Source organism: Ictidomys tridecemlineatus, chromosome 2 (assembly GCF_052094955.1).
Source record: "Ictidomys tridecemlineatus isolate mIctTri1 chromosome 2, mIctTri1.hap1, whole genome shotgun sequence".
Classification (NCBI taxonomy): Eukaryota; Metazoa; Chordata; class Mammalia; order Rodentia; family Sciuridae; genus Ictidomys; species Ictidomys tridecemlineatus.
The window spans coordinates 29,026,009-29,602,724 of record NC_135478.1 but is presented as its reverse complement, the minus strand read 5'-3'; the positions used below and the strand labels follow the sequence as shown (position 1 = coordinate 29,602,724).

The window sequence follows — 576,716 nt, the reverse complement described above, 5'->3', positions numbered from 1 at the left end:
TTTATTTTGTTTGTCTCCTTCCACTTGAATGCAAGCTCCCTGCTAGTAAGGGTGGTAGTTTGTTTTGGCTGGGTCCTAGAACAGTACCTAATACATCACACACACCTAATATATGCTTGCTGGAGACTCAGTAAACCCCTTAAAGGGGGTGTGCGACTCTCCAGGACATGACCAAAAGATGAAAGATGGTGGTTAAAACTGCTGTGCAAAAACATAATGAGAAAAACTTGAGATGCCCTGGAGAGAAAAGAAAAGAAAAATAAACGCAGGGTGTAGAGAGAAGAGTCCAGCATGGGTAGGGGCTGTCTGAAAGGAGAAAGTTCTCTCTCAGGAAGGACCTCAAAGATTGGAGAAACTAGAGTTATTTAAGAAAAATTTTAACTAATTTCCTGTGGGACATGCAATATATAATTCAATCCTCCATCTCCACCACAACATGCTCAGACCAATCCTTCCTTACTTGTGAGGGCTTTGGGGGTGGGAAAGTGAAACACAATCAATTTCTGCATCCTGGATGGCAGAGAGTCAACATGCTCAGATGCAGAAGTCAAAGGCCAAGAGCACAGCGGATATCTAAGCTGCACAATCAGGCTTTAACCTCACAGTGTGTTTCCTTGGCTGGCTTCTGTTGAATAGAATGGTGATGCTCACAAGGACCAGGGATTTTAATTAATCAGACACTGTTCGCTGTGGCTTTGCTCCAATTCATCTTAGGGCAGCTGCTTTCCTACAACATTCTTCGATTCATACTTATAATTATTATCAAATAACCACCACACACATACACAGTGTGCCAGACAGTATATCCTGGACGTGATCTCCGAACCAGTTTCATTTCCACTATTTTAATCATGCAATTCCCAGATCTTACTCCATCTTTTTCTAATAAGCTTGGCTTATTTAAAGCAGGTAGCTGTTCAGATTTGTTTCTCCACAATGTTTTGCTGAAGCTGCTCTTTGCAAGTGCTGCAGGCAGAGAAATTTCTTTGAGGAACAACGAAAGTGGCCGTTTCCACTAGAAAAGTACCAGAAAATTAAAATATGGAGATAAGAATCACATTGTGTATTGTTCACATAAAATCTCATTGAGATAGTACATACGACGATAGTTAAACCTATTCACAAAGAGAGAAAAATTTTTTTGTAGAATAAAAAACCTCATTCAAAAAATTATATTTCTTATCTGTATCCTATCTGGTTAACATTTATCTATCTGTATTTTGATTCCATTATATCTTATTAAGTATTAACAGTGTGTTATAGGCTAAAAGGGCCACAAGATCACTTTTCCTTCTGGATTTTCTTATTTGGAGGTTCTATTTACCCTGACATCTCAGCTTATGAGGACTCCCTTTCCCACCCATCCAGGTTGACAAGTCACTGAATACGTCATCCTAAAATAGTTGTGGTTTCTGGAGGATTTTTCATTTTTCCACATTTTTTACAAGTAAAAACATAATCTTTCCCAAAATCTCTTAAATTTTTAAACTGTTCATTGAATTCAGATATCACAGGTGATAAAAAAATTTCTTTTGTTCCAATATGAGGTGGACAAGAACAGGGACTGGCAATGGTTATCTATTAGGGAGAATTTAATAACATTCCTTGAACCCAGAGCAGCAGAGTGCTGCTAAGTACATGATGGGACATGAGCCTTCCCAAGTGTCATACACTCTATGCCATAGTCTGTCACATCCTCTGACAGGCAAGGTTCAAGTCCAAGGTTTAAAACACATAAACACATTTATTGGTGCAGGGATGAACTATCAGGCCAAGAGAACAGAAAGATAGCTAAAAGATATTTTTTGCAGGCTTACAGTGACACTTGATGTATGACAGAGGTGGGCTAGAGAAAAACAGTCATTGACTAGATAGTGTTGGGACACTTGGTTGTCAATATGGGAGATTTGAAACTGATTACCTACCTTACAACACACTCAGGAAATTTCTGATGGGTTTAGAATTCAAATATTAAGCTCAAAACTTGCAAACTGTTAGAATGAAATAGTAGAAAATAGCTTTGTGACCTGAGGGACTGGGTGGAGAAAGGTTTCTTAAACTAAGCACAAAAAGTACAAAGCTCACAGGATGAGAATTATTGGTAAGTTACATTTCTACAATTACGAGCTTATATTCATCAAATAGACAATCTACAAACTGGGAATTAGTATTTGCAAATGAAGTAAGAAAATGTCGGTATTCTAAAAATGTAAAGAGTCCCCATAATTGATTGCAAAGCAAACAATATTTAGCACAATATTTAGGGGGGTAAAATATATGAATAAGTACATATAGCCAATAGTCACATGTTCTGGATAATTTTTTAAATTCTCCTGGTTAGTTATCAGGAAAATGCCAAATATAATGAGAGGACACTGCCTCTCCATTGGATTAGGAAATAACTAAAAAGTCTAACACTTAATGATACACACCATGTAGAACAATACTGCTAATAAGAAAAAACAATTTGGCACTACCTGGCTGATGATGTACATATTTATATGTAACTCATTTTTTTTTTCCTTTGGTGGTACTGGGGATTGAACCCAAGGCCTGATGCATGCAAGGCAAGCACCTTACCAAATGAGCTGTACTCCCAGCCCTATGTATAACTCAATTTTACTTCTAGGTATAGATTCTAGAAGAATTTCTAAAAATAGTCAAAACTATAATAGCAACTTGGTGGTTGATGAAAACACTAGTGTTTATGTAGTATAGTATACAAACATGCTTAACTCTACTTTTTATGTGTGTGTGATACTGAGGATTGAACTTTGGGGTGTTCTACCACTGAGCTACACCCCTGTCCCTTTTTATTTTTTTATTTTGAGACAAAATTGCACTATGTTGCCCAGGCTAGCCTCAAATTTGTGATCCTCAAATTTGTGCCCCACCTCTTGAGTAGTTGGAATTACAGGCATGCTCCACCCCACCCAGCTTCTTCTGCTTTTCTTAGTTATCTTCTCAAGGTCACACAATTGTTGAGTGGCCTTGAAACCTCCCCGAATTAAAGTCTCCTTTTCCCAGGAACAGCTCCATCTTTTGTCTGGGCATCTGCTCTCGGGGAGCTTGTATTGTCCAATCAGAGTAAGTCTCAGGACTGTTGGAGAAGAGTCTTGCCCTTTCATTCTCATCTAGAGCCTGGGAGGAGATGAGACCAGAATGCTGTGAGTCACCAAGTAAAGTCTGAGAACTAAGCTGACAAAGCAGAAGGTACAGTTGAATGGTGGAAAGTCTCGATGACATAGTTATAGTTCTGAGTAGGGCTAGGTCTACCCCTAAACATCTACACTGCTTGAACAATAAACTCCACTTTTGCTTACGTGGTTTTCAGTTTTCCTTTCCACTGCTCACTACCCAGGGAATTCTGGATGATACAAAGACCAGGCCAAAATCATAGCCTAGGTGTTCCCATGTCCATCTTCTCTTCATAGAACTATCTAGAAAGTAAGTTGTGGCTCCAAAATCAACATGAAAAAATATAATTTTTCTTTAGTATGTTTTCCCCATCCTATTGCACAGAAATATATTTCTGTCCCTTATATCTATAAGGGATATAAGTTCTAATTCATAGTTCAGAAGTGTCCAGTTCCCCTCCCTTACCCAACTCAAGGTCAACAACTTGGTACCCAAAATTCTCCTTAACATAGTCAAGGACAACAATCTATAATAATAAGTAAGTTCATCCAAACCACCACTTGTGTTTAAAGGTGATCAACGTGAGCATATATGTTAAATTATTATCACTAAAGAGATCTAGACCATTTGATTAATGACATGAATGAAGTGTGGTGACACTGTGAATAAAATGCCCAACAAAAGAGAGTCCTAAACAACATTCCCTCTCCACAGGAGAGTGGGAGCTTGTCAGAGCTGTCACCAGGATGTTCTTGTCTTCTGACAGGCTGACTATGCTCAGAGAGAGTACCCACCCCGCCAGCTGGACTCACTGAGCTGGAACAGAGGGGCGGTAGTCGCAAGATTGTGATTCTCAGACAGCGTCTGACAAGTGTGAATGTGTGCCTGAGGAACAGGATATTTGAAAACAGGACTTTCCAGGAATCCCAGAATAGTGATCACCATTATCGATCATTAGAGCCATTCTCAGTAAGAACCAGTAGGTCAGGATATCAAAGGATGGATGTGAGATATCAACACGGTTGCCAAAGTTGCAAAGCATTCTAGGTTCTCAAAGTTATTGGCTGCTATTTGGTACCCATATCCCACCCCTCAGTCCCCAGCAGCCCAATTCCTTCCTCTGTGAAAACCCCACAATGCATCACCCAATTAGCACACACTCTGGTGAAAGACTCCAAAATTCAGCCTTCTCTCCTTTTTTTTTTTTAATCTAATTCATTGAACACCCCATTCCTAAACCAGACATGGTAGCACATGCCTATAATCCCGCTACTCAGGAGACCAAGGCTGGAGAACCACAAATTTGAGGCCTTAGAAAGTTAGCAATTACACCCCTAATCCTTTTTATTTTTTAAAAATAAAAAGGGTTAGGGGTGTAACCTAACATCAATGGTAGAGCACCCCTAGGTTCAATCCAAAGGAAGGAAGGAAGGAAGGAAGGAAGGAAGGAAGGAAGGAAGGAAGGAAGGAAGGAAGGAAGGAAGGAAGGAAAGAACAATGAGCATTTAAACCATGCAATAGTAACTTAGAAGACAAGCTATACATCTTATAAGTTAATTAAGTGGAGCAAGTTAATTAACATTCCTAAACATCAGTTTCCTCATCTGAACAATGGAAATAATAATAGTCTGTAATTCATAGTGCTGTTCAGAGAATTCAGTGAAATAAAGACTAATGCAGCTTATCCAATGGAGGGCCTAGAGGAAGAACCAAAATAACACCAGCAATTATTATTATTGCTACTTCTAATAACATTAGCAATAAAGATAAAGAAGATCAAGAGGTTTAACATAACTGTGGAAATTTGTCTATTTTTTAAAAGAAACTTAATTGCCAGTTGGCAATTTTAGGGAAGTATACACATTCATGATTTGCGTTTTGATTCCACTATTTTTGCCCAGGGGGCTTTTGTAAAGCAGATTATGTATCTCTTACTGTAGTAAATTTCAATATTCTTTTTTTCACAGGAATACATCAACTCTTAATTAAGAAACACTTTATACAAAGCATTTAACCAACACCAGCAATGCAAAATAATGCCCTCGCCCAGAGATCTGATACTAGCAATATAAAAGAAGACCTCCACCGCCCCCCATTTTTCTTTAGCTATTTATTTTGTGAATAAATTTACTTTTCTTTAAAGGTCACTTTGTTGTTTTAGAACACTTTACACCTGACACTATACTCTTATAGTAGAAAGCACACAATGGATATTTCAAGCAATATCTCCTAAGATTTTATCCATTGCATTATCACAGTTCTCCCAGAGGGGGAAAAAAAAAACAACTCAAGATGTTGACTAAGTAATGTGATTTGCCTGAAAATACAAGTGTTATAAAAAATCAAAACAATAAGAAAAGCATTTCATATATCTTTTCCCCTGGGTAAGAAATAATAGTTTATTACAATTGATGTTTATTGAGTGTTTACTATATGCTTGGCAATACACACTATTTAAGGTTTTATATAAATCATCTCATTGAGTCATGACAATTATTTTATGAGGCAAGTTTGTTCTTATTCTCATTTTACAAAAAAGAACATTAAGGCTTAGTAACTGAGCAAAAGTCACATAACCAACAAGCATGTATTATTCTCCTCTCCAATCTAAACGAGTTGATTAGACTAGCTAGATCCGAACATTTGACCTGGACACATGTTGTCATGACACCCCTGAAAAGGAAATTTGGGGACTATAATTAGCATATTTCTGAAGCCAATTCCTATAACCTCTCTAGATTCTACCCCTTTTAGTCTTCAGAATTCCCATCCTGAAGTTCCCTAGGATGGGAACCTAAGAATTTCCTAATTCTAAAGCAGATTAATCATGAAAAAGTCAGATACATTACAAATTATCAATCCAGGACATACACTATTTTCTTCCTTCCTCCCTACAATTCTCTGAGATGGGTATTGCTCCCACTTTACAAATGAGTAAATAAGGTTCTGATAGATTAAGTTACAAGATCCCAGCTGTTTTTAATCCCAAAGGGATATTCTTTTGGTCCACAGAATAGTATCAAAATATTTGATCCAACATTTAAAAATTAGGGAATTACATGATAAAAAGCAAAATGTATCCTAAAAATCTAGACTTCTGTATTCTCTTGAAAATTGCAAATATCTAGAAATACTAACCATATTCCTTCATGACAATTGACAGCTAAAGTTGAGAAATAGTTGCCCAAGCCCATTTTTTCTGACCTTCACTGTCCCCATTAACCAGCATCACGCATTTCATTTTAGTATAGAGTCTTTCTGTGAGTTCTCACCTCTCTTGAGAACAGGAAGACTATTATGGCCAGTTGTGGACCAGTCCCCAAAAGGCCCGACCATGTAAGCACTCTGACACTGTCACCATCTTCAAAAGATGCTCAAATTCCAGAACAGCCACAAGGAATGATAAGGAGCTAAGATGCTAGAGGATGAATGCATCTTCTCAGTTTATTGGAAACACTGCTTGCCACAGGACATCTTTTTAAAATTCATTTTAATTAATTGTTTTGTATGAACATCTGGACTGCCCGCAGACTTTGAAGTGTTGCCATATGACATCCCTAGGAGCAATTTTAACAGAAGTCTTAGAAACATCACATAGCATCCGTTTCCCACATCCTTTTAGTAGTAGTGAATCTCCAGTTTGGGCTACACATATAGTCTCCTGAGATTAAAAACTACATTTCCCAGACTCCCTTGCAGCTAAATGGGGCAACATGATTGACTTCAGAACAATGGAATGTGGATAAACAAGACCATTTACAATTTTTGAGACTCCTGAAAGATCTACCTGTGTACTATTTTTCTCTCACCCTAGACTAGACAACCAATATGGAAGTGAGCCAACATCAGCCATATGGACACTGGAGGAGGTTACAGAACAATGAGATGGAAGTGACCAGGTTTTCTGCTTTACAGAAGATGGCCATCCTGCCAGCTCAAATCAACTGATCCTGGACTCTTTATTGGGAGTTAAAGAAATTTTTATTTACTAAACCACTATAGTTTTTTTTAATATTTATTTTTTAGGTGTAGATGGACACAACACAATGCCTTTATTTTTATGTGGTGCTGATGATCGAACCCAGGTCCTGCCCGTGCTAGGCAAGCAATCTACCACTGAGCCACAATCCCAGCCCACCACTATAGTTTTTATACCTTTGCTACAGCAGCCTTCTTCTCCTTCTCCATGCCTACTCTGTCTAATCTCAGTTATCCTGTTTTTCCCTAGATTTCGGAGGAATTTTCTCCATGAAGTAGAATGAATAAGTCCTGGTTCACCTGTGGAGGGTAAGAGGATGAGAGTGGTTGAGGATGAATTTCTTTGTGCACTTTTGGTTGTGAGGAGGAGAAAGGATGGCAGTTATTAGTTTGACAGAATTCTTTTTCTTAATTTTAGGGTGGGTGAGACTTCAATCTGTTTATAAGACAATATAAAAAAAACAATAGAGATGGGAAGATTAATGGTATGGAAAAAAGGTGGGTAATTGATGGCAACCTGGAGGTTGCAGAGCAGAGGGAAATTACAGAGCACTGATGGAATGATTTGATTTGAATCAGGAAAGAAAAGACTGATACTGACATTTATTTAGTGCTTTTGAAATGGCAGGGGCTGTTGTTTAGCTTTATTTAATCCTTTTGACAAACCATTACAACTATGATTTTGAAAATCATATTTAGAGAAGGTAAGTAACTTGCCCAAGGTCCCAAGAAGCTCCCAAAAAGCAAGGTGTCAGGATTCAAGGCTCTACTTTATGCAGCAATTTAAGGAAGATTTCAGAATTCTCTCCTGAAATTTCAATAATAGAAGTCCCTCATGTATATCTCCCAAGGCCCAGCTGCATTGTGGTCCAGTCATGCATTAATTAAAACGACAAGCCAGCAACCAAAAAGTAATTTTTTTAATTAGCATTTTTACTACAGTTTCTTAGATTAGAAAAATAAAATAGAGGGAGAACAGAATAACTCAAAAATTTCCTTTCCCTTTTCATTTATTTTCAATTATTCCCAAGCTCTGTAGCTGTCCCAAAGTCTCTAGGTCTCTTTTCTAAAGCTAGCCACATAAACAAACACACACACACATACACACACACACAGCTCATCAGAGATATGCCTGAGCCAACATGCACCAGCTTGAAAGAGCTGATTGTTAAATTCCCAGGAATTTTTTTCAAACGGATATTAAACATAGCCTTTATTAAAAATTAAATGATTTAAACTTGCAATGAAATAAATTATAAGCAGATGTAATAAATATAAAATACTAGGGGAAAAAGAAATGAACATGCAAATAACATTGATGAATCTCAAAATAATTATGTGGAAGTCAGACAAAAGAAGAATATACATTGCATGATTCCATTTATAAAAACCTATAGAAAACTAATCTATAATGATGGAAAGGGAAAAAAAGCAGATCAGTAGTTGCCTGAGAAGGAAGGGGAAAGAAGAGGTGAAAGAGAGAAATGAAGCAAGAGAAAATTTGGGGAACAGATGGAAATGCTCATAACCTTGATTGCAGTGATGAGTTCACAGATGTGTACATACACAAAAGTCCATGAAATTGTATACTTATGTATGATTGACTTACTGTACATTGATACTACCTCAATAATACTGTTAGGTAAACACTCAGAATCCATCACCTGCTAGTTATTTTATTACAATATATTATCTTATTATATTTTACTACAATTTAATGTATCCTCTCGAAGTTTCCTTACACCTATTGTACCTGTCTGGTAAAAACTGCACAAGGGTGCTGCTTGGCATTTCTTCCCAACTCCATGGCCAGTGACATCAGGGTGAAATTGGCAAGGGTAGAAGTAATTAGACTACAGAAATTAGCAGACACTCCAAACCAGGGATTGGTTTATGGTTCTGTTGATGGTCTATACTTAATAAAGTCATGGGGAAAATGCTGATAATTCAGATTAAACTTTAAAATGTGTCATGCCTACAGCCGTTACATCATAAACCTCATCAAATATTAAGAAGACTTCCTTTCAGCATTCAACAACTATTATCTCATTCAGCAAAGAAGTCACTTGCTCATGTCATTGGAGAAGGTGTAACGTTCCAACATATTCTTTGTTATTTCACTTTCTTACATCTAACTCGTTAACATAAATGAAAATATTAACTAATGCTTATGTTAGAACTATATTCATCAGTTACAACCATAGATTGGCTATGAATACAAGAGTGTAGCAAAAATCAATACAAACATTCTATGAGAATCAATTAATTGCATAGAATTTAAAATAAAGAACGTTGCAGATTTTATTAGTATCTAGAAATTATGTGCTTCACAAATAAAATTTATAATAAACTTACATGTATATATTCACAAACTCTCGGTTTTTTATTACTGCTTATTATTTTCCAAAAAGTAATTATTAAATATTTATCACCACTGTGTCACAATCTATGTCATTTGTGATGCTGTTTGCTGGATAACCATTGCATTTCTTGGTGTATCCTGTCCTTTCTTCACCTTGAGTCTTTATTATGTGGCTCTCTGGTTGAGAATTCTATTGTTGTTTTTATTTGATTGTTTTTCTTTTTTTTAATTCATATTCCCCTATACCAAAATCTGTGTAAGAAAAGAAGATGCTGGACTGACCAAATACTTATGCAAGATTCCTGCCTCCTTAGTAAGAGAGGAAGACGCAACCACTTCGGTAGAATGCACTGACTTCTCTTTTTATTTCTGCACCGTGCATATTTCTGGCATCGTGCTTTAGAGCTCACACACAACTCCGCTTGCTATAGTACAGCTGGCTGCACTCACTTCCACATCTCCTGTCAAGTGGTCTCACTAGGGTCTTGTAAAGCCACCATGCATTTGCTAAAAGCATCTAAAAGAGAAGCAAAGGTTCTTTGCATAACATCCACTGAGCTAGCTCCAAGGTGACAAGTACCACCTTGAATTCAAGGACCCAGGAAAAGCCTTGGGTCTACCAGATTTTCTGGCCATGACATCATTATCAACACTCTGATTACTGAGATGGAAGCATTTCATAAGCTTTCTTACAAGGCCTGGACAGACACAACCACCTGAGCTCTCATTTGTTGAGGTGGTCAAAATGTAGGTGGACTTTTCTCCTGTGTTTTGAATCTTGTTAACATCACCATAAATTGTTAGCACGACTATGTAAATAATTAGGGAAATTTACTCACATATAGCATATCAAAGGAGAAAAATCATATGTTAATCTGATTTGTTCCTATGCACCCTTAAGCACATTCATTCCTATTCCAGAACCTGCCACCCTCACTCCCACGATCTGCTGGTTTCCTCACCTCCCTCCTCAACCACAGCTGTTCTGCCCCTAGCAGCCAGCCAGAACAGCTGCTCCTGAACTCACATGCTCTGCACAAGCATGCTCCCCTTCTGCCCCCAACAGACCCCAAAGGACCACGGCACCCTCAGGCCTGTGGTTGTATCATCACAAACACACCCCACTTCTCCAGAAAGTCCAACATTTTCATCTCTTCATCCCTTTGTTCAAACTGTTTCCTCCACTTGGAATGTTCCTCCCCATTGCAATGCTACTTGTCCCTCAAACTCTAGAGGATGACACTTCCTCAGGTCAGTCATGCTTCCTCTGAAAGCCAGAGGAAATTAAGGAGCCCCATTCCCTCCTCTTCCATGCTGCTCCCTGAGCCTCTATGTTCAGCACCTCTCATGCGGTGGCCCATGCCCACTCCACCAGCTGAGAGCTTCTCAAAGGATAAACTCATGTTAAACTGCATAGCTGTGCTCTTAGAATGATGCCTGGCTCGTTTACAGAATAAACAAGTACCTTGTGCTGCTATCCGTTTCCATATCAATTTTACAAAGTTACTATGCAATTAAAATGTGTCAGATCAGTGGGTAAGTGCTATGGATCATATAAAATAATTGGGCCCAGTCCTTGGCTTCAAGAAGACTGAAGGTGATGGAGTGGGGCTGGAGAGATGCTCAGGCCCAGGGTAAGGTGAGGCAAGTGAGCAACTTCCCTTCAGTGCAAATTGTAAGGGAATGCTGAAAAAACTCAGTAATTAAGATAAATAATGTGTGGTTTATTGTCTGTTTGTTTGTTTGGTTTTTTTGGGGGGTTGTTTGTTTGTTTTTTATAGTTCTAGGGATAGAACCAAGGGTTTTGTGCATAGAAGGCAAGCACTGTATGACTGAGCTATATCCCCATCCCATAAATGAAGTTTTAATGAAATATTTTTTACATTAGAATTCATACAAAAAAAATCTATGAAGTCTTGAAACAAAAGCTTTGAAGTTCTAAAATAAATCCAATTACCACCATGATTATAGAGACATGAAGAGCATACAGCTCCTTTGCAGAGATGTTTCTTGGAGATCATCATCCCAGGCAAGAAAACTTGCCTGAATCTCCTCCATGTTCCAAGATAGTAATGGGAGTCTCATCTGTGTCTTCTCATAGAAACCAAGTTGTATACTTATAAGGCATTATGTATTTGCCTGTTAACTTAGGTGTCTCAGCATTGCAAGCAACCTGCAGTCAGGACGTAGGAATCATTTTTGTTATCCAGCTAAAGGAAGGGAAGTATCTGTCTCCCAGGGTTGCTGTGTACAGTGAGATACGTTGTATGCTTCACAGCTTTAAGGAGGTGCAATTTATATCACGTCTACGTGAATGGCAGTCCCAGAAACTACATAAGGAAATCTTATCCCATCTCTAAATTGTCATTCCTTGATAGAAAGCATCCTGTCTTAGTCATCACAGGTCCACATGCAGTATCCAGCACAGTGCCCAGCGCCCTGTAGGTGCAGCTGGCCATTAAGGAAACAAATGCATACACTTTTCACAGAACTGTGATCGTCAGCAGTTTACTCTCGTTCATGTAGAGTTAGAACTCTGGTGAATAATCAAAAATAATGTCCTTTTGTCCAGCAAGCATTTATTCATTTGACAAAATCTACTGAAATAACTACTTACATGCCAAGCACAGGTACTGCCTCGGAAACTGAGGATACAGTGGAGAGCAAAACAAAGAGCCTGCCCTCGGGGAGTTTACATTCTAGTAAAGAAAAGATGACAAACAAATAAACAAATCAGGTGTGATGGTGAAGCCCTGTGATCCCAGCAACTCCAAAGCCTGAGGCAGGAAGATCACAAGTTTGAAGTCAGCATAGGCAATTTAGCAAGATTCTGTCTCAAAAAATAAAAGGACTGGGGTGGAATTCAGTGGTAAAGTGCCCCTGTGTTCAATCCCTAATATTGGGAGGGGGGGAAAAGTAAGTGAATAAAATGTCAGACAGTAGAAAGTGAATGAAGAAAATTAATGCCAACTTAGGAGATACAGGGACACAGGAAACAATTTTAGGTAAGATAGTGCTATGGTCTGAATATCTGTATCCCATCCAAATTCATATGTTGAAATTTAATCTCCATGTGATAGTTTTAAGAGGTTGGGACTTGGGCTGGGGTTATGGCTGAGCAGTAGAGCGCTTGCCTAGCACATGTGGGTTCAATTCTGGGTACAATTCTCAGCACCACATAAAAATAAATAAATAAAATAAAGGTATTGACAACTAAAAAATAAATATTGAAAAAAAAAGAGGCTGGGACTTATCCCACAGCATGAATAGATTAGTACCCTTACAAAAGAGGTTTGAGGGAGCCTGTTTGCCCCTTCCACCATGTGAGGCCACAAGAAGAAGGTGGCATCTATGAGGAAACAGGTCCCACCAGACACCACATCTACTGGAGACTTGTTTTTGGATCTCTATGAGCAATAAACTCAGTGGTTTTCAAATTACCCTATCTTTGTGTTACAAATGTACAAATATGTCAAAACAAATCCCATTATTATGTGTAATTATAATGTACCAATAAAAATTTTTAAACAAATTACTTAACCTAAGGTATTTTTGTTACAGCAGCCTAAACAGACTAAGACAGATGATTAGGGCTAACCGCCATGAGGAAGCGATAAGTAAGCAGACGCCAATAGAGGAAGTGAGGAAGAGAGATGTGCTCTGAATGAAGAGAGTCTCATCAAAACTGGGCAGAGCAGCTGGACAGCTCAGGGGGAGAATGATCTTGGTGTGTCTCAGGAGCATAGGCAGGACTGCAGGCAGGACTAGGGTGTGGTGGAAGAAAAATTCCTAAAATTTCTTACATTCCAGCCATCTCTTTCTAGGTGCCATGGAGACCAAGGCAGTTAATAATCTTCTTCTTCTTTATTTCTTTCTTTCTTTATTTTACAAAAAATATATTCCTTACCTCAGGCTACCAGTATACAGCACCATTCAGATTTCTTCCTTCCTTTCTTCTTTTTTAAACATCTTTATTATCTAAAATCATCTTTTTTGATCTGAGCTCCTGAATATTTAGAAAACACTCTCATTTCTCCAGGCAGGGCAAGTATTTCTTTAAAAAAAGTAAAATCATGGTGGAGGGGATTGCTTCTTCTAGGCCCTCTCCCATCAGATAAATCAGATTTTTGCTACTTAAAATTTCAAAAGTGGTCTTTTCTTAACCTTGCCCCTTTTCTGAAAACCTATGTAATAGCTGTTGGTGGAATGAACAAAAGCAAGATGAGCATGTGCAAAAAGCAAACAAGAGTTTCAATATGAAAAAAAAAGACTTAAAAATGTTTATGGCTTTGCTTCCCAAGGCATGGAATGTGACAAAGATAGTTTACTTCACTTTTCATAAGGAGATCCTGATTAAATAGCAATACATTTTTGTTTGTTTGTTTTTATTCATTCTAATTAGTTATGTATGATAGCAGAATCCAATTCAATTCATATTATGCAAATGGAGCACAATTTTTCATGTCTCTGGTTGTACACAAAGTAAAGTCATACCATTTGTGTCTTCATACATGTACTTAGGGCAGTGATGTCCATCTCATTCCACCATTTTACCTACCCCCATAGCCCTTCCCATCCCCTCCCTCCCCTTTGCCATATCTAAAGTTTGTCTATTCCACCCCCCCATCCCCATTATGAATCAGCATCCTTATATCAGAGAAAGCATTTGACATTTGGTTTTGGGGGATTGGCTTACTTCACTTAGCATTATATTCTCCAACTCCATCCATTTACCTGCAAATGCCATAATTTTGTTCTCTTTTAATGCTGAATAATATTTCATTGTGCACATTTTCTTTAACCCACTTTCCATCTTAATAAGGGTTGTGTGTGTGTGTGTGTGTGTGTGTGGTTTCGCAAGCCAGGTTTGACCAAAGCATTTCTTCTTTTTTCCCAGAAGGTATCATGGACACAGTATTATTATATTGAAGGCTCTATCATTGTCTAGAAAATAACTTCTGAACATTTTTTCCCACCATAGAATCCCAAGCAGTCTGGTAATGTGAAATAGTTTATGAACAGATGAATTACGTTTGGAATATTCTTTCTCTGCAGGGACCAAGTCATAACAATGGAAAAACCCAAATTTCATTTGCTCCCCATGCTATGATTTCTCTGTCCCCCACACTACATTCTCACAAAATGATTGCTTATCTGGCAGGTTGAAATAATAGCCCCATTCAAAGCAGAGTCTCTGGAAGTATCAAGGATAAAGTATGCTCAATAACCTTGCAAACAATGGTTAAAATACTAATTGGTCTTTTATAGAACCTTGATAAGAGGTGATAAAACTATGAACACTCCTCTCTCTTTCCCAGCCTAGTCCATGTAAATAGCAAAATTTCATGTGTAATTTAGGTTTGGGAGGTAGGGGAGAAAAGAACTGTTTGAAAAAGCTCCTTTGATATCCTGGTGTCTTTTTCCCCTCCTCCTTCTTTTTATTATTCTGCTGTTGGTGGCTATATTTCTATTTACCTTCTTTTCCGCCATTTATTACATATTAGTTATTTATCATCATCCTTACCCCTTCAAAATTTGAAGAGGTATTATTTCTTTCCCTCTCATTCCTCTTTTTCACTATGTTCCTCAATATCTCCGCTCTCTTATTATTTCTTCTCTCACGACTCATCACAATATAGAATTCAAGTTTATTTTAAAGTAGCTATTGTACTTCTGAAATTAAGTTTGCATTCCTCATTCTTCACTGTGCAATTTGGAGGAGGAGAAAAGAAGTAACATTTTTAAACATTTTAGTGCCAGGCATCATGCAAGGTGCATAAATTCATTTAATCATTTTAACAACACGTGGTAGATGAGATAGTCTTCATAAACATCCACCCTCTCCCCTCACTTTCATGGGAAAGTCTACTCCCCACTTCCAGAATGTTGGGTTTGCTCACCTGCCTTTCTTTGGCTGCAAACTGGGCCCATGTACTTCTCCACCTGACTTTACTCTCAATCGTGTGTCATGCTGTGGCCAATGGGATGTTAATAGATATAATGTGATATAAGCAGGGACTTGAATCACCCTTTACAATTGAGCTTGTCTTCTTGTATTTCTGTCAGTGCTATGTGAAAACATTCTCAGACAGTATGGATCCATTTAGAGCCATGAGATTCTCAAAGAAAAAAGATACTTACCTCAGTGAAGGTTAGCCAGTCTTGCAACTGGCCACAGATGGCTTAAATGAAGCCTTATTGTCTTATGCCATTGAGATTTTGCAACTTTTATCACACAGCAATAGCTAACCAACACACAGAGCTAAACAGCATTAAACAAAATCGATAATGAGGGTAAGAAACAAGCCTGTATGCACACAGTTAGAATGCTATGAATCCAGGTTCCACACCAAAATTTGATCTGAAATCCAGTCTCTTTTGCCTGCAGAATACCTCCTCTTTAAATGGTACATTCTTCTTTTCTTCTTTTCATAAAACCATCAAAATAAATTTGGTTTTCCCTTCCCTGTGTCTCTTGCTTGGTTTTTGCTGAGGTTAGTGGCACGTACAAGGAAGTGTATTCTTTCCTCTGTCCAGAAAGTTGACCTCCCCAAATTAAGCCTTTCCTTTATTCTGTGGCTCTCCATGTTACTTATGGATAATAGGATTAAAAAACAAATAACTGATTATTCTCAAGATGTAATATGTGTTTGAAATATATATATATATATATATATATATATATATATACATAATTTTTTTAAGTTCAAAATTTGAAGAGCAAATTCTGGGTGCAAGTATATCATGGACAATCATTTCCTCTTCTACTCCAACTTAGAGGTGGGGTGAGTGATAAGCCTGCAGTATACTGCATGGTGGACCCTGATAACACAGCTCTAAGAGCTTGGAAGATACTGGTAGTGTTACTGCTGAGTCACTTGTCATTATTTTTCAGAACTGATAGTACTAAAGACAAATACCGAAAAAAAAATAACAAATACAATGCCCATTATTTTTTAAAGGCCAAAAGACCCGTGACACCCCACCATCCCCAGGCTATTAGAGATTCATCAGTTTAACTTCAATATCTGCAAAGATACCCCAGTCATTTTGAAATGATGCTCCGTACAACTCAATTGCCAGCCGAAAGGGTACCCACTTTGCTAGTTTAGCTCTCAGTGATAGATCATTAAATGTCACCAGTGGTGGTTGTAACATTGTAAATCTATCTCTGGGATACAGTTCACTTTCTCATCCTAGGCACTATTGGCATTTGGGTCCAGAAATCCTTTGTTATAGGAGCTGCCTAAGCAACCCAGGATGCTTAGCAGAAGAGCCAGCCTTCAGTATCCTCAGGGAATTGGTTTTAAGCTCATCATACTGAAATCTGCAAATGCTCAAGTCCCTTATTTAACATGACATAGTATTTACATATAATCTACACACATCCTCCCATTAGCTTTAAATTGTCTCAATATTATTATAATATCTAATCTAATACAATATAAATAGATGTTTTACTGTATTGTTCAGAGAGTAGTAATAACAAAAAACTAATCAGTACATATTCAGTACAAATGCAACTTTGTTTTTCAAATATTTTCAATCTGCAGATACAGAGGGCCATCTGTATACCCTGGCCTCTACTCATGAGATGCCAATGTTTCTAGACATCACTGAATGCCCTGTAGGGGTCAAAATTACCCATAATTGAGAATGTCTGGCCCCAGCATCAAAAGAGAGAGAGGGAATGAATCAATCACTAGAGCACATAAACACTCACTCTAATTGCACTTTTTCATATGCTAAACTGTACTGAAACCTGCTTTCTTACCAGCCTTTGAGTATGTATTCAGCAGCTCTTGCCTCCACAGATATTATGTAGTATGGGTTCTCCTCCAAGTCCCAAAGCTTCACCCTGTCCCTTGAACATCAGTCAGGGTGGTCCATGTTTGTTTTTGAATAAGGCTTCGGCTACCCACCACTTGCCATTTTTTGCTCCCCTGTTCCAGCCTCTCTCTGGGAAACCATTGGAGGATGCCTCCCCACATCAATGCCACCAGGCAGGGCCTAGCAGGACATCTGTGCTGCCTCCAGGAGTGTCAAAGATGCCATCCTCTACACTGGCACAACCTACCCTCCAGTTCTCACTCCACCAGAGTCATCCTGGGCTCCCTACAGAAAGCCTCTGTGTACTGTGCTGCATCTTTAGGGCATCAAAAGAATACTCTTTGTATCTTGTCATTCCCCATCCCCTTCCTTCTTACAGAGTCTATCAGAAAAGGAATCCTCTGGGCTCCGTGGCTCTTAAACCATTAGGTCAGAACTTCTGAAATAGAATGTAAGAGAGTCACCTGGGGAGCCTGAGAAAATGCAGATTCTGATTCAGCAGATCTAAAGTGGAGCCTTATTTTCCATATTTCTCACAGGCTCCTGGTGAGGCTGGCCTTGAACTTTAAGCATCAAGGTTTTAATAGATGTCAGAATCACTGATAAAGATTCTACCAGAGAGGTTGACACAGAGGGTTTATCGGAACCCAGGGATCTGTTTCCAACAACCTTCCTCAAGTAGTTCAGAGTCCACATGGTAAGAAATACATTCCCTAGGGTTGGGCCTAATCCAGAGAGCTATAAAGCTAGTGCCACCCTCAGGTCATCAGGCACACCCAAATAAGCCCAAACTCCTAACCACTAACCCAGGTCAGTTACCTGCCATGGCCTTAGCAGATTGGAAAGAAAGCTTGGTAATTGTTCCAGGCTGGGTCACAGGGATAATTTTAAGTGAGGCACAATTGTCAATCCACAGAAAATATACACAATTTCCTGAAAGTGTAGAATTAGAAAATCCTGTGCCTTGTGGACCTTGGGCTATAGCAGGAATCCTTTCCAGTGTTTCGGAGACTCAAGTTAAAATACATCTTTTGGGTATTTATGGCAAGGAAGAGGGCTTGGGGAGAACCCTCTTAAGTTAAAATCCACAGAGACCTCACTCTGTGTATTCATCAAGGGAATTCCCTCTCTCAGCCACCCTATTCCCCAGAGGCCACACTTTCCCATCAATTACTTCCTCAAAACAGGTGTGAGACACAAAGCAGAAACAGAAAAGTTCCAGCAGAAGAGAGAGAGAAAGAAAAAGAGAGACTCTAAGGTTCATGAGAAGAGCAGAATGGTTTTCTGATGCATTGACTTAATCATAAATAACTTGACAAAATTGACAATAAAGTCAACATGACTCCAAGTCCATGTAAGGAGCAGAAATTGAACTCCCACTGTGTACAAGGCACCCTGTGTGCATCACCTCCTAGAACCCTTGCAAAGACAGCGAGGTGTTATCACTCCTACTTCTTTAATGAAGACACGGAGCTCAAAGGATCTGACTGCACGAGAGAAGGAATAGGGGTTCCTGACCCAAAGGGGCTACCCTGTCAGCCCTCTGCTGCTCACACTGGAACCTCCATCAGATTTAAGCCACTGCTGTTGTGGGTCTCTCTCTCTGATAGTAGCTGGAACCTATAACTTAACTAATATAACTGTATCCTATATCCAAGATGACTAGTGTAAATATAGCACTTAAGCACCATAATTTAGGAGATTTCATACCATTTGTCTAGGGCTGCTTTCCCTTGATACTATTTTTGATCATGAATAAAACTATCAGTGCCCACTGCTTTGACCTCTGGTGCTTCTGTAAGCTCACCTCCATTCCCCCATTATCTGCTAACACCAATAATGGCATCTATCAAGCTCTTTAGTACATACAACATGAGAAGAAATGTCCTGATAGATCTGGTGGAATCAGGCTAAATCTACCCAGGAAGAAAATGTTACTTTCAATCTTCATAATAGACTTTGAAGAAACCTACCATATTACTATCTTTCTTTATGAAAACTTATGTTGCAAGGGATGGACTACTAAGCCAAAGCAGATCAATAAATATGCCAGTGTGGTTCAACTTAATTCCAGGTTTCTCCTGTCTAACTTTAAAATAGATATCCATTTCACTGCACATTGTTTTTATAAGAGGAAGCGGTCAAGATTTTACATTTTAGGTTATGATCTAATTCTCTTATTTTTTTAAAAAAAAAGAAATATGAATGCAGTGACAATATAGCCTAGCTCTTCCAAGACCAACCCAATTTCAAATGTCTTTCAATTTCCATTTTTAGGTCCCAGTCTATAATTCAGCCCTGTGTCCGAGAATGCATTCTTATTCTTCCCATTTAAAATAATAAAATATGGACTCCCCCAATAGGAAAATTTGTTATCCTGCCCTTATTCTGAAATGGATATGATTTAGATAAAATAAAACCTTCCCAAATCTTTGCTTATTCCCAATTCCACCTTTCCATCCCATTTCTAAGGATTCTGATTAATTTCCTTAGGTAACATTTCTTTTATTTATCTGAAGAGTATTACTATAATACAATAATTATTATAATTACTGAGTTTTGATTTGATTACCTATACACATGTGTGTGCATTTCTCTCTTTGCCTAGACCATAAACTCTTTGAAAATAGGGATACATGGTATTCACTCTTGTATCCATATGGCTAACGCATAAGGCTGACACACAATGTATGTTCAATAATTTTATGTTTTAAATCAACAAAAATAATTAAATATGGTTTTGCTCATAGGTGATTATAGAAGTGGAATCTCTGGGCGCTATAGAGAAAGTTGGGTCTGTTTAAGATGTGTCACCTAGGCAACACAAGTGGCTTGCAGGGGTTGGGAGAGGAAAAAGAACCTGCTAATGGGGGAGATGAAAAGGAGCCAACAACAAATGTTACCTTCTTCCAATTCTGTCTAAAGCTCATCTTGTCTGCAACAGTCACAGAGAACTAAATGTAACAGCTAGAAGTGAGGTCAAGGGCCAGGGGCAGACTTGGTTAAATTAGAAATAAATTCTAAAGTTGAAGGATGGAGAATAAATGCTCTATTGCTACACTCCAAGAATATCCCCAAGAAAAATAAATTCCATTAATTTAAAAAAAACCAGAAACACGATTCCAAAGAAATATTGTCTCCTTACTCTATAAAAAGCTAATTGCTAGACACTATTAATGGTCAGCCATGTGTGATGTGATCATGGTTTGCCGTTCTTTTCAGATCATGTGTTTACTTGGTGCTTACATTGGGGAAATTAAGTCTTTAAATGGAATATTTGACAAATTAGACAAAATTTCAAGAGTACTCAAATAGCCTCATTTTAAAGTTTTATTTTAGCTAGCAGAGGGGATGCAGGGGAAGGGAAAATTATCTTCAAGAAATATGAGCCAGAGTTTGAATCTGGGCCCTCAAACTATAGTCACTTCCTGTGACACTCACATCCAGGGGTCTGAACTCAACTGCCAAGCAGCCAAAACTCACCCCCCAAAATTAGATTTCTCCCAAATCCAAAAGAGATCTACAGTGTGCACATTTCTTGACTTATTTGCAAAATCCGGATGCTTCATCCCCCAAGTTCTGATTTTTGATCTGTGATTTTATTTTTGCCTCAGTTGATAAAAGATAGTACATCCTTTCTTGGCATTCTGCACCCCCAACTTAGTCACCAGAAGCAGATGGCTATGAGCATGTGACCAAACTTATTTTTTAATGATTTTTTTTTTTACTAAGCCAATATATCAATACATAAAAGCAGGCAGTCTGGGATCCTAAAATAATAAGCACTACAAAAACCTCCTATGTTTAAAGAGAAAACTTTTCCCCCATGCACTCTCCCCACCTCCGAGGGCTCAGCCAATCCACATAGGCTGTAAAAGTTCCCATTCCTTTGTTCACACTGTTCATTAACTCAGGGCATAACTGTTTCTGATTCTGCCCTCACATAAACAACCTGCACTTCACACTGGCAGTTTGATGTGCACAGATTATAGATTGGGGCTTTGCGACTCAATGCATAGTCACTACTCTTCTCTATTCCTTTAAAGTAACTACTATCCGCTACTTGTGATTATCCAAGCTCTTCTTGATGCTGCTACGCACTCAGCTTAATTAAGTCCTTTGTTGATATAAATAAGATTTTGGTTTAACTGAGCTCAGCAAAAGGAAAAGTGTATTCGTGTGTGTTAATGATCTTCAGTTGCAAATAACAGAAAGACAATTGGACCAACTCAAACTCACCAAACAGGAGATTTGATTGTGATGCTATATAGAGACCCAAAGGCCTGGAGGATGTCGAGGTTGAAAGATGTACGACCTTAAGATGAACCTGAGAACGGCAAAGGTAGGAGGAAGCCTTCAGCAAAGGTGTCTTCTGCAGTTCCACCCCACAAACCAGCTTCTGCTTCTGAGGACCTGCAGGTTCACCCAAGAGACAGGCTCTCCTTTCAGGCTCAATCCCAGATGTCCACAGGATGACCTAGCTTGGCTCTATTTGAAACACAGATCTGGTCCAGGTGGCCAGAACCAGAGATACAATTACACAGAATAACTACAATGGCTAGAGAACCAGGTTTGGGGGTGAAAAGTCATTCTTGTGAAAGAAAGGAGTCATGGTCTCCCTGGCCAATCAGACACTTCCAAAAGCTTCCACGGGAAAACATAATCTTTTTTTAAAAAACAAAACGAACAAACAAACAAAACAAAAAAGAAAACTAAACACTCTGTGATCCCAAAGGAGGGGAAAAAATAGCAACAAGTTTAACAATTTGGGTAAAAAATTAGGAAGGCTGTAAACAGGTATTTCCCATCATTCTAAAAGGGAATGGCCACCCTTTCCAACTGTCATAGGAGAAATAATGGTAATTTTAGATAGCTTTCTTGTTTCTCTTAAACCTTATTTTCATCATGTAAATGGATTTGCTATTTAGTTCAAAATATTATTTTCCATTGTCAAATCCACATTTCAGTGGAAGTTCCATAACCCATTTAAAGCCCAGTAGGATGATACTTGTGAAAGTATATTGTAGGATTTTTTTAAATTTTCTTCATGTGTCAAAAGACTAAAGAATGGTCACTGTACCTCAGTTTATAAATATAATCAAGATAAGTACTTTTGAGATTTTCTCCCCAGTAGTTCATTTCTTTCCTATACCTTTTTCCTCTCCAAGCAACTCAGCAGATCTAACTAAGCTTGTTGCCTCAGGGAAGGGATAAGCCCTGATGGAAAACTGAAATGACACACTTTCTGGCATGAGTTTCCAAAATCCTAAGCATGTTGAGAGACAAGGAGATGGCACATGAATACCATCTTCAGCATAGACAGAAATACGGTAGGAAATCTCCATGGTTGAGAATAGGGGAAAGGGGGAAAAGATCATTGAGTAGACAACTGTTTTCCTTATAATTGGACAATTATTATCTAGAAGAGCAGGAGAAATCTAGAGAACAAATTGACCTGCTTTCCAAATGTATCTAGAAAATAGCAAATTCTGTAGACAGCAATCTTGTACTTTTCCTTTTTTTGTATCTGGGTTTGAACTCAGGAGCACTCGACCACTGAGCCATATCCCCAGCCCTATTTTATATTTTATCTAGAGACAGGGTCTCACTGAGTTGCTTAGCACCTCACCATTGCTGAGGCTGGCTTTGAACTCATGATTCTCCTGGTCTCAGCCTCCCAAGCTTCTAGGATTACAGGCATGTGCCACCGCACCTGGCAACCTTGTACCTTTTTCCTAATCAAAGCCCCCAGTAGGCACTAAAGCCTCAGATAGATTTGAAGGACCAGGAGCTAGGTACCTGATCTCTACTTCCCAAGTGAATGGAACTGCCTGGGACCTACACAATAATAAGAGGTGACCTTGTCCTTGGCAGAAACGCAGGGAGAGTCCTGGACACCTAAGCAGGTGGAACTTTGGTCATCCATGCCCTTAGAGAACCACCAGAGTGCTGAAGCGGTTGAATGTTCCTGGAACACTATGCATAGCAAGCCATAGAAGTGACATCTCAGTGGTCATTTGCATGGATTGAATTCTGAGAAAAAAGAATGGTGAACATTTCAGTAGATGTCTGTGCAGATAAATGACTTAAAGATCAGAGGCTTCCCAGATGTGTTTTGATAATACATAAGCCCCCAGGGCTTAGATACAATCTTGAAAGAGCTGGAGACAGATCATTCTGGATTAAATGAGGTTAAGTTTCAACCACTCAGCCAATTGGGGGCTCAAAATAGAATTAAGTTGCATTATAGGAAAATAAAGTTATATGTCATGCACACTTGAATTTCTGGACTGAGATATGCATACTTTAAATAAATATATAGGGAAACAAGAAAAACACAAGGAACAATTTCAACAGATTTTCTTGAAGGTCATTCAATGTCACTCAGTATTGTGGTAGATTTTCTTATTTTCCAGTAAGAATTCACTCTCTTTGCCCCATTTTTACTTCTTTTGCTCAATTTATGTGGGACATCACTAACAGAATATTGTGAGACAAGATATGAGAGAAAATATAGACATTTTAAAATATCCTTGTACATGTTTGGCTTGATTTCCTTGGGTTTGGGCCTTCAACATTAGAAGACCATGCCCTAGATAGTCCGTCTCCCAGAATGAGAAGATACACAGAGCAGACCAGAATTGAACTCTCATGCTCGAATTCGGGACCCCCAAAAGACCACCAGAGACCAAGATCGATGTAAGCAGCAAAAAGGTGTTTATTAGGGGCTAGCTCGGTCCTCCGCAGGCACACAGCAACTGGTCACACTGAGAGACCCCGAGCCCAGGGTTTGCAGCAGTTTTATACACTCTTTGGGGAAGGCAGGGACTTCACACACATTATAGCATTTCTTAGCAAATCATCACACACCGCAGGAAAATCATAAAATAACTCTAAAACATGATTAGCACATTCACTGGCGGGAATAAGTTGAGTAAGGGTGATTGGTTAGTACAAGAGGGGGATTCGTTTGAACTGATTGGTTTAAGCCACGAGGGGTGTACGTGCTGAACTACATGGTTTCCCATCATGTTATCAACCATCATAAACTACTGGGAGGGTCATCTGGCATCCCAGGTATTTTCCCTGTCTCATGCTGATTGGTGGTTGCTAGGGGGTTGCTATGGGTCCTCACCTAGCCTAACTGATTCAGGGATACCTGGCTATGCAGATCTCTCTGTTATTTGTAGATAAACAACTCAGCAGGGTGGGTATGTGCCTAGGAGTGCTCTGTGGGTCTTTCCAAGGACAAGGTTCATGACCCCTTTCTTGGACAGGCTTTGCTCTGAGGTAGAGGCTGGTTTCTCAGAACCCATAACCCAAGACAGAGTAATCCCTGTTCACCCCCATCTATGAAGGAGAAATAAATTTTTGTTGTAAGTCACTGAGACTTCAGATTTTTATGTAGCTTTTTAATAACTAGTTAAGCTGGGTGCTGTTGTGCACACCTATAATGACAGAAACTCAGGAGGCCGAGGCAGAAGGATCTCAAATTCAAATTCAAAGCTGAGTTGCTGAGGCCCTCAGCAACTTAGTGAGACCCTGTCTCAGAAAATAAAATTGGGTTGGGATGTGGCTCAGTGGCTAAGCAACCCTGGGTTCAATTCTCCATACAAAATAATAGTAATAATTAGCTAATACGGTAGAGAGAGAAGAGGGGAGGGGAGGGGAGGGGAGGGGGGATAGTAGAGGATAGGAAAGGCAGCAGAATACAACAGACACTAGGATGGCAATATGTAAATCAATGGAAGTGTAACTGATGTGATTCTGCAAGCTGTATACAGGGTAAAATGGGAGTTCATAACCCACTTGAATCAAAATGTGAAATATGATATATCAAGAACTATGTAATGGAGGGGTAAGACAAGATAATGCAAATGGAAGAAATGATTTACAGTAGAAGGGGTAGAGAGAGAAAAGGGGAGGGGAGGGGAGGGGAGGGGGGATAGTAGAGAATAGGACTGACAGCAGAATACATCAGACACTAGAATGGCAATATGTCAATCAATGGAAGGGTAACTGATGTGATACAGCAATCTGTATACGGGGTAAAGTTGGGAGTTCATAACCCGCTTGAATCAAACTGTGAAATATGATGTATTAAGAATTGTGTAAGGTTTTGAACGACCAACAATTAAAAAAAAAAAAGAAAGAATCCAAGGGGGAAACACATTAAAATATTTTCTTCCCCTGGAGTATCATTAGCTAATGCCTAATTAAGAAATTGCCAAAAGAAGAGTAAGAGTATTAAGGAAACAGTCATAAGAGAATTATAGAATAAACATGGTTTTAAAAAATTTTTAAAAAAAACTTAACAATTTTTTTAAAAAGTATATTTGTTAATTTTATGTTTTCGGCAATATTTTTATATGTATATGTATACTGGCATAATTGTAACTGAGTTTTCTCTATCTTTCTAAGCACTAAAAAGTGTTTGTACTCAAATTTGTCATTTTATGATCAGTAAGCCAATGACAAAGTTTAGATTCATTCAAAATAGAATCATTTAATTGTATTTATTCAGGTTATCATCACATCTGATAAGCCTATAAAGAACATAGTAGTGTGCCAACTTCATAGGCGATTTTGAGTTGTTTTAGTAATTAATATGTTACCACAATGTGTCCATTAAAAACAGCTCATAATTTAAAAAATAATAATAATAATTAGCTAATACATACACAGAACATTAGAACCTGTTCTGATGATGCAAATCTCACAATGTGTCCATTAAAAACAGCTCATAATTTAAAAAAAAATAATAATAATAATTAGCTAATACATACACAGAACATCAGAACCTGTTCTGATGATGCAAATCTTAAGTGCTATGTGCTCAGAAGTAGTTATCCACTGATTCCTTCTCCAACCTTCTGCCAGAATGGTGAGTAGAGTGAATATCAATGGTTTGTTCTACCCAAAGCTTCTCTCTGTTCCTCAGGAAAATGAACCTTCTTTCTCTTGAAGACTGTTCTTAATCTTCTTTGAAAATTATGTATTTTTACTGAAGACTAACTAACACAGAACACAGTCCTCTGGCCACACTGATTAGTCTAGTGATGGTTATGTGTCCTAAACAGCTTTTCTCCAGGCTGCTGCCACTGATGATGATTTTTAGTGTTAGGGCTTCGGAGGGCCATGACCCCTTCTCTCCACATGGACAATGCCTGTTGACAAAAGGAAAGAACAAAGTAAACAGAGGAAAACAGGGAAACAAAATAAACAGAAATTTGGGGGTGGGTTCTATTCTTGCTACTCATTCTACCTAACCATGTTCCTAATATTCCTGGCTCAATAAGCCAAGCATTTCTCCATTTTTTTTCCAAAGGAAGTTCAAGTTGGGCTTTTTTTCCCCTTGAAACCAAGAAGCTTGACAAATAATTTTCTGCTTTTGCTTCTACTATTTCAGTCACTGTCAACCGACACTTCATCTTTCCATCACATTTTCATGCATCTCTTTATAACCCCTCTGTTTTTACATTGTCCTCCTCTTGCCATATGTCCATATAGGTCTCATATTCCAACTTCCTGAGAGAAGCCAGCCATGAACCAGGATAGATCTAGACCGACTCAGGGTCAGCTTGACTTTGGCTATCTTTGAACCTGATACCCATCACTACTCCAAGCAGGCACGTCCTGGAAATGTGGGATTCTGTGGTGACAATCATGTCTTGTGTGAACTCTGCAAAAAGGGATTATGCGCTTGAAAGGCACTCTGACACTTCTCAGGAAGGAACAGTAACCATCTTTCTTGGCCTCTCCTCTTCAAATTATTGTTCTTAATGATCCACAGTATTATTTCCAGTTCATTTGAACAGACACAGGTGGGGGCACTGGTTGAAAATGGAAGCCAAAACAGGTTTCTATTTAGAAGATAATATAGAATGGGGAACTTTTGGTAAAATAATTGGTCTATATATTCCAACAGTGCAACTAAGAGGAGGTTCTTTTTAGCTTCCACCTCTTCCTTGTCTCTAAGATCTTCTTGCTACCCTTCACTTCTCTCTGATTGAAATGAATTCTCTAATAATTCTCACTTCTTATATCTTCTCCCAAATAGAAGGTTGAAAATCAGATCATTCAATCATTTATTTAACTAATATTAATTTTTTATTTATGCATGTTTATTCCTTTGTAAAGCATAATTCACTGTTTTTTAACTATTTCCAGATTTGCTAATGATTATTTAATCAATCATATCTTTTTTTTCTAAATTTTATATTGAAAAATGCCAAACTCACACAAGAGTTGCAAAAATAATCAAATGAACAACTATCTCTTCTTAATTTGAATTCATCAATTAAGTTTTTTTTAATTTTTCATTTAGTTGGACACAATATCTTTATTTTATTTATTTATTTTTATGTGGTGCTGAGGATCAAACCCAGGGCCTTGAACGTCCCAAGGTGAGTGCTCTACTGCTGAGCCACAACCCCAGCCCACATCGCCAATTAAGTTTTTATTGATTGAATGCTACTTCATTGTGTCAGGTTAATACTTAACAAGAAACAAAGAAAGTCGGGCAAACCAGTTAAATGTCCCACACAAAAATGAAAAATGACCTTGTCTAGTTCAGGGACAAGAAAGAAAGAGAGAAAGAGAAAGAAGGAGAGGAGGAGGAGAGAGAGAAAAGGATAGAGGGAGAAAGGGAGAAAGAGAGAGAATGGAAAGGAGGGAGGGATGGGAGGACAAAGGAAGGAAGGGAGGGAGGGAAGAAAGAAAGAAAAGGGGAGGGAAGGAAGGAAGGAGGGGTGGAAGGAAGAAAGAAAGGGAAGAAAGAAAGAAAGAAAGAAAGGAAGGAAGGAAGGAAGGAAGGAAGAAAAAGAAAGAAAGGAAGGAAGGAAGGAAGGAAGGAAGGAAGGAAGGAAGGAAGGAAGGAAGGAAGGAAGGAAGAAAGAAGGGAGAAAGACAGAGGAGAAGAAGGGGAAGGAGAGGTAGAGGGAAAAGAACAACTGATAGCAGACTGAACTGAGATTCTCTGATTCAATAGATCTGCAGCGGAGCTCAGAGAACCAAATTGCTAATAAATACAGCAGGTGACCCTACTATAAAATCAAGGTTGAGGTTGCTGGTCCCACAGAAGAGAGAAAGAATGAAGAAAGAGGAGCAAAGTGACAGGCAGAATTAAAGATATGCAAACATGCTCTCACCAATCTGTGAAAAAAACAGCATTGAAAGTTTCACATGAGATCCAACGGAATTTCTCAAATGGAGCTGTATATAAGGGTGTGGCAGCTATTTTTAGGTGTGGTTCCAGAAACCTCCTCTTGTGGTAAGTGTAATAACAGGTGAGCACTGGGTATGCAAACTGCTAGAGCTCTTGAAAATTTCTAGGCCAAAATCTGAGAGACCTTCTCATTTGTAGATAGAAGTTAATATTTTCCCCTAGCCATTGCACAGGGTTGTGGTATAAATCAAAGAAAAGGAAGCTTGAGGATGTCCTTTGTTGTCTGGCAAGTGATTTATACACACAGAATAATTATTCTCACCCCCAGTCATTGACTCCATTTTCACATTCACACCATCCACACGTGTCTGGGTGCTCCTTCCCCCCAGCAGCCTTGTCACAGAATGTGTGAAAAGCACAGAGTACATGCAAAGATTTTATTAACCTCACTTTGGACGGTGCTGGCGACTAATAGTCATGTAATAAACTTTTATTGGCTAATTAATTGATAGACTTTTTCCAATTAAATTAATCTCTCTGAAGATGAAATGGAGTTGTTTGACATATTTCTGGTCTTAGACCATTTCCCCTACTAAATATATGATCGCACAATAACAAGAAGATATTGATTCTTTCTCAAAGAAGACATAAAAACGCCCTGGGCAACACAACGTGGGGTGAGTTACCTGAGATTTCTTTATTTCATACACAGAGGAGGCAGAGCTCCTTGTAAACCATTAATTTGTGCATTGCATCATCCTCGTTGTTTCATTTGCTAGTTCAAGTCCTTCAAGGTGAGCAGAATCATCAGCTTCTTCTCTTGAGCTGGGCAAGCTATTTCTGGTGACAGCTGCTGCTGCCATCTTGCCCCACAGCATTTCAAAGTAAACCTGTCATCAAGAAGCCTGTGTGGGACACTTAACTGGTTTGCCTGACTTTCTTTGTTTCTAGTTAAGTATCCTCAGAAGGAGTGGGGACACACACTGGAAGCCTGCTGTGTGTAATTAAGAGATAATTGTAGTTGTCTCTACATTTCTTGCTGCTCTACCATTAGCTTATTTGCAAGTGATGGCTAAATGTGGTTGGGATGACAATTTCAAAAAAATGAATAAAGAATACATTTTGAAGGATAAAATGTGCGATAATTTGAAAGAGTACTTTACCTTGTTTGGCTAAGATATGCTAGATTTTTAGCTTGATGCTTTAAAATGAAGTCTCCTTGCTTGTATTTCAGGAGTGATGGTCACATATTTTGTCCTACTGTGCACAGCCTTGAAGATTCTTTTTATATCATAACTTTTCTTCCTAGGAGATATATAATAAGATCTTTGGACAACTGAATATGATTAAATGAATTCTAAGACAGTGAATGATGATTCCCAATGAATTTTGGAGCAAGCCTATTCAATTTCATTAACATTAAGTAGATGGAGAAATTGTCTGGTATTATCCTGGGTGTGAGTTTTCACTACTCTACTACATGATAAATGCTAGTGAGTTATTTATGGGGGAAAAATCCTAAAAAAAAATGAAAACATTATTCATCTCACTGAATAGTGGATGGATGATAAATCAAAGAATAAAGGCCAAAATTTTAAAGTGAAATAATGCACATAATTCCTGTGTCATTATTATTTTCTCCATTGAACTTTGTGCTACTTATGTTGGTTTGAGCTCTTTCTGGTAAGATCTATAAGGGTCTTTAGCCAGTCATATATAATGGTAAGACTGAGTTGCATGTGTAAATATATATGTCTGATGTGAATTTGGCCAAACTAGGTTCTTGCCTGATGGAATTGTCTGGATTTGTTATGATTCCTTTCACAAGACCCTGTGAAGAAATTCAGTTTGCGTTTAACACAACCATATAAATTTATCATTGCCTTGTAGTGCTAATTTGAGTAAGCTATTCTAATTTTTTTTAAGCTTTTAGGGATGATTAAAAAGGGGCCAACATCTCTTACCTTTAAAGGATGAAAAAGCAGGAGCTTATTTGCTCTTCAGCAATAATTATACCCTTCAGTAGGGTAATGGCTACTATAAATAGCATAATTTAGAATTATCAGGATTATCAAATATTTATGGAGTCCTTCTTCACGCCATGCATGGATTGTTGGGATTTATAGGGTTGATTAGAAAGAGCCAGTGTCCTCAATAGTTTATAATCTAAAGACAAAGATGATTCAAAAGAACATAAAAGATACTCTTCTCGTGAAGCTTAAAATGGCATGATGTACTCATTCTGCATTTCTCACTTCTCTTTGTCCTTCTAGAGTCTCCTATCCTAAATGAGCTCTTGCAAAAGCCAATCCCTGAGACAAGAATTTGGATGGAAGTGGTTTATTTGGGAGGCGATCACAGGAAGCAAGTGTGAGAGTAAGGTGGTAAAACAGAGAGGGAATTAACAACAGGGCTCCGTCTTACTGGGGACCCGCTGAGCAATTTCAGGGAACACATCTCAGAAGGGTCGGGAAATGTGGGTATTACTCCTTCAACTCCTGACCCTAGTGATTGACATTTACTATTGGGATGTTGAATTCCAGGCACTGCCAGTCATCCTCCTCACAGAGGCCCAACACAATCCCACAGCCAGGGAAAGTCTCCAGCAGAGAGACGCCAGAGGGAGGTTTTGCAGATACTGAAGCTGCAGGCCACCTGAAGACGGGTGGTGATGGGTGGGTAGAGGGGTCAATAGGGCATTCACGGCTTCTACTACATCTCCTTTACCATTTGGCTAAAATATAGTCCTGGCCAAAAGCCATCATCAGAATACTTATCATTCAAACCATTTTTTCCACTATTTAAAGATACCACATACTTCACTTATACTAAAAATTATGTAGTCTCTAATTCAGTCTTGAACAACCCATCCTGATTTCTATAGCCCAGAAATTAGCACCCATGTCTGAATCATTTTTTATCACAAGTGTGATACATTGGTATTTTTTTCCTTGTCATCATTTTTTTTTCCTTCTAGAGCAATGGGTACCTAAGAAAAGAAATTATCCATCTTATGGAAGACAATTGTCTCAAAAGAATCAAAGCAACATCGGTGCTAACTAAAATATGATATACTCTAGTGTATATTATATAATTGCCTATGTATTGAAGGTTGAATATGGTATTTCTGAGGTTCTGTTCATGCCAAGCAGATTTAATAAAATTCAGTTGAGTAAGACTGAATTGAATGAAACTTATTTTTAGTGATTGAGCTTCATGACAGGAAATAGCCAGTTTGAAGATTTCTCCTAGTTTCTTAAAAGGTTGTGGGAGTGGCCTAATACAGAAATGGAAACAAACAAAAAGATACAGAAATTAAATGAGCAGAGGCAAGTCAGGACCAGAGTGAATCCAGAGAATAGGAGCAATCATCTCATTCTTTTTAAAATGGGACAGGGCAAAAACACACACACAAAAATACATAAATACAAATACAGTGGTCTTTTCTAGAAACTTGTAAGGATAAGACCATTAGCGTCAGGGCATATGAAAAAGGCAGAAGAGAAAATGGGCAAAGAGGAGTTGTACGTTTTTTTTTCATGAGGGTCTGGCAAGAAACGCAGGCTCACTGGAGCTGAGAGATCTAAGGCAAGATGAATCGATGGATGAGTTGTACCAGCGTGAGCAGGATTAGGGAAACTGCAATGGACTATGTAGTATTCAAGGTTGGTAACACCAAGAGGGCATTCAGATGCTAAAAAGGGCAAGAGTGTCTGAGAGAAGTTACCAGAAGTCAGACAGATAGAACTATAAGGAGAGTATCACCTGGCAGGAGATAGGCCAGTGTGTCAGCACTGAGGTGTCATGGGAATAGATATCCTAGGCTCACCTTCCAGCACTCACCATTGGAAAAGCCCAACCAAAAGCCAGAGGGAAGGGACCACGTGAATGTAACCCATGCAGGTCAGCCCCTGGAGCCGAAGGCATATCAGAGTATAATCTGGGAGGTAAGGGGAGGGGTGATGATGTCAGCAATATGGTGAGATGCGAAGCTCCTGACTCTTCACTATGGGCACACCATATGAACATCTAGTCAATCAGAGACTGGTTGAGGGATTCCTACCCACTAGAAACTGAAAATATCCTCATCAAATGGGCAAGGAAATCAGAGGCACACTTAGGCACTGCCTCTGCTCAGGCACTGCACCATAAAATCAGGCAAGGAATCTCCAACACTCCCCCTTTTCATGGTGGAGAGGAAAGTTTGGACCTCACACATTACACCCTAACTCTGACGTTTCCTATGGTTTGGCTCTGATACCATTAAGTTTTCAATTCTGCAAATATTTCAATGAAATTAATACAGGTGCATTAAAATAGGTTGGGAATAGTAATCTAGAGTTTACCCAGCCTTTATTATCATTAAGAACAAAAATAGGTTGTCCTACAAATAGGACATTGAGACAGTATTGTCTCTTTTCCATATATATGAGCCATCCTTATGAATAGGTCATTGGTCAAATATGATATCTGGGATGCTGGGGCAAAATGGATTAATTCATCAATTCCTGGGGCCCAGGAGATTAGACACATGTGAATCTCTCTAAACACTAGAAGGCAAAAGGATGTATCTAGTACCGTATCCTGAGAAGAACTTGCTTAATTCTTCTGTAAATTAGGGGTGAGAGACCATCATCTCCTGAGCATTCCTGCTCTTCCTCCTTTGTACTAAAGCCAGTGTAAGAGAAGGCAAGTAGAAGTCTGCCGTCTCATGCTCAGTAAGGTGTCCCCCAGTGTCGATTGCAAGAGACAGGATACTCGGTCACTACAATGACAGAGAGTCTGAAGTGTCAGGACCCCATTTATAATCCTAAAGAGGAGGTGTAACTCCCTGTGTTCTGATAATTTGTGACACACTCAGAAGGAAGAGTCGCCATAATCATAAATTAGTAGATTCCCCACTGCTATACCTGGACATTTGTAGGATATGACCTTGAGTTTCGGATGCTTTAGGAGTCTCCATGGTGCTCCCAAGCTTAATTGCATTAAGCTGGTAACAACTGTTTATGATGCCCAGGGGGATAGGGATGTTCTGTAATGTGGCTCTGCCTCAGGTTAAACAAATGTAATCCAAAAGCACATACGTGGAAGACATCCAGAGCTCTGCCATTCCTGGAGCTTTGGACTCATAGCTGCCTGCAGCCAGTCACGGGAACTTGGGCAACAGTTGACTCAGATGGGTTCTCCCCATCTGTGAAGGTTTGCAGAAACTTTTCTCTCAGTGGCTTGAAATCCTGTGTGTAGGTGTACAGGGAGGCAGCAGGTAATGCTGAGCCTCAGAGAGCCGATGAAACTCATCCCATGACAGCAAAATTCCCCTTGCTGGAGAGGAACTGTCAGAAAAGAAATTGAGCACTCCTTTCTCCTATACCATATGGTGCTGCAGTATAATTGAAATTCAAAAGGCCAACTTTCATAGCATGAGAGTTGCCATTGGTAGACACTCGTAATCACTTTACGGATATGAGTAGGTACAAAGAAGCATAATAATTTAGTTAAAATCCATGCTTTCAGAATCTGATGGGAAAACCTCCAAACCTAATGTTTTGTGTCTTTTGCTTCGGAGGGAAAAACGTAGGGAAAAAAAAAAAAAAGATGGGGAGGTAACATCCTAGACAAATTGATACTATTAGCAAAGTTACTTAAAAAAAAGAAGAAGCAGCAGCTATACTGCTGACCAATTATTTGGAACCCTTTTAAATGAAGCCTATTATGGCAGGATTCTCAGATCAACAGAAAGAAATCCATTAGACTCTAATTCCCACAGATACTGTTAATGTTAATAAAAGTCATAATTGAGAAAGAGGAGGTGGATATGGAGCCAAACTATTTTGACAAAAGAGTTTTTACTGAACAGCACAAGAATTCCAAGAAGCATTTGCTGAAGATCAATAAACATACCTAGAATAGGTAGGTTGAGAATTCTGGCATATGAGTCTTAGTGGAGATTTTACAAAACACACTGTTTAAATTTCTATCGAATCTAAAAGGGCATGTTCTAAGAAACAAACGTAGTTCCCTCTCCTTTTGACTGAAAGGAAATGGAGTATGAAGATGCTCCATGACTTAGCTCTTAGGAGATCGAAGGGACGACTCAGTTGCTATTCTGAGCAAATGTAAACTTAAAAAAACAAAGAAACAAAGATGATTTTATGTTCTCTGCTGAGAGAATCCTCCTTTCTGTGCCTTTCAGAAAGGTGATGGGGAAAGGAAGGAAGAAAGAAATGAATTAGCTTAAGTAGCAGAGATAGTTTAGCTTAGCTTGATCCAGAGGTTCAAAGATATCATTAGGGAAAGTTGGGTTTTTTTGGTTGTTGTTTTGTCATCTTTCAATTCTGCTCATTCAAGATGGGCTTTCTTGTCAGTCAGTCTCTCCTTTTGTGGATGTAAAGCAGAGAAAACTCATGGTCCTCCTACAGCTGTTTCTTCTTTGTTTCTTTGTGCTAAACCCTTAAAAAGTAATGGGCAATTTGCAATTTCCAGAAAGTATCCTTGAAAGGCTTTCTTCATCCCTTCCTCCTTCCTGCTGCCTAGAAGCTCAAGGGGCCATCCTGGATCACCAGGTAGAACCAGGTATCACAGATGCCAAGCAAGAAAGGAAGAAGGTCTCCCTGGTGACTTTGAAGCATCATGGAGCCCTGAATCACTTACCACCAGCCTTCATTTATGTGTGACAGGGGAAAAGATATTTTTCTATATTATGTAAATTATTGTAATTTTGGAGTTTCTTGTCTCATAGCAAAACTTAATCTCAATATACATAGCAGAATGCTCACTCCAGCCCCCTCTTATGACCCTTTATGAGGTCAAAGACTTACAGGGACAGTAGGCCTGAAAGAGCCTCATTCAAACAACACGATGGCTCTGACTGGATCATGAGTCAATCCTTGACTGCTGGCCATGGTCATGCACCTACCACTGAACCTGGAATGTTTTTCTTTCCACCTGAATTGCGTGGACTGAGAGCTGGAAGATTTTGCAGAGGGAAAATAATATGCACTACGCTTTCTGAGCCTGAGTTTTCCCCAAATTTTCTGATTTCTATCAAAGATGTGATTATTATTTTCATAACCCTTTATATGTACTCTGCTATCTCTTTGTATGTCATCCTGTTACCTTATAGTCCCTTGAGCTTGATGTGGTCTCTTCTCCAATACCTCTCAAAACAACAACCAAAAAAAAAAAAAAAAAAAAACAGATGCAGGAGAAACATTACAGTTCCATAATGTAATGTCTGTGAGGAGGAAAATAATCAATCAGTACTCTTCAAAACTGTCAAGGTCATGAAAGACAAGAAAGACTGAGTAATTGTCATAGATTAGAGGAAATGAAGGAGTCATGAGAACATGGAGGACAGAATCTATAGTAACCAACCATGGTCCCCAACCCCTGGTATTCCCTCTCCTGTGTAACCCCTCCCTTTGACCTGCTTCTAACCAACAAAACAGGGCAAAGGTGGTGGGATGTTGTTTCTGTGATTATCTTGCACTATGTAAGTCTCCATACTGTCAATAGACTTGCTCTCGCTGTCTCTCTGCCTAGATGACTTTGAAGAAGTGACCCACGGAGTAAGGAGCTGAGATTAGCCATTAGAGATTACAGTAGCCTCCAGCCAACAGCCAGAAAAGAAGCCAGAGTCCTCATTCTTACAACCTCAAGGTAAATAATTCTGCAGTGCCTGAGAGAGCTTGGGAGGTTGATTCTCTCCTGTTGAGCCTCCAGATGAAACTGCAGCCCATCTGCCACCTCCACTGCAGCCTCATAAGACCCTAAGCCGAAGATTTCTATTAACACTATGTCTGGAATTCTAACCCATAGGAACTGTGAGATAGTGTGTATTGTTGTAAGAGGCTAAGTTTGTGGCAATTTGTAAAAATTTGTAATGAAATGTTCATCAAAACAGAAAACTATGGACAATTTGACACCACATCTACCGGTCTGATGCCTTGTTTTCTTTCCTTCCCTTTGTGCAAACTATCTGCTCCTGCCAACACTTGAGCAGAATTGTTTCCCTTGGCACCCAAACTTATTATTTTAATCAATCATATGATTTTGCACAGCTATTGATAGTTACAGTGTTGTCCCATGACCATTTGAAAATAATTCTCACATAAAAAAAAAATTCCCCTCAATGTCCCTAGAAATCTCTCCTGTTTCTATTTTTCCAACAGCTTCTAACCACAGAACCTCATTTTTTCTTTGCCCTCCACACCTCCTTTTTATCCCCTCACCCTTTCCTTGTCTTTCCTTATTTGACTTAGAATTTCTAAGGAAAGTTGAACAGGAATCACCTGCAAGGGACAGACAAGGAGTCTGTTACATATTTTACTTAACACTCTGAACAGATACACATATACCATCCCACCTCTTTAAAACTTCAGTTGTGCAATGCTTGTCCATCCAGAATTTATCACTTCCTTCCACTCAAATATCCCCAAGAGCCTCTTAGCTCAGGGTAAAATGTACCCAAGAAGTTGTACCTTTTTGACCTCAAGAGGGATTTGTAACTCCAAAGTACATTTGTAGCTACCTTTAAAAATATAGATCAGGTGTGATCTATACTAGGCAAAGGAAAGAAAATGGAAACAGAGGTCCAGAAAGTTGAAGAGCAGAGTTCACTTTATACACTACTGTTTGGAAAACAAATTGCTCAAATAAAACCTGGACCCTAAACAAAATGAGAATAATAAATGAACCGATAGACTTGGTGAAAATATACTAAATCTGGTTGAGAGGGGCATAAATATTAATTAAATAAATACCTTATTTCAATCCTGCTCTATCTAGTTAAAAGCTTCTTAATATTCTTGAACTCTCAGGACAATTTCTTGCTAATTACCCTAGGAATTATGAATTCCTCTATAGATCTTAATGTGTATAATATTTGGTGAATGCTTCCCATATAATCTATACCTACATACTCTGCCTTGAAAATGCTTAACTATTTCTGAAATTGTAAAGCCTTCTTTTGAAGAAGAATAAGACGTCTCCTACTAGCAAATCAGAGATGCAAAACAATAATTGTATGCAGAGTATAACATAAGTACCCTGTTTTTTAAAGGAAATGGGAAGAAAAAAAAGAGAACAAAACAAAGGACTTTAGTATGCTCCCAGAAGTTAATATTAACACTTCATTATTTTTGTTAAATAAAGTACAGAGAAATAGATTTGAATTTCTTATTTCCAAACTACTTACTTTCCAAAAGTAAATTTTAAAGTGCACTCAGAGTTTGATGGGTTTTTCTTATGTATGTAGCACAGGAAGATTGTGGACACCTGGATTTAATGAGTGCTTTCAATTTAGAGCAATAAAAACTTGAAATTCAAGCAGGAATATATTTGATTTTATAGTTGATGTTTGGAGTGTGCTGGCATATCTAAACAAGATTTTATTCTCAAAAATATTTGGTGGGGTTCTTGATGTCAAAATGAAAGGGAGCCAGGTTATCAGGCTATATGTATCCAGTGGCTGCTGGCAGATGGGAGATGCTGTCCATGTTGGTCAAAGTGCTGGCAGATTGTTTTTTGCCCCAAACTCCTAGAGGAGGGGAGGAAGAGAAGAAGTGTTGGTGCTCATTAATCCTGCCCAGAGCCACAATTTCCCCAGAGAGTGTTTGGAAAAGAAGGAACAAGAGTGCAAAATAATCCGGCTTCTTGGAATGTTTTCAAGCCTCAATATTAAGGAGAGATTGAACATATTGTGAATGTGCATGTGTGCATGTGCGCATGCGTGCATCAATGCTCACATACACGTACCTGTGAAATAACAGTAGATTAAATAAAATCTATATTTTTTAGTCTTGGTTTTACTTCTTGATTCATATAAGACCATGTCTCCATATATTGCATATGTACATGACCCACAAGGAAGGATTGAATGTCATGGTGTGCTTGTCAAACACTTGGTGCTTTACACATCGTACCTTGCACAAAAACGCACCCACATGCACATACAGATGTGTTCATGCACACACTGTGCGTGTACACACACATACACACACAATTTTTTTTGTTGTTTTTTTTTTACTAGTAAAGACCAAACTGCTAAACTTCTTTCACTGAATATGACCTTTGAGATGTTTTTCCTAGAGTAGCTTGAGGTTTACACTGTGATTCCCTCTTATGTGGTTGCCTTTGTGACCCAACACACACGTTTCCAAGTATTCTGGCTGAAATTACATTTTGCAGCTGGAGAACAGTTTTTCTCAGTGAAACGCTAAGTGGTTCTACAATAATCGTTACAAGATTTATTGAACATTCATGGTATTAAGCACTGTCCTGTGCTTTATTTCTGTGAACTCATTTAATCCCGATAGCCCTGTGATATAGACACTATTATAAATATCATTATTATTCCCCTTAAACAGATAACAAAACGGAGACATAGAAATGTTGAATGACTCACCCAAGGGCAGGCGATAAATACAAAGAGTGAGGATACAAACTCAGGGAGTCTGGCTCTAAGAGTCGTGCTCTCAATCACTACCCTATCTCTACTTTATATTGTATTCTACAGAATCGGGAAATCTTTAACAATTGGCACTTCAGAACAGTGAAATAAAAAGTAGCTAGTCAAAATTTGGGTCTAATGGACAGAATCCCTATTCTGTAGTCAGAAAAAACCCAGGATTGCCTCAGCTATGTGACTTTGCCACCTAATGGACCTCCAGAGCACCTCTACACTTTTGGAGGCCCTGGCACAGATGAGGACATGGGATAGTCTGGTCAGTGGGCTGTAAGTGGAAAGGAAACAGGCCACCTCTGAGCCAAAATATATACAAAACAATGGATCATTCTTTGGTTTTCTCTCGTCTGGCATGATGATTAAGGAAGCCCCCTGGTCCACAAAGAATAGCCTTGGGATGTTAAAACTTCAGACAGCCCAGGTCCCATGAAACCAAGTCCCTCATAAGCTCACTTGAATGTGAACCAGGAGTGAGAAACAAACCTTTGTTGCGTTAAGCCATTGGGAAATTAGACTAATTTGTTTCTGATATTATCTAATTAATACAGATGACATGTTTTCTGTATATTCGTAGAAAAGTTATTTGACCTCTGTGAACCTCGTTTTCTCATGTTGGAGGTTTGGATACTAATACTTTCCTGGCAGAGTTGACATGGGGATTATTAAATAGGCGCTTTTGGTGTTGTTTGAAATTAGAAAATGCTCCATAAATGGTAACTCTTGCAATTATTCAGCATTACACTATACAAAGTAGAACAGCTGAAGTGTCATAGTGTATAAAGAATGTGAGGGACATTTCTCAGAATGGCTTATTATTAGTTTCCTATAAATCACAACTACAAAACACCTGAAGAGTATCTCCAATACAACACTTAAACAAGACTATAATATGCTATTACTTTATAAATATCTTTTGTTTTGGCATCTAGCATCCACACTCCTGTCTTTTGCTAACTGTAGCTCAAATTCCCACGGGAAACCTTCTTTTCCTGTATTCTCAACATGCCCCAGGTGGGACTCCATTCAAATTCTAGAATGAAGCATGTGACCTGAGACTAAGTCAAACATTACAGTTCTTTTTCCAGGCCATAGTGATTGATTGGTTCAAGAAGGAACATATTGTCTGCTTGGAGCCAATAAAATGTAATGAGGAAGACAGGTATGGTGGTATCCATCTGCAACCCAAGCTACTGGGAAGGCTGAGGCAGAAGGATCAAAAGTTTGAAGCCAGCCTGGGCAACTTTGTGAGACCCTGTCTCAAAATATAAAGTAAAAAAGGCTGGGGGTATAGCTCAGTGGAAGAGCACCCGGGATTCATCTCTAGTATCAGAAAATAATTATAGTAATTATATGAAGATGCTGGGAATTCTGTAAAATAAAAAGACTGTATCATTCTTTCTTACTTGCACATGAGATGTTGAAAGAGCTGGAGATGTGCTAGCCCCATGGAACTAACTGCCTGTCTGGAAATGGAGTCAGCCTGGAGGTGAATGCTACCAAATAGATGGCTGTGATGGAAAATGAGGTTTGGTGACATTGTATGAACCCTGGTCAAGCTGCCTCTGAAACTAAATCAAACATTGGGATTTTCACTCTAGTGAACTAGAAAAATTCTTTTTTTTTTTTTTTTATTAATCCAGTGTTAAACAAGATTTGGGTCGGAAGGGAAGTTTGGGTAGACCAAAAGCAAAGTGCTCAATTCTGGCTAGATGGGGGTAAGATTTATATCATAGGAATTTATATGAGATTCCCTCTCATTCCTGGAGTTCTATAACACATGTTCTCTGTCATTTGCTCTGGAGTCCTCATTGGCCTCTTTAGTTTTTTACCTCCAAAGTCTGCATTCTTGGATTCACATCTAACAGATGAGTCCATGATTACATAAATGAAATTGGGCTTACATGCCTAAACACTGAAACTCCTCATATAATTTAAAATTTTCTGAAATGGCAAGTTCACAACAGGAATGTTTCTTTTTCTCTCTCATTAAAAAAAAAAAAGACTTCAATATAAGTATAGTAGGTATTTTATGAAGAGACTTGTTTTGCTCAAGAAATACAGAACTTTTAATTAATAATGTGTTTCCTTACCTTAGAGAATGTGTACAGCATATTGAAATTTATTCTCACTTTTGCTCATAAATTTATTGTGTGGAATTTTATAAACTACATTTTTTACAAATTATATTGTAATAACCAGGGACCACAAGTGCTATTTCTCATAGATTGGACTGTTTTCAATTCATCATTCTCCTGCAGTAGGATTATAATATACCCGTGTTCTTTGCCATGAGTCTTTACAATGATTCCCAGGTGTGCTAGTCAGTTTTCCATTACTATGACAAAATACCTGAGATAAACAACTTGAAAGGAAGAAAGATTTATTTTGGTTTGTGGTTTCAGAGGTTTTAGTCCATGATTTTTGGCCCCATCACTTTGGGCCTGGGGTAAGGCTGAATATCATGGCACATGACATGGTGAAACAAAAACTGCCCACCTTAGCATGGCTGGGAATTGAACAGAGAGAGAAGAAGGGGTCAAGGTCCCAATAGAGCCTTCAAGGGCACATCCCAATGACCTAATTCCTCCAATTACGCCCCCATCTCCTAAAGTTTTTGCCACCTTCCAAGCCACAAAGGGGTCAGAGCCATGAGGAAGAGCTGGAGACCATGCCTTGAACACATGGCTTTTGGGGGGCATTTAAGATCCAAACCATAGCACCAAGGTTCCTAAGATTTAGTTCATAAGGGTTAACCTACATCACTATAGGGAAAAATATTATGATTGTCTTCAGCAAACATATATAAAGTACATATATAAGAATAAAACATGGGGCTGGGGCTGGGGCTCAGTGGTAGAGTACTTGCCTGTAGGGGCACTGGGTTAGAATCTTAGCACCACATTACAAAATAAATAAATAAATAAATAAATAAATAAATAAATAAGTTATTTTAAAAAGAAAGTATTAATAAAGAAGAACAAAACATAATGTTTATGTTAAACACCCATGGATTTCAGAATATAGGTAAAATAAAAATTCAAAGAATTCTGGGTATTCTTTTCACATTTCTTGACTTTCTTAGATAAATGAGATGTATGTATCAATAAGTTTCTCAGACTTATTCTGATCAAATCTTTTATGATTGTGCAATTTCAAAAACTTCTGTGAATATGATAGAGTAGGCAAAAGCACATAAAAGAAAAAGTATTGATCACCCAGGCTGTGCTCAGACTACTCAGGCTGCCATAACAGAATACCACTAACTGAGTGGTTTACACAACAGAAATTTATTTTCTCACAGTTCTTTGAAAATGAAAATTCAAGATCAAGGTATCAACAGGCCAGTTCCTGGTGAGGCCTTCCTCCTCAAGTTCCGGATGGCTATGACTTCCCATGCCCTTTCCTTGGTGCATGTGGATGGAGGGAGAGGGAGAGGGGGAAAGAGAGACACAGACAGATAAAGAGAAGGAGAAAGGGACAGGGGCAGGGAGATCTGGTGTCTCTTCTTTTTCTTATAAGGATGCTGGTCCTATCAGGTTGGGGTTTACCCTGTGACCTATGATCTCATAGAACCTTAATCACTTCCTTAAAGGCCTATCTTCAGTTATACTCACAGTGGGATTAGAACTTCAAATCTGAATTATGGTGGGATAATTCAGTTGATAACAATAGTAAAGTAAAAAGACAATTTAGTGGAAGGAACACAGATTCTGGCAAGGATTAGAATTCGACCCTGTTATCTACTAAGTTATCTCTAAAGTTTTCTTTCCCATAGAATAATAATGCAGAAGGAAATCATATTTGCATTGACTATGCTTCATCCTTTTGCTAGAAGGCCAATTCTTGCATTTGAATGTGAGAACTTGGCCAAAAGTTTCAAATCAGCCTTTATGGAGAGAGGTGACCATTTCTCCACACAGTCAAGCATGAAAATGAAAGATCTGTACTATATGTTGCATACGGCAGAACTTCAGCCCCATGCAATTCCTGATTTTCACCTAGGATAAAAGCAGCATCCAGATTCCAAGTATATGCTTAGATTAACCTACAGTAAGGACAACAATCCTTGCCCTACCCTCATGGAACAAGTATGAAATGTTGAATCTTCTTAGCATTTCACCAAACATGCACTATCACTGGATCTGGAACAAAACTGCTGAGTGACCTGCTCCGTCTTTCCCTTCTCCCCACACTTTCACCTTTAGCTTCCAGATTTGCTGGGCTGCTGCTCTGCACTCAAGTCTTTTTTTCCAGCAGGGATGTAAAAGTACTCAAATTATAATTTTGCAGTCACACAACTGGGAGGCTGCAGTTAGCTTAAGTGAAATGATGTAGACAGAGACAATACGTAGTCATAAACACCTGGAAATTTGCTTCAAGTTGATAGCAAACATTTTTTAAAACAACTGAACTTTCACATTGCAAACATAGCATCAACAGAAACTTCCTTTTATAGAAGAGAACTTTTGAGAAGCCTTCATTGTTTTGAAACCTCAAGTGAGTTTCCTAGGTTTTTAAAGCTTCAATTTCCTTAACAGTAAAGTGAAGAGGATAATATTAATTTTTAAAGTGGTGGTTCTCAAACTTTGACATGAGCTTGAAAAAAATTACCTGGAATGCTTATTGAAAATACAAGCTAGTAGGGCACACTCCAGATATACTAGGTAAGTGGCTAGTATTTTTAATAAGCACCTGAGACGTAATGATGTTGTTATGATTGGGGTCTTATTTTGAGAATTATTGTAAAAAAAAAATCAAGAAAATACCAACATTCATTTCATTTTCATATGTGAACACTAATTACTATTTAGAACACTCAAGCATGCAAAAAAACAAATCTGAGAGATCAAGAGATGGTGACTACTTTCAAGACAAGTAACATCAACAGCAACAACAACAAAAATCAAAGTAATCAAGCATCTAGGTGCAAACAAACAAAAATAAAATCAGATAGCCTGTACTGGAACAGACTATGCAAGGTATAGGCTGGTTACTCTGTTATTCTAAGCTTCAGCATGAAAACAGAGCCACAGCCCCTACTGGACGTTTATTATACATATGACCTGACCGTGCATCATCACTACCGTAACCTCAGTTGATTGGGCCAAAGGACCATACTTGGTCTAAAGGGCAAGGTGTCAGTAGCCTATGGAGAATGTGGCCTTATACAATAGCTCACAAGTAGTATCTTATAGTGGAGGGTAACTTCTTGATCCAATCAGATCCTCTCTCTTTGGGATCACCAATCTGAGCCCTATTTGAATCTGAGAAAAAAGTGCGGAAGTAGTGTACTACCCACCTTCAAGGTCCTCAGATCCCTCTTTATCATTTGTACCCTTCCCTGAGGGCTTTTCCTTCCAATAACCAGGGAGCTGGTAGTACCTAAAAGCTCATGCATTCCCAGCCACTAACCAGTGACTGACCTGTACAGGAGTAAGAATCTCTCAGCTGCTAGCCTCCAATTTCCACACCTGCAGCAGAATTTACACTGCGACACTCCCTCACGGAGATTAGGCTAAATGATCCTCCCTGGTCTTTTCCTGAGATTGCTTCTTTGTTGGCTGCTTACCTTCCATGACCTTCTCACTCCCTTTCTGATTTTTTTTCTGAGGGTACTTTCTTAAAAAATCATCTTAATAAATCCTCCAAAATCTCAACTTGAGTTTTTTCCCGCCCCCCCTCTGGGAAAACTAATCTAAGACAGATGCACAAAGTTTTCATGAGACACAGATATTCAAGAGAAGGCAGGCAGTAATCAGAAGCCACAGAGCTGTCACAGCCATGAAGAGGCATGAGTAAATAGCCTAGGAGAAGAAGGAATGAGGTAAGGTGAAGGCAGGAGAGAAAAGAGGTGATCATCAGCAGAGAACAGTAGTGTCAGCATCTGGACTGGGCCTGGTACAGGGAGCTACCCTGTGCAGGCAGGATGACAGGTCATGCTGTGGGCCTACTGGAGTTTTGTTGAGCCACCAGAGCTGCTGTGTCCTAAAATAACTTCCTGTTTTCTACAAGATCTGGCTGTGCAACTGCAGAGTTATCTTCCTGTCTCTCTTTACTCCTCTGTACATCCTTTCAAAAAACTCCATTACCCTCTTACCCAGATACAACTCTTCTTTGAAAACAAAAACATCAGAAGAATCTCACACAATCAGAATTGGAATTAATGTCCCAATCATAAATGCATTTAGAAGCCTTGATGCCTTAGATGTTTAGAATTTTTTATAATTAATATGTCCCTTCAGTTCCTTTTGTTTTTATTATCCAAATTATAATGTGGTTTTCTATTTTATACCTTCTAGTTAATGTAGCCTACATTTCTCATTGTGTCACTAATTTAATAACAAACAAAATCCCTTCTAATTCTTTAGTAAATTAATTTGTTCTGTATAATTATTAAGTGGAATACATTTCTTCAGTATAATATTTATTGTACCTCAATTTAAAATTAAACATTTGAGATATCAACAATTTATAATAAAAAGGAAGTAGGGAGATGTTTTTAAGTATATAATCCCAAAGCACAATATCTATTAAATTTTCTTGTTAAGCCAGAGAGTCTTTAATTCATTTTTCCTGTTTTCTTGACACCTGTGGGGGAAAATCATTTTCTACAAACTTCCGCTCTGAACTTCACTCTGGCTCATTTTATGATTCACCCACATTAGGATATAATTTAATCAATTTTCTTACAAATATAATGCAGTTACTGATTCTAGGATTGCTTGGAACAACATGAAGAACAAAAATATGTACAAGGATAGGTGATGGTGCTGCGTCTGAAGCATTATAATTGTAGTTAAAATGCATGGAAAGAAAATATTATTTGCAAAAGTAACCTATTTATTCATCTGCTCCCTGTAAAACACTCAGGATAAGACAGTTTAGCTCCACATCAGGAAGGCATAAGACTTCCTAACATTACAGCAAAATGAAACAATCATGTGTCTGTCAAGGGAGGTGTTCTCTAACAATTACTTTATTTTCAGGAAATTTTTATTTGAATTTCTTAATGCACCATAAAACGAAATCCCTTCATTACTTCAAAGGTACTTTCATGAAGTACATGATCTAGAGTAGATAATCTAGGGGATATGCTAAATTGAACAGGAGAGAGTTGTGTGGTTTTTTTTTTTTTTTAAGAACAGATTTGCATGAATTTAATATAGATGACCTCATTTTCTGAGCAACTAGCAAACAAAACTACACATATTAATGGTTTCCACAACATGGAAGCCTACTATTCCAGTAATTATGCTTAAGAAGGTACAATTGGTGATGGTAATTCTGCTTCACTGAGGAGTGAAAAGACTGCCTTCAATGTTAAATAAGTACCCTCAGCCTCACTCATAAAGGAAATGCAAATCAAAACTGCCATTGTGAACCTCCCTTGTTGGAAAAAGTCAACAGTTTAACACACTCCCTTGGTGAGCCCTGGGAAACAGTCTCCTCACATCCTGTAGAGATGCAGGTGTTATAATCTCATGGCAGAGAATTTCCCTGTTGAAACTACAAACCGATAGCCTTATACCAAATATCACTTATGGTAATTTCTCTAACCAGCACACTTGTAGTTGGGCAAAATCACTCTGTTTCCGTGTATTCATCATAGCCTTATTTGTAATAGCATAAAGTTGAAAACAGCCTAGCATTTACCAGTGGGTGGTTGAATTAATTGTGGTCTATCCTCTGCAATACTATGAAGTTATAAAAAGGAATGAAAAAGTTCTCCATGAGTTGCTGTGGAAAGATCTTAAAGACAAATGTTTAGGGAAACAAAAAAAAAAAAAAAATCAAGATGGAGAGAAGTTTATAGAGCATGGAAGAAGAATTGAAAAATAAGAAAATAGGTTCATTATGTTTTAAGGATAGAAAGGGGGGAAATGAAAATGATTACCAGTAAAGATGAAAACGAACAAGGGTTTGGCAGTCAGGAGACAGGATGGGAGTCAGTCTTCACCACAAATATATTACCTCACATAGAATTAAGTAAAATAAATAAAATTAAATAAAATAATAAAATCATTTATTGACTAAAGACTGCAAAAACTTACCTCTCAAGTTTGCATCACTTCAGGGATGAGAAATATTCCAGTTCAGGTTTGGCAACTACAGGCTTTGGGCTAAACCTGGCTTACTGCCTGTTTCAGTAGTTTTACTGGAACACAACCAAACCATTAGTGTAGGTATTGTCTGCGGCTGTTTTTGCACAGCGGCAAAGCTGAGTGGTTGAACCATAGAGGCAACAAAGCCTAAATATTTACTGTTGGGCCCTTTATAGAAACACTTGGCCAACCTCTGCTCTAGGTTGAAGTCAGGTCTGAATAAAGTCACCAGTGAACAAGGAAAGCTGTTCACACCCACCCCCACCCCTACCCCCACACCTCTTAAAATATTTATTTTACACATTCTTCAAATTTTTTATTCTTAGTGCCAATTCTGTCTCATAAACACACTATAGTATAAATAACTACATTCAGTTGACCCTCTTTTTGACCCAGAAGGTAAGTGAAGAATTCTCTTTTCCTTCCTACCATCAAGTCTTTTCTTCCTTTCTGTAACAAGTTTGACTTTAACTTGTGTTCCAGTGTGGCTTAAACCAATATGTGTGTTTCTCATCTTATTGGCAAAGGCACCTGGTCAGAAATTGGCCTGTGATCTAAGTCATGCCAAGCAGAGCCACTGGAAACCACTGGAACCCAATCTCAGGATTTTTCTTTGGTTAATATTTCAGGAAGGCCAGGCATGCCTGGAGAAGTAAAGCTATAGTTTATATGTCTTATAATGTCATGGGAAATGGTGGTGTCAGTGAGAAAGTCTGTTACAATTCTGTTGGGGAAAATGTTGTCCTTTTGAAAAGAAGGATATATGATTGGTATCTCCCCTTCTCCTAACTTTCTGCCTGAAATGCTGATGTGATATTTGGAGCTGCAGCAGCTATCTTACAATAGGGAGGCAACAGTCCAAAGAATGAAAATCAATATCGTAGTGAGGTTCACTGAGTTCACTCAGGAAAACAGTTACTCTAGGTACTTCAGGAATAAAGGATTTAATATAAAAATGATTACTTACATGAATGAAGACCATGGGAAAAAAAGATTAGAGAAGTTGCCATCTGAAATTCAGAGTCAGGAAAAGAGACTTTGAAAACTTCAGCCTCAAGGACTGAAGGAGATCTCAAAAGCTCTCTTGAAAACTGCCGCAATTCTCAATCATTTCCAAAAGCTTGTACAAACTATCTTAGTCTACAACTATGTAGTTGGTTCTCACATCAGCCAAAAAGATTCTATGCAGCTTATATTTGCTCTTTCTTCCTCTTTTGTCTTTTCTGTTTTCCAAATATTATCTGGGTTCCTCTTATTGATAAATTGCAATGTAGAACAATGCAGAGAAGAGGATCTGGGAAAGATAGTTCCCAGTTTTTCCCTCCAACACACAGGAGACTCTAGAAAGGGCTAAAGATGAGTTGTTGATAGACTATCTAGAATAATCTAGTGTAAAGACAGAAAAGCTTCAAGACATTGCTGAGCAACTAAACCAATACCAGCAACCATCTTTTTGGGGATTTCATATTGTGGGAGAAAATATACCCCTATTTATTTAAGCCACTATCCTTTGAGTCTTCTATTAATTTTAGCCAAATGTGTGACTAATTGATACACCTTCCTTCTTTGGAAACTGTAAGATAATGGGCATAGAAATGTGAACTTTCTGAGTACAAAAAATGAAAAATCAGTTTGCTTTTATAACATGAAATCTAAAACTGAATTGTGTCATTGTTTTGATGGTTAAAAAAAATAAAGATCTCATGTGGCAATGTATTTCAACTCTAGATAACTGGCTCATGCCCAAGAATCCTTTACATTGCTTCTAATATACTGTTTCCACCCCCCAGGTCTCACTTGTCAAAATTCTACCTATTCTTTAGTGATAAGCCAATCACTGTGTGAAAACATCCTTGCTAAGTGCCCAGACACAGCTCTTAATCCTTCTGTCTGTGATCATGGTACAGAACATCCTTTGCTTCACATTGGATTTTAATCTAGATCAGATCATAATAATCACCGTATTCCTCGACCACAAGGGTGAACAACTGGCCTGCAGGAGTGGCTGCATTTGTTGGAGAATAGCCGCGCCCATTCCCTTGCGTATTATCTATGGCTACTTTCATACTAAAATGGTGGAGTTGAGTAGAAGACTAACACAGTAGGACCCACAAAGCTGACAATAATTACTGTGCTGTGTGGCCCTTCACAGAAAAAGTTGCAAATGTAAATTTTATTGTATTATAAATTAGAAGGTATTGTTTCTTTTCATATTCCCTACAGGAATAGATGTTGCCTTCATCTCTTTCCCACCCAGAAGTCTCCATTACGTTTTTAGCAATTCCTCCCATGGGAAGTTGGGAATGGGTCAATTTGACAAAAAGATTAACTTTACTATTCACCTTATTAATTTTGTATGTTCCAAATAAAATACAATTATGCTATCATAGTGGACACCAACAATGACCTCATAGACTTGCAGAACTATGTGGAGCTTAAGGTCAAGCAGCTCTATTTATTTTTACAGAAGTAGTCAGGAAGCTTCAGTGACTGCCCAAAGTCGCTTGACTTAGTAGCAAGACCTCCTCTAGTACCCAACTCTCAACTACCTGGCCATAGGAAAGGGATTCCAGTTCTGAGAATTGAGTTTAAAGTGCCAAGTTTATTCTCATGCAGTGTTTTCCAAAATGTGTTCCGAGAACTAGATATTTCACCTTCTGTTAACTAGCATTATGAGGAAAAGGGATCAGAGAGTCAAACATATTTGGGCTATGCTGGGAAAAATCAAACTATTGAAGGATTTTTCAGAAGCATTCAGTATTGATATGTTTTTCATAAAATTATTTTCCATTTTTCTTCATTAATACTTAAAACCTGCATGACCAATGTAATTCTTCAACCTGTATACTCAGAAAAATGAGAAATTATATTCCATCTGATTCAAATGTATGATATGTCAAGATCATTGTACTGTCATGTGTAACTAATTAAAACAAAAAAATACTTAAAACCTTAAAAACTATATATACTACTCTATATATTATTAATGGAGTATTAATGTATACATTAATGGGGTATCATGTGATGTTTCAAAAACATTTTATACTTCTCATTATCATTAGTGTATACATTGTTTAATGTTTAAATCAGGTTAAACATATCTCATCAAATATTTATCATTTCTTTATGGTGAAAACATTTAAAATCCTTCCTTCTGGCTTTTAAAAATATGCACTATACAACTGTCATCTATAGTTACCCTATTATGCCATAGCATATCAGAACTTCTTATTCCTATGTAACTATAACTTATTACCTAATGACTTTCCCCATCTCTCTCTCCCCAACCTGCTACTCTCTCCGGCCTCTAGTAACCCATCCTTCTCTCACCTTCTATGAGATCAACATTTTGATATTTCACATGAGGGAGATCTTCTAGTACTTGTCTTTCTGTGCCTGACTCAATTCCCATCGTGTAATGATCTTCAGTTTCATCCATGTTTTGCAAATGACAGAATTTCATTCTTTTTTTTATGGTGGAATAGTATTCAAAGGTGTATGTGGACCACATTTTCTTTATCCATTCAGCAGTTGGAGACTTAGGTTGTTTCCATATTTTGGCTATTGTGAATAGTGCTGGAATGAACATGGGAGTGCAGATGTATTCCTGACATACTGATTTCATTCCTTTGGATATGAAGTAGTAGAATTGCTGGATCATATGGTAGTTCTATTTTTAATTTTTTGAGGAACCTCCATACTATTTTCCATAATGGCTCTACTAATTTACATTCCCACAACAGTGTGGAAGCTTTCCATTTTCTCCACATTCTTGCCAGCATGTGTAAGTTTTAGTCTTCTTGACCAGATAGATAGCCATTCTCACTGGCGTGAAGTGATCTCTTGGATGGTTTTGACTTGAATTATCCTGATGATTAGTGATGTTGAATACTTTTTTCTCTCATATACCTGTTGAACATTTATATGCCTTTTTTTGAGAAATTTCTATTTAAATTCCTTGCCCATTTTTAAATCAAGTTGTTTGATCATGAATTTCTGAGGGTGAAATAAAGCATGTAATTTGACTGGTAAGGAATCCCCTCCTCTGGTATCTTGTGGAATGAGTGTTCCTTAGGGCATTGAGTAAGCAGGTGATAGTAGGAATGCTTCTTGTCATCCTTGTAGGTTATTTGGTATATTCTCAGGAAAATTACAAGAGAACAGTTGCTGATAACCTTGACATTCTTTACTCCCACTCTGTTATCTAATGCTGTGTAACAAATACTCCAAAGTAGAGGCTCAGAACAAGAAATATGTATTATTTCAAAGTTTCTTGGGGTCAGGAATCTTGTATCTTATCAAAGTCCTCTGACTCAGGGTGTCTCTCTATAGTCAAGGTGCCATCTGGAGCTGCGGTCATCTCACAATTGGACTATGGGAGATTTTCCAAACTCACTCTTGTGTTGTCAGGGCTCAGCTACTTGTGGGTTGCTGGACAGAGACAGAGTTTCTTGCCACATGTGACCTCTTTATAGGGCTATTCACAATTTTTTTTTTTCTAGAGGGTAGTGGGTAGGTGCAGAGAGGCAGACAGAGGAGGGCAGAAATAGAGAGAGAGAGAAGGAGAAGGAGAAGGAGAAAAGAAAAAGGAGAGGAGAGGCAAGTTTTATATAATATAACCTAATTTCCAATGTGCATTCCCTTCACTTTTGCCACATTTTTTTTTAACCAGGAAGTCCATATGATCCAGCAATTCTACTACTTCATATTCAAAGGAATGAAATTAGACATAAGATGAAGTTATTGCATAGGGGATGAATTCCAGGTGTTAAGGACCATGGAGAGCCATTTAAAAATTACCTATCACACTCACATTTCAAGGTTTCCTTCCCACCTTATATGTCCATTGACCTATGCAGCAGGTATTTCAGTCATTTTGAAGTACTATTTTATTTGAGGCAAGCACTTTCCACCTTAAGAACAAACAAAGAAGTATTCAGATAGGTTCAGGCAGGGAGGATTATTTTAAGAATATCCAGGGAGGTCAGTCTTCATAGCCCATCTGCCATTGTTCTGGATATGGTAGTAATCCCAATAATACTGTTAATAACCAGCACATAGTGAATGCTTCCTTTGTATCAGGTGCTCTAAGTTCTTTTCATATATTGATTCATTTATTCCTTAATACAATCTTAAGAGGAAGATATACTCCTTATCCATAGTGTAGAAATGAAGATATCTAGGCACAGAGAAATGAAGTGGCTTGCTAAAGGCGGTAACTCAGAAGAATGGAGTCACTCAACTCCACTAAAATTGATCTCATTAAAGAAACTGATGAACTCCTGGTTGCCAAAAGAAAGACACCCTTTTTAGCTGTGTGACATTGCACCTCTCAGAACCCTCTATTGCTGCTGATCTCATTTCATATCTGTGTGCATGTGTGTATGTGTGTGTGTGTGTGTGTGTGTGTGTGTGTGTGAGAGACACACAGAGAGAGAGAGAGAGAGAGAGAGAGAGAGAGAGAGAGAGATTTTCTTTTCTCTGGTTACTTCATCTTGAGCTTTCTGTAGTCATATCTAGCTTATTAATTTGGGAATTCTGTAGGCCTCTACCCTCAATCCTTCTCTAATTTTTCTGATGCCAGTAAAATTTCATTCATGGCCATTAAGTTCTAAATCTTTATCTCCCCCCCCCAAAAAAAATGACCTGATAATCCTTTCTTCACATCTGCTCCTTGTCTTGAACTCCCCATTTCTGAGATACCACTTTCCACTCTATTGACCAACCCAGGAACTCCAGATCCATTCTAACCCCAACTTCCTTTATCTTGTCCATACCATTAACATCTGAATTCTTCCTTCTTTATGCCTCTCCTATTAGTAGTCCTCTCCTCTCTGGCCCTACCATCCCTGCTTTGGCATCTAATTTTCCTGTCTAACCTTCTAAAAAATGTCTTCTAACTGATCTCCCTGCATCTATTCTCACCCTTTCCAATATATCCTTTATACTGCTGTTAGAATTTTTTCTTTCATCAACCATGTCTGATCATGTTATTGTTCAAAATGTTTCAATGGGTCCCAGCTGCTTACAGATTAATATCTAACCAGGCAGACAAGTCCTTGATAATCTGGTTCTTATCTCCCTTACAGTTTCATCTCCCAATACACCCTTGTTAATACTGAATTTTGCATATTAATTTAAAAACTTGTTCCTGTTTAGAAGGCTAGCATTCTTCTTCCTGATATATCTTGTAAACTTTTGCTTGTCCCTCAAGTTTTAGTTTAAATACTACCTCTCCCCAGAAGTACGCAAATAGAACTGGGCCTCTTGATGTCACACCACCCTACTCAACATGCTTCAATCTTAGTGTTTGACTGACTCTCTAGAGATATGTACTCTGGGAGGACCTAGGCATCTAGTAAGATCAAGAAGCTCAAGTACATAGAAGCAAACACACTGAAGCTTCCTGCACAAACTGGAAACCATTTTTCTGTGTAGATAGGCTGGGAATTAAGAATTCACAATGTTGCAACTTATTTCTAAGGGTTCCTTCATGATCTTACAGTTATAAATTCCTCATAAAAATAATCTCTAGAGTGAGATTTCTTTTGGGTTTCTCCAAAGTGCTTTCCACACTGTAGCCTCAGTAGTCTTTAAAAACACACAGCTGATCAACTCTTTCACTTCATCTCTAAACACATCACACCCAGCTGAAAGCCCTTTATGCCTTCCTAATATTTTCAGGTTTAAATTAAGCAAATAAATAAAATAAAATAAAAATAACATAAAAACAAAACTCCACTTCTTAACATGACCTGCCCTATCTGGTCCCACTGTCTGTTTTGCAACTATATTATCCTTTCTCTGGGTTCCTTGGACTTGCCTTCCTTGCCCCATAAAGGGCCTTTGTGTGTGCTTCTGTCTGAATCTCTTTCCATTCTTCTTCCCCTGGTCCATTCATCCTCACCATAAGTGTTGTTTCCTCTGGGTAGTTTCCCAGCCTTATGTAGATCAAACCACCCATGTAAGGGCCTTCCAGAGTGTTTGTCACATTGCATTCTGGTACTTAATACTGATAATTCAGTTGGTGTCCATTTCCTAGGGCCAGCTGTGAGCTCTGTAAGGGCTGGAATCATATCTCTTAGGTTCCTGTTGCATCCCAGTGCCTGCACAGTGTTTAGCATAAAGGAGGAGCTCAATAATTATTTGCTCAATGAATGAGTGAGTGGATATTAAGAATAAAAGGATTTCCATATTGTTTTTATCTTTACCATTACTCAGCATTTGCATGTATGCCTGTTAATAATTTTCTACAGTGTCTTTAGATAAGCTATCTCAATTTCAACAACTGACTTTAAGTGTAGGAAAGGCAATCTATGCAGGCTCCTTGTTCAGCATTACATGCTAATAAACAATAATTTGGAACTTGAACCAAGACTTGTCACTTTTTAGAACAAGCTTCTGGCCATTAAAAACCCAACAAAGGAAGCAAAAGAAGATCATGTAGAACTCACCAGGGAATGTCTACACATAAAAAAATTAAACAGAAATATTCATACAAGTTAAAATAAAAACAAAATAAATTTTATTTTAGACCAATGGAGCTTTAGTTCATGGAACATGGATAAAAAACATACTCTAAATGCTGTAGTTTTAGCATGTACTGTGTGGGCTTTTCTCTGTACAAAGCATGTTACTTTTCTCTGTACAAAGGGATTGGTTAATATTCTATCATAATTCTCATCAAAATGTAGATGTCAATAAATAAATGTTGGCTAGTAAACTGGTGATTAGAAAGCCTATTTCTAGGAAACTTTTCACTCTAAATATGACTATTTTGTATGCAAATGAGAATAGTTAATCACTTAGCAGGTTAAAAGGGTAGCTACATCCATTAGTTTCAAAGAGCCACCTCAAACTAGGTACATTTTTAAAAAATTTATCTAACATTTTGACAAGACCAACTAAACACAATTTGTATTTTAAAAATTCACATAATTTAAGAAAATAATTAAGTGCTTTAAAGTTACTGGTAAAATACACCCTTTTAAATCCAGGTGTTACATACCTAATAAAATGGACAATTAACTGCGAATGTACGTGAGAAGTTAATCAAGTATTTACTGAGCAATGATTATACATCAAGCTCTGCGCCTTTCGTGGGGCTTATAAATCTGAGCAATTCTAGTTTCTCAGCTGGTCCACTTAAATTCATTTTATCCTGGGTTTAGTCTACTCATTAATAGTTTATTTAGGGGGGGGGTTGAGGGAGGAGGTGTGAGGAAAGTGAAGGGAGGTGTAAAAATACAACCTAGATATTCAAATATTCGTGTACAGGGATTTTCATTCCGTTATTTACTAAAGTAAGACTTGGTAACAGTTGATAGTCTAGGAATGTGTACAGTTAACAATGAATTCCTGCATTTGCCCAGGTTTTCTGTGAACAGACTTTACTTTTGCTATTAGCAAATATAAAAAATGAAAAAGGGAGAAAGAAGGTAGTGTTTAGCCTGCCCTGCTAGGTCTTTCTGGAGCTAGGTGTGTTTGCCGGCTCCAAGTTGTCCGCACCGGTAAACCGGTCCTCTCTGGGATCCTAGCTCCCGTGTGACGCTCACGGGGGGCTAAACATGTGGCGCAATTGGCGCGGCAGTGTCACTGCAGCCGCGGGATCACCACCTGCGCCCGGTGCGGGGCAACTGGGCAGTTGAGCCCGGCGGCCAGAACCACGCGCCCAGGGCTGGTGCAGCGCGCCTGCGCGCTGTCACGTGGTGGGCGCTCCGCACAGAGCGGGTTAAAAGTCACGACCGCGGAAAGCCTGTGAGCGCCCTATCGGTCAGCGCTCTTGTTTCCCTTTAACCGGGCTTGGCGGGGGCTGCTCGGCTGTGCTTGACCACCTCCCGATCCGTAGGCCAGGCTTAGCTCTGTGAAGCGAGCAGAGCCGCCTAGCGCCTTTCCTCGTAGACCGCACACGCGCACGAAACCGCGTCTTTCAACTGACAATGAAGCCGTAGCCGCGCAGCTCTGCTGCTTGGGGCGAATGGGCGCGAGGCCGCGAGGGGGAGAGGAGGGGGAGGAGGAGGACCGTTGGGCCAAACCCCGCCTCAGCACTCACCCCTATTGGTGGGTGCCACGGTTCTGGGCCCGCCCCCTAACGGACCTGTCGCTTTGTGACAGGCGGAGGGGCCAGTTCCTGTTGGGTCGGGGGCGGAGCCAGAGGTTGCCTGAGCTCCGCCTGGACTCGGGGGGCTCCTCCTCCTGCTCTTCTCCGCTGGGCGGGCGGCGGGTGTGAGAGAGAATGTCATTGCTTCTCCGAGCTGTGGTGCCGCCTCCGTCTGCTCCTTCTTCTCTGGCACCCTCGTCCCGTCTGCTTTTGCCGCCGCCGCATCTGCACTGGGGATACGGATGGCTAGTGGGGCGCTGGGGCCATCTGGGTTGAGAGAGCGGCGGTCGCGGCCGCTGCTGAGGCGGAGACTCCCCGCCGCCGCCTCCACCCCCCCGTCCCCCGGCCTCGCGGCGCTGAGGGCGGGAGCTCACTGAGCTCTTCCCTCCTCCTCCCTTTTCTTCCTCCTCCTCCTCCTCTTCTCCCTCCTCCTCCTCCGGGTCCCCGCCCAGCACCCCTCGCACCAGGCGGCGGCGGCCGCGGCCGCGGAGGAGAGCAAGACCCGCCGCCGGGGCACAACATGGCGGAGCCCTCGGCCCCGGAGAGCAAGCACAAGTCGTCGCTCAACTCGTCCCCTTGGAGCGGTCTCATGGCCCTGGGGAACAGCCGGCAGGGCCACCACGGACCCGGGGCCCAGAGCGCGTCCAAGGCGGCGGGCGGCGCGGCGCCGCCGAAATCGGCCCCCGCGGGGCTGTCCGGGGGGTTGTCGCAGCCGGCCGGCTGGCAGTCGTTGCTCTCCTTCACCATCCTCTTCCTGGCCTGGCTTGCCGGCTTCAGCTCGCGGCTCTTCGCGGTCATCCGCTTCGAGAGCATCATCCACGAGTTCGACCCGTGGTAAGTACCCCGCTGCCCCTCCCCCGCCCGCGGCCGGGGGACGCGGGACGGCGCCTCTGCCTGCCGCGACTCTCTGGGTCTTGGCCCCGCTCGCGTCCCGGCCGCGGCGGACGTCGGTCCGGGAGCTGCGGGCGAAGTTTACACCGAGCAGCCCGAGGCGGGGCGTCGGGGTCCCGAAGCGGAAGCCTGACCCTCGGCAGGGCCAGTGCGACCAAAGCCGCTAGGGTGGGCGCAGCCGCTCTGGGCGCAGAGTTCCGACCCGCTGCGCCGGGAGTCAGTGGGTCTCCTCCGCGGACTGGGGGCTGTCTCCTAGCGCTCCCCGCCCGGGGCTCGCGTGCTCTTTCATTTTTTTGAGGGCGCGTTTTTGCTAGTTGGGATGGGATCGGCCTGGGGTTGCCCTGTTAACGCTGGAGGTGAGTCTAGATGTGCCAGAACCCCGTCTGCTCAGCCTTGCAGTTTTACTCCTTTCTTTTTCTTTTTTTTTTTTTTTTTGCTCTCATACGAGCAGGGAAAAGGAGAATGGAGTGTTGTAGAAAAGGAAATAATATCCCTGAAAGTGATCTGAAAGCCAGCGACTCTCATTTATTCAGCATTAAGTATTTTCAGGAGTGGCCTTTTTTCAAGGCCCTATTAAGTGCGCTCAGCACCTCACTGTTCCACAATCATCTCGGGTTGCTTTTTAGAGCAAGATCATTATTCTGTTAGCCAAACTGTCACCTTCAGTGTGTTATGCACAGTTTCCGAAAGCATTGCATTAGTTCCTTTATCGGTGTCTGCAGGAAGGTTTGTGGATAAGAGAACAAATAGTACCACAGAATAGGAGCCCTAGATTATAGTGTCGAAGTTGCTCTTAGTGTAAGGGACTACCCGAGTGTTTTAGGAAATTACTCGACTCTTAACTCACAGACCAGTGTACTAAATTAGATAGTGTTATCTAGGCAGGAAGATTGCTTTAACTTTTTTCCCAATTTGCCAACCTGAGTTAAGTTTTTCCACCTGAGACTTGTCTTTTAAGCTAATTTAATTCATCTTGTTGCCCTATCAGCCTTGATTTAATCTTTTTAATTAGACCTTATTAAACTTTAGAATGTTTTATCATTTGAAATACATAGATAATCTTGTTGAATCACTAAATATAGATTGTCTTCTGGGGGCTAACTTATATTAAGATTGGATATGGGTTCTGCTTTTATGAAGAGAGAAATTCATACTACAACATATATTGACTATTAGAGGGGCCCACTCATGGAGAATTCAATGTAGATAAACAGTTAATTACTTTGTCATTCTGTGAGACATTTTTAATCCCATTTTAGAGGTTTTATTTTTTTTTAACTCTAGTTTTCTTTTTTTTTACAACCTTTTTGTTATTTGAAATCACAGAAGGAATATTTTGGTGTGGATTAATTATGAGCCTAAGAATGTCCGCAAAACCTCACTCACTAGACACAGCATACTTCGGTAGTCTTAGCTTTGAAACACTTAAGCAAATTAGATAAAATGAAATTAGAACCAGAAAATGAAAACTTCTGGTATTTACTGAACAATTTGAAAAGAGAAAGTTATGTCTTTTCAGATTAAAGCAGAAGTGCATGGTTGATCAAACATGTTGGCTAACAAAAGTTGTAACTAGTATTTCCAGAGAGTAATTTTTAAATATTTTCAAAGTAACATTTTTACAAGGAATCCTGAGAACTATTTAAGAGGAACTCTGAAGCTGAAATTGTTTTGCAGACAAATTTCACAACTGAATGATGAGATGATTTTTATCATTTTTTTCCTTATTTTGCAGGAAGATTAGAAATCTATACCATCAGCCAAAGTTTACTACTAAAATTGAATTATGTAATCATGGATAGCCTTATTAGATTACTTTACAAAGTGCTTAAATACTGCTTTAAAAAAAAGGAATAAGGATTAAAAGTTGCCGTCTTTCTCCTGTTTCAAGAATGTTTTCAAGGCATAATCCTTTTTCATTAACATAAAAACCTGTATTGCTTGTATTTTTCTATGTATTTTCTTATTTATCTTTTAGTAAGTCTGTATCATTTGAATTTTAGTTCATATCCACTAATCAAAAAGTACATACATCTTTTCAGTCTTAAAGACCTGCTTAATTTAGGTATTCTGCTTATTAAGAGAATTTTAATATTCATGTTTATTATATTCTTGATGAAATGTTTATGCTTATAATGTTAGATCATTCTTATTAGTAGTAAACCAATATATGTAGTAATTGAATTGTCTATACTTTTTGTGAATGAAAATTTGTCAGTATGACTCACCTATAATGGCTAATTCAGGTGTCTTAATGAGAGAACCAGGTTTCCAATTTAAAAAAAAAAAACTAAAACCCTTGTCTGCCCACTTTGATTTTTCTTTTCATATCTTTTGAAGATCTCAAATAGGCATGTTATTCTTTCTTTTGTCTCATTTTTGTCATCATTCTTGTTGGGGAAAAAATGCAAAGAGGGGATTGTGTAGATTACCTGTTTGGATTTTAAAGCAGCTTTTCTCTAAAGCTACTAATAACCCCAACATTTTAACAGGTCTTCAGTCTAACCACTCTAGTAACCACTCTAGTGTTATATTACTAGCTTGGAGTTGCTTGTCATATAGCAATGAACCTTTCATAATATTTAAATGTTCCTTTGAGAATGTATATGTAAACCAATTTATTTTGGCCTGCCCACATCTTTCTCAGCCCCTTTTTCCAAGTCTGATTTCATTTCTGAAGTCTTTAGTGAACTTATTCTCTGCAAGTTGTTTCTATAAATTTTATAGTAGTACTTAAATTTTGGGAAACTCAAGAGTTAGCTACCAAAAGTGACTTGTTGACAAAGTTATACTTGTTTCTTAACTTTATCACCCAAGTTATTTTATAAATCTTAAATAATGCATACTTATTGAATTAAAGTACATTGCCTTTTTCTAGAACTTGGCAACATTTTTGGTTACAATTTCCTCCCCTCTTCAATAATTTTGCTTCCTTCTCAGTTGGTCATGAGGAATCAGTTTGAGATTATGTTGTCTTCAGGTACCATAAATTTGGTTGATGAACTAATTTAAATAGCACCTATCTTCTTTTTATCTAGAGCAAATTGTTTTTTATTGTTGACAATTCAGGTTTAGTTTCTGCATATTTTTATTGTAACTATTCATGCTTGTACATTAAATACCTAGATCCTTTCCCACAGTAGTTATTATCTTGTTAAACTGTGGTAGCTTTTTTCCACAGAAGCAATGTAAAAACTCCCTGTGTCAGGAAAGCTACCCTGTTCTTTAACTTTACAGGTTATATAGTGGATTCTCCAGAGAGAAAGAGAATTCTCTGAACCTTAGCTTTTTGTCTGTAATAATTAAAAAGGCAGCAGATGCCTTTTACAGGGCTCAAAGTTTTAGTTAAGAGTCAAAAGTTGGAATGTAAAGTTTCCATAGAAACTATGTAGAAATAGGTTAATTGGTACAAACATGTTTTCAAAGAAGTGATAAGCCTTGGAACATAAGTTGTTTGTAAATTGGGGACTACTTCCTGTACTTTGAGGTCTCCATGTTTTTCTTCACTTTGCAGATGACAATAAGATGCTATTGACCTTATTTCTGAAGAAGACAAAATGGGTAACAAAACAAGTTTTAGAAAAACGCCCCCAAATCTTAAAAAGTAATTTTGACTGTGGGATCATTAGCAACAGCAGTCCAGCTGCACTTCAAAACAGGTATATTGTCACTGATTTTGTTGTAATTTAAAATATTTTCAGGCCTTGAGCTTCTGAGAACAAAGTTGCAAGTATGCATAGTGGGAAGAAGGGGAGGTGCCTTGAGTTGTTGAAATAGATGTTGAGATTGGACCTTCCGCTTTCAGTAATGTTACTCCCATAAGTAGTAATCATGGATTTCATGAGGCATATAATAGGTCCTGGGGTAGTTAGGATCTATCATCAAAGACCTTCAAACCTTTTTTTAGGGTTTTTATATCTTGAGGGCTAACTTGGGTAGGACTGCAAGCTCCTTATTGCCATGAGTAGTATACATAAAGACAACATTGGTTGTAGAATAAGCATTAGAAACTCAAAAGTAAGAATTTCTGTTATTGGCTCTGACCTAGTTTTTATGAATATGGGGATAACTTAGCAGCCTGATCTCCAGTTTTTATATTCTCAAAAAGCATTGAGTGTATAGAAAAATGTTAAAATTTCTCTATTATAATATCTTAGTATTCGTAAGTACACATATACTCTCTAAGAAAGATTGGAAAGGTTAATGTTTCTGAATGACCAAATCACGTTTTTTTCAGTTTGTTTACTTTGAAAACAGTGATTTTAGGGCTCCATAAGACTGCTGATAACTTGAATTACAAAACCACCACAATTCAACAAACAGACTTATTTATTGCCAAATGATTGTATTATGAAAATTTTCAGACATACAGGAAAATGGAAAGATACACACCACCTAGATTCTTCAGTTAATATTTTACTTTGTTTTATTATTTCTGTTCATTGCTGCTTTTAAATACTGCTTAAAGACTGGTCATGCATTGTTTACTTTGATATGAGGAATGTTATCCTTGTTCCTCAACTCCATGATAAAAAATCTCTTATTTCTGGATAGCATTTGTTTTCTGAAACATTTAAACATACCATGTGTATAAATATTGTTTCTATCCCTACTGTCATCCATCCAGGTTTTGGTTAGTAACTTGAAGTTCAATATATATAGTCCAGGACCTGCAAATGTACTGTGTGAAACAAATTTGTGTTACTGAAAGGAGAAAGAATATAAATGATTAACTTACTATTTTGTCTCCACCTCTCTGCTTTATTTGAATCTGATGGGTGATTTTTGGTTTTAAAATCACTTTTCTGAGAAGTGTCCTCACCTTACCAAACTTCTCTGACCATGAATAATTTCCAAGGATTCAAATATTGATGGAATTGGCAATGTAGGAGGAGCTGGGGAGGTGGTCTTAGGTGGAGATAAGTGTTGGGACAGGTAGGAACAGTTGCTTCAGAGATTCCCATATTTTAGATAAATGTAGGTTAATTGGCATTTATAGGCTTGGTACTGGAAATGCCTAGCCACTATTAGAATTTTATGCCTTAGGAAAAATGTTTTCATATTGTCAAATGAAAGACATAAACATATTTTGGAATACAACTTGTGCATAAATTGTATGAATGCCTTTTATGTTGTCCAAGTTTGCTGTTTGTAGATAAATAATTCTGAAGGATTATGATTGTTACACTAATTAAATTGACCATATCACCTATAACCATTTTTTTCTTTCTGTGGAACTGGGTGTTGTAGGATAACTTAACTATATGTTCTGAATGGTAGATCAAAGTTTTTATAGTGTTTTACAATTTGTATCTTAGAATTGAGGAGATGGCGGGGCAGCTTTTATTTCCATAGACAAAATATGTTTTAGTTAAGTATTCTCCACAAGGAATGAAAAGAACAGGTCTGCCTGACTCCAAAGTGTATGTTCTTTTTTACTGTACTCTTTGCCTCCAACGCAGGCTTAAATGAAAATGTCCTCCATTTATTTATGTTTTTCAATCAGTTTCTCTAATTTAATTCTTAACATACTGGCCTATCAAAATACCCAGTCTTTCCTCTAGCTAACTAAGCTCACTAGTCGAATGATGGTTAATTATTTTGATTGTTTTAATATAGGGGAGAAAGGAGAGTTAATGATATTTCAAGTTATTTAACTGGAATGACCAGGAAATTTTCAGAAACAGGACTTTTAAGGGAGTAGCTGGATTATAGGAATAGATGATTGAATCCAGTTGAATGTTGTTTTTGTTTAGATTTGTTTTGTCTGTGAAAGTTCATAGTAATGAGATTGGAGGTATTAAGCCAGTCTAGCTAGCCAAAGGGATTATGAAGCAAATAATTGAACTTTCAGAGAAGACTCAGAATTCAATATCTTAATGGGTTTTTTGGAGTATTTGTTAGCTACCTCCCTTTTTGCTTTCTGGAAAAGAAGCTGAAGAACAGAGGGATGAAATACTGAAGATTTAATACTGTTGTAGCTTGGCTAGATTGTGTTTTCATTTTCTTTGGCCTTCTGCATTAGAGTGTTTTTGAGAGGTTATTTGAAAATTGTTACTTGAGCAGATGAAGGGAGGTTACTTTCTGTTACCATTCGCTTTGCATTGACAGTGTTGGAAATGTTGACAATTCAAGTTTAGATGTGGGAATAAATGGAACTTTTGTGTGAAATTTATTAATTTGGAATCGGTGATAGGAAAAACCATGTACCTGATTGTTGCTGGCCAGATTTGCCTTAAGAGCATCAAACCAATTAACCAAATGAAATTGGAGGAAAGGATCATGACTAGAAACTGACTTGTTAAATTATTACACCATCTTACTTGAGCAATCAACAGTAAAAATAATAAGTATAGTCTTTGAGGTAGTCTTTGAAAATAAGTCTTAAATGTTTATATAAACGAACAAAGAAATGTGTTCTGCAAAACCTTTTATTATAGATGAAAAGGTGATTTCAGTCTTTAAAACACTTTTTTAAATGTGGAACTATTGCACATGTTGAAAAAGTATAAATCTAATATATAGTAGAAATGAACCCCACGTGACCTTTACCCAGATCAAGATCATTGCTACTCAGTGGCCCTGCTGTATGCCTTCCCAATCCCCCACCTGCCAACTTTTATAGTGATTAATAAATCCTTTTTTTTTCTCATAAGTGATGAAACTTTGTGTATTGCTAAATAACATAGTTTAGTTTTGCCTACTTTTAGACTTTAGATAAATGTGGCTTTGGTGTTTCATTCTTTTTGCCCACAATTGTTTTTGGTCAAAGAGTAGTTGAGAATATGTGGCTAATAATTTGACTAAGCATTTTATCCACCTCAGGAGATTGGCTGCTCTTTTATAGCAGGAAGTACTTATAAGAAAGGAAAGGGGAAGACTATACCTCTTCACTTAAGATTAAAAAATTTATCAAAGCTTAACTCTTAAGATGGAGACAACTTTGTCCCTAGATAACTTTGACAACTATTTTTAAGGTGCTACCTGACCAGAGTCAGTCAGTCTTTCAATAGACACTAAGAATGCAAGGATGAGGGAATTGAAGGTGGAGAATATTCTTTCAAGAGACAAATGATAATATGAATGCACAATTACTAGTTTTAAAGCTATAGTTTTTAATAGACATGGCAGCTCATACTTGTAGTCCTAGCTACTCAGGAGGCTGCAGTAACACATTCACTTGAACCTATGAGTTCAAGACCAGCCTGGACAACATTGGGAGAGCTCATCTCAAAAACAAACAAAAAAACTGTGGCTTTTATCAGCTGTTGCTTATATTGAAGTATATGTTTGTATTAAAATTGAGAGTAGTTGGTTGGTAATTTTTGAAATAAGGAAACTGAATACTGGAAAGGAATCTGAACTGAAGGAATTTAGGAGAACCCAAAGAAGCTACTTGATGTGCTGATATTTTTGTAGAGGATTGTTGATCCTGTTTTGTGTGTGTGATATTTGTTTATGTTGATACGGAATCTCAAATATTATCTTGTGTTTCTCTTATTGTTTTTCATGTTGCTTCCTTATGCTATTTCATGGCTACCAATTTTATTCTTCTCCATTTCATTTCCTTTATTGATTTAGTAAAAGGTATGATATTATGAAGATTCCTTCAAAAACTGCCTCAAAGGATAAAAAAATTAATTCAAAGAACAATAAAAGGCTATCATTGGTCTCTATGTAGAAACTTGAAATCTGCTGGGATATGAGAATTTTTTGTGTGTGTTAGCAAATGTTTTAGGACATTGGAAACCTGATTCCTACAAGGTTTTCTTTTAATTAGCAGTTCTTCAATGAAACAAATATGAAAGCTTTCTAATGCATTTCTATTTATTGGTCAATCATTTAGATCAAATTTGATGGTATTTTTCTATTGTGCATAAATGTAACCCTTGCTACTTGTGGATAGTTTATTTTTTGAACAAATAATGAGCTTTTATCATAGTTAATTCATTGTTAACTGAAGAAAAGTTTTAATCTAGGACTGCCTTTCTTCAAACTCTCAATGTAGTCAGCTAGGGTTTCTATAGAATTCAAACTTAAAATTTAAACCAAGTATCATAAGGAAGATGTACAACAGACTGGGGATGTAATTTTAGTGGTGGAGTACTTGCCTAGAATGTATGAAGCCCTGGGGTTACTCCTAAGCACTGCAAAAAAAAAAAAAAAAAAAAAAGATATGTCCCTTCACCACAAAATCCCCTGTAGTACATGCTGTGATATAATATAAATGCCTTGTATTAGGTAGGTTCTATTTGGATAATGGTCCAACTTAATGATTTAAGCTATTTTTAACACCCCTAGTATTTCTCTTATATGAATTCCTCAAGCAGATATACTTTTCTGAAATAAATTAACTCTTAAGAAACATGGTAAGCATTGTTCTTTGAGGAATATCAATTTGATAATTGATATTCCTCAAAGAACAATGACCTTATATGAGGAGGTAATTAGGTACAGGGGTTATTAATCCCAGTATAAAACAAAATTACTTTGGCTAAATTTTACTTATTAATTTAATTGAATAGACTGGAGTTCTTTGGAAGACTTTTAACACCTGTAAAGTAAAAGCACTCAAGGAGACCAAGTCAAATGACTTGGTTATTTGTTTGCCTGAATTGGTTAAGATACTGTTATGGTGATTTGAATTTTGATGCTCATTTTCCCTTGTAGTGAATAATAATAATTTATTGTTACTGTTACTATAACTTATTGCAACTCCTATTATAGACAAATGATTCTTTAAAGCAAGAAAGTAATTTCTAATCTTCCTGCAGTATCTTACACAGTATTAGGAACTTTATGAGTGCTCATTAAATACCAAGAACAGACCTTTTCTCTTTAATAATCATTCATATATATATATATAGATATAGATATAGATATAGATATACACACACACACACATATGATTTGGTCATCATGGTACTAGGTACAGTGAATCTTTTGTGTAATTATAGTCTTGCTCTTTTTTTTGTAGAGGATTGTTTTAATCTTATAGAAGAAGAAAGTTGAGGAAGAAAGGAGACAATAATGTTTACAGAAGAAACGATTTATGTGTCATTGATTGCCATTAGCTGTTGGGAGGTGAATAGCTAGATGGATGGGTTAGGAAAATCTTTGTGGAAGATTTTAGTTTCATGAGTATTTCCTCAAAATACAAATAACATGAGTTATAGCTCATGTTTTAACTAACTAGTTAGGGACACTGAATTAGACAATAAGAATGAGTTAATATCACAAAAACCATATGAATTATGATAATTTCATTGTTAATTTTTGAGATGGTAAATGGAAGGAGATACCAATAAAAATTAAATTTGTAAACTGACATTTTAGGAATAACAAAAATTGAATTTATTGTATACAATGAAGTAGTTATAGGCAATTAATATGCAAATACAGCAATACTTTAGGAAGCCCTCATAACTCTGACTGGTCTCATTTAAACTTTAACAGGAAGTTAAAGAATGCTAAATAAAAACACTCTTTAGAAATGAAATAAGTTTCTTGTCTCCATTAAAGTATCTTTGCAATGAAAATAGCTTTGTCTATGTCTAATTACTGGAAACATCATTGAATATAGTAGATCTTTTATGTTAATAAACCAAGGGTCTTTATCTCTTTTACTATGAATTGAACTCTAGAAAAATAACAGGTCAGCTCTTTAATTATAGTATAATTTCATATAATAATAGCAGTATTATCCTGTGAGTCCTAAAAATGATGGACTATACTGATCTTGAAAGATGTTTTTACTTAGCAATAATATCTGATTTGGGGGAAAAAAATCTTTATCAGTGTGCTTTCTTTAAAAAAATCTATTGAGTAGTATTTGTTGAATGCATTGATACTTGAAACATGTTATATGTTCTTAGTTTTCAATATTTAATAACTTTGCTCTGTGGACATTTAGTTTCAATCCCCAAATCATTTTTACTCTAAATCAGAGCGAAAGAAGGCTTTTATTTTTATTTTATTATGCTACACAGCTATCTGGCATTTAAAGATGGAACAAGATAATGAAACTATGTGAGGTAGATGAAATAGATCTTAAAACTGTGTAAAGGCTAGTTTTGTAGAAAAATGAGCGTGAGGAACAACTAAAATCTTTTAAAATAAAGATATTTTTAAAGGTTATTAAATGAGTCAGTCACTTTATTAAAAGGCAGATCTCCCATTTAAGATAGTTTATTTTAATTATTAAAATAATTACATTTAAATAGTATCCTGTATAAATAGCCTTTATACAAAAAGTTTTCCTTTTGAAGTAAAATAAAAATCATGTTTAGAAAGAATTTGTATAATTTAAGCAATGTTGGATATAAGTAATAACATATCTTTTTATAAATTAAAGTATTTTTAAAGTAAAGTTTGCATATGAAGTCAAATGTGTACACTTAACTACATTAAATTGTGAAGATTAAGGATAGCTGATTCTAGATGATGTGCCTAGAATGATGGAGCTTGAACCCTTACATTTAGCCCCAGGTTTTTTCTAGTCTTCTCTGACATCCTTCTTCCTCAGTTTTTTGCTTCTAAATTATTCATTTGGATTAGCTAGTCAGTATCTGCCAAAACATTTTCTACCCTTTTGTTTTATTTTTTATTTTTTTGTACTATTTTTTTTGTTAGTTGCATATGACATATCATACATTTGAATCAAATGGGGTATACTTTCTCATTTTTCCAAGTGTACAGGTTGCAGAATCACATTGGTTGTACAGACACATATATACATAACAGCAATACTAGTGTCTATTTTATTCTGCTGCCCTTCCTATCCCCCCTTCCCCTCCCTTCACCTCCCATCACTTCTCTCTACCCAATCTAATGTGACACATTTTTCCCCCTGACATCATCATACATGTATTTTATATAAAGATGAGTGTCTTCTTCCATCTTCCGTGCAATTCCCCTTCTCCCTCCCATTCCTCCCACCTCTCTTCCCTATTTAGTGGTAATCTTCTCATGCTCTTCTTCTTTACCCCATTTTGAGTCACCCCCTTTATATCAGAGAAGACATTCTGCATTTGTTTTTTCACTCCCTTTTGTTTTAAATAGACTGGTTACTATCAATGCTATATCTGAGAGTATGTTGAAATTGTCAAGAGTAGAATGGTATTTACCAGATTTGAGATTTTCTTGCCTGCCCCTACTTCCAAACTTTATCATGGGAATTAAGATTCTTAAGTATTGTGACCCAAATATTTTTTCAGTATTATTTAGAATCTAGAAATTCATGGTTTCATATTTAAATGTTTGCCTTTTGTACTTAAAAAAAATGTAGGCATGCATTGAGTTGAGTTGCTTTAAAGCTGAAAATGTCACAGAACAATTCTGATCTTCAAAATGCAGAGCTTTGAATAAAATGAAACAACTTTCTCTCATGTCTGAACAAATACAAGAAGATATAAATAAATTTGTAGACACTTTTCCCAATCCTCAAATTAGGAAGATTTGGTTTGTAGTTTTCAATTATTGCAATTTGGTATATGAAGACACCTCAGTATAGCTTGCCTAGTGTAAAGCAGTGCTTCAGGCAGCATGACTTATTTTTATGTCACTTCATATTTCTTGGATCTAAGATTCATAGGCAAAAGTAGAAGTGATAATAGTATTTTTACTCATTGGAAAGATTGTTGACATGTGGAATACAGAGCAAGAATATTTTCTGTCAGCGGTTCTAGCCATGGCATGACCAAGGCTTTCATTCATTTTTATTTTTCCTGCCCCAGATTCTTTCATTTTTAGGTCATAAAGAATTAAGTTACCCTCTTCAAGAAGTAACCAAGTATAATGTGTTTGCTATAATAACCACTTTGATTATTATATAATGTTACTCCGATAAAGTACCAATGTCAAGTAATTTGGCTAAAAATGTAAAGTGACATTCCACCACTTTGAGCAGTCTTTGCAAAACGGGGAAAAAATAAATCTGTTTAAAATTCAATAAACTGGGGGTAGAGGTGTAGTTTAGCAGCACAGTGTTGTCTTATTAGCACATGTGAGGCCCTGGGTTCAATTCTTAGCCCCTCTTCCCTCATTAATGAATATATCTGTAATTCTCAAACAGGTTTTAAGATAAACATGCTAACCCCTATGGAATAATGAATGTTATTATTTTATAGAAATTGGTAGTTTCTTTTAAAATGTTACAGATATTGAAGCTTTCATATAATTCAATATTTCTAATTACCTCTCCCTAACACCTTTAAAAAAGGACAAAATTGATTTACTCCTTTTTGTTATTTTCTTTTTTCACTCTTGCTGATATTTTCTGTTTGAAAAAGGAGCAATGTCTAAGGGATTTAAACTAGCTAAGTTGGATAGCTTTTGGTTTCTGTGGAATAAGGAATAAACTTCCTGTGAGAAGAAAACTTAAAATTCCACTATTGTCATGTATGCAAGAAATAAGAAAAAATTATTTTTAGAGTGTTTGCCAAAATATACTCTGCAGACCACATATCCTAGAACTTGCAGTTCAGAATTTAAATTTGGAAAAAATTTCTTGCCACATCCTTTTATATTGATTTTCAATAGGCATTTACATATTACGAGCTAAGATGCTCATCAATAAACTGTTAATTTCAGTATAATATTTAGTATTTAATTTAGGAATCTTCATACTAGCTTTATTTACTTAAATTGGTATTTGTCTTAATCTGTTTTTTGCTATTACAGAATAGTGAGAATGGGTAATTTAAAAAGAAAAGGATATTTATTTCCTACATTTCTGGAGACAGGGAAGTCTATGGTCAAGCAACCTGTATCTGGTGAAGGCCTTCTTGCTGCATTGTTATGGTGGAAGGTAGAAGGGCAAGAGAGCACACATGTGACAAAATGTACATCTTGCACATCCACCCACATATGCACACGATTGGTCTTGGTTTTATAACCCATCTACTTCCCTAATGATGACATTAATCCATTCATGAGAGCAGACCCTTCAGGACTAAACGCACCTGTTAACACTGTTGCATTGAGGATTCAGTTTTTAACCCATGGATTTCCGGGACACATTTAAAACAACAGTAATCCATGCAATTCAGCTTGAGAAAGACCAATCTGGCTACTTTATTTGAAGCCTTATGATGTTAGGTGACTTTTCCAAAGTCATAGAGCTACAATTAGGACTTACAGCCTTGCAAATTTTAAATCTTTTTATTCTTTTGTTTGAATTATTGCATTATGAATGTGAAGGTTATGCATATTGTAATCAGCATTTTTTTCAAAAGAGTATCTGTTCATTTATAACATCCCTCTTGACTTGTCTTGGTGATTATTATGACACTTCAATATTCAGTAGTTTTTCAGCTTATAAGTATTCCTTCCCTTACATCTTGAAAACCAAAAATGTCCAGAGAAGGCCTGTGTATGCCTCATTTTTTTTTCAGGTGATCACTTTATTTTGGGTTATCTTTTGTTCTTTCTACCCAGAGTAAACCCTACAGAATACTGCTCATTTTGCTTTTGATTTTATTAGTTGGCCAAACCACTTTGATTATTTTATCATAGTAAATTGTATGTCAAGATATTATTACTAGGACTAGGACTGTTCCTCAGTGGAAGAGTGCTTGCCTAGCATGTGTGAGGCACTAGATTTGATTCTCAGCACCACATATAAACAAACAAACAAATAGATAAGTCCAATGTGTGAGGCACTAGGTTTGATTCTCAGAGCCACATATAAATAAATAAATAAATAAGTCCATCAACAACTAAAAATAATTTTAAAAAATATTATTACTATAGATTATGCATATTATAAATCTTACAGTATGTGTGTTCTGATTTACATATAATGTGTATATACAAATATATAACATAATATACATATTATAATAAGAATATAATGCAAACTATAACATAATGTGATCTGATTATTGGAAATCCTATTTACTTGGTATATTATACTGCATAATTATGTTGAAAAAGATAATGTAGCAACAAATGAATGTAAATACAACATAATTATATGTAATGTTTGTTGATTTTTTTTTCCCTATTTGGATGTGTGCCTGACAGGTATAACATACATTTAATATTATTATTTTTTTGTATATTATGTAATATAGAAAGAAAAAACACATGTCTGGCTTTTTGTCTAGATTTTTAAACTTTTAGCCAGTACTGGACTTAGCTGAATAATCATTGGATAGTTTTAGTTGATCAAATATGCTGTTTTATATCTAAGTTGGAATTTTTTCAGATATTTTTAGTTGCATCAAAATGGTGTATCATCCTCTTATTTTGGTGTAATTCTTTTGTTGCCAACTTCTTGTTTGTTCCATTTTCCGATTAGTTTATTAAGTATCTTTTATAAAGCAGAACAAACCTTTTTTCAAACGAATACTGATGAAAATTGGTAGGAAGTTAAAAGAATTCTGTTTTTGGATAAAATTTGCTGGGAAGAAGTTTTATTCTGTGTGTTCTAATGTCTTTTTGATTTGACATATGTTTAACTTTAAGTGGGAAAATACAGAGTAGCTTTAAGTAGTCCATAAGACATTTTCAACCTTTCCTATTTTGCTCAAAAGTAGAGAAACAACTACTTTGTTTATCTGGTAAGTACAGCATGCTCTCTGCTTGTAAAGAGTCCTGTTGGTTAAAGAGTAGTCTTAAGACAATTGCTTATACATAAATGAGTACATTTATGATGGTGTGGTAGTGGCCGTCTGTATATTTGTAGGTCTTTTCCGTCCTAGAGTTGACCTAGTAAAAGTGATTTAGAAAAGTTCTTTTTCACATATCAATATTTCCTTGAAATTTGTATTGCTTTTCTGTTATTTAAATATTTACATGAATCTCTGTAATGATACTAGGCTTGAACATATCCTCATGTGAATTTCCACATTTTAAGTTTTAAAATTGGCTGTGTGTTTAATGTTATTACCTAGACAGTGTTCACGTGTATCCCTTGGTGAGATTAGATTTCTATTGTTTTAGTAGTCCTAGTAAAGAAGGTTATTTCCCCCCTCTATGTACTTAATAATATAGCTGGCTTGCTTATATTTTTGATCCTGCCACTAGATGGCAGGAATAATAAAAGGTGGATTGAAACGCCAACTCTAGCTGTTGGCCTTAGCAACTTTGTACTTAACCTTGGTTAATGCTGAATTTGTGTATATATGAAGTCTTTCAATTTGTAGGACTTGGCTGTGTGAAAATATCTGGTACCTTTGTATAGCTTGTGAAGGTCTAATATCAGGGTAAAGGAGAAGGAAGAGAAAACCTTTAATCCTTGAGGTAATCATTGGTATTCTATCACTTTGATTTTCACTCTTATTGAATTATATCCTTTGTTGGATATACTTCTTTAATTTTCTGATTGTTTTGCTATATTGACATCCATAATTGATCATTTTTTTTGGTACCTCTAGTTGTTTGCCCGATTACTAGTTTGAATACATCTTAACCTGGAAATTTTAGTAGTTACATGGGTAAAAACTTAGCTACACTTTACAAACAAACTCTTAAGCGTGTCTGTGTAATTCTTTTTATAAGACGTATTATTTTCCACAAGAGCCTGTTTGATGATTAGCCTTTAAAGAATAGAGAGGAGTGTGGGAGCAATAGAGCACGCCTGTGATCCCAGTGGCCCAGGAGGTTGAGACAAAGCCAGCCTTAGTAAAAGTGAGACACCAAGCAACTCAGTGAGACCCTGTCTGTAAATAAAAATACAAAAAAGGGGAAGGGTTGTGACTCAATTGTTAAATGCCCATGAAGTCAATCCCCAGTACCTGCCCCCCTCAAAAAAACAGAGAGGTGGACCGAGTGTTGGGATACAGCTTCTATGATTATGTGACATTATTTTCATAAGACTTTGTAAAATAAGCAGCTATATTGGCAGGGAGTTAGACAGTTTCTGTGATGTTCCAGCCAAAGTCATCAAGAGATTGTTGGACCCTCAGTCCTATACCCTTAAGGAAATCAATTCTGCCAGTAACCTAAGTAGACTTGGAAGTCTTAGCCTCCAGATGAGAACCCAACATGCTGACACCTTGATTACAGCCTTATGAGACCCTAAGCAGACAATCTAGGTAAATTGTGTCTGGACCAATGAAACTATGATATGTTGTTTTAAACCACTAAGTTTGTGGTAATTTGTTATGTAAACTAACAAACCTTTCTTCCCGTCTTTGAATGTTACTTCCTGACTTCTCTCCATCTCATGTTATCAAGAAATATTTATCAAGTACCTCTTAGGTGCCAGGTACTGTGGCTACAATGGTGTGAACCCAAATAGATATGAATTCTAATCCAGAAGGGAAAACAGACTTGCAACAAGAATGACAAATGCTGTGAAAGTCATGAGATACAAAGAGGGCATATAATAGGGTTTTCAGAACTTATTCAACTTTTAAAAACTTATGCTTTCCACATTGCTTTCTGTGATGGTTAATTTTGATTGTCAATTTGACTGGATTGAAGGATGCCTAGAAAATTGATACTGAGAAGTGGGGTTATTGTTGTGACTGACTGACTGTGGTTCAGAAGCCTTTGGAATTGTCTCATGGGAATAGTTTGGAAAAGTTTAGGTGTGGGATACAGAAAGCAATAAGCAGAGCTTAAGAGTGGTTCTGATGTGGGCACAAGAGACTAGTAAAGGCCAGACTGAAGATATTTCAGATGGAAAGGAGGACTGTGTTGGAAACTACAAAAGCTATCCTTGTTAAACCAAGGGCACAGAATTTGGATACATTTTGTCCATTCCATGATACTTTGTGGGAGGCTGAGTTTAAAGGTGATTGACTAGTTTATCTGGTGAATATAATTTCAAAGGCAACCCAGTATTCAGGCAGTGGCATGGATATTTCTGTCTGCTTTTTTTTTTTTTTTTTTTTTGCCAGATTTACAGCAAGAATCAGGAGTACAGATGAGAACAGTAGAATGATTTGGAAAATTTGCAGTTTGGCCAAAAAGAAGAATATGTAAAGATGCAGTCAAGGAGGGTGCCCTTGCTAAAGAAATTAGAGCTGTTCAGAAACCACATTTGCAGAGCGACTGTAGGAAAAATGCCTGGAAGGAATCAGAAACCTGCAAGTCCATAGCTATCACTGGCTGAAGGGTTGAGTCTGTGTATGTTTCTGGGTCTTGAACTTAGTGGAGTGCTCTACCACTGAGTTTTATCCCTAGCCCTTTTTTATTTTGAGCCAGTCTCACTAAGTTACCCAGGTTGGTCTGGAACTTTTGATTGACCTTTATAAAGAAGGCGTCCCCAAAAGCCCTTCCCACCCTACACTGCCTAAGCCAACAAGGCAAAATATTCAAGGTAACTGTGGCCAAATTAGTCCCAGACCTTGATATCATCTGCATCCATGTGATGCTTGTTTTGCAGGATGTAGAATGCAGTTTACAGGAATTCCACTAATCTCCCAGGAAAGCTCAGGAGGAAAGGCGGTATGTTGCAGATTCAGAGTACCTTGCAAGTAGTCCATGACAGGAGGATGTGTGGAGTTGTGAAAGGTAAGCTGAAGCTGCAGTGGAGAGAGAGGCCAAGAAGGTAGAGGTGCCGGAAATATGGACCATCTGCCAAGGGAAGCTATACTAATAGTTGAGATTGACTTGGGTCTTGAGACTTTGTACTTGGACCTTCAAGCAGTGCTGTAACAGTTAAGACTTTAGGGACCCTTGGGAAAGGGCTGAATGCATTTTGCATTGTGAGTTATCCCCCACTCCCACACTGGCAGAGTGTTGTAATTTGGATTTTAGTGTTCCCTAAAGTCCCATGTGTTAAAGACTCAGTCCCTGTCTTAGTGCTATTAAGACATAATGGAAATTTAAGAGAGATAGGGCCTAGTGGAAGGTCTTCCAGTAGTTGGGCACATGCCCTTGAGAGAAATGGTGGGATTTTGCCCCTTTCTCTTTCTTGCTTTGGTGCTATGAGGTAAGTAGGTTTGCTATGCCACACGTTACCGCAGTGATGTGCTCCACCTTAACCCCGCAGCAGAGGCCTAAAAACAATAGGTCTCACCAATCACAGACTGAAACCATCAGCCTCCTCTTTATAAGCTGGTTATCTTAGGTGTTTTGTTACAGTAACAAAGAGCTAACCACTTTTTCCTCTTTTAAAGCATATTCCTGCAATCACAAAAACTTGCTAGAGCTTTATAGTAGTAACATGAAAATAATGATACATGTGCATTCTTTAGCCCTTGTATCTGCTCTTTCCCTGCCTTTTTTGCTCAATAATTTATCCAGGTTTAAGTTAAATTTCAGTTGTAGAAGCCTTCCATACGGTAAGCTTTCTGTGGACTGGTCTACCCTGCTTACTAGTATCTTCAACACCCAGTGTAATATATAAGGATAAACAAAATATATAAGGATAAATAAAATCTGATATGATGGAATTGGAGTTCCTATACATTTTTGATGGGAGTGTAAATAGTATTTATTTTGGAAAATGATTTAATATTTTTGTAAATATATGCCTACTCCATAACCTAGGAATGGAATTGGCCACAAAGTATTCACACACACCCCACCCCTAATGAAAACACATGTCCTTAAAAAGATTTTTACAAGAATATTCATTCATATTTTGTAAGAATGTATAGCATCCTATTAATTATTATCTTAACTGAAAACAACTCAAAAACCCTTCAGTAAAACTATGGATTATAGTAATAGTAAAAGGGACTATTATAAAGGAATAAACTTCAAAAACATGTTAAGAAGCCAGATTCACACATATAAAAAGTAGAATTTGGACTTCATTTACATGAAAAAAAAACTGCAAATGATCAAAATAAATATATGAACAAATATTAATATGTGAAAAAAGTCAGTGTTTGAAAAAGGGAAGTGACTGGAAAGGTAAGGTGTATGTGGAGACTTTCTGGGTTGATGTTTTCAGGTGATTAGAGTGATGTTATGTATACAGTTGTCAACTCATTAAATCAATATGTAAGGTCTGTTTATTTTAATGCATGTAAATTATACTTCAGATTCTTTTAAATGAGAAAGAATGAATGAGTCAAGTGTCCTTAGTACCTCATGTGTTCTGTTCTTTGCTTGATTGTATTTGCTTGTTTGTTCCTGCTACAGGATTATCAGATATTGTCAGCTCTGTGAAGTTGGGTACCAAGTTTGCCTTTGTTTCTTAGTTAGAAATGTGTACTTATAAGCAGAATGCCCAGGCTTATTAGTTCTGAAGTTGAAAAGTATTTGAGAATATAATTTATTCATAGCTTGATATCTATATTTTATGGTTACATTTTCAAGAAAAATATTTTCTTTATTACAGAATCTCATATTTGATGTTTTTCTTTATGGAGCTTCTTGATTTTTCTGAGAATTCACAAAAGACATGTAGTCCTGTTCCAACCATGATTAGAGATAGAATAAAGTTACATTTATAAACCAAAATTTTCTTAAATGTGATTTATTTCTTAAAACTAAATATTAATCCTAGTTCTTTTAAACTCACTTCTTGCCACCTATTCCTAATTTCTTGAGATATTTAGGAAATGGACCAGATTATTTTACCTTTTTGATAGAAAAGTCCTTAAATACCAGAGCAGTTTGAAAAAGAACTAGATGGTTATATAGCATATATAACCATATAATGGTTATATAGCATTTTGCCTAATTAGTATGATCCCTTGGTGGGTTTCCCTCCCTAATGGAGATAGTATTAATTTTTATATGATATAGCAGCTAGGTCAAAAACTTGAAAAACAAGTATAGTCAGGATTTTCTAGAAACTAAAAATTGTATAACTATTGAAGGTAACTTGGCAGGTTTCTCAGTGCTGGTGAGTCTGATTTTTTTTTCTTTAAATAGATGCCACTGTTTATACTTATGTTGGGAAGTCTTTTAAAAAACAATTTTGAAATTCTGCAGCACTTTTATGCACACTTTTCTGGTAAGAAAATCCATATCTATCAGATTCTCAGAGATCCTCTTCCAGAAGTGTTAAACAGAGGCCTTTAACCTCTGTTTTCTATGAGATTTTTTTTTACATTGCCAGCTGCTGGTTTTGCCAACTTTTTAGAAACAACAAAACCTAAAGTTGACAAGAAATTATTTCATATTGAACATTTGCCTGTACTAAAAACATTGTCAAAGTATATTTGATAGGTTTGTTGTGTCCCCTTCTTTTCTTCATTGTTTTTATTTCTGATCTTTTTGGCTGCAGAACTATAATATAATGACTAGTCTCTTTGCTTCTGTGTTCCAAACCATTCTAGTTAACAGCTGTAAAAATGAAGAAGAAATACTCCCTTTAGCATATCTGATTTTTTAATGGAATCTTTAGTCATAATATACTTGTTCTCAATTATAATATCAATTTTATGGGGAATATGAACTTCTTGGCAAGATGTTAAGGAATGCCAGAATCTGAAACCGTGTGACCACATGCATATCTTGTCACCTACCTGCTAACCTAATCTGCCTTAACTCTCCTATTTCTAATACTGTCATTATTCTTGGGGTGGTAGATACCCAATTTTAAAAACCCATGAAAGGGAAAAAATAATATGATTTTTGCAAAAAGTTAGTTACAATAAACTTCATATTTTAAGAAAATTCACAATGTAGACTCACTACATTTTGATACCTATAGTCAGTTTTAGTTTAAGAACATACACCTTTAGCCAGGTGCAGTGGCACATGCCTGTAATCCAAGCGACTGAAAAGACTGAGGCAGGAAGATCAAGTTCAACAGCAATCTGTATATGGGGTAAAATTGGGAGTTCATAACCCACTTGAATCAAACTGTGAAATATGATATATTAAGAACTATGTAATGTTTTGAACGACCAACAATAAAAAAAAAGGTAGCCTTAGCAACATAGTGAGCCCCTAAGCAATTTAGCCAGAAAAATGTTTCAAAAAAATAAAAAGGGCTAGGGATATGACTCTGTGTAATGGCTCTTAGAATTTGAAATAACATTGGCTTATGGGCTTCAATTATATATATATATATATATATATACACACACACACATATATATATATACACACACATATATATGTGTGTGTATATATATATATATATAAAAACTACAGTAAAACAAATGTTTTTGTATTATTAATTTTAACATTTAAGTCATTTAAAAAATATCCATTGTATGATAACTGTGTGCCAGGTACAGAGTGTGGGATATAAACTGTCTTTGTTGTAATGGAGCTTATTTTGCAAAAGGGGAAACAACAGAACAAAAAGGATCAAGATAATGTTAGTAATAAGGCCATGAAAAAATAGAGTAATATGCTAGCTAATATCTGGTGTGTACTTAACGAGTATAGTTATGAGGCTACCACTATAGATTTGAAAGTAAAAGAAAGCCTTTTGAGGTGATATTTGAGCTAAAACCAGAATTTTCAAGTTAGGCATGTGAAGATCTGGGTTAAGTGCATTCCTCCAAGTAGAAATAAGCTTAGTATGTTGAAGGAACAAAAATAATGTGCCTTGTAGCCAGGATATAGTTTGAAGTGGTTGTGTTAGGATAGGGTTAAGTCAGTTACTAAGATCGGTAATTGTGATGCTTTTTTCTTTTTTAGCTTTTAATATTTATTTATTTATTTATTGTGTGTGTGTGTGTGTGTGTGTGTGTGTGTGTGTGTGTGTGTTTTGTTCCTTTGGTTTTGAGATGGGATCTTATTGTGTTGCTCAAGTTTGTCTCCACTTCTGGACTCAAGCAATTCTCAGCCTCCCAAGTAACTACGAGTAGCTGGTTTATAGACACATGGTACCATGCCTGGCTGCAGAGATTTTTTTTCCTTCTAAATAATGCAACAAAAATTCATATGTCTACAGGAGATGTTTTTCATTTCTGTATACCATACTAAGTGGTTTTGTGAGTTATATAGAGAACTGATGAAAGACTTCAGAGACTAGACCATACAGGGACCCACATAGGACTGAAAAAAGGATGTGGAGTATTCTCTGAATGAAAATTTAATTAAGCCAATTGCACTTTTTTGTTTATGTGGTGCTGAGAATTGAAACCAGGTTCTTCTCCTGCTAGGCAAGTGCTTTACCATTGGGCTATACCACCAGCTTCCAGGTACACACTGTTTATTATCCTTTACCTGAGTAATATATTTCTTTGGAAAAATGTTTACTGTACTAGAGTGGGAATATTACATATTTTACACAATTCATAACTGCATACTAGCACTAAATAACTTAGTAGAGTTGAGGGAAATTTTTGTTAGGTTGGATAATATACAAATTATTCTGGCAGAAGTTTAGTAAATACTTATTTAGCAAATACTCTATACCAGGCACTGTGCTTGTTGCTGGGGACTGGAAGATTGGTTTATTCATATTTGCCTAGAGCCTAATCATGTGAGTTTGGTTCCTTACTTTGCTCTTTGCATGACCTCAAACAAATGACTAAACCTCTCTGTGCTTTTGTTTCACATAATTCTTGAGAAGGATAATACCCATTTCAGTAAGTTGTCATGATGATTAAATGAGCTAATACAAATAAAGGTAGTTAAACAGTGCATAATGTATAATAAGCACTCATTGGATATTAAATGTTGGTTTTTGTTTGTATCATTTGCTTAAGGTAAAGGAAATTCCAAGTCTCGGACTTTCTAATGCAGTGGCAGAGGCAAATTGAGAGGAACCAGTAAATTAATGCTGTTGTGTGTGTGTGTGTGTGTGTGTGTGTGTGTGTGTGTGTGTGTGTGTGTGTGTAATATTTTTAAATGGTTAGTGCAAAGTGCAAGATCCAATTAGGGCTATAAAGGTGGGAGTGCTGACTTCTATCTGAAAAGATAGTTAAGATTTAGGAGTAGGTGTCTTTTGAGTTAGGTTTTGAAAGGTAGGTGTGGGAGGATATAGAAGGAATACTTGCTTTTCAGTAGTAACAAAATGGCTTATCCAATGGTATACAAGTATGGAAAAGCATTAATAGTACATTTTAGGGAAAACTCAGAAGTTGGAAGTATATGGTGAGAAAAAAGTAGGAAGGGGCCACTTCAGGATAGAGCCAGAAAAGGGAGTTTTAAAAACATAAGCACTTTACCTTATAGATTTGGGGAGACAACTGAAGGATTAGAATAGTTAGCTAATAGTTCATTTTAGAGAGAAAATTCTGTTTTATGTAGGATGTATTGGAAGTAAGAATAGAATACTGGAAGCCAGGAAGCCTGTAAAAAGACAAGTGAACTAGATAGATAAAATAAAAGGCCTTAAATAGGGTGGAGGGAGTTTAAAAGATGATTTCATGGGACAACCGAATCTAAGATGTCTCCCAAAGAGCTGTGATAATGGTAGCATTTTAACTAGAATAGAGAGCAGGGTTCATAGTGGAGGGCAAAATTTAAAATGAGTACAGTTATAGATTACTGTTGAGCATAAGGTGCCTGTGGGCTGTTCAAATATATGGATTTAGAATCTAGAAAGGGGATTATGTACTTGGGAGTTACATGTGATAGTTAAGTTCAGGGAATGGGCACCAGAAGAAAGGAGAGGTTATAAAAGAAAATGAAGAAGACCAAGTCTTGATGTCAACATATGAGTATAATCCTGAAATATTTGTGAAGTACAATAAGATTGTATTAGGACTATGCTATTTCTAAAGCATTCAGTAGAACAGAGAAGTCAATATTAGAAAAAGGGCAGAAGTTAGTTTCAGGCATAGAAAATACAGTACACAAAAATTGAGATGCTTGCCTTGGGTGAAGTGTGCCTCATTTGGAATTTTGGTGTTCAGGTGGTGTCCCTTAGGACAGAGCCAAGTTTTTATTTAGTTTAATCATAGATCTCTAATATATGTTAAAATATTAGGAATATAACATTTTTTCTGCATTAGATTAATCAGAGATTTTTCTAATAAAGCTGATCATGTTGAAATAGGATTTCTTTAGGAAGGAATGTAAAACTCTGAAATTAGAAAAATAGAGCTTTTTCATGAAGCCAGTATCTTTTACTGAAAGTATCTTTTACTGAAAAAAAGACAGGGCTTTTTCTTCTTGAGTTTTCATTGTATGGTTTTTGCTACTATGTATGAAGAAACAAAAACTCTTTTATGGAGGACCTAGAGTAATGCTGGAAGTGGAAGAGATTCATAGAATGAATAGAAGTCATAAGGTGTTGAAGATGGTTTTTACTGGTCAAGCAGTACTTAATAAAAGATTTCCGGCCATGTTTATAATATGTTATCTATTATCAAAGAGTTGAAATCTGAAATGCTAAAATAAGACATGTGTTGGATTTTTTGTTTCTGAAGTAACTGAAGAAAGGACATTAACTTCAAGCCTTATAAGTTACATCTCAACACATTTTTAATGTTTTTTTGTTTATATGTATTTTAAACATATGCCAGGGTCTGGGGATATGGCTCAAGCGGTAGTGCGCTCCCTGGCATGCACAGGGCGCTGGGTTTGATCTTCAGCACCACATAAAAATAAAATAAAGATGTTGTGTCCACCGAAAACTAAACAATAAATATTTTTTTTAAAATGCCAGTGTTTTTCAAATATTTAACTTTTGAACTCTTTTCAAATGAGAGTTTTATATAAAGAGCTCAATAGATAAACAAATGTGGATTAAGAAAGATGGTACTTGTTGCTTCCATTCAAAAGTGTTTATCTATTCTGGTATCCCACTCTTGTCAGAAAAGTAGTTCTAGAGGAGGTCTTTGGAATCCCTAAGGTACTGTGAACAGTCTGAAATCCACTTTTAAAGTTCATAGTACCTAGAAGGTAGTAGAGGTTACATACCTTGATTGCTGCATTGCTTTTTATAAGCATGTGGATGATGGAATCAAAGTTTCCCAGTTTAGATCCCATCTTGGTCACTTCATTACTGTAGGACTTTAGACAAGTATGATAACGTATTTGTGCCTTAGGCTAATCATCTAAATAGTATCCTACCTCAGGTTTGTGTGTATGATGACGGAATGAAAAATGTTTTTATTCCAGTGCCTAACAAATATTTACGAGTATTGATAATGACTGAAAGTAAGTAGTGTTCAAAACACATCTCATTACCACTGTCCCTCTTTTCAACTTTTCTTTTGCTTAATCACACCAGTTCTCCTACTTCATGGTTTCTGCACTTGCATATTTGCCTAGCACAGCTCTTTGCCCTCTTTGGCTGCCTCCATCCTTACATATGACTCATAGTTGATGTAAGCTAGATGCCTAACAGAAACATGGTATGTATTACTTGCTCAAGGAATTTTTTTAAAGAAATAAATGATTTTTACTTTGTAAAAATGAAAACAAAACAATGCTAGATATCGGCTTAAGCCAGATGTTTTAAGTGGTTAGGTATCAAGATCTGGTAGAAGGAAAGTAGTAGCTCTTTGTGCCTTTCCTTCCTTGTTTATAAAATAGCCCTCCTTGATAAGCAAGTTAGTACCTAGTGTTTTGTTTATCTAGAGAAATAATATAGCATTTGTTGGATAAGCCTTAAAACAACTCAAAATTCTGTTTATATCATTATGTGTTTGAATACAATATTGTACCAGTCATTCTTTGTCAGAACTCAAGAACCTGTAGAGGCACATGCCATTCTAATGTTGTCAGACAAGACTTTCTGGGAGTCTTTGAAAGGTAGACTGTCAAATTGACACTGGTTAGCTAAAGTTCTTTTGTGTTTGATCTCTCCCCCCCCCACCCGGCGCCTTGAATTAAAAATAAAGATACATGGACTTTATTATTATAAAATAATATTTGTCAGTGTTTTCTATCTATAGGAGACAGTCTGCACCCTCACTTGGAGTCCATGTATCTTTATTTTTAATTCTAGGCGCCGGGTGGGGGGGGGGAGATCAAACACAAAAGAACTTTAGCTAACCTGGTTTCTTGACTCAAAGCAGTTAGAACCCTGGAGTGATTCAAGGTTTTGCCTAGCCATGAGGGGACTGTGTTGACACATAGTAGTACTTGGTGTGGTATTCCACCCCTCCCCCCATCTTCCTTTTTGCCCTTCCTTTTCTCTTCTACCTTTCTTTCTGTTCTTTATCACTAGCATCATTGAGCAAAGCTGCTTTCCTCCCTTTTCTTAATTTTATTTTCCTTTCTGGTTCCGATTGATTTTTTTTTTCTTTATGTCTTTCTTGGATTTGTGACTTGTGATCTTGTGAACTGAACATGTATGGATATGGGATGTGTTTGCCTTTAATCACCCCTATATTTAGCCTGCTCTTTCATTGACAAAAGGTTTCCTTTTCTTTCTTTTTTTGATTATTTCCTACTCAATCTGTTTTGTAAAGCCTAACTTCTGTACTCCTGAGGTTACTTTTGTGTTCAAAGTATACTTATCTTAGATTATATAAGTATCAACTATTAAAGTTGATAACAGTCATTTTTATGCCGGTGTTATGAAAAAGCAACACCTCTCACGCATCCCCTCAAAGAGCAAAGCAGAGTTGATTCATTTATGTGTATGCATTTGGTGGATCGTTTTAGAGAAATAATATTTTAGAAAAAAGACTGAACTGACCCTGATGATACTTAATTTTTACTTTTAGCACTTTCCTCATTCAGCACATTTATTTGAGCTAAAAGTTTCATTTAGCTATAAAGAGAAACTTTTATTTCTCAGATTTTCTAGTTCAGGTTCTACTATATGCCATATTATGTTGAAGATTACCTCAGTAGTAGAGTGCTTAGGCATGAGGCCCTGGGATTAAGAATCTGGGGTATATGCTTTAGGTTAATTTTCGGGCTGAGACATACTAAAGGGCATATTATAAATAGATATTTTGCTTCAGTACATTATCATTATTATAATATTTCTTAGGTGGTTTTTTGAGTGTACATTTAGTATTTCAGTGTGATATAAGATGAACTAATAAATCTTAAGCCAGATGTTTTAAATGGTTAGATATCAAGATCCAGTAGAAGAAAAATACAGAGGTAGCTCTTTGTGCCTTTCCTTCCTTGTTTATAAAATAGTCCTTCTTGATAAGCAAGTTAGTACTTAGTGTTTGTTTATCTAGAGAAATAATATAGCATTTGTTGGATAAGCCTTAAACCAACTCAGAACTGTTTAAACCATAATGTTTTTGAATACAGTATTGTACCAGTCATTCTTTATCAGAACTCCAGAAGTATAACCGTTTTTTGTATAAATGCAATTCTAGTATTTACTAATCTTTTCTTGCTATATTAGGAGACAGGCACTTGGAATTTTCTTGGCTTTTGTAAAGTTTGTTGGGATGAAAAATAAATAAACTAGAGGCTTTACAAGGATTTAGGGGGGGGAAAGTAGCTTTTAGCAAATTCCTTCTTATTTTGTTTCCTATAAGTAAAAGCAATTATAATAACAGTGTATTTTAATATCCAATAAAACAATACATTTTAGAAGACAGTATAGTTTATATATATTTAGCTTCTTTATAAAAGTGAGTCTTTAATAATTGTTTGCAATATGTCTATTTCTCTTCTCAAGTAAATCACTTTTTAATTCTTTCATCCCAGATTCTTACATGTTTACTTCTTTTTGAGAAGTAGTTTAATTATTTATATGCCACTTTCAGAAATGGAAAAACAGTTTATGTGAAACTTATTTTTTCTCTTTGAGTAAGTCTTTCTTTCATACATTATTGGAATTGCAGGTTGGCTTTGCATATATAATAATTATCAACTTTTGTCATATACTTTAATAAATTCTTTAATTATAGTTAAAATACTTAAAGTTGCTCTGATAACATTAGCAAAAGGAAGGTTATGATAATGTTATTGGACTCTTTTTACTACTATGTTTCTCTTTTTTTATTTTAGTATTTACTTTGGTGGCTGCTAACTTTTTTGAGCCAACTCATGGAGTCTGTGTGTATATGAAATTTCCCATAATAAAAACTTTACACATATGAATGTAGTTTTTATTGTGTTTTGCTTTTTGTGGTGCCAAGGATCAAACCCTAGGGCCTTGTGCTTGCTAGGAAAATGCTCTACCATTGAGCTATATCCCTAGCCATGTATATACTTATTAAATTCTTTAAGTTTTGTATATACATACATGTCTACTAGATATACACATGCACATATCTGGTTTTCTTGGAAAAGTTCAATTGTACAGGAAAGTAGAGCTAATGTTACAGCAACCCTTTATGAATATATCACCCAGCTCCAATGATTATAAATATATGGTCTTATGTATAACACCCTCCCCCAACTATTTAAATAATTTTTAAAAATATGTGACTTGGGGGCTGGGATTGTGGCTCAAGTGGTAGACTGCTTGCCTAGCATGGGTGGGACTTGGGTTCGATCCTCATCACCACATAAAAATGAAGGCATTGTGTTGTGTCCATTTACACCTAAAAAATTAATATTAAAAAAAATGTGACTTGGACATGCCAAAATGAAAAACTACTTTCATGCACAGTTGCTTTGGTTTTTGAAGAAGGGAATAGAATACAAAAATTTAAGGTTTGTTAATAAGTAAATGTGCCAAGAAGGACTCATACAGTAAACACTACTTGGGTGTGGTGATACATGCTTATAATCCCAGCGATTTGGGAACCTGAGGTAGAAGAAGGATAGCAAATTCTAGGCCACCCTCAGCAACTTAGCAAGACTGTGTCTCAAAATAGAAAGGGCTGGGGTAGCTCATTGGTAGAGCACTCAAGTGTGAGGCATTGTGTGTTCAATCCCCAGTACTGCAAAATAAACAAAATTAAATAAACATTAATTGAATCTTATGAGGGAAGTTCTGGGAACTATGAGATACCTCCAGAGTACAAAAATCACTAAAAAGATATACCACTGTGAGGTGAACCTAGAATAGAGGTTCCCACATGATGTTTTGAAAGCACAAATTAACGTGGACTTGCAGAAGCTGGCTAGAATAAAATATTAGAGAAAGCATCTTTATGAATAATTATAAGCTTCAGGTATGAGATGATTGCATGAAATGGGGAGAATAAAATACATGATTTTGGCAGGTTTCTAGATAGGCAAAACAAAGATCTGAGAAAAAGACTATGCTAAAATTGCTCAAAAGAGGGTATGATTAAAAAATACATTCCATTTTTCGTTATTTTCTGTAGTAGAAAAGTATATAGTTGTATGTCTCTTATTTGTTTTGCATGACTTTTTTTCTTTTCTTTTTGGTAGTGCTGAGAATTGAACCCAGGGCCTTGTGCATGTTAGGCAAGCACTTTACCAACTGAGCTATATTTCTTATTTAGTTGTAGATGGACACAATATCTTTATTTTGTTTATTTATTTTATGTGGTGCTGAGGATTGAATCCAGTGCCTCCCACATGCTAGGTAGGTTCTACCACTGAGCCACAACCCCAGTCTCTCATATATATATATATATTTTTAATTGGAATTTTAGTGCTACAACTGAGGCATCCTGGAAATTTGCATAAAAAATAAAAATTATTCTTTTTGTAGTGAGAACTGGATCTATAACAGATTTGTGTTATGTTATAAATCTAGTTTGGGGCACTTCCAGTTTAATATTTATAAACATGATGAAGAATTATTATGTAGTCACTTGATCTTAAACCAGAATTTTTTATTAGATTCAAAGCAAACTTTCATATCATTTAGTTGAAGAATATTATTTAACCCCAAGGAAAACTTAAAAAAAATTCTTTTATGCATATCAGTCAAATTTTGTACAAATTTAAGTCTGAACTTAATTTCTGTTGTCTTTTGAGTTCATGAACATTTTATTTGAAAAAAGATACCACTTTAAAAAGTATCCAGGAACTTACTCCATTTTGGGATTTTATGTTGTTTATCTTTGTTAACTAAGTTTTACTTTGAACAAAATTGATATTTATTTGTATTTCTATTCTTGTTTAAATGCGCTTTGTTAACTGTTTTACTTTGAACAAAATTGATATTTATTTGTATTTATATTCTTGTTTAAATTCGTATATACACAAATATACATACACACATGTATATATACATACATATAATTGTGATTGAAAAAATTGGCAGTTATAAGGGATGTCAAAAGGATAGAATGATGGGGGGTGAAATACTACTTGTAAGTAGAACATTAAAAACTTGAAGTTTGTGAAATAGTCTAGATATCTCTGTTTTTAAGATACATGGATATTTATTTTCAAATTTTAAATTTAAAAGAATCTGGTGATAAATTACTAGAATTAGTAAACATGCAAGTTGTCTGGTTACACAGTCAATGTAAAAGTATCAACAGATGCCTGTCAACATGTCAAACAAATTTTAAAAAAAATAAATCATGCTAGCATTAAGGTGTGATTAATTCTAAGCAAACATGTTCAAGACCTCTAACATGAAATTATACACTTTCTGGAGACACATAAAGAAGACCTAAAAAGAGAATCTGTCCTAAATCAGTAAAGGAGATAATCTTACAGATTCATGGATTGGATGTATCTACATTATAAAGGTGTTAGTTCTCCTTAATTGATTTGTAGAGTAAGTGAAATATCAGTTAAAAATCCTGCCAAGTTTTTTGGGTAGAATTTATTTTAAACTTTCTGTGGATATTCAAAGAGACAAAACAAAAAGCACCAAATAAAAATGTTCTACCATATGTCAAGATTTAATTTAAAATTGTAGTAATAAAAATAGCATAATATTGTTGCAAGGACAGAAGTAAATAACATTTGGATGGAATATAGAATCCAGAAGCTGATTCAGACATTAGTAAACCCTAAATATATGATAGAGGTGGGACTATAGAAAGATGGAGAAAATAGTTATTTCAGTAAATGATGTAGCAAATATAAGGAGGAAAACAAACTGAATCCCTATTTGCACTACATATAACAATCAATTTCAAGTATATTAAAAACTGAAGAAGAAAAGCTTAAACTATAAATTGTCCAATGGAGAAAGACATTGGATATCCTGATGATCTTGGGGTTACAAAGGATTTTTCCCCCAAGAAAAATACTAGCTCTGTTGTAAAAAGTGATAAATTTAGGCTTATGTCAAGAATTTCTGTTCCTTAAGTGCCATTAAAAATGAAAAAAAAAAAGTCCTAGAATGAGGGAAGTTTACAATTCATAAAACTTGACAAAACAGCCCTGATGATGCATGTCTGTAATACCAGCTATTGTGGAGGCTGAGGCAGAATGACTGCAAGTTTGAGGCCAGTCTGCAACTTAGACCCTGTCTCAAAATAGAGAGGACTAGGTTGTAGTGCAGTGGTAGAGCTTCCCTGGGTTCAATCCCCAGTACCACAAATAAACCTGACAAAAGAATAGTACTCACAATATATGAAAAGTATTCAAATCAACTAAGAAAAAGTGCAAAGTACTTTAAAAATTTTTTTTTAGTAGTTGTAGGTGGATAGAATGCTTTTATTTTATTTATTTTTTATGTGGTGCTGAGGATCAAACCCAGTGCCTCACACATGTTAGCAGGCGCTCTGCCACTGAGCTACAGCCCTATCCTGCAAAATACTGATCACATTCCTCCCCACCCCAGGATGCATTATGGAAAAGCAAATCAAAACTACAATGAAATATCAACATAGTCACTATTGGCAAAATTAAGAAACTTGATAATCCTAAATGTTGATGAGAGATTACTAAACAAGAATCTTGGATGAGTATTTATTTATGTATAACCACAGGCAGGTAGTTAACTGTTGACCAGGGCAACTGATTAGTTGAGTGTTGTGTATAGGGTGGGGCGTGAGTTTAGGGTACTGAGTTGTAGGTTCAAAAAGAAAATAGGGGACTGGAGTTGTGGCTCAGTAGTAGAGCGCTCGCCTCCCACCTCCCACGTGGAGACCCTGGGTTAGATCCTCAGCACCACATAAAAATAAGTAAAAAAATAAAGACATTGTGTCCATGTATAACTTAAAAAAGGGGGGGATCACTACTAGCTGAAAAAGTTAAGTGAAATAAGAGTGTATTGCCCTTTGTAGTCTTGTCATTTCCTTTTCAGGATATAAGATGGGAAAGTCATAGGCTGCTGAAAAGAACATTTATAGAAGTGGGTAGAAAACTGGGCCAGAAAATAATAAAGAAGGAATAGTGACAATTCAAGTAGGAAGAAGTTATCTGAAAATTAAATAGCATGGTTATCTAGGGATCTGTAAGGGAGCTGTGGGAGCCTGAAAAAAAAATGGGTACCAGGAGTGACTTTATCATAAGGATAAACTAGGACTAAACACAAACTACTTTCATTTCTAATTTGCTTTTTGGTGTCCTAGCTAGGTTTTCAATAGAATCATAATGGGTTAACTTTTTAATTGTAGGCTTGGATCTCAGGAAATGTATAGTTAAATTGGTTCTTTAACTTTAGGACCTATTTAATGTTGGCATCTGAGGAAGTGATTGGATCTCATCTCCATTTAAAAGCATTATGGAATCAGTTATTCATTCAGCAATTATTAAGAGGGTTGAACTATGTACTATGCTGGTGTTGGGAGACTCCATGGTACCTCCTCTATAGAGGTATTGAAAACAAATGTGAAGTTGGTGTTCCCGGCAAGCAGTAGGAAGAAAAGAAAAATACACTGAACCTTTTCTGATAGGTACAGGTTCTTTTAGAAATGTGCTGGAGTGTAAAGAATGAGTTAACCAGACTGAAAGGGTGGCAATAGTGATATAGGCACAGGGGATTCAGTCTAAAGATTCTGTGAAAGGAAGGGATGAGGTGATTCTGGAGGACTGAAAGATGGGTGTATGGAAAGTAGGGTATGAGATAAGACTATCTTATCTATGTATGAGCTAGAGAATGTATAGTTTCAACCATTATGTTAAGAAGTGGAGGTTTTTTTCTCTTTAATGTTGAGAGCTAGGTAGACTTTGTATATATAGTTCAAATTGAGAGTCAGATTATGCTCACTTTTGCATTTTGAAAGGACCTTCCTTCTGTGGCATGGTACACAGATTGGGGAATTAAAAGATTGACAGAATAGATGGAAGGTGACCAGATAGAAACTATTTCAGTAGTTTCATTAAAAGACAATAGCTTGGATTGGAGTCCTAGTAACAGAATAGAAAAATAGTCGACAAATTTACGAAGTATCTAGAAAGTAAAGTGACAACCTTGTTAGGATTTGTGTATAGGATGTAAAAGAGAAGGAACTCTGAAGGATGACTCAAATTTATTTATTTTCTAAGTTAGGCAATAGAGAACATAATGTAGACATGGTGTGTGTATTTGTATTCAAAGTGTATGAGAAGTGTCTGATGGTGACATTAGTTGGATGTTGAGTTTGAGATGCCTTTGTGACATTCAAGGGGGAAAAAAAAGCACATACGCAGTTAGATAATGCTAGCTTGAACATGAGAAGACAGGTCTAGGTGGGGAAATGTTAAGTCAGGAGCTGAAGGCCTGAGTGTGACTGATGTCTCTTGGGCAGAGATTTTAGAATGTACAGAAAGCAGAAATGGGCACTGGAGAGGTGGTGGGCAAAAAAAAATCAGGAGACTACTATAGTCATAAAAGTCAAAGGAAGAGAGTAATTATGTAAAGTCAAAAATGAAAAATACTCCTAGAAAATTTTGATGAAGTTGGGATCACATAGTTCCTGTTTTTAAAAACATGTTATTAATCACATTTTGGGGTAAGTTTATTAAAATGAATAATTAGGTTGAAAATTTAAAACCTCAATTCTTGCCATTATCCTATAATTAAAAAATTTTCACAAGTTTTGGAGGTATTACTTACTTTGTGTGTACTTGTTTTCCTGTGGTGATTCTCTTCCTTCTGTAGTTTATTTAATGTTTATGAGCTCTTCCAGGCTCTTCAGAGATGTTTAGGGGTTTTGTTTGTACTGTTATTTAGATGTTGGAGTCTGTTTTTGATGATAGTTTTGTGGCTTAAGGATTCCTTATAAATTTAGACTGTACTCTTACGCATACTACAAAGGGTAGGTCTGCTTTTTTGTGGGTCTTTTTTTCCTTCAGAAAAATATGTCACTTATGTGGTGGTGGATAAATCATTTTCCATCTTCTTTTGCTATATAGACTTTCCGTGGCCCTGTCTTTATAAGCAAAATAAATTCTTTATTCAGAAACAAAGTAGTTTAGATTTCCCATTCTAAGTTTAGCTTAGGTAAATACTTTTTTAGTAGGGTAACAATCCTAGTATTCATGTTACTGACAAAAAAAAATTGTTTTATTTAAAATTCTGATTTTAAAAATTCTCTCCGAAATTTTGAATATATTTCGGCACTGTCTTATAGCATCTAGTAGTTCTGCTGAGAAAAATATAGTATTAATCTGATATTGTTATTCCTTTATAGAAAATCACCTTTTCTCTGAAGAAATGATTTTAAAGTACTTTATCCTTAGCATTTTGAAATTATTGGGTTGTGTGATCTCTGTTATAATTCATTCTTTTTAAAAATATTTTTTAGTTGGACACAATATTTGATTGATCAAAACCAGGGTCTCACACATGCTAGGCGAGTGCTCTACTGCTGAGCCACAACCCCAGCTTTTTTTGTCCAATAGACTGTTTAACCTAGCTTTGATTTTATTTATCTCAACAACTTTGCCATTCACAATTTTAAGTGGATCTCTTATCACAAATCTGTTTCATTAATTCTAATAACAGTACCTTCCAAGTACTTCAAATTGTTCACTATGTTATTTGTTGTTCACTCATCTTAGCTACCTTATGATGTGGGTGATGTTGTTATCTCTGTTTTACAGATGAAGAAGGTAAGGCACAGAGAGCATAAGTAACTGGTTCAGTAGAGTCACAGCAAGATAAGCTAAGGTTCAAAATTAGGCAGTGTGACTCTAGAACCTGGACTTCTGTATCTCAGTCTACTGTAAAGGTTTTCTTCTTTCTGTTTCCTAAGATGATATTCTTTTTGCTAATTTTGTTCCTTACCTCTCATGGTGCTTATTTTTCTCAAATGTTTGATTTTTAGGGTGTGCTCTTATTAGTATTTCATAAGTCTGTCTAAAAGTGCTACAAAATTGGCATGTAGTGATTGTTGTGGAGTTATGTTTTGCTGTTGGGAAAAATGTGTCAAACTGATTGGGGGCATGAGGATTTTCTGTGTATCTTGTGTGTCTAGCATTGTCCTACCTCTTACCTTATTTGACTACAAGTAATTTTTTTTAAGGCCATACATACATATTCATGTTTTACAGTGCTGTTTATTCTTATTTGTTTAGTACTATTATAGTTTTTCTTTTTGTAGTTTTTAGTGGTAAAGATATTTGGCAATTGTTATATGCTGCTTATTTCATTTTTAAAATTTTTTTTATTTTTATGTTTTTAATTTAATTTAATTTTTTTTATTGGTTGTTCACAACATTACAAAGCGCTTGACATATCATACTTCGAACAATAGTTTCAAGTGAGTTATGAACTCCCATTTTTACCCCAAGTACAGATTGCAGAATCACATAGGTTATACATTCACATTTTTACATAATGCCATACTCGTGACTGGTGTATTCTGCTACCTCTCCTATCCTCTACTATCCCCCTCCCCCCCATCTTCTCTTTCTATCCCATCTACTGTAATTCGTTTCTCTCCTTATTTTTCTTCCAATTCCCCTCACAACCTCTTTTATGTAGTTTTTTATAACAATGAGGGTCTCTTTCCATTTCCATGCAATTCCACTTTTCTCTCTCTTTCCCTCCCATCTCGTGCCTCTGTTTAATGTCAATCTTTTCTTCCTGCTCTTCCTCCCTACTCTATTCTTAGTTGCTCTCATTATATCAAAGAAGACATTTGGTATTTGTTTTTTAGGGATTGGCTAGCTTCACTGAGCATAATCTGCTCTAATGCCATCCATTTCCCTGCAAATTCCATGATTTTGTCATTTTTTAGTGCTGCGTAATACTCCATAGTGTATAAATGCCACATTTTTTTAATCCATTCATCCATTGAAGGGCATCTGGGTTGGTTCCACAGTCTAGCTATTGTGAATTGTGCTGCTGTGAACATCGATGTGGCAGTATCCCTGTAGTACGCTCTTTTAAGGTCTTCAGGGAATAGACCAAGAAGGGCAATAACTGGGTCAAATGGTGGTTCCATTCCTAGCTTTCCCAGGAATCTCCATACTGCTTTCCAAATTGGCCGAACCAATTTGCAGTCCCACCAGCAATGTATAAGAGTACCCTTTTCCCCACATCCTCGCCAGCACTTGTTATTATTTGACTTCATAATGGCTGCCAATCTTACTGGAGTGAGATGGTATCTTAGGGTAGTTTTGATTTGCATTTCTCTGACTGCTAGAGATGGTGAGCATTTTTTTCATGTATCTGTTGATTGATTGTATGTCCTCTTCTGAGAAGTGTCTGTTCAGGTCCTTGGCCCATTTGTTGATTGGGTTATTTGTTGTCTTATTGTCTAATTTTTTGAGTTCTTTGTAAACTCTGGATATTAAGGCTCTATCTGAAGTGTGGGGGGTAAAAATTTGTTCCCATGATGTAGGCTCCCGATTTACTTCTCTTATTGTTTCTCTTGCTGTGAAAAAACTTTTTAGTTTAAGTAAGTCCCATTTGTTGATTCTTGCTATTAACTCTTGTGCTATGGGTGTCCTGTTAAGGAATTTGGAGCCTGATCCCACGATATGTAGATCGTAGCCAACTTTTTCTTCTATCATACGCAGAGTCTCTGATTTGATATCAAGGTCCTCGATCCATTTTGAGCTAATTTTTGTGCATGGTGAGAGGAGGGGATTCAGTTTCATTTTGTTGCATATGGATTTCCAGTTTTCCCAACACCATTTGTTGAAAATGCTATCCTTCCTCCATTGCATGCTTTTAGCCCCTTTATCGAATATAAGATAGTTGTAACTTTGTGGATTAGTCTCTGTATCCTCTGTTCTGTACCATTGGTCTACCCGCCTGTTTTGGTACCAGTACCATGCTGTTTTTGTTACTATTGCTCTGTAGTATAGTTTGAAATCTGGTATTGCTATACCACCTGATTCACACTTCCTGCTTAGAATTGCTTTTGCTATTCTGGGTCTTTTATTTTTCCATATGAATTTCATGATTGCTTTATCTATTTCTACAAGCAATGCCATTGGAATTTTGATTGGCATTGCATTAAACCTATAGAGGACTTTTGGTAATAACGCCATTTTGATGATGTTAGTTCTGCCTATCCATGAACAGGGTATATCTTTCCATCTTCTAAGATCTTCTTCTACTTCTCTTTTTAGGGATCTGTAGTTTTCATTGTATAAATCTTTCACCTCTTTTGTTAGGTTGATTCCCAAGTAGTTTATTTTTTTTGAGGATATTGTGAATGGAGTGGTTTTCCTTATTTCCATTTCAGAGGTTTTGTTGCTGATATACAGAAATGCCTTTGATTTGTGCGTGTTGATTTTATATCCTGCCACTTTGCTGAATTCATTTATTAATTCTAGTAGTTTTTTTGTAGACCATTTTGGGTCTTCTAGGTATAGAATCATGTCATCTGCAAATAGTGATAATTTAAGTTCTTCCTTTCCAATTTTTATGCCTTTAATTTCTTTCGTTTGTCTAATTGCTCTGGCCAGTGTTTCGAGAACTTTATTGAATAAAAGTGGTGATAGAGGGCATCCCTGTCTTGTTCCTGATTTTAAGGGGAATGCCTTCAATTTTTCTCCATTCAGAATGATGCTAGCCTGGGGCTTAGCGTAAATAGCTTTTACAATATCAAGGTAAGTTCCTGTTATCCCTAGTTTTTCTGATGTTTTGAATATAAAGGGATGCTGTACTTTGTCGAATGCTTTTTCTGCGTCTATCGAGATGATCATATGGTTCTTATCTTTAAGTCTATTGATATGGTGAATTACATTTATTGATTTCCGTATATTGAACCATCCCTGCATCCCAGGGATGAATCCTACTTGATCATGGTGCACAATTTTTTTGATGTGTCTTTGTATCCGATTCGCCAGAATTTTATTGAGGATTTTTGCATCTAGGTTCATCAGAGATATTGGTCTGTAGTTTTCTTTCTTTGATGTGTCTTTGTCTGGTTTCGGAATCAATGTGATGTTGGCCTCATAGAATGAATTTGGAAGGACTCCCTCTTTTTCTATTTCCTGGAATAACTTGAAAAGTATTGGTATTAATTCTTCTTTAAAGGTTTTGTAAAACTCCGCTGTATACCCATCCGGTCCTGGGCTTTTCTTGGTTGGTAGTCTTTTGATTACTTCTTCAATTTCATCCATTGATATTGGTCTGTTCAAATCGTGTGTGTCCTCCTGACTCAGTCTGGGCAAATCATATGTCTTAAGAAATTTATTGATGTCTTCACTATCTTCTATTTTATTGGAATATAGGTTTTCAAAATAGTTTCTAATTGTCTTCTGTATTTCTGTGGCGTCTGTTGTGATATTGCCTTTTTCATCCCTTTTGTTAGTAATTTGAGTTCTCTCTCTTCTTCTCTTCGTTAGCATGGCTAAAGGTTTGTCAATCTTGTTTATTTTTTCAAAGAACCAACTTTTAGTTTTGTTAATTTTTTCGATAGTTTCTTTTGTTTCAATTTCATTGATTTCCGCTCTGATTTTAATTATTTCTTGCTTTCTGCTGCATTTGCTATTGTTTTGCTCTTCCTTTTCTAGGGCTTTGAGATGAAGTGTGAGCTCATTTATTTGTTGGTTTTTCCTTTTTTTGAGGAATGACCTCCAGGCGATGAATTTCCCTCTTAAAACTGCTTTCATTGTGTCCCATAGATTCCAATAGGTTGTGTCTGCATTTTCATTTATCTCTAAGAATTTTTTGATTTCCTCCTTTATGTCTTCTGTAACCCTTTGATCATTCAGTAACATATTGTTCATTTTCCATGTGATATTGGATTTTCCCTTCCTTCTTTTATCATTAATTTCCAGTTTCAATCCATTATGATCAGATAAAATGCATGGTATAATCTCTACCCCTTTATATTTATTGAGGGTTGCCCTATGGCATAATATATGGTCTATTTTTGAGAAGGATCCATGTGCTGCTGAGAAAAAAGTATATCCATTCGATGATGGTTGGTATATTCTATATATGTCAGTTAAGTCTAGGTTATTGATTGTGGTATTGAGGTCTATAGTTTCTTTATTCAACTTTTGCTTGGAGGATCTGTCCAATGGTGAGAGAGGTGTGTTGAAGTCACCCATAATTATTGTGTTGTGGTCTATTTGATTCTTGAACTTGAGGAGAATTTGTTTTATAAACTTCGAAGCGCCATTATTTGGTGCATAAATATTGATAATTGTTATGTCTTGTTGTTTAATGGTTCCTTTTAACAGTATATAATGTCCTTCCTTATCCCTTTGGATTAACTTAGTCTTGAAGTCGATTTTATTCGATATGAGGATGGCCACCCCTGCTTGCTTGCGAGGAGCGTGTGCGTGGTATATTTTTTCCCAACCTTTCACCTTCAGCCTGTGTATGTCTTTTCCAGTCAGGTGAGTCTCCTGGAGACAGCATATTGTTGGATTTGTTTTTTTGATCCATGTTACCAGCCTATGTCGCTTTATTGGAGTGTTTAAACCATTAATGTTTAGAGTTACTATTGATATATGGTTTGTACTTACAGACATATTTGATTATTTATCTCATTTTTTTATTTTTATTTTTTTAATTGCGTTTGTTTCACCATGATTAGTTTTCCCCCCTCCGTCTGTCTTTACTGAGGTACTTCCCACTGTTGGCTTTGGTTATTGTTTTCCGTTTCTTCCTCGTGAAGTGTTTTGCTCAAGATGCTTTGCAACGCTGGTTTTCTGGCTGCAAATTCTTTTAGTTTTTGTTTATCGTGAAAGATTTTTATTTCGTTGTCGTATCTGAAGCTTAATTTTGCTGGGTACAGAATTCTTGGTTGGCATCCATTGTCTTTCAGTGTTTGAAATACGTTATTCCAGGATCTTCTCGCTTTCAGCGTCTGAGTTGAGAAGTCCGTTGTTAACCTTATTGTTTTACCCCTGAATGTAATCTTTCTCTTTTCTCTTGTAGCTTTTAATATTTTCTCTTTGTTCTGTATATTGGATATCTTCATAACAATGTGTCTTGGCGTTGGTCTACTGTGATTTTGTATGTTCGGTGCCCTGTATGCATCTACAATTTGAATATCTGTTTCCTTTTTTAATTCTGGAAAGTTTTCTGTGATTATTTCATCTAGTAGATTACTCATTCCCCTTGTTTGCATCTCTATCCCTTCCTCTATCCCAATGACTCTTAAATTTGGTTTTTTTATATTATCACATATCTCTTGTATGCTTCTTTCATGATTTTTAACCAGCCTATCTGAGATGGCTAGCCTCTTTTCCAGATGATATATTTTGTCTTCAAATTTAATTTAATTTTATTTATATGTGGTGCTGAGAATTGTGCCTCACACATGCTAGGCAGCTCTCTAAGCCCTGTTTATTTTATTTTGATGCTATCTTTTGTCAGTGGTTTTAATTTTTTGAGAGTCGTGGACTGACTTGTTCCTATAATGAATTCTATTGACTTATCACTTTTTTCACTCAAATTGTAACCCTCTGTCCTGGGTCAAGGAGTGACCATATATTAACTTGAGCCTTACTAGTTCTGTAGGCATAGTTTCTTGGGGCGGTGTGGGGGGGGTGCTTTTAGTAATATTAGAGATATAAGTATATTTCTTCACTTTTCAGGTAATTTATCTATTTGAGTTGGAGAAAAATACTATAAAAATATATATGTATAGCCACAAAATTTAACATAAAGAGTTATTTCTGTTAATTGGTTTTATAACATTTTTTTTCTCTTTTCTCTCAGGTTTAACTATAGATCAACACATCATCTTGCATCTCATGGGTTCTATGAATTTTTAAATTGGTTTGATGAAAGAGCATGGTATCCACTAGGAAGAATAGTAGGTGGTACTGTAAGTATATTAGCAGTTGTTTTTATTAATTGTAAAATTTTATGGTTACTTATGTAAATTGTTAATTGCTAAAGGGAAAGAGTTTCTTGAAAATTTTGTATAATTTACAACATTTTCTGTGGCTAATTACCCAGTATTTTCACAGATTCTTTTCTTGATAAATTTTCTCCCAACCTGTTTTTGTTTTGGGGTTAGTTCACAGTGGCCACTATTTCTAAATGGTAAAGGCTAGATAGGGATCTACTATCATAGTGTATCTCAAGTTCAGATTGTTTTATTCTATTCTGTATCTCAAGTTCAGATTGTTTTATTCTATTCTGTAGCAACTTGGTTAATATAATTTAAGAATTTGGGGTATAAGAATTTTAAAGAGAAGGTGAAAGACAAGGCAGCTATTGAGAAAATCTTTGATTTTTTTTTTCCCCTTGATCAGTTTCACCAAAGGTTTGTCAGTTTCATTAAGTTTTCTTCTTAATCCAGAGAAACTTTTGGCACTGTTGATTATCTGTTATGTTTATTTTCTGTTAACTTCAATTTTTCTTCCATTTCCTTAAGTTTATTTTAATGTTCTTTTCCTGGTTTTTTGAGATGATCTGCAAAGTAATTTTCAGATTTTCTTTGTGTGAAAAGCTATACTTTCACACTAATTACTATACTGTATCATGTTCTTCCATAAGTTTTGTTGTTTAGTATTTTGATTTCATCATTCTGTTATTTTTTTTTTTTGAACTCATGGGTTATTTCAAATTGTATTTAACTTCTAAACATAAGAAGATTTCACAGTTATCTTTCTTGATATTTCAAATGTTTTGTTGTTATACAACAAATTGTGTACAATTTGAACCCTTTAAATTGAGAAATTGTTTTGTGACCTAGGATATATTCACACTTTGCGTATGTCCTCTCTGTATTTAGAAACAACATGTTTTCCATTATAGTAAGGTGTTCTAATTTGGAGCATCTTATCCTGATGTAAATAGAGATGAAGACACACTAAAGTAATTGTGATAGTCTTCATTGTGAATTAGAGAGGTGTTAAATGGTAGTGGTGATAGTCAATGTCTATTACCTGTAGTTCTTATGGTGCTAATCTTACAAGCCTGATTGATGGCTATAATTTGTTTCCTTCAATTTTATAACTTTTTATCTTGAATTCATCTTCACTGGAGGCCTGTTGTACTTGTACTTAAGGTGTCCTGGGATTTAGGGCCAACCCTGTAATAATCTTTGTCTTCAGATCATTAGGGGTTTCATCACTGGTTTTAGAACATTTTTAGAGGTTATTTCTCAACTTAAGATTTCTTAAACCTAATGTTATAATAAATTTGGAACCTGCATTCACACGTTTCAGTGAGTTTTTTATTTCTCCTTTAGGACTTAGTTTCTGCTCAAAGCTGTGGAAGAAAGGCAAAGTTCCTTACTGCTTCACTTGTTGGATGAGTAGAATTTGTCTAGTTTAGTTTCATGAACAGGACCTGACTTTGTGCTGAGAGAAAGGTCTCTCTGATCCTTCTGTTGAGTGAAAACCCTCTGACCCTAGTTCCTGAGGTCTCTATCAAGTCTGGGTTGTTGGTCCCCCCTACTGCTTCTTTTCCTTCCTTTTATGGGCTACCATAACATTAGTACCTACTTTGAATTTCATCTATATTTTTGATCTCTGGAAAATTGCCTTTTTTTTTTTTTTATTGAATGTGGCTTTTTTGTTGTTGTTTCTGGGATTTTATTTTTTTGTTTTGGGTCCTTCCGTGTAGTACTTTTATGTATTTTAGTCTGTTAGCTGTTGCTCATTTGGCCATATTGAATTATCTTGAGAAGTGTTTACAAATTCATTTCCATTTTCTTACATGATTGCTGACAAAATCATACAGTGGGACCTAGTGTTAAATGTGAAATGAAAGAAAATTTCTGTTTCGTAAGAATGATGATAATTACTATATTTTTTCTTCCTTCCTTGAGTCCCTTTCTTCTTCCATGCATTAGTTAGATATTGAGGATCCACTTTGTCCCAGTTATTATTCTTAAAACTGTGGGGAAAATTCTTGGCCATTCTGGAACTTATATTATTGTGAGAGTGGGCACTTAATAGTTGATAAATAGTATGTCAAATGATGACAAGTGTTACAGAGAAAAAGCAAGGGAGTGAGTTGAAGACTATAGGGCAGGGGGATTTGCAATTTCAAATAGTATAGTCAAAATATGGAATTTATAATTTTATCTTTATAATTTTAGATATGGAAAGAAAAGGAGTCTTGGGAGTTAGCTAGGGATGCAGATGTAAATGCACATTTTAATCACCAAGGAAAAGCTAAAAATAAAATTTACAATTGTTAGAATCTTCTTAATGTTTCTCTTTTGGATAAACATGATTTTAACTGTTAACTGACCATTTCTTATATATTATTTCCCTTCCATTCCTAAATACTTTGACATAAAATCTTTAACCTTTCAGAAGTCTCATAAAGTTATCTTTGAATTCACCAACTGGTCCTTCTTTTCTTAGCTAGAATTGTTTGCTTTCCAAATCTTGAGCTTAAAAGGAAGGCAGACTTATTTATAAATGCTAACTAAACATATCTAAACATATTTTACATACAACTTTTCTTTGTTTTGACTCCCTTTTCTCCTTTTCTTTATGCATACAGTATGAACAAAATTGAAGTGTGTTAAAAATCCCAATCTTTAGGATAGGTTAAATTGAAACACTATTTTAGGAGTGAGAGAAAGAATAAGTGGAATCATTAAAAAAAGTTTACCTGTAGTTTAGCTTTGTTAAAAATTTTTAATTTTAATCATTGTTTCATATTCTTTTTTTAAAAAAAAATTTTTAGTTGTAATGGACACAATACCTTTATTTTATTTATTTATTTATATGTGGTGCTGAGGATTGAACCCTGGGCCTCGCACATGCTAGGTGAGCGCTCTTGTGCTGAGCCACAACCCCAGTCCTATTTCATATTCTATTTTATCTAATCAGAAAAGATTTTATTTTGTACTATGTAAAAATGGCAATCTTTTTTGACACTTATTCTCAAACTTACTGTAAGCAATTTGTAATATTATAAAGAAGAGAATGAATGTTAACATTTTATACACCTCATTTTATATGTAATTACATTTTCCATTCTTTCTTCTTCCTAGGTTTATCCAGGGTTGATGATAACAGCTGGCCTTATCCATTGGATTTTAAATACATTGAACATAACAGTTCACATAAGAGATGTATGTGTATTCCTTGCACCAACTTTTAGCGGCCTTACATCTATATCTACTTTCCTGCTTACCAGAGAACTTTGGAACCAAGGAGCAGGACTTTTAGCTGCTTGTTTTATTGCTATTGTACCAGGTTACATATCTCGGTCTGTAGCTGGATCCTTTGATAATGAAGGCATTGCTATTTTTGCACTTCAGTTCACATACTACTTGTGGGTAAGTAACACTTAATGATTTGCTACCATTAATGCCCATGACCTTTCTGCTGAAACGCCTGAGATTGTACACTTTTGTGTTTTACTACTTGTAGTTCCATACAAAATCTTTATTATTATTCTTAGTAAATTTAATAATAGGTAACAACTTAAAATATGTCAGGCACTATTTTTTCTACATTATTAGATAAATGTGTGTGTTTGTGTATATGTATACATTTTTGAATATTTCACAATAATCCTGATATTAATTTAGAGGTGATATTAACAGTTATTCTTTCTTTATAAGTCATACCTCCAAAACAGGGGCTATCACAAAACAACATGTGATGTTTGTGTTTGTTTGGAGGGAGAGAGGTCAGAAATAGAAAAAAAGAAAGAAAATAGTTTGGCTTGAAATTTTTAAATTCTGTTTTAGAAACTCAAATGTTTATTTTGCTATTGACAAATTATTTAAATTTGGTTAATTTTTTCTGCATATAATATGATGCTGCTGCTTATTGGGTTCAACTCAGAGCTTGAATTTATGTATTATTTTAGCTTTAACTTATTTGTTCTACTTTTTCAGTGATAGACATTGCCCAAAAGCTTTGTGTGTCAGTTCTTTTTTAATTAAGGATGTTTTAACAAAATGAGGGGATGGCAGCATGTTTTGTTTTTTCCCTCTTTAAAAATTATTTAATGTCACTTAAAATCAGTTGGCTAGTAGATATTTGTGCTCTGGCCTGAAATTCCAGAAGAGAATGTTGCAGTATGATTAATAGAGACGGTGTCTTATGTTTTAAAAGAGAAAAAAGAAAAGCACCCATGGAGATAAAAATGATAGCAAGCAGTAGGATGTTGCCAGTGCTGCTATATTCATCAAAAAATGTTTTTAAAAACTCTTCTCATTTATTATGAGCAGCTAAGAAAAAAATTTTAAATTTGAAATCTGTTTAATACCATTTAATAAGCATAATTTTTAATTATAAAAATAATACATATAAGCTGGACACGATAGCACATGCGTCTTGGGAAGCACATGAGTCAGGAGAACTGCAAGTTCAAAGCAAGCCTCAGCAACTGCGAGGCACTAAGCAGCAAGTCAGTGAGACACCATGCCTGTAAGTAAACTACAAAATAGGGCTAAGGATGTGGCTTAGTGGTCAAGTGTTCCTGAGTTCAATCCCTGGTAGCAAAAATAATAATACATTTTCTACCTGGTATTATCAAGATGTAAGTTGCAGTAGAATAGGCATGATAAATCTTTTATGTAAATTTTAAAGAATACAAACTATCCTATCTTTGTTTATACCTGTTTATAATGAAAGTACAAAATATGGTATATGTTCTTCATATACCCTATTTTGATTATAGTGTTTTTTTTCCTGAATCTGCTTGGGTGATCGAGGAAGCAGAATTAAAAGAGCTTCAACTTATTGTAGTTAAAACTTTTTTTTTTTTTTAAACAAATAATCTGAAGCAAACACAGTATTTTAATTTGAAAGTCTGGATAGCTAGACTGATATATTCTCTAATGAATTAGGGAAAAAAAAAAGTCCTGTTTGTGCAAAATTTTAAACAACAGAAAAAAAAAAAATCCCCCAAGGTAACTATCATTTACATTTGGGCACATTTTTTAAAAAGTTATGCTCTTTAGAAATACAAAAATGGCATGTATGCTTATATTTTTTTTAATGTATGTGTCTGAACCATTAAAATTATGTCCTGAACTATTTTCCATATTTTTAAAAATTTTCAAAATTGAGAAGAAATTCATATAATATGCTGAGCACTGTGACTGAGGTAGAAGGATACAAATCCAAAATCAGCCTCAGCAATTTAACAAGGCTCTGAGCAACTTAGTAATATCCTGTCTCAAAATAAAATCTTTTTCCTCGAAATAAAAACATAGTTCTTGAAACTAGCCAGAGCAAGTAGGTAAAAGAAATTGAAAGGATGTGAATAAGAAGAGCTCAAACTATCTTTGCTGATAACATGATTCTATACTTAGAAATTTTCTGGTAGAGATTTTTGCATTTTCTAGAACTCATAAATGGATTCAGCAAAGTAGCAAGATACAAAATTTACATTGAGAAATCAACTGTGTTCCTGTACTCCAGTGACTAATCAGCTAAAAGAGAAATTAGAAAAACCATTCCATTCACAATAGACTAAAAAAAAAAAATTGGGAATCAATAAAAGAGATGAAGGATCTCTACATGGGAAATTAGAAAACACTAAAGAAAAAAATTGAGGAAGAACTTTAGAAGATGGAAAGCTCTCCCATGTTCTTGGATAGGTAGAATTAATATTGTCAGAATGGCCATACTAACCAAAGTGCTATACAGATTTAATGCAATTCCTATCAAAATTCCAATTATGTTCTTCATAGAAATAGAAAAAGCAATCATGAAATTCATTTGGAAAAATAAAAAGTCCAGAATACCCAAAGTAGTTTTATAGCAAGAAATGCAAAGCAGAAGGCATCACAATACCATATCTTAAGTTATACTACAAGAGTTGTAGTAACAAAACCAGCATGTTATTGACACCAAAACAGGCAAGAAGACCAATGGAATAAAGTAGAAGACACACAAGCAAACCCACATAAATACAGTTACCTCATACTAGACAAAGGTATCAAAAAACACATGTTAGAGAAAAGATACCCTCTTTAACATGAAAGAAACTTAACTCCCATCTCTCACTCTGCACAAAACTCAAAGTTGATCAAAGACATAGGAATTAGACCAGAAATCCTGCACATACTAGAAGAAAAGGTAGGCCCAACACTTCAACATATTGGCTCAAGAACTGACTTTTTAAACAAGATTCCTAAAATGCAAGAAGTAAAATTTAAAAAACTAAATGGGAGGGCATCAAACTAAAAAGCTGCTTCACAGCAAAGAAAACAATCAAGTGTGAAGAGAGAGCCAACAGAATGGGAGAAAATCTTTGCCACTTAACTCCTCAGATAGTATTAATACCCAGAAAAAACAAAGAACTCAAAATTAAAAAACAAAGGAAAGGAATAAAACAGATACTTCTCAAAAGAAGAAATATAAATGGTTAAAAATATGTGAAAAAATGTTCAATATCTAGCAATTAGAGAAATGCAAATTAAAACTACACCTATATTACACAACTCCAGTCAGAATGGCAGTTATCAAGAATACAAGTAACAATAAACATTGACAAGGATGGGGAAAAAGTTACACTCATACATTGCTGTTGGGACTTCAGATTGGTGCAACCACTCTGGAAAGCAGTAGGGAGATTCCTTAGGAAAACCTGGAATGGAATCATCATTTGACCTAGTTATCCCACTCATTGGCATATATACCCAAAGGACTTAAAATCATCATACTATAGTAATGCAACCACATCATTGTTTATAGCAGCACAATTCACAATAGCTAAGCTATGGAACCAACCTAGGTGCCCTTCAACAGATAAATGGATAAAGAAAATGTGTATATACACAATGGAGTATTACAGAGCCATTACAAAGAATGACTTTATGATATTTGCCAGTAAATGGATGGATTTGGAGACTATCTGCTAAGTGAAAAAAGGCAATCCCCCAAAACCATAGTTTGAATATTTTTGCTGATATGTGAAAGCTAATCCACGATAAGAGAGATTAGGGGAGAATAGAAGTTCAGTAGCTTAGAGAAAGGGGAATGAAGGGAAGGGAGGAGGGATAGGAAACAGACAGTGGAATGAATTTGACATCATTTTCTTGTAAACGTAGATTAAGAGTCTGAGGTTCACTGGATTGGGAAATCCGGTCCAAACATCATGTGATGAAAAATGCTAATCTTTCTTCACTGAATTACCCACCTTGATAGCTTCGTGAGACTATAAATTGGCTATACCTCTGGATCTATTTAGAAACTTTTCTGTTCTGTTGATATGTATGTATCTATCCTTACTACAGTATACCATGTTGTATTGATTGGTTTATAGGAGCTTCTGGAATCGGATTGCATAAATAATGCAACTTTGTTCTTTTTCAGAATGATTTTGGTCCTAATTGCTTCATGTAAATTTTAGAATCACATTATTAACTTCTAATAAAAGCTTTCTGGGATATGATTTTGGAGGGCATTGATTCTGTAGATCAGTTTGGGAAGAATTGTTTTGTTGGTATTCTAATCCATCCATGAATGGGGTATTGTATTCTATTAGCTCTTATTTGATTTATTTTAGTTTTTGTTTTAATTTTTCTAGCTCATTAGATTAGTAATTGAGATCTCGTCTAATAACACCTAGAGCTGTGAATTTCCCTCTGTACCTCACAGGTTTTTTAAATAGCAAAATAATTTGTGTATCATAAAGTTTACTCTTTACACGTACAGTTCAGTGGCTTTTAGTGTATTTACCTTGCATATGTTTGCATCACTGTTACCAATATTATAGAACATTTTTATCACAGCAAAAGGAACACCAGTCTACTATTGTTCACTTCTCATTGCTGCATCCCCTCACCCACTAAGAACAAATAATCTACGTTTTGCCTGTATGAATTTGCCTATCCTGGAATTCTATGTACATGGAATCATAATATGTAGCATTTTATATCTGGCTTCTTTCACCTAACGGGATTTTCAAGTTTGATTTATTTTGTATCATACATCAATTCTTCATTTCTATTTATGGGTTACAATATTTCATTGTGTGAATTATTTCAATGTGTGTATTTTTCATTTGAGAAAAATTCGGATTATTTTTTCCTATTGGTTATGACAAACAATGCTGCTATGAACTTTTATGAACACATTTTGGACAAATGCAGATATTTGTGTACAAGTTTCTGTGTGGAAATTTTATAAATTTTGCTATGCAGTGTTTTCATTGCAGTTTCTTTTTCATTAATATTTCTTTTTCAATCTTTTTTCTATCTCTTTCTGGGGGTTTGGGGATAGAAAAGGGGTTGGGGATTATATGTCCAAAATATGAGTATAAGCTCTGTCACTGAATTACAACCCTATTCCTAAATTGAAATGTTTTCTAATTTCCCCAGTAACTGATAGTGTCACTAAGGGGACTTGAGTTTTCTACCCTTCTCTAAATCTCTCATGACAACCCATTGTGGTTCCACAGGAAGGAGCTTATGAATGGAAACACCTGTATCTGAATCCACAGTTGGGACATCCTAACATTTGCTTATTTATTTGCCTTATTACTTTAGTTTTATAAGTTTAAGGAAACTTAAATATTTTGTACATTAGCCATGATTTTTTCCTCATTGTTGGAGTGACAGTAACATTCTGTGTTGCAGCTTCATGTGTTCTAAGCACAAGAAGAATTCACCAGATCTTTAGTATTGTGAGCCAAGACACAAGATGGCCTGTGTTTATAGATCTAGAACAGTACTTTCCACTAGAACTTTCTGTGATATGAAAATGTTCTCTGTTTACTCCATTTAAGAAGTTATTTAATGGTCATATGCATGTGGCATTTTTTTGGTGTGGATCTTAGGTGTTTGAGAATTACCTAGGTAAAATAATTTAATTTTGTCTTTAAAATGTCCTAAATATTTATTTCTTTTAAAGCAATTAAGAAATGTTAACTTGTTCTGAAACCAAAGGATCTCAGAACTTGTGATAATTATTATGTCAAGTTATTGCTCAACAATACCCTAAACCCAATTTAAAAATGCTTTCAAAAAAGTTCTGTGTAAGCCAATCATCTGGATTCACTTAAATTTTCCTCTAGATTTGTCCATTACGTAAAAGACAAATTATTTGTAAATGGCAGTGGAATGTAGTTTTTATGCTACACCTAAGCTATAGCTAGTTTTGCCTTTTTTTCCAATTTAAATTCTTCTCAAACTTTAAAATTTAATTATAGGTTGTACATTTAATGTTATGTATTTTGAGAAAAATAAAACTCATCGCCAAGCCCAAGTTTATCCAGATTTTTTTCTGTTTTCTGTAAATTTTATAATTTATATATATAATATAATTTATTATATTTATATATGTAATCCATTTTGAGGTGGGTTTTGTGAAAGGTAAAAATCTGTCTAGATTTATTTCTTTTATGTATGGGTGTCCAGTTATTTCAGCACCATTTAAAAAAAAAATCATCCTTTATAGAATTGCCATTGGTTTTGGTTAAAGACCGATTGATTTTTTTTTTTTTTGTGGGTCTATTTCTAGGCTACATACTGTTCCATTGATCTGTTTGTTTTTCCTGCAATATAATGTTGGTTTGATTACTATAGTTTTATAAGTCACAAAGTCAAGTATTATCAGTACTGTGATATTGTTTCTTTTTTTCTTTCTTTTTTGTGGTGCTGGGTATCAAACCCAGGGCCTTGTGCATGTGAGATGTGATGTTCTTGTTATTCAATATTGTGTTGGCTTTTCTGGGTCCTTTGCCTTTCCATGTAAACTTCTAAAGTTTTGGTATTTGTATTTTTAACCAAAACATATTTTACAATATTAAGTCTTTCTATTATAAACATGGAATATCCATCTATTTAGATCTTTAATTTCTTTAATCAGAGTTTGCTGGTTTTCTTTATATTTTTTATATATGTTCTGATAGTCATTCCTAAGTATTCATTTTTTATGTGTGCTTATATGCACTGTGCTCAAAATGGTATTTGTTTTTAATTTTCTATTCTGGTTGTTCATTGCTGGTATATGAGTATAAAATTGATATTTGTGTACTAACCTTGTATCCTAAGTGTAATCACTTAGTAGTTAACAATAGTTTTTTGATTCTTTGGGATTATCTGTGAAGAAGTGTCAACTTGATTCCAGTCTGTATCCCTTTTATTTCCTTATCTAAATGCATTTACTAAGACTTCAGTACTATATTGGAAGTGATGAGAGAAGACAACCTTGTTTTGTCACAATCTCAGAGGGAAAACATAATTATGAATTTATATCTAGACTTTTATTGATCTAGATGAATGCACTTAACCTCATTGTACACTGTCTTAATTATTATAGTTTGATAGTACATTTTAAAATTGGGATGTACTATAGATTTTTATGTATTTATAATGTATCCTGTGACTTTGATAAACTTAGGTGTTAAATTTGTTTTATCTTCTAGATTTTAATACATAATAAGATCATGTTATCTGCAGAAAGGTGGGAGGAGTTTATTGCTGCTTTTCCAGCATGCATACCTTTACAGTAATTTTTTTCTTTGCCTAATTGTAGTGAGTAGGACCTCTTAATACCATGTTGATAGAAATAAAATGGATATTCTTTCCTTCTGATTTTAAGCAGAAAACATTCAGGCTTTTATCATGAAATATTATATAGCTGTGGGTTTTTGAAAGATGTCCATTGTCATAACTTAACAAAGTGTTCTTCATTTTAGGTATGAGAGTTTTTATAATGAATGGGTGTTAGATCTTATCAAATGTCTTTTGAGGTGATCACATAGTTTTGTCCTATTTTATATTAATTTATGGTTTATCAGCCTCAACATTATTAGTATTTTGAGCCAGGTAATATTTTATTATTTCTTATGCTTGTATATAGTAGGATATTTAGGAAAAGTAGGATGTTTATTGCCTCTATACAATAAATGCCAGCCAGCTGCACACCCATCCTCTCCTCTAGTTGTAATAGCCAGAATGTCTCCAGAGATTGCCTGATGTTCCCTAGGATTGAAAATTTACCCCCAGTAGGCAGTCACTGCCTTGATTATTTTCAGATGTCAAAACAGTTTTGTACTTCTGAACTAAACTCCATTTATTCAAGATGTATGATCTGGATTTATATTGCCTATATTTTGTTAAGTACATACAATGTTTATATATTGATGAGGGATATTGGCCTGCAGTTTTCTTTTCTTGTAATGTCTTTGGCTTTAGTATCAGAATTCTAACAGACTCCTAAAATAAGTTAGGGTAATGTTTTCTCCTATTTTCTGAGTTTTTATAGGATTGGCATTTGTTCTTTAACATTGAATTCACCATTGGACCTATGAAGACTTAACTAATTCTATTTTGAAATGACACAATTCTGGTCTGATTTTTGTCTTCATGAATAATTTGACAATGTGAATCTGCTTTGAAGCTTTTGTTTCATCTGAGTGGTCTTATTTATTAGCAGAAATTATTCATAAGTCTTATTTTAATTTTTGCACAGTCTGTAGTGATGTCTCTTTTCTTTCTAGTATTGGTAATTTCTATCTTCCCTTGGTTAGTCTGGCTGGCTTCATGTAACTTTTGGTTTCATTGATTTTTGTTTTCTGTTGTATTGATTTCTTGGTGTTTATGATTTACTTCTACTTTGCATTTGGTTTGGTTTTTTTAAATCTATTTCTGCTTTCCTAATATAACCATTAAAAATATATATACTATAATTACTGCTTTTGTTGTCCTCTGTATCTAATATGTTGTGTTTTCATTGTCACCTAATTCAAGATATTTCAAATTTATTTTCTTCCTTTGACTTGTGTGTTCTTTGACTTGTGTGTTATGTTAATTTCCAAAAATTTGGAGAGTCCCAGAATATTTTTTCTTGTTGATTGCTATTTCTATTGTTAAAGAACATATTTTCTAATCCTTTTAAATACATTGAGGCTTGTCTTATGGTTTAGCAAATTATGGCAAATACAGGCAGGCCACCCACTTTTATAAATAAAAGTCTTACTAGAACATAGCCCTGGTCATCACAGTATACATTGTCTATGCTTTTTTTCCTATTGCAATGACAGATTTGAGTTGTCAGAGATATGACCCCTAAACTTATATGTTTACTGCTTTGTGTGTTCAAGAAAATTGCTGAACCCTCGATTAGCATGAAATCTATCTTTTTTAAAGTTCTGTCAACTACTGAGAGGTAGTTATTGAAATATTCAACCACAAAAATATTGTCAGTTTTTGTTTCTGTTTTATGAATTTAAGTATCTATATTAGGTCCTTATACACTTAAAATTTTTACATTTTCCTGGTATATTGACCCATCTATTGTAATGAATCCTTTCTTACAGAGAAATAGTTTTGTCTCTAGAAATATTCCTTGTCTTAAATCTGTTTTGACTGCTACCAACTTGCTATTTTGATTTATTTTACAGCTTCTCTCTTCTCATTCTTTAAATTCAAACTATTTGTCTCTGAATTTAAAGGTTTCGTAGACTATGTATAGTTAGATCATGCTCTTTTAAAATTCATCTAGACCATCACTGCCTTTTGATCGGAGCATGTTTTAGTTCATTCACATTTAATGTAGTTTTTGTTAAATGATTTGCTTTGCATGAGCCATTTATGGTTTTCTTTTGTGTTAAAATGTATTTTTAACTGTCATTTTAATTACTCTTTTTTTAAGCTTTGTTATTTATACTGGTTGATGTAGAGAACTTAGAACAGTCTGCTTCAGATTAATACAAACATAATTGTGATAAAATAATAGCAGCTCTGCTGTAACACAACTTTATTTTTTCCTTCTTCTGTGGTATTATATGAATACTATTTCTCTAACAGTACAGATTATAATAAAATATTTATATAATTTTTACCAGTAAATTAAGAAGAGAAAAAATGTGCAGTCTTACATGTTCTTCATGTTTACCATTTCCAGTGCCCTCATTTTTTCTTTTGGGTCTGGGTTTACTTTAGTATCAGCCTAAAGGACTTCCCTTTGTATTTCTTATAGGTGCTAATAATAGAATCTATCAATTTTGTCTTCATTTTTTTCACTTTTTAAAAACTATTATGAGACACAAATTTTTTGTTTTGACTGCTTTTAAGTGTATACATTTTAGTGGCAGTATGTACACTCATATTGGGCACTGATCACAATCATCCATCTACAGAATACTCTTTATCTTGAAAAACTGAAACTCGGTAGCCATTTAACAATTATTCCCTCCCACTGCCAGCTCCCAGCAATCACCATTCTACTTTCTGCCTCTCTGACTTTGGCTATTCTAACTAAGTACTTCCTAAAGTGGAATTATACAATATTTTGTCTTTAGCTGGCTTATTTCCCTTAATATAATGTCTTCAATGTTCATCCATATTGTAACATGTCAGAATTTCTTTTCTAAAGTTATGATAATATTCCATTATTCGTATATACCACATCTTTAATGTTGATTCACTTGTAGATGGATACTTGGATTGCTTCCATGTTTTAGCTGCATTGACCATGGGTTTACAAATATCTCTTTGAGACCATGCTTTCAGTTCTTTTGAGTGTATACCTTGACATGGAATTGTTGGATTATATGTTAATTGTTTTAAAATCATTGAGAAACGCCATACTGTTTTCCACAATAGCTATACCATTTTACATTCCCACCAAAAAGTGTGCAAGGGTTTTAATTTCTCCGCATCCTTGTCAACACTTTTAACTTTGGTTTTATTTCCACAATGATGTTGAGCACCTTTTTTCATGTACTCATTGACCATTTCTGACGTCCAGACATTCCTCTGGGCAGGCACAATAACTTTTCAATTTCTAGTGTATATTTGGCTGCTTTGAATGTTATAATCTTCAATGTCAGACTTCCAAAAATGGAACAAAATAGAAAATGAAGGAGAAAAAAGCACCAGCCACTTAAATTCCCTGGAAGTCACCTTAGCCCTGGGGAGATTTGCAACAGTGGGAAAAGATACAACATTGGCTGGTATGCCTCTTTGTCTGCACCTCCATGATTTGAAGCCGAAACTAGTGATCCCCAGTGTTCAGAAGACAGGATTGTTTTTGAATTCTGCAAACTTCAGGCTGCTTCAGGAATAGGTGGTAGCTGCTACTCTGCTAAGAACCGAGAGCGGCCAAAGTTAACCTTTATTTACTGTTCAAGTCTTCCCTTCCTAGAAGGTATAATCCCTCTATCAACTCCAAAATTCTGAAATAGATTCTGCCAGTGCAATTGGTTATCTAAGTAGGGAGCAGATTTCTGGAATTTCTTATTCTACCATTTTCCCAGAATTCTTGCCTGCCTTCCATTTTGAACGATAGTTTTATAGGAATATATTTAGGGTTGATACTTTTTTTTTCTTTTGACATTCTGAGCGTGTCATTCTGCCTCTATCTTTTTTTTTTCTGATACGAATTCAGCTAATAATCATGTTGTTACTTCCCCATGCATTTTTTTCTCCTTTTAAGATTTTTCTCCTTACCTGTCAGCTCTTCAATTACAGTGTGTCTAGATGTGTTTTCTCATGGGTTTATTGTACTTGTTGGTTTGTTAGATTTCATGGATCTGTAGTTTAATGTTTACTATAAAATAGGAAAGTTATAATTGTTTCTTTAAAATTATTTTTTTCTGTCTCTCTATCACCTTGTTTCTATTGACTTGTTTTCATTTTTACTGATTGTTCTGCTATCTCAAAATTGCTATTAAGCCTAGTTAAGGAATTTTTCATTTCTTCATTGTAATTTTCAACTCTAAAATTTCTAGTTGGTTCTTATTTCTCACATATAAGGATTTATATATTTTAATTTCATCATCAAAATTCCCTACCATAATAGATATTTTCCTTAATTTTCTGAATATGGTCTCCTTTAGTTCTTTTAATATATTTATAATAGCTTATTGAAGTTTTTATCCTCTAAATCCACTGAGGGTTTTTTTTTTTGTCCTTTCTACCTCCCTTACTTTCACCCCTTGATATATGCATCATATTTTCCTATTTCTTTGCATGTCTTGTAATTTTTTTGTTGAAGCTGGACATTTTAGGTATGTAGTAACTCTGAATTCTTTTCATTTTTCTGAGACATTTGGTTTGTTTTAGTAATTTACCTGGACTCCAACTGCAGAATCTCTCTCCTAGTCATGTTTCATTGATTTGTCGGCTCAGTTATTTTTATTTCTTATTTTTGTATTTTAACTTGGCTTTCTAAAGATTACCTCATGATCAGAGATTGCATGTCAGACAAAAATTTGGGCAGGTTTTGTGTTCAGACATTTGGGTTTATAAGGCTTCTACTCTGTGTTGATTAGTCAGATTATGGGGTGATAAAACACAGTTCAGGGGCTGGGATTGTGGCTCAGTGGTAGAGCACTCGCCTGTCACCTGCAAGGCCCTGGGTTCGATCCTCAGCACCACATAAAAATAAGATATTGTGTTCAACTACAACTAAAAAATAAATATTTGAAAAAAAAAGTTCAAAGTCCCAGCCAATTCTCAATCCTTCCTTGGCTTTTACTTTTAGCTTCTTTTCTCAAGTTTTCCCTTTGTCTGTGTAGTTTCTTGGTCAGCGAAGATAGGTAGAAAGCTTAGCTCAGGGTTTTGTTTTTGTTTTTATTTGGCTTTCTCATTTTCAGGATCATTTTATTGATTTCTGACTAGTCTGTTCTTAACTATTCTCACAACTTTAGACAAGCTAAGTTTCAGATTTCCCCCCATTTGATCCTGTTTTTTCATTTTTACCTCCCCCAATACTGCATCAAGTCTTCCTCCCTGGACAAGAAAGCATTTTATTTTTTTCTACAATGTCAATCTAATTAAACTACCATTTTTACCAGGCATGCTTTTGGAGCAGGCTCAGGTGAAAAGATCACAGTTCTCTATTTCTCACATTTGTTTGATTTCAAGTACCTGAAATGATTGTTCTCTCCTCTCTCTCATTCTTCCTTCAGTGGGGAATCTCCATCTGTATAACTACAAATGTCTCTTATGTCAGTTTTTCTTTGATAAAGTCTCCTTTTTCACTAGCATTAGAAGAAAAGATTTTCTTTATTAATTTAATAAATTATAATAGAGAACTCAGATAATAAACTTATTCATTGATTTAGGAAAATACTGGCAGAAACCAATTAACTTCTCAATCTACTTGTAACATCCTTTTTTTTTCTTTCACTGTTACTCAATTCTGATTTCTCATCATTTTGTTCAATATTTCTTCCAAAATGATGAGGATAAGTTCTAATGTTTGGAATGTCTTTTGAGTGCTGTACACAGGACATTATGCTTTTGATGGTTTTTGGTTTTTATTTAATTCTCAAAATTTTATAAAGAGGGCTAGAGATATAGCTCAGTTGGTAGAGTGCTTGCCTTATATGCACCAGGCTCTGGGTTCTAATCCCCAGCACTACCAAAAAAAAAGAGAGAAAGACAATTTTATAAAAGATACTTTACTGGTTAAGCCATAGGGGTTCAGAAAGACTAAGAAACTAGATTCAAAATCTATACCCTAAAGTCTTTCCAGTTCCTTTTGAATAGTTTTGCTGATCTGCTTTCACATTTGGGGCTATTTCCTCTTTTGTTATTCCTGTCTCCCCATGTATATTCCTTCGGGACTTGCCTCTTTGAAATCTTGACTATTTGCTCAGGTAGATTTTGTTACTCTCATTCCTGTTTTTATAGAACTTAGTTTACGCTACCCACCTCTGTTAGCATTTGGTGTATACTGTCTTTCATCAATTCCAAAACATATGCTTTCTGAAATATGGCATACCAATTACTTTTCTACTTACTCCACACCCTACTTCTTCCATTTCTGTACCCGCTACTGGATCCACTGTGGGTAATTTGAATTCTTTCATCTTTCCTGCCTCATAACTTACAAATATCACTGTCTCAATAAAGCTTTTTGTAGATTTTGTAGTTCCAGCCAGAACTGCTTTCATGCCTTTTACATTCAGAAACTGTAAGGACCACTATGTGCCCTTATTCACTGCATAGTCTCTATGGTGCCTTTGAATGGGGAGCTCACCTTCATGTATTATCTCCACAGTTGGAGCAGGACTTAATAATTTATTTGTCCAACATAATCTACCAAAGTTGATTTTTTTTTTGGTGTGTGTGTGTATGTGTACATTAGTGAGTACTGAAGAATGTTTGATTTACTTTCCTCATTCTCCCTGAGCCCAATTGGCTTTAGAGAGACTGAGCAAATTCAGGAATAGGAACTTTTTAGTGGTTGTAAAACACATCTTGATTTTCTTGTGATAAATTATAGTAGCCTAAATTCAATCAGGAGAGAGAAACAGGCACAGTATGGTTTTTAAAAGGGAAATTTATATATAAAAAAGTATAACTGATAAAGAGTAAGACAGAGAAACTATGGTAACCTCTGGCTGAGGGGAAGTACCCAAGGAAGGACAAACATGAAAGGTATAAATAACCCTTTGGACAGGCTGGAACTAATGTGGAGCTATTGAACAGGCAATAGACCACCCTCTAAGTCAGGCAGGTAAGGAATGGGGAATTGGAATATGCATGGGAGCTCTGGTTATCACCAGGTCGTGAATGCTATAGAAAGAATCACCAGATCATGGTTGCCCAGTCACAGAAAGAGTGTTCTCTTGAGTTGATGCTGGCATCAGCTCCATTAGATAGTTCATACCCATACTGCCAACCCCTAGCATACACTGAAGTGATAGGTGTACCCCTTCTCCTACAGTGTTTCTTCCACACTCTGCTGAGAAAGTTTAACGTCATAGTCACCTTAAAGGAGTATTTACTTAAAGGAATCTCATTCTTTATCTTGACAGAATGCAATCAAGAGCTGAGAGGCAATAACTGATACACAAATATAAAGGAAAAAATGGACACTTGCAACTTTCCCTGATAGCAGTTTTCTTCTCTACCTCCAATTTGCTAGGATAAGCCTATCTTTTCTACTCTCAATTTCTAGGTTGAACTTTGGTTGGTTGGTTTGTTGGCTCTGTTGACACCATTTTGTCCTGTTACTTTTTGTGCCCTTTCCTTGGGATTCCTTTTTGCTTTTTTGCCTACCTCATCTTCTCAGAGTACTAGTATTTCCACTTAGGATTAGACCTGTCTGCATTTCATTAGCACCTGCCATACTTGCCTAAAAATTGTATTTTGGCCTATCTGTCCCTCTGGGCTCTATCTGTACAATTTTTGGTATTACCACTTTTCCCTTCTGCATTTTATACTTTCTTCCCTAATTACATTAAGTGATATAAATTAGTACTGCTCTTCCTTCCTTCTTCTTGCCCTCCTTCCCTTCCATTATATTCTTTTTTGTATTACTTTTCTCCAAAGTTTGGATGTCATCTCTATTTTAATGTAGAGACTCATTTTAAAAGTAAAGAATTTCTGGAAATTATTGCATTAAGAAGACTTAAATTTGAATTTGCCTCTCAGGACAAAAAGATAAACTCTTAATATAGAATTACTCATTGTAGAACTCATTCAATTGATTTTTATTTTTTTTTAATGTTTTTGGATACTCATTTTAAAGAAGACTCTTCGAGAGTCTTCTTTAAGATCTATCACTGGAGTGATAGATCTTGTGTTTCTAAAACTTAAATTCAGTTTTCTGAAGGTGCTAATGCTTAGCTTTTTCAGATGAACAGTTAAACTCATGTTTGAAAATTTCTTCTTTTATTATTTTATAAGACAGATTAATCAACTTTTGGACTTTTTAATCACAAATTGCCTTTGTATTTGAAAATTTTACTTACATATCATAGCACTTTAGTGTGTTATAATTTTTTTTATATTATTGACTATGGTATTAGAAAATTTCTAAGTGTAGTAATGAAAAGTTTTAAAAAATGCTAAGAATTATATGTAATTATATATACATGATTGCATATTTAAATAAAGACACATAGGTTAAACTGTTAGGTCTAAGCAAATCAACCATATAAAAAATTAGAGATATACTTAACAAACTTATTCCTTAAAGCCCCAATTTATTGACAATCATTTTAAGGTTTAAGGTGGAAAAATGTAATTTGTTACTTTTAAGATAATTATTTTTACTGAAAACCATATGACAAAAGGAAAATAGTCTGTTATTTTAAAATGTCTGCTGCCCAGTGGTAAAAATGCATGTATTAGGTAGATCTGGATATTCCAGTAACCTCAGTACTTTTTTTTTTTTTTAATAATCTTTTGTAGCACAAGTTTACTAAACATTTAACTTTTTTTTTAAATGGGAGGAATTTTATAAACATTTATTTATTTATTTTTAGGTAAAATCTGTAAAAACTGGGTCAGTTTTTTGGACGATGTGCTGCTGTTTATCGTATTTCTATATGGTAAGATTTCATATTTGAAACTATATGAGCTCTAATTTAGAATTTAGAGTAATTCCTCCTCATTTTTTTCTAACCCTGGTCTAATTTTTTACTTCCTTTCTCCTGAAGTCTTTAAGGATTTTGATTTTGTCTAATATGTTACCTAACATTGCTACCAATCCTCTTCCCTTGTCCCCAGGACCTTTATAGACTTAATGATCAATGACATTTAGACTTAAAGTTTAAAAATTTTTAAATTGTTTCTAGCTTTTGTTTTCAGGTTAGATTACAAACTGAAAAAGAACAGGGAAATTTTCCTGTTAAATATTAAGTTTAGAACTGTGTTTAGAAGAAATAACTTTTGTTTAACACTCAGATAGTTTTAAAATTATTTTTCCAGTATTTGAATTCACTGAGTAACTGCTTAATGGTAAAATAATCTGAATTTTAACAGTTGTGTATGTACTCAACTGAGTAAGTTGACCTAGAGCAGAAAAATAAGAAAAAATGCTACCCCTAGTAAAGATTAACTAAAAAGGTGGAAGGAATGAAAGGAAAGGTTATAAAAAGGATGTTCTTTTGGCCTATTCTGCTCTCTTTTCATTCCTTAAAGTAAATGGAAAAAAATCTTTTTTAAGATGAATTTCTATGAGATTGAGAATAAATTATTACTAATAAGCATAATATCAAGTATTTTTCAAATATCAAATTTACTCAAAATTGTTTTTGGTTCTTCATTTGTAAAGAGTCAAAGTAGATAAGGTAGTGTATTGATATGCATCATTTTCAAAATTCTAGAAATTTTCTAAATAACGATCACATATCCTTAGTTTGCCTGTAAACTACCTACACAGTTTTTAAGTTTCTTTAAAATTGGGGTTCAGTACTACCAATTCATTCTTTTGCTTCTCTTTTTCAACCTGCAGCCTATATAGTAGTTTTGTGCTGAAAGTTAATAATGTTAGCTAATTTTTAAAAATCACTGTATAGAATAAGGATGAACTCTTAAGTTATTTGTGGCCCTGTGAAAGTATTTGAAACCTGAGGTACATCTTGTGCATTTGTCCTCAGTAATAACAAACCCATGTGCTTTGAAATTTATACTTAAACTTTGGAAATAACCAAAAGTCTTTCAGTTGCAACTGATGTTTATTTAGGGTAATTTTGTATTTTGGTGAAAAATAGTATGTGACTAAAGCAGTTATTTATATGTATCAGGCAAACTGATGGCAGTTCCTTAACAGGGGTTTCTGAATATTTGAGACAAGGGCAGAATTATTTTATTGTATATGTTAATATATATCCCCTTTTGGTGACTTTTGGTATCAATTATTCTTAGAGCAGCACATCCAAGAATGTTGATCTTAGCAAGAGCTTATTGCCTGTTATTGAATTACTGAAAAATTAATATATTGTGGAGAGTAAACATTTTATTTTTAGAATATTTATTAATTTAGACTAGAATATCCTTAGTTATCCTGCTTTATAATTCATTTATAGCGGGGAAAATCATACCCAATTAGCACTTTTAAGAATATTAGAGCATGTTCAGATCATCTGCATATCTCTTTCAGTTAAGATGTGAATGCTTACATTTATTGTTCTACTCTCAGTGAACTTTTTTGCAGTAAATTTATCATCAAAAATAGTTGAAGTAACAGCTGTTTTTTATTCTAAAAATGTATGGTCTGTATTTTAGAACTCCTTGTCTTCATGACAGTCTGTTTATTACCAATTCACAAATTAAAATATTCTCAACTTTCCTATTAAATCTCATTTAATTTGAACATTTCTTCAGTGAATTGAGATAAACATTGGATTTATGGAATCATGTTACTTTAATTTTCAATAAAAATAAGGGTATATGGGTTATTTAAAAGTAATATCACATTTAAGCATCTTTCAAATTGCTGAAAGTCCTAATGTTTTATGTTTGCTCATTATGTTTAGATTGTCTTGATGAATGAAATGTGCCTACTATTAAAAGTAAAAAATTATCATATCATTTCTTTTCTTATAGGTCTCTGCTTGGGGTGGTTATGTGTTTATCATCAACCTTATTCCACTGCATGTATTTGTGCTGTTACTGATGCAGAGATACAGCAAAAGAGTCTACATAGGTAAGTGATTTTAACTTTGAAATGTATCAGTGTTATTTTCACTGAGTAGACATTTCTGGTTTGGGTCAGTATTATTGATGAAAAGGTGAAAATTGTTTGCTTTTTATGTTGATATGAGGGCCAAGCGTTTTGCATAAATGCTTTTATCTACAGCTTTAATTTGATGAGGGTTGGCTTATTTCATTTTGTGGAAATTAATCATATTTACTAGCCTTTCCCCCCACCCCTTTCTTAATTTTGGAGAAGGACATTTTTATTGTGAAAATTAACCACACTTTTTATAAACAGCATATTCAAATTCATCTTACTCTAAGAAATTGACATCCTCAAAATAGTTTTATAAACTTTCAAAAGCCTTTCTTGTATAATATACAAAAAGACTGAGTCTCTCTGTCTCTGGATAATCTATATTTTCACCACAGGTTTTAAAATAAATTTTTTGATAAAGATGTTTAGTAAAAAGTGAAATCTTAACCTTAGAGATTATTTTCTGTAATAAAGATGGAGCTTTTAAGGGCTGAATAAATCTGAAACCGTCTTAGTGTTATAACAATGCTGAAAAATAGACATATAAAACTTGGTTAAGTAGGTTCACTTTTTAAAACATAGCAGCTTGGCAGTTCCTCAAAAAATTAACTTAATGTTTATAGCAACATTGATTATTTTTAATAACCTAAAAGTAAAGATAACTCAAATGTCTAGTAACTAATGAATGGATAAATAAAAGGTCATGTATGTATACAGTGGATTAGTATGCAACCATGAGGAATGAATAAATACTGATACATGCTATAATGTATGTAACTTGGTAGTAGTCATCATGCTGAGTAAAAATGCCAGACACAAAAGGCCACATAGTATAGGATTGTGTTTGTATGAAATGTCCAAAATATGCAGATCAATAGAGAAAGTAGATTTTTGGTTGCCAGGTACGCGGGGTGAGGGACAATGGCCTTGATTTTTTGAGAGAGAAATATTCTGAAATTATTTAGTGGCAATGATTGTGTAGCCCTTTGAATATACTAAAAACTTAAATGGTAGATGTTTAGAAGGTGAATTTTACAGTAAATGAATTATATCTCAATAAAATTAAAATTTATAGTATGCTAGTGACATTTACATCTGATTGCAGAATAAAAATCATTGCCAAAATAGATATTAAATACCACAAAGTGTTCTAAATTTTAATATATATATTTAATTTATTTAATCTTCATAATGTCTCTTTGAGGATAGGTACTATTACCATCTTCACTGTACAGATGAAGTATACAAAAGGAGACATAATAATTTGCTCTAGATCTTGGAGCTGAGGCCCAAACATAGACATTTTGGCTTCAAAGATATTACTATCCACTATAACTATTATATTCAGAGATGCTACAATTCACTATAACTGTGTGCCTCTTATAGAAAGAAATAACCTTACAGTTGTGGTACATCAACCTATATTTCTTTACTCTGAAAACACTGTAAACAGTACTTTTAGTCCAGAAAGAAAAATAATGGATTGAACTATATTCCTCAGATTTTGGGGAGGGCGAAATATAAAGAACAAAAAAAATTAAAGTTAAATGGTTATAGAGGAGGTATTAAGACAGTTTTAAAAACCTGGGGCCCAGAAAATTTAATTGTCACAGGAATAAAATAGGGAGGCAATTGAGAGAGGTTTTTCTGAAGTGCCCAAAAGTCGGGAAGCTTAAGGAAATGTTAGAAGTAGTCAGATAAATATAGAGGTCAAATGGAAATATTTTCCACATTAGAGTTTAAAATGGTTGAATTCCCTTTGAATATTAGCAGCAAGATCAAGAACTGGACGACAGTTCTGTGTGAGGATTAGAATTGAGGAAAAGGGACTTTGTATGTGGTTACTGGAAATTCTCTAGTCACTTGAGAAAACCATGCAATTACTACTACCACTTCAGTTGGCTCTGAGAATATTTCTTCTCTTTCTTTAGAAGAAAGAGAAGAAATATTCTCAGTTTTGGGATGTACATGTATATAAAATTAGTTTTGTGAATGTCTTATGGACCCTACTTGTTTCTTTTATCTCTTACTCTACCCGTATAATTATTTAGCAGTATTCTTGGTGATTTCTACTCTGCTTTCATAGGGTTTTCTTTTGAATGAATAGAAAGTGATGGTATTTTCCTTGTATTCTAAATACCAAATTAAATGAGTTTTAAATTAGTTATATAAAATTGTTATTAAAAATTTTCCATTTTTCTATATTATTCTGCATTAAGCTTAGTATTTTTGATGATATAGGAAAATAGTAATAAAAAGCAGTCATCAAGTATTACTAGTGACACTTTGCTTCTGTTTTATAAATTATCTATAATGAATATGTATTAAATTCATAATATATGATACTTAATATTTAGTTTGTAGAAATAAGAATTTTACCTCATGGTACAGAAAGACTGCATTGATTAATTTAAACAGTTAATGATTTTGAAATATTTATGGCGTCATCTAATTTATGGTATTGTCTAAATTTTCTGTAGCAAGTTTACTTGAGTAAGAGATTAGCAGAATTATCTTTTTGACATTTAAAATGCATTTTTATGGTGATGTTTGCTGGAAACTGTTATTAAAACAGTAAAGTTTAGACATACCACAAACTTAGTTCTGTGCAAATTGTGGGATTATATATTTTGGGAATTAAGAAAAGTTTATCCTATTGAATAAATTAAGAGTAAGCAAAATTGCTAAGATTCACATTTTTATTTAGCAGCTGTAAACAACATATAATGCTAGGTCAGTTTAGGGGAAAAAACTATTTAAAAGATTACATACAAAAATCCTAGGATATAAGAGGTAAAGGCTCTATATTTTGTATAATTTTACTGTACTATTTATTTAAGAAATTAAAGTGAGTCCATTAGGCATTTGTTGTTTAATAGTGAAATTTTACTAGCCATTATGATAAAAAATGAATAAACAATGATCATACTCTAAGGAGCTTATTATAATGTAATCAGCTTTATAGCCTGTGATCAAAATGGAAATTGGGAGAAGTTTTTAAACTCAGTTTGAATTTTGAGGGAAATTTTGTTAGACTTTCCAGCTAATCATGTCCTTCTAAAAGTTTTGTAGATAAATCTTAATCTTGAGAAGAGAAAATAGTGAAGGAACATTTACAAAGGATTTTTGATGATATGACCATAAAATATGAGATCAGTATCATACAGAATAAGCATACATACTTCAAGGTCAAGTTACCAGGATTTAATTTCTGGCCACCTACTGCTAACTTTAGACAGATTACTTAAGTCTTTATGTATAGTGTTCTCATGGGTCAGATAGAGATAAGAATAGGTCCTGCCTCACAGAACATTAAGGATAAATGAGGTGCTTATAATAGCACTAATATTAAAAAGGTGCTATTTGTTTATGTCTGTTAACATAAAAATTTTGAATGAATAGCCAAAAGAGTTACAAAGGGAGAGGTAAATTTGAAATCTTAGGAGATAAAACCCTAATATGAGTCTAAAAATTGTCATTCTTTCCAGGCACAGTTGCACACACCTGTCACCCAGCAATTTAGGAGACTGAGACGAGAGGATTGCAAGTTAATAAATAGATAGGACTGAGGAGGTGGCTCAGTGGTAGAGCATCTTTTTTTAAGTGAAAATAAATTCACTGTTAACTGTTTATATATGTATGTGCTGGGGATTGAACCCTGTATCTCACTCAGCCTGTTAAGCAATAGCTCTTCCTGAGCTTAGCAACTAACAGAGTAGTAGTCTTATCTTTGTTTATAATTTTAAATATAAGGTAATTGAAAAAGTCAAATATTACTACAAGGCTTATAGCAAAATCTGCAGCTCCCTTCCTTACTTTTTTGGTGGACTGGCTCACTTCCTTAAATAGTACCTAACGTTCTTTGGACTCTTATTTCTTGATTTTCTTTTTTAAGCTGTCACCTGTTGATCTCATGTTACCCTTAACTTTTAAGATTTAGCTACTCCATTAGTTATTTCTATCTATCTCTCTCTTTCACACATACCTGTAATACTCTTTCCTACCTCTCTGCTCTGAATGTATTTATATTATAGCTTTTAAAGATATGATGTTTGCAGTTTTTAGGAAAAATAAATCTGATCTGTTTTAAAAGTTAAAAATATTACAGAATCTTCTTTTTAAAAATACATAGAACTTTATTGACATGGTCTGTTTCAGGGTCTTGAAGTCTCTATTTTGAGAGGAGGGGTAGGAGTATTGTGAAATAACAAAGACTAGCACCAGCGTACTGAGATAGGAGTGTAGTTTAATTTATGAAATAGAAGAGAAGTAGCATGTTAGTCTCACATATAACCTGTACTGCTTACCAGAGTAATTTAACCTAAGAGATTAGAGCTACCTGCCTTGTATAATCAATAAATGAGGATCAAAAAAATCAGTTAAACATGGAAAATAGTAGTGGTTTATTCCCAAATGAGAGTTGTAAATCAGCAAAGAATTCACAAAACAACAAAAAAGAAGTCATGTTTCCTTATTACAGAGATATGTTTTTTAAATTGCTGTTAACATTTTATGGGATGGAAATGTTAACTATCAAAGTAATGTCTTTGCCTTTTGTGTATAATTGAAGTTAATCGAACATCTTTTGGACTGAGTCACTTCCTTAAGTATTATCTAATGTTCTTTGGACTTTTAATTAAGTAAAGCTATTAATTATCTTTTTTGTGTAATTAAAAATAACATAGGATGTAGTAAACAGTCTGTAGAATCAAGAAAGGTAATTATAAAATATCCATTTGTCAAAATAATTTGCCAGATGGCACATCGTGCTATAAGTGTTCAGTGATTCTTATAATTTGGATTTTGTCTTATCTTTATGGTCTTGAGTTTGTAAAAATTGTTTTGAAACTCATTTTCAATTATTTTACCTTATTTAATATAGCTAAATTTTACTGCCACAAAATTCATGAAATAATAATTCCAGTATTTATAATGGAAGTCAATATGTAATTAAACAGTTTTAATGATTTTGAGCTAAGATATTGAAAGCAATAAAAGACTGTATGAGTTGAGAAAAATTTTTATTAGTTGTAGATGGACACAATACCTTCATTTTATTTTATTTATTTTTATGTGGTGCTGAGGATAGAACTCAGTGCTTTACACGTGCTAGACAAGCACTCTACCACTGAGCTACAACCCCAGCCCAGCTGTATGATTTTTATATTTATGGTAGGTGAAGTTTTACCAAGACAAAAGATCATTCCTGTATCCTACCCTTGTTATTTGCCAGTATATGGAATATTTCTGTATAATCTTAAAATGATTTTCCCTAGAATGCTCAATTTATCAATGATGTACTTTCTTGAGTTTTGTTTTGCCTTTCTAAATTGTACATTTAAAGTATGTCAACCAGGAATAGAAAAAGAAAGGGACTATTCAAGATTTTTGTCCTAGATCTTCATTTAAATTTAGAAGTTTTTGCAGTATTGGTTATATTTATATAAAGTGAGTTTCCCAGATGAGTATTATAATAGGCATTCATTGATGCTATTGGGGGAATGAGTAGAGGGTTTTCCTTATCCTGGCTTATAATAGATAGTGTTTTATTAGCAGGTATTTTAAAGGTTAGTTTTTGGAAAAAATTCACCTTGAGTGCACAAAGAGAACATGCTGTTGCTTCTGTAATCTATACCGTTAAATATAACTCATTGTTAATTTACAAAGGATTAGTCTTCCAATATCTTCTTAAATTAAGACTCAGGATATTTAGAGCAAGGGAAGTCTTACCTAAAATCTAGTAATAGTCACTGGCTTGATCAAAAATGCTTTTTCAACAATGGCTCTTCAATGTTCTGTAAGCTAAACAGATATAATAAATCAGCCTGTTCTTTTTGAGAATTGTGTCTATTTTATAGACCAGAAGAATTAATTTATGTATAGAAGTTCATAGACTTATAATTAATAAATGTCTTTAGGTGCCTACTTGCAGTAGTAGTTGAGATTAAGAAAAGATAGTGTTAAGAAGGCCCTAAATGTTTTTTAGTGATAACTTGATTTGTGATTTCATGTAGTTAAATCTTTTTAGTCTGTATTTGTTTTTTCTCTTTTTGTTTGTGAATTAGATTTACTGATTATAACAGGATCTTTATAATCTCAACATAGCTCTCCAGGTTACTCAGGAGCCTTTATCCACTACTTTTAAGTTATGAGTTCCTCTTAGTCTTCACTCACTTATATTTATAGATTTCAGTATACTTTGATTATTATCTCATTAGCCATTCCAGAATTAAATGAATTGCTTCCATATAATTTTAAATCCAGATATATTTATTCTAAATTATCTTTTTTTTTTTTCTGTTACATTATCCTTGATTTCAGTTCAGGTATTTGTACAAGATTTACTTACTGTTGTTATAATTGTCTCTGCTTAAGTATTTTGATTAAGCTATTTCTTGCTACTTTTACAAATCAGAGCTTATAAAATTCAAGTTTCAGTGACTTATTTTCTCCATAGTTTACCATGAACAGTGTCCTTGGAAAAGAAAAATAGTTCTTTTCATTGTGTATACCTGTTAAGTTAATCATGTATCTTCTCTCTGCTGGTCGAGAATCAGTTTTTTGTGGTTTGTTTTAATCTTACATTCATGTAAATGAATGGTAAATTTTTTTCCATTTTCCACCTTGCATATTTATCAGGTCTTTATTAATCAGAAATTTCAATATTCTTACCAATCTTTAATTGTATTTGTTAGTAATAAAGCATAATTGATTGGATTTTAAGGTATTTCCCAACCTTTTCTTTGGGTTTATTCTATTTTGGTTAATACCTAAGTTGTATAGCAAAGGAATATTTTGTTACACATCTCCACTAAAGATTAGCCAGAAGATAAAAGCAAATCAGAAATAATAATGTAGTATAATGATGTTGTGTTAAAGTTAATAAGAATATAATATTCACAAAACTTTTCTTACTTTACATAAAGAAAGTATAACAATAACTTTAAAAATATAGAGTTCTATCAACACAAGTTGTAATGCCTGGTCAGAGAGGAGGTACTTAAAACAGCAGGACTTAAAATTTCAGTGGGACTTGAATCAGACTTTCCATTTCTTTTTACTGTATCGAGTAACTCATTTTAGTCTCTTTTAAGTCAAGGCCAATGGTGTTTTTCCTCTCTGTGTCTTATCTTCCTATACCATACCCTTGGATTTAAAGTACTTTTAAGAATGAAAACATGTGTAGGCTCTGTTTAAAAGAATACTGTTTGTTCCAGATCAACAAGATTTTCTTAGGTTAAAAATAAACAATATTTTTGTGAATGTGTACATGTTACCTGTATGTACATATCTTGGTTATTTTTTCCTGGAACTTTTCTGACATTTGAATTAAGATCTGTAATAGTAAATGTCAGTAACTGTGCTTCCACAGGATGGCAGTATGGCAACATTTTCATGATGTGTAATAAATGATTTACAACATTACTGATATTGTGCATTTTCTTAGACCTCACCACTTTGATGGAATGCTTTAATATTCTGCTTTAAAGGGTAAGAAAAATAGTTAACATTGATAAGTAGAAAGTTGTAATAGTTGTGGATAGTAGTTTAGTTCCTAGATCCTTCATAGGAAGGAGAATTGGTAGAGAATGATTGCTATGGCTATTCCTTACTGAGGTCTTCTGAAAACATTGGAGAATCAATACAGAAACTGTCTACTCTTCCATGCTCATGTCAAGAAGAAATCTCTCCCTTGTTGAAGTTTTTAATAAAGCCCTACTATCATTACTGTCAGAAGTAACTTGCTTCATTGTGTTATGGTTGTTTGTATACATCTCGCTCAGATTTTGCCAAGTCTGGAGGAAGCATATGCTTTTATATTTTGCAGTGGAAGTTGTTTATTTTTAAGAAAAATTACCACTTCTTTCTACTCTAGCAAATTTCATTTCTCATTTTTTAGATTTTAAAATGTAGATTTGTAAGTGTGATTAAAAAAGATGTTTTATTTTATTTTACACATTTGAGAAGAAAATCAGTATTAAGGAAGATAAATGTGTGATGTTTGATATTATATATTCTTGGCAAGCAATCTTGAACTTTATTTAATGGAAATGCTTACCCCAGTGTATTGAAGAGTACTGTGAAATAGGATATGCATTCCCATGTGTAAACATCTCAAAATTAACAATTCAAAAATAATAAAAAATTGGAATGACTTTTTGGTTCCAGTTCTCCTCAAAGAGAATGCTTATATTTGGGTTATATTATGGGTACCCTATCAGATTTATTTCATTGGTACATATAGATAGGTGTGGATGATGATAATTGGGAAAAAGTTTCAAAGGTAAAATATTGATTATCTATTTCTATTCAGTTTTATTTGACATTAACCTATGTTTAAATACCTCTTGACTTATTTTGTTTCCTGAGATTCTTTTTTTTCCCCTTGAACTCATCTTTATCATTCTTATTAAACTTTGCATTTGTTTCTATATAAGGTATTTTCTTTTTTGCTAATGAGAATAAATGTCTGTAAAGTTGTATGAAAGTGTTGATTTGAGAGTATTATCAGGCTTAGTCTTCTCTTTTTTTATGCCTGGAAATGAACTTGAATAAATACCCAAGAGGAAATTTCATCTATTTTTGCCAAATAGTTGCTGAAATTTTTACTTTATCAGGCAAAGAATATTCTCATTTGAAGAGAAGCGTATGAATGTGACTACAAATGTGTGTATGTGTTCACACCACACCTTCTGGAGAATATAATTTAGAAGGAGATAAATGAAGTAGTCTTTCACTTTTTACTTAATTTATACACATACACCAGTAATCTATAGAGACAAATCAGACTTGTGGTTACCATAGGCTGGGAAGAAAGGGAAATGGGGAACAACTGCTTGGTGAGTGTGGGGTTTGCTTTTGGAGTGATGGAAAATGTTTTGAGGCTAAAAAGATTATATAACATTGTGACTATACTAAATTTCCTTGAATTGTTGGCTGTAAAATGTAAGAAGAGAGGGGGTTACTTTTTGATTCAGTTTGCTCCATTTATTCAGTCCAAATTCTGTATCGGTGTTAATAGCATTCCATGTTCATGTAAACAAGAGAGAAATCCAGTCTAAGAGGTGATGGTAATGTTTGGTTATAAGTGGATCCACCTCTAATCAAAGTGCATAAATGATGAGTTTTTCTTAGATCTTGTCTTGTTATGCCTTTGTGTGTTCAGTATTTGCAAGGATTTGATTTCTCAGCTCCGGTTTCTAAAAGGTCTATTGATCATAGAATCTTAGATTTTGTTGGAAGGGATCTTATCTTGTTGGTCTATTAAGAAAATTTAAGTATTTGTTATTTATATAGTTGGTCATAATCACAGTGATGTCCTTATTCCCATTTTTTCTGATTGTGCATCTGTGATTCTCCCATGTCGGGGATAACAGTATGTGACTGATTGGTAGAAGAGATTTTGATATTAGGAGACCCATCAACCACGTTTGTTGACAATTTAAATCATGTGACATAGAAACTTTTTATATTTTTATTAGTGCCTTATAATTACACATAATAGTGGGGTTAATTGTGACCTTGACTTTCACATCAGTTTTTTACCAGTACTGTGCTGTTTTTGTTACTAGCTCTGTAGTATAATCTGAGGTAAGATATTGTGATGTCTCTAGGCTTATTCTTACTGTTCACCATTGTTCTGGCTATTGTGAGTCTTTTATTCATCCAAATGAATATGACTTTTTTTCTAGTTCTAAGAAGAATGTCCTTGGAATTTGTTAAGAATTACACTGAATCTGTAGATTGCTTTTGGCAATGTGGACATTTGAACAATATTGACAATGCCTAAGTACATAGGAGATTTTTTCGTCTTCTAAAGTCGTCTTCAGTTTCTCTCTTCATTGTTCTATGATTTTCATTGTATAGGTCTTTCATCTCCTTGCTTAGATTTATTCCCATGTTTGTTTTGTTTTGTTGAGGCTTTTATGAATGGAATTGTTTTCATTTTCATGATGTTTATTATTGGTATATAGAAAAGGTATTGATTTTTGTATGTTGATCTTCTGTCCTACTCCTTTGCTGAATTGTTTGTTTTTTTAGTGTATGTGTGTGTAGTACTAGGGATTGAACCTAGAGATTCTCTACCACTTAGCTATACTCCCAGCCCTTTTTATTTTTTATTTTGGGTAGGGTCTTGCCAGCTTTCTGAGGCTAGCCTTGAACTTGGATCCTCCAGCCCGGGTTTCCTGAGTAGCCGAGATTATAGGCATGCTCCCCCTCACCCCCTTGCCTGGCCTGAATTCAGTTTATCAGCTCTAGAAGTTTTCTGGTGGAATTTTTGGGTCTTCTAAGTATAGGATCATATTACTTATAAACAGCAACAATTCAACTTCTATTTATTCCATCTCTTGCCTAATTGATCTGGATAAAAGTTGAAGAACTATGTTGAATAGCAATGGTTAGAAGTGAACATCCTTGTCTTGTTCCTGGTGTTAGAGAAAATGCTCTCAATCTTTCTCCATGCAGTATGATATTTTGCATTTCCGTTAGAACATCTAATAAAAGGTAATTCCATTTCAACATTAATGTGTCTGGAAAGCATTCTGTTGTATGGGTTACTTCTGCTGTCTTCTGATAGCTAGTCCTCCATTAGCTTCAAAGTCACCAGGAATGTTATTTTCATACTTTGGTTCTTCCTATTGAATTTATGAGTTTCTTATCCTCTTCGTAAGGCTGTATTTGTTTCTCATGATTCGGTGTGGGAGACAACATAATATTTGAACTAATATCCCATAATTTACCTTCTGTAAATAGATTTTCTTTAAAAACAATTTTTCTTATCTAAGGTGAGAAGTATATGCTGTACATAATATATAGCCTACAGAAATGCATGCTACAGCACTGTGCTACTCTAAAGTGTGCTTCCCACTCTTTTTGATAATGGTTTATTTGCCAAAAACTGAACATTGACTATATTTATAAAATGTGAATAAATTTTATAAATGGTTTTTATATTAACTTATCATGGGCTTTATCTTAATTTCTAACTATTGTGAGTACAAAGTATGTAAACTTATGAATACAAAGCAAGTCCTTTACACAGATTGTAATTCTCTCACCAGCTTTCCTGTGCACTGGCATTAGCATAAGATGAGAATACTGCAGCATATTCTGGGCAGAGTGCAAATAGTTTTCTTTTATTAGATTCTAAAGTCAGTAACTGGTCTGCTTTAGGGCTTGACTTCCATGTTCTTTAATCACAGAAAACTTAGTGAACATACAGTTTTTTTACTCTTAAAGTACAATATGAAGAATATTACAAGACTGTAGAAAAGGTGTGAAATTTTTAGCACTTTTGAGACAATAGCAGGTATTCATATATGCTGAGGGAGGTGATAGTAGATTGTGAATATTTGGGATTAATGCCAATAGGAATGGAATTTACTTATTTTATGTGTAAATTTAATAATATGACCCCGTAGCTTTGTGGATCATATTATTGGTTACTAATTTAGAGTAAAATGAACTTGATTCTGTATGTGGGAAAAGAAAGTAAAAACAGACACTTTAGGATTCTGTTCTTAGGTCCAGTTGAAACTTTGCTACAAAAAGTAAAATTTTATGTATTTATATTTAGAGTACTTACTGATAGTAGTAAATTATCCTTGTTTCCTATTTTGTCTTTATAGCATATAGCACTTTCTACATTGTGGGTTTAATATTATCCATGCAGATACCTTTTGTGGGATTCCAGCCTATCAGAACAAGTGAACACATGGCAGCTGCAGGTATGAGAAAGACTATTTTCCTTCTAGAGGATATGTAAATGTGTGATTGGTCAGTCAATCTTCCAAAGGAATAATATTTTTAAAAAAAATTTAAGTTTTCAATAATAACCAAAATAAACTGAGTTCCACTTATGGGAAATCTATAAATAAAACTATCAGTGATTCTCAGTGCAGCATCCATGACTCACAATAAGTCCATGTGTAGTTAATTTATGTAATATTTTATGAATATCAGCTCAAGTTGACTATCCCTTTGCTTGGCACCAGATGTATTTTAGATTACAGAGTTTTTCAGATTTAGAATATTTGCATAGACTTTACCAGTTGAGCATCACGAATCCAAAAATTTAATGTGTTCTAGAACCATAACTTTTTGAGCACCATATTTGTGCTTAAAAAGTTTTAGATTTTGGATTTTGGATTTTCAGATTATTGATGCCCAATTGGTATACAGTATATAACTTTCTGTGAGACATTCCAAAGTACTTACCATCAGATTCTCAGTGGGTCTTAAAACCTTCTATCATCCACCCTCCTCAAGGTAAGAACCACTATCTTACTGTTACTTAGCACTTCAAAATTTAGAACATACTGACTTTATCAGTTTGCTAATTACTAATTTCAGACACAGAACTATATAGTATAATATAAAGCAATGTCAGTATACACAACCACCTATTTTTATGTATGTTATTACATTTCCTAAATCTAATCTTTGATATACTCTTATGTAATTATTCTGTAATGTACTTGAAAAAAAAACTTATTTTACAAGAATCACTAAATGGGATGGAATGGACTCAAACTAAACAGTTTCTTCTCAGCAAAAGAAACAATCTATGAGGTGAATAAAGAGCCAACACCTTGGAAGCAAATCTTTACCCCCACACAGCAGATAGAGCACTAAACTCTAGGGTATATAAAGAACTCAAAATGCTAAGCAACAAAAAAAACCCCAAATAACCCAATCAATAAATGATCCAAGGACCTGAGCAGACACTTCTCAGAAGAGGGTATACAATCAATCAACAAATATATGAAAAAATGTTCATCATGATTAGCAATTAGAGAAATGCAAATCAAAACCACTCTAAGATTTCATCTCACTCCAGTCAGAATGGCAGCTAATGTGAAGACAAACAACAGTAAATGTTGGTGAGGATGTGGGGAAAAAGGTACACTCATACACCGATAGTGGGACTGCAAATTAGTGCAGCCAGTATGGAAAGCAGTATGCATGTTTCTTGGAAAATTGGGAATGGAACCACCATTTGACCCAGCTATCCCTCTCCTTGGTCTATACCCAGAGGACTTAAAAACAGCATACTATAGGGACACAGCCACATCAATGTTTATAGCAGCACAATTCACAATAGCTAAACTGTGGAAGCAACCTAGATACCCTTCAGTAGATGAATGGATAAAAAAAAATGTGGCATATATACACAATGGAATATTACTCAGCGATAAGAGAGGGAAAAAATCATGGCATTTGCAGGTAAATGGATGGAATTAGAGAAGATAATGTTAAGTGAAGTTAGCCAATTCCAAAAAAACCAAATGCTGAATGTTTTCTTTGATATAAGGAGGCTGATTTATAGTGGGATAGGGAGAAGGGGAGTATGAGAGAAATAGATGAACTCTAGATAGGGCAGAGGGGTTGAAGGAGAAGGGAGGGGGCATGGGGTTATAAATGATGGTGTAAGGATTATTATTATCCAAAGTACATATATGAAGACACGAATTGGTGTGAATATACTTTGTATACAACCAGAGACATGAAAAATTGTGCTCTATATGTGCAATAAGAATTGTAATGCTTTCTGCCGGCATATATTTAAAAAGATTAAATTTATTTTAAAATTAATATTCCCAGTGGGCTAAGGGTCTTAGGACTCTGAAATTTTAATAGAAGTTTTGTATGACTGGAGTCTTCAGAAATAAAAATCCAGAGAAAATTGTTTTTATGCTTAGGTTTGATGAAGAGAGGACAATCATATGATTGGACAAAGGGGAGTTATGATGTAATGATAATAAACTGAGAATTTAAAAAGTTCTATTTGTCCGTGTTCTTGGCATCTCGTTAATATCCTCAGGGTACAGGGAGGAAATTCTTTTATGTCCTGCATCAGGGTAGAATAGAGGGTGATCAGACAGACCTTCGTATTTCTTTGTTTTCTCAAATGCCAAGATGCTGAGTTTTGAGGTAGCTTGTTCTCAACCCCAACACCAGAATAGAGTCTTCTTTAAGTGTGTAATTAAGGTCACACTTTTATCATTCAGTTATAAACAGTAACTAAAACAGGATTCTCCTGATCCAAGTCGTTAGGGTTATTTTTAATGATGTTTTTATTATTCCTCCACTCCACTCAGAAAATGTCATTTAAAATATAGAGGTAGGAAAGAAGTTAAATGGACTTCAGTCATTCAAATGGGATTTATTTTGTCTGGTATGTTGGGGGGGGCAGTCTGATCATTTGGGGGGGAAATCTATAATAGGATTTTTTGGATATATTACTTGGTCAATTATCATTTGACAGTGAAAATTTTAGCTAGATGAAGTAACTAGTTTTTGATGTGAATGTTTTAGGGTATTGTAAGAAGCCCTTTCAAGTGAAAATTTTTAAATGGCCTATGAAAATTGCATTGTCAATTATTTATATGACCCTGTTTTCTTTAATTAGGTGTCTTTGCATTGCTGCAAGCTTATGCTTTCTTGCAGTATCTGAGAGACCGATTAACGAAACAGGAGTTCCAGACCCTTTTCTTTTTGGGTGTATCGCTGGCTGCAGGTGCTGTGTTTCTTAGTGTCATCTATTTGACTTACACAGGTAGGTGCCATCACCTGTAAAATGTGAATCTTGTCTCTAGATTATTCAAAAGGATAATTTTTACACAGATTTTTTTTTCATATATTCCATTTATCCTAGTAGGTAAAATACTGTGGTTGTATTCTGTACAAGCAATATTAAAATAATAATCAAAGGTTCTAAAATCTGAATAACATTATTTCAAATTGTGAAGTTTATCTTAATTTTGTTGCTTCAGTCCCTGATAAATCCACAAACATTCTTTTCTTTCTGGATAAATAGGCCCAAAACAAACAAGTCAAGAGCTTCTAGTGATAACCTACTACATTGTCTGTGTGCACTTTCTCTTCTGCCTAACACTCTCCCCACCACAACTGGGGATTGAATTCAGGAGCCTTTTACCATTGTGCTTCCTCCCACCCTTTATAGTTTTTGAGATAGGTTCTAAGTATGCTTTGAGGCTGGCCTAACTTGCATCCTCCTGCCTTAGTCTTCTAAATTGCTGAGATTACAAGCATTCACCACTGTGCCTGCCTCTCTCCCCTACTCTTTCACAGTCAAACATCAGTTTCATTCTGCTTCTGTATTCTAAATTTCTAACCCTGACTTTACCCATCCTTAGAAACAAGTCAAATTCTTTCTAAAGTTATTCTGTAAAATTAATTTACCAGCCTGCCTTATAAAATCATTAAGTATAGACAAGAGTAAAAGGCATAAGTCTTTAAAATCATTTTTATAATGTGATAAGATTTGGCAAACTCGATTAGATCATTTATACACCACACCCATTTAAAAATTTATCCAGTGTTGTTTATTATCTGAGCCTTCTTTATTAATCATCTAGAAGCTTCAGAGTGAATTGGAAAACTTTCTATAATTTTATCTAAGTGTTATTAGAGTGCTAAGTTTCTTAATTGTTATTTAACTTATTTTTCTCTGGAAACAGGTTCTCTGTGGATCATTGTTTTTGATTAGTTACTACCTTATTTTATGTGATTGCCAGCCATGTGAACTATGTTGGCACCTATAGAAGAAAAACTGAAATTTTTTACATTATTTTAAATCAATCCATAATTAACAACCATAAAACCATTAAAAATAAGCACGATAAATAAACCAGGGGCAGAGGTGCATATCTTTAGCAGTTTAGTGAGACCCTGTCCCAAAATAAATTTTAAAAGGGCCAGTCATGTAGCTCAGTGGTAGAGTACCCCTTGCTTAAATCCTCAGAAATCCCTCCTCTACATGCAAACCAAAAAAATGTTTTTTTACACAATAATAAAAAGGCAGATAATTTCCTCTACGTTTTTCCTTCAAAGGTTACATTGCACCGTGGAGTGGCAGGTTTTATTCATTATGGGACACTGGGTAAGTACAGATATGTTATTTAGCCTCTAATTAAAACACCCATTTCTTTCTGTTCTTAATATTGTTAGTATTTCTGTCTCTATTTGAGTCAGGTACCTAGGATATGCTAAAAATTCTACTAAATGTTGATTCTCTTGAATATTATCTTTGTTAATAGTAGCTTTTTAAGTATACCTTTAATATGCAATATAAGTCATGTATTTCTGTTCAACATAGCCACCCCCTTATTTTTGTTTGTCAAAATTTAGGTAACATTTGTGCAATTTAGTGGTTCGAACTTTATATGAAGCTTTCATCTTTAATATTTGTTAAGAATAGATGCTATGTTATAAATCCATGCCATATGATGAAAGTTCAAATTTTTTTCTAATACCACCACATGATCTAAGCTTCTATTTCTTAAAAAAAATCTATGAAATACACTAGAGAATATCTGCTCCAATATATTATGAATTAATGAAAAATTCTTGGTTTCAAATTGGACAACTAATTCAAGTAAACTTCTTTCCTCTAACTTATTTTTTGTAGGAATAAGAAAACATATGTTAATGACTATTTATCTCCCTCTGCTTTCTTGCTCTTCTGTCTTTGTTAACTTCCTAGGTGACCCAATAAAAACCTTACACAGTTTATTGAATGAGCATACTTTCTGATGTGATACCAAAAGGGCTTGTGTCCATGTCTAATTAAAAGGACATATACATTCCTACATAACTTATATGTAAGCATACATTGATAGTTCAGCCTGTGGGATCACCAGAGGATTTAAGGGAATTAGTCATAATGAGGTTATTCTGATTAGGGTAAACTACCAGGTTAACTTTTATTAGTTATCCTTACTCTTAACTTTCTAAACTTTGTTTGAACTAATTTGGAATCTCAGGGTATTTCAGGAATTTTCATTTCCCTCACCTGCCTCCACACCATAAGCAAGGCATTGTGGCATTATATCTTATTGGCTAAGGTATTTATGCTATTTTTAATAAAGTCCAAAAGGTAGTGAAATTCACTTGTATAAAATAGGAGATGGAGATACTGGAGAACAAAATCCTGTTGGAGCAAAGATTTTTGTGTTAGAAATCAGAGCCAGGGTCATGTGATCAGCCCTTGATAATTTTCTGTTTTATGAGGGCACATTGGTTTTTAGTTTTACTGATGTGGACCAAACAAATTTATTTCCAGTATAGCTGGTTACTTTAGAATGCATGTTTAAACAAGAAGAGGTGGGGACTAAGAACCATATCTACAGTCCAAGAAAATTTCATTTCAAAAGAACTTATAGCTGGGTGTGGTGGTAAACTACTATACCTGTTGTAGTCTCAACTACTTGGGAGACTGAAGCAAGAAGATCACCTTGAGTCATAAGTTTAAGAACAGCTTAGTCAATGTAGTGAGACCCTGTCTCAAAAAGAAAAACAGAAATGTTTTACCATTTAATTGTAAATAATAATAACTTTTTTAATATCAGGTATGCAAAAATACACATTCCAATTATTGCATCAGTGTCTGAGCATCAACCTACGACTTGGGTGTCTTTCTTCTTTGATCTACATATTCTTGTATGTACCTTCCCAGCAGGCCTATGGTTCTGCATCAAAAATATCAACGATGAAAGAGTATTTGGTAAGAGTTTTTTTGTTTTTTTTTTAATGAATACTTTGATTTGGGAATAGTTTTTGTCTGTCTGTTTTTTTCTTTTAAATTACCCACTTCAAGGTTTTGTTGTTTTTTGGTTGATATATATTCAGAATACATTTTCTTCCCTGTTATGCACAGTGTGCTTAGCCAAGGAGAATAGAATTTTCATTATGTATATTTAACTATTTTAATTTAGAGCTAGTGTGTGAAGTTTTTAAAAAATATTTATTTCTTAAATGTAGTTGGACACAATACCTTTATTTTTATGTGGTGCTGAGGATCAAACTCAGGGCCTTGCACGTGCTAGACAAGCACCCTACCACTGAGCTACAACCCCAGCTACTGTATGAATTTTATGTTCACTTTTGTGGTTTCTTGGCAGTTAGTGTTATTGTGGTCTGTGGTTGAGAATTAAAAATTTATTGGCAGTATAATTTTGACTTAAATTTCTAAGTTAGATTTGATTAAGTAGGGACAAGTTTTCTGGGTCATCCATTATTCCAGTTTCAGAAAGTACATTCTATATTGGAATAAGGATTACAACTCTTTCATTGACATATTTGTGTATGTTTCCAACTGACAAGACCTGACATAAAATATTTAAAATAAGCAGCCACACTGTAGTCCCAGCAGCTCAGGAAGCTGAGGCAGGGGTAATGTATACCATACATTCAAAGCCAGCCTCAGCAAAAGCAAGGTGCTAAGCAAGTCATCGAGACCCTGTCTCTAAATGAAAATACAAAATAGGCAAGCTGGAGTAGTGGTTCAGTGGTAGAGCACTTGCCTAGCATGTGTGAGGCACTGGGTTCCATTCTCAGTACCACATTATAAATAAAATAAAGGTTCATTGACAAATTAAGAAAATATGAAATAGAGCTGGGGTTATGGTGCAGTGGTCCACTGCCCCTGAGTTCAATCCCCAGTACAAAAAAAAAAAAAAAAATGTGCCTTTGGGTTCAGTCCCCAATACATGGGGAGGGAGGGGCTTGCAAACCAAATACTCTTACATAATTTAATAATTACAAGAAGTGTGCTGAGGTGGTTAGACATAGATAGAAACAAATGTTGAGAAATGATTTGTAATATGTACAGAGTCATGCAAGCCAATAATTTATAATACCAGGACTTGAGTTTGTACTAGTATAGGGCCTAGACCATAAGTATCACCTTGGGTTACTACTGCAGAACAACCAAAATGTATAAACCCAAATGTACAAATGATACTAATTCTTTTCTAGTTTATCTAGATTAGTAAACTCTGAATTAAGACCATGTTTTACTGCATCATTCAAAAAGACTTAAACATAAGCCCACCTTATGACCCAATAATCCAATTCTTAGGTATATCTCAGGGGAAGTAAGCACATATATTCCCCAAAGGACATATTTAAGAATTCATGGGACAATTTTATCCGGGATAGCCCCTAATTATACACATTACAAAGGTCATCAGCAATAGAATGGATAGGAATATTTTTATAGATTTGTGCAGTGGTATACATTACAGCAGTTAACAAAAGAAGAGTGTGGCCAAATTAAGTCAGTACAAAAGAGGATACTTCTAAATGATTCTATTTCTCTAAAGTTGATGAATAAGGAAAACTAAGTTAATGCTGAATAGTGGTTACTTTTTTTTTTTTATAGGGGAGAGGGCAGTTATTATCTGAGACATAAGAAGCTAGAAAAATATTATGTACCTCACTCATCATAGGTAGTAATTACATAGGGGCATACCTATATACAAAGTCATTGAGCTGTAAGTTAAGAAAATGGTATAATAAACATATTACTTTAGGAAAAATATTTTATGATCTCAATGATCATTGACTTTGTAAAGTTAATAACCTTCAACCAGAAGTTGTAGAACTTTTTCCTGTGGTTATTAGCACATATCTAGAAGGCTATTGGAAATTTGTCTGAAATTTTTTAAAAAGTTGCCTGACAGTGACTTGTAGATTATTCTTTTGTTTAATAATATGATGCTCTTCTCATCCCATTTTTTCTTTAAAACAGGCTTTATGCTAAAAATTGGCAGTGGCTTTTCATGGACCATATTTTATTCTGTTAATTTGTGCCTAATAATATAATATAGAAATATATTTTCTTCTGTCAGCTAAGGATTTTATAATATAAGATGCTGTTGACAAATAATGATTTAGTCTAATTCCCCATACCTATACCTATCTCCAAACTATTGCTCTTTTAGTTTTTATTTAGTCAACACTAATTCTGATTTTTAAATATGACTATCAGTATTAATATAAAAGCAATTAGGTAATTTACGAGGCTTTTCTCTACTTTTAGATTTGTTTTAAACTGTGGTATTAAATATTTAATTTCCGGTGAATGTTTTCCCCTGAAGTGTTGTAAGAGAATTTGTCTTTGCAGTTGCTTTGTATGCAATCAGTGCTGTCTACTTTGCTGGAGTGATGGTGCGACTGATGTTGACTTTGACTCCAGTCGTCTGTATGCTGTCTGCAATTGCCTTCTCAAATGTTTTTGAGCACTATTTGGGGGATGACATGAAAAGGGAAAATCCACCTGTGGAAGACAGCAGTGATGAGGATGATAAAAGAAACCCAGGAAATTTGTATGATAAGGTGGGGAATCTAAGGCCTTTAAAAATTTAATGTGCTTTCTTAATTTTTCTACCACAGTATGAACCATACATATTAAGAAATGTGATTAAATGAGGATTTAGATAAGCTGTGATGCTTCTGTTTTGTTACAATGTTTGCCTCAAAATTTGAATCCCAGTCGATCTTTTAGCTCAAAGTAAGAAAATAGAATGTAATCAGACAAGGAATTCTTTCTTTGGGGGCATTTGTTAATCTGAATACTTAAATTTGTTAATAGGCTTCTTTACAGCAAACACTTGGTGCTTTGCTAAATTACCTGAGATTTTAAGCCATGTGGATAAATGCTTATCTTTAAGATCCATATACATTATCAACTTTTTAAATGATAATTTGATATTTAACTGATTTACTTTTTAAACCTTCCTTTTTTTAACCATCTGTAGCTAATACAATGTAATTCATTTTTAACCTGTAATCTCTCAAATAACAAATCAAGTTTGTATGTGTGGAAAAGACTTGTTAAAGTAAATCTTGGATCCATATCAAACCTATCTTGCTATTTTAATATTGACTAGTGTTTTGAATACCAATGAGTAAGTAATGAAACTTCCCACTATAGAAGTTAACTGAAATTCTTTGTCTTTACCATAAGATCAGTAAAACTCATAAAGATTTGACATACATGCTTTTGGGATTTTTGTTATATTTTGGTTTTGTTGTTTTGTGGTATCTTAATCAGTCTTGTAATTTTGAGTTTGTGATTACTACTGGTTTTCTCTTTCGATTTTTAATGGTGGTGATGATAAATGTGTGTGTTCAAAGTAATTTTGGTGTTTTTTACCAAGTCCATTGGTTTTAGGGTTTCAAAGTAATTTTGGTGTTTTTTACCAAGTCCATTGGTTTTAGGGTTTCGAAATTAGAAGGCTAATTCAGTAAATGCAGTTTTTTTCCCATACTGAAGTCCTGCATAGTCTGGATTATAAGTAGACATTGTCATTTTTAGGATGTGAAATTTAAGATTTTCTAAGAATTTATATATTAGATTTCATACTGTCAGAATGGGCCATTTACTTATTTTCTATATATTTAATTAAGAAATAAGGATAATTGATTGGAGTAGCTTCTTACTAGAGATTATTTCACTCTGAGATCAGCTCCTAGTCCCAGGAAACTTTGATTGACAATTGACTTTAGAATCTACTTTGATAAAGTTTTAGAAAACTCTTTTAAACCTATAGAAGAATATATGCTAGTTACACATTTTCTGAATCACAGAATTAAATTGATTATCATTCTCCCAACTTTTTTCCCTTGAATGTCCTGTGAAGCAAGTCAAATGATGAATTTGTCTAACCAGTTTTCTGTATCTTCAGGCAGGTAAAGTGAGGAAACATGTAACTGAACAGGAAAAAACTGAAGAGGGATTAGGTCCTAATATAAAAAGTATTGTCACTATGTTGATGCTGATGCTGCTGATGATGTTTGCAGTACACTGTACCTGGGTTACAAGCAATGCCTACTCCAGTCCAAGTGTGGTCCTAGCCTCTTATAATCATGATGGGTAAGAAAATGACTTGACTACAAAAAGATTTTAGAACACCATCCCCCCCACACACACTCAAAACATAGACTTTTGACTCAAAAGATAGAATTGTATTAGAGGCCCTGAATTTGAATCTTCTTCCTTTCCCTTTGCCTTTTTCCATTTTCCCTTTTTCCTCTTTTTCTTTTCCTTTTCTTTTCTATCCTATCAAACTCAGGGCCTCACACATACTAGACTTTGTGCTGAGCTACACCCACAGCCCATCAGTCTACTTTTTGTTTTTTCCCCATTTGGGTGTGACTTCTCTCTCCACCTTTAAAGGGGTAAGTAGTATTTCATGCTGCTCTTTTTCAAAATTTTGGTGTACATTTTTTTTTTCTCAGAATGTATCCCTTTGAACACATCATCATCACAGTGAAACTTGTTAGAAAATGCTAATTCACTGACTCTGCCCTAAACCTAATGACCCATTTATCTATTCATTGCTGAAGTAGAGCCCAGCAGTCTGGTTTAATAGACCCAGATGATTCTGATGCAGCTAAAATTTAACAGTTGATTTATACATTGCCTTGCCTCTTCCCACTTCTGCTTCACATTGGAGTTTAGTTGACATGAAGAATATCAGGCCCACCCCAGAACTATTTAATCAGAATCTGTTTTTTAAAAGATATGTATATGGTTTGTATTTATATTAGTTTGAGAAGCACTGGCTTTGCTCTTCATTTTCTTGTTCTTTTTTTTTTTCCTAGAAGCTTTTAACTGTGATCCTTAAAATGTGAAATTATTCAGTAGTTTTAGCACCTCAAAATTTTAAGTTATCTTCTTCATATTTAAATCTTATTTAAAATATTATTATTCTTTTCAGCACCAGGAATATCTTAGATGATTTTAGAGAAGCTTACTTTTGGCTAAGGCAAAATACAGATGAACATGCCCGAGTGATGTCTTGGTGGGATTATGGCTATCAAATAGCTGGAATGGCTAATAGAACTACTTTGGTGGATAATAATACCTGGAATAACAGTCACATAGCACTGGTAAGCATTTGACTTTTTAAGAAAAAGATTTTTTTTTAAATCCTATTACTTTCCAGTCAAGTTTCACTTGTGATTAAATAGAAAAGATGAGGGTGAAAGTACTCTTTAATTGCTGAGATCTCAAAATATTTCTTTAACATTTAATATTGTTACTTAAAGATATACTTATTTTGTTTGTAAGAATGGTTTACTTACTTATAGGTATAATTCAGAATCATAGACTTGCTTCTGGTACATTTTATATTTAAGCTTACTGGAGAATTAGGCAAAATCTGAAACTTTAAATGTTTATATTTTCCATTTTATAAACTTAAAAAAAAATCCAGGTAAGTCAGACTCTTGCAGTAAAAGTGTACATTCAGTTTTATTTTATTCTGCAGGTGGGAAAAGCTATGTCTTCTAATGAAACAGCAGCCTATAAAATCATGAGGACTCTAGATGTAGATTATGTTTTGGTTATTTTTGGAGGGGTTATTGGCTATTCTGGTGATGATATCAACAAGTTTCTTTGGATGGTTAGGATAGCTGAAGGAGAACATCCAAAAGACATTCGGGTAAGAAACTATATAATCCCAGGTATGTGAAAGACAGTCCATAATGTCCAAATCTTTTTAATTGCATTATATTTGTTTTCATTGTTCTATCCCCTTAAGTAGTCCCTTATCCTGATTTTACTATTTATTAAAGATACTAGAAGCACTTCCTAGATTTAGAACGTTTGAAACTCATATTTCATAGTCACATAATAAGTAAGGACATTTAGGTCAACTGCAGACTACAAATTGACAGTATTATATATACCACATAGCCTAGGTATGTAGTAAGCTATACCATCTGGATTTGTATAAGTATACTGTATGATATTCACATGCATAACAAGATTGCCTAGTGATGCATGTCTCAGACTGTATCCTCAAGATTGCATTTACATTTAACTCTATGAAGCAATTCCTTGCCCAAATTTTCTTGCTTTTACTTTTTCACACCTTCTCACGTCAGCCCTTTTTTAAATATTTTCATTGTTTCTAACCTGGTACTGACTCTAATGATTGTAAACCTGGAAGAGGACAGCAACCTTGAAATTGCTATCTTTGCCTTAGACTTCTTTGCTCTCCCAACGTAATATGACATTGATCACGTCATTGTCTGGCTTAAAAGCCTTCAATAAATAGATGATGGGGCAAGGAGGTAAAACCAGACAGAAATGAATACGAACTAAAACTATAAGTTTGGGTTATGGGCAAATTATTTTGGATCACTCAGCATAAATGAACACCAAGTCTCATTCCAGGATATGAATCTTGATGACCAAGACAAGACTAAGTCATCACTATTGAAAATGTCAATAGTAACTCATTTGTGGTGGTATTATGAAAGTTTGTGGTAATATAGATGAAGCCTCACCAAGTGGCTAGTATGAAATAGATACTGTCTTGGTGATACATTGATAGAAAATTCAAACTCTCCTTATCCTGGAATGCAAGACCTTTTATGCTTTAGATTTCCATTGCTGGCCTCTTGGCCCCCTACCAACTTTTTTCCACTTGGCCATTCTGCGCTGTCCCAAAGAACTTGTTCCTTTCTTGGAATAACTTCCCTTCTACATTCTTGGCACTTTTCCAGAAGCTCTTTTTTGTTGCATTCATGTCTGTGTTTATAATCAAATCACATGTACCTGTTTCCTAAGTTAGATTTTTATCTTCTCTCTCTCATTCATTTGTGAGCTTTTAGAAAATGGGCTACATTTGTGCTCCATATGAGGAAGCCACAGAATATGATGAACACCATTATGTTAAATTATTTATCCAAAATTTAATTCTCCCACTATATAATTTTCATTTGTGATTTTGCCTTAACACTATGTATGACATGCCAGATCATTATTTCCACATGTGTAGGCTCTGAATGCTTACATAGAAACTCTAAATTTCTGTGCTTTTATAATTCTTTTTAAACTTTGTGAATAGATCATACATTCAAAAATAAAGTATGAAAAAAAGGATAGACCTGTAGTGAATAACATGTATTGTATACTTGTAAATTGACAAGATTTTTAGGTGTTCTCACCATATGGAAATAAGTATATGGTAAAAATGCATATTTAATTAACTCCATTTAGATATTCTACAGTTTACATGTATTTCAGATCATTTTGTATACCATAATATACACCTTGTACTCATTTTTTTTTTGTTTATGTGATTCTCATTTAAGCAGATAAATAGTAATAAGGTATAGACACTGTTTACTTTGTATATCTTGAGAATCTTTCCATATTAGATTATGGAAGGCTTCTCTATTCCTTTTTTTTTTTTTTACATTTGCAGAATGTAGGGTATTATGTTATGTGTTTGTATACGTTTATATTCCTAATTTATTTAACCTATCCTTATTGATGGATTTTTATGTGTTTTCCAGTTTTTTTTTAATCTCAAACAGTGATGCAACAAATAGCTTTCTACATTTTTAGTTTACCCATATACAAGTACTCTGGTGGATCAGAAATTTCTGGGTCAGAAATTACATTTTTTAACTGGAGTACCAAATAGTTCCTTGTAAAGGTTAATTTATAAATTATTACTGAAAATAGTTCTATGTACTATTGTTAGTTTTCTAAACATTCCCTTCTCAAGCTAAAGGAGCTGATTTTAGAGTTCATATAGGAAAATTGTGAAAATGAATGAGGAGGAGGAGAGTTGGAAAGAGTCAGCCCTACCTGTTATTATAACCATGGTTTGTTGGTACCATTCTTCATAAATTATTTTTAAGGCTTTATTAGATGGGATTAAGTTGGGGGTGAGGGATATATAAATGAACATGACTTTATGAATATACCTCAAAAGCTGGTTCCTTTGGGCGAAAATGCAGAAGGGAAATCCTGTAGCTTTGGATGTGTTAAGCTGAACTGACATAGAAACTTCTGGTTTCTTTCTTATAGGAAAGTGACTATTTCACTCCACAGGGAGAATTTCGTGTAGACAAAGCAGGATCCCCTACTTTGTTGAATTGCCTTATGTATAAAATGTCATACTACAGATTTGGAGAAATGCAGGTTAGTTAAATCAGTTTTTCTACAGTCTTTATTCAGAAGAAAAAATAATCCTAATGCCTCTAGAAACTTAGAATAATGCTATTTTATTGTACTGTATAATGTGAGAAATTGGGAAAATAATTAAGATCAAGGACTTATTTCCAAAATATTTTTTTTTTCAACATTAGCTCAAATCCGCCTTCACTTGCCATCTTACCTTTTGACTTTTTGCTTTTGGAAGGCATTGTTCTCCAGGGGCAAGGTTTCCCAGCTAGGAAACAGTTTACTCTTAGGTAGTTTACCACTTTGCTGCTTGGTAGAGAAAATCCTTAAAGAGTTAAATTATATGGTCACTTCAGACATTCACTCTATACCTGTTCTCCATTATCCCAGATAGAACTGTCTGGAATAGAGTTTCCTAATAATTCAGAATGATGTGTAACAAAAGCTAATGATCTGCAAAATTGGCGAATGTGCAGAGAGGCGTTATAGCAGAAAGAAGGAAGAGAGGGGCTGTTTCTCTCTCTGGAGGTGGCCAACGTTTTCCCTTGACTAAATATTCCTTTCATTATCCCAAAATATGTTTCTCTCTTGAGATAACTCATATTCTCCCTTGAATGTGTTTCTGCTTTCCTAAATAAATCTGTCTCTAGGAGGGGGAAAAAAGAACAATGGACTTGATGTTATAATACCTGTGTTTTAGGTTAGGCTCTGTCAAATCATGTAACCCTCACATTCTTTTTGGACTCTACTTGTTTTTGTTTTTGTTTTCCTTGTCTTTAAATAATGTAGGCTGGTCTGAACTTATAACTTGATTTTTTAGGGAAACCGGAACATGTCACCCCAATATGCCATTCATTTCTCCTTTATATTTACCTTCCCATACTTTCTTATTCTGGAGCTTTAATACCCTTTCCTTTGTCTTGTCATTTCCCCACAAACTTAAGTGTTCTTTGTTAAACGTTATGTATAATCCAGAATTCTAAGCCATTTTTTTGAGTTTTTCATTGCAATTTCTCCTATGTGATGTGTGCTACATAAATTATTATACTTGTTTTTCTCTTTTTTAAGCTATCCTTTGTTGACAGGGACCCATCCCAACTAAGAGGGTTGAGGAAAAAATTACATCCTCCCCAACCGTTCCTAAGATTTTTTTAATAGCTATTTTATTACTTGACTATAATACCAAATTATTGCCTCCATACTAAAATCTCAGTGAAAACTAATTTCATAGTGCTTTCTGGTAAGTTGATAACCCTAGAAAGCAGGGGGAAAACTGCTTAATTTTATACTATCACTAGAAATCAAGATAATTCTATAAACAGAAGGGGTTTGTTTAGGTTTCAGTTTGTGAAACAAAATTTTAACCTTTTGAAAAATACAATTATTATGGCAAATTTGGGCTTGGTACACTTTTTTTTTTTTTTTAGAAGAGCATGCATATCACTGTACTCCTGCTCATTGTGTTACTTCAAGGTAGATTTGTACAGCCAGGCATTTGCTTCATTATTTATTGAACTGGAATTAACTCTGGAGGTGGCTTTAAAAACAAAGAATATACCAGACAGACAATAATTAATTGTAAGTTTTTGTTTCTTTGAAGGCTACTTGCTGGTGCCTCAACTTAGGCTATAGTAATAACTAGTCACTCCAGAAATTAGGTTTTCTGGGGAAAATGACTAGTTTCTCTGCTAATGATTGTGTTGAAGGACTATTTTTAAAGCATGATTCTAGCATGAATTTATTTTGATACCTGCCCTGCTTACAGATGAGATATAGTTTAAATAATGTTTATATATGTTTTTAGTGTTGTGTAAACAAGCCAAAATAAGCTGTCTACTCTTTGGAACAGAGGTTTTATTTTTGTTTCTAAGTTGACTTTACCTTTGTTAAGTTTGTATGCTACATAAATTTAGTCTGAATATTTTGTAGTCACTCTTCCCCTGTTTTTTCTTTTTCTATTCCTCATAAATCCTCCCATGGATCAGCTTGTTGAGGTTCCTTTGTAGTACATTTCCAGGGTATAATACCACTGTTTACTTGTGCACTTATTTAACAAGTAGCCCTCAAAATACAAATACACTGTGAATAAGATAAAGTCATCATTCTAGTGGAAAATATAGGAAACTTTAAAAAATAAATAAAAGGTTAACAGTATATCATATAGAGTAAAAGAAACAAGGTTCTGTAGGAAACAGTAGAAGAAACTTACCAACTACTAGTCTCAAAAAAGTATTTCTCTGTAGAGATGCTATTTAGGTTGAGGTCAAAGGCTATAAGAAGGAGCCAACAACGCAAAAAAAACTGAATTGAAGGCCACGACAGAAAAAACGGATAGTTGTAAGGCTCTGAGGAAGAAAAGAAATGCCTTCTGTGTGTTTTCTATATATATATATTTATAAAAAGGGGGAGGGGGCAAATATTAATTTTTTCAAAAGGGTTTTGTTGGAATTCATCTTTTTATTTTTTTCAAAGTCTGTGAGCTGCTCATCTAGTCCACTCAAGGACTGTAAAATTCTTATTCTGATTCAATCTCCCTTCCTGATTACCTTCTGTCTAGTTATTAGCATATGATGAGAACTATAAAAGTACATTTCTTGATTCTGTTTTCTTCATTTAAGGGAGAGGGTATTACTCTAATAACAACATTTACTAATTTCTAACACAGAATAAGTTCTCCAGTATGTTTAACATCCAATACTAATGTTACTTTTGCAGCTGGATTTTCGTACACCCCCAGGTTTTGACCGAACACGTAATGCTGAAATTGGAAATAAGGACATTAAATTCAAGCATTTGGAGGAAGCCTTTACATCAGAACACTGGCTTGTCAGGATATATAAAGTGAAAGCACCTGATAACAGGGAGACACTAGATCATAAACCTCGAGTCACCAATATTTTCCCAAAACAGAAGTATTTGTCAAAGAAGGTGGGTGCCAAGTTAAATCATTCCTATGAAAGGATGATTCAGGGTTAGTTAGTTGGCCTACACAAAAAACATTACTGAAAATTCCTACTAAATTTCCATTTGCCAGATTTATAGGCTATGGCTTATATATACAAAGTATATATCAGATTAGCCTGCTAGGGAAATTCTTTTCAAACTGTGTACTTAAGCTGTCCCTACCAGCAACTGTTTCTAGACAGCGTGGTGTGGTTATCAGTGACCTAGGCTGAGATTTTTCTGGCTTTAATTTGTGCCACTGCCATTAGTAAGATTTATTTGTAAAGTAAGATGTGTCTGTAGCTATCACTTTTCATACCTTTGTGAAAGTAAAAATACCAAGTGCTTAATAGAATTGTGATTAGTTCTTTATCTTTTGGTCAAAGCAAATTTATATTGCACCTTCATACTCCATTCGTAGTATGATGTTACTATAATATTCAAGAATAAAGAATAGGCTTTTGATTGGTGAGTCCTTCTGAAGAAAAAAAAATCATTTATCTTCAGATAATTATTTTTAATGTAATTATTATGACAAAGCGTGTAGGTAGGAATTATGATGAGACTATTGCAGTCCTTTTGTAATAAATATTTAATAAGATGAAATATTTTATTGGAGGTCATTATTGCTCATTTTAGCCAAATAGAGCTCTAATCTTTTCTATAAAAGATTACTAAAAATGAATATTTATGTAGGTTCCCCAGCTATGGAAGATGAGAAATAATAAGGTGTCAGGTAAAATGTTAAGGTTGTATTATAAGGTTCTATATTTAGATTGATTTCAGTCTTACCTTTTGAAAAGATGCTTAGGGTTTTCACAGTTCAGATAAGTTATTTTACATCATTAAAGTAATTGTCTTGTCCCTTTATTTCTTCAAATATACACCAAATATCCTCCAGATTATTTCAAATTTTACTAGAAATGTACTAAATATTAACTGTGATATTTAAATAAAAGCTTTATACGGATACTTTCTCTCCCAGAAAAGATTACCATATCTAGACTAATGTATTTAAAGGGTGTCACATAGAACTGACTTCATTCTGTCAGTCTTGTCAAATTCAATTACCAGTCTTCATGTCAGATGGCAAAGATACCAAATGATCTGGTTTCTCACAGGCATGAGGGTAGAGAAGCCGGTGAGTTATACCAGTGCAGAAGTCAAAGCAAATCCTGCTAGTTTGAAAGCAGTTACTCCTAAGACATCCAAGCCTAGTTAAGAACTATATATTTGTTTTATTTGGGTTGGGGGCTGGTGGCAGGGAAGGGGGCTATTGAATTTGCAATCTGAATGATGACAGAGATCTCAAAGGCAGTACATTTTCTTAATCTCTTTTGTCTTTCCATCCATAATTTTTCCAAAATAAGTAAATGTGAATGGATAAATAAAAATTAGTCTTCTGAGCTGAAGCATATTCTAGTAGACAATAACATGAATTTTAAAATTTGTTTTTCATGGCTTTATATTCTTTTTGTACTAGCACTATAAAGAAATGATTCTTATTTACTTTCTTCTCCCTATTCTGGTTTTCAATTTGAGGATGAAGGTGTGCATACAACAGAAATTTTAGGAGTTTTTTTGCCACTGCTAAGTTGGCACGGCTGAAGTGCTAGAAATTGTAATCCAGGGCTGCAGAAAAACTTTGTGGTATGGTGACTTTTTGCCAGTACAAGAAAAAACACTCTGAGGACCCAGTTGTGTACTTGCATAGTCATTTGCATAGATCTCATAGAAAAGTTTTCATGTTAGAAACATACAGATAATAAGAAAAAAGGAACTAACTCCTTGGCCTGGTTTTTGTTTTTACAAATTGCACCATCTCACATTTTTATGTTTCCCATAATAAAATAAAGATAACGTGCACTGTGGTTAACAAATTAACAGTAGCTAAATTTTGCAACTTCAACAAGGGATTGTATTTTGCCTTATGTTCTTATCATTGTTAGAAAAATTCTAAATTGTTTTGAAGTGAACATGATGAATAGAAGGAATATGATGCTGTATTTACCCTAAGATTCTGAAATATCTAAGAATTGTAAACTTTGAATTGAATGGTCAGGTCTCTTGAATCTTGCCTCTGTTAAGCCAGAATTTGATAATGCATCCAGCTACTCACTTTCAGAAAATTGTTGCTTTCTTCAATGACAAGGCATGTGTGTCAAATCAACAAAAACATACATGCTTGTACAATATATCCTATAGAATTCTAACACAGCAAATGTTTTTGCAATGGTTTCTACCACCACCTTTGCAGTAATTTGTTTCTGTTAAGTATTTTAGTGGGATGCTGAATTAAGAAAAATCATTTTCTTTTTAAAAAGTTGTATGAAACTCAAGGAATGTGTTTTTGTTATGTTTTTCCATTTTTAAGTACTTAATTTCCTTCCTGTAATGTTGGAGAATGTGCTAAGTGATTTTGTCTTTCACTTTTATAGATTGGTAGCCATCCTCATTTTACAGATAAGAAAACAGGCTCCAAAAGTTACTAATTTATATTTCTGACACATAGCTGATTCCTTAAAGGCTAAACCAGCAGTAGCATTTCCATTTTATGATTCCTTAGTCTGATGTTATATTGTATTATGACTGGGAAATTTGAGAAATTATTACAGCTAAGCATTTAATTTGAAAAGGGAGGTGTGGGGATTCTTTCACTTGGTGGTGAGGAATGCATTCGAGAAATGCTGTCATAGTCCTTGCATCTTAAAGTTAGGAACCTAGTCATATTCATCATGCATTCAATAGTTAGTATTCACTAATTGTTCAGGGAGTCCAGTCATAAGAGCCAAGAGCTTATTAAGACAGTCTTCATCATAATACAATAAATCATGTATATAGATAATTTTTCTTAACCTGTAAGAAATCTGTGCTAACACTATGTGTTCTGGTTTTGTTTTGTTTTAGACTACCAAAAGGAAGCGTGGCTACATTAAAAATAAGCTAGTTTTTAAGAAAGGCAAGAAAATATCTAAGAAGACTGTTTAAACACACTGTTTTGGTTCCTGACTTGAAGCAGTTGTCCTCGTGAGAACCGGTCTTTGCCTTTAGCTCATGTCATGTTTCACAGCAACAGAGGGTACAGAACCATCACTGGTCCAGGTTAATGTACAAAATTTTCTGGCAATGCCTGATTGAAAAAATAAAATTGGATTATTGAGAACAGCTGTTTCTGATTTGTAATGTGAAGCAAGACAGAGCACTGCTGTAAAATGTCTAGCAGCAGATTTTTTTTATTGGTACATATTATCCTTCAAATCTGAGAATTTGGACTAATTGCACCAAAGAACCCTCTAATTTGGTCCCTGGCACATGCATTCTTGTCAATGTTTTTATTTTACAAGACTTGCATTTTATCTGAATTACCCACATAGCAATATGTAAAATATAAAAGACAAAATGTGATAAGAGCTTCTTGAACCAGTAAACCAGTACAGGTCTGAGAAAGGTATTAGAAAAGTATACTTCCTTGAACTATATTTATTTTCATGTTTCTCCAATGCAAAGAATGTTTCATCAAATGTACATTTTCTCTTGGTTACTGTTTGCTATAAGAAGCTGCTGTTTGAAAGATGGACCTCAAGAGTAGCTGATTGATTCAAATAGATTTTTATGTTAACACATTATTACTGCTATTAGCAGTTGTTTTCACCAGGTACTTAGAGAGCAGGTTTCACACATTGTTCATTCAAGGGCTAAATTTATATCCTTTGGAAATCATAGCAACTACACAGAATGTTGCTTACCAGGATAGGGTTTGGCACCTTAGTACTGAGGTTAGCACTATGTTTACATGCAAAAGATTTAAGGAGGGAAAAAAAAAAGTATCCAAAGTTCATTTTCTGTGACTCTTCAGAATGACAGGATTTGTAAACTTTGGATTTTTCTCATAACAGTTTCATTCATCATAATGATTTTTGTTCTCTGCTCCATATTTTTTAATACCTTAAGCATTTGATGAAACACTCTTTAGTGCTATATGCATTTTCTTACTTTTATTAAAAATGTGACAATTGTCAAAAAATGCACTAAAATGTAAATGGAGATTGAACATGTTCACTTTCCAGCTTATAGGCAACTTTATACAGACTTGAAAATTTTCTCCAGTTGTTTAGTAAAAAGTGAAAGAGAAAGGTTTTTTCCTGCTACAGGAAATAATTTTTTTTTTATATGACAAGCATAACACACCACTGCTTTTGGTGGAAAAGTGCAGAATAGTATGTACCTTTTATGAAGAACAATGTAATTTACAATGTTCAGTGAGAATGTTACTGCTGATTTTCTTTTTCAAGGTGTAGAATATTCTTTGATTTATAGAATTCATTTTTGACCCAGATGATGGTTCTTTTACAGAACAATAAAATGGCTGAACATTTTCACAAATAAAGCGTAACTAAATCTGGATTTCTGATACCTTGTCATTTGGGGGACTTTCTTTTACTTTGTTGCTTTAAAATTCGATGCAGAGAAGTTGTTGACTGTAGGGGAATAAAGTTAATTCAAATTTTGTGTTAAGTGTTGTCTTTTACAAATTGTTTTTGTTCACATTTACAAAGGTTTTATGGAAAATTAGTTTAACTTAAACCTCCTGTTTTGCCTTCTTTTTAGCCCAGTGAAAATCTTATTTCGATGGCGGAGTGGGGGCGGCATGGGGGAGATGGAAGGGAGAAGAAACCTAGTCAAATAGATTGATCTCTATTAAGGAAAGGAGTCCTGACAAAGCCATACATGGTGAAGTTCTTGGTATTTAATAAAATCTTTAGAATTGTTTTCATTTTTGCACAGGAAAGAACCTTCAGCTTTCAATATTAGGAAACAATGTTTTGGTTTAATGTAACTTTGTCAGTAAATTGCCATTTTAACTTTTTAAGACTTGTTTTAATGTAGCAGAAAAGTAAAACTATAGTTTGACTACATTGGAATAATAATTGGCTTAGAATATTTTTTAAATTCACATGTAATCACTGTTGATCTCAAGGTAATTAAAGATCACTCTACCTTTGAAGTTTTAGAATGCAAAATGGTGTTTGGACTATAAAGGTATTTTTGTTTTGGTACTAGGAATGAGACATTAAGGCAGCAAGTTTGAAGACAAAATTTATATTTTATACTTACATTGTTAAACTGAGTTTCTTGAACTTTAAAATTCATATGAGTTCCCTAAACCACAACCCAAAAGGCCAAAGGAGTAGATAGTGTAAAATCCCCCAGAGCACTACTGTTTCCATATCCAAGAGGCAGTAAGATGATGACATTGTGGAGCTGCTGCTCCTTTTAAAAAATTTCTTTTCTAAGGCTGGGAGTGTAGCTCGGTGGTAGAACTCTTGCCTATCACATGCAAGATATCCTGGGCTCCATCCTCAGCAGTACTAAAAAAGTTGTTTAAAATGTAACAATTTCCAACATAAACTATTTTTTTAAGTAGTGTTAAGTACATTTACATCATTGTGCATCTAATCTCCCATAACTCTCTTCATCTTTCTTGGAGCTCTGCTCATAATCTTCATTTGAAGTAGGTGGAGAAAATAGGTAAGTGTAAATAGATCTCAATGGCAGTCTGTAACTGCAATGGTAAGAAATTGAGAAAACACCAAACAGTAATCAAATGTCATAACAATCGATTTTTATTATGAAATATAACAGAAGCAAAAATGGACACGACTTAGTGAAGTTACCACAAAGTAGGCAATCTTGTAACCATGATCCCCAAGTCAGGAAAACAGAACAGTACTAATATTCCAGAAGCTTCCTCATGAAAAACCTCCCAGAAACTGTCCTGTCCCACCTTCCTGGTCCAGAAGTTAATCACTCTTTGCTTTTTATTTCTGCTTTTACCACTTAAGTCTTTATCTCTAAGTGTGTTTAGGTGCTTCTATTCTTTGAACTACATAAATGGAATAAGTAGAATATACGTGTTTTGTATTTAACTGCTTTTGCTTAGTATTTGTGAAAAGCATCCAGGTTCTTACACGGAACTATAAGTTTATTCATTTTTATTGATACACAGTGTTCTCTTTTCTCTCAAGCTTACTCTCTTAAATCTGTTCTATTGTTGATGGACCACTGCAGTTTTCAGCTTGAATATATTATAAGTAATGCTATATAATGACATTTCTTAGTGCTTATGTGCATGTATTTCTGTGATTATTTGCCCCCAAAATGGAATTGCTGGGTTGTATATGAAAGTTTTAGTTGCTTCCACATCCTTATTAGTCCTTGTTATTTTCATTTAGTTATCTCCTTCTGAGGGGCTCATAGTGATTTCTCTGTTTAGTGTGCCTTCTTCCAGGTTGCTAATGAAGTTGGCCATTTGGAAATCCCTATTTTCTAAGGTACTGATTATTATGCATATTTAGTTTTTTAATTGAGTATATCATGTATATGAGGTCTTCATTTGTATTGCAGATTTTCTAAGAATAATTTTAATGTTTTTCCTCAATCTTGTGTGTATACAGCCTTGTTTAAAAAAACTATAGTTGCCTGTGGTGTTTCCCAGGAAATTACTGGGTTTTTTTCAGTTAGTTTTGTGGAATTCATTTGTCTATTTTCCTATGAATTGTTTTTGTTTTGGGAATATGGAAACATAATTTTCCCAGCGCCATTTATTGGAAGAAAAAAAACATGTCCTTTTCCTATGGCTCTGAAATACTCCTTGTGTAGTAAATTGAATTCCATCAACTTGTTATATTGCATAGAGTTCTTTGTATGACTTAGTGTAGTTTTAAGATAAATAAGACAGAGGAGGAGTACTCACCTAGCTTTTTAAACTTGGATTTTTCTGGGCCTTTGCTTTAACATGTAAATTTTATAATTCCACCAAAAGAGGAAAACCTTAGAGTTTTTGATTGACTATTTATAGATCAATTGGGGAAGATTAACACCTTTAAAACATTGATACTTCTGACCATGAATGTAGCATATCCCTCAATTTATATGGATGCTAAGAGTTTTATAGTTTTGAAGAGTTTTCAACGTGTTGTTTTTTAATGTGTCAGTTTCTTATGGTCAATATAAAGTTGATTTCTGTAATATTGAAATTGTATTCAAAAACCTTGGTAAAACTCATCCTACCACTGTATTTCAAAGATTTATTGTGATATATAACTCATAATCTGGGAATAATTAGGCTTTTTTTCTCCCTTTATAATGGTTACATTTCCTTGCATAGAAAAGGTACTATCCTTGTCCTCTATTTCACAGAGAATGCCTTTTTAAGGGGAAAGGTACTAGGGATCAAACCCAGGTCATTTGTGCATGCTAGGCAAGCACTGTACCACTGGTAGTTCACTTTGAAATATGTATGTTTTAGATTTTCAGTAGGTACCTTTGATCAAATTAAGGACATTGCCATTTCCCACATGTATTTTAATTGTAGGTGGACGAAATACCTTTTATATGGTGCTGAGGATCAAACCCAGCCCCTCATGCATGCTACCACTGAGCCATAACCCCAGTCTCCCCTCACTTTGTTTTTAATCATGAATGGCTTTCCTCAAGGTTTTTTCTCGTAAGACTTTTGTTCATAATGCTAAGATAAACTTGTATTTCTAGAATCTGGTAGAAATTACTTGTGAAACCATTTGGGCCTGGAAATTTCTTTGTACAAAGGTTTTATTACTACACAATATTTTACAGGTGCATGATTATCAGGGTTCTTGTAAGTTGTGCTTTCCAAGAAAATTATCTATTTTAATTAATGTAAGATTGTTTATAGTGATGTCCCCTTTTAATTACTAAGATTAATTTTCTTGTATTCATTTTTCCCCAACTTCTACCATGACTCCCTTATTTTCCATGGCAGGTTGTTTTTTTTTTTTTTTTAAGCTTCCTCGCTGCTTTTGAAGACGAATTTCTGTAGTTTTTTTTTTTAAGAAAGTTAGTAGCATTTCTATGGAGGAGGCAGTGTTTGTTTTGCTTTGTTGTATTGATTTCTTTCCCTAATATGAATTTAAAGCAACATTCTTTTGGTAGTCTGGGGGCTAGGGTTGTAGCTTAGTGATAGTGCTTGCCTAGCACATGAGAGGCACTGGGTTTGACCTTCAGCACCACATAAAGGTATTGTATCCATCTACAAAATAAATATTGCTGGTAAATTGGTACTTGTTTTTTGCTATCTTATGGAATTTGCAATAATACACCTTTTTCATCCTTATATACTTTGGATTTGTTGACCTTTTGTTTTCATCGGTTTCTAAAGTCTGTTATCTTACTAAATATTCCTTCTGCCTCTGAGACTATTAAGCATAATTTCCTCAAGTCTGTTTAAAGCTGGGCCTAGTAAAGATAGTACCTAGAACTCTTAAGGGTCTCATTTCTAGTGCATGGTGTTCAAGATATGAGTCCTATGGGCAAATTTAGGATTTTTAGAGGATTTTGTTTCCTCTAGTTACACCCAGGGAAACAAGCCAAAAATCACCTGAACCCAATTTAAGTGATAGATGTTGCCAACCTGCCACCCAGTTTTCTATGGGAAAATGGCCTTGGAATTTCCATCTTCTAGATTATGACCTAGTGATATTTTGTTCCAGTGAAGCCTTATGTGCAGACTTTATTTGGGGAGTTGTCCAAACTCCCCAGTCTACTAGTATCAGACCTGGAATATTAACAGTGGGGATGATTTAATGCTATCTCACTGCCTTGTCCACTCCTAATTTTGTGCTTCCCAAAAAGATCAGAAAAATTTTGAGATTTGGACAATACATATGTACTATCATCTTGCCTGTAAAGAATTTATAGGAAGACATGAAATTTTATTAGCCCTTGACAGAAGAAATCCAAAATGGCAACTGAAAAGGAATACTACCCACCAGGTTAGCTAAAATGTATAAAAGTATTCAAGAATTCAAAAAAAAAATGAACTCATTTTGGCATTAGTGAAATTGTATATTTGATATATTCTATCCTATGAATTTATCAAATTAATAGTGTATTCATAAAACTATGAAGACAAAATGTTCCTTTGAGGTGAAATATTGATCATTTTTCAAAAAGAAAATTAGCAAACAGATTAACTGCTTCAAAGATAAAAGGTCAAATAACTAAAACCAGATGAAAATGAGGACACTATAGAGTTCTACAAAGGTAAACAAGATTATGAGAGTAATATGTTCAGAGACAGCCCAGACTTCATCTCCAAATAAGTACTGTGAACAACTGTATGCTAATAAATTGAATAATCCTGTTGCTCAGATCCCTAGAAGGATGCAACCTGCAAAGACTGAGTCAAACAGAAAAATCAAAGGAGACTGGATCAATAATCAAAAGACCCCTCAGGACCAAATGGTTTATTAGCGAATTCTGCCAAACACCAGAAATTTCTGAATTCATCCTATGATGAGGCACTGGTACCAAAGCCAGAAAACAGACCAACATCCTTAAAATACTAGCAAAGTCAATAGTAAGATGATTATACGCTATGACAATGCACAATCTTGGAATTAAAAGGTGGTTCAGTATATGAAAATGTACCACCACACATTAACCAAAGAAAGGGGGGAAACTATGGTCATCTTAATTTTGCAGAAAAGGCATTGTGACAAGATCAAGACTCAACGATCAAAATACAACAAAACTAGGAAAAGAAAACTACCTCAAGTCCACATATTAAAAACCCACAGCAGACACAATGGTTAAATACTGAAAGCTTTTTCTGAGATTAAAAAGACAAGGATACCTGCTTTTGCTACCTCCAACACAAAAGTTCGATCCAGAGCAACAAGGCATATAAATATTTTACGTATACAATGCCATTTTACACAAAAATGACCAGCACCACTAAGTCAGATTGATCTGGAAATAGTATTGACTTTTTATAAAACAGTGATGTTACTGCAGGGAAGGTATAGAGGGAGATACAATTGTGCAGGAACACAATGGGGGCTTTAAGACTCAGGTATTCATATGATTTATAAATCTATTGTTACTTAATTTCAAAAAAGCAAAGTATACCCTACCCTCCTGAGAAGTGAGCCTTCTGACTTCCAGATGGCTTATGCTTCGTAGGAAGACTAGAAGATCAAGATTTCTGAGAATTTCCCCTTCAATATAGCATCTTACCCACTTAAGAAATAAAATGATCCCAAGCACTATTCAACTGGGTTTTTTTTTAAATGGCGTGAACGAGGCCATAACAGGAAACATGTACTTAGTCTTAAGAATTTGTCAAAGTATTCATGTTTGATAGATTTTAGAACACTTGTTTTGGTAGATCAATACTAATACCTAATCAAGAAAATCTGAGCTAATTCAGAGCTAGTCGATCAGAACTTCTGAATCCCTGAAAAAAAGACACACAAAGAGGAATAACATTTAATTGAAATATATTTGTCTAATATCTACAAAGTGTGAACAATTGGTCTTAAGAAAGCGGACAAAAGGCACAAAATTAGTATTACTACAGAGAAGCATTCATGCTACTGATTTTTATAAATATCATTGGAGTGGCACAGTAAAAAATAAATTAAGCATTGAGCAAAAATCATTTTTCCTTTTTTTTGGTCACGTCTGACACCTCAATTTGTAAAGGCTGAGGACAAATTCAACTGAAACCATGGAACACTTACAAAGGCTTTGTTTTAATCACAGTGGCTTTCTTGCAGAGTTTGAGTCATACCAGAGAGGTACACTTTTTAAAAATCCACAGTAAATTCTTTTCTCGCATATTTGAATATGCATGCACATAATTCAGCTTCTGAAGCCCTTTTTTCCATCATGAAGGTAATGAACTCTCCGTGAGATTTATTTTCTGCTGTAAAGGAAGAAGCTTTGGAGGAATGTATAACTCGTGCTTTGAGCATCAGAAAAATGGGAGGAAAACTCAATGTTAGGGCCTGGTTTGGCTCTAGATTCCACCTTAGAAGGCTCTGGCATTAATCTCCAATAGCTTCCTAAACACATCCATTCTCAGCAAAGTAGTTTATATTTCTCGGATGTGGACAAACACAAGATGGAGATGGGGAAGGATGTGAAAATCCCACTTGGGAAATGATTGCCACCTGCATTTCTCCCAGGAATGAGCCACTGTCTACTATAAGGACACATTGATTGGGCCATGCCAATTCAATCTTCATTTTGACAGAAGTTGGCTAAGTGAAAACATCTTTGTAAGTGCAAAACATTTTTGGCAAAGTGAAAAATAGAAAACCTCATTGATAAAAAGGAGCTCATGATTACCCACTTAAATCTTGGTGAGTGCATTATTTACATGTGTAGTAATACTCATATGTACATAGTGCGTGTGTGAACACCTTAAATGTGTACACACATGCCCCAAATGGCTCTTGGATAAATTCAATCCTCTAGCAAGAGTTTGGGGGAGCATGGTTCACAGTATAGAATTTTTTTTTTTTTTTTTTTTTACCATTTCTTGTTTGCTAGCAAGGGGTCTCGGTGAATGCCAACAAAACCTTGGTACTGTACCACTTTAATTCCTACAAAAACAGGGCTATTTAGGAAAGCTCTGCACCTCCAGCCCATCAGTGTGCCTTCCAGAGGGGATTGAAGTATACCCAGCCGTTGCCCTGAAAAAGAAGGAAGGAGGCATTACATGGAGACCTCTCAGTAGACAAAAGGAGGAAGCAAGGGTAGGTGCCCCAGTCTGCACATATATGGTTTGTTCTCAGTATCTCACCGAAGCCAAACAATGACTTCACTGCCCCTCTCAGCCTGCCTGTTTTTAGAGCCCAAGATGATCTATCTTAACATATCAGGAAGAAACCCCATGGAATGACCAAAATAAATGGGGACGTTGTTGCTTTACATCACTAAACCTTTCAACACCGCAGAAAAGAAGGTAGCTGGGTGGATGAAACAACTGAAAAAGAAAAGGTATAGGTTTCATATATGGAACCCAAACCAGTAACTTCTCAGCCCACCATGCATGGGGGTGGGTGAGAAGCCAGAGAAATATTTCAACAGGCAGTACCTACAGAAAGATGAGTAAACAAAAGAACCAACAACAACCAATGAAGTGCAGAAAGGCAAGAACAAAGTGGCATACAGAGTCTGGAGCTAAGCCAGAAGGGAACGTACATTCTGCATGGTAACCATCCTGGAGCTGGGATGGTTTTTACTGTTTTCATGTCCCCAGGACATGAAATGTACTGACTTTTATTAAACCTAAGTGAAAGAATTTGTTGTTTAGTGTACAACTTTCCAAAGAACCCACACCTCACAGAAGGATTTTTCAAGGATTTACCTCATCTGGGCAAAGGTCTTTACTAACTCTTAAATCCCCACCACCAAACAGCCTGTCTGAGCCAGAGTCCAAACTTCAATTATCCTTTCAGTCCATAGCTCTCAGTTCCCGACTTGGGGAGAACTGGTGGCTTACTGCTGCTCCTGACCATAAATCCCCCTCCAACTTGCTTTGTTGCTCTGAGTCAACCCGTAGCCTTATGTCTAGAAAGAATGAGCCATCTTTGTAGAAATTAGAGATCGGTGGCACCAGGGGTAAAGAAAGATCCATAGATACATTTTGATTAGCTCTTGGTTATTTAAATTTTTTTAAATTTCTTGACATCGTGCAAATATCAGGTTTTCTCATAAATCCGGATTTCTGGCTCCTCAAAGATTTGGAGGTGAGTGGCATCTCATGCTTTGAATAGAGACTTAAACTTGCCCCATTCTCACTGGCCTGCTTCGGTTCCCGAGGGCTTGTTCTATAAATTGTGGCTCCTATCTTTAAAACTTACTATTCTGTTCTTAGAATGCTTCCCAATTGCTTAATAAACAGAATACCAGGGCCTCTGTGGGACACATGGTGTCTTGCTCACTTGCCTAGTAGGGTGGCAGCCACGTGGGTATTTTGCCCTCCAACATCACTTTCTGGAGTGACAGCTATGGCAGCGTTATCACACTCGTCTTCCCTAACATATCTGTCCTATGTAGCTCACAGGAGGTAGAGCCCTGAAAGGCAGGGCTCAGTCATAAGGACTCCAGCCCACCAGGTGTAAGGGTAGACTGTGAGGCACTTCACAACTGGTATGATACTAATGATAAAGTAACAAAGTGTTATAATTTCCTTAAGTAGAACAGAATCCAGATGTGCAATCCCATTCTTTTCCCTCCTAGCAGGCTAATGGGATTTTCTGATGGAGAAGAAGTGTCAACAGCTCAATTCTGCCCTCAAGATGGTTTTAGGCTTCAAGGTATTATGCCTGAACCCTATTCCAAAATTGAAGCCAGAGCCAAGATGCCCCTAATTGATCCCAGGACTTCCCTTTGTCCTGCCTGTCCCCATGCATCCAAACTGGTTAGCAAGAAAAACCCACCAGAGCTCCCTTGTACAGGGTAAGCTCTCATGGGCAAGAGCCCAATAAGAAGCAGCAGAGTTACCTCTTGGATAAAATATTTGGGCTGCCATGGTGTGCGGAGGTTTTCCCGCTTCCGTTCCTCCACCCGCTGTTTCTCTTCCAGGCACCGCTTCTGCTCTGTGGCTGCATCAATGTCCCCTAGTCGCAGATATCGGGTAACCTCCTGCCAGAGGTTCCTGTAGAGGCACAGAGGAGAGGAGACAATGCAATGAGGTCAACCAGCTGGAGGATAACTGTGTCCAGAGTAGGAAGGGAACGCAGGCAAGCTCCACCCTAGAGGTAGCTTATCCAGGCATCTTGAAGCTGCCCGAATCAGGGTTTGAACCCAGCACTACCTGGCTCTATCTGTGCTGCCTTTACTTGTCCCAAGCAGCATGCCTTTCTCTGGGCTGAGTTTCTGGAGCTCAGTTCTACCAATAACAGCAGTAGGCAGTGTAACATTACTACCAACAGTAATCATGGACACTGACATGGTATTTAGCATAAATATTTCTAAGCATATTACATTTATAAGCCCACTTAATCCTCCCAACTCCATGATATGTTACATTATTCCTATTTTACAAAGAAAACTAAGGTGCAGAAATGTTAAGGGGAGGAGTAGGAAGAAATAGTGTGTTTATGGTGTAGTATCCATCACTTCCCCCCACGTCTACACAGAAGGCTATGTCTCTGCTTCATTTCCTTCACCATAGAGGTGGCCTAGACTGGCTTCTGACAAGCGGCTCTCCTTCTCAGGACTTGCCAGGGACCAGCCTGGATTCAGAGGAATACCCCATTCTCAAGTACAGAAGAACCATGGTGAAGCAGGACACCATCATCCACACACTTCCACACTGAAATGCATCAGGAGAAGCCTCAGTTTCCACACAAAAGAAGCAATCAGATTTCAATGGTGCAGATTCCCTCCCTGCTCTCAGGAAATGACACCTCTGCACCCAGGGGGCAAGTGGAGGTTCTCATTAGATCCCTTTCCACAGTTGGTAACCATGACCCTTTCTGCAGCCAGGCGTTAGTGCAGTAAGAAACCTGGAATGTTGGCCTCTAGGCAGAGGAGGGATGGTGGAGCCACTACTAGCAAGTCAGGGACAGCAAGCAGCACCTTCTGAGGAGGCTGGATGCCAAGGGTCATATTCTCCTTCCCACCAATCCCACCCTGGGTCTACCATACAGACCCAGGGAGCATGACATGATGGCTTGTTTTACTGCAAAGCAAGTTTCTGGAGCTGTAATATGAAGCTAGGTCTTTGGAAGAACTAAAAGAGGAGTTTGAAGATTCCTAGCACAAAGAAATGGTAAATGTTCACAGAGATGGAATTGCCAATTACCCTGAATTAGACAATTAGACAATGAATTAGATAATGAATATTTGTATCAACTTACCATCATGTCAATTAAAAAAAAAAAAGTAATTGGGCTGAGAAATGTAGCTCAAAGGTAGAGTTCTTGCCTAGCATATTCAAGGCCTGGGTTCAGTCCCCAGCAACACACACATGACTGGCAAGAACAGCAGAGTGAAATAAGGAAAGAAATCAATTAGGTATTGGGTCAAATACAGACTTCTTCATTACCCCTCATTCTAAAGGAAGAACTGGGCACAAGGACATCCAGGATGTGAGATCCTCTCTAGGACAGTGGCACAAGTTAAGAGGGCAGAGACACCGTGCCCCCCCCCAGGACTGGTGAGGAGGGAATGGGGTAAGAACTGGCTCACAAAGAGCCCTACCCAGACAAGCACAAAGATCCAATCCAGAGAGCCTCTAGATGGTAGGGAGGAGGATGGGAGTGCACGAGGACTCAGCTGAAGAAAGCGCTAAACACCAAGCCAAAAGAAAAGACAGCAAGGGAAGGCACCTTCAGGGTGGGGAGGGATGGGCATAGGTCAGACAGAAAAGCAAAAGGAAGCCAACAGGAGCCCTTGCCGAGGAGGGAGTCAATGTGGCAAGGTGGACAAGTGGCGAAAGCAAGGCGTGCGTGGCATCGCTGCACATTAGCTTTCCCTTCTCCTGAGAGCTCTGGCCAAGGCAGGACCCCTACTCAGACCACACTCGGCACCATCCACAGGTGTAGGCAGACCAGAGAGTATCTTTGTCCTCCTGATGAGGGCATTGGGTCCCTTCAGACGGGACTTGCTGGGGACTGAAGGACTCATCAGGGACAGCACCACTGTAAGGCTGAGACAACCAGTCTAACCACTGGTCAGCTTAATTAACCATGCTAATGGTCCCTTCCTTTGTTTTGGGGACCTGGTATGGACAGTGGGTGCAGGTTTGCCCTTGGGCCAGCCACTCTACTTTTCAATGCTGTTTCCTAAGCAAAGAACAAAGGTGGGTTGGCTCCATTTTCCTACAGTCCAGCTCCATATTTCAGTATAGTCTGCGTACATACACTCTCACTCCAGACTCCTTCCCTGCTGCAGGCTGACAAGGCAGCAAAGAGTCTTAATGAAGAGAAGCTCAACTGCCGATATCCTTAGAAGCACAGTAGCTGGATCATCAGAGCTTTGTTCTCAATGGTCAGACTGGAAACAACAGTCATGCCAAGACCCACAGGATTACTTGCCCTGGGAATGTTCCATTAGAGCCAGTGTGACCAGGGGCTGGATCTTATTCCTTACAGCAGCTTTTTCCTTTTCCTACTACCACTGTCCAATAGGTTGGGTTGAAAAAAGGATGCTTGGACAGAGTTCATGACATCCATCTGGACACAGAGAAGTTACACTCATTATCCCCAAATAACAAGGATGAGTTGTACTAATCCTACAATAAAGCAAAGGTTCCAAGGATGCTGAACCTCTGTTTTTATTAAACTCAGCTATAATATATTATTCATACACCTTGTATCCTGCTTTGTTTCCACTTAACAAGCACTTATGTGGTTGCAGACTCTTCTAATAATAGCAAACCCTTCTGCAAAATAATTTGAAATTTCATTTTACCCTTACGTACTATCTATATAAAAGAGCAACATACTTCTAGATTAGAGTGAGGGTTGGCAAGCATTTTCTGTAAAGGGCCAGATAGACAGTAAACATGTGAGGCTCTGCAAACCATATGGTCTATGGTTGTAACTACTTAACTCTGCTGTTGTTCAGGAAAGCAGCCATAAACCATACCAAACCATATACAGCTGTGAACCATCATGGCTGTGTTCCAATGAAACTGGTTCGTAAAATCAGCCACAGGCTAGATTTGACCCATGGGCCATACATGGTTTGCTGATTACCTAGACTGAAAAATCAAAATGGCATCTTCCAATAAGATGCTGCTTCTGAGTCAGGTGTGGTGGCTCTTCTATAATCCCAGCAGCTCGAGAGGCTGAGGAGGAATGGGAGTTCAAAGCCAGCCTCAGCAACAGCAAGGTGCTAAGCAACTCAGTGAGACCCTGTCTCTAAATATAACACAGGACTGGGGATGTGGCTCAGCAGTCAAGTGCCCTTGAATTCAATCCCTAGCACACCTGCCACAAAAAATTTATGCTTGTGTATGTGCATAAATGTCACTTTAAGGGGCTGCATTATATTCATACGATAGAGTGGACATCTGAGTTTTTTTCCAAATGTCAGACAGTTGGGTGGTTTCTATTGTTTAATTCCCTCCTCTGCCCTTTTTCAAAAATCAGCTTCCTAAATCTGAATTTAGGAATCTTCCCTGAGAACAGGTACTCAGAAGTAGAATACAAGATTAAAGTGAATTCGCAAGTTTAAAGCTACTAATCCACACAGGTACTACTCTTACTAGGAGGAAACAGTCAATTTTATTGTACCCTTGCCAGCACTGAATTTTTAAAAATAACATTACTAAGCTGGTAAGAAATAGTATTTCACTGCTTCATTGCACAGTTCTTCAATTACTAGCAACTCTCTGTAGTTGATGTAGCTGAGTAGATTAACATTTTCAGGACAGGCATTAAAAGTCAGACATCCACTTTCACCACTCCTATGTAATATAGTGCTAGAAAGTTTAGCCAGAGCTATTAGGCAAGAGAAGAAAGTAAATGAGGATAAAAATAGGAAAGGAAGAAGTCAAATTATTATCATTTGCAGATGAGATCTTATTAGACCTAAAAGGTGCCACCAGAAGATTTCCAGTGCTAATAAGCAAATTTGGCAAGGCAGCAGGTTACAAGATCAATAGCTCTCCTATATACTAATAATGAATCTGCTGAGAAAGAAATCGGGAAAACAATTCCATTCACAATAGCCTCAAAAAATAAGACACCTAGGATCAGGTGGAATCCCACCAGCCAAGCCCGCACTGACCCCCGGGCTGAGTACGGGAGTTTAGACGGGGAAGGAAGCGGTACAGTCCCATCCCCCACAGCGGACACTCCACCAAGGGAATCAGCAGTCAGCATCTTGAACAGCTGATATATCCACCGCCATTCTCCGACAGATCTCAACAGCAAAACAGGTGTGTGGCACTCAGCCCATCCCCCATACATCGGGAACTCGCATAAATTCTCTCCTAGGCTTGCCGGGGGAGGGAGAATCAGAGTGAGCCTGCATAAAGACTAGGGGAGAACTAGAGGCACCTGACCTGCAACCCCCCCTACCCATCTGCAGCCAAAACGAAACCTGTCTAGCTAGAGCTGGGGGAGGGGCAAGCAGGAAAAATCCAAAGGACAGAGTGCCTGGGATCCCAATCACCAACTGTGGGACCCCGGAGATCCAGGCCCACTGATTCGTGCGGCCTGCCCTGCGGCTACAGAAGGCTAGCAGGAGAAACCAGGAGGCTAGAGGCAAGGCCCTGGAGACTGGGCAGCTGGAAATTGCAGGCCCGCCGGCGACAGTTCACCCACTGCCCGCATAGCTGGGCGGTAGGAGAACACCCGGCCGCAGGTGACCGATCACCCGCCCTCGGCCTGTGATACTGGGCGGCTAGTCACCGCCTGCCTGCCGCGACTGGGAGCTGAAATCAAACAGAGACAGTCCAGTCACACCACCTCATCAGGATACCCAGGCAAGGAACTGGGGCCGGTCATAGCAAAGTAGTGTTGTCACTGGAGCTCGGACGTCGGATCTTCCTTCACAGTGGAATCCACGTCAGCAGGCATAGTTTAACAACACTAAGGAGAGGCATCAGAGTAATACAGAACCAAAACAAATCTATAGAAGAGAGTAGAAACACGACAATCAAATAGAGCTGGAAAGCAACGGGGACAACATGAGAAAACAAGGGAAAAAAGGAGTACAAACAATGCAAGACAACTTAATTCTACAAGAGGACATAGAAACATCAAAAGCAGGGATAGGGAAAGAACTCAAGGCATACCTAACTCAAATGGAAAGGAATATTAGAGAAGACATGAGACAGCAAGTCCAAGCAATAAAAATATATTTTGAAAATGAATTAAACAAATTCAAATGGCAAAGAACGAGCTCTACCAGGAGATAGAGATCTTAAAAAAGAATCAAACTATAATCCTAGAATTGCAGGAGACTATAAACCAAATTAAAAACTCAAACGAGAATATTACAAATAGACTTGATCAAGTAGAAGTCAGAACATCAGATAATGAAGACAAGGTTTATCAACTTGAAAAGAGTATAGTCAACACAGAAAAGATGCTTAAATCCCATGAGCAATCTATTCAAGAGATATGGGATGTCATTAAAAAACCAAATTTGAGAGTCATCGGGATAGAAGAAGGCACAGAGATTCAAACCAAAGGAATGGACAGCATATTAAATGAAATAATTGTAGAAAACTTCCCAGAGATGAAAGATGGAATGGATTGCCAAATCCTGGAAGCCTACAGGACCCCAAACATTCAAAACTATAATAGACCAACTCCAAGACACATAATTATGAAGATAGCCAACATACAGGACAAGGAGAGAATATTAAAAGCTACCAGAGAAAAGAGACAGATTACATTCAGGGGTAAACCAATTAGGTTAACGACTGATTTCTCAGCACAGACTTTGAAAGCGAGAAGATCCTGGAACAATGTACTTCAAATGCTGAAAAATAATGGATTTCAACCAAGAATACTGTATCCAGCAAAATTGAGCTTCAGATTTGACAACGAAATTAAAATCTTTCACGATAAACAAAAGCTAAAAGAATTTGCAGCAAGAAAACCAGCACTGCAAAGCATTCTGAGCAATATACTACAAGAAGAGGAATTGAAAAATAGTGCCCAAAACTAACAACAAGAGGTATCTCAGTAAAGGAGGAGGAAAATAACCAAAAAAGTAAAACTAGCCAAACTAAAATAAATAAATAAAGAAGCATGACTGGAAGTACAAATCATATCTCAATTGTAACTTTAAATGTTAATGGCCTAAACTCACCAATCAAGAGACATAGGCTAGCAACCTGGATCAAAAAAACAAATCCAACAATATGCTGCCTTCAGGAGACTCATATGATAGGAAAAGACATACACAGGCTGAAGGTAAAAGGTTGGGAAAAATCATACCACTCACATGGCCCTCGGAAGCAAGCAGGAGTGGCCATACTCATATCAAATAAAATCAACTTCAAACCTAAGTTAATTAAGAAGGATAAAGAAGGACACTATATACTGTTAAAAGGGACCATCCACCAACAAGACATAACAATTATCAATTTGTATGCACCAAACAATGGAGCTGCAATCTACATAAAACAAACGCTCCTCAAGTTCAAGAGTCAAATAGACCATAACACAATAATTACGGGTGACTTCAACACACTGCTCTCGCCATTAGACAGATCCTCTAGACAAAAGCTGAATAAAGAAACTATAGAACTCAACAGCACAATCAATAACCTAGACCTAACTGACATATATAGAATATACCAACCATCATCAAGTGGATACACGTTCTTCTCAGCAGCACATGGATCCTACTCAAAAATAGACCATATATTATGCCATAAGGCAAATCTTAGTAAATATAAAAGTGTGGAGATAATACCATGCACCATATCTGACCATAATGGAATGAAATTGGAAATCAATGATAAAAAAAGGAAGGAAAAATCCTACACCACATGGAAAATGAACAATATGTTATTGAATGATCAATGGGTTACAGAAGACATAAAGGAAGAGATAAAAAAATTCTTAGAGTCAAATGATAATACAGACACAACATACCGGAATCTATGGGACACAATGAAAGCAGTTTTAAGAGGGAAATTCATATCCTGGAGTTCTTTCATCAAAAAAAGAAAAAACCAACAAATAAATGAACTCACACTACACCTCAAAAACCTAGAAAAGGAAGAACAAAACAACAGCAATTGTAGTAGAAGACAAGAAATAATTAAAATTAGAGCAGAAATAAACGAAATTGAAACAAAAAAAACCATTGAAAAAATTGGTAAAACTAAAAGTTGGTTCTTTGAAAAAATAAATAAGATAGACAAGCCCTTAGCTATGCTAACAAAAAGAAGAAGAGAGAGAACTCAAATTACTAATATACGGGATGAAAAAGGCAATATCACAACAGACACTACAGAAATACAGAAGATAATTAGAAAGTATTTTGAAACCCTATATTCTAATAAAATAGAAGATAGCGAGGATATCGATAAATTTCTTAAGGCATATGATTTGCCCAGATTGAGACAGGAAGACACACACAATTTAAACAGACCAATAACAAAGGAAGAAATAGAAGAAGCCATCCAAAGTCTACCAACCAAGAAAAGCCCTGGACCTGATGGGTATACAGCGGAGTTCTACAAAACCTTCAAAGAAGAACTAATACCAATACTTTTCAAACTATTTCAAGAAATAGAAAAAGAAGGAGCTCTTCCAAATTCATTCTATGAGGCCAACATCACCCTGATCCCAAAACCAGACAAAGACACTTCAAAGAAAGAAAACTACAGACCAATATCTCTAATGAACTTGGATGCAAAAATTCTCAATAAAATTCTGGCGAATCGAATACAAAAACATATCAGAAAACTTGTGCACCATGATCAAGTAGGATTCATCCCTGGGATGCAAGGCTGGTTCAATATACGGAAATCAATACATGCTATTCACCACATCAATAGGCTTAAAGACAAGAACCATATGATCATCTCGATAGATGCAGAAAAAGCATTTGACAAAATACAACATCCCTTTATGTTCAAAACATTAGAAAAACTAGGGATATCAGGAACTTACCTCAACATTGTAAAAGCTATATATGCTAAACCTCAGGCTAGCATCATCCTAAATGGAGAAAAACTGAAGGCATTCCCTCTAAAATCTGGAACAAGACAGGGATGTCCTCTATCACCACTTCTATTCAATTTAGTTCTCGAAGTACTAGCCAGAGCAATTAGACAGACAAAAGAAATTAAAGGCATAAAAATAGGAAAAGAAGAAATTAAATTATCGCTATTTGCAGATGACATGATAATTTACTTAACAGACCCAAAAGGATCTACAAAGAAGCTGCTAGAGTTAATAAATGAATTCAGCAAGGTGGCAGGATATAAAATCAACACGCACAAATCAAAGGCATTCCTGTATATAAGCAACAAAACCTCTGAAATGGAAATAAGGAAAACCACTCCATTCACAATATCCTCAAAGAAAATAAGATACTTGGGAATCAACCTAACAAAAGAGGTGAAAGATTTATACAATGAAAACTACAGAACCTTAAAGAGAGAGATAGAAGAAGATCTCAGAAGATGGAAAAATGTACCCTGTTCATGGATAGGCAGAACTAACATCATCAAAATGGCGATATTACCCAAAGTTCTCTACAGGTTTAATGCGATGCCAATCAGAATCCCAAAGACATTTCTTGTAGAAATAGATAAAGCAATCATGAAATTCATATGGAAAAACAAAAGACCCAGAATAGCAAAAGCAATTCTAAGCAGGAAGTGTGAATCTGGAGGTATAGCGATACCAGAGCTCAAACTGTACTACAAAGCAATAGTAACAAAAACAGCATGGTACTGGTACCAAAACAGGCAGGTGGACCAATGGTACAGAATAGAGGACACAGAGACTAATCCACAAAGTTACAACTATCTTATATTTGATAAAGGGGCTAAAAACATGCAATGGAGGAAGGATAGCATCTTCAACAAATGGTGCTGGGAAAATTGGAAATCCATATGCAACAAAATGAAATTAACTCAAAATGGATCAAGGAGCTAGATATAAAAACAGAGACACTGCGTCTGATAGAAGGAAAAGTTGGCTACGATCTACATATTGTGGGGTCGGGCTCCAAATTCCTTAATAGAACGCCCGTAGCCCAAGAGTTAATGACAAGAATAAACAAATGGGACCTACTTAAACTAAAAAGTTTTTTCTCAGCAAGAGAAACAGTAAAAGAGGTAAATAGAGAGCCTACATCCTGGGAACAAATTTTTACCCCTCACACCTCAGACAGAGCCCTAATATCCAGAATGTACAAAGAACTCAAAAAATTAAACAATAAGATAACAAATAATCCAATCAACAAATGGGCCAAGGACCTGAACAGACACTTCTCAGAGGAGGACATACAATCAATCCACAAGCACATGAGAAAATGCTCAACATCTCTAGCAATCAGAGAAATGCAAATCAAAACCACCCTAAGATACCATTTCACTCCTGTAAGATTGGCAGCCATTATGAAGTCAAACAACAATAAGTGTTGGCGAGGATGTGGGGAAAAGGGCACACTTGTTCACTGCTGGTGGGACTGCAAAATGGTGAGGCCAATTTGGAAAGCAGTATGGAGATTCCTGGGAAAGCTGGGAATGGATCCACCATTTGACCCAGCTATTGCCCTTCTTGGACTATTCCCTAAGGACCTTAAAAGAGCACACTATACGGATACGGCCACATCAATGATTATAGCAGCACAATTCACAATAGCTAGACTGTGGAACCAACCTAGATGCCCTTCAATAGATGAGTGGATAAATAAATTGTGGCAGCTATACACAATGGAGTATTATGCAGCACTAAGAAACGACAAAATCATAGAATTTGCAGGGAAATGGATGGCATTAGAGCAGATTATGCTAAGTGAAGCTAGCCAAGCCCTAAAAAACAAATGTCAAATGTCTTCTTTGATATAAAGAGAGTCACTAAGAATAGAACAGGAAGGAAGAGCATGAGGAAAAGACTAACAGTAAACTAAGACGAATGGGGGGAGAGAAAGGAAGAGAGAAGGGAAAACATATGGAAATGGTAGGAGACCTTCAGTGATACACAAAATAATAAGAGGTTATGAGGGGCAAGGGGGTGGGGGGAAAAAAAGGGGAGAGAATTGAACAACAGCAGAGGAGGTAGAGAGGGATGTTGGGAGGGGAGGGGAGGGGAGGGGGGATAGTAGGGGATAGGAAAGGTAGCAGAATACAACAGTCACTAATATGCCATTATGTAAAAATGTGAGTATGTAACAGAAGTGAGTCTGTACTATGTATTTGGGGAGTTCAAAACCCAATTGAGTCGAATGTATGAAAGATGATATGTCTTGAGCTCTGTAATGTTTTGAACAACCAATAAAAAAAAAAATAAGACACCTAGGAATAAATAAAACCAAGGAGGTAAAAGACCTCTATAAAGAAAACTACAGAATATTGAAAAAAGAAATTGAAGATGACACAAAAAGATAGAAAGACCTCCCATACTCATAGATAGGCAGAAATATTGTTAAGACAGCCATACTACCCAAAACAATTTACAGATTCAGTACAATAGAATACCAATGACAAGTTCAACAACAAAAATACCAACGCCAGTCTTCACAGAACTAGAAAAAAAAAAGTTCTAAAATTGATTTGGAAGAATGTAAGCCTAGAATAATCAAAGCTTAGAATTCTAAACCAAAAATATGCAATGCTACAGGCATCATAGTACCCGACTTCAAGTTATTCTGCAGAGCTATAATTAACAAAAATTGCTTGGTATTGGCATAAAAACATACTAAGAGAACAGAAAAGACAGAGTCAAACCCACACATCTACAGCCATACAATCCTTGACAAAGAATATACACTGGAGAAAAGAGCCTTTTGAAAAAGTGGAAAACTGATAATCCATATGAAGAATGAAAGTAGATCCTTATCTCTTATCCTTCACAAAAATCAACTCAAAACAGATCAAAGATCTAGAAATTAGACCAGAAACTACACAATTCCTCAAATAAATGTACGGTCAACATTCCAGTATATAGGTATAGGAAACAACTTTCTCAAAAGAACCTCAAAAGCTCATGAAAGACAAATGGCCAAAGAATATATGAAAAAATATTCAACATCTTTAGCATTTAGAGAAATACAAATCAAAACTCCACTGAGATTTCATTTCACACCAATCAGAATGACAGTCATCAAGAATATAAACAATAATAAATGCCAGAGAGGATGTGGAGGAAAAGGAATTCTTTTAAATTAGTACAACCACTATAGAAATCAGTGTGGAGGTGGAGGTTCCTCAAAAGAATAGGCACAAGACCACCATATGACTCAGACATCCTACTCCTCGGTATTTACCTTGAAGAATTAAAGTTATCATACTACAGTGATTCATGCATAGCTATATTTATAGTAGCATAATTCATGACAGCCAAACCATGGAACCAACTGAGGTGTCCATCAATGGATGAATGGATAAAGAAAATGTGTATATACAGAATGGAGTTTTACTGAACTATAAAAAATGAAATTATGTCTTTTGCAGAAAAATGGATGGAACTTGAGAACACATTATTTTAAATGAAATAAGCCAAACTCAATATTAAGGGTTGTATGTTTTCTCACATGTGGAAGCTAGAGAGGAAAAAGGAAAAGAAATATTTTGGGAGGGGGTGCAGGAGACTCTCATGAAAACTGAAAGAAAAAAAATGGTAGAGGAAAGGGACCAGGGAGGGAGGAGGAGAGAGGAGAAGGAGGGAAAGGAGAGGTACTAGGAGATGAAATTAGCCAAATTATATTGTTCCATCACGTTCATGTATGAATGTGTAAACAGGAATCTCACCATTATGTTTTACCAATAAAAACTATGGGAAAAAACAAAAAAAATCGTTTAAGTCGTCTGTCAGACTATTTCCACAGCCCACCCTATAAGTGCAAGATAATTAGATTGGAAGCTACATGAGTCTTCTCCTAAGGGAGATATGGGAAACTCAAGTAGCTGGAGAAGCCAGCAGAGGCTCCTGGCCAGTGCCCACAAGCTGAGTTTCCAAAGCTCCCTCCCTCTCCACCCCCGAGTCAGTGCTAAGGGCAACAAGGCTGGAAGACACACAAGTTGGTTCCCACCTGGACTCCATGGGCCCCTGCTTCTCCAGGGGCCTGATCTTCTTGGGGTACACTGGCAGTGAAGTTGTGTCGATGACTTTGGTCTCCCCGTTGCTGTAGGTGAATTCCAAGGTACCATTCCACTCCCCATGGGCTTTACAAACAATGGTGTTGGTTGGGTTGTGCTTCACTTCTGCTGTGACCCTGAATTCATGAATGAGCCAAACGAAAACAAATTTCAAAAGGTGTACTTGTGCTTTGGAGATTTCTAGACAAGTTGTAGAGGAGGGAATTTTTTTTTTTCAGCTTTGCTTAAAGACTAGCTCTTAAAATAACCTTGATTGGGGGGGGGAGGTGAAATCTGAATATCATCCACAGATTAGTTAATATTAATTAATAGTAATTTGTTAATAGTAGAAATGTTTACTTCTTAGTTCTGATAAACATACACTTATATCATGGTTATATAAGATGGAAATCAACAGTGTGATTCTACATAATGTACAATCAGAGAGATGAAAAGTTGTGCTCCATGTGTTTAAAAAAAAAAAAAAGATGGAAATCAAGCAGTGTGTGAAAACAAACTCTTTCCCCCACCAAATAGCATCCAATAGTGCTAAATTTCAACCACAAAAAGTCCTTAAACAAGGTCAATTCTGAATGTGGGTCAAACAAGGCTGCTGACAATCCCAACAGAGCTCACGCTGGGAAAGGAGGGCAGCAGCGTCCAGCCCAACATCCACGCACCTTCTAAAGAAGGCTAAGCAGAGCCTAGACTCCTGGCCTCATGTCAGTGCCTTCCCAGTCAGCAGTAGCTGGAGGGACAACTTCAACCTCTCTTTAAAAGGGCTTTGTGGAGATTTGTGACCTCTCTCCTTGTCGTCTCATCCCAGGGAACTCTGATTCTGGGTGAAAGCAGACACCCACCCTCCTCCACACTTTGTAGTTTTCTGCACAGAGCAACAAAGCAAAAGCAGGAGGCTACTCTAAAGCGGCTAAGGATGAGGGATAAGCTTCTCTATATCTGACAGTCCAGCTCAAGCAGAATTTCAAGTTCTAATACAGGCTTGGGAGCATTCTCCCCGAGCCTGAAAACTGTCCCAGCTCCTAGGTGGCAAGGCAGAGGGTCAGCCCCAAGTATGAAGTCCACAGTGGGAGATATGAGTGGTGTGCTGGTCAGCGTTTAACAACTGGCCCTCTGTGACGGGAAACACCAGCCCCGCATGCCTTTGTCATTCCTGTGGCATTTCCACTACCAGCACAGTGTCATCGATGTCCAGCCCGGAAGAAACGGTCAGCTCTTGTGATCCAGTGTATGCCAGCTTCAGCATGCCACTGTAAATGTTCTTGTGTTTTTCTAAGGAAAAGGGCAAAGTTGGATGCTTGTGCATAGAGTAGGTCTGCTCTGTTTTGTTTTTTTGATTGCTGGCACCATAAAAACTACTTTGTGCTTCTTCAAACAGGCGACCTCTCCTCCTTCTGTTTAAGACTCGGGTTTCCCCAGCTTATAAAAGGGGAGGGGGAGAGTCTCTAACTCACAGGTACAGGACCCAGGATTCAGGAGTATTAATAGGTCCAACTGAACAAGAAACCAGGAACTCCCAGGCCATGTCTGGACTCAGATCAAATCATTTCAGAGCAGAGAAATAAAAACTGTGGCCTCAAAAAGAAGAACCTATCTTCAAAAGGAAGAGCCTATCATAACAAACAGAAGTACCTTTTGGCCTGGGATGTAGCGCAGTGGCAAAGCATCTGCCTTGCATTCTCAAAGCCCTGGGTTCGAACCCCAGTTCCAAAAGACAAAAAAAAAAAAAAAAAAAAAAAAGCGCCTTTTATTCTCTAGAACATGCTCTATAAATGCCTCGCCAAAGCTTTCCGCATCCATCTAGAGTGGGGTGAGCTCCAAAAGCAGCCCCCGTGAAGCAGGGAAAGAGAAGCCTCTTGCAAAAGAACTGCTAACTTTATTTTCATTTCCAGCTCATGCCATGCATGGCTGGAATTTGGCCCTCTAATGGGAAAGGAAACTCGGGCGCTGTGATAAGACAAAGCCGCATCCCACCTGTGTACTTTCCCGCCGTAGAAGGGCTTGGTGTGGAACGTCACGGTCGCGGAGTACCCGGTCTTGGCGCAGTTGATGCTGACCTTTCCTCCGAGCTCCACCCACGGGATGGTGAGGATGGACCGCGCGTAAGCGCTGGGCAGTGTGAAGACGTATTCCTCTCCGTGTTCCAGGAGCCTCAGCACACCTCCAGGGAGAGAGGGGGGCAGTCAGGCAAACGAAGGTGGGAAAGGGGCCATCGATAGGTAATCGAAGTCGCTCCTGCCAGATGCCATGACTCCCACCGCCCAGAGGTTGCCTCCCACCTGCCATGTGCTTTGTTTGCTGTGTGCCAGGTACTGTGAGGGGCACCGAGAAGACACCACGAACTAGACAGAGGGATGCACGTTCTGCCCTCAGGGAGCCAAAGAGAATGCTGGATGTTAATTAATCATCACACACAAAATTGTAATTGTGATAAAGGCAGAAGGGAGAGGTGCCCAGTGCCAACAAGGCCTCCAAACAGGAAGAGCTGACTTGGAAAGGAAGGGCTACCTAAGGGACACTTGTGTAGTGGTGACCCCTCCTCCACCAAAGAATCTTCATTAAGCTTCTCCAGAGACCCTCACCTTAATTGTTCTTATTAACAGAATATCAGCAAAAAATTCTGCAAGAAACTCAATGTGGGTTAGGACTTCCTTTTTTTGGTGATAACTAAATGGATCTGTCTTGCAAAAGCAAAGTTGGGCTTGGTGATGGTACTTCTGCTTTTGTGGTAAAACTTGCAAAACCTCTGACTAATCCAAAAAAATGGAAAAGCTTGTCATGTAAATCTTCAACGCGCCCTCCCCACCCCGCCCCGCCACACACACACACACACACACACACACACACACTGGGTATGAAGTTCAAAGAATTTCCAGACTGGAGGCCCAGAGACTTTTTAGGCAGGTGCCTCACTCTGGACCACTGCAGCCAATAAACCTGCTTCCTGCTAATTCCTCGGGTGTCCAGCCTCATCTCTCCTACATCACTTGAGCCAGTAAGAGCTGAAAGGCCCTGTGATGGGAAGCTTCTGGTGACCTGGAGAGGCTGATAAACGAGCCTCAGGTGGTGTGCAGAGGCTGTCCAGATCAGCAGCAGCCAGGTCTTAACTTTAAAAAGCTTCTAACATCTTAAGGAGTTTTGCCTTGTAACTTCAAGACACCACAATGGTTCCCAAAGTTAGAAAAATCAGAGACTACACCTGCTGCTGGCAACTAGGGTGGGGGACATCCACCCACATACCTCCAGATCAGTGGTTCTCCAACTGAGGACCCAAGAACTGGGCTTAGAGGGGTGTTAATCCTCTCAACTCAGAATTAGGTGGGTTTTTCCATCTTCCCAGGGGAGAGGCCACACTTCTCACCACGGCCAAGATGCCCATTCTAAAACACACATGCTCCCAGGGCTGCTGTGTGGTTTGTGTACAGAGGTCCCACAGAGACCCCAAGATCAGTACCAGGGCCATTCTAAGGTGGCTCCTCTACAGCACCCCATTCCAGCACTGCAGGCTCGGCTCCCTAAGCAAACTCTCCCATGCTAACCTGGCTCAGGCCAGGCCAAGTCATGATCAAGGGCACTGTGAGCCCCCAGGGAGGCTAACATGTGTGACCAGAGGTAGTTCATAAAATTCCCTCCCTGGGCTTGTGGTTCCTCCACTGTAACAAGCAAAGACTGTGCCCAAGGCTCCCATGTGTGAGCACTTCCTGGATGCCACTTTCCCATGGACTCCTAATCACCATGTCCTGTAAGCCTCAAAACTATCTTATACAGCTATAATTATTGTATTAATAGGAAGAAATCAAATCCAGGTAAGCAATTTGGCTGATCGCTACTCTTCTCTTAGCTAGTGGACATCTAAGTCAACTAGAGTCAGAGATAGGGACAGGGAGGGAAAGGGGAGAGGAAAAAGAGGGAGGATAGGAGCAATGGGAGAGTAACGAACTTTGAGCTTGCCGGGGAGCAAGAGCAGAGATGGGGCACATTTATACAGAGGCACTATCATTACTCTTGGTTTCCAAACACCAAGATGCATTTGACTATAAATCCACTCACCCTTGAAAATTCCTTTAACTGCCCACGAGCTACAGTAGACACAACACGCTTGGCTCTCCATTAAGTCCATTACAGTCAGTTCCCAGCCCATAAAACAGACGACTGGTTCTGTAAACCCAAGGTGACATGCTGTCCTAGATCCACCCTCCACCACCACCATGTGGAGGGATGTTCACACAGGACCTGTCCAGGAACTGAGACCACCCAGGAAGAAAGGATTTGGGGGTTGCTCCCACTCATATGGGCAGGACTGGAGAGCAGAGAGCAGCATTTTTCTTTTTCTTGTTTTTGGCAGTGCTAGGGATGGAATCCAGGACCTCACACGTGCTAGCCAAGTGCTCTGCCACTAGCCACACCCTCACTCCCTCACTGCAGATCTTAACTTCTCTGCAACTTAGTTTCTTCATCTGACACAGGAATAATGGTGTGTAATACTCTAAGGCTGAAGTGAAGACAGAGAAGGCAAATCTCAAACTCCACTAACTGCATCCTGAGGTTTAACATCCTCATTCCTCCTCCCTTCCCAATAACTCTCTATGGCAGGATTTTTTTTAATGGGTTTTTTTGTTTGTGTTTGTACCTGGGATTGAACCTAGGGGCACTTAACCACTGAGCCACATCCCCAAACCTTTTCAAAAATATTTTATTTAGAGACAGGGTCTTGCCAAGTTGCTTAGGGTTTCACTAAATTGCTGAGGCTGGCTTTGAACTTGAAATCATCCTGCCTCAGTCTGCCAAGGTGCTGGGATTACAGGCATGTGCAATAACGCCACGACATTGACACTTGGCAATCAAGTGGAAACTTTGACTGTTGGTGGGTTATGTGAAGGGTGGTGGTGATTTTTTTTTTTTTTAAACCAGTACATAAGCTTATTTCAGATGTAACAACAATGTTAAAAATTGATGATAAATTAATTCCCCCCCACACTTTTCCCCCATTTAGAACCCAGGGGCATTTAGCTACTGAGCCACATTCCCAGATCATTTTTTTTTTTTAAATTTGAAACAAAGTCTGAGTTGCTTAGGGCCTAAGTTGCTGAAGCTGGCTTTGAACTTGTCATCCTCCTGCCTCAGCCTCCAAAGCCACTGGGATTACTTGGCCCCCGGCTGACAAGTGTAACTCTTAATTGTAACACCATTTAACTATTTTTAAAGTTATTCCCTCAAAAAAACTGAGGAAGCTTTTCTTTTCCACCACCACAACACCAAGTTCTTCAATAGTTCTCTTTTTGGAGGACTTTCAACTGATGAAACTTCAAAGATACTTCAGAACTCCTTTCTTCAAATGAAAGCTAAGCTGGACAAATTATATACTGCATAGATTTCTCTGTAGTTTGTGTTTCTGGTTTTTTTGTTTGTTAATTTTTGTTTCTGAGGGTTGAACCCAGGGGCACTTAACCACTGAGCCACATCCCCAGACCTTTTAAAAAAATTATATATTTTATTTAGAGACAGGGCCTCACTAAAAGTTGCTGAGGCTGTCTTTGAACTTGCAATCCTCCTGCCTCAGCCTACCAAGCCTCCAGGATCATAGATGTGTGCCACTGCCAGGACTGATTCTTTTCTTTAGAATCTAAATGCAAATTTCATACAGTATAATTTTAACCTATTTGTCCCAGGGTAAAAACTATCTATCCTGAAAAATGGATATATCCTGTGTTCTTCCAGTTGACAGAATTACTATTTTACCTTTTTTTAAAAAAAAAAAATCATTTGTCAAAATACTTTGGTCTTCACATGTGGACTAGTGCTCTGCACTGGAAAAGATGTTTTGAAACATGATGTTTACATAAGAGATAACATCACACAACCCCCAACTCCACTGGTCTACAGAAAAATGTCTTCCAAACCACAGAGAAATTACCCTCACATCCTCAGAAGTCAGTGAGCCCCAGAGCTAAACCGATATGAAAACACTGACAAAAATGACATTCCTTGGGCTCTTTTTTGAATATCCCCAAATGTATTTTCATTCATTAAATCACTTGTGATGATGCCAACGTAGTACTCACTGCGGGTTGGGTTTTTTTTTTTGGGGGGGGGGATGGGGGTAGGGTTATTTAAAAAAAGAAATTCTGTCCTTAATATGAATAAACACAATATTAAAATTAGACTTACAAATGGGATTGCAAATGAAAGTTACTTCATTTGGCTCAGGAGCTGAGAGAAGTTGAAATATGCCAAATGATCAACGGTGCTGTGGTGTAGTCCTCGGGCTGGGAAATTTTCATTTGAAATTCTACAAACTGACTTAGCAATAAACATAAGGCAAAGCATGATTAATTTTCAAGCTGATCCACTTAAAATAGTTCTATACCCAATCTCAAATCAACTATTCCAATAGGATATCTACCCTGGACACTACAGACAGTACTCTGGGAGTATCTGCAGACCCGGTGGCTGGGAGCTCCTCACCCCCTCCCCAGCCCACCCGACCTCCAGCAGCCCCAACTCCCTCCCAGACTCTGAAGGGCTTCAGCAAGTTTCTGGGTGTTGATCTTGGCATTTTGGGTGAGAACAGTTGGAAGAACAGTTGAGGGCAGCTCAGCTCCCTGCAGTGAGGCTTCAAAGGGTTAGTGAAGCTGTCCTTGCTAAGGACATATGCCCCCAATTCCCTGAACAGCATCTCAGCTCAAGTCAGCAGTGGGGGAGTGCTCTCTGAATTGCAACCTCAATGAGCCCATGGCAGAGGGAAGCATTATAAGAGTCTAATGAGCCACAGCCAATGTGAGAATTTGAGAGATAAGTCCACGCATTTACCCTCAATATTTCAAGTTGGCCCTAACTAAGATAATTTTTAAAGCGAGGGATTGGGAAGAATGTTATCTCAAACCCAATCAATAAATTTGTGGAATATGCAGGGAATTGGTGGAAAGATCCCCTGTGTGCAGGAACCAGAACTTTCTGCTTTGATATTTGAGGATTTTTTTTTTTTTTTGTACTTGGGATTGAACTCAGGCATTCGACCACTGACCACATCCTCATCCCTATTTGTATTTTACCTACAGACAGGGTATCACCAAGTTGCTTAGCAACTTACTGTGCTAAGGCTGGCTTTGAACTCTCAATCCTCATGCCTCAACCTGGCAAGCCTCTGGGACTACAGGAATATACAGTGCTTGGGATTCTTTTTTGTTGTTGTTTGTGTGTGTGTTTGTTTGTTTGTTGGTGTGTGTGAAAAATAAGACCACGTGTGACAAAGGGCACACCTGATAACTAGGAAGGAAAATGGGGTATGGCTACTGAAAGCACCAGGGAGAACTTTAGGTTTCACCCAAACCAATCAATGGTGTCCCTGTCCAGGTCCACTCACAGCAGGAATACAGGGAGAGGAGAGCCAGTGACCAGGGAGAGGCCTTCCAAAGTCTCTCTCTAGAATCTTCTTTTTGAACTCAGCACTCCACTGAGAAGTTCTGAGCAGAATTTTTGGAAGAAGAAAAAAAAAAAAAAGGCAGAAACATCAGATTTAATTCTGTTTCAGCAATGGTGACACCTGAGGGCCCAAGGAGAGGGCATCAAACAGCTTATCACCCAGGACATTAGGTATGTGCCAGGGCTGTGCAGGGAATTAAAGCCCTTGCACATGGCCTGCTGGGACCAGACAGTAGGGATCCTAAGACATCACAGGTCTCCTGTGGACTTCAGGAGACAGAGCAGTGCTGGAAGGACCTCATCACTCACGTAAGGACAGGTCCAGAGGCCATGAAAGGGGACCATGTGTTCTGGGAGAAGGCTTAGTGTTAAGTGGAAGGGCTGGGGACAGAAGAGGAGTGGCAACCAACAACACACAGAGACAGGAGTGGAGGCAACTGTGCCAGAAAGGAAGAACCAGTATTAAAACAGGCACACAGGGGAACCCATGCACACCCGCCTCCCTGCCAGAGCCACAGCTGTGAGTGGAGGAGGCAGGCAGGAGCCATTATCAGAAAGGAAACAAGCTCCTTGGACATCACGGAAAGGCTGGGTTTCTCTGGTGAATTTTCTGGTGCAAATCTTTACCTTTTTACAAAATTTCCAGATATTTATCCAATTGCCAAAAAAAAAAAAAGCTGTGCTTAGGGTCCCACAGACTGGGAGATATCTACTCTACACTCCAATCTGAGAATCTGGTTTTCTCACGTCTTGATTAATAGCAACAAACATTTCTGCTGAGTACAGAGAAAACGCCAGAAAGGAAGGTGAATATTCTCTTACATACCAGGAAACCTATTTGGTTTTATCAAGAGATCATATTTGCCAAGCACATATTCTGACTAATCCCAGATATAAACTCTGCCCATGCATGTGTGTAGGGAGGAGGAAAAATAAACAACTTCTCTCTGCTGTTACCTGTGCAATCCCCACTCCCACCTTCAGCACTTCAGCAATCCCACTGATGCGTCTGCCTTCCAGGGACTCCCATTCTCACTAAGAGCCAAAATCCTGTCATTCTCCCCTTCCCCTAGAAAAGACCTCAAGATCTACCTCCCTATCTCATCTCCTCTGCCCCTTTGCGACAGCCACAGTGCCCCCACCAAGTCCTCAGAACCCCAACGACATGCTCCAGTCTCACAGCTATTGTCCTGTTTTCGTCTGAAGCGTCCCTTAAGCCATCCAACTGACTCCCTCACCTGTTCAGGCCGACACTCAAATTCTCTTGATCTTAAGGTCCACCCTACTGAAAACGGCCGCATCCTGCCCCCACCCACTCTTCACCGTCTGCCTCTGCTTTGTTAGCCAGAGGCATGCAGACTACATGCAGGCATTTTGTCTTCTGTCTGATCCCACTGGGGTGTGAGCTGAAGGTGGGGGATATCTGTGTGCTATGACTTCTACTGGGACCCTTAGGGACAGTGCCAGTCATTTTGCAGATGAATGAATGGAAAAACCAAGACATTTATCTGAGCTGCCAGCACTGTAGATAGGGAGGCAGACTTACAACAGTGTATAAGTCAAGGAATCATCCGCACACATACGACAAATATAACTGTAGGTGTGAATGCCTTCTCTACCTTCTCTAGCAAACAAACATGCCAGCTTTAAAGAACTGATTATGTGGGAAATTTAAAGTATAAAATCAAACAGAATAAGAGTCATCCTGAACACTAATTTTTGTGTTTAAATAATGGAAACAATTTTACCAGTATAATCCTCAGAGTATGAGGCAGACCCTGAGTGACCTATGAAAACAGAGCCCCAGATAAGTCAAAAATCAAGATTAATGCTGGTCCCATTTCTCATTACAAACCCACAGATATGAATCAATGTGAACATAAAGCTCCCACAGGGAGTTCTTAGCATCTTCTCCCTGAGCTCTCGGCTCATGTCCACAGCCCGGGCTGAGGCACACCTGTAGGACCCTGCTATGTGGCTTTAACCCAAACAGTGCTACACAGGGACAGCTCCTTCTCCCTTGTTCTGGGGAGAAGGCCGAGTTTAGGAGAATAAGCAGGCACTGGGTCAGAAGAGAGGCTTGTGGGGACATGCCCAGTCCTTCAAGTCTACCCCACATAGCCCATTCAAGTTTGTTTTCCGCAGCTTCACATCAACAGGCCTCAGCTGCCCTGCCTGTTATCATAGGACCCCTAGAGTTCACTAACTAGCCACCACCCTGCCTTTCACTGCACCTGGTCACGCCTCCACACATTCCAGGGTTTGGGACCTCAGGTCTCTTCCTGAACTTTCAGAAAGATTCTGATTTCTCATGCACAGATCAGAGAGGTATGAACTTGAGGACACCCCAGAGAGGAAGTTCAAAGTAAACCACCCTCAATATACTTCTTAAGCAGATTTTAAGGTGGCTATTCAGAACTGCAGACACAGAATGGCTCTGAAAGTAGTCCTTTTATAAAAAAGAAACTTACCTCTAGCTGTTCTATTGGATATACCCTATGGGCTTAGGAAGGACCTCTTCATCAAGAAGACAAGATTGAGGTCTGATCCCTAGCCCAGACAGCAATGGCCATGGGTGGCTGTTACACAAGAGACTTCATCTCCAGAGACAACCAAGCTCCATCTTCCTAGTCCTCCCTTTGTGTCTTATTTCAAGTATGAGTCCTGAGCTTATAAAATTTCTTCCCCCCCCCCCAGTTAATCTGCCTATTGTCAGTTCATTTTATTATCAAACCTTCTAAGGGAAAGAGTAAGTTTAAAACTTCCCTAGAGCAGCACCTGCCCTGAATCTCTCTTTACTGCCTCATCATGGGGCAGAAGACAGGTCGGGTGTTGTATATGACACCCACAATACAATACACCTGGGTGAGTTGCCTCCATCAGGTTCCTCATAGGTAAAACAAGGTACAGCCGGCTTATCAGAGGTTTTCTATGCATCTTCAAACAACCAAATCCTTTTGAATTGAACTCTTATAGAGAAACCCACCAGGTAATCAGGTAAAGTTGGATACAGATGATCAAGATGGGTGGGGGGGTTGTAGGGTTAGAAGCCTCGCCCCTCATTCCCTTTGCTCCTCATGGTCTGAGCCCCTCTAAGGAGATTCACCTTTTCTATGGCACAGATGAAATCCCTGGGGCTTGAAACAAATTCTCTTTCAGCTACAAGGTTCCATCATCTTTGGTAAAAACAACTCCTTGAGGGGGGGAGGGGAAACAGTTCTGATGCCCCTGCCCCTTTCCACAGTAGGAAAACCTGACCATCCAGTCATTGGGATTTCCCCATTGGAAAATGGTGAAGGCATAAAACTAGGTGGCCTGAGGTCATGCTGGTGACAGACAAGTCCCTGGCTCCTTCACAAGTAGATGAGTCTTTTTTTGCTGAATTTCTTGATTCCAACTGATCCTTGAGAGGAAGGAACAATCAGCGCAGCACAAACTGAATACTGGACTATGGCAATGACAACCCAGGGTGCATGGAGCCCGGTAAAGGCCCAACCTGACACTAAGCACCTGTGGGTCTGTGGGTGTTCTGGGGATTGCATCTTATCTACAAATGAGAGCAGCATTTCATCTACATCCCAGTCACATACACACACACGTGGAACCCAAGAATACATTTCTAGTTTTTTGTTTTTCCTAAATAGTGTAAAAATATTAATAAGAGTCATCTGTATTTACTCACTGATCCAATCCCCTCTCCTCCCATTCCTTCTTGAATTTATTCCATTAGATTTTCACTAGGATTCCTCTACTGGCAACTGCCACCAAGCTTGCCAATGACCTCCACTGGTCTATTCTCCCACATCTCAGTCCAAATGCCTCCGTCTTGCTGGCTGGTTGTTCCCGTCTTTTGAACCTCTTCACATACAGACACGTAACAACCTCATTAGTCTCAAGACCTTAAATAACAAGATTTTTACTTCAGCCAGGATGTCCCCGGAACTGCAGCCTGAATGCACAATTGTTCACTCATCCCACCTGAGCTTCTAAACCGTAATACAACCAGACTGAGGTCCTACACTCCGCCTCCACACTCACTTCCCCTGCACCAGCCCTCAATCAATAGCTATTCCATCCTTCATAGCTGTTTGGGTCAAACATCTGAGCAAGGTGGGCATGGCGATGCACACCCATAATCCCAGCTGCTTAGGAGATCGCAAGAACCAGCCTTGGCAACTTAGTAAAAGCCCCATCTCAAAAAATAAATAAAGCTGGGGGTGCTCGGTAGGGGTACCCCTAGGTTCAATCCATAGTATCAAAACTAAAACCTTAGCGATCCCTGCTCTCATAGCCCATGTGTGAACCAGAGGCAAACCCTCTTGGTTCCACTTACACATCCAGGTCTTAAACAATCTCAAAGACTCATATGCTCAAGACTAAGTCAACAGCCTGTGGTACAGCTAAGAGATGGTGGCACCCTTGGAGGTGGGACCTAGTGGAAGGAAGTGAGGTCATTGGGGGCGTAACTGAGGGGATACTGGAATCCCGGCCCCTTCCTGTTTCCTGGCCACCATGAGGTGAGCTTTGTTCTACCACAAGCTCTTTGCTACAATGGTCAGCCTCATCACAGGCTCAAAAGCCATGGAGCCAACTGTCCATGGACTGAAACTTCTCAAACCATGAGCCAAAATAAACCTTTTTCCTCCTTTGATTTTTTTTCAGTTATCTTATCACAGTTATGGAAAACTGACTAACACAGGGACCACCCTTCCACATGTTACTTCCTCCACCTGGTCCAAGCACCATCATCTCCTGCCTAGTCTCATTACCTGTTAACTGGCTTCCTGGCTCCCACCTTTGGCCCCCATGATTTACTGTCAAAAAGCAAAAGAGATTTTGCTGAACACAAGTCAGATCACACAGCACACTGCACTAGCTTTGCAGCTCACTCAGTGTAGGAGTCAACAGAGCACTCCACAATCCAGCCCCAGTCATGGCTCTGACCTTGCCTCTCCATTCCTGGTCACCCTGCTCCAAGCCCCCTGGGCTTCCTGTCTCCTACTACCCATGCAAGGACCATCCTGCCTCTGGGCTCTTGCTTTGCTCTTTCTTGTCTACACACTCCTCCCCTGACAAGAGGAGGAGGCCCTTCTTTTCCCCCTTGGGGTCTTTGATCAAATGTCACCTTCTCAGTGAAAACTTGCAGGCCAACCACTCCACCTAAAAGCTCCCTTAGTCCCTGCCCCTGCTTTATTTTTCTCTGTATCACTTACCATCTTTCAACACAGCACATGACTGATGCATGTATTTATTTCCCCCAAAGATAGAACAGAAGCAGGGCTGGGGTTGTGGCTCAGTGGTAGAGTGCTCACCTAGCATGATTGGGACACTGGGTTCGATCCTCAGCATCACATAAACATAAAGATATTTTGTCCACTTAAACCTAAAACTAAAAAATAAAAACTAGAACAGAAGCCTCACAAGGATATAGGTGGGTTGGATGGGGATGTAGCTCAGTGATAGAGTGCTTGCCTAGCACGTGCAGGCCCAGGTGGGCAGTTGGTAGGGTGAACAGCTGCCTCCCACCTTGTCCATCTCCTTGGCCCCACTGGGAAACTAATAGACCTGTTAAATCTCCAGTACTGCAAACAAATAAATAAATAAATAAATAAAACCCCAAAACTCACCACATCGTTTGACTTGTTTACTCAAGTCTCCACCACAGCTCCTAAGACAATGCCTAGCATCAAGTAGGTGCTCAGTAAAAATGTGCTCAATAAATGAAAGGTGTTCCTATACCATGGGATTTGGTGAGACTTCCAAAGAGCCACATATTCCCTAACACTAAAAGCCAAATTTTGTATTAATTTTTCTTCTGGGAAGAGAGTTAGTCTTAGAGTCTCAAAGGGATATGCAACTCCAAAAAGTTCAAGAGCACCAATAACACAGACACTTCAATTTAACAAGGATCATTATAGGTTTCTTCAAACAATGAATAAACTTCATTCACAGCTATTTGCTAAAATAGGGACTTGCAATCCACCAGTGGTGTGATTATACCGTGTTCTCGCTTCAGAATTTCTAGCACAGAGTCAAAAGATTTGCCTTGGGAATTTTTATGAGCAGCTTCTGAATAGGCAGCCCTATTATCCTCATTGTCTATGAACCAGCACACCAGTAAGGATGAATTAAAATGTGTTTTCCCAGATTTGGAGCTAGCTCTAATATTCACGCAAAGCCAAAAGAAAAAAGTACACGTCGAGTGGTCCGTAGGCATGCAGAATGTGTGCAGACCCAGGTGGGCAGCTAGTGGGGCGAACAGCTGCCTCCCACCTTGTCCATCACCTTGGCCCCACTGAGAAACTAATAGACCTGTTCAAAATCCAGCCGCCTTTCCCATTCACTCCTCAATTCCAAAAGATGAGCACAAACCCCCACAAATCATCAATCATTTCTCAGTACACAAATATCACTGGGTAAAAGCCGAATTCCAACACGCAACATAGCTTACCTTCCCCTATCATAGAGACCCCCACGGACATGCCCATGAACTTGCTTTTGGTCCATACGTGAGTGTTGACGCACAGTCTCTTCTCCTTGCACTCACAGTAGAAGCAGGAGATGGGTGGGTGATGGGATACTTGCTCAGCCACAAACCTTAATTTGTAGCTTTTGGAAGGGTCATCAGCCACTAGTTGTTCATGATCACTGGGAGGAGACGGGGGAGCAGTCCTTTTGGTCTTGACCTTGTCCTTGGGGACTTCCCAGGAGCAGTGAAACGTCTCCCCGATGATGGGGTTGTAGGGCTTCTTGGCCAAGGCCCCCTTGCGGCCCTCATGGAAGGCTGTGAGATAATACTCCACGAAACAAATAACTCTCTCCTCTGGCGTGGCCCCGGCAGTGATGGCCAGCAGGAGGTCAGGGTGCGCCATAAAGTCTGCATACATCTCCAGCAAGGATCTCTTCTCCAGAATGAACGTGGGAAGCACCACCTGAAGGACAGAGGGGCAGACAAGAGTCCCTGTGATTTCACTGAAAAGGGGGCTGCAGCCACCGCCACACAAATTCAAAATGGCCCAAACCGGGGGAAAGTTCCTTTTGATTGGCACACCCATGACAAACCGAGGGAAATGACACTGAGGAAATTAGAAATGGCAGCAGCAGCATCCACGTGAACCCAGCTTCATGGACCAGACTGTTCTGAGTGGTTTTCCTCTTTGGGCCAAGACAACAGCCTGTGTCTGTCTCTCCACTGCCGCGGCTCTCCTCACACACGCCTCTTCTCACTCCCTTATTGGAAGACATGAAGAAACCACCCAGAAGGGCTTTTCCATATTCCTCCCACCATCAGGCACAGTCCTGGGGGTATCTGAATACGAATGACATGGCTTGTTGCTGCTGCACCAAAGGGGGCCAAGGCAGACCAGGACCCTCCACCACCAAAGGTGTCTTTTTGAGGATCCATCAAAAGATTGGCATATATAACCCAACGTGACGGAAGCAGGGATCTGGGAGGTGACCCAACCAGCAAACAAATGCTATAGAGCTCCACAACCCCAAAAGCCTAAAGTCCATTTAAAACAAATGAAGGAGTTGGGTGCAGGGGTGCACGCCTATAATCCCAAATGCTTGGGGGCCAGAGGTAGGAGGATCCCAAGTTCGAGGCCAGCCTGGGCAACTTGGTGAGATCCTATCTCAAAATAAAATAGGGTTGGGGGTGCAGCACCCCTAGGTTCAAAACCTAGTACAGCACAATAAATATATACATCCATAAAGTAAACAAAAGGCATCCTGAACCTGGGAAACTGGTAACTCATTACTGTCAGGGAAAGGAGAGAGTCTATTTCTCATGCTCCAGAGTTGTTGTAATGTAACCTGGTTGTTGGGTGTTAGTATTCCACCCACTTAACTGTAAAACACATCTAACTTGGGCTGGGGATGCAGCTCAGTGATAGAGTGCTTGCCTAGCATGTGCAAGCCCTGGGTTAAATCTCCAATACTTAAAAAAAAGAACGCACAGGATAGTGAAGCTGGCACCAGCTCAGACCAGCTGGCTCTCCCCTGCACATTTCCCCTCTCCATGTTAAAGGCAGAGGGGCCCCACCAGGTTCAAGAGAGTTGACCAATGTCACACAGCCAGTTCACACTCGTCTTAACACGATCAACTGTGTCCTTCCTTTATGTAGTCCTTACGCCCCACGAACACTTGGATGTACAACAACTGATTGTAAATAGCACACAGGCTTACAGATCTGTAACCTTGACTCCTGTCAGCTTTCTGAAGACTTTCCTTACAAATGATGTGGAAACAAGGGAAGGAAGTAATGTCTAGAGAGAAACTGTTCAGAATCACAGACAGGTGAGACCTGCAAAAGCACAGCGATTTCATAGGGACTAGCAAAAGCTCAGCCCACGAGAGAAGCAAGGCTTGGTAGACACCCTATAATGCTATTTATCATTCATTTAAAGACTCCGTCTTCGTGCATGTGCCAAGTGAAAGGCAGCAAGATATAAAATTGAACATGTAACACAATCCATGTAAATCCATAAAGATTCCAAATGTTAACGCGTCTCTAGATGATTAAGTGCTTTAAATATCTCTTTAGTGTCTTTCTGCTTTGCTTTAATATACAGGAAGAGGAAATGTTAATTAAAATGTAACTGTGCAAATCAATGGAGATTTTCTAATTTTCTTTTAGCCACAACTTGACAAAAATCAAAACTCCAGCTGCCTGAGGATTTCAGTGGGCCAGGAAAAGTGTGGAGCAGACGCCACCTCTGCTACTGGCTATTATTTTTTATTTTTTTTATTGGGGACAAGTCATCCTTCAGGCCCATCATTGTGCGCTCAGGGGCTGCACTTCCAAAGAGGCTTCCCTGGGTCCATCTATGGTGCTCTCCCCCCCTCACAGGTGTCCAGTGGCAGACTTAACAGGCGGCAAAACAGCCCCCAACCTCACCGTCCTTCCCTCTCCCTCCTCCACCTCACTAAAGGACTCCCCTCTAACTCCACCTGGACTGGACGTAGCACAGATTGTGGATTTAAGAAACTGGAAAGCCCCAGTGAGGGCAAATTGATCATAAAGAAAAAGGGAAACCACTGTCCTGCCTACCATCTCCAGCGGGCCCCATTCCCTTCTTTTTTGCTTGCAAGGCCCTCAAGACAGCTGGGGAGGGTCAGGCAGAACCACACAGGCACCAACCAACTCTGGGATCTCACATCAGAAAAGCAGCACTGGGGACCTGGCTGACATTGCCCACCCTGCCCCCCTAAGGCAGGAAACCAGGCTTCTCCAGCAACATTCCATCTCCGGGGCAAGTATTCTCATGTTAGCATCCAAGATTGAAACGATAATAAAAGAATCATGCCTGCTACAATATTTACTCTCTAATTATGTGCTTTCTGAAAAGGGCATGATTTAAGGCATTTCTCTTAATTTAGGCAGTGCATCTGAACTCGGAAGCTTAAGAATTAAAAACACGAAAGAATTCCACTAAAAACCACAAATTATTGAACATCACAATCAAAAGGGACCTTGGAGCTTATGTAGTTCCATGCCCTGGTGTCACAGATGAGGGACAGAGGCTGGGAAGAAGGGGCAGAAGACACTGGGCCTAGGCCACAGGCCACCCATGGACACACCATGACTGTGCTTCTGCCTCGTGTCCACTTGCTCTTTCCTTCAAAGGAGATGGAGTTTCACTGGACTTAAAAGCCTGGCCACCCATCCGCTGTCACTGATTATAAAGCAGGGGAAGGAGGTAGCAGAGATAGGACAAAAGCCCCCATTTCTAGAACATTCTACCCTCCCCATCACAGCAAGAAACCCACCATCCTGAATCCTATCAAACATTTCAGATGACGGGGAGACCACTGGTGGTGAAGAAAGGACACAACAGTTCACCTCCTCCCTGTTGCTACCCAACTGGCCCTCCAGCCTCCTATCAGGCCCCCCGTTAGCTCTTCTCCACACCCTCAACAGAATCCTCTTTCCAAAATCTAAGATATGAAGTTCAATCTGGCTCCACCTCCCCAAAGCCTCATGCTATGTCCTTGATTTTTGCCCTCAATCTGCCCTTCATAGCCTCCTCTCCAACACTCGCTGCATTTCCTCTTATGACATCTCTGCAGCCTTGTCTCGATAAAATAGCTGTTCTACTTCAGGGCTGCTTCCTCTATGAGGCTTTTCCTGACAATCCTTGCTCCCAAGGCCAAGCTATCCCTCTTTATACCCTTCAGTGCATCCCATGCTTATTTCTGATGATACTCTTTGCTCTTACTAATATACATGTTTCCAGGCTGTAAGTTCCTGGAGGCAGACACCCGAGTCCCTATTACCCAGCATAAAACAAGACAAACCTGTAAGTCACCTTAAGACATACTTTTACTTCCTTTGACACATAAGGTCATTCCCTCCTACTTCCAAATGCAGGTGCTTCTGCATAGTGAGTTCAATACTTTACACTATGCCAGGCCGTTTCTAGTTGCTGCTTCTCTCAAGGAATACCAGAATAATCCCACTCCTTCTTGGGAATTCTGGGCAGGGAGCATGCTGAAGGCAGCTAAGACAGTGTAGTTCAGGAAGATGTTTTCTGGGTCGCAATGAACTACAGAACTGAGGCATTACAAATGTTTGCTCAGGGTTGGGGGTGTAGCTCAGTGGTAGAGCACTTGCCTATTATAATGCCTTGCATGCAAAAAGCCCCAAGTTCAGTCCTTAGCACCACTCACACACCAAAAAATTAAATAACAAGTGCTGAGTGACTTGTGAATTGAGTGGGCTCAAACATGGTTTGTCCCATACCAAATCAGATCCTGTGAGACAACATGGAGACCAAAGAAGTGACAGCTTCAGGTAATGACCTTCAAAAGTCTCCAGAAGGAATCCTATAGCCTAGTCTACAACACCCTGTCATATCTTCATGAGACAGTCAAAAAAGTCCTTGCTACACAGCATCTGCATGGCATGACTGCCCAACTGTGTGACTATGCAAATCCACAGTGAGAAACATTCTGCAAAACAGTGAGCTGGACTCATCAGAAATGTCCCTGCTATGAAAGAAGAAAAAAGGCGGAGGAGTTTTCTAGATTAAAGAAAACTAAAGAGACATGATACCCAACTGTCATATAATTTGGATTGGATCCTGGATTTTTAAAAACATAGCTCCAAAGAGGCAATTACTGGGGCAGTTCAGGAGAATTTTTACCACAGGCTCTATGTGCAATAGTACTGTGTCAAGGCTGAGCATCCCACACATGATGAATGGATATATTTCATATGAGTAATGTCTTTGCTTTCAGCAGACACTCACTTGAAAGGTTAGGGAGGAACCATCACAATATCTGCAGCATCCTCTAAAAGGGTTCACTACAGAATAAGCGTACACCTACACGCATGGCATGTGAGGGGTAGGGAGGGGGAGAGAGATGGAACACTAGAGAGAAATGGAAAGAGGTGGGGGAGGGGAGGTTGGCAGAGCAGAAGGCAGAAGACGCACAGAGCGCAAAATGATGAATGTGTAGACTAAGCAGGAATCCACTGTTCGATTCTTATACCCTTACTGTAGATCAGAAAATGAAACAACCCTCCTGGGACTGCAGGTTTCAGAGTGGGCTCAATGGAGCAGACCCAGTAGGTCTGGCTTTGCCAGAGCTGAAGAAAGAGCAGCCTACCTGGAGAGCTGTGGCAGAATGGGGTCGGGGTGGGATGACTACCCTTTCTCATCTCTTGGCGGCATGTGTCTCTGTGTTTGGGCAGAATACCAGACTGACTTCAAGCAGCAGCACATGAACACTTAGGACAAGATGTCATCCTTCTCATTAAACTGGGTTTCCCTGTCTGGCCCGATTTCTTTCCCTCATAAAATCTCTTGGAACCCCACCCCTCATCCTTTTCTTGGCTGCATCTGCAAACAAGTCATTTAATCATCTGGTTGTTTCTTTCCCTCATCTTTTTGGGTGGTGGACACTGAGGATACAGAGCAGAGCAGTGCTGAGTACTAATTGGGCTGTCTGCCTCCGACAGAGGGTGAGTGATGGCCCAGCTGTTCAGACTCATGGCATCCAAATGGCCTAAATCGCTGCTGCAGATTTATTGAGCCATCAATAAGGACTGCCTTCCCTCCCATTAACATAATGAAGACAATGAACTACTTTGGAGAGGGGGGGAGAGAAGGCAACCTGCACTAGGGACTCCAGCAATAATTACATTTAGAGTTGCATCAATCTAGAAGTAACTACTACACTTCAGTCTGGGCTCTTAGACTTAGAAATCTGAAATAAATGCTCACTCACCCACCCCCACCCCACCCGCTGCTGGGAAGGCAAAAGAGTACAAGTTCCCTCCCTTCAAGGAAGAGCATGTCAGGCCCTTGAGAAGGACCACAGAGAGCAGGTGTAATTTTCTTCAAAGAACCATCACTTAACCACCTTGGGAGTCTTCTATAGGCCGGCAAACACCCAGTGCAAACTAGCAAGCAAAGAGACCAAGACCACCCACTGAGGTTCGTTTATGTAACACTTTCAGAAAACCAGGAAAGTGCACAAAAATCCAACCTTACAAAATAGAGGGTAGATAATTCAGCCTGCCAGAAGTTGTGGTTTGGGTTTGTTGCTTTTTTATTTAGCCAACCTGTCCCCAGTATTTCCTTAATGTGCCCTTTACACCCATCTGGAATATCATAAAAGGCATTTGTTAAATTTTTTGAATGTGAAGGGTTTGAAATTAAATTTAACTTCCCCAAGAAGATATCTGCCATAGAGAGAGAGCTCTGTTAAAAATTACCCATTTATTTCTTCCGAATCCTGCTCTCCAGCCCACAAGAGGAAGAGCTTCATTCCTTGGCAGCTACCAGTGGGTGTCCTTGGAGAGGTCGTCTCTCTAAGATGCAATCCCTCAGCTAAGGAACAGGGGAGATCGGGATACCATCCTCCGAGTATCCAGCACCTTCCTAGCACATAGGAAATTCTTACTCTGTGCTGTTATTATAATCATGGATCAGAAACCTCATTAGGAAACCAGGGAGATAAAGCAAACCGAGATTAGACACAAACTTGTCACATAATATCTCAGTGACAACGTTGAAAACATGGCCACCCAGTGACCAGAACCAGTCTGGGCCTATTTCTGATGCTTCCATAGATAATCAATTAAGGTAACCGCTCAGAGGAGAAGAAATCATTATATATAACAAGTTTTAAAAACTGTGAAATGTTTCAGACTGAAACTACAGATTTCACGCCAGGACACAGTACTCACATTGTAAGTTATCTTGTATAAGCTTCCCAGAAACCTATGTAGGTACAACTAAGCCATTTTACAGACGAGGAAACTGAGGGTTTTATAACTTACAGTAGCTGAATAGGAAGCTGGAATGTGAACTGCCTCTGCTTGGTCCCTGTACTCCTTTTCCCCCATTCTCCCTCGAGCCCACTCCAGGGTCATTCACAGGTCCCATTCTTTAAAACTCACATGCAGCAATTTGCCACAGTGGATCACTCTTATGCTCATGAAATATGTCATGCATCTTCCAGGACATCATGCTCCTGTGGTTTCTGCCTTACTTCACCAACTGAACCCTCTTAATAGCCTTTGCTCTGCTGTACATGTTGGGGTATCCCAGGGCTCTGGACTAGAAATTCCCCCTAGGACTCCCTCTGTCTAGAGGAATTCACCAGACACAGGGATTTGAACACCATCCACACGTTGCATCTTCTCAAGCCTATACGGGCACTTTGTCATGAACTGTGACTTGTATACCCAGCTGCTCACATGTCCTCTAGACTTGAGTTTCCAGTGAATGGGTATGTCAAAGCTAATGGATCCAAGATCGCATGTGTGATAGCCCCCAACAACCCCAACCTGCTCTTCCCATACTCGTCTGCTCGGTAACATGGAGAGGCAACTTGTTATGTTGGTGGCCTTCCATGAACCCCATATCTCCTGGAATCCACACTCCTACACAGTCCTCTTCAATCAGAATGTGTGACTTACTTTACTTGACAGCAGAAGTGATCTTATGCCAATTTGTGGCCTATGTCTTAAGAAGGCTCATCAGTGTCCACTTTTACCCTCTTGCAAGCCTGGATTCACCATGCAAGACGTCTGGCTACCAACTGGAGAAACTGTGTGTAAAGAATCCAGGGAGAAAGAAGAGGTCTCAAGACTTCATGGTAGGGACTAGGGATGTGGCTAAGTGGTGGGGCACATGTTCAGCATGGTGGGGCTCTAGGTTCAATTCCCAGCACCACCAAAAAAGAAAGAAGACTTCATGGAGAGAGGGGCCAGGCTCTGCCAGCCAAGTCCAGCTCACAACCAACCCACCAACTGATGACAGGCACATGAGTAACCAACGGCAAATCCACCAGAAGAACCACCTTGCTGAACTCTTCCTAGGTTGCACAACCATGAACAAATAAAACGGTTATTGTTTTAGGCCTTTAAGTCTTGGGGTGGTTAGTTATTAGTGATAGATAATTGAAACAAACAGTAACTATTATTTTCTTACTTGCTCAGGCTAAAACCTTAGAGTCACCTTTTGGTCCTCTTTTTCTCCTGCTGCTCCTCAGGCTCATATGCAAATCCAGCTGGCGTTATCTTCCAAGACTATGCAGGATCTGCTTCTGCCACCATCACCCTTGCCCCTGCTGGACCCACCCAAGTCCCCGATCTCAGTCCAATTTCCATATCAGAGTCTAAAGGATCCTTTAAAAACACAAAGAAAGCCACATATTCCTTTGCTCAAAACCCTCCAGTGGCCAACCGCGTCACTCAGAACACCACCGATTCTTAAAATATCCCCAAGTCCCTATGATCCAAGCAGTCCCCCTTGTCTCATCAACCAGGCCTCCAGACCACCCTACCCAGTTCTCTCCGATCCTGGCCTCCCTGCTCATCCTCAAATGTAGGAGGTCTATCTTGGGCCTCTTTTGCTCACGGTCCCCTCCACTCACATAGTTGACTCCCTCATTTTAGTTTGGTCTGAACTCAACGTTTCGTGAGAGAATCCTGCTCTGACCAGTGTATCTGAGCGCGCATGCCCCATTCCAGTCTCCTGGCCTGTCACTGGTCTGCTATCCACTTCCTATCTCCCTTTGCTTGCCCTTCACTCTCCCTCTTGTTTCTTGTCCATCTCCTTCCATCACTGCACAAGCTCCATCAAGGCAAGAGTTTTGAGTGCTTTGTAGCACACCCAGCATCAACATACCTGGCATTGACAGTGTTCAATAAACACATGTCAGATGAGCAGACATACTTATTGTTAAGTGCTGCTTTTCGTATCTCTTCCTGAAAATGAAAACAATCCCATGCCCCAAGCTCAACACTGTTACCCGAGAGTGAACATGTTTCTCACCTGCTCAAACCCTCTCACGGCTTCCCATTGCCTTAGGATCACATGTGCTCAGCAGGCTCCAACTCTGCTCATCACTCCACATCAACCATACCACTCAGCAGCAGAGCCTGGCTTTGCCTTTCCCATGTGGTTCCCTCCTCCGGGAACACCCTTCCTCCCGTTCATATGGGTCATCCCTCAGATGCAACCTAAATGCACACCTAAATGAACACCTTTCCTCCCACATCCACCTGCTTAGGACCCACTCAGAACTTTGTGGGGCCCAGTGAAAACTGAACATGGGAGTCCCCTTATGCAAAAATCAAAGAATTTCAAGGAGTGACAGCAGAGCTTAAATCAAGCATGGTGCTCTTCTGAGCATGGGGTTCTGTGAGTCCCCCACAGGTCACTTGCCCATAAAACTGGTCCGTTCAGTGACCGTGGTTAACTAAGGCAGATGCAGCCATGTGTGCCCAGGCTGATCTTGATTTTGTTAATGTGTCAACAAGTATTCTTGCTTTATGGAGAGAGACTAGAACTTTGTCTGGAACCAAAGACTGTTCTGTCTCCAGGGTGGGGACCCACCATGAGGCACTCCATTCCGGCAAAGACCTTCCATTGCTAATTTAGCACAAGCTTAGCTTAATGACATGGTAAGAGCCAAGAAGAAAAGAGACGGTGGGGATAATGTCCTCAACCTCTTTATGATGCAAAGCAACACAAGCAAGAAATCCCACGGGACCACAGCAAGGCCGTTTCTTGCTCTCCTAGGTATTTCAGCTTGTCACATTTCCCCCCTGGTTTTTGGAGAACAGCTTCTCAGCAAAGCCAGCTAGGCTAAAAAAAAAAAAAAAAAAAAAAAAAAAAAAAAAAAACCAGACTGGAAAGTTTTTCTTTCAGGTACTCAACCAAGTTTTGAAGAAATGCAACATTTGCTCTTTTATGAGTAGGGCCACTGCTCCACAAATGCAAAGCAATCATAGCCTAATGAAATAAATATAAAATGCACAGTTTGAATCATTTCTTCATTTTAAAACAGGAGAGCCATAATGTAAAGCTGCTCAGCCCGCCATTACATTCCCCTTAGCATTTTATCATCCATATCTGACCTAAATTATTTTGCTCTTAGCCCCTCTCCTCTAACCTCCAAGATTCTGGCCAAGTTTTGCAAAGTTTTAATACTATCCACAATGAGACCATGTTTTTTGTTGTGACCCAGCACATGTGTATCAGTAGAACTAAAAGTCTCAGGAGCAGTGCACTCATTTTCTAATGCATGTCATGTTTTAGAAAAATCATCATCTGCCCCACTCAATCGGTTTTTACAAGCAACTAATGGTCATGACCCACGGTGTGGACACACCGATTTTAGCTTTTAGCTTACATTTTGTGTCCGTTATTGCTGCCATCAGACCTTAACTCAAGTTCCATCTGTCTACACCATCCACAATAAAAACCAAAAGCCAGGCAGTTTTTTTGTTTTTTTTTTTTTTTTTTTTTTAAAGACAGCCAAGAACTTTCTAGTAGGAAAGTGGTGACCATTGTACAGCTGGAAGACTGAAATTACAGGAGGCAGGACAGAAAGTAGGTCTTCCTGGCTTGGTACAAAGACGGGGAACAGCCACACAGAGGCAGGAGAAGGGCAAAGAGGGAACTTCCTGTCTGGCATCCTCAGCGTGGGCCCACTGTTTTATTTAAAGTGGCGCAGTCTCCCAGGATGTCAGACACACTCACATCCACATCTACAAAAACGTTTCAAAGAAAGGTTTCTCTGTCATCTTTGAGGCTCCTGTCTCCTCTGCCTCTCTCCTATTTCTAAGTGGTCAGTCACCATGTTCTGTCATCTTCCTCTTCAAAGAATTACACCCCTGGGGCTTCCCCCTCTAATCTCTGGCTTCTAGCCCATTCTGAAGTGAACTTGTGAAATTCAGGCCCTTCACCACAGCCAGACAAGCCAAGGCCCTTCAGTGGCGCCAACCACATCGGGTACACCTTCATTTTTCTGGCTGGCCTTCAGAACCCAGCGCTTCCATCCCCAGCTTACCCTCCCCAGCAGGTCACGTCTGCCTGTTTCCTGGGTGCTGCTCTCTACATACCACATATGGCCCTGCTGCAATGTTTTGTAATGATAATAATGTAGACACGCTCTTCAGGAGAACAGCTCCATGCCGGGTCCCCTGCAAACCACCTCCAATTCTCACACCACTCTTGTAGGCAGTCGTCATGACAAGCCAAATTGCAGGACCCAGGCTCTCTCCACCACCTCTCAGAACCCCAGATGACACAGGACCAGCCAGCCACGTGCAAGGTTGCCTTTCCTGCTTGCTACCTGTGTTAGCTTTTTGCCATCATGACCAAAACACCTGATGAGAACAACTTAGAGAAGGAAAATTTTATTTGGAGCTCACCGTTTCATCCCACGATGGGGGGACCCCATTGCTCTGGGCCTGATGTGAATCAGAATATCATGGCAGAAGGATGTGGCAGAGAAAAGTGTTTCAGCTTGTGGCAGCCACCGTAAAGCAGAGACAGAAAAGCCAGGGACGAAATATAATCCCCAAGGGCACAATCCCAATGACCTTCCCCCCAGTGCCTTACCTGCCTACAGTTACCACCTAGTTATCCCTTCAAATTGCTAATCAGTCAAATGGATTAATCCACTGAAGAGGTTACAGTTCTCATAATCTAATCATTTCACCTCTGAACCTTCCTTCATTATCTAACGTGAGCTTTCTGGGGGGACACCTCATATTCAAACCATAATACCTTCAGAATGGCCATGGCCCCGAGGTGAAGGAAGAAGCTTATGGGACCCTCAACCTGTCACCAACATTTACAATTCTAGGTTCTCCAGATGAAGAAGAATCCTGCAATCACTCGGCACCAGGAACCTACTCACTGGCAGGTTCATTTCTTCATGTGTGGACAACGAGATCTGGGTCACCCACAAGGCTGTCCTTGGGGACTACTATGGCTAATGACAGTTAGCAGCAGGCTGTGAGGTGGGGGTATGCATAGAGGCCTTGATTTCCATGTCCCTGGCCATAGCCAGCTCTTCAGGTCACTTAATCTCTAGAATACAGTGGGGAAACATCCCCTTCGTGTTCCTTATCCTCTCATATGCTTTTTCTAATGTTCCCTGCCTTGTGCAAGCAGCAGATCCTCCAGGAAGCCAAACGCAATGCTCTCCACTCTAAAGGTGGGTGTTCATGCAAGAACGACCTTTCTGGCCAGGTACAGCGACACACACCTATAGCCTCAGGACTCTAGTGGCTGAAGCAGCAGGAACACCTGAGCCCAGGGCTTTGAGCCCAGCCTCAGCAGCACAGTGAGACCCCACGTGTTATGTGTTATATAATACTTGTGTTATGTAATATATTCAATACAGGTAATATATATAGTACACGTATATAACACATGATATGTAATATTATATACATACATATATATTTTCCATTTAATCTGAAACACTTGGAAATCAGTGCTGGTCTTTTCTCCAACTCACCAAAGTGAAAAGAATGACCAGAAGGACCAGGGCAGAACCCAGACAACCGTTTCCAAATCCAGTGTGGTCAGCCAACCTACCTTGGTCAAATCCATTCCAAGTTTGAGCTGTGAAATGAGGTGAAGAATTATACTGCGATGATCCTCCATGACGCCCAACTCTGTCTCTTCCTTATCTTCATTGTCAGTTTTTTCATCTTCGGACAAAACCAATTCAGGGCCTGAGTTTGGCTAAAATGAAAGCATCATTAAAAATCACCAGCTGGTCTGTTAGAAGTTAGAAACATAGCATATGAACTCATGCCTAATCACAAAAGGAGCCCAGGATCAGGAAGTAGTTCTCTGTACACAAGGCCTACTGGCCATGGGCATAAAAAGAGACCTTCACTTCAGGCCCCATGCCTTGGCCATCGCACATGGCCTCTCATCTCCCTTTTGTCATCCCCGTGAATGACCCTCATGAACTAATGATGGTTCCCAACTAAAACAAACAAAAAGCCTCCTGCTTCCTGCTCTTCAAAAAACTAACCATAACATATGGGCATGAGCCCCCTAATCTTGCCTAGCGCCAAAAACCTATTTAACTTGTATGACCCACGACACTTTATATAAGAGGCAAATTTTTCTGTTTACAAATAAGTATTGGATTCTCCTGGGACTAAAATTACCATATCTATGGAAAAATTTGCTCAGGTTATTTTGACTCAAATCAGGATAACTAGGGCAAATGCAAATCTCAGAATTGGCATTAATTTGAGAAGAGAAAGAAAATTTCAGAAAAAACCTCTTGAAACTATGGGGATTCATATTGGATGTATATTCCACTTTCCTCAATGCAAATTTATGCATCCAATTGCTGGACTCAAATTCCAAGTGACATAGAAAATTGGCAAGTTAATCAACAAAATGTGCAAGAGGGACTTACAGAATATAAAAATCATCCAATACCCAAGTATCAAGAACTCTGGCCATGAGGGTAAAGCTGTCCTGAAATTCTGCTAGAAGTGACCCCATTCCACTGCTCCATATTTTCCTGTGTTATGGTACTTGCTTATCTGTAAGCAAAAGTACTCCACAGAACATTATAGCTTTGTTTCCAGTTATGAATGACAGGTCAAACATAAATGCAGGAGGTCAAAGGTATTAAATATAAAATGATACAGACTTGTCTAAAGTTCATGCATAAACCAATGACTTATTAACCTCCTTAGAACATCCCATGTCTAAAGAGATGTCTAGTAGACACAGACTACCTTAATGATCAAGGGGTTTGAAACTGCCCAGCCTAACACACACATGCTGGCTGTCCCTGACCAACACTCCAAAAGGAGGGAATCATGGTGCTCCTTCCAGCCTGGGGTAGACATTTTTTAAATTTCAATGTAACAGACAAACTTCAAATTATCCTTAATCACCTCGAAAACAATCTCAGTTCTGGGAAGATGGTTGGGAAGGCCTCAATGAAACCCACAGGATTCAAGTGGGAGTTCACCTCCATTATGCGTCTGGTTCTCCAGCCTGCTCAGAATGGGTGCTACCGGACATCGATGGCAGTCTGCTTTGCTAGAATATGCCGAAACACCTGAGGAACCTGTCCTAGAAAAGAATGCCCGAGGGGAAGTTGGAGACGGGGGCTGCCCTGACTCTACATAGGGAAGTTGGGAGCCCAGAGGCTGCCCTGCCTCTCTGCCAGCTTCTCATTGCTACTCCCTTCTTCTGTGGTTCAGTGGTTATCACTACACCAAGGCCAATGTGGCTGTGTGTCTGAATGGCCAAGGCCAGGATTTGTCTGCACACCCGACTCTCCCTGCTCTGGATTCGGTTCACCACGAGCTTGCATTTCCAAACCGACACCACTGGAATCAGAGAGCTCAAACACGTTTCCCAGTGGCAAAAGTGACATTAACCTCCCTCGATGGAATATCTTACATCTAATGAAGCTTTCGATGACTGAGATGTTTGCAATTGTCCAGCCTAACACACACATACACATGCTGCTGTCCCTTACCAATACTCCAAAGAGGGATGGTGGTGACCTGAGTCATCAATCCCCTCATCCCAGGGCCAGTAGGGGAAGGACAGGGCAATGCCTAGCATTCTGCTTTGGGGGACAAAAGAACAACAAAAAAATCAAACCAAACCATCAGGGGCAAAGTTGGGCTGTGAAATCCTTACCATCTCAACAAGATAGGCAAGTATGTTTCTAGTGCAATTATTCCTGCTTGAAATTAGTTGCTCTCACAAAAAAGACTGCAAACTAAATAAATCAATAGCTCAAGTGAGGCTGGTGAAGCAAACCAACCATTCTTCTGAAGACTGGATTTCCATTTGCCCACAAGCCAGTGCACAGGGAGATCTTCATCCTTCCCATTCACAGCCACACTTGGTGTGACATGTTCACAGAGGACCATGCTCTGCCATCTACCAGTCTCAAAAATTAAACCCAGCTTAGCCCCATTTAAGATCTTGCCACATTAAACCAAGTGCACTCACTCATGAGAGCACACTTCTCGGGTTCCTACTTGAAATCAACTTCACGTGTCTTCCCACCCACCCACCCTCTTTTGGAATGTTCTTCTCAAAGACTGGCTTCAGCAGAGATTAAGGCTGGTGCACAGGGCCCAGAGCTGACTCATCCAGAGTAACTGGTGTCCACAGCTCCTGGAGGCCCTGATGACCTGCCAAGGGAGGAAAGCCCATGGAAGGACACATTGTTCCAGCCACACCAAAGCTCAGTCTATCTGCAGGAAGGGCGGAGTAGTCTCCACGTAGGTCCACTTCTGTGTTGACAGGAAAGTGGGGAGAACCCAGCAGGCCGACTGGCCATGAAGACAGACACCCGTTAGGGCCCACAAACTGCTCACCACTAGGAGGCAGTACAGGGGATCTGAAGACTCAGCTCTGATAGAGGTTTAAAGGGACTCTTTTTTGGTCATGGGTCAGTTGATTTTTATATTCTAATGTGGAATCCAAAGATGAATATCTGTCACTCCAAGTGTTACTTTTGTGTCAAGTCCACGTGCTCACCCACATCCAGGCCCGCCCTCCCTCATGACATCCCACGTCTCTCCTGGGTACACTTGCATGCCCATGTTCTCCAAATCTATGGATTTTCACCTACAAAGCAATAACATCAGACTGGAAGTGATTGAAGGTGGCAGAATGGTCTCTCTCCATCCTGGAAGAAAAATGGGCATCCGAAGTGGTTTCATAATGCTAATCAAATTTCTACAACTTAGCAAGAGGCAAGCTCAGATTCCTACTCCCCCCGAGATCTTTACAGATGAGCCGGTCCAGCCACAAAAATGTACATAGACGAAAAGATGAAATAAAATTAAAATTTGTTTTAATGAGAAGCAGGCTTTGGAAAAATGAGATTTTTAATAAAAACAAAAATTATGACTCAATATTTCTTACCACACGAGCACCTCGGGGTATGCAGTGCTACAAATATCAAGTGACTCATGCCTGTTAGCACATAGGGGGCAAAGCAAGTGAAAACTGATGAAGAGGAAAAGGTTTCCTAGGGAGGTTAGGGGCTAATTTAGGGCATTCCTTGGTGGCCCAGCAAGGCTCCAAGCAAAGGCTTTCGACAGCAAATGCCCCATGGACAGTCCTTAAGATACCTACCCACCATCTCACATCTTATGAAAACTTATGCATCTAGCATTTTTCTAAAGAGTGTGCCCAGAGCTCTTCTTAGACTCGCAGCTGACCTCAGGCCTCTTAAGGATCAATGGTGAGACCATGTAAGATATGGAGTGAGAACAGAGGCAAGCCCACACCCGCCCCCTACCACTGACCTGCTCGTCTCATCCAGTAGGAGGAGACGGGGCATGAAACTATGACCCAGAACAGAGCCAGAAGGGAAAACTGACTTGTATTAGGTTGTACGGGCCCAACAGTCTTCTCACTGGGGACATGGGTGAAGGAGAAACATTTATCATTGCTTTCAATGTTTATTTTTAACAAAAATCTCAATTCTTCAATACAAATGCAAATTTCAAGCAAGAAGGAATCCAATCTTTTTATTGGATACATGTATGTAACTTAATTACAATTTAGGTCTGTTCTAGGAAAAGCCACCAAGCAAATGCTCACATGCAGAGTGTACTTACTTCCCAGTGGTAGGCCTCACTCCGCCCCACACCCTCACAAGGACTCCTCACTTCCTGGAGCCTCACCATGTCACCCCTTTCTACTCCATCTGCTCTTCCTCCCTCGGTGACCTTGTCTTCTCCCGAGTCCTGGCCTATAGAGAGCTAGGGCCAATGGCGGTTTGATGGATTGACTCCCTGCTGTATCTGTACATCCCAATGACCTAACATCTTAAAGGGCTGAATTCTCCTGGATTAGACTTGAGAGACATCATGGTAGAGGTCTATGTGATGGCATTACCCTTACAAAGGTACTTTATGCCTTATAATGGGGAGCTCATGCATGCTGGAGCCCTTAAATCAGACATGCAGGGGTAAAGGACTAAGATGAGCTCCTCAAGTCATTTTTACCCAAGGAAATAAGCATCCTGAATAAGTATTCATTTGGTGTGTGTGTGGGGTGTTACTAGGGATTGAACTCAGGGGCCCTCAACCACTGAGCCACATCCCCAGCCCTATTTTGCATTTTATTTAAGACGCGGTTTACACGAAGTTGCTTAGCACCTCGCTGTTGAGGCTAGCTTTGAACTCTCAATCCTCCTGCCTCAGACTCCCAAGCCACTGGGATAACAAAAGCATGTGCCACTGCACTCAGCCTGAATAGATATTCTTGAACAGAATATTTTCAGAAAAACAATCCTTTGATTTCAAGTGATCTGCAACTGTCCTGAATACCTCGTGCCAAGGACAGATAATACAGTAAGAATGGACGTCAAATTCTCTTCCAGCAGCGAGCACACTGCAGTTTGATCCACTATAAAGCCTGGCAACTTCCTCCACCACCACGATACAGTTACCTTGGGAAGGAGGAGCTGACATGAGTTGAGCTACACTAAAGAACCCTGGCACTGGACAAGACCCAACATTTCTGGGTATTATCCTTAGAGGAAAACAAAAACCTAGCAGGTTAAAATTTTCCGGTAGTGCTAGGAATTAAACCCAAAGCCTTGTGCATTCTAGACACACTCAACCACTCAGCTCCACCCCCAGTCCTTTATTTTTTGTTTATTTTTATTAGCTATTCATGATATTATAATAATCATGGCAATCACCCCCAGCCCTTTAGAAAGAATTTTAAGGTATTCTGGGTCAAGGAAAGGCAGGTGGAAGGTATAAGAGATGACACAGCACCTTTCTCAGATATCCTCCAATGAGAGATTGTCACACACAGTAACAGCAAGGCAGAGGACCGCCCCCCCCCCAGGGAATGCCACACCCTCACGGACAGCCTCCCGGTTCCACAGCTACACACCATCACAGGGAGTATGGCCACCAGGGCAAGGACACTTTTTATTCACTAGGGACTAAGTTGAGAGACGCTGGTGTGCCCACAGATGAGGGGGGTTCAAGGAAAAGTTAGTGTGAAACAGACATGGATGGAGGCCAAGGGCCACTGCAGGATCAGGTAAATGGGGGACAAAGGTGATAAAACCCGCGCAGAGAATATTGGAAGAGAAGTGAGGGGACCTGAGTGTCTGAGTTATACAAGTGCCCAGGGACCAACCAGCGAGCTGATATTCGGTTACTACTGTTGACAACATTTACAGAACTCATCAGGCCAGGGACTTGGTCCCTTTCCTCTCTAGTCGTTTTCTATTCGTTGCATGTCGAACCAAATTTTCACAATCATTACATAATTCTACAGTGTGTCTTCACATCAGCAGTATTTTACATTCCAAGAAGCCCCACCAAACAGCCCAACATCATGAAAACTGGCACAGTCGCGTCTGAGGACCCGGTTCCCCTCGTGTACATTCCAGTAACATCGGCAAGGCCCGGCGTGCCAAACTGCCAAAGCTCAGCAAATTCCACCTGGCTTTCTCACGCACCCTGATGCCCCGAGAAACCTCTACCCCATGAGTACCCAAGTGCAAGGCATTCACTATTACATGCTTGAGAAGGTGATCAAGGACACAAAGATATACAATTTGTCCTATGAATGAAAAATGGCTGTCCCCATCCACCTACTGTCATGCTCATTCTTAGCACAGGCGGGATTTCTCCTCTGGAAGGGTTTCTGTTGTGCCTGCCTCTAAGTCCCCCAAAATGGGCCATCCTTGCGAGGTGGAGGGTTTTCCAGTTGTGAGGAAGGATTCTCCCCTGAGGTCAGAAGTCATGCCGTGAATGCGTCTCGGAAGGGGTCTTGCACAGCAGTTGCCCCTGGGCCCTGATGCAGGGCAGCTGTTGAAGACTCCTGTGCATGTACCACCCTCCGTGTGGAGTCTCTTCCGATCCAGGTGACTCACTGTGCCCTGAAGGCCACCACTATTATTTAGGGGATCTTATGTTGCCATTTGGAGGTAGGTTCAATGGAACCCGATGGACAGGCTGGCTCTTAATCCTTGACAGGTCCGAGTGTGAGCAAGCCCACACAGCAGGCTGGTCCCCACTGCCATTTTTGGAGATGCTGAGTTGGTTGCCATTGACATCACAATCCTTCTGCTGCCTCCCAGTGGATGAGCTGGCCTTCTTGCGCTAACCACACATACACACACATTTACCACACTTGGCTCTCATAGACTGGAAGGACAGATGCTCTTCCTGAGCAAAGGGGCCGACCTGCAGAAAGGTTAATTTTAAATAAAACACACCCTGGAAGGTAAAAGGAAGTCACTTCTAGGGAGGGGAGAGAGGGGGGCATTTATCATCAGCCAAGAACATCAGGAACAATTATCCCAAGGGGATGGACAGGTGTTCCTTTAAAAGCATTTGAGGGAAGCATTCATGGGAAACAGCAGCGTGTCTGTCTCACTTCCATGTATCTGCTTAGAAAACAGACTCCAGTCTTTTTTTTTTTTTTTTTAAACAAAAGGGGGAAAATGATCAAGAAGGCATAAAGAAAACCAAAAGGCCAAAAAGGAAACGTAGGGGAGGGAAGGCCACCAACTTGCACTTGTGGCTCTGCAGCATGCCAGGGATGGTAATGACAGCCAGCATGCAGGATGCAGGATCTGGCAAAGCCAACAGGCACCTTCTGTTAGCATCAGCCTGCAGCTGGGGAAAGGGAAGCGTCCCAAGAGATGCAAAGGGCCGACTGGGTGCCACACGCGGTGTCAGGTACTTCACAACATTACCTCAAGGGGCAAAAGGCTGGCACGTGAAGAACAAAGCCAGCACTGAATTGGTGACATGGCCAAGGGCTTCCCGAGAGCCAAGCTGTGTGGAGTCAAGGATCAAGGTCCCCACGGCCCTAATCCGGGTGTTGCACGAGCAGTCTAGATTACAAAAGCTTGTTAGCATTGGGATAAAAAAATCAGGACCAAAAAAAAAAAAAAAACAGATGAACACCAGGCTTCAGCAAGAGGGAAAGCTCTGAGCTGTGTTTGAAGCCACCACCTTCCACCTATAAGGCTGGTTCGGTCTCCTCTATGGAGATGGCACAGGCCACGTCTGAGAAGTCACAACAAGACAATGCATGTAAGGTGCCAAGCCAGGGGCTGGTTCATAGACAGGCAATAATGTCCCCTTGAGGCCTGTGACTTTCATGCTGGGTACACCATGGCATGTTGTGGTAACACTGCCCACACACCTGCCTCCCCCTGTGGAGCTGCAGCCTCCTCCAGCAGCACCCCTCGGGAAGGTGCATGAAGCCACCCCAGTAGTTCCCCCAGACTCTGAGGGCTCTGGGGCTGCAATAAGCCACTCTCCCCACACAGTTCAGGCCCTGATTATAAGGCAGCATCACTCCCCAGACCTGGCTACACCAGGAAAGGACAAACACAGGCAGCAACACACATCGACGGTCCCAAGAGGACTGGCTATGGTCTAAAGGCGACAGGCACTGTGGACATGAGTAGCCATTCACAGTTCCCTAGAATGTTCAGGAAAGCTAGGAAGAAACTCCTTGAAGACCCTAATCTAGCCTTCCTGGAGCTCTGAGGAGAAGAAAAGCAATGACTGAAGACAGAGACCTAAGGGTGGGGTGCTAGAGGGCAAGCAGGCACCGAGTTACTCTCCTCTCCACCACCCTGGATGCCTGTGAGTGAGGAATTGCAATAAGGATATAAGGATGCCTTGGATGAGGTCTCTATTCAACCAGCTGACCTTCTAGAGGAGCGCCCGGACCTTTCTTCCTTCCTCCCAGTCCTGGGTCACCCTGGCAAGTTCCAACTCATCCTTCAAGACCTAGTTCAACCACATTTCACAGGGGCAGAGGTGGAGCCTCCATCCCACCAAGGAACTTGGGACACACCCCTTCTGGCACCTCTCAGCTATAATTTATGCAAATGCAGTGTGATCTCTAACTGGACCAGGACTGTCAAATTCCTTTCATTGGAGAGACATCAATTATTCAGTGCTGCCTAGGCGAGGCCACAGGTTAAGAGGCCACCTCCAGGACTGGGGGGAAAGACTGCCGAGTGACCAGTTAGTATGTGGCAGGAGTTGGGAGGAGAGGTGGCCCATGGTTGTTGGCCTACCTAGATCCAAATGACCCCGATGACAGGAAGCCTGTCTGACTCAGACCCTCATTTCTAGGATCACAACAGAAAGGATGGTTTATAATATATTCATTAAAACTTTTCAAGCAATGAGTGAATAAAACTAAGTAAAAATAAAGGGAATTTAAGAGCACACACCAAAAAAAAATAAATACCCCCACTTTAAAAGGTCAGCCACAAAGAGCCACATGTTGTAAATCCGTTTAAGTGAAACAGGCAAATCCATAGAGTCAAAGTAGATTCATGGTCACCAAGGGCTGGGAGGATGGAGGTCATGGGGACAGAGCTTAAAAAGTATAGGGTTTCTTCTTGAGGTCATGAGAATGTTCTAGAGTTGGCTGTGGTGGCGACACCTGTGAAAATACCAAAGTCCATTGAATGGTGCACCGAGAGTAAGTTCTACAGCGTATGCATCATCTCCATGAGGTCTTTATTTAAAAAATAAAGTGAAAGGAAACACGATACAAGATCACACAATGAAGGCCAAGCAGAAGGTGATCAGAGAGGCTCATGCAAGGTGACCTACTCCAGCCCAAGGCCACTCCTATGCTCAAAATCCTCCTTTGAGGCTGGGATGAGGCTCAGCGGTAGAGTACTCGCCTAGCACATGTGAAGCCCTGGGTTTGATCCTCAGCACCACATATAAATAAATAAGGGTTTTATGTCAAACTATAACTAAAATATATATATATATATATTTTTTTTTTTTTGTAAAAAGAACCCTCCTATGTTCAGAAGAAACTTCAATGTCCTGACTGTGGCCTATGGGTCCTATGGGATGGGATGCTTCCCTATGGACTTCTAGCTTCTCTCCTGGTTTGTCCTCTTCACCCTGCCAGTCACCTTCTATTCCCGGGTACATAGATGATATGCTCTCCTCAGGGCCTTTGCATCTGCCAGTAATTGTTCTTCCTCCTCTGGGTCTGTGCATGATCTGCTCCCTTAAATCTCTACTCATGTTGCCTCACAAGTGGACTTGCATAGGCCCACCCACATCATGGTCTTTTCTGCTATCACACCTAAGGCCTCAAGGCACATAGTATTCGACCTCAAATCTTCCCAGGTCATGGTTCATCCCAGACCCCTCCTCATCAGAATTCATGTGGTCTGCACCACCAGAACATTCTTCCCCAAACGTCCTCATCTCTGATCAAAAGTCTTTAGTGGGGGCTGGAGACGTAGCTCAGTGGTAAAAAATGCTTAGCATGACCAAGACCCTAGGTTCCATCCCCAGCACCATATCCATCCCCCAAAAAAGAAGTCCACTCAGCCCAACACTGAAGGATTCTCAATCTGACCTAGGTCACAAACCCCCCCACATCCCCAGCTCCTTACCTAAATTTCCTCTTGCCTAGACTGACAACAGGATGCAATGGGCCTTCTATTCTTGGATCCATATACAAGGGTTCAACCAACTGGGATGGAAATTCAGTGTGGGGGGAACATACCTAGACTAAATCTGTCAGACTTTTGTCTTTATCCCCAAACAATAAGCACGATTTACATAGCATTGCACTGTATAAGTAACCTAGAAATGATTTAAGGTACATAGGAGGATTTGCAAAGGTTATGTGCAAATACTGCACCATTTTATACAAAAGGGACTTGAAAATTCATGGATGGAGTCCTGGACCAACCCCCTAACACACACACCCACACACCAATACTGAGAAAGGACTATAGTTATTTCTCATGCTATGCTTTTCACCGTCCAATAGTGGTAAACAGTCACATGCAACAGTCGCTTGTAAAATTAAATAAAATCCTAATTACTGCATTTGTAAAGGAAGGGGCCATCAAGAGTTCCTTAATGGCACTAGCCACATTTTAAGCATTGGCAGTCACAGGTGGCTATTGGCTACCATATTAGACACCACAGAAAGTAACATTTCCACTGTGGCAGCAAGTGCTTTAGAGAATATTGCCCTAAGGTTTAATGTTCTCTCAATTTCTCTTCATTCCACCACTTGCCATTTCTCTGAATAACCAGTTCCCATACTGTGATGTTGGCTCTAACACCCCAGGCAGGAGCACTTCATCTCCCCTAAAACCCCACAAGTGAGTTTACCCTGGGGCCAAAAGGTTGCTGCCATATCTAGCTATGCTTAACCTCTTGGTGATACAAAGTTAGGGGAGATGGGGGATTTTTTAAATCTAATATCCTAATGAAAACCAAACAATTTTACAAACACTTCCAGCTCCAAAATAAAACAGAATAAGGTGGTCATTGTAACCAGTAATCAATCAAATAATCCCATGCCTTAAAACTTAGAGGAATTCTACTGCCTGTGATTTGCTTCTATCTTAACTGGCATTGCACTCCAGGAATAGAATTCTGCCTTTCTGTATCCACAGCTTAACTTACTATTGACTTGTGCTTTGTGCTGAGGGATGGATTTCTTCTTATTCCGCACATGGTAAATGCCTTTACTCAGAAAGTGAGCACAAGGACACTAGAGTCGATGGTACCACATAACTGATTCTTTCAGACTCCACACTCAATGCCACTAATTGCTAAACTGCCTTGCTTTCCCCACAAATTATGCAGTTATGGGCCTGGTGGGGATGGAGGGTGGGGGGAAGCAAAACACTGAGGGTATGCCCAGTGGCAGCACAGAAAAGCTCTAAATCAGGCCAACTCAGTGTGTGGTCCCCAGACTGCAGCATCAGCATCATGGCACAGAAAAGCAAAGTCCAGGACCTGTGCCAGACGACAGAAACCTTGGGAGCAGGGGCACAGACCTGCATTTGGTTTTTTGCCTTTTATTCAGTCCTGAATAACTGTAATTTATACCTCAAACAATATATAGATCTTAGTGCACTGTTCCATATATTCTGACAAATGTATCTCTTTATGTGTAAACCTCTCCTAAACCATTTTTTTTTAAGTGTACAGTTCAGTGGCATTAACCATGTTGATGCTATGGTGAAATAGCTCTCTAGAACTTTTTCCAAGTTGCAAAACAAACTATCAGCCAAGCAACCCCCTTTCCCCCTCTTCCCTCAGTCCCTGAAGAACAGACTGAGCCAGTCCTTCCTCCAGGGGACTTGGATGTACCTGGTTATCTGAGCACTGCACTAAGGACCCCAGGCACAGGGGCTAGAGGAGCAGCAAAGCAACAGACATGCTAGAGGCTAGCTCCAGGGAACAGCCAAGCAGGACAGGAGGTGGCTGTCAAAACCCAGCCCTCAGCACCCAGTGTGGAGAGGGCTCTGGGCCGGCTGCTAGCGGGAATCCAGACATGAACAAATAGAAAACTTTCCCCATCAATTTGAACAGGCGCAAGCTGAAGAAGGAAATTGTTTTCTCAACATTTAACCAGGTTCTAGCCATTTCACTCGACTCCAGAGGAGATTCAGAAAGCTATCAACCTTGATTGGACCAGCGGGACAGTGTTCTCATCCATACCATGCCAGCTGGTCATTCAATTCTTTGAATTTTATGTGCCCATTTTAATCATTTACATCTCTCACCTGGAAATTCCCAACTGATTCTCTCTGGTGGAAATTTCAGAAGGGTACGATAACACAAATGAAATAACCAGTGGCATCGCAAACCACAGAACAGTTTTGATTTACAAGTCATTAAAAGCGAGAGGCATTTACTGTTCTTTGCAGGCCAAAAGGGATTGCATCATGAATAATAGAAAAGGCATCGTGCATTAAGAACTCTTGTGCAGATAATGTTCTCCCCAGGCCACACAGAAGGCCTGTTCCCTGAGCACTTCCAATGTGCCAGGAATGTAACAGTACACAGCAGCAGGTCAGCCTTTGAGAACCAAATCCAGCACATTTGCCCCATATTGTTTCACAAGGTGGAGTTTCTGGATCATTATATCCACTGGCTCCCAAATAACCAAGGATGCAGTACCACAAGCAGACCAAGAGCTAGGGGCTTCAGAAATCATCCAAAGTTTAGGCGATTTTAGACTTTGCACTTTTCTTAAGGACAGCCCTGGTACATGCCGACAATATCCAGATTGCTGTAAATATTAACAAGCTCAGGAAAAAGTACCTGTGAGAAAACAGGCTCCCATGTTTTTATAGAAATAAAGAGCCCAAAGGCAAAACCAACACAGCTCCTAGTTCCCCAGTGAGGAAGCACCGACAATGCTCTGTGAAAGCTACAGACCCTAAATCCCACTGGATACTCTTTGGCTCAAATACAGGGCATTTTTCTGCTTTTTAATTTGCATTATGTGTCCATTTTTCTAGCCCCCGTGACAGAGGATATTAAAAGAAGGTCTCCCTGTACTTTTATTCACATGTGAGTTGAATAAAGGATCTAAGAGTAATCACAGCAATTCATAATTTTTTTTCATGTTATGCCATTGCCATAAAATCCAAATGAGGCTCACTACATCCTTCATTTTAAAAATGGTCACATTAGCATGCTTTACTTTGCCCCACTCCTAAATGCTTCATTCAATGAAAACTTTCAAGGGGAAATTTGTGAGCTGGCTATAATCAGCCTAGGGTAATGGGAACAGTATGTGGCAGCACTATTAATGATCAGGACTGTGCGATTATAGTTAGCTCAAGAAGAACGTAAATTTTAAGGCTTCAATGCAATCAGGTAGGACCTATCAATACTCCTTTTAATACTAGATTCTAGCTTTCGTGTGAATCACTATGACGCATAGAAATTCTATCTCTGCAGCATAAAATAGCCCAATGACGACTATCCAAGCTAGGCTTTTGGTCACTTGGATACATGTTTTGTCAGAACGCCCTCTTCCTGAATAATACATCATCATTCTATTCCACAAATGTGATTGTGAAACACAACCTGAGTTTCAAAAAGACCCACAGTATGTGATTCTTTGAGGTTATTGAACTAGTACTTTATCATGTCATCCTATGTCCTTGAACTAGAACAAAAGTTTAACTTCTGTCATTAGGGTTTATTTTTAAGAAACAAATCTATTAGTTTTTATTCCCCCTATGACTTAATACACTGCATGAAACTACATTAAAAGTTCAGACTCTGGATGAGGACAGATGGTTCCTAACCAGAATCTCTATAGAATGCCTCTCTGCATTTTGAAATTTCTTTCCAAGAAGTAGAGCAAGCAAGAAGGTGAGCAGTGGGCAAAGATGTCTCTATGTTCTCAGTGAGGGGACTGCACAGGTCTGACTAGATGACATTCCAGGAAAGACAGATTTGGATCCACTGGTTTATATTCCATAGTTCCTGCACCTCTCCACAGAACAGCCAGCACGTGAACTTACCTCAGTAGCTCATGAAAGTTCATAATCCTAGTCCACAACATAAAATTCTAGGGCTTCATTTTAAATGAATACAAAGTTATGAAAGGATGTAAAGGAATCTGACCCTCAAAGCGACTCAAGCCAAAGGATCTTTGTGTGAAAGCATTTTACAGTGGCCACTACCATCATGCTTATTGTTGCTGTTTCTGACCTCTACAGATGCACCCCAAGTGTGGGAAAATGTTGCTTCCCATTATGAAGAATGTGATATAGTGGCCTGATAAGAATTCTTAGAAAATATTCAAGCTCAACCACAAGGTTGGAAAATGGGAAAAGGCTGTCAATAAGGCTTTAAAGACAAAAATTCAAATCCCTAACATGAGAATGTGCTTAATTTTATTCACAAGTTTAAAAAGAGAAATTAAAAACAAGATATCATTTCTAAAAAAAAAAAAATGAATAAGTGCTGGGTGTGGTGATGCACACCTATAATCCCAGCAGCTTGGGAGGCTGAGACAGGAGGATGGTGAGTTCAAAGCCAGCCTCAAGCAACTCCAAGGCACTAAGCAACTCTGTGAAACCCTGTCTCTAAATAAAATACAAAATAGGGCTGGGGATGTGGCTCAGTGGTTGAGTGCCCCCGAGTTCAATCCTTGGTATTGACAACAACAACAAAGAAAAATGAATAAGTGCTTGATACTCTAATGGCAAAAATACAGGATCATAGCAGCTCTCAGATATTACTGAGGGAGCATAAATTTGGCTTAATCTTAGAGGGCAATTTAGGAATAATTATCAAAATTTTAAATTCACACTTGCTTGAATTTCACTGCTAGAAAGTCTCCCTATAAAAGATATTGGCATAAGTATATAAAATATGGTGGAGCATAATTTGCAGTAGAAAATTGGACAACCTAAATGTTTCTCCTAGGATTTGGTTAATTATGGGTTAAATAAAATATGATAAATAACTCTACTAACCAGGGCACTCATCAGATGTAATGGCTTTGCAGATGTTCCCAAGAATGCACACAATCTGTACATAATAACATGGAAAGATACCCAAGACAAAAATTAAAAGCCATAGAACATTACCTATAGTGTGATTCCATCGGTATGAAAAGGTTTCAGAAAGAATGTGTATATGTTGCTGTGCAAATTTCCCAAAGAGATACAGCAGCCCCTCCTTTTCAGGCAGAAATAAAACACAGGGTCAAAAACAGGAGATTTTGTTTTAAAACTTATTACTTCCTCTACATATTCTATAGTGTATTTTTAAAACATGATAATTTTGTTTTATGGTAACTTAAAATCCTCCTCCTGGGCTGGGGCTGTAGTTCAGTGGTAGAGCACTTGCTTTTAGCACATGTGAAGCACTGGGTTCGATCCTCAGCACCACATAATAAAATAAAAGGTATTGTATCCATTCTACAACCAAAAATTTTTTAAAAAAAAATCTTCCTCCTATCGCCAAGCTATGAACTGTATGACACAAATGGTTTCATTTCTAATTCTGAGGCTCTTGAGAGGCAGTGGGAGAAGGCGAGGGTGATGAGCACTGGCAGACTGGAAAAGCAAGTCTGAAGAGGTGTCCTAAACACAAAAAGCAGAGCCAGATACTTTTCTTCCAACATGGAATCTGGTTGAGCCATGCCTTCCTCAACAGGAGCAATTTAACAACTTGCCCAATTTCAAGCCAAAGGTCAAGCCCAATCTTATCTCCACAGAACACCCAATATATTCGGAAATGCTAGCCAAGTCCCCTGCTGTAGGAGATGGAATAATGACCCAAAGATGCCCTACTCCTAATCCCCTGGACTGCAGATGTCAGGTTACATGGCAGGGGAGAATTAATGTTGCAGATGCAATTAAGGCTGCTAATAGTCGATCTTAAAACTGGAAAATTGATCTATATTATCTAGGTGGGCTTGATGCAACCACAAGGGTCCTTAATGGGAAAGAGGGCGACAGAGAGATAAGTCAGAAACAGGACTATGGAAAGTCAAAGAGATGCAAGGTTTCCATTTCTCAAGGTGGAGGAAGGGACCACAAGCCAAGGAATATAGGAGCCTTTAGAAGCTAGAAAAGCCAAGAAAACAGATTCTCAGAAAAGAGCAGCCCTCCCCGTACCTTTAACATTAGCCCACTAATATCTGTTGACTTCTAACCTATGGAACTTTAAAATGACATATTTGTAGGAAGTTGTTACAGCAGCAACAGGAAACTAGTACAGCCTACTTATATTTCTTTGGCTACACTCCAGACTTCCTTAGCTGGACAAATCTGTGGTGTACTGTGAGAAATTAGCCTGGGCTTTCCACCTGTGGATGCTCACTGATGTGAGCAAGCACTGCCAACTAGCCAGGTGATTTTAGATTTCAGAAAGAAAATGCAGGCAAGACATCAGCCACAAGATTCTAAAATGATTATTAAATTAGCTTTATCTGGAAAAGATATTTAAATAGGTTACTAATGAAAGCCCTTTGACTTTGGTTTTGTTTTTTGTTTTTGCTTTGTTTTGTGTGAGATCCTAGGGTTCAAACCCAGAGCCCCACACATACATGGTAAGCTCTCTGCCACTGAGCCCCATCTCCAGCCTGGAAACCCTTTATAAATTATGCCCCACCATATAAATGTCAGATGCCGTCGTTTACACCCAGGATACTCCTCCAAAGACAAACTGGGCCTCACTTAAGAACCGAGAACAGCATCACAACAAATGCTGTTAAGAGTTCCCCCAACAGACTTCCAACTTATATTAGTTGTAGGTGGACATAATACTTTTATTTATCGTTATGTGGTGCCGAGGATCAAACCAGGGCCTCACACATGCTAGGCGAGCGCTCTACCACTGAGCCACAACCTCAGCCTCCAGACTTCCCACTTTTGAATGAGGACAAGCCAAAGAACAATTTTAATAAGATCTGACTTACTGCCCCATGCCACACACTGAGCTGAATCCTGGAAGTACATGATCCCATATACCCATCACCCCATTTCCATCAGGAAATCACTATTGTAACCACTGGTGATGTGCATGCTCACCTTCCTACAGGCAGGAATGGGAAGAGCTTGGGTTCAAAGTGGTCTGCCAGACCCCACAGTTGGGACTCCAAAGAGACATCATACCCAACCTGGCCCTCCTCCAACAGCCCAAAGTGATGAAAGGCCAAAATGTTGAAGAGTAGCTTTTCAGTCCAGGTGATTTTAGATTTCAACCCCAGAAAGGCAATCCAGTCAGTGGACCTCCCTGAACAACCTTTAAGACTTTGAAGAACTTTTTAAACTCAATATCCAAATCATCTGTCTCCCCCCCTACTATTGTTTTGGATCTTACCTATGAATTGATGGCTTCTTCAAGAAATACATGTTCTCCAAGTACACAAACAAGAGCTTCTGTGAAGTGAGGACTCAGATTTATAAAGAATTCCACTAACACCTGCTCAGTAGCCACCATGAGCACCTGTCCTTCACTTTTACAGGACACAAGGCATCCCCACTCACCTGAGTAAGAATCACTGACCTGAAGAGCAATATCTAAAATCAGCAAGTAACTCCCTGGTAGGAGATTTCTATATAGGATTCCATTCTAAACAAAGTTTTAAGCTCTAAAATTCATTGTACTGGAATTTTTTTAAAAGGCAGGGAAACATAAAAACAAGTCCCTTCCCTTCCTCCCATTTCTTCTCTCAATGCTGTATGTGAAACTGGAATCAATCTACCAAGAGAAAAGTCCACATCCTAATGCAGTCGTTTTCACCTCGAGTCACATAGTGTATTTCTTTTAAGCCAAAACTATGAGCTGGCTCTGGCCTTTGGTACATAGGCAATTGAAAGGAATTTATCTGGACTCTGGAACTTTTCCAAATTCATTCACAGTAAATATGTAGTGTTATAGCAAATATGTAGTGTTTAACAAACACTTCATATTTGCTATAACAAGTTGAGATTTGATACTTTTATATTAAATAACTAAAAAATGAAGCTGTATAAGTTTCTTATTCTTTTTAAAGGGAACCAATTCTAATGAGATAAAGGCAGGAAACATGCAGATTTGGGTCCATCTGAAGAGCACTTCATGGTTGTTCTCAATTATGACTAATTTCATTTTCCCTCGAGTTTATGGCCTCTTTTCCTTTCAAGTGGCTGGATTCTGCCACTCTTCTTATGCATATTAGTCATGAGGTGATTGATTGGGACTTTTGTAGCCCAAGAGGATGGCCTGGGTCACAGGACAGCATGCTTAGCTGGCCTGGCACAGTGAATGACAGAGAAAAGGGACTGGAGCCCTGGGAAAGGAGCAGAGCACTGTCACCAGAGGGAGGGAAAAGACTGTGGTGATGGAGCATCATATGACATATGGCTGCTCTCCCTGCACAGAGTCTGTCCATTGGCCCTGGCTCTGCTCATATCTGCAAGGACAAGGAGGGCTTTGGACATGGGAAGGGTGAGGACAAGATGGACAGCTAAGTAGCCACTGCACTATAGGGCCAAGTGTTTCAGAAGTGGCTGTTCAGGTCCCACAGATCACTCCCTCCCTCAGGTACATGTCCCTCACGGCCTACCTCGTTGCTCACATGTATCATTATTAGAAAAATTAAAAGTTTACATTAAAAGTTTATGAATTAGCAAACAGCAAGCCCCTGCAATGCTATAAAAGCCAGCTCCGATTGCAAAAGGGACACAAGAGCTCATCAACTAACCAGGCAAAGCCCAAAGTATATGAGAAATATTTTACTCTTTCCTTCCTAACATTCTGGTCCCCAAGATCATAAATCGCTGAGCATCAACTTTCCATCTTCAGAGGCAGCATATAAATCACCCCGAGAATAGTTATTCATCATGAGCAAATAAAAATGTAAGCCAGGCAGATGGTGCAAAACTCATTGATATTTGAGGTCTGATTTCCCGGGTCTAAAGCAAGGTGGAAGAAGAGAGTTGTGAAATTTGGGGCCACAATTACAGGGGCAAAGTACCCAAAACCACAGAATACTAAAAATGTTCATACCACATCGCTACAATCTCTTCAATGCTTCGCCTCTGGTTCAGATCTGACTTTCTCCCTTCGTGGCAACAGGAATGACGGGGAGAGACAGAAAGGGGGAGAGAGGAGGGAAACCCACACCGAACGCAGCAGTGCTTTAAGCCCTTTGCATTCACCAGTTTCAAAGTGCTTAGTCCTTTGGGTACTGCTGCAGGATGGGAGAGATCAGACCCCTCGGTGCTGATTTTTTTCATAGGGATCCAGCTCACAATTGGCAAATCCAAGGTGGCTGCCTTCCCAACACTCTAGCAGGTGTTTATGTCACAAAGCCACACTGGCCCCGGGGGAGGGGAGAGAAGAAGAGAAGGAGAGGTGAACACTTCTGAGACTACCCCCACTCTCTCGCTTAAGCCCAGAGTCAAAACCCATTAAGAGCCTTAAGCACACAAATCCCACTGGCAAGGGCATGATTTGGGACCCTCCATTAAATGCCACACCTCTTATAAAGGCCTACACTTGGTCAAGGAGACAAAACCTCATCACCTCTCTCAAAAAGGATGGAAGAGGAAGGAAAACCATGAAAAAGTAGCGTACACTGAAATGAATGTCCCCGCCAGAGCAGCACAGGAAAATATCCTGTCATGCCTTGTAGTCAAGGAGTTCAAGAAAGCTGTCAAAAGACAAGTCCAAGGAGTTTTTAAAAAAATGCTCACTGGGCTTAGTTGTGTGAGGTTATGTTGTTGAACTGTTAGAGAAGGAAGGGGCTGGTGTACAGCTTGGTGGGAAAGCATTTGCCTGGTGTGTATCAGGCCCTGGCTCCATCCCCGAACCAAAAAATAGAGGACAGAAAAATGCTATCTCAAAAGATTGCAAGGAGCTCTTAACCATGGGAAGCACAATTACAGCCTATCTGAGTACCAGAAAAAACACATTTGAATTCCAGGTCATCTCACAGATGGTTACCTCTACTTATGAAGCCAAAAGTAGACCAACAGCCACATACTACCAGAGCCTACAGAGTCTTGAACCTCAGGAACATTCCTTGGCTAAGAGCCATTTCTCTAGTTTCCAATTTTCATGATACGAACAAACATGACTATTGTGAAATCTCAAAACTGGATTATGAAATCTACTAAACTAAGCAGGGCTCCAATCTATGCCCCATACAGGAGCTCAACTGCATCCACTGAATGAATAAACGAAAAAGCAAATAGATGACTGACGTGCATACTGGTCACAGAGCAAAGAGCGAGTCCTGTATTTTCGAGCATACATCACAAACTGGGTCCTTGTGACTTTAAGTCCACCTAGATGTATCCTCCACATTTACCAGAAGGATGGACCACTTTCCCTGAAGACCAACAGCTGGAAGAAATCCAAATGATCAAATCATCCCCTCATTCCTGTAGCACCAGTGTTAGGCGGGAGATAGGGAATAGGGAAGGCCACCCTTTAAGGGCTTGTAACTCCAGCTAAGGCCCTTGGCCCTCACCCCACACTCCACCTAATGGCCCTTATTGTGAGGGGAAACTGGGCTATTTCAATGTTAAAGCCCGTAAAGGGAAAGTCTCCATCTTGGGCATACACAATATCTCAAGGGACTGAATGACAGTAAACTTGCTAGTTAATGTATCATTAGCATTGTGGTTTGTTGCCCTCTGTGCATGGGGTAGGGTGCTTATGCTGGGTAATAAAGAAATGTCAAATTCAGTTGTCAATCAAGGTACCAATCAACCCCAGATCCACCTAAAGGAAAAAGATGAGAACTAGCATAGCTCAATAAAAGCAATCTCTACTGTATAGACAGGCCTCTAGCTAGTTGGCAGCTCAGTTTCCTTTGCTCTTCCTCCAAAGCGAGCTTTCAGTTTCAACGACCTTGTGCCTTGCCTACAACTTCTCACGTGTCATTTTTCTTTGGGTCATCGAGAGCTTAGATCTGAGACTCCCTTGGGAGGTCCTCTTCTAGAGCGCCAGTAAGAGCATTTAAGTGGAATGCCCTAGTGGATCTTCTAAAAGGTTATGATGAGTTCCATTAAGAACCACCATCATCTAGTATCTGTTAGTGCTCAAGGCCAATGGCTACAAATGGACCAACTGAGAAGAGCATCCTTTCCCTGGAGAGCTCCAGACCACTGGCCATTAGTGACTCTCATCACAACAGCATGTCAGCTGTATTCCACCTAATAGGTTAACTTCTGTCAGGGCTAATGGAACCCCAGTGAGCACAGAATAAAGATGAGAATGAGACCAAAGCACGCACTTAGTCATGGACGCTACCACTAGATATCATTCACATTCAAATACTTAAATATATTTCAGTCTCCAAAAAGGAATGAGACACGTGATCTGTCCTCAAAGAATGATCTACGAGATGAAATGACCAAGTTAGAAAAATCTTGGGGGCAGTGAGGGTAGATTTGTGGGTACAGTGAACACTGTCACCACCCCAAAGCCATCACTGCTTCTGCCTTGCTAACACAAACTCAATCCTGAGCTCTCTCAGATCCACGTTGGTTCTGATCCCAGGTAAAGTGCACTCCTCCACGGCAAGGGAGGGGGACTCATGGGAATCCTGTCACTAGCAGCCACAAGTTCTAGGTAGCATGTGAGCCAGTTTGGGCTGTGAAATAACAGGGGAAGGGTATTGGGAGCTTCCCTCCCCCAGTAAAGTGTCTTGAGAGGAGCCCCCATCTCTTCCTCTTCCAAAGGGTACATCAACATGGAAATGCAACACTTGGAATTATATTCACAAGTATGCAACCATGAAGCAACCAGCATAAGGATAAAAGCCCACAGCAGGGATGATGGGAAAAGCTGTCTTCAAAGCCATCACAATTAGTGGCACCAAACCCAGAACCACCTGTTGCCACAATTCTTGAGAAAGTTAAATTCATCACTGCTTGAGCTACTAATTGCTGGGTTTCACATTTTTTTGTAGCTAAAAGAATCCTGTCCAATACAGGAGGTGGTTTGGTATAAAGGGTACCAACTTGGAAGAAATCCCATTATCAATTTCATCTCTATCACCGACTTGTGACATGTGGCAAGTTAGCCACTTGACCCATAAATACCGTTATAAGATTTAGTTATTCAAAGACCATGACTTAGAGAACCCAGGGGAAAGATGTCACTAAACTGTTGATGGACGAGGGGTAGTAGGGGAAGGGTAACCTACTTATAACAAATTTTAAGTATAATGCAAGTGTTTCCTAATATTGTTAAATTCTATGAGGAAAATCAACAAAAGGATTTTCAATCATTTTAAGATAGTGACAGTTCCCTCACTCCTTGGTCAAACTGTTGACAACCAATAAGTGTGTTAAGTATTTTGAACAAACCTATAGAGAATTTTTTAACACATTTTCAAAGGGATTAAAATATATATATATCTCATTTTTTAAAAATATACCAACATCCCAAGCCTCACACATCCTTGATACTTAATTATACAATCATGTGTCATGGAAGTGAAGAATAAGGTGATAATAGGTTTGAGAGGATCGTACTAGCCAGCTTGAACTTGAAGCTACAGGACTTCAAGTTGAGGGTTTGGGGTACGTTTGTTTTGGGGTTTTTTTTTTTTTTTGAGTGGGACCAGGGATTGAACTTAAGGTCACATGACCACTGAGCCACATCCCCAGCCCTATTTTGTATTTTTATTTAGAGACAGGGTCTGTATTGCTTAGTGCCTCACCATTGCCGAAGCTAGCTTTGAACTCTCAATCCTGCCTCAGGCTCCCAAGCCTCTGGGATTACAGGCATGCACCACCGTAGCTGGCTCAAATTGACAGTTTTATGTGAATTCAAAAGTCCAGTACTAAAATGACATCAACCAAAAGGAAAATCCTTTTTGGTGTTAGCATTCAGCTAAATATTTTATATCAATTCCCCTTCCTTCATTCTTAAAACAATTTTCCTCCCTTGTAGAAGAGGAGATTCTACCTTATTTGAAAACTCAATTATGCAATTTTCCAACCAAAGTCTAACTGGCTAGTGTACATGCTGATCTAGTGCTCTGTACAGATGGACATTATGAGAGGTCCCTCTAAACCTGCAGGCATGGGGCTGTGGTCTCTTGATAGCGTTGCTGGCACTGTGATCCAAATGCTCAACTAGGCAAAGTTCCTCCCTGGAACAATCAATGCAGGGGTTGGTCAGAGTGGACACTGATCCAGAGCACAGGCTGCAGTGGATCTTAAGAGAACTGGTTCTCTCCAAGGCCAGGGAAGATGTCTGGACACCAGATATTTGTTTCAAATAATTGACACCTTTTCATCACTGTCCTTTTACTACCGTCTCCACGAAGGATTTTTTTTTTTAAGTTATTCAGATGTGGGCTGGTGATGGAGCTCAGTGGTAGAGGACTTGCCTAGCATGCATGAGACCCTGGGTTCCATCCCAAGTTGATCCCCCTCGTTCTGGGGCTTCAGCCTCTCTTGGACTGCACAGCTACTCACTCTTCCTCCAACCTGCAGGTGACTACTGTGGACTATCCAGCTTCTGGTCGTGTTAGCCAACCTAATAAGCTCCCCTTTTAATAATTATGCTTCCTGGGGCTGGGGCTGAGTGGTTGTGCACTTGCCTGGCGTGTGAGAGGCACTGGGTTTGATTCTCAGCACCACATAAATAAAAATAATGGTCTACCAACAACCAAAAAAATTAAATATGTAAAAAAAAATATTATACTTCCTGTTGATTCCGTTCCTGTAGAGAGCACCGACTAATACAGTGGGTGAACTGCAGATGCACGATGCTAATCAAGGAGGCCCACTCCAAGGGCTGTAAGCCACGGGATTCCATTCCCATGACTTCCAGGAAATACAAAACTATAGGACAGAAAAAGATCAGTGGTTTCCAAGGGCTAAAGGAAAAGAAATGACTGACAAGGGATACGAGGGAATTCTGAGGTAAAAGAACTACTCCATAGTTTGTTAAAACTGATAAACTGCATTTTTAACAGTGAGTTACATTATTATGAATTATCTCAATAAATATAATTTTTTTTTAAAAGTAACGATCTGTCCCTCAGATACGTCCTCCAGGAAGGTGAATACGAATGTCACATGTGAGGTGCCACTCAGGATGGGGCTCTGGGTGGCACTGCGCTTTCACCAAGAGCCCAACCAGCTCTGATGGGGTGCTAGAAATAGAACCCACTTAGGGATTCTAACAGAAAGGAACGTGATACGGTGCTTACATAATCACTGAAAGGGATGGAGAAGCCAGGGGTCCCCTAGAGTTTTAAATTCAAGGACACATCATTGTGGACAGCTATTAGGAAGCTCCAACAACAGCCAACATAGCAGCTTCTCACACCCAGGCAGGTGAGACTCCGCCCCCAGAGCAATGCGTCTGGCCACCACATCATCTGAATACTCAGGCCTCCGGGACCTTGTCTGCCAGCAGCACCAGCAGAAGGAACTTGGTCTTACAGTTAGAAACCCACTCACTGTAAGAAAGTCAGGGACGTGAGGTTGTTAGGTTTCCAATCCCTCCAATCAAGAGGGTGGAAAGATCGGCATACTATAGTGATGCAGCTATATCAGTGTTTATAGCCACTTAATTCATAATAGTTAAGCTATGGAGCCAATCTAGGTGCCCTTCAACAGATGAATGGATAAAAAAAAATGTAGTGCACACGCACAATGAAATATTACTCATCCATAAAGAAATTATGGCATTTACCAGTAAATGAATGGAACTGGAAAATATCATGCTAAGTGAAATAAACCAATCCCAAAAAACCAAAGGTTGAATTTCTGATAAGCAGATGCTAACACAATAGAGAGGGAGGGAAGTATAGAAGTTCACTGGATTAGACAAAGGGGAAAAAAGGGTGGGGGGATAGGAATGACAGTATAATGAATTGAACGTAACTTTCCTATGTTCATATATGGATACATGACCAGTGTATCATGTCTAACCACAAAAATGGGAAGTTATACTCCATGTATACATGATGTCAAAATGCATACTGTCATGTATAACTAAGAAAAAAAATTTTTTTTAAATAAGAGGATGAAGCCCAGGGTGGTGGTGCATGCCTATAATTCCAACAATTTGGGAGGCCCAAATAGGAGGATCACAAGTTCAAAGCCAGCGACAGCAAAAGCAAGGTGCTAAGCAACTCAGTGAGGCCCTGTCTCTAAATAAAATTCAAAATAGGGCTGGAGATGTGGCTCAGTGGTCAAGTGCCCTCGAGTTCAATCCCCAGTACCTAAAAAACTTTTCCAATGGTGTACAGAGTTGGACAACTGTCCTACTAATGGAAGATACCAAAGTCCTATATCATTCCATTATGGAAGCATATTTCACGTTCATATTTAGTTCTAGCCCCAGAATAAAACGTTAAGATTACTGCATTCAATAACAGAGTTGACCACAGCTCCTTTCTAATTTACATATCACACACTGTTCATCAAGCTTTTGTTCTGTTGAGAATCAAGCAAACCAAGTTTAAAAACATTGTTTTCCCAATGTAGGTTATTTAGTGGTGAGCCAGCAGAGGGGAGGTATCTTTTGCATCTTAACTGTTACCCCTCCAAAGAACTAAAACATGGATCAAAATGATGAACCAGAAGAAAATAATTTAGCTAAAATATAATAACTACAATTCTATTCTTAAAATTAGTTCCCTATGGATGGCTCACATAAGTAACAATATTCTCTGTACAAAAAGGGTTCAGTAATCTAAGGAATTTTCAGCCTTCAGGAATTTCACTTCACCCCTTATTTCTGCAGAGTGTACAGAAGGGAGACTATGGAGACAGTCCTTTTTGTGTGTGTGCCAGGGGAAGCGTACTGGGGATTGAACCCAGAGGGCTATTACCATTCAGTCACATCCCCAGGCCATTTTTGAGACAGGGTCTCGCTAAGGTGCTTAGGGCCTATGCTAAGTTACTGAGGTTGGCTTTGAACTTGCAATCCTCCTGCCTCAGTCCCTCGAGTTGCTGGGATTGCAGGCATGTACCACTGTGCCTAGCACATTTTCCTTTTTTCTGACAGGAAAACTACTGGATAAATTTTGCTAAGCTTCTTCAAATATGAAGACCAAAAAAAAAAAAGGTGGTGGGGGCGGCAAGACCAAGCAGAAAAATAGCATCCAAACAACAGTAGCTGTTTGGGTTTAGAGATTTGACTATCAGAATTGTCATTAGCAAAAATGAGGGAACTCTTTGCAAAAGAACTCTAATTATCCCTTCTCAGGAAACCATCAAAACACCATCACACCCGTGAGTCTCTCACTGCTAGAAGGAATCATTGAATGCTATCTTACATCGCTCTGACAAAGGAATAAAGGGCAGCAACAACTACCACCACAAATTAATTACTATTCCTAACTTAATGGAAAACGCTTTTCTCCTTTAGGGTATTTATTAAAAGTTGAACTTGGGAGCTAGTTATTTCTGATGAATAATTACATGCTATCCTCTGCCAATGCTACTGACTGGCACAGCAAAATATGCAATAATTTTAGGTAAAAACAACAGACCTGGCCTCTCAATACCCAAGGGTCAAAGAAGCATCAGAAGAAAGCAGGAGAAACACTGAGGAAAGGCAGAGCAGGGAATATCACCAGCCCCAACAAGTATGTTTATCAGGTAATAGCCCATTAGGTTTCACCCAAGGATGGTGCATAAGGAACTAAAAGATGATCGATCGCTAAAGATCTAATATCTCCCTCCTCTACTCCTCCAATTTCTCACTAGAATGAGGCTTTAAATATGTTCATTATGGTATGAAACACCCCCCACCCAAGTTCTTTTTGGGGGGAGGAGAATGAAAGATATTGTATTTTTTTTTTTCCAAATGCTTTAACATTCAGTCAGCCCATCTTCAAATGCCAACCCACACAGTCTCCAAAATGAGACAGCAAGCCTCCTGCCATTCACAGTCACCAACCTACCTTGCAATTCACTTAATTAATTCATCAGCTATGTGGGTTTGTTTTTCAGCCTGAAACTCCTTGTCCAGTTACAAGCCAAATGCCTTTCAAAATCCACACCCGCTACTTGCTCCACACCCTGGCTAAGGTCCCTTGAAGAAGCTAATGAAACATTTGTAGACAGACTGATACTGCCTTTGTGAGAGCCATGCTACCGAGTCACAGAGAATATAATCACATGAAGCCTTGGTGGGGAGGGAAGTTTAATGGATAACCAAGACTATTTGATGGAAGAAACTCCAGCAGGGCTTTCCACCTTACAACAGATATTGTGAAGTGTCTCATCATTTCCAGGCTAAAAATGATTTCGATTTAAGTAACCCACCTCTAACAAATGGTTTAAAGTGGGTCTCAGCCCGGTTTCAGAGACCATCTCAAAATCAAATGTGCATCGCAGGAAAAACGAAACTCAAATCCACTCAGGACACAGAGTGAAACTGGCAAAAGGAATCACTGCATTTGGCTCCCTTCCACCTGCCCCGAGAGTCAAGAGTTAGGAGAGCCAAGCCGTGATGACAGATGGTGGCGGTGTGGATCCGGGGGAGCCTCGCTGGTGGTCAGGATCTGCAGGGGCTGCGCCTCTATGACCAGGCAGGCACTCATCCTCTGCAGTCTGCACCGAGGCCACGGTTCAACACCTCTCCCGAGCTTCCACCACCACCACCCATGACCCAGGCCTGGTTCAGTAGCATGCAGGAGTCGAGCATGTGAGGCAGGAGCTTGGATCAGCACGAACCACACAAAGAAGCCATTATTGGGGGGAGCGACATAATATATTGTAACTGCTCCCATCAAGTCAATAGGCATTGTTTTCATGGGTCTGTTAGGATTTCTCCCACTTGAGGTTAGAAGGACTCCCATTTCAATGAAAATAGGAGATTTCCTCACGGATAGGATCACAATTCATCCACGGCAGCTGCCAGACACCACAGGAGAGTGCCAGGCTCTGCACAGAGCTGATTTTGTCTCTGGGCAATTCTTCCGTTTGGTAATTTGTCTCCTCTTAACCAAGATGAGCAAGTTACAAATATAATCAACTAGATTTCTGAACAAGCGATAGATACCACAAGCCATGAATGCACTAAGAGGACGGCTCGCTTACCTCTGGCTCTGGCGGGAAAGTTTGTTCATCTTCAGTGGAGTTTGGTAAAATGGCCCAGGTTATGTTGGCACTGGCTGATGGCAAAGAGCCAAGTGTCCCATTTTTCAGCTGCTCTGTGGAATGTGACTTGGGCCCATGCCATCCCAGGACGTTCTCTGAAATAAAGACCTAGAATGATGCCAAGTATTGAAAATATCCAAATGAAACTTATAGCTTGTGAAATAGCGCTACCTCACCTGCTTAAAATGGGCCCAGGGTAGCACAGGGTGGGGTTTGTTTGGAATGAGGCACCACGACAGAGATTGTGATTGTGTAATTACCAGCTCATTTCTGTTTAATACCAGGATCAGAATCATCAATTTGTTGTTTTTTGGTTTTTTTTTTTTTTTTCCAAACTCTGGGCAGAAACATTTGTTTTTACCAACACCAGATAAAGACGTTTTTCTTATGCATTTTTTCAAATATACATATATACACATACACACACACACACACACACACACACACACACACACACACACTTTGTGTGTGGGCTAGAGACTGAACCCAGGGCCTTGTGCATGTAAGAAAAGCACCCTACCTACTGAGCTATATCCCCAGTCCCTATATTTTTAAATATTTATGATAAAAGCCAGAGGTCAGATTTCATCAAAGAGAGGCCACTCTGAATGTGGTTTAAATGCCATTGGCCATAATCATCGTGGCTTAGAAAACATGCCTGTGGTGGTTTCAAAACACTGTCCCAGTCATCAGACATGGCCCATGTACCGCACGTGGCAGAAAGCCCCATCACTCCTCGAGATCAACATTCATTCTATCAAGAATTTCTACAAACACCTTTCTGGTAAACCAAGAGCATTTTTACAACCTCCTTCAACCTCTTAGAGGAACAAGGAAAGACTTTTTTCTTCATTAGTATTTTTTAAGGGTCATGTGTTAATACAGACTATTTTTCTATGCTCATTAAGGGGACAGGAGTAGCCAGAGACAGGCTTCTTTACCCCTAAGCAACTCCACCATGAGAATGAAGAGGCCTCCCTCTGAGCTGGTTTGCACTCTAGAGGTTGTCCTCTGTGGAGGATCATGGGTAAATGAGAAGAGAGGCTGAAACAGAGACTCACCCATGTTGAGTTAGACCTTAACCTTCCAGGACCCTGGGAAATTTTTAGGCAGAGGAATGATATGATCTAACTTCTATTTTAATAGGATAATTTAGATACTGTTTTGAAGGGGGGAAAGCCCTTAAATATAACAAAGGTGACGGCAAAGATTTTGCTATGGGGAAAATGATGACTGGTGTTATTCAATCACGTGTATGTTATCACTGCCTCCTCCTGTAATTTCTTCTGGTAAATTAAATATATACTATTACCAAAAAAAACCCTTAACCTTTTAGGGTCTCAGGTGTTCCATTCCTAAAGCAATCATATTCTGTAAAGCCCTTGGGCTGGAGTTACTCATAGAAAAATTTACAAGTATCCCAAACTTTTAACACCCCCAGGGAATCTGGTTGGCGGAAGCAAAATAATGGGGTAGGTCAAGGGCTGCAGTGTGAGTACACATGTGTGCCGACTTGTACAGCACTATCCATCCCAAGTACATTTTTATGCCCCCCTCCCCAAAAAAGGTCTTTTTAATATCAAGTATTGGATCACATAACTCTGCTGCTTAAGACTCAAGTGGTTTCCCACCACAACTGAAATAAAATCCAAACTGCCTGGTTTTCCTCTCCAGCCAGAGAGCCTACCAGCCTCACTTTATTCCCCTCTCCCTGTGCCACCAAGCTCCAGCCACACTGGTACTTTTTCATTCTTCGAATAAGCCAAATTCATTATAATCTTAAAGCCATCATACATGCTGTTCCTTCATCCAGCCCTGCTGCAGGCGGGAAGTGGTCTTGTGGGTAAGCTGACGGTCAACTCAGCATCGCTTGCTCAGAGAGGCCTGCTGGGACCCTTCCAGCCATAGGAGAGCGGTCCTATGGCTGCTGACTCTCTTTACAGGACTCACTCATCTACTTCTGTTATTTCTCTCTCCTTTCTGGAATGCCAGCTCCTTGAGGGCAGAGACAACAGTGCCCTGGGCTCATGGCTGGGATTCCAGTACCTAAACATGATCTAGCAGAGTATGTGCCTTCTACATATTTGATGAATGACTGAGTGACTGTTCAGACATTCAGAAAGCAAATTTTACCAAGAGTGAATTCCATAACCACCTAAAAATAGAAAAATTTTAAACAGCAGAAAGTAGAATTCTGGTTCTGGGGCTGGAGAGTGGGTGGGAAGAGGGAGTCATTGTTTGATGGATACAGAGCTTCTGTTTTGCAAAACGAAAGAGCACTGGAGATCAGTCGCATAATAGTGTGAATCTATTAACACTACCAATATGCTCACACAAAAATGGTTAAGATGGCACATTTTACTAACTTTTTTTCCCCTGTGGTACTGGGGATCAAACTCAGGGCCTTGCACATGTAAGGCAAGCACTCTACCAACTGAGCTATATCCTCAGCCTAACTACTATTTTTTAAAGGACAAAAAAAAGTGGGGTGGGGAGAGCGTGATCCATATAGCAGCCCATGAAGTCATTTAAAAACAGGTAAAAACTCCAAATACTAAACCCCAAGGCTACAGGTACACGATCAGAACATAAGAGGACTCTTCAGAAATAATGGAGTCAGACTAAGAAAAACAAGCCAGGATTTGAACCACCAGAACTTACCATAGAAGGAGGGACACTTCTTACCTGTCCTGCTGGCTGACTCCAGCCTCAGAGACCCAGAATTGGATTCAGACCTTAAATATCGAACAGCTATTCCACAAATATAGGAGTACTGTTTTAGAATTTATTTTGTCACACAAGTAGAAAACAACCTTTTGAACAAGTTAGGAAATCTTAAGCAGATCTAATCCCCACCCCTCGTGCTGCTTAAGTACTCAGGAAACTGTTCTTCATTACTCTGATTTCCCAATTGTGTCCTTCCCTCTCCTTCATAACCATCATCCAGAAATGGCAATCAGGACCCAAAGGGGTGGTGGTGCACTGCAGCCTGGGATAGACGACATCAGGGCATCATGGGTAAAAGCAGCAGTGCATGCTGGGAACATATTTTCTATGTTACTCTATGGATTCTAAAGGCTTAAGAACAAGTGAATGAGAACAGGAAAAAAGCCCATCTCAAACCAGTCTAACTGCTCTTTAAAAAAAAAGATCATGGGTTTAGAAGTACAGATAGACGTCCAGATAGACCTGACTTGTTTGGGGAATGAAGTAGAAAAGTTACAAAATGAAGTGAATGAAAAGGACTGTACAGAGCTAAGGAAAAGAAATATCCTCCAAAAGCCTTAGAGAAAGACTACTTCTGAAATTTCTAATAATGTAAACTGTCAGAAAACACCAGGAAAGGCGTACCTCAGCACAATACAGAATAAAGCAGCCTCTGTGAAACAAGAACAGAGGGAGTCGGAAGAAAACAGACTGAGGTAAAAGGATGGATGCATCAAGGAGTTAGGAAAAGGAGATGAAATCAGCAGTCACAGTGAAGATTAACACTAGAATCGGGAAAAATTACAATCAAAATCTGTAATAGAATGTCAAATAAGCAGGGCATTTAGATAAGGAAAGTCTACTCAGGCACAAGTCCAAAGGACACAGACAACAGTCATGCACAGGAAACAATAGAGGAGATAAAGAACAAAGAGACCAGACCAATGAAACGGGAAAAAAAAAAAAAATGAAACAAGCAAAGAAATGCGTCCTGAGGTGCACAGAGCACTGTAGGGCTGTGGAAAGGATCTACCACATTCTGGCAAAATCAATGGGAAGAAATTCATACTTAGCTATAGTTTGGTCATGTTTTGTAAGCTTTTCATTACTGAAACTTGAAACACAAAAGTGGACAGGATGGTATAATGAATCCCTAGCTTAGGAAGTTTGGCAACATTTTTGCACTACAAAAAAAAAAAAAAAGAGAGAGAGAGAGATAGCTGTAGCTCAGTGGCAAAGCACTTGCCCAGCATGTATGAGGCACTGGATTCAATCCTTAGCACCACTTAAAAATTAACCAATAAAGGCATTCTGTCCATTTACAACTACATTTTTTTTTAAAAAAATCAAGAGAACTTTTCAATCATACAGGCAGAAAAATGAGAGCTGCCTTAAAGTGAAAAACATTAGGCGAGTCCTGAATTCCACTAAAATGCTAAATGCCAGGAGATAAATAGGACAACACAAATAAAAAATAAGCAGATTTGTAATGGGGTAGAGGTTGGGGGTTTGTGGTCATTTCCTGCCCAGTTATCATTACCGTGGTAAAAATGAGCTCTTGCTAACCACTGAGGATAGCTGTACTCAATGTGTACAAAATCAGCTACTGCTAATGGCGACCCCATGAGGTAAGTACTACTACACCCACTTGGCAGATGAAGAAACAGGTGTAAGAGCTGGAAGGTGTTGGAGTCAGAATTCCATACAGGTAATCTGGCCCCATCCTCCTGCACTCCTTATGCTTCTCTGGGTCACTGTGAAGACCCACAAGAGATTCTGCCTTCTTGGAGGAAGAACTACTGAAGACACTTACCAACAGACAAAGAAAAGCAGAATGTGGCTCAACAGGGAGAGATAGACAAAAGTACCAGTGGTCAGCAAGGAACCCAGTAAGGGCACAGCATGGGACGGGCCAGGACTAGAGTCAGGCAAATAAGAGACGCCCAGCATCAAAGTATAAAGAGCACCAAGTAATGCAGTAATGAAAGCAAATGGTAATTTTTAACACATTTTTTAAATGGAAAAATAATGGGAGGCGTCATCAATCAGATATGGCCTCACTTGCCTATCCCTAACCCCCACTGTTGGAGGATTCTGTCTGCTATGAACTGAATTTTATGTCCCCATAAATTCACAAGCTGGAGTCCTAAATTCCAGCATGACTGGATTGGAGATAGGCCTTTACAGAAGCAATCAAGGTTTTATGGGAGGTTGTGAGGGAAGGACCCAATCCATTAAGATTCATATCCTTAGATGGAGAAAACTGAGCTCGCTCTCCATCTACACAGACCCAGAAAGGCCGTGTGAAGGTAGCAAGAGGGTGGCCATCAGCAAACCAGGAAGAGAGCCTCTATCAGAAACCAAACTGGCTGCAAAACTTGGATCCCTTATATCCAGAACTGTGAGGTGAATTTCTGTTGTTCAAGACTCCCAGGCTATTGTTTTTGTTATAGTGGTCCAAACTGCTCAGGACACAGTCTTCATTGTAAGATTTTAATATTCTGTTCATCTTGGGTTGTTTTAGCATTAATTTTTTAGTTTTAAAATGTCTTGCACAAAAGCATCATTTACTTATGGAGATTTTTGGAACCCCTTAAATCCTGCCTTCAAGGAATGTCCCAGCCTTGGACCTGTGAATAATTTTCTGACCAAGGCTATATAACTCAGTATCACAGTCAAAATTATTTTAGAAGAATTAGTCATCACACATTATGTAAAACAGCATACTAATATTAAAATATTCACAGTAAAGCAGTTGCCTGGCAAGCATGAGGCCCTTGGTTCAATCCTTAGCACTGCCAAAACAAAAAAAAAATAGTAACAACAATAGCCTACATATTATAGCACCCAAGATTTAGGAAGTGGATTGGGAAAGTAGAGGAAGTTAAAGTACACTCCTATCTCCATCATGAAGGAGTCAAATGTAGCATGTCATCCTTGACTTTAATGACTATAAAAATAGCAGGTAAAGGCTTGTGAATCTTAATGCAACTACTGTGTGTGTGTGTGTGTGTGTGTGTGTGTGTGTGTGTGTGTGTGTACATGACAGCTATAACATTTTCCCCAAAATGCTAAAGTAAAAGAAATACAAGCCATATAGCAAAATAAGGGGAAAGATGATTAAAAAAAAAAAAAGCAAAGGAAAAACACCAACCAGTCATTAAGGGCAAAGGTTTGACTGCAGAATTCTTTGGAGCTACAGAGCCTTCACCCAGAAGCCTGTGACAGGTGCTCTCTCCTGAAAGGCCCTCCCTCTTCCTGCAGCACAGGGACTGCTAGCCTCCCCAGGTTCAGTAAACACAAAAGGAATTTCTAAAATAGAGGGAAACTGACATCTATAAGTGTGAAACCACTAGGTATAGTTGTGATGGAAAACCAGGGCATTAGTACCCAATTGCTTTCTTACGAAGAAGTTGATACTCAAAAACTTTGAAGAGTGTTGTTTTGTTTTAAATCCACTCATCTGAGATATTCTGCAACACTAGTTTTTCCTCTTCTCCCATTGTCTTGTTTACTGCAGGAATTATCACGTTTTTCTCTTGGCTTATAATCATAAAGAAAGGTAGACTGCTTGGAGTTACCAATTTTCACAACCAGTTAAAGATATCCATATCGTGAAAAGAAGTGGTCAGAGGGGCTGGGCGCAGTGGGGTACACCTGTAATCCCAGCAGCTCAGGAGGGCGAGGCAGGAGAATTGAAAGTTCAAAGCCAGCCTCAGCAAAAGCGAGATGCTGAGCAACTCAGTGAGACCCTGTCTCTAAATAAAATACAAAATAGGGCTGGTGATGTGGCTCAGTGACCCCAAGTTTAATCGCCAGTACCCCCCCATCCCTGCCACCAAAAAAAAAAAAAAAAATAGTGACAAGAGGAGACCTAAAAAGCAAAGGAAGGCTCTGGGTGGTGGAAAAGAAATTAAAAATGAAAAAAAAAAAATAGAGCAAACAGAGAAGGAGCAAATAACCAGAAAAACCAAGGAGTGTGTGTATAATAGTCGCAACCCTCTGCCAAATCTCACCACCGGAGGTTCAATGCAACCGACTAATTAACTGACAATTCCCCACAAAACTTACAAGGGAATAAAAGTTTGGAGGATAAGTTAAGAAAAGCTCATTAATTTCTGCTCTGGGTCTCTCTTCAATTACACATTCCTTCATCTATGCCCGGGGCAAGTGTGCCCTCCACTGTTCACTCTGCCCACACTCCACTGTTGAACTCCAGTATCGTCTCCCAAGTGTGCCCTGACCCCATCATGCTTGTTAATGCCCAGCTCTCCCCGACACTGAAAGTTCTTGGTTACAGGTATCTACTCTCAATTTGACTTCTGTTCCCTGGGCTAAAACCTACACGCCAATAACCCGCAGAAGACATGGTCCTCTGCACTCCCTGTGACTTCAAAGGTGAGCTCTCTCCCATGCCAGCCCTCCTGGCTCTGCATGTGTGGAGGCACACATGGGGGCTGGGAAAACAGACTCCTTGTCCCTGGTCACCCAGGCCTTTCCCCATCATCAAGCTGCTGAGGCAGAGTTAGCAGGAAGGGCCAGAGCACTGCTTAAACCTGGATCAAAAAGCCAAATTACTTCATTAATTTTCATTACAAACTTCTCAGTAAACAGAAGCTTTTCAGACCCAGCAGATTCTAAAGATAACATCAGAGACAGGTCCGGGAGCTAAATGCAGGAGGAAGGCAGATGCATACGAAAGTATTTTCAGGTTTTGATCCAGTTGCTCAGGGTGCCCGAAACTGCTTGAGCATCAGGGAGCCACACTCTAGACAAAGGTTCCTAAGACAACATATTTCCCAGGCGACAATGAAATGCTACAGAAGATGAAATACAAGATGGCTTTTTTTTTTTGGGGGGGTACCAGCAATTGAACCCAGGGGTGTTTAACCAATGAACTGCCTCCCTAGCAAACACACTTCCTTTTTAAATTTTATTAGAGACAGGGTCTGAGTTGCTTAGGGCCTCGCTAAATTGCTGAAGCTGGCTTTGAACTCAAGATCCTCCTGCCTCAACCTCATGAGCCGCTGGGATTACAGGTGTACACCACTATGCCCAGCTGCAAATTCACTTTTAATCCAGAAAAGAGGCAGAAGGAAAAAAAAAATAGGGCAGGAGTCGGGAAGCAGTTCAAGCAAGAACAACCCGTTTGGGTATCTGGTGAGCTGCAAGAACTCTGGGCCTCACTGTCCACTGAACTAAATCCCCCAATACTGCCCCCTAGTTTCACTATAATGAGAATTTGATGCCCATTAACCAGACTGGCACTTCTAAGACATAAGTATGCTTTTGTCAATGTGTATCAGGCAGCCGCAGCTACCATCAACCTGGAGAACCCCAAGACAGTGAATAAACATTCTTCGTGGTAACACTCAGGAGGTCAAATTCTCTCAATTCGCTTGGCTTCAGAGTCTGGAATTATGTTTTAATTTGGGGCAACTAGGATGACTTGGATGCAAGGAATAATTTTCCCTCCACAATTTGTGGCACAAATTTAAATTAACACACATAGATTGTTTTAAACTAAAGAACTATATTATGTTATAGGCAACATAACTCTTAAAAAATTTTGAGTCAAGCCAAGCATGGTGGTGCATGCCTGTGATCCTAGCAAGTTGGGAGGCTGAGGCAGGAGGATTTCAAGTTCAAGGCCAGCTTCAGCAACTTAGCACAGACCTAAGCAACTTAGGGAGACTGTCTCAAAAATTAAGAAGGGCTGGGGAAGATATGGCTCAGTGCTTAATGTCAATCTCTAATACCTACCCACCCTCCCCCCCAAAAAAAAAAGAAAAGGAGGGATGGAGGAGGACTAGAGACAAATTAGTAATTTTATGCTTCAGGGTACATATATAACTTTTTGCCATATTTCTGGCTGAAAATGGATCAAAAGAAGGGAGAATGGGCAAATGGTGGGGGGTGGAAGACATGAAGGATGACGCTTTATATGGCATAATCTCAGGGATACTGCTCACCCTCCCCTTCTCCCACATCACTACACTCTCAACCTGTTTGAAATTGTATCATCTGTGTCTTGTCCCTTTAGGTCCTTAACACAAGAGACCCATGGAAAAATCAGAAGGAAAAAAAAAGTTTGCTAGAAATAAGGGACTTATTTGAGGAATATGAAAACGGTACAAGTTCATATTTACTAATCAAAGATTCTCAGAATAAGCCCATCTGGTTGCAGAGCCTAGAAGACAGAATCAGAGACCATCGACACATCCAGGCTAACCCTGAACCTGTGCCCAAGCCCCAGTGAGAATCACCAAGCTCCATTCAGATCAGAAAGTATCAAGGAGTCTGGCTGAGGCCTCCTTATTCAACTCTTTCAAGCTGATAAGGGAGAGGAAAGGGAGGAAACCAGGTTTGAATTCCTTCACTCTTCTCCCAAACTCACACTGTTCTACCCCAAGACTGAATCCTACACCAGAGCTTTTTCCTCTTGTTCCTAAAGAACGCCAGGGAAAAACATGGCAAATTTAGTAGGATCTGTTCATTAGGGAATAGAATTATATTCATGTTCTTTCACCAATTTTGATCATTAGGCTGTCTATATAGGGCAGTATCCTTTTTAAAGGAAATACATGGTAGTATTTGAGAAGGGTTATCACTTTTGCAACCTGGTTTAAAAAAATCCATATGCTTCATATTTAGATAGAGATGATAAAGAAGCAAATGTCATAAAATGCATCATTTGAGGAATTTGCAGAGGTATGTAAGAGAATTTTCCATACTATTCTTGCAACTTTTTTGAAGCCTAGAATTATTTTTTAAAAATAAACATATCAGCCCCAAGAGAACTGTAATGCAAGGCACTGTCTCCAGTCCCAGTCTGGAGGACCCAGGACCGGGCGTGGGGGGGGGGTCTGCCACAGAGTGAGGAGCCTGTGTCTTGTCTTGGCTCTGCTACGCAGCTGGGGGGCCCTGGGCAGTCACTTAACTGCCCCGATCCTCAGCATCTCATCCAAAAGGTGGAGACAAAAACTTCTTTGTAAAGCTTTCAAAAACCAGGAAGCGAAGGCCCAAGACAGGTAGGACCACAACTCATTTAATAGCAGTGGGTGTCGGTCACATAAAGAAATTCAAATTTCCCAGTCTCTGAAAAACCAACTGTGCCTTTTAATCTTCCATGAAATGGAGGACAAAGGGCACTTGAGGAACCCTTGAGATAGGAAGACCAGCACTCACAGCAACTTTACTATTCATCACCTATGCTAGCTTATCTCCTCATTAATGGACGGGCCCTTATGCAAAAGCTCAATAAGGTATCTCTTGTTCTGTTAATAAGACTTGATTATATGTGTCATGACGAAGGCTCAAGCTATTTTGACATTTTTAAATTTACTTATCACACACATCTTTATGTCTGCTTGTTGATTGATTAATAAGGTCCCACTACAAAAGGACTGAGGCATCTCAAGGAAACACCATGGTCTCTGGATAAAGAACTAGAGATGCTTCTGGTCCATACTCCAGAGAGATCCCTAAGGGGACCTGGCCAAGGATGTTGCTACAGGGAGGTGAGCAGAGCATAGAGCTGGAGGCTGTGTGTGTCTGTCGGCAGCATTGGGTGGTGAACCTGGTGGTCAGACATCATGGAAATAGGGAGCAGAGGGTGCACAGGAATGGATCTTAAAGACAGATGCCAAGTGCCAAGCTCACAAGTGGAACAAGACATACAGTATGAGGCCAGAGAGTCTGTGGGGTGGCCCACAGTGCTCATGCAACATGTTAAATTATTCGTAGGATGTTATGTTCTAATTTGTTTAAGGAAAAAAATTCCAAACTGGGAGGGAGTGAGAGGGAAGGATGGAGACACATGAAGATAAAAGGAGAGCTGGGTGGATAGTGGAGAAAGGGGGACATATGCATGCACACACACAGGCTGGGCAGCCTCATCCCAAACAAGATAACACCCCGGGGTCTTACCTGAGGGCCCCGGCTTGTGGCTGGATGGGCCCACCTGGTGCACGCTCTGCTGTAGCAAGTTGAGGCACTCCCCGAGGCAGCTGAGGGTGGCCGCAGAGGTAGCTTTCAGGAGCAGCAAGTCCTGGTCCAAGGCAGTGAGGGGGCCAGAGCCCGGCAGGGACTCAATGGCATGCACCAGGTTCTTCTGCTGCCCTTCCACCTGGTTCATCATCTACAAAATGGAGAGGACAGCGCAGAGTGAGGTGCGGAAGTTCTCCTTTCTGCAGGATGGAGAGCCAGTGCCGGTGAACTGGGGAGACCAAGGCCAGACTGACTTAGATCGCTGCACACACATTAGTCCTTTGCCAAAATATGCAAGCCCGAGAGAAGTCAGTCCAGGTAAATCTAATCAAAGGCACTCTGGCTGAAAGAGAAACTTAGGACATCAGAGATGAAAGGGAGCACAGGGCCAACTGAGCTGGTCATGTTACAGATCTTCAGTAGGTAATCCATAAGAAATACAATAAGAGCACAAATCCTGTGCTCATTTTCGACATTCTCTAACAGAGGGTTACGGGAGCATTGGGCACACTGTGGCTTTCCCTCCGGCTCCAATTCTTCACTCCTTGGCAGTCCTATTTCAGGGTAAAGAAATGGAAGCGAGGGGCTGGGGCTGTATAGGTCAGTGGCAGAGCACTTGCCCAGCATGTGTGAGGCACTGGGTTTGATCATCAGCAGCACATAAAAATAAAATATGCTGTCCATCTACCAAAATGAAAAGAATGCAAGTGAAATCTGGAGCTGGTATTTGTATGAGCACAATCTTAGCAAAATCATTCCACTCTCCAAAATTGCCACACACCATGTGGCTTTCTGCATCACCATGGGAGATGACAGAAAGGAAAACCAGGAATGTTAGACCCGGCCCTACATCACAGCTTACTATGTGACTTGGCTTCAAGTCCTAAGCTTATCGCAAGGCTAGGTCTAATTGTGTCTTTGAATTGGAAAAAAAAAAAAAATTAAAAAAAAAAAAATCAAGGACAAAGAAATCCAAGGAGAGCTAGAAAGGGACTTTAATGGGTATGGTGTGAAGTTCATGCCCCTCATGTTTTACAACTTATCTCATTAAACAAGATGATGTGCATAAAGTGCTCAGCACCGTGTCTGGCACGTAATTAGCAGTCCTGAGAAGTGAAGGAGCTGCCCAAGGTCACGGAGCTGGTTGGCCTCCTGTTTTCAGGGCTTCATTCAAGTTTTTCTACAAAAGCCGTCCTTAATTTGGAGCAACATCTCCAATTTTGTCATTGTCAACTCCAGGATCCTTGTCACCAACATGATGTCACCAGCTAGAAGCAGCAATAATTCTATAAGGATCACTGATCTTGGACCCAAAACTCCTTCCATGCTTAGCCTCTTGGGTGAAGGAGGGAGACCTGCTTTTTTTTTTTTTTTTTTTTTTTTTTTTTAATCATTTGGTATAGTCACTGACTAAAAAAAAAATAGAAGTTCTTCCCTTACAAGCCTGTTTATCAACACAAGTGTCATCACATCAAAATGATTTCTTAAAGGTCAGTGCTAATAAGCATGCTGCACAGACATGGCTTGAAGTGTTCTCATCTTACTGTGTACACCCACTATCTGGTCCTGTGAATTTCATTTATTTATTTATTGCAGATTACACAGGGTATATCTAGCCATTCTGGCTCCTATAATAGCATCCAGAGCATAGGAGGGGCACAATAGTATTCATTTGTCCTTCAGATTTTTTTTTCTGGAAAGGGGGGAAAATCACCTTGTCAAGAAACCTTCCCAAACCACCTCATTTCAAACTGTACCAGGAACTTGGGCTCCAAACCTCCTAACTGCTTTTAGTTTTCTCCATAGCATTTATCACTTTCCAACTTAGCCTTATTATGTTCACTTCCGCTAGTGTGAAAGAAGGAATCATTATCTGTGCTGTGCACTGAAGCTCGAGCACAGTAAATATCTATTGAATGAATAAGCCAAGATCTTACTATTCTCTTGCTGAAGTATAAGAGAATCCATTCATGGCACCAAGTCCACAGAAACCATTATACTCAAAAAGCATAAGAGTATTAAAGATTTAGTAAAAACAAGACCTTTGTTATCAGTTTAGGCTTGCCAAGAAATATTGCCTGGTTAAGTTTGATTTCAAAAAGATAAAATGTCTGTGTATTCACGGATAGTCAAGTATATGTATAACTGCTAACAGTTAAGGAAAAGTGGATTTCAAGCTATTTGTAGGAGTCAGCATCTTCTGTAAATACTTACCATAAAACCTTGTCTTAGAAAGATGATGGGTTGAGAAAAAGAACATAATGATGAAATGCATAATAGATTATGGTTTTGACTATTATGAACGATGCCATAATGCTTAAGAAAATAGGTGAGTTAAAAATCAAGCCGTTAACTGTGGAATATATTCATTTTTAATCAAAAAAAACTAACTATACTCCAATTATATAGTATGAATAAATTCTTGTTATTTCACAAGCAAAAGCTATTATGTAAATTTGAGGTAATAAAAACACAGAATTGGCTCATGGAGTGTTCTCTCCTATTGCAACAGAGGCACACGTCCAGAGATGGATCTGGACCAGCTCGCCCAAAATTCATTCAACAGTATTTACTGAGAGCCTATAGCCTGTGCCACAGCAGAATGGCCTTTTAGAAAAAATGCATGTGGACATGGCAATGGGGTAGTTTTAGCAGTTACAATGACAGGGGTCAGGGTAGTGGGGAAATGCTGGCCCCAAGTGGGATGGGGCTAGGAGTGCTATATGCCTCACAAGTCGGCTCAGATATACAACAGTGCTTGCTGCTAGCATAGGGTGGCTGCACACACCTCTGTAATCTCAGCCACTTGGAAGGCTGAGGCAGGAGGATCACAAGTTCAAGGTCAGCCTGGGCAACTGAGAGCCTGTCTCAAAAATTAAAAATAACGAGTAGGGATGTAGCTCAGTGGCAGAGTGCCACACAGTTTAATGCCCAATACGGGGGTGGGAGGAAGCATTTTGGTGCCTGAAATGCCAGCAGTGCCCGCTTGAGTAACTCTCTGCAAGAGACCAATAACCAAGCATCTTATGGTTTACAACATCTTTCTTGGTAAATCGAGCTGAGCATATCGACTGGCACAGAGTACACATCTCCTCAAAATGATTTTCATTCGCTTTTCCTCTGAGATGTGAAACAGAACTCTGGTTTTTCTTTGGAGGGGGCCGGGTAGTGAGTGCTGGGGCATCCTCCCACTGAGTTATATCCTAGTCTTTTTTTTTGGGGGGGGCACTGAGATTTGAACCCAGAGGCACTCAACCACTGAGCCACATGCCCAGCCCTTTATTTTGGGAAATGGCATCATTAAATTGCTGAGGCTGGCCTTAAACTTGGAATCCTCCTGCCTCAGCCTCCTAAGCTGCTAAGATTACAGGCATGTACCACCGTGCACAGCTATCCCAGTCCTTTCTAAGATAGGAGGATCACAAGTTTGAGGTCACCCTGCTTCAGCCTCCCAAGTAGCTGGGATTACCAGTGTGTGCCACCACACCCAGCCACAACTCTAGTTTTTAATGACAATCAATGCCTATCTTCACTTTATATTAACCTTATCAGACTCCAAAAGAAATTTAATGAACCCTTAAAGAAATGTAGGCTTCCTGGCCTACATGTATGCCACATTTATTCTTGCTCTCATTTGCTCAGACTGGGAGGCACTGATGAAGAGGACTCATTAGACTCTGGAAGAACAAGTTTTAATTATTTCTAGACCTAATTTTAATTAAGCTGAATGTGGTACTCAAAGGCGGTATGCACCCAAAATACCCAGAGCAAATTCCAAGAGGCTCCTTTCCTCCTTTCAAGGTACCTACAGGCTTAGCAACAAAGAGCTAAACACAGCCCTTCACCAGTAAACTACAGCCCTCAACAAAAATGTTGAATTTCCTGCTTCACTCAGGTAAGTTCCAAATCAGAGCCTCCCATACTTCCTCCAAGGCACATCAGCATTTTTCAGCCACAGTGTTGAACAGAGCAAGCAGAGACTTCATTTTTTTTCTGGCATTTGGCTTCCACAGTCAAGGGTGCCAACATCTTGTAACGAAACACAGGCACACAAATGAGGCCCCAAATTCAATGTCAAAGATACAACCTCAGTGTTGACACTCAGAAGGTATGAAAAACTAAATGTAGGTCAAGTTGAACTTCATAGATAAGGAAACTTTCAAAATGAGCAAACCTCACAGGGAGTGGGAAAATGATGTTCTGGCCCGTTTCCCACAGCACAGACAACAGCACATGCATTACAAAATAAAACCACAGGAGTGAATGCATGGAGATTAAAGACGCCAAAACCAAGATGCAAAGGCCAGCACTCCAAGACAGCTGGCTCAACGAGTTTAAACCTTCTCAAAGAACCAAAGGAGATAGCAGAGGGGTAAGGGCCTCCTTTGTTCCGACTTGCCCAAGCTGCAAAATCTTGGTGCAGGTTTTAGAGGGATCTGAATAGTCCAGTTATGACAGGCTGGATGTCACCAAATACAAGCTGGGTCGCTCATCCATATGTCTAGAAGATCAGGAATAAGGAACGTCATGGGCATAGATTCCTAATCCTGTATTTAGGAGCCTCCGTGAGTTTCCTGGTGCCTGCAGTAACTCCTTGCCATCCGTCTTGTTTGGAAGTAGAACAATGCATGAAAGTCTGAGGTGGCTTTGGTTGGGCACTTCTCCTTAGTCTGGTGGAATTTCTGAATCCCGGCCAAGCCTCCCCTCTGGGACATGGGGGAAGGTCTGTGGATAATCTACCTGACCAAAGTACTTAGCTTAAAAGCTTTTTTTTTTTTTTAAAGCCATGTTTTAAGAACTAAAACCACATACACTCACCCCAATGTAGCTTACTGTTTTTAGGAAGACTTTCCTATTTCACTAACATCATAAGCATTATTTTACTCTTCCAGGAGACTGCCCCAGAAATGTTTTGATGATTACATTAACTTCTTGAGCATTCACCGACTCTTTTTAGGGAACAGCAGTTTGTACATTAAAACTCTTTGATTTGCCTCAAAATCCTTGCTTAGTTTCCACCCGTTCTGGATTGCTTTATCTAGGTCACTACTTAATCCTAATGAAGTCCCCAATTGGAAACGAAACTTCCAATTCTCCATATTCTGACCTTGCCTTCCTCCCTCAGAGACATTGCAACACCCTGCAGAGATGGTGCTCTTTGAAAGATAAAATCAACTCTTTCTTATCAACTGACTCTACAGTCAGCATTCCATCCTGCAAGGGCCAGAATTCTCCAAACCTCTGTGCTGGGCTTCTACACCTGACATTCAGCCTTCCCAACACTTCCCAGACTGTGCCTCTTGTTCTATCTCCTGGAACAACATGTATCTGGAATGACTAGCTACAAAGAGCAGCTTATGGACAGAGTCCTGCATATCCTGGAAAAACTGCTTCCCATATCCCCAAACACAACCCTGTATACAGATCAGCCCCAAACATCTTGTAACTCCCCAGTATTTCTCAAGCCTGATGAAGTGAGTGGAGAAAGAAGAACCCCATCTAGGGCACAGATCTTCAAAACCCACCTTTCGGAACAGGGTTAAGAGCATGACAGTTGCAATAAGGGACAAGATGACCAGGAGAAAAGGGGTCCAACTCCAAAGCAGGAAGGCTTCTAGCTAAACAGATGAGATCTAAGATAAGAAAGAGGAGACAACCGATATAAGGAATACACCACTCTATGCTATGAATTAAAGGAAACAAAAAGGGTAAATAAGGGGGAAAAAAGGTTATTAGGTCTTCAGTGAGCTTTCTTCAAGGCTCAGCAAACTTCTATAAAGAGCCAGAGAGTAAATATTTCAGTCTTTGCAAACCCTATTGTCTCTGTGATGACTCCTCAGCTTGGTCAGAGTAGCCTAAAAGCAGCCACAGATAGTGCAGATAGTTGAATTGGAGCACAGCCATGCCTAACATGTGCTTTGTTCCAGTTTTAATGTCAGATAATTATTTCCCCTCATTCAAATTGTGATTTTCCTGGTTCTTGAGATGACTGGTGATTTTTGATTGTGTCCCAGGCATTTTGGTTAAAAGACTTGGGGTCCTATCTGAATTTCCCTAAGCTGGCAGTCACATGTTTAGGGTTAGCACAGGTCCTGGCCTGTGTTTATAGGCTGTGGTTTCAATGACAAATGAATTTCGGAGCCGTTGTGGTGCTCTTCTGATCTGCTTGGTTATTTTCTACCTCGGCAGTCTCCACTGATCCCAGCTGACATTGCCTGAGGGACAACGGACACTTCCCCAGTCTGATGCCTGCAGTCTCAGTGGGGAAAGGGTCTCTAGCCTTCAGGGACAGATGGCGTTGGCAGGATTACCTGGCAGGTGGCTCCAGCTGCATCTTGCCCCCACCTCCGAGTAGGGAGGGCTGCCTCCAGTCTGAAGTCATTTTTCAAGCCTCAGGACTTTCCTTTCAAAGGTGTCTATGTGCACACATCCTCGTTTCACTTCCAAGTTGAAGGCTGCTTCATAAGCTATCAAACTGGCAAGCTGCATTAATCTATTTGCTAACAGAAGCTATTCTTCCTTTCAGAAACCTGTCAGGAGAGCAGCATTCATCATTTCCAGGTGTTGAAATGATGAATCCGTCTTCTAGATCACACCCCACTGGCCGTGGACTTCACGGGGTCATTCCTGAGGCTGACCATTACTAAATGACTTGAGCCACGACCCCAGATTTCTCTGTCCACCCCATGCCTGGGAGGCAGGGCAGGCTAGTGACATTTTTAAAGTTCAATATTTTGACAGCTGGCCTTTATCATGAGACGAGATGGGGACAGAAATTAAATAGTGGTGGAAATCCTAGTCCAGAGACACAAGATTTCTGAAGCTCGAGTGTGCTGAACATTACCAAGAAGTTTCAGTGGCTGTTTATAAATGAACCCACGCTGTTGAGGGTGTTCTGAATTGTACATGTACACACACAGAAGTACTTTCTGAAAAGTGATGGCCTGTCTGTTTCTTAAAAATGTACCCATCACTTCTCACCTTCAGCTTTAAAAAAAAAAAACATGCCCTCACCATCCAACAATGCCACACTGCAGATAATGAAATGCAAATTTTATCTTAATAAAGTCACAAAGAAAATGTTCACGTTTTTGAACATTCACAACCAAACTAACACTACAGGTTTGTCAAGTCCAGTTCTTTCCTTTTGCAGATACCAAACCACAGTTTAGGGAGGCCCGGTGACCTTCACAGAGCTTCATTTTTGTGAAAGGTAGGGCTGGTCCTTAGTCCTTCTGTGCCAAGCTGTGCCCTAAACACCATGACTCACGATCCTATGTTCTTCCTCTTTTTTCATATATTCTAGAAGCACAACACTACTTTCCCGTCTCAAAACAATTTTGTCCTTTCCACTGTCCCTCATTCCCTCAAGTCACCTTCTCTCACCACCTGGAAATCAGCTGTTTGATTGTTTTCTGACAATAAAACTGGCTCATTCCATCAACAAAGTTACAAAGACAGAAGTAAAAATTACCTGTAATCCCACATCCCAGAGACAAGCACTGTCGTTTGGTGTTATTCTGGCTCTAATAATGCACAGGTATGTAATACTGTTTTTAAAAGATCATCCTTTACAAGTAACTTGTATTGCTTTAAATGATGACTAGTTTTTACTTTAAAATAGTCCACTGAGGGAAGGGAGGGAGGAAGGATGAGTAATCCGCCTTAGGAGGAGCTGAAGCTGTTGATGGGAACACAGAGATTCAATATTTTTGAATGTTTTTACATTTGAGATTCTCTATAATATTTTTTTAATTTTTAAATTCATTATGCAAGGGCATGGTTGCCCATGCCTATAAACCCTCAGGTGGCTGAGGCAGGAGGATCACAAGTTTGACAGCCTCTGCAACTTAGTGAGATCATGTCTCCAAAAAAGAAAAGAAAAGAAAAGAAAAAGGGTGGGGGGAGGGTTGAGGACATAGCTCAGAAAAAAAGTGCCCTTGGTTAAATCCCCAGTACTTCAATAAATATCTTTTAAGAGCTATCTTGCTATGATGATGCCCAGACTGGCCTTGAGCTTGCAATCCTCCTGCCTCAGCCTCCATAGCAGCTGGGATTACAGGCACAAACTGCTGCATTTTTTTTTTAAGGGGGGAGGGGGGGGAGAGAGAGAGAGAGGAGAGAGAGAGAGAGAGAGAGAGAGAGAGAGAGAGAGAGAGAGAGAGAGAGAGAGAGAGAGAGAGAGCGCTATTGATTGAATTGTAGCCTCCTCCCATTCCTGTCCCAGATTCACAAGTTGAAGCCCTCTCAATATCTCCAGAATATGAACTTATTTGGAGACGGGGGGGGGGGGTGTCACAATGGAGGTAATCGAGCTAATTAAAGCAGGTCCCATTCGAATGTGACTGGTATCCTTATAAGAAGGAAATTTGGACCAGACAGCATAGAAGAAAGAGGAGGGGAAGATGCAGGGAGAAGAGGGCCATCTATGAGCCAAGGAGAGGGCAGGTGTAGCTCCTTCATTCATGATCATGAAGGGTGACCAATCTTGCCAATGACCCAATTTTGTACACCTTACTCCTCCAGATCTGGGAGATAGTAAGGTTCTGTGGTCCTTTCCTAATGCAGCACTAGCAAACCACACACACGTACTGGATGCCTTTCCACAGCACCATTAGAGATTTTTTTTTTTTTAAGATTTCTTTTTTAGTTGTAGATTTAAAAAAGTGGACACAATAACTTTATTTTATGTGGTGCTAAGGATTGAACCCAGTGCCTCACCCATGCTAGGCCTAAGCCACAATCCCAGCCCCCTAGAGATCTCATTTTAATGGCTACGTTGTATAAGAGATTAAGGAAAAATAATTTTTCTTCCAGTAGGAAGATGAAACCTAGGGCCTTGCACATGCTAGGCAAGCATTCTGCCGCTGAGCTATACCCCTAAGCTCAGAGCCTGGTTTTACAACAAAAGTTCCTTCAATGCAACTTCTATTACTTATTCTCATGTATTTCTTTCTACAAGAAAAACTGAGGCAGAGCATGTAGTGTTTTCAGAATTGTGTAATGGAAGATGGTGTAGGAGACCACACAGGCCATCCCAAATGCCACTGTAGGAGATTAGACTATGCCACTGAGAAAATAGGCCTGTTGGGTATAAGGATTATGGCGAGCTGATTATTTTAGAAACTATAGACTAGAAGCAGCTCTCCAAGTTGAAGATGCCTTTTGGTAAGGGAAAGTTAGAGCTATGAAGGGACTCTCCTTTTGTCAAGATGTCTCCCTCTCTGTACCTGGAAGAGGTCGGCAAAGTCACTATGGACTAAGGACAGGACCAAGTCAAGTCTGCAGGATAAGCCTTACTCTCATTTGCTGAGCTCTTTGTGAACCTGCCAACCTCCCATACCTGTCCCTGTTTCCGAAGAGGGTGGCATTGAAGCCTGAGGTCAGAGCCACCCTGAGACCTACTCATTTCTCCAAGTATCTACCGCCTATGATACAAAGCATACATGCATGGCCTTGAATTTTTGCTTTAATCTGCCTTTTGTTACAGGGGTCCCAACTAAGAACGAAGAACTCTTCTACAACATCTACACAAAAGTTTAGAAGTTGTTAATTCCATGCATCAATAGTAAATGCTAGCGTGTTGGTAACAAAGGGAGCCAGAAACAAACGAAATAATCTCTTAGGCTGCTGTCAAAGGAAAAGCCACAGCCTCACAGAAGGTTTCTGAGTAGGAGGGATGAGCACATGACCCTGCATTCACTACTCATTTTTCTACATTCTCTGCCTCCCCCAGATATAAATCCAAACATGATCCTGAATGTGGATCAAGAACACACTTTCTGGACACAAGGTTGACCTCCCTCACAAAATACCCTGAACCAGGGCTATTTCGTGCTCATTTAAAAAAAATTTTTTAATTATTTTTTTAAACTAAGAAAGTAATACTAAAGAAAATAAAATACACATAACATGCCCAAAATAAGAAATATTAACATTTTGGTATATGAACTTGTTATGAATCTATATTCATATGTAGTTATATAACTTGTACTTTTAATAAAATTGTTACCATAATGGTGCATATAACACTTTTTAATTCTACAAACCATGTCAGTAAATTTCTATAGTACTATTTGAAATAATGCAGATCATTCCATCACATAAGTATGCCATAAATTTTTGGTCAATTCTGTACCACTGGACATTATAATGATGTCTTAACTCTCCTTGACAAATAACCATTCAACCAATTTCTCTGTAGCTAAATTCTTAGCATAAGTTTTCAATGATTTTCTTAAAGAGGATTTGCTGGGTTTAAAGGTATTTAACATGTTTTAAGGCTTTTTAATACCACCAGCTCATCACTAGGGGGAAAAAAAAAGTTGCAGTAATTTGTACTTCCTCATTAATGTGTGAACTGTCCTTATTCTCCAACATCACATTTTTCCTAAAAAAAATTTCACAGGGAGAAAAAGCTTAAAACCAGTTTTTCACCGTCTTAATTCGTTCACGTGCCTCCTTTAAATGGAGTTTAAAAAAAAAAAAGAGGTCAGGAAGTTTCCATATCCAGTAAATAAAATTTAAGCAAGTTAAGACTAAGTGCTTTCCTTCATAAGGATGGAGGATCAAGTGTGGAAGCTGGGGTGGGTCCTATTGTGGGGGGCAAGATGGCACCCAGCGATGGAAGGGAAGCCCTGAGGAAAGGTGGGTTGGTGATAAGGAAGCAAACAGAGATCCAGGAGCTCTCAAAGAACAAAAGCACTTTCCTAAAAGTTTCCAGGAACAAGAAGGGGAAATACTTTCTGTGGTCCCTATAAACATAAGGAAACCCAACACCACCTGAATCTTGCTAGTTATGATGTCCCTAGAACCCAATAGGTTAAGGAAGAACATTCCCCACCTAAAGCTCTGGATCTGATGTGAGCCCAACATTTAGCCTAAGGGCAAATGCAGACAGCAACCCTTCTCCTCCCCTCTCCTTCTCACCCATTATAAAAGTCGTACCATCCATGTCCATGAACCGCAAGGCCATTTCACAGCCAGGGAAAGCAAGGAACTTTCTGGTTTACAAAAGCGCTTTCACATCCACAATCTCTCTTTCTCCCAACTCTGCCCTGGCCACAAGGCAGGGCTAGTTATTTGTCATTCCCATTTTATACACTCCTAGGGCTAGAAGGGTCAACCATTTGTCTAAACAATAATCTGTGGAAGTGGATAGTGCCAAGGATGTAAACCTCTCTGGCCCCTAACCTCATTCCCTAAAGACACACAAGACAAGCTGCTCCCATGGATCCGGGTGCAGATGCTCACATGCACACTGCACGAGGCTCACCTCAGGGGGCCTTCTACTTGGAGGATACACATGCTCAGCCAGTGGTTGCACCACCAGGCAGTTCATCCTAAGGATGAGGACACCCCGAGACAAGCTCTCCATGGCAAGAGTCACAGAAAGCAAAAGCAAGCAAGAAGTGGATCACACTGGGTAAGGGACTGTTCTGTAAATGAAGCAGGACTGTCACTCAAGCGTTCAAAAGCTTCTCTCAGTCCTCTAACTCAGAAACCATTAAGCATGCACCATGTAAAAGCCAAAATAGAAACCAAAAGGCTGCTTTCCTAACCAGCTTTCGGTGTTTTCCGATTAACCTACCACCCCTCTTCATGCAATGCTGGTACTCTATCAAGATACTTTCTCTTATAGGTACAGATGGTACAAACCAAACACTGCCCCATATGAAACTGGGGCATCTCCTGGAGGATGCCTCACCTCCATTCACTCATGTCCCACACACTTCAGCCTATCTCAAAGGAGCACCAAGTTTCTAGATATTTAACCTACTGCAGGGAAATTCTTTTGGTTTGCAAGGAGAATAGATTGTCTGAAAATTCCTCAAGAAAAACAAATGCCAAAAGACATCTGTCTGTATTATCAGTCCAGCTTGGCCACTTATACAACCAGCCTGAACTCTAGCCCATAAATCCTTAAAACTCTAAGTACTCATTTTATCAGACGTCCAAAGTTACAGACCACATTGTTCTCTCTCCCAGTTAAAATGAGTTTTACTACTGTCAATTGCTTTCAAGAAGAAACATCTCCAAAGGGTGCTTGAAAGAGGAAAGAAAAAAAAAATTGGACAAGAATTTCACCCCTCGAGGCAAATCCTGTGCAGCCTTTGAGCCTTAGCAAATGAAACTCTGGAGACACAAATGCATTTATCAGGAATCTGCTTCATTAAGCTGAAAGGGGAAGTTATGTTAAGGGATAAGCCACCAGTAATTAATATTTATTGTATCCCCACTGGGCAAATGACAATGTAGTTACCATTTTACAGAAGACAGAACCCAATTCTGGCACACGAACTGCTTACAGTGTAAACCTCACGATGCTCAAATATGAGACAGAATAATGTCTTTCAACACACATGCTCTGTGACGAGGCCAAACACTCCTTGCAGATGGCTATGTGTGGAGCTGTTTTCTGGCGACATCCTCGTTCCTTTCCCCACTTCTCCACATGCAGAGTTCTGAAGGGGTGCAGTTCATGACCACTGCTTGTGTAAACACACAAAAGGATCAGCTCCATCCATGTCTGTCCCACACATCAGCCCAGCCTGCTGATTCAATCCATCCATACACCGCCATGCTGTGAACTCTGTGGGTAGGGCCCATGGGATCCCATTCATCAAAAGACGCTGTTCATGGGAGAGGCTGGACATGCTTGTTGAGAGGATGGAGGAGAGGGAAGAGAGACCAGGGGGAGAAGGGAGGACGAGTGAAAGGAAGGGGAATAAAGAGGGAGGAGGACACAAGGATGGAGGCAGAGAAAAGGGGAAGGAGGGAGAGAGCCCAAGGTTTCTGGAAGTTTCTATAAGCTGGCAAACCTAAGTGCTCCTTTCCATTGATTACAGGCTGCTGTTACTACTTCAATTCATGGAGGAAATTTTCCCCTTTAGCCTGGCACCTGAACTTCAGCCTTGCCCATTAGTGCCCCCTATACTAGTCTCGCAGAGTTCATGAAACATGTTAATTGAACATTGGATAGCCCTAGGCATATTCCCCTCAAGATTCTTAAAGCTTAACTTCTTAAATCTTATGACCTTGGGATACACAAGGCTCTGCCTGAATGATCCAGTGTCTTCCACGTAATGCTTTCTCCCAATTTCTCCCCCCAGTGCTGGGAATTGAACCCAGGGCCTATCACATGTGAGGCAAATGCTCTACCACTGAGCTGCATCTCCAGCCCTATTTTGAGACAGGGTCTCATTCAGCTGCCGAAGGTGGCCTCAAAACCTGCCATCCTCCTGCCTCCTGCGTGGCTGGGGTTACAGGAGTGCACCACCAAGCCCAGCTCCTACTTACCTTACTTTTCCTTCAGACCCCAATGGGTTGCATTGATAGCTAGCCTTTCACCATCCCCACTCACAAAAGGCCACAATTCCTCAGAGTGCACCATGGCTGTGGCTAAATACATTATCAATTAATCTTTCTCTTCCTTATTGAGCTCTGAGCTCCATAAAGACAAGGACAACACCTAGGACAAGGCACAGCACACTGCAGACAAAAACTACTAGGGGAGTTAAAAGAATAAGTGAACATATGAAGGAGAGCCTTCGCATCTTTAGGCCTGGGACCCGACTATTCTCCATTCCAAGGATTCGAGAAGACAGTAGGGTTTGCGGAACCAAGAGATGGGTCTATTTAAAAAAAAAAAGTGCCAATCTAAATGAGCATCAATGGACTTTAAAGTTGACCATGAAGATGGTATACAATATCAATACTGGGAAAAAAGAAAGAATGGGTTGTTTTTTGTTTTTTGTTTTTCTTCCTGGGTCTTAAGACTGAGAACCTCAGCCAAGGGACAAGGTTTCAATTTTTTCTGTGTATCTCCCAAGAGCTGGTTCATCGTGGTCACAGTTTAGTAGCACAGAGTAGAAACCACCCAAGCTAGTTCCAGGAGAAGGTTTATTATATGGATACAGGAACAAGACATCAATAATCTTCTAGAAAGAACTCCTCCTTCCTCCCTTTCCTTCTCTATCATCTCTGCCCTCTTCCCTCAGTTTTCACTCACACACACACACACACACACACACACACACACACACCCTTTTCCCTCTTACTCAACTAAGTTTCCTTTACTTATTCAAATTTCAGCAGAGCCATCGGAGCCAAGTCCACTAGTCTGTTCTCCGTCAGATTTGAGGGAAAGGGGATGTGATTTGCCAGCCTTGGGTCAGACGCACACCCTGGTCCAGACAGTTGACACTGATGTGGAGAATAGAGGTCTTGGGACACGATAGTGTTACCACGATAGTGTTACTTACCTATCACTTCAGCACAGGGTCTCCCCTCTACCCACTTTTCTTTGTGCTGTTTAACCCAGTATAGATTCTCATACTCATGAGATAAAAGGAAAAGTGCCAAATACTGTGGATCCTTTCTTTTTGAGGCCTCAAACTCCTGTGCTTAAGCGATCCTCCAACCTCAGGCCCCCCGAGTAGCTGAGACTAAAAAGAAAAGCAATGTGCCATCACGCCCGGCTGTAAAAACCCTGAAAACTCATTTCACGAGAAGATTTGAGTCAACTGAAACATCAGTCAACATTTATCAAAACCAACCAGCTGAACCCCGAGACATTTCCCTAAACAATGCTTGCGTGACATGAACACCAGGGTTCCACGGCTTCCTGTGTAACCTCTGATCAACGTTTATGATAACCATCACTACAACCAAGCCCAAAACACCCCTTTTTAACTTGCAGCACAATTCTATAATGAAGTCAATGGAATCTTCCAGGTTACAGAGGTGTTAAAGAGACAAGAGCTCAATCCACAGCCCTCTCTCAGCTCTCATATTCTCTGATGATTTCTAAGACCTAGAAAACTACTCACCTAGCTGTGCTATTTTTTTTCCATATCAGATCCACAGACCTAACACTTCAATTAACTTTGTGAAAATTAAAATTACCACAAGGAGCTCTGGATTTTGCAGTGTGAAGCAATCGTCTTTTAAGAGCCCTCTTGTGTTTTCCTCCTGCAGTGGTGATTAAAGCAGTTCTTTTTCATAGGAAAAAAAAAATTTTTCTTTTGACCATCACCAGAGAAAGAAAAATGGCTGGTCCATCAATAACTACTTGGAAAATATAGCATAGAACAGGACTCACAAAAGGTGCCTTGCACATCTTGTCCCTGCCTCCCCATGAACGTGCCACAGCTTGGATAACAGCACCTCTCCATTTTCTTGGTTACAACTACCTACAAATCCTTTCCTCCTTGTCCCTCAGGTTAAAAGTCCTTGCTACCAGGCTTCCAGAGCCCTTTCTCAGTTCATGAAGTCTTCCTTACTTCTCAGGTCAGAGGTTGCCATGTCCCCAGTTCCCCAAAGCTCTCGCCTTGAGGTCTGGGGAACAGGCCCATACCATGCTTCTTTAGTGCCTGGACAGCGTAGGTCGGTGCCATTCAGGTCCTTAATGAACCGCTGAGCACATCCTTCAGGATTCGGGTCCATGCTTCCATCTTCAGATTTGTTCTCTCTGGGCAAAAATGCTCTAATTTTTTTACATTTGTGCCTGTAGTTGAGGTGGCCTAATTTTGGCTAATCCAGGCATTATAGAAGGAAAATGCATTTCCTCTTCAGAAAATTCTTGGAAATTTATCATCTCCCTTTAGACTCATCTGTGCAGTGTAAATTCACCATCTTAACTAAACTTTTAAGAAGTGTCTATTATGAGCTCCTCTTCCTGATATTTTCTCATATGCCCCAACTGCAAAATAAAAACATGCTATAATTCTTTTCTGCACTTACAATGTAAATACATATTTCACTCCAGGGATAAATCGGCCTTATTTTCACATACATTAGCAATAAAAGATAGCAACCTGCATGAGGAAATGCTCATTTGGCTCCCTGAGTAGGCCGTGGGTTGTATACCTCACCTTCTCCCCCACTCCAACGCATCAAAACCCAAAAACCTAAACATCTGAAAAACTGGCAGTTTCTCTTAATAAGACAATTTTTAAAAATACTTCAAGTTTAAATATCTGTTAGAGTTTAATAAAGCTGCTTTTATTTTAAGGACAATTTCCTCTGCATTCACATTGAGTAGGCATTCCTTAAAGGCTCTTCTACCTCTGAAAAGCCTGGTTAATCTGAAGAACAATGGCCATCTTTGCCCACTCTGTTGCTGCCCCCTGCTGACCAAAGGATGGACCAGACATAGCATCTCCTGAGATAATGGTGGCTGGGTGCCAAGCCCCAGGAGGAGCAAGAAAGGGGCCTTTAAGACAGTCTCTTAAAAGTCTTAAGGAGGAAAAGAGAAGACAAAACATACACATATGAAATAAATACTGCGAAATTATACTGCTTTATTATATGCTCAGGACAGTCCAGACCAGTAGAGTCCTGGGAAGGGTGAAGCGTATGAAGATGGAGGTACTGTACAGGCTAGTGGTTCCCCATCTTTTCACACCAAGGAACCTCACTGCACTCAGTATGAACTTCTTGCTTTTAGCAATCCATCCTCATAAGAAAACCAAAGTACCCAGCACATAACCACTTATATTCAGCCAGGAGTAAAGGAACACAGATGACTGACTTTGGTTAGGGATTTTTAAGAGATAAAAGTAACTTTTAAGATTCTGGGATCTCTGAACTTTAAGATGCTATCTCATGAGATTTTTCAGGAAGTCTGGGAATATCAGATATATTTAATGACAAGGTTCTGCACTACAAACATTTTCCTCCGGAGGGTCCTCAGCTTTCATTAGACTGTCAAAGGGACTTTGAGAATCTAATTGATCTTTTTGCCAATGGTCAATTGGCAATCTAATAATCAAATCTAATGGATCATTAGTCTAAATGATCAAATCTAATCATGTGCCAGTGATCGACCAATTAATACATTTTACAAATTAAAGGTCCAGGGATGATAAACAAGGGACTCCTGGAACAGATTAAGGGAGAGACCACTCTGTTCTGAGATGTCAACACTCAACTAGGGAACAAGATGTTGACTCTTCATTTCCTCTGAGAGAAAGGGGAGAGGGTTATGCCACTTTAATACCCCCCCACACCATTCCCATCAACAAATTCAAAGATTTTAAGGTGGGGCAACAACAGGCCCCAATTCTTAACCATTAACCCTATGTGGCCAGTTCTCTGTGGCATGGTCAGTCTCTGCTACACAGAACTGGTTTGAAAAACAGGAGTTTGCTGTCTGAACGTGCTATGTAATAATAGGTACAAATCAACCACCTGAAATGCTTGCAGGCACTAATTTTAAACTCAGTTTCCTGGAAAATTAACAATATTACAATCAAAAAGCAGAGACTGTACATCTGAGTCCCCACCCAGTGACCATGTTTATTGGTGGAGGCAGCTCTATCCCAGTCCCAAGAAGCTGCAGAGAGGCTGCAGGCTCAGGACCAATTTCTGCAACCTTGGGCATGTTGTTTCATCTTTCTTGGACTCGGTTTACTCTCCTGTACAATGGGGTGCATGATAGTAGCTATCACTCAGGCTTGATGTAAAGAATGAATTGGAAATGCTCCTAATACACGGGAGTGTTATGCAAGTGTCTGGCTGCTGTTCCCACTGCTGCTATTATTGTTCTGATGACCGAGATGACACATACAAAGCATAAGAGGGAAAAAAAATGTACCCCAGTGGTAGTCATGGTGAACACCAGTGGAAAACTAAACACAGATGGGGCATTTCCATCCTGGGGTCATGTTAGCCAAACATCATGAAAACCTGCTTATTTAGGAAGCAATACAGTCCAAGCAAAACATACTTCTCTATCAATCATTTACCTAAAGTTTTTTCTTAAATAAATAATTTTACCAAATCAAATTAGCCAATTCTCATTTTTCATCGTGGTTATGTTGTAATAAGTCAGAATATTGAACTATCACTACTAGGGTAAATAGTTAGCTTTTTAAGCCTCTGGTCACATTTTCAATTAAAACGTCATGTCCTCTGCCAAAGCCTCCTAGAACATGGCAGTTTCATTAGCGTTGACAACCAACCTTTCCCAACGTCTCTCTTTTCCTGTGTAACACTTGGCAGGTGCAGCAGCAGCTCACACACACCCCCACCAGCACTATCTACAGTTTCACTTGTGCACTGTTTTAGTTATCCCAGCGGTCAACCAGGTTCCAAAATATTTACTGGAAAATTCTAGAATAATTCAGAAACTTTGGACTTGCACACCGTTCTGCATAGCATGATGAAATCTCAATGGGCACTGCTCCATCCCACCCGGGATGTGAATCAACCCTCTGCCCATGTAGCATATCCCAACTATACGTGCTACCTGTCTCTTAACAACTATCTTGGACTGCTGCATTATTCCATGCTTGGGCTCCAGTAACCCTTATTTTCACTAATAATGACCCCAAAAGCATGAGTAGTGATGCTGACAATTAGATGTTTCCATAAAGGAACCACGAAGTACTCCCATTAAGTCAAGAAGTGACGTTTCTTAAAGAAAACTAATTGTATGCTGAGGTTGCTAAATCCTATGGAATTTAATTTCTTAATGTCATATTAAAACTTCATAGGAAAAGTGGTATATATAGGATCAATACTACCCTCAGATTCAGGTGTCTACTAGGGGTCTTTAGACATCCCTCCACTGTACTAAAGGAGGGACTATTGTATGATCGATTGTCCTTATATATGGTGGTAATGTTCTAGAAAGTTCTAGAAAGTCACCATGAACAGCAAGTTAGCAAATACTGAACCATTGTTCTAGGAAAAATGGGTGTGTGCTTATAACATCCTAGTATGTCCCATTTTATTTATTTATTCTAATTTGTTATGTAGGACAGCAGAATGCATTTCAATTGATAGTCCATAAATAGAGAGCACAATTTTTCATGTCTGATTGTACACAAGTAGAGTCACACCATTCTTGTCTTCATACATGATGTCCATCTCATTCCACTGTCTTTCCTACCCCCCACCCTGTGCCCCCCTTCCTTCCCCTCCTTCCCTGTTGCCTTTTCTAAAGTTTCCTCCCATGCCCCCTCCACCCGGTCCCCATTATGAATCAACATCCTTATATCAGAAAACATTCCACACTTGTTTTATTTGGAATTGGCTTGTCTTATTTTACAAAAGGAAATCTGGGTGTAAAAGTGGTGAGCAACTTGCCAGAGGACATCTCACTAACAGATGGCAAAGAGGGTTCAAATCCCACGCAGCTAGCCCCAGAGCGAGTGCATCTTAGCTGGCACATCTTGTGGCACACCACCCCTGCCGTCTGCATCCTTCAGGCAACTCTGAGGCTCAAACAGGGAGCCAGAGCAGAGCCTTGTACAGCCTCAGCTGGAAACGTGTGCATCTGGCAATAATTAGCCCATCTTTGCAAATGACCACAAGCACACTGCAAGTACTAATTTTTAAGTTCCAAATAATTTCAGCAAGTAGGCAAATTTGCAAATGCAAAATATGTGAATGAGGATAAACCGTATTTAAAAATTTTGTCTTCACTTTCCTAATCTTCAGAACCTTTATCCTCTACAAAAAACATTTATCATGCTGCACCAATTTTTGAAACATACAAGCCAGACAGTGCTAGCCAAGAAGGATGTAACATTTCTGACCCGCTGACCCCAAGTGATGTCAAACTTTTGGCTTCTGCCTCCACACAATGCCCTTCACTAAGCTTACTTACTTCATTTATTGTCCATCGTACTACATGTTTGTATTTGATTGCCACCTGTCTTCCCTTTAAAAACATTTTCATTTGCTTTTTATTTATGCATGACACTAGAATATATTGACATACATACATTCTTATAGTTGAACATGATGAGGAGTTACGCTGTTCACATGGGAATGAACCTAAGAATGTTATGTCCGATTCATTCTACTGTCTTTCCCATTCCCATCATTTTTTGCTTTTTCTGTACTGGAGATTGAACCCAGGGGTGCTGTATCACTGAGCTATATCCCCAACCCATTTTTTTGTTTGTTTGTTTTGAGACAGGGTTTCGCTAAGTTGCTAAGTCTGGCCATGAACTTGAGATCTTCCTGCCTCAGCCTCCCAAGTCTCTGGGATTACAGTATGTGCCAGCACACCCACATACTCTATTTTTGTAAGTCAGCCATTATCTCAAACCGAGGAGTTGTTGTTTTTTTTTTAAAACATACCTTCCCTCCTTTGATGCATTAGTGTTGCTCTCATGGCCAACAACACTGTAGCTCAGGCCTGAACAAAGTGTATCTAACACGGGCATTTTCCCTGTAAGACTCATCAGAGCCTTCTTGCTCTCAGGAACACTAGACAGCATTTCAGCCTTACAACTTGTGGCTGCTTAAGACTGCAAAGTCACTAAAATACATAAATACGCACCAAAAAAAGTGCACTAAACAGACTGTCAAAAGAACACTTGAAGTACAAGACTGGAATAAGGCGGCAGAGCATGGCCTTGTCTGTCTCTGCTGGGAATGGCACTTCCAGTAATTCAGATGTTCACAGCTGTGTGTCCATGACCGACCACAAGCGCACCCACAATATTGATCCCGGTCGGGGATGCAAATGAGTTACAGCGAGCAGACAAATTTGCCAATACAGAATCTGCAAACAGGGATCAGCTGTGTGTTTTTTAAAATTCTGAGATATTTTGAAATCCTGGAGCTATCAAAATGATGTAAATAAATCTTGGAATGTGTGTGCGCGTGTGCTCGTGGACACGTGCAGGGTTATGAGAAACCATTTATTTCTCTTCATTTCTCACATGATTATAGGTTCCCCTGATTACTGAAAGACGACACTTATTCACCACTATCTCCTCTTCAGAACAGGCAGCTCAACTTGACTCAATTATATTAAAGTTCTGTGATGAATAATAAATCGGTACCATCTTCACCACTGCACTTACTCAAGTTCAGAAAATATACTCAAAGACATGCCCCCAAAGCTTAAAAGGTATCGATTCCAATGTAATATAAAGCTCCACAAATACCATCCCCCTCCTCCTGTGAGTAAGTCATCCTCTGGGCAGCCTTCACCCAATAGGCCTCACCGGGTCCCAGAGCAGACCGTCCTCGCAGCTGCTAAAGGACGTCCACCTATGGATTCCACTTTGGCTTCCTTTAAGCACTATCGTTTTCTTTACAGTTCACAGGGGCACCATTTTTAAAGTTGCATGATCTAGAACCTTCCTGTTTGTAAGGTCTAGATTAGATTTCACTTCGAGAAGGGGTGTTCTCAATTTTGAATTACGTTGTCTTTTTTAAAAATTTTTTAGAAAAATTGAAATAGAAACCCATCACCCAGATTACGCAACTGTTAATATCAACCACACCTGCTTTATCAATGTGGATGCACATCCCGCTCATTTTGATCCCTGAAACATTTAACATTAAGCTATAGCTATCTTGGAACTTTTTACTCCTAAGCATTTCAGCACGTCTCCTAAAATTCAGGACACCCTAATCCTATACCCACAATTCCACTATCTCAACTTCATAAAATGAATAGTACTTCCATTGAATGATCAGATTCCCCGGGTTGACCAAAAATACGAAGGTCCACATATACAACTCGGTTGTTGCCATGTTGCCGGAGCCTCCCTCCATTTCCCAGAATGCTGATATCTGAAGAGAAGAGGCCTATGGTCACAGAGGGTCCCACATTGAATATTTGACTGATTGTCCCCTTACAGTGGTGTTCAGTCAGCTTCTCTATCTCCTATATTTTCTGTGAACCAGCAGGTAAGTCTGAAGGTCTGAGTTAACTCATAATTGGGGAAAACCCATGTGATTGAGAATGTCAGGGTCCTATCAGCCAGCACATCATGCCAACTGTAAATAGCACAAGGTGCAAAACACCAGGTCACATGCTCACTCTGGCCGTCAGCCAGTCATCAATGGTACAGGATGAACACAAATGTACCTAACAACAGCCTGCTCCTGGGGACCTCTCACCTAATGGCTTTGTCCTTTCTCAACAGTCTCTACCTAAATCGATCACTTCAGTGGGGATTGCAATGTAATTTCCAAATTCTGTCATTTCTTCTAATTTATTAAAAGACATTCTCTCTTTCTCCAACTCGCTGCTCTTTACTATCATCATAGATGCTGGGACCACCATTTTCATTCTCAAGCATTATCATGTTTTTTGACACACACCATCACTCTGAGCACTTCCTTGCTTCTTGGTACAATGTTCCAGACTGACTGGTTTTTTTTTTTTTTTGGTTTTTTTTTTTTTTTTGCGCAAACCTGGAAAATCAGTCATATCAGTACTGGCAAGTTTTGAATGAAAAAAAAAATCTGACTTTTTAAAAGGCCCGTGTACACACATACACGCGCACACACACACCCCTGAACTTAGGACAATGTACCAATAAGGCTAGAAGTCGACCTGCTAGCAGGGTTCTTGCTACCGTTCAGGCAAGAGTGAGCCATGCTGGCGATGGTCAGAGGTCAGATGCTATATATAAATTGAAAGGAAGATGTGATGGGACTTTCTCAAAATTCTTCTACAAGGATAAAAAAAGAAATAAATGACAAAGAATGACCTTATGATGTAAAATCTGAGCAAGGAGGATTAAGTTCCTACCTTATTACCAAAGTTCCGCTTGGGCTGGGCATGGTGGCCACACCTGTAATCCCAGTGGCTCAGGAGGCTGAGGCAGGAGGATTGCAAGTTCAAAGCGCCCCTCAGCAATGGTAAGGCACTAAGCAACTCAGTGAGACCTTGTCTTTGCACACAAAATAGGGCTGGGGATGTGGCTCAGTGGTTGAGTGTCCCCAAGTTCAATCCCCAGTACAAAAAAAAAAAAAGCCCATTTTGGAAATGTGGGTATAGCTACTTTGAGATACTAAGTGTCCCTATTGAGCTTCACCAGGGCAGCCAACCCACAGCTGGCACTCAACAGGAGCATGGCACTCGGGGAAGGAGCCAGGACAGAAAGCACCAACTTATGATGAAAAATGATCCTAATATGTCCACAGCAGCATTATTCACAATAGCCAAAAGGCAGAAGCAGCCCAAATGCCCATCAAAAGATGAATGGATACACAAGTATGGGATATGCATACAGTGATTACTCAGACACAAAGAACAAAGATAGGTTGAGTATTACTAATGTGAAGGTATGAAATCCACAATGCTCCAAAACACCAAAACTGTTTGAGCACCCACATGTCATGAGCAGAAAATTCTATACTTGACCACACCTGTCACATGAGGGTCAAGAAGGTGGGTCACCAAAAATATTGTGTAAAATTATCTTCAGGCTCTGTAACAAATGAATTTCATAATTAGACTTAGGTCCCATCCCCAAGATCTCAGTAAGTATAGGCAAATATTCTAAAACCTGAAAAAATCCAAAATCCAAGATACTTCTCATCCCAACCACTTTCAGTAAAGGGTATTCAACCTGTTCCGATACCTGCTGCAAGATAAATGCACCTCAAAAACATATTAGGTGAGTGACACCAGACATGAAAAGTCCATTTATACAAAATATCCAGAACAGGGAAATCCACAGAACCAAGACTAGCGGCTGTCCAGGGCTGGGGGAGGAGGTGATAAGGGATGGACAGATACAAGTGGTGGAATATAAGGATAAGGAAATAATTCCATAAGATGGGCCCACTGTGCTGACCCCCACACATACGTTATTTTCCCAGAAGCAATTTACCTGCAGCCCTGCCTGGTTTAAGTGGACAGGATATGTCACATTCCTCAGCAAACTACCTCTTATCTGCAGGAGAAATGCAAGCTCCAAATAATGTCAATCAGAGGAACCCAAGTTACCCTGAAGGGGGGACTTTTGTGACCCTTCTCACAGATCAGATCCCAGAACTCAGGGAGATAAGGATAGTTTCCATCTAACCATAAAAATCCAAGAATGTATGGTTAAGAATCCAATTAGAGCTCGTGAGCATGGGCCAAAGTGACCTAGAGTTGCCATAGCAGAGGGGACTTGAAAGTTTGATGTTCATCATGCTGTCAGTCTAAAGTCAAGAGGTTGATCTGGGTGGGACTCTCTGGAAACTTCTCTGGGATCAACGATGAAACTGGAGCAGGGGAGACACATGGTCCCTGGGAGGACCCACTCTGCCCCTTGAGAGTGTCCCTTTTTGCCCTTTCCAATCCCTTCTAATAAACTCAAGACTGTTACTCTGAGCGCCACTCCTAAAGTCTTTGACTAGATTACAAGAATAAGGGCTTGAAAGGCAGAGTCTTCAAGCTGCCTCGTTTTCTTGGAAGGCCCCAGCCCTGAAACAGAAGGTCTGGAGGACTAATTGTTTAAAAGGGACGGGCTTTCCTCCTGCAGTGATGAAAACATTTTGGAACTAGAAAGAGTAGTTGCACAACAGTGAATCAACCAAAATAAATAAATATATAATATATATTTTAATTCTTCACCTTAAAAAGGCTAATCATGTTAAAAAGTTTTAAGGTGAAATTCCCTTATTTTTATAAGAAAAAAATTACTCATCTCAACATCAGATAATCCTTAATCCTGCACTAAAAGATATAAATGTAATCAGTGTAAAAAAATTAGTCTGTGAATAAACAACGTCAAGACTTAGGAGCAAGTCACCTCTAGTCTTTAGAACTAGGTTTTCTCAACACACAAAGCCTTTTGAAAAGTTCAACCTAAAAACCAAGTTGCAAAGGGGGATCCCAGTACTGACAGCATGATAGGGAGAGAGAGCCCAGCCGATGCTTCTTGTGACCTCTAGCTCCCAGGAACAATGAATAACAGTGACAAGATTGGCACTTACTTTCCAAGTGGTTATTAAAATACTTTTGATGATATACTTGTCAATATTTTTTATGATGTGCTTTTAAAAGCCCAGCAATGAAAGGAATACTAGAACGGAAAATTTTTTAGGGCTGAGTGACATCCATTCTTGTTTTTCCGTCTTCTGAGAAACGATCTACTTTTCTGAGGTAGAAGAGTGACCTGCAGTTGGTCCACTACCCTCTTAGTTACTAGAGGATCTTATTGGAATTGGTAGACCACACATGAAGTGCTAGGTCCTTCCCCTCATAACAGTGTTCAGCCCATGGTAGGCCTTTGACTGGTATTTGTTGGAGGGAGAAATGAGGATTTAAAGAAATCAACATGAAACTGTTTGGTCAACCTTCCCCCCTGAACCTCTGGTACTGGGGATTGAACCTAAAGTGCTTTATCACTGAGCCACATCCCCAGCCCTTTTTATTTTAAGAAGGGGACTTGCTCAGTCGCTAAAGCTGGCCTAAACTTGCAAACTTCTTGCCTCAGCCTCCCTAATCACTGGGATTACAGGCATGAGCCACTGCAACCAGCTTCTGACCTAGTAATTTTTAAAGAAGTAGTTTCTATGAAGAATTCCCAGACTTGAATCAATCTGCTTTAAAACAGTTTTAGGAGACCCCAAGTTCCACTTATGAGCACAGTGCTGTGGCAGGAGGGCTGTTAGTTGAGATATTCAACTCTACCATGAACATGATGTGCAGCTTTCAAAAAAACCACTTACCCTCTCTGAGATGTATTTTTTTTTTTTTAATCTATAAAATGAAGAGACGGGCCAGGCGCAGTGGTGCATACCTATAATCCCAACAACTTGGGAAGCTGGGACAAGAGAATTGCAAATTCAAGGATAATATGGGCAACTTGTATTATAAGGGCAAGGCCTTATATAACAGGGCAAGGCCCCGTTTCAAATTGCGGGGAAGGTGCCTGGGTTATAGCTAAGTAGTAAGAGTACCTGGGTTTAATCCACAGTACCATTAAAAGAAAAAAAAATTAGCTCAGAATGTCACTCAGTCCTAAAAATTTTCCGTTCTGGTGTTCCTTTTGGAAGCCTTGCCCTCGAGCCCTGAAAGTTTGTGGATACTTTCTGGTTGCTGATAGAAAATAATCCCAAACTAATCCCTAGCCTTCCCTTAATAAGTTAAAATTTTTGAGTTTGAGAACTTCACTCTGAAATTGTCACGGCACCTGGGTGACTGTGACATAGCTGTCACAAATCAGGACTGTGATTCTGGGAGCCTCCCCCTACACAGTTGCTTCCCCCTCCAGTGATGAACAATCCAGAGGCTGCAGGGCCCAGGGGGGGCTCTGGAATCACTCCCATGATGCCATTTGCCAGAACCTGGTCAGAACCAGGTGAGAGACGAGGACTCAGAGGAGCCACTTTACTTCCCAGTGAACCATCTTCTCTCTTCCACCGGCTTTTGGGGCTTTATAACCAATTTCTGGGAGGCCCGAGTAGAGTAGAATTGCCTTTCATCTATGTTCTAGTTGCTATTTTCTCCCCAAGTTGATTCTATTTATAGGGGTTTGGTTTTTGTTTTGTTTCTCTATTTGTAACAGAAGAATTTATTTCATCAGTTTCAAAAGCTGAGAAGACCAAGGTCAATATGCTGTCCAGTGAGGGCTGTGCATCACAGGGCACCTTTGGCCATGTCCTCATGTGGTGGAGGACGAAGGGGTAAACACTGTCCTTACATGTGGAAGACGGGATGGGAGGACAAAGGAACTGACTGGTTCCCTCCAGCCCTTCCCTAAGGCACTGTTCAACTCCTAACAGCCTCAGCTCTTATGTTACACTGGGGACTTGAGTTTTGGCATAATTTTTTTTCTGTACATTAAAACCACAGCATTGGGGGTGGGGTGGAAATCCTTGTACGACTTTATTGAGAACACTTAAAAGTTCCATTTTCCTACACTGCATCTTTGATCTCCTTGAAATGCGCCATAGCACACTTCGCAGGTAAAACATGGTGACAGGGACCAGACCAACCACAGCTGTTTCTGCAACCAACTGACTGGACACAGCTCTAACCAGTTCACCTCCTGATAAGTGACAAGCCTCTCCAATTTCCCCTTCCATGAAGAGGGGATAACATCACCTGTTTAACAGGTTGTTCTGGGATTAAATGAGACAGCTATGTAAAAAGTCCTGCACATGCCCTCAGGAAGGAGTGGCCACGACAGTCATCACCACCTTCTCTATTTCCCTTGGTCTTTCCACATTTGAGCAACTTCCTGCTTCTCCAAGGATACAAATGCCACAGGGGAAAAAAAAAAAATCAATTTTCCACTATTTTTAAAATCCCACAAAAAAATTATGAATGAAGCTAAAATTTGACTTTAGGTCAGTTTGAGTTGCTGTGACCATCTTAAATTTGGTCCCTTTAGTCACAGCTAATGGATTCAAGGATATGACAGTATATTACCGTCGTACATCCCTAGAGAAGGATGTTGGTCATCACAGGACAGAACAAAAAACAGGCTACTCCTTTCCAAACTCATTCACAGCAAAACACCACGTGAAGTTTGTAGTCTAAGAAACTTGGTATCTACATACTCCACACAGAACCTTAGAATGACTTCCAAAAATAAGAAAGATTTTTGAATGGCAAAGACCTAAATACCCAATAGGAAGATATAATATATTGTAGGGAATCTGGCATTTCTAATACATAAATAGAATGTTTTACCTTCAAATACAAAAATATAAATGGAAACCCATGAAGTGAAAAGGATTTGGTCTTATGCCCACAAGTGTAGAAATGAATAATATTTATGAAAAATGAGAAAATGTATATTAAATAGAGTTATACTGTGATAGTAGGAGCAAATGTGACTCCGTTTTGTTTTATGACTTCATCCTGTAAAATAACCATGCCAAGAGGAAGGGTCATGACTGGGGTACGTTGTTCTTTTCCTTTTGCTATAGAAACCTTTAAGAACATGGAACTACCTAATGGGGCTCCGTTTCTGTAACTGGGGTGACTGGGCTAACTGTGATTAGTTAGGCTTCCCGTTGCTTGACTGCACTCTCCCGCTTCTGTAACCTGGCTTGCTTGCATTGGCTTAGGACCCCAAACATCCCTTTTGCGATTTTCAGGCTTATAAGGAGTGCCTTTGCAATTGTTTGGGGCTGATCAGGGGAACAGCTTTATGTTCTGGTCAGCCACCACTGGTGTGCTTCAATAAAGGCTTGATTCGATTATATGTGAGTGGTCTGGAAGTCAGTTTATGAAACCCTAGGATGAAGCTTTAATTATAACAATACTTTTGCATTACATGTTTTTTCTTTCTCAAATAAGACAACTCTAATAAAATTTAGAGATCAGACTATGGAATTCGGAAATGTCAGCAAACTAACCCCAGTAGAGTTGCAGAAATTATTTTTCTGGATACTGAAGGAAGTTACTGTAGCAAGTTTTATCCTAGAAAAGATCATTTGTCACAATGCTATTTAATAAAAGGGTTTTTTGTTCTTTTTTGTTTTGTTTTGTTTTTGGGTATCAAGGATCTAATCCAGGGACACTTAACCACATCCCCAGCCCTTTTTATTTTTTGAGACAGGGTCTTGCTAAATTGCTTAGAACCTTGCTAAGTTGCTGAGGCTAGCTTCAATCTTGTGATTCTCTTGTCTCAGCTTCCTGAGCTGCTGGGATTATAGGTATGCACCACTGAGCCAGCATGAAACACAATCTTTATCAATGTGCACAATAAGTGTCAAGACAAGTATCAAAGAAGCTATCAGATTATTAATTCAACTTAGTCCTTTTTCTGGTTCCATCTGCTGGTGACAAGTATATAATTCTCGATTTTGTTTTGCAATTTTGAGGGTGGATGCACTAAGTTGAATAAAGACCTGGAAACTGAAAATTACCAAAAGACATGGAGAGTCCTTAAAAAACTAGAAATGGAACCACCGTAGAACCCAGTTACCCCATTTCTTGGTATATATCCAGAACAACAAAATCACCATACTACAGCAATATAGCCACATCAATGTTTGTACCAGCACAAGTTAGGGTACCAGCCCAGGTGCCCAACAACAGATGAATGGATAAAGAAAATGTGGAATGTACAGTGAATGAAACTATGGCATTATGTGGTAAATGGATGGAACTGGAGAATGTAATGCTAAATGAGATAAGCCAGAGTCAAAGTCAAGAGTTAAATGTTTTCTCTTATGTGCAGAAATTAGAGCAAAATGGGGGGATGGGTGGAATGCCATGAAAATAGGAGGGAGATCAGCGTAGGAGAGGAAGGGGACTGAGGAGGAGGGACAGGGAAAGGGAGCTACGGTAGAAAGAAACTGACAAAACTGTTATGCAAATATGAATATACCACAGTGAATTTCACCTTGTGGATATCTATAAAGCACTAATTAAAAAAAAAAAACAGACCAGGAATCAGGGGGAGGAAATAATGAAGACTGAAGAGGAGCAAGTTATATTGCATGCTTGTTATGTCAGAACAAACCCCAGTATGTGCAACTACAATGCACTAATAAAAAAAGACTAAAAAGGCACACTACATTTAATCACCGATTTTGCCCCTTTCCCCTTTATAAAAAATGTTTCCTGGAAAGATGGTAGAATGAGACGGACATCATTACCCTAGGTACATGTAAGCCTGCATACGGGGTATGATGCTACATTGTATACAACCAGAGAAATGAAAAGTTGTGCAGTTGTGTACAATGAATCAAAATGCATTTTGCTGTCATATGTACTTAATTTTTTTTTTAAAGAAACATTTCCTTTAATACTAAGGACAGAACCTAGAGGTACTCTGCCACTGAGCTATATATCCCTTTTTTTTTTTTTTTTGAGACAGGGTCTTGCTTGGTTGTCCAGGCTGGCCTTGAATTTGCCTCCTGCCTCAGCCTCCCAAATTGCTGGTACTATAGGTGTACAACCACATGCCCAGCTCTGTCTTCCCTAATGTTTAAGGAAATAAAAAGCAAAAAACCCAATTCCCATTTTAAAATAGCTTTAGAGAATTGAAGCATTGTATAAATATTATAGGAAATTTAAAATACAGAAGAGTATGAAAATAAAATTCAGCTATAATCCCAATAACCCAGAGGGAAAAAAAAATATTTTGGGGTAGTTCCTTCCAGGTATTCTGTTTTCCCTTATAAATATTTAATAAAATATTGAGACAGACTTGCATGTCCTATAAATTGTATGGCCTCAAAACTCCCCACCCTGGATGGAAGGCATCCTTTAGCACAAAGAGAAAGGGACTATTTCAGGTCTTGAGGCCGTGAGGGAGTAAGTAGCCATCCCCTTGGGCTTTGTTGGGAGAGAAACCAGATTTGGAATCTCCTGAATACCTGTATTTGCCCCAGAACAAAAGTTGAAGTCTAAACTGTAGAATCTTCCTACAGCCCACAGGACAGAGCGCACCGAGGCCATGAAGTCCCAGCCTTTGCATGGGAGTGTGGGAGAAGAGGCAGGGCCAAGTTGAAAGCCAGAGGCATCACAGGAAAGGGACACTCCCTGGGGAAGTATACCAAGTCAAAGCACTGGGTTGCAGGGACAAGTCAGGACAGCTGAAGGTCGGGGAGTATACAGCACCCCAGGAAATAAGAGATGAGGCCGCGACAGAGGACCATCAGGCCCAGACCGAACCAAGACCAGAAGAGGCTAAGGCACTCTGGAAAGCTTTCTCCTTCCTACTGGAGTGGGGAATGCATTGGGATTGAACCTCTCACCCCAAGGACAATTTTTCCTTGTCACTTGAGCTGTGGGATGAATAAATTTGTGACTGTTAAGTGACCATGGCTGTATGTGTATACTTCATTAACATCTTGTTAATCTGGAATCAACACGTTACTGATCCCTTTCCAACTTAAAATATTATGAATACTTCACTACAGCATCATCTGCAATGGCTATCTGGCATCCCATCATACAGATGCTCCTTTAGCTAAATGGAAATCGGTGAAATAAAACCAAGTAAAACAATTACTATAACAAAAATGATAAGCGATCAATAAGCATGTGACATTTTTCAATCTCACAACTCATTACAGAAATGCAAATCGGAAGAACGGTTAGATGCTTCTTTGTCTGCCTAGCAAGTTGGCAAAATGTTGAAGTATAATAATACTTGGTGTTGGCAACTGCTCAGGAAAGTAAGCAAATAAACTGTTGGCCAAGGGTATAAATTAGGATGACTTTTCTCCTGGCCATTTGGCAATATGTTCCCAAAGCCTTTAGAAGACCATTTGTGTGTAGCAGTACTTGTGAACCCCTAAGTGTGTGCTCAAAAAGAAATGTGTCCTGAATTACCCTCTGCATACTTAAAGAGCTGATCTGCGCATCACATGTGAAAAATCTGGATGCTTCTATATCACAGATGTTAGGAACCACCATCTGCTAATTACTCAATTCTGATGGGGGATAAAGGGCAAAAGATTAAGAGGCCACATGATGGATCTTGCAGTAGTCTGTCCGCCAACTTCAGGCAGAGAAGACGCCGTGATGCTTGCAGCTGAAAAGCTGCTTGGAACTGGCACCAATTCCTGGAATCTCACCCCTAAAGCCTGAATAGACAATTTGGAAGTTCCAACCACCCACCACCACCTGGTGATCCTGGTAATGAATATCACACTCTGCTCACCCACTGGACGCAACCCTTACTGCAACCTTTTCTGGGGAAGAGGCACGTGTCAATCAAATCACAACACCCAGGAAGGACATGGAAGATCCACTCCATGTGTCTTAGAAGGCCAGATGGCAGAAGACATATGTGCTGTCTGAAACTCATTTTCAAGTTAGTCCCCAAACTAAGCCATATGGTGGAGGATCCCTTGGCTGGTTGGTATGAGAAACTGGACATTTGGGACTCAAATAACTCACTGAACACAAGGAGAAGGATGGAAAGGGCTCAACTCTGAACCACCTGCATCATGAAAATAAATATGAGGGGAAAAAAGTACCTAGGTAGCCCTTTTGCACAACAGAACATTCTTGATTTAAAATAGAAGTGTCATTTTTAATGCCAGAACAGCCAACTCTTTAAAAATTTGGCTCTTAATGCTAGGTGAAAAATCTCATCATTTAAAAACCATCATACATCTTTTCAAACCTCAGAGACTGGGAGAGTGTGCCCAGTGGCTTCTAGAGAATTAATGTGGAGGGCACATACCCAGACTAAAAATTCCCATTTAGTAAAAGCCAATCAGCCACACTATTTAGTACACATCTAAAGCCAGTGGGGAGTCTGGGGACAGAGTTATAAAGGAAGGATTAACACAAAATGAAAATACAGATGCACTTACTCTGAGGTTCTGACATTTTCTGAGAGCATCATTTTTTATAAGCATTCAAGGTGAGATAAATTCAGTTTTACATCATAGAGACAGTTCACGAATATTCTAATGTGTATTTATCTTTTTTGGGGGGGAGGGATGTGGTACTAGGGATTGAACCCAGGGATGCTTTGTTACTGAGCTACATCCCTAGAACTATTTTATTTTGAGGGAGGTCTTGAAAAGTTTTTGAGGTTTCTCACCAAGATGTCAAGGCTAGTCACAAACTTATGATTCTCCTGCCTGTCTCCCAAGTTGCTGGGGTTACAGGCATGTGTCATCTCAGACCTTTACTATTATCTGAGATAACAACTTAATAAGAGCCCGAGGTTGCCTGGAACTTGTGATCTTCTTGCCTCAATTTCCTAGGTAGCCGCATTACAAGCGTGAGCCACCACACCAGACACTACTCTGCATTAGCCACAGCCCAGTGCCACTTTGAGTTCTCACTGGCTCCCATGAGACAGCACATTGGTACCCCTCCTCCATACCCAACAGATAATACCTTGAAAGGCTCACGATTACCTGAAAGTGAGAGGCAAATGCAGCAGTTTGTTCGGGATGTGTGTTTTATTTTTTTTTTTATTTTTTTTTTAAAGAGAGAGGGAGGAGAGAGAGAGGGAGGAGAGAGAGAGAGAGAGAGAGAGAGAGAGAGAGAGAGAGAGAGAGAGAGAGAGAGAGAGAGAGAGAATTTTTAATATTTATTTTTTAGTTCTCGGCAGACACAACATCTTTGTTGGTATGTGGTGCTGAGGATCGAACCCGGGCCGCACGCATGCCAGGCGAGCGCGCTACCGCTTGAGCCACATCCCCAGCCCGGGATGTGTGTTTTAAATTCTCAGCTCTTCAGACACAATGGATGCTCTAGAAAGTAAGATTGGCTTTGTCCCCCAAACTCACACAATTTAGATTTCCCGGAAGCCAAATAGGAAACAAGTTTTCATCCCTTTTAGTTGCAGCCTTGGAGGCAATGCCTAGCAATTTAGCCAATTTCCCATAGGCCTCTCGATTCACAATGCAACTAAAAGGGGCAGAAATACCTTCTGTATTCTTTCCGTCTCCTTCACATCCTGCTTCCTTCTCCTTATGGCATCTACACCTCCTGTGAACTCCCAGCCAGAATGGGAACACGTGTGTCATTCTCTCTCTGCCTAAAATAGCTCTGAAAGCAGAAGCAGTCACGCAGCTTCCCTCGACTTTACTGAAGTCTTCAATACCACAGTCCGGGGCCTGTTTGTGCGACCCCTGTGACATAATTTATGCAGGAAGTTAAAATATATGGGGGATTTTTCAAAATCCCAAAAATCAGATATAATTCAATCAGCAATAGTGTCTGATGAAAGCTGCTCGCTGGCTGTAAGCTTCAACACTGCCTAGGTTTAAGGAAAAGGGGCTACGTGTGGGGATTATGCTGTCAACCGAAAACTAAGCACCAGATACACATCCACCTTCTTGAAACCAGAGGGGTGCACACGAATGACTTATGGCTTTTTTTTTAAGTGAATGTTTTTCTTCTTCATATGCAGTGCTGAGAATCGAACCCAGTGCATCACACAAGCCAGGCAAGTGCGCTACCACCGAGCCACAGCCTTAAAGAACATCTCTGGTTTATAAAACAGCAGGAAGTTCTGAGGACCCTGAAAGTGAAAAAGCAACTGTAATCAGAGCCACACTTGTGAGATACAGTAGTGTGAAGAGGAGCGTACCCAAGAAAAACAGCTTTTTCACACACACAGTTCAGACCCACACTTTGTCCTTTCCTTGCAAGTGAGAGTTTCTCAACCTCCACTCCATGGACATTTGGGGCCAGCTCAACAGCTGTGGTGGGGCACTGTCCTTCCTGTTGCAGATTAGCATCTCTGGCCTCTTCCCACCAAGATGTCAACCAGCAGATGCCTCCCATCATTGTCAAATGTCCTGTGTTTGTCACCAGCAGTCTTAAGCGACTTCTCACAGGCAAATTGATCACCTAACTAGGTTTTACCTTAGATGTCATAACATGGTCAGTGCCGACCTTTTTTTTCCCCCTTTAAATCAGGCTAGGATTGCTCCCAGGGCCTCATGCATGCGAGGGAATCACTCTACCACTGAGAAATATCCCCAACTCTCTTTTTTATTGTTGGTTGTTCAAAACCTTACACAGTTCTTAATACATCATATTTCACAGTTTGATTCAAGCGGGTTATGAACTCCCAACTTTACCCCGTATACAGATTGCTGTATCACATCAGTTACCCTTCCATTGATTGACATATTGCCATTCTAGTGTCTGATGTATTCTGCTGTCAGTCCTATTCTCTACTATCCCCCCTCCCCTCCCCTCCCCTTTTCTCTCTCTACCCCTTCTACCGTAAATCATTTCTTCCATTTGTATTATCTTGTCTTACCCCTCCATTACATAGTTCTTGATATATCATATTTCACATTTTGATTCAAGTGGGTTATGAACTCCCATTTTACCCCGTATACAGCTTGCAGAATCACATCAGTTACACTTCCATTGATTTACATATTGCCATCCTAGTGTCTGTTGTATTCTGCTGCCTTTCCTATCCTCTACTATCCCCCCTCCCCTCCCCTCCCCTCTTCTCTCTCTACCCCCACTACTGTAATTCATTCCTCCCCCTTGTATTATTTTTCCCTTTCCCCTCACTTCCTCTTGTAATTTTGTATAACCCTGAGGGTCTCGTTCCATTTCCATGCAATTTCCCTTCTCTCTCCCTTTCCCTCCCACCTCTCCTCCTTGTTTAATGATGGTCTTCTTCTCATGCTCCTCTTCTTCTCCTTCTTGAGGTATTTCCTCCCATTCTCATACAGATTCCATCTCCAGAGACTGAGAAACCTTACAAACAACTTTATGTCCAGAAAGACTCTTTCAGGCTTCAAAAAGAAAGTTAAGGGTCGGGGATCTTGCTCGGTGGTAGAGTGCTCATCTCCCATGCACAAGGCCCTGGGTTAGAGCCTCAGCACCATCGAAAAGCAAGAAATCCCAAAGACAATGAAAATGAAGATACTCAACGAAACCTTAGCACTTCAATGGAATTTTCCCCTTTGTTCCATGGCGTTTTAAAGTCACTGACTCTCAGGATCACCTGCCTTGTGGGACAGCAAAACACTGACTACAAGTCAAGAGACCAGATGCAGTGACCTCATGCAAACCATTTAACCTCCTTGATCCTCGGGGCCCAGGAGAGAAAATGAAGTTTAACCATTTGATCCGAGAAGATATTTCCATTTCTCCAATTCACGATTTCTGTGAACCCTGAAAAAGGTCACAGCTACTTTTCCAATAAAAGATAAGGAAAAAGATACACACAGTCTTTCTACAAGAACACAGATGTAAGTGTCACGTTTTACCATTCCAATACCATGTACTAGAAAGTTCAACTGGGTTTGAGCCTTGACAATGCCAATAAGACCTCAGATAGCTTCCTGAGCATCCACACCTTCATCAGTAAACTGAGAGAGGGGTGGAATGTGAGAACAGCTGGGTTCTGCCCAGGACTCTCAATCTGGAACCTTCCACACATCTGAAGTCTGCTCCACTAACTGAAACTATCAGAGTGTCTTATAAAAATCATTCCAAATTTTGGGTCCAGGCCCAAAGAGCTACCCACAAGCCTATCTTAATACAATTATCTACCAATAAAGGCTGTGCAATAGGGTAGCCTCCAGCCCATGTAGCTACTGAGCATGAACAGCTATTCTTAACTGGGATGCATATGGTACATGAAAAATGCAAATGGACCTTAAAGACTTGCAGCTGGGCATAGAGATGTGCGCCAATAATACCAGCTACTAGGGAGGCCAGGCAGGAGAATCGAATTAGAGGCCAGTCAGGGCAACATAGTGATAGCCCCATCTCAATAAAATAAATAACAAATTTTCAAGAAGATTAAATATGAAAAATGTAAATGTCATGTAATGTATAATGATCATGTCAAAATTACACTATTTACATACATTGAGTTAAACTCTTAACATTAATGTTACCTATTTTTATTACTTCCAATGTGACCACTGGAAATTTTTAATATACGTAGCTTACATTACATTTCTATCAGACCATGCTGATATAACCCACCTTTCTTTTTAATCCCTTGCCTAATGTCGTACTCCATTCCAACTAATTAAAAAACTTTAAAGAGATCCCATCAAGTTCCCATTTTATTTAATGGTGGAAAGCAGATTTTAAGTCCTCCGTACAAAGAGTTTGTTTCCGGGGGCTGGGATTGTGGCTCAGCAGTACAGCGCTTGCCTCACATGTGCAAAGTCCTGGGTTTGATCCTCAGCACTACATTAAAAATAATAAACAAAGTTAAAAAAAGAAAATGTTTAAAAAGTTTGTATCCAAATTGCAAAAAATTCATCCTAAGGCACAAATCACTAAGGCTTCGACTCTCAAGACCCTTCCAGAATTTGATCCCCTATGAGTGTGCAAATCTGCCAGGCATTTTCACTCTCTGGGTTTTATTTTCAGATATGCCAACAGAGCCTAACAGGTAACCTGAGTAAGTGCCCGGGCTTACAAGTCAATCAGCTGGCGTGAATTTCAGCTCCACACTATCTGTCTGACCTTGGACAAGTTACTTACCCTCTCATGATCTCTAGGACCTCACTGTAAAGTGATGATCATAATGGGACATAGCTCATGGAGGTGGGTGAAGCATAAATCACGGTGCCCAGATATGATCAGCATGCAAGAAATGCCACGTGCATTTATCAACCTCCTTCAACAACAACAACAAAAAAAAAAAACTCAAGAAATAGGATTTGTGTGACTTGAAACAAGTAGCCTAAGTGACAGCACTGGAAATATACAAGCAAGAGGTGATGCTTTTGAGATGTGTGTGTGCATGCGTGCATGCATGCACACATGCCCATACACTAGGGATCAAGTCCAAAGCCACATACATGCTATGCATGTTCTCTGCCATTGAGCTGTAACCCCAGGCCCAAAAGGTCCCCCCTCACCCCCCGCTCAGTAAACTGTCTGGGCTCTATTTGATCAAATGATAAAAAAGGCAAAAAGCAATGAGCAAAGGATCTTAGGCATTATCCAACTTTTAAAAATGAACTTGAATCACATGGATGACATAGTTCTAGGTGTTACGCACACTGTTTTGTATAAAGCAGGTATTCCTAAAGTGAATCATCTACCACTTTTTTTTTGCTCTCCTTTTCCAAGAGTAGGTCGCTCCCCACCAAGTCAGGTACATGGGATGAAGATGGGCCACAAGGAAGCAGCTGCCTCTCATTTCTGAGAGTTGTTCCTCTGTATCCACAGAGATTGGTTCCAGGAACTACCCAAGAATACCACTCTGGATGCTCAAGTCCCTTACGTAAATGGCATAGTATTTCCCTATGACCCACATACATCTCCCAGATATTTGAATCATCTCTAGATTGCCTACAATACCTAATATAGTGTACATACAGTGTAAATAGTCATTATATGGTCTTGTTTAGGAAACACTGAAAAGGGGGGAAAAGTCTGAACCTGTTCAGACTTTTACAGATGCCCATTCCCCCCCCCAAAAAAATATTTCTCTTCTTCAGTTGGTTGAATCCAAGGCTGTGGAGCCTTCAAATACAGTAGCCTGATTATATTGCACTGTCCTCTGGTCATACCCAAGCACAACTAAAATCTATCTCTGGGAGAAAAGAGAAAAGGACTAACAGTCTGAGCAAGCTGTTGGGCCCAGTGCAGACACGAGTCTGCCATTGGGAAGCTGGCCCCCCAACATGGCAGGAGTTGCAACCCCTCGCTGGGTATGCTAATAAAGAACTTAAGCCCAGAAATTGCCAGCTAAGGCCAAATCTTTCACTTAAGAAATGCTTTCTTTCCATCTTTCCAGCCACCTTCTCTTACTGAAAGCAAATGAGTAGGCTAAACCCCACAGCTTACAAGAATAAACAATTATAAAACCACCCAGGGCTACAGCAAGGGAAGACTTTTAATGAACCATATTTGGGGGTTAAGCTAAAATTCATAACCATACCATGAAATTCAATATGCTATAAACACTTATGGTACACATTTAAATTTTACTTGGAAAAGAAAACCCTACTGATAACAGTTCAGGAGACATAGAAATTATATGAGCCTATAATAAGAAAAATGTTAACAGAATAATTCAGTTTCTTATGCCCTTTGGCTTTCTCAAAGAGACGTTTCCGAAGTAATCCTAAAATAAGAACCACGTTTCAGGCTTTATTCATTTTCTTAGATTTTAATTCAGCTACAAAATAATCTTTTATGGTTCCCCCTCAACCAAAATAAATAAATAACTTTTTAAATGGACTTCTCTCTACAGAGAAAGATAAGACCTATTGAAATCACCATAGCTAGGCTGTCTCCAGCAGGGGATCTGGGGAGGCCTAGGATGCAGCCATCTGGGCTATTCTTACGGTTCCCTGGGTGCTGAAGGTCAGGCAGGAGAGTCAGCAACTTGCTAGGAGAATGGCTGGGAACTCTCCTCAGGCAAAACTAAACTGATCCAAAGAATACCGCAAAGATGTCTCTGTGAGACGGTGATGAAATTGTTAGGGTCTCCAAGTCTTCAAAGTTTCCTACAGAGACAAATAGCGACAGGCAACACCATGTGCAGAGGAAGGATGGAACAGATGTGAAGAGCTCACCTTGGCCCGACCTGAGAGCAGATGACAATCCCAGCCACCCTGGCCCATCTGCTCTAGCCATTCCGGCTCCTCACCTGCCTGCTTCCTGGGTACAAAGCCACCCCCGTTCACTTTTGAGTGTTTTGAGGTGGTTCGGAGGTCAATTTCTTAGCAGAGGTCTGCCACAGCAGGCACAGACCCCTGTGGTATAAACCTGAAGGGACCCAACCCTTCGCTAGGGTCTCTCTCACAGATGCAGCCCTATGTGCTGCAATATCCTCCTCCCGGGTGACCACTATATTCCACTGCAGGGAAAGGATAGAGACAGGAATGCCTTCAATGGAATGCCACTGTAGGGTGCCCATATCCTCCTCTCATGCCACGGGATTATGATTGGACTACCACCTCTGAGAACTTGATCTTATTTCTTGGCAGGCAACAAGGACTGAAGGAATATGAAATGCTTCTCAAGCACCTCCATCAAGGACTCTCTGGATTGGATAAAGATGACAGAAGGTACTTTTTGGAAGAGGGTGCCCTCTCTCCTAGCACCCATTGCTTTTCTCCTTTTAACACCCCCTTCCCAGGTTTTAGTAGGGCTTTTCATTAAACAGCCAGAAACCACATTACTCAAACATGTGTTTTTGGCAAGGCGGGGTGGGATTAAACCCAAGGGCACTTTACCAGAGCTACATCACCAAGCCCTTATTTGGAGACAGGGTTTTTGCTAAACTGTTAAAGACCTTGCCAAGTGACTGAGGCTGGCCTCAAACTTACTATCCCCTCTTTTCTCAGCCTCCTGAGGTGAGCATCATGTGCCCAGCTTGTGGCCATTTTCTATGTATGGTTCCCGAGCATAAAGCAAAAACATTCAAATTCTCCATTTCCTTAAATAACAATTAGAAACCTACCGTCTTCCCCTCTTCTTCCTAGTTCAGAAAAGATCCTAGTTGGACAGGCACATTTGGCTCAGAATAGAAGCCAGTGCTCATAATGGAAGAGCTGCCCAGCCCTAGTTGATCACTTATGGACCCTCCACAGATTTCTTATGCCTCATTTAAACGATCTGTTACAACATTTTGGATCTGTTACAACATCCACGTCTGAGCTACACTCATACTTTTCCACAAAATGGACTTTCTAAATATTCAGCCAGAATCTCTCAATTTTTTTGCTGAATCAAAGAGTGTTCTATAAACATCAGCTGTTCCCTAGATAGGACATTTTCATAAGAAGGGGACAAGAAAGTAGACTGATGGTCTAGCTCTCAAGCCAAACTCCACTGGGCCAACAACCAGTGTCAGCCTCTCATCTCCCAGAGGGGCACCAGCTTGAGGTCAGCCAGGAGCATAAGCTCTTCTGGGGAGAGGCTCTGATATCCAGCTGCCAAGGGACATGACTGCCACATAAGAGCACCCTCTCGATGCTACAGAGCTATGCCAAGCCCATGGCACAACCAGGGCAATCTATAATGACCTTCTTCCAAAACCAAAGGAAGCAGAATTAATAGTGCTCATCAGTAATGTTTACTCTGCACCTGCTACTTTCCAGGTACCTGTCAAGTACTTCACATGTACACAGGATGCATCTCCCTTATCTAAAAGGCCGAGAGCCAGAAGTATTTCAAATTCTGAATTTCTCCCCAGATTTTGGAATATTTGCATATACATGAGCTATTTTGGAAATAGAACCCCAAGTCTAAAATTCATTTGTGTTTCATAAACACCTTGCCCAAAGGTGATTTTATACAATATTTTTAGCACACTGCATTTTAACTGTGACCCAACTCGAGGGGCCAGGTGTAGAATTTCCCACCGTGGCATCCTGATGGCACTCAAAAATCTCCAGGCTTTGGATTTCAGATTTTTCCGATTCAGGATGCTCAACCTACCAGATATTTTAAAACATGCTACTTGGAAATAATTTTAGATTTACTGAAACTCTGCCAAAGTTATACAGAGGTTTTCTGTACATTCTTTATCTAGCTTCTCCTAAGGTTCACATCTATGCCTAAATGAGCAATTATCAAGAATCAGTAAACTTGCATGCATATAATACTATGACCTGAATCAGGCCCTGTTTGAATTTCACCTGTTCACTCACTAAATTTTTTTCTGGTCCTTCTGGTCCAGGATCCAAACCAGGATCCCATGTTGCATTTAACTCTCATATCTTCTTTATCTTCTCTGATCTTATTCTCAAAATGTTGTTTTCAAAACATCCCCAGTATTTCCAAGACTGAAGTTATATGTGCTTTTGGCAAGACTCACAGGGGTGATGTTTTGCTTCTCAATGCGTCACATTTGGTATGTCTCATTCTGGTGACACCAACCTTGGTCCCTTGGCAATGGTGGTATCTGCTGGGTTTCTCCACTGGAAAGTACTAATTTCTTTCTGTAACAACTTTGTGTCCTGTTTCAAGATATCTTAAGACTATGCAAATACTTTCAGTCTGAAACCCACTGGTTTTAGCATATATCCGTGTCTCTGAATACAACCACCATTACTATGATGTTTGCCCAGTGATTTTCTGTTCCCCTCATTCCTCAAGCATTTATCCAACTGGAGCTTCTTCAAGAAGGAAGAACTAGTCCAGTTTCTCTCATCCCTTCCATATGCTTGTTTACTTGATTATGTCAGAATTAAATACCTGTATACAACTCATGTTAAATATTACAACCCGATACTATCAACATAACATACTTAATCCTGATAACATTCTAGCATTATCTCCATTTTTCAAATTAGAAAAGGCAGAAAGGCTTAGACACCCTAACATCACTCAGTTGGTCAGTAGCAGAGATGCAAAGCCAGTCCAACTGACCTGCAAGTTCTTAATTAGCAAATGATGCAGCCTTTAAGAAACAGTGTAATTAATTAGGAAAAAAAAAAGGTGATCCACCAACTAAGCAGGTATATAGTTGAAGAGAACCAAATACCTAAAGCTCCTTGATATAACAAGAATTACCAACTTCCCACAAAAGAACCATTAAAGATGGAGTTCCCTCCCCCACGGCAGACATGCATTACACCAGCACTTCCGGAGAACTAAGGGAGATTCTACCAACCTGTAAAGTGCTGACTGCCAACCACAATGAATGACAACATTAATTGTTTAAGCTTCATTGAGATCAGTAAACTACTTCAGAGAGGTCATTCAACTTCAATAAGTCTTCATTTTTCCAACTCCTAGATCTGCCTTTGTCTGCAATTTATTTGACCTTTAAACAATCAGGTCTCACTTTGTGCGCATGCTCAGTGGGAATAATTGGATTTCAATTCAAACAAGCTACACTCCCTCCAAGGGAGCAACTTACTGTCATGTTCTCAGGATCATGTTCGACTTTTCTGGTGTTCAACATCGTTGATGAAATTCATGATAATTATTATTTTAATATAATAGATGTCCAGGATCATGATGTGTAATTCTCAGCTTTAAGACATATCTCTTGGTCACACTTCAAGTGAGTTGGCCTGGGATTACAGGGTGCTTTTTTTTTTGTTGTTTTGTTTTTTTAGAAAATGAACTATGCATGTTATTTTATGCATGGTATTTCAGATTCTTCCTTTAGGATGAACCTTTAGAACAAAATCCATAATCTGCTAAAACAGTACAAATGTCAACCCTTTCTGGGGATCTGCAACAGTCTCTCCTCACACAAAGTCCTTGTGCTTATTACTGGAATTGCTCAGTGCTTCATGCAGTTGAAAGAACACTAGTCAATGTAACTGTAAATTGCCTCGTATTTTGCATTCAACCTTCACCCAAGTGTGCAGTCATGCATGTTGTTATATAATTTGAAATGACTAATGAATGGGTTCTCTCTTCCATGCACACCCAACTAACAAATTGAGCCCTTTTGATCTTATAGGCAAGACATAAAGAGCAACAATCCAGATTAAATACCAAAGTATGTCCAAACGGCAAACAGGCACTAACTCCTGCAGTCTAAGACCCTGGATGCTCAGCTACTACATGCTGCCTCAGGAGTTGTCTTCCTTTAACAAGATTCTCTTTGAGGTCCGCGGGGTCCAGCAGCCTCTCTGCAGACCAACCAAAGGAAAGAACGGCTCCCCCAGCCCAAGAGGATTTACGAGTTCGCAATCAAGAGACTCCAGCAGCATTGAAGTGTTCCTGAGAACACCCTCAGAGGTAGTCAGAGGTAGGAGATCTTCTGTGCCAAACATGCATTTCTCCTTCAATTTCAAATAAGTCTAAGAAATGACATCATTATCTGCATTTCTGAAGATCTTCCCACATGTAACTGATGAGCTCAATTTCCCAATGTCACACAGCTAAAAATGGCAGTCAGAAATTGGACTCCGGCGTTCTGAATGCTTAGCCTAAACCCATACCACCATTCTATCATTCACCTCTATCCGGTAATGATCTATCTCTGTCGTGGATGTGGAAAAGACCCCAACCCTTAGACCCTTGACCCTCCTAGGGTCTCCAAGCAGATATCCTACACCAACACCTCCAGGATTTGCCATTTTCCTATTTGACCAATGAATGTTTACAGAAAGACCTTCCTCACCCACCCACCCCACAAACTCTCTCCCTAAAGGACTGAAAAAGAACTCAAATGCATAAAGGAAGGAAATTCTGGGATGGCCATTCTGTATTCTTTCAGCTTGGAGTCTGAAGTTGCAAGGGCTGCTCATTCCTTCAATACATTTATCGAGCATCTGCTAGGAGCCAGCAGAGTAAATCCCCACTGCGTGGAGTCTCACATTCTAGTATGGAACACAGGCAAGGAGCAGATAAACACAACCTACCCGCCAGGCAACGATGAAGTTGTCAGTGCCATCTTAAAAATGAAATAAGGCTGGAGACAGATGGGGCAGATGATGGGGCAGGCATCATTAAGTACTCAGGGAAAGAGTTGAGAAGAAAGCATCAGGTAGAGGCCTGGAAGAGGAGGAAATGAGCCATGTGGAGGGACATGTGGGGAAATAATGAACACAGAGACCCTGGAGGGAGTCTCTTGGCAAGTGCCAGGAAGAGTGGGAAGTCTAGGTGTGGGAACCCAGGAAAGAGGGGAGGGCTGAGAAAAGAGATTGGAGACAAAGCTAGGACCTGGTCATAGAGCGCCTACAGGCCACGCAAGAGAGTTGGAATCTAGTGTAGGTACCATGGATAGCCACTGACGCTTTCTAACTGCTGTGTGATCTGATGCCACCATTCGAAGATTCACGTTGGCCATTAACTTGGCAAATACAGGGTTCAGCCAATGGCAGAAGCAGAGACAGTTAAAAGGAAAGACATCAACGGTATGGAACAGAGCAACGGCAGTAGAGATGGTAAGACATAGTTTGGCCACATTTAGAGCCAAACTCCTCCGGGAAAATAGGACATAGGAAATTATTTCAGAGTTGGAAAAATACTTGAAAAATTGAAATACAGATGCTGGGCCATGTATAATAAAGCATTAATAGCTTTCGTTCATACAGACCACCACAGAGGATGGGGGGTATTGCTGACATAGCGTGAAGATGTCATAGTCAACATTTCCATCCTGATTTTATCAGCTGAGCAACTAGCTATGGTGACCCCCGAGTCTCAACCCAAATCCGTCACCTGAAACCAGGTGTCACGCTTGTGAGAAAGTACGATTCCTTGTATTCACCAAGGCTGACGTCCCATTTTTCTCTTGTCCCAGCAGGTCTGACAGGAGCCTGGAGGGGGTGAGAAAAGAGGGGTAAACACTCCACGGGGAAGCTGCCCTGCCCTGGGACAGCGCCAGGAGAGCTGGATGGCAGAGATCTTGTCAGGTACCATGTTTGGAGACTGTGGTACCAGAATGCAGCCAGTTGCCTTAGCAACAGTATCTCTATGCAAGGTGATAAATTACCCTGCTGTCTCACAAATTCAGTTCATTTCTTAAATAATCAGTGTATTGGAAGTAATTCGAGAACAAGCAAATGCCAACCAGTGGACTGAGAGGGCAAAAAATCAATCACTAGGTTTGTTCCAAAACCTACAGCTGCGGATGACACTGGAGACCGGAACCCGGGATCAGAGGAAGCATGTGGAAGAGTTGAAGTATTCAAAACTTCAGATTACAGATGAAGGGGAAGAAAAAAAAAAAAGCAACAGAGACACTTAAAAATTCCACATCCCTTTCTGACCATTTTAACTAAATTATACTACCACGCCATATACTACCACTGAATTCATCACATTACACTATCATTCTCCCCACTTTACTTCTGGAGCCCAACATTTATTAATAATTTGATTTATGTTCCTGTCTGTTCCACTAGACTTTAAGCTTTTTTTGCCTCCAAAGGCTTTGCCTGCTCCATTTCCCACCGTACCCCCACAACCGGAATCCCGCCCAGAATACTGTAGGCCTGAAATAATATTTATCAAGTGAATAAATTATTCTCTTCCAGCTTCCTAAGAACTATTAATCATGAAGTGTATGTAATATATCCACACACACACACACACACACACACACACACACACACACGTGGCCATGTCAGATGGAGATATGAGAAACATTTCCAGGAAAAAGAGAGCTAGGAATGATTGCAACCACCATTTATTTAAACGTACTTTGGACATGCCAATCACACCATTATGAGAAGAAATCTGATTTTTTAAAAAGAGGCAAAATGATCACTATTTGCAATAAATCAAGATTGCATATCTGAAACCCCCCCAAAAAAGAGAAATGACAATAGAATATATTTGAAGGAATAAACTAAGCCACCCCATCAAGAATATAGAATGGATAAAGTCTTTTTCAAAAGCAACAAAAGGGATAAATATTTAAAGGAACATGTAGATCCAAAGCTTTAAAATGTTCCCGAGGGATACAAAAGAACACTCCAATTGAAGGATACAAGGCCATGCCTCTCATTCTTGGGAAGGCTATCAGTCAGATATCAATTTTTTTTAAAAGGAACATTTAAATTTAATGCAGTCCTGACAAAAATGCCAACAGAGGAATGGCAGCCAGGGTGTTTGTAAGAACCAAGTGAGCTGACTGTACAGTTCTAACAGAAAAACCACCGTCCAGGAGTGAAGACAGCACTGTGTGATGCAGGTCAGTGAGGGTGTGCTGCTCCATCAGACATGGAGAGCATCTAAAGTGACAATAAAATTATAGTTCTAGCCACAGATAGGACAAAGAATCACAAGAAAGATCAAAACCAGAGATAAACTAAATACTATACAGAGTACCTGGGTTTAAGAGGTCGCTGAAAGTTGGATCTGGAGTGTGCCCCAAAAGCAGGCTATTCCCCAGAGTTGCATACAGGAGAGGTGGGAGAAACAAGAGGTAAGACCTACTGGGGGTTAATTGGGGGGCATGTCCTTGAAGGCAATTGTGGTCCTCTTCCACATCTGGGCCATGATGTGGACAGTTTTGCTTCCTTCCAAGTTCTGGCCATGATGTGCTGCCCCAAAAACCAGAGGTGTGAAAACAATGGGTGTGTGTGCTATCAGACTGAAACCGCCAAAACTGAGCCAAGAGCAAACCTTCTCTCTTTATAAGTTGAGTATCTCGGGTAATAGTTACAGTAACAGAAAGCTGACCAACAATGGTATTAACACATTGGCAGGAAAAGAAACTATTCAATGTTTTTGGAAAACAAGATGCCTGCATTTACAGCAAATAAATCCCCACACAGAAAATTCAATCAAAATAAAACTGCCCTTTTAAAATACGAAGTGACACCTCACCTAAAATAATTGAACAAGAATTATGAGGTACCAGTTTCTCCCTAGCTGTTTTAGCCAGCTTTTTCACAGCTATGACTAAGTGACCCGACCAGAACTATAAAGGAAGAGTTTGAGGGCTCACTTTCAGGGGGTGTCAATCCATAGACAGCTGACTCCATTCCTCAGGACTCCAGGTGAGACAGGAACCACATGGCAGGAGGTGGCAGAGGGAAGCAACTCACATGGCAATCAGGAAGCAGAGAGAGACTCCACTCAGCAGATACAGACATATACCCAAAGCCATGCTCTAATTCCCACCTCCTCCAGCCACACCCTACCACCTCAAGTTACCAGTTAATCCCCATCAGGAGATTAATTCACTGATTGGGTTAAGACTCTCACAACCCAATCTTTTTCCTCTGAAACTCCTTGCATTGTCTCATACATGAGCTTTTGGGGGGCAAATCACACCCAAACCATAACACTAGCCAATTGGCAAGTCCACAAGGAGCAAGGACACTGTCACTCCAACTTCACGGGGGGGGGGGGGGGGTTAACACTGGTCCCAACAAGCAATTGTCTGTGATTCCAAGGATTCCCCACTTGCCTTCATTAACACATGAACACGAGTGTTCCCTATAGCATCATAAGAGCCAAAATCTAGAAATGCCCTATATGGTTTATCAAGAGTGTCAGGAATTGCCAGGTCAATTAGGATGAGAAGCCAACTAGAAAGCAGTGAGCAAGTCTTAACATTACTTACCACAATGGTATAAATCAGGGACAAAGCAGAGAAAAGGTACCAGCTCCCCCAGCAAAGATCAGATGTGTCGGTGTAGATGGAGACTCAGGGGAGTCCCTCAATGAGGGAGCAGGAAACAGTACTCGAGACAAAGTGAGGGCCTTCAAGCCCCTCTTCACAGGGAGGGCTTGGTAGAGATGCCTAGGAAGAATGAGGGCCCTTTGATAAGGAGGCCCTGCCTGGCGAGGAACTCTGTACACAAAACCAGCTTAGTGCCTGGTTAACTTCCCCCAGCCAGGACTGAGCACCTTTCCCTACCACCAATTCTGATTCTTGAATCAAATATTTCCCAAGTGGTTTAATGCAACTATCCTATTTCAAAAACTGGTCTATAAGTTTTTAGAATCTGTTATACAATAGGTGACAAATGATTTCTCCCATAGCCTGTCAGAAGGACAATTATTTTTATGTTAGATATAAAAATGTGCACGAAAATGATACAAACTATATTCCTTTCAAAATATAGCACAGAAGTTTGTTCACTTTTAAGATTCTTATTTCATCCCTACTAAACCACCGGTATAAATCGCCTTCTATGAATTTAACATTGGAATCTCTCCAATATAAGGAAGAAATATGAGGAATTGCTCCAAAAATATAGGGTGTTTTTTTTTTTTTTGAAGATTTCTCTTGCATTGGGGAGAATAATCAAAACATGCAAGTAGCTACAAAGAGTAGTTATCTTAAGAAACCCTATAATGTGGGGCTGGGGTTGTGGCTCAGTGGTAGAGTGCTTGCCTCACATGCATGGGGCACTGGGTTCGATCCTTAGCACCACATAATAAAGGTATTGTGTCCATTTACAACTAAAAAAAAAAAAACCCTATAATGTCCTTTTGACTGTGAAATCAAGTTCTAACTTGAAGTCAAGACCAAAGCATCTTTGAGCTAGTGACCCAGCCTGATGCCTTTATTTCACAGATGGGAACAAAGGTCGAAGGACTTGCCCAAGATTCACACAGTAGTTCATGGGCCCAGGACACAGACCCGATTCCTCACATGGGTCTCAACCAGCCTTGTAAGCCATGCTACATTTTTCTTTCTTGTAGTGGAGATTAAACCTAGGGGTGCTTAACCACTGAGCCACATCCCCAGCGCTTTTTTATATTTTGAGAGAGGGTCATACTAAGTTGCTGAGGCTAGCTATGAACTTGCGATCATCCTGCCTCAGCCTCCCAAGCCTCTGGGATTAGAGGCATGCACCACTGCATCCAGCACAACCCACACTAGTTCATTTTATCTCATGCACTAGAGAAATTTTTTTCTTCTATAAAACTGCACATGCAACAAAGTATTGAATGTTATGTAAAAACCTTAGAAATTTCTGTTGTTGCCTTTGACACCAACCAGAGCCTTGAAATTACACATAAAGAAATCTGTGGCACATGCTATGATCACTGTTCCTGCCCTGACACTATCTAGCAATTGAGGCAAAATAGGGCAAGGGAGGAGACAGAGTGCAGGTACATATGGCTTTTGTGCACTTGGTTCAGAATCAGGGCTCCAGGGTGGACCTCCCGAGGCTCCAGCTCTAGCACAGCTACTTCTACTGGCATGAACCTGGACATGTGGCTTGGCCCCACTAAGCTTCAAGGTCCTTGTGTGTTCAATGGGAAAGAAACCTACCTCACAGTATATACAGACACGTTAGCATTTAATACACCTGAGCTTTTCTTCAGTTATACGTCTATAATACTGAATCTACCATGCAAACCAAGAATCCAGACACAGCAAGCAAACACACACAAACACACACACTGGATCTTGTCACCACCCACAGCTTAAATAATAAACTTAAGCCTGAGTCTCTGTTCAAGCATCTGGTCCCATCCACAAACCTATCCTCAAAGCCTCTCTTGGTTTAGAGCAAAGGTTAGAAGGCAGACATCCCCAGCCCACTCATGCAGCCCTATTTGTAAATAGCATCTTTGAAGATATGTTAATTAAGATGAAATTATTTGAGGTCAGCATGGCCCTAAATCCAATAACTGGGGGCCTTACTAGAGCAGGGACAGACACCCAAGGAGAAGCCAGAAATTGGGGTGAGGCACCAAAGATTGCCAGAAATCACTAGCAGCTAGGAGAGAGACTTGGAATACATCATGCTCATCATGCTCTGAGCTTGTAGAAGGAACCAACCTTGCCATCCCTTTGATTTCACTAAACTACAGAACTATGCAAATAGATTTCCATTGTTTAAGGCACTTAGTTCATTGCTGTGGCAATGCCAGTAGACTCCCATAGTCTTAAAACCTGGGAGAAAAAGATCAAGGAAGGGATACAGGACCATTCATGCTATACTGGTACACATAAAACTCAAAAATGTCTTGTTAGACATATTTTCAAAACTCCTTTGATACTGTTCCCATTGAGGGATAGGGCCTCTGTCCCCTCCCCTGGAATCTTGGCAGATTCTGTATGAACCATAAAATATAGCAGAAGTTGACAATATGCTAGTTTCCTGTCCCAGGTTTTAAGATACTAGCAACTATTTTCTATCCCAGAACACTTGTTCCTGGAGTCCTGAGCTACCACATAAAGAAATCTGAGAGCTACCGCACTAGAGTCTGTGTGGAGGCCCTGAGACTATATGCAGACAGGGAGATACCCTCAACTCTTGCTGTGTCTGCCTTCAGGAATCCCCCAGAACCCATGGGGCAGAGACAGGGGCTCCTGCACCCCTGCCTCAATTGCTGATTCCTAAGAAAAATAAAAATTGTTGCAGTTTTAAGCTGACATGTTTGGGTGTGTTGTGTTATGCATGATAATCAGGGTAGTTTTTGATGCTCAATTTCTAATACTAAAGTAGAAGCAGAAGCTGTTACACCTTAAAAAGACTAGAAAAAATTCAGATCAAAGCAACAAGAAATGATTACAGTCCTGACAGGGCAACTTGGAGAGGTGGCTAGTTATGAAAATTGTTGTATTTAACATGCAGTCTTATCATACTTCAGCATGTGCTGGAGGTCGGGGAGGGGAATCACCAGAGTATCCTATTCTGCTGAAAACAGAACATGACAACTGGGTGTTCAAGAATCTGTCATATCTTAAAATAACAGAATGAACCACTGGGAAAAAACAAAACACCCTCTGCAGACATCACCCAGATTAAGATCACAGAACAAAAGGACCAAGGGTGGCTTGTGTGCCACAGGATGAGGTTCACCAACTTCTCTCCTGGACCACTCCCTCGACATCCCACAGTTACTACATTGAGGCCTCAGAACTTGTGAATAAAAGCTCCTTGTATTCAATCACCACATGAGGTAAAAACAGGCAGAATAACCTCCCGTGTTATTGCAATACAAAATAACTTTCCACTTAGCTCCTGAGTACAAGCTTCGAAGGCAACTGAACCACGAGTTCTCTGTAAGCAACCCTGAGGAAGAAGGGTTTGGAAGGCACAGATTCAGTGTGCTCTGGATGCTGAGTCCTAATGGGCTGACTCTTCAGGATCCTGATGACTTGTGGAGCCCAGAGCATACAGGTCCACATAGAAGGTCAGTCTACACGGTGGGCTCACCCTCTAGTGAATTCCTATTGCCATTTCTATTACCAGTGAACCACACAACTGTCATGTTAGTCACCTAGATTATCAGGTCCATGGACAAAAGCCAGGTTATATGCATCATTCCATTCCCCATATTAGACCAGCTCTGGACCTACCCATGAGCACACAGTAGCCATGCATGGTAGGACTGGTGATAGACTCCCTGAGCTTTCCAGAAATGAGATGAGGGGACCTCAAGGAATAGACATGGGTAGTAAGACTACAAGGAGAAGAAAAGGTCAGGATGCTTGGGAAGGTTAGTTCTGTGTCAACATGGCTGAGCCATGATGCTCAGATATTTGGTCACACATTCTGGATGTTATTGGGAAGGTGTTTTTTAGACAATATTAATATTTAAATTGGTGGACCCTGAGTAAAGCAGATGGCCCTCCATAATTTGAATGGGTCTTGTCCATCAGTTAAGGCCTAAGCAGAACAAGACTGACCTTCAAGTAAGAAAATTTTTTCCAGCAGGTACCTTCACACTTGAACTACAGCATGGACTTCTAGATCAGCTGGTAGATTTTCTACTTGCCAACCTCCATAATTAGGCGAAACAATTCCTTAAACCAACCTTTCACTCTGCATGTACACGTATCCTTACTGGTTCCATTTCTCTGGAGAACCCTAACTAACGCAACTCCATAGCAACTCTCACAACTTCATACCATGACTAGAAGACACCAGTTTGTGACTTGGTTGCTTACTCTCTGTTGGCATCAATTTCACCTCTTGGCCTCTGCCTAGTTCCCATTCATACTCCCCAAAGGGGCAGTCAATCTCACTTCAACCACATGGCCCTCCTCAGAGTTCTAAGATCACCTCAAATCCAGCAGCTGGCCTGGAACACTATGTAGAGACATCTGGTTTGATCAGCTGTGGTCAGGTTGGTGGAGTCACAAGGAACAAAACTCAATAAACTGGTCATAATTAGCTACTTGAGCCTCCCTCTCCTCTTTTAGTCACTAGTGGCCAGGGCAGGAAGTGCTCAGAGACTGCCAGGGGTTGCCAGCAGACCCTCTCAGGTATAAATCATGGCCCTGTACATACGGGCCAATTAACCAAGACACTCATGTTTTGCAGAGTACACAGCACTTGGGATTGGACAGCCCTTGTGTTCAGGGAAGGACAGAGTCTGCAACTGGGAGATTGGCTTCTCCATTCAACTAGTGTTAGAGGCTGGGAAGGCTTCACAAAGAGGTGGAGGTTGGAGAGAAAGAGGATTGCTGGAGGCTTCCCCTGGGTACCACATCCCCTCCTCTGCCTGTACAGCAGGAGAAGTCAGAGGGTAGATTGCAGCAGCTCTGGGGCCTTTCCATTCTTTTAGGCAGCAACCTGGCACGTTTGGGAATCTGTAACGACCTGCACCTACTTTTGCCACCCTCTGCCAGCCACTTTTACTCCCATCATCCGTCAACATGAAAAGCCAGCTGGATATTTCCACTTACCATACATGTGACATGACTTGGCCAAGGACAGGAACTGAGGTTACTGGTCTGAATGCTATAAAAGCTGCCATGTTCTGGTGACTTGCTCAAGTAACTAAATTCATCAAGACCTCACTGGGGTATGACATGTACCAGGCGGCAGGAGGAAGGGTACAGAGATCATGTGCATCAGACACTTTCAGGACAACAAGGCAGCCCTGGTCCTGAAAGCTGCCACCACTCTAGTCCCCACCTCTGATGTGACAGTAGTATCTGGTCATCTACATGGACTGAGGTGTCCAAGTCCCTCAACCATTTGGCCAGGATCAACCACCTCATTTGTTTGACTCTCATTTCGATGTCTCTTGGCCTTAACTTAGCAAAGCTATAATCCCCACGTACTTGAACATGACTCTAGATGCTTCTGCAAAAGATTTTGGAGATTCAATTCAAATTAGTAATCAATTGACTTTAAATAAGCGAGATTACCTCGACAGTCTGGGTGGGCCTAGTTCACTGACAGCTGCAAGTACAGAGCCCAGGCTTCCTGGAGATTGTGTCTGTAGATAATACCACTATGGCTGCCCAATAGGTTCTAGAACCATCTTGGACAGTCCCACAACTGGGTAAACCAGTTCCCTGCAGTACAATTCTTGTTGTGCAGCCTTTCCTTAGCCACAAGGATACATCCCAAAACCCCCAGTGGATGCCTGAAACTGGAAAGAACCGAATTCCATGTTTTTTCCTGTAGTCTCTGTAGCATACAGTACTAGTGCCATGGTCAACCTGCATTCCCAAGTTTTATGATCTGGTGCCTACGGTGTGTCATTACTCTTGCATTTGGGGTCATTATTAAAATGAGAGTTGCTTGAACACAAGAGCTGCAGTACCTCAACAGTCGATCTGCTAATGGGGATAGCTACTAGGCAGCTATCATTCACAGTATGGATACACCAAACAAACGATTCACATCCCTTGTGCACAATTTTAGAACATTCATATTTCTGGAATTTTCCATTTAATGTTTTCAGATTATAGTCAAACTCAACATGGGAACTGCAAAAAAGTCAACTTGTGGGCAGGGAGTTAGACTGAACCCTGCTGATACACTTCTCTTTGCCTCAGCCTCTATTCCTCAGTTTTCCATCTATAAGATGGAAACAATGAGAGGACCCATCAAGGCTGACTTGATAATAATGCAAGTAAAACTTGACACAAGTAAGATCCCAACAATAAGAAACAGCTTTGCTCATGTTATAGAGGCTATGAACACTGATTATTTAGCCAGCTCTTTCACCATTGAGACCAAAATACCCAAGGAAAGTATACCCCAATGCATGTCCAACTGCTCCAGCATCGTTTTCTGACAACACTATCTTTCCTCCAGGGAAATGAATTTGCACATTTCCCCAAAAATCAATTAGACATTTTTATGGATGTGCTTCTGGGTTCCCCATTCTGCTCCATTTATCTTCCACTAGTACCACATGATTACAATTACTATAATTACAAAGTGCAACTTGAAATTGGGTAGACTAATTCCTCTCATTTTGCCCCACCCACCCCCCAAACTAGCTATTCTAGTCCTTTTATCTTTCCATATATATTTCATCATCTTGTCTACATGTACAAGAAGATTTCTTGGAGTTTGGAACATTGAGTTAAAACTGTATAAGATAGAGAATTGACTTTCCTATGATGCCGAGTTTTTCAATTCATGAAAAATACTAGGTTGATTTATTTAAGTCCTTGATGTATTGCATCAGAATTTTGTAGTTTCCAGCATGTACACCATGTGTATGTTTCGTAAATTGCTTAACTTTATGATTTTCATTGGAATAAAATGTAAAGGTGAAAATATATACCAAAGGCATGCCCCCAGTTTCCCACCTCCTCTCGCCACACCCTACTTGCATAGTTACCACTCAGTTAATTTCCATCAGTAGACTGGGTTAAGAGAGCCATAACTTAATTAGCACAATCATTTCACCTTTAAACTTTCTTGCATTGGCTCATTCCTGTACTATTATGATTTAGATACGTAGGTGTCACCCTAACTCGAAAGGAGCCATGACTTTGAGAAAGGAGTCGATAGACTAGTGGGGAGCTGGGAATATAGCTCAGTTGGTAGAGTGCCTACCTCACATGCACACGGCCCTGGGTTCAATCCCCAGTACCTCCACCAAAAGAAAAAAACCCACACATACCAGAGGTATTTGCTAAAACAGGTAGACTTGAAGCATACTCAGCACTGAGAGAACACACCTAGGCATGCTGTGGCTGAAGTGGAAGGTAGCCACCATTTGTGTATCATACAGCTGTGTATCAAAACATTGCCATTTGGGGGCCATAACTCATAAGTACATGCAGCAAGGTTAGAAACTCCTTCCTTAAAAAGATTTTCAATCATGTCTTCGGAGAAGTATTTCCCAAAGGTTACGATTCTCTTTGGGAAATCACTCAAGTTTTTAATTGAGCACCTAACTATATGCTAGGTGCTATACTAAGGCTTGGAAATAAATAGGTTAAAAAAAAAACTTCAACATCCAACTCTTCTTCCTTCACTTAAACAATACATGATTTCTAAACATTATAAAATAGGAAAAAAAAGCCTAGTCAGAATAAACAGGATTAGAAAAGGACTTTTGGGAAATAAGGGATAAAAGTGGGAAAAGAATCTGCATTACAGCCAGCTTAGATAAAGAAAAGAACACTCAGTGAGGAGTAGAAACTTATGGACATTTTTGGTATTCTGGAAGAGGCAGTTACTTTTGAGATTGAGCATGCACTTGGCCACCTCTACCTCCCACATCCCACCCAGCCTTCCCCACACAGGATGAGGGCCTCCTCCCAGGACAGCAGTTCAAGAGAAGAGGGACAAAGGAAGCCATTATCTCAGTGTTCTCTTTTGTTCACCTGATATACTGTTGGTTAACGCCAAAGTCAATGGCCCTCAAATTGTGCTCTCAGGATCCCAAGCTGTTCTGCAGATTGTATAGCTATTTGTTTCACATTTTACAGATGCAGAGGATAGCAATGGGGATCATAAATCCTCACTATTCCAGCCAACTTATTTCATGATCAATAAATGCCCATTTTGTTTTCTAAAGTAATAAAATGCCACTTTCACCTGTTTTGACATTGTAAGGATCTGCAATATTTTTATTTGAAAATAACACTCTCCTTTAAAAACATTTGGAAATGACCATTTTTAACTACCTCCACATCAATTTTTGAAAACTGAGGTCTGGAGCCAACATACACCGAGAGATGGCAAATTGCTACCAGGAATACATGCTATCGTTACTTGTCATCAATTATTCAAAAAAGTGAATGGGAGGATTACTTCTGGGCATTTTTAAGAAGTCATCACTGTTTGCACAAAGGATAAATGCACTTGCTATACTAAATGTGGTTTCCCTGGTGATGGGGTGGTCTGTATTCAATGCCACCAATGCAGATCACTACCTTAAAATTGATCACCTAATAAAATTCATTAGGGAGGTAGTTTACAGTTACTGCTTCCATAGCAGAGGCTGTCCATGAATCAAGGTTTCTGATCAGACATTTACTATGGCTATGTGTGAACCATGATCCAACCAGACCATCCTGAGTCAATATCCATTTATAAAGATGGCAACTTAATTAAAGGATCTTCCCTGTGTATGTGTATCAAGTAAATATGACATTGAAATTACATGAAGCAACATAAATTCACATAGCTGGAGCCACATAAACACATCTCCATAAATTAGTCTCCATAAAAGGTTTGTTTAAAACCACATTAAAATTATATTACCTTAACACAGTTTCCCTACCCAGTATAAACCAGTAGAACCGACAGCTCTTTCTTCCATAGTATGTGTGCCTGGAAGCAAAATATATAAGAATTCTAAGAAGTTTAAAAGAACAACTCTAATTTGCCAATAAATCATCAGAAGCTTAATTAAATCCAGATTTATGCGCTGCACACACTCATTTCCATTCAACAGCACGACCTTTTCTCCCATCAAGCTACAAAAATCCAAAGTCTCCCTACTGAATTAAGTGTGATTTTTTTTTTAAGTCTCAAATGTCACAACTAAAAAAAGTCCTCAGTGTACACACACACACATGCATGCACATGCACGTGTTTGGGTTATAATTTTTCAGAAAGTAAACAATTTCATGAAAATTACCCTGTCCTTGTATCAATTGAACTCGTATCTATTTAAATGTGAGCTACACAAAAAACCTGTCATGAGGATTAAAGATTTAAAAGTCAAAAAAGCCAAAAAAAAAGATACAGCAAATGTCATACATTTCCATCATCACATGCTTAAATAGTTGGAGTCAAATTCATTTTTTAAAAAAATATATTTTTATACAACAATTCCATGGTGCACACAGAGGTTCATGCCAATATCACTTTTGTCCCTGGTCACAGAGTCATCTGGCTGTACAGTCAGTCACCAATGCTACCAGAGAAGACCCAATGAACCCGACAACCCTCAAAAGCATCGCCAGGTTGCTTCTCTTACAGTTCATTCAGTTATATGAGCAGCTCCCAAGTGCCTCCATATTCCATTTTTAAAATGCTCCAACAGCTACAGAATGGACCCTTAGATCATTCTGTTCAACCAGCATGTCTAGCAATCATGCTGGGGCTGGAAGAAAGGATAGATGTGGCCTTTAACAAAAGGCTCCAGTGGCTGGCACAAAGAAAGGTGCTCAATTAGTACCTGCAGAATGAATGCAGGGGTGCATGAGTGAGCAAGTTCACACTCTAGAGCAGTGCTATCCAAGAGAAATAAAGCAAGCCAAACGTGAGACATGTACATAACTTAGTTTTCTAGTTGCACGATTTAAAAAAGGTAGAAACAGATGCCATGATTTTTAATTTTCATTAGCTGAACAATCACTTCCACATTATCAGTGGAAATACTAAGGTTGTTAAAAATGTTAACATTTTACCCTGTTTTACACTAACTTTTTAAAATTTAGTGTGCTTTTTATATTTAGAGCATAGCTCCACATTCAGACTATTCACATTTCAAGAACTCATTGGCCCCATGTAACTGGTGGTTACTCTTAGTGGAAAATAAAGAAATGGAACATTTCTATCATGACAAGGTTCCACTTGAGGTGTATCCCACTGAGTAGTAAAAGACAGAGAATTAAGGAGAAACATGCAGACCAGGGAAGCCCCAGAGTGTACAAACTACAAAAGGCCCCCTTTGCAGAATAACGGGCTTGACCTTTATCCTGGTGACAACAGGAAATCAAAAAGATGTTGATAGAAAAATGCTTTAACACACTGAGGAAGTTGGTTTCCTGGAAACAGTAAAGAATGAAATGGAAGGGAGATTGGCAATGGCCATGAAGATGTTGGACTGAGATGTTTCTGAAGTCAGAATTGGGAGTAACCAGTGCTTTGAGAACAGATCTGGACGTCAGGACCAGTCTCCAATGAACTGTCTTCTAGTGCAGGATGATACATATAAAATAGAAATGCAGTATGAATAAGTTAAATTTTATGAACATGTGGCCCTTTATTCTGAGATTATATGCCTTCAAGGAGGGGCATTTATGAAACAGCGATAGTCATATCACCGCTTTTAGGAATATTCTTGCTGCATAACTTTGTAACACTTTGTGGTTTCCCAGATCTAGCTTACAAGGTAAAATCCAAGCTTTGAGGAAATGCTGTTTCACCTGGAGATTTTTTTTTTTTTTAAAATGGACATAGGATCTATCATGCGTACATTACTCTGCATATTCATTGTTTCATGTGTTCTTGTCCATGTAGCAGCACCACTAACATGACATCTTAAATTGCTATGGTTATTATCTTACATTGCTGTTTACATAGTCATTCCTATAATATATTGAATTGGACCTATGACCTAGTAAGAGGGTTATCAAAATTATTATCTTTAATTCCATAGTTTCCACAAGAGACTGTTCCAATAGGGACTATATGGGTGAAAGGCAATGCAGTTTTCTGTTGGGCTTTTATTATACATCACTAAATTGTCGTGATGTATGATACTGCCAACATTTCTGAACACCCCAACCAATAATAGGCTATAATTAACTCTCAACTTCATCAACAATGTTCTTAGCTTTTGTTTCTCAAATGCTATGAGGACGAACAGACTCCTCACGACATTGAATCCCCTGAACTCCTCTCAACCGCCTCCTATGAGGACTTTGGGTTCTGACCTTTGGTATCTCAATTCTTCATATTTTAGATAGTAACCACTCTATCTTTTAAGCTGTCCCATTATTTTCAGCCATGCTATGGAATTCCATTTAATATTTATTCTATTGCCTTTGGTTGGGCTATTTTTCTTTTATTCTCCTGATATTCAGGCACATTTGTCTTGTATATGATGACTTTCTCCATTGCTTCAGTGGTCATAAGTTTATCTTCCCTATACAGCTGGGTTAAAAATGCTATTCCATTTTCTTCTAGTTATATTGTAGATAAACACAGTGGAACTTAATTTCAGAGTATAAAGACCTTTTAATAAGTGCAGGACTTTCTGATAGGGGCGAGATTTGCTCAGGTTATTCCCAAGGTGGATCTGGCCATCTCATAAAATGACAGCTACCCTTCTCCAATGTGGGATCACAATGGACATGATAACCAAGAACCAGAACCTTCAACTCCTTGTAGGGGAGCTCAGCACCCTAAAGTTCTCTTGACTGCCAATACTTACATCTCAAAAAGTCTCCCCCAAAATTTTCAGCAAGAAAGGTCATCAATACATAAAAGCAACCTGAAGACACATACTGTCACCCAAAGGTGCAAAAACCAATTGCTATGAAGTCACTTATTTTTAAATAATTCCATGAGAAGCTTCAATATGACCCCCATAGGCAGAAAGAGCAAAAACAAAAGAAAAAAAGCAGTATATAATCATTTATGAAATTTAGATCATAGCATAGAGATAATTTTTTACATACCTATAAATGTAGCAAAAAAAAAATTCAGAGGTAAATTCAAGTAAAGGTGACAGTAGTTTCCTATAGGGAGGTAAGCTTATAGGCAAATTTTACTTTTGTCCTTTACATCTCTTTTTACAATATAGACTTATTCTATATACCTTACAAAGCAAAGACATAACCATTATACAGTAATTAAACATGTTTATACACATGCACAAATACCTTCTTTTAAAAACTTGACCTTTAATGTGTGTCTCCAGACTTGATTCAGAAGATTTTTTTTTTAATTTCCTACCCTGGGCCAGAATCGGGCCAAGACAGCCAGCCGTCAGAACATTGCCTGGCTCATGTCATTTTAAAAAACAGAACAGCAAGGGGGAAAGATACAAAGTACATTTTATGCACATATGAAAATGTCACACCTGACCCCTTTTGTGCAATTAATATGGATTAATAATTAAACAGTTTTAGAGATACACTGCTGACTCGGGCAGCAGCCAGACCCTGGTCCAAGATCCCATTCTCCTGTGAAATATAGAGGGAGGCTCCACTACCTTCTATAAGGTGACAAGCTGCCAGGGCACAAGTAAGCTACGAGGCAAAAAGCCTCCATACTCAACTAGAGTTAGGACCAACGTCATTTTAGATGGTCTGTTCTCCACAATGATTGCAAAGGAGTGTATGAATATTATGGATCTTGTATCCCCAAACTGATGACTTCCAGAATTAATTTCACAAGTAAAAAGAAAAGAATCTCATGTTGCTTTTATAAATCGGTTAAAGAGCTTCATGGGCAAATCACAAGATATCCTCCCATTCCCCTCCCACCCAGAGGCTGGTAAAGCCAGCTTTGTTTTACAGAAGCAGAAACTGAGGTTCAGAGCTGTTAAAAGACTTGCTCTTAAACAACAGTCTTCTGACTTTAAGATCAGTGTTCTCTTCACCATCCAACACACCTGAGTGTCTGCGGGCAAGGCAGAACAGAGGGGAGATCAGCTCCATGTTGAACGCTCCCAAGTTTCCAAACACCTAGAACTACTTCCTGGGTCTCCACGATTTTGCACCATCTCATCTTTGCTAGGAGTGTGGCTACTTTGTAACTGACAGTACTGGGGCACCCACATTTCTGTGGGCTTGCTTTCTCTGCTTTCTGAGCTATACCAGACATCTCAACAACTTGCTTAACCTAAGCAGCAAACTTTTTTTTTTTTTTTAAATAAAAAACAAGATGATAGTCATGGCCATGTGGCTGGGAGATTGACCACTGGTCCTTTTTGGGGGAGTGGGGTAAATCAAGATGATCCAAAGGAAGAGCAATTGGCAGAGCCAAGGTGAATGCAGTTCCCAACTCCCAGGAGCCACTTAACTTCGTAGGAGAGCAAAGCCTACCTCTCTGACTTCGTGAAGTTGGCCGGAATACTGACTCTTGGCTCTTCGGGCAGCTGCAGGCGACTTGTGATGCATGACTGTGACAACACCGGGGGCCCCCGCACTGAGGTGTCTCTGGCTACAGGGAGACGCAGAATTGGGTGTTCCATGGGGGAGCAAAGTGAGACTTCGGCTTCGGGAGCTTGGAGTACTCTAGAATAAGCAACAGGGGTCAAGACTCAATAACTGACCTGCAAAACATGACCAAGGGTTGCCTTCCATTCATCTGGGGCCTCTTAATCTTCCCCTTTTCCCGATTAGAAGGATAAGGCACTGGGCGGGTGCAACAGCACCACATGCCCGAACAGGAAAGATGCTCACATAATTTCCATCAACTGACCTGCTCCCATCCCTTGCCGTTTCTCCTGTCCTATGCTATGGCCATGAAGAGCTATTGAAAATGGCCCCAGGTTCTAAGGGCTCGTGCTTTATTTCCTCTTCTTGGAATACCCTTCCCCTCCTGGCTGGCAAACTTCAGTTAAACCTTCAAGACTCAGCTCCATATTCCCTGCTCTGGACAGCCTCTCCCTGCTGTTACTGGACTGCAACAAGATCATCCTCATTGTCCAGAGACTGTCGGATTTGTTCACTCTCATCTTGATATCCTCCAAGGCCCAGCAGACAATAATTGTTTCAGTACTTAAATGTTTGCTACATGAAGGAGTACACCAAGTTATCCACCCACATTTTTTGTCAGTCTAGGTGTTATAGTTTGGATGTAAGGTGTCCCCCAAAATCTCATGTGTGAGATAACGCAAGATGGCTTAGAAGTGATATGATTATGTTAAGGCTCAACCCTTGCCTTTCAGGTATTTTGTATCTGACAAGTGGAGTCTGCTGTCTGCTTTCTGATGTGAGCCACTTCCCTCCACCACCCTCTTCCACCATGATGTTCTGCCTCACCTCAAGCCCCGAGGAATGAAGTTGGCCATCTATACTTCTATACTCCGAGACTTCTGAAACCATGACACCCAGCCCTCCCCCCCCCCCCCCCGCAAGAAACTCTTCCTCCTCTAAAATTGCTCTCCATTGGGTCTTTTAGTCATGGCAATGAAAAAGCTGACTAACACACCAGGGCTCACATTTCAATCTATAGTATCATGTCAACCAAATTCCAATTTGATGGCATCTCAACTTAGTAATTCTTATGAATTTTTCAACAACTGAACTGCCAAGCACAGAACCCAAATGGGTCAAAGATTAAGAGGAACAAAAGCACTAGAAGAAAATGTATAGCCATGGGGTAAGGAAGGCTTAACACTTTGAAACCCAAAGGCCAGAACAAAGGTAAATTTGATTATCTAAAACTTGAAACTTCTGCAGGGAAAAGGACCTCTACCACCACCACCAATAGAGTCGAGTGATAAACTAGTAAAAACTGTGGATCTGCACATCTTTATTAAGTGGATAGTTCACAGAAAACAAAGAGGGCTTAAACCATACAAAAAATACATTCAACTGTATTCATGGGGTAAGTGTAAATACATTTAGACACCATCTTTTTCTTTGTACTACTGAGGATTGAACCCAGAAACACTCTACCACTGAGCTACATCCTCATCCCTTTTTATTTTTTGAGGCAGATCTCACTAAGTTGCTAAGGCTGGCATTGAATTGTGATCTTCCTGCCTCAGCCTCCTGAGTGGCTGGGATCATAGGCATGAACCACTGAACCCACCTAGACATCATCATCTTTTACCCAAAAGATTTGGCAAAATTTCAAGCATCTCAGTGCACAATACATCAACAGGGCTACAGAGAAATGCGTTTGTGAAAGCTGGAAGACCTGGGGTGGGAGGGGGGGCGGATCTGGTAGATCCAACCCAGCTGCAAATGTACTCATCTGGAGATGTGTCCTACAGACATGCTATACCTGGATGCAGTGCCACGTGTACCAAATAGTCACTACAACAGTATGTTTAATGACAAAGAATGGTAACCTGAATGTTCATCACTGTGGAACAAGTTAAATAAATGATGGTATACCTACATTTTGGAATACCACCAAGCTGTAAGAGAATACTCAAAAGTTCTCTATCAACCTCTAAGCTATACAGTTCAAATGCAAGAAGGTGCAGAGTCACAGTACTATGCAAAGTTCTGTGTCAAATGTGGAATGTAACTCCTTTCACTTTTAAAATCATTTGTTTGAAAACAAATACTCTGGAAGGATACACATAAAACTAATAAAGTTGCTACTTATTTGTGGAGAAGCAGGGGATGAGAAGTTATGGGGGGGACATTTCTATTGTACAGCTTTTTATATTTTCATTAAAATTAAAAATTTCATTAAAATTCAGACAATTTAATACTACATAAAATTCACATTCTAATTGTTCCTATGCTTCATTTAGCTTGAGAAAAGGCAGTTGAATTATATGTAAAAATCATGCTGGGTGTTACATTTACAGAATACCTCTTATGTGCCTAGCAGAATCCTACTGTGAAACGTTAAAGGAAAAAAAAAAAATGTATGGGATGGTTTTCCCTATAGCTACTTATAACTTGACAACATAAGACACAGTCACATACACACACTGAATATGCAAGATAGTAATACGACGTTAATTTGGCAACAAATGTCAAAAAAGTGAGGAAGAAAGCTAGTGAATTGGGCTCAGAAACACATTCCAGGAAAAGACCAAAGTCTGCCTAGGATTTGGGATAAGAAACAAGACAGAAGAACACAAGCCAGACTGTGGTTATTCAAAGTAGTCTTGGCCTCAGGCCTCTGGCAACGGCAGTTTTAAAAATTATTAAACATTAACAGTTCATTGTTTTATTAAAAATCACTAAGATAGGGGAGTACAGTGGGAAACCCAAGTAGAAGTCAGAATTCTGGGATATTCTGAAAAGCCACAACCATTTGTGAAGGTTCTCTGGATTTGGTTTACCACATAACAGGAATAGAGTTACAGATGGGAACCTGGGTGCAGCTTTTTAAATAAGCGCATGGGTAGGTAATTGGAGAAATGTGTGGTACCAGAATTACATCCATCTCGATCACAATGAGCTTCAACAGCCATCTACTCTCAGCCTCAATCCTTTCGGAGTGCAAAAAAGTAAAGAGGCTATTTCCCTAATCCTTTAATAACAGTAAATTTGCCCAAGTATTAAGAGTCCACTGAAATACATTTTGAGTGTTTGAAAGGCTTATTGCTATCCAACAAAAGGCAGAGATTTTTCACCGGGCTTGGAAGCTAAACAGACAAGTTTCATTTCCCCATCTCTACTGGGTTCTAGCCACGTGACCTCGGGTGAGTTCTTTAAGCTTTCTCATTAAGCATCAATTTCCTAATCTTTAAAAGACGTATAATATTGACCCTTAAAAGCCATCATGAAGATTAAATTAGGTCATGCCCATAAAATGCTTAGCACAGAATCTGACATGCAGGAGCTGCCCAGCCAAAGTAAGTTTGTTTATATCACTTAAAACTTGATCAATAAAGGTCTTATTGATTTTTAAAATGTTAAGAAGTTGCTTAGCACAGAAAAAAAAAATCCTAGCAGCCACTAACCTTATTTTCTATAGGATCAAAGTGGTGATAAAGCCCCAAATATAATTTAATATTTACATGGTCAGAGATTAGATATCAAGACTGCATGAAAAATCTCACACCCCTCCCCCTCTCTCCAGCTCCTTTCCCAACCCCCCACTCTAAATTCTGAGTAGAAATGAAGACCCATCAAAAAATCAGAGGAAGACAGCTATAGTCAGACACCTTTGCCTGCAGCATATTACCATGAATGGCAATAAATCAAGAAATTCACCTAAATTATTCCACTGAGACTGTCTAACCCCTTGATCATTACTTAATGGCTGTCATTTGAATTCACAAGCAGTACATTTGAGTCAAAAAAACCTTTAATTTTCCATTAACCGTGGGAGTCTCACGGTTTAATTCACGCCCGTGCATTCTCTCAGGATAAATGTGAGCAAAAAAGTCTCGCTCTTGGTAAATCCCACAGTTAATCAGGAGAAAAAGTGACACTAGGCAGCCAATTGCAACTTCTACAAATGAGCAGGCTGTCTAAGACCTCCAGGCTTTGTTTTTTAGAATTGTGCTTGGATGTCAAAATCCTATTCTTGCTACTAATTTTAAATAAAATGTTAACAAGAGTCTGAGGAACAACATGGAAGCGTTTAGTTCCAAATGTTTACTTTGGTGGGGGTGACTTGAAATGCTACGTGTGCCATCTGCAGAAGATTCTGAATAAAGATTAACAGTTTCTTCATCCCCTACCCAGGAAGACAGTCCCTTCATGCTACTATCAGACTCATCTGGCCATATGTCCTCCCCTGGGTAAATGCCTGACCAAGACAGTGACAAAGGTGGAAGCAGGGAGGACAAGATGACACTGGGCCTGTCCAGGCATCCTAGAGTCAGGGGCCTCAGGGACTTTCCTTGCACTCTGCAATGGACCCCTCCACTTTCCAAGTTGCAAAGAAGCAACAAAACTCATGCTCTACCTACTGACCAAAACTGGCATGAAGGAAAAGCAGAGCAATCACTAGGAAGATTATGACTAATCACAGTCATCAGGCCAACAAGCCTGGGAGACAGAAGTGTCATCTAAGAAAGCTCAGAGCAAGATGTACTGACTATCTAAATGCTTCCACAGAGGAGCCATCTAGCTCTGAGAGCATGCTTTCTCAGGTCAGCTGCCTACGTTCAAATCCAGGTTCAAGTGCCGCCTGCAAACTGAGCTACCTAGTAAAGGAACATGGGTGCTTTCATTGCTAAGTTCAACATTTCCCATCTCATTGAGTTGCTAGAGAATAAGTGAGAAAATACATCAAGCATGGAGAAGTATAGGCGAATGGTTAAGTATCATGCAAGTGGAAGACATGGCCCTAAGAGCCAACACTGCCATAGACCCAAGTTAAAAAAGAATCCTCAGTACTCAACACTCGCTTCAGAGAAGGAAAAAAAAAGTGCATTTAAAATACGATCTCATTTTAAGAAGCATGTTCTAAAAAGCAAAATGCCTACAGACTGCTACAAAAGATCAATTTAAGAAAGTAAGTTTTCGGGGCTGGGGATGTGGCTCAAACGGTAGCGCGCTCGCCTGGCATGCGTGCGGCCCGGGTTCGATCCTCAGCACCACATACAAACAGAGATGTGTCCGCCAATAACTAAAAAATAAATATTAAAAAAATTCTCTCCCTCTCTCACTCTCTCTTTAAAAAAAAAAAAAAGAAAGAAAGAAAGTAAGTTTTCCAGTATTTAGAGTAACAAAGTCCCAAACAGAAAAGATTATCAGCTGATCCCAAGAAACTCTTAAAACATATCAGGAGTTGTAATTGCCTAGTTTTAGAATTAAAAGGCTAAAAGGGAGTAAGGGAGCTTTAATATCTTAAATAACATCTGTGGTAACCATAGTGCTACAGAAAACTTTTCTGATTGGAAAAAACTTCTGAGACAACTAATTGTAACCATATTCAAATGACATTTAATTTGGAGTGCATTTTCCTCATTTCCTTGAATTCTTTCACAGCAAGGAAGAAAAAAAAAAGATGTGGTATTTCAGAATAACATATCCCAAAGGAAGAGGCGGGTGGGCCTTACACAAACCAAACTAGTCTATGTATTTTGAAGAACAAATTTTACCATTTCATTACATTCATTTCCTTTTCCTCTTTAAAATAAGAAAATTAGTGTGCCATTTCTAAATATTTGAAGGCTAAACACAAATTGTGATTTCTTTCTTTTCTTCCAAAGGTGAACATGCCTCAGAAACAATATGGAAAAGTGTAGCAGCTTTTAAAATAGAATAATGGGAGCCTTAAAATTAAGAATTTCATTTTCCTGGTAGTCAACATCTAAATAAAAGGTAGACTGGTTTTTAAATGAATCCATTCCAATACTCTACTTAACAGTGTCACATCGACCTTCTTGCTGCAATGCTTTTTGTGCTTTTTAATTTTCTGTTACTTCAAGCTTGAAACAGACTTAAAGTAGAAATAAAATTGTTTTGAATTGGGACATTTTCCAAGTTCATTTTCATGATTTAACTTTTCAAAGTCCTTTTTTAGCCCTCCTTTTCAAATTTCTATCTTCTTCTAGAAGTAGTTTCGACTTTAAGTGACCTAGCCTAGCGGATTTCTTCCATTGTCACCTGCAAATCTTTAACATACCTTAAATATTTTTCACTAGCTTTGGACCAGTACCCTCTTAAGGGACACATACATGCATGCAAGTGTGTGCAAATGAAAAATAGTATTCCCAGTCTCTGGCCTGCTTCTAAATAAATCCATGACTACACATGTAAATGCCAAATCTTTGGGGAAAAAAAATCCATGCAAGCAAAAACATGTAGTTCTATTTCCTACAAATAGATAGGAGGAAGCAAGCTGAAAATGCTTCCATTCCACCATTTTCAGGCCCTGCTCCACCTACCATCCCCCATAAATTTTGAGACTCTTTTCTAAAGCTAATCCAACCATTCAAGAATCTCTAGCCTTTTTCAGGCCAGCTCCATGGTCTCATCTGCACTGAAAGCACTAGACTTGTGCACCTGGCCTCCTTATCCCACACCATGTCTTCTCCCCATTTCCGAGGTCCACTAGAAGCAGCGAAGTGTGATTTCACCGCCTTCCACTCTGAGCTTTGCATTGCCCCTCAAAACCATTGCAATCCCCAGAGCCAAGACTCCTTTTAGATGCTTTATTCTGAAAACAAAGTCTTCCTCCTCATGCTAACCAAGTCAATTCCATTTCGCTGCTATAGAACTATAAAATCTTAAGAGCTAGCCAGGAGCAGTGGAACACACCTCAAAATCCCAGGGACTCAGGAGGCTGAGGCAGAAGGATCATGAGTTCAAAGCCAGCCTCAGCAATTTCGCAAGGCCCTAAGCAACTCCATGAGACTGACTCTAAATAAAACATAAAAAGAGCTGGGGATGTGGCTCAGTGGTTAAGTGCCCCTGGGTTCAATCTCTAGCACCCAAAAAAGTTAAGTTTTAGAGCCAAAAGGAACCTCAGATGTCCACCTTCAGATTCTACAATGGTCCTTTCCTTTAATAGATCTAAGGATATTATTAAGCCCACAAATGTAAACACATCATATAAAGATAGAGTCCAAATTACAGGTCTCATTCAAGACTCAAAAAACAGCCTCACTGGTGATTCATCCCCTCCAGTTGCCCCTTTCCAACCAAATGAAGGGCTGCCCACCTAACACCATCTAGCACGTGAAGTAACTGATAAAGAGGGAAAGCCGATAGATGCGTTAGACACGTTTACCTTGCTTCATACCTAAAAATTCAATCCAGTCACCTATCCTGAGAATATACACATAACACACCTTTGAAAGCAAAGCAAATGTGTACTTGCATTGAAATATTCTTGGAATTGCTGATCCCCCAAGGAAGTAATTCTACTTTGTGGATGTTGTTTATGGACGATATGATACCGAGACCTTTTTACTGCTGGCTTGATATTATAATGAGGAAAAGTTGTGAAAACAGATGTTTCCTTGACTTAACTGGGTTAGACACAAAAACCTAGAACAACACTTCTTACCGAAGTTTTAATTTTATTCCTTTTAGTCTTAGAAAAAGGGGAGATTCACACCATCATGTATTTTTATTGGCATTAGCCAGTGAAATGGACAACAATGAAAAAGAAGGATGGGAAGCAAAGCAACAAAGTGCCATTGACTATAGATGTAATTGTTTTACTAGAAGAAAACTAATAAGCCCAGCAAGGTTGCCAGATATATGATGAGTTTAGAAAAGCTAATAGCATTTCTTTGTATCAGCAATAACCAAATTATAACAGACATCCTTTGCAATAGCATTAAAAACTAGGATGTGCAGGCATTGATTCAATAAGGTATACACAAAGTCTGTATGGAGGGAAAAAGTTTAATCTATGAAAAGAAATTAATAATTAGGAAAACAGGTGCCATGGTGCATGCCTGTAATCCCAACAGCTCTGGAGGCTGAGGCAGGAGAACTGAGTTCAAAGCCAGCCTCAGGAACTGAGAGAGGCCTTAAGTAATTCAGAAAGACCCCGTCTCTAAAATATAAAAATGGGTTGGGGATGTGGCTCAGTGGTTAAGTGCTCCTGGGTTCAATCCTTGGCAACAAAACAAAGGAGTTTGGAAAATAAAAATACATGATACATGAACAATAACAATGTTATATAAATGTCAGTTTGTGCCCAAAATATTTATACTTATTCTAATAAAAATTCTAGTGGGATTTTTTGCAATTCAAGCTTTTTATAAAATATAAATGAAGGAATAAGAGGTTCACAACAGGCCAAGCTAATTTTTTAAGAAGAGGGAAAGGGAAGGTCTCACCCCACCAGACAGATATTAAAACCACAGCAAAAATACACATACTCATGTGCATGCTCTGATCTAATGGACTATCCCTATCATACATGTGTTTTATTATGTATACATGCACTTACAATCTATTTCCTTTTTTTCTTGTGTAGTGCAGTGCAGGTGATCAGACTTAGGGCTTCACACATTCTAGCAAGCATTCTACCTCCAAGCTTCATCCCCAGCCCTCAATTCATACATTTAAATCCTAACCCCAGAGCGGAGGCCAGGCCTTTGGGAGGCCATTGGTCATGAGAGTGCACCATCTCACTATAGGCGAATCACTCAGCTCCGCATCTGAGGCCCAAAAAAGGTTACCACTGCTCTTCACAGTACAGGGTAACTGATTACTTAATTAACCTTTTGGGGAAAGTTACTTTTAACATCAAGGTCCCATGGAGCACACTAATTTCAATACTTAAGACAATAAGCTCATTAGGACTAAGACATAATATTAAAACACTTAAGTTTTTAATGGTTTTTAATCATTTGCTCATAATCACAGGAGTGATGCTTGATGCACAGCATATCTACAGATGTCAAAGGTGACAGCACTCGATGCATTCCATCCCCAGTCCCATCTCCATGTGTAATGGCCTCCCCTAGAGGATAACCTCCCCCAGGCCAGGGACTGTCTATACCCGGCCATGCATCCTCCTTGGAACCTGCAACTGGGCTTCACCTTGCAAATTCCACAAACATAATCAATATTTAGAAATGAATGCCCCCACCTGCCCCCCACCAATCTTAACCATTATCCCTTCCCTGGAGACTTTCATTTTAAAATGTCAACACAGTCATTGGTGTCTCCTTTTTCAAGAAGGCAGAAGAGTCTGGGAAAAGGCACAACACCCTCACTAATTATACATGAAAAATATGAAATACCCTCAAAACAACGTGGGACAACATCAACTAACACACATTCAGAGGTCAAAGAATATTTAATGGACCCCTACCATGTGTCGGGCACTGCCTGAGATAATAGAAATACAACAATAAGCAAAACCCGCGAATATCCCTGCCTCATGGAAATGACTTTCTAGTGAGAAAAGGGGGACTTTCTCACTAAAAATGGGAAGGCAAAAGAGTAAGCCATAGCTATCCAGGGAGGAGCTCAACACCTACAACGGCTTTGGAGGAGGAGTCCGCCAAATGTGTTTGAGCCAGATGGACGGTAAGACGAAGTTGGAAGTACTCCAGGCATAGAGGAGACATCAAGGTCAAAGACAATGGATGGGAGCCTTCTCAGTGGCCCATGCCCTCTAATGCCAGTGGCTTATGAGGACGAGACAGGATGATCCCGAGTTCAAAGCCAGCCTCAGCAACTTGGCGAGGCCCTGAACAATCCAGGGAGACCCTGTCTCTAAATAAAAGATGAAAAAGGTGGTGGGGAGCAAGACCAGGGCCTCTCACCAGCTTAGCACGTGCTCTACCAATGACTTACAACCCCAGCCCCCAGTTCCTGAATTAAAAGTTACAAACACCACATAAGCCAGAACAGGTGGGATTCCCTGAGGGGTTTTATGCTCAGAATGACAAGCCATCCTGAACAAAGGGTTCCAGAAAGCTTTCTCCTCAGGGTCACATTCAGGTATTAAACTGTGATGTGTGTCCAATTTATATTCATCTACACATGGCACGTGTCATCTCTACCGGATAGTTTTCATTATGAAATTATATTACTACTGCCCTGAAGATGGGCATGTCATGATTTATTCCATTCTCTTTCTTTTCACATCTTCATAGAATCAAAGAAGATACTTTGTATCAGAAATGAATCACAAAACAAAATGCGTACACATGCCAAGGAGTTCCATAGATGCTCACCCTACAAGGTGAGGAAAGGAGCGCCTCGTTTTTGGGTTAAATTTGTCTCCCACCAAAGAGTTAAACCAACCACAGGGATGAAAATCCAGTATGATCCTAAGATGGATCATTTTAAGAAGCAAATTTGAGTTTCTTAAAAATCAATAACTAATCTGACAGAAGTCAGATTATCTACTTAGGGATCATTATCTCCTTCCCAAATCTCAGGCACCAAAGTATGGAGCTCAAAAAGGCACTCCAACTTGTTTCAAGATTTCTCATGCTTTTTAAAGGAAAAAAAAATGACCATCAACATGCCCAAGCTGTAGAGCCCTACAGAATCTATAAATAAATCCCACTAATTACTATTCCAAGCTTTGTGTTGTTGATGCAGGAAAGAGGGAGATGAGAGACTTGCTAATGACTCAGGCAGTCTCGATAGATGGTACCTGGTGGTGGGGGGAGCCATAGGAGGTGACAGAAACCTTACAAATCTGTGCCTTAATGAGGTCATTTTCCTCAGAATACTGTATTGACCAGAATCTTGGAAGCTCTTGCTATTTGCATCTACTTTACTGCTTCACTTTTTATATGTCTGACACACAGTGTACCAAACAGCTACAATCAAACCCTAATTCACCCTAAGGAACTTCTTACCAATGCAGGAATAAACTAAGTTGACAGGCTTATGCTAACACCGAGTTAGGCTTAATTTAAAACACAAATCCAAGACAATCTAAAGTCCTTTAAGAATCCTATTATCCAGATACAGGACTAGATGAGTCTACAGAGCTAATAAGATTTTTTCATACTTATGTTGCTTTCTTCCAATTTCTTATTCCCAAAGAACCCAATCTACTCTCAGATGTCTTCCTTTTTCCCCCCAAGGAATTCAAGACAGAAAATTTTTCAAACTAGATATGGTATAAGGACTAAGCCCTTGTCATTCCCATTGATGACATTTGCAGTCCTAGCACATCATATGAATATCCAGCAAAGATAGATAGCCTGTGGGACTCAACATGGGTATTGATAATTTCCATGCAAAAAGTGTGTGGATGGGCCAGAAGATGTCTGACCATCTTCTATGTGAAGGTGTTTTCGTTGCCCAATGTCAGGACCAGGCAGCAGAATTAGAAAATCTGTAGGAGAAGCTCTCAATGCCTTAGTTTAACCAACCAATTGGACTTCCCCTACTTTCCATCATTTCCATTCGACCTCCAGATCATCCCACACAGGGGCCACCTGCCTATATGGCTTTGGCCTCTCTAGTTATGCCCGCAGACCTCTGCCCCCACCAGTTGACCTGGGTAACCAAAAAGAGCCAACTATGTTTAGTCCCCTACTCTGTTCATGCTGTATACTTATTTTAACTACAAACTTTCATTAGAAAAATACAAGTTTGAAAAATAACTCAATAAAACTAAGCCAATTTAGGAAAAGCATCAGTAGAAGCCAGTTGCTAAAAACTGCTGTTGAATTGGGTGTGGGCATGACCATTCTAGAAAGTAAACACTTTATAGAATCTTCCTAGATATTTCATAATCAGTTTGTCCTCTAATTTAAAGAGACTAAAACAGGAAATTACAGATGATTCATTACAGATACACTTGAGACCAGAGAGATGATGCAGAAACTCTAGCACTAAGCTTGTGCTTAATGAAAGGGCCCTGGGACTCCTCTGAAGATTGCCCAGGAAAAGATTATTAGTTAAAATGTCACACATGCTGAAGGTTTGCACACATCACGGTTTATGATTTAGCTGAATGTTTTTGACTCTGGGACCATGTCTCCAAATTGCAACAGCTCAGAGGACTTCTAGAGGAGCTTAGCCCTAGAATCCTTGAACCATGGAATTCTATGTGTGTTCTCCAATGCCTGGGCTGTAAGAAAGCCGTTTCCATAATTCTACCAGGGCAGAGACTGGCTCAGCAAAGAGATGACAAGCTCATAACACAAGTGGCATTGGCTCACAGGTGTTAATACCTAAGCAGGTCAGCTCTGTGTCACAGGTAGAGTAACCCTCATCCAAAATGCTTGGTACAAAGTGTTTCAGATTTTTTTTTGGGGGGGGGGCGCGCTCCAGTTTTGAAATATTTGTACATACACAATGAGATATCTTGGGGATGGGATCCAAGCCTAGGCAAATTCATTCGTTTCATATAAACCTTCTACACAACCTGAAAGTAATTTTACTCTATTTTCAGTGCACCTACATTGTGACTATGGCCCATCACATGAGTCAGGTGTGGAATCTTACCTGCAGCATGTCGGCACTCAAAGTTTGGATTTTGGAACATTTGGGGTTCCGTATTAGAAGTGCTCAACTAGTAATACAGGGAGGAAGACAGCTGGCTTTTCAAATGAAATTCAGATGAAAATTTGCTGGGCCTCACATGAACAATTGCTCATACTACCTCACAAAGTGCTTTTGAGCTACTATGTCACTGTCATAACAGACTCTGGAGCACCTGAAGGAGAAAATTAAACTCTTATCACTCCCTGCATGATGGTACATGAAAGATTTTCCTTCATTTCTTTCTGTCCCCAGAGATTTTACTACCTGTGGCACAGTTCAAATTATTCATTTTTAAGAAGAGTTTGGTCTTGTGTTAAAATCTAATTGGATTCCTACTGCTTTAACAGACTTAGTGGCTGTAAGTCTAATGGATCAGCTGGCCTAATTCCCTCAAAAGTAATAAGGGCTAGGAGAGGGGAAATTTTAGGGGAACTGGGATAAATGCATGCCTTTCACAGAGCCAGCTGGAAAACTATTCCTTGAAACTCAGGGAGATAAGGAGGCCTCAAGGGACCTCCAATATACTCACAAAGGAATAGGGTCATATCATGAGCTGGAAATACCTGGGTCCCGTCATCTAACCCTCACTACCCACATGTGAGCCACAGAGGCTGCTAAAGTAGCTACTGTACACAAAGCACCTGTGTGGTCTACCTCCTGCTTTCTCATCGAGGACTGTTTTAGAGAATCCAGTCTGGAAAATTCATGGTAACTATTCCGCCAGGTTTAAGTGCAAGAGACAGCACCCCACCAAGCCACCACTGATTGACGGAAGATGGAAGCCAATGGAAAACCAGCCTTATCTTTACTCAAGGTGGTGAAGCACATGCTACATGGTCAGCAGTGAGACTTGGCTTCTATTGCCCAGAGCAACAACCAGCAGAGTAGCACACCTTGTAGACTGCCTTCGTCTTTTCATATTTTATTCTTACTGATCTCTGCTTGCCTGAAATCACATTCTGCATCCAAGCCTTCATCTCCCAGGCTTTAGCTTTCTGGGAGACCCACCTAAAACAATAGGTCATTTCACAGGTGCAAACACTGCTAAACTGGTGTGCTTGCTTTAATCTGTCATCTGATAATTGCTCACTCACCTTTCTCACCCAGATTTACTCTCTAAAGTTCCAGTTCACCTAGCATCAAGTTTCATTTCTACTTCAAGTCTATCAAGGACCAGCTTGAGGAACCGAAAGGACACTGTAAGGAGTGAAGAGATCATGACAGAGGCATCTCCAAGACACATGCGGTTCCCAGGCCAGTCACATGGTAACAGTTCCAGTCACTGGCGACCTGGGACCTTTAGTTCTGAACCAAAGCAGCAGCCAGTGAGTGCAGATCCTCTGAGCAGAAAGAACTGATAAGGCAGAGGACAGGGACATTGGGATCTGGGACTTTTGAAAACAAAGATCTTCTGAGACAGTTAGCAGTACAAGAATTTTTCCCCTGTGAGCAGTTATAAGATAGAGATTCTATCTTACATCCCGCACTATAAGTAGAAGTGCTGAAACTAGGATTCTCACAGCAAAGTACCAATCACCCTCAACCAGGCCAAAGAGGCTTCATGCATTATTTATGGGATTGCAACAAAAAATGGACGTAATGCAAGGAAGTGCTCAGCAAGAAACAAGATGTGTGGGTTTCTAACCTTGAGTTACCATGATCTGCCTCCACCTGGGTATATCACAACCCAGGAAGTAATGAATAACATTAGTATCTTACTCAAAAGAATTAAAAATGAACTCAAAGTGTGTTCAAAATGCACTACTCAATACTCAAATGCCCATTAATGAATGAATCCAAAAAATGTGATACATCCATACGAGTGGAATATTTGGCCATAAAAAGGAATGATACAGAAATATAAAAGGAATTGATATATACTACATAGCTGAACCTCAAAAACATTACGCTGATTATGAGAAATAGATACAAAAAGTTATAGATAATAAGGTTCCATGTCTCTGAAATAGCCTGAACTGGAAATTCAAAGCAGATTGGTGATTGCCAGAGGCTCAGGGAAGGGGGAAATGCCAAGTAACTGCTAAAGGGGTACAAGGCTTTGAGGTGTGAAAACTTTAGAATTAGATGCAAATCACAGTTCTACAATATTGTAATGTATTAAGCATCTAAAATAACCATTTTAAAATGGTTAATTTTACATTCATGAATCTCAGTGTAATTATAAACAATGCTTTAATTGTCCTTTCATGGACAATTTTTACATGGTTTATCTGCCCCTTTTCATTCAGAAAGGGCTTCTTTTTGTTTCACAAGGTATGTGGAACACACAATGTTTTCTTATAAGACTGGTCTTATTTCCCCTTAATATGGCCAGAACTATAGATCCAGGACAGCTGGATAAAAGAGGCATTCTACAGAACTACCCAGAACTTCTCACTAAAATAGGAGATCTGCCAACACAAGTGTGAAAACAAAGTCTTCGCCCAAATTATCCCAAATTGTTAACATGTAAACAGTGATCTTAGAAACGCAAGACCATGATCATCTTCCCTCCATGTTCCATGTTGTCTTATATGCCACTACTTTTATAACAAGTGAAACTAATGAATTATTTTGGAATTGCTTTATAGGATTGACTATTCATACAGAATTCAGTAGAAAGCAGTTCTTAGACTTCATCCAAAGGAGCTACAACACATGAATCTCAGCACACATTAAAAGGAGAAGAAACTGCAGAAGCAATTGCTCCACCAAGTCCAGACCTGAAATTGTCTACTACCCTGCATGATCTACAAAGAGGGAGGGATAAATAAACCGATTCTTGTCAGAGATCCCCCAAAGGTCTGTCACAGCTCTTTTCAGTCCGTGTATTGTTACCATGAACCATTTTCATGGTTTCCCTATGCACTGCTCAGATGGATTCAAGACAGATCCCACACAACTACTGTCAAACTAAAGAGAAGGCATGTGCTTTGCAGAGGGAAAATTTGAACAATAAATGGTTATTTTTAAAAATCTTATTTGGAACAATTAGCCTAGTGCCAGGGGCCAAATGTAAACATACATATAAACCCTCTTGACCTTCCTTTGAGCAAATTTCCCAATCCCCTTTTATTTCTCTGTACCTTTTTATGCCACTGATCACTACCAACATTTCCGAGCTGCTGGGATTAGGAACTGTCTGAATTCTCCTGCACTTGTGTGTTCCTTTAGCTCAACAACTTCCTTCATCCTCCAATCCTGGGTCAACTTGGAGTCCAGCCTAACATTCTTCCTCTGAAGACCCCTTCATCCAGAGGGTACATGTATCCTTCTCAAAGAGGCTCTCTCATCCAGTCTTCAATGTTCACCTTTTCTAAGCTATGAATGTCCCATCAGACCTCAAAACAACTTCCCATTTCTACTGACCTATAGAAGGCTTTGCACCACTGCCCCAATACCTGATATCCTTTCTCATTACATCATATATCCACCCGCTGATTCCTATTGCAGCCTCCATTAATAAGTCATCTTTAGTTTTCTTCCTTCTTACACGCAGGTAACATTCCACATGTACTTTTCCCTCCTTGGGATTGTCCATTCCTATTCACTCCTAGCACCACCCCATCCAAATTTCTATTGACTGTCATCCAACTGAGCAATCAAAATAAAAAACCGCTTGGGCACTCCGTAATAGAGTACATCTTGAGATCCTGTCCAGTCAGGAAATGTGTCAAAAGGGGAGATTTAATATGGAAAAGAGGCTTTTCAGAGAATGGAAGAGCAGAAAGTCCGGGAGAAGTGATGCATCAAGAGCAGCACTAGAAGATACCATGACCTCCAGGGCTGGAGGGATGGTGGGAAAAGGGTGTGGAAACAGCCCAGAAGCTGCAGCCCAACCTGGGGAGCAGCACACGTGGGAGGCTAGTGGGGAGGGCGGACCTACCGGGCCCGGCTGCCAAGGCTCAGCTCCTCCCATTGGCTGACACCCGGCCCCACCCACAAGTGCAAAGCAAGAGATCTGGGAAAGGCCGCTCCACAGGACACAGCCACAGGCGAAGTTTACATCAATGGATTCTTGCCACAGAGGTTTGCTCGTTCCCGAGCATAGGGCAGTGGGGTTCTGTATGCTATGGTATGTCCCCAGTGTTTTTCTCCAGCTGTCACCTTCAGGCTCAGCTCTTGCTGCAGCTCCCACCCTTACCGTAGACATTGTTTTCTATTTGCTCTTCCTGAAACACTTTCATATCTTCCACCCTTCCCCCCTCACACACATCCAGCAGTTTGTGCAAATGTAGACACAATCGCAGTGCAAGGTCATCGTTGAAAACATTTTTCCTTTAGAACATGAATTCCAATGTCTGGTTCCAGTTCCATTCAGTGGCTTTTTTTCTCCAGTTCATTTAAAAACTTATGCCTTACCATTCTCCAATCTACTTTGTTAGATACAGAGGCTCACATTAAAGAACACTGTGTTCCTGTGCCAGACAGAGCCCATGACTTTAACCACTTGTGCTTTTGCCCTAGAATTGATGGGAGCGATGCCCATCTTCCATATACCTGTTCTTTGCTGTGACCTCTTGGTTCAGGTTTAAGGATTAACATAGGAATACAAAAAAAAAAAAAACATTTCTGGCCAAAAGCCAAGAATGCAAGATAATCTGAAAGCTTGCCCAAGTGTCAATAGTATGTTTCATATGTAAAGATGGAGCAGGAGGTAAGACACCGTTTCTTTTATCATATCCCAGATCCTGATACAAACCACAAGTCAGTTAGGAACACACTTGATTGCAAGTAACAGAATTGACAGGGCCTAAGCTTCAGAACTCTATCACTTAAGTTCAGAATTAAACAGTCCTAGTGTTGGTTTGTGGCTCTTTTCATCCTCCTCCTCAGCCACCATGTGTACATTAACTGGCCCAAGGGCACAATGCCTCAAGATGAAAAGTGGCTGACATAGGATACATGTGTGAGATTGTCACATGGAGCTAAGTAGGAAGGAAGGAAAAGGAGACCAAGGAACTTTCTCCTTCTGTAGGATTCTTAACCAGAAAAACCTTCCCCTTCTGCACCAGTGGTCTCAACTGGGTCTCATGACCATCCCTAGCTGCAGGGAGGGCTGGCGAGAAAGTACCTGGATGAGGGGGAAAGAGATGGGCCACTAGGGGCTCAGACAACAGCATCATTCATCCCTGGGACTAGGACCATTGACTCATGGAGCAAATTGGGGTTCTACTGGCAAGAAAAAGAATTGCTTATTGTCTCAGGCAGTCACCTACTCAACCATGTTCACAAGCTTCTAGGGGAAAAGGTCACATTGTGAGTACAGCATAGGAAGGTAGATTGCTCTCTTCCTGGGATTATTCTGCTACCTCCTACTCATCTTGGAAGCAACCAGAGACAAATAAGAAACATTATCCCATTATTATGGGTTATGGTGCATACATACCAGACACAACAATTGCCTCAGAAATGAAGGACTGGAAAAACAACCTTGTTTTCCAGAAAATATAAGGACAGATTCAGCAATGGTGTCAAATTTGGGGTTCGTTTTCTTTGACTCAGATGAAGTTGAAAGAACTCTTGGGCCTGTCTGGCTCCATCTTTTTCAGTGGTGACAAACACTTGGCATGGCCCAGATGCAATTTCCAGTGACGCCTAGTGTGCCCGCCATGTCTGCTTCCTGACCTTGGGCCTTGCTGCTCACTCTCCTGATCATGAGACCATTTGAGTTTTTCAGGGCAGACCTTCATTCGTGAGTTGCTTTGGCATCAAGCCTTTTCCCCTGCCTGCCCAGCCCTGCTGTGCTTAATACAAGCTGTCATTTATCCCTTCTAAAATTGGTTCAACCCCAAATGGAATTGGTAGGCCCTTTCTTTGGGCTTTCACAGGACTGGGTTTATATTTCAACTCGGCTCACTTGTTCTGGATTATGGTATATTGGTTTAATTATCAAACCTCATATGAAATTGTCTCAGAACAGCAGAACAGCAGTCATGGGGAATTTTTTATTAACCCTAGGGCTGAATAGTATCCAGCACACCTGTAGGAGTGGTCAAAGGGTTTGTTTTGTTCTCTGTTGCATTAAGGCACTTACACCAACTCAAAGTTCTTGAAATCTCAAAGTTCATCTCTGGCTATTCTTTCCTTTTTGTAACAGCCTTTAGTCACTACTCAGGGGCTCAGCTTATAGGCTATATTAGACTATACAAATGGCCACAATACTTTGCAGTTCTTCCCATGGAGAAGGGGAGTCTATCACTGCCTGCTGCATCTGTCTGGCCTTATGATTTGCTCTGACCCAGTAAGAATGCAATAGAAGTGACTCCGTATCATTTCTACTCCAAGACATCTGCTCATGCCGTTTAGAAATCCTGCTCAGTCACATGTGACCAGACCTAGACTAATCCACTAGAGGATGAAAAACATACAATCTGTGGACATCGCAAACCCTGCTGCCAGTCAACAGCCAGTCACCTACTGTACATGTGGCCGAAGCCATCTAGGAACATCAGGCCCCTCACCCACCTGTCAGCCTACATGTGACTACACACTAGTAAATCCAAGCAAGACCAAGAGAGCCCTGCTCAGAAACATCCAGCAAAAACAGACTAATAGATGTAAATTTTAAGACATTAGGTTTTAGGATATTACATAGTAACGGGAAACTAATACACAAGATCTAAGGATGAATTTATAACATTTAAAGGTAAATAAGACCTCAGAACGTTTACTAGTCCCAATTCCTTGTTATATTTAAAAAACTGAAGCCCAAAAAACTGATCAATTATCTCTACAGCATACAGAGACAGGGCTGGAATTTTCCTTCATTCAGGGTCTCACTGGCCATAATACTTCATACCATAATGTGGTCTTTTTCAGGTTCAAGTGTGTATTACGTATCCAAGAAGTATCCATCAAGAGAGCTTGATAATAACAGATGCATTCCATTAAGTACCACGTACTGGCTGGGTGCAGTGGTGCATGCTTGTAATCCCAGCAGTTCCGGAGACTGAGGAAGAGGATCTTGAGTTCAAAGCCAGCCTCAGCAAAATCAAGGTGCTAAGCAACTCAGTAGGACCCCGTCTCTAAGTAAAATACAAAAAAGAGCTGGGGATGTGGCTCAGTGGTCCAGTGCCCATGAGTTCAATCCCAGGTACAAAAAAAAAAAAAAAAACACCCATGATTTAATGACAGATCCATATTTGATATACTTGCATAGAAAGATTCAAGACCTTGAGAGAAAAAAATGTAAACAAAATACAGAAAAATTAATCCTAAGACAATATAAAATGTTGTCTACTCTCCCCTTTCGTTGAGAGCAATAAATACACAAGCCCAGAAGGGTTACTCTGGGGAATGAGATGGATGGGCTAAGAGCAAGGGGGCAGCAGAGAGCTTCCCACGTGGAAAAAAGCAACTAAAATATTTCTTGTGCACTACACCAGGTTAAAGTATGAGAATGTTCCTCATGCCCTTCCTACAGGAATGCAGAGGTCAGCAGCAGCACATTCCCAGGTAATTCTCCTGGCACCTTCTTGCCAATACAGCTGGCAATTATGATTCAGTATTATTATGACTGTATTTGATTGTGTTAGTAGTTACTGAACCTGTCCTTCAAGTTCTCCAAAAGTATTTATTCACTTTGCAGCGTCTCTGAAATTTGACAGGGGAAATGCTCTTACTTTATAGAATAAGAAATTGAAAGAAGAGTTCAAGGTCAAGGCTAATAGTAGAACCATTAAGACCTGCATTTCTTCCGGTCCTGGATGCTTGATGGTATGTCTGCATGTTCCTTGGCAATATGAGGTAATAAGACCACATGGCATTGGCTTAAAAAACAGCAAATCAAAGCAGTTATCCAAGATCAGTATGTGGAGTCACAGAAAAAAAAATTTTTTTTTTAAAATCATACAAGGATATTTTTCCTCTTATTTCCAAAAATCAACCAACTCCCTAGTAATATTCTTTTGTATTTCAAAAATCAGATCTTAAAGAGGTACTTCCTCAAGTTTAACCAGCCTGTACTGTGCATCCCACTGATGGGGGGGGATATTTATAACTATGCAATGCAGAGAAATCCCCAATGCCCAGACAGTCTATGTCTAGATGCCCCAAGAAAAGTGCTTCTTCCTCAGCCAGAGGCATGAAGGCAAGCTGAAGAGTAACATGCCCCCTTGCCCTACTCCCTAGCCCACCCCTCCCAATCGTGTACCTTAGATGACCAAGGGCCAGAAAACCGACAAGCACCTCTCTCTGCATCCGCTCTCAGTGGGATGAGGCAAGAGGACGTACCACTGTCTGTTCGTACCACGGCAGAGCGTGTACAGCCCATGAGGACAGCCAAAGCCCTGCTGATCCTGGCCCCAGCACTGCTCACCGGGACTGCTAAGCTTCACTCTCAGGCTACCATTCTCCCCATTCTCTTCCGTCAGTGCAACAGAGCATGGGTGAAAGTAAAATTTCAGAAATAGGCGATATGCCTCTTCAGTAGAGGCATGTGCCAAAAGTCCATGCAACTTTCTCCAGAAATATGCAGAATTCTGGCAACAAAGGTCCCAGGCTGCAAGTATGGAGTCCCCTTGCAGACTGTAGCAGTCCCTGGAGCAACACGCCCTTATCAGCCACGATGGAGCAGGACTGAGCATTCTAGCTTTGCTGTTAAAACATCTCAGTTTTTATCTGTCTCTCTCCTTGGGAGAGATGCCTGGGAGTCTCAAAGACATGATGGATAGACTATCTTGCATCTGGCAAAGAGAACAGGGCTTTTCCCAAGAGCATAAGCTCAACTGAAGAGCAACTCCACCAGATTCACTGCCCTCGTGTGCATGCATCAAAATACCAAAAGAACCTCAAAGGAAGAGCCAAACACATAGGGATGACTTCAAACCTCACTTCTGTCATGCCCTGGCCATGTGGCCATTTAAACTCTCTGCCTCGATTCCCTTATCTGCAAAACCAGCTTTAAACTGGGCATGGTGGCTCATGCCTATAATCCCAGTGGCTTGGGAGGCTGAGGCATGAGGATCCCAAGTTCAAAGCCAGGCCTAGCAATGGCGAGGCACTAAGCAACTCAGCAAGACCCGACTGTAAATAAAATACAAAAAAGGGCGGGGATGAGGTTCAGTGGTTAAGTACCCCTAAGTTCAACCCCTGGTACAAAAAAAAAAAGAAACTTCAATACCTAATAGAATATTGTGAGGGTAATTATTCCCCAGCCTTAGAAGCATTCAGTAAAAACTGGAAACCCTATTTAGTTGGGACAACTGGTGTTTTGAGTGCAGGCGCTACTACCTGCACAAGCAGTGATGGTGCTATGGTGCTGAGCATCTCACGCTGCCCTCAACAGACCCCTCAACAACAAAGACTGTCCTGATAAATGTGTCAGTAGTGCCAAAGAGAAACTCTGGTATGAGGCAATACATGTCTCAGGAACTTATGAGCTATAGTGCATCATTTATTGCAGGAGGATGTGTTTTGTAGTCTTGGAACAAGTTATTTCCATGGGACCAAAGTTGGTCACACAAAAACAAAAACCAATCAATACATGATGAGAATCGGGGAATTTTAAAGCTTCCTAGCTGCAAATGAAAGAGCATCAAGAGCTGTGTACTGCACACAGTAGGCAGTTGCTAAATGCCTACAGTACAGTGCACCAGAGAAAGATTTTTAATAAAAAAAATTAACATTCAAATCTGCCAAGTAACAGGGCTTTAGGGGGATGGAAGAGGCCATTAAGATAAGCTGCCAGGTAGATGAATGGGAAATAAGTATCCTGAATCCTGGTATCAGGCTTCCGCAGCCATTGCCAGCTGCTGAGCTGGCCTAAGGAGGGTTCAGAAAGAAGAAAGTTCCTGAAGGTGGGTGCCAACATACTAATGGAACTCAGAGTTCCGTTTAAAATGTCTCTGTATCCTGAACCCAATGGGGTTCTTGATAACCTCTCTGGGTGACTGAGTAAGTGTCAAGAGGCCTCTGGAGAGGGTAAAAGCTGCAAGGAGATAATGGAAGTAAAGTTTGTGGCACAGAAATATCATCAAATCTGTAGCACAGGACAGAGGAGAGGAATGTCAGTGCCTAGTAGACCACCACACACACACACCCCAGCAGATCTGAGTTTCTACCTTGGAACTCAACTGGGGGAGATGGACAGTTTGTCACAGCAGAACTGATTCTATAAGCCCCAAGATTAACTTCCCAGATACCTCGGTTTTCCTATATACCTTACACCAGAGATTATTTACAAAGTTTTTTTTTTTTCCCTTTTTGGGCCGAGAAGTGTCAACTTCTACATTTCAGGAAGTGCCCCACATTCTGTTACAAAACCAGAGACGATCAGAATCAGCTGGGTCTACAGGCTTTGATGTATCAGATCTAGATTCAAAGTGCAGCCCCTCGTCAGGTATGTGGCCTAAGATGGTTATAACCTCTCCCGACTCTCCTCATTGTCTATTAAGAAAGTAATACCTACCTGATTAGAATATTGTTGAGGATTTGGGCTGGGGTTGTAGCCCAAGAATAGAGCACTTGCCTAGCATATGTGAGGCCCTGGGTTCAATCCTCAGCACCACATAATAAAATTAAGGTATCCTGTCCATCTACAACTTAAAAAAATATTATAAGGATTCAGCTAAATAATCTCTATTAAAGTGCTGAACAGTGACTAGCATTGGATAGCTATTCGTGGTTAGGTCACCCACAACCTTCCTTCACATGTAAATTATGTCTCAATGTTTAAAAAATAAGTAATACATGCTAAAATGTCATCAGAATGGGCTACAGAACGCTCTCCTATACAGGACAACCTTCCCTTCTAATCTCTCATCTCCCATGACACATCATGCATTCCCTCTCCAAGACCCAACCTTCTACTTTCATCTTCACTCTGTAGCCTAACTGCCAAGACCTTCGCATGCCTCCTCTAAAGTTGGCTTTAACTCCCAGGAAGTGGTGGAGGGTGGGGAGACCACTCAGGTCCTTGATGGTGTCAGCTAAATAGCAAAAATCAATAATTACTTCTCAAAGCTCACATCAATATGTAAATGACTAATAGGAAATTCGCCCAAGGAATAAGCATTTTTAATAGGTTTTTTGTTTTTTAAATAAGTGTTGGATTACTCATGGTTTTTAGAAGTTTTTTTTTTTTTTTTTAAACAGGGAAACAACTTTAAACTTAGTTTAAAAAAAACCAAAACACTCCCTTGCTCAATTTCATTAACACTTTACCCCGTTTGTTCCCTCTCTCCTCCTCTAGACACATATGCATACATATATAAATGAAACATTTCCCTTAACCATTTGAGGGTTACATACATCATGACCTTTTATCCTAAATACCTCACTCTTCACTATACCTTTCTAAAAACAAGGATATTCTTTAATGACAGGGTAGTTATTAACCCTCTTTAATCTACTGTCCATATTCCAATTTTTGTTAATGCAAAATTAAAGGGACAGGTTATTGCATTGCCTCTTTGCCCTCATTTAATTTGCAAAGGTTTTAATATTGACTCTCCCCCCGCCCCAAGACCTATGGATTAAACTCAGTCTTGTGCATGTTACACCCACAGACCCAGATACCGGACAATTTTGAAGAACATAATTGTCACGGGATGTATTTTTAAGCAAGAATATCTTAAAATATCTGCTATTGCCCTCTGGTCTCTGACCTCACTTTATGGGAACCAGCCACCCCTCCCCTAATACAGCACATATTTGTCCATCTTCCCCACAACTGTGTAAGCTCCACAGGGCCAGTCTCCATGGTCCATCACCATATTCCCAAGTTCTAGAACATCACGGTACACATGCACCTAGTCAACCTTCTAAACCTCTCTTCCAGAGTCAGCAGAACAGGAACTAGACAATCCCACTCTACACCCACAGTGAGGTCCAGCATAGAAGAGGTCCTTAGACTAAGGACTATCTACCCCACTTCAATAGGCACTTCAGGGATCTATATAAAACCATCCATCAGTGTTCTAAATAGAAAATAGCAATTCAACTGCTTATCCCAGAACAAAGCCTTACTTTAGATGGTGAAATAAACTACTTCAATTGTCAAACGGCACTTTTTTTTTTTTCTAAAGAAAAATTTTAAAGGTTTCCTTGACCAAGATAATCTTCCTCAGAAGCACTAATCCTTTCAGGCAAGGCAGGCAGCCAAATTTTAAAATTATGCTCAAGAAGGTACGAAAAATTGTTACACTTTATTAAGATAATAAAAAAGTCCCCAAACTTTATTGTTTTAATAAAAGCTACTCTTATATTGTGTTTTATTTACTTAATTTGATGTTATGTTTAGGAAGGCAATGTTTTATACTTACTTTTAAGTACTCAAGAGGTAATTATCTATGAAAAGTTCTAGGAAAAAAAAATGGCACTGATCCTAACATGAAAGTAAAATCTCTCAGTCACAGAAACAAGCAGATAGAGCCAAGGGAAGAGTAAATCCCCAGATGAGCTCATCCACCCCGACTAGGAGTTTAATCAAGGGTAAACTCATCTAGTCCCCAAAGACTTGCTACTTAGGAAAACAGATATCGCTCCATGACTCTTTAGCATCTCAGCTTGGGATACTTTATATCTCAGTGTCTCAATGGGGGACAAGGCACATCTAGTTTTTTAATTTTTTTTTTTTTAAGTTGCTGATAGTCCTTTATTTTATTCATTTATACACGGGGCTGAGAATCGAACCGAGTGCCTAACACATGCGAGGCAAGCACTCTACCACTGAGCCACAACCAAAGCATCCCATTTTGCTTTTTATCCAACAACCAAGGGGAAAAAAATTCAACTATTAAGTCAGGAGAGTACATAATTCAGTGAGATGTACCAAGTGACTTTATGATACACATGGGAATTCATCCAAGTACCATTAACCAACCTCCTTCATCCTCCAGGGACATTCCCAATCCCTGCAGTCTGGAGATGGAAAGCTCTGCTTACGGGACCAGGAGGGACACTGACTCTGCTAATCAACTAACCACCCACCACCAAAGGGTTCCATCAGGGAAAAGGCCACTTGACATTCATCATTAATCACTATTTGCTTCAAATAAAGGGGAGAAAAGCAGCACTTCCCTCAAAGAGCATTAAACTTTAAACACTTCAAACTATATCAAGTAAAATCAATTCGGAGTGACAAGAATAGAAGCCTAATCGGAATTGGTGAAGAATTTGGAATTTTATATCTTCAAGGACATTTGGTTTTAAGACTTTCAAGTGAAGGACATCATGAGAAGCAGGTTAATCAGCGGCTATCCCCCAGAGGGTCTCCCTGCAGATAAAAGGCCAACTGACAGTGGCCTGAGAGCACAGCACTTAGCAAACCACAAGTTTTACAAATTTAAATTTTAACCATTTGCATAATTACGTGTGTGTGTGTGTGTGTGTGTGTGTGTGTGTGTGAGTGAGAGAGAGAGAGAGAGAGAGAGAGTGTTAGTTGCTGGGGATTGAACCCAGGGTCTTGTACATGTGAGGCAAGAATTACCAACTGAGCCATACCCCCAGCCTCTATGTATTTTTGGTTGTAGATGGACACAATGCTTTTTTTCCCCCCCCAAATGTGGTGCTGAGGATCAAACCTAGTGCCTCGAACATGTGAGGCAAGTGCTGCACCACTGAGCAACAACCCAGTCCTTCACATTTACAGCCCAGTACTGGCTAGTCCACAACACAAATGCCCCAAGAAGCCCAACCTAGCAAGGTTCTCCCCTGCCCACATCCCCATCAGCCCAGCACCCATTGTGGACACTAACTCGGTGCCTGGCTCTGTACTAAGCACAAGGGACACGATTCTTGTGCACTCTTCACAACTCAACATTCCCACCCACAGTTACTGTCCCTTTTTAGAGAGTAACTTGCCCCAAGTGCCATCCCACAGCCCTTGCCCTCCTAGAGCCACTCAGACACGCGACGACCCGAGCAATGTCCAACTGGTTAAGTCGATTATTCTGGAACTTTCTAACACATGAATAAAAATCCAAGCAGTCTAATGAGACTCCACAAAAGGTTTTTTATAATCAGGTTTTAGGGACAATTTTTAGCTACTGCTTCTCAGCCATCCATCTCCAGAAGGGACCTAGCTCAACAACTGAGTTACATGTTGAGATATTCAGCCAGAGCCAGGCAAGTCTGTGGTACAAAAAACTGGTATTTGTGACATGCTTACTGGCATTAAACCCTATTTTTTCAGTAAGGTTGATGCCATTATTTTGCTCAATTTATAGAAGCAGAAACCAGCTAAGAGATTATTTTCTTACTGGGATTACAAGGCTAGTTGGCAGCTTGTTAGTGGCCCAGACACGTCCAGAAACCAGGTCCTTTGACTCATTTCCCTATCCTGCCCACCACACTGGAAAAACCTCTAGAAAAAAAATTTTTTGGTAGTGCTGGGGATTGAACCCAGGGCCTTATGAATGGGAGGCAAGCACTTTACCAACTGAGCTATATCCCTAGCCCTAGAGATTTTTGCTACATCAAAAAAAAGAAAAAGAAATAGACAACCCTCAGAATTGGAGGAAATACTTGCAAATTATATATCTGATAAAGGTCTGGTATCTAGAATAAGAACTCAAGCAGCTAGGCACCATTGCGCCTACAATTCCAGCTACTCGGGAGGCTGAGACAGAAGAATCCCAAGTTGTAGCCCAGCCTAGGAAACTTAGCAAAGACCAATCTCAAAATAAGAGTTTTTTTTAAAAGGGCCAAGGGCTAAGAATGTAGCCTAGTGGTAGAGTGACTCTGGGTCCAATACCCAGTACTGAAAAAAATAACCTATGTGTATATATTTGTGTGTATATGTGTATGTGTGCATATGTGTGACTCAATGAATATAAGTTAACGAGGATTTTTATAAATATTTCTCCAAAGATATGAATGGCTGATAATATAAAAAGATGCTCAACATTGCTATTCATTAGGGAACGCAAATCAAAGTCACAAGGAGATCACACCCACTAGCACGCTGCTATAACAAGTGTTGGCAAGGATATGAAAAAATTGGAACCTTCATACATTGCTGATATAATTTTACATTCTTATGTCTACTTTGGAAAACAGTCTGGTTGTTCTTAAAATGCTAGATATAGAATTACCATATGGTCCAGCAATTCCAATCTTAGGTATACACCCACAGGAATTGAAAACATACACAAAACCTCGTGCATAGAGGTTCTTAACTACATTATTTACATCAGTCAAAATGTGAAAGTCAATATCCATCAACTGATGGATTCAAACGTACCACAGACCCACAATGGAATATTATTCAGTTATAAAAAGTGAAATACCGATTCACGTTCCAAAATGAATCAGTGAACCTTTTCTCAATGAGAAGTGAAAGAAACCAGGCACAAAGAGCCCCATTATATGATCCCATTTATACAAATTATCCAGAATAGACAAATCCATAGAGACAATGGTTAGTGGTTGCCAGGGACTGGGAAGAAGTAATGGGTGGGAAATGGGGAGTCACCACTAATGGAAACAAGTGGTCCCATTTGGGGGTGATAATGTTCTGATGTGAGAGTAGCATTGGTTGCATAACCTGGGAAAATGTACTTTTAACACTGTTACACACTTCAAAATGGTAAGTCATATGGTATGTGAATCAGATCTCGGTTTGGGAAGAAAAAAAAAAAAAAAGGAGACCCATTTCCTACTTTCCGTAATGCAAACCTGCCTCAAGGTTGTTTAAGAAACTTATGGTGATCGAGAACTTTCCCTAGTACCTGCCACACAATGTGATAGATACCATTTATTATTTACTTTTCCTCAAAATGCATTCCTCAAGATTAGTATTTTAAGGATACTTTGCTTTAATATTTCTGGCCAATTTTCAGTTATTGGAAGCTAACAGCTCTTTGTACATACATGATAATACACAAAAAGCTAGTATTTAGGAAATTGACAACTTGATCTAGTTTTTTTTGGGGGGGACCCAAATCCAACACCACTACAAACACTGTCATGATTATTGACACCAATAATGTCACTAACAACAGGGATTGGGGGCAGGGTGGACATTCACCAAGTTAACAGATCAAATGGTTTATAGCCACCCATGAGTCATAACTCTGGGCAAGATTTCCCTGCCGTTCCAGGTCTCCAAAGACCGTCACCCCAGAGGGCAAGCATGCACCTGGGGAAGCAGCACTGTGATACTGGTGAATACAGGACAGAGCAGGAACAGAGCAGGTCCACTGTGACCAGGAAGGCATCCCAACAATGTGCTTCAATAACTACAAAGTAGAGGACACAGCATGGACAAAGACAAGGATGTGTGACAGCACACGTGTGGTCAGGGCTGCTCATCTAGAAAGCTCAAGTCATGGAGGGAAAGAAACGGATCCTAAACCAACAGGCATCCAATGCCAAGATCAACTTCTGGTCTTCATTTTAAGATGTCAAGTGGTCATCAGGGCCAGGAAGCAATCTTTCCCCCTCTTCTATCCTTCACAAAGCAGCATGGGAGATGTTTTCACCATGGACAGCTCCAAGGGTGACCATTTAGCAGACCCCAATCACAGGAGACCATCAAGCTTCTACCTCAGACAAGCAAGACGTGTCCTGCGTGCACAAAGCAACTGGAGAAGTGAAAGCTTTATCAAGATTTTGGGGCTGGGGTCGTGGCTCAGCAGTAGAGCCCTCGCCTCGCACATGCGAGGCCCTGGGTTCAATCCTCAGCACCACATAAAGATGAAAAGAGATTTTGTCCAACTACAACTAAAAAAAAATAAATATTTAAAAGAAAAGAGATTTTAAGGCCATGGCCCTAGGGAAGACTGGACTCCCACTATGCAGATAGGGAAGAAGGGACATGGGAGTAAGGGAGCACCCCTCAAGAAGATGATGAACTAGACACCGATAAATTCCTTTTTTAGAAATCATTAAGTAGCTATGGAAGCTTTAACCGGCTCTGTGCAACAGAACTTCTGATGATGGAAACAGTTTATACCTCTGTTCAATACAAAGCCCTCAGCCAAATGTGGCTAAATGCTACTGAAGAACTGAATTCTTAAGTTTAAGTTGCCTCATTTGCCAGGACACAGACAGCACAGATTTAGAGTATTTTTTTTTTTTTAAGTAGATAAGTGGAACAAAGGGAGTTTGGAATCCCTACCACACTGTGAAGAAGGTCCAAGTCCCTTCTCCCAAATTCCTATGTTGGATCCCCACTCCCAGAGTGACAGCATTAGGAGCTAGGGTCTTTGGAAGGAGATTAGGTCAGGAGGGTAGAACACTCACGAATGAGATTAGAGCCGTCATAGAAGCTGCTCAGAAAGCTCCCCTGCCCCCTCTACCACAGGAATTTGGAGCAAGATGGCACCATCCGGGCGGAAACAGGCTCCCAATGGGAACCAGATCTGCTGGTGCCTTGACCTAGGCTCTCCCAGGCTCCAGAGCTGGGAGAAATCTGTTGTTTCTAAGGTACCCACATCCTATGGTGGGTTTGTTACAGAAGGCTAAGTGCACTAAGACATTCCTTCCATTATTTCTTGAATTTTCCAAATTGTTCCGAGAGGTCTCAAATTTGCTTAATCGTGAGAGAGAAATTCAATGTCATTTGTCGGATTACCTGTAACATTCTGAAAATTCAATCAAGGAGTTACCAGCAGTGTTCCCTCTAGATGAATTTAAAAAAAAAAAAAAAAAAAAAAAATCAAGCCAAGTAGAATCAACCTGAACATCTTCATTAGCAAACATTTGACTACATTTTTATTCAAGTTAGCACCGTGAGGCGGAGGCCGGTACATGGGAGTGGATGACATCTGAAGTCCCAGGTGATGGTTGGGCTTCAGAGCCCACAGATGTCACTGGTGCAAGCACACATCTCCTGTTGCACTGCATCCTAACCAAAGCCATCTGGCTCACACCCCAGGGCAGCAGAGACTCGGGAAGGCTCCAGTCTCTCACCGTCAGAAACTGAGGTCGCTGGAAAGAACACCAAAGCCATAGCTCCAGTTTCTTCATGCTTCACATTCTACCACAGATCCGAAGGTCAGACAAAACTCCCCACCCCTACCTTTACCCCCTCACCTCAAGAGGCAACCCTTTCAATTCCCCAGAGGCAGTGCACACATGCCTAGACCTCCCAGGTAGCCTCTCAGAGTCCCCAAACAGGAGTGCCTGCCCCTGGCATCTCAGCTGTGTCTTCAGTTGGGCCTCTCCATTCATTCACTCCTGTGCACTTAAGCAAGTGGTGACAAAGGCTAGGTGACAGAACATACAGCCCTTGGGACAAAAGGCATCCAAAGAGCATGCTCTCCTGAGCCAGCCAGTCACCAGACCAGCCCATCCCTCTCCCAGCCTCTGCTCTTGCTGTCCCATGTCTCACGGTGCCCTGATGAAACCCTTGTCACAAGGGTACAGGTCAGACACCCTGGTAAAAGCAGGGAGGTTTCTTAGGGACTTTATCAATGGTGTCAGCTGTCACTGGGAGGCTGTATGAACAGGGAAGAGAAGAGCTGCTCCACTAACTCCCGGGGCTGTAAAAAACCCCAGTCATCAGATAAGACAGGACTCAAAGACTGCAAAGCCTCACACATGAATTAATATGCAACTGTCATTCTAGGGGTTAGAAAAAAGGAAAAGGCTTGTGATTTGAGCAGCTTCCGGCATGAATATTTATACATACATTCCCCGAAACTCAGCAGCTTTCACAGCTCGTTCAAGACCTCCTAAGACTTATAATGAATTTAAAATCCTGTATTAGACAATCATATTCCTCCGATCAAATTAGCATAAAACTTTATTCAAAAATTTGCATTTAAATTTAGAATTGCCTAGCAAGGATGATCAGCCCTAACCATAGGCCCATCTGATCTAACCACAGTGCCTTCAAACTCTATATAGATGCAAATTCCCAGGGACCTACTGTCATCCTAGGTGTAGCCATCACGCTTGCCCTCATTGAGCATAAGGTCGAATGTGGGAAGACAGACAGGAAGCTCATTAGAGCTCAATGTAGTAAAAGCCAGAACGGATCCAGACCCAGGGCCCTGGGAACCCAGAAAGAATTTCAAATACCTTGACTATCGGAAACTAAAATGTATCCACAAATTGAGGACAAAGTGCTATACTTTTTGTGTTGTTAGATGGGTAAAATAGCAATAAAGACTTCCCTTTGATGTCCACAGCTTCCCCTCTGAATCCAACCAAGATAATGTCAAGGAATAATGGTTGAAAAGTGACCAAAAAAGAAGAAGTAGCTGGGCTGGGATTGTGGCTCAGCGGTAGAGCGCTCGCCTAGCACGGGCGGGACCCAGGTTCGATTCTCAGCACCACATGAAAATAAAGGCACTGTGTTGTGTTCATCTACAAAAAAAGAAAGAAAAAAAAACAAGTAGCTAACTGGAAGATAAAACTCAATGGAGGTAGCTCAGTGACAGCACTTACCTAGCATGTCAAGGCCTTGCCTTAGAACCCCAGCACAAAAGAAACTAAAATCCACAATGGAGATCCAAGAAATCTAAGAAACAGGTCTCTAGTTGAATACAAAAAAAAAAAAAAAAAACAATCCAAACAGCACAGGCCTGCAGCCTAAGCCTAATCTTTCAGTCCATCATGGAGATGTATGATGCTCATGAGATAAGTTGGCTTCTGTGCATATACATGCAGAGAAAAGACTAGAAGGACGAACCTCAACTGGGTCACATGTCTTCTTCATATTTACCCATGGAGAATCATCTGGAAGGATGTACATCCAAATGTTAAAGTAGGCATCTACCTTCTAAATGTTTTATACTGTGCATCTCAGTAATCTTAAAAAATAATGCAGCTTTCATTATGGGAAAAAGAAGACCCTCACAAGCCATAAGTGGTAAGACAGTGATCCTTCAAGGACTTAATGGCCAAGGAGGAGGCACTCAAGCCCATCAGAGAAGACTGAAAAGGGATACTTCAGACAACTCACACACTTCCATATGTGGAAGGAAAAAAAAATGATAATATATATATATATATATATATATATATATATATATATATCAATCAATCAAAGAAATACTGAAACTTCAAAAAATATTGAAGACAGTAAATTTAAAAAATCCCAATTGGTTGATCAGGATTAAAGACAATGAAATGAAAATCCTCAAAATCTGAATGTTCTTCTAAAGTTCTATAGTTGTGTGACTTTTGTTCCCTTTGCCACACTTGCACAGGTCAGAAAGCAAGTTGAAAATAGCTCTGTATTCATACAGCTTTCCTCCCCACCCCCAAATATCGACTTTTGTTAATTTTGAATGACCCCAAGTTCTAGGATGAGACCACTTGAGAGTGATGGGGCCTCTCTGAAAACAGGCACATAACCACAAATGGATTAGCGAGCAAACTTGCATTCCTGGAAGAGTCTGTCATTGCACAAGGGCAGCCGAGAACCTGAACTTCCAAGAAGCAGCCTTGCTGAAAAAAAATCTGTGTCCCCAAGTCCCCAGCCCCTCGGAGCACTCCACATCGGCGACAGCTTTTGCCTGCACTCCCTTGTGTGAGCCTACAACCTATGAGACAGAAGAGAGCTGTTGTCAACCATTTTCAAAGACAAGGAGACAATGTCCGAATACACAACACAACTGACAGAGCAAGGATTAAGAGGTCTTCCCACTCCAAATCCCTTGATATTTCTTATAAATCAACAGCATAAGTCAGAACACAGGCAAAAGCAGAGGACCCTGCTTAAAATTCATTAGAACCTGCCGAAAACACCTTGTATGAAGAGCTTACACATCAGCACAGACACCCAAAAAACAGCATAAAAAGCCAATGTTACTTTTGAGTAGTATCATTGAAGAAAAATTTGGAATCAGAATCAACTTAAGACTGGCAAAGGGTCCCTCTGATTAGGTATTCACCTGAGCCATCCTATCACAGAGCTTTCACCTCCAGGATACAAGAACATATGAGGTCATGGGTGGGAGAAGATATGGACCTTTCTAACCAGCTGCCAAGCTAGGATGGGAGATGGGGGAGAGGTAGCATCAAGTATCTTGCACTCTGGCCTCTGCTTAGTGTTATCCACCTTGTGACTTCAAGCCCATCATTTAAGCTCAGCTGACCTCATCTTCAAACTCGGAAAAAGGAGGCAACACTACCTACCTCACAGGACCACTGTGGCGAGCAATACCATCGTAGATGCAGCTCCCAAACACAATGTAATCACTCCCCTTCTGCCAACAGGCCAGCTCCTGTCCCACTCTCAGTGCTCAAGTTCCTCAGACACTATGTCCCGTCCTAGAAGTTTTCTAGCCCCCCCCCACCTCACTGTCACTACCATTAGGATGCTAGATGAAAGTGACAGGACACCAACTCCTGCACTGGATACTTCCAGATTCACCCACACATTAAACTCTGAGGATACCCTCATGGCTCTCAAACTCTCCTAGCCAATGCAGGACTCCATGCTATTTTAATTTTTATACTGCAGTTAAAAAAAAAAAAAAAGATATTTTGGGAATGGGCTTAGAGTGGGCTCAAAGGCAGAGCACCTGCCTAGCATGCACAAGGCCTTGGATTCGACCCCTAGGCTCCACCAAAAAATAAAATTGTAAAATCCAGGACGTTTTGTTTTGTTCATAATGTCTTCAGAGAAAATCAGTTTTTTATTCCTCCTAGCAGACTGATCTCAAAATCTGGCAACTGCAGTTCAAACACTAGAAGCCACAGGATAATCCATTGACATTGAAAAAAAAAAAAAAAAAGACTGGCAGTTTCTATTTAGAAGCAGAAGTTCTCCTAATGGGACCCCCACCACCCAGGGAGAGAAGCACATGGCAGCCTAGGCAGCATCTGTGAGGTCAAAGCAAGATCAGGAAACCAGAAGGTCCAAGTTCCAGGCTCAGCTGCACAGACTCCTTCATGTGCACGTCATAGGGAGCTGGACTAGAGAAACAGACCTTGAAATTCCAAGTACCAACATTTATTTAAGGCCAGGAACTGATTTAGTGTTATCTACTTTTAATTTTTTCAAGAAAGAAATAATAGCACCTGTTAAAAAAAAAAGTCAACTACTGATAAATGCAATTGCATGAATGAAATTCAGAGCATTTTTTTGTACATGAAAGTAGTCTGAAAAGCCATGCAATTCTACCTCTAGACCATTCTAGAAAAAGCAGAACTACAGCCAAGAAGTCAGTCAGTGGTGGTAATTGCAGAGTGTTTAGAGCAATGAGGAGTGACCATAACCAGTTAATGAAGGAAATTTGGGGAATGGTGGAATTGGGATTATAGTGGTTACATAACTGTATGCATGTGTTAAAACATGCTCAATTTACATTTGAGAGTGTATTTTATCGTGTAAGTATTGTATCCATCTGAAATTTTAAAATGACTGATCAATATTCTATATCTTTTGCACTAAAAATATATTTTTAATCCTCTAATTTTTCAATTCCTGAAAAAGTAGTCTTGTATGAAATACAGGTGGCTTTGGGAACGAAGCCTCCTTTTTCTCATTTCACTTCTGGATCGTGGAAACCCTCACCAGGGAGTAACAAGTGTGTTTCAGACTGCTGGACCGGTCTTTCTCCGATCCCGAGTTCTGGCTATCCTACAATGCTAAATGAGTTGGAACGACATGCCTAGTGTTTGTTCCAGAGAACACCCCATTTTAAATGAAAAGTCTTTAGAAGAAATTACTAGGACAGTATTGTCTATACTGTACTGGGGAAGAATCTGATCAGCCTAGAGAAAATGAAGAAACAAAAGATGACTTAGTATATATTCCTAATTACCAGGATAATTAAGCAGTGATCCTACAGTTAGCTGGGTGTCAAACTAAGACCAAATTCATTTTTCACTACTAATTTCTGCAGAAGCAGCTTTGACTTTATCTCCAGTTCAAGTTAGGAATCCTAAAAGCCTAAACGTCCAAATTGTTATTTGTTTCTATTATTAAATCAATTAGAACTCCTGAGACTAACCAGAATATATTAGGAAATCACATTCTCCTCCAGAGAATCTTTAAATTCTTTTCTTCATTGTCACTACCATTAGGATACTGTCACTTTTCCTTCTCTTCAGTGATTCATTAAAATAGCAACACACTTAAAGCTAGTTCCCCTACACCTCACTTCTTACTCCCAAAGCAAATTTCAGAAGCATCAATGATTTAAACATGATTAAACTATAAATTCTCCAAGAAAACTCTCAAGAACATTTTCTAATTTTGGGAAAAGCCCTTACTAGCCATAACGCAAAACCAAAAGCCCCAAACAAAAATATTCATAAACTTGACCGTAAAAATTAAGTGCTCTAGCCAGGTATGGTAGCATACGCCTGTAATCCCAATGGTTTGGGTGATGGAGGCAGAAGGATTGCAAGTTCAAGGCCAGCTCAGGAACTTAGCAAGAGGCCCTAAGCAACTTAGACCCTATCTCAAAATTTAAAAAAAAAAGGGGGGGGTGCTGGGTTGTGGCTCACCGATTAAGCACCACTGGGTTCAATCTCTTACCAAGAGTTTTTTAAAATGCTCGAACTTGCAAAAAAAAAAAAAAAAAAAAAAAAAGAGCTTACTGAAAATACCAGCAACCTAGTAGAAAATACAGGTGACATGTATGATATATGTCAAAATCATTGAAATGTTTTGAGCAACCAATTAAAAATATATATATAAAAGAAAATACAGGTGACAAGCAAAAACAAATGTTCCTCCTAAACAGAGCTTCTGCAAATGGAGAAAATGAACAATATAAAAAACATGTAAAGAATATAAACTGGTAGTTCATAAAAAACACATGGCTGGGAGTGTAGCTCTGCTGTAAAGCCTGGATCTAGCATGCATGAGGCCCCAGGTTCAATCTCAAGCACCAAAATGATGAATGCCCAATGAACTTTGAAGACGAGTAGTCAGCCCCAGGCACAATTTTAGAAATAAAAGTGAAAATGGGGTATCCACTTTTGTTCTGCGAGAATATCAAAAAAAGTTGATGCCAAGATTAATGAGGGGGAAACAAACTTCAAAATTGGTGACAGTATGCCTTTTTAGAAGACAATTTAGCAATATCTATGAAAATTCAAGTGTGATCCTATGATTATGCTGATACAAATTCATCCTGCAGATACACTACCTAGAAGAACAAAAAATATACGTGTAATGAAGATGTTACAGCATTAGGTATAACCAAAGGGAAACAAGCCCAAGTGTCCATAATACTACAGCACTAATATCCATTCCTCAGAGCACCCTCCAGCTATCCTAATGAGATAGAAGCTGATCCATAGGTCTAACATGGAAAGAGTTCCAATATAGGAGGAAAAAGAACTAAAACAAGACCAGTATGCATTGTATGATTCCATTCAGTTTGATGCAGACGCAGGCATTAGATACACATACCAATCCATACTAACAAATGGCTAAATTTACTAATATGACCACAGCGACAAGAGTAATTACTTCTAATAATATTTGGCAATAGGTTTGGTAAGACCTTTTTATTTTGTCTTATCTCATGAAAGATATGAAAGAAAACTGCTTGGGGCATGTATAAAATACAGAAAAAGACAGTAACTAGATACAATCACTAAATTTGAACTAGTGATATAAAAGGGGTAGTCCTAAGTATTCATTTTAACAAATATTTATTACTCTGGATAATCGTGTTTTGCAATGATTTCCTGTATTTTCGTGATTAGACGTCCTCTGCAATAATCCACGAAAATACCCACACATCTGACACATACTTTCACAACGTCCTGAGAAAATATATCTTGCTTGGATGCCAAATTACCCAAGAGCAATTTTATACACTCAGAATGCAGAAGCTCCTTGCACAGAACATAATGCATTTGAGGTCTCGGTTTTATTTAAGGCTCAGTAACAACAACTAGTCTTCATGAACTGTAAATCTGACTACTGTCTCCACAATGAAATCATCCACTCGAGCTTCTCAATGGGCCAATTAACAGCTGCCTAAATTGACAACAGGAGCGATAAAAGTATCTTTCCAGAATCAGTGCCCATAGCACCTGCATGCTTCAGTAGTCTACCTACAAGAAAATTCTATTTCTTTTGACCCGGGCTTTCGAATTTAGATGTGGCAGGACAAATATGAATTCCATTATTGTGGATAACTTTAAAGGTGACATGAAAAATATCTCCCCTGAAGAAAACTAACAGGACTGAAAGCAGCCATCCAGGTGGATCAGAAGCCCCCCTCCCAACCCATGGTTACTTACCTTTGAATTTGTTTCCATGTGGTATTTGGCACAAGCTCGAAGCTGAGTCACCCAGAACTGCTTTTCTTTTGCATCAGCAGCTAAAATGGAGAAACAGATAAAGCAATGTGTGCAGAGATCACCCAACTTGTTTCTACACCTACCCAAGGGCGTCCCCCAGCCCTCTGGGGGCCTGGCGAGTGATGGGGGAAGAAGGAGAAAGCAGAGGAAAGCAACTTCGAATCAGTGTTCTCCAGTGTTTTTGCAGTGATTTCCTGTATTTTCATGATTAGACATCCTCTGCCATAATCCTTGAAAATACCCACATATCTGACACATACTTTCACAAGATCCTGAGAAAATATCTTGCTTGGATGCCAAATAAGGTGAACTTACACCAAGAACCAAGTCACACCAGATCACCACAGAAAATTTGCATTTGGACTACACTGAAAATGTAATCTGAAATATCTGTTATAAGAATAGGTTTGACAATTGTTCAACCTCCTCTTAAGTCCTTTCTACTTTTTAAAAGACAGCAGGGAAGGAGATGTGTGATTATTTTTAAGTGATTATGTGAGGCTCATATGAGCATTCAAGTACAACATTTCAGGGCCTTTTGTGATCCCAAATTGCACTATGGAGTCAGAAGCATTTGCAAAATGGGCAGTGGGTTAAATTACTATTATAACATGTTTTCAAGGATTCACATGATTGGACAGAATAAGACGCTAGATGAGATCCTCGAATTTCTCTCATAGACATTAATGGGCAATTCAACTGCATATCCTTCCAGCTATACCCCATCTCAAATAATATATATAATTATTCTTTTTTTTTAATTGTTGGTCGTTCAAAACATTACACAGTTCTTAATACATCATCTTTCACAGTTTGATTCAAGTGGGTTATGAACTCCCAACTTTACCCCGTATACAGATTGCTGTATCACATCAGTTACCCTTCCATTGATTGACATATTGCCATTCTAGTGTCTGATGTATTCTGCTGTCAGTCCTATTCTCTACTATCCCCCCTCCCCTCCCCTCCCCTTTTCTCTCTACTCCTTCTACTGTAAATCATTTCTTCCATTTGTATTATCTTGTCTTACCCCTCCTTTCCTCTTGTATATCATTCTCACTCCCTTTCCCTCCCACCTCTCATCCCTGTTTTATATAATTATTCTTAAGTGTCATGGGTGTGAGTTCTAATAAAATCTAAGTCAATCTGACTACAAATATTAACTGCATAAATGTTGTTTATGATCAAATTATTAACTTCATAGTTATTGACCATGCCAAAAAAAAAATGATTCTCTTGGAAATTACACTCATTTACAAAAGTGGGTCTGAGCCATCATTTGGTCAACCAAAACAGACTTCAGGTTCCACTTTCAGGTGAAGAAATCCAGAGTTACAAAAATGGGAAATTCTTTGGCCACATAAGTCATGGTGATGCCTTTAGTCTGGAGGCCTATGTCACACATGATGACCAGAATGAGACCAGGTGAAACTAACTCCCGAAGACAGGTGAAACTAATGCCCGAAGACAAAGGAGGTACTGACAGAGGCTTACCATCGAAAATATTCCCAAAAGCTCACAACACTGTGCTCCCATTTTGTTGCAGGTGGAAGAAATGTGAAGTGAAAAAACGGACAGCTAGCTCCTCCGGGATGGGCCCAGGATAAGCCATAAACATGCAGAAGTTTATCCTGCCCCTTTTGTAGTTAAGTTTTAGACAAAATTTAGTGCTCTGTGACTATTCCATGCAGATAATAAAACTTTTACGTTTGCTATTAAAAATAGCCCTTGAAAAAAAAAAGGTAGAGTTTAATAATCCACAGAATATTAGCAACTCGATGGCAAAACGAGATGGCTCAATTGTCGAGTTACTTGGATGTTTCTTTTGTATGGATTTGTGTCATTCTATAAACCACAGGCGGGGTGGGGGAAGTGCCATTAAGTTTTTCACCTGATATTGTTTCTGCTCTGACAATTTATTAAGCAATAAACGGCAAAGCGAAGCCAAGGACCATATAAATCTAGCCAGCTGGAATGCACGCTGCATGAATCTCCAAAGAGCATGAATCTTAGCACGCCCCGCCCCCCCCCCCCAAAAAAAAAGAGCTTTCTTCAACTACAGGCATTTTTATTTCATAGGCTTTTGGATTGTTTTATAGATCCTGAAATAGGATTTATATAGAGATAATAAAGAAACATTAGCTTATTTCATCTCTTGGGTAGTAAAGCCTAGAAGTGGAAAAGTGAAAACTAGACCAAGAGGTAGTGAGTCTAGGCTGGCTTTGCAGAGGTGACAACCTGTCGTGGTCAAGGACAGATAAGAGGCTGTGTCTTGGTACTTGGCTCATATTTTCGTGAAGAAAAATATTACTTTAAAAGGCAGACTTATCAGCTGCCCCATATCTGATACTTCCGACCCTTCCTTGGGCCTTAATCCCACACATGTGCGTGCATGTGCACGCACCCATGTGTGTTTTTTTTTTTTTTAATTAAAAGAAAACTAAGACAAAGCAGAAATCCAGACAGGAGAATCATGGCAATGTAACCCTAACAGAATCCTGGTAGAAAGGCCGGGCAATCAAATTACACTACTGCAATCAAGTCTGGCATTTCAGCGATCAATGTGCCTCCAGGCAGAGCTGGACTCCCTGGACAGTCATGCTCGTTCCTGAGGTTGCCCAGCAAACAGTCTTCAGGAGGCGAAGAGCAGGCGAAAAAGCACACAGAGGGAAATTAAATTAACACCAGCAGGCTCTATTGCTACCATGGATTGAATAAAACTTGAAATAAAGGGCTCTTTACCAAGAGAAAGTTCGGGAGAAACTTTAGGAGGACGATACTCTAGCCCTTGAAAGGCTGGGTTTGGGGTTAGGGTTGTGGCTCAGGGGTAGAGCGCTTGCCTAGCCTGCGTGGGGCACTGGGTTCATCCTCAGCACTGCATGAGTGAAAAAAATAAAGGTCCAGTCAGCAAAAAAAAAATTTTTTTTTTAAAGTTTTGTACTCATAGCACAGCCCACAAAGGGCACTAGAGTGAAGATGTGTACTATGGGGGCAAAAAAAAAAAAAAAAAATAGACATTGAGGAAATACTAAGTATTCAGCAATCCTAAGCCTCTGCCACCTCTGTAAACGCCACCTCTCCTTTGTCCTCAATTCCTCAGTTAATTAAAACAAGCAATTCCTAAGGTCAGCTCCACCTCCCTAGCCCAGGGATAAGAAGGGCAGTAACTGTCAGAGTCCTCCAAACCCAGTAAATCATTAAAGGCGATTAAATAGAGCCATCACCATGACAACTATAAAGTAACCCACAAAGCCTGAAAAGTCACTAGAAGCACGTACCTCTCAGTTTATACATCTCCCCATTAGCAGAGTACACGACCAGCATGTGGGGAGCCTCATCGCTCAGGGATACGATGGCTCCGGATAGAGACAGGGCTCCTCGAGGCTTCTGGTGTTTGCTTTGTTCATTTACAAAATACTGCAGGATGCCAGCCTCAAAATCCAGCACAAAGTACCTGCAAAGAAACCACGGTGCATCATTTTTCTCTTCCAGTCTAGTCTACACAGCACACAGTGGGGCGGTGGGGTAAGGGGAGTATACAATCCTGAAGTTGACATCAATGCTCCAAACCCATGAAGTTGCAGACAAAAGTTCCTCAAAGGGCCCCACAGAAGTCAAGTGGCAGAGAACCCTGGATTCTCATGTCAGAATGGACCCTGTAAAAGGGCCCAGTGGATCAGGTCCATTCAAAACATGGTACAACTCCCACGGCTTCCAGCTGGCGCCATGGATACCACATTAAACCTCAGAATGGCAAAGACTAGCAGCAGCATTGCAGCACAGCCTCACAACATGCTCCATGTGACTTCAGAGGAACAGCTGGGATCCAGAAGGCCCCAAGAGCAGTGGTTTTATACCCAGGAAGCAGCAGCAAGCGGGGCCTCCACTTCCAACCAGCAGTGAGTGTATCGGGAGGAACCAGAGTATCTGGCATCATCCGTCAGGGAATTGGAGGGACTTCTACAAACACCTGCACATACTTCAGGCCCTCCCATATATGCCTTTTAACAAAGAAGGGGAGAACATCCATAGTAAGAGATGGGGAACTGAAAATTGCCCAAGTCATACATCAAATCTTTGAAGCCAGACATCTGACTTGATGATTATTCTCTCAAACCAGGTGTGGTGGCACACACACTGTGATCCTGGTGGCTCGGGAGCCTGAGACAGGATGATCATGAGTTCAAAGCCAGCCTCAGCAACTCAGAAAGACCTCCTCTCTAATAAAAAATGGCTGGTGATGTGGCTCAGGGTTAAGTGCCCTTAAGTTCAATCCCTGGTACCAACTTTTTTTAAAGAAGGATTATTCTCTCAAGCTGTCACCTGCTAAGTAGTAAGACAACTTCCCCTTCTCCACCAAGATGGAAATGCCTTCAACTGGGACTCAAATTCTTCCTGCAGCCTAGAGACCAAGCACAGTGCCCCCTGGCTTTTCTTCCTCTCCCCTTCTGCTCCAACCACACTGGGCTTCCCTTCCCTTTTTCCCCCAAGACCTTTGCATATGCAGTTCTGCCTGTCGGAAGCAGTTTCTCAAAGTGTGGTCAACAAATTTTGCAGGTCCACACAAACGGACACTAGTGCACAACGGCTTTTTGAAACTTTCCTGCATGTGGCTCCCCCACCCCCATTCGGTATGATCAGTTGATTTGGTCTCTGACTAGCTGAGATGTCAAACACATGCTGCTACTTACTAGTCACAGGCATTCACAGTACCTACGGGAGGAGATCCTTCACCACAGGCAGGTTGAGAGACACCTGCCCAGAAAGAACTTCCCCTTCTTACAATATGTTCCCTCCTTTTTCTTGCCAGGCTAACTTTGAGATCAGATATCCCTCTTCATAGCACCCTGAAATTCTGGTTGTGGAAGTCTACCTTTGTGTCAATATGATTCAATGTCTAGCCTCTGGGTCCCCACCCCAGTACCCAGCACAGTACCCGACTTCACTCCATTACTATTGGTTAAAGAAATGAACAACTTCCTGAATTCCACATGTACTGTAGACCTGAGCCATGCAGTGACCTCAGACAGCAAAATATTTCACATATGAAGAACACCTGACGACACAGATCAGATTCTTTCCACACTACTAACTTGGGTAGTTCTCAGTTTCAATATCTGATTGCACTATATTCCTTTTGACCACATCCTATCTTTGTAAGATGTTTCAGCATTTGCTACAATAGAGAAACACTGGGGGCTGGGGGTGTAACTCAGTGGTAGAACTTGCACCTCACATGCATGAAGCCCTAGACCAATACTCAACATAAAAAGAAAATTAATGTAGAAGACAGGAGTTATGTTCAATATAATTCCAAGGTTTGAGCAGCCATGCAGTGTCCACAAGTGCACACATTCCATTGATAAGTATTTGTAGCTAAGAAAGGAAAGTTTTCCTCCAATGTTTTTCAAAGGGCTACCAAATTAGTACAAAACTCCATCCAAATGTATGCCTTCACTACTTCATAAATAAGATTTATGGTGAGATTTCTTTTTAACCTAGAAACATGGCTAAGAAAGTTTACAAACTTCCTGCCTTATTTATTTTGATCATGACCTAGAAGACCAATGTACAGATGCCCAAAGATGCAAAGAAACTTGAAATCCAAGCCCAGCTCATCTGCATCCAAATTCAGAGCTTAGCCCACTGTGGTAATTGCAGATGCTCCCTTATCTCCCAAGTACCTCTCCATCCTCTACTTGTGTACTGTATTCCCCTAACCTTCCTGCTGCAACACAGCCAGTAACACTCAATGCCTCTGCTGCCAGGCACAGGGGCTCTTCCTCACCCTCCTGTTCCCATGGAGCAAGGAGCAGCCACCTCCTGAACACATGAGCACCCAGTCCTCAATCCTCCAGAACTTCGTCTTTAAGAAGTCTTCCAATTGCAATTATTTTTAATAGTCTGGATGACCTGGCCAAGATGATCTATTTCACTTCTCTCCTTCCCTCTCATCTCTCATGTCACTAATACACTTCTGGTTCTCATGATCAACACGTATAAATCAAGACATAAAAATGTATCATAAACTGGGACTATTAAAATGGGATCCCTAGCCCAACAGTAGCCTCATCACCCTGGAGCTTGTCAGAAATGGAAGCCGAGGCTACACCCAAAACCCCCAGCACAATCACAAATGCTGGGGGAGAAGCCGAGGAAGCTGTGCTTTCCAAAGCTTCCAGGCCATTCTGATGCAGGTAAAGTCTGAGAAGCACTGGCTAAAAACGACCATCACCAAATCCCTTTTTATTCTTGCGGTAGACATTGACGAAATGTTCCAGAACAGGGTTTGAGCTTTAGCCAACAGAATGCAAGCAGAAGCAATGCAGGGCTGGCTCATAAAAATCTCAGCTCCAGGTTCGTGTCTTTCTACTTGAAATTTGCTTCTATTCTTCAACAGAGGGTGAAGACCAACTCCAAAGATAGATGAACCAGGTTAATTTCTGAGCTGCCAATGGTCAAGGTAGGTGCTAATGCCTCTCTAGGAGGAAATGCTTTCAAGTTGACCTATAGTTAACGTCACCAGGAGTGTGGCTATGTAGACAAGTCACACCATTAACCACAGTCCTTAAAGGCGCAGGAACTTTGGCACATAGTCTCCCCCAACACGGGGTGGTGGGGGGAGACACAGCATTCCCATGAATGAGTGCTGCTCTCACGCTGGGGGAAGTAGAACAGAAGGGGATGTGTGTTCAAGGAACAGGCAGAACCGACTTGCTCTCGACTGCCTCGATTTCTCTGTGCATTGTGCCACTAATTGCAATGAAGAGAAGACAATCTCTCTCTGCTTCCTCCTCCCATCAACCCCGCCATGGAAGCCTGGCAGCTAACCAAGCACATCCTGCACAAACAAGCAACTCCATTTGCAAAGGATATCATTCAAAAGCTGCTTTGAAGAAATTAATTGAATGTTTTATTTTTTCAGAAAGGATGGCAGAATAACCAATTGATGTCATTGTGCAGGATATGGGGACATATTAATGATTTTTCATATTACCCATTTCAAACTGGCATCTTAATTCCAACCTCCTGCCTCAGATGTGGAGAGGGACCGTTTCCACTTCTTCCTAAAAATAGTTTAAATGCAAATGCACAAATCTGAATCGTGCATCCTAAGGAAGGTCATCAATAATGTACTGCTAAGGACACTTAAAATTTCATCATATTTGGAGAAGAGCATGGGGTCCTGTCTGATTAAGAACCACAACACACTACACAAAGTGCTCTCTCAGCACAGCCTTTGAAAGTTCAGTCAGCTCCAGGCAGACAGGTAAGTACTGCCTAGACGGCATTCAAAAGAGCAATTCCTGTTGGTCTGCATCCCCTGGGAGGAAACAAATTAAGTTTGGCTTCCCACCGGGTCACAGCTCTGTCTGCTTCCTGCTGGTTGGAGCCTGCAGCTTTATCTAAAAAAAAAAAAAAAAAAAAAAAAAAAATCACAGCTTTCATTCTAAATAGGAAAGTTAACCATATTTCTAGATTAGGCTTCATTAAGCCGAGTAAAACTGCTAGATAAAATCCTGCAACAATCTTAAAGTCTTTCCCTTCTAGAGGGAAGAACAAGGCAAACCTAACTTCCAGGTTCTGTTATCTTTTTAAATTAGCATCTTTGCACTGTAGTGTGCAACTTGACTCCTATGTAGGTGACCTTAATTGTGTACAGAGTTTTTTGTTATGTGAAATGAAAAAAATCAAATAACGTGCTGGGTAAGAAAGGGGGGGGAGTCAACCCCATGAATAAAGTGTCAGTTTAGCTCTACAAAGTCCCCCAAAGGCTCAGATGTTGAGGGCCTGGTCCCCAACTGGTGATGCTATGGGAAGGTAAAGGGAATGTTAGGAGGTGGGGTCTAGCTGGAAGAGGTGGGTCACTGGGACTGTCTTTAAAGATATATTTGGTCCCCAGCCCCTAGCTCTCCTTCTCTGCTTCCTGGCTTTCATGAGGCAAATGGCTTTCTTCTGCCACAATCTTCAACCATGATATCCCACCTTGCCATAGCCTGAGAGCAATGGAATCAACTGGCCACAGACAAACCTCTGAAACCATGACCCAAAATAAAATCTTTTCTCCTTTGAGTTTTTTTTCTTCAGGTATTTGTTACAGTAACGCAAAACTAATACAGAAAGCCACTTTAATCCAGTTTCTTGATGGCACCCCTACCTAATCCCAAGCTGGGAGCTTTGACAGGGGGACGGACACTTCCTGGGAAGGGCTCGGGAAAAGCTATTGAATAACTAATATCCTTTAACCAATTCTGTTCCTTTGCAAAGAAAAGGAAGTACACACACGCACTCACATAAACTCACATTTGCAACATGTGCCCTCTCACTGGAACCCACAAACACCTGCTCATGCTAGCACACGCTTACAAACTAGCTCTTGCACACTCATGCATCCACTCACACTCACACATGCGTTGGCTCACAACTCCCACAGAGCATAGCACCTACTCCTGGTTGCTTTCTGGTCTGGCATCTCTCAAGGGTCATCTGTCTACACCAGTGGCCTTGCTATTCCCCCCTCCCCCTCGCATTTGCATGACAAGTTTCATTACAGAAGTGAACACTGGGCCCTTTTACCTTGCAGTGTGTGTGTGTGGGGGGTGGTGGCCAGGGCCAACAGCCGCCCACCAAACCCCAGGTTCCCTAGCACTCATCTGCGAGCAGATATTTCTGGCACTGCCACCACCATCCCCCAAACACCAAGAGATAGAGGGTCCAACGCACTCCAGAGAAACGTCAAGGAGAAGGATGTGCGTGGCGGCGGGCCAGCTGCTCATTAATGCTGACAGGCAGAAGTTACAGCCAAAATACAGGAAAATTACAGAGTAAAACAAGCAGGGGAGAAAGAAAACCTTCCTTTGAAGAGGAATTCTGTTTGACAGGCTGGTCTTCACACAAAGTGAAATCATTTCATCTAAATTTAAAAGTGAAAATTAAAACAAGAGTAAAGAGATGAAGAAGTAAAGTCGTGGGCTTGTCCTTGGTGTCTGATCAGACTGCCTCTGGGCCACACTGCTATTCTTCCCAAGAGGGTTCCCCAGACACCTAGTCCTCATGAGGACCAGGGCCAATCTACTGAGCCCTGGATGGGCCAGGCCCAGGACCCCCACAGGAAAGAGGATGTCTATCAAGTTCCTGGTTGGCAACAGCCTGGTGGCATGTGGTGACCCCTGCTGCACCTGCCTTGTCTTCCCCAGGGACCCCATCTCAGAAGCAACTGCCCCAAACATCTGGACTGCATGAACAGGGCCTGTGCTCAGATGTCCACACCCCACCTTGCTCTGACCAATGGCAACTGTGACCTTGTTCTTCAGTTTATGACCCTTCTCTATGTGAGACTATTTACTGCCCGACTCTTCCAGATCCCAGTCCACATCCCCTTCAGCATTCCCCCCGGCACAGAGCTAGGGGGAGTTGCTCTTTCCAGCAGGGCACACACCGGTAGCCTGCCAATTCCCTCTTCTCAGATTAAGAGGCACCAAGTTTCCAAAGCTTCTAATACACTGTTTACAGAAAATTAAATGGAGGGTGGGGGGTGGGGGGGAGGAATCAACAAAGAGAAGTACACTAAGTGAAGAGAGGAGACCCAAATTGTGGATTTGTTTTCCCATGTGTATCTTGAGCCTCCAAAATTAATACTATCTGTGGATGATTGATGAAACTCTGATATCCGTATGAAAATTAAAATTCTCCGAAAAGTGACCTCCTTGGAGAAGCCAGTTTCAATAAAAAGTGTCTACACATCCTCAGTAGGATCTTGATCCTGCCTCAATTATCACAACATACAAAAGCAGACTGCACCACTCCAAAAATGGGCCTATACCCAGGGAGAAGAGATTCACGCACACACACACACCCCTCCACCCAGGTCTTGTCAACTCAAGATGAGTTGACATTCAAAACCCTCTGCGTTTCCAGCTTGAGAGAAAAGGATAAATCTTCCAGAATTTCCCTCATGATAACCAACTTCCTGGAGAGGATGCTGGATCCTACAGCCAAAAGCTTCCAACAGTTCCAAGGTACAGCACCTGCAGGCAAACATCCCAGCCAAGATGTCAAGTCTGGAATCCTCTCGACTCTCAAAATTTCTGGCAGTGATGATGGCCTTCTCACATCTCTCTGCTGTCACTAGCATGCCCAAGATACCAGGAGATAGAGGGTCTAACACTCCAGAGGGCCCCACAACTCATCACCAAGAGGGGATGAATTTACTCTGTTACTCAAGAATTATACAAGCCGGGCACAGTGGCACATGCCTGTAATCCCAGCAGCTAGGGAGGCTGAGGCAGGGGGACTGCAAGTTCAAAGCCAACCTCAGCAATGGCAAGACGCTAAGCAACTCAGACCCTGTCTCAAAATAGAAAATGGGGCTAGGGATGTGGCTTAGTGGTCTAGTGCCCCCAAGTTCAATCCCTAGTATCAAAAAAATTATATGATATATCTCATATGAGACCATGTATGTCAAAAATACACTGTCATATAAAAAGACTAAGAATTATACAAGAACACAATCCATTCCTAAACATGCAGGCATTGTGACAAGTTCACAAGTTCAATCTCAATCAGATCATAAAACCTTGATACAGTATGTCCTGTCTGGTGCATGACCATTAATGCTCTTCAGACATCTTAAAAGACATACAAAAACCATTAACAAAAACATTTGGTACTATTTACTGAGTGTTTTCTATGTGCCATGCACTGTGATGCCCACAGAAAGAATTCATGTGTGCTGCACAGCAGTCCTATAAAGTAAGTGTGATTATAACCCCTTCCTAACAGACGGCTTCAAGCACAGAAAGATTGATAACTCTGAAAGAGCTATAATTGGGCCTATGTTGCAACCCAGGCAGTGTGACTTTATAGTCCAGGACTCAACTATTCAGTTGAGACTAAAGTCTCAACTCAGGGTCAAAAATAAAGCAAAGATATTTGCTTTACTGATAGAAATATAAATAGAAAGTAAAATAATCATTCATTGCAAAGTACCTGGTATGTGAAAAAGACTGTATTTAATATAAATTAACAGTTTTAATAACATTGTATATCATATTGTAGTTATACTGAATTATTATAGTTTATGTTCTATAATATATAGTTGTGTTATTAAAGTTGTTTAATATTAACATTGGGAGAAAGTACTAAGGACTATTTTTTTAGCCAATCGTGGGCAGGGTATGACAAAACAAAATTAAAATTACAAAGCAAATAAAGTCCATAAATTCCCAACTCTCCACCCAGGCCTAGAAAATCTTTGTGGTCGGTCGAGATGGGGGGAAGAGGAGATAGGAATTTCACAAACTTTTGCAAGTGATTCAGAAGCTCAGTAGCCCTCCAAAATACAAAAATCAGAGGCAAGATAAAAACTTGTTATTCACCACTCATGTTGCTTCTGATCTGCCAACTCTCTCAATTACTCATTCAACAAACACCTGAGCACCCCTGAGCCCATACAATACAGATTAATATGTTAGCCTGTTAGCCGCCCTCATTCTGTCTGCATATGAAAGAGCCAAAGCTCAGCTTTCCTAAGTCACCACAGCACAGACAGGTTTCTTGCTTCAGTCAGTTTGGAAGTTGTTTTTTTGTTTGTTTTTTGAGAAAGATTTAAAGTGACAAAAATCCAGCACGGAGTTCCCTGCCAAGAGAATCATCACCTGGCATTATGCAGTCAGTCTCCCACCCGACCAGAGGGTCCCCCAGGCACCCGGAGATTGAGAGCTGCCATCCCCAGAGGTTGCTGCTTAGAAACCCCTGATAAGGTCCCCACAGAAGTCCAAAAGAACTTTCAACACGAGCTTTTATGAACTGCACTTGGATTTAACCCATGATGAGTTTCAAAGAGTAGGTTTTTAAAGACTAGGAGATTTAATACTGAAACTAAGAACTGGGCCCTGACGAGGATTAATAGTGCCTTGTCACCTTCCGAACTATTAACTCTTGGGTTCCTGGTGCCCATAGGTGAGCAGAGCATGGTACCCAGAGTACATCCTAAAGTATCAAGCTGTGTCTTCATGCTCACAAATCACATCATCCTTCTTGCCACCAACAAGGACAGACAGAAACTTACTCGAGGATCTCCAAGATGGGCCGAGTCCCAGTTCAAGCCTTTCTTTTACTTTAAGCTCAAAAATAAAATAATATAAAAAAATAAAATAAAATCACATCACTGAAACAGATCCTGCTACTGGCTAAAGCCTTGGGATAAAGATGGGTGGGTGCCCCCAGCTATCACCCCTAAGGTCGAGCAAGATGGGAAACCATCCTGGGGAGGCCAGGTGAGCCAGCACATCATGAACAGGCCCCAAGGCTCAGCCTTTCCCCCACACATCCAGCAGAGTCAGGCTCTGGGTCACTGGAGTCAAGGTGTCTTATTATTTTCTCCAAGGGGTGTCTCAGCACGGAGGAAAGAGAGGCCATTCGGTGGTCAGCAGGCAGGCTGTGGCCTGGAGCAGAGGTTTTTAAACTGAGGTGCACTCGCATCACTTGGAGGTTGTTAAGTGCTCGTGGGCCTCTCCACGAGCATTTCTGATTCAGGAGGTCTGGGTGGAGCACGAGAACTCGAGTTCCCTGTAAGGTCCCAGGTGATTCTTATGCTATTCATAGTCACGCTCGGTGGAAACCACTTGTGCAAGAAACGTACAAATTGTCAAAATCAAAATGGAGTCCCTTACGTCAACCCTAACAAAAAAATAAAAGTGAATAAAAGCCTAGAGGTGATAAAGGAAGGGGTTCTGCCTGTGACTGCCTGAGGGTGGCTACCACAAAAGACTGTCAAAGAACCACAAGCCGGCACAGAGGCCACTGCAGCCTCTTACAAAACGCACCTCTACAAGGGCATCTGCCCAGCAACTGCTCAGCCTTGGACTAACACCACTCTTATTATTGATCATTGCAGCCAAGGATTACTGTTCCAGAACATCTGACGTAATCCTCCCTTTGGCCTTTGAAACCTTCCCCTTGCCTCAACCTCCTTGAATACCCCCCCCCCCAGTTTACTATGGCCTGGGTATTCTCCAGATACCAGTATTCTTTGGAGAATCTCAGATTGCTTCTTTATTTTTTTCAGGTTGACACACTAATTCTCATTTTTGTGACCTTGGGCAAGTTACTTATCCACTCAGAGCCTTGATTTTCATGTCTGTAAAAGTGAAAAGCTAGCTAATTCTCTTTTGAAAACTGTTCATTCCCCCCTTCCCCCCGCACCTCAGTTGCCCACAGGTGTGCCTGCTTATAAAATAAGTACTTCCAAATGTACCCATTATGTTCCTAAATGCAGACAGTAAATTGGATCTGATGATGATGCTCATGTTGCATGAGATTAGCAGTTTAGTTAATTTACTACAAGACCAACAAGACAGGACTTCATATGAGAGGCTGTCTTTACTCTTTTTTGGGGGGAGTAAATTATTTGGCAAGTGTGGTCAGCTGGACATAGGTTCTACAATATGGAAAAGCACTCTGGAAAGTTTACTCATATATGGTGAAAGAGAAGAGAATCCACATAAGTTCAATAATTGCTTTGAAGTAGGTATCTCTAGTCCCATAATTAAGTTTTTATTTGTAAAATTCACTAATTTTTTAAAAAATAATTTTCTGAGTACCTACTATGTGCCAGGTATCACACTAAGTGCTAAGGATATATGGGGTGGGGGTAAGGGGGACAGACAATATTCACTAAAATAAAAGCCAAATTCTAGTTGTGATGATGTGTCATGTAGAGTCAAGTCAATTAGTAGAATGGGACTTGGAGGGAGTTCCAAAAAGACGAACTGAGATCGGAGGAATGAGATAATGGAACAGAAGGAGAGAGGAGCAGAGACTTCCAGGTGAAGGAAACTGTGTGGAGAGGCCCTGAGGCTGGGTAAGGGGACAGCGTGACTGTGGCACAGAGGAAGGAGCATGCTTTCAGACACTGCTAGAGACACCAGGAAGGTAAAAGCAGACAGACCAGCGAGGCATGGAGGGAGTCCGTCAAGAGCACTCCACTGAAGGGTGTCAAGCAGAAGAGGGGGAGCTAGGCCCAGTTTGGAAAAGGAGAACCCCTGAGCTCCAGTGCAGGCCAAGGCTAGGAGAGAGGCCCGGTGGACACAGGAGAGCAGTGGTTCACTGCAGTTCAACACCATGGACTAAGGAGGCTAACCAAGCCTCTCCCCTGGAAATCAGCTACACAACTAGACAAAACTGCCCAAAGCAACCAGTTCAATACAGTGGAAACAGACCAAAGCCATAAAATGAGAATAGTTTATTCATGCAAACTCTTGAACTTTGGTAAGAATGGGCAGGGTCTGCAGTCACCAGGGCTGGACTGTTCCCATCCCTTACCTGGCTATGTTAACTAGTAGTTCTACCAGGACAGGCAGGTGGGAAGAACAGGCACTCTGAGGCCACCCAGGGAAAGGGCTCCTGTGGTTGGCAATGTTGCCACTGGAGAGCCTCACTGGCCTGAGACTGCAGCCTGGTTTGGAGCAATCCACTCATTAGCCAGGGATCTAACTGGGAGCTCCCAAAGGGGAGGAAACTTCACATACCCAAGTTCTCCACTGGCTGAGCAGAAATGCAGCAAAACCTGCGCAGGCCCAAGCCACCCACACATCCTTGGCCAACAGAACCTACACACAGAGGAGATTGCCAGAAAGACAAGGCCAAGCCAGGCATGAAAGCAGCCTGAGGTTCCAGACACACCAGCAGAGCCAGGAAGCCCTGCTGGCCAAAGATACTGGAGCACCATCTCCACCAATCTTTGACTGAATGCCAGGCCCACATATCTGAACATTCAGAGAACTCTCACAGTAAGACAAGCAATCCCACCAAAACACAGGCAAAAGATTTCCTTTCACCAAAGAAGATACATGAGTGCCTAATAAACACATGAAAACAGGAACATATTAGTCTTTAGGAAAATGCAAATTAAAAGCACAATAAGATACCATTCCCCAGCCACAGAATTGCCATAATAAAAAAAGACTAAGCAGCAGCAACTTGTGAAGTGGGGAAACTAGGACCTTCCTGCATTGCTCGTAGGAACAGGCAATGTACAACTGCTGGGGAAATGATAAACCCAACCTGAAACACAGCAATTCTGCTCCTGAGAATCTTCTAAACAGAAAACTCAACCTGTCCACGCCAAAGGCTTACATGCAAATGTTCAAAGCAGTATTCTTTTTTTATCTTTATAATGGAAAGATCAGAAACTTAATATTTTATTTGTTTGTTTGACATGTCAGTGTGCCCTACAAGATTTATCTCAGATTTTTTTCTACTATTATTAGGGAATGTTAGGTCTAGTTAATTTTTTTGTTGTTGTTGTTCTGACTGGTTATACAAGACAGCTGAATGCATTTCAATTCATTGTATACAGATGGAGCACAACTTCTCATTTCTCTGGTTGTATGTGATGTAGACTTGCATCATTTGTGCAATCATACAAGTACCTAGGGTAATGATAGCCATCTCATTCCACCATCTTTCCTACCCACATGCCCCCTTCCCTTCCCTCTCTCCCCTTTGTCCAATCCAAAGTTCCCCTATTCTTCCCATGCCCCGCCCCATTGTGGATCAGCAACCACTAATCAGAGAAAACATTAGGCCTTTGGTTTTTTTGAGATTGGCTTGCTTCACTTAGCATGATATTCTCCAACTCCATCTATTTACTTGCAAATGCCATAATTTTATTCCCTTTTAATGCTGAGTAATATTCCATTGTATATACATACCACAGTTTCTTTATTCCTTCATCTATTGATGGGCATCTGGGTTGGTTCCACAGTTCAGCTACTGTGAATTAAGCTGCTATAAACATTGATGTGGCTGCATCATTATAGTATGCAAAGCAGTATTATTGATTGTAGCCAGAAACTGGAAATAATTCAAATGTCCATCCACTGGCGACCAGATATGTGATCTGTGATTCCATATCATGGAATACCATTCAGCAATAAAAAGAACAAAATACTAGCACATGCTACAACAGGGGTGAATTTCAAAAATATTATGCTGAGTGAAAGAAGCCAGATGCATAAGACTACACATTATTTGATTCCATTTATATGAAATGTCCAGAAAAGGGATACACAGAGACAAAAGGATCAGTGGTTGTCTGGGGCTGAGGGTGGAGTAGGATTAACTGCCAACTGCTTAGAGGGATTTGCGTGTGTGTTAGAAATGTTGTCAGACTGAACCATGGTGGTCTTCGTACAACTCTATAAACACACTAAAAATAACTGGATTGTATACTTAAGTGAATTTTATAGTGTGGAAATTATACCTTAATAAAAAGTGGTTAAAAAAAAAAAAAACCTTCCAGCATCCCTGGCAGTAGTCTAGACCAGGGTGAGGATAACAGAGCTTTGCAGATACAATGGTAGGACTTGAGGGAGCCGGCTGGGGAGGTAGCTCAGTGGTACAGGGCTTTCTCACATGCGTGAGGCCCTGGGTTCAGTTCCCCAGCGCCACTAAATAAATAAATACATGATGGGCCAGGAATTCAGTTTGGGAAGACCGCCTTAGAGGTATCCCTAAAACTTCCAGAGATGTTACTTAGCCATTGAGTGAGCAGATCTGGAACCCAGAGGTCTGAGCTGGAGGTGTAAATCTGAAGGTCAAGGGTAAGGTGATTGACACTGAGGTCACAGGCAGGGGGGAGATGACAGAGGAAGGAAGACAGGAAGGAGAGGAACTCTAACAATAAACAGCCAAAGAGAAGAGGAAACAAGGCAGAGAAGCAGGCAGAAAGCCAGAAGCCCAGAAAGAAAACATCTAAGAAAGGAAGAAGTGATTGGCCACGTCAAACACCAACAAAACGTCGGTAAAACGTCGGTGAGAACCGAAAGGTGCCTGTTTGTGACATACACTGATGCGTTTATTTCTAGATGATGGATCCTCATCAACCCCACTTTACTGTCTAGCAAACCACGTCTGACGCAGTGAACTCAGGTGCGAGGCTGAACATATTTTAATTTCCCAACATTTACTGCCCAAGTCCACCAGCTGTTTCCAAATAGCCACGTTCCATTTTTATGAGAGGTAGCAGAAACCTTAGTTGAAACCAGGATCCAAAACTCAGCTCTGCAACTTGTGGTCTGAAACCAGGTGTGGCAGAGACAGGCTGCTACCCTAGAAGATCTGTTTTCTCTTCTCTTTCATCTTAAGAGAATGCTCGTTTTTAGTTGAGCATAACCTACTATGCCAGAATACATATCCTAACCTCCTTTTCCCCAGATGGGGTCAACTAAGTTCCTGCTAATGAGGAGCTGTGATGTACTACACGCCCTCTCTCCTCCATCTGCTTTGTGGAAGATGGATATGATGGCCGGAATCCCATGAGTCCTCTTGTACCAGAAGGACATGCCACATTCTACAGATAGTGAGGCTGAAAGTTCAAAGGAGATTGGATCTCTGATATCTGTGAAATCCCCAAGGCAGTCCTGAAAAGCTTATCTCCAAACTTCTTTCATGTGACAGAAAACCAGAGGCTGCACATTAGAATCATCTGGACCCTTTTTACAAACTTCAATCCCAGCATGCACTGGGACCAATAAGCCAGAATCCCAAGGGGAGAAAACCAGGCACTAGTAGCTTTTTAATGATCCCCCGGTGTCGGCAACTACAGTCAACCAACGGTGAGAACCAGTGGTTGACTATCTTCAATCAGTTCAAATACTCACAGCTAAACACAATTCCTGTCATTCAAAACCATATGCAGGTGTGCACATCTTTAAACTAGGGAATTTTACACCCTTATTTTGCTCAAATTTATTTGTTTTGGGGGAGTTCATCCTCTTTTTTATAACAATATTTCATTTATTTCTTTTTTTCATTTTTTTGTTGTTGTTAACGGATCTTTATCTTATTTATTTATATGTGGTGCTGAGAATTGAGCCCAGTGCCTCATACATGCTAGGCAAGTAATCTACCACTGAGTCACAACCCCAGCCATTTCTTTTTATTTTATTATTTGTTCTTTTTAGATATACATGACAGTGGAGTGTATTTTGACATACATGCATAGAGTATAACTTATTCTAACTAGGATCCCATTCTTGTGCAGATAGGAAATTTTTTAATGTTTATGACTTCCACAAATATTTAGTAGTCTACTGTATATTAGATATTGAGCATATATTGGTTGGTATGTGTCTTAATTTCTACCCTCAAGCAACTTACAGGCATATTGTCTAAAATTACATGAATGTGTTCAATCAACATAGACCCCAAACTAGCCAAGTGTGGGGGAACACGTCTGTAATCCCAGAGGCTCGGGAGGCTGAGGCAGGAGGATCATGAGTTCAAAGCCAGCTGCAGCAGTTTAGCAAGGACTTAAGCAACTCAGTGAGACTCTATCTCTAAATAAAATTGACAAAAGAGCTTTGGATGTTGCTCAGTGGTTAAGTGCCCCTGAGTTCAATCCCCAATACCAAAACAAAGGCCCAAACTATACAACTACTACTTTAACCATAATGCAGTACCCAGGAGAAGCAGCATGATGAGGCAAAAAAACTATCACCACACTAGAGGAAAGTTAACAGCCCCTTACAAAGCATTCGGGAATTAATTGCTGAGAAGAACTCAGCATAGCTGCTGTATCCTAAACACACCCAGCACCAGAAATGATGATTAGAATGTTCCACATTTCTTATTTATGATCATCAGGAACAATGTTACATTAATTTTAAGAAACTCACACTCTAATTATGGTACGACAGCAGCATGAATGAAGCATTCATCAGGGTCCATAAATCTGTCAAACACGGAGGCCCTTTAGAAACTCACGAGGTGACAGTAAATACCTGCCGAGGATACAGCGTTGCAGCCCCATTTTTTCCGATTACAAAGAAAAACAATAATTACTTCCCGAAAGACAGATTAAGATTTATCCTTTAGTGGATCAAATGTTCCAGGTTCTAAGCATAAAGATCCACAGGCCAGAGGCTGCAACCAAATGGAAACCACTGGCATTTTCTGCAAAGGGTGGCGCTGTTTCTTTGCAAATCTATGAATCTGCATTACTGCTTCTGGTCCTGGACAAGGCACAGAGTAGGCACACCTCAGGGAGATGCCACCCAAGACAGGGAGCAAGGGAGCAGAGAGGGCCTGGGGAGGAAAAGAGGTTGGGTTCCCAGCTACAGAGACAATCTGGGCCAGAGGACAAGGGGAGGGGCCTGTTCAAGGAGGGCATTAGGGGACAAGGAGGAGGGGCCTGTTCAAGGAGGTCCTCTAACTGGGCCACCCAAGTCACTGTCATAGGATGATAAGCAGAAGCACCATTGGGGGGTCACCAGCTGGAACACTCTGGAAGGGCCAGAAGCTCCTGGAAGCCCCCTCCCCATTCAGCCCCTCATCACGGGCCTCAGGCAGGTGGAGTTAAGAAAGACTGAGGCCAGACCTTGGGAGGAAGGGAGGAAGGACAGAGGGTGAAGGGGCCTAACTGCACTCCACTCCAGGCCTGAGGGCACCTCCCTCCACCAGGTGTCCTCACCTAAGGAGGACAGGGGAGGGCCTGTGCATCTGTCACTCCACTCCTAGGTGCAAAACTCAGGGCAAGGCAGCTGAACATAGAAAGGTAGTAAAAGGTGCATGCCAAAGGTAGAAAGATCCAGATGTCAGAGGACAAGGATGCTACACAGGTGAGGAAAGCAGGGTGGTGCCATTTATACCACAAAGAGACTAATGAATAACAAAGGACAATAACTTAAAGCAAATCTTAAATGGCCCCAGGGAACTTATGCAGGTTATTGAGAATGTGGAAGGAATGCAGTTAGAACTACTGACTGAAAATAATGGGTTTGAAAAGGAAGAGTTTTGATCAAGGCATTGAACGGATTGGTAGAAGAGCAGAATGTGGTGGGAAGACGAACTGGTGAGCAGGCAAATTAACCAAGGCACTCTCAGAAGGCTTTGGGGCTGGATTTTAAAAATGGAAAAAAAATCTGATAAAACAGAAGTGTCCACATCTCACAATAGGTCCAGAGATAGAAATAAAAGAAAAACATAAAAAGAGAAAAGGAAAGATTTAAAGCACCTCTGGGTTCAATCTCCAGTGTGGAAAAGGGGTGGAGGCAGTAATATATTTTAGTACAATTTTAAAACAGCTTTTCTGATCACCGACAAGGTGAAAAAGTGAATTTTTTTTCATTTATTCTAATTTGTTATATATGACAGCAGAATGCAATTCAATTCATATTACACAAATAGAGCACAATTTAGAAAGTGAAATTTTTTTAAAAAATCATTTACTGTAGCATTGTCCTCTCTTGTTCTGCAGTCTTGCCTCTGGTAAAAGCTCCAACTCTTGGCCTTTTACAAGGCCTACCATGAAGAATTGTCACTAGTCATCTTTCCTATCCCATGGTCTCTCCTCTTATCAGACCCACTGTTCCCTAAGATCTCTCTCACATTTTCTCACTTCTCAGGCTGGTATTACTTAGAAGCCAAAGTCACCGCAGTCAGCTACTCTAAGTAGCAATTATTTTTGCTTTATTGTTCCAATATAGATTTTTAAATGTTATACTTCTGACATTTCACTGATTGCATTAATATTAAGAGATTTTTATATAATTAACTTTATGGATGTTACGGGTACTGAGGAGGATCACTTTTTCTAATTGCTTCTGATTTCTTTTTCTTGCCTTAGTGCATAGTACAGAATGTTCTGATATACCAGCAAGTGAGCAGGCAACTGTGCTATTCTTGTTTTAAAGTAAAACATTTCCAAATAATTGTTTTCATCAATGTCAGTTATTTGTTTCAGAGAGCTATTCTTCATTATGGTAAGGAACCATTCATTTCTTTCTATATAATTTAAATTACTTTTACCTAACATGCATTAATTATATATATATATATACATTAGTGCAGTTCCTTGTAATATCACCACACATGCATAGAGTGTGCACTGATAAATCCAGCCTCCTTTTATCCACCTGCCCCCTCCCATATACCCTTTTCATTCTTTAGTAATCACTATACTATCCTCAGGTCAACTTCTTTTTAGTTTCCACACATGAGAAAGAACATGCAGTATGTTTCTGTCTGGCTTGGAAATACACATTTCTCATTTATAAGGATACATATAATATCTAGCCTCCCTTCTACCCTCTCCTGTCCTCCCTTCTCTCCCTGATCCCCAGGCCTCCTTTCCTCCCCTATTAGTTCTTCTACATTCTGGTCATTTTTCCCCCTTTGGTTTTCACATGAGTGAAAATATGTGATACTTGTCTTTCTGTCTCTGGCTCATTTTCATTGTCCACCATTCATTCATTTTTCTGCAAATGACAGGATTTCACTCTTCTTTAACACTCTGTTGTGTGCATAGGCCATATTTTCTTTGTCCAATCATCTGTCAAAGGGCACCCAGGCTGATTCCATATCTTGGCAATTATGCATGGTGGTATAATAAATGTGGGTATGCAGGTGTCTCGTTTGTATGCTGACTTCATTTCCTTTGGAGTGATAGCTGGATCATACGGCAGTTCTATCTTCAGTTTTTTGAGGAACCTCCATACTGTTTTCCATAGTGTGGATACACTCTCAAATCCAGTAGTCAACGCCGGAACTTTTCCTACTGATCTTCCACATCCATTCTCCATCACTTCTAATCTATTTCTCTCTAATTTCTCTCTAATCTATTTCACAACTAATTTTCTTTATTGTAAAGGAGATCCCCCTGTACTCCTGATTAAACTCCTTAAATGGCTTCCCACTGCACTCAAGATGAAATCCAAAGTCCTTAGATGAGCCTAAGGGTCTTCATGATGTACTCAGCTGGCTTCCTGGGTCTCTTCTGCCAACTTCTTATCTCTCTGCTCCTGACCCACTGGTGTCTTCACATCCCTGAGGACTCCCCACATGGATTCACTCAGCAGATAACTCAGCATTCACCAAGTATTCTAGGAACCAGGAATACATCCATAGGAGAGGGGTAAACAATAAGGAGAACATCAGGGAAAGTAGAAAAAATAACAATGATGACTAACACATGGCTAACCCCATGATGTAGACTTTGGAAAGATGAGGAAACCAAAGCACAGAGGGGGAGTCTCTCACTTACTAGGGTCACACAGTGAATCAGCAGCTGATATCTGTCCACAGCTGTGCTTCTAACCATTGCACTATACTGCTACTCTCAGAAAGATAAGAGCGTGCTCAGTCTACCATATCAGAACAAAAGGCCTTGACTTCGAGGAAATTTTTTTTTTCTTTAAGCAGGGGAGGTGAGAGAGAGAGGAAACACTTGTCAGGAAATATCAAAATGGACAGGAAGTGAAAGCTGGATGACTAGTAAACCCAGTGATTCAAGCATGCCCGAGAATAATCTCCCGTGATGAATAGGTGAAATCCAAACTTCTACTATGGGACGAGTTCTCACAGGACCGATGGGGTCACTCCAAGATGGTAACTATCCCACCACCTCCTTTCTCTCTGCCTCTCCCACACCCACTAGGATCTGCCTTCTCACATCCAGCATTAGCTTTATTGCTTGATTACCTTTCCCCAGCACAGCAGCCCACACCTCCCAGACTGGCAGGAAACCAAAGCACTCAGCAGGAGCCTAATGGCCACCCAGTCAGCGATCTCCAAGCTGAGGAGGGCAGACCGGGACAGGCAGGGCAATTAGTCCCAGACACTAATGCACAAAGAAGCCAGCGTGATGTATGGGCAATCAGATCGCGCTGCCAAGCAGGGGTCTGGAAAAAATACATGCATTTTCGAAATGAAAACCACTGACTGGCTAACTTCACCTGGCATTTAATTAAAACTAACCGGAAAGGGCCCAGCGTACCCAAAAAGCCATCAAAAACAAGATTAAAATCTCAACTGTCCTTCCAACATAGGCTCCAAGCCTCCATGCAACCGGATCTGCTGTGACCACATTGAGTCACATCAATCACTTGGTCCTCCCAGGGTGACTTTGTGACACATGGCATACTTTCCAAAGAACACATAATCCCAAACAGACGACACAGTGGGCTGGGACTTCCGCATGCTCTGACTCTTCACAGTCTCAAAGGCAACCTGAATCAAAATTATTTCCAATCTGGGTCTGAACTGGCCAAAATCTGTGCTATGAAAACAGCTGGTGTTTAAGCAAAATACTGGGGAATGATGTTGGCCAAATTATATTGTTATCTTGTGTGCCTTGTAGAGACAAAGACACAACAACAAATCCCACCATTATCTACAACTATAATGTACCAATAAAAAAAATATGTGGAAAAAGAAAATAGCGAGTGTTTGGTCACTGAGCTCAAATAAAGGTGGAATTTACCTAGCGTTCTGGATGTAGAGGAGGTGTAAATGGGCAGAAATCTCAGTGTTGAGGTTTGTGCCAAGGAATGTTTCTTAAACCAGAGGCAGCTGCAAACATCTATAGGTTGCTATCTGGATCCAAAGCAAAAGTACAAGCAAGCAAAGGAATTGAGTATGGTGGCACATGCCTGTAATCCCAGCAGCTTGGGAGGCTGAGGCAGGAGGATGGCAAGCTCAAAGCCAGCCTTAGCAACTTAGCAAGGCCCTAAGGAACTTAGCGAGAGCCTGTCTCAAAACAAAAGCGGGGGTTGCTCAGTGGTTAAGCACCCCTGGGGTTCAATTCCTGATACCAAAAAAAAAAAAAAAAAAAAAAAAACCTACATCCCTGAAAACTTCTATGAGAATTAAAGAAATGAGCATTTGTAAATTTGTAAGATGCTCAGGATGATACCTGACACACAGCACACGATTCTTTGTCGCATCTGTCAAATAACACAAATTAAGAAGATACTACAAGATTATTCTTAAAATAATCCCACTCTTGCCTATCTCACTTATATTTTCATGACTTGTGTCTGTGATCTTATTCTGCACCTGTGTTGTGAGCTCCTGATCCTTGGGTCACAGGAAAGCATCATGCGCAGAGAGCCTGTAGTGTTGCATGACAGCACTACTTCCAGGAACCTAGCGCTAACTCATCTGGAGAGGTCAGATTAAGGCCCAGGTCAGAGATGAATCAACGTTGCTGAATTTCAAACAGGGACTCTGATATTTTCTAAGTCTCGTTTGAAATCATACCATCTCTAGCAAAAATATCTAAGACTAGCAGGATGGTAAACCATTTCCTGCCGAAAAGCTATGACTTGTTTAACTGTTCTGACTAGCCCCGTCACCTCCAAAGAAGGGGGAAAAGCAAGAAAGGGAGAATAAAGAAATATTTGTTCGTTGCAGATGAACAAACACAAGTTGAGGTCTCACACCAGTCACCACCTTTGACTTTCTGGATCTCTCCTGTGGAAGCAACATGACTTTGGGCAGTGACCCCTCCCCCTGCTGCTTTAGCTCCCACCAACAGCACCAAAGTCAGCATCCTGAAACAGGTGGGCACTCTCTCGTTTGCTCTGCAGATGATTTCCCTCTTCAATTTGCCAAGCAAGAACAAAATCAAAAAGGAAATAAAAGAAAAAACAAAACAACCTACTTCATAAAATGGGAACCCTTTTCTCTTAATCCTTCCTATTTCTCAGACCCTCCTGTGGCCACCTCTTAAACTATATTTCATAAAATATATCTGATCCACCCCCAGCCAGAATTAATCTCTTGCTTCAACTCTCCCAACAACACACTGAGCTGAGAAAGTGGGAAGTCATTTGTCCCCCCATTCTTATCAGTGAATAATATTAAGACTATCTCTGCCAAGTAAGCTGCAAAGTCCTTTGGGGTTCTGTCATTGAATTGAGCATCCTCTGGGCTGGGCACAATATCATGCATATAAAGGAAATTAATACATGTTCCTTGAGGGGTGCAGGGAAAAAACGGGTAATCAAAAATGTGTCCTGCCAAAATGATTCTGTATATCCAGGGATATTTGGGGGACTTTGCACATATTTATATTCAGCTAGCAACATAACCAATTTCCAATCGATCTGGATCTAATTTATCAATCGGGGGGCTACTCCGGCCCTCGAATCCTCCTCCTCTGCTAGCTACTTGTCTTCTCCGAGCAGGAAGAAATGTTGAGAGCCAAAGCTGGCAAGCATGGTAGATCACAGCAGATTTGATTCAAGTTTCAAGGATAGAAGAGGCTGCACCTGCTGGTGACAATGATGTTTTTAGATCATCCATGGCTAATGAAGAACTCACTGAAGTAAAGCTTGATTTTGAAAAACCATCACAGGTCACTGAAGACAGCTTGCCTGCCAAACCCACTTCTGTAGAAGATTTTATATGCAGAGAATTTTATGGCTCTAGGAAGCAGATCATTTTTCCAGCCCTCTAGAGAAGCAGTGAAATTACACAGTCTGTCTCTGAATTACTGATGTCACAATTTATTGAAAGATCTCCATGAGGTCACAGGTGACACCCCATACGCAATGCCATGTACCTATCACAGTCTCTGTGACGAGGGAGTCAAAGCATGGAGCCCATTGTTCTTGAGCATCCTCTGTAGGCAAGGGCCCTGTGATATTACATGGAAAAGGACTCCCAACACTCACTCCATTGTCCCACTTCATCAACTCCAATATACAACAGGCATATTCTTTACTATGGTTTTACCAATATATAAAGTAAGGCTAGCACATTTAAATGATCTTCCATTATCTCAAGCTAGTTTGCAGAGGTACCTGGCCTCAGATTTGAACTTAGGGTCTATAGCTAACTTCACTAAGTTATGAGGTTCCCTATACTTTCTGTGTTCACTGCCAAGGACTCTTCTAGATACTGGAGCTAGAGCAACAAACCAAAGAAAGAAGCATTTCCTCCCTGATGGAGCTGACGTTGTAGTGCAGGGAGAGAAATTATGAACATGTAAGTTAATATGTTCCCGTCCAACGAGCGCTTAAGAAAACAGAAATTAAAGAGCAGGGACCAGGGTTAAAAGTCGTGGAGGAGCTTGACCTTCACCTGGTCAGCAAAGACCTACCTGTAAGGTGAATCTGAGCAAGAAATGGAAGAGGTGTGAGTCTGTGCCAAATAAAGGAAGTCACTGAGTTCTGAGCAACAGACACCAATTCAGAGGTGGGAGCAGGCAAGGCATGCTGGGGACAAGCAGAAAAAGCCAGGGTGGCAGAGCAGAGTGTGGGGGGGGCAGACGGGCTCCCCATGCCAGGGACAGGTCACACAGAGCCTGGCAGACATGGGAAGGCCTAGGGGTTTGATTCCAGAAGTGAGGGGAGGTCCCTGAGCTCAGAGCAAAGGCCTGACACTAGAGGATCACTCCAGAATAACGTCCTAGCCAGGGGTGGGGGGTGCACTCAGAGCTTGCAGCAATAGCTCCAGCAGAGATTTGTGTCAACATATAATACACAGCATTCACAGATACGTCACCCTGAAAGCTTTACCTTTTTAACTTTTTCCAGCACAATTGAATGAGCCACTTTCTCTTCTACCTGCAGTCTGATAACCTGTGGCTCTACCAGGTGATTTAGAGGCAAGGTAACCAGCCTGGGACCAGGGTGTGGGTGCTTTTGCCATATAAATGGTCTAATTGTGTCGTCTATAGTTCACAAGGGAGGATGAGCCCTAGGAAAGGACTAGAGAGGAATAAACATCACTGACTGGGTTTCCTATTACCTCAGCATGTCTGCTCGCCTTTGGACATTCTGCAATCGATCCCCTGATGTAGCACTGCATTTCCATTGGTCAGGACATTTTTAAGTACCTGGAGGCTATTGATCTCCTATAGTGGATGGCAGCACTGTAGGGCACTGAGATGTAAAAGGGAGGTGAGTGGCTCCCTGGGGTGCTGCAAATAGCATTGTTTCATTTGGTTCTCACTTAACTGGTGATTAGTAACTATCAGGAAATCTTGAGATCACCTCCCTAGCCGTGGTGCACAGTAGCAGAGCCTAGACTCCAGGTCCTTGGAGAAAAGTATCATTTCACTTTGAAAGAGGGGACTGGGAATCAAATATTAAAACATGGCTAACATGCACCAGAATGCTAATGCTATGTTAATTCCTTTTCCTTTCTATAGACTTTGCTACCACAAACCTACCTAGTTAATGAACAACGTAAATAACCTGAGAGCCTACCTCAGCTTTTTAGATCGCCTACTCTGGCCCTCTGGCAGTCTCCCAAAGCTATGTTTCTAGAACATTCTCCATAGTATAGAACTGTTAAGGTGCTCAGTCTTTTTGCATCAGCAAGACCTATCCTTTCTAAATAGGGTTTGTCACCAAATATATATATTAGCATTCAGCCAGGATACCAACTGGATTGTTTCTGGGCTTCTGCATTTTGTTTTGTGAGGCTGTTTTTTAAGGCACCTGGAGATTAGTCCTGGGAAAGCGAACCAGCATAATGAAAAAAATAAAAGATTCCATTAACTCTGTGGCTCTTGTGGCTAATGAAAGCTATCTCTGGTGCAGCTCAAGGTTTAAAAAAAAGAGGCGGCAGAGGGGACTTCTCACTAAATTGCCTCCTCTCAGCAAATTATTTCATTAGCACACACACACACACACACAAAAAAAAAAAAAAAAAAAAAAGCAAATGAACTTTTCTACAGTGACTCATTGATTCAAATAGCCACTCTGTCTCCCCAACAAGTTCACCTCCCTCTGTCTTGGATCCCTCTCAGAGCACACTGTGACTTACAGAAACCCACACATCAGCCTTTCTTTCCAGGGCCACTCTCCACATCCCAGCTGAGACAAATGCTATTCTGCCTGTAAGAACTTGTCATATCCATATACTTGAACTGCCCTCACTCTGAGAAGCAGCTTTAAACCAACCACCTAACATCTTTAAAAAAAAAAAAAAATGAAGACACTGAAATGCCCAAGTTCAAGGTCAATACCCCAGAGATAGAGAAAAAGGCCACTTCTCATCGTTAACCTCTGGCCTCAAGGCAGGAAAGACACGGGCTTAGGGTTAGGGTTAGGGTTAGGGTTAGGGTTAGGGTTAGGGTTAGGGTTCAGCCTGGGACAACACATTTGCAGAAATCAATAACTGGGGGACCCAGAGATTCTCCCCTGTTGTGCTTCCCGACGAGTGGACGTTATGATGAGAAAGGCAGTATTGAAATATGGCAGGAGCTCCCGCTGCAAAATGTAATGAACAGCCAAAAGTCCTTCAACCAAATCCATAAGTCTCCCAAGCCTCACAAATATTTATAGCATGCTTAATTTACCCTTAATCAACCACTTCATGAATTAAAGGGCCCCTACTTCCTTTATTCCAAACATTAGGTGGCTGTGTTATCAAGCCTGGCCCGGAACAAGATGTTCTCCCTGATCAGAGAACAGTGGTTCCAGTTCTGCCACGCTTGGGCTGTTTCTCTGATTCTTTTCATCACAATGGCCCAGGCTTTTAGGCCACCGAGGCGGGGTTCTCTATTAGATGCAACGCCACACAGTACTCAGATACAGCCATCTTCCGCCTCTGAGGTGGAACCGAGTCCGGGACATGCGGGTCCTATGGCCAAGACCCTAGAACAGGAATTCCCAGACTTTTCTGGAAAAGGTCAGAAAGTAAATATTTTAGGCTCAGTGGTCCTAGGGTGTCTGTTGAATATAAAAACTCTGGGGATGTAGCACAGAAGTAGCCACAGACAATGGTAAAGAAATGAGTATAGCTACTTGCCAATAAAATTTTATTTATTAAAAAAAAAAAAGGAGGTGAACCATATCATCTTGAAGCTACTGTTATTACAGAGGGCTGTTCTCAGCTCTTTGCCACCTGTAAGTACCAGGACAGAGACGTACAGGTCTTAGGGTAAAATCTCCAGCACCCTCTGGGGAGGCAATGGTGAGCACCACTACACAGGGTTAAGGCTAGCTCCATTCTCACTACCACATTCTCTTGCCTCCTTTGGGAAGAAAAGTGGCCTCCACAGGGAATATGCAATCATGAGTCATTCTCCTTTGCAAATCTAGCAAAATCATGGAAATAGTTGGCCTGTGTTGGCACGTCTTCCTTATGCACAACAGATCAATTTATCAACACAGAGCAGATGGTGAACGATCAGACCACATGAGGAATTTCCCCCATCCTTGTGGTAAGGTTAAGCCAGGCACCATGACAAATGCCTACAGTCCCAGCTACTCAAGAGGCTGAGGCAGGAGGATCCCGAGTTCAAGGCCAGGCTGGCAACTTAGTGAGATTCTGTCTCACTATGAAAAAAACAAAGGGGATAAAGTTTTTGGTTATAAAACAACATGAATGTGGGCTGGGGCTGTGGCTCAGCAGTAGAGCACTCTCCTAGCATAGGCGGGGCCCTGGGTTTGATCCTCAGCACCACATTAAAAAATAAAGGTATTGTGTCCAACTATAACTAAAAATTAAATATTAAAAAAATGAATGTATTTAACGCCCCAGGGCTGTATGCTAAAAAAAACAGTTAACGGGGCCAGGGTTGTGGCTCAGAGATAGAGCGCTTGCCTAGCACTTGTGAGGCCCTGGGTTCCATCCTCAGCACCACATAAAATAAATAAATAAACGAATAAAGTTGTCAAAAACAGAAAATATTTGAAAATAAATAAATAAAGCAAAAATAAAAGCAGTTAACATGACAGATTTTTGCTAAGCATATTTTACCACAATAAAATGTTCTCTTTTAAAATTTAAGGCAAAATATTGATAATCAGAGGGAGGGGGAAAAAAGGCAAATTTTAAGAATTGGTTATTGATGAGTTCCAAATGGCAGAAGCAAGCAATATTTTCTAAACTGTTAGAGTGAAATGAAAAGTTAAGGAACCCAAAAAGCTCTGGCCCTCTTCCAAGGCCCAAATCAAGTTCACCACATGAATTTCTTTATCAGAGCCCCTAAGTCTTTTGCACGTGTCTCTCCTTTGATGCCAGAGTCTAAATTAGCCCACAATACACTGTTTTACTACAAAGATGACTCTTGATAATGCTGTCACAGAAGGAGAGTTTTAGCACTGAAAGGAACCTTGGAAGATACACTACCCAGCAGCTCTCAAGTTCAAGTTTTTTCCTGCCATATCAGGATGACAGATGGTGTCCCCAAGCATGATGGATGACACAAGATCTACTCCCAGTTTGCTCACTCCATTTCCTTCCCCGCTGTCAAGAAAGTTTTTCAGAAGGCAAATGAGAATGGCATGATGACATGAATAACCTTGAATCCAGACTAGTGTTCTTTTTAAGCAAGTCATTAGCAAACTTAAAATATCATAGTTTTGTGTGTGTGTATATACACACACACCCACGTACCCACATACATAGCAACACAAGTGAGAAATGAAATCTAACCAGAGCTTCCAAAATGCCATGCAGGGTTATAAATATTAAACTCTGTGTTTCGAATTTACACCAGTAGATGGGGGAATCTTAACAACAGCCCTGGAGTCCAGGTAGGCCTTTGACCATGTACGTCACAAGATAGAAATGGCCATGCAAGGACTAGTTATGTAAACTGAAATAAATAAAAGTGAAATCCTACAGTTCAATCCCTCTGTGCATGTACTGATTCAGGATCTTAGACCACAGGCTAGCTTAGAAAAATAGAAAACTGATTGGAGAAGGTGAATACAACACAATAAATGTTACATGAAACTCTCTGAAATAAAGATTTCAGTTGCTCCTGACAAGAACCATTTATTCAGTAGTGAAATGTGCAATAGTTCTATGCCTCACTGGTTTTGCACCATCTCTAACCATCAAAACCTAGATGCATAAAGAAATTCTCATTATTCTTGGAAAACCAAGTACTAAGCAGACACTCAGTTGGGCCCCTAGAGTAGCATTTCCCCTACGTGTCTCAAAAAAAAAAAAAAAAAAAAAAAAAAAAAAAAAAAGCATTGGCCTTATGTGTCAGGGAATAAGAGTGCTGCTACCAGTTCAGTGTGAGAAAATCAGGCAAAATGAAACTGAGCCAAGCAATTTCATTACCATGGTTTCTCTATTATGTGATTTATCACAGTCCATAAATACTCTTGTATTCACTGTGCAGCTCCAAAACAATATGACAGAAGGCAGTTGTTTCCCAAACTTATTAACCAGAGCATCCTTTCTGGCAGTGTAGCTCATAGAATTAGTATTCCATGGAAGCCACTTTGGGAAATGTCACAGCAAAAAAAAAAAAAAAATGTATCCAAGATGTGACTGTGACTTCCCAACATAGAAATTATTTGAGCTTGGGGCTCTGAATTTAAAAAAAAAATGTAGTTGTAGATGGACAGCATTCCTTTATTTTATTTGCTTAAGAACTGGGGAAATATTATGTAGGAAACACTATAAAAACAAATGCACATTGTGCTGAGGATCGAACCCAGTGCCTCCCACATTCTAGGCAAGTGCTCTGCCACTGAGCCACAGCCACAGCCCCAGGCCTGGGGCTCTGAATTTTAGTACCAAATATTTCTAACTTTCCTAGGATGAGCAGTCAAAGCATAATGCTTTGAATAACTTTTTTTGAATAAATATCTATTGAATGGTAATAGGAGGGGGGGCGGGAAACACCCTATGCCATTAATGAGACTGCCCTTATTTGCTGTTTCCTGGAGTGGTTCTAATTCCTCCCATCCAGCTTCTGTCCTCAAATGCCCTGGTGACCAATCATGCAAAACCCCTGAAGCATAACTCCAGCTCTGTCTCCAGGAAGTCAATAAGTATTTATTTATTCTTGACATACATCAAATTCTATCCAAAAAGCTAAAGCACATGGACATAGATCCACTGAGATAGTTGCATTCAACCCAGAGGGCCTGCCTTCTAGAACATTTCAAAATAAACTAGCATGCAAAACCAATATGCATTTGTTTTTACAGTGCTTCCTACATACATATTTCCCCAGTTCTAAAGTAGCATAAAGTGTCCCCTTTTGCTTGGTCTTCCTGGCTGAGTGATCTGGCATGAGTTGAGAGTGGCCCGCCCTCTGCCTCTATCACCCACAGAGGTCAAGTGTACCAACAGGCCTGTTCCCAGCATGATGAACCCCGTGTTCTTTGTGGGCAGAGCAGAAGAGAAATAGCTTACACCTTTTTTGAGGCACCAAACCTCCCCCTGAATTTAGTCTTTCACCACCACCCCCAAAATGATCATTTTCCACAGTCCACAGCTCATCTCTGAGTATGTTAATCAGTACAGTAAAAATGTAAATGGGTGTTCCGTTCAATACTCTTAAAGATTGAAGTGGACACTTTCACAATCACCTTTCCCTCTACATAAAAGCTGTATAAATCTGTGATTAATTACTTCACAGGCACCTGCTAATCTCCCTTGCTCTTTCCAATTAACAAAACCAAAATCAGCGGGTTTTCATGTTCTTGCCAAAAAGACGGATTGTGTTGACTCATTCACTGGCTCTTTCCTGAACATGGCTGCTTATCTCTACTTTTGCATCTTTAACTGTTATGTTTGATAAAGGTTTTTCTTGTAAGTCTCAACTCCTATTAAGAAATATGAAGACGAAATATATGTTGTTAAATACATCTTTAGGGGGCTGGGGGTGTAGCTCAGTGGTAGAGTGCTTTTCTGGCATGCTCTAATCCCCGGGTTTGGTCCCCAATATTGCCAAAATATTTTGCTCTGATATTTAATTTCAAAAAATCTATTTCAAGCCTCTTCAAAAGCCTTTCTTCTAAGTAATGGGAGCTGTGTCTTTTCCATCTACTTCCCTGTGCGTGTCAATAATGTGACTCCAGGAAGGAGGTCAATAGGACACTGGAGAATCAGAGAGGAGAGTCAGTATCACTGCCGCAGGGGTCAGTATCCCACTGGTACCCACTCAGCTCCGCACAGGAAGCTATCCGCCAGTTAATGCATCCATGGCAGGCAGGGCCAAGGGCCTTGGCAAAGGAACTCAAGTGCCCGACTTGACCTAGAGTTCAAAACAGATGAGAAAGTAATTTCTTTACAGAGAATAGCTAATAATGAGATGGGTTTTGCTGTTCTGTAAAAATTGAAAAGAATAAATCCTTGCTTACTGATTATAAAGAAAAAAGCAAATTCAAGAGCCCCTGTTAATTTTCAATGATGAGTGGTTTAGGATAACTTTCTGCACACAGGGGAAACATATACAAAGAGAAAATGCCCAACCGAAGGACACAAACCTGAACCTCCCACCCACTAGCAAGCTATGTTTGTAACCAACGAGCTGTTGAGACTAGAAGTACCTTGGAAGGTACAAACAGACCCAGTATGCTGATAAAAATCAATCAAAATGTCAAAACATGTAACCTTGACCAGCAACCCACTCTTTTTCTCTGGGTTTCTTTTTCTCTGGTTTTTACTGCATTCTTTATAAAATATTAAAAAAGAAGTCTGAAAGTTATACCGGAATAAATTTAAAGCTCATACCCTAAATACCTGTGCTAGTCTTGAGAAGGTATGGAATCTCTGAGTTGCTTTATGAGCACTTGGGGATGTTTGAAACATTCAAGAAAATCTGTTCCACTAAGTGGATGTGTCTGATTTATGAACTCTCAAGGGCTTTTGAAATACTGAGCCTGACATTGCTCTTTGGTTGTGATCCACCATAGCTAAGGTGCTTCAGAGAAACATATACTTTCAATTTGTGATTATAGTTTAAAATTCTGAAGGAGTCTGATTAAATTTGTAAACGGTGCTAACAGCCTTACGAACTTTAATTTGTTAAATTTAGAAGCTAAGTGATACTCATCAATGAATAAGTGGAATGTTTACAAGTAAAATATCGACAAGTTGAACTTAAAGTTTAAGAAATACTAGGGTCTTTTAAAAAATTTTTTTCCATATTATAAAATGTACAATTTTAATAAACTGAATAATAACTGAAAAAGAACAGCTAACTATAAATGTTTCTTTGTAAGCAGAAAAGTCATCTTCAGTTACTAAAAACACACTGACAATTCTCTTAACCTTTATGCTATTATTTTAGCTTTTCCTTTTTGGCTTTAAGAAAATTAGTAATAACAACAAAGTTAAAAGACAGTAAGATGAGTCCCCGGGAAAGTGAAATGAGCCTTTGAAGAAGACACATATGGGAGCTATCTTTAACCTGAAAGTGTTTGGAATGGAAAATCACCACCAAATGAGATAGCAGGTGATCTAAACTGGCACTTTGTTGATGAAACAAAAACCCACCGGAAGTTAGCAGGTCACTGGTCCCACTGCTTCCATCTGGGTGACCAAGCCTGGAACGAAAGAGAGTCAGAGCCAGTGCATGGACCAGACCAGGTGAGACCTGGCAACAGGGCCCACACGCCCCATTTCCTAACACCATGTGGAAGGCAGGCCCACGGCTGCTAGACCATCCAGAGCATTCTGAAGTGTGATAATTATACACAGCCAGATTACTGAGTGAAAGCACTTGATTTTTTAAATCGGGACAAGTAATGATTGGAAACATTTGCACAAGCCAAAGAAAACACATGTGGGGGTCACAAATGGCCCATGCAGAGCCCATTTGTGGCTTCCCATCTATAGGATACAATCAAACTCCACAGCATAAGACCCTCATGGCCTGATCCAGCCCTCCTGCTAACTCCACCCCAATCACACCCTAAGTCATACAGCCTGCAACTCCTGCAGATCTTGCCATCCCGAAACATGGGCTTTTGCTCATAGGACACCTTCAACTCAAAAAGCCCCGCCCAGTGCACCTGGCAAAATCCCCTCTTTCATGGGCTATGTCCTCCCGCCCTCAGGTAGTTTCAATCTTCCTTCCTTTGCCTCTCACACAGATTTCCATCGCAACCTTTATAATGTTTCAGTATCACTGTAAATAAGTTGGCCACATCAATTGCACTTAGAACCGACTTGGCAGAGCAAAGGAGCACACTGCCACACAGATGACCTCAGCAGGACTCCTTCACTGCAAATGACAGGAGCCAATCTGAACTGACTTGAGCAAAAATAGACATGACTTACTGAGAAGATATCTCACAGAAGCCAAGGGAGGTGGCCAACCAGGAAGGACTAGAGTGCAAGCTAGAAATCCAATCTCTGCTTCTAGTCTATTTTTACAGAAATGAACATAGCTATTCTAGTTCCCAAGGTAGGATCTTCTAGTGTCCTGGGAACGTGCCCACCTCGATTGGCTGTCTATCCAATTCAAATTTCTGGGAGGATCTGACTGGCCTGGCCTGTCCAATATCACTAAGGGATAAACATCCTTACCAAAAGCTTAAGAGAGGCAGTTCCCAAAGGAGAAATGGCCTCTACCACGTGTCTCCAAAACTGTCTGCTGTGTAAAAGGGTAATCACTATCCCAGGCTAAGGAAAAGGAGGAAGTAGAACACAGGCAGGGCAGGTCTAGCCTTTAAACCAGATTGCCCAGGAAGCCTGGAACAAATGCATTCTTTTTTGGAAGGTAATGGTATCAATATTGCAGATCACAACCCATGAAGGTGTCAATGTAATATGCTCTGGCTATCATAACTATCCTCTGCTTTATTTCACACTGGGAGCCAACTTTTCTGTGCCTTTTTTTGGGTTGAAGGTATCCTATGAGCAAAATAATGACTATGAGTTCTGAATGGCCAGCCGTTTTCGGCAGATACTCAAGGGATTAGAACGTAAAGAGTTTAAAAAGTAAAAAGATGAAAAAGATCAAAGTATGAAGGCAATAAAAAGGTTAGTGGTTGCCAACAGTTTACAAGTCAGAAGGAAAGAATAAATATGTGAAGAACAGGGGGTTTTTACAGGTGTGAAAACTATTTTGCAGAATACTATAATGGTGGATATATAAGATGCATTTGTCAAAACTTGACATATGCAAATTTAAAAAAGAAAATCACTTAGGGGATTGGAGGATTCCAGAAAAGAATCCAGACTAAGCCAAGAGAATCTAACGATATTACAACTATAGGAAACAACCTCACTGATGGGGATGGAAGAAAGGTGCCAACCTAAGTTAACTTTGGAAATGAGTGAAGTCTGTCATACTAAAGGCAAAAGGAACTGCATAAGGAATTTCACTCCAGTTGATAACGTTGTTTCCCATGGGGCAAAGTTCCACAACTCTGATACTCTCATACACACACACACACACACACACACACTCACACACACACGCGGTAGAAAAGCATCCCTAGATTCACCCCCAGTCCAAATAGGTATATGTATATTTATACATTTTTATGTATAAATATATACATTTCTCTCCCCCTGCAGAAACAACACCCCATGGCAACAAGTGCACATAATGTCCAGATTTTGGTTTCTAACTCCATTTTCCAATAAAGAGAACTGGGCTCCTTGGAGAAATGGCTGATTCTATGATAAAGGCAGGAAATGTCCAGTATTAACCTACAGCATCTTATAATGCTAAAAAGTAAGAAAGTACTAAAAAAAAAAAAACCCTCCACAATGATGAGGGTATGTCAAGGTGATACAAGAACAATGTGAAAGAGCTTCCAATGGCCAAAAAAATTAGAAAAAAAAATGAACAGAATAAAATAACACTGGGCTCTAACCCAAAGTAAAATATACTGTTCAGTCCCACCCAGGGCATGTATCATCCTTTGTCCAGCATATCCAGGCATATATGCTACCCCCGCATTAGTCACTTGATTTCCGTCTCAGATAGCACATCAACTGTTGCAGTACCACAGTGCTTACACATAGGGTTTAATACTATCCCCAATTTCAGGTATCTACTGGGGGACTCAGAACATATTCCCCTGCTGCAGATAAGGGAAGACTACTGTACAGTCTTCCTCAAATAAGGGGGCACAATTAGATCGATGATTCCATACTGTTATGAGTAAATGATAAACAATATTGAGAGACAAATCTCCCATGCAGAATTCCAAATAAATCATGTAAATACTCTGTCCTAAAGAAGGAGGGGCATAACTGAGCACTCCTTAAGTGTGGGTTGAGCACAGAAACTACCCTTCAAAGGATTCAGTATGAAGGGAACAGGCTAGGGGGAAGGCTGAACTTCTAGTGGAAAGACCTAAAATGTGCTGTCAACAGCAGCAGTCACAAATCATGTAGATAAAGTTCTTTTCCCATGATGTAATGAAAATGGCGCTCTCCCTCTGTGATCTTCCTCTCCAATCCCCTAATCCTAGTCTAACCGTGAGAGGGAAAAAAAAAAAAAAATCAGACAATTCCAGCAACATCCTACAATATACCTGGCCAGTGCTCCTTAAAACCTAGATAAGAATAGCAAGATTATGGAATCAGCCTAGATGCCCTTCAATAGATGAATGGATAAAAAAAATGTGGCATTTATACACAATGGAGTATTACTCTGCATTAAAAAATGACAAAATCATAGAATTTGGAGGGAAATGGATGGCATTAGAGCAGATTATGCTAAGTGAAGCTAGTCAATCTTTAAAAAACAAATGCCAAATGACCCCTTTGATATAAGGGGAGTAAACAAGGACAGGGTAGGGACGAAGAGCTTGAGAAGAAGATTTACATTAAACAGGGATGAGAGGTGGGAGGGAAAGGGAGTGAGAAGGAAAATCGCATGGAAATGGAAGGCGATCCTCAGGGTTATACAAAATGATATATAAGAGGAAAGGAGGGGTAAGACAAGATAATACAAATGGAAGAAATGATTTACAGTAGAAGGGGTAGAGAGAGAAAAGGGGAGGGGAGGGGAGGGGAGGGGGGATAGTAGAGAATAGGACAGATAGCAGAATACATCAGACACTAGAAAGGCAATATGTCAATCAATGGAAGGGTAACTGATGTGATACAGCAATCTGTATACGGGGTAAAGTTGGGAGTTCATAACCCGCTTGAATCAAACTGTGAAATATGATGTATTAAGAACTATGTAATGTTTTGAACGACCAACAATAAAAAAAAATTTTAAAATAAATTAAAAAAAAAAAAACCTAGATAAGATCATCAAAAGCAAGGAATGTCAGAGAAAGGTGCCTAAGATAACTTGGCAACTGAATGCCAACTGGTATCCCAAATGGGATCCTGGAAAGAAAAGGGATATTGAGTAAAAACTAAAGATTATCTGAGTAAACTCTATGCTTTAGTTAATCATGTGATGTCAATACTGCTTCATTAATTGTGACAAAGGTACCGCATTAATGTAAGATGTTAATAATAGGGAGAAACTGTGAGGACTGGAGAAGGTTTATGAGAACTTGATTCTCTACTGAATTCTTCTATAAATATGAAACTGTTCTTAAAAATATATATAATAAAATTATCAATTTTTTAAGTGGAAGAAAAGAGGCAGGACTAGGACCCAGGGCTGATGGTTTTCGGGGAGGGCTGCAGTGATCCTGCACCCACCTGGCTTCTCCCGGGGCTGTCTTCTGGAATTTTTCATCTCAGCACTAGAAAACCCCCTTAGCTCTGAGATGTAACCGCTGGCTCTCAGCCACCAGAACCTTCTAGAGCACAAAACAGAAGCTCTTCTTAAGTGGCACCAGGAACTTCCAGAAACGCTCCAAGCAATTGGTGTGAGGGTTTCGCAAGGTATCAAGATCACTTAGGGGCTTTAAAGGAGCAAATGAAAGATCAAGAAAGCACCCTCATCCAAATGCTCCATGAAAAAAGGTCCAGGAGCAGAAAGGAGTAAAATGCATTCTCGGCTTCTCTGAGTCTGTTTCCTAGGGCAACCCATCTCTTTTTATTGAAGTCCCTGAAGGCAAGGAGCCAAACCTGGGGAGAGCTGTGCTGCCCAGCTGCTGGAGGAAAAGGGGGCTTAAGGCAGAGCCACTAATTCTCGCTAATTAACACTGTCCCTGGTTACCATCTTGCTGTGGTCCATGGCTCCCTTTCTAAAGGTCTGATTCCTACCGAAACACCTACGTGCCACTCTGAAAAGGAAGCAACAGACATAAGAAGAGATCGGTGAGTTATGAGGAGGAAATGAAGGTATCAGGTCAACCTCAAACACTCCTTGTCTTAAGCTTCCTATTTTTTGGTCCTAACCCCCTTGGTACCAGGGATTAAACTCAACCACTGAGCCACATCCCCAGCCCTATTTTGTATTTTATTTAGAGACAGGGTCTCACTGAGTTGCTCAGCACCTGGCCATTGCTGAGGCTGGCTTTGAACTATCGGTCCTCCTGCCTCAGCCTCCCTCCTGAGCTGCTGGGATTACAGGTGTGCACCAAGGCGCCCGGCTATCTTCTTGTATTTTTAAGAGCTAAAAATATTAAACACAAAGTTGTATAAAATAATACTTTTTTAAAATGTGAAACTGTGCAATCTGTCCTTTATGGCCTTCACTTGTGAAGCTAAAAATAACCAACGCTGCCAGACATGTCTCAAGGCTGACGGGCGGCTGTCACAGGTAGGCAGCCTGGCCCAGCCTGGGCAGCACACCCTGAGAATTCAGTGAGAGACTCAAGACTTCCTGACAGACAGAAATGCTGAGTTCCAGAACTTGATTCCTCCCTCAGGTAAAATCCTGGATAACATGACTATTGTGAGACTGAAAACACAAGCCCAAATTGGAAAAAGATACGTGTACCAAAAACAGCATAATTTAGTCGATTCCTGAAACCACCTTAACCAAAGTGAAAAATACTTAGAGGATTTGGTGAGAAAAGATACTGAAATTCAGTTGGATCTGAGATTAGTTAGCAAGCTTTTACTTTAAGGCCCCAACAGTCATCGTAAGGCACCGGTAGGCCTTACATTGTAGGCCTTCCAGTTATTTGGGCAACTACTTAATTCTGCCCTTGTGGCAGCTGTAGAGAGTCCATAAAGGACTGTGTCTGTGTTCCAATAAAACTTTATTTACAAGAAACAGCAGCAGGCCAGATTTCACCCACAGGATGCACTTTTCCATACCCTAAATGATCTAATTCCATTTAAAAAAAAAAAAAAAAACTAAAACAGTCAGAACATTCAGATTTCACTAACAGAGCAAAACCTCATTCAGTTATAAGTCAGGAAAAAAAGTCAAAATGAATCGAAGTCTCCTTTACACATTCCTTGAAGAAACTCAGTTGAAGCTGGACATGGTCTGTAATCCCAGTGGCTGGGGAGGCTGAGGCAGGAGGATTGTGAGTTCAAAGCCAGCTTCAGCAACAACAAGGCGCTAAGCAACTTAGTGAGACCCTGTCTCAACATAAAATACAAAATAGGGATGTGGCTCAGTGGTCAAGTGCCCAAGTTCAATCCTCAGCACCAAATTAAAAAGAAAAAAAAGAAAAGAACTCAGTTGAAAACAGCACAATTAAGAACAGTACCTAGAGGTAACCAAACAAAACCCAGCCAAGGAGAACTTGTTGAGGACTTATTTTTTTTCTAAGAGGAAGCACTTGGAAGAAGTATACACCATATGGAAGAGACCAGGCTTAATGGGCTTGAGAAGTTTATTTTTTCTGTCCCTCTCCTCCTAACACACTCCCTTGCCTGGGAACGTTTTGTTTACTCCTAAGTTGTCCAGAACAAGCTCAACCTTTATAATATGACATAGCCGACTCTCCAAGACCCTCTGGAATAGTCCTAACCTTGTCTCCAGCCACCTGCCACACCCTTTCCGATTCCCTAAACCCCAATCTGAGGACGTGAACTCCCTGAACCTCAAACACATTATTTGCCCACGAACTTTAAAGTCCCCAAGCTTCTAACAGAGTGAGCATCTGATTTATTACTCAAAGTAGGGCATTTTGAGATCAAAAGGGTGCTATTAATAATTATGCTGGAACAAAAATTATGGTGCAACACAAAACAATAATGCAGAGTCATTAGCCTTTCTCAGGATGAGTTTTCCATTGCGAGAGCTGGTGCAAAACAACCCTAGCCAGCTCCTACTCATCTGTCAAGGCCTGGATCAAGGACCCCTTTCCTGGGCTTTTACTGACATCATTCTGGCAGAAGTAACCCCTCCTGCATCTTCATTTCAATTGTAGCTTTTATCACATTGTATTTTATTCAATTGTTCATGTATATGTTTCCTTTGAGACTAGGGATGCTTCTCTTGTACTCTCAGCTTTATGCTGGAACTGGCTCATGCTTTCTGCTTGGCAAAGGTTTATTCACTTTCTATTTATTTATTTATTTTTGATACTTGAGATTGAACCCCAGGGGTGCTTAACCCCTGAGCCACATCTCCAACCCTTTTTATTTTCTGAGACAAGATCTTACTACGCGTTGCTTAGGGCCTCACTAAGCTGCTAAGGCTCGCTTTGAACTTGCAATCTTTCAGCTATTCACTTTCTTATGATAACATGAAGTATTTATTTTCCTCAAAACCACCCTTTGAATAGCATAAACCGTTTGTTATCAACCCTGGGTAATTTTGCTCCTTCCCCCTGAGGATATCTTCAGTCTGGTGACATTTTGGGTTGTCACAACCAGGGGAGATGATATTCGTGTCTGGTAGGTAGATGGAGCTGAACACCCTACAGTACACAGCAGAGTCCCAACACCCCATTCCCACAATAATCTAGCTCCAAAATGGAAATAGTGCTGAAACCCTGGAGAAGACTTTAAACCTCAGAAGTGACTTCATAAAATTATCATAAATTCTGGAATATGGAGATAAAAAGTCATGAAAATTTCTAGCACATATGCCATAAACATATTCAGAAAACCAAGACATTTGAAGATTTAGAGTACTGTAAGACAAGTAAAATTGGCACAGGCTTGTTGTGAGATTCATGAACTGGTCTGAAAAGTGCAGGGACACACACAATACGCAGAGTGCTTTGAATGCTACTCTCATGACAGGTTATTAACTGGACATATGAATCCAGACACACTTGCAGCCAAAAAATAAAAATATTACCCGTGGAACATCCTCAACCATACACAAAATCAAGGGTAAAGTAAAAGCTTTACTCTGGATCCTTCTCAATGCACTGACATTTGGAAACCAAAGTAGATGAAAACCGTATTCATTGCAAAAAGTTAAATTTGAAACTTTTTCAACTACCAGGAGCATCAAAATGCACTATCATATGTAAAAGAAATTCCAGAATATCTAGAGGATACTTTCAACCACACAGTCTTATAAAATCCATTTCTAAAGGAAAACTTGGACATCACCTACTTAACTGCTTCCATTAGAACGCATCTTTTACCCTTCTTTGGTAACAGAAATCTGTACTCCTTAACATGGGCGTGGTAAATTTTCCTGATAACTGAGTCTAAAATATAGCACACAACTTCCTCCCTTCATGAACAGAACAACCTACATCAGATTTACCTTTCTGGGATGCCCAGGGTCACCTTACTGAATTTAATATCATATCACACTGATACAACCTTCACAGCCCTCTGCAAAGGAACACAGACACACCCTTCACTGAATGATCCCCACAGGCCAGTTTTGGAGAGTCTGTCTTCTCCTATTACAATTTTCAGAGTCACCCATTAAGTTGCAACTCATTTCTTGCTGCAGTTGGTATATGACTGATCTCTGACTTTATCCTCAGTTAGGCTTATCTAGAAATCTAGTATAGAGTAATTAATCAGAAACGTCTAAATCATGGGTGCTATAGTGTGGATCCAGAATGTCGCTCACACTTGGCTAAAGGTTTAGTCCCCAATTTGGCACTGAGGAGAGGTGGTGAAACTTTAAGAGGTTGGGCCTCGTGGGAGGTCTTCTGATCACAAGGTGAGTATTCCCTTAAAAGGGATAATGGGATCCCAGCCTCTCCCTCTCTTTCACTCCCCCACTGTGAGGTGAATAGCTTTGCTCCACCACACAGTCCCCACAGTCCGCCACAGGCCCAAAAGCAAGGGGGCCAACTCACCACGAATAGAAACCTCTAAAACTGGAAGTCACCTTTACTAAATTGGTTCTCTCGGGTTTTCTTGTCATAGCAACAGAAAGCTAACTAATACAATAGGTAAAGACTCTGAGTTTCATGGAGTTCTACTCGGCAAGGAGCTTTGCAGCCTGTGAGTTCTCATACCTGGGTATGTTAATGACTTGGAGTCTTACCCCCACCCTCTAACCCCTTGAAGTCAAGAACAGGGAGGCTGCCATATACCTAAGGAGTAAGAAGCTTTAAAAGACACAAAAAGATAATTTACACAGAAAGCATGAGGCAAAAGAAAGGAGAGAAAATTAAACATGAGCCACAATCAGTAAAATTAGGTCATCAAACTCCCAAAGGTGGAGTTTAGGTTAGTTACATTACAACAATCACCTTCCACTCCTAAAGCAAAAATACCTTTGTTAAAAATAACTGACATTTGCAGATGATATTTAAGACTCTATGGAAAATGAGCACTTAGGAACTTACAAAACTTTAATTCAGATGTATTGATTTTTTTAAAACAACCAACATACAACCAAAACATCCTGTCCATTTAATGGCATCTATCTTAGGAGGAAAAACCACTAATTGAGAATTTCAAGAATGGTCCAAACATCAAGGTGACTTTTAAAAGTTTATCTGCATGCTCTCGGACAGTAACTATTTTGCATGATGTCCCTTCCCACCCCCAACATCCCACTCTTGATTCAGAGGCCACAACCCCTAGGCATCGACCTCAGATTTGCACGACTAGGAATGTCCAGAAAGTACATCTGCACCCATCTCACAGCATCCAAACCAGAAGTCTGACTTGAAGCTACCAAAAGGTGTGGAAAGAGGAAGGGAGAAATATAAAAATCACTCCCCAAGGTCTATTATCGGGTGCTATAGTTGGGATCTTATGTGTCCCCCAAAAGTCCACGTGGTAAACGCCTGATCTCCGCATGGCACTACTGGAGGTAGTAGAACATTTATTAGAGCTTAGTAGGACAACTTGAGGTCACAGCGGACATGTTCTCAAAGGGGACCATGGGACCCTGGTCTCTCCCTCTCTCTCCCCCTTTCACATCCTGGCCGTGAGGTGGATGATTTTGCTCTTCCACAAGCTGGGCCATGATGTACCACCATGGGCCCAAAGCTACAGAGCCAATCCTCATGAACTGGAACCTCCAAAACTGTGAGCCCAAATAAACCTTTCCCCTAAATGAGTTAATTATCTCAGGTGTGTTGTTATGGTAATGGAAAGCTAATACACCAGGTTTGTGTTTATGAAATATTGGTAGCACTGTGATAAAAGAGCTGGGTTGCACAACAGAATCACAAATGCAACCACTCCTGGACCGGCTCACTCCCAAGCCTGCCATTCCTTCACATGCAGCTGGGATTAAAAAGAAATCCTTTAGATGGTGGGTCATATATCATTGCCATAGGCACTGAAAAGTCACCTGAGCATACTCAATATCCATTCTTGGAAAAACAAAAAAGATAGAGATGGATACTTTTCCTTTTTTATTTTTATTTTTTTATTTTTTTTATATTTATTTTTTAGTTTTCAGCGGATACAACATCTTTGTGTGTATGTGGTGCTGAGGATCGAACCCGGACCACATGCATGCCAGGCGAGCAAGCCACATCCCCAGCCCGGAGATGAATACTTTTCTAACATCATAAAATATCTCTACATGAAAGCCAGCATCAGAGAAATTCTAACAATCTACTGAGGAACAAAAAATCATATTGATATCCCAAGTATTTTTTTAACATGCACCTTAAGAGTCTAGTCAATGTTATTAGACAAGAAAAAAATTACTAACACAAAATTTACATAGGAAATATGAAAATAGGCAGCTTGATTACAGGCAAAATAAAATACAATCAATAAAAAGATCACACACGATGACTACAAAATAAAAAAGAAAATAGCCAGGCACATGGCTGTAATACCAGCAACTTAGAGGCTAAGGAGAGAGGATCACAAGTTCAAGGCCAGCCTCAGCAACTTGGCAAGACCATGAGCTTAGAGAGACCTGTCTCAAAATAAAATATAAAGTAGAATGTAGCACAGTGCTAAAGTGACCCTGAGTTTAATTCCAATACCAAAAATAAATAAATAAGTAGAGGAAAACATTTGGCAATAAACTCAACAAGAAATGTACAAGTATTATATGAAGAAAACTTTAAAACACTCCAAGGCATCACTAAAAAAGACTGCAAGAAAAGAAAAATGTATGATGTTGCGGGATCAATTTGACATTATCAAGATGCTAAATCTCCCTGAACGATAAATCCAATATGATTTCAATAAAAGCGCTATGGAATTTTTTGGTGGGAAACTGGCACTGAATGAACATATTCTAAAATGTATATAGGGAAAAATAACAGGGAAGACTAGCCAAGAAAATTTTGAAAAGACAGATATTAAAGAGAAAGTAGCTATAAAAATATTCAAATGTAAAATAAAGCTATAAGAATTAAAAGTATGTGGTTAAAGCCGGGCACGGTGTAATCCCAACAGCTCAGCAGCTGAGGAAGAGGGATTGAGAGTTCAAAGCCAGCCTCGGCAAAAGCAAGGTGCTAAGCAATTCAGTGAAACCCTGTCTCTAAATAAAATACAAAAAAGGGTTGGGGACATGGTTCAACGGTCAAGTGCCCCTCAGTTCAATCCCTGGTATCTGCCCACCTCCCCAGCAAAAAGTGTGTGGTTAGGACTTGGAGGAATGAGTCAGATCAATGTATTACATTAAGTCCAGCAATAGATCCAAATGCATATAAGAACTCAGAGTATCAGAGAAGTGGCATCTCAAATCAGTGGAGGACTCATGGCTGCTTCAATAAGTGATGTGGTGCCAAACAGGGTCATCTGGAAGAAAAAAATAAAGCTGGATCCATACCTCTTATCTGATAAACATGAGGTTAAACATCCGGATAACCTCAGGACAAATTCTAAGTACATCAAAACTTTAAATGTGTGTGGGGGAGGTGCGGGGAGTATCAATGAGATCTCACATAGAACCTGAAGTGGTATGGGTTTTTTCCAACTGTGGCATAAAGAATCTGATTAACACAATTACACAGAAATTGAAAGTTCTGCATGATTTTTTAAAAAATATCTACCAAAAGCGAATTTGAGAAAGCAAACCATTGGCCAGAGGTGTAGCTCAGTGGTAGAGCACTTGCCTATCATGTGTGGGTTCCTGGGTTCAATCCCCAGCACCACAAAAACAAACCTACAAAAGATGAAAAATATATGCACGAATATTCCTAACTTACACAACTCCTGCTTAAAAAAAAAAAGACCAATAACCAAATATAAAAATGGTCAAGTGATATAAAAAGTTCACAGATGAGGAAATATAGAGTTTTTATGTATTAAGAAAAAGGTTCAACTTCATTTACAATAAGATAAATGCACACTAAAACTGGACTAGGCAATCATTTTTACCTCTCAGATTGTCAAGAATTCAAAATCTTGACAATACACCTGGATGAAACACCTTTCCTATTTTTAAGTAGAGGAATACAACCTTTATGAAGGGAAATTAGGTGACAATATATCAGAATAAAAAATGTACACTCAACATTTATACCACAGGAATAAGTATACATGTGAGAAATGATGTATCTACAGGTACTGCAATTAACGTTATTTATAATAGTAAAAACTGGAACCAACCTAAATTGGCATCAACTGGGAAAAGATGAATAAACAAGTAAATCCATACAAGGTACTAACATGTGGCCATAACATAACAAAAGAAAGGAAGCCTTTTACCTACTGGTATGGAATGATATTTTAAAATTCTACTAGTTGAAAAATAAATGGCTACCAATAGAATAAAAAAGATGGAAGGAGATTCTTACAGTAACTACCATATCTGTTCACATCAGATTAAACATCTCTGGTAAAATAGTCAAGAATCTGGTAATGGCTGACTTTCTTTGGGGAGGCCTCCTGTGAGACTAATAGGGAAATTACTCATGTCGTACTCCTTTGGTAGTAACATATATGAGCAGAATACGTACTAAAATATGAATTCAAGTTAAATTATTTTAAGCCCTTAGTAACACCCCCATGCACCACCAGTTACTATGCTCTGCCAATCCCTATCCCAATCATCTCTTGTTTACACATCTCCTTCCCAACTCTGTGGCTATAATCCAACTTCAACTCCTTGGGCAATTTCCAGGAGTCTCCTAGCGGATCTCTGCACTCCCTCCTGGCTTCCGCATTAAGAACGCACCCGCTCTGGCTGCCAGATTCAGATAGGTCAGGAGATTCGCTTTGCCCAGATCTGATGAAGTGCAGCCTCCAGGCTCAGAGGATGCTCTACCTGCAGAGGGCCCCGCCCCTCAGCCTGGCATTCAGCTTTGGTGGGAAAGACAGTTTACTGGAGTGGTCGGTCTTTATTTTTTAACTTCCCAGTTATACCTAGAACTTTCCAGTTATACTCCTTCCTAAAGATTAGTCATTATCCACGTTATCTTTTTATTTTAAAAATTTCTACAACAGCCAGATATGGGGTGGTGCACATCTGCAATTGAAGCAACTCAGGAGACTGAGGCAGGTGGATAGCAAATTCTAGACCATGGAAAAACAATAAAATGAGACCGTGTCTCAAAATAAAATTTAAAAAGGTAGGTGGCGGGGTAGGGATGCAGCTCAGTGGTACAGCACTTGACTAGCATAGACAAGGCTTTGGATTCAATCCCCAGCAAGCTCACAAAATCCTAAAATGGTGCCTTGCACATAGATGTTCAAGAAGTGTTCTTCAAATAATGAATACAGGAATGAATAGTAATTATAATTTATAGGATTTAAATATCTATATTATATGAAAAAATAAAAATGAAAAGCATAGTCTTTCATTCAAGTAACTTGAAGAAAAAGATGTTTAAGAAAACCAAATATCAGGGGCTGGGGATGTGGCTCACGCGGTAGCGAGCTCTTCTGGCATGCTTGCGGCCCGGGTTCGATCCTCAACACCACATACAAACAAAAGATGTTGTGTCCGCCAAATACTAAAAAATAAATATTAAAAATTCTCTCTCTCTCCCTCCCTCTCTCTCACTGTCTCTCACTCTCTCTTTAAAAAAAAAAAAAAGAAAACCAAATATCATACAGATGCTAATTCACAATAAGGGAGACAGGGAAGAAAAGAGGTACTTTGTCTTAGACAGAAGGGAGCGTAGGGAGGGGAAGGCATATGGGAGTAGGAAGGATAGTAGAATGAATCAGACATTATTACCCTATGTGAATATATGCTCCCACGATCAGTGTGATTCTACACTATGTACAACCAGAAGAATGAGAAGTTATACTCCAGCCGGGCATGGGGGTGCAGCTTGGGAGGCTGAGGCAGAAGGATCACAAGTTCAAAACCAGCCCCAGCGACAGCAATGCACTAAGCAACTCAGTGAGACCCTGTCTCTAAATAAAATACAAAACAGGGAATGTGGCTCAGTGGTCCAGTGCCCTTGAGTTCAATCCCCAGGCCAAAATAAAATAAAGATTTTTTAAAAAGAAAAAGTTATATACCATTTATGTATGCTGTGTCAAATGCATTCTACTGTCATGTTAACTAAGTAGAACAAATAAAGGAAGAAAATAAGGAAAACCGAATATCATTATTTAACATTAACAACAGTTGATGCTAAAATAATCCACTTGCCTAGAATTTCCACCTCCAATCATATGCTTATTGCCATCCCCATCCCCACCTCCCAGACTCCTCATGACTTAGTGCTGTCATTTGGATCTGGTATTTCCCTCAAAGGCCTATGTGCTAGAGGCTTGGTCCCCAGCCCTGGGTAGAATGAGAGGTGGAGCTAAGTGGGACATCCTCAGATTACTGGGGGACATTATTTTGAGGGGGATTGTAGGACCCTGGTCTCGCACCACAGGGGCACAACACAGGCCCAAAACAATGGAACTACTTAACTATGGACCAAAATCTCTCAAACTGTGAGCCAAAATAAGCCTTTTCTCTTATAAATTGACTGTCTCCGGTATTTGTCACAGTAAAGAAAAGCTGACTAACACACTTAGGTCTTTTTCCTCATTTCCCAGATGGAACTACCTCAAATTCAGTAGCCTAAGTAATTTGACTTCCTTCATCTCAAATGGAATACAAACGGCTTAAGTACCTTGCCGCTGCTTTTTCTGATAATGGCCTTAACAATAACAGTGTAAGGAAAAAATAACAATGTTAGAAGTCATACAATTCACTTTATTGACGTAGGTTTCTGTTTCCCCATTACGTGAATGTAATAAACAACCTATCTCCCCAAATCCACAGGAAATCTTGTAGAGTTTTAGATTACACCGAATAAAAATAACTGAGTCTGCACAGAATAAATATGTCAGTCTACTCTTTTCTTAACTACCTTTGTTTTTCTACCTAAATACTAAAGGAGATGACATACTCTCAACATCATGAAGAGGCAATTTAATATTAAAGATGCTGCCTCTCCTCCCTCTCCTACTTTTTGGTGTCAGCAAAAAGTAGAAATCAGAAGTTAAAACAGCTTACATGAGAACAAGAAACTATGTGAATTTTCAAAGTCATGTTAATATTTTTATCTGAAGAAATATCCTTATTAGAGATAATCAGAGTATTATTTTATATTAATCAAAGGAAAATAAACTCACCTTTAAGGGTAGTAGAAATATTTTTATTTGTGGTGATGGTTTAGCAAACCATATACATTCATCAAAACTCATCAAACTATACAGACAGGGGCTGGGATCCAGTCCTTGGCAGAAGCCTTTGGTAAATTCTCAGTCCCTGCAGCTGTGGGATGAGGCTGCACCCATTTGCTAAGGTTCAGGAACATTCTGGTTTTATACTCTAGAGACAGGAAATGTACTTTAAATGTCTTATAAGGAAAAAGAAAAAAAAACACTGAAATTCTTTTATCAGAAAATTGTTAAACACTATAAGAAAATCCCAGGAAAACCAATTTAACAGAAGGAAAGCAATCACAGGGTGTTCAATCAAATTACAAAAGACTTCCGACTTTACACAAAGCATTCACATTAGGAGAGTCCCTAGGACATTCAGGTACTGGCTTACAGAACATTAATTTTAAAAGGAAAGAAGAGAGAAAAAGTGTTAAATGCTATAGTCAAGAATAAAACCATTCAAAAGAAACTAAACACCTCTGATATTATGATGGAAATAAATGTACATCGAAGTAGATTTACCTATAAATTTTTTAACAATTCCACTGTGTAAAGTGTGTGAATAGGCTAATAAGACCATCTTGGGTTTTTTTTTTTTTTTTAATCTGGCATTTAAAAAGTGCTTTGGTAAGATTCATTTAAAAAAATCATAAAGCAAAAATTTCTCATGAAAGTGATAAGAAGAAAAAGTCAAAATTCAAAATCTAATTTCACACACACACACACACACACACACACACACAAATCATAAAATTCAAAGGAAAAACGCTATTATCTTTCAATTCCTACCCTTTGCAGTACTGGAGATTGAACCCAGGGGTGCTCTGCCACTGAACTACACCCCCAGCCGTTTTAATTTTGAGACAGGGTCTCACTAAATTGCTGAGGCTGACCTTGAACTTGCGATCCTCCTACCCCAGGCTCCTGAGTTGCTGAAATTACAGGTGTGCACCACCACACCCAGCTTTATTCATACTTTTTAAGGCAGCATTTCCGAGGCTTTTTTGTAAGTATAAAGAAAGGAGGGGGCATCCATGGTTAAAACAAATGCAGTTACTGCTTACTGCACCACTCTGGTGTGAGCTAGGACTGCATCTGCCTAGTAATAGTAATAGAAACTAAACTACAATGAATTAACGGATCAGGCTTTTTGTTTTCTCTAATAAAATAATCAGTAGAAAATTGGAAAGTCCAATGTTGGTAGTTTCGTGAAACTATGAAGAGCTCCTTCAATCCTGTATCTCTTAGCAAATGGCTTTGCTTTTCCTGGTGTGAGATGTCTCCTGCTCCTTCAGGCAGGAGGATGATAGCAGGGACAAAGCAAGTGAACCAACATCATTCGATCATCTTTAATCAAGAAGCCAATAGTTTTCCCAGAGCCAGGTGTAGTGGCACGTGCTGTCATCCCAGCAGCTCCGGAGGCTGAGGCCAAGTTCAAAGCCAGTCTCAGCAATTTAGCAAGGCTCTAAGCAACTCAGTGAGACCCTATCTCTAAATAAAATACAAGAAAAGGCTGGGCATATGACTCAATGGTTAAGTGCCCCTGGGTTCAATACCCAGTACCAAAAAAATAAATAAAATAGTTTTCCCAGAAGCCTCCACCCTGCAGGGACTTCTACTTGTATCTCATTGGCTAGTTCTCTGTCACCTCTAGCAGCAAGAGAGTGGGAGGTGAGAAATTTCTTTTCACTTTTTTTTTTTTTGATGCATTGCAATTATAATATTACTGGAATTCATCATTACATATTCACACATGCACACAACATAATTCAGTCAACTTCATTCTCTAATTGGGAGATGAGAATTTTTAAGGAGATACACTTGTCATTCAGAGCAAAACCAGAATTTCATTAAAAGAAGAGAGACTGGATGTTTGGTTAGCAACTTAAAAGGACTATCTCATTTATCTTAGACATTCAAAATGCATATTTGATCTTGAGGGCTCTGCCAAGCTGTGCAGTAAATAAGCCTATTTAGATTTTCCTTAACAGAACTTCCCAAACTTAGTGGAATGCAAAACTATTTCCTTTGAACAACCTGTTAAAATAGCATTCCGTGCAACATAACTTAGGAATGCTGCTTTGGGAACTCAAGGGGAAAAAAAAATCTCTTAGAAAACCATAATTTGTTTTCTACATAGAAAGGTAAAGGTCTTACATTTAAGCAAAGGGTTCTGGTTTATGAAGCTATCATAAAGTTCAACAAACTGGCTCTGGGGTATATTCACTTTTTCTATTCTATCAAAGCTCTGGTGAAAAAAATCTCTTTTCTTTCCCTTTTATGCTTTTTAGAGGTTGGGATACCCCTCATCTCCTCCTCTTCCTCCTTTCTCAACCCCCAAGCTGTCACTTCTTAAGAACTCCTGTTTCAGCCTGGCCTTTAAATGTCCATTCAATAGTCTCTGTCTCACCCATCCTTTGTTCAGACACTCCTGCATGAATTACTTTTCTTTCTTCTCCCAATTTCTTATGATTCCACCCAAACCACGTGGGGCTTAGCATTTATTTTCTGCATCAGTCTTTTCTGTATATATTATATCCAATCTGTATAAAACAGTCATTTGATACCTCCTGTCAGCTGTTAATTGACTGCTGTGACAGAATCTGTATTACTTCTAAGAGGAAATGTTCGTAGTTTTAGGGGGGGAAAAATAGGGGGAAAAAAGCAAAACATAATTTTTCACTCCGATTCTAAAGCTTACAAAGGAAAGCCATTCATCGAAGCCAGTTGCATTGAAATATTTGTTTCTTTTAATTAACTCCAATAATTAAAAAAAGGGAGAAACTGCATTTTTCACATTTCCAAACACCATCTATTTCCATGGAACACATCTATCTCTCCTTGCCCCCCCCAAAAATGGTTTTCTGTTTCTCCCTCAAAGGAAAAGAAATTAAATAGGTCAAATATATAAAACTTTCATGAAGTTTAAGCCATTAAAATGAAATGTGTTTAAACTCCCCAGTGGAGTTCCATGCTCTATACTGTGAAAAGTTTATTCTCCGCAGACTTTGACAGAACCAGAGTGGCCCGTCACACCATTTAATGAAGACAATGAAGAGAACCAAACCCCAAAGAGTCTTCTTACCCTTCTGCTACCTAGAAGCCAGGGGAAAAGCAGCTGGGACTCTTCTCTCCTCTGCTAAATGGGCTCTACAAAGTCAAAACAACAGGAATCATTCAAGGGTCTGTTAGTGCCAATTCTTGGCTCCATAGATTCTCCACACTCGGTTGTAATCACAACAGAGGAGGTGCCACCATCTTGCTCCAGGACAGAAATCAGGACAGCATCACCTCCATCCAGAACACTTCCCAAAATGCTTCCAGAGAGTCCACAGGTCCTCCCAAACCCCAAGGAAACTGAGAACCCTACAGCTACTCAATCCCTGGTGCCTCCCAGCCCATCCGAAGCTTAAGCTCTCCTGATCCCCAACATCTTGCCCACAACCACTCCCACACTCTAGAACAGCCCTCTGCTCCCACCCTCTTACACCTTTCTCCTATACCCCTGGAACCACCTCTCATCCCAAGCTTTTTTCCTGTTTGGCTGAAATCTGGAACTTCTGATGGACACACAGCAGCTTCTTCTCATTCCCCAAAGCAGGTTCCAAAATAAGACTCCTCCATTCTTGTGTGAAAATCCCCACTCCTTCCCATTCACTGAAGACCTTGTCCATGGCTCAGCCCTCCCTTGGTACCAAGTCCAGCGGTCAAGTCTGAATACCTTAGGATCCACCAAGCAGGATGCCTAGATGGTTCCTTGCCCTCACTCTGTAACCTCATTCTGACTTTCCCCATTGTCACACAGAGCTTCTTCCCCACCCCACACAGCACCCCTACAGCCTGCTCCACATCCTTCATCCTGTATCAACTCTGGCCCCTTCAAAACTCTCTCAGAGCTTCTCCTCTACACCAGCTCTTCCTTCTCAGCTGATTCTCCAGGTTGGTCCCCTCTGTTTTCTCCTCCTCTGACATATTCTTTTGTCTTTATCAACTTTTTTCCTCCAACTTAACATCATCAGCTGACTGGCCAACGGCTCAGCTCCACACTCCCATACGCATACACTGCCGACCAAATCCCAACCTGGATCCTTCTACCCATCACCGTGTCTGTTCCTCTCTCCAGCAGGGATCAGAGTTGCTTCACATCCTTGCCAACACTTGTTGATAAGAGTTTCTTATTTTTGTTGAGGGTCTGGGATGCTCTGTCATTGTGGCCTTAATAGCATTCTCTAAGGAGTAGTAAGGTTGACTTAGCTTGATGAGTTTAATGGCGATCTTGTTTCTCCATCTGGGAGAAGCCTCATTTTATCATTTGTCCTTTTTCTACTAGACTGCTTACCCTTGTCTTACTGATTTTGTTTTGAGCAAGGGGTCTCCCTATGTTGCCCTGGCTAGTCTCGAACTCCTGAACCCAAGTGGTCCTCCTGACTCAGCCTCCCAAGCACTGGAGCTACAAGCATGTGCCTTGTGCTGGCTTTGTCTTACTTATTTTTCTTTTTTCAGTGCTGGGGATTGAATCCAGGGCCTCGTACATACCTGGCAAGTGCTCTACCACTGAGCCACATCCCAATGCTGATTTTTAGCAGTGCCTCAATATAATCCAAAACCAAATACTGCATCAGTTTTGATGTGTCCAGTGTCTCCTCTTAGTCTGTGGGTCCTTCTTCCCCACTTGGTCACCTCCAGCATTCCCACAGCCTCTGTTACCTTCTCCAAGGTGACTACCATGTACCCCATTTCCTCCAGACCAGATCTCTCTTGTGGCCTCCAGATCAAAGAGCCAACTGCCTCCTGGTCATCCCCCTTCCTGCAGCACCTCAAACTCAACTCATCCCAAATTAACCCCTCATTCCAGTCCTCCTCAACCCTGGGCCTCAGGGCAAAACATGGCCTTCCATTCTCAGGACCCCAGATCCTTTTTCCTCTCTCATTTCCATTCCCTTAGTCAACTTCTTGAGTAAAGGGATATTTTCCTTTCACTCCTGCCCACCCTCAGTTATTCTATGCTGAACACCCTCATTTCTCGCTGGGATTGTGCATCATGCACAATATACATGAAAATATATGTCCTCAAAAAAAGACTTAAACAAGAATGTCCACAACAGGGGCTGGGGATGTGGCTCAAGCGGTAGCGCGCTCGCCTAGAATGCGTGCGGCCCGGGTTCGATCCTCAGCAGCACCACATACCAACAAAGATGTTGTGTCCGCCGAGAACTAAGAAAAAATAAATAAATGTTAAAATTCTCTCTCTCTCTGTGCTCCCCTCTCTCTCACTCTCTCTTTAAAAAAAAAAAAAAGAATGTCCACAACTTTATTCATCAAAGCAAAAAGACAGAAATAACACAAATGGCCCTCAACAGAAGAATGGACAAACTGTGGTGACCCATACCATGGAATACTACTCAGCAAGAAAAAGGAACTACTGCTGATAAATATAACAAAGGGCACGTGTGAGGCACTGGGTTTGATCCTCAGCACCACATAAAATAAATAAATAAATAAAGGTATGTGTCCATTCACAAGTTAAAAAAAAAAAACTTAAAAAAATAAGGGCGGGATATGTGGCTCAGTGGTAAAGCACCCCTGGGTTAAATCCTCAGTTTAAAATAAAAAGAGAGAGAGAAAGAAAGAAAGAATGCATGAATATGACCTATTTATATCTTTATATTGTGTGCATGAATACATGTGACAATGAATACCACTGTTATATATCATTAAAAAAGCAAAAACAAAAACAAAAAAACACAATAGAATAAAAAGCAGTCACCAAAGAAGAGATTATGATTCTACTTACATGAAATATCTAGAACAGGCAAATTCACAGAGACAGAAAGTAAACTAAAGGATACCAAGGGCTAGAGAGAGGGGAGGGGAGCTATATCTCAGAGTCATCTTGTTTTAGAATTATATAATTATTAATTTTTACATTTTAAACTCTGTTTGACATTACTGCTAGGAAGGCAGATGGGTACGACTTCTATGGGTAAGAATTTCTATGGGTCATGAAAAAGTTTTGAGAATACATAGGAGTGGTGGTTGCACAACAATTGTGCATATAACTAGTGCCACTGAATGATACACTTAAAAATGGCTACATGATTGGCTGGCCATAGTGGGGCGTGCCTGAAATCCCAGTAACTCAGGAGGCTGAGGCAGGAGGATCATAAGTTCAGGGCCAGCTTCAGCAACTTATCAAGACCTTGTTTCAAAATAAAAAATTTTAAAGAAAGGGCTGGAGATGTAGCTCCGTGTTAAAGTACTCCTGGGTTTAATCCCCTATACCAAAACATAAATAAATAAATAAAAAGTAAAATAATTTAAAAAGTAAAAAAAAAAAATTAAAAAGACTATATGCAGATGTTTTATATATATGTTACCATAATAAAAAAATCAAAACAGAACAAAATCATGTTAGCCAGTTGTACTATGTGTTTGCTCTGAATGACAGTGGTTGTCACTTTTTGCTTTTCATTTTTACCCCTGTAAATACACCTGCAGTTAAATGGGTTGTTTTGAAGGTTTCAGGTGCCAGGGTCAGACACTGACAACGGAGCAGGTGGTTAATGAGGCATCTAGGAGGGTTTAAAAAACATTCGTGAGGGGAAATCTGTCACCTCTTTTAAATATGGAGCCATTCACTGAATTCTTGACTGGGAGCAGGAAGAAAGCACTGATGATCATTCTGGAATGTTTAAGAATGTTCTGGCACATCAGATAGCACTTGGAAGAAATACAGCCAGCACTTTTTTGCTTTGGAGATTTATTTGGCAGCGAGAAATGCTAAAAGAAGATCTTTACTTATATTCTCTGCTTCCTGATATTTAAGATTCATTTCACTTGCGATTTAACACTGGTCTATTTTCTTTCCCTTATGAAGTCTGTGTCCCTCTGAGACATCAAGGATGGCAGGTTAGCTGAGACTGTTCTCTTAAAGGTGCTTCTTAGCAATCTATTTAAAAATGATTATGGAAAGCAAGAAATTGGGGCCAGCAGGGCTCTTGGAAATGGGCAAGCAGCCAGATCCCTCTTGGGGGAGTTTGAGGTGTCTAGACTTGGTGCATTTGAACTTTTGGTACGTTTCCAGATTATTGTTTGGCTCCTCGCTGCTTCTGTTGGAATTTACACAATTCAGGAAGGTTTGTTGAACTAACCCTTCACTCTCCTTAAATCAACTGAAAAAGTGACCAGTTTTATATCCATCAAAGACTCTTCTCTTGGCTGAGTATGCCTTCCCTGAGATTTATTTATTTACCCAAGATGATTTCCATTTTCCTTTGATCTCAGCTTTTGGAGTAAGAATGAGCAGAGTCTGTTTTCTTCTTCCTTTTTGTTTGCAGTCGATCTCGATACAACACAGTCTCCTGTGTATATGTGATTACTTGAAGTATGACATATAAAATATATGTTTTCCTTTGAAGTTATTTCCTTAAATATTGATATTGCAAGTGTCCATCCCTCTGTGTTTAGCCCGGGGAGAACACATTCTTTTTTAATGTTTCACTCATTTACTGAATAAATGTTCATGGAATACAGCACCATCCTTAACCCCTAGTGTAACCAGCAGCAAATAATACACAGACTCTGGCCCCTGGGCTTCCATTCTGCAGAGGCAGATGGACAACTGAATTTCAGAGTTAAAGGGGCTGTGGTGTTGATCAGTACAGGGAACCGCAGAAGCCCAAAGGGGAGACCTTAACGCACCTTTGGGGAAACTTCTGAAGGGTGACATCTGCACCACGTCTTGAAAGACAGTTAAGTAGGGCTTGGCCATTTGAAGGGGTGTGTGGCTGTCTAAGCAGACGGAGGCCAGAGGTGAAGGAGGACCTCATCTGTTGGGAAAACATAATTTTAGTGACAGATCAGTGTAGCCCATGAGGGAAGGTGAATGACAGGGTTAAGATTAGACTTTGGAGAGGTAAATAGGAATGACATTCTAAAAGCCTTTGGCCTGACATCATGGGGCTCTCAGAGAGAAAAAAAAATCTAAGAAGGGAAATGAGTTTTGATAGTTATTGTCATTCATGTTGTCACTACCCCAGACCAGACAGAAGACATTGCCTTTACTCCAGATAGTTCCCCCACACTCATTTCCAGTCAGTCCCCTGACATCTAGAGCCACTTTCTGGTGTTCACTGAGCCACCACCCCAGCACCCCAGCCCTTATTTTGAGACAAGGTCTCACCAAGTTGCTCAGGCTGGTCTTGAATTTGCCATCCTCCTGCCTCAGCCTACCAAGTCACTGGGATTACAGGCATATGCCACAGCTCCTGGCTTCATAAATTATTTCTTGGGAACTTCTCTGATTACTATTTTAAGATATCTTACTACAAGTAGAGTCACTGGGCTAAACGACATGAACATTCCTTTAAGGCTGTTGATAAAGATTATGCATTTATCTTCCATAAAAGTCTTACCCATCTACCTTCCTCGTAGTAATGTCAAACAGATTTTAAAATGTAAAAATTAATTAATTATATAATTCTAAAACAATGCAATATAAAAGAACTGCTTCCAAACTGACAAATCATGTAATAACCGTATTCTTTTCTGTTAAATGTTGTGACCAGGCAGGATGACCTAAGGCTTTCGATGTCTAGGCAAATGTCAAGTTCTCAAATGACAATCCATATTTTAAATAGTCAGGCCTGCTAAAGCGTTACCCACTTACACACAGACACGTAAAGAGAAAGATTTCTAGAAAACCGCCTCTCAGCTCCCAATTTTCCACTCTTGCGTTCTATCCAGGCTACAGAAATGAATGGCCAGCTCTGATACTTAACTTAGGGAAAGAACAAGGCCTTGGGTTTGGGCAGTTCTACCCTCTACTAACAAACACATTCAAAAACAAAATGGCAATTTCTAAATGCAAAAAAAAAAAAAAAAAAAAAACCAAAAAAAAAAAAAAAAACACCTGTGGTATGGACCTTTGGGATGTCCCCATGCCAGCACATTGATCATGTGAAAAGAAGGAACCACACCCAAAAGAGAAGCTCCAGAGTCACTGAGGGAGGAGGGAGTTACCCAAAATTCCCTCCTTCCCCAGTCAACAGGTGTCACCTTCCCACCTTGCTGAGCAGGTACTAGGAGCAGAGCATGACGTTGGGAGGTTTGATGAGATCTACAAATGAACAACACATGAAATCAGCCCTTTAATGAACACAGCAGGCCCAGGAAAAGGCCCCAGTGGAAATATTCCATGAGCTGAGCAGAGGGTGACAGCCAGGGAGGAGTGGCGGGAAGGGGGTGGCTGAGGGCCAGTTCTCCAGAAGCAGAGTGTGCTGGGGGGACTTCTGTGCAAGCAAGTGCTCCAGGAGTGCTCTCAGGAGAAGCAGAAAAGGAGGTGAAAGAAGCTGCACAGGAAAAAGGAAGATGGGGACTGACATAAGCGCATCCTCAGGCTGGTCCCTCGAGTGCTCTGGCTGCCAGGAGGTAAGAGGCTGAGCAGAGAGTCCCAAACATTGCCAGGAGTTAAAGACGTCAGCCACTAGGAATAAGGCCACACTAGCCACTGGGAATAAGGCCACACCTCCTGGCTCAAGGGCTCCACCAGCAAGGTGGAAGGGTGCAGGGTTGAGATGTTAGAAATGAACCCTTGCAAGAGCCAAAGGACCCGGGCAGGGCACCCACAACATTGGCTACACGGTCCAATGCAGGTGTCCACAAGAACAACCCATGGGTAGGGCAAGAGTGAAGGACTGTGCACCATGATGAGTCTTTCCATCTTTTCCCGCCCCTGGACACTGGCCAGGAGCTTAACAAACTCATTTCCACAAGGGGGCTGACCACCTCTGAAACGCCCTGAGCACAGAATGCGGTTTTACAACCCGGGCTGCAGGCAGGCTTCTGGCTGCTGGGTTCATTATTCCCTATTAAAGCTGCAACCTGCAGTCCCACCTGCCTTCCACCCAGGAGCGCTTTTAGCCTCAGAGTCAATTTCTGAGACCACACTCCAGCCATAAACGGGCTGTCATCCTCGGTCATATAACTGACAACTTCCCTCCCACGTTTATGGCACCTTTTATGTTCACTTTATAAAGTTTCATGTTTTACTTCCCAGATTTCATTGTGTGCACTCAACGCGCCCCAGAGGGGTGGCTAAGCAGTCTTCATTTCCCAGGAAGTTTCTCTCTGCCTCTTCTCTCCACCAAAGCATGGCTAAGAAATTGGAAAAGGACCCCTGAGGAGGTTTTCTGCATGGGTGTACAATGTGTTCCAGGCCATTCAAGAAGGGATGGACTTGAGAACTTCAAGTGGAGCACCCCCACACCCAACACCTATCTTAATGTATTTAGAGGGCATATCTGTGGAATCCCCAGACAATTTTTAAAGTAACAAAATTAACCTTGTAATAAAAGTGTTGAGAGCCACAGCCAAAGAGGCCCCAGCAAACTTCCAGCTGACTGGCTCACAGCAGCCCTAGCAAACTTCCAGCTGATTGGCTCACCTCGGACCCACCAAACTTTTAGCTGCCAGCTGATTGGCTCCTCTGGGTGATGCTCACTGGGCTGTCCCACCCCCCCCCCTTTCAGACCACGGAGCTGCTCATTGGGGGACTCTTTTGGCTCCGCCCATGCATCCCAGCCAATCAGCGTCAAGAGTGGGAGGAGTGGGGGTTGAGAGGCTCGCTGGAAGGCAGTGGTGGCAGTTGGACTCTGAGGGAATTCCTAAAGAGCTCTTGTGGTGTGTGTGTGTGTGTGTGTGTGTGTGTGTGTGTGTGTGTGTGTTTTCTAAAAATAAGGTTCAGTTTCTGCTTGACAAGTGGCTCTTGAATTGGGCTCAGGCAGACTGCAGCATAAAATACTACCTGGTTATTCAGGGTGAAGGGAGCAAGTATTGGCTAAGGTGCCAGAGAAATTCCTGAATCATCAACCAAGTCCAAAAGGAAATAAATACTCAAACCAATTAACTCTTAATTATGATGCACACTATGATTTAACTTATAGATCAAGCTTCTGTCAAAATGCTAGGGGGGAACTTGGGGGTAAGGAAGTTCCAGGTTGATTTCTTAACCAATGCAAATTGGCCTCAACTGTCTTTCCTAACCACAGTAATTATTTCATGAAAGCACGTACCAATCAACTAAAACTTAGTGAACAAAAAGTTAAAATAGAAACAGCTAACCTTTATAGATCATTCTCCATGTGCCTGGCACAGTGCAAGGAACTGAATGCATACATCATTCTCTGTTCTCATGAAAACACTGTACAATACAGGAACTATAAAAAGATATTGGGTCCCTACCTCACACCATACTCAAAGATGGAGACAGACTAAAGACTTAATTGAGAAAAGTAAACTTTTGAAAATTTCAGCAGAAGTTACGAAAACATCTCTATAGCTAACTATAAAAGAAAATACTGCCAAATTAAAATTAAGAATTTGTTGCCCTGAGGTGCTATCTGTGAACTGTCTTGGTTGAATCAGAACTGGGAGCTGCTCTCAGTGAAAAATTTGAATCATCAGTTCTGCTGTGGGGTGAAGTAGCAATTTGAGAGTCTGCAAAAAAATTTAAGAGGTTTCTGTGCAAGTCCTACTTATGTATGCTCATTTTAGTTTACCAATCTGAAAAGGTCCTGTCAGAAAGCATAGCTGTTTCTGACCATGAATGGAGCCATACACAGCACAGTTAAACATCATGAGAAAGAGATAAGAATTTCTGTTTTTCAAAAGCATCAAAACTAAAGTAAAAACACAAACTATGAAGTAAGAAAAGATATTGACAACATATATACCCAAAAAAGAATAAGCATGCATAATACGTAAAGAATTCCTACAAACCAATGTGGGAAAAAAAGACAAAAAAAAAACAAAAACCTAACAGATAACTGAGCAAAGGATTCAAGCTGGGATTTCACAAAAGAGGAAGAAAGAATGAAACTTCAGCATATGAAGATCCATCATCTCTTGGATAATCCGGGATACACACATTAAAACTCCAAGGGGATACCATTTATAACCACTGTTTTGTGTAAAATCAAGGAGTCTTACAGTATCCAAAACAGAAAAAGATCTCAAACAATGAGAATGCTTATACTGTGCAGGTAGGCATTAAACTGGTACCCCTACTTTAGAAAACAATAGCATAATCCTGTGAACTTGGGCATCTAGATACACTTAAGCTGAACAATGCTATTTGCACATAAACATAACAGAGAAATCCTGGTACCTCTGTAGGGGAAGCACACACTAACAGGAGCACGGCAGCAACAGTGCCCACAGGGCAAGACTGAACACCTAAACACCATCACCAAGAGGAAAAGTGGTGGCAGGGTCACACAAAGGAGGGCTGTTCAGCATTAAGGCCCAATGCACCACAGCGAAGCAGTCACAGGGAGAAAATTTGAAACCACAATGAGAAAAAATAGGAAAAAAAAAAGCAGTTTCAGAAACACTATATATAACCTGCCTTTTTGGTTTTTGTTTTGTTGCTTTTTTCTGGTACCAGGGATTGAACCCAGAGATGCTTAATCATGAGCCACACCCCAGCCCTTTTTCAACTTTTATTTATTTATTTATTTATTTATTTATTTATTTATTGTGCTGGGGATTGAATCCAGGGCCTTGTGCATGCGAGGCAAGCACTCTACCAACTGAGCTATATCCCCAGCCCTTTACTTTTTATTTTGAGATAGGGTCTCACTAAGTTGCTTAGGGCCTACGCTAAGTTGCTGAAACTGGCCTGGAACTTGTGATCCTCCTGCCTCAGCCTCCGGAGCCACTGGGGTTATAGGCATGCATCACAGCACCTGGCACAACCTGACTTTTTAAAAAACAAAGAAAACTGGAAAACAAAACTCCATGATATATAGGGATAATACATATTTATTTTAAATGTCTATTTTAAAAGCAGTTTGTTTATGAAAAGACAAAGGAATGGTATACTCAAAATGCAAGCATTAGTGGTAGTGGTGATCTGAAGGGTAGAGGAAGGGATTACTTTGGAAAAGAACAAGTGGGCAGAGGGGCTACTCCTGATCATCATCCCTCCTGGAAGGAATGGTGAGCTCCTAGTCATGCTCATAATGTTTCTTAATATGCTTTACAACATACATAATTGCATATATTCTCTTGTATAAAACAAATATTACATTTCTAAAAGAAAAAAAGATAATTGGATCTTACCTGTTTGTTCTATGACACTCTAAAATTACAAAAACAAAATCAATAAATCGTTTCAATTATATGATTATGAACTCAACTTATATTTAAATTATATAGAGTATTTCTTAGTACTCACATTTTAATGATAAGGAAACTTGAGTTTTAGAAAGGAGATAATTTTACACATCCAGTTAAGTAAACATGACAAAGCTGAGCTTTTAATTAACTTAGAAATCCATGTTTTTAACACTAGGTTAAACTGCTAAGGTTTCCACCAGGGAAGGAGAAAAAAAAAAACTAGAAATAATTCACAAGATTCAGGAATCCTTGCCTATGACCCATTGGCATGCAAAGGGTCTTTTTATAGAACCCTTCTTGTCATCTGCACCCTTCTTGTCATCTGTGTCTTCCGAGGAGAGAAATGAACATTACTGATTGAGGATTTCTTGGTTTTAAAGTTGCATTTATTTACATCTTAACATATGATTATGTTAAACAAAAAGCAAAATACTTTAAAATTCAATGAAATTTGCAACTTATAGAAAACCCATGGCAGCCAGGGGCGGTGGTGCACACCTGTAATCCCAGCTGATCAGGAGGTTGAGGCAGGAGGATCGTGAGTTCAAAGCCAGCCTTGGCTAAAAGTGAGGAGCTAAGCAACTCAGTGAGACCCTGTCTCTAAATAAAATACAAAATAGGGCTGGGGATGTGGTTCAGTAGCAGAGTGCTCCTGAATTCAACCCCTGGTACCCATCTCCCACCAAAAATAAATAAATAAATAAAACCCTATGGCAAAGCATTTTGTTTTATTTTATGAATGCAAATTAAGATTCCTGTTGTAAAGTTTTTTTTAAAAAATGCCTCAGCTCACACTGTGCTGAGGAGTAAGTGGTCCTCAACAAGGCACATCCAGTCATGTGCTTGGAGTAGATCTGTTTCCTGGTTCAGTGCTTTCTTGCTTCCAGCTTCTGAGTCTTTTCCACTCCCCCACCTCCACTCCCCATAGTCCATGCTTCCTCTCTCACACCTCTAGGTCTCAACAAAGTGGATTTTCCTCCAGATAGAGTCCTGCACTGAAGCCCAGACTGGGTGCTTCATCACACTCTCCGAAAGCACTCAGGATGCTGCATCTAACACCTGTCCCCTGAGGCTCATCCTAGCCCATCAGCTCCCTGGGACGGGGCTGCAGCTACACTCCTCCACACCGTGCTTCCAGGTACAGTACAGCAGAGGTTAAGCAGTGCATGGGTGAACCACTGAATGAAGGAATGGTCATGCGACCATGTGAAATCCATCCCCATAAAGGCAGGAGAGGGAACACAGGATAACTGGAAGAATGTGGCACCTGGAATCAGAATGTCCACTTCAACATGAGTTGGCTCAGCTAAAATAGCACTAAAACTTGCCTGCCTTGATACGACTGTGGCAGAATATCAAAGACTGAATAATTTATTAAGGATAGAGATTGATTTCTTAAAATTCTAGAGGCTGGAAAGTTCAAGATCAAGAGGCTGGCGTCTCATAAGGACCTTCCTGCTGCATCACATCATGATGGAAGGTATCACATAGTGAGATAGAGCCCAGCGTCAAGCCCGTTCATAACAGTATTAATCCATTCATGGGGCGGAGTCCTCCTGACCTAAACACCTCCCATTAGGCCCCACCCCCCAGCAGTGTTGCACTGAAGATTAAATTCCCAGCACATGCTTTGCAGGGGCACATTCAACCCACAGAAACGGTTATTTCAATTAGCAATGATAATGTATATAAAAAATGGGTCCCTGAGGTACTGATTTTAAACTAGGGCTGCACACTAGAACTGCTGGCTGAATGGGCTCACATTCTGGTTCAGCTGGTCAGGACAGAATCTAGTGGTAGTATTTCTGAGTATCTTCCCTGATACATCCTAATGTGCAGGCAGGTTCCAGAACACCTGCACAGCACAGAAACAAAGAAGGATATAAGCTTTGCTGTGTCCAACTCTCAGCTGCCACACATCATATTATTTAAAAACTCCCCCTGCTAGCATGGGCACTGCCTCCTCATTATCAAGAAGTGGCCATTCTTTACCAACCCTCTTCCTTCTTACCCTCAAACATGTCAACTGCCTTCAAAAGAAGATCCACCTCATCTACCTATGGCTGGGGATGTAGCTCAATGGTAGAACACTTGCCGAGCATGCTTGAAACCCTGGGTTCAATCCCCAGCACTGCAAAACAAAACTATCTAAACCCTTGGATAAGCCATTATACATAAATATCTTTAAACTCAGTTATGTGTGTGAGAGAAAGGGAGAAGTTGAGAGAGAAATGGAGGAAAGGGGAAAGAACTGGGGATAAGAGATAATTTTCCATTAGAGAGTTCAGCAGCCTCAGTGTTCTGGCTAATTCCTTTACACAAAAGCTAAACACAAGATTGTTTCCAGCTCCAGCTGTTGCAGCTGACTGTCCCTGTAATATCTAGTATGGACCAAGCATAAGAAAATCCTCAACAACAAAAATCATTGAGAGAAGGTTGGGAGGTAGAGCACCTGCCTAGAATGTGTGAGGTACTGGGTTTGATTCCCAGCACCACATAAAACTAAATAAACAAAATAAAGATTTAAAAAAGAAGAGGAAAGTTGGAGCCAGGCACGGTGGTGCACACCAATAATCCCAGTGGCTGGGGAAGCTGAGGCTGGAGGATCGCAAGTTCAAAGCCAGCCTCAGCACCAGTGAGGTGCTAAGCAACTCAGTGAGACCCTGTCTCTAAATAAAATATGAAATAGGACTGGGGATATGACTCAGTGCTTAAATTGCACTGGGTTCAATCCCTTGTAAGAGAGAGAGAGAGAGAGAGAGAGAGAGAGAGAAGATTAGATTCCTTTGTCTAACCCTAATACAATTAAACATCTGAGGTGCCCATGTGTAGACCCCCTCGCTCCTCTCGCACGTGATTCCCACTAATGCTAGTCCCTAGAGGGAGGAAAATGGGGTAAGAAAGAGGGCCACAGCCAAGATGCCACAAAGTGGGAGAAGCAGGGACTGAATTAAATGAACCCTAAGCCCCAGCAACTCTAATCATCTACAAAGAGCCTTTGTGCATTACTAATACTAGGCTGAAAAGCAGAAAGAAGAAATAACCTCCAAGTTTCATGGAGAGTGTATCTGTCTCCCTTCTTGCAGTCATCAGGCATAATTTTGAAGCTGGCCATCTCAGCAATGAAAAGGAATCCATGACTGATAAGACATGACTACACAGATGTATCTAAAAACATTATGCTGACGAGAGAAAACCAGACATGAGTGAGCACATGCTGTGCCATTCCATTTATATGAAATGCTAGAAAAGGAAAAACTAATCTACAGCTGGTGGTGGAGAGGGAAAGAAAGGGAATCAGGATGGGTTGCCTGGGTGGTAAGGGGCAGGGGTCACAAGAGAACTTTCCAGGAAGATGGTTCTATTCTATACCTTGATGGGTAAAAGATGCATGTAAATTGTCAAAATTCAGCAAATGCATGCTTAAGGTTTGTGCATTTCGTTGGGAAATTGAGCATCCAGAAAAAAAAAAGCTACAAACAAATCATGTTAATAGTATTCATTGATAATATGCATGCTGAAACAGGAATGAGGAAGTTCACTGATGTTAGCAATTTACTTTGAAATGTACAAAGGCACTGTGCTGATGGAGGGAGGCAGGGATGGATACACGTGTGGTATAAAAGCCAAGTATAATAAAGTGTTAGTTATAGAGTCCAGGTGGTAGATATATGTGCTCACTGTACAATTCTTTCAACGTTTCTGTAGTTTGATATTTTTCATGATAAAATGTTTATGGGGGAAAGTAAGTCATAGAGCAGGGTAGAAAAGGTAAGCTAATTGCTAAGAAAAATCATACTGAAGCTATTGGCAGGGAAAAAAAAATCATACTGAAACTGTTCATGCCGCATAGGACTGGCACCACCAGGCTTTAAATCAGCTGTAAGCTGCTCAGCTAAAAGAAAAAAGGAAAGGAAGATGGTAAAGCTGAGCATCACAGCAATAACTTATTGGACAACTGCCCTATATCAGAGGTGTGTGTTCGACAGCCACATGCTGTCTGATTTTAGTATCAAAACCTCCCACCCTGCAAGGTAGGCATATCATCCTTTTACAGATAAGCCCGACTGAAACTCAGGATGGCGTAGCAACTTACCTGAGGCCACACAGTCTAGGATTTGAAATGGGTTCTGCCATACACTCCTAGATGCATAGCAAAAGAACCATGAGTCCAGCACTCTTCCCTTTTGCTAAGGTCAAGACCATGCCATGGGCACAGGCGTGGCACAGAAGTCACTCCTACCCAGCAGTGCCTTCCGAGTTATATGCATGGACCCCTCCTTGTCATTTAAGTCCCTCAATAGCCTTTGCAGAGTCTCCCATACTCAGTCCTCTTTCATCTTCTCTTTTCACTACAAGGGGATGCTACCCACGAGGGGGTTAGCCAGCATCTCTGGGCACATACCCTTAGTAACAGGAAGCGCAAAGTGGCTCACTTCACCACCATCAACAGCTCTCTAGGCATCGGCCTCATCTATAGAAGCCAGAAAGCTAAAAGTTAGACTTCACTGACTCCTTTGCAGCTAGGTTCTTCCAATTAGACACACTCCTGCAAGATTGGAAAAACACAGGGGAACAACAGGAAGCAGTAGCCATACACTGGGAGACCAGAACTTACAACAAGACAGCGACAGGTGTGTTGGACTCCTCAGAGCAGCTGGGGCAGATGTTTCAATGTCCTGCCTCTCAGGTACCAAGGCAGAGGTGGATTTAAGGGAGCTGGTTGGAGACAGGCTGTGTTATGCCTGAAAATACAGCGTCCAGCTTGGTTCTCTCACAAATACTGTAAATGCTCTAATAAATCCCCTCCTGTTTAGCCTAATTAGAAGGAATCGGTTGTCTGCAGTTATGATCCTAACCAGAGTGTCTTCCCAAGGGCTCTGCCCCTACCTCCCAAATTTTGATCCTACACAAATGTCTGTAGGCTAAAACAGTCAACCTCCCAGTACAGGACATAAGCTTCCCACCTTCCACAGGGGAGGACACGAGGAGTAGGGAGAACATACCACGGTTCATCAGATTTTATCAAGGTACACAGGGTGTCCCAGAAAAACAAACCTAGAACAGCCTTTCAAATTTCCCAGGGAACAGAGACAACAGAGCAAATAATGATGTCAGACTTTCCCAGGCCCTGGCCTTGATCCCTAGAGTGGGATTTGGAATAAAAGAGGTTAATCCTAGACACCAGTCTGTGAAGTCATGATCTCATTCAAAAGCCCTGTTGGCATGGCGGTCCAGAAACAGCCTAATGATGTGTAAAGATGCAACTGATTTTTCAACTATTACAACTTACACATAAAATAAATATATTTGTTCCCTCTAGAAAATACCTTATAGGTTCCTGGCTTTGTGTCATTACCCACAACCTTTAGCTCAGGCGAGATAACTCCATCCGCTCTGAGCATGGTTAGGAGATCCAGGAACGGCTGGAAGCAGCACATAGTCACAGTTGGCAGCCAAGGAGAGCAAGTGGTGCCGACTTAGAACCATTTTTAGTCAAAATGAGGAAAGACTATAAAGCAGGCAGACTTCTGCTGCAGCTAGTAACTTATCACATTTCATTGCATAATCACAGTACCCTGGTTTTTTTTTTCAGACCAAAAATTGGTTTATTACATTTTATCTCATAATTTTGTCACATGGTATGATTCCGTTTGTCACACTGCTTAAAAGGTAAACAAAGCCCCAATGCATCCACTGGTAGCATGTGGACATGCATTTGTCTTCTTGCATACTATGAATCCTCAGCCCACACACTGACAATCAACTTCCATGGTTTATTTAAAGTGCTGCAGCACTAATGGTAAACACATCTTACCAGAGGGCTGAGGACAGCATGCCAGATAACACAACCAACTACACGGAATCTCCACCAGACACAGAAAATTCTTAGGTCCATATTTTGCAACACTGTAGCAAATTTTCTCAAGTGTAATATTTTGACTATAGTGCACAAATCAATAACAACTCATTTATCAACTTTATTTTTCAGGCCAGAAAAATGTTCATTAAACTTTCACAGACATGATGTATATCAATTTGGACTATTTAATTTTAATGTATATTCATGAGTAGTCCATGCATACTAATGTTGCACCAAAGAAAGTTCAGTCATAATTGATTTCTAAATAATACCAGCACATTCTTTCTTAAAAAAAAAAAAAAAGCTTCACATAATGATCACACCTCACTTTTTTTTGCAAAAAAAAAAAATGGCATATAAAATCTGCACTGATTATGGTATAAAATACAGTTTTCTGAAGGTAATTACAAAAAAGTATCCTTGAAGTATTTTGAGCAATGACCATACTGTTGCAAAAAAGAACATTACCATTCTTGTATAGACAAATTTGGAAATTCCTATTTGAAAAATACAGCTTTATCCAGGTGCAGGGGTACATACCTATAATCCTAGCAACTCAGGAGGCTGAGGCAGGAAGATCACCAAATCCAAGCCTAGCCTGGGCAACTTAGCAAGACCCTGTCTCAAAATAATGTAAAAATGACTTGGACTGGGGATATAGCTCAGTTGATAAAGTGCTTGCCTCGCATGCACAAAAACCCTGGGTTCAATCCCCAGCACCAAAAAAAAAAAAAAAAAGACTAGGTATATGGCTCAGCAGTAAAGTGTCCCTGGTTTTAATCTCCAGTACCAAAAAAAAAGAAAGAAAAAGGAAAATGTCCTTTAGAGAGATGTTATGCACAGTGAGACTGAATTATTATTATTTTCTTCTTGGTTTATTGTGTTAAGAAGGAAGAAAAAAATTACATCTGTTAAGAAGGAAGAAAAAAATTAAGCATCTGCTATGCTTTAGACTTTGTGGCCATGTGTAAGGAAGGGCACAGACTCAAGCCACCACCTTACCTGTAGTTTAACAGCTTACCTGTGATCACAGCCAACTTAGACCCAGAGGGTGACTTTGACACTGACCATGTGTTGGTCCCTGAATAGCCAGTGGTCTGCTTTCCTTTAGGCCTGGCCTGGTTTCTGTCAACAGTTAGTCCTTTTGGGTGTTGTTCTTTTGCAGGGCTAATATAACAAGTGAATTATAACTCTCTTATTGACAAGGTAAAAACCACACAAAATGACAGTGTAACCCCACCAACTGGTGCTTAGAAACATCTTCCCTGTTGAGTCAAGTTTGCGTCTTTAGACCCCACTTGATCCTGATACACTCACAACTGTCAGATCTCGGGGTGCATTATGCTTTTTAATAATGCCAACTGGTAACATACATACATCAGGATGTCACAAAAGTACATATGAAAGACGGGACTCAAAAAAAAAATGAAGAAAAATCAAGATACACTTGTAACAAGAGTGGTGGGATTGGGGTCCTTTTTATTTCCCCCAAAGAAGTTTTTATTTTTGTTGCATCAACTTTTTGATAGACAAAGGCATCTTTCCCACAATGGATGTTAAATCTCACCTGAGATGTTTATATTTGAGTACTGGATTCTTCCTTCATCTCCTGTAGAACCAAGTATATTTCAGCCTTATTCTCCAAAAAGCCATTAAACTAGGGGTCAGCAAGCACTGGCCCATGAACCAGGACCAGCCCAACACTTGTTTTTGTAGATAAGATTTTACTGGAACACAGCCACCCTCAAGGGCACATACTTGTTTACATGTCTATGGCTGCTTTTAGGCTATAATGGCAGAGTGGAAATGATTTACTATTTATCCCTTTACATGAAAAGTTTTCTGAACTAAAACAAAGAACAAACACTGGAGCACATGGTAGGTTCACTAACGGCACCATCAGAAGCATCCCCAAAGGTCACATACCATCTCTGAAGAGCCAGGCTCCTAAAGACACTTTTAGTAACAGTGGCTCTGTTCCTCAGGAATGAAGGCGTGTCCTCAGTATCCTAAAGAATTAAAGTCAGTATACTACAGCCATCAGGCAAACCCTTGTTTATAGAAGCACAATTCACAATAGTTGAACTATGGAACCAGCCTAGGTACCCATCAACAGATAAATGGATAAAAAAAAAAGTGCTATATATACACAATGGAGTTTTATTCAGCCATAAAGAAAAATGAGATTATGCCATTTGCAGGAAAATGGATGGAACTTGAGAGCATTTTGTTAGGTAAAATAAGCCAAACCCAGAAGGTCAAGGGCTGTATGTTCTCCCTCATACGTGAAAGCCAGAAAGGAAAAAAAAGAAAAATAAATATGTGTGTGGTGGGGAGAATCTCATGAAAATCAAAGGGAGATCAGTAGAACAGAGAGAAGAGACCAGAGGAAGGGAGAAGGAAAGAAGGGGAAATATTGAGGAATGCCATTGGCCAAATTATATTGTTATATTATGTGCATATACACATAAAATCTCACCATTATGTACAACTAAAATGGGCCAATAAAAAACACCGTGCCCCCCCCAAAAAAAAATGAAGGAAGGAACACGCCATAGACCCAAGCAGCTACATTTACCAACTAAGCCATAGTCCAGGCAAGAACCCACCCCAAACAATCACTGAAAGCACTCTCCTAAGGAATGGCTAAGAAGTAAGTAGCTCATGGAGAAAAGTCCTAAATTTTGAATGCTGTCTCATCCTAGCAAGCCAGGTACCGTCCTGAATTCAGAAATCCGTCTTCCATTTTTTTTGCAACACCATAAACAATGCACTATCTACCGACAGACCCAACATAGCCCTAAAGGCCCGTTCTTTGTTCATCATCTAGAAAACTAAATAAAAAAGCAACTCTGCCCACCGAAAGCTGCTATTAAACACCAGTACGCTTTGCTATGCATTTGAGGAAATCAGGGTCAGAGTCAGAGATAAGATATCCCAGACACGATCTTTTAATACCCCAGGAACACAGGGTTCCAGAAAAGCTCTCTGCACATTTGGACGTTTTCTCCATCCCTCAAAAAAAAAAAAAAAAAAAACAGCTGATAAATAAACCAGAACATCAGATGAGTCTCAGGGCATCCGCCAGTTAATGTGAGCATCCTCTGCTATTTAACAAAAACCACAGGGCAAGAAGACCATTTTTAGCATCACCTTCCTGGAATTTTTCCAATGTGAGGAGCAGAGGTTCGATTTCTGGTTCTAAGTCAGCCACAAACTCTGGGCATAACTTTGAACTAAACGTCATCTCCTTGGGACCATTTCCTCCCTTGTAAAACGGAGCCTGGTCAAGTTCCTCTGAGGCCCTTCCAGGCCCAGCACAAGGCCCAATGAAGGAAAATGTTAGCCTCCCCTCCCCTTGACGGGTATTTTGATTTATTTTGGAAAATGCTTCCAGAAAAAGGATATAGGGAAAAAAAATGCCAGGATTATTCCTGGGCTGTGACATGTGGCCGCTCTGCTACTTAAAATCAGCTTCTCTCCAATGCAGAGAAGAAAAGCTGCCCATCAGGAAAAATACCTCGCTCCCTCCTGAGGCCTGACGTAGGCCGCTGGGAAAAGTCTCTTTCCAAACTCCTGGAGATGGGAAGGACCATTTTGGCCCTTGGCCGAATGCTTAAGGAAGGACACATTGAAAAGCTTCCCCCAGCTACAAGCAGCTCAAGACCCAGGCATCCTGCAAGTGGGGACCCTCAGAGGTGACTTCCTGCGCTTCAGTCAGCTTCCCGGTTAACAGTGCCACATTCCTGGAGCCCTGAATTGCCAGAGGAATCACTTGAAATGAGACGCATACACCAGCCCCCACGGGGCTTGTCCTTCAGATCCTCTGCCACCCTCCCCACATTCAATAATACCATGTAAAATTAAACACACCAGAACTCTGCCTTCAGCCCACATTCATGATAACAACAGCATTTACATCAATTAGGATTATAAACAGGCATGGAAACGAGAGGCAATAGGGGAATCAGTTTAAATATTTTGTCATCAGGCCAAATTCCTTCTTCAGCTCCAATTGACCTAAATGAGAAAGCAAGGCCAGAATAGACACCGTTTAAGGGTGGGATTACGTAACACCCTTCCCCACCTCACCTCCACCCATTTCCAAGTAAGAATGGGAGGCTCCATCTTTTCCTTTCACCAGCACAGGAACCAAAAGAGTACCTCTGAACCTTCCCAAATGCCTGGACACTGTCACCAGAGGCTGTGAGGCCTATTTCTCCCTCAAAGGCATTAGCCATCTAGCTCCCTCTCACCACCCCTGGTTGCTCCACCGTTTGCTCATTCAACAATAGGCTGCTCATCACAGGCCCAAAGCAACACTGGGCTAAGAGATCATAGTCAGAGCCAAATTTTCTCTCTTTAAGTTAATTATCTCAGTTGTTTTGTAATAGCGACGAAAAGCTGACAAACACATCTGCTTTCTTTCTTACCCAAAAAACCATCCTCCTGAATCCTTCTCAGAAAGGGAAAATAGATTCCAAGATCCCAAAAAAACTCACCAAGAAAATTTAAAACACAACATACTTGTAAACCAACGGTGGTCCCCCAAAATGGTATAAACCACCCAGCAACTCACAAATGTCTTCCTATGAAATGTTTAATCAAGAAGCATGCCTTTATTATTTTGTTTGCCAGAGATACTCTACATAAAACATCCTTCCACACCATAAAGTATGATTCTAAGCCAGTCTGTAACAAACCAAGTTCTGAAACTGTGCAAATCCACTCATCGGCTCATTAATCAAACACTGAGCACTTATAAACAAACACCAGCCCATGGCTGCCCTGGTCACATGACTGTCACAAGCCACCGAACAGGAGGGAACACCTAAGTGTGAGGGATTTGCAAGGCCAGGAAGCCAGGGAAGGCTCTAGAACAGAAGCAACCGCCTACTGTGGAAAGCCAGCACCATTGAACTTTATTTTAGGAAGCAGATACTATTTTTAAAATTTATAGTAAAAGAGGGTGTGCGCACTGTGTCAGAGCAGGGGACACATGGGAACTCTCTGTACTTTTGGCTCAACTTTACTGCGAGCCTAAAACTGCTCTAAAATGTAAAGTGTATGAGAAAGAAAGAGTGCACACTAATGTGTTGGGGGGAGAAGACAGGGTAATTATTGATGTCTTGTTTTTTCTTTGATCTTTGCTGAATTTTAAATTTTTTTTCCATAAAGAGTATACAACGATATTTTCATAACCAGAAAAAAATAAGTCATTAAAACAGAATAACCGGGGCTGGGATTGTGGGTTAGTGGTAGAGTGCTTGCTTAGCATGTGTGAGACACCGGGTTAAATCCCCAGCACCACATATAAAAACTAAATAAACAAAATAAAGGTATTGTGTCCATCTACAACTAAAAATATATTTTAAAAAACAGAATAACCATCACCCCCTCCCCCCAAAAAAGGAGGCAATGATATTTGTATTAAAAAAAAAATTTTGCCCAGCATGGTGGTGCATACCTGTGATCCCAATGGCTGGGGAGGCTGAGGCAGGAGGATGGCAAGTTCAAAGCCAGTCACTGCAAAAAGGAGGCACTAAGCAACTCAGTGAGACCCTGTCTCTAAATAACATACAAAATAGGGCTGAGGATGTGGCTCTAGGGTTGAGTTCCCCTGAGTTCAATCCCCAGTACTCCCCCCTCAAAAAAAAAAAAAAATCCAGGAGTTGGGTTAGATCAGTAATGTAGCATGCTTGCCTCCCATGTGCAAGGCCCTGGGTTCAATCCCCAGCATCAACAACAAAAAAAAAAAGTCATTGAACTATATACACTGAAAACAGGTACACTTGGTCTGTTAGTCATGCTTCCATAAATTTGTGTGTGTGTGTGTGGTGTGGGGATTGAACCAGGGGCCTTGTGCATGCGAGGCAAGCACTCTACCAACTGAGCTATATCCCAGACCTAAAGTTAATTTTAAGTAGTTGGGAGAAAAGTTTTGGAACTCTTACATTTCACCATTAGTACATAGTTCTCTCTATGGAAGGAGAAGACATGCACACCAGCAGAAGATGCGCCCAACCCCATCAAGACAATTATTATTGATTAAATTCAAGCCAATTCTCTAATTTGGGCCCCACCCATTTTGCAGCTGGGATCTTGTAGCTGAGTTTTCCTAACAGTGACGTTTGTAAATCTATTAAATAAATGATTTGCGAAGCAAACGATAATCTTACGGTTTCATGGATATAGACTTTCGGCTTGGGGAGATGAAAAAGGAGTGGTGAAGGTCTCCCAACAACATGGATGTACATACTATACTGCCACCCAACTAGACACTTACAATGGTGAAAAGGGTAAAATTTATGTGATATATGCTTTACCATAACAAAGTGATCTTTTTTTTTTTTTTTTGGAGATTCCATCCCTTTCCAATGGAAGAGAATCCAGCGCTCTGCTGGATTCTCCAGGTGCCTTTTCTTGTAAGAAGTCTAAAGTGAAGGTTTCAATCACTTCATCACTCTAATTGTAGCATGAGGCCCCTGTGACAAAAGTTTTCTATTGGGTGATTTTTCTTGAAGTCCACAGACATGGAGAGGTGGATCTGGAAAACAAATCCACATTTCCTAGGTGCAAAGCCCATCCAGGCACATAGGGAAAATTAGCTCCAAATCACTGCCCCTTTTATTTCATTCATTAAATAAAAATCTGCTGAGCACCTACTATGTGCCAGGTGTGGGACCAGGACTTAGGTCCAGGACTTAGATTAATGCCTACTCTCCTGAATCTCACAATATGATGACCTGCTTTCAATCAAAATACTTCATTTCCTTAGCAATTTCAAGTAACATGACAAGACATGGTAGGACTTTTGTTTCTCAAAGGAGCTATGTGTTTTCTTTCTTTCATGTGTGTGGCAGGAAGGTATTAGGGATTGAACTTGGGGATGCTCTTACCACTGAGCTACATCCCCAGTCCTTTTTATCTTTTGAGTTGCTGAGGCTGGCCTTGAACTTGTGATCCTCCTGCCTCAGCCTCCTGAGTCACTGGATTACAGGTGTGTACACCACCGTGCCCAGCTCTTTGTTATTGTTCTTTGAAAGAAATCAAACTTAAGAATGACAGAAATATCACAAAGAACTCCTCTATATACCTTCATCCAAACTCAATCATTATTGATATTTTGACACGTTTGCTTTATACGGGCTCTGACCATCTCTCCCCTTCTTTCCTCCATCCTCCTCCTCCCCTTCCCTTCCCCTATCTCCTGCCCCTCTCTTCTCCCCTCCCCTTCCCATTCCCTCTCTCCTTATAAAAAGTTTTTTCTTGAGCCATTTAAGAATGAATTGGAGTCATCTCCTTTAATCCCTACATATTTCATCAGGTCCTTTCCAAGTACATTTTTGTTATATGACAGTATCATTATCAATTTCCGGCAGTTTAACACTGATTGAGTAGTATTATCAATGTACAATCCACACTCAACCACTGTCGAGGGTCCAAACAACGGGAGGCGGGGGGTGCACGGTGACTCAAAAGCTCACCCCTCAACCACCAAGTGAACTGGAGACGACAGCAGGAGACACCACCTGCAGAGACACCCCCCACGGGGCCTTTCCTGAAGGATCCCAGAGAGAAGGAGCATCTCATGACCTTGAAGTTCTTAAAGGAAGCTGACACCAATAACCATCTCACATTTAACCTGACTTTTTCCATGACTCACTTTGATCCTCTTTATTTTTGTTCTATCGTCACTGAAGAGCTTAGATAAAAATATGTCTTGTAATAAAATTCAGTAGCATCACGTTCCACACCCTCCCCATGAGAAGCTGTTCTGAATCCATAACCCTCCTGATTAGTACCTCTCTGAGCATCCTCAGTTTTCACCATTATCTGTCCCCTAAGGAGACTTTCCAGACCTTTGTGTGTGGGCAGGAGGACACTGAGGATTTAACTGAGGTCCTCTACCACTGAACTACAGCCCCCTTTTTTATTATTTTATTTTGAGACAGGGTCCCACTAAGTTGTTAAGGCTGGCCTCAAAATTGCGATCCTCCTGCCTCAGTCTCTCAAGTTGCTGGGATGACAGGTGAGCACTGCTGTGCCCGGTCCTCTCTAGATTTTCTTCCCCAAAACATCCACTCATGGAATATTAAGGCAACAGATATGTTGTACAGCCCCCTATGTCCTGTGCCTCTATCTGCACTTTAGGCCCAAGGATTGAACTGTTTCCACCACCACCACCACACCACGCCAGGAATCAACATGCATGGTCTGTAATCATCAACAACATAGGCTGGTAAAGGAAGGAGAGCAGAATGTTACCATCAAGAGAACAAAAGCTGACTCCAGGTCAGATATGAGCTAGGTCAGGTCTGACCTAATTGGCCCAAAGCCTCTAATTGGCCCATCTTCCACAGATGTGGCTTGGGTGGGTTCCACCCTGTCCCAAAAAGAGGCTCCAAATATGGAAGATTTTGCATATCTACACAAAGAGTAGAAGTCTCAGGGGATATAAATAAATCTCCCTCTTCAAAAGGAGGTGGGTGAGCCTTGGTGGTCTAACAGTTCCTATGGTGTGTGTGGCAGATCTTCCCAATGACAGTCTACCCGGCACGCTTAAGGGGTGAGCAATGGTGTTAGAACCCCTTTGGTCACCAACCACCCACTCATTAGAACCAATACATAGTTCTTCATATCAATCTTTACTTGATGAGGTCAACAATATGTTTATATGAAATCTGAATTGGAGTTTGGTAAGGTATCCAGCACAGCATTTCCAGGTGAGCCTGAAGCAGATTTTTCAGGAGTTTGCCTATAATAACAGCAGATGCCAGGTAAAAACACCTTAAAAAATAAAAAAAAAACTAACAGCACCTGTCCTGAGTTATTTAATGCTTACCAAAAAAACTGAATGAGGACCAAGTCCCCATGACCCATCATTTTTGGGGGGGTGGTTATGGGAGATTGAACTCAGGGGCACTTGGCCACTGAGCCACATCCCCAGCCCTATTTTGTATTTTATTTAGAGACAGGGTCTCACTGAGTTGCTTAGCGCCTTGCCATTGCTGAGGCTAGCTTTGAAGTCTCGATCCTCCTGCCTCAGCCTCCAGAGACGCTGGGATTACAGGTGTGCACCACGTGACCGGCCCAAGACCTATCATTTGATTGACAGCCTGCAGTGATATTAAGGAAAATTCAAAATAAGTCAGGGGAAAATCTGAATTCCACTGACTTGATATGAGCAGGAGTTGTACTTTCTTCTCAGAGCCCAGCTCCAAAATTCTAAAATACGATTTGAAAAAATGAGGCTATGGAACTGAATGATACCTTCAACCAATTGGACCTACGTGACATTTACAAGAGCAGTTCGTGCAATGGCAACCAAATGCATATTCTTCCCAAGTACACACGGAATGTTCACCAAGACAGAACACAGCAAAGTTCATAAAGCAATACTCAACAAAACAAAAGGAACTAAAATGGTACAAAAATATATTCTCTAGCCATAGTAAGAAAACTGGCAAACACTTGGACTTTAATACACTTCTAAATAATTCATGGGTCAAAGAGAATTCTCAAAGGAAATATGAACATTTTTTGACCCAAACTAAAATGAAAACACAATCTATCAAAATTGGTAAGGGCAACCAAAGTAGCGCTGAGAGTGAAATTCATAACACTAAACGTTTTTATTAGAAAAGAAATATTTTCCTAATCTAAATACCTACCACTAGGCCCCACCTCCTAAATGTGGCACCATGTCCCAATAGCACTACAGGCTGGCAAGCAAGACTTTACTACATAGCCTTTGGGGACATTTCAGATCCAAAATATAACAGGTTATAAAACAAGAAAGGGCCATCTGGCCAGGCATGGTGGTACACATCTGTAATCCTAGCAGCTTGGGAGGCCGAGGCAGAAGGATCACAAGTTCAAAGCAGCCTCAGCAACTAAGCAAAGCCCTAAGCAACTTCATGAGACACAGTCTCTAAATAAAATAAAAGGGGGAGGGGCTGGCAATGGGACTCAGTGATTGAGCACCCCTGAGTTCAATCCCCAGTAACAAAAAAAAAAAAAAAAAAAATCTGGTCCTTTCTGAGCAGCCATTCATAGGAAAGAAGCCCTGTGCACTGACCTCTGCCTGCCTGGTGAATACAAAAGCTCACAATGAGCCTGTAATCCCAGCGGCTCAGGAGGCTGAGATAGAAGAATCTCAAGTTCAAAGTCAGCCTCAGCAATGGCAAGGTGATAAGCAACTCAGTGAGACCATGTCACTAAATAAAATAGAAAATGGGGCTGGGGATGTGGCTCAGTGGTCAAGTGCTCCTGAGTTCAATCCCTGATACTGCCTCAAAAATAAAATAAAAGAAACAAAAGCTCATAATGCCCAGATCCATCAAGAACACACAAATGGGGTATCAGAGCACAAAGAGACAAAAAGGACTCTGGTGTTTTAATTTTTTTGTTTGGTTTAGTTTGGTTGGCTTGGTTTTGGTACCGGAGACTGAACCCAGGGGTGCTTAACCACTGAGCCACATCTCCAGCCCTTTTTTAAAGTTTATTTAGAGACAGAGTCTCGTTAAGTTACTTAGCCCTCACTACGTTGTTGAGGCTGGCTTTGAACTCAAGATTCTCCTGCCTCAGCCTCAAGAAAAGAGCACATGGGAGTGTAGTCCCAGCTACTCAGGAGGCTGAGGCAGGAGGATCACTTGAGCCCTGGAGTTCAAGGACAGCCTGGGCAACATAGTGATACTGCATCTCAAAACAAAAAGAGAAGAAAAAAAGAGCAAGATCCCCGCTAAAAGGTGGCATCGCTGATGGCAAAGACGCAGGCAACACCGAGACCCTGGGAGGCCAAGGGGCAACTGAACTGCAGTTTCCTGGGAATACCTGCCAGCTTGATGGGCAAGCCAGAACTTGCTGTTGGCCTCAAGCCCCAGAGTCTTCATCCTGCAGCCCGACAGGGATAAGGCCACGAGGTTCACGGGAGCTGCTCTGGCCCATTAAACTGGGCGCCATGGCACATGCCTGTAATCCCAGCAGCTCTGGAGACAGGAGGATCCAGAGTTCAAGGCCAGCCTCGGCAAAAGCGAGGCACCAAGCAACTCAGTGAGACCCTGTCTCTAAATAAAATACAAAATAGGGCTGGGGATGTGGCTCAGTGGTCGAGCGCCCTTGAGTTCAATCTTCAGTCCCTCCGCCCACAAAAAAGATGAAGAAACTGGCCCACCACCCCTGGAAAATTCCAAAGTCACGTTCCATTGACCCTCTGTGTCCAGAAACGTTTTACAAGCAATGTTAAAACTAACACCACATTCTAGATAATACAGCCACAGAATGAAGTTATGGGTTTAAAATCGAGTATAAAAGATAGTTCAGTCAGATTTTCCCATGTTGCAGCAAGGCAAAAACAAGCAGTATGCTTCCCCCTTCATCCCATTTACAGACGAAAACCCAGTGGAGGGTTATGTAAGAGAAAACAATTAAACAGAGAAGGGATAAATGCACAAATCTCCCAAGCCTCGGGTTTAATGGTCCCTTCATAAGCTGCAAATATGCTGGCTTTACCTAGTTTAATGGACAATTGCTCGTAGGCACTAAAAAACTCAGTCAATTCCACTGTAGTTAACGTCTGGAATTGTCTAAGAATCATTTCTACCACACCTGGACATCTTCCAAACCTGTCTGAAGGGGCCTACAGAACAGGGGCCTTGGTGGCCACTCTGACTAGAGTTGAGGCCAATCATCAATTCATTACAGATAGGCTGCATTCAGGCAGGAATATACTGCAAGTACCACAGGCTTTTTGTTGTTGTTGTTAAGTTTTTAATATAATTTCCAGTTCACAGAGAAGTGACAGTAATACACAGATCTATTTACTACTACTAAAAAAAAAAAAAAAACTCATAACATTTGGCCACAGTTGCTTTATCATGTTCTCTGTATGTATTTATTTTTCCTGGAGCCACTTAAGAGTAAGTTGTCGACATATGGTGCCTTTAAACCTCTGAACAGTTCAGGGTACAAATATTGCAATCAAGTAATCAACATGAACGCTGTCCTGTTATCTCATCTACAGAACTTATACCAAGCACGTTGCCCATCTTCAAAATAATGTCATTGACAGGGAAAGAAAACTTCAGATAATGAGTTACATTTAGTTGCTCCCCAAAGGAATTGTAAAGTTTTAAACTAATGAAACAAAGCAAAAATAAGGACGGAAATAAACAAAGCCCAAAAAGCACTAAAAATAACAATAAAATTACAATGCAAGAAAGGAAAAGAAAGCAAGCCTTTGGATAAACAAAAATTCAGACAATTCCACAACACGAAGAACTGCAATTTAGTTTTCATCCAAGTTAGGTCATGCTCTGTTTAAAAAAAAAAAAACAAAAAAACTTCATCCAGACTTAAACTTGATTTCACAAACATGAGTTGAGTCCTTTTTTTTTTTTATTTTTTGGTGTTGGGGATTGACCCCAGGGCCTTGTGCATGTGAAGCAAGCGCTCTACCAACTGAGCTAGAGGTATATCTATCTCCAGCCTCGAGTCCTCTGTCTTTGATACAAAGGTTTTTTTGTGTTGTTTTTTTTTTTTTTTCCTGAAGCATATCTTTATGTCCAATCCATAAAAATGGCCTATCCTGTTATTTAAAATGAGAATGAATTGTGCAGTTTGGGCTTCCTAATACTATTTTCTGCATTTTGGCTGACTCCAAAGGAATCGTGAAAACTGACATTGGACAGAACAATTTCAGTTACAGGAAACTCCCGAATTAACCAAGTGACCATAATAGTGTTACGATGCACTTTAGGCCAAGGTATCAGCTGCAGACTTCTCATAAAAAGGAATAAGGCACACATTAGCCAAGCTAATAAAAATTACCACAAAAGTGATTTGCTAGAGTAAAGAGTGGCATCAACATGAAACGTATATAATAAACATCCAGCAGGGCGCTCTCAACAGCCATTACTAGCACCAACCAGGCTTTTGTTTTTTTAATATTTATTTTTTAGTTGTAATTGGACACAATACCTTTATTTATTTATTTTTTATTTATTTATTTTTTTACTTATTTATATGTGGTGCTGAGGATCGAATCCAGGGCCTTGTACATGCTAGGCAAGCTCTTTACCCCTGAGCCACAACCCCAGCCCCCCCAACTAGACTTTTGCCCTCTTCAACTTCTTCTGGACCAATATGCTAAATGAATCCGCTGCAATGAGTGTACAGAAAAGTCCTGAGCGGCATGGTGAGCAGAGCAGGGTCAGGAGGCCCATTTTCAACGTATTAATAATAGGGCAGAACTCAAATTCTCAAGAATCCCAAAGCCAAGTGCATTCGCAAACACATCTCCCTGTCTCAGCAAAGTCCACAATGCTTCATGATCTGGGAAAGGGCCTCTGCATAAAGCCAACATTCATCCGTCAGTGCCTACAAATTGTCACAGGGCCTAAGAGCCTCCTCATCCAGCCCCCAGGAGCCCAAGTGCAAAGAAAGCCAAGGCAGGCAAGAGAAGGTACAGAGCGGCAGCCCAGAGAAGGCAAGAGCCAGCAAGGGGGTCCAAGGAGACCAAGGGTCCAAGGGGGTCCAAGGAACACTCAGACCAGAGAAAACCCACCAACCATCACCTGCCCACAGTAAAGCCATTCTGCTCATTAAATCACCTACTTCTTTTGGAAGGCTCTGGCTAGAGAGAGAAACAGAAAAAGAGAGAGAGAAAAAAACAGAATATTAATCATCTTGCTGTGGAATGAGCTGGTACTGGTCTATCCTGAGGCTAAGTCATCTCATCTGTAAAATGAGGAGGTAGGTGTCCAAGTTCTTACAGAGTAGTGAAAAGAAAAAACATTAGTCAGACAAATCCTGGCTCCACAACTTTTTTTTTTTTATTTATTTCTTACAACTTATTAACTATGCACTCTACGTCACTCAACACCTCTTTTCTATTTTTAAAAAATATTTATTCTTAAGTTTTAGGTGGACACAATATCTTTATTTTACATTTATATGGTGCTGAGGATTGAACCCAGTGCCTCGTGCAGGCTAGGCGAGCGCGCACTCTACCACTGAGCCACATCCCCAGCCCCTCAAGACCTGTTTCTTTATTGTAAAACAGAATTCCTGTATCCCCTGAGATTAGATCTGTGAATAGATGCTTATAAAAGAAACTTATTCCCCATTCTCCATGGAAAATTCCAGTTGTTAGGCCCATGATCTGTGCAATGGCTCTGATCCACAAAGTCTCAGAGACCAGGTTTCTTCTATCTCGATGGCCTTCATTCCAGTCACCTCGAGGTTCAAGATGGCTGCTCAAATTCCTGCCGTCATGTCTGTATTCTAAGAGGATAGGTAAAAAAAAATGGAAGCAACAGAAGAAAATTCCAGGAAAACACCATAAAACAGCTTTGCTTACATCCAAAATATAATCTCATGGCCAACTCTACCTGTAAGGAGGAGACAGGGTGTGAATATAGTTTTATTTTAGACAGTCACATATCAGCTAAGAACTGGGGTTCTGTGACTGTAGAAGAAAAGGAAACTGATTAGTTCTATGACATCCCCACTCTCATTTTAAGGATTAAGTTGAAAAATAATATAAAGTGCCTAAAGCTTCCTAGGTTCACAAATAGTGCGAGGGCCAACATTCCCCATGATAATGTGGATATGTTATGACCAGTGTTCCCGGGAGCCTTTTCCAGCCTGGTCCACCCATCATTATCTCTTCTCTGGCCACCCCACATACAACCTACAACCCCGCCACACCAAACTCATCTCCTCCTTTCATGCCTCCAAACCATTGCACTCACAAAACCTTCTGCCAGGAAGCCCTCCTCAAGCCGTCTGCAGGAATGAGCGCCTCTCGTCAACATTCCAGAACGTTCTAGAAGGTTCTTCACCTCACGGCTGCTCTCCCAGTGCCAGTGTTCAGTTCATCCCAACAACTCTAGGACACAGACACTATGTTGCTCCCATTTTACACGTTAGGAAACTGACATATGGGGAGGTTAAATAGCTCATTTGAACTCACACAGGTATAGAGCAGAGCCGAGATTAAACACAGGGAATTTATTGGACCTGAGTCTAATCTCTTAGCCAGCACAATAGGCCACCTCAATTAGCTGCATTAGGGATACTGGGGTTATTCTTTTTTTTTTTTTTTTTTTTTTTGGTGATGGAGCATTATTATAATAGACAATGGCAGGATTTATTTTCACATATTCATATATGCACATAACATAATTTGATCAATTTATTCCCAGTACTTCTCCTTTCCCTTCCCTCCGTCCTCTATCTGGTCCCTTCTATTTTCATGAGATCCTCCCACCCCTCCCTTTTGTTTTTCTTTTTTCTCTCTAGCTTTCACCAGGGAGCAAAAACATACAACCCTTGACCTTCTGAGTTTGGCTTATTTTGCTTAACGTAATGCTCTCCAGATCCACCCATTTTCTTGCAAATGACACGATTTCATTCTTCTTTATGGCTGAATAAGATTCCATTGTGTACCCACATCACATTTTCTTTATTCATTCATCCGTGGATGGACACCTAGGCTGGTTCCACAGTTTGGCTGTTGTGAATTGTGCTGCTACAAACACGGGTATGCATAGATCCCTGTGGTATTGATGACTGGAATTCTTCAGGATAAATGCCCAGGTGTGGTAAGGCTGGGTCAGTCAGTCTATAGAAGGCCAGCTCCATTCCTAGTCTTTTAATGATCTAAGTGTCCTTTTAGTTCAGGGATGGTCAAATTCTAACCCACAGGCTGTACACAGCCCACTGCCTGTTTTTACAAAAAGGTTTTATTGGAACACCTCTGCTCCCACTGGTTTTCAACGGGAGGATTGCATAGCACCACAGAAACCATATTGCCCATCAGGTGTCAACACTTTCCTATCCTGCAAAAGTCTGCCCTCCCCTGTTATGGACTGGGCCCAGTGAGCGCCTCAAGGCAGGATCTGGGCCTTTGTCCTCTGCTGTTCCCAGATTCTCACATGGCCTTTGGCTCACACACAAAAGGCACACAGGACATACATGGGGTATCAGCACTGCATCAGGCCTCTTGACGTGCAAAGAGGAGTGTGTGCGACAGAGGATGCTGCAGCTTGCTTAGGACCTTGCGCTTCCTCCACTGTGTTCAGAGTGGACTTCACAGCCCGAAGGCCCAGGGAACTGTTGGGGTGCATTTCATTACATTATTAGCAGCCCACCAACACCCCAATGGACTGACCACCATGGAGACAAGTTGGGGGTCATCGGTATTGTTCACCTCATCTACTAACTCCCCTGAACACAGGCCCAGGCAGAGCCTCCAATTCCACCATGCTCAGAGCCCAGGGTACCTTGTGGCCTCATGTGGGCCAAGTGACAGTCTCACAGATAGATACATAAAATCACAGAAAAGAGTCACTAAAAACTAGTACCTCCCCCCCCCAAAAAAAAAAAAACTGATGCTGATTACCTTTCACTTTTTTATATTTCCATTGATATATTTATAGAAAGGGACAAAACCACACAAAAACATAAATAGTCCCCCTTAATACTACAACACAAGAAGAAAAAGTTATGCATGGCTCAAAGGCTTTCTCTGACCTTCAACGAACAGAACTGCCACACAACGTCCTGTAGAACGTTCCCTAATTTTATCGTTGTTACTGATATCATGACAAGGGACACAAATAAAGCACTTTCCTTCTGGGCTGTAACCACATTCAATCCAGTCTGGGTTATCAAAAATCAAATTCTGGACCGTTTTCTTTTTAATTCAGACTTGGCCTGGCCCCAAATCACATCAGCGGGAGCCAGAAGAAATGCAAAAAGCCTCCCGCGTTTCCGACACAATCATTGCAACCTTCTTTCAGGACACAAAGACCCAAATTGCTTCTTTCTTCCCAGAGTCCTCAGACGACTGTCCACAAGCTGACTGTGAGGAACCTCAGGCTAGGCAGCAGAGATGGCCTTCTACTGTGCAAACCAAAGCACTTCGGTCACCTGGGTCCTTACTCATGGGAGGAACAGCTAAGACACACCAGCAGATTTGCTAAATCTAAACCGACCTGCCCATTCATACGGACCCTAGTCCCACATAGACATATATACTCACTGGCTTGTCTAACACAAGACTCTCGATCCACAAATGTCTGCTGAGAACCAATGCTACAGTTTGGATCTGGAATGTTCCCCAAAGTACCATGTGTTCAGAGGTGGGTAGTTATGGTATGGATGTGAGGTGCCCCCCAAAAGCTCACATGTGAGACAACGCAAGAAAGTTCAGAGGAGAAATGATTGGGTTATGAGAGTCCAATGAGTGGATTAATTCCCTGATGGGGATTAACTGAGTGGTAACTGAAGTGGTGGGCGTGGCTGGAGGAGGTGAGAATTGGGGGCATGGTTTTGGGGGTGTATATTTGTACCTGGGAATTGGAGACCTGTCTCTCTGCTTCCTGATCATCATGTGAGCTGCTTCCCTCTGCCACACTCTTCCTCCATGCGGTTCTGTCTCACCTCGAGCCCCAAAGATTGGAGCTGGCCTTCTACAGACAATGACTTCTGAAAATGTGAGCCCTCAAAGAACTTTTTCTTCTCTGCAGTTGTTCTGGGAGTCGCAGCAGCAAAAAAAAACTGACTAAAACAGTGGGACTTTGGGAAGTGATAGGATCCTGAGGGCTCTGACCTCCTCAGTGGATTTGTCCATTGAGAGGTGGATGGACTATTGGAGGGGGGGACCTTGTGGGAGGAAATAGGTCACTGGAGGCTGTGACCCGGAAGGATTTATCTTCTCTCTGACCCCTTCCTCTCTCTTGCTCTCTCTGCTTTCCAGCTTCCATATGAGGAGCAGTTTCCCTCCACGATGCCCTTCCGCCATGCTGTTCTGCCTCACTTCAGGCCCAAAGCAATGGAGTCCGCTGACCATGGACTGAAACTTCTGAAACAGTGAGGCAGAATAACTCTTGCCCTCTTCTAAGTTGTTCTTGTCAGGTATTTTGGTCATAGCAATGAAAAGCTGACTAACACAACTTACTACACACCAAGCACCAGGCCTGGACTGGAGCCTTATTGGAGCCTCCCAAGGGTACAAAGTTAGTATCTTTTACGGATGAGGGGACCAAGGCCTAGGGAGTTCAACAACTTGCTCAAGGTCACTTGAGCAAAAAGGGGCAAAGCTGGAACTCGAAGGAGGTCCACCCAACGGCACCAGCCTGAGCTCCTGCCCATGGACCCTCTCTCTGAGAAACACGCAACTGGCCTGAGGAACAGGCAGCCCCCTGCTTTCCAAAATTGGCCAGAGTGGGGCACAATCCATCCACCTGTACCCTGCCACTGGGTTCAGCCACTATGGTAAAGAACCGGGCCCCTTTTTACATAGGATGCACCTATTCTATGACCCAGCAATTCCAACCCCAGGTATTTACCCAAGAGAAATAAAAGCATATGTCCACACAAAGACCTGCACACAGAGAGCAGTTTTATTTATAATAGCCCCAAACTGGAAACAACCCAAATGTCCATCCACAGGTGAATGGATAAAAATATTATGTATATCCACAGGATACACTACCACTCAAAAACAAACAAACAAAAAATTATATACTACTGATGGGCAGAGCAACACGATGCATCCCAGAAGGTTATGCTGAGCTAAATAAACCAGACTCCAAAACAGATATTCTGTGCGGTTCCATTTACATGAAAGGCAAGAACAGACAAAACCAATTCACAGTAACAGAAATCAGAAGGGATTGCAGAGGGAAGACCGCTGGATGGAGTGAAGCCCAAATAAAGTACCAGGCAGGGAGGAAAGTGGAAATATTCTGTGCCTTTTGGAGCAGTGGTTACCTGACATAAACCACTGTCCAAACACTAAAGACCTGAGCACTTACTAAACCACTGTCCAAACACTTAAGACCTGAGCACTTATTTCATGTTGATCGTTACCTGTAAGGAAAGTCGTCAGGTTAATTAGTGAGTCATTCTGATGATAAAATGGAAACCGTGAATTATTTCACGTACATGTCTAAGTGTGGTTGCTCAACAGTATTTAAAGAAACCCCAAAGAAACTCTTGATTTGCCCATTAAAAGGAAATTAGGCTTATTGGCTGGCATTAGAAACAATTTGCCTGACAATATTACGTACCTTGCATTTGCCCAAGGGGTCTGTCTAGTAGACAGAGATGAATGAGTCCACCAACCCTTCTTAGCAAGCCCACTAACAGTCATGACAGCTCTGTGGGCCCTCCCAAGGAAGGGATGCCTGTCACCATGGCAACCACTGAAGGGTGGGAAACCGGGACGAGGAAAGAAGGCAGAGATCTTAACAACCAGCTTACAACTACCATGTGGGAATCTGAATAATGCCCTCCACCCCCAAGATGCCCAGATCCTAATCCCTGGAACCTATAAACATTGCCTTATATGGCAAAGACTCTGGCATGTGGCAGATGTGATTAAGGATCTTGAGATGGGAAGATCATCCTGGATTATCTGGGTGGGCCCGAAATGCAATCACAGGAGCTCTCCTAAGAGGGAGGCGGAAGGAGGCCTGGCACACACAGAAGGCACCCAAGCAATGTGCTGAGGCAACGACAGAGGTGATGCTCTTACAAGCCAAGGACCGGCGGCAGCCACCAGGAACTGGAGAAAGCTTTTCCCTTAAAGTCTCCAGGAGGAGTGCCAATATTTTGTTCTGCCAACACCTTGACCGTGGCCCAGTAAAACTGCTTGACACTTCTGGCCTGCAGAACTGAGAGAATAAATGTGTGTGGCTTTAAGCCACCAAGTTTGTGGTCATTTGTCGTAGCAGCCATACAGAACTGATAGGGACTAGAAGCCCTAACTACTCGGATAGCTTTGGCCAGTGGTCCACGTTACCCCTCTGTCAACTCAAACTTCTAATAAATATTCAAAATAACAAAATCCAGTTTCTTTTCTTGAAGAAAATATCGCAAAAATATCTTCATTCACAGGGATAGCAAGCAAAGATTTCCTAAACGGGAGTCAGGGAAAACAAATCACAAAAGGAAGAAACTGAATAATGTGGCTATATGAAAATTCACAATTTGTGTTTGTCAAGACACTAGGAAGAAGCTGGGTGTGCTAGAGCATGCTGGCGCATGCTGGTAATCTCAGTGACTTGGGAGGCTGAGACAGGAGAATGGCAAGTTTGAGGCCAGCCTTAGCAACTTAGCAAGACTCTGCCTCAAAATAAAAAATTATAAAAAAGGACCAGGAATGTAGCTCCATGTTTGAGCAACCTAGGTTTTATACCCAGAAAGCACCACCACCACCCCCCAAAAAAAGAAGAAGAAGAAGCAAACACACTAGTAAGAGATAAAATTGCAAACCACAGATAGAGGAAACTACCTGCTTTCTCTGTTGTTTTTTTTTTTTAAAGAGAGAGTGAGAGAGGAGAGAGAGGAGAGAGAGAGAGAATTTTTAATATTTATTTTTTAGTTCTCGGCGGACACAACATCTTTTGTTGGTATGTGGTGCTGAGGATCGAACCCGGGCAGCACGCATGCCAGGCAAGCGCGCTACCGCTTGAGCCACATCCCCAGCCCCATACCTGCTTTCTCTGTATATGAGGTGCCCATATGTGCACATACCACGCCCACATGTGCACATACCAAAAAGAACTGGTTCCAGAATATATAAAGAATGCCTAAAGAAAACAGATGTGGTTGGGCTGGGGATGTGGCTCAAGCGGTAGCACGCTCGCCTGGCATGCATGCGGCCCGGATTCGATCCTCAGCACCACATACAAAAAAAGATGTTGTGTCCACCGAAAACTAAAAAATAAATATTAAAAAATTCTCTCTCTCTCTTTAAAAAAAAAAAAAAGAAAACAGATGTGGTGGTGCACACCTGTAATCCTAGCAACTTAGGAGGCTGAGGCAGAAGGATCACAGGTTCAAGGCCAGCGTCAGCAACTTAGTGAGACCCTCAGCTACTTAGCAAGAACCTCTCTCAAAATAAAAAATTAGAAGGACTAGGGATGTGGCTCAGTGATAGAGTATCCCTAGGTCAATCCCCAGTACCAAATAAATTTTAAAAATGCTTAAGATTCACTAAGAAAAAGGCAGACAGCCAGTTGACAGGTAGGCAAAGGGCTCAAAGAGCACCTCACGAGACATGACGTCCCAATGGCCAATCGACACGTGGAAAGTTGCTCAACGTCATCAGTCATCAAGGAAAAGGCGGGTTTTATATCACAAGGAGATACCACCACTCTCCCATCAAATGGCTAAAATGAAAACAAAGAAATCTGTCAAGGGTGGATAAGAATGGAGAGCGCCCAGAACTCTCTCACACTCCTGGTGGGAGTATAAACGAATCGGACCACTGTGGAAAGCTCTCAGGCAGTATCTCTCAGGCAGTATCTACGAAGCTGCACAGTGGAAACACTGGACCCCAGTATTTCCACTCGTAGGTTGCACACCCACAGAAATGCACACTTCTTGTCTCCAAAATACATGCATGAGAATATCCACGGCAGCACTATGCAGAAGGGCCCCAGACTGAGAAGTACTCATATTCTCAAAGACCAGGCCTCACAATTATACCCAGAAACACAGACGAGCCTCACAAACATGTTCAAAGAAAGAATCCAGACAATGAACGATCACACGGGTCACATACCGTGTGCTACAAAACTAATTCAAAGAGAGGCCAAACCAATCCATGCTGTTTCAGTGGAGAGGGTGGATAGTATGGGGCAGTGGCCGTTAAGGGACAGCACGGGTGGCAGGTGTTGGCTGCCATTTCTAGATCTGGGTGTGCTCCTTTGTGAAAAATTCATTGGCCTGTGTTTGCTCCTGATTTGTGTCCTTTTCTAAATGTAGGTTAGACTTCAAATGTATGCCACCACTTACACAGAGACGATGTTAAAAAAAAAAAAAAAAAAAAAAAGCATGACTTTGTTTTTTCTCAACAACTTTCTCAAACTGCAAAAGAGATGCAAGTTTACCATACAACAAAAAAAAAAAAGAGAGAGAATAAAGTGAAAAAAAATCACTCATCATCCCACCATCCCAGGAAAAACCAGAGTAACCATTTTGGGATAAATATCCTCTACTACACATTTTTTACACCATTTAAAAGTCAGAGAGGACAAATCCTGCAGGGAGTAGCTAATACAAAGCAGGTGCTCAATAAATATTTTAAACCATAAGTGAATAAATCTTATTATATGCTGTTTTGTAACCCAGGCAACATCCCTTTATTATTACTGTCCATGAAACAATCCAATGTCCCTAAAGGATTTTAGTGCGCAGCCTCAGGACAGTCTGGTAGCCCAGGCAGCAAGATGCAAATACTTCCTAAGCACACACGGGCAAGAAAGTAAAACCCAGGGCAGTGATCTTCAACTCTGATATGGCCGATTACCTCTAAAAATATTGGAATACTCAAAAAACACTCATTTTAATTCAGTGTGGTTTAAAAAATTAATATATGCCCCAGTGACTTTCTTTTTCTCGTGTGTGTGTGTGTGTGTGTGTGTGTGTGTGTATTTGTGCACACACTGGGGATCAAATGCAGAGGCTCTGTTCATTGCATGCTAAGCAAGTGCTTTACCACTGAGCCACACCCACATCCCAGCTGCTCCCCAGTGGCTTTTTTTTTTTAATGGGACAAGTAGCCCCCAAATACAGGAGGCTAACTTGCATTTTCAAAGCATGTTGTTAGCCAGGGTGAGCCAAAAGCAAGCCCTGGATATTTGGTCACTAACAGCCCACCTGGGTGGGTGGGTCCTATGCCAACATTGACATATCACAAGGAAAGTCAGAATTTCTGACCCAGAAAACACAGGCTAATGGACAGAGTGCAGGACAAATGATATACTTATTAACACAAGGACAAGCTGGCAAAAACAGGTACAAAGGCAAAAATTACAATATTAATATTAATGCTAATGTACTATATTATTTTACTATTATTATTAATATATTATTCATTATAGTATGCATAATTATAATAGCAATAATGTTAATAATAGCTAGCATTGGCCAAAATAGAACTAAATGTTGGCTTAATTACTTCTCTTAATAAGATGATATTACTACCATGGTTTGGATGTAGTTTGTTCCCTCCAAAATTCATGTTTTGGAGTAACACTGCTGAGAGATAATGGAACTTTAAAGAGGTGTTTAGGGCACGAGGGATCCACTCTCATGAAGGAACTATTGCCATTCTCCAGAGACTAGATTAATTCTGGAAGGAGCAAGTTCTTGCCCTTTTGTGATTCAATTCGTTGCCATAAGAGAAAGCTATTATAAAGCCAGGCTGCCCTTCATGTTCTATTTCTTCTGTAGGTGCCTGACTGCCCTTCCTTATTCCCACCATATTATAACTCAGTACAAGACCCTCACCAAATGCAGCCACCAGATCTTGAACTTCCAGTCTCCAGAGCTCTGAGCCAAATAAACTTCTTTCCTTTATAAATTACCTTGCCCCAAATGTTTTGTTATAGCAGCAGAAAACAGACTAAGACACTGAATCAACATGGGAGATAGCAGTGACCAGGAGACAAAAAAAAATTCCCTGTCCTCAGGGAAGTTACAATCTAGTAAAGAAAAAAAAATTAAGTAAAATATGGAGCTTGTCACATGGAAAGGGAGATACGGATATCAGGCTGGGGAAGGGAAGCTGTAATTTGTTTCCAAGTTTTAAAATGATTACTTCAAAACAAAGTTATCATTTCCTCCCCCAAAGAACTCTGATAATTAGGTTAATATGGTCCCTGGGCAACCACAGCACTCAGGAAAAAAAAAAAAACACGAATTTTATGGAAAGGGTCCATTTAAGAAGAGAAAAATTAAAGATCCAATAATTACTACCATTTCTAGTTTCTTGCTATGCACTATTCTCAGTCCCTCAAACACCAGTAGTCTCATTTTCTCCCCACACCTGAGCTATTGAGAAGCGCAGCATGGTTTTCTCCAGAAGAGAGCATGAAGGACCTGACCCAAGGTCACACATGCACTAAGGGTGGACATTGACATTTGAAACCAAAGTCTACACAACCCTTCCTCCCCCAGTAAATGTCCCCTGGTGGCCTGGCGATTTTTCCTTTTGCCAACACCTCTTTCTTATCCCAGACAAGATTTGCCTGTCAGTATTTTACAGAGTTCTTGCATCCCACAAAAAAGACTACCAAATCACCAAAAAAGAATTGGAGGGCTGGCTCCATATTTATAGTGTCCTCTTCTCTAAATAACAAAAAGTGAATGGCAGAGAAGAAGGTCAAATATTTACCTAACAATGTCTAGATTCAGTTAGAGATTATTTCTTCAAAACACCAGACATTATGAGCAACCCCAAAGTAGTTCCATTTGGTTTGTGTCTAAAATTAACCTTAAGGAAAATGAGAGTTCAATTTCCTACTGGGTGTAGGCATCTCAAGGCACATAATCCAAAGAGAACTCTTGGTTGTCCCTCATCCTATCTACAAAACATATTTTTCTCTTATGATCTTTGCCTCTGCAAAGGACACCTCAACCTCTCAGTCTAAAGCCAGCAATGCAAGGGTTATACTGGGGAGAGTACCAGGGATTGAACTTAGGGACACTTGACCACTGAGCCACATCCCCAGCCCTATTTTGTATTTTATTTAGAGACAGGGTCTCACTGAGTTGCTTAGGAACTTGCTAAATTGCTGAGGCTGGCTTTGAACTCACGATCCTCCTGCCTCAGCCTCCTGAGCTGTTGGGATTACAGGCATACGCCACCAGGTCCAGTTCAAGGGTTATCTTTGACCACTCTCCTTCCAAACTTTTATATCCAATCCAATAGCAATTTCCATGCTCTCTATTTCAGATATATTCCTTCTCTTCGTTTCTCTTTCCTCCCCAAAACCAAGTCTCAGCATCTCTAGACCACTGGTCTCCCTGCCTCATGGATCCCTTGAAAATCTCATCACAGCAGCCAAAGTTTGAACCAATTACCATGTCACTTCCCTGTCTAAAATTCTTCTGGCAACAACAACACAGTCTGAGATTCCTAGCCTGGCCCACACCAGGTGCTGTGTAACCTGGCACAGCCTGTCCCCCCAGGTTTTGGAGGTCTGTTCTCCCTGAGTCCCTCCATATGAAAACCATGTGAGTGATAAAACAGCATTCCACAAGAGCCAGGCACAGTGGCGAACACCTGTAATCCCAAAAGGCTCAGGAGGCAGGAGGATTGCAAGTTCAAGGCCAGCCTCAGCAACTTAGTGAGGCCTCAAAAACTTAGCAAGACCCCGTGTCAAAACAAAAAATAAAATAAAGGGCTGGGGATGTGGTTCAGTGTCCAGTGCCTCTGGGTTCAATCCCAAGTATCGAGAGAGAGAGAGAGAGAGAGAGAGAGAGAGAGAGAGGACATTCCACATGAAAATGTGAACAGCAGGAGACCCAGATCCACACATAAAATGATTCCCACAAATATCAGCCTTTATCTCCTCATCCCCTTTTTTAACCTTCCTGACACACTTCCTAAATGTTTTTGTTCCTTTGTTTAGATGCATTTACTCCTTAAGGCCATCCTACAAACCTAAAATATTTTCTTTAAATATATATAAGAATGAGTTAGACAAAACCCTCGCACCATGTTTCCTCCTGCTGTGGTCAGTCTCACCTCATGCGTGTGAGCCAGGCATTCTGTGCACACTCTCCGGAGTATATTCCAAAACCTGGGTTTTCTCGCCCATGAATTCTCTTTGTGTCATTTATCTTGTGTTTGGCCCTAACTGCCTTCCTAAGGCCATGCTGATGAGGCTGGGGGTACTACAAATAAATTAAGGCCTAATATACCGGTGAATGTTAAGATGTAAGCTTTACAAAAGCAACTTAAGGGCAGGAAAGAGGACACCAGTGTAAAAACTCCACGGGGCACACCACTGGCCTGTGTTTTCTACACTGGTGTGTTAACTCCAACATGATTTTCTGATGTTCCATCCCTGTCTTGTATTTTATTTTATTTTGGCTTTTTGTTTTACCTTTTTCCTCGGCTGCAAGTTCTACAGTCATTTACTTTCTTTTCATTGACATAATCAAGATGATGAAGGCTCTTTATGCTCCTATCCATAAGCTGTGTCTGGTACTGTAATTTCACAATCAATGTGTTTTTGTTCATGTTTTAAAATTAAAAAAAAAAAAAAAAAAAACATGTCGTGAGTGACTGATGTTAAGTCCCAGAAGCTGGTAAGGAGCATTATCAATGGCACAGAAACTTAGAGAACTCATCAAGAGTTCTGTGGCTGGTGACTTGTCATTAACTTGCAAGTAATTTGAAAAGAACTGTCAAAGGAAGATACTGTGAGTTCCAAAAGAAAGGTGGCATGAATTAGCCCAACTGTTTGCACAAGGACATTTCCCTGGATGAGAGGAGTGGTAGACTCACTCTACTGGTCAATTCAAAGTTTCCTCCATAAGAATACACCCACGGGTTTTGTTCTCTGAAGTAACTCCGGCTCCTAAAACATAACCTGGCACACAGTAGATGCTCAACAAAATGGCCTCTGAACAAATGAATATATTGTCAAGGTTTCTGTCTTTATCACGCTCTCTCTTTCTTCTCACGGAGGCAGATTTCCCTTTTCCCCTGGAGAAAGAAGTGTATGATCACTGGGTAATCATAAATCTTCTTCAGACCACTAAGGGACCCTCAGCCATAGTTCAGAGAACACAATGTGGGAGGTATAGACCCTGACACAGAGATATTAACCATTACACACAATGCCTTTGCAGCCAACGGGAGACTTGGAAAATGGGTGAGTCCACTGTGGCAAGAACAAACATTGGCAGACAGCTATAAATCACAGTACTCAAACTCAATAAAAAACGAGACTTCCTGTAGGCATGGTCAGTAATATAGCAATATCGCACTTAGGTAGCTTTCAACAAGATAGGTATTTTATCATCATGATCATTATACCTGTCTATTTTGCTTCTTCTTAATCTTACCTCCAATCTAAACACCACAGTAAGTTTAGAACTACGCAAAAGTGCCAGGCATGGTGGTAAACACCTGTAATCCTAGCTACTAGGGAAGCAGAAAAGGATCGAAAATTCAAGGCCAGATTCAGTATTCAGACCCTGTCTCCAAATATAAAGGGCTGGGGGCATAGCTCTGTGGTAAAGTGCCCCTCATTTCAATCCTCAGAACCAAAAAGAAAAAAAGCTATTCAAAAAGAACATTACTCCAATTCCTCTTAAATCCACTCAAAAAAATCCTTTAATGCACATTGAAGGTAAAATACTGTATTCAACCAAGTAAAACAACTGTAATCCAGGGTTAAAGCTCTGTTGACCTCATAAACTACCTGAAGAAAAAAAAAACATTAAAATTGATTACCCAACAAACCAACAAAATGCTGTTGCTGACAGGGTAGCTTGAGGTGTCATTAATAAGACACGATTTCCAAGAACCAAAAGCAGACTTAGTCATCTCAACTCTCTCCCATCCTACGCACTCTACCTATTCTTTTTCATCTTTCAAGAATTGAAGGGAGAAAGGAAGGGGTAAGAGCAGACACTGAGACTATTTTGAGAAATTAAAAAAAATTCAAAAGTTAAGTGCCGTTTGTACTAACATAGTAACACATCTCCCAGGAAACCCAGGTGACTCTGAAACTTCTATATCTAGAACATCAACAGAGAAACAACTCAGTTTCCATACATCCAAAGTCCTCTTCCTCACCAAGCTGAGTTTCAAGTAAAACAGCATGCTGTTTCTGCTGGAAGCAATCTGAATCTTTCCAGTTTCCAGGAAGAGACAACCAAAAAATCTGGTCCACCCAGCAGAGATAAGCAAGACTTTGCAGGATGTGATTCAAATCTGCTAAGAGCCATGGACTATTGAAGGGAGGTGAAAGGATCTCACCAAAGAACCTCCCTAGTGCCCTTGCATGGCATTCATGTTTTTGTTCCAGCTTGTTTTTCAAAAACCAAGTTCAAAAAATTAGGAGTAGTATCATATCTGATCCTTATTAAGTTATTCCTCACAACTGTAGTCCACACATTTAAGATCACCTCGAGTACACAGGCAGCACCTTTCCTTGACATCCCCATCCTTCCATGTGTCTGTCCATAAGTAGGCTTCCCAATTTTGAGGCCAAAGGGGAGAGAGCAAGAAACTTCAAAAGGCATCTAAAGGGAAAAAATAATAATTTAAACGACAGAATTTCCATTTTTGAAAGGGGGAGAGGGTCTTTTGGATTTTTTTCCTTTTTTTTTTTTTCCTTTATTTTAAGAAACTTGCATTGCAGAGATTGGAGGTTGGAAGCTGCGAACTGAGGAAGGGGTATACACGCCCGCCGGAGGACACTGAGAAAGACAAGTGGCAAGATCTGTTGGTGGCACTGCTGTTTTTAAACACCAAAGTTTAAAACTACGTTATGGGGAGAATTGCTGTACTCGGACCAGAGGACCAGACGTGCTGTTTCAACTGGGCACAAAGCACGCCTTCCCTGCCTGCCTTTCTCAGCCATTCTTAAGGGTGCGGGAAACTGCTGGCAGACAGGGCAAGGGAATCAACCAGCACAATCCTCTTGTCACTCCAGACCCTGCAGGTACCAGCACAGAAGAAAATCAGGGCTCTCTCCTCCCTCCCCGCCACTGCGGTGCGGTCCCAGGGTGGGGCCCCTGCGCACCCTGTCCTGGGCACCCCACCTGGAAGGGAATAGGGACTCAGAAAGGGCACGGTGCGGAGGCAGCACCGCGATCGCGGGTGGCACCATCTCGCGCGCACACAAACACACACTGAGCAGCGCGGGGAGGGGCGCGCGGTGGCGCGGGCGGTGGCGCAGGCGGCGGGCGCGTTACCTGTTCTGCCAGCCCTGGAGGAGGTTGGTGTATTTGCTGAGCACGCCCTCGAGCGCCGGCTCCCGCCTGCGGCTGCCTCCCCCGGACGGGCTAGCGGCCACCGAGCCCGGGCTGCTGCGACTGCCCCCGCTGCCCAGCCCGGCCCCCGGCGATCGGCTGGAGACCCCTCGGCTAGCCAAGGAGCAGGAGGGCGAGGAGCCCGCCGAGGTGGCGCGGCTGCTGCTGCGGCTGCTGCTGTTGCTGCCCCCGCCGCCGTCTGCGCTCTGGGCCGCCCTCTCCATGGTCCCTGCGCGCCCGGGACGCGGGTGCCCGCCGCGGTGGCGACTGCCGCTGCTGCTACAGCTCCGGGCGCCCGGGCCGCGCGTGGCTGCTCCAAATCCCCGGGAAATGCCTGACTCATACAGGAGGAAGAGGAGGAGGAGGCGAAGGAGAGCTGGGAAGGAAGCCAACGGGGCTGGATGCAGCTGCGGCCGCCCCTCCTCCCGCCGCGGCCAGGGCCCGGCCCCTCCCTCCCTCAGCACTAGTTTCCCCGGCAAGTTCGGAGCTGGTGGCCGACTCAGCCAGCCTTCCTCGGCTTCCACCTCTCCTTTTGCTCCTCCGCGGCCGCTAAGGCTCGGGAAGGTGGAGGGGGGTGCTCCCCAGGGCCGATCGACAAGGTGGGCACGCCCTAAATCCACGCCCTGTCGCCCTAGCGTTCCTTCTGCCGCCCCCTCTCGGATCCGAAGGGGCGTCAGGGAATCTCCGCGCGTCACTCCCCACCCCCAACCCACCTCGGGACCTGGAGGAGGGACGGCCCCACCCACTCGGTCCACCCGGATATGGACCCGCCCGGCCTGACTCGAGCACATTCCCTCTCGCTGTCTTCCGCACACTAGCAGGGGACTGACACGTACACAGTAACCTGGAAATTGGCCTCACGGGCAGAGCAAAGTAACAGGACAGCGAAGCCCTCCGAGTTCTCCTACAGGTCTGGAGGGGGAGGGGAGGACAGGTGATTCTCGCAGGTGAGCTTCCCTGGGGTGTTATCACGCAAAGAGGGCAAAATGCATAACGGACACCAGGTTTAGGGACACTGGTGAGACGAAAGAACTCTCAGGTTCGTGCAACTGCTTCCTTAAATCCAGTGACCTAGGGAGCTCACTTTGCCTACATTAATCCCCCTCCCTAAAGGACACATAAATTAACAAATCAAAACCTCCCATTGTTACCAGACTGCACCGTGCACTTTTGGAAACCAGAGACTGAAATCGAAGAGACTACACGGAAGGCAAGTGAACAGACACTTAAGGAATCTAAGTATAAAAAAAAACCCTCAAGATACACTGCACTTCAACCGGTTTCAACTCTGCTGCTCGATCCAAATGTGTTGCTCTTTAGCAAAAGTAGATGAGTTTCACTGTCTCCTCCCCACTCATAATTTTTTTGAATATAAATATTCATTGCAATCTGGAAGTTTCTAAAATTACCTAGGAAAAAAGCTCTGAGGAGCTCGGACTCCTTCCTACACACACACACACACACACACACACACACACACACACAAAACACAAAACCAAAGGTGATAGATGATAAGTGATCCCTTTCCAAAGCATCTACAAACCCCTAGAGCAGCTAAATAATTGAACAGTTTAAAAAGTTAGTAGATGGAATAGAAGTAGTTCTCATGGGGGCAATTCCCCAGCCTGAGCCCTTTCCTGTCTCACTCTAGAAATATTCATGGAGAAATTTCTGGGACTGATGAGAAGCGGTTTTACAGCCAAATATACTATAATCCCAGATGTCTCTACACTGTAAAAGAAAAAAAATTTTTTTCCAGGAAAGAGAGTGCATAGACCAACACTGAAACCAGACAGAGCTTATGTTAACCTATGACTTTGATCAAGTTACCTCTTAAGCTTTAGTTTTCTTACCTGCAAAATGGAACTAATACTGGCTGTGATGAACTCTGAAAGAATGTATATTTGTTCAAAATATTTACTACCTCTTCTAATAAGAGGAGCCTTGACCTTAGACTTGCCCATGAAATTGCTCTGGACAGTGGAATATGAATAGAAGTGATATGCCACATCCGAACATAAGCTTCAAGAGCTGTCATGCAGTTCCACCATCTTACTCTTTTCCTTTATACCATGTGAGTAGCATGTCTCAGATAAGGGCTCTCTTTAAGCTTGGATCCTGGAAGTACAAAATATGGACTGTAGCAGAGCCAAAGCCAGGTAGCACTGGCCATGCCATGTTCACAAAATATTTGTTTTAAGCGATTGAAGATTTAGCATCATTTTGTAAAACAGCATAACTTTGCCTACGCCACCTGATACACTGATCAATATGTGAATGTTCATCCAAAGTCCTTCATTGACATAAAGACTGAGCAAGTGGGAGCACACTGAATGATAAATGTCAATCATCCCTCTTTTTTTTTTTTTTTAATTGGCGACTACTACTCCAAGCTCTTGCCTAAAAGGGAGACGTGACATCATTTTATTTCATATTGTCTAACCTATACCACCATTCTTCCATCCTACCCAGCCAATCTACGACTGGTTGAGCTAGCACAGCAAATTCTCTCACCTTTGGGCTAAAAAACTGAAACCTTGAGACAGTCCAGTTGAAAGGAGGAAAGAGCTAAGTTGAAAAGAAGAGTCAAGACCAGAATGGGCCAGGGGCAAGCCAGCTGTGTGGGATCAAAAATAGCCTAAGAGAGCTGGGGCTTGGGCTCCATGGTAGAGTGCTTGTCTAGCATGTGTGAGGCATTGGGTTTGATCTTCAGCACCACATAAAAATAAATAAATAAAATAAAGGTATTGTGTCCATCTACAACTAAAAGAAAAAAATTCTTTTTTTTTTTTTTTCAAATAGCCCAATAAGTCAGTCAGTGACAAGAGGGGAGTGGAAGGGATGTGCTGACATGAGTAAGGACAATAACATGCAAGACTGATGAAGCTCTTGCTGGTCCCTCTGCTTGCAACACTCTTCCCTGCTCACTTCACCTGGTTTGTGCAGGGAACACAAACTTTTGAATTAAAAGTCACTTATTCTAGGAAGTGTTCCTGTACCTACACTAGAATAGCAAATAGGGAAAAAAAATACCTTCAGAATTCTCTTCAGAGAGAAAATGTCTTCATGTTAGAAAGTCAGTTTGAGAACAAATACATAATAAATCGTCAAAAAATACTTGTGATACATATGATTAAAATTTTTTGCAAAATATGTGTATCCAATATCAAGGTCTTTAATTTACCAGGATTGCATAGATCATTAATAAAAATTGAAATATAATTAGGATGGCTGGAAATCTAACAGCCATCTCGGGTCAGGTGAAGACTTTGAGAATGGAAGCCATGCATGATGAGAACAAGAAGACAAATCTCTCAAAATAATGGACAGAATCAGTAACCCCAGCAGGGAGCCAACCCCCTAACCCCTCACTTTGTCCTCCACATGAATTGGAATAGCTGGTCTGGAGTTTACGGTAGTTCTGTTATGTATATGTTTTATTGTCTGTTTGTTTGCTTTTGGTACTGGGGATTGAACCCAGGGGTGTTCTACCACTGAGCTACATCCTCAGCCCTTTTTTATTTTTTATTTTGAGACAGGGTCTCACTAAATTGTCAAGGCTGCCCTCAAACTTGTAATCATCCTGCCTCAGCCTCCCGAGTCTCTGGGATTACAAGTGCTCACCATTCCACCCAGCACTAGTAATTGCTTCTGAAACCCCCTCCTCTTGCTGAATGTCATTCATGCTGATGACACACAAAGCCTTAGGAGGAGTAAGTGGACATTGACCTAACATTGACCTAGTTGGCCAAATGAGGTGAGTAAAGCCTGCCTCAAGTAAAGAAAAATTTATCACGAGCAGGTCATCCTGTGATATCAACTTGGTCATTTCTATGTTAGAAACACCTTATCTGATCTGTTCTCTGCACCAAATAATAGAAGAATAAACAGCTAATATTGAGCGCTTACTATGGCTAGACACTATATCAAGTGTTTTACACACAGTGACCCACAAATCCTCACAGCAGCCACATAAGGAGACCCCATAGTTTTTACTCCTATTTTCAGTTGGAGGAAACTGAATCAAAGAGAAGTTAAGCAACATGCTCCCTAATTCTCCCGGAGTCAGGATTTGAAATCAGGCAATCTGATTACTGAGCTTGAGTTCTTAACCATGTTATTCGACCTGTGATGACGTTTCATATTGGATCCAGTTTCATTTCCTGTACTTAATGAAACCACTGAAAGGACAGCTCAGCGCCTGGAATTCCATTTCCTGTTATATTTTTGCTCACTTAGGAATTGATTCTCCCTTCACCCGCTCCAACAGAAGTGGGGAGGTGCTTAGGCTCCTAGAATGCAGCCAAGGGCCTGTACACAATGATGCTCAATAAATGTTTAGTGTGCAAAACCCAGAAACTCAGAGAGGAGGAGCCAACACTGAGCCAAGGTCATCTGACCGTGTTCTTGCAAATACAGTATACTACTTGAGCTGTGATGTGCAAGAAGACAATGCAAGACGATTCAGAGGAGAAATGATTGGGTTGTAAGAGTCTTAATCCAATCAGCCATTTAGTTCCCCTGATAGAGTTTAACTGAGTGGTAATTGAAGTGGTAAGGTGTGGCTGGAGCTGATGGGCATGGGGGCGTGGCTTTGGGTATATATTTGTATCTGGTGAGTAGAGTCTCTCTCTGCTTCCTGATCATGCTGTGAGCTGCTTCCCTCTGCCCCACTCTTCTGCCATGATGTTCAGCCAGTCTGTGATGCCCCAAGGAAGGGAGCCGGCCTTCTATGGATTAAGATCTTTGAAATTGTAAGCCCTCAAATAAACTTTTCCTCTTCTATAATTGTTTTGGTTGGGTCCTTTAGTCACAGCAGCAAAATAACTGACTAAAATGAGGAGAAGAAAATGCCAGAATTACATTACAGTCTGCCATCGAGTGAATGAGCAGCACCATGAAGACCACCAGAGAGTTACATCCAGGGAAACCAAATAGCTGTGAAGGTCATATGTAGCTCTGCAGTACAGCTAAATGTGCATTATATTAATATTCTTTGAAAATAATATCACTGTTTTTATTATTAATTTTATTTTAAAAGATGCTTACTTTTAAAAATTCACACATACCAAATTATAAGGGAGAAAATGAAAAAAAAATAATATTCCCTCAGAGGAAACTACTGCTAAAAATTTATGTATGTATATATATTTATATATGTGTGTGTATGCGCGCGCACGTGAGTGCATGTGTATATGTGTGTGTGTGTGTGTGTGTGTGTATATATATATATATATATATCTTTCCAGACACTTTTCTATTCAGAGATATGAATCATTTTATTCAAAATCAGATGTGTACAACAAAATACTTAGTATTTTTAATATGCTTTGTTCACTACTGAAGAATGCAGTGTAGTCAATTTCCTTTAAGCTATGCAATCCTTTGTAACAGTTTCAGAGTGGTCTGCTGGATACATCTACCCTGATTTAATCATTCCACTACTTATAAACACTAGGATATAAAATTTTTGCTATTATGAAAAATGTCCTTTCTATTATCTTTTACCTTAGTTTAACTATTTCTTTAGAATAAGATTCAGGAATTGTCATCACTGGGTCAAAATCAAAATATAAATATAGCTGTGTACTGCAGAAGTACCTCTGGAAAGTGTGGGTCAGTTTTTACTGTGCTGATCCTGGCTCCATGTCACATGGTTGAGCCTTGGTTGGATGGCCCAGGTGGGCCTCGGCTGGGATAGTCAAGCTCTCTCTCCTCCATAGCTGGGTCTCCCATCCTCCAGAGCTGATCCCAGGCTTGTGCTCAGGGTATGGGAGGGATCCTGAGAAAGGAATCACAAAAGACCTCTGGGAGCCTGAAGTCACTTCTGCCACATTTCTACAAGCAGTACTGGAACAATTGGACATGTGCAAAAATACAGAAAGACCTATATTGAACTCAGGGGCACTTGACCACTGAGCCACATCCCCTATAGCTCACACTGTATATAAATATTACCTCCAAATGGATCAAATACTAAAATGAGCCAGCGCAGTGGTATATGCCTGTAATCTCAGCAGCTCAGGATGCCGAAACACCAGCTTCGCAAAAGTAAGGTGCTTAGCAACTCAATGAGACCCTGTCTCTAAATAAAATACAAAATAGGACTGGGAATGTAGTTCAGTGGTCGAGTGCCCCCGAGTTCAATTCCGTGTACAAAAAAAAAAAAATACAAAAATGAAAAATTTTTAAAAATAGACTTTCATAAGAAAACATAGCATAAAAATTCATAAACTTGGGTTAGAAAACAGAGCAAACACATGTTGCCTTTTGTGCAAAGGGAAGGATTGAGAGGACAAAACCAAGGTCCTGGGGCCAAGAACCATGGAGAATTATTCCCAAGCTTGAGAACTAATCAAGTAATTTACAACATTCACCCACTGTGACTCCTTGTGCCATCTGTTCCCCACTTTTTTAAAAATATTTTTTAGTTGTTGATGGACCTTTATTTTACTTATTTATCTGTGGTGCTGAGAATCGAACTCAGTGCCTCACACAAGCTAGGCAAGCACTCTCCACTGATCTACAACTGCAGCCCCTGTTTCCTACTTTTGAACAGGAATATTGAGAGCAGTGACCCCACGCCTGTTTCCCCATGGTAAATGGAGTGCAAAGGGCACAAGTAACAGTGTCTTAGTTTCACAGGCTGATGTAAGGGTCTCCTCACCTAGATCCAACCTGGATGACAAGACTGTGGCTTCAGGCTGGTGCGGTGATGGTAGAGATCCTTGGGAATACCAAGAAGTGGGTTGAATGTGTTTGGCATGTGGCAAGAATAGGAATAACTTGTGGCCAGAGGGTAGACTGTAATAATTTCCAAGATAAGCTCATAAATTGTGTGATCCTATTTCCCTCAATAGGTGGAGTGTGGGATGGACTTAGTGACCCACCTCTAATGAAAACATTGTGACAGCAGTGGTGACATGTTATGTCCAGGATCACGTTTATGAAAAGACAGTGTTTTTCGTCTTAGGCAAGTTTTCCCTGAATCTTTCTCTCTGACTTTTCCTCTCTCGTTATTCTCTCTAATGAATCCAACTGCCCTGTGTGTCAGAAGGACACTTGGGTGGCTTTTGAAGAGGCCCATGTAGGAGGCATTAGGGCATGTCAGCCACTATCTAAGTCAGCTAGGAAGCAGATTTACTGGCACCTGCTAAAAGCCACCTGAGTGGCCTTAGAAGCAGAACATCCCCCGGTGAGAATTGAGAAGATGACAGTGCTATCCCATGGCTTGACCGTAGCCTCCTTACATAAATAGTTCTTAGGAGTTTGTTTATTTGTTTTTGGGTTTTGGTTTTGTTTTTGGTTTTGGTTTTTGGTTTTTTTTTAATTTTTTTTTTGATACCGGGGATCGAACTCAGGGGCACTTGACCACTGAGCCACATCCCCAGCCCTATTTCGTATTTTATTTAGAGACAGGGTTTTACTGAGTTGCTTAGCGCCTCACTGGTGTTGAACTTGTGATCCTCCTGCCTCAGCCTCCCTAGCCGCTGGGATTACAGGCGTGTGCCACTATGCCCAGCCCATAAGTAGTTCTTAGATAACACATCAACAGTAGGATACATGTTTAAAAGATATTTATAGTTGTAGATGGACACAATACCTTTATTTCATTTATTTATTTATTTATTTTTAATATTTTATTTTTTAGGTGTAGTTGGACACGATATCTTTATTTATTTTCAAATGGTACTGAGGATCGAACCCAGTGTCTCACATGTGCTACAAAAGTGCTTTACCACTGAGCTACAACCCCAGCCCACAATCCATTTTTTTAAATTGGAAAATTAGACAACAAAAATTAGAAATTTTTAGTTGGGTGCTGTGGTGCACCCCTCTAATCCCAGCAGCTGAGGAGGCTGAGACAGGAGGATCATGAGTTTAAAGCCAGCCTCGGCAAAGGCAAGGCACTAAGCAACTCAGTGACCCCTTGTCTCTAAATAAAATACAAAAATGGGCTGGGGATGTGGCTCAGTGGTTGAGTGCCCCTGAGTTCAGTCTTCAGTACTCCTCCCTGGAAAAAAATTTAAAAATTTTTAGTCTACAAAATACAAACAAGAATGAAGTAACAAGCTAACCCCTGGGAAAATAGTTACAACAAATCTCATGTCTCCAGAATATACAAAGAACTCTTTTTTTTTTTTTTTTGAGAGAGAATTTTTTTTATATTTATTTTTCAGTTCTCGACGGACACAAAATCTTTGTATGTGGTGCTGAGGATCAAACCCGGGCCGCACACATACCAGGCGAGCGCGCTACCGCTTGAGCCACATCCCCAGCCCAACAAAGAACTCTTGAAATCCAGAAATATGTAATAAACTTTATTTTTAAAATGGCTAAAAAAAAAATAATCACTTTACATAAAGATATACAGATGGCAGGGGCTGGGGTTGTGGCTCAGTGGTAGAGCGCTTGCTTCGCATGCTTGAGGCACTGGGTTCGATTCTCAGCACCACATATAAGCAAGTAAATAAGTAAAGGTCCATCAATAACTAATAAAAAAAAGAAAAAAAAAAAAAAACAAGTACTCTGGCCTGACCTGGGGAAATAGCTCAGTTGGTAGGGTGCTTGCCATGCACCATAAGGCCCTGGGTTTAGGGGCTGGGGATGTGGCTCAAGCAGTAACGTGCTCACCTGGCATGCGTGTGGCCAGGGTTCGATCCTCAGCACCACATACCAACAAAGATGTTGTGTCTGCCGATAACTAAAAAATAAATATTAAAAAAAAAAAGGCCCTGGGTTTAATCCTCAGCATCAACAAAACAAAACAAACAAAAAAGCCCTGTCCAAACATGAAGTGATACATGTGCAGTGTGATCTGGGCAGCACAGAGCCACTGTGAATGACCATCCAACACACCTTCCCTCCCCAACTTGTCACCTGACAAAATGCTCAGTGAAGGCTGGAAACTGCAGAATGAATCCAATCTCAGCATTTTCTTGATAAGGAAAATGAAACTCAGAAATAAGGAGGAGACTCCCCCAGGGTCACACAGTGAGTTGGAGGAAGAGTTGGAGAATGCCAATTAAAACTACAACTGCATATCTTCAGTAGAATGTTCTTGACTGGTTTTCATTTCAATGGCAGTTTTAAGTGGTGTGCAAAATAATCCTTCCAACTTCCTAGCAAGTCAGCCAAAGCAGCAGATGACCAAAACAGGCAGAATACTCCAGGGATGTGAAAAAGGAAAAACAATTCAATGTTCCTATAATGAAAATATCTGTCCAGAGAAACCTTTTAAATTTAACTAAGAATTGTAACTTTCTTTGGACTGCAATCTACAGGGAACAGCTTGATTTCCCTCAGCTCTCCCATGCAGGAGAACAATGGCATGATTGTGGATTATTTTGCTCAGAATGGTTCTCAGCTTCTAAATAGGAGCCAACTTGTATGGATCTGAAGAATTTTTTAAAATATAAGTTGCAGGAGTAGGGAGCTGAGAGGCACGGTTAGTGGACCCTGAGGCTTTTATCCACAGATCTAAGAACTGGCTTTCCTAAATTTTAAAAAGAGAAAAGAACATGCCACAGAAAAATCTTTCATACATCTTTGTGCTCTCCAGTGTAAGGAAAAGAGAGGGATTTCAAAAGAAGCATCTGTCACAGGTTGATGTTTCTTTTTAATTAAACCTAGCATTCAAGTCAATTTCTGTAAGTTGACAGACCAAAGGAAGAAAACAAAATTGCCAGAAACAAAAGACAAAAACGCAGCAAAGAGATCACACTCTCAACTCCAGAGTACATAATTTAGGACGGCCAGGAGGCGCACGCCTATAATCCCAGCGACTCAGGGGTCTGAGGCGGGAGAATTGCAAGTTCAAGGGCAGCCCCAGCAACTTAGCAAAATCCTGTCTCAAAATAAAAAGGACTGGGGGCTGGGGATGTGGCTCAAGAGGTAGCGTGCTTGCCTGGCATGCGTGCGGCCCGGGTTCGATCCTCAGCACCACATACAAACAAAGATGTTGTGTCTGCTGAAAACTAAAAAATAAAAGTTAAAAATAAAAAAAAATAAAAATAAAAAAAAAAATAAAAAGGACTGGGATGTGGCTCAGTGGTAAAGCACCCATGGGTTCAATTCCCAGAATAGCAAGGGAAAAAAAAAAAAAAGACGCTTGACACATATCCTTGAACAGTAGAAAGCTCTGTTCTGTGAGAACTCCATTCCAAATAGCAATGAGACTGCAAATCTTAGGAACAAAAGCCAGGGAGAGGGGCTGGGGGCATAGCTCTGTAGTAGAATGCTTGCTTCACATGTGTGAGGCCCCAGGTTCAATCCCCAGCACCACAAAATAGTCAAGTGAAAGGCTTCTACTCTCCTCCCCACTCACAAGGAAAGGAAATGATCATAGAGATTCATCTTGATGCAAAGGTGGGAGCCTTTATTTATAGACACCGTGCCCTTCTTACAGCTGTATGCTTTGCTTTCTGACAAGACACATTTAGGATCATCACATTCTCGAATTTACCGGCAGACATTATGCAGTAAATTATTTCTGGCTATAAATGCATGCTGGATTTATGTGCATAGCGGAGCCCTGTAAGTATGACTATTACAATGTCAATAGATGATTTTTAAGTCCTAATAGTTTCCCGATGAGCATTTATGTGCATCATTCATTTTTATTAATTTACTTATTTCACATCAAACTCAGGGCCTCATGCATGCTAGGCAAGTGTTCTACCACTAAGCTACACCCCCCACCCACATCATTCATTTTTAAATAGGGGAGTTAGTGACTTGGCAGGTATCAGACAGAAGGAGGATTTTTGTTTTTATTATCTATATCAAATGGTCTCTTTATAACATTTTTATCAAACAAATATTTGGGATGAAAGAAGAACTGTAGTGTAGCAATTTTTCAGAGGACTTGAGTATTGAGCTTTTCCTCTTCTTTTTTTCTTTTTACTGGGGATTGGATCCAGAGACTAACACTGAGCTAAATCCCCAGACTTTTTTTTTTTAAATATATTTTTAGTTGTAGTTGGACACAATACTTTTATTTTATTTATTTTTATATGTGCTGAGGATAGAACCCAAAGGCCTCACACATGCTAGGTAAGCACTCTGTCACAGAGCCACAACCCCAACCTCGTCCCCAACCTTTTTTTTTTAAATTTTTGAGACAAGGTGTCCCTAAATTGCTGAGGGTCTCACTAAGTTGCTGAGGCTGGCCTTCAACTTGTGATCTTCCTGCCTAGGCCTCCAGAGTTCCTGGGATCACAGGTGTGCACCACCACTCCCAGCTCTGGTTTCTCCTGTTCTTGTCATGGGCCTCAGTGTTGTCATCTGAATAATGTGGACGGCAGTACCCACCTCAGGGTGCTATCATAAGGCTTTTTGTTGTTGTTGTTGTTGTTGTTACTGAGGATTGAACTGCACTCAACCACTGAGCCACATCCCCAGCCCTATTTTGTATTTTATTTAGAGACAGGGTCTCACTGAGTTGCTTAGCACCTTGCTAAATTGCTGAGGCTGGCTTTGAACTCGCCATCCTCCTGCCTCAGCCTCCGGGAACTACGGGAATTACAAGCATGTGCCACCATGTCCAGCTCATAAAACTTAAAAAAAATATTTGGGATTGCACTTGAAATCAGTCAAGTATACAAAATAAGGGAGTATTTAGGGGTTTGTTTTCCTTTCAGCATTTTTTGGTTGTTGTTGTTCTCAGATGAAAGGGGAAAATGAGGAATGTCCTCAGCATCAATTTATACTCCCCACAGGCTCGGTTCACCTCTGGTGGCTCACCCTGTCAAAAGAAAATTACTCACAGAATATCTGCATGAACGCTGAGTCAGTTGATTTTTTTGCTAACAAGGGAGAATGGTTACAGTCTGAGCAGATGGTTGTCGCCCAGCCTTGGGCTTATTTGCAATTTAGCAATGGAACTTCACAACTGTATTACTTTGGGATTACAGTGATTGAGATACTTCATTCTGTCACTAGCAAAACCTACCCCAAAAAATCCATATTTTTTTCCACTGGAGTTTTGATTGCTACATGCCAAATGCGGTCAGTAAGCAATTTGAATCTCCCCTTTGACAGCTGTTTTGTTTCTGTTTTTTTTTTTTTCAATGGAGCACCGCTCAATCCAGGCCATATTGAGATCTCTGCTCTTTCCTTATCTGGCTCTAAGATCCTAGACCTATTATTCTTTATTGACCCATGTCTATTGGCTTTTCAGTCCTTATTGAGGTTTTTCCCCTTAGTTATGGTAGATCTACACCAACTATCTCAGTTATTTTTTTCCACTATTGTAGAGAAATAAAATATATCCATTCATTGGCCTTGATGAGTCATTTCACATTTTATATAAATGCGTCCTGTCAACTATTTAGCTGATTTGTTCACAAGAACACGACTAGTTGAGGAACATGCATAAGGCAGATAAAAAAGAGGGACATATTTTGAAGCTTTCAACCAGTCGGATGTGTGTGGTAATCTGCTGGAGAAGGTATAACTTTTAACTTATCCTGGGCCTCTTTGTGTTCAGCACTGTTCTGGGGGCCTACAGGTCTGAGCAGCTGTCTCTCTTCTATTCTCTAAAAGCATTATTTTAACTCCAGAAACAGGTTGACTTGGGTCAGTAGTGCCATTTGGGTGTGGCACTTGGGAAAGGTATCAGTCTTCCCTGTCTTGCCAGCCCCCCTCACCCCCAACCTGATTCCTGTGTCTGTGGTTCAGATGCTTTTTTTTTTTTTTTTTTTTTTTTAATTCTCTCCCATCCTCTGAACTAGGGATTGCACCCAGGAGTTCTCTACCACTCCGCTACGTTGCTAAGTTGCTAACCACTCACTAAGTTGCTGAGGCTGGTCTTGAACTTGTGATCCTCCTGCCTCAGCCTCCCGAATGGCTAGGATTATAGGTTTTAATAACTGCAGTTATCTATTATGCTCTGAAAGGTTTTTCAGGTAAAGACATCAAATATTGTTCTGTAAAACTCCTGTGCCATCTGTTTAAGTCTTGCTTTGAAGTTCAGAAAAACTCTGGTGGCCCCAACTCTGGCCACACATCAGGAAAGGGATTGCCTTTCCCACGTGCCCACTGCCTGGGGAAGAGACTGAGGGCACTTTGCTTTATAAGGAACTCTCCAAACTCTGATCCACAGTGGTTTTCCTACTGTCACCGAATGGGGCCTGAAGACAGGCCCCATTGGGAGTCATTCCGTTCCCTCCCCTTAGGTCAGCGCTGAGATGTTCACAAGAGCTGCTTCCAAGGCTGGCGAATTCCCTTTCGCTTTAAGTATCTGCTGACGCCGCCTCCCTGTGTCTCAAGGTCTGGTTCCCAGGATGTAATGGCTTCTTGGTGGGAAGACCATCGTCCTGTCAGAGGCTTCGGCCTTCATCTCCCTTCCTTAATCACAGCAGCAGGCTCTCTCCCAGGCTTTCTTCCTGTTCTAATAGATGAGCATGCATTTTCCTGGGTCATCTAGAAGGATCAGTACAGGCCATACAATTTCACCATAGCATGATCACACAGGACAGAATGACATGATATACCCCTCCAAACAGAGAAAGAAACTAAAAACAGAGTCACATCTAGCTTGTATCATAGTATGTGCGCACAGACGCCAAAGGTCCATGTCAGACAGTATTTAAGATCAGCCTGTCTCCAGCTGGTTCCGCTGATTCAGAGCAAGGATTCCTCTGGACTTCCATCTGGGCCTTGTCTACCAAGCGATGGTCACTGGATGTCCCCAGTGAGCTTCCGTGAAGGCTGCATTAGATCAAAATGAGGCCAGCACATGGATTCACACAGAGAGGATGATCAGCCCTTCATAGAAATCTGACTTACTTTACAGCCACTTATACAACCCACATCTGTGCAAAAACATGGTGCTGTTCTTGCTGGTTAGGTTAGTCAGCCACAAACAGGTGGGTAGGGGGAGGATAAGGAAGGATAGGAACGTACAATATCAGACATGTGCATTAAAAAAAAATATCACGAGTCACAACACAAAGATCATAGGGAGTCTTGTTGGGCAAGCACACATCTGGATGATGCGAGCTAGAATGTTCAAGCTTTCCCAAGCCTAGATCATTACAACTCTTTACAGGAACGATTGCTTAAAGTCATGGGGGAACCTTATTGAAGCAGACAAGCTTCAGGAAAATGGGGTCTGGTATGTCAGAATCTCCCCCAGTCAGAATTGATTATATTCCCCTTAAAGAAATTAAGGCAGTGATAACATGGGAATTAAGACAGCAATGACATAGTTGGTCATCACTGTCTCTTGTGATCTGGTCTCCACAACACTCCTTTATCACCAAAACTTTGTCAAAACCACACCAAGCACCCCTTGAGGTTGGGACCAGGTCATCAAAACCTTCACAGAGAAAGTTTGCTGAGGGTTATGTAAAGGGTGATAAATCAATAAAGGGGGTATGAGAATTTGAGGCAAAAAAAGGGGACTCAAAACCCTTAAAAGCCCTGACATTAGCCATGTGTGGTGGCACACACCTGTAATTCCAGCAACTTGGGAGGCTGGGGCAGGAGGACTGCAGGTTCAAAGGCAGCCTAGGAAACTCAGGAAGGCCCTAAGCAACTTAGCAAGATCCTTTCTCTAAATAAAAAAGGGCTGGGAGCCAGGTGCAGTGGCACACACCTGTAATCCCAGCAGCTCTGGAGGCTGAAACAGGAGGATCATGAGTTCAAAGCCAGTCTCAGCAACAGCAAGGCGCTAAGCAACTCAGTGAGACCCTGTCTCTAAATAAAGTACAAAATAGGGCTGGGGATGTGGCTCAGTGGTTAATCGGCCCTGGGTTCAATCTCCAGTACCAAAAAAAGAAAAACGAGAAAACTCTATCAGTGCCATGTCAACCTCTCTGTTTCTCAGTTGACCCATTTAGTCTGCCGAACATCTGTATCCTCCATCTTATAAACTCCTGCTTGTTCCTCTGTGTGATTTCATTGAAATTCTTCAGGTGAGACTTACAAGAACTGGTGGCTAAGAATACTCATGGCTGTTTGGCTCTGCGTGTGGGTTCCCTCTGCAAATCTGAGATGAACTGAGTCCTCACTCAAGCAACCCAAGACCACCAGGAACGAAGCCTAGTCTGGCAGCATGTGTCCATTGCCATGATGCAGAGAGACCACACACTCGAAGAACCTGGGCTGTCACCCCAAAGGAAAATAGAGTCACACAGATTCAGAGGGTCTAGGTAAAATGTAAAATAACCCAGGCACGGGGGTGCACACCTGTCATCTCAGAGACTCAGGAGGTTGAGGCAGGAGGATTGCAAGTTTGAGGACATCCTCAGCAACTTAGTGGCAATCTGTCTCAAAATGAAAATGAAAAACAGACAGGGAATGTTGCTCACGGGTAAAGCACCCCTAAGTTCTATCCCGGATACTACAAACATTAAAATAAAAATAAATAAATGTAAAACAAGGCACTATTTTGATGGACTCAAGGCAAGGCACGGCTGTGTGTACAGGTATCATTCATCCCAGGTCCTGAACCATGAAGCATCCCAGGGACCTATTATTTTGGAAAAAAAGAAGATTAGATAGCTGTGGAGACCTGTATCCAGGACACCCTCATCAGGAGCTCCCAGACTCAGGTATAAATGTAGGCTGCCTCTCTATGTCTGAGACTTGGGTCCTCCAGGAAAGAGTTGGAAGATTTATTCTTCCTAACATCAATTCAAGATGTCTGATGGTCCACAATTTTAGAGAATAAAGTTTCGTAATGAGTAAGAAAGGAGTTCCCACTCTGAAAAGGAAGAGAGAGAGAGAGAGAGAGAGAGAATATTTTGGAAAGGTTTATTAAGGAAAGCATTAGAATTACAGAACTTATTCCTAGTCTCCAAAATTCAGAAACACTCTACATGTTCAACATGAGAGAACATTACCAAGAAGGGAGTTCTTGCTTTTGTGACCTTTTATAGCTACAGCACACCCTAGGGAGAAGTACTATTTATTGTTAACCATGGAGCTGATTTTCTTCTTGTAGTCCAAGAAGGGAATGCTAAGGGGAAATCCACTCAGATGAACACTATCTACAGCACCTGGATTGCTAAGCTGATCCTGTGGGGGAAGCACAGCCATTCTTAGATGTGACCCTGAACCATCCCACCCTATTTCCTGAGAACTTTGGGGGAACCAAGTTGACCTTCCACTGAAGCTGAGTTTTAGAAAAGCACAATGACATCTCAGAAATAAAATTGTCACAAAGAAACAGGGTGCTGAACAAGGGGAGCATTGACTGAACAGGACTATCCTCCTGCTGGCCTCTTTGCTGGCTCAGTCCCTTAGAAGTTGAGGGAGATGCCTTTTGTAGAGACCAGCCTCCAGGACACACATAAGGCAGAGAAGGGAGGACAGTGGATCGGGAGGGACCGGGTGGAATGTTCTAGCACAGGGGGCAATGCTCACAGCTCTTCCTAACCTGTTCACTCTGGCACAGAGGTTGATTTCTGCAAAATAACAGCTGAATTTGGGAAAGTGAGATACAAGTGATGGTCACTTTTGGAACAAGCGGGAACCTGGTATCTTCCACAAACTCACTTTTGCAGGCAAATACAAGACAGCATTTAAAATTATTTACCTAATTTTAATTCAAATTATTTTTATTTTTAATTCAAATTATTTGAAATTGTTTCTTATTGAATTAAAAATATCAAAAGGAATGACCAGGGTGCAGCCCTTGTTAAAGAAACAGATTTTATCACTTGAAGTAGCAAGAGCCAAGCTTGGAGCAGGTCTGGAAGGACTCCAGCATCTGGTGGGAACTTTGTCCTGGGGACACTGTGGACCATGCATGGCCACAGGCAGGGAGTGGCTATGGAACCGGCCTGCTTTTGCTGGATTATGGCTGTAATAGGCAGCCCCCGCCCTCTTGCTGATAAGACAGGAAGGACTGCATAATAACTCTTCTGTCACCTGACTCTCTTGTCCAGCTAGAGACAAGATAGAAGATTCGGAAGAGAAGGCAAGGAGCCCATAAGAGGAGGGGGAAAAAACAGGACCAAAAAAACAAGACTTGCTTTTCAGTTTTGAGCCTTGAAAATATGTAGTACGAAAACTAGAAATTCTTGTTTCCAGGCACCACATTCTTCAGTATTTCTGTTTCTCTAAGCTGCTGAGGAATGCAGAAATTGCTTTCTAAAAAATCTCCTGAGTTTTTTTGGTTCACCCAAACTATTGGACAAATCTGCTATGGGCCAGATACCAAGAGATCAACAGAGACCAAAAGTTAGGTGCTGCTCTGAGGATCCCACAGCCTTTGAGAGCAACAGACAAATGCACAATTACCTGAGAAGTGTATGCTGAGACCCTAAGGATTGCCTTAGGGCCAGTGTTTACAGACTAAAAGATAATAAATAAATAAATAAATAGTTTGAATTTTTACACATGCAGAAAACTGAGTAAATTAACTCCTTGGTTCAGGGCATTTGCTGTCATATTCTTTTATTCTTTTCCATTCAGTTCCTACTCTTATCTCACTGCATCCACTTTGATAGATTTGATAACTAAGTGCTCTTGGATATGTTGGTATCCTTGTAAAAATATATATATGCTCTATCGTGGGTTTTTTTTTTTTTTTTGGTAACAGAGATAAATTCTGGGTTGCTTTTTTTCATCTTTTTTTTATTATTAGTTGTTCAAAACATTACAAAGCTCTTGACATATCATATTTCATACATTTGATTCAAGCGGATTATGAACTCCCATTTTTTTTTAAAGAAAGAGTGAGAGAGAATGAGAGAGAGGGAGAGATAGAGAGAATTTTAATATTTATTTTTTAGTATTTGGCGGACACAACATCTTTGTCTGTATGTGGTGCTGAGGATCGAACCCGGGCCGCACGCATGCCAGGCGAGCGCGCCACCACTTGAGCCACATCCCCAGCCCATGAACTCCCATTTTTACCCCGTATATAGATTGCAGAATCACATCGGTTACACATCCACTTTTTACATCCTAGGTTTTTTTTATTTTTTATTTGGAGACAGGGTCTCACTAAGTTGCTTTGTGCCTTGCTAAGTTGCTGAGACTAGCTTTGAACTCAAGATCCTCCTGCCTCAGCCTCCCCAGTCTCAGGGATTATAGGCATGCAACACTTCTCCCTGATGCGCCATAGATCCTAATCCACCTCTAAATTCTTTTGCTCAACAGATATTTTCAGTTGCATCCATAATAAACAAATGCACCCAGTTCATAGCACCTAACATCTGAAAAGTATTCTGTACGATGCATCTGCTCCACAGGATTTACCCATTCCCCTGGTGATAAACACCTGGATGCCTCCAGCCTGCCCACTACCACATGAATGTTGAGATAAACATCAGTGGCCTGTCCTTAGATGACTGTGAGCAAGTTCTTGCAGCATTTACCCAGGAGCAGGAGGGAGGGTCCTTGTGTGTAGGCAGTGAGCCTAGTTATTGGGGTATTGCCTGCAGATTCCCAGTGTGACATTTGACCTTCTAATATTCAGGCTAACAGTTAAGTGGTATTTTATTTTGCATCCTCTGGTAGCTAATGAAGTTGATACCTAATGTTAGCTGTTTGGGCATTTTTCTGTTGTATTTTCTTTATATTATTTCTCTGTCACTTCTTTTTTTTTTTTTTTTTTTGCGATACATACGAGAGTTTATTTGTCAGAGCTGACAAATAAAGGCCATCTCTCTAGGAGAGAGAGGCTCTCTGTCACTTTTTGATAATATAAAAATCTCCCCATTGTAAGCCAGTTGTCAACTTTGTCATATCACATTTGAGACAAGTGAGCAGGGGTGGGGATGTAGTTCAGTTGTAGAGCACTTGCTTAGCATGTAAGAGGCCCAGAGTTTTAACCCTAGTTCCACAAAAATAAATGACTTTGCAATGTTCGTGTAACCTGACCTATTAAAAACTTTACCTTATAGTTTGTGTTTTCTGATTCTTGTCTAAGAAATCTTTCAAACCCACCTCTCTCTCCATCCGGCAAAAGATACTCTTTCTACATTTTCTTCTTTTCACTTTATAGTTTCTCCCCCACCTTGGTACCTCAGTCCATCCAAAATTCACTTTTATAAACACAGTAAGGTAAAGACCTCTAAAGGACTCAAATTAATCTTTCTTGAACTGTGAGACACTATCACCATTCTCCTGATTTGTGCTATCAACTTTCTCAAACATAGGATCAAATTCTCCTGTAGGAAAAAATTAGTTTCTGGTGACCCAGGGGTGGGGCCACAGGGAGGACTCTAGGGACAGGTCTGGAGGAGGGGCCACGTGTTGGGGTCAGGGTCGCGGGTAGGGCTGCTGGTGGGGAGGCAGGGGAAGAATGGTGAGGTGGGGTCATAGGGACCCCCACCACACCCCATGGGCCAGCTTCCATCAAGGTCCATATTCTGCCTTAAAATAAATAAATAAACAACAAACAAACAAATAAATAAATAAATAATAAAAACAAGGTTTTCTCCTGAGCCTCTCTCTATCCCTTGGGGCCGGTCCTGTTCATGCACAGCTACTATACATACAGCTTTGTTGTCAGGGCTTTATAGTCTGTGTGGTGACGTGGGAGGTGACTCTTCCTTCTTGGTATCTCTTTTTCAAAATAAATCTGGCTTGTCATGGCTTTCATCCTTCCCTGAACATTTTGGAGGGAGACAGTAGAGTTCCTTAAAAAAAGAAAAGAAAGGAAACCCAACTGGAATATGTCCTAGGATTGCATTGAGTATATGAGCTAAAACTGAAAGGGGAATGAGCATCTTTGTAACAGTAAAACATCCAATCCGATATTGTGGTCTCTCTGTTTATCCAGATAAACTTGTTTCCTTTCTAATGTTCTCAACTTTTCTCCAAAGAACTTTTGAAGAACTCTTCGATACTTTAATTTTTAGATACTTGATAATATTCACACTTGTGAATGGCACCGTGGTTTCTACTGTATCTTGTAATTGTTTATTGCTGGTGTGATGCATGAACACTATTGAGTCTTGTGAGATGATTTATCTTCCAATGACCTTGCTACACTCTTATAGATTCTAATAGGTTGTTTATTGATTCTGCTGGGGTTTTTTTATACAATTGAGTATATGATTGATAAATAATGACAGTTTTATCTCTTCTCTTCTTATCCTTTTATATTTTATTTCTCTTTTACATCTTTTTGTACTGTCATGGGCCATCAATATTCTGTTGAACAATGGGTGTGGTATCAGACATCTCCCCGCTTTTGGGGGAGTTACTAGGGATTGAACTCAGGGGCACTCAATCACTGAGCAACATATCCAAACCTATTTTGCATTTTCTTTAGAGACAGGGTCTCACTGAGTTGCTTACTGCCTTGCTTTTATTGAGGCTGCCTTTAAACTTGTGATCCCCCTGCCTCAGCTTCTCCAGCCACTGAGATTACAGGTGTGTGCCACCACACCTGACATCTTCCATTTATTTATTTATTTATTCATTCATTCATTTGGACATCAGGAATGGAACCCCAGGGCCTTTGCGTGCTTAGTGTTATGTTCTTCCACTGAACTGCATCCCCAGCTTTGCCTTATTTCTAATCTTAGGGAATGTGTCTTAACTTTTTCCTTTGAGTAAAATGCTTTGCAGGCTTTGGATAGAAAGACTCTTAGCTGTTAACTAACTATGATCCAACCTTCCCTTCTTCTATGGTGTCTCAGCTTACTTTCCCCAGAAAACAGAACCCAGGCAAAAGTTTACATGCTGACCTTCTGCTGGAGAGAGACACAATCTCAGAAAAAGCAAAAGCCGAGGAAGTAAGGCTGGGAAGCAGGGAAACCAATACAAGGACTGTGTTTCCACGATGATCAAACTTCATCACAGCAACAGCCCGAACTCCAGAGGGCAACTTGAAATAACTGAGTCTTGGAACGGTCTTACAGGTTGAAAGGAGTCATTGTTTCTGCTGGTGTCCAGGTCAGGAACTGAAGACACTGGGCATGCTGCAGGGTCTGGTGGCACATACCTGGGGTCCCAGCAACACAGGAGGTGGAGAGAGGAGGATCGCAAGTTCAAAGTCAGCCTTAGCAAGACTCTGTCTCAAAATAAAAAATAAAAAGGACTGGGGATATAGCTCCGTGGTAGAGCACTCCTGGATTCAATCCCCAAATACCGCAAAGAAGAAAAAATAGGCATATGTTTAGTTCTCACATGTACCATATACAGGCAGGAGCAGGCGTGAGATTCTGCTCATTGGAGTCACTGAGAGACTCAGGCTCATAGAGCAAGTTTCATCTCACACATGGCTAGTTGCTGTGCTAGAGCCAAAAAGACACCAAGGGTCCTCAACCAGCCATTGAATGTCCCAGCCCAGAATCAATCCTCACAAGGCCCCACCCAACCTCAAGGGGGCTAATCAGTACAATCCTACCTTGAGTCCTAAGAGCCGGAGAAACTGGAAATAATCAGTGAATATCATTTAAACTACCAAATTAAATCTACCCACTCCAAAATCTCTTCTTTCCTTATATAGATTTGGAATCAAGGTTATACTAGACTCACTGTCGTGATGGGCAAAAGGTAAGGCTGCAACTTATGCAGTCGAGGAGGAGAAATATAGAATGTTCATGCGCTTCTGCCCTTTTCAATGCTTTACTCACTCAAATCACTCAATACAATTTTACTCTATAGGTTTTTTTTTTTTTTAGTATTTGTTTTTTAGTTGTAGTTGGACACAATACCTTTATTTTATTTATTTATTTTTATGTGGTGCTGAGGATCAAACCTAGGACCTCGCACATGCTAGGCGAGTGCTCTACTGCTGAGCAAAACCCCAGCCCCACTCTACGGGTTCTTAATCAAGAAAATGACAATCTTTAATATTAGGAACTGCAATAGACACAATCAATTCACAGCAAAGAATTCTAGATTAATTCTAAACACTGAACACACTTAATCATGACAGGCTCAAAGCAGACATGCATGCTAAGCTCAAGTGTCAGATCAAAAGTCTCAAGCCTCAGGCTCTAAGTCCAGAAAATGCTCACTCATTCAGTGTGGGGAGAAGTGACTTGTTTGTGCCTGAGGGCCATACTGGAGGGCTCCATAGGTGTGCCTGGTGAAACTACTACGGGTTTCAAACTGGAGTTTTAAAATGAAGTTGCTTAGGCTAAGACCTAAGGCCATCCTTACACTCAGTTCATGAATTAAGATGGTTTCCTTATTTTCCTATGGTCTGGAACAATCTGTATGAAATAGGGATAGGCTGGGTGCTTAGGCGCACACCCGTAATCCCAGTAACTAGAAGAATGGAGTCAGGAGAATCACAAGTTTGAGGCCAGCCTTAGCCATTTAGTGAGATCCTATCTGAAAATAAAGTGAAAATGGCTGAGGGTGTAGCTCAGTGGTAGATCACTTGCCTAGCATGTAAGAGACCCCAAGTTCAATCCCCATTATCACAAAATGATGATGATGATGATGATGATGATAATAACAATAATAATGATAATATAAAAATTAAATGAGTGAACACATTTATAAAACCATTTGAGACTGTAATTTTCAATGTGAATGAGGAAATGTCTTTGAGATAATTTTTCAATTGACATCAGCCTTTTCAAGTTCCCTATTTCTTCTCAAGTTTTGCTTCTTACAATTTTTTATACAAAATACTTTTTGTACTCTATTGTATTTAAATGTCTATTCAATATGATTTCCTACTTTCATTTTATAATGTGTTTATTTGCATGTTCTCTCTTGCTTAGCTTCTCAGAGGTCTGTTTATCTAGTTATATTGACGACACTTTCACATTGGCTATGTTAAAATATTCTTTTGTGTGGGTTTGTTGCTAATAGTATTCAGAATCCTATTGATTTTTATGTTTCTATTCATTATTTCCATTTGTTCTTTAAGCTAATTCTTGAGTTGAATGGTTAGGTCATTGGTAGGCTTTTACCCATTTAAAGCTATAAGTTTAAAGGCAAACATTTTGATATTGATTATCTAGAGTCTGTTTGGGAGATAAACATTCTCTTTAGGTGGGGTGAAATCTTTGTTTTGTATGTTCACATACTTGGCCTCACGTACTCTGTTCCTTGTGATTTGTCCTACAAATATAACTGTGCAAATGTGCAAGACAACATATACAGGCTATTTATGGTAAACACCTTATGTGTCCATCAGTGAGAGAACTAACTGTATTGGTTTCCTGCAGGCTCTGTAATGAATTACCACCAAGTTGGTGGTTTAAAACAATACAAATTTATTCTCTCTCAATTCTGGAAGCCATATTTCCAGAACTGCACTCATTTCCAGAACAGCAATCATTTCCCCTGGACCTAAATCAAGGTGTTGGCACGGCTTTTTTTTCCTCTGAAGATTTTAGAGGAGACTCCATCTTTTGCCCATTCTAGCTCCTGGCGGCTGCCAAAATTCTTTGGCTTATGGCAGCAACATTCCAAACTCTGCCTCTGTCTCAAATCACCTCTGTGAAATCTTCCTCTGCCTCTCTCGTGTCAGGACACTTGTGATTTTATTTAGGGGCCTCTCCACCCCACACACAGCATCCAATATGACTTCCCCATCTCAAGATCCTTAACTTAATAACATCTGCAAAGACCCTTTTTTCAAATAGGGTAAAAATTTACGAGTTCCAGTGACCAGGATGTGGACATTTAGGGGCACATTATTCATCTTACTGTAGAAATGACCAAATTATTGCATCACTCTGTGATTAAAAATTTTGCCATCTATTACGAGTGAAATAAGGCCCAGTCACTGCCCTGCCACCCAGGACTCAGAAGCCTCCCTCACCTCTTTGCTGTTGCAAGTAAAGGTGATGACCTGCTTCCTGCTGGCACTAAGATTATATCCATATGAGAATTCAACAGAGAAACTGCAGGAAGACCCTACCTACTGTCCAAGGGATGGCTGGTGATCCTCATAAAAAGAAACTAGTGAAGGCATTTAAGAAGAAATTTGCCTGCATTGGTGCTGTAATGGAGCAGACAGAATATGGGGAAGTAATTCAGCCACAGGGGGTGACCAGCACAGGGACATGGTCAATTCCTCGTAGAGATTGACTGGCTAAGGATCATCAGTTGAAAGTTCATGGGTTTTCAGGGATTGTGGTTCAATGAAGCTTAAATGAGGATTTCCTTGCACTGAGTAGAATTTCCCTTCTGGTCCCCGTCACAAGTTTAAAAACCTCACAGCTTGTATAATGTAACCGTTTGGGGTCTGCTTTTAACTTGGACCAGTGCAACTCCTTCATGCAATAAACTTAAAACTTATTTCACTTAGCATGATAGTCCCCTGTTAAAAAAAAAAAAGAATGAAATGAAAGCTGGGCATAGGGGTGCCCTCCTATAATTTCAGCAACTGGTGAGGCTGAGGCAGGAGGATCACAAGTTTTGTGTTTTGGTGGGGGGGGGGATTTTTTTTTCTTTTTAGACAGTAGAGTGTATTTCCCACTCCTGTCGTTGTACATGATGTGGAGTTATACTGGTCGTGTATTCATATATGCACATAGAAAAGTTATGTCCGATTCATTCTACTGTCTTTCCTATTCCCATCTCCCCTCCCTTCCCTTCATTTCCCTTTGTCTAATCCAATCAATGTCTGTTCTTCCCTCCACACAAACTCATTGTGTGTTAGCATCTGCCAATCAGAGAGAACATTTAGCCTTTGGTTTGCGGGGGGGGGGGGGATTATCTTATTTCACTTAGCATGATAGTCTCCTGTTCCATCCAGTTACCAGCAAATGCCATTATTTCGTTCTTCTTTGTGGTTGAGTAATATTTCACTGTGTGTATATTCCATATTTTATTTATCCATTCATCTGTTGAAGGGCACCTAGGTTGGTTCCATAGCTTAGCTATTGAGAGCTGACCTGCTAAAAACATTGGATTAGCTGTATCACTATAGTATGCTGATGTTATAATATGCTGATGGTATATATCCTTTGGGTTTATACTGAGGAGTGGGATAACTGGATCAAATGGTGGTTCCATTTCAAATTTTCTGAAGAATCTCTACACTGCTCTCCAGAGTGGTTGCATCAATTTGCAGTCCCACCAGCAATGTATGAGTGTACCTTTTTCCCAACATAGGACTACAAGTTTATGGCCAAGCAATTTAGCAAGGCCCTACGCAATTTAGCAAGACTCTGTCTCAAAATAAAAAACAAAAAGGGCTGAGGATGTGGCTCAGTGGTAAAGTACCCCTGAGTTCAATTCCCAGCACAATCAAAAAAAGAAAAAATAAATGTACATTGCTGAACAATAGGAATAAATTACCCCCAATCATAATTTATATGAATGTGTTCACATATACTTTAAAATATTTGTCTTAATAAATATACAACAATAGGGGGTAGGATTGTGACTCAGTGGTAGAGTGTCTCGCATGTGTGAGGCCCTGGGTTCAATCCTCAGCACCACATAAAGATAAATAAAATAAAGGTATTGTGTCCATCTACAATTAAAAAAAACATGTATATAAAAACATAAATATTCCACAATTATCTCTGGAGAGTACCATTTGGAGTAGGCTGAGAGGAAAAAAATTACTCTTATACTTTTCTATATTATTTGTATTTTTATAAAATCACGAACAGGTTTTTGTTATTTTATTTTTACAATGGCTATAAAATCTGTGTGTGTGTGTGTGTGTGTGTGTGTGTGTGTGTGTGTGATGCTAAGGACCAAACCCAGGGCCTTCCCCATGCTAGACTCTACCAGTGAGCTATATCCCCCCACCTTTTTTTTTTTAGACAGGGTCTCCCTAAGTTGCCCCAACTGGCCCTGAATTTGTGATCCTCCTAATTGACTGGGATTTCAGACGTGCACCACCATACGTGGTTTGTAAAGTCTTTTTTATTTATATTTTTTGGCCCAGCTGCCTAAAGTGTCCCAGTCCTGCTAAGCAGAGGTCCTTTTCTTTCCCCAGTAATCTTTTCTGCATGGGGAGCAGACATTAAGGGTTCATTTCTAGTGTCCTGTGAAGGTCTATGGCTGTCCTTCTTTGCAACCTGTTGAAGCCACAGAGATGTCATTGTAGGATGGGAAGAGAAGCTGATGAATTGGCTTCCATAATAACCAATTCAATTAACCAATATGTGAACTTTCAAATCCATGTCATACCAGGTCACCTCTTGGTTGCTGGGGATTCCTGAACAAGTCACTTAGCATTTCAGATGTCCTTATTTATAAAACGAAGAATGTTATGGTTTCCCTCACAGAGATGCAGTGGGACCTACATGAGACAGTGCATTTCCAGTAAAGTACTTAGTTGTGGTCTTCCTAGGTGTGAATGAACACATTGGTGAAAATCAAGGTGGTGAAACGAAGGAATGGTGTGACGTATAAAATCAGATTTAAAATAGCAGACGCCCCAGGCTGGGGATATAGCTAAGTTGGTAGAGTGCTTGCCTAGCATGCACAAGATCCTGGGTTCAATCCCTAGCACCACACAAACACACACACACACACACATTAAAAAAAAAAAAAAAAAAAAACGGTCAACCCAGGTGGGGTGCTGCACGCCTGTAATCCCAGTGGCTTGGGAGGCTGAGTCAGGAGGACTGCAAGTTCAAAGCCAGCCTCAGCAACCTCAAGGGGCTAAGCAACTCAGTGAGACCCTGTCTCTAGATAAAATACAAAACAGGGCTGGGGATGTGGCTCAGTGGTAGAGCACCCCTGAGTTCAATTCCCAGGACCCACCCTCCACCTCCACCACCAGCAAAAAAAAAAAAAGAAAGAAAGAGCAGTTGCATTACAGTTCAATAAGCCCTTTACCACATGAGGAATCTAAGATCCAGTATGGAGGCCACTTAGTCCCAGCTGTGCGACTCTTGCACAAGTTTCTTCCCCATCATGGGCCCAGCCAGCTTTCACTGACTAAAAAAATAAAGGCACTGATCTATGACTTCTGAGGTCTCCTCTGGCTCACACATTCTCCAATTCTTCAATTGGACACAAGTTTCTTGACTGTTCTTGTCAATCAACATGTTTCAGCCAGTATCTCTAGAAAATACTCTGTTACCTTGAAGATAAAAGATTAAAAGTTTTTATCATGAACAAAATTGTGTGCTCCTCCATGCTCCCAACAACAACAACCAAAAAAATAAATAAATAAATAATATATATATATATATATATATATATATATCTCCATATGCTAAAGCCCAGTGTGACTGCATTTGGAGACAGCACCCTTAAAGAGGTATTTAAGGTTAAAAGAGTTCATAAGAGTGGAGCCTCAATCGAATCTAATAGGACTGGTGTCCTTGTAAGGAGAGGAAGAGACACAAGGGATACACATACACGGAGGAGGGGCCATGTGAAGGCACAGTGAAAGGCAGCCATCTGTAGGCCTCAGAGAGAGGCCTCAGGAGAAACCAGACTGCCAGCACCTCCGTCTTGGCCTTCGGCATCCAGGACTGTAAGCAAATTAATTTCTCTTGTTTATCCCTCCCAGTCTGTGGTATCTTGTTATGTCAGCCCTAGCAGACTAATAACACAGGATTCAAAAGCCAATTGTATTAGAACTTTTCATTTGAGAATGTTCAGATTTCATGGAATAAACATTAAAAGGATTTTTTTTCCTAGCATGATTCAAGCTTATATAGACATTCTCTTGCTGATTTGGGTAATCAGAAAACATTGTTAAATTTTAGTCCAATTTTTGGTGGTGTCAAAGCTTTTATTCTTTCAAAAGTTCACTTTGGAAGGCAGAATGGAAAGGACTCAGGGACCCCAGGTGGTGGCACATGCATGTAATCCCAGTGATTTAGGAGTCAGAGGCAGGAGGATCACAGGTTCAACTCCAACTTGGGCGACTTAGTGAGACCCTAACCAACAAAATAAAATTTTAAAAATTAATGAAAAGTTGGGGATGTGGCTCACTAGTAAAGCGTACCTGGGTTCAATTCCTAGTACCACTAAATAAATAAATAAAGTAGTTCTTTTCCATTCATTAAACAAATAATTCTAAAATAAAATGACACAGTTGAAGGCCCCCAGGGGGGTTGACACACGCCTATAATCCAGCTACTTGAGAGTGCGAGGCAGGAGGATCACAAGTTTGACAGCAGCTTGGCCAGTTTAGTGAGACTCTGTCTCAAAATAAAATAAACACTTCTAAAGTTCTGGGGCTGTAGCTCAGTGGTAAGAGTGCATGCCTAACATGTCAGGGCCCTGGGTTCAATCCCCAGTATGGAAAACAACAACAACAAAAAAAGACACAGTAACAGAGAATAGACCATGGGGTGATCTGAACCAGAGTCTAGCTACTTACTAGCAATTGACCCTGTACTAGGTACTCAGTGTGTCTGCACCTGAGCATTGTAACACTGTAACAGAGGGAAGCCCTAAATAAACCTAATCTTCCAGTAGGTCTGCTCTACACAACACCTCTGACCAAAGCTTCCTGTGTAGTCGACTTTTCATTGCTGTGACAAAATGCCTTGCGGGTAGGGGGAATCTTAAAGGAAGGAAGATTTATTTTGGCTCATGGTTTCAGAGGTTTTAGTCCATGGTTAGCTGGCTCCATGAGTGGTAGGCTTCTTGTCTGAGGTCAGGGGAGTCCATCATGGTAGAAGGGCATGGGAGGAAAGCTACTCAGCTCATGGCATCCAGGGAGCAGAGAGAGAGAGAAAGGGTCTGGGGAAAGATATAGTCCCCAAGGGCATGTACCTCAGGACCCACTCGTCCAAGTAGGTTCACCTCCTGCAGTTCCATCACCCACCAGTAGTCCATTCAGGTATGAATCCCTCAATGGATGAATCCATTGATGAGGTCAGAGCCCTCTTAACCCAGTGTCTTCTTAAAATCTTCACTTCTGAGCATTGTTGCATTGGGGACCAATCTTTTAACATATGAGCCTTTGAGGAACACTTCACCCCTAAACCATATCATTGCCTAGTGGGTTCAAACTGTCCTCCAGCAAGATTTGCCTTTGATTTCCCCTCCCTATTCTGTCTTTCTTCTTTCTTTCTTTGAACTTGGACTTTCAGCTTCCAGAACTTTTATTTATTTATTTATTTATTTTTTGATACTGGTATTTATCCCAGGGGCACTCTATCACTGAGGCTTTTTTTTTTTTTTGTAGTTTTTAATGGTCAGAATGCCTTTGTTTATTTTTATGTGGTGCTGATGATAGTACCCAGTGCCTCACACATGCTAGGCAAACACTCTGCCACTGAGCTACAGCCCCAACCCAGCCCCAACCCATCCCAGCCCATTTTGTTTTTAGAGACAGGATCTCACTAAGTTGTGTAGGGCCTCACTAAATTGCCGAGGCTGACCTTGAACCTGCAGTCCTCCTTCCTCAGCCTCCAGAGCCTCCTGCACCACCATGCCTAGCCTTATTCTGTATCTTAATGATTAACTTCAAGGTTAGCTATTCTTGGAAAAAGGAACTTTATAATCAGTAACTTTACAGAGTTACAGAACTCAGAACCTTTGATAACCTTCTAATAACAGCATGTGAGCCCACACCACTGTCATCTGACCACAAAAATTTATGACCATCCAGGCAGCCCACCCACCCACCTGTCTGAGACTCTATTTAAAGTTTGGGCCTTCAACTCCTAAGCAAGATGACTCTTTAAGACCAAAGTCTCCATCTTCCAACTTGCTGATTTGTTGCCAATAAAGCTCTAATCTTTCCCTGTCACTCTGTCTCTTGAGTTAATGACTTTATCGGGTGGCAGCAAAAGCAGACCTTTCTTGATTACAAGAGCTAACTCCTGAATTTACTGAGAGTTCAATTAAATGAGAGACTGCATGTAAAGACCTGGCCCCATGCCAGGAATGATGGCGCATGCCTGTAACCCCAGAGGTTTGGGAGGCTGCGGCAGGAGGATCACGAGTTCAAAGCCAGCCTCAGCAACTTAGTAAGTCCCTAAGCAACTCAGTAAGACCCTGTCTCTAAATAAAATATTAAAAGGGATTAGGGATATGGCTCAGTGGTCAAGTTCAATCCCCAGTACAAAAAAAAAAAAAAAAAAATGAGACCTGGTACCCACACGACACACACTCAGCAGCTATCACCTTCATTTGATAACAAAAACTTGTTTCTCCTGGTTTCCTTGAAAACTTCATTGCTTTGGAGAGAAAATAGTATTTTTATAATAAAATATTTTTTAGATGAAATTCTTCAGTTCAATGTTTTGTTCACTAAGAAGTCTGAACTTCCAGGGGAACCCAGGAAAGAAGCTGATCACAGCATCCACTTATTGATCTCTAATCAGAGGAACATGCAAAATTTTTCATGAATTATTGTATTCAACTTGAACTTCTAGAAAACCCAAGTGGCATATATTATTATTCCCATTGCACAGATGAGGAAACCAATACCCAAAGAAATTTAATTATAAAATTAAAAATTTTACTAGGGAATAATATTGGCTAAATAATTTTGTTGTAACTGTGTGCATATATGAGTATGTAGCCGTGAATCCCAGTATTATGTACAACTATAATGCACCAATAAAAAAATATGGAAAAAGAGAAGTTGAATAGCTTGCAAAGGGCTAAAATCTAGAAATATCAGCTGTGTGAACTACAAAGACTATCTTCTTAGCTATCATGCTATATTGGTATTTATAAAAAATATAAATACATTTTGTCAAGCTACACATTCTTACTGTACTAAGTCAGTTTGTTTGTTTTGAAATGGGGTCTATGTTGCCAAACCTGGCCTCCAACTTCTGGGTTCAAGCAATCTTCCTGACTTAGTCTCTGGAGTAGCTGGGACTACTGCACCTCTCTAGTAGTTTCCATTTTTACTCTTTGAACAATACTATGAAGTTAGTGCAAGATTTTATCACTGTTTGACATATGGGTAAACTAAGGCTTAGCTATCTTATCTAAATGATTTGGCAAGTGGCAGAGCTGAGCTACACACCCAGGTCTGTCTGAGCTCAGGTTTTGGTACTTATAGCTCTACTTTGTACATACTGTGCTCCAGTAGACTGCACAGAGCACTGGACTGGGCACTAAGTGGGAGTCCCAAAGACCTGGGTTTTACTCCTGACTGTATTCCAAGTGACCTGTATGACATTTCACTTCTCTGAGTCTTTAATTTCATCATTTGCTTGAATAAAACATTGGGGTTGGGTGATTTCTAATTGTTTTGGCTTTAAGGTTCCATCATCCCAGGTAAATTTTGAGCAATTACATTCATTGCATCACTAAAAGTAAAGAAATAAGATTTCAAGCCTTCTACTTTCTTTAATCTAAAAATTCTGTTCAATGCAACTGGAATTCCTAATCCCTCTCTTCCCCTTCATATATTGAGGCCATGGGGTAGGAGAAAAGTGCACAACTCCTCATGTCCTTTTCCCATGCATTAATATTCTTCATTTACTTCCCTTCCTCCCACTTCTTTCCACTCTCATCCACCTTTTCTGACAAAAAGGAGCCTTCGGCTCTCTGTGACCCTCAGAGCACACTGCACAGGGGACTTCCCCAGCTAGACCTGGCTCGTGTCTAGCTGATTTGATTTCTCTTGTTTCTGCTCTGCGTGGTGCTCTTTTTTCTTGGTGGGGTGTGGGTAATAGAATAGCTATGGGCTTTTGGGACCTTTTAACTATATATTTTTCCTCTTTCATTTATAAAAACACTAAATTCAACTCCAGATGACCAAAAATCCCACCTTTTCACCAAACACTACTAAGGGACATGTCTTCTGCTCCATACTATTTCTCTCTGTCTCTGTCTCTCTCTCTTGTTAATGCTTTTAAAAACAAATGGGTTTTTTATATGAATAAAGTTTTTTAAAGTGTGTAAAAAAATAAGATTTCAAAATTATGAAATAATTATAGGCTCCTAAAAGACAAGTAAGTATAGTTGTTAAGATAATCTAGAATGGGACAGAAGCTTGATTCCAATGCTTCAGAAATCAGCTTTGTAGAAAGTCTGGTGCACTGATAGATGACAAGTGGGAACAAAGGTTAGATTGAATATCTGTGATCTGAGACAAGCGTTCATTCTCCCTCTTCTTCAGTTTGATTTTTTGTTGGATAGAGATAATTCTAATACCTGTATGCTTGTCTTAAGAAGACTCCTTGCACCAGGCACCATGACACATGCCTGTAATCCCAGCAACTCAGGAGGCTAAGGCTGAAGGATCGCAAATTCAAAATCAGCCTCAGTAACTTAGTGAGTGCCTAAACAACTTATTCAGACCTTGTCTCAAAAGAAAAAAGAAAAAAGGCTGTGAATGTGACTCAGTGGTTAAGTGCCCCTGGGTTCAATTCCTGGTACCAAAAAAAAAAAAAAAAAAAAAAAAAAAGAATCCTTGAAGATATCAAAATCAGAGAATAAATGTGAAACCACATTAGAAATAAGTTTACTAGGGCTGGGGTTGTAGCTCAGTGGTAGAGCACTTGCCTTGCATGTATAATACACTGGGTTCAATCCTCAGCACCACATAAACATAAATAAACAAAATAAAGGTATTAAAAGAGAGAGCTGGGGATATAGCTCAGTTGGTAGAGTGCTTGCCTAGCATGCACAAGGCCCTAGCTTCAATTCCCAGTACCACCAAAAAAAAAAAGATTTGGGCTGGTGTTGTGGCTCTGTGGCAGAATGCACGTGTGAAGCACTGGGTTCGATTCTCAGCACCACATAAAGATAAATAAATAAATATATCCATCTACAACTAAAAAATGTTTTAATAAAAAGGGTCAATCAACAACTAATAAAATATTTTTAAAAAAGGTATTGAAGAGAAAAAAAAAAGAAATAAGTTTACTATAAAAATGCTGTAAAAATCCAAGAGACTATCTTTGAAAAGATCTTTTTCAACCCTGAAGCCAGATATCAACTGCTGAATTGGGCATCTGGTCATTGTATCCATTAAAATACTCACACAAAGTCATGTTTTCTAATGATCACATTAGAAATAAATGAATATAAATATTCAGAAATTGACACAAAACCAAAGGACTGAAGAGATGAGAACAAGAAGTGAAGGAAGAAAAAAAAATGAAAATTGATGACTATGAGAGAGAAAAGATTCGCAAGAGAGGAGAGAGGAAAAGGAGACTAAGAAGAAATGGAGCCGGGCGCAGTGGCACACACCTGTGATCCCAGCTCCTCGGGAGGCTGAGGCAGGAGGATCATGTGTTCAAAGCCAGCCTCAGCAAGGCGCTAAGCAACTCAGTGAGAACCTGTCTCTAAACAAAATACAAAAAAAAAATAGGACTGGGGATGTGGCTCAGTGGTCGAGTGCCCCTGAGTCCAATCCCTTGTACCAAAAAAAGAAAACAAGAAATGGAGAAAAGAAGAAGGAAAGGTAATTGCGGAGTTTGTGATCTCCAATAGGAGAGGGTAGGAACTACTCTTAGTTTGGGGGCGGGGGCGGGATTTATAGTCATGACCCTCTAAATTCCCTTGAGTTGAACTTCACAAATGGAGTCCTCCAGAATCCTCAGGACACTAGTTTGAGGAAGAGGACATTCTTCAGCACCTTCAGAGTTGTGTTCCTGTTCAGCCACCAGGGGGTGGTACATTCCACTCAATTAAATAAGCGTTTCCAGCCAATTACCCAATGCAGGGGGCGCCTGGAGACTATCCCATGAAGAAGGCACCATTTCTTACTTTCAAATGTAATTATTAGGGACTGGGATTGTGGCTCAGTGGTAGAGCTCTCTCCTTGCACGTGAGAGACCCTGGGTTCGATCCTCAGCACCACATAAAAATAAATAAGCAAAATAAAGATATTGTGTCCATGTATAACTAAAAAAAAAAAATCTAATTAATAATATATTTACTCAAATAATGATGCTTCAAGAAGAAATGAACTGGGGCTAGGGATGTGGCTCAAGCGGTAGTGCGCTCGCCTGGCATGCGTGTGGCCTGGGTTCAATCCTCAGCACTACGTACAAACAAAGATGTTGTGTCCATCAAAAACTAAAAAAATAAATAAAATATTAAAAAAAGAAAAAGATTACAGATCAGGGCTGAGAGTATAGCTTAGTCAGTAGAGTGCTTATTTAAAAAAAAAAAAGAAGAAGAAGAAGAAGAAGAAATGAACTATGGATTTTCATTTGGTCTAAGTCTTTAAAGCTGGGAGAGAATTCATGGTACACAAAGATACGTGGTGGGAAGAAGGCTCCAAAGAGAAGAGTACATTTGGAAAGAAAGATCTGAACCAAAGATGGAGTAAGATCCTACTATAGTTGGAAGAGAAAGCATCTTCCTAACTCTATGTTGTCATGGGTTCAACATCCAGAGACTGCTTCATGGGGATTTGTTCCATACATGAACAACAACATAATAGAAATAGGTTGTTCAATGGAGCTGTGGCTGTGGCTCAGTGGTGGAGAGCTTGTCTTGTATGTATGAGGCCCTGGGTTTAATCACCAGCTACATAAATAAAATAAAGGTATTGTGTCCACCTACAATTAAAAAAATATTAAGAAAAGAAATAGGTTGTTGAAATAGGTTGTTCAAAAGAAAGAGAGAGAAACAGTCCAATTTAAAAAGAAAAAAAAATGCAGTATATACAATTAACAAGCAAAAGTCACTTGATGAGCAGGGTGACATTGTAATCTTTCACCATGTTATCATTGTCCTATGATTAAAAGCTTAAACTGTCCAATTTGGTTCTTCATCAAATCACTTTCCCTCCTAACTCTTCATTTCTGCTACAATGGAACATATAAACCACAATTTTGGTCTTTGGCGGTAATGGAAAGGGCCTCACCCCATGGGTGGGTCTAGATATTTGGATCCAACATGGACCCAGAGATTATGGAGAATTCCATTCTTGACGCTCTCTAGTAGATGAGTCAATGAGTCTATTATGCTTAAGCCCTGGAATCTGGCAGCTTTAATCTACCCTTTGGATATAATTGGCTTTAATAGTGAATCTTCAGAGTTTGTTGCAGCAGTCAAATTTTATTTTTTACTCTTTTTTTAAAACAGCTTTGTTGAGCCATAATGTAGGTACCATAAAATTGGCCCATTGTAATTGCACAATTCATGACTTGTAGTAGACATAAAGAGCTGTGCAATCCTCACCACATTCCTGTTTTAGAATCCCTCCCTCTCTGCTGCAACCACCACCAAAATTTCCTTTAGCCTTTTGGAGACAATCTGTAATCCTGCCCCCAGCTGAGGGTTCCACTGACCTGCTTTCTGTCTGTCTAAATTTTCCTCCTCAGAGCATTTCATACAAATGGAATCATTGTAGGCAAATTTTTGAATCTGGCTTTTTAAACCTAGCATGTTTTCAAGGCTCATCGATATTGTCCTCTGGATTGTTCTTTTGATTGCTGCATGGAGTTCCATTATATGAATATACTACATTGTTTATCAATTCACTAATTGCAGGACCTTTGGATGATTTCCAGTTTTTGATTAATGCTGATGAGGAACTGCATACAGGTCTTTTTGATGGGAAAGAAAATGCACTGGACAATTAAGGAGATGATTTCATCCTGGCTACTGTAACCAGCAGAACTGTCATTAGTGAGGAACAGCTCCAAGAAAAGGCAGAGGAGCTGGGGTGTTGGAGGCAGAAGAAAAAGAGAGTCATCAGTGAGTCTCACTGGAACTGTGAGGCAGGACAGGAGGAAATGTGCAAGAGCAGGGTGGTTGCAATAGTTGGCTTGGGCTTCCATAACAAAATGCTACAGACTACACTGCTTAAACAACAACAACTGATTTTCTCATAGTTCTGGAAGCTGGAAGTCTAAGTTGGAAGAGTCAGCAGGGTTGATCTCTCCTTGAATTGCACATGGCTACCTCTAACTGTGTCCTCATCTGGCCTTTCCTTGTGAAAATTTTAGCATCACTTCCTCTTTTTAAAATGACACCATCCTGTTGAGTTAGGGCCCCATCCTTAAGACATCACTGAATTGAGTGCCGGTGAGAATTCAGGAATAAAGAGTTGCTGTTTGAACCTACAAGGCTGTGTGGTGGCTTGGTTATTTGTGCCCTGCCAGACATTTGGTACGGGGAACGCCTGAAGCTTGGAGGGAGAACAACAGCCGATTTGGATTCCAGAGAGACTAACTAAAGTGATTTCTACAGATCAAAAAGAAGATAACTTGGCTCAAATCCATAACAGCTGATATCCTTACATCTGCAGCAGGTTTCTCCCACACCTGGAGGCTAATGAAAATGAACACCATTAAAGCCTATTTCAAATGTAAAAAACTTTGGGGCTTGCTTGTGGGAATACCTTCAGACTCATTATGTAAGTTACAGGAAAAAGGATGGGATATCCAAAGAAGAGTAAAACTCAGGTGGTAACCAGGATGCCTTTTTCAATATCTATTTTATTATTGCCTTTTCCCACATCATGAAGTTTTATTTATTTATTTTTTTTGAGTCCATATAGACCTAGATTAATGTTTTTCTGATCAGTTCTATTTTTTGACCGTGGAGTTTTTAAACATTGCAATGGAAATTTCTCCTGTGAAAAGCTACAAGGCTTTTACTATTATGTTATGTGTTGTATGTATTGTGTTATGTGTGCACACTTCTGTTTTGTGTTGTATATCTGTATGTGCGTATGTCCATATATATGAGGAATGCTCATGAAAAAATGGATCCCAATATTTTTTTTTATTCAAATGATGTAAATGTTTAATTTAAATTGGGTAAACAGCTATTGAGGATTGTTTTAATATGTGAACAAATAAGGTGGTTAACAGATCTATTTGTTTACTTTCACCTTTTCTTTTCATTATATTTAATAATTCTGTTCAGGATAATGTAAATTGTTCAGAAAATTGTTTTCTTAGTGCCTGCTGGAATGTTACATAATTTTTTTTTTAGCCATCATTGCCAGAATTCCTATCTTCATCCCAGTGCCGGTGAAGACACAGATAAAACCAAACTACAGCTTCTTCGATAGCTATCACAACTGTATAAACTGATGCATCAAAAATAACTCAGCAAGTGATGCTCAATCAAGGAGTCAATTTACTTTGGGAGGAAATGGACATATTAATAGATTTCTCTGCTTTGAACTGTTTGCAGAACTTGCCTGGATTGTGTATCACTTGCATGCATTGTGAACTATCTGTTGGTGCATCGAATTGTGGTAGTGCTGGGGCATCTTTGCTGATGGTATCATCGGTGGTGCAATTTTTCCAAAAACAAAAAGATATCACTGAATCATAATTAACTCCTCAAAAGCCCTCTCTCCAAATATAATCACCTTCTGAGGTGAACTGGAGGTTACATAAAGAATGTCATCTGTAAATAGTCTTATTTTTTTTCCTTTGCAATGTCAACTTTTATCCTGTTGTAGAGTATATCACATTAATCCGTTTGAGGGTGTAAATGTCACCTTGCATTCCCAGGATACAGGACACCCTTGGGGTGCACTTGATCATGGTGTACCACATTGTTTTATGTAGTTAAGATTGGTTTGAGAATATTTTATGAAGGATTTTTATACTTTTTTATACTTATATTCATGAGAAACATTGGTCTGGAGTTTTATATTCTTGTGGTGACTTTAGCTTTGGTATCAGCCTAGTGCTGCCTCCATTGAATGAGTTGGGAAATGTTCTCTATTTTCTCAAAGAACTTGGAAAATATTCATATTGGTTATTTAAATATTTGATAGCATTCACTAGGGAAACCATATGGACTTAGGTATTTCTTTGTAGGAGAATTTTTAATTACTAACTCAAATTTTTTTGTAACAGGGATTGAACTCAAGGACACTCGACTACTGAGCCACATCCCCAGCCCTATTTTGTATTTTATTTAGAGACAGGGTCTCACTGAGTTGTTTAGTGCCTTGATTTTGCTGAGGCTGGCTTTGAACTCATGATTCTCCTGCCTCAGCCTCCCAAGGTGTACTAAGTAATTTTTTTATTTGTTACAGATATGTTAAATTTCCTGGGTTTTTTTTTTTTTTTTTTTTGATACCAGGGATTGAACCCAAGCATGCTTAACAACTGACCTACATCCCATGCCACCTGCCCTTTTTTTTTCTTTAATTTTGTGACAGGGTCTCACTAGGTTGCTTACAGCCTGGCTAAGTTACTAAGGCTGGCTTTGAACCTGTAACCCTCCTTCCTCAACCTCTTGGGATTACAGGTGTGCACCACCACATCTGGCATGAATTTTCCTATTTTCTTCTCAAGCCAGTAACTTATATTTTTCTAGGAATTTGTCCATTTCATCTGTTGTCTAATTTCTGGGCATATTGTTGTTCATAATATTCCCATTCTGTTTCTGTAGGGTCAGCTGTAATGTCCCCTCTTTCATTCCCAACTTTCCTTTTATCCTCAGTCCAGCAATGCCATTAGGGTTCTCTGTGTCTCTTTGTATGTACGCATAGCAGCAACCAGGGGCCTATGGGCAGCTGAGGACTGCTGTGGTCTTTGCTAAGTATGTCCATAAACTCTAGCCAACACGTGAAATAGGGAGGCTTCACATTCCTTAAGGAATTCCTTTTCTCCTTAACATAGTTGGAAGTCTGGTGATTTTAACTCAGAATCCATATTGATGTGATTACAGTGACGCCTAAAGCAATAGCCAGAGGAACTATACATCTAGGCCAACTTCAGCACCATAGTAAGGAGAATGTTCTTGAGGATGCCCCAACTATGTGGAGGACAGTGCTGAGCTCCCATAGTTAAGGATGTAACTCTTGGGACTGAATGCTGGGCCCCAGGATAAAGTTTCAGCCTAATTCCATCTCCCTTCCTTCCTCCCTCCCTCTCTTTCCTTCTTTCCTCTTTCCCTTCTTCCTTCCTCCCTTCCTTGGAACAGGAAGACTCAGCTCTCAGTCGGGCACAGTGGCCCATGAGTGCAATCCCAGCAGCTTGGGAGGCTGAGGCAGGAGGATCACAAGTTCAAAGCCAGCCTCAGCAAGTCCTTAGTAAGTCCCTAAGCAACTCAGTGAGAGCCTGTCTCTAAATAAAATACAAAATAGGGCTGGGGATGTGGTTCCGTGTCTGGGTGCCCCGGAGTTCAATCCCTGATATGAAATAAAACATTAAACAACCTCAGCTCTCTTCTGGAACTGGGTGTGAAGGGGCAGGGAGCCTTTTCCTGGGATGATCCAGTAAACCGGGCTGCAGAGAATCCAAGTGTCCAGGGCTGTGAGCCAACAAAAGAAAGGACATGGTGTCTACTTGGCACACAAAGTTCTGTCCTTGCTGATGCGGGGAAGGAATTCTTTATCCCATTCCTGTGGGGAAATTTCTCTTCCCAGGCATTTCAAACACCTCTGTGCTCAAGGTCATTTCTTGCAATCCCCACAGATCTGAGCAGTGCAGACCAAGTGCAGGTCTTGGCCTCTGAATCAACATTGCTTTTCTGTAGAGGTCACAGGTGCACCTCAATCCTCTGGTGTTTGCTCTTAGGGAGTTCAGCTTGACTGTCAGGGAGTCTAATACTTGTGGGAAGAGAACCAATTAAAATAAGGTGAAAATACATCATCTGGCTCTGACCAGTGTCCATCCCCTAAAGGGGAAAAATATCTGAGATAGAGCCAGAGAAACCATTAGGAGACACATTGTTTTTATTTGCCAGATAATGGGACATAGGGCAGTGACTGTGACTTCTTTATATCTCTCATAGCTCCAAGCTCAACCACTGGCCATCCACAAATAATTTTTAATAATAATGATGATGCTATATCTGAGAGTGATAAATACTCTAACAGTGCCCATTAAAAGTAGCCTGTAAACCATTTCTTGAAATTGCTTTCTAGCCAGTTTCAAACACAGCTCTATTAAACCATTAGATAAACTACAAGAGACTATATCATAAAATAAGAATGGAGATTAGGTTGAAGAAGGTTAGAGGCTAAAGTTTTAGTATCTAAATTTTCTTAAGGAAGCAAGTGATAAAATTTTACTTAGCATAGTCCATAAGTTATATAAAATATTCTCAGGTTTGGAATCACTTTTTGTCCAATAGCGATTCTTTATCTCAAGGAAGAGATGAGATAACATGAAATATTTTAAGAAGGGAAATGGAAGGATTGAAAATAATCAAAGAGTTTAAACTTCACCTACAAAAAAAGTAAGCTACTTCACAATTTTATAGTTTCAGAGACAACAAGTGAGTGGGTTTGTCATATCTGAATGCAAAATGAAGTCAGGGATGCTGGTATTTGGAAATTTTTAATTTTTATATATTGTCCATAATTTTTTTAGAAGATATAACTTGAGTTGGAAGCCTATTTCTTGCAAAAAAAAATTTTTTTTAGATTGTCTTCAATTATTTTCTCTAAAAGCTGTGTGTGTGTGTGTGTGTGTGTGTGTGTGTGTGTGTGTGTATGTGTTGCTAAGGATTGAGATCAGGGCCTTAGGCATGTACTCTATCACTGAGCTACATTTTCAACCCTAATCTGAAAGGTTTTCATATACTGAAAGAATCTACAAAATTCTAGCTGGGTGTGGTGGCACACATCTATGATCCCAGCTATTCCAGAGGCTAAGGTAGGAGTATCACAAATTTAGTACCAGTCTGGACAAGTTAGCGAGACCCTCTGCAACGTAGGGAGACCCTGTCTCGAAGCAAAACACTAAAAAGGGCTGGGGATGTGGCTCAGTGGTTAGACGGCCCTGGTTTCAATCCCCAGTACCACAATATTAACAATAAATAATAAACCAGGCATGGTGGCCATGCCTGTAATCCAATCGGCCAGGAGGCTGAGAAGAGGATTTCTAGTTCAAAGCCAGCCTCAGCAACAGCAAGGCGTTAATCAACTGAGTGAGATCCTGTCTCTAAATAAAATTCAAAATAAGGCTGGGGATATATGTGGATCAGTGGTTCAATCCTTGGTACCCTAAATAAATAAACAAACAAACAAACAAATAAATAAATAAAATAAGATAAAGATATCAATCAAATTATTGATGCGGTTGTCAGTGGTCATAGTTAAGGGCTTGCTTGCCAAATTGAAATTTGATGAATTTCCTTTAAAAATACTTAGATTTTTATAAATTGTGTTTCACTGCATAGTTCCCGTAGTATTTCCAATACCATAAAACAACCTTAATGTATATGAAAGCTCAGTGGCTTTTTTGTAGAATTATTTTGGCCCAACTTGTCAAAATATGAAGTCTTAAGCGCTATTTTAATTCCAAGGCTTTCAAATATATGTATAAATCGTGTAAGATTAATTTTCATCTTAACAGGAAGTCTTATATTTTAGTCCTTAGAATTAATTAACTTGAACTCACATGATCCTGTAGAATTTAAAATCTGGCAAAGCATAGGACACCAGTCCTAAGGTTAGACATTTAGTTACAAAGTATCTGGCACCTAGAAGGCACTTAGCAAATACCTGCTATAGGAGTAAATGGGGTGGAGGTGTACCTCCTCTATAATCAAAGGGAGCTAGAATGCTTTATTGCTGTCAATTAATGTTGTACTAGCAGCTACTCAAGGATAATAAGGGTTTTTGTTTGTTGGTCTGTTTTTGGTACCACGGATTGAACATGAAGGCACTTAACAACTGACCCACTTCTCCACGCTTTTTTTATTTTGAGTTTTTTTTTTTTTTTTTTTTTTTGAGACAGAGTCTCACTAGGTTACTTAGGCCCTCTCTAAATGCTAAAGTTGGCCTTGAACTTGCAATCCTCCGGCCTCAGCCTCCCAAGCTGCGGGGATTACAGGCATATGCCAAGTTGTTTATAATATTGGCACATTATAAACATACACCAAGTTGGCTTAGAATATCCAGATTTGAAGGGGAAGGACTAGGGAGTGAAACTGAGTATGTAACAATGAAGCCCTCTTGGTGTATGTTTATAATGTGCCAATAAAAACATTGAAAACTTAAGATCATAAAAAGAATATCCAGATTTGAATTTCACCATCAGCCACAAGTGACATCAACTTCCAAAGATTGTGTAAAAGAGACAAAATTCCCTCAAAACCATTCATACATTCTATGACAGGTTCATGGGACTTTTGCTCTAAAGTGAGTTTAGCTGCTCTCAAGACAGTCAGCCAGTAGGAGTCATTGTTACTGACTTTTCCCACTCTTTGGTTTAAAGACAGGAAAGATGAGAAATTAAGAATTTCTATCTAACACAGTCTCCCCTCCAAAAGCTCAGACTTCCTAGAAGAAAGGTAATTAATAGTCAAAGAGTCCAATCAACCATGGGCTCCAAAATCAAGAAGAATCAACATCAGGATTTCCAACTGAAGAAACTGATACTATTCTTTTTTTTTTTTTTTTTTTTTTTTTTTTTTGGTACCAGGGATTGAACTCAAGGGCACTGGACCACTGAGCCACATCCCCAACCCTATTTTTTTTTTTTAAATTTTTTAAATATTTATTTATTTTTTTTAGTTCTCGGCAGACACAACATCTTTGTTGGTATGTGGTGCTGAGGATCGAACCCAGGCCACATGCATGCCAGGCGAGCGTGCTACCGCTTGAGCCACATCCCCAGCCCCCTCAACCCTATTTTGAAGTTTATTTAGAGACAGGGTTTCACTGAGTTGCTTAGTGCCTTGCAGTGGCTGAGCCTGGCTTTGAACTTGTGATCCTCCTGCCTCAGCCTCCCAAGCAGCTGGAATTTCAGGCATGCGCCACCGCCCGGCAGAAACTGATGTTCTATATAGAACTGTCACATTGTGTCTGCTAGCTGGGAGACACTCATTTGTCAACAAACATCACCCAATACTCTGAAGCTGAAGGCTACCACTCCACCAACCTCCGCCAAGACATTGCATTTGCCAGCATGTAACAAGGTCAGGGTCTGATTGTGAATTCAGTATTGCTGAACTTAGATTTATCCACACTCGGTACAGGGTGTCTAAGGGAGGCAGGCCAAATCAATGCACAGTAAAGCCAACCACATATAAAGCCTGAGATGCATTTCCATTAAAGGTAGTAAGTCTGGACACTATTTGTAAACCACATTCCTAATCATGCTCCCTGGGCTCTTTGAGCCAATGGCAGCCAGAAAAAAAAAAAAAAAAAAAAAAAGCTGCTTAACCTTATTCTGACCAAACATCTAGGATTCTGCTAGTCACTGCTAACATAGGCCAGCTGGCTTGACTGACCGTCACCTGCACCAGAGCTGGACCTCACTGCCTCCAGCCCCTCCTTGCCAGCACTTTCTATAACCATGAAGTGACAGCTACCCTCACGTGGTATACCCAATGGCCATCCCAGTGTTCCCCAGGAGGTGAGCATCCTTTCAGGCAGACCCCTGCCCACAACAGCACATGCTGGAAAGGGGTCCAGCACCCATGTGACAGAGCTGCCTGGGGGGACTGGCTGAGAGGGCAGGAAGCACAGAGCCTTCTGTTACTCCACTGCCCTCTGCTGAAAGTTTCCCTCCACGGGGCAGGACCTTGGGCTGGTTCTGCCATCAGAATGAGAGCAGGGAGATTAGTTTAGTTTTTGTCTGAAGCCCAAAAGGCAGCAGAAATTGATTTGGGCAGAGAGCAGACCCACCTCTCTTCCGTTTTCTCAATGTGAGAAACATGACGTCCACCCCCCTCTTTTTTTTTTTTGTACCAGAGATTGAACCCAGGGACGCTTAACTACTAAGCACATCCCCAGCCCTTTTTAATATTTGATTTAGAGACAGGGTCTCACTGAGTTGCTGAGGGCCTCACTAAATTGCCAAGGCTGGTTTTGAACTCATCATCTTCTTTGGGCTTACTGACCTGCTGCTACCAAGCCCCACAAGCCTCCCCTTTAATGGATGGGATAGGACAGGTGGCTAAGAGGAAGTCTGAAAGGGGTAGAAGAGTGTGATCTAAAAAGCCAGAATTCACTACTATGCACAACAACGTGGATGAGCCTGAAACGCACCTTATAACCAGTGAAAAGAGTCAAATGGAAAAGACCATCTGCTAGAGGACTCCGTTTGTAACCCGTGGTGCCTGGGACTGGAGATGGGAAAGAGGATCCAGTGCAAGTAGGAGTGGAGGAATGTGCTAATCTCCATTGTGGTGCTGCTGGCACAACTCAGTGCATTTACCAAAAAATCAGGGAAGTGCAAGTGTACATGGGGGAGTTTTTTTGTCTTTTGTTGTTGTTGTTGTTGTTGAGAAAAAGAAAAAGGAAAGTTTATTGCTTTGATAGCAAAGGAGAAACACAGGGGACTCCTGTCCCAAAGGCTGTGATTCTGCCCTGGGGGCTTTCAAAAAAGGTGATTCAAAGGCTACATTCCATGTGTTCTCTGTTGGAGCAGTAATTAATTCACTTGATAATTTGGGAGACAGTCATTTCTGAGCTCTGCTGGTACCACCCCCAAAGTTCAGATTACTTTATCCTTGGGTGGGTACTCAAGCATAGATAGAACTGCCTAAAATGGGGAACAAAGGTAATCTTGCTTCTCCTGAGATTAAGGAGGGGGAGAGATTAGGGGGGAACTGGGAGAGAGGGAGAGAGATACATGTCCATTTTAAAAATAAGTTTCAGTGGCAGAGCAGCAAGGGCTATATTCAAAGTATAAAGTAGACACTGTTACATTTCCCTACTGTCAATTTCTACATTCCATTACTACGGAAAAATGGGCAATGACATCTCCAAACAGTTTCAGTTGCTGAAAAGGGGCAAGTTGGGGGAAGCAACCCAAAGTCCTTGTTCTCTATCGGGTGGGGTGTGGATAGTCAAGGGCATTCAGCATCAGAGCAGTCCAGAGGTCACAGTGGCAGATGGCATACATAGGGCAGGGATCATTCAAATGGCCAAATTTGTTGAGACTTTCCTGAATCCAGTTTCCTTTTAATTTGGGAGGCAGTCATTCCGGAGATCATCTGGTACCATCCCCAAAATTCTGATTTACTTTGTTCCTATGGTGGGTGGGTACTCAAGGACAGATAAATCGGCCTAAAACAGGGAACAAAGGTAATCTTGCTTCTCCCGAGATTAAGGAGGGGGAGAGATTGGACCACATTGGAGCAACATTGACAGTCTCCTAACTGTTTTGCTGTTAGCTCTCAAAAAGTTCACCAGCACCTTGAATCCTCACCATGGAAGTGGGTGGGGTTCCTTGGAGAGCCAGGCCTATCCAAGAAAGCTGGAGGGGGGGCAGCTCTCGGGTCTCATCTGGGGTATCAAATTTGTTTCAGAAAGCTTGGTTCTTGTCCTTGGTGCCAATCCAAAAAAAAGGACACCGTTTTGAGAAAAAAGGAAAAAGGATTATTGCTTTGCTAACAAAGGAGAAACACGGGGGACTCCTGTCCCAGAGGCTGTGATTCTCAACATGGGTAAATTTTAAGTAGGAAAATTAAAACTCAATAAAGCCATTCAGAAAAGCAAGTCAAGAAAAATGAAATCAATGGACAAAATTCCTCATCCAGAAGTCAATATAGACTAAAAGACAACTCCAAGTAAAGTACAAAGACAAAAATAAAAGATTAATTGGAAAACAGTAGCATGAATATTCAAAATTTAGGAGCTATTAAACAGTTTATAAAGACATCCTTCTGAACATGCAATCAAGAAAGAAAAGAAAGCAGGGCTGGGGATGTGGCTCAAGTGGTAGCGCGCTCGCCTGACATGCGTGCGGCCTGGGTTCCATCCTCAGCACCACATACCAACAAAGATGTTGTGTCTGCTGAGAACTAAAAAATAAATATTAAAAAATTCTCTCTCTCTCTCTCTCCTCTCTCACTCTCTCAAAAAAAAAAAGAAAGCAATTTCTAATGGAGATATAAAAAGTATGTGGAATATTGTAATTAAAAGAAAATACAGGAGCTGGGATTGTGGCTCAGTAGCAAAGTGCTTGCATGTGTGAGGCACTGGGTTTGATTCTCAGCACCGCATATAAGTAAATGAACAAAATAAAGGTCCATCAACGTCTAAAAAAATGTTTTATAAAATAAAATAAAATGAATAAAAAGAAAAGACAGCCGGGCACAGAGGCACACACCTATAATCCCAGTGGTTTGGGAGGCAAAGCAGGAGGATCCCAAGTTCAAAGCCAGCCTCAGCAACTTAGTGAAGCTCTAAGCAACTTAGTGAGACCCGGTCTCCAAAAAATATATATATTTTTAAAAGGGCTGGGGATATGGCTTAATAGTTAAGTGTCCCTGGATTCCATTCCTGGTGCCATAAAAAAATTAAATTGAAAGATTATAATTCAAAATACCCTTGTATTATTATTAATAATAACTTTGGAGAAATAAATCATAACCATGATATAATGAAGAAGCATAAGAGATGAAAACAAATATAAAGCAAGAGAAAAACAAGTCAATTCATGAAGAAGACCAATTCTTTTACCAAAACATGGCAAAGATTGTCTCACATAGGTATCAATATGATCATCCTAAATGGACCTTAGTAGATCAAACTCAATGAATAATAGAAGAATGGAGAATTTGATCAAGTAGAAAATGGGCTAGCTATGTGTTTTAAGGGCCAAAAACAAAGTTTAGTGGCTCTCTAATAAGAAAAACAAAATTACTATATGACTTAACATTCCTTTCCTAGCTTAATATCCTTAAAGAATTGAAAACAGTTGTCCAAACAAAAACGTGTACACAAATGTTCATAGCGGCACTATTCACAATAGCCAAAAGGTGAAAACAACCCTAAATTTCTATCAACCGATGAATAAGCAAAGGTGGTATATCCATACAATGGAATATTATTGGACTATAAACAGGAATGAAGTACAGGTACAAACCACGACATAGATGAACTTTGAAAACACGCTAAGTGAAAAAGTCAGAAACAAAAACTACATGTCATATTATTTCATTTCTATGAAATATCCCCAGTAAAAGTACATCCACCAAGACAGAAAGCAGATGAGTGGTTGCCAGGGATTGGGAAGAGGATGAAGAGAGAAGTGACAGCTTAATGGGAAGGGGATTTCCTTTAGGGGTAATCAAAATGTCCTGAAGTGAGATAGTGGTGGTGGTTAAACAACACCAATTGTGTGCATTTTACCACAATTTAAAAATGGGAAAACAAAACAAAACAAAAAAAGTGTGGCAGGTACAGAAACTATATTGGCTGAAAGCTATCAGAGGACTCAGAGCAGAAGCCAGCCCACTCTTGAAGGGCATCTCTATCGGCCATATATGTTGAGGATACTTTTCTGTGGTATTTGGGGATTGAACCCAAGGATGCTTTACCACCAAACTACATCCCCCCTAGCCCATCCCCTTTTTTTGGGTCAGGGTCTCACTAAGGAGCTAAGGCCAGCCTCGAACTTGGGATCCTCCTGTCTCAGCCTCCTGAGTCACTGGGATTACAGACATGTGCCACCAGGTCAGGTGATAACACTTTAAAACAGGAGAGAGGTGATGTGACAACCCTCTTCTGATTTGCTCTTATCGCATAAACCTTTCCCTGTGGATGTAGGTGGGTCCTTCCTGGCACTGCCTCAGGAAGGAATTATTCAGGAGAGTTCAATTCTTGTTTTTGAACTTCAAAAGGAAAATTCTCTTGGCACAAACACAGAAGACTTTTGAAGAATACAGTCAGATTCACACTCCCGGCTCTCAGGGTTACTTGCCAGATCACAGCCTAAGCAGGGGCCTGCTGTGGTTTGTGCCCTCTGAAACTGTTGAAATTTGACCACCATGGTGGTGATTTGTGAGAGGGGACTTCAAGAAGGGATACTCGTGGATGAGCAGATTCATGGTTTATGGTTATGAGAGCCAGCTCTCTCTGGCTGGTTTGCTCTCTCTGGCCATGTGATATGCACATGACACTATGAAGTAAGGACTCTCACCAGATGCCAACATCATGCTGTCGGACCTCTCAGCCTCACAACCAGGAGTTAAATAGACCTCTATTTGGATAAAGCACTTAGCCTAGAATATTCAGTGATAGCAATAAAAAATGGGCTAAGATGGGGGTGGAGTGCCGTTGTGGAAAGGGAGGTAAGAAAGACAATGGTCCAAAGCAAGGATGAGCATGGATTAAAATCAGGCAACCCAGGCAGAGATCACCCAGAAGTGAGGGAAGAGATCACCCAGAATCGATAGAGGTTGGGTCTCCTTGCCCTGATGGAATTTTCTCAAAATAAAACCTCAATTGACTCATAGAAAAACAAAGTTGTATTTCTCCTGGGATTCATCATTCAGATGTGGTACCTGCCATAAAGGCAGCAAAGTGTGTTCACACTGTGGCTCTCATCTGCATTTCTACCCCCACTTTGCCCCTTTCTACCCCACACCCGCAATTCCAGAGCACCCGACAGTCGCAAGCTAGAAAGACCCCTGTGTGTACCTGCTTTCCCTCTACCCCAGCCCATCTGTGGCAGGCTTTTACATGGCTACAAGTGGTGGGCATGGTGGTGCACGGCTGTAATCCCAGTTATTTGGATCCGAGGCAGGAGGATCACAAGTTTGATCGAGGCCAACCTCAGCAATTTAGTGGGGCCCTAAGCAATTTCGTGAGAACCTGTCTCAAAATTAAAAATTAATTAATTAATTAATTAATTAAAAGGCAGAGGATATAGCTTATTGGTAAAGTGCTCATTTGGTATTAGTCTCCAATACCAAAAAAAAAAAAGAAAAGAAAAGAAAAGAAAGAAAAAGAAAAGAAATCTAACTGCTCTGAGGCTACCATGCAGTAAGGAAGACTAGACCACACAGAGAGGCCACAGGTAAATATTTCTGCTAGAAGCTCCAACTGAAGTCCTATTCAACAGCCAGTGTCAACTACCAGGCTTGGAAATGAAGGGTCCTCCAGACTCTTACAGCTCCAGCTGGGGAGTTACCCCAGCTTGGCAGTCCAGTTGAGGACCCAGGTATTGGAAAGTTAATACAAGCTGTCTCCAGTGCATCCCTTCTGAATTACTGCCACAAATTTTATGAGTTTGGGAGCAGTTTATTTTATAGCAACAGTACTAGAATAGTGCTCCTCTCCATTTGGGGTGGGGACAAAGTCCTATTCATGGGCATGAGGGGACAGTGGCACTTACTAGGGAGGCTGAGGCAGGAGGATCACAAGTTCTAAACCAGCTGAGGCATCTTAGTGAGACCTCATCTCAAAAATAAAAAAGGGTTGGGGATGTAGCTCAGTAGTAGAGAACCCTGGGTTCTCTAGAATCCTAGTTCCACATTAAAAAAAGAAAAAGGAAAAAAAAAGTCCTATTTATCCTTAAACAGCAAAGCCTATCCTCTCTGAAGCCTACCCTCAGCTTCAGGGTCAGAATAAATCCTCTGGTCTGACTTGTGAAATATATAATTGAATTGTGCACTATCTCTCCTCTCTCCAAGGCTAGCACCTGCTGTACTTTGCAGCTAGCAAGAAACACTGCATACAGTAAGAGCTCAAAATTATTTGCTAGAGACAGGCAGAGTGGCACATACCTGTAATTCCAGCTGCTTGGGAGGCTGAGGCAGAAGGATCCCAAGTTCAAAGCCAGCCTCAGCAATTTAAACCTGTCTCAAAATAAAAAGTAAAAATGGGCTGTGGATGTGGTTTAGTGTGTTTAATCTCCAGTACAAAGGAAAGAAAGGAAGGAAGGAAGGAATAAGTAAGTAAATAAATAAATTATTTGCTAGGGGCTGGAGTGTGTAGTTTGGTGGTAGAGAAAGTGCCTAATATACATAAGGTCCTGGGTTCAATCCCCAGAACTGAAGAAGAAAGAAAAGAAAAAGTTATTTGCTGGAAGAATCTTATCTCAATTGTATTTAAAATAGCAATTCACTGAAACCTTTAAAAATTTACAGGGAAGGGAATTTTAGAGGCCAAATGAGGTCTAACTCCAAATGAACACTCTGCTTTGAAAAGTTCCAGAAAAACTCAATCATGTCTTCCTTTTAAAATTACTTGGCAGTGTGTGGTAACCTACAGTATTTAATTTTGCTCAACCCACATTTTGTTGGTTGGACGTTTCCTAAGTAGGAGAGAATGTGCCTGTTCAGATGTCACGGTGGGCAGGGCCCGGGTGAGTGGGAATGAGGAGCAGGGATTGGTTCTCTGCGGGTGGGGGGGGGGGAATCCCTTCTCATGTGATACTGGATTTCTGCCAGGAAGACTTCTAAGTGGCTCCTCACAGCTGCAAGAAAAACCTTTGTGAGCCAGATTACACTCATGTCAATTATGAAAGTCAGTTTCAACAGCAGCTATGACGGTTATTTGGATAAGAGCAAACTAATAATTGAGTTTATGCTAACAGATCGGTTTGCAAAAAAGATAGCAAAGACTGTTGGGAAAGAGCCTGGGAGAGTGTGGAAAAGGTGAAAATCTGTGTACACAGTGAAAGTCACCAAGAAATACAGAGGAGATCAATAATGGAATAACCGGAAGCTTGGCTTTGCACCCAGAACGTTCCAAACTGACAGCATTTCACCTGTAGTCAGAACTGACAAGAGCTTTTAAAGGAGGCATCCAAACTGGAAAACAATGCCAGCCCCTCTGCCTTCCCACAAAAGCTGCCTGGAACCAAAACATATACAAGAGATCGCTAAAAAAGTGAAGCTGAGCTTCTTCCCCTTCTCACCCGCTGAGGCGGACTCAACACAAAAATTGTAGGAAGGAATTTGTCTGGGTGTGTACTAGCTGTAAGCAGATAAGCCAAAGAATAAGTATGTGATTGCTCAACATTTTACAAAACCAGAATCTCAGCTCTGATATTTGTTCTGAACCCAGTCTTCTGTGGGTTCTTATTTCTAACTTGTAGTGCAGAATATTTTGGCACTGCAAAACATATGTCCTCCATACAGGGCATATAGGGATACAGCTCAATGGTAGAGCACTTGCTTACCATGTGGAAGACCCTGGGTTCAACCGCTAGTACTGAAAAGAAAAAAAAAAAAAAAAGTCACCTCCCTATATAAAAATACTGCTTGCTTTAAAACGATTGACATCAGCATCAAAGTGTTCCCAATTTGTTCCTTTTGTTTATTCCTCACCCCCATGGCTTTAGTTCTCCCATCTTTTTTAAAAAAATATTTAATTTTTAGTTGCAGTTGGACACAATACTTTTATTTATTCATTCATTTTTATGTGGTGCCAAGGATCAAATCCAGGGCCTCGCAAATGCTAGGCAAGCGCTCTACTGCTGAGCCACAACCCCAGCCCTAGTTCTCCATCTTTAGATCCCAAATCCTCTGACTTTTTTTTTTTTGGTACTGAGGATTGAACCCAGGGGTGCTCAACCACTGAGCCACATCTTCAGCCATTTTTTATATTTTATTTAGAGACAGGGTCTTGCTAAGTTGTGTAGCACCTTGCTTTTGCTGAGGCTGGCTTTGAACTTGCAATCCTCCTGCCTCACCTGCCTCAACTGCTGGGATTACAGGTGTGTGCCACTTTGCCCACTTTTTTTGTGTGTGTGCCAATGATTGAACCCATGGATATCTAACCACGGAGCTACATCCCCAGCCCATTTTTTAATTTTTAATTTTGAGATAGGGTCTCAATAAGTTGCTGAGACTGGCTTTGAACTTGTGGTCTCTGCACTTTAAATAAAATCTACTTGCACTAACATAGTAACTGTCCCAGGCATCTGCAATTTAAAGACTCCTTTTATAAAACGAGTTCTTCTTTTTCCTGTTTTAAAAATGTTTGTGTCTCATGAGGCAGGTGAGAAGGTGATGAGGATTGGGGGGTGGAGCTGTGGGAGGGAAGCAAGAGGCTTCTAAATTGAGAGTGTGGGTGACTGGCCCCAAGGACAAATCAACATCCACCCATCCATCCAGAGACTATGCCACACACCAACCAAGAGGAAGAGTATCCACCACCGTCACCATGATTTCCTGCGATTCTCATAAGACTTGAATGGGATAGCTACTATTTCCATTTACCAGTGAAGACACTGAGGTTCACAGAGTTCAATTAAAACAATATGCAGCTTCTATGCAGTGGAACAGGAACTTGAATGCAAGCCACCTGACCTTGATCTGTTCTGCCAACCCCCACCCGCTCCGTGCTGGCCAGTTCCTATAACTTCCTTTTTCTTCTTAACCCTGATATCGCCCTCTCAAGTCTCCTCTGTATGTGAGACTTTGGAGATCCAGAACACATTCTCATTGTATATTGTCTTCTCTCCCAGAAACTCTCATTGTGTCCCTAAACCCCTGTTCCACCACCCTTAGGACTGGAAGTATCTACTGTAGAGTGGCCACCACCTCTGACCCCCTAGCCCCAGCATGGGGTAAAAGGAACCATGGAGCCCCCGAGGAGAAGGGACAAACTTGGGAGAGGCCCAGGAGTGAGGAGCACACGACAGAGACACAAAAGCCTAGCTCTGGGCCCGAGGAAACTTGGTAACCCTGACACTAACAGTCTGGGTGGCCTTCCTCAAACCACTTTGTCTCACTGAGTCTGTTTTCCAATTGTGAAACGAAGGGTTGAATGTGGACTAGGGTGACTATTAGTTCAGAATTTTCCTAAATGTTCAATGACAATGCTTTGCTCAAAAGATAAAAATCAAAGAACCGCTCAGAAGAACCAGACCCTTGAATGTGAACAATCTCCACCAAGCATTTTACAGTGCCTACCAATAAATAGCTTCTTTCTTATAAAAATCTCTAATGTGAAGTATGTTTTTATCTGGTACTAACTTTCCTATAGAACTTCAGTTATCTTTTCAATCTCAGCAGCTGGTGTTTGCATGATGTCTATTGCCTTTTGGATTTAGGGACTCTGAGACAGCCTTGGTGGCACACGCCTATATTTCCAGTGGCTGGGGAGGCTGAGGCAGGAGGATAGCGAAGTTCAAAGTCAGCTTCAGCAATGTAGTGAGACCCTAAACAACTTAGTGAGACCCTGTCTCAAAATAAAAAATAAAAAGGGTTGGGGATGTGGCTCAAGTGGTAGAGCACCTCTGGGTTTAATCCTCAATGTGCGAGCACACACACACACACACACACACACACACACACACACACCCCAAAAGGAACTAGAAACCCTCTCAAACTGATCTAGACAAAAATTCCAAGTGCAGCTATAGAAAACTGCCTAAGAGCACAGAGCCCAAAGGGGAGAGAGTGAGACTGGGAATGCAGATTTCTTTTATTGACCTGAATTTCGTTCTAGTGTGACTAACAGCCTGATGTTGTCACGTACAGTCCTTGCCTTCAGAACAGGACATGCAGATGCATTACGGACGGCCAGACAGATAAGGCAACCGCATTTGTCAATTCTCAAATCCTTCATCTCCTGCTTTTATTCCTTAACATGCTGAATGTAAATATTTGAAACATGTAAATATTTGAAATTTTAAGACAAAGGTCATCTATTCTATTCTTACAAGCTGTTTGAGAAGCACGCAAGATTTCTTTTTTTTTTTAACCATGAATATATTGCCAGAGCACCCAATCCTGATATTAGTCATGTGTCTTGGATAACCCAATTCATAGCAGCTTACGTACTAAAAATATTTATGTATTCCATGGTCCTTGACGAGCACAAGAGCCATCTTTCAAAAACATCGCAGTGCATGCCATAAAAATAGAGCTGCAGCAGCCTTGCTAAATTGACTCAAATACAGGAGCAGAATCACAGAACTGGTGTATTCCCTCGGCAGGATGGTAGGGGTGATCCTAATCTACTTCTCAGAGAAGAAGCTGCTGCCGGCTATTTTTAGCCCCAGGAACAAGTGACCACTTCCCATTAATCCTACGGTGGTATAAGCATGAGATGAGGAAGTAAGGAAGGGGTTTGGAACCACATGTTGAAGAACAAGAAGGCCTCTGGGTGGAAGTTCAGAGTTCAGGCTCTCAGCTCCACAGCTCAGGAACCTTGGGCTTCAACAAGAGGGAGAATGACAGGGCCTAGGGTAATAAAGACGAAGACTGATCTTTTCAGTACTAATGTTGCTGAAAGGTTGGTCCTTGTCCCCGACTCCAATCCAATAACAAGAACACGGTTTTAAGAAAAAGGAAGGAGAAGGTAGGTATATTGCTTTGCTAGCAAAGGAGAAACACAGAGGACTCCTGTCCTGAAGGCTGTGATTCTGCTCATCAGCAGGAACAGGGAGGTTTTTACAGAGATCAGTTACAGAAAATGAGATTAGGGAGAAGAGATCAGGAAGAAGGTTAGAGAAAAGAAGACCAGGGAGGAGAAGATCAGGAAGGAGAAGGTTAAGGGAAAAAAGATCAGAGAGGAGTTTGGGGGGGGGAGGTAAAATACTCAGCACAAACCAGGCACCATGGTGCATGCCTACAATTGCAGCAACTCAGGAGGCTGAGACAGGAGAATCACAAGTTCAAGGTCAGTGTGGGCAATTCAATGAGACCCTGTCTGAAAATAAAAATAAAAAAGACTGGTGATATAGCTCAGTGGCAGAACACCCCTGGGTTCAATCCCCAGTATGGGGAACGGTGGGGCTCGTTCTGTAAGACCCATGAAATTTCTTGGGTTAAGAAGAAAAAACTAGGGCTGGGGATGTGGCTCAAGCGGTAGCGCGCTCGCCTGGCATGCGTGCGGCCCGGGTTCGATCCTCAGCACCACATACCAACAAAGATGTTGTGTCTGCCGAAAACTAAAAAATAAATATTAAAAAATTCTCTCTCTCTCTCTCTCTCTTTCCTCTCTCACTCTCTCTTTAAAAAAAAAGAAGAAAAAACTATTTATTTTAAGACCCGCAAGTCCCACTGGCCTACAAAATAACTGTGGAAAGAGTTCTCTTTCTCGTCCTGTTTGAATCTCACCATCAATGATTCCACATTGATGATACTGATATAAAATAATAGCTATCAACCCAAACTAGCTCACTAAAAACTAAAATTAATATTATTGGTAAAAAAATAAGACTTTCACACATAAATAGATCTGTATTAATCCTTGAACTGCCTTCTCATTCTCCATGATTCAACTTCCAGTTTCATCCACCTGGTGTTGGAGTCTGAAGAACCTTACTGGTTAAATGTGCCTGACCTAACAAGGATAGCCACATTGAAGTTCAGGCAAGATTGGTGGTCTTTATCTGCTGGTGACAACAAAGGCTGTGGTTTAGTATTTAAGCCTGCAGTTAAATAGTGACCTTCTATGCAGCTGGAGTCCCTCAGGGCAGCTCTAAAATCTGCAAAGGTAAAGAAAGGGGAGCAGGATCCAGAGGCCCATCAGCCTGCCAGCTGCAAGCTGGTGTGCCCGCTGCGTGAGCCAGGGCTGGTAAGCCAGTGTTACTGATTACTTTCCTTATTGACTTGAAGCAAGTCAATGTTTTTTCCTCTGAAATATCTTTTTCCTCTGAAATGTCAATGATTGCATTTCATTGTATCCAGTAACATAAAGAATAAGCCTCCATATCAAAATCATCACAGTTTTCAAAAGAAATATTGCACATAATACATTCAGAATCACTGATTGCTTTCTCTTTATTTTTTTTCCTATGAATTCAGAGGTGTTTGAGTCTTTTGTATTATTATTTTTTTTTACACAGATATGGGCTACCTGAAAAGCATTTCATTATCTTTATCATCATCGTTCATGTCGCTTCCGATTTTCATTTCTCCAAACATGATGTGCTTCATCTCCCACGAGGTGGTATGAGGCCCTGGCTGTTTATCATCTCTTCAGTACTGACTGGAATACCTGAAACCTCTTATTTTTCTTCTTCTCAGGCAAAACCTGGCTATTCACAGGTTTCTGAAAATCAGTGTTTGAAATTCCCCCCCCCCCGCCCTTTTTCTGTAAAAGCAGTGAAGGATGATTATAATCAATTCCTTTTTTGGTTGATCTCTTCCTAAGCAATTTTTTAAAATCATTTCTTTACCCACAGCTTTCCCAAAGGCCTCCATTTCTGATGATACCATTTCACTAGTTCCAAGCCCTTTTTAAACGGAATATTCATTCTCTAAACAGTTCTTCATGTGCTTCTCCAGATGGCATAAAATGACTCCCAAAGAGTCTTTCACCAAAAAGGTAGTTCATTGTTTATTTTTTAAATTTTATTTATTTATTTTTTGGTGTGGGGGTTGCCAGGGATTGAACTCAGGCCTGGTAGTTCATTGTTTTAGCAACGGCCTTAGCAACATCATCAGACTCAAACTCCATAAATAGCTGGGTATCACGGTGCATGCCTGTAATCCCAAGGGCTAGGGAGGCTGAGGTAGGAGAACCATGAGTTCAAAGCCAGCCTCAGCAAAAGCAAGGTGCTAAGCATCTCAGTGAGACCGTCTCTAAATAAAATTTAAAAATAGGGCTGGGGATATGGCTCAATGTTTGAGTGCCCCTGAGTTCAATCCCAGTATCAAAAAAAAAAAAAAAAAAGAAACATAAACATTGTCTTCACTATTTCACCCTTTTAGTTCTGGAGAGTCTAAACCTCAGCGCCAAACTGAAAGAAATTGGGTAGAGCTAGGGGTATATGAACTGTATGGATCACTCTAGAGCCTGCTCCTGTTGCTAGGCTGGGAAGGATTCTCTTCTTTGACCGAAACTTTAGCCAGGCTCCTCTGAGTCTTCTGCTTGATGAGGCTGAGCCTTGGGTGTCCTTTCTCCTTGTAGAATCCCATTTGAGCAAGCATCCTGCTAAAGCAGTTTAAGAAAATCCCCACCCTTGATATGTGACCTTCTTCGTCATCTGACCACACCTTATTACCTTTAACAATAAACTTATCAAGTCAGATTAGCCAGAAACTCTGCATTTTCTGTTTCCTTGTTGTCATTTTCCACTCACTAGCCCTACCCTACTCTTGGGTTATGAATCCCCTGTCTTTATTGGAGTCAGACTCAAGGTCAATCTCTCCAGCATTGTGAAACCTCATTGCAGGCATCCCTTTACCCACGGTCCTGATTTCCTTGGATATTGTTTACCGTTTTTTTTTTTTTGGCACCAGAGACTGAACTCAGGGGCACTCAACCACTGAACCGCATCTTAGCCCTATTTTGTATTTTCTTTAGAGACAGGTACTGTGCCCCTCCCCTGACTCAGGCAATGGCAAGGTCCTACTGAGGTGGATGGCGCAAGGCGTCCATCCTCTGGAGGAGTTCAGTATGTTTCTGGGAATGGGCTGGTTTGTTTTTGTGTTCTTTTAATAAGTATAGTTGCAACTTCTCATATGACCATGAAGTATGAAGGAAAAAAATGTGACTTTCCCAATAAATGCAACTACTCCTAAAGAATAAATCTGTTTGCTCTAAATGCAATGATTCAGCTATAGAAAGTAAATTGTTAATGTTTAATGAGAAACCTCTTGTAGGAAAAATAGTCAAGGAAGTTTTTGAGAAATTAAATTAAATCTAGAGAAGAAAAATTAATATTTTTTTTTTAAAGAGAGAGTGAGAGAGGAGAGAGAGAGTGAGAGAGAGAGAATTTTTTAACATTTATTTTTTAGTTCTTGGCGGACACAACATCTTTGTTGGTATGTGGTGCTGAGGATCGAACCCGGGCCGCACGCATGCCAGGCGAGCGTGCTACCGCTTGAGCCACATCCCCAGCCCCAGAAAAATTAATATTAAGAAGACAGATTAGTGCTTGGTACTGGGCAACTTGTTCTTGTTCCTGTGCACAATGGTTTGGTGCTCTTGCTCTTGTTTGATTAAAATTAGTAGCCTCTCAAGTTAACCACTTGACATAACCGCAGCGCCGATTCTAGTCAGTAAGTCAAGAAAGAATAGTCAAGGTATAGGCCAATAGTCTGGGACGTTTCTAACTATTATTAAAAGCTAACTAAGCAGAAACAGCTCAAAGCAAAATGGGAACTGAAAGTAAAAATGTTTGCTTATACATAAGCCAAGATACATTCTTCTTATCTAATTGTAGCTGCACAGTATTTTGTTTCTTTGAATAATGATTCTTGTTTTGTAACCCAAAATACTGTGAGCCTGCCAAAATGAAAAGTATATTTGATTAACTTCACAAGTAAAGATTGGGATTCAGCACCTTCACTTTTGTGTCTGAGTCATTTCTCCACCCGCTTTCGCTGACTCCTCACCATCTCCAGAGACCCCCTGCCACAGCTGGACTCCTAAGACAGGGTCTCACTGAGTTGCTTAGCGCTTTGCCTTTGCTGAGGCTGACTTTGAACTCATGATCCTCCTGTCTCAGCCTCCCAAACTGCTGGGATTACATGCATATGCCACCATGCTCAAATGCTTTACCATCTTGGTGGGATTCTTATTTTTTTGTCTTTTTTGGAACTGGGGGTTGAACCCAGGCTTTGTGAATGCAAGGCAGACACTTTGCCACTGAGCTACATCCCAGCCTTGCTTTACCATCATTTTTTTTTAGATATTTATTTTATTTTTTAAAGTATTTATTTTTTAGTTGTAGTTGGACACAATACTTTTATTATTATTATTTTTTTATTTTTATGTGGTATTGAGGATCGAATCCAGGGCTTTGCACGTGCTAGGCAAATGCTCTACCACTGAGCCACAACCCCAGCCCCTTTACCATCTTTAACAAATGTCAGGAATAGTCTTTAACAGAACAAACCTGAACATTTCATTTTAACACTTGTCCTCCTTCTGCAGACTCAGTGACAAGAGCACTTTGGCCTGGCCAATAGTTTGCAATGTCCAAAGCGTCCACGCTGACCAAGACTCATCCACTCTTCACTAGAAACCATCAACAGTTTGCACCCTAAAATACTTTGAATTCTCACTAGACTGGGCATGGTGGCACACACCCTAATTCCAGGTACTCAGCCAAAAGCAGGAGAATCTCAATTTCAAGGCCAGTCTCAATAACTTAGCAAGTCCTTCAGTAAATTAGTGACACCCTGTCTCAAAAGAAAAAATGAAAAGGGCTGGGAGTGGTATAGCACTCCTGAGTTCAATCCATAGTCCCCAAAAACAAGCCAACAAAAAATCAAAATCCTGGGCTGGGGTTATGGCTCAGTGGTAGAGTGTTCGCCTGGCATGCATGAGGCACTGGGTTCGATCCTCAGCACCACATTAAAAAAAATTAAATAAATAAATAAATAAATAAATAAATAATGTGTCCACCTAAAACTAAAGACACATAAATAAATAAATATTTTTAAAAATCAAAATCCTCACCAATCCTGGATAGTTGCATCCTCATTTTTATTCAATTCTAATAACATCCTCTCGGTGACTCAGGAGGCTGAGATAGGAAAATCACAAGTTCAAAGTAGTTTTGGTAACTTAACAAGACCCTCAGCAAGTTAATGAGACCCTCTCTCAAAATAAAAAATAAAAAGGGCTGGGGATGTAGCTCAGTGGTAAAGTACCCTTGGGTTCCAATCCTTAATGTGTATCTATCTATCTATTTATCTCACTCAGAGGTGGGCACTTGTTCAAAAACTTTTTTATCTCTCCTTTTCCCTCAAATAATCAGGAATTCTAACCATTCCCACCACTTCTGGGGAATAGAGATTCTATATTTTGTGAAACTAGAAAATAGATAATACATTTGTTGCTGCTTTGTGCTGAAATGATTCTCTATATCTTCTGTCCTTTAGGAATTTTGATTCTGTATTTTATGAAACCAGAAGGAAAAAAAAAAAAAAGAGTGAGAGAATATCCTTGTTCTTTCCCTTGTGGAAAGGCTCCAATTCCTATTCAGGTGATGTGTGTGTGTGTGTGTGTGTGTGTGTGTGTGTGTGTGTGTGTGTGTGTTGATCAAGTCCAGGGCCTTTGCATATTAGGCAAGCCTTCTACCATAAAACTACACCCCCAGTCCTGCAAATAATTTTTGAATGGAGAATATATTATTCCTGTACGCCCCCTGTACACATAATGACTTTCCAAATCTGCCTCAGTTTTCCACATAAGGTGAACCAAGCAGGACTGGAATCCCAGTTGGTTTGAAATATTTTATTTTCTTTTGTTATAGAAACAATACATATTCATTAGATAAAATTTAAGAGAAGTAGGTCAAAAAAGGAAAACCATCCCCAGCACTGGGGGAAAAAAACCAAACAAATAGTCATCTGTATTTTCACACATTTTTGATATTTCCATATTCAATCTTTCAGTTGTTTTTCCATTAACATGCAAGGGTGTGTGTATGTGTGTGTGTGAACTTTACTCTTTTAATAGATTTTAATTATTTTAATATATTTTGTTATCATTAATTATTCTCCATGATATAATTTTAAAATTTTATAGCTGTGGAGTATGAATATAATATGCCTTTAGGTTTTTTTTTCTTTTCTTTTTCTTTTTTCTTTTTTTTTTTTTTTTTTACCAAAGTTGATTCTTTTTGTTGTTGTTACTGGGGATCAAACCCAGGATGAGGGGCTGGGGATGTGGCTCAAGCGGTAGTGCACTCGCCTGGCTGTGCAGCCCGGGTTTGATCCTCAGCCCCACATACAAAAAAAAAAAACAAAACCCAGGATGATGCTAAGCACATGCTCTACCAGTAATCTACATTACCCAAGACTCCAAAAGTTTATTCTTTTTTCTTTCTTTTTTTTTGGTACTAGGGATTGAACCGAGAGGTACTCTACCACTAAGCTACACTCCCAACCCTTTTTATTCTTTTTATTTTGAGACAGGGTCTCTCTATTGCTCAGGCTGGCTTCTAACTTGGGATCCTCCTGCTTCAACCTTCTGGGATTGCAGGTATGTGTCACCATGCTGACTCCATAAGTTTATTCTTTTTTTTTTAAATTTTTTAAAATTTTATTTATTCTAATTTATTATATATGACAGCAAAATGCAATTTAATTCATATTACACAAATAGAGCACCAATTTTTCATGTCTCTGGTTATACACAAAGTAGAGTCACACCATTCATGTTTTCATATATGTACTTAGGGTAATGATGTCCATCTCATTCTACTGTCTTTCTTACCCCCATACTCCCCCCTTCCCCTCCATAAGTTTCCTCCTCCTCCTCCTCCTCCTCCTCCTCCTCCTCTTCTTCTTCTTCTTCTTCTTTTTCTTCTTCTTTTGGTACCAGGGATTTAATTCAGGAGCCCTCCACCACTGAGCCACATCTCCAGTTCCATTTTATATTTTAGAGACAGGGTTTCACTGAGTTGCTTAGCGCCTCGCCATTGCTAAGGCTGGCTTTTTGAACTCACAATCCTCCTGTTCAGGCTTCCAAGCCAATGGGAATTTGATTCTTAAATGGATAACATACTTCAAGAAATATACTTTATGGTAGTTACAAGTGACAAAAGATGTGATGGCAGGGAATCCAGATTTTTAAGAATGGAAGGGCTGGGGATGTGGATCAGTGGTAGAGAGCTTGCCTAGCATGTGCAAGGCCTGGGTTGGTTCCCCAGCAACCGCCCCCCTCAAAAAAATAGTCTAAATAAGAATGGAATCATAATCACTAGTCACCAGGCCTGAGGCACAAGGAAGAGCTTCCTTTCTGCCATGATTTCTTCATTTCACCTCTGGCCAGGGGGCCCTTCCCCACAGTCTTGCTTTACAAGCCTTGTCTTTCTCATGTAGCTCCTCGCTGGTCATGGTCCCTGCTGCTTCTTCCCCAGACCCTGCTACAGGAAATGGCTATAATCTACCCACTGTTCAACATTTAGGTCGCTCCTAACTTTTACATTTTATGTAATATATATACATACTTATTATTTATTTGTTTATTTATTTATTTAGCAGAGCTAGGAATGGAACTGATGGTCTTATGCATGCTGGGCAATTGCTTTACCACTAAGCTTCATCCCTGGCATCTTTATTTAGTATTTATGCCCATAGTTATGTATATGAAATATATGTATAATATACTATTATCATTCTTGGTATAGATTTAGGATATTTCTGTTGAAGTAGAAGAATAGGCAATTAATTTTCTTAGAAACTTATATACTTATATATTCTTTTTTTTTTTTTTAACTTTTTCTATTTTAAGAGTGCTGGGGATGGAACCCAGGGCCTCATGCATGCTAGGCAAGTGATTTATCACTGAGCTACATCCCCAGCAAATTATGCTTTTTTTTTTTTTTTTTTTTAAGAAACAAAGGATTGAACCTTGGGGTGCTTTACCACTGAGCCACATCCCCACCTCTTTTTTTCAAAATATTTTAGTCACACAGGTCTATTGCTGAGGATGGCTTTGAACTCGTGATCCTCCTGCCTCAGCCTCCTGAGCTGCTGGGATTACCAGCATGAGCCACTGCACCTGCTGCCACTTTTATGTTTTCATGGACTAAGTATGACAGAGCCCCTCCCCACTATCTTCATCAATGCTATATATTAGCATATGGTTTTAACTTCTGTGCCAGTTTCTAAAAAGAAATCAAACTTTAATGTTATTTCCTCTTGCAGTATTCACCTTTGATCCTAAACATTTTTATGTATATATTAGTCATTTGTTTTTCAACTGGTACAAATTGTCTTTGCGACCTTATGCCCATTTTTCTTTTTTTTTTAATATTTATTTTTTAGTTGTAGTTGGGCTCAATACCTTTATTTCACTTATTTATTTTTAGGTGGTGCTGAGGATCGAACCCAGGGTCACGAAGGTGCGAAGGGAGCGCTCTACCGCTGAGCCACAACCCCATCCCTGGAGTTGCTTTTAATTCATCTGAACTTTCCTTACTTATGGCAATCAGTTCTTCCACTTAGCTATTACTGCAATGAAGGAAGCCAAGACCACTCCAATGATTTTCAGAAGCAGGTGTGTGTATGCACCTGGAAAAAAACAGCAAAATCTACATTCCTCTTCCAAACAGGTAGATTTCCCCCATCTACAACCTTCTCACAGCCAGAGGCCTCCTACCCCCTCTACCAAGTGCTCTGTCCAACTCAGGAATGCAACCCCCAACCCCCCAGTTCTGCGGAAAAACACCTCCCCCTGCACAGTCTGGAATAGAAATGCCTGGTCTTTGTTTTAAAAAGCAAAACAAAAGAACACAACAATCCTGCTCCATGGAGAGAGCCCACAGTGCCCAGCTCTGAGTTACTTAGAACAGCAGTTTTTTAGGTTGTGCCTAAACCTGTGTTAGGTAAAGCAGTAGTTTGCAATAACTACTGTGTTTTGAATAAGTGCTGAAGTGGAATGGAGCTCACTCTGTAATTCCAGCAACTCTTGGGAGATAGGAGAATCTCAAGTACAAGGCCACTCTCGGCCTCAGCAATTTGATGAGATCCTGTCTCAAAATAAAAAGTAAAAGTTCTGGGTATGTGGCTCAGTGGTAAAGCACTCCTGGAATAACAAACAAACAAACAAAAACCTCACCATCTGCCTAGCAAACTGTAAAGCACACATTGATAAATAAATGAATCATGCCAATAAAAATGACCACCTGTGAAGTTATCCACAGGGATGCATATCAGAAAAATCAGGCGCATGAGCTTATCAAACATGCCAGATCATCAAATGAGGCAACCCTCTCATTGGAGGCCCTAAAAGGATGCGCATACAGAGACTGGGCACAGCAGCACACTGACCACATCACCTGGTCATTTGTCACAAGCCTTGCCCAGGAGAATCACCACAGTGATGAACCTCCATCCCTGGGCTTTAGCAGAGTGCAGTTCCCCCTGCCCATGACAACCTTGCACAGCCATCTCCAAGCTGACATCTCAAGCTAACACTCCAGCTGACACCATGAAACTGCCATCCATCCATCCAGACCCTGGCCTAGAACAAGTTCCTGTGCTTTGACAGTTCTGCACCCTGAATAGGTTCACAGTCTTATCTGACCACCTACAGTGACTCTTCCCATTCATATCTGCTCTCTGCCATTGCTCTGAGTTCACCCCCCTGCACCCCGGGGCTGCCTTAACCCATTCTTATCCTTTCTGTGACCCATGTATATATCATTGTGTGGACTAGATGTGTGACTTGAGTGTTATAGATATTAGAAATTAAGATAGAAATAACAGAACTTGTGATTGCCTCACTCATGACTGCCAAGGTAACCCACAAGTATTCAGTGAACTGCCACATGAAAGTGGGGTAGCCTGTGAATTTATTGCTATTTAATAAATTCTGACATTGTGGGAAGTCATAAACCTGTATGGTTGAGGTTAATGACATAGCTCATTCCTGACATGCTGCTCTTCTACCATCTTCAGAGAATGCTGTCCATGGGTCCTGTCCTAGGCCCCTCAGAACCTTACAAAACCCCTCGCAGAACTGCTTGCACCCAAGCTTTTTGGAGTCAGTAGTTGGACACTTAGGAGGAAAGTTGGCCTTCACAGAAGAAATTCACGGCCCTGCTCACTCGCTTGTGCACCAACCAGAGACTTGAGCTCAGACACAGCTTGCTTCTTGGGGATCTAAACCTAGCCTGTGGTTGCTGCCAGGAGACCCCTGACACAGCTCTTTTTTAACAGTCTAGCAAACTCATCCAGCATTGTCATACACTGACTTTGAATCAAGACATCTTGATTCTTACCATTTAACATCTTACCATGTAGTAAAGCTTACGTGGTTACCTAGTTAAGGTGAGCCCTAGCTATGAATGACTGACGAGTGTTCATTTTCTTGGGTGTAGGCATTTCAAATGTTATACGAAGCTGGCTGCAGTGGTGCTTGTCTGTAATCCTAGCAACTCAGGAGGCTGAGGCAGGAGGATTACAAGTTCCAGGCCAGCCTCAGCAATTTACCAAGGACTTAGCAAGTCCTTGTGTTTTGGTCAGTTTTTTTTTTTTTTTTTTTTTTTTTGCTGCTGTGACTAAAGAACCCAACCAGAACAACAATAGAGGAAGAACAGTTTATTTGAGGGCTCACGGCTTCAGAGGTCTCAGTCCATAGAAGGACAGCTCCATTCCTCAATTCTTCAGGTGAGGCGGAACATCATGATGAGAGAGTGTGGTAGAGGGAAGCAGGATGATCAGAAAGCAGAGAGAGAGAGAGAGAGAGAGAGAGAGAGAGAGAGAGAGAGAGAGAGAGAGAGAAACTCCATTGCTAGACACAAAACATATTCCTCATAGCCACGCCCCCAGTGAGAATTTTCTCCAGCCACACCCACCTGCCTCCAGCCACCACCCAGTTAATCCCATCAGGAATCAACTCACTGAATAGGCTAAAGCTATAACCCAATCATTTCTCCTCTAAACCTTGCATTGTCTCACATGTGAGCTTTTTGGGGAACACCACATCTAAACCATAATACCCTGTCACAAAATAAAAAGAGCTAGGGATGTAGCTCAGTGGTAAAGTGTTATTAAACCCTCAATACCAAAAAAGAAATCAAAGGTTATACCAAAGCAAGTTAATCCCTTAATACACAATGTGTAGATCTGTGTGGGAGGTGGACAGCAAGTAGGGAGACTGTTCAGTGGAAAGGAATAGAATCCCTTCTCCTCACCCCCATAACCTTCCCCATTCCCAAAATGGACAGGTGAGCTCTCACCCTGGGCTGCTTCTGGCTGCCTTCCACACCATCCCATTGACAACATTACTACTGCAGAAATGTGGGTTTCCTCAATTTTGCCCCCCACCCCACACACAGGCTCAACATAAATATTTGTTAAATGAATAAACAAATATAGACATGTTATGATTGCTAGGGGAAAATATTCAAAAGACTTGGCTCACTACAGTGAGTCTATTTATGTTGGAAAGCTAGTTTAGAGTGTATGTGGGACACCTCTCCTGTCTCTCCCTCTGAGGGTAAGGCATACATCCCCACACCACCCCAAACTGCCAAGCTACAGAATGTCCCTCTTGAGAAATTGGTCTGTTGTGAGCCAGGCCTGGTGTCGCATGTCTGTAATTCCAGCCACTTGGGAGGCTGAAGCAGGAGGTTTGCAAGCTGTAGCTAGCCTGGGCAATTTAATGAGACCCTGTTATAAAATAAAATAACATAAAAAATAGTTGGGAGGTAGCTCAGGGATCCAACACACCTGGGTTCAATTCCTAGTATAAAAACAAAACAAAACTTCAAATGAGATTTTTCTTTCTTTCTTTTTTTTTTTTTTTGGAACTGGGGATTGAATTCGGGGTGCTTTACCACTGAGCTACATCCCCAGTCCTTTTCTATTTTATTTTGAGACAGGGTCTTGCTAAATTGCCCAGGCTAGCCTAGAATTTGCGATCCTCCTACCTCAGCCTCCTGAATCGCTGAGATTACAGGCGTGTGTCATTGCGCCTGGCTAATGAGAATATTTTTTATCTGTCAGATTGGTGCAAACCCAAAAGTTTGGCATAGCACTCTTTCGGCAAGGCTGTGGAGAAGCAGGCAGGCTCTCACACTTCATGTGAGAATGTAAACTGGCCTCAAACTGTGGAAGACAATTTGTCCACGCCTGTCTGTCTCACACTTGTTGCTGATAACACAATACCGCAGACTTTGGGTAAGTTAAGAAGAAAAGAGAGTTATTTTGGCTGATCATTCTGGAGATTCAAGGTGGAGGGCCTTCTTACTGGCAGAGTTCGGAGGCAGCATAGAATCACAGGCAGGAGACACTGGGTGTGTGTAGATCCTCATCTCTCTCCCTTCTTCTCATAATGCAGCCACGATTCAGTCATGGGGTACTAATCTGATGACTTTATCTAATCCTAACCACCTCACAGAGGCCCCACCACTAAATACCACAGTGGGATTAACTCTCTACCCTCTTAATACCTCACAGTGAGGATTAAACTTCACAGCGGGGATGAGTTTCAGAGGGAACAAACCATATTCAAACCATACCACCAACAGCATGGCAAGTGTGTGCAACCTTTGACCCAGAAATTCTACCATGGGAGTTTATCCTAGAGATAAACGGACACGTGCAGATTAACTTCTGTACACTGCAGCATTTTCTGTAAAGGAAATATTGGAAATGATGCCAATGATATCAGCAAACGCCCATCTGTCTCAGTCAGTTCAGGCTGTTATAACAAACAACCGTAGACAGTGACTTAAACAGCAAACGTTTATTTCTTACAGCTCAGAGGCTGGAGGCTCTCCCACTTCAGCGTGGTCAGGCCCTTGGCGAGGCCCTGCTCCTGGTTATATGCTGGCCTGGCCTTTCCTTGGTGAATTCAGGCAAAGAGGAAGCAAGGTCTCTGTTGACTCATTCTATGAGGGCACTAATTCCATCATGAGGACTCTACACTGAGGACACAATCACTTCTCCAAAGCCCATATCCAAATGCCATCACACTGGAGATTGAGATTTCAATTTAAAAATTTTTTGGGGCCAGGCCCTGTGGCTTATACCTGTAATCCCAGTGGTTTGGGAGGCTGAGGCAGGAGGATTGCAGGTTCAAAGCCAGCCTCAGCAATTTAGTGAGGCCCTAAGCACCTCCGTGAGGCCTTTAAATAAAATACAAAATAGGGCTGGGGATATGGCTCAGTGGTCGAGTGCCTCTGAGTTCAATCCCTGGTACCCCTCCCACCCCCCCAAAAAAAGAGCGCGATTCTGTCTCGAAATAAAACATAAAAAGAAGAATTTTGGAGGACACAAACATTGAGTCCATGTGGGTGTTCTGTTTTCCAAAATGGCATGACTAATTGTTTTCTTAGCCGAAAACAGAAAGATGAAGAACAGTGTGTATGTGTTTGTCAGCATGGCTGGACTCCTGGGCATGTGATCAGTATCTACTTTCTCAATCTGTCAAGTCCAAGTGACACAGGCTTTAATCAAAGGGAGCAGAATATATGTGTCACATTCCCTGCCCCTTGTCATTGCAAGCATGACCCTCGTAATGATTGAGATCCTGTTGGTGTGCAATCCAGATGAGGAAAATGTGAACCAAGTCACCAGCCAACCCAGAATGGACACACAGGGTGTGTTGAGAAAGAAGCCTCTGAGATGTTTGAATTGTTCATGCAGCACATCTCACTTTATTGTGACTGATACAGGATGCTAGGCCACTGGTGGTGCAAAAAAAGAGAAAGGTAGAAAACATGAATCCATAATGGTATATTCTTGTATATTGATATACAGTGAAAACAAATAACAATGATTTCCTGAGGATAATGGAATTGGGCAGGAACTGGAAGAGAGACAAGAACAGAAGAGATATTCATCACTATACAATGTTTTAAGGTTTATTTTATTTATTTTTATGCTGAGATTGAATCTATGCCCTAGTGTATGCTAAGCATGAACTCTATCACTGAGTTATACCCCAGCTCATTCTGTTTGTTTTAGAACTATGCCATTACATAACTTTTTCAATTATCTATCTATCTATCTATCTATCTATCTATCTATCTATCTATCTATCTATTTTTGTGGCACAATGGGAATTGAACCACTGTGCTACATCCCCAGCCCCTTTCCCTGTTTAAAAAAGTTTTTGAGCCTGTTATCCCAGCAGCTCAGGAGGCTGAGATAGGAGGATCACAAGTTCAAAGCCAGCCTCAGTCATTTAGTGAGGACCTAAGCAACTTAGTGAGACCTTATCTCTAAATAAAATATAAATAGGGCTGGAGATGTAGCTCAGTGGTGAGCACCCCCAGGTTTTTATGTTTGTTTGTATTTGAGACAGGGTCTTGCTAAATTCTCCAGGCTGACCTTTAACTTTTGATTCTCCTGTCTCATCCTTCTAGAAATACAGGCATGTGTCACCATACCCAGCACTTTTTTTTTGGGGGGGTACTGGGGATTGAACCCAGGGACACTCCACCACTGAGCCACTTCCACAGCCCTATTTTGTATTTTCTTTAGAGGCAGGGTCTCACTGAGTTGCTTCTTAGCACCTCACTTTTGCTAAGACTGGCTTGGAACTTGTGATCTTCCTGTGATCAGGAGCCTCCTGATCCGCTGGGATTACAGATGTGCAACACTGTGCCTGGCTCCCAGCACTTTTTTAAAAAAGTAAATAGTAGCATAAGGATATTATAGAAATGCCAAAAGAAATAATAAAAATCACGGAAAGTGGTGGAGTCTAGAGAGTGGAATCCGGGGAGAAGGTTGCTACTTTGCCTTCAGAATTATTTGTCATTAGATAATTTTAAAACTATATGCATCTACTACTTTAATTTTTAAAAATTTAGAGAGGGATTTAAGGTGTAGCTCAGTGGTAGAGTGCTTACCTGGCATATTCAAGGTCCTGAGTTTGATTCTCAGCACCATAAAATTGGTTAATAATAAACAATTAAGATAGTAGGCCCTAATCGCCATCATGTGGGATTAGACCCCACTTCCTTAATAAGAGTCCTTTGGTTGAAGAACTAAATCAAGAATTGCCGAGGGCCAGCCCCGGCGGGGTCCAGGGGGTCCCGAAGGAGGAGTGGCGTCGGCGAAATGATGAGACAGGAGTCGTTCCGTTTGAGCAATCTTCAGAGAGAGAGAGCTAAAGCTACTTTCTCTGGGTCCCCCTTTTATTACAATTTTTCTCATCATTATAGATTCACAATACGTCATTGATTATATAATTTAAAACTTTGCCAAGACATGACATTTCCTTAACCATGATTGAGAGCACACCGATCTACATTCTTCCAGGATATGACCCCCAGCCATACAATCATCAAAAGTACAGAATCATCAATAAAACATGTCACCAATTTACATCCTTCAGATTTTCCCAAGATTTACTATTTTTCCCAAGGTATGTTATTTTCTTATTAACTAATGCCAAACTACGTAACCAGACTCTAAGTCTCCTAGCCAATCATTAACCTAAAGTACACCTGTACTTTATTTTTAATCTAAAATTCCCATCTAAAAAAGTCCCTTTAAATCTTATATTTAAAATGTCCTAAAGTTTATGAATCATCCTTAAAGCATATCAGAAACCTATATAACTAAAGACTTAAGAATTTCTAAACTTAAGAATCTAAATAAAATAATATTTCTAACATTATTCTAAAACTGTCTTATAAAGCTATTTTAATTGATTCCTAAATTTATTCTCATAAAACTGGTTGAGCTGCTTTCTCGAAGAGTTTCTTTGTTTCTCAGTCAAGGTACACTAGTTCTCAAAGAGTTTGTTTTTCAGAGGATGATTGTTGTCTGATATTAGGTTTGTCCACAATGTACTAAGATAGAAGAATAGCCTTTCACTTTGTCCTTGATATGCTGAGGGGTGGGTAGCAGAACAGCTTCCAAGGCATGAACTACCTGTTCTGTTCTAGCCATCTGAAATTTAATTTGTTTGGCATTTAACATACTCATGCCTCCTGTGAGAAACATAAGCATGAAAATACAAAGTCCCAATTACATAAAAAAGGTCTCATGGTTTCGGTTACCCACCAACCAGCGTGGCTTTGCCAGCATTCATCCTCACTGTGACCCTGTCAAGACAGTGGGAGAGCGGCTTTGCCAACACTTTTTCTCACTGTGACCCTGTCAAGACAGTGAGTGGGGGATCGCCTTCACCAAAGAATCAATAAATGGGTTGGACTCAAACTAAAAAAAAATTCTTCTCATCAAAAGAAACAATCTGTGAGGTGAATAGAGAGCCTACATCTTGTGAGCAAATCTTTACCCCTCACACATCAGATAGAGCACTAATCTCTAAGGTATATAAAGAACTCAAAAAGCTAAGCAACAAGAAAACAAATAACCCAATCAATAAATGGACCAAGGACCTGAACAGACACTTCTCAGAAGAGGGTATGAAAGGGTAAAGTTTCTAAGCTGGAAAGCTTGAATGTAAAAGATTAGGTATTATTAAATTCCTCTGTTACACCCAGAACCTGGAATTCCTGAGATAGTTAAAACCATGCCCTACTGGCCATTTAGCCTAGGGCCCTGTGCAGTTTGTCACAGGACCCGAACCAATCAGTTTGAATGTGTAACCCGCTTAGGAATGAACAATCACCCCCGCCCGACCTGTTCCCGCCAATGAATGTGCCAATCACGTCTCAGAGTTGTTGTTCAATTTTCCCGCGCCTCATGATGATTTGTTCTGATGTATGCAAAGCCCACCGCCCTCTCCAAAAAGTGTACTTAAGCTCTGCTTGACCTTTGCTCTGGGCTCTGGGCTGCTCTCCCTTCTTGAGTGAGCACGGGGCCCCAGCGCACTGGAATGGATCCCCAATAAATCCCCTTTTGCCGATTGCATGGAGTAAGTCTCTTGTGTGATCTCTCCCTCCTCCCTCCGACGCTCCGCCGGACCCCTCTTACAGGTATACAATCAATCAACAAATCTATGAAAAACTGTTCATCATCTCTAGCTATTAGAGAAATGCAAATCAAAACCACTCTTAAGATTTTATCTCACTCCAGTCAGAATGGGAGCTATTATGATTACAAACAACAATAAGTGTTGGTAAGAATGTGGGGGAAAAGGTACACTCATGTACTGCTGGTAGGGGCTGCAAATTGGTGCAGCCAATATGGAAAGCAGTATGGAGATTCCTTGGAAAATTACGAATAGAACCACCATTTGACCCAGTTATCCCTCTCCTTGGTCTATATCCAAAGGACTTAAAAACAGCATACTAAAGGGACACAGCCACATCAATGTTTATAGCAGCACAATTCACAATAGCTAAACTGGAAGCAGGCTTCAATAGACGAATGGATAAAAAACATGTGGCATATATACACAATGGAATATTACTCAGCAATAAAAGAGAATAAAATCATGGCATTTGCAGGTAAATGGATGGAGTTAGAGAAGATAATTCTAAGTGAAGTTAGCTAATCCCAGAAAACCGAATGCTGAATGTTTTCTCTGATATAAGGAGGCTGATTCATAGTGGGGTAGGGAGGGGGAACGTGGGAGGAATAGACAAACTCTAGATAGGGCAGGGTGGGAGGGGAAGGGTGAGGGTATGAGGATAGAAATTATGGTGGAATGTGATGGACATCATTATCCAAAGTACATTTATAAAGACATGAATTGGTGTGAATATACTTTGTAAACAACCAGAGATATGAAAAGTTGTGCTCTATATGTGGAATAAGAATTGTAATGCATTCCGCTGTCATATATAAATTTTAAAAAATTAATTAAAAAAAAAACAATTAAGACAGCCACGCACAGTGGCTCACACCTGTAATTCCAGTGACTAGAGGCCAAGGCAGGAGGATTCCTTGTTTGAGGCCAGCCTTAGCAAGCTTGTGATACATTGTCTGAAAGAAAAAGAGAGAGAGAGAGAGAGAGAGTGCTGGGAATGCACTTCAGTGGTAAAACTAAATCCTCAGTACCAAAACAAAACAACCACTGAATCTGTCCACAAATACCTAGTCTCTTGCATTGGAAAATGATATAAAAATGGAATTTTTTAATCCCGACAAGTTACAAACTTTTATCTCATTTATTTTTTTAAAATATTTTTACTTATTTATTTCTGCAGTACTGGGGACTGGACCCAGGGATTCTTTTACCCATGAGCTAGCCCTTTTTATTTTGGGACAGGCTCTCACTAAGTGCCCTGGCATGCCTTGAACTTGCATCCTCCTGTCTCAGCCTGCTGAGCTGCTGGGATTTTACAGGTGTGTCCCACCATGCATTGCTGCCATCAGAACTTTTTTTTTTTTTTTAAGAAGGGAAGCTTAGCATCTTTTTCTTTCTTTCTTTCTTTCTTTCTTTCTTTCTTTTTTTTTTTTAGTGGGGCTAGGGATTGAACTCAGGGCCTTGTGCATGCAAGGCAAGCACTCTGCCAACTGAGCTATATCCCCAGTCCTAGAACTTTTAAGACATATTAGGACCACATCCTTCAACAGAATGAGGCACTTGAATATTTTCCCATTGCCTTCAAAATAAAACTCTGTGATAGAACAGAATAGAATCCTGCAGCATCAGGCCTCCACTGACCTGCTGGTCTCATCCGTCTACTCCTCTTGCTCAATCCAACATAGTTTTCAGTTTTTCAAAGGAATTAGTGACTATTGTTCTTCTGCCTCCAAACATGTTGCTCCCTCTTCCTCAAACACTCTTCCCCATTTCATTCCAAACCATCCTCTGTCTAGGCATGCTTGCTCTGGAAAGCCTTAACTGATACCTGGGTTCAGGTTGAGACCTGTCTGATCTGTTCCCAGAGACCCTTGACTTTCATCAGAGTAACATTAAGCAGGACTCTATGCAAGATACTCATTTCTTTCTCTATCTGGTCTCCCCGCTAGGCTGGAAGTTCCATGGGGTGGCGACTTTATTTGTTGTCTTCAGCCTGGTGTCTTCAGCTCTTGTTCCACAGGTGGGAATTCAGTAACTATTTGCCAAATAAACAAGATTTGGAGCTGGGCACAGTGGTGCACTCCTGTAATCCCAGCGGCTCAGGAAGCTGAGGAAGGAGGATCATGAGTTCAAAGCCAGCCTCAGCAAAAGCAAGGCACTAAGCAACTCAGTGAGACCCTGTCTCTAAATTAAATAAAAATTGGGCTGGGAATATGGCTCAGTGGTTGAGTGCCCCTGAGTTCAATTCCTGGTACCCACTAAAATAAAATAAACAAGATTTAAATTCAGAACCAAGTCTAGGCTGATACATGACTTTTTAAAAAAAATTTATTTTTTAAGTTGTACACAATACCTTTATTTTGTTTATTTATTTTTATGTGGTGCTGAGGATCGAACCCAGAGCCTAGCACATGCTAGGCGAGCACTCTACGGCTGAGCCCCAGCCACAGCCCAATATACATGACTTTTAATCCAGTAGAAACTTAATAATTATCTCTGCCTTTCTGTGCTGAGGTACAGTGCTAAATCTGGTAATTTCATTTTGAATACTTTGAGTTCTCCCAGCGACCCAAGCTGGCTGGCAGCCCAGAGATAATCTAGAATAATACCTTGGGTCTGGCTGAAAGCTGGCTTTTGAATAAAGGTAAATTATAATAGTGTGTTTTTTTTTTCCCTAAAAAAAAGAAACAACTGGGGTGTAGCTCAGTGGTAGAACACTTTCGTGGCATGTGTGCGGCTCTGTGTTTGATTCCCAGCACTACAAGACAACGACAAACTAAAATCAAAGAAATATAAAATAAAAGCAACAGATTCTCAAACTATCCCAATATAAGGGAGTTGCTGAATAAAACCTGGCATACAGACTCTTTTGATAACTTAATAAACTTTGATATGAACAAATTACAACTGACACCTGCTATTGCTAAGTATCTGGGGCTCTATTTGGTACTTGCAAGAAGCCAAATCTGCCTTTTACCCATTATGTCTCTATTCCCTAAGGAAGTGAGATAAAAGCCCTCATAAGTTTCCAGACTGAGGCATTGTTTTCCTGAGCCAAAAATCTGTAATTTCTCATTGGACTGTCAATAGCAATATTGAAGATGGGTGATTTCACTTGAAGCCAGCTGTACCAGGAACAAATGTCACCCCCAGAGATTGTATAGTGTATAATTAGGAAGAAAGTATTGGCAGATGTAGTAGAGGAAGGAGCAGAGAAAACATTTCTCTATGGTGGCCCCAGTGTGCATCTTATGTGGAATTAGAAGAATGGATTTAACCCATATCATCCTGTAAAAAAGGTTTCCGTGCCACAGAGAAAAATAAAAATAAACTGGTCATGATGGCACATGTAATCTCAGTAAGTTTGGGAGGCTGAGGCAGGATTGCAAGTTCAAAGCCAACCTCAGCAACTTAGCAAGGCCCTAAGCAACTTAGACTGCCTCAAAAAAAAAAAAAAAAAAAAAAGAAAAGAAAAAAAGAAAAAGAAAAAGAAAAAAGAAAAGAAAAGAAAAAAGGTTGGTAATGTGGCTCAGTGGTTAAGTAAGTGCCCCTGGGTTCAATCCCCAGTACCAATAAATAAATAAATTAATTAATTAAATTAAATAAAATAAAGACTTTTAGGGCCTGGGGTTGTGGCTCAGTGGTAGAGCACTTGCCTAGCACTTGTGAGGCCCTGGGTTCAATCCTCAGCACCACATAAAAATAAACAAATAAAATAAAGGTATTGTGTCCAACTGTAACGAATATATATTATATATATTAGTTATATATATATATATATATATATATATATATATATTTTATATATATATATATTAAAAAATAAAGACTTTGAGAGGAAGTTCAAATTATTCAAGTTTATTTTATTTTTACTTTTTTGTGGTGCTGGGGATTGAACCCAAAGTCTTGTGCATGCAAGGCAAGCACTCTACCAGCTGAGCTACATCCCCAGTCCTCCAGGTTTATTCTTTTATTTTTTTTTTATTTTTTTTTTAAATATTTATTTATGTATCTTTAGTTTTAGGTGGATACAATAGTTTGCTTTTATGTGGTGCTGAGGATCGAACCCAGTGCCTCGTGCATGCTAGGCAAGCGCTCTACCACTGAGCCACCACCCCAGCCCCCAGGTTTATTCTTTTAAATTTTCATTACAGGAATCTATTTCTTGATGTTGATTGACATTTTAAATAGGAAATGATGTCAAGTGGAAAAACACAGAAAAAAAGTATATAATATACTAATTAAAAAGAGGAGGAAATAAAAAAATATGTTTGTAGATGTGTAGAATAGTCTTGGAAAGATACACAAGGAAGTCATAATTATGGTTCCCTCAGGGGAGGGAACTGGGCGGCTACTGGAATAGAGAGGAGAGAGAATTTCACTATACACCCTTTCAGTTTTTTGAGTTTTGCACCATGTGGACAAATTAATTATTCAGAAAATATATTAATTAATCAAAATAAGGTCAATTACAGTAAAATCAGATGAGATGACAATAGAGGATGACAACACCGTAGTTTATGCTCTGAGTTGGAAAAAAAATGGCAGTACTCTGTCAGACATCGAAACAATTAAACAGAACAAGGCACAGTGGTGCACGCCTGTAATCCCAGCAGCTTGAGAGGCTGAGGCAGGAGAATCATGAGTTCAAAGCCAGCCTCAGCAATTTAGCAAGGCCCCCAAGCAACTCAGGGAGACCCTGTCTCTAGATAAAATACAAAAAGGGCTGGGGATAGGGCTCAGTGGCTAAGCATCCCTGGGTTCAATCCCTGGTACCAAAACAAACAAACAAACAAGAACAATAAAGCCTATTTTTAACCTATAAATCCCCAAGTCTGAGAGTTATTTTGAAAATTGGTTTTGGCTGGGGGTGTAGCTCAGTAATAGAGCACGTATGCAGCATGCTAGAGGCCCTGGGTTCCATCCCCAGCACTGCGAATAAATAAATAAATAAAGTATGATTTTTTTTTTCAACAAGCCGGTCTTAAATGAATGCATTGGCATTCCAGTTAAAGAAAGCAAAAGCATTGATTTGTCCCATCACTGGGATGTTGACATTTGGGGGGCAAGGGGCAGTAACGGGGATTGAACCCACTGAGCCACACCCCCAGCCCTTTTTTGTATTTTATTTAGAGATGTGGGTCTCACTGAGTTGCTTAGTGCCTCACTTTTGCTGAGGCTGGCTTTGAACTCATGATCCTCCTGCCTCAGCCTCCTGAGCTGCTGGGATTACAAGGAGATATTGATTTTGATCACTAGGTCGAGGTGGTTCAGCCAGTTTCTTCATTGTAAAGTCACTCTCTATCCTTGGGGATGATTTGTGTGGAGGGTTTGAGGCTGGGTGAGTGTCCTCTCCTGCCGCAGTCTGGCTGGGCACAAAATCACGAGCCACTCACAGCTTTGTAGATTCAAACAGCAACTCTTTATTCCCGAACTCACACCAGCCCTCTACAACACATTCTGGGGAAATCCAAGTTCTGCCCCCAAAATTCACGTACTCCACCAGGCTTTGAATCCCCAATACTTTCTGAATTCCAAGAAAACTCAACGGGAATTTAGGCAGCAGGATACGCCCTATTCCCAGCAGGAATAACCTTAAACCTGGAATGGCCCGAAACCCAGATTGTTCTAAACCGGGAACGCCCTAAACCCAAGGAGCGGGATACTCCCTAAAACCTGATCCTCCCTAATCCAGTAGGATCCTCCTTAAACCCGGATCCACCCTGTTTCTTGAGCAGGGTCACCTTTCTCAAACTGTTATGCTCGAATTCAGGACCCCCAAAGACCACCAGAGACCCAAGATCGATGTAAGCAGCAAAGAGGTGTTTATTGCGAGCTAGCTCCGTCCTCCACGCACACGCACAGCAACTGGTGACGCTGAGAGGCCCTGAGCCCAGGGTTTGCAGCAGTTTTATACATTCTTTGGAGAGGGTAGGGACTTCACATACATCATAGCAAATCATCACACACCCGGGAAAATCAAATAACAACTCTAAAACATGATTAGCACATTCACTGGTGGGAACAAGTTGGGTAGGGGTGATTGGTCAGAACAAAAGGGGTATTGGTTTGAACTGATTGGTTTGAGCCAAGAGGGGTGTACATGCTGAACTACATGGTTTCCCAACTTGTTATCAACCACCATAAACTACTGGGAGGGTCATCTGGCATCCCAGGTATTTCCCTGTCTCATGCTGATTGGTGGCTGCTAGGGGGTTGCTATGGATCTCCACTTAGCCTGACTGAGTCAGGGACACCTGGTGCAGCAGATCTCTCCTGTTATTTGTAGATAAACAACTTAGCAGGGTGGGAATGTGCTTAGGAGTGCTCTGTGGGTTTTTCCAAGGACAAAGGTCATGTCCCTTTCTTGGATAGGCTTTGCTCTGAGATAGAGGCTGGTTTTTCAAAACATACATGCAATGTCACTTCAAATGTCCATTTCCACGAGTCCTTCCTCTAAGCAACATGGGGTACACTGGCAAGGAAATTTCGATGCGTCATTCCTATTTGGTAATGGCTCTAAGCACTCTCCAAGAGTCAGCTTCCACCACTTTTTCCAGCATCTGTTGATGACCTTCTGGTGCCAGCATTCCTCCTTATTTATTAGTTGGTATTCTACTGCAAGAAAGAGATTTCCCTTTCATCTCTGTTGTTCATTTATTTCTTTTTCTTTCTTTCTATTTTTGTTCACTTATTTCTTCAAACCAGCATATATTCATAGACTTTCATTTTATTCAAAGGGTTTTAAACCTAATACTTTCTTTTTTTTTTTTTTTTTTTGGCAGCTTGTGGCTTTATTTAAGCACACAAAAAATGTGCATTTGAAGTGTCTATTCATTTTCTTCACTGCGCAGCCTGGCGTTGGGATTGGTGACTCTGATGGCCAGCTGGGCCGCTCTCTCCACGATGGCTTTGCGGTTCTTGGAGGAAACGTTGTGGGCAATCTCCGCACAGTAAGATTTGTTACACATGAGCAGCACCTCCAGCTCCTTGACGTTGTGCACCAGGAACTTGCGGAAGCCACTGGGCAGCATGTGCTTGGTTTTCTTGTTGCTCCCGTAACCAATGTTGGGCATCAAGATCTGGCCCTTGAACCTCCTCCGCACCCGGTTGTCGATCCCTCTGGGTTTCCGCCAGTTGCGCTTAATTTTGACATATCGGTCTGACTGGTGCCGGATGAACTTCTTGGTCCTCTTTTTGACGATTTTGGGCTTCACGAGGGGTCTGAGGGCAGCCATGGTGCCGAATACGAATGGCGGCTACCTCCGAAGGCAGCCCCGAGGAAGAGAGCAAACCTAATACTTTCGTTATTTATTTTGGTACTTGCTTCGACTTGGATTTGTCTAGTGGGAATCCTTCCCTTTTTCAATCGCAGCAAGAAGGCCCTCATAAGACACAGAGTGTCGGGGGCCTTGATCTTGGACACTTGATACTTCACAGCTTCCAGAACTATGTGAAATAAGTTTCTTGTCTTTTTAAATTACCCAACATCAGGTATTTGGTTATAGCAGCACAGACTATGATGTCCATACTGTCTCAAGCTCCATTTATTTGCCTTCCATTTATATTTCTAACCAGGGAAAACTGAGTTTAATATGCCCCGTCCCCAACTGAAATTTACCTCCTCTCTCCAGGATCAGCAACAATCAGGACTGAGGCTAGCCCATACTAACACTTTTGTATGAACTTGAAAAATGACCGTTGCATCTGTCAGAAAACAGTCATCTGGAGCATACCCATCTTCAATATCCTCAGTGTGCATGGTGCTTACAACCATGTGTGGGGACTTCATCAGGTGCCTTCTTCCAGCTATCCTGAAGGATATATTGTGACCACTCCTACTTCCTGAATTCCTGTCTTCCTTTGGCAACTGTGATACCACACCACAAATTCTTGAGGCTGGGTGGGTGCCCTCTCCCAGAGCCTTGCTCCTTTCTCATTCCTTCAGGCTCTTCTTCTTTAATATTTATTTCATTTCAGAGTCCTGTTGGGTTTGTCCTCCTTTGCTACTTAATTCATCTCTCTGAATGATGTCAATCACTTTCATTCAACATTTACTTGTGCCCTCTCCTTCAGGCATTGCTTTAGGCACTGACCACTTGCAATTTCTAAGTACACTGCTGCCATGAATTACAAATGTGTCCCACCCAGAGTGTTGTATACAACTGCCTCCTTGAACTTGACCTTGGATAAATCCAACTTTAATTGTTGAGAACTGAGCTCATTATTCTCCTCTCCAGATCTATTCCTCTTCCTGGGTTTTCCTGTTCTAGCAAATCATGCACAAATAGTTGCCTGCACCTGAAAGCTGGAGTCATCCCATACCCTTCTCTCCCACCAAGAAAGAAAGAAGTCTTATCTCCCTGCTTCCTACCTATGTCCAAGCTTCACTCACTCCTTCCCATCACTGTCCCCACCACTGCGGTCTCCACTGCAGTCTAAGCTGTTATCATCCTCTCTCTTATAGAAGGCTGCAGCAGGCTCCTAGTTCTCACTGCCTCCTGGCCTTCTGCCCGGGCATTCATCCAGGGGACTCTTCCCATGACAAAAGACAGATGATGTCCATCCAGCTCCCTATGGTTCCTTGGCTCTCAGAATTTAAGGGCTGGGGATGCAGCTCAGTGGTTGAGAGAATTTCCCTACTTCCCTTGTATGCATGAGGCCTTGGGTTCCATCTCCAGTGGTGCAAAAAGAAGAAGGAGGAGGAGAAGGAGGAGGAGGAGGAGGAGAAAAAGCAGAGGAAGAGGAAGAAGAAGAAGAGGAGGAAGAGGAGAAAGAAGATGGAGGAGGAGGAGGAGGAGGAGAAGAAGAATTAAATTCTGGTTCTTCACTATGGTTTATAAGGAGAATCATGACTAGGCATCTCTTTCTACTCTTCTGCTTTCATTTCTTCTTTTAAAAAATATTTATTTTTTAGTTGTAGTTGGACATGATACCTTTATTTCACTTATTTATTTTTTTAAATGTGGTGCTGAGGATCAAATCCAGGGTCCCGCACGTGCGAAGCAAGCGCTGTACCGCTGAGCCACAACCCCAGCCCTCTGCTTTCATTTCTCTCCTCCTTTCCTTCATTCTCTTTCACTCTTCCATTCTTCCCTCCCCACTTACTGAGCTCCTTTTAGTTCCTTTTCTCTTGTAATCTCTGGACTTTACCTTGCCTCTGCTGGAACAGACCTTTGCTGCTCCTCCACCCCTTCACCTACAAACTGAGTTGATTATGACCTGCCCCCAAACTGATATTCACCTCCTCTCTCCAGGATCAGCAACGCAACCCCCCGGGCTGAGGCTAGCCCACACTAATGCTTTCATATGAACTTGCAAAAAGGGTACTATCAAAATAGCACCATTCTTTCCTTAAGGCATCAACAGATCTTACTTTATCCAAGTTGCCTTCCTTGAGCAACTTCAAATCTGGGCAAAGGTCTCTTTTGTGTTGCCAGTGCAAGCCAACAGCATTTATCACAGTCTTGGGTAAGTTCCTGTTAACTGGTCTGTCTCCCTCTAAATGTAAGCATTTAAGAAGGCAGAGATCTTGCCTTTCTCTGGGACCTAGCATAGTAACTGGCACACAGTAAGTGTTCAAAAAATAACTGTTGAATATAATAAATGAATAAATAGTTGGAAGAATGTAGGATATGAAATCCAAAAATCTTGGTCCTGACTCCCCACTGGACTTTTGGAAAGTCATTTTTTTAATCTCACTATGTAATATGGAGCTACAGAGTATGACGATTTGAAAACATGGTCCCAAAGTACTTTGATATTTTTCCTACCGAGAAGTAGGGCCTACGTCTCCTCCCTTATAAACTGGGCTTTGTAATCTCTTGACCCAAAGAGCATGACAAAAATGTTTTGGCAATTTTGGAGCTCCAATCTTAAGAATCTGACAATTTTAGTTTCATTTCTCTTGGGATGCTTACTTGTAGAACACAGAAGTGCACCGTAGGGAGAGAACTACCAGTGCAAAAACCGTACCTGGAAGGAAGCCGAGACATTCCCTTTCATCTTGATTTCTGTAACTTTTTTTTTTTTTTTTTGGTGGGGGTACTGGGTATTGAAACCAGGAGTATCTGCCACTGAGCTAAACTCCCAGCCCCAATCTCTGTAACTAATCTATAAAACAAATGACCTACCATACCTATTCTGGCACAAAGTGTTGTACATATCAAGTGATCAATAAACACTGTAGGTCTATGCTGGGCAGAATGTGTTCACAGAATAACCAGGTTGCTCATTCTCAAATAGGTGTAATTGTAACGTTTGTGAGTAAGAGTTACCATATAAGGTATAAAACTTTTAGGCAAAGATTAAAAATAAACAATTAGGTGTAAATCTTTGCAACTACAACTATACTACTCAAATGCATGACTTCATTAATTTGACAAGTGTGTTTTGTAACACAAATACAAAGGGAATAAAGCTTAACTAGTCCATCTTTCCCATCAACCCTATATGTCTTTGCATTAGTGCAAATGATAGGAAACAAACTATCAGAAAGAAGTGGAGAAAATGCTCTGTCTTACCTGCTCCCTTTATTTTCTTAAACAAATAGCATAAACAACACACATAATTCTTTCCTTCCTTTTTTTCTTCCTTCTGGTACTAGGAATTGAATTTAGGGCACTTTACCACACAGCTATATTCCCAGCCCTTTTTATTTTTTGAGACAAGGTCTCATTAAGTTGCTGAGGCTGGCCTTGAACTTGCAGTCCTCCTGCCTCAGTCTTTTGGTAGAGTCACAGAGTAAAGTAAAGATGAAAACAAAATGACAGTGAATCCTCTGGGAAACAAATAGGCATAGTATTTTTCTTTTTTCAATATTTATTTTTTAGTTATAGTTGGACACAATACCTTTATTTTACTTATTTTTATGTAGTGTTGAGGATCAAACCCAGGGTCTCACGTGTGCTGGGTGAGCACTCTTCCGCTGAGCCACAACTGCAGCCCCAAGGCCTAGTATTTTCCTAGGTGCTGCAATATTAGTTTCTATAGCCAGTGTCTACTGATACTTCTATTACCGCTGTTGACAGGTGACGAGTCCTTGCTTCCCCGATGTTGAAGAATAGCACCAAAGAAGCACGCTGAGGCAAGGTCAGAGTAGAAATTAGAAGTTTATTAAAGGACAGCAGAAAAGACTTCCCCCAAAGGAAGAAGGGGACCCAAGAGGTGGAATCCTTGGAAGTGAGGTTGTCTCCCCTTTTTATAGTTTTGGTGATGGAATGTGGGTTGAAAGGCCTGAGGGGTGGGACACAGGTGGGCCAAAGAAGTAATCTGGGCAGGAAGGACTTCATTATCACTTCTTGGGATGGGCTATCTTCAAATCTGCTGGAGGCTGTTCATTAACACTTCTTTGAGGTGGACTTTGGCCTAGGCCTTTTCGGGACTTCATTAACATTCCATGAGTTGTCCTATGTTTCCGGGAATCATTCTCAGCATGGCCTCCATTTTAGATTTCACTCGATATTAGACCAGATCTAACTACATTGACTACCTAACTTTAAATCTGGCTTCACTTTTATTCTTAAGTTCTCTATCACTGTTGCTATTTTCAATTCTCTCTCTCTCTCTCTCTTTTTGTTTTAGGGTACCAAGGATTGAACTAAGGGGCACTCAGCCACTGAGTCACATCCTATCCCTATTTTGTATTTTATTAGAGACAGGGTCTCACTGAGTTGCTTAGCAACTCCCTAAATTGCTGAGGATGGCTTTGAACTCGCAATCCTCCTGCCTCTGCCTCCCTAGCCGCTGGGATTATAGGCATGCGCCACCTCTCTGGGCTGTTTTCAATCTCTTTTTGAACTGTAATATGGGCTGGGTACAGTGGCCAGCATCTGTAATCCCAGCAACTCAGAGGCTGAGGATGATCCCAAGTGCACAGCCAGCCTCAGCAACTTAGACCCTGTCTCAAACTAAAACATAAAAGGGTGTGTGTGTGTGTGTGTGTGTGTGTGTGTGTATATGTGTGTGTGTTTGTGGTTTCGTGGTTAAGCACCCCTGGATTTAATCCAGAGTACATACCCCCTGCCCCAATTTTTTTTTGAAAGCCCACATCCCATCTCATCAGTCTGGGGTGGTGCCTAGGTGTGGGGATTTGTTAAAGCTCTTGGATTTATTGCAGCAAAGTTTAAGAACCTCTGGTTTAAACTACTTGGTCCTCCTCTGACAGTGTTTAGCATTCTCCATATAGGTGTAATTGTAATCTTTGGTCAGATTGAATAACATTCTATTTGTCAGGGAGGAGAGAAGTGTGGTTTCAACCACAAACAAGGACCAGTCAGGTCCTGGTAAAGCAATGAGGGGGTCAAGTCCTGCTTCTAAAGTGGGTGAGGGTACTCCCCCACCCCACCCGGCCAGCCAAGGGCCTAGCCCCCCCCCCTCCATAATCCAAGTTCGCTGAGAAGTTTAGGGGGGTCTAACTGTGCATTGTGTATACAAGTGAGGCAAAGGTGAGCACTTCGAGCTCTGGTCCACGTGGGTTAACCTTAGAGTCAACCTAACAGTCTCTCTGGAGTCCAATCGCAGAGTGGCAGCTGTTCCCGAGTAGGCAGAAAGGAGCGTGCAGGGGATGCAGGGCAGCCTCCAGAGTTGGGCATGCAAGTCTCTGCGCCAAGACCCAGGTCTGCACGTGGCGCGGTGGAGGCGGCGGTTCTGGGGCACGCAGTGGTCGGTGGTGTGGACTACAAGTCCCGACATGCCTCGGGCAGGGGTGCGCTTGCACAGGAGCGGGGCTGGGAGGCCAGGGCCAGGCGTGCGCAGTGGTTGTTGGGAGTGGCGGGGCGGGTCTTCCCCGGCTGTCATCTGTGGCCCCCGGCGCTCGGGCAGGGGTGGCCGTGTCTATTGGCGGAGAGGCAGGCAGGGCGGGTCGCCGCGAGCTGCTGCAGGCGAGGCTGAGCGGGTGGAGGCCGGCAGCCGGCCGGGGAGGCACAGTCTGGGCTGCTGCATACCGGTCTGGCCATGGCAGCGGCACCTCTGAAAGTGTGCATCGTGGGCTCGGGGAACTGGTGAGCGGAGGCGGGCTGGCGGCGCGGGCTCCGCCTCCAGGAAGCCCCTTTCCCTGGCGGTCTAGAGCTGCGCTCCCCGCAGCAGCGTGGGCACCGGGCACCGCGCGCAGGGAGGCGGGGTGGGCGACCTCGGGGCCAGGCTGGGCACTGCACGCCAGGGGAGGCCGCACCGAGGTCCTAGCCTGGGAATCTCTGGGCCCTCGTGCCCGCGGGGGCAACGCAGACCGAGGGCACCGCGCGCCCATGGGCACCTGTCCGCGCCTAGGTATCCGCGCGGCGAGCGCACAGAAACCACCTGCTCACCACGCCCTGATGTTTTGCGCAATATTCTGAGGTCGTTCTCAATTCTCCCTACCGATCGCCTGGGTCGAGGAATTGAAGGAGGCCCAAGAATTAGTGTAGTTTTGATGTTGGGCAAACCGAAGCACAGAGGGCTTGCTATTCGGGTCTCTGGCGGGGCAAGCTCTGCCCATTAAGGTATGGTTCTCATCTCCGCTTCTGATAACGTCCAGTATCTTAGTAACGTGGCATCAGGAAGAAGATCCAAGTTCCAAAGGGCCTTGTTTCCCGGGGACCTTGAGAGTTCTTCTATGGGGAGATGTTTGCAAAGCTTTGCATTTCCAGGGCTTGATTTGACTTTAACCTTTATAAAGCACTATGTGCAAGGCGCTCTTGACACTTACTTTACACGTGTCAGCTCCTTGGTAGCAGCCTTTATCGAACTCACACGGTGTGATTCTTTGATGTGTTTGGGTGAATGCAGAGGAGCATGGGGAGGAAAGGAGGCAGAATATAGCCTTGGTATTTTCAAGCTCTTTATCTTTGCTTCACTTCTCTTCCCACTTCTGAGGGAGTGGTACAGAATCATTTGGAGTCACTGTGCCCTTTCCCTTTCAGTGCGTTTGTTTACCTGTGTTTCTGTGGCCTGACTCACATCCCGGTTCAGCCTTCTAGAAGTGCTGCAGGCATGGGCACATGGTATTTGGTCTCTGACATTACTTTTTTAAGACAGACAAAAATACTTCTCTGAAGAAACCTGAACCTGGTTTTCCACTTTTCTATCCCATCAAAGGATGAACTTTCTCTGAATCCTTATTGCTGATCTCTGTCCATGCGCTGAAATGATTTAATTATTGGTCTCTACTCCTTCCTCCCCCACTTGAGATTGAACTCAGGGGTGTTTTCCCACAGAGCTACATCCCCGTTCCTATTTAATTATTTAGAGGCAGAATCTTGCTAAGTTGGGAGGCTGGCCTCAAACTGTGATCTTCCTACCTCAGCTTCCTGAGTAGCTAGGATTATAGGCCAGTGCCACCCAGCTTCCCTGCCCAGCTCAAGGCTAACATCTACCTTAGTGCCCTCCAAAATGCTAAGTAAATGCTAAATCAATGTCTGAAAACGATTTATTTATTTTATTTTATTTATTTTTGGTGCTGGGGATCAAGCCCAGGGCCTTGTGCATGCAAGGCAAGCACTCTACCAACTAAACTATATATCCCCAGCCCTGAAAACTACTTTTTAATTTTTATTTTTGGTGCTGGAGATAAACCCAGGGCCTATCCCATGCTAAGCACACATTGTACCTTTGAGTTATACCCCATCCCCCAAAGTAATTTTAAACCTCGTATTGTATTTGATTAGGAGCTCATTTACTCATTTTGTGTATGTGTGTGTATAGTGCTGGGGATCAAACCCACAGCTTCACACATAGTAGGCAAGCACTCTGATACCCCAGATCTTTATTTTTTAGTTGTAGTTGGATACAACACCTTTAATTCACTTGTTTATTTTTGTATGTGGTGCTGAGGATTGAACCCAGGGTCTTAATCCTGACCCCAAGTGCAAGGTGAGTGCTCTCTCTACCCGCTGAGCCACAACCCCAGCCCCCCCACCCCAGACCCTTTTTTTTTTTTTTTTAGCCAGGGTGTTGTTAAGTGGCTGAGGCTGGCCTTGAACTTGTGATCCTCCTGCCTCAGCCTCTTTACAGGAATTACAGGTTTTTTATAAACTAAAAGGTACAGCGAAACATCTCCCATCCACTTTTGTCCCCCTAGGAACCTTCTGAAGGAAAATCAGTGTTGATCTCTTCTGACCTTTCGGGAGGAATTCTGTCAGACACAAGTGAATGTTTATATGTGTTCTTTTCTCCCTTTATTCTACAAATCAAGAGTACTGGGCACTCTTTTTTTTTCAACCAACAACAGAAAGTCGTGCACGTTTCATGGAGTCATTACCTATCCAGTGCAGAGCTTCATCCGGAGGTTTCAGCTTGACTTTGCCAATTTGGGTCTCAAGGTCACTTCAATAAGATGTCAGCTGCCCTGTTGGACATGCCACTGGAAAAGCACCCATTTAGCACATGTTCTTTTAAAATTAGTTTCCTCTCCTATAAAATTCCACGGGTGACAGGCCTCTTTCCTAATTTAGAAGGTGCAGGTAAAAGTGGCACAGCTTTGCCATGCTGGATTTGAGCCCCAGTGATAGTAGTGAAGCGAACCTCCTTACCCTCCACTGAGAATTGGCTGCAAGCCCCTGGCTTCCTCATTCTGATGTACTTGACTGTTTTCTTGGCCCACTCCAGCCTGGGGAAATGGACTAGAACTTGGCCAGTGACTCTGAAGCAGAGCCATTGAGAAAGAAGCCCATAGTTTGGGCTGGGTGCCTGGCTTCATTAATCACAGGATCAGGTGGGAACAGATGTTGGCATCTCTGCCATTGCCTTGGTTGGGTACAGAGCCACTCTAGTCCTAGAGAGAGGATCACAGCCTCCCCAGAGAAATTCAAGGTCTTAGGAGCTGAGTTCAAGCCATAGAGCCCCCAAAGGGTACATGGAGCGTTCAGTTCTGGTTCAGTAGATATTGGAGTGTTTTTCCCAAGTAGTTACTGTATTCTTTACAGCAATACACTAGACAGAGTCCCTGCCAGTAGGAAACTTACCTTCAGGGCTTGGAAGATAAGATCAAGAGAAATATAATGTGGAATGGAGATTTGTCACAAGGTTAAATGTTACATTTTAAATAGTATTTCTTAAAGAGTGCATTTTCTGAAGACCACTTGCACCTGAATTACCACTGAAATTAGATTTGCTGAATCATATTCCCTGAGGGTAGGAAGGATTTTTTTTTCCCCTAAGGGACTTTAACCTTTCATTAATAAAATATATCTCTAGAAGCTGGATTTACCCATCCAGATCTGGTCCCTGTCTCAGGAACCTAAATGTTCCTTGAGCAATATTTACCCTGGGGACTTTGAAGTAGATCCCTCTGCTTATATAAATAAAGGTGTTGTTACTTATAAGCTCATAGTTGAAAGGCAGCTGGAACTCACATGGAGACTTTCCCAGGTTACCCGTCATCTGTGGCAGGGAATCCAGCTGGCTTGCCAAGGCCCTTCGAGGAGGAAGGAACTGGGTGGGAAGGTGGGAAGGTAAAGCCAGTTGTGTAAGATGGCCTAGTCCTGTCCTTTGGTCAGCCTTTTCCTCCAGATAATTCAGGGACAGAAGGCTGGTGTATCTAGCTGAGCCCTTTGGTCCACTCATTGTGAGGGACAGGGAAGGGTCACTTAACCTGCCTGACTTTCCATGGCCCTGTCACTTGTAACTTGGCAAAAACAAAAGCTTGGCAGATTCTTCCAAAGATGTTACAGTTTCTTTCTCAGCCCCTGTGAAGATCACCCAGATACAGTGCAAACCATGGTTCTAGAATTGAAACCTGAGTTATATTGACTGCTAAACCTCTGTAATGGGAGCATATGTCCAAAGACATATCCCCAGCCTCTTTTGTAAGGCAGGGTCGTGCAGTAGGGTGAGGGGCCCAGATTTCCACCCTAATCCCCTGTTTGGCAGCTTCAAGGTCTTGGCAATTGGCTTTTATGAATGATTGCTTATACTATTGGTACCTGCTGTCTAGGATTATGTTTAGAATTGTTGCTAAAAGCAAAGAAGATCAGGGAGATTAGGAAGAAGAAGGTTAGGGAAAAGAAGCTCAGGGAGGAGAAGGTTGGGAAAAACGAAAAAGAAACATGGAGTTTCAAAGCCACAAGAGATAGAGCCAACAGTCAAGTGAAACCTTGTTACAGGATTACATGAGATGATCCAGGGAGAGTAAATGGTGGCTAGAGCTCATTCAGTATCTGCTGCTATTACCGTTATCAGTTTCATCATTCTTGACCGGAGCCATCCCAACATTAAGTCACAAAATGGCCCAGATTGGAATCTGGCCAAGTAGTATAGGCCGAGCCTGGGAGAGGGGACAAGAAGAGTGACTGCTACACAGATGGAGGAGTTTCCCTAGGAGTGACCTTGTTTTCACATCAGCCCACAGCCTGACATCTTCCTCAGGCTGAAATGTCAGGGTGAGTGCTGGCCCTCTTTGCACTGATGCAGGAAGCAGGACTTAACTCTGCTAGAACCTACAAAATGCACCACCTGAGCTCACCATTCACCTCTGCCACCCCTTTGCCTGTGCTACTCCATTTCTGCCATGATGCATGCTACCCAGAGATCTAAGAAACCAGTCTGAGCAACTAATTTAGCTCCTCTGTGGTCAGAAGTAATTGCTTCCTTCCCTGTCAACAGGCCACACTGACACTCTTCTGCTTTGGGAGCTGGAGGGAGTTTGATGACAGGGTAGGTTAGAGCTGTGAGGATATTCAGGGTCCCCTCCTGGTCTCGGGCAAGAACGTTCATACACATACAGCATAATTTAAAAAAGGAATTGACGAAGCCAGGCTGTGGTGGCAACTGTATAGCTGTAATCCCAGCAATTCAGGAGACCAAACCTGGAGGGTCACAAGTTTGAGGCCAGACTCAGCAACTTGGCAAGACCCTGTCTCAAAAATGAAAAACAGGGGATATATATAGTTCAGTGGTAAAGCAGCCCTGGGTTCAAACTCTAATACAAAAACAAACAAAAGAAGTGGCACTTAATCACCTCCCCAACCTATTCTAACATAAAAATCACAAGGACTACTCGAGAAGTAGGAGTGCTCTGTTTTCTTAACCCCCAACATGTTTCTTCATTCTTCTCTTCCATTTCCTCCTCTCCCTTAACAGGAATCATAATAATTTTCTGTTTATCAGGTATGTAGATTACTTCATTTTAAACCTGGTAGATTAAACACAGGTTAGAAAAAACTTGCTTAAGGTCAACACTTAATAAGGTGAAGTTCAAATGCAAGGTCCTTCTTGCTCCAGAAACTCTGTTTTGATAAATTCCCGACATTTTCAGTGAGAGACATACTTAAACCTGAGGACAGATCTCCTTGTCATAAAAATGTTGAGCATCTACCTTTCTAATGTAAGTCTAATCTAACGAATATTCCATTTATGAGAAGTAAAACTGAATGAAGCCTTAAAATGGGTCAGTTTCCCTCCAAAGGAGGTACCCAAAAGATGATCATAGTTTACTTTTTTTTTTGGTGTGTGTGTGTGTGTGTGTGTGTGTGTGTGTGAGTGTGTGTGAGTGATGGTGGTACTGGGCATTGAACCCAGGGGTACTCTACCACTGAGCTACATCCCAGCCCTATTTATTTATATTTTGAGACAGGGTCTCACTAGTTTGTCCAAACTGTCCTTGAACTTACAATCAATCCTCCTTCCTCAGCCTCTGAGTCACTGGGATTATAGGTGTGCCCCACTACCTGGGTTACTATTTATTTTAAAGGCAGTTGACTACCTCTTCCTCCTCCTCCTTCTCCTACTTCTTCCCCTCCTCTACCCCCTTCTCCTTCTTCTTTTCCTTCCTCCTTCTCTTTCTTCTTTCTTTCTTTCTTTCTTTCTTTCTTTCTTTCTTTCTTTCTTTCTTTCTTTCTTTCTTTCTTTCTTTCTTTCTTTCAAGGACTTAAAAAGGACTTTCTTTCTTTCTTTCTTAAAAAGGACTGGAGATGCACCGCACCTCCAGTCCTTTTTAATTTTTTTAATTTTGAGACGGTCCAGGTTGCTAATGCTGGCTTTGAGTTTGGGAACTCCTGCTCTAGCTTCTTGAGGCACGCAACACTACACGTGGCTGTTTTTTTTTGTTTGTTTGTTTGTTGTTGTTGTTTGTTTAAATTTTGAATGAGGTTTATTGAGTGCTATTGTTTATTAACAATAAGATAATCATGAGTGAAAAAGACATCAAAATGACATTTAGAAAGGTGAATGAACCACACACACAGAATAAAAAGTCTTTTCCAAGTTATTCCAGAGGACTTGATATTTTTTCCAATAGGACAATTTATCCCGAGTCTATGAATAGAGAGGGGCATAACTGTTGGAAAAAAAATTTTTTTTTTTTTTTGGTACCTGGGATTGAACCCAGGAGTGCTTTACCACTGAGCCACATCCTCAGCCCTTTTTATTTTTTATTTTGAGACAGGGTGTCACTAAGTTGCTTCGGGTTCTCACTAAATTGCTGAGGCTAGTCTCGAACTTGCAATTCTCCTGCTTTAGCCTCTGAAACTGCTGGGATTACAGGCATGTGCCACCGTTCTTGGTTCTTGGTTTAGAACAATCTTAACCTTTGAGTTAACCTTCAACTTTTACCTGTTTATCTCAGCAGCACCTGAGTGAGCCTCTTTTCTAAGACATATGCCTTTGGGTAGAAAAGTCATGTGTCCAATAAATAAATCATCTCTATGGGGGGGGGTCCAGTGCTGTCCCCAAGTCTCTTGAAGTTGCAAGGGGGCAGAGGTTTCTGTGGTTAGTGCTGTCCAGGCCACCCTTTGTTCCCACAGAGTTGTACTGGCAGCATTTTGCTGTCATTCAACTTTGGCTTGATTTTTTTTTTTTTTTCACAACTGGGAGCAGGGAACTGAATGAATTCTCTATTGCTGTCTACCATTCCAAAAGCTAGTGGCTTCCCACAGCAACCACTAATTAGCTCGTAATTTGGATGGTCAACAATTCTGACTCACTAACCAGGGAAGGATCTAATCTAGGTTGGGCTCACTCATAATGGTCAGGGTCACAAATGGGTTAGCTGGAACCATTAGTCCTAGATGACCTCCATCATGTATCTGGCAGTGGACAGGTTTCAGCCAGAATGACAGGAGCCACCGAGCCACCTGCCTCATCCTTCAGCAGGTTAATTCTGGCTTCTCCAGGTGATGACTGGCTTTCACCAAGAGCAAGAATACTTTTTAAGCTTTTGCCACAGTGAGGCCAGGTGCTTTCCCTGTCTTCATTTAGGAGATTCATGGTACCACGAACTGACATACAATTTACACCATGACCCAGAACACTTCACATATTACAGGAAACATGTTTCACAATAACAGAGGTTCCTGGGGTGATGGACTATGATATTTTCATTTTTTTCCCTGTGTTTCTTTCATTTTTAGAACCTGCATAACCCAGTTTGAGAAATACTGTCTTAGGTAGAAAAATACTTTCTTTCCCATCATCACAGCCAGAGTACCTCCACAGCTGCATGGGTATGTCCCCCAGAAAACCATGTTCTCCACATTTGATTGTTTCTGCCTGGTTTTCCCAGTGCTGAGAAGAGGAAGTGGTTTGCATGGGTTACAAGCAAAAAAGAACCAAAGGCCCCTAGAATTTGTTTCTCCATCCCTGGAAAGCTCTGACCCAATGGCTTGATCAGTGGCTATCTGTACAGAAATATCCCCAGACAAATGAGTCATTCATTTAGCTACCCGCAGCGTGATGGGAAAATATCCTCAAGCACCTAGAGCCTTTTGTCTAAGATTATTTGAACCTTTGTACTTGGGTTTCTTTAGTAGATTTGCCCATTGGTAGGAAGTATCTTGCATAGACCAGTCTCCTTGGTTCTTACCCTTGTAGGTTGTTGACAAATACTAATATAAATTTTAGAAATTATTATGGATAAGTTTGCATTATCATGTAGGCAGGTAACCATGCATTTATATTCTACCTGGAACAATGATTCACATTTGTATTGGTCTAATTTTTTTTTTTTTTTTGATATCAGGGATTGAGCCCAGGGGTGCTTTACCACTGAGCTACATCTCAGCCCTTTTTACTTTTTATTTTGAGACAGCTAAGTTGCTCAGGCTGCCCTTGAAGTTGCTATCTTCCTGCCCCAGCCTTCTGATTGATGGGGACTTCAGGTGTGCATCACCACACCTGGATTACTACTTATTTTTTTTTAAGGCATTTGATCTTATTTTTTTTAGACAAATTCTCGTTAAGTTGTTGATGGTCTTGCTACGTTGCTGAGACTGATGGAGAGCTTAGGATCCTCCTTTATTATGGGGAATAAAGACTGCGGACTTTATTCCCCAGTCGATAGATCTACAGGCATGCTCTTACATCCAACTTAAATAATAAATCTTATAGTAACCTGCTCATAATGAACTGCTATGAGTTGGGGTAACTTGATGGTGTTCTTCAGAGCCAAGACTAGCAATGGTAGCGCTTGAGATTTCAGGACTTCCAATCTCTGTATTTCGTCTCAAGTGCTGGCTGTAATTGGTGGGTGGTGGCCCCATACACTTCAGCATGGAGAAGAATTCTCAGAGAGCAAGCTTAGAGAGGTGGGCTTAGGGTGGGGATGGGCTGCATCTATGCTAAATTAGCTTGGACAAATTTACTACTACCAAAATTTTTACGACTAACATTTAATAACACTTGGATTAAATGACTTTTACCAAAGTAGAACCCATCTGGAGACTCTTAACACAACTAGTTCAAACTTAGCTTTGGCCCACAGTGGTGCAAGTGTCAGACTCAGTGATCAGGACTGTTGAGCCCTTTCCATTGGCCAGGAGTTCCAACCTCATTGTGTATTGTCTAAGTTAATGCTCACAGGAGTGAGTATTGTTACTATCCTTGTTTAGATGAGGATTCTGATGCATGCAGAGGTCATGTCCAGGACTTACAGCTACAAACTAGCGGAGTAGTTGAAACTTCTCTGCCCTTCTTCGCCTACTTGAAATGTGACTATGGGGACTAAATGTAAATGTTTAATTATGAAAATTAATATTCAAATTAAAGTTTCAATAATCCATGTAGCTAATACATTGGACCACAGAGCTCTACACTGCTCTTCTCTTCGATTTTACATTTAACTATCCTGAAGATCTTTCCATATCTGTACACAGAGAACATCTCATTCTTTTTTTTTTTTTTTTAATCTGTGCTGGGGATTGAACCCAGAACCTCCTGTATGCTAGGAAAGTGTTCTATCCTATGTCTACAGCCCTTTTAAAAAATTTTTAATTTTGAGAGAGGGTTTTGCCAATTGCCCAGTTTGACCTTGAACTTTAGATCCTCCTGCTTCAGCATCCTGAGTAGCTGGGATTACAGGTGTGCACCACTGTGCCGGGCTCTCGTTCTTTATAGTTGTATTATATTCCCAGGTATGGCTACTCCTTTGTTTAACCATTCTCCTGATTTGGACATTTGAGTATTGTTTTTAACAGTTGTGCAGTGAATCACCTTATACTCTTATATCTGTAAAGATAGCGGGAAGAACCAGAACTATTAGAAACACATGAAAAATGATTTAATGTGGTTACCTTATTTAATTTTTTGCTTTGTAATAAGCAAGTATTAGGAAGATAGAGGGAGGCATCCTAGCTGCAGAGGGATTAGAAATATATGCAGAAAAGAGGTTGATTTGCTCTGGATTACCCAGCACATGTGGAATAGGGCTCAGGTTTAAAATTAATTTAATCCTTAAATTAAATTCCTTGCTCTTCTGTTTTGCATCACTGAAACTCCAGTGTGTGCCTTGGAAACAGTTTCTAGTGATTCTCTGAGGGCAGGGGCATGCAGTCTGTCATCTAGTTATTGTGTCAACAGGGAGCAGGTGCCAGGTGGCTGTTAGAATTTACACGGTGTGGTTCTTTTCCATGATCAATAGATGGGCCTGCAGACTGTGCTTATCCACAAACCTTGGGCAAAGCTGTAGAATCTGCTTGTCTAGAGCCCTGGAGACAAGGTGATTCTCTGCCATCCATGCTTAAGAGTGGGACCCTAGAGCCAGTTCATGAGACCATGACTTAGATTTTCCCCACGGTGCTGTGGGTTGCTCTTGGTGGTGGTGGTGGGGGGAGTCTCAGGCTACCTGTGCCTGTGGTTCTAATATGAATTCACCTGACTATTGTAATGTCTCTGGTGACCATTTTCTCCATGGTATGTGGAGTTGATAGCACGGCTGAACAGGTCATGGTAGGTGTTTTAGAACAAGCTGATCGAGGTATGGCCCATCCAAAAGTGTTCTGAAGGAAACATGGAAATAAATATTTGCTAAAGTGAGACTTAGAAGGTATCTGGATTTCGATGCCTCCTCTAGCTTGCATTTTTTGTTTGTTTGTTTGTTTGTTTGTTTGGATTGGCTAACAGACCTTGGGACCTGCTGAAACTCATCTGCTTTGGATTGGGGTGGGGTGGGGGTGGGGTTCTGTTAAAACATCCAAAAGACAAGAATGACTTATAATTACCAGGTTAGCAAACTTCAGTGATAGCTGTCTATATTGGAAAAGTAAATAAAAGTGAGAAGATAACATTGGCTTGTATTAGGTACAAGCAGGAAGGTGATATCACGAACAGGAAGGTGATATGCTCCCTCCGCACTTTTCCAACTTTAATATGCATGTGGGTCTCTTGAAGATGGGTCTGTGGAACAGATTCTGAAGTGGCAGATCTTATTTTTTTTTCTTATTTAATTTTTTGCTTTGTAATAAGCAAGTATTAGGAAGGTATTATGGATAAATTATTATGGATAATATGGAGTGATGGACTCTGTCTGATATTTTAAATTGGACCCAGGGAGATTGAACCCAGAAGTACTTAACCACTGAGCCACATCCCTAGCTGGTTTTATTTTTTTTTATTTTGAGACAGGGTCTCACTAAGTGGTTAAGGCTGGCCTCAAACTTTCGATCCTCCTGTCTCAGCCTCTGGATTTAAAGGCATGTAACACCATGTCCAACCAAAGAGGCAGATCTTGAGTGACATTTCTAACAATCTCCTAGGGATGCTTTTGCTGCTGGTCCATGAACTACACTTTGAGTAGAGCCTCACTACAGACCAGGTTCTATGCTAGTTCTTGTGTGGTTTCTTGAAGTCCCTTTAATGTGAGTTTTTAAATTGTGGTATACACAATATAAAGTTTCCCATCTTAACTGTGCTTTGAGTGTAGTTCAGTACGTTCACACTGTTACACAATCCACCTGTAGAACTCTCCTCATCTTGCAGAACTAAAACTGGATATTCATTAAACAACAGTTCCTCCTGCCACTCTCCCTCCAGCACTGAGCAACTGCCCTGAAACTTTGTCCTTGTGATTTGACCATTCTAGTACTCAAACAAGCGGTCCTGTAAGTAGAATCCTTAAATTAAATTCCTTGCTCTTCTGTGCCTGGCTTATCTCACTTAGCATAATGTATTCACGGCTCATATATATTTAGCATGTGTCACAATTTCCTTTTTAAGATTGAATAATGTGCCATTTATACACCCTATATGCCACATTTTGTCTGTCCATTTATCAGTTGATGGACACTTACTTGGATTGCTTCTACCTTTTGGCTGTTGTGAATAATTCTGCCATGAACATGGTATCAAATATCTGAGTATCTGCTTTCAGTTCTCTTGAGTCTATTCCCAGAAGTAGGAGGACTGGGTAACGTGGTGATTCTATTTTTAATTCTTTTTTTTTTTTTTTAATGTACTGGGGATTGAACCCAGGGGTGCTTAAGAATTGAGCCACATCCCCACCCCCCCCTGCTTTTTTTTTTTTTTTGTATTTAGAGACAGGGTCTCTCTGAGTTGCTTAGGACCTTGTTAAGTTGCTGAGGCTGACTTTGAGCTTGGTATCCTCCTGCCTCAGCCTCCTGATCAGCTGGGATTACAGGAATGTGCCACTGCATCCAGCCCTATTTTTAATCTTTTGAGGATTTATCATGCGGTTGCCTACTGCAGCTGCAGCACTGCACAGTTTTATCAGCAGTGAAGTGCATGAGGATTCTGATTTTTCCACATCCTCATCCAAACTTGTTTTTTTTTTTTCTATTTTTGATAGTAGCCCGTCTAATGAGTAGGAGGTGATGTATTTATTAATTGCAAATGATCACATGGCTTGTACAATTTTGCCTCTTGCTTTTTTTGCTAAATGTATCTTTCTGTGGGAAGCACCTTCCTCTGCAGTTTGAATTTTGGTAGATAGAAGGCCTTCTTTTTTGTCTCCCTGCTTTTCTGTCAGTGAAGTTGTTCATTGATCTTTTTTTCTCTGTGGTTTCTTCTTTTGATTCCAAGCTTAGAAAGCTTCCCTATCTGGAGATCAAATAAACATTCCCCAAGCGAACTTATTTTTAATATTTCATTTTTTTTACATTTGCATCAGAGACTCTGGCATTTGATTGTAACTTTAAAAGCCCTTTAACTTTAAAGAATTACACAAAATGTTAACAGTGGTTCTGCCTTGGTGGTGAGGTTATTCATAATTCTTTTTTCTTCTTTCATGCATTGCTCATAGGAGTGAAAGAGTAGATGTTACTTAAACCAAAATTGACCACCCTCTGGCCCAGGGAACCATCCCTCAGATCAACTCTGGGAGAGACAAAGGCATGGAATGTGTGAGCCCTTACTGATTCAGCTCTCTCTGGTCCTTTATTTCCTGTTAAGTAAAAGAGAGTCCTTTCTGGCCTCAAAAGATTCTGTGCCAAGGCCAATGTCTCGGCTTGGCACCAGAATCACGAGGCACTCACAGCTTTGTAGGTTCAAACAGCAATTCTTTATTCCAGCTCTCACACCACCTCCACACAGGTCCAGGGGCAAACGCGTTCTCCCATCTCCCGCACAATTCACCTACTCCACGAGGCTCTCTCCAAATCCCATTTTAATCTCACGAGAACTCAATGGGAACAAGCAGCAGGAACACCCTAATCCCGGCAATAATCTTCAACCGCCAACTTCCCTAAAACCCATTATCTTAAACTGGCAACGCCTTAAACTCAAGGAGCCTGTTACTTCCTCAAACCTGATCAGCTCTAAACCCGAATCCGCCTTGGTCCTTGAGCAAGGTCACCTTATTAAAGCATGCATGCAATGTTCCATCAAATGTCCTCTAAGCAGCATGGGGTACGCTTGGCAAGGAAATTTCGATGCGTCATTCCTACTTGGTAATGGCCCTCAGCATCTCCCCCCTTCTGATTAATTAAACAACAAGCAATGCGGCTTAGGACCGTGCCTGGTAGGTTGTCCAATTCAACATATGGTTCTTACCCGTCATCGGATGAACTGACCTCTAGGCGTCAGTCCCCTGTCTTAGGTTGAATCCACTGCAATCAGATCAACCCGTCGCTGACTACCGGTCCAGCATTCAGCCATGCTTGTGGATAGGCCTAAGCACCAGTGGGGGGGTGAGGTTCTTGCCTCACCTCTGTTGGCCCCCAAATTTAACCTTGGTGCCAGTGGGGGGGTGAGGTTCTTGCCTCACCTCTGTTGGCCCCCAAATTTTAGACCATCACTAGTAGAAGGGAGGAAGATACAGAAATGCCACGACACCAAGCCAATTGACGGCTCCTTTGGAAAAATTGCATCACTGGTGACACCATCAGCAAAGATGTCAGCATTACCACAATTAACATGGGGTGCGCTGGCAAGGAAATTGCATCACTGGTGACACCATCAGCAAAAATATGCCAGCATTACCACCATTCACTGCACCAGACGATAGATCACAATGCATGCAACTGATAAATAGTCCAGTCAGGTTCTGCAGGCAGTTCAGAGTGGAAGAGTCTATCAATATGTCCATTTCCTCACAAAGTAAATCAAATCCTTGATTGAGCATTACTTGTTGAGTTATATTCATTGATGCATCAGTTTATACAGTTTACTGTGGTAGCTATCATAGAAGCTGTAGTTTGGTTTTCTTAGTCTTCACCGGCACTGGGATGGAGATGGGAATTCTGGTAATGATGTTAAAGAGACATTATCCTGAACAGAATTATTAAATATGATGAAAAGGAAAAGTGAAAGTAAACAAACAGATCTGTTAATCACCTTTAAAAACAATAGTAAGCAAACAGATCTATTAACCACCCTTGAAAACAATCATTAACAGCTGTTTACCTAATTAGATTAAACCACTTAAATCACGTGAATAAAAAAAAAATTCGGATCCATTTTTTCATGAGCGCTCCTCATATAAAAATATGGACATACACACATACTGACATGCAACACAAAACAGTGCAGACATAACATACAACACATAAGACAATAATAACGGCCTTGTAGCTTTACCTAGGTAAAATCTCCATTGCAATGTTTAAAAACTCCACAGTCAAAAAATTAAAAACAGTCAAAAAACAAAACTGATCAGAAAAACATTAACCTAGGTTTGTATGAGCTCAAAAAATAAAATAGAACTTTATGATGTGGGAAAAAGCAATAATAAAATAGATATTGAAAAAAGGCACCGTGGTTAATCACTGTCGCAGATGTAAGAATAGCCAAGCTGGAGCTCTGGATATCAGCTGTTATGGATTTCAGTCAAATCATCTTCTTTTTCTGTAGAAATTGTTTTGGTTAACCTCTCTGGAATCCAAATCGGCTGCTGTTCTCCCTGTGGGAACACACAAACGGAACCCCGGCTCCAGACAATAACTGGGTCGGGACCTTTCCATTGTCCTGTTAGAATATCTTTCCAAAGTACCTTAGGCTTATGTACATTTTTTGGATACATATGTCTTTCCTGATGAACCCAAATTTTAAAAGTTTTGAGTAAAAAAGGGTTATTTTAAGTTTATCTTTGGGGGATATATACCCCTTTAAGATCCTTTTAAATTTAAGTCTTTCAAAAGCATTCTGCCTTAGTTTTTAGAATTACCTTAGTACTTTTAATTTTTCTGATGTGGTTTTAAACCATAGTTGTCTTAGCCTTTTGCATTTTCTATCTGAAATACCTTTACTTGACATTTTCAACCTTTTCTATCTTATTTCTATCTTCTAGTTTTCTACTAAGGTTTTTATATTTACCCTTAGTAGCTTTTTTCTCTCCTAGTTTTCTTTTGTTTCCTATTTTGTGGGTTTAAAATTCTTGTCTTTCTACATCTTTTTTATCTTCCTATATCTTTTTTATCTTTCTACATCTTCTCTCTTTTTTTTTACCTTTCTGTACTTCTGTTTTTGAAGTTTTCCACTTCAAATTTTTAATCTTCTTTATCTAAATCTTTTATCTTATTATCTTCCTATTTTCATGGGTTATATTTTTTTCTCCGTCATGAAGGCATCTTGATCACCTTCAATTTAACCTTTTAAAGCCTTTTGCAACTTATTTAGACATTTTACAACTTTTTACTTTACCACACAAAGATTATCTCATCTCCCTCTTTTTGGTTTAATGAGTAAAGCAATCTTTTTTCCGCCATGAAGGTATCTCAACAACCTTCAATTTAACTTTTTAAAGCATTTCATATATCATCTATACTGTACTTTTAAATGTACTTTTTCACCACCTACAGCTTCACTCTTTTAAACGAGGCTTAGATTCTGTATAAATCACTTAATATTAGTTTACATGGCTGCCCTTCAACCAAAGGCTTTTTTTTTACTCCATTGAGAAGCTTTGTCTCAATCTGCCATGTACAAATACCTTTTTCTTCTTTCTTCCTTTCTCAAGCTTATAAAGTAAGTCTAGTTTCCTCAAAATCTTTTTAAATGGCATTTACAACTTTTTAATTTACCACACAGAGATTATCTCATCTAGAAACATTTATTTAACCTTTAACCTTTTATATTAAAATATATTTCCACATCTTGAACCTTTTTATATCCCTTTTTTAACCATTAACACTTTTTATAAATTCACATTCTGAAACAACCCTTATAAAATTACTCCACTTTAATAAGATGAAATACTTTTATGTTTTCTAAGGTACTATTATACTGTAATTGAAACCCAACTGAAACTTCTTATACTCTCTGTATATAAATTACACATGATAGAATCTTAACTCTTAGTAACCTTGTTTCAGCAAAGACACAGACCAAAGCAATATTAAACTTCCTTCCATTTACCAATTTATGAAAACACACATAATGCTTAAATTTATTACCTTATGGAACTTAATAAGTAAAGAGTACTTGATTTCATATTTAGTGGTTGATATTTTAACACTTTAGCTTTGTAAATTAATCAGATGTCTGTAAAAACCAAGATCTTAGACAAGTATAGTAAACAGAACTAGCCATCTCTTTCTTGTTGAAGAAAAATCCTTCTACAGGATACCATGATGGTCCCATTGATATACTTAATAACCTGTCTTTAAAAAGCCATGGGCTACATTTTTGTATTGTATCAACATATGCCCTAGCTGTTCTTGGTCTTACTGGGGTGCCTCCTTCCTCTAACAATTTCTCTTCCTCAGAGGCGAACAAATTAAAACCTTGAGTCAACCATTTTCCCCAGTTTGCCTGAGAAAGTTCTAGGAACAGGCAACTTGAAATAAAAACAAAATAAATCAAAACAAGAACACGTTGTTTTTTGAAATGGTCACCCATTTTTTTGCTCTCCTTCAGGAGCGAGAAAATTCACTTACCCCCAAGCTTCAGACATCCCTCGTACGGACCACCAAAATGCCAAGGCCAATGTCTCGGCTTGGCACCAGAATCACGAGGCACTCACAGCTTTGTAGGTTCAAACAGCAATTCTTTATTCCAGCTCTCACACCACCTCCACACAGGTCCAGGGGCAAACGCGTTCTCCCATCTCCCGCACAATTCACCTACTCCACGAGGCTCTCTCCAAATCCCATTTTAATCTCACGAGAACTCAATGGGAACAAGCAGCAGGAACACCCTAATCCCGGCAATAATCTTCAACCGCCAACTTCCCTAAAACCCATTATCTTAAACTGGCAACGCCTTAAACTCAAGGAGCCTGTTACTTCCTCAAACCTGATCAGCTCTAAACCCGAATCCGCCTTGGTCCTTGAGCAAGGTCACCTTATTAAAGCATGCATGCAATGTTCCATCAAATGTCCTCTAAGCAGCATGGGGTACGCTTGGCAAGGAAATTTCGATGCGTCATTCCTACTTGGTAATGGCCCTCAGCAATTCTGCACCCCCAAAAGTGCATGTGCCACCAAATTCTTTCTTGTGTTTTGTACTGGGGATTGAATTAGGGGTGCTCTATCACTGAGTTACATCCCCAGCCCTTTTTATTATTATTATTTTTTTTTAGTTGAGAGTCTCCCTAAGCTGCCTAGTGCTTTGCTAAGTTGCCGAGGTTGGTCTCAACTTACAATCTTCCTGTCTCAGCCTCCAGAGTCACGGGGATCTCCATGCCCCACCAGGCCACTGAAATTCTATTTTGTCTGGATTAAGTGGCCATTCTTTGGCTAATGAGTGGATCCTCAGCCTGATTGAAATATACCCCCCCCCCTTTTCTTTAACATTTTTTTTAGTTGTTGATGGACACTATACCTTTATTTAGTATTTTTTTTTTTGGTGCTGGGGATGCAACCCAGTGCTTCATGCATGCGAGGCAAGCACTCTACTACTGAGCCACAACCCCAGCCCCTGAAATACACCTTTTTAGGAGTGGAAGGGAAGAATAAGGACAGAGTGGATGGCCCAGGGGTCAGCTGGGGCTTTGTCAAGCTGGAGATTAGGGCCTGGTGTCCTTGTAGTTGGAGACCCACTTTGGGGTGTGAATCTCTTCTTCCATGAACCACCTGTGTGGTCTCCTTGCTTCCTTTTCTTCAGGGCAGGGGGGGTAATAACAGTAACTGCCTCAGCAGAGGTGAGGTGTGAAACAGAATGTGGATAGATGGGTAAAGTGGTGGGGTACTCATCACTATGCTAACAGAACAGCTGGGTGAAGTGTTTGGAATAGTGCATGATCCCTAGTGGATGCCTGGTCAATGCTGGGTCTGCCCACCCTGTCCCTTTCTCACTCTTACCAGCTCCTGGCCCTTTCCTTCACCTCCCTCTCCCTCCTCTTGCAATCCCACCTGCTCTTCCCCTCTCTGTTTCCTTCCTCCCGCCTGTCCTTCCCTGTCCCCCTCTGCTTCTGACTCCTCCTCCTTCTCCTAGGGTCCTTAACCTTCCCTTTCTCCTTCTGATGGCTCCTCCTTCTATTCCTTCCTTTCTGCCCCTCCTCCCTTCCCCTCCACCCTGGAGGAGTTGGCTCTAGGTGAAAGTAACTGCTGTTGTTTGTCGCAGCAGAAGATAAGCCCCAGCCTTCTCCTGCTGCGACCTTTGCTCTGACCTCCCCAGGTGAGGCCCACCTTCAGAGTTCAGCCCTAGCTGCGCTCTCTCCCAGCTTCCTCTGAATGGCCTGACAAGTGTCACCATGTCACCCGCTGCTTATTGTCCACATTGGTCACTGTGCTGGAATATCATCAATCTCCATTTATCAGTCTCCAAGTTCCCTGAGGGCGGAGACTTGTCTGCTTTTCTTCCCTTGAATTCCTGCCCCTTCAGGGTATCCAGACTGCATCAATAAATGACTCTACATCAGGGCAAATATGAATTAGGAAGTGTGGACTTTGGAAACAGAGTCCAGAGTCTGTAGGGAGACAGCATGACTTTGGGTAACTTATTATTGCTCTCTGGGCCTCAGTTTCTTCATCTGTAAAATAGGCAAGATGTTCATTTCCCTTGTGGATTGTGATAAAGAAGAACTTTTTTTTTTTTTAATTTGCAACACTAGGGATTGAACCCAGGGATCCTCTGCCACTGAGCTATATCTACAGCCATTTTTTTTTTTTAATTTTGGAGACAGGGTCTCACTAAATTTTTCCAAGCTGGCCTTGATCTTGTGATCCTTCTGCCTCAGACTTCTGAATTGCTGGGATGTCAGGCATGCACTATCATGCCCAGGTGAAATAAGATCTTATATCTTATATCACTTTTGCAAGATGCTTTTAAGCTTCATTTGCATAGCATTATAGAAGTTATGAATTAGGGTATACGTTGGGGGTTGAGGTAATTCATGCTGTCATACGTAATGTGGTTTTATGACTCTGTGTAAAGACCCAGGATTGGCCATCAGCAGACTTGATTCTCTTTTTTTAAAATATTTTTATCAGTTATTAATGGACCTTTGTCTATATGTGGTGTTGAGAATTGAACCCTGTGCCTCACACATACTAGGCAAGTGTTCTACCACTGAGCCACAACCCCAGCCCCAGACTTGAGTCTCTTGTAGATCTGCTACTCCCTGGCTACCAATCTTTGCTCCAGAGGCCTACCTACAAGGCTTTTCCACCCTTTCCCCAGGTAAGGCCCATCTGGGGGCAACACCTGCTTATGTGATATGAGTCAAGATCAGAGTAAGTGGGTTCAGTTGGAATAAACTTCCATAACGTTATTTGCTTAATATATACTTTCTTGCAAGTTTACTTTAAAAGAATACTTTAGGGCACTGTAGTAAATATTGCAAGTAGAACGTAACAGCAAGCAAAAAACCCTGGTAGCATGAAAACAAACGTGTTACTAGTATCGTGCCAGATAGTACCATCTGCCAAGGCTCAGACCCAGGCCTCTTCAGGCTTTGTGAAGAAAGGAGGTTGGGAAGAGGTGGGTTCATGCCAGAGAGGTGGTAGCACATCTCTAGCACTCAGATTGAGACAGGCTGTGCACTCCCAGGAAGACCGTGAGCCTTGATACAGGCAAGTGAGTGAGTGTCATCTGGGTAGCATTCAGCCTGTGGGGCTATGATTCCCATTTTTCACTTTGGAAAACACTGGATTCAATCAAAGACCTGGAGGGGACAGTCCCTGGTCTGCCTGTCATTTGGTGCTTTGAATGAGCTGGGCCAGGTGTAGAATTGGCTGCTCACACCCATGACCCAGGGATGGATCCATCATGCCTGACTGTGGAATCCCAGACCCCAGCCATGGCTATTTGCCGATAGAGAGAGAGAGAGAGAGAGAGAGAGAGAGAGAGAGAGAGAGAGAGAGAGAGAGAGAGAGAGATATCCACCCAAATGGGGTGTCGTCCAGTCCCATTGGGTGACCCCCACTCCCAGAGCTCTAATTCCTTGCTGAGCTTGCTTTTGCACCATGGAAGCCAGTTCCACACCTCCATCAGTCAAGGCTCAGCTCCTGTTCATGGTGGCCCCCCCCCACAACAATTCACTCACAAGCCACCTTTGTGGACTGAGCTTTGATTTTTTTTTTTTTTAAAGTGTGGTCCTGTCCGTTGAACCCAGAGCCTTACATACTGTAGGCAAGTTCTGTACCACTGAGCTCCAGCCCCAGTAAAATACTTTTTTAGAAGAGTGTATATTACATAGAAATAGACTCAGTTTCCTCCCAAACACTCCCATGGCTCTATTTGACCCATAAGGAAAGTGACGCCTTTCCTTCCACATCGGTCAGAAGAGGTAACCTGGTCAGAAGAGGTAACCCGCGCAGCACACCAGGTTCCCACAGTCCCACGTGTTCTCTTTGACCTTGTGGAAGTTCCTTGACGCCAGGGAACACTATGCACTGAGCTGTTGTCTCCCTGAATAGTAAGCAGCAGTTTCCAAGATTAGCATGGAGGCGACAGTGCTGGTGGAGAGATTCCTGGCTCCTTTCTGCAAAGTGTCAGGAGGAGAATTGAATTAACAGGTATTTATCTAATGAGCCATCCTGCCGGCATAGAATAAGGTACCGCTGCCTGGCCTTGACATTTACAGCCATCCTTTTGAGAAGGAGGAGGGCATCCGAGTTCTAAATCGTTGTGCAGAACAGCGCTTCTCAGCCCTGGCTGTACGTTGAGTCACCAGGGAGCTTGAGAAACCACATCCTGGAGGTGCCAGTTTCACTGCTCTGGGGTGTGGCCTGGGACCCAGGATTTTTAAGTCTCCTGGGTAATTCTAGTGGGTAGCCAAAGTCGAGGCCCTGTGGTTTAGTTTATGTATTCTGTCTCAGGAAAGGGAAAATAATTATAATCTGTGTTAGAATTACTAGAATTTTTGGGTTTCTTAAAGCACAGAGATCAAAATGCTGGGATGCCAGGGGGTGGTGGCACATACCTGGAATTTCCATGACTTGGAAGGCTGAGGCAGGTGGGTCTCAAGTTCAAGGACGGCCTGGGCAACTTAGTAGACTCTGTGTCAAACAAAAAATACAAAGAGCTGAAGATGTGGCCCAGTTGTACAGTGCCCCCTGGATCCAACAATCCCCAGACCCCCATGCCCAACCCCCCACATTCATTCATTCTCTCTCTCTCTCTCTCTCTCTCTCTCTCTCTCTCTCTCTCTCTCTCTCTCTCTCTCTCTCTCTCTCTCTCCCCCCCCCCCTAAGATGAATTAGGGCTGTTAGAATAATAGACTTATGGGGGGTAATAAGGATAAATGTCTCCAGTATATTCTTCCACATCAGCTAAGCTTGCCAACCCCCCCATTATTATCACACCTTATTCCATAATAATTGTTAGAAAAAATAATAAATGCCCTAACACTTGAATTTGCCAGTTGCTCTTTACAACCTTCTTCCATTTACTCTTCACACTGGGAAGGCTGCCCAAGAAACAAGCCCTTTCTTAAGCTACAGGTGGAAGTTGATCGGTTCAGCTGGAATCAGGCGCCCATCCACTGGGTCATAGGATTCTACCAGCTGCGGGGCACAGGTGCCTGCCTGCCTGGCCCCCTCTGCCTGCAGCCACAGCTGTCTTAAGAACTGCTGTTGACTAGATAGGTTCCTTCACTTCCCTATGTCCTGTGCGGAGGCTGTCCATCATTAGAGATGAACAGAGATGCAGAAAGAAAGGAGCTTGGGTGCTGAAGGCTGCCTGGATGCCTGGGGAGGGGTGGGGGGGTGAGAGGCGAGGTGGAGGGGTCATACTACTTGGGAATCAGGGCCCTGCATTCTTACTTTGATCCTTTTCTGGAATCCACTCAGGTTCTTGTCATGCCATTATGGTTCTACCTTGGGCCTGTTGCAGTTCATGAGAACACAGTTTATTTCACAGTGGCCACATTTTAATCTCTTTGAGTTTGAAATAGAGCCTTGTTTTCCTTGGAGGCTCCTCCACAAACCCTGCAGTGTCAAGTTCATATTCATAGGTGTATTTCTCTTCCGCTTGTGACACTGATCCAAGATAGTTTGGTTCTTACTGGTTTCAAGGGGTGGTACTTTTTGACTTTGTACCAGATTCTGGGGCTCTCCTGATGATCCCCATGGTGATCTTTCCAGGTGAGAATAGCTAAGTTCCAAGTGGCTGGTGGCCAATACACATCCGGTCTTGCACAAACAAGCTCAGGGCTTGAGTCAGAATCAAAACACAGGTCTTCTGAATTTTGATTGCGTGCTTTGTGTCTTCTGTCCAATGAATTTATTTTATTTCTCCACGGTTTCTTTTGTAGGGGTTCAGCTGTTGCAAAAATAATTGGTAATAATGTCAAGAAACTACAGAAGTTTGCCTCCACAGTCAAGATGTGGGTCTTTGAGGAAACAGTGAATGGGAGAAAACTGACAGACATCATAAATAATGACCATGAAAATGTCAAATATCTCCCTGGACACAAGCTGCCAGAAAATGTGGTAAGACCTTGGGGTGAAAAGTACATTTGGTTGATTCTGCAGGTTCTGTACGACTGAGTAGCACTCCGGACCTAGATGTGGGAAAGCTACTTTCCATTTTCCCGTTGTGTTCTACTACCAGTGACTTGGTTAGTATTGGTTTTCTTGACTCTGAAAATGGGTTTTGTATTAGTTTTCTCTGGCTGCCGTAACGAAGTGCCACAGACTGAAATTAATTAATTAACTAATTGATTTTAAATTTTGGGATGCACTCAGCTACTGAGAGACATCCCCAGCCCTATTTTGTATTTTATTTAGAGACAGGGTCTCACTGAGTTGCTTAGTGATTTCACTGTTGCTGAGGCTGGATTTGAACTCGGGATCTTCCGGTCTTAACCTCCTGAGCCTCTGGGATTACAGGTGTGCACCACCACAACCTGCTAATTTTATTTTTTTATTTTGGTACTAGAGATTGAACCCAGGGGCACTATTGAGCCACATCCTCAGCCCTTTTAAAATTTTTAGAGACAGGTTCTCACTAAATTGCTTAGGGCCTCATAATTTGCTGAGACTGGCTTTAAACTTGTAATCCTCTTGCCTCAGCCTCCTGAACCACTGGGATTACAGGCAGGCACCACCACACCTGGCTGAAATTTATTTTCTTACAATACTGGCAGTTTGAAATCTGAGATCACAGTGTGAGCAGGGTTGGTTTTTTCCTAGGTGTCTCCTTGTAGATGGCTGTCTTCTGACTCTCCATGTCATGACTGCCTCTTCCTATGAGGACAGCAGTCCTATTAGATTATGGCTTACCATGCGGACAACAGTTGGAGTCCATTACCTCCTTAAAGACACTGTTTCCAGGCACATTCTGAGGTTCCAGGTGGGGGTTGGGACGTCAACATATGAGTTTGCAGGGTTCCATAGTATAGTCCATAATAAACTTCTTCCTTGGTGTTCAAAGTACGGTCACATCAGAGCTGGGGTCACAGCTTTGCCTGTGGCTGTTGGTGTCTCCTATAGCTCTTGATGACCCTCCCTAAGTGCATGTGATTTTGCTCAGCTTGCCGGGGGCATCTAATTAAAACCGGGGTCGAGGCCCAAAATACAGATGAAGATAGAAGCAAATGAGAAAGTGTAAGGTTGGTAGTTTAAAATTCAAGCTTATTAGGTCTGGAAGAGAAAAGTACAGGTTATTTCCTGTCCTCGTTCCGTTGGTTTGCAGAGGAAGCAGAAAATGAACATGGGGAGTGGAAAGGAGGGTGCCCACCCTACTGCCTGCTGGAGGGAGTTTATGAACTTCTGTGGTCAGATTCACCCCCTTAGCACCTTCCTGAAAACCAGACTGCTGTAGCTGCCTGATTCCTATGACTTACCTGAGAGGCCATCTCCTGGGTTAACGAAGTCCCCTTTGCTGTGTCTTCATAGTCCTTCATGAACATGTCCAGGGCATGCAGAGCAGGGTTGGTTGTGGGCCCAGAAAGGGGAGAAGGATGACATTGCTCTCCTCAAGGAATTGAGCAGGGAGACCGATTTGTAAACTAATAAATGTCGGGGAGTTGGAGGTGCCCAGGCCTAGCTTACTGAAGATTTTTATTTGGCTTTTAACTATATAGTGTTGGTTGGTGTCAAGCGCTGTGCTGAGCATAGACTGTCTTGTTTAATCTTCTTAAGGACCCTCTTTGGTGGGTGCTGTTACTTTATTCCTGTTGTGCTGATGATTACAGTTGTGGAGGCGAGGAAATCAAGACTTGGGCAGATGAACTTGCCCAAGGTTGTGAGCCAGGGCCACTTTGGATCTGCTTCCCAGAGGACTCACTGCTGAGCCTGCTGATCTTCTAGGCAATGACAACTCTCTCCTCTGTCACTGAACTAGGGTGAACCAGCATTTCCTTGCAAGTACAGGGAGGAAGGATCCCCCCCTTGGACTGTGAACATGCCTAGTTGCAGAATCCCAGGGTCACAGGGAATGCACAGTCCTTTACTCCCCAAAAGGCTTGTATTTAACCTTTTTTTGTTCTTGCAAGTTGAAGGATGAATGAGACGTGCGTTTCCATCAACACAGGGTTGCTATTTATGATGTCTGCCAGTTAATGAACTGGCTGGAGATTGTGAGTCTTTTTAGTTTGGAGCCCCAGGATGCTGCCCACCTCACCCTTCACCGGGTCCACTTTCATAATGTGACCCTGTCCCCCATAGGAATCTTCTCTAACAGTGACTTCACCATGGCATTGCCTGCTTCTTGGAAGCTGGGCCGGTCTGAGTGTGTGATTTCCCTTTAGACCTGAATGGAGAGCATACTTCCTTCCTGTAGTGACAGCAAGACACAAATTGTTGATCTATTTTATAGCTCTCCATCCACAGCCTGTGTTTAGAGCTCATCCAAGTATGGGGCTCTTCTGCCATCATGCTCCGGCTTCAGCCGCTTCAGCGTGACACCAGGATTTATGATTACAGTGTCCTTTATGAAATATAGTAGTCATTGCCTCTCATCTTTGTCTTCTAAGCTTTGCCAGCTTTTTTTTTTTTTTTAACTGCTCTGCTGAGATGCAATCCACAGGCCATACGATTCAGTGGTTTCTAGTATATTCACATTGTTGAGCAACCATTGACATAGTCAATTTTTTAAACATTTTCATCACACTGAAAAGAGACCTGTACCTTTTAGTAGTCACCACCAATGGACTCCTATGGCTCCCCAGCCCTGGGTAACTGCTAAACTACTTTCTATCACTAGAGACTTTTTTTTTTGGCAATGCTGGGTATTGAACCCAGGCCTCACATATGCTAAGCCAGCGCTCTACCACTGAGCTACATCCCCAGCCTCATTTGCTTAGTCTTCACATTTCCTATCAATGACATCATGCAATATGTGGCCTTCTGTGACTGGCTTCTTTCACTTAGCCTGTTTTCAAGGTTCACCTGCGCTATAGCATGTTGTCAGTCAGTACTTGATTCCTTTTTTTTTTTAGGTGTGAATACTATCCTTTGGTATGTGTCTTAGTTCCATTTTGGATTGTTATAACAGAATACTACAGACAAGATAATTTATAAAGGAAAGAAGTTTTTTAGCTCTTGGTTCTGAGAAGTCCAAGGGCAGCATCTGGTGAGAGTCTTCATTCTGTGTCTTAACATGGCAGAAGGTGAAAGGACCAGTGAGTGTGTGCAAGAGACAAAGCACGTGGGCAGACTCACTGTATAGCCACCCTCTATTGCAGGAACTAACCCACTCCCATGTAACAATATTAATCTGTTTGTGAGGGCTCTGTCCCAGCAGCCCCAGTACCTCTCACTAGGCCTCACTCCCAACACCAGTGCATTGGGAGTCCAGCTTCCAACACATGCATTCTAGGGCAAAAGCACTCAAACCATGACAGTACCATATTTTGTTTATCTATTCATTAGTTGACAGACCTTTGGGTAGTTTCCAGTTATTGGCTATTATGAATAATATGAATATGCTATTGTGAACCTTTATGTACAATATTTTGTGGGAACATGTTTTCAGTTATTTTGAGCATATACTTAAGAGTTTTGGGGTCATAGCTGTTCTGTGTTTAGCTTTTTTTTTTTTTTTAGTCCTAGGTATTGGAATTCAGGGCCTCTCAACCAGTGAGCCACATCCCAGCCCTATTTTTGTATTTTATTTAGAGACAGGGTCTCGCTGAATTGCTAGAAGTGCCTTGCCATTGCTAAGGCTGGCTTTGAACTTGCGATCCTCCTGCCTCAGTCTCCTGAGTGATCAGGATTACAGGTGTGCGCCACTGTGCCTGGCTGCCTTTAATTTTCTAAGAAACTGCCAGACGGTTTTACCAAGTAGCACCACCATTTTATATGACCACAGTGATATACAGGAGTTCTTGTTTCTGTACATCCTCTTCAGAATGTGTTATTATCTGGCCTTTTAATCCTAGCTATCCTGGTGGGTGTAACATGGTTTCTCATTAATAGTTTTGGTTTTCACTTACCTGATGGCTGACAGTATTGAGCATCTTTCCATGTGCTTATTGATTGGTGGTGTACCTTTAGAGCAGTGTAGATTCAGATCCTTTGCCCTTTTATAAAATTGGATTGTCTTTTTTTTTAAACCAAGAATGGAACCCAGGGGTGCCCAACCACTGAGCTATATCTCCATCCCTTTTTAGTTTTTATTTTGTGACAGGTCTTGCTAAGTTGTGAGGCTGGCTTTGAACTTACAATCCTCCTGCCTCAGTCTCCTAAACTGCTAGGATTACAGGCATACACCAGCATGTCTGGCTTAAAATGCATTGGCTTCTTATTATTGAGTTGTATGTCATCTTCATATATTCTAGGTACAAAGTCCCTTTTTAGATATGATTCACAGTACTTTTTCTCTTCTGTGAGCTGTCTTGTCACTTGCTTGATGGTATCCTTTGAAGCATGAAAGTTTTTAATTTTGAAGTCCAATTGACAATTTTTTTCTGACCTGTTCACACTTTCTTGCAAAGGTTCACATTCACTGATGTTTCCTTAGCACCTAGAATAGTCCTGGCATTATTTGTCATCTGACTAAGTGCCGGGCATAGTGGAAATGGTGAAGAAGTACAAACCAGCATGAAGAGTTTTGTTTTGATGTTTTAGGTGGTATCTCATGGGAAATTGTTATTCTAAGATCTTTTTTTATTTTTATTTTTTTAAAAAATTTTTTAGTGATATGTGGACACAATATCTTTATTTTGTTTATAGGTGGTGCTGAGGATGGAACCCAGTGCCTCACGTGTGAGGCGAGTGCTCTGCCACTGAGCCACAAACCCAGCCCAAGACCCCCCCCCCTTTTTTTTTAAGTGACCATTTATTTATGGGTCATGGGGTTGGCATAATATCTGTTAATTTTAACTGGAAAGCTTCTGAGAATTGGAGTATTAGTTCAGTGGAAAGGCATGGTGTTAACTGTTTTCCTCCCTGGGTTTTAACTTTTTTATTTTATTTTCACTAGAGTCGCAGTCCTTAGTAGTGTTATTCAAATTTTAGTGTTCATCAGAATCACCTGGATAGCTTAACAGAGTTTCCTGAGCCCATTCCTAGAGTTTCTGGTCCACTGGGTGTCAGACCCATGAATTTGCAAATCCGAGTTCCAGATGGTCTAGGGGTCGTATGTTGAGAACCAGAGGTATACATAACAAGTTGGCACTCTTGGTGTGGTACTGCGGAATCCAGGTGGCTTATAGCTGTTTTTCCAGAACCAGCCTCACTTACCAACAGTGGCATGTTATTATAAAAACCATCAGATGAAGTTGCCTGTGCCCAAGGATCAATTTTCTGCATGTAGAGCTGAGGACATGAATTTTACCTGAGGTCTAGCTGAAAGTGAGGTTAGGAGAACAGAAGGAAATGACAGTATTTTGAGCCTCCGCCATGCCCCAGGCACTACTGTGCTCTGTTTGACTCACAGTACCGTGTTCAATCTGAATACCTGTTTCCCAGAGGATGTGGGTGAGTTTGTTCTTGTGTCCAGTCAGCAAACTGGTGACAGATCCGGGCCACCTAGTCCACAGCAGTCAGACTATCTTAACTGTGTGCCACTTTTGTTAGTTTTCAAAACTGTGTCTGCAGGTAGATTCATACAGACTTGAGCTCGAAATAATTTTAATGGTTCCAAGAGATCAGATAAAAAATGATGACAGTGTTGGTATCTCTTCTTTGGATTATCAGTATTATCATTATGATCATACTGATATGAGAAGGTTCATGGATTTGGGGGGAAAATGTTCATTTGAATGATAGCAGAAATCTCATAATACTATATTTAAAAATATGTCAGGCTATCACTTCACTTCTACATTTCAGATATTTCTTTCTTTCTTTGGTTGCGGGTGTGGGGGGGACAACTGGGGATTGCGCTCAAGGGCACTTAACCACTGAGCCACATCTCAGCCCTTTTTTGTATTTTATTTAGAGACAGAGTCTCAATAAATTACTTAGCACCTCACCATTACGGAGGCTGGCTTTGAACTTGCGATCCTCCTGTCTCAGCCTCTGGAGCCGCTGGGGATTACCAGCGTGTGCCATGGCACCCAACCATTGTCAGATATTTCCATAGGTTCAGAAAGCCCTGGACAGAAATGTACCAAAATATTGATGGTGATTATTTCTAGTTTCTGGGATTGCAAATAGTTCTTATTTTTTCTACATATACTCCCCTGTCCCCACCCCCAAATTTGATCCAGTGTATCTGTTTATAGTTATAAATGAATGGAGAGGCTTTTAATCTCAGTTAGCGTTAAAGTCCATAAAATAGCATCAAGGGAGGCTCAGAAGGTTCATCTGCTAGGATAAGAAGCGGGTATGGCTCTGGTAGCTGCACATAACATGTTGACAATGCGTAGGAGCTTATTGAGCACACAATGCACAGTGTAACTCCTCCAGAGGATATAAAAGAAATGTCAGATTTGTCCGCACAGACTTTATCAGTTTGTTTTCCATTATTATTATTTTTTTAAACTAGAGATTGAACCAAGGGGCATTTCATTACACCCAGCCCTTTCTTTTTCTTTTTCTTTTTTTTTTTTTTTTTTTAATACCCAGGATTGAACTCAGGGTTGCTTTACCACTGAGCTACATTCCCCCAGCCCTTTTTATTTCTTATTTTGAGATAGGGTCTTACAAAGTTACTTAGGACCTGGCTTCGTTGCTGAGGCTGCCCTTGAACTCATGATCCTCCTGCTTCAGCCTCCCAAGTAGCTGGGATTATAGGTGTGTACCACTGTGCCCAGTTTGTTTTCAGTGATTTTTGTTCATAGTTTTTTTTTTTTAAATATCTTTCTAGTTGTAGATGGACACACAATGTCTTTATTTTTATGTGGTGCTGAGGATCAAACCCAGTGCCTCATACATGCAAGGCAAGCGCTCTACCACTGAGCCCCAGCCTCAGCCCCATAGTTGTGTTTTCATTAACTTGTATGGAGAGCACTGGACTCCTGAAAATCCGGGCGTTAAACAACCAGCTCTGATGCCTTTGTTCTGATGTATTTGTCCTGCTTGCCACTGACAGGCAAGCTCTGTGCTTCTGGGTTGTCTCTCCTAATATATTTCAGGGTCTTTAACAATGGACCTCCTTAGGAAAATTTTTGGCAGGAGGCTCACCAACTCAGTCAGCTTTTCTAAAGCAGCAGCTTGAGGATGTTCAGAGCAGGAGGCAGGAGGCAGGCCTAGTAATAGATTTTATTCTGAAAGATGAGATTCAAACTACTTTGTTAGCTGAAGAGCGCTGGTTGTGAGGCTGTGAGGAGAACAATAGTGTTGTGTGAGTGCCCCGGGCAGGCCACACAAACCCAGCTTGTGTTGTTGTATTGCTTATGGCTTCTATAGGTTCAACCCCAATTGTCCCACCAAGGGGAACAGAAGGACATCTTCACATGCTGCTGAGCCCCAGTTGTATTGTCCTGAAGGTTCTTCCTCCCGCAGGTTCATATTTGATTTATTTAAGAGGGAAATAAAAGAGGAGGAAATCCTGATCGCTGGCAGCTTCCTTGAGAAAATTTTTGAACAAGGGGTATGGGAACAGGCTGACTTCTTAAAAGTTGCAGATTTATAGGAGGCAAGCACATTTTTCTGATCAATGATATCTCTCTCTCTCTTTCTCTTTCTTTCTTTTTTTGTAGTACGAGGGATTGAACCCAGAGGCACTCTACTACTGAGCCACCTCTCCAGCTCTTTTTAAAAATTTTTTTTATTTTGAGACAGGGTCTCACTAAGATGCTGAGGCTGACCTCGAACTTGCAAACCCCACTGCCTTAGCCTCCCAAGCTGCTGGGATTGCAGGTGTGCACCACCATGCCCAGCCTAACGGATCCCTTTTGTTTGTTCAGGTCTTTGTAGTTTTAAAACACTGTCATTTATATAACCTATTTTGAAGTAGGTGGCAAAGGGAATTCCTATCCCTATTTTACGTAGGAAGTAAGCAAGGTCAGTGGAGCTAAGTCATTGCCAGAGGTTACACAGCTGATCGATTGCAGGCATGTGACTCAACTTCTAACCTACCTCCTTTCTCTTTGATGGGGGCTTTTCCATTTTACCATGTTGAAAACACCCCCAAAAGGAGGAAAGGGAGGGTTGTGTGTGTGTTAGAGGAGGATGGGAAGTTAAAGAAACAGTAGGTCTAGAGAAGTAGGAATGTTTAGTTAAAATTCAGACCATCAGGTTCCATATGAAATGCCGCAGTCTGGCTGGGCACAAGATCACGAGCCACTCACAGCAGTTCTTTATTCCCGAACTCACACGGCCCTCTACAAACATGTTCTGGGGAAAAATTCTCCGCCAGGCTTTGAATCCCAAATACTTTCTGAATTCCACTAGAACTCAACAGGAACTCAGGCAGCAGGATACGCCCTATTCCCAGCAGGAATAACCTTAAACCTGGAACTGCCCTAAACCCAGATTGTTCTAAACCGGGAACTCCCTAAACCCAAGGAGCGGGATATTCCCTAAAACCTGATCCGCCCTAATCCAATAGGATCCTCCTTTTTTTTTTTTTTTTTTTTTTTTTTTTTTTTTTTTTTTAATATTTATTTTTTTTAGTTTTCGGCGGACACAACATCTTTGTTTGTATGTGGTGCTGAGGATCGAACCTGGGCCGCACGCATGCCAGGCGAGCACGCTACCGCTTGAGCCACATCCCCAGCCCCTAGGATCCTCCTTAAATCCGGATCCACCCTGGTCCTCGAGCAGGGTCACCTTTCTCAAACATACATGCAATGTCACTCCAAATGTGCATTTCCACGAGTCCTTCCTCTAAGCAACATGGGGTACGCTGGCAAGGAAATTTTGATGCATCATTCCTACTTGGCAATGGCTCTCAGCAATGAAAAGCAAGAGTAGGGAGCATAAACCTCCACCTAACCAAGGGTAGTAACTCAAGGGGAAATGAGGAATCAGACTCATGGCAGAGGCTGTGGAGGGGTACAGGCAAGGGCATGAGCTTTGTGGTAGGAGTAGAAACTCCCGGTACAAGGGAACTGATAAAAGCAGATGGATTGCTGCTGTAGGGACAGGAAGAGAGGTGACCCTTTTCCTGCTCACCATGGAGAGTCATGGCTGACACCCCTGTAACATTAGACAGGCTAACAAGAGAAAAGTGTAACAAATCTATTCTGTATCATTTTATATGACACAGACCTTTTAGGTTGAAGACCAGAACTGCCATGGTAAACTATGCATTCTCAATCTTAAGTTCAGTAAAGCATGGACAGTCATGTCCATATGATAGGAGCTGGGTACCAGGGTGCACACCTGTAATCCTAGCTACTCAGGAGGCTGAGGCAGGAGGATCACAAATTTAAGGCCAGCTTGGTCAACTTAGCAAAACCCTGCCTCAAAATAAAAATGGTTGAGTGCCCCTGGGTTTGTTCTCCAGTCCTGGGTGGTGGAGAAGATTGGGCCAAAAAAGGGGGGTGCAGTCTAATAATGAGAGAGCATGAGATCCAGCCAGACCTGACTATTCCAACTCTTCTTGGCCTCTGTGTAGCATTTCTTCCTTTCTGGTATGGGGTCTTTTATGACCTACTGTCATAAGGTAAGTCAAAGAATTTCTTCCTGTCCAGCAAGGAGCGGGGAGCTAGAGTAGTATTTTTAAGGTCTTATGAATGACTTTGGGGAAAAGGGATTCTGGTTTCTTTGACTGGCTTTGGGGAAGAGGCTTGTTGTTGTTTTGTTTTGTTTTGTTTTTAAGAGTCAGGGTCTCACCATATTGCCCAGGCTGACTCTGAACTCCTGGGCTCCAGAGATCCTCCTCTAGCCTCAGTCTCCTGGGGTACCAGTTCACACTAGGTAATCTGGGTGAAAAGAAATTCTAGTTTTCTTGGCTTGCCTGGGGATGGGTGGTGAGATGAAAGGTGAGATACAAAGGGAAAGATCAGGGAAAAACTTTGCTTTTGAGGCTGCTGCTATGACCTTCACTTGGTGGGGATCATTTTCTGAACCCCAGCATTGGTAATCAGTCCTGGTCACTTGTGGCTGCCCAGCCTAAATTACCAGTCTGGATAACGCCTTTGAAGAAGAAAGGCCTTCCCTGCCTGTGAGCAAGCCAGGAAAGCTTAAAGTGCTAAGCCTTGGGCTGTAATGAGCTCTGTGGGCAATGATCCTTTATGTTGCTGTTCAAACCAGCTTAAGCTAAGACAGAATGTTTGGGTTCTTGCAACTAAAAAAAATCCAGGTAGGGCTGGTTTCAGGTGCATTGGCTTAAAAAAATACCAGCGAGGCCCTGTTTTCTCCTCTGCCTTCCACAGAGTTGCCTTCATCCCCCTGGGAGCCTCTTGGCCTGGGTTCTCCTATTTCTAAAATGATTGCATTCATTCCACTCTTCACAACAGCATCCCACACTGTTCCAGGAAAAGACCCTGAGCCAGCTCAGAAGAGGAAGGAAGCAGCTCTTCCCCACCAGTCCCAGCAAGCATCTGCTGGATTCTTGTTGCCTCTGTTTGATTGGCTTGACCAAGGGTTAGGACCCTCCCTGGAGTGAGGGAGGGGCCAAATTCACCAAACTGTCACATTAAAATGCAAGCAGCGGGCTGGGCTGGGGATGTGGCTCAAGCGGTAGCACGCTTCCCTGGCATGGGTGCGGCCAGGGTTCGATCCTCAGTACCACATACAAAGATGTTGTGTCCGCTGATAACTAAAAAATAAATATTAAAAAATCTCTCTCTCTTTAAAATAAATAAATAAATAAAATAAGATTTAAGCAGCAGCTAGGCAAGTCCCTGTAATCCCTGTGACTCGGGAGGCTGAGGCACGAGGATCACAAGTTCAAAGCCAGCCTGGGAAACTTTGCAAGACCTTGTCTCAAAAAATAAAAAGAGGGCTGGGGGTGTAGCTTGGTAGTACTGCATCTATGAGTACAATCGCCAATAAATAAATAAAAAATAAAATAAAAATAAATAAATAAAATAAGATAAAATAAAATGTGACAAGCAGCTTTTAAAAGGAAATTTAGGGGCACTTTTCCTAGAAAGAAAGGCAATGTCTCAGTCCTCCATATCTGCTAAAGGAATAGGGAAAGAAATCTTGCTGGGTAGGCAGAGGAGTAACTGTTCCTCCTCATGGCTGCAGGTCGCCGTCTCCAATCTCAGCGAGGCCGTGCAGGATGCAGACCTGCTGGTGTTTGTCATCCCCCACCAGTTCATTCACAAGATCTGCGATGAGATCACTGGCAGAGTACCCAAGAAAGCCCTGGGGATCACCCTCATCAAGGTAACTGGTGAGCACACCGGGCAGGAAACTCGCTGCTAGACATTGGTTCCCAGAAGGTCCCTTTCCCTCTTTGATGTGCTTGAGATGTGGAGCTGGAGGGAGGGTGGTGGCAGTTTTTAGTTTTTTTGTTTGCATTTTAAAAGATGCCTAAAAAGGTGATTTTAAAAAATAAAGCAAACGTCCGAAGCCTAGTTTAGGCCAACTTCAAGCGCAAGGCTGCTTTTCTATGGTAGCAGGTGAGCAGCGGAGTGACATGAGGATGGCTGCCCTGATGAGCCCTGCTGTCAACCTGTAGCCCACTCTGGGGCTCCACCTGCATCTTGGAGTCACCACTTTGCATTAGCTGGGAAATTGAATTGAATGGGAAATACCATTCCTGGGTATATGTCCTAAAGAAGGTGTTTTTTTTTTTTTTAAACCAGAAATTCTCAAACCACCCTCAGAGCTTCGTGCATTTAATGGTGGAAAGAAAACCTTGTATTTTTATTCACTTTAACCTCTAACTGAAATGGACATTTAGAAACACAGCCAGTGTTTCAATAACAATATGTTCGCAGGACCTATGATCCTGTTGTCCGTTGAAGGGGCTTTCATATCACATCACTTTACAACAGTTTTAAATCTCTCTAGATGCCATTTATGCTTGTTGCTTCTTGAAAATTATAATCATAATTATGAGCCCTGTCATGACATCTTTTTCTAGGTACGTTCATAAAACAGTGCATATATTACTTGATCACAAATTTGGAGTTTCACAAAAAATTTTGAAAACTATCTTAATATGATTGGCTTCCTAGGTAATCTTATATATTTTGTTTTTATGCATGGGAAATTTTAAAGATGAGCTTGTAAATTTCCACCACACCACTAGAGGTGGAGTCCAGGACATTTTTTAAAAAGTCATGAACTCCCTAAAGCGACTGTACCAGAATGTTCATAGGTGAATGTTTATGAAAGTAAACTGGAATAGCCCACATGTCAATCAGCAATAGAGTGGATAAATGAATTGTGAACTATTCATTTTGGAATACTATGTAGCAGTGAACAAGAACTGAACCAGAACCTTCATGTAGCCACCTGGGTAAATCTCTAAAATAAGAATGTAGCACAAAACAGCATATCCCAGGTGAACCGTGCAATTCCATTTATATAGACTTTTGAAAGGAGGCATAAGGGCTTAAAATTGCTTAGGGCAGCTATGTGTGACAAAGTAATGAGGAAAAGCAAGGGCAATGCCTACTACATTCAGGGTAGTTGTTCAGTCTAGGGGAGGGGAGGGTGAAGGCAGAGACACAGGGGACTTCTGGGATTTTTGGTCATGTTCTATTCTTTTTTTTTTGTGATGCTTGGAGTTGATCATCATCTATTTCTTAACCTGAGTGGTGGAGACAGGTTCGTGTTACTCCCTTCAGCTTACTATTCTTTAAGCAGTACGGATGCAGTCGGTACATTTTCCCTTGTAATTAAGAGAGATTTTTCAGGTCGTGCATACCATTGGTAATCTAAATCTAGATGATTTATAAAGCAGTGACTCAAGCCTCTTTGATTTGGTGTTTTCCCTACTAACTTCTCGACATCCTCGTAGGGCATAGACGAGGGCCCCGAGGGACTGAAACTCATTTCTGACATCATCCGGGAGAAGATGGGCATTGACATCAGTGTGCTGATGGGCGCCAACATTGCCAGCGAGGTGGCTGCGGAGAAGTTCTGTGAGACCACCATTGGTAAGGGCTGCCCGAGGAAGGGCCCCAGGAGCCAGGCATTTGGTGCTTGAGCATGTCCATTTCCACTTCTGGTGTTTTCTATAGTGGACTCTTCTCTGCCCCTCTTATCTCTATGCTGGACATTCAGTGGAGGGGGGTTTAATGGAAGGAAGACATTCTGTAGAACTGAAAGTCTTTCAACAACTTCCAGAAGGTATGTCAGGCCATGTGACCCCAAAGTTTAGACGAAGAAATGAAAGATTATTGGTACCAAGAAGCAGATGGCTACCATCATGGTGGAGATCTCTTGGGCCTTTGAAACCCAGTTGTTTCATTGCCCACAAATGCTAGTATCTGGGTCCTCGCTGATTCCAATAAGAATAACAACAGTAACAAATTGGGAATGGTCCTCATTTCCAGGTGAATAAGCCAAGTCTCAGAGAATAAGTTAACCTGTCCCAAGGTCACATGCTAGTATAGAACCCAGGCACAAATTTGGGTCTCCTATATCCTGAAATAGTGAGCTTTTTCTATTCTTACACATTAGGAAGTGGCGACATTATTATTCACACTGTGGTGTGAAAGTTCTCATTTCCTTTAGAGAGGGCTTTGGGGGATCTCATGCGCCTGTGGCCTGTGGGCCATATTAAAGGATTCATTGTTGGAACAGTAATATTATTGTATTTTTAGAAGCTTTGCTTATAAAGGTTCAATTTTTACCTGCCACCACAGAACTTGCTTCTACCCTTGTCAGATGCACTAGTAATGTGATTCATGAGAAAAGGAAGCCTGTGTGAGTGAGGCTGGGCTCTCTTGAATGAGATGGGGCATTGGGAAAGTGTAGCTTTAGATTCTCACATGTGTTCAGAGGTAGGGCAATTACAGTTTCGTGGCATTTTCCCTTTTATTTTTTGGTGGGCATGGTGGGAGTACTAGAGATTGAACTCGGGGGCACTCGACCACTGAGCCACATCCCCAGCCCTATTTTGTATTTTATTTAGAGACAGGGTCTCACTGAGTTGCTTAGCACCTTGATTTTGCTGAGGCTGGCTTTGAACTCGCGATCCTCCTGCCTCAACCTCCCGAGCTGCTTGTATTATAGGAGTGCACCACCGCCCCCGGCACCTTTATTTTTTAAAATATAGGTACTTATTTTTTCTACTCATGCAAACTATTAGTTTATCGTTAAGTCATATACTGTTTTATAATTGCTTTATTCACTTAATATACAGTTTTTTAAAGCCTGTTAATATAAATCTTCATAGCCACATCATATTTCATCAACAATTTCATATTTGGATATTTAAAAGTTTTTTGAGCAACATTTTTTGAAGAGCAGAGGTAACTGAACAGATGAAGAAGTTCAGGGAAATTGAAACTTTCCCTCTGTAGGTTTGCTAATCTAGTCTGTTGAAACATACTAGCAATAAATTAACATAAGAAAAAGGATGTGGGTGCATTGAACAGCACAGACAAAATATAAAACTCAAAAGAAGGGCCAGATGGTTGAGGCTTAAATACCCTCTTTGTAGGGGAGGAGGGTGGTGTCCCAATTTTAGAGGGGGAGTAGGTGATTTTTAGGGGAGAGACTGAGCCCAGAGAACCAACAGAGGCCTGGGATAAAGTTCCCCTGGGCTGTGGGTGTAGAGTTTGATTTTCTGTCTCCTCCTCTGTGATATAAGCTTAATCTTCCGTGGTTAATGGCATTTCAGTAAGGAGATTTGAAAGCAACTGTGTTCCTCTTTGGCAGATCCTGTCTTTGGATTGATGAGGGAATTTAGGGAAGCCCTTCCCTGTGTCATTGATCCCCAGGTCTCTTAACTTTTAAGTCCAAAATGGTGTAGTTTGGGGGTATCATTTTCTAAACCCCAACAGAAGAAGCCAAGAATGGTCTGTTTACCTGTGTAGGTATATAGACACAGGTTTAAAAAAAAAAAAAAAGAAAAATTCAAACAGTATGAGAAAATGGAAAATAAGAACTAAGATTTTAATTTCCCATCAAACACCCTCTTCCCAAAGGGAATTACTTAGCAGTTTCTAAATAACCCTTCCAGAAAATAATTTATTTATACATGTACACTAGTACCTACCTACTAGTATAATTCACTGTCCATATACTTAACTAGTATATGTAGGTGTGGTTTATTCTTTCGTAGTTAATTCTATTATCCATCTGCAAATTTAATATAGCCTGTGAAATGATGTAATTACTTTTTTCCCCCAAAAAAAAGAAAACTGGCTGTTCCAACTCAATCCTATTTGCCAATAAACCTTTCCCAGTTGGTTGGAAATGACTGATTATTCGATTTTCCTATAAGCCTGGGAATTCATTTACTGTCCCTGATTTAAACCTTGTATCCACCTGCATATTTTGGCAGGATGTTCACCTTCCCCAGCTCCCCCTGTCAGCTGGAGGAAAGTTTCTGGCTGGGTGCATGAGGCCTTTTGGTTTGTCAAGACAGACAAATGCTCAGAAGTCACATCTCTTTGCCTTTGTTTTTTATTTGCCTAAGGCTTCTGTCTTCTCTGCGGGTTAGACTGTGCCTGACACTAGTGACCCAGTTACCAACCAGTCTGAGCTCAGCTAAGCAAAACGTTGGAAGTGAGGTAGAACAGGAAGGTGATATTTTAAAAATTGCTTTATATAACCTAGATTTTAAGATGAGGAAATATCAGACAAGCCCAAAGTAAGTGATGAGTTACAAAACAACCAGCCCACACTGTTCAAAATGTCAGTGTCGAGACTGGGACTGTAGCTCAGTGGCAGAGTGCTTGCCTAGCACGTGTGAGGCACTGGGTTCGATCCTCAGGACCACAGAAAATAAATAAATAAAGGTATAAAAATAATGTCAATATTTCAGGTAAATGGATGGAGAATATCATGCTAAGCAAAGTAAGCCAATCCCCAAAACCAAAGGCTGAATGCTCTTTCTGATAAGTGGATGCTAATCTATAATGGGGGGTGGGGTGGGGATGGGAAAAATGGAGGAATTTTGGGCAAAAGGGAGGGATGGTGGGACATGGGAGCAGGAAAGATGGTGATGAGGTGGACATTGTTATTCGAGGTCCATGTATGGCTGTACATATGGTGTGATGCTACACCATGTACAACCAGAGAAATGAAAAGTTTAGTACAATTTTGTACAATGAATTAAAATGCATTCTGCTTTCATATATACCTAATTAAAATTAATTAATTAATTTTTAAAATGTCAGTGTCATCAAAGACAACGAAGAGCTAATGGAGTGTCCCAGATTAAGACACTAGAGAGCCATGACAACCACTAGCTGCAGTGCAGGATCCTGAGTGGGACCCTGGGCTGGGAGGGATGGTTGCTGTAAAAATTAGCACTGGTGGGGCTGGGGTTGTGGCTCAGTGGTAGAGCGTTCACCTAGTATGTGTGAGGCCCTGGGTTTGATCCTCAGCACCACATAAAAATAAATTAGATAAAGGTATTGTGTCCAACTACAACTAAAAAATAAATATTTAAATTAAAAAAATAAAAAGACAGCACTGGGTGCGGTGGCACACACCTGTAATCCCAGCAGCCCAGGAGGCTGAGGCAGGAGGATCATCCATTCAAAGCCAGCCCCAGCAATTAAGTGAGGCCCTAAGCTACTCAGCGAGACCCTGCCTCAAAATAAAACATAAAGAAGGGAGGATGTGGCTCAGTGGTTAAGTGCCTCTAGGTTCAACTCCTGGTACCAAAAGAAAAAAAGAAAAAGCACTGAGTGGTTGGTGAGACTTGAATATGGATTAGATAGTATCATATCAACAGTGACTTCCACGTATCTGATAATTGCACTGTGATTCTCCAGATATCCTTTCTTGATGACCTTTGGTGCCAGCTAATTTTTAAATATGGTAGATTCAGAAATCTTGACCCACTGTGTCTTCTGTCAGGAAGAAGACAAATGGCCCAATTTTGAGGGTCTTTTAGATGTTCTGTCATGGTGAGTGATGGTGCCCCCTTGTGGTAAGAGCTCCCTTTGCTCTTGGGGGGTTTACCTTTAAAATTTGAGACTTCTCATTCCACAAAGGTTTTTCAAAGCCTATTATGTATCAGGCCCAGGAATATATCCAGGAAATTTCCAGGAAACAGGAACTTCCCAGCAAACAAACCTGAAATGGTAGGCAGAAATGAGGGTTTGGAGGGAGTTTTATTAAATCAGTGGATGATCTCTACAACTTGGTGTGACCGAGGATTTTCCTGTCTTTTGGTTTATGTTCAATTTGGGGGCAGCCCCTCACATGGCTCTTGGGTGCTGCCTGTACTGTGTAGGTGGCCTGGGTCCCTGCTTACCATGTGACTGGTAATAATAATAAAGTTAGTGCTTCCTTATTCATAATTAAAATAATAAATTTTAAAATGTACATTTGAGAAAATGTGAGGGTGCCGTACGTCAAGCCCATCTCTGATAGCTACCTTTACCCATAGCCACAGAGGAGCCCACAGCCCCTGCCCATATGCATGGCATACAGAGAGCTCACTTCTTTCTGCCCATTCCTCAGGTTGCTCTCAGCCGCAACTCAGGCTTCCAGCTGCAGAGAGCGGGATGAAAGTGGCTTGAGAAGGGCTTATCTGTGGTGCTCATGAGCATCCCTCCCATTGAGCAGAGGTGTATGGTGAGGTGGTGGAGAGGCATGGTACGGAGGTAATATGCTATGGTGCCAGTGTTGGTTTACCAACCACATAATGAAATAGTGTTGCACAGAATCATCTAGAAGGCCTGGTGGACTGTCCAAAAAGAGGAAAAGGACAGCTTGCTCAAACTGGCACAGTGACAATATATGAAAAAGGCAAAATTGGCTGAATAATCGATAACTGTAATGCCTGTAGAAGAGGAAATGGATTTCCATCTATTAGATGTCAGCATTTTAAATGTTTTATTATGGAACATTAAAAAAAAAAAGATAGGAAGAACAATACCATGAACCCAATGTAGCCATCACTCATCTTCAGAATGATTGATTCCTGGCCAGTCTTATTTCATCTACATCCCATCCTCTCTGTTTCTACCTCCCCTGGATGATGTTTACATTGTATCCCTTCTGACTGTAACTTTAATTTTTTGACACCTGCTTTTTTTTTTTTTTCCCTGCCTTGGAGGTGTAGAGGTCTGATTGTGATGTATGTTTGTCGCTCATCTCCCCTCTTCCCACACCTCAGATGTGGCATAGCATAGAGTTGGAGCTTGGGCCCTGGAACCAAAGCAGCATATGGGTTAGAATTTAGGCTGTCTCCTACTAGCTGGGTGACCATGGCAAGTTGGTAAACCCCTTTGGGCCTTTGTTTCCCTGTCTGTCTATGTAGAAGAGCATAATCATAACCATGCAAAGTCAGCTGACTCCATAATCATCTTATGTGATCTTTGAGTGTTGTTACAACCACGGCAGTTTTCATATGTGATTCTTCGCCCCCATCCTGAGAGTGCCATAGCATTTTTACTTCAGGAAACTGAAGCTAGAAGAGGCTAGATCAAAGGTTTGCAAACTTGTTTTCCTGTTGGAATGATCTAGGGAGCCTCAAAAATTATGGATGCCTGCTCCATTCCAGAGATTGTGATTTAATTGGTCTAAGATGTGGCCTAGGTGCTGGAGTTATTAAAGATCCCTAGGTGACTATAATGTGCAAGCAAGCTTGGGAACTGCTGGGCTCCTGGCTCGAGGCAGGCAGAGCCCAAGTCCTCAGCATGCTTTCTGCCAACTGTGTGGAGTCTTTGACTTGGGAACTAGAACTTCATTGGCAAGTCTTTTGATCCTGATTTCAGAGCCCAGGGGAGGGTGGATTTAGTGAGTCCCACCTGCAACCCACCAGCCAGAACAGGTTTCACATGAAGCTTTAGGTGTAAGATTAGTTTTGTTTTGCTTTTTACTCATAGGTCTCCAAAACAAGTAAATAAAGATAAGTATATGAAAATCTCTGAACTTTCTGCACAGTCCAGGAACTATCCCAAAGGAAGAGAGTATAGCAGGAACAAAAACAAGTACTCTTTGACTGCATTCCCATCTTCCAGAATTTAGGGGAAGCATTTGTGTGTGTGTGTGTGCGCACATACACACGCACCCTCATTTGATACTAAGAATTGAACCCAGGGGTGCTTTACCACTGAGCTACATCCCCAGCCCTTTTTGTTGTGAGACAAGATTTCTCTAAATTGCTGAGATTGTCCTCCAAATTTCGATCCTCCTGCCTCAGTCTCCCAAATCTCTGGCATGCGCCACCATACCCAGCAGGGAAAGCAGATTTTAAAACCCATAAATGTTTCAAACCCAATTTTTTTGGGGGGGGGGAGGATTGGGGGACAGTACTGGGGATTGGGCTCAGGGGCACTCAACCACTGAGCCACATTCCCAGCCCTATTTTGTATTTTATTTAGAGATGAGGTTTTACTGAGTTGCTTAGCACCTCACTTTTTCGCTGAGGCTGGCTTTGAACTCACGATCCTCCTGCCTCAGCTTCCCAATCCACTGGGATTACAGACATGAGCCACTGTGCCCGGCTACATACCCAATTTTGAGAAAAACTCTATTCACATTCAGTAAATTAAAGTTGTATGTCAAATTGTAAATGATGCTGGGGAATTACGGAATGTCTATTTTCTATTTCTGCTCCTATGCATTTTCTAAATTGTTTTGTGATCAACATGTTGCTTTTATATTAACAGGGTTTTAACCACTATCGGGTGTGAAGATGAAGATTAGAGATTGTTCCTAATTTATTTTTTTCCCCAACTTTTCAATAGGCAGCAAAATCATGGAGAATGGCCTTCTCTTCAAAGAACTTCTGCAAACCCCCAACTTCCGAATAACTGTGGTTGATGATGCAGACACGGTTGAACTTTGTGGTGCTCTTAAGGTAAAGTCGGCCTTGTCATTCACCCCAAGGAGAGGAGTTATTTGCCCAGGTTTGCATTATGGAATCTCACCCTGAAGAATGGGCTCTGTGTTTGTGCATTCTTCGGTGAAGAATGGTGAATTGAGAGCCTTGTTTATAAAACTTCCTGTTTTGCTGTTCCTGTTCCTCACTTATTCAGGGTTTGCTTTTACTTGTGTATATAGGGAATTGGGATGCTTTGTTGTTTGGGGTTGGTCGCATTCCCCTTTGGCTTTCCTGGGGTCTCACCCAGGAGCAGGTGATTCCATTCGTTCCTCTGTTTTGCCTGTTACCTTAAGCAGGAAACGGAACTTGCTCCCCCTGAATTCTGGGCTCCACTGGTTTGGTGGTTTGGCTGGTTGTTCTTTTCCAAGGAGGAAAAAAAAATAGTCTGCTATTGAGGAGAAGTTTTTTTTTTCCTGAGAATAGTTTTACCATTGCCCTTGAGAGAGAAAAGATCCCGGTTAAAGAAACAACCTCAATTGGCCAGTGACTAGGGAGTGTCAGAGACAAAAATTACAACAAATTCCGTGATAGACCCATGGGCTTATGTTTGAGTCATGCACTGGGGCAGCCAACAATATTCTACAAAATAGTAAGTGCTCCCACAGAGCCGCAGTGGAACAGTGGGCTTTTGTAAGGTGGACACAGAACAATAGGAAAAAAGCTAGGTTGAGCAATATCAGGTTACTGTAAGTTTCTTTTTTGTAAGTTTTAAAACAGAGATGGCTTCCTCATATTTTCAGGGGGGAGAAAAATGGGTCTGTTTTGGGATCTCTCTCCTTCAAGTTTCAGTTTGATGTGGCATTTAACACATCTCCAGCCCTTTTTGTTGTGAAACAGGATTTCCATTTTAATTTGGCCTGGTCTGTGGGGCCTAGTGCAGGAGTTCAGTCCACAACAATTTTTAAGTAAATAGAGGTAAAGGAAAAAATGTCCACACCTGGGCTCCCGACTAGCCCACTACTGCCTTTGAAACCTAGGTCATGATCTCTCTCTCTGTCCTGACCTTAGGAAACAGCTAGGAGTCAGCTAACACTTCAGGTTATACCAGAAGAAAAAGGAAAAAAAAAAAAGAGTTCTCAGTATGAACCCTATTTGATTCCCCTTTTTTTTCTTTTTCTTGTAGTACTGGTAATTGAACCCAGAGGTCACTCTACCACCGAGCTACATCACCAATCCTTCCAGGATTTTTTTCTTTCTTTTTAATTTTTTGGACACATGGGTCTCCCCAGGTTGCTGAGGCTGGCCTCAAACTTGCCATTCTCCTGCCTCAGCCTCCCTGGTTGCTGGGATTAGAGGTGTGCACTATCATGCCCAGCTTGCTTCCAAGTCGTCCCTTTCTTTCTAGAATGAATATTGTGTGTGTCTGCATCCTCATGATATCCAATGAGCATTTAAAAAATTAAAACCAATTACAGACTTGGGCTCCCAGGCAGCACACGTACGCATTTCTAAATGCGTCCATATTTCTAAATGAATGTGTGGGTATTCTTCCCATTATGTGCAGGCCCTGTTAGGCATTTAAGATGCTGGCTTCAGATGCTTTGTTTATTTTTGTTGCTTGGGATTTTTATGTGTTTTTAATAGTCCCCCATTAAGCTAATGACCACTTGACAGCAGCAGGGGGCATCATGAATGCCTAATTACTCAGCACTGGCCAGAGTTCCAGAGCTGTTTTTGAGTGACTGGATGTTTTTGGTGGTCAATGGAGAAGCTGTGAAATCCTGATCAGTGCAAAGAGTGCTGGATGAAAAGATTCTAGATTGAGGGGTTCTGGAAAAGCTTCTGCTAATGGGAGGCCTTGCTGGCCTTGTGTGTGAACTTAGAATGACTTTTCATTTTTCCTGGCAGGAAGCCTGTAAGTGGATTTGTTCTTGTTACCATGATAGAAGGTGATTGATAGAGTGGAGGCAGGCAGAGCTTGAGGGCCACTTACTGGTGTTGCCCCTCGGGTACTCTTTGAAAGGAGATTAGCTACCCTCATTCCTATGGTCCTGCATTAAAGTTGTTTTTTTGTTTTTTTTTTTAATGAAAAATAGATCCTCTGGCAGTTATTGCGTCTAACCATTGTGTCATACAGATAAGGAGATCAAGATCCAAGGAGTGAATGACTGGAGGGAGGGTGGCAAATATTGGCACAGTTGGAGTCAACATAGGTTTCGAGAACCGTAGTCCTGTGTTCTCTGGTTACTATGTACAACTTGACTTTTCTGATTCGTATCTAAGGACTGTAAATAAAATGAAGCCCTCCTCCATCAGAACGTGCCAAGCAAAATGATGACCATGTGTTGCTCTTATTGTGCAAATAGGAGTTCTCTTGGGTTTTCTTATGATGAAAGTAGTCGTATTCATTCTGTCTCGTACAACAGATAGGTAGAGAGAAGAAAGTTGAAATCCCTCTGCTTCAGTCTTCTGAGTAGCTGGAATTACATATGTGTACCATTGGACCTGGCAGTACCTAATCATTTTTGTACACAAAACCATGAGGTCATTTAACTTACTGAAAAATAAAAATAGAAACTTTAAAAGCACTCCCTATGTGGATAAAATGAAAAGAAAGTTCAAGGGGGTTGTGCATAATCATTTTATACTAAAGCATCTTACTACCTTCAGCACATCTTTCACCTCTGAGCTATGTTAATCTTTTAATCAGAAAAGAACATATTCTTTTTTAAAATTTTTTTTAGTTATAGAATATCTTTATTTTGTTTATTTTTATGTGGTGCTGAGGATCGAACCCAGAGGCAAGTGCTCTACCGCTGAGCCACAACCCCAGGCCCAGAACATATTCTTTTTTTGTTTTAATTAACTTTATATAAATGGCATTTGTTTTGACAGTAAATATTATCAAAAGACAAAATGACAACAAATTTAGTTATAGGTCTAATTGGCTTTCTTTTGTGATTCATGAATATGGGCAGCCTCCATTCCACAAAATACCATGACAGATTCCAGAGGCAGGACAATGCGTTTTATAGGTCAAAAAAATAAATAAAAATAAACAGATCAACAGAGAGAAACATGATTGGTTAACATCAGGTGACTTCAGGTTTCTTGTTTTATAAGAGTCAAAGCAGAGGCCAGGTATGATGGCACATGCCTGTAATCCCAACGGCTTGGGAGGCTGAGGCAGGAGGATCACAGGTTCAAAGCCAGCCTTAGCAACTTAATGAGGCTAAGCAACTTAGTGAGACCCTGTCTCAAAATTTAAAAAATTAAAAAATGTAAAAAGGGCTGGGGATGTGGTTCAATGGTTAAATGCCTCTGGGTTCAATCCCTGGTTACCACCCCCCACCCCAGAAAAAAGTTAAAGCCGAGAAATCTCCTGTTTTCAGGGGGGAAACTTTTTTGTTTCAGTTTGATGAAGTGGCATTTAGCATGAGTGACTCTGTTTTGGTTTGCTCTGGTATTTGGGGACCTAGTGCAGGAGATCAATCCAAAACCATGGCCTCTCCTGACTGGTAGATTTGTACACAACAGAGCATTTCCATTCACCCCAGACAATACCATGTGTAGTCCCCACTGCCACACTTCCCGCCAGGCACCACTAATCTGCTTTTATACACTATAGTTTTACATTTTCTAGAATTTTTATAAATGGAGTCATACAGTATTTATTCTTCTATGTCTGTCTTCTTTTCGTGGGGTGTAAATTATAAGAAGTACTAATACAGAGAAGTACAAAACTCAAAGTGTGTAGCCGCTTTATCAGGACGCAGATGAAACTTATAAAAGAGACGCAAAATAATAGTAGCTGAGCAAGGTAGAAGGTTTTCTTTCTTTCTTAATATAAACATCTAGAATTCACATGACCAGCTCTCTCCATAGAATCCTAAGGGACCCAGGCTCTTTCAGCCTCCCTGGCATATGGCCTTTGTCTTCATGTTCTAAAAGGGTGACTCTGTTACTCTGGAAGAAGAGAATAGATTGGGATAAACCAGCCAACTGTGCCATGGATTCGTGGGTTCCTCCTTGTGGCTCTTCTGTGGTTCTGACTGTGGGGCATGGAGGTTGCTCCAGGGCACTGGCCATGACGCACCGTGCTTGGCCTTGTGCCTGGTCTCCAGTCAGGGCCCGTGTAGACCCAGCCAGGCCTTTGTGTGAATGAGCAAAATCTGCACAGTTCAACAGCGTGGCTGCTAGCCTATGTGGAGATTTAGGTTTAGATTCAAATTAAGTAATAATTCTTTCCACAGAAAGCAATTTATTTGTTGCTTTTAGAACAAATAAAGATGCTGTCGTAGCTTTTCTTTTTTTATTTTTTTGGTGAAGAAAGTGCTTTTGGCAAGGCATATGGATGCATACCTGTATTCTCAGCTACTGAGGAAACTGAGGCTGGAGACCAATCCGGGGAACTTAGCAAGACCCTGTTGTGAAATAAAATTTTAACAAGTGATTAAGATGCACTTGCCTAGTGATAAATAGTGGTGGAGCGTTTACCAAGCAAAGCCCTGGGTTTGATCCCTAGCCCTGCAAAAAAAAAAAAAAAAAAAAGAGTTTTAGAACTTTTCTAAAATATTATTTTGTCAGCTGAGGAAGTAAGCATTCGGTATAGAAAACTACCCAGAGGCGAGTTCCTGGGCTGGATGGCAGGGGTCACAGCGGTGTGGTCAGTGGTCCCTCTGGCCCGGGTACTGCCTTGCAGCAGGGCTTTTGTGGTGGCTGACATGCTGTCAGGTGTGCCTTCCTTGCCTTGGAGTTCCCCGTCTAGCACCTACTCTGGACTCCTTTTCACCACCACCTGCTTGGCAGTTCTGTACGGGACCTTCTCATTAGTGACCCTGGACTCCTGGCCTCATCTCCATCCTCCCCTGGCCTCCATCTCCATTCAGCTCCTCGGGCAGAAAGGGTGAAGGCCCAGAAACAGGCAGCGGTAGAACCTTCTGCTTTGGTGCTGTGGGGGGGGGGGGAGGTCCTGCACCATGTTACCATGTGAAGGGCTTCACCATGTGAAGCCCTTCTGCGTGACCTGGGTTGTCATCAGCTACAACTCCTCTGAATTCTCAGGGTACAGTGACAAGACAGCTTGATGGAGCTCCAGGTGCAGGTGCTTGGCAGGAATTTGAACATCCTGTCCGCATTACAGAGCTGTTCACGGCAGAGTGTGCATATGAGCACCACAGGACCTGTTCTGAGGCGATGCCATGGCCCATGTCTCCCAAACATAGGTCTCATGCCCCACCGAGCATGGAAGGCCTGATGTTGATAGCCAACCCCATAGCGTTCCTTCTCTGGGAGGTGATCTCTACTCAGCCCAGGAGCTGCAGCTGATGAGGTGCCCTGGAACTTCTCCAGCCACCTTAGCCTGGGCACAAGTCCTCCGTGAGTTGCGACTGTATCTCTGGCCTTCCTTCTTGTGGGGGGTGCACTGCACTCAGGACTCCAACAGCGGCTCACCATTCTCATTCCTCCACTTAAAAGTTTTCAAACTTAAAAATTCAGTTTGTGTCACAGTAGCCACATGGCAAAGGCTCAGTGGCCCCGCGTGGCTAGTGGTGACTGTATTGGGTAGAGCAGATATAAAACGTGATGTCATTGCTGAAACTTCTCTTGGACACTGCTTCTCTAGCTAAGGCAGTTTCATCTCAGGATGCTTGCCTTGGCCCTGGCTAAGCATGGGGCTAACGTTGGCCTTCCTTGACACCTTGGCCTGGCTGCCTTATACAGGGCCCAACCTGCAAGCAACTTGCGTTTAGTAAAAGCCTACACTCTGCTGGTGGGGTCCTCTGAGGTCAAGTGCTTCAGGAGCTAGCCTCAGGAAGAATCAGATGGATTGTTGGACTTACAGAAAATAGTGGATACTGATCCGGCTTTCCGTGGGGTGATTCTTCCTAGGTGGGAGAGTGTCTGCAAAGCTGCAGGCATCTGACCAGCTCTCTGGTTTTCCATTTTTTTTTGTGGGATGATGGCCATGGAAGAGGGCCCAGGGCCTGTCCAACCTACCCCAATTTAGAATTGCAAAAACTGCACTTCAAGGTGAATGATTGCCCGAGTTCTGCCATAACCCAGGAAACAGAGACGGGCTTAAGCACATCTGTCTTCTGAAAGTCCTGGTATTTTTAGCTGCCGATAGTTTAAAGCAGATTTAAATGCACAGTGGGTAATGATAACTTTCACAGCTGAGCGATCTTGGAGGACATCTGCTCTCATGCTATTCAAACACCCGCTCTCACTGGTTCAGTGTGTTTATTTTTCTTGTGATAAGTGGTGGAGGGAGAGGGCAAAGATTTCAAGAGGCCTCATAAAGCAATTAAAGTGGGTGGGAGCCCAGGTCCTTCCCTTGATGGGAAGGTTAGTTATCTAGTGGAATCTTCTAGGTGGTCCGGACCCATGTGCCCTGTGGTGAAGGGGTCACAGAGGGGCTGCAGGCCTCCAGGTCCCCTCATCTGCTTGTTCTCCTAGTGCGGTTAGACTGGTTGGGCTTAGCGTCTGCCCACACAATGCTGCTTGGAAAGAGCTCTCCCAGTGATAGAGACTCCTGCCAAGTCTTTTCGGTTGAGTGGGCCAGCTCTTCCTGTTAGAGAGTTCTTACCTGAACTCCTAGGTGGCCTCTTTGTTCCTGTCACTCACTGGCCCCTGGGCAGCGTGTCTCCTGTGTCTCCTCCTGATAGCTGCTTGCCATGGGCCTCAGTTGCTTCAGCTCTCACTGAGCATGATAATAGGACCTGTCTTGCAGGACTGTTAGATTTAGAGGGGTTAATAATGTGGGAAGCTCTAACAAGTCAGTAAAGTTAGCAGTTGCCATTCTTTCTGTTTTTCCTGGTCTTTTCTCCCGAGCTGTCCTGAGCAGGGTGTGGGGGCAACTCCCCCTAGACACGGAAGTGCAGAGGGGGAGGAAGGTCTCTCTGACCCTGGAAGGAGGGAGTGTCCCACGCTGTGGAAGCAGTGAGGCAGAGGGGACAGAGTGGACCAGGTCCCTGGAGCGTGCTCTGACTCCTTCTCTTGCCAGGGAGGTATTCTTGGCAAGCTAGGGAGCCTCTCTGAGCCTGGGTTGTGCCAGACAGGAAATGGGAGGGTAGGTACACACTTCAGAGTCATCAGGGAAGTTAAGATGAGACTGCAGGCAAAGGGCTCGGTGCAGGTCGCTGTAGGCACTCCATAAATAATTCCCCTGCCCTCCTGTCTGCAGGAGCCCTGGGTTAGATGAAGTCTCTCCTACCTTCCATTTAGCCCATCAATGTTTTCTAGGGTGGGTTTGTCAGGTATCTGGGACAGAATGGGTTCCAGTGATTGGGAGGTGGTGCAGGAAGCATCTAAGAATAGTTTCTGTGGTCTAACCACTAGGCTAACTACCCTATCCTAAGCCTCAGCCCATTGCCTTGATAACCTATCTATCCACACTGGCCTTGGAGCTTCTGCTGTGAGTGCCCCTGCCTGTCCTGGTGTCACCTCATTGCTTCAGTGTTCTCCCACTGCCTGCAGCCCCGGGGTAGGCTACAAGTGCTTCAGTTCTCCCCATTTTTCACCTCATCACTCAGAATCGATGGGTCACGTGTTTTAAGAAAATGTTATTTTTACCAGGCCCAGTGGTACACACCTGTAAATCCCAGTAATTTCAGAGGCTGAGGCAAAAGCATTGCAAGTTCGAGGCCAGCCTCAGCAACTTAGCGAGGTCCCAAGGAACTTTTAGCAAGACCCTATCCCAAAATAGAAAGGGCCAGGGATGTAGTTCAAGGATAAAGCACCCCCCTGGCTTCAATCCCCAAATAAAAAAAAAAAAAGTATTCTTTTTTAATAAAATATAGGTTCTTTGAAGGAAAAAAAGCACACGTTTTTATTTATTTCCCTTTAGTTAGCAACTTGCTTTCTTAGTTTTTGTTTCCGGTTGATTTGTTTTGTCTGTAGTACTGGGTGACCATACTGAGCCATATCCCCAACCCTTTGCATTTTGAGATAGGGTCTCGATAAATTGCTGCGGCTGACCTCAAACTTACAGTTCTCTTGCTTTAGCCTCCTGAGTAGCAGTGATTGCAGACCGCACCACTGAACGCCCAGCTTGCCTTATATTTTAAGATCTCCTAAGGCACAAATACCTAAATAATCATGAGGAATTACTGAGAAACACGAGTGTAGTTAGATAGAGTGAAAAATGCTTGTCTTTTCCTGGCAAGGAAAAAGGAAGTAGGAAAGTGGATGGGGCCGGGAGCCAGGGAGTGAGACTTTGCACATGCGGTATTTTTCCTGTGTTGTCAAGGGTTGGCAAACATTTTCCATAAGGGCCAGATAGAAGATGTCTAAGCGTTGTGGACCTTGGACTCTGGGGCTCTGTCGTGACTTCACATGTGCTCTGGCAGCACATACAACCACAGGCAGTGTGTGGATGAGGGGGGTGACTGTGTTGCCTGGGGATCAGTGTTTGCAAACACTAGCAGTTAGGGCTGGGGTCATAGCTCTGTGGCAGAGTGTTTGCCTTGCATATGCGAGGCACTGGGTTGGATCCTCAGCACCACAAAAAAAAAAAAAAAAAATTGGAAAACTTAAAACAAAAACAAAACACTAGCAGTTGGCTCTTAGGTTGCCAACCCCCAAACCAGATTATCAACTTTGGAAGAGGAGGGCTCGTGTCTGATTTGTCCTGTGTCTGTCAGGCATGCAGAGATCGAATGTTACATGAGTCTTTGTTTAGAGATTATTAAATGAAACAAAACACCGAAACTCCAGCTGCACTTATGTGGACCTGGTCGATTTCCATACCATACCAAGAGAATTCCTGTGTGTAGCTACCAAAGGGTGCGTACCACAGTGTGTGTCCCTAGTGGCAACACTTGTAATGGCCCCAAGCTGCAACTTACTCCAGTGCCCACTGACAGAAGAAAGAATAAATTACAGTACTCTCAGACAATGGAATGTGATGCAACAATTAAAATAAGTACGCTATGTGTAAAAATATGAATGAATTTCACAACCGTGGTGTGGAATTGAGACAATGAATCCAGATGTACAAGACTGGATTCCATATGATTCCATTCATAGAATAGTTTTAAACTTATTTATTTTTTTATTGGTACCAAGGGGGGCTTAACCACTGAGCCACATCCCAGCCCTTTTTTAAACATTTTGAGACCGAGTCTGGATAAGTTGCTTAGGGCCTTGCTAAGTTGCTAAGGCTGGCTCTGAACTTGGGCTCCTCCTGCCTCAGCCTCCCCAGCCACTGGGGTTACCGGTGTTCACTACTATACCCAGCTCATAGAATAGTTAAAGACAGGTAACAGGAGTCAATGCTGTGAGAGGTGAGAGTGGAGGAGAGCTGGCAGAGGGCTCTCTCTGTGGCTCAGGTTGCACTGATTCTGGATCAGGGTCTGGCTAGATGGTGTGTTCAGTTTGTGAAAATTCATCAAATTATCCACGTAGGATTTGTACACTTTTCTGTGTGTGATAATTGGACAAAGCATTCAGTTTTAATAAAAAGAACTCAAAAGGCCAAGTAGTTTGTCAAACAGACTTTAAGCACAGACTGCTCTCAACCATTCTGATTTCTGCCTGATGGATACGACTGCACTGCGCTTCGTCCCCACCTGTGGGCTCCTTGTCCTGTAAGTGGGATATAGAGGCTGCTGTTTCCTCCTTCACCCTCCCCTCACCCTTTGTGCAGGAGAAGCAGGGCTGAGCATTTTGAGGTGGATCCAGTGTCTCCACTGTCCCCCTCTGCGGCCTCATCTGCAGGGATGTTCTAACAGCAGCCTGGCTTTGTTGTGTCCTTTGCAGAACATTGTGGCCGTGGGAGCTGGGTTCTGCGATGGCCTCCTCTGTGGAGACAACACCAAAGCCGCCGTCATCCGCCTCGGTCTCATGGAAATGATTGCTTTCGCCAGGATCTTCTGCAAGGGCCAGGTGTCCACAGCCACCTTCCTGGAGAGCTGCGGGGTGGCCGACCTGATAACCACCTGCTATGGAGGGCGGAACCGCAGGGTGGCAGAGGCATTCGCCAGAACCGGGAAGGTAGCCCCTCCATGCCCTCCCACTCCCACTGGTCCCCCGCACCACCCTGCAGAAAGCAGTGTCAGCACCTGCTGCATTCTGTGTGCCCTGGCTGCTGTCACTTGACACCTGTAGCCAAGAGAGTCTCTCTGGGCTTATGGCAGGGGATGATAACTCTCCTCCCCACTCTCCTCTTGAAATCAATTCTCTCTAGTCTTTGCCATAGTTTTTTTTTTTTTTTTTAATCTTTTGCTTTTAAGACCATTGAAGAATTGGAGAAGGAGATGCTGAATGGGCAGAAGCTCCAAGGACCTCAGACTTCTGCTGAAGTATATCGCATCCTCAAACAGAAGGGACTCATGGATAAGTAAGTCTCCCATGGTCTGTGACACTAGCTCTCATGACAGCCAGCCCCTGGCAGATGAGCCCATTTAACAAGTGAACCCAGGACTGTACTGGATTAGTTAGTCCTTTGTGTGGGGGCAGGAAACACCTACCTGCCCCCAAAATGAGTGTTTGCACAAAACCAACTCAACTTCCATGAGACCTCAATTCTATAAGGCATAGGACAGAAGAGGAAGGTTTAGATTCTGGTTTGTCCTGCAGGGTGATCAGAAAGAACTGCCTGCCGTAAGTTTTAAATTTTTCAACAATGATTACTTGTTTTAAAAAAATAAAAAGATATTTGGTTGTAGTGGTGCATGCCTGTAATCCCAGCAGCTCAGGAATTGAACTCACAATCCTCCTGAGGCTGGAGGATTGTGAGTTCAAAGCCAGCCTCAGCAATTTAGGGAGGCCCTAAGCAACTCAGTAAGACCCTGTCTCTAACTAAAATATTAAAAAGGGATGGAGATGGCTCAGTGGTTAAGCCATTTGTACTGGGTTCAATCCCCAGTACAAAAGAAAAAAAAACTATATATATAGATACAGATCAATATAATCATGGGATATAGATAGACAAAGATAGATACAGTCATATGAATAAAATATCAAAGAATTCAGAAAAAAGGGAAGGACAAGTTGTCCCAGCATTGTGCCACCAGGAAGGACCCATGTGAAAGTGCATGCACAGCCTTGCAGTGTCCTTGTCTTGTGACTGGTTGCCTGCTTCCCTCCTCCCCTCCCCTCCCCTTCCAGCCAGACCTGTGTTAAGGTTGGGCTAGGGTCAGCTGATTGGCCACCTGACCGAGGGAGGAAGTCCTGCAGCACATAAGCTGCTCAGCCTCCCCAGGACCACTGCCTGGCCCCACTGGCCATACAGCCCTTTATCTCGCTGAGTTCCTGTGCTTCCCTGTAATTATGACACCAACTACACCACTTTATTCATCAGGTAACTCACCTGATTCTTACAATAGGCCTATGTCTCCAGCTCCATTTTACAGATGAGCAAACTGAGTCAGGGTTTGTGAAACTTGCCCAGAGTCCATAGGCTATAGAGTCAGATTTGACAAAAGTTTACCTGACTCCAAAAAATAGCGTAGGCTTCCATACCTTCCAAAACCTACAGTCATGACTCTCATAAGGACCTGTGATGCCCCAGGACTGTTTGCTCTTCTTAAATTAAATATTGCCATTATAGGATTCTAGCCAGGTAATTTTCAGAATGGCCTTTAAAACTCTATTGATTCTGTTAAGTGTGTGTGCGCGCGCATGCGCATGCACACCCTGAGATAATGTCACCTTTTCTTAAGTAAATAGAACCAGTTTTTCCACAGGATTATTAGGTTGCAACTTTATGCCCTCATCCATTTCACACTTTCACTTATATGTGTTCACATCTTGGAGGAAACAGCAAAATAAATCAAGCTTCCAGCATGAGATCGGGGCTTGGCTAATTGTGAGTCCTCACTTGGATTCTTGCAGGAGTGTTCCAGGCCTGATTTATTTATGGTGATGTGTGGGCAGTCTCATTGTCATCTTGGGATGATCCTTTGGGGAGAAGGGAGAACAATATCTCCTTGCGATTTAAAGTTTATTCTCCAATCTTTTCAAACAGTGACAGGAACTTGGACTCACTCCAGATGTGGGCCAAGATCCTGAGCTACAACTCTTTTCTGTAAATGACCACCATTTACCCCAGGAGGATAACCACGTGAGTTGCTTATCGACAGTACAACCCAGCTTGTTAGGCAGAGAAAAGTCTCATGGTCCTGAGATCTTGTAGCTGTAGTGCAGGGGCTCTGCATTCTTGAGACCAAAGAATAAAGCAATGTGGAAAGTGAGGACTGTGTTTTCCAGAATGGCATATCGATCTGCAGGCCAGTAAGAAGGACAGAAAAACAAATTTGTTCTAGGAGGTAAACCAGATGGCCTAAGCTTGCCTTTCCACATTTCCTCTTACTCAGGTTTCCATTGTTTACTGCCGTGTATCAGATCTGCTACGAAGGCCGACCTGTCTCAGAGATGCTGTCCTGTCTCCAGAGCCATCCAGAGCACATCTAACGGGAATCACATAAGGGACTGGGAAAAGTCCTGCCTCTCCCATCAGTCTTTTGGGTTCTTGTGGAAACCAACACTTGGTAACAAAGAGATTTGCCCGATCATGCTCCCAACACGGACATGTATGAATTGTTACAGGTTCGTTGGCTCAGCTGTACAGGGCAACAACTAAACACACATGTGGGCATGTGTGTTCATTTCTCATTGTGTGGGTGTTTCTACTAATCAATATTATACATCCTTTTTAAAGATCACATTTGAAATTTCCCCACTGTGGTACTCTGTAAGATTGGGACTATCTCAGCTAAATTTTTTAGATGTACTTCATATGTGTTTGAGAGGATGAATTATTTTTTTTTCTCCTTCTTTTGATGATAAATTTAACCAGCATTAAAATGGTTGGTAGGATGAGGAAGGGAATGTGTTCAAAGATCACCGTATTTAACATTTAAACACTATCTCAAACCAGCATAATTAACTTACTTTGATTGTGGGTTGGTGGGTTTTTTTTTTTTTTTAACAATTAGATACTTTCAATTAGATAATCCACTTATGTACTTCCCCTCTTGCTGCAGTTTTCTGAATTTTTAGCCTTCTTTCTCTTCATTGGCTGCCAGAATGTGCTTTTGTAAAGATTTTAGCAGTGGGAGAAGACAGAAAATTCACCGGGATTTTCCTGCCGTGACTGACGTTCTTCTGATTAACAGACACTACCTACTCTGTGCTAGGTGGTGCTTTTTTGCAAACATTTCTTAAGTCCCCCAGATCCTCTGAGAGGGTGCTGCTATTATTCCTCTTGTAAGATGCAGTTGCTATACCTGGTCATCTGGGTGTGTGGGAACAGAGCCAGGAATGGAGTGCGGCACTCTCTACCTGCCAACATGTGGGACCTTTTAAGATACTACTAGGCTTTTCTGGCCTCCAGCTACTTGGTTGTGGCAAGTGTCCCATGCAACCTTTCCTGAGGTCACAGGAGGACATCCTGACACTGAGATGTGTGGGGGTCAGGGTCTTGATGATTGCCACACCAGGTGTGGTCCACGATCGGGTAGTATCTGCTTCACTCTTTGGAATCCAGTTTCCCAGGCCCTGCCCTGGACCCCTGAGTGCTGTCTCTGCTTCAGTACACCTCTGTGTGTTTCTGATGCTCGCTCCAATTTGAGAACCACTCCTTTCAAAAATTTATTTCATCCTGGCCTGTCACACATTGTGTTCCATAGGAAGCAAGCATCCTGGACTCCAGGGGTGGTTCCGAGGGATACAGGAGACCTGGGGGAAGCTGCATACGTCCATCCCTCTTGAAGGTGTAGAATGTATGTTAGTGTCAGGGGAAGCTGTTTGCTTATCCCGGCGAGTCCCAAGCACGTTAGGGTTAGGGAGATGCTTTAGCAGAGGAAACTAGCCAAAGTTTCCAGGGAACACTGTTATAGGCTGAGGTGACTTTAGGCCAGCTCGAGTGGATCCTTTGCTCTCTGCAAGCAATGAGCATGAATAGCTACCTGTGGAATTGTGAGTTCTGAACTTTTGCAGTTCAGGTCAGCCATGAATCTTTTATGGAGCTTTAAGGTGACACTGTCGAGTACAACCAAGTCTACTTGTCAGCCTCGCTGAAACGCACATCATGTGGGATAAGTGCTTTTAATTTTAGAATTAGAATGGAATGACTGTACCCCTCAAAATGAGATTGGTTTCAGAATACCATTCCACTGTTACCTTATATAGCATTCCATAAGTATTAAAAGAACCTATGAATGTCATTTATATATTCATGAATTTTTAGTTACTTTGTGAGATTTTTTTTTTTTTGCCCTACCCCACCCAACCCCAACCCTAGTTTGAGGGGTTATTTTTCCCTTCTTTTGTTCTTCTATAACTGAAATGATTGTAGAATTGATTTCTGTGGGAATTCTAAAAGCTATCTAAAACACTTCTGGGGCCTTTTTCAGCCTCATACACAGAAGTACATGGAAGCGCACACAATGCTACAGGTTTCAGCAGTTTTAATGCCTCTGTTAAATCAATTTTGGGGTCTCCTGATAAATCTTTTTTAAAGTTTGTACATAGGTAACAAAGAGTTACTTTTTAAGATATAAAAAGGGCTGTAAGCTAATTGTGGTGTCTACTAAGTAGGATCATGTGCTGGGAAGATTTGGGATTTTGTGTTTTCCCATCTGCATTCGGCCTCCTCTGGGTTTTGAACCTGAATGTTTTTTTTTTCTTTCCAAATCCCCTCTTACTGGAGCTGGGCATTGTGGCACATGCCTATCATCCCTGCAGCTTGGGAGGCTGAGGCAGGAGAGTCATGAGTTCAAAGCCAGCCTCAGCACTTAGCAAGGCCCTAAGCAACTTAGCAAGACCCTGTCTCTAAATAAAATGTATAAAAAGGGCTGGGGATGTGGCTCAGTGGTTAAGTGCCTCTGGATATACTCCCTGGTACCAAAAAAAAAAAAAAATCCCTTCTTACTGCTCTGAATTCTGCTGACCATACCTCTCGAACATACTTATGATAATCTGCACATTATGGGAAAAGGTAAATTTTATATAAGTTTATGCTCTGCTACTTATAGATATTTATTACTCTACGAGTCATCTATTTTTGTAACCACCTGTGGTCCGTCCTTTATTTTAATTCACACTTCTTACCAATGATGGTGATAGGGAGGGAGACACCGAGATGAGGAAAGTTCATTTGTACTATTTCAGCCAATCTGTGAATGTAAAAACTACCCTGTGGCCTTGCTGTGTCCACCCTGCCTGGTGTGGAACAGATGCCTGTCTTGACCCCCACCCTCGGGATGGAGTGGAGCTCCCTCTCTGGTCCTTTCCTCTCACCCTTTCCTGTGGGGTCGGCCTGCGGAGGGTGTTCTGGGGAGGTGCTAGTGTGCAAAGGGAACTTGAGTATTCCCACTGGTTCTGATCTGCTGCCCATTTACTTACACGTGGACTGTATTTGTTTACAGACGGTAGGTGGATGTATGATTTAAAGCTTGGTTTAATAAACATTTAACCCCTCCAAACTTGTGTTATGGGTTCTGTTATTCTTTTTTTGTCATCAGAGTTCATAGATTTATGTAGGTCAGCTTTTTGCTAAAATCAGAATTTTGCTGCATTATCATTATTCAGAGGCTTCATCTCTGATCTCAGTTTTCATTGCTTGCTGATTTTTGTTTGTTTGGTTGAGGCAGGTTGCCTACACTTGCCTCAAACTTGTGGGCCCGAGTGATTCTCTTGCCTCAATCTCCCAGGTAGCTGGGTTTACTTGTAAACTTGCTGATGTTTTTACATACTTACAATTCTGGGCAGAGACCTTTTAGTTCTGGTTACATAGTGAATGGATGAACTTGAAATTTCATCCTCTCCACCCCAAATACCTAGAAAAACTAGCAAGATGTAACAAGTATCTTCTTTTTTGGGGGGGTGGGGGTGGGGCCGGGAGGTACTGAGGATTGAACTCATGGGCACTCAACCACTGAGCCACATCCCCAGCTCTATTTTTGTATTTTATTTAGAGACAGGATCTCACTGAGTAGCTTGGTGTCTCACTGTTGCTGAGGCTGCCTTTGAACGCACCATCCTCCTGCCTCAGCCTCCTGAGCAACTGAGATTGCAAGCATGCCCCACCGTACCTGGCCAATCTCACAAAAATGTGAGGGAAGTTCAGGAGCCTGAAGCAAATAAGGGCTAATAGAGTCCTGAGGCTTGAGTTGCAGATCTTCTGCTGGCAATGGAATCCTCCAAAGGCCATGCTGCTAGTGAATGGACTAAGAAACACAAACTCTAGACACAAACAAGCTGAGCTTCAGGAGGAGAAAAATGTTTCTGCTGAAAAATTTTAATCAGGAATACAGCACAACAATCATGATTGGGGTTTGAATTTTTAAAACTAGGAAACCATAAGCAAAAAATTGCATAGAAATTAGAACTTGAGTCGTAATCCCAGTAGGTACCTGGCAAAAGCAAGCACAGACCACTGCGGAAATCCACTCCCCATCCAGGCTGCCTGGGTTTTCCATAAATAAAGTCCCCAATAAATTATAAAATAATGACACAGTAATTCTTTGTGAGTGAAAGTCAGTCTATGTTCTAAAATAAAAGACTTAGACTCCTAGGGTTTCAGATAATTTAATAACATCATAGATGCTTTGGAAGGTATTTTTTAAACTAAAGACATAAAGATTTAAAAATATTAATGAAGAAATCAATATTGTTAAAATTTCCCTGCTACTGAAAATGATCTGCAGATTCAATGTAATCCCTATTAAAATACCAATGACATTATTGACAAAACTAGAAAAACAGTCCTAAGATTCATATAGAGCCAGATACCATGGTGTGCATCTGTAATCTCAATGACAGAGTGAAGAGACAACCTATAGAAAAGTATTTTCAAACTATACAAAGGATTGCTATCCAGAAGACGTAAGAAACTCAGAAAACTTGATAGCAAAGAAACATAGCCCAATTGAAAAATGGGCAGTACATCTAAATAGACCTTTTTTCATTGGAAACATACAGATTTTTCCATACAGGTATGAAAAAAACGGTACAACATCACTAATCACAGGAAACATGCAAATTAAACCATGAGATTTCACCTCACTCCAGTAAGAATGGCTGTTATCAAAAAGATAACAAGTGCTGGGGAGGAGGTAGAGAAAATGGAAGCCTTCCATGGTGTTGGGAATGTGAATTAGTTCAGCTATTATGGAAAACAATATGGAGGTTTCTAAAAAATGTAAAATGAATCTAGAGCAATCATCATATAGTTAACTTTTGTGTTTTGAGTTAACTTTTGTGTTTTGTGATCAACCCACCCAACAAGCACAACTTAAAGGTGGAAAAGCTTATCATGGTTTCCGAAGTGTTAGCCTGTAGATGGCCAACTCTATTGTTTTGGGCTCAAAATGAGGCAGGACATCAGTGAGGAAGGGTTGAGTGTCAGAAAGCCACTTAGCTCTTGATGGAGTTAAGAAGCCAATGTGGCCACAGTTGCCACCTCATCAGTCCTTTCAGATTAGGATGCACTGATTAGGTTACAGTTTCTCACAATCCAATTCCTTTCTCTGCATACTCCTGCATTAATGAGTGT

General features: G+C 40.5%; 4 protein-coding genes across 9 annotated transcripts; 2 read left to right on the top strand and 2 right to left on the bottom strand.

The window, feature by feature from the left end:
• The first annotated feature begins 56,204 nt into the window (after window positions 1-56,204).
• Window positions 56,205-151,052, top strand: Stt3b (STT3 oligosaccharyltransferase complex catalytic subunit B). Its single transcript, XM_005317313.5, has 16 exons — window positions 56,205-56,976; window positions 97,622-97,730; window positions 100,869-101,156; window positions 117,017-117,082; window positions 119,082-119,181; window positions 130,839-130,937; window positions 133,622-133,768; window positions 135,067-135,115; window positions 136,584-136,738; window positions 139,142-139,353; window positions 140,706-140,893; window positions 141,741-141,912; window positions 142,293-142,466; window positions 144,851-144,964; window positions 147,662-147,874; window positions 150,797-151,052. The coding sequence occupies exons 1-16, from the start codon at window positions 56,663-56,665 to the stop codon at window positions 150,875-150,877; spliced, it is 2,481 nt and encodes an 826-aa protein (XP_005317370.1). The 5' UTR covers window positions 56,205-56,662; the 3' UTR covers window positions 150,878-151,052.
• A 7,139-nt stretch (window positions 151,053-158,191) lies between these two features.
• Window positions 158,192-434,125, bottom strand: Osbpl10 (oxysterol binding protein like 10). Of its 5 annotated transcripts, XM_078038233.1 has the most exons (13): window positions 433,372-434,124; window positions 432,580-432,696; window positions 339,620-339,795; window positions 336,282-336,361; window positions 298,689-298,880; window positions 238,207-238,417; window positions 227,512-227,666; window positions 199,755-199,904; window positions 187,348-187,828; window positions 175,449-175,635; window positions 173,411-173,593; window positions 161,225-161,378; window positions 158,192-159,408 (listed from the first exon to the last, which is right to left on the bottom strand). In XM_078038233.1, exons 1-13 carry the CDS (start codon window positions 433,650-433,652, stop codon window positions 159,364-159,366), a joined length of 2,412 nt encoding a protein of 803 aa, XP_077894359.1. In that variant the 5' UTR covers window positions 433,653-434,124; the 3' UTR covers window positions 158,192-159,363. The 5 variants fall into 5 exon arrangements, with proteins under 5 accessions (XP_077894359.1, XP_077894361.1, XP_077894360.1 ...); XM_078038235.1 differs by lacking the exon at window positions 298,689-298,880 and having other exon boundaries at window positions 433,372-434,125; XM_078038234.1 differs by lacking the exon at window positions 432,580-432,696 and having other exon boundaries at window positions 433,372-434,123.
• Window positions 434,126-510,806: 76,681 nt separating this feature from the next.
• On the bottom strand, window positions 510,807-511,336 carry LOC144375050 (large ribosomal subunit protein eL32). The gene has a single exon (XM_078038232.1). It carries the CDS (start codon window positions 511,285-511,287, stop codon window positions 510,880-510,882), a length of 408 nt encoding a protein of 135 aa, XP_077894358.1. The 5' UTR covers window positions 511,288-511,336; the 3' UTR covers window positions 510,807-510,879.
• A 5,474-nt stretch (window positions 511,337-516,810) lies between these two features.
• On the top strand, window positions 516,811-574,644 carry Gpd1l (glycerol-3-phosphate dehydrogenase 1 like). Of its 2 annotated transcripts, none has more exons than XM_078038230.1 (8): window positions 516,811-517,050; window positions 539,325-539,502; window positions 550,546-550,686; window positions 552,272-552,410; window positions 559,137-559,249; window positions 568,976-569,209; window positions 569,449-569,555; window positions 571,534-574,644. In XM_078038230.1, exons 1-8 carry the CDS (start codon window positions 517,004-517,006, stop codon window positions 571,628-571,630), a joined length of 1,056 nt encoding a protein of 351 aa, XP_077894356.1. In that variant the 5' UTR covers window positions 516,811-517,003; the 3' UTR covers window positions 571,631-574,644. The 2 variants fall into 2 exon arrangements, with proteins under 2 accessions (XP_077894356.1, XP_077894357.1); XM_078038231.1 differs by lacking the exon at window positions 516,811-517,050 and adding an exon at window positions 537,567-537,585.
• The last annotated feature ends 2,072 nt before the right edge of the window (window positions 574,645-576,716 follow it).

Bases quoted from the DNA above. Each gene is read 5' to 3' on its own strand.
- Stt3b (XM_005317313.5), top strand. From the start codon at position 56,663: ATGGCGGAGCCCTCGGCCCCGGAGAGCAAGCACAAGTCGTCGCTCAAC. The intron at 56,977-97,621 runs GTAAGTACCCCG...CTTTTCTCTCAG, and splicing joins ATCCACGAGTTCGACCCGTG to GTTTAACTATAGATCAACAC. The intron at 101,157-117,016 runs GTAAGTAACACT...ATTTATTTTTAG, and splicing joins AGTTCACATACTACTTGTGG to GTAAAATCTGTAAAAACTGG.
- LOC144375050 (XM_078038232.1), bottom strand. From the start codon at position 511,287: ATGGCTGCCCTCAGACCCCTCGTGAAGCCCAAAATCGTCAAAAAGAGG.
- Gpd1l (XM_078038230.1), top strand. From the start codon at position 517,004: ATGGCAGCGGCACCTCTGAAAGTGTGCATCGTGGGCTCGGGGAACTG. The intron at 517,051-539,324 runs GTGAGCGGAGGC...TTTCTTTTGTAG, and splicing joins ATCGTGGGCTCGGGGAACTG to GGGTTCAGCTGTTGCAAAAA. The intron at 550,687-552,271 runs GTAACTGGTGAG...ACATCCTCGTAG, and splicing joins TGGGGATCACCCTCATCAAG to GGCATAGACGAGGGCCCCGA.
- Osbpl10 (XM_078038233.1), bottom strand. From the start codon at position 433,652: ATGGAGAGGGCGGCCCAGAGCGCAGACGGCGGCGGGGGCAGCAACAGC. The intron at 432,697-433,371 runs GTAACGCGCCCG...TTTTCCCTTTAG, and splicing joins CTCCAGGGCTGGCAGAACAG to ATGCCTTTTGAAGTTTCTTG. The intron at 199,905-227,511 runs GTAAGCGAGCCG...CTTTCATTTTAG, and splicing joins CTTTCCCGCCAGAGCCAGAG to CCAAACTCAGGCCCTGAATT.